The sequence below is a fragment of the Xenia sp. Carnegie-2017 genome, unplaced genomic scaffold, assembly GCF_021976095.1.
Source record: "Xenia sp. Carnegie-2017 unplaced genomic scaffold, XeniaSp_v1 HiC_scaffold_19, whole genome shotgun sequence".
Taxonomy (NCBI): Eukaryota; Metazoa; Cnidaria; class Anthozoa; order Malacalcyonacea; family Xeniidae; genus Xenia; species Xenia sp. Carnegie-2017.
The window spans coordinates 4,616,272-5,135,721 of NW_025813481.1; the positions used below are offsets into that span (position 1 = coordinate 4,616,272).

Consider the following 519,450-nt stretch of genomic DNA (forward strand, 5'->3'; position numbering starts at 1 on the left):
TTTTATGAAATGTAAAGTGCTTATGTAGAAAAATTCTTGACATTTTCAAATGATTTAGTTGTCTTGACATTTTTAAATTGTGTTTTACATTGTTTTTTTTTTATTTATAGATAAATTATCTTGGTAACATTGGGCAATTGAAGTTTTTACAAGAATTGAATACGATAGTGACACAGAAAGTCGACTTCAACTGCATGAATGACAGTGTTACAAATAACACAGACAACTTTATCAAAATTATCGGTGTTGATGGCAAGCAAGCACCACGATTATCGAAATTGCCTCGTTATGACGTGCGTGTCCGTTGTGAGGTTTGTGCTAGAGATTTAACTCAACTTCTTCAAATGTTTTGTTGAAATGCTTACTTTTATTTCAAAATAGATCATCGTGATCTTTTTGTGTCAAAGGCTTTTTTTTTACTCTTTTGATCAACCCAGTTTTGCTGAGTTTTCTTCCATAAAAATTTCCCCTCTGTTCTTCAGTGTAAGACAAACTTTCTTTCTAATGATTGCTTACATGACGTTTAGGAAACTTTGGGTTCCTTAGAAGTGGTAACTAGAGGATTCAAGCTTCTTCCTATGACAAATATTCTGCTATCGATAACAGACACTAGACATGCGCAATTGGAATTTGGTCCTGTTTGTTTTAGTTGACATCTTATGGAGGCAATGAGAGAGGGCAAGTCTGTGATTGGTTATGAGATTTTCTTTTACTGAAATTTAGTAAAATATAGATGCTCTCTTTACTTTGATTTATTTACATGACATCTCCTAGCTATATTTGTATTTTAATGAGTTTGTTTTGTTATAAACATAGATAAAGACTACTGTGACGATTGTGACAAAGAAATATCGATAAGCATCTTAAAATAGTTCACTTTACAGTCTACAATATGTTTCAAAATTTATATTTTAAACTCCAGTTTTTTGCAAACTGATTTTATTGAATGTTACAATCAGACATCTGGTCAACACGGTTGCATGGGAACATGGAAACAACGAAAAAAAGCAGTACAGGAAATTTGTTTTGATTGATTCCTGTTCTTATGTTACATGATCAGAGAGGATGTCGTCATAACCAGCTTATGCTGAAACAGGGTCAAATATCTATGGTTTGTTCATTGTTGAATGGATGTTGAAAAATGAGATAACTTCCGGGGTACATAGTTGATGTGGGAAAACTATTTCAATTTTACTGCGTTTGGGGTGTCGAGGAGAGTTTTAAAGTGACGCTCAAAATACATAAAGTAATTGATTCATTATCATTCAAATATTTAACGATATTCATCTTTTTTTCAGTATTCAGTTATATGCCTGTCATCACTGACGTAAATTTTTTCACTAACTCACGCCGTGTTCTTAAATTACGTTTCAGATCTTCCTTATTTCACACTTCCAAACGCATTTAATGCATATTTATTTGTCGAACGTCTGCATTGTTATACATACCTCGTAACAGCTGTCGATGTTTGCAAGGTTTTCATAAAAAAGAAAAAACTCGAAGTGTAGAGCAGAAGATGTTTAAAGCGGCCATAGGTGGCTTCATTGTTATTGCTCTCCAGTTATGCAGTGGGTTAGTTATAGTTTTGTCAGGAAGATGTTGTCTAACTTTGTGCGCTCATGTGTATTTGATATTTGTGTGACATATTTGTACCTGTTTTCGTATTGAATGATCATTTAGGAAAATCGCCAGATTTTTTACTTGTGCAAATGGTTGCTATTTACTGTGTGTTAAACCAAACTAATTCGTCGATGTTTAGGACTTGATCCATTAAAATTAAATTGCGTATATGTGATTTGAAAATTGTTGTTGACTATTTTTACACGTACAGGGCAAAGTACTTCATTGCTTCTCCAAATCTTCTGAGAGTGGGTGTAGAAGAGACTGTTTCTATTTCCGTATTTGATGTAAACGGAGAAGTGGACATTCAGCTCTCCCTGCAGGATTTTCCACTACGAAGAAGAACTTTTTCGGTTGTGTCACAAAAAGTTAGAAAAGGTTTTTATTTTTATTTCCAACGATTTTGATCAAAACTAGCTTTGAATTATGATCACAATTTTCTTCTATTTTTTTTGCAGAACGCCCTGCACTTATGAAAGTTAAAGTATGTTTCTCGTTGTTTTAATGATGTTAGTCTTTCATGGTCCTAGTTTTGATTTTATGTATAATGAGCGTATTTTTCGATGTCAGGTGACAGCCAAAGATCTTAATGATCAGAAATCATCTGACAAGCAATACGTTTACCTCAAAGCTAGCTCTAATACCCCAGGATTTCAATTCAACAACGAAATCAAAATACTTGTCAGTTATAGAAATGCCATGGTTTTCATTCAAACTGACAAACCGATCTATAATCCAGGACAAGTGGGTATGTTGTTATAGCTTAAAACACACAAAAACTTGATCGATAGAAACTAATAACAATAACGGATTCTAAGTAATTTCAATTAAAAAATAAAAGATGTTTACTGTGTTTGCACAGACTTATGCAAATCGAGGAGACCTTTTGAAAGAACCCGAAGGTCGAAGGTTGCGCCTGCTGAGATTAATGATTGATTTAATTGGTTGAGCTCAGATCTGTATTGCACAGGCTAATGCAAACACAGCTATAGACCAATCAGCACACGCGTTTTATTGTGCATATTTTATAAATGGCTTTTATTTTAGTTTATCTACGAGTAATTCCTTTGAGTGTCAATTTAAAATCATCCGTGGATAATGTAAGTCTTTGAATCGATAGAAAACTCGTAATACGCTATTGTTCATGTTTTTCTGTTTGTTCCTTTTTCTCTTTAGGTTACAATTGAAGTATCGGTAAGATTATATAAATGATGTGTAATGTATAATTTTTTGCTGATTTGATGAATGTATGTACTTATGGTGACATAGAATCCTCAAGGAATTCGCGTTGATCGTTGGAGAAATCTTAACACAAAAGATGGTATGCTCAATATATTTTGCTAAATGATTATTTAATCTCATCTATTGGCAATTTTCTTATTAACTCACTTCCTTGGCAGGTTTTTTCTCTCGTCGCCTGGATTTGTCAAAAAATGCATTGACTGGTTTATGGACCATTACCGCTTTATACGGTCATTCCGTACGTCGTGTAACACTCACCATTCGCTGTTTAAACTTTAGCGGAAACTTTGTAACTTTGTTTCTTTTTGTTTTTTAAAGAAAGTTCAAAATGCTTCAATAAAATTTGAAGTAAAAGAGTACGGTAAGATTTCCTCCTATCTTTGTCCATATATGTCCACATTTGTCCATATGTGTCAACATATGTCCATATATATGTCCACATATGTCCATATATGTCCACATATGTCCATATATATTCTTTGTTAATCTTGATTTATTAAAAATTTCATTAACATTTATTTGCACTGTTTATTTAGTTCTGCCGACATTCTCGATAAAAATCAAAGGACCATCTTACATCTTGGACAGTCATGCGTCTATTGCTCTGAAAATAGCTTCAAAGTAAGGAAATGAAAGCCCAAGACATCTTGTCTCAAACCGTATGATTATTGGCTATGTTTTTCTTTTTCAGGTACACTTATGGTGAAAATGTAATCGGTTCACTTCAAGTCATACTTGGTGTTCTTGATGCGGGTGGAAATGCTGAACGTTTCAGTACATCTTTTCACACTGTAAACTTTTCATTATATCACAAATTCTTGATTGCTTTTTTGCAATGATGTTGCTTGAATTGTAATTTATGGTATTTAAATCACGACATTGTCATCAACTATCTTTTTTATTCTCGTTTCATAGCTGGCGAATGGTGAAGCTGACGTGAGTGTACCTACAGACCTAGTTAAGCGTCATCCTAAGATTGCTTGGTTTCCAGAAGGCAAACGTTTGTTTATCGAGGCAAAGGTCATAGAAAAAGCGACGGGTCATGAAGAGACCGCTTACCACAACAGTATTTTCTTCACTAACTCTCCACTTACCGTCAGTTTCAAAAGATCACCAAACTTTTTTAAGCCCGGTGTCCCTTTCGAACTCAAGGTACGTCAATTGCTTTGCGTTAATTTGTCCGTTTTAGAATCATGAAGACTGGATCAAGGGACTTGGTCAAGTAACAAATTTGACATTTCTAACATCAAAAGTAGCTAACCCTTGAAAAGAAATACTTTACTCAGCAATGCATTCATGTGAGATTTGAAGACTACCAATGAAGTTGTTAGTTGAACGAAGTGACATAATTTGCAATCAATTTTGCTCTTCCGCGTAATGTTTGAATACTAACTACGGATAGATGAGACCCGACCTCAAAAGTTCCTTGACTCCCCGACCAGTTTGAATTAACCCGTTGATAGATTTTCTTTGGTTTAATACACATAAATCATGCAGTTTTTGTTTATCGTTTAAGGTTGATGTTAGGCACAGGAATGGTGAACCAGCTGACAACATTCCTATTGAGATAGAAGCTCAAACGGACCAAGGAGTTGCTGTTTCAGAGAGTGCAGCAAATAGCAATGTGAATTCGGATAGAAGCAATGAGCTTGGTCATGGAAGATTTGTTATTGATGTCCCAAGAATATTTACTATCGTTCATCTTGACATTAGGGTATAAATGTTTTGTTGTATAAAGACTGTATTTATGCAATTGCTTTTTGTGGCCATGAACACCTTTGTATGTGCGTACAAATAGTGATGTAATTGATAAGTTTTTTAACACACAATCAACGATTATTTTTATGTATATTTTAGGTTCGTGCGAAGATCAATGATATGGGAAATGAAATTGTTTCTGAAGGGCGCTTCATGCCAAAAATGTACAGATCCAATACAAATAACTATTTGTTTGTTCGGCTTGTTAAAAAAGGAAAGGTTTGTTTATTTTGATTTCATTACCAAAGTTAACTTGCAAATTTCCTCTGTAGCTTCTGTTTTTCCAAAGATTGTGATGTTTTAACAGGTTGGGCAATCTGTCGATGCCGAGGCGTTCGTTGTTGCTCCAGGCAGTGCTCCAAGTTCTTTGACATATCTAGTGAGAGACAATAATGGCATTATTTTTTAATCAAGGAGTTAGAACTTGTAAAACATTTTTCATCGCTCGGTGTTGTTATATCTTAAGTATTTCTTTTACAGGTTGTTGCAAACGGTCGTATAGTCACACAAGGCTTGATTGATCATCAGATTGGAGTACTCACAACAATCACGATAAGAATTACAGCTGACATGTCACCACAAGCAAGATTCATTGCGTTTTACCGAGTCAACAACGAACTAGTAACTGATAGCGCTGTCATAGAGGTCGAAGAGCAGCTACCAAATCAGGTTAGTGAGGGTAATCACGTTGGGTCAGAATTATAATGCCCAGGGATTGGATCAATTATTAATCTTCTGAATCAAAATGATTTTATAGGTGTCTTTCCTCGGTGATGCACGTCCACAGAAATATCCAGGCGAATCATACCAAATAGAAATTCAAAGTAGTCCTCATTCTAATGTTGGTTTACTAGCCGTTGATCAAAGTGTTTATTTACTACGTAATGACAAACATCTCACTAGCAAAGAGGTAAAAACTGACGTGTACAGATTTCATTTACACCCCGGATGTTTACATGTCTCTCATGATTTGTTAAGGTGTTCAAAAGAATAAAGTCACATGATCTTGGTTGTGGCGCTGGTGCCGGTAAAGATAATAAGGATGTACTTCATGTAAGACGACGTTTGAATATCATGAAACAAAAGTTAAGTATCATTCAATAACAAAAAAATTGATTATTTTTGTTAATTTCAAAGCGTGCTGGTTTGGCCGTAATGTCCACCATAAGTAATCTGAAGACAGACACTCGCACAGGTAAAAATTCTATTGTTGCTTTGTGTTTTACAAACTTAATCATGAGCCACATTTTTTTCTTTAGAGCAATCTTGTGCTGCTGAAGCAAGGCGCAAACGCCGTTCAGGTATAGTTTGACAAAAAAAAGTTTCCAGCAGTTTGGTTGCTGTAATGTGTTTTGTATTAATCTTTTCAACATTCCTTACATGGTTACCTGGTTGCATGGTTACATGGTTGCATGATTACCTGACCATAATATTAGTGACCATCTTAGATAACAGCCCTGTAAAGATTGTATGTTTGTTGACAGTAAACTATAGGTATTTTATCAGCTCTCTTTCTTGTGATAGATTTCTTGAATGTTTCAATTGTATTTTTTTTGTGCTAGGAGTCGCATTTCTTTAGACCATTGATTTTTCATATGAAATGTTTTTATCAAATTTAGTGGGCGTTGATCCTCGTTGTTGTCAGCTAGGTGAGGACGCTCATCCTGCTAGTTGCTACGCAAGAGCTACAAATTTTTCAACATCCCCCGCATATACTAATTTTTCAAATTCGGACAACTGCGTCATTGAATTCTACAAATGTTGCTTTATTAAATATGAACAAAGTAAGTGTTTACGCTGTTCATGACTTTCAAAGTAACCATTGTAACATGAAACTACAACAATTTTTTTTTTCATAAATGTTTTTGTAAGGTTCGAGAGCCCGATCAATAAACGTAAACATTCCTAACGATCTGTTGAATGGCATGGACTTTGAAATGGACGAGGATTTTGTAAAGTTGACCTTAGAAGAGACGCAAGTTCGAACATATTTTCCTGAAAAATGGCTGTACGAGGACCAAAAAGCTGGGTAATAGACTGATGAAACACCTCCGAGATCCTAAGATTCCCAACAATATGGCGATCATAAGTAATCCTTGAGATACCCCAACGATCTGTAGATTACTAGTGATCCACAAGACCCCATAACGATCTGAACATAACAAGTAATCTCCCAACGATCTGGAGATTACAAATTATCCTTTAGACCTCCATTATTGTTGAGACTGCTTGACGATCATCAAATCGCACTGAAATCTCCTGTGATCTCAAGATCCCTTCGATATTTGTGTTCTCGTAATCACATCTGCTCGGATTTAATTTCAATGGTTTTCATTTCCAGCAAAAATGGTCGCGTTACGTTTCGCGTCACTGTCCCAGACACCATCACTACATGGGTGTTGCAAGCTGTAGCTGTCTCTAATACGACTGGGTTTGGTCTTACTCCATCATTCAATTTGAGGGCATTCAAACCTTTCTTTATCTCCATAAAACTGCCGTATTCTGCTCAGCGTTTTGAACAAGTCTCTGTCATTGCTACAGTATTCAACTACAAGGAAACGTCCGAAACGGTAATTTTTGTGTCGTTTTAGCAAATCATCTTCAACCTACGTTCATCTTGCGTATTGAATCAGTACTGTAGCACGCTTAGCTTTCATTTTTATGCCAGATGGATTCATGTTATTAACACGTAAGATTAATGTTCACAACCTTTTTTACAGGTCACAATTTATATGTTCAGTCGAAGCAAAGATTATTGTACGTATTCAACACTTACTTCTGGAACTGCAATGTATAGGATTAGAGTTCCAGGCAAGGGTGCTTCGTCAGTATCATTCCCTATCGTTCCCACTGAACTTGGTGACATTCCAATTCAGGTGATCCAATCTATTACAGTTAAAATTGTGATTTTTCCATCTTGAATTCTTGAAAAGTGCAATTCTTTGCGTTATATCTTTAACTATTGCGATTGCCATTTGGTAATTTATGAATGAACAGAACATTTGATTTTACTGTAGTTAATAGACGCTTTTTATTTCTTTAAAATGAGAAGGCGCATATTGTAATTGTTTTATTCATTGATTTTTAAACTATTTTTAGTTGAGAATTATTTCAACAAGTGGAGATGCAGACGGTGAACAACGTGTCCTCAAAGTTGTGGTACTTTAGCTGCATTTCTTTTAAAGTCATTTATTGTCGACTGGATGAAATATATTTGAGGACATTTTATTTCTGTTAATTTTAAATTTTGTCGGAACTTCTACAAGAGCCATAATAAAATCTACTGCGATTTTAGAGACTTTATTTTGAAGTAATTTTCCTTTTATATTTTAGCCTGAAGGAAAAGAAAAGGAAGAAAGTCATTCAGTTGTTTTAGATCCATTAAGTAAATGCACTGTTCTTTGCTCAATTTACGAAATTTTTTTGTTATTATAATTCATCAAACTTTAAAGTGGCCCACTGTATAAAAAGAGAAAAGTTATATTTCTAAATATTTAAAATACGTTTTAGATGTTTTACGCGATCCATCTATCGCCAAAGCCGTTGGGGCGCCCACTGGTCCATCCAAAATAATTACATCCAATAGTAAGCTCTATTACATAAGCGAAGTATATATTATCGAAGAATAACGATCATAAAACGAAAAAGAACAAGTAAAATTAATGTCTTTTGTAGAGGGTAAAGGAGAACAAAAAAATCGTCTGAGTCTGAGAGTTCCAGATTTCAGTGTGCCAGGGTCAGAATACGCAGTTCTAACTGTACTAGGTAAGATAGTATTACACAGCTTGGAAAAGAACGTACGAAAATGTTCTTAAATTGTACGTTTTTATAATTACATCCTTGTTTATATGAAATTTTCAAGGCAATTTGATTGGTCCTGCTGTGTCTAACATGATTGATGGAAAAGGTCTGAATAACCTGATCGCATTGCCAACTGGATGTGGTGAACAGACAATGTTAAAGCTTGCACCTAATGTGTTTATTCTAAACTATCTAAGAAGCACGAAGCAAGTGACTGACCAAATTGAAAGAACAGCCTTTGGTTTTATTCGTTCCGGTGAGCCAATATATTCCTTCCTTTTTAACGTGCTTTTATTAACCTTTAAATGTAATACAGTTTGATATATGGAGTAAAAATTGCTACATTTTGCTTTAAAGCCTTGTGGTTATGTGAACAGAAAGTCTCCAGGTGCCTTAAATGCACAGGAGAGGAATATAAAAACGGCAAGGCTAGAATGAACTGTTGATATTTAGGCGCAAACGATTCTGTTGACTAAGAAATATGTATTCATACAAAATGTAATGCGTGCTTGTCATAGTAATTATACTCAATTTGACCAAAGCTTGAAAATGCAAAATTTTAAACAATGTGCACTTCACTCCCATTTTGAAACAGGAAAACGTTTACATTATTTGTAAATTCCATAAAAAGATCAGTTTAGGAACTGTTTTACAATTAACTGTCAAACCTCTTTATTTATTTTGGATCTTGCTAGGGTACCAAAATGAACTGAACTACCGTAGAAGCGACAATTCTTTTAGCGCTTTTGGTAACAGCAGACCTGGAAGTACATGGTATGTTTGAATAGGGATGAGAAACTACGCCATATTACTTTCATGTTTATAGTAACCTTATGTTTCTATCTGTTTTCCTCGCAATTAGGTTAACTGCATTTGTTGTAAAAACATTCTGTGCCATTCAGAAACTTGATGGCATTGATATCGACGTAAATGTTATTAGTACAGCCATAAATTGGCTGACAACCAAACAGCGAGGTGATGGTGCAATCATCGAGTCACATCCAGTGGTTCATCAAGAAATGGATGTATGTCGTTGCATTTTCATACAGTTTATGTTACTATATTTTGGCTTTTTTGCTGTTGCTCACATTCATTTTCTTTAGGGGGACATCAACAATGATATCACCATGACTGCCTATGTAGTTACAGCGTTTCTTGAGTGCAAGGGTTTTATACAGGTAATGTAATGCTTATCTCTCAACATTCTGGACTTGTCTCTTCAGTAATTCATCTTTCCAAGTGTTTTTCGGTGCAATTTCTTCAACTTGCCGTGACATTCCAGCAAATAACTAAATCACATATTTAGATCTCTCAACAAACCGTGAGAAATGCTGTGGCTTTCTTGGAGAGTTCACAAGCAAATATTGGCCGTATTTACGTAAGGGCTGTTGTAGCATACGCTTTGGCTCTAGCTGACAGCCCTCAAAAACTCCAAGCCAACCAGGATTTATTAAATGTAGCAATATACGACGTGGGTATGTTCATTTGGGCTTTATTCTTAACCTTTTTTGTCATCCATCAATAAACAAAACGATATCTTCGCTATTAGGGAAGAACACACGACACTGGGACGATGCACAAGGTGGAAATGCTATTGATGTTGAAACAACATCGTACGCACTTTTAACTCAACTAGCTCTAAAGCGTCGAGGGTATGCCGGACCGATTGTCGTTTGGCTAACGGAACAGAGAAGAGGTGGAGGAGGCTTTGTCTCTACTCAGGTGAGGTTTTGTCTCTACTTTGGTGAGATTTTTTACAATCTATTCACGATTTCATGAAAATGGACTTGGCATTGCCAATTTAAATTTCCTGTGTCGAGAAAGAAACCTTTAAATCGTTACCTTTAACTCCATCTAATGATTTTACGAATAATTGGTGAAAGTACATTTCATTTCTTTCCTTCTACAATTTATTAAGTGCCATAAAGTAGAGTTGTATACCACAAATCCCTCATGTACAGTGCTTTTGAATTGCCAATGAAGTTATTTGCCCAGTTTATTTCTTGAATTGTATGATTTTTTATTGTTTGTTTTATATGTTAGGACACATGTGTCGCTTTGCAAGCCTTGGCAGGTTACAGTGAAGCTTCCGGCGGAGATCAGCTAAACATGCGTATTGAAATAACAACTGATAGAAATTTCAAGAAAACATTGATGATTAACCAGAGAAATGCTTTGATTCAACAACGTCTTTATGTATGTTATCGTGTCGTGAAAAAAATAGTTTTTGCTCAAAAAAGTTCTACAAGTAACGATTTTGAGTTGCTGGATTTGGATAAATTTTTGTTCGTGAAAAAAAATTAGTTTAAAAAGCAATTATTAGGTGTTTTCTTTACTATGTTGTTGCTATAGTTACATTGAAAACCACTAAATACAGTGGCTAATTTAGCATGGTCTTACTACAGTTCTTTGGTCATTGTTGTATTTAATAAATGTTAATTTTTTTAGTTAACACACCAGATTGGAGATGAATTATTTATTACAGCCAAAGGTTCTGGTGTGGCTCAACTACAGGTAATTTCCTGTTCTCATTTCTACTGAACATATATTTATAGCAACCTTGCCTTAAAAACCTGATCTACATCAATCCCGAGCATAAGATCAACTTATGTGACGTCGCGTTGATTTAAGTTTACGATTCTCAATTAAAATTTCCATTAGGTTCAGTTAAAGTATAACACACCAGCGTCTGAAAATGAAGCTTGTCATTTTGACTTGAATGTTACAACTATCGAACATGTTCGTCGATTTTTGGACCCACCAATATTTGTGGTTCCAAAGAAGCCTAAGGGCTCATGTATAAGGAAATGTTGCAGAAAAGGGTCAAGAAAGGGAAAAAGGTGTTCTCGTCGACGAAAGTCAAAATGTAGAAAACGATGTAACAAGCGACGAAATGGTGGGCGTAGAAGAAGGCCTAGACCTACAACACCCGCACGACCATTAACAACAAGACCTCCCCAAAATGATGGTCCATCTCCGACCTCGCTATCGATCAAGATATGTTCAAAGTAAAATGTTTTAACTTTTTGGTAGCAAGCTATTATTCATTCTTTATTTTACCAGAACGCTACATTTTTACAGGTTTTTGACGGTTAATGAAAGCGCTGGAATGTCAATTATCGATGTTGGTGTTCTCACTGGATTTAGTGTGAAACAAGATAGCCTTGTCGAAGTAAATATATTTCTTTTGTGTTTAAGAATTCGGTTTTTAGGAACTACACAAATCAGTCGCACGAGAATGAAAATGGGGTCTTCATTTCATGGATAGTTCAATTTTATCTGTAGCTCGTCGACCATTAAAATATTTTTCAAGCAAACAGAAAAATAAAAAAAAAAACAGTATCCAGATTTCGTGCAATTGAAGTGTTTTTCTTTATTCGCTATTCCCTCGTAAAAAATATACTTAATTCTTTGAATCTAGTTGCTGAAAATTACGTTTTCTTTTAGCTTCAAGACAAAGCTAATCCGGGAATAGCGAAGTTTGAAATATCTGACCGACATGTGTATTTGTACCTGGACAAAATACCCAGCACGCATGCGCTTTGTTTCAATCTTGAGTTCAAACGTGACTTTGAAGTCGGAATAGTTCAACCTGTTCCTGTGTCCGTGTACGACTATTATGATCCAGGTGAGGGCTTATTTATTCACGGCTCGAGAACTTTGAGATAGGAACGAGTTGTTTCACTACATACATAATGTTAGAAAATGCAAGATTTTGTGATGACCTAGTACTTATAGTTGATTAACTTCTTTTCTTCCATATCTTTAGAGAAAATATGTACAAAGTTTTACGGTCCTAAAGTTGATAGTCGTCTTCATCTACGGACTTGCGACCATGACTCGTGTAAATGTGCTCAAGGTAGGATAAACAGTTGATATCCATGTGTAGTATCATGGATAAGAAATAACAATTGTAAATTTTCGACAGATAAATGCAGTTCCTGTAAGCCTTCTGATGACGCCAACGTTGTGATAAGACAGCTGTGTCGAAAATATCAATACAGTAAGACTTTTGTTTTATACAGAGGTTCCATATTTTCATCTAAAGTGATCATGACAAGAAAGTCCCATAGTTGCCATGAATAAAGTTCGCCTCAAGCATCATACAACATTGTGTCGATTGCTTGTGTTTTCCACCATTAAACATCAAGTGTTGGGAACGTAAGAGGCGAAGTCTTTGTCTGACTATATAATTCCAATTGTTAGGTTTTCGAGGAGTACTACGGTCCATTAATGAAAAGGGCAAGTGGCTCCATTTAAAGTTTGACGTTGTTACTGTTTATTTGGAAAGTTCGACGAGAAAAATTACGAAAAACACCAAACGTCTTGTTTACACAAAGAAGACGAATTGCGATTGTCCAAGATTTGCAGGAAAAATTGACAGCCAATTCTTAATCATGGGATTAAATGAAGGTCTTCGTGAGTCTAAAATAGTTATGGGAGAAGATGTGTTTGTCAAAGAGTGGCCAAGAAAAGGCTCCGATTTTACACGGAAGTTTTCTAGTGGAATAAAGCGTGGTTGCCCTTGAATGGATAAAATTTATGTGCTTCGAAAATATATTTTTAGAAATGCTTCGATAACCAACAATAGAAAATGAAACTACAGATAATTTGTAATAGAAAGTAGTATTAATAAATTGTTCTTGAGTTAAAGTTTTACAAATATAAACAGTTTAGTCCGCAGTGAAAATATCGCACAGGAGCCGGTTGCACGAAGCCGAGATAGCGTTATCCACTGGATAGCAAATTTTTCTGAACGTTCATAAAATCTCTTAAAAGAAAAAAATATACGATTTAAACTGTGCAATCGCTGAATTAAAATATTGTTTCGAAGATGACTAAATTTCTTTGTCGTGAGAAAAATATAAACATCTTTTTTTCAAGTTTGAAAATTTTCGCTATCCAGGCTTATATGTATATTCTCCATATATATTCTCCTGTTCTATATATTCTCCATTATTGGCTCTCGGCCAAGGCTACTTCCGTGTGCGCGCGGTCAATATCAAAAAGTTGAGATATGAGAATCTTTGTGAAAATTGACAAGATATTTTGATTTTAAACCACAAAATAATGACCACCTCAGGCCATCTGGCTGATTCTTTCATCATCGACGTTATTCATTGTACACTTTGCTGTCGAAATTGTGTATAATTTACAAGTTTTGGTGATGTATCTTAAAGGCAGAAATTGAGAAAGATTTCACATTCAAAGTGAGTGCCATATCGTACATAATATGATACTTCTCAATTGCAGATTATGATTTGGCGGAGTTTTAGATGGCCTGGCGAAAGAGTTGCCGTGTTCGTTTGTTTTATACATTTAGTCTTATTGGGATAGTGTTGAATACAGAATAGCAGAAATTACATTGTATTGCAGAAAAACGTGCGCAAATTCACAATTCACATGTTATAAAATTCCTTGAGGCTTACAATACATGTCCGTTCACATTGATAATTACAATTTTTTGTTTTTGATGGGGGGCTGCAAATTATACGGCTTTATTATTGAAACGATAAATTAGGACAATTAATCGTTTACAATTAATATATTTTCATAAAGTTCAAATTTATATGACTTCCCGTGGAGTTGTATAATTCATTTATTATATCCACGATTGTTGGACCTTGGACTTCTAGTCGTGATGAAGTTGACTATTGAGTGTGAGAGTTGTTTACACATTGGAAATCCTTTTTTTAAGATGACTATCATTATGTCGTGAAGAAATTAAGGAGGCAAAGATGTCTGGGTGTTGGTTTTGACTTCGAAGAATGGAAGATGCTGTCGAGTCTGTTGTTGTAGAAGAGCAAAGCAAGCAGTTTGTCAAGTCTAAGTCACTATTTCAGCGTTTCCGAAATCGTAGTACCTCGTCCGAGAATAACAATGCAGGAGATATAAAGGATAGAGTAAAAGAAATGCGAGAGAAAATGGTTCCCAATGATCAATCAGAAATGTGTGTGAAGACAACAACTGATGTTCAACCACACCAGAGAAATACAAATGGTGTCAAGGAAAAAATATTAAACGGAATTAAAGAAACAAGATCATCAATAGGCAAAAACAGTACTTGTCTTTTGTTACGACTGTTTGAGTCAACAATGTTCGACATGTCCATAGCCATGTCTTATCTCTTCAAGTCAAAGGAGTCTGGTGTCCAAGCATATCTTGGGAACAAGTTGTTTGTGCGTGAAGTATAATATTTTTAAAGTCATTGGAAGCCTGTTCAGTTATATGCTTTGTATTTGTATTTACTTTTCCCTTTTCAACGTCTCATTTGTTGATTTCTTTGTTTATGTAGAGTCTTGATCATTCAGATGTCGATAAATACCTTCCGCAACTTATGTAAGATGTGCACTTACTACATTACAAGGTGGTTTTTCCTTCTGTTGACTTTTTTTGCTTCACAAAAATGATCTTATTGCAGGAACATGTATGTGCACATGGAAGATGTTGGGTCGGCAATTTATCATTATATTACTGTACGCTGTAAAACTGATGTAGAATTTGCAGTTCAAGTAAGTTTCAATCGGCAATTGATCCAGGAGGGTGGAATGCATATTTTAATATTATTGTTGACAATGAAGGTATTATGGCTGCTCGAAGCGTATTGTGCTGATGGATGGCTGCCAAGTTGTGAACAGCAAAGAGGACTGAAAATTGTGAAAAAGATTTTAGATGAAAGCTCAAAGCAAAAGTGAGATTGTTATTTTGCTTATGAAACATGAAAATGAAATAGTTTGAATGTATCTTTGTAAGAACTAAGAGCTCCCTTAACTTTCGACTTATTTCAAATAATTTAGTCGTTTCAAATTTCGTTCAATGAAGATTTTACATTTCTTATCAAGAAGAACTTCAAAAGAATAAAGTTGACTTCATGCAATATTTCACAGTATTTTGTACTCATGACAAAAATATGATTTATATGAAGGTTGTTGACTCCACCAAGTAATACTGGCACAAACCAAAAAAAACTTATTTCTCATCAGAGATCAAGATCGGATGCTACTGCCAGCATTGTGACGTCATCAAGCATCTTCCAGGCAGTATGAATTGATTTTTTAATGCTTAAAGTTGCTTGGTAATTATGGCTAATTAGCCTTTGACAGTTCATTGTTAATTACTTTCAGTTTGCTATTTCTTATTAGCCATAATTAATTGTTATCTGTTGTTAATTTTGGTTAGCTAGATTTTGGTCACAGTTTTCAATGGAAATTTTTAGTAAAGTAAATACCATGTTGTTTTAGACAACACCTTTCAATGGTTCTGGTGGAGATTTGCGCTATGGTCATGCATTTGACTGTAACTGCTGTAAGCGTGTTCATTTTCTACCTTCTACAAACTCGGCTTCGACAAGTATTCCTGAACAACTTGCAAGAATGCATTCAGAATGTAAATGTCAGGTAAACAAACTGTCAGATTTAGTTGAAGTATGCAACCTATTGCACCATTATTAACGAAATACTGTTTGTTACACTGATAGTTTGCACATCCGTTTGTTCTTAGGGGCCAAAATTATTGGCACAAAGAGAGTTTGTCAATGCACTAGTTTCTATTGGCGAAAAACTTCGATCATTGGCTACAAAAGATCTTCGTGGTTCGTTTTTAACACATGATAGATATACAGTTGAATTGTCTTATGTACCTAGCATTTTAAACACCTCATTTTGCATTTTATTTTAGTGTCTGCATTGTATGCAGAACTTTCTCTACTTAACCTCAATCTGCCTGCACGTGTATTTCTACCCATTTTTCCTATGCCCTTTAAACACTACGTGGTCAGAATACCACATACAATAGCTGCTGTTCTTAATTCAAAAGATAAGGTGAGAAATAAAGCCAACCATTTGACCAATCATGTTATTTTATTCTATTATACGGCAAGCGTCACTTCCGGCAAAAGGCGCGCTTTGATTGGCTCAGAAACATTTTTGCCGGTCCATTATTTTCCCGTAATCTGCGTAATTTTACAGTCAAATGTAAACAAACTTTGTTAAGCAAACAGTAAAACGAAAAGAAAAACGAAGCAAAAAACCATTTGACCATTTGCGAATATGAGTCGAAGGAAAAACACTTGGAAAACAGTTTAACTATCCAGACGATACATTTTGAAACGATTTATTTTTTATTGACAAAAACTAATAAAGTGAAAGGCAACCCATACAAAACAGCAAAGACGAGAAAGAAAGCAAGCTTCGTTTAAGGTCAAATAATGCCATATAATAAACCTTTTAATAACCTCGCTTTCTCGGTTTTTACTGAGAAATATCGGAGCTTTGTCTTTTTGTACAAACCTCACCCTACGGACCCGGTACAAAAAGACCTCGGTCCGATACCTCTCCGTAAAGACCTCGGTTGTTAAGAGCTTAGTATTGCTATAAAAGTCTAAATATTATGTTGTATCTATGAATTGATGCAGTAAAAATGTTCATATATTGTGTTCAGGCTCCATATTTGATCTATGTTGAAGTTCTTGAGTCATCAACTGCTGACTCCTCACCAAACGCGTCAAAAAGATTGGATAGCACATCTCTTCGTCAAACGAGGTAAAATTTTTTGCAAAGCGCATGCTTGCATGTCGGTGTATTGCAGTTGTCACGATGTATATTTAACTATGTGTATAATGACGTTTTGGGTGTCTATTGATTAGACAATACTTTGAAAAATCAATTTGAATTTCATTCATATTGAATTAATATTTCAAAGCTTAGGAGTTTATTAGTGGAGCTCAATTTACACTTGGCCTATTGCTTGACCAAGGTTATTGATATTAAAACTTTAAGGTGACTCAACGGGATTCCGTTGAGTCACCTGAATTTTTCAGGTTCTTGAGACAATTGCTTAAATTGTCCAGCAAAGTGCGAAGATCATATCTTCATCCAATTTCAAAAAACACCCACTGCAAATGACAATCTTTCATATTACATTCCTTTCACGGGAAAACATGAGCCCAACAAATTGACCTGCTCTCCACTGTGTGACTTCATAGCTCAGTTGGTCAGAGCACTGCACCAAAACTTTAAGGTCTTGGACGAAAATTTAATGAGACAATAATAGCATACGTAATCATAATGAAGACCATGCATGCATTTTCTCATGATTCAAGAAACAATGAATGAAAGAGAACTCTTGGAAACAAGACAGATTTCATAAGCAAAAAATCCCGTTTTCGATCCATGCCTCCCGATACTCGTGAGCAGCACGTTCACATTTAATAGCACGAGAACGTCGCATATTAACGTTCGCGATTTCGGCCCCTCCACACTATCCTGCTTTGGGATGTCAGTAGCAAGCTTCAGGCAATCAGAACCTCGAGAGAGGCGCTAAGGCACTCGGGTTACGCAAGGAGAGTGACGAATGTTCAGATGTTTACTCTTATAATTGGTGACTGGACGTCGATCTGATTATTGCAAAATTCACGCAAACACATCCAGTTTGTCATTATCCTTGCCATGGTTTTAAAGTACCGGTTGAATGAGACTGCGCAGCCTCGGGCCTCAGCTCTTATTAAATGTGATCGAGGAAGCTAGTTAATCCGAAATCGGTATAAGTAAATGCGGCAAAACATTTGTTGAATGGATTGTGCATGTGTTTAGTTGTATATGGACGTGTTGTCTGTCTTCTTTAGTACAGTGGTGGATTTAATAGGGGTGGGGGTGTACAGGGGTGAGGGTGTACAAGGGGGGTGTACAGGGGTGCTAACCCCTATAGGCAAGGGTCAACCTTACTGGGTACCATTGCTTCAGTAATGCTGGATATTTGGGCTATCGGCTGTGATTGTTACCGCATTCAGCTAATTATTACAGTTTTATACAATATTCATTTCCCATGAGATCATTGGTGTAGATCGTCTTCCTCACTTGACACTGAAGATGACTTCCGCTAAGGTTGTCGAAACATCAGTCAACAACAACCACAACAGTCCTTCTCAGGACTATACCAACCTGAACGATGTACATCTACAAACATGTGTAGTTATGTTTGATGATCGATGTCATTTATTTTCATTGTGTATGATACAGGTCCGAAGAAACATTACCAACGTTTAGTCGCTCAAGATCTTCCTCTGTTAAATTTAATGTAAGACACAGACAAATCTTTTATTATATATTTATAAAAAGTGCGCATGACGTGCAATCGTAAATAGTTTGTGTTTCTTTGATTGACAACGATGTATTTTTGCGGATATTATTGGATAGAAAGGGTTATAAAATGTTTTCAGGTGAATGGTGGTTTGGATGACGATGTCTGGTCTGGTGTTGTGGAAGAATCAAAAGACTTCGGCGATATTGTGAGAAATTGTTTATGCCTTGTTTTGGTTCTTGTTGTATCACATTTTTCTCTAAAATTATGACTAACAATGTGATGTTTTTATGGATTTTGTATCTTTTCAAAACATAAGGAAATCAAAATTAGTTGCCTCAGATTGAAATCGAATTTTATCATAATTTACTTTCAATTTTGTACAATATTTAACGTTTTATTACTGTGTATGAACCAGTTATACCTGGAATATTTTGAGCTTTGACGAGTCAAATTTGTGTCTTTCACATTGCCTTTAATTTCATTTTTGTTAATACTTACGTAAATATACTTATAAAGCTTTATTTTTGTTTAGGATTCTGTGTACATCGCCGCAGGTGATGTTCGTAAGCGATTGAGTCAACAACTTACTGCGCCAAGAAAAACAAGATTCGATAAAGATCCTGATGATCCTTCAGGTATGTTAATGGTCTTTCAGGTATATTGATGGTCCTTCAGGTATACTGATGATCCTTCAGGTAAATTGATGGTCCTTCAGGTATACTGATGATCCTTCAGGTAAATTGGTGGATCTAAAAAGATGTTTGAGGATGCTTTTTATCTTGTGCGCATAAATGTTACAAAAGCTCGTTGTCGCAAAACTTTTTACATTGTGTTGATATGGAACTTTTATTTGCATGAAATAGCGTCAGTTTTGAAAGAACCGTTTGCAGAGAAAGAAGAAAGAATACGCGTCACTTCACCTTACGGACATCTTCCTAATTGGAATATCCTTTGAGTGTTTTACTGTAGTTTAATTCAAACTTTAATTTAATATATAAATAGAGATAAAGAAAATAACTTAACTCTTTACTACGATTGTTGTCTGTTATTGTAAAAGTCGGGGACGATCTTCGACAGGAGCTTTTGGCATATCAACTTTTAAGACAGTTTAAGGTAAAGAGTGGTTTGAGTTGTTGATCTGGGGCCGGTTGCACGAAGCTTGGATAGCTTTATCCATTGGATAGTAAAATGTTCAAACTTGCAAAAAAGGTGTTTGTATTTTCATTTCGACGAACAAATTTTGTAATCTTAGAAACAATATTTTATATCAGCGATTGCACAGTTCAAAATTTACTATCCAATGGATTACGCAATCCAGGCTTCGTGCAACTGGCCCCTGTGGTTGTATCGTATTGATGTACATCATTGCATAGGAAATGCTGATGTGCTGATAATGTCGCTTTGATCATATTTATTTGTCCATTCAGATTATTTGGGCCGTTGAAAAAGTTCCTTTGTGGCTGAAACCTGTCGCTGTTGTTGTGACGTCAAATGAAAGTGGTTTTATTGAGCCAATTGTCGATGCCGTATCATTGCATCAGATTAAGAAACATAGTCAGATGTCTTTACTTAACTATTTCATAAAGGTACAGTAAACATCTAAATTTCTCCTTCATAAAATATTAAATGTTTCGGTTTGTTCATCTTTAATTCAACTATCAATACGTCATCAATCATTAACTGTCCTCTTAGGAGTATGGAGACGTTAATTCCGAAGAATTTTTATCAGCTCAAGAGAATTTTGTTCAAAGTTGTGCTGCATATTGTCTCATATGTTATATACTTCAAGTGAAAGACAGGTAATACATACGTATACCTTCGTGTACTCTGATGTACTTAACGTGTATTTTCGTGTACTCTGATGTACATGTGTACACCTTCGTGTACTCTGATGTACATATGTATACCTTTAAGTACTCTGATGTACATATGTATACCTTCGTGTACTCTGATGTATATATGTATACCTTTAAGTGCTCTGATGTACATATTTATACCTTCGTGTACTCTGATACACTTAATGTATGAATTATCGTGGAAGTGAAGTGAAAGATAGGTAATAAATATGTATACCTTCGTGTACTCTGATGTACATATGTATACCTTTAAGTACTCTGATGTACATATGTATACCTTCGTGTACTCTGATGTACATATGTATACCTTTAAGTACTCTGATGTACATATTTTATGCCTTCGTGTACTCTGATACACTTAATGTATGAATTATCGTGGAAGTGAAGTGAAAGATAGGTAATAAATATGTGTACCTTCGTGTACTCTGATGTACTTAACGTGTACCTTCGTGTACTCTGATGTACATATATATACCTTTAAGTACTCTGATGTACATATGTATGCCTTCGTGTACTCTGATGTACTTAACGTATGAATTATTGTGGAAGTGTTTAAACAGAACAATTTGTTTATTCCATAGACACAATGGAAACATTTTATTGGATGCTGAGGGTCATATAATTCACATTGATTTTGGGTTTATTTTATCCTCGTCACCTGGAAGCAACTTTGGTTTTGAAAATTCACCATTTAAACTGACTCACGAGTTTGTTGAGGTATGTAGGCTCATACGTACATCTTTATGTGAGCACTTTGAACCGCTGTTCATACTCATCGCAGAAAATTATAGAAGAGCATTATGGTGATTGAAATGAGAATGAATTATTTTTTCGTGCTAACAACATCATTGAAATAAAATGGTATTCTCTCCAGCGATATCGTAAAACTTTGCCTATTAACTCTCCGGTCTTACGTATATAAGTTTGTTAGTCCTTTTCACGTGCTTATACATAGGGGGGAGGGGTTGTGTACAGGGGGGATTGTACAGGATTATACTGAAGTGATCTGTGGACATTACGCTATGAAATGGGCTAAGGTGCGATTGAGTTTGCGTGTAGATCTCTCTGTGGAATGAGTTTGAATGTTATGATTGTGCTGAGCTTAATCACGGTTTATATAGAAGAGAGGATCTGTAGGGAGAGGTTTACGGTTGATTTGTGTATTATGTATGAAGGTATTATCCTGTTAATTACATTTTTAGTTTCATAAAAATATAGTGTAAATATAAAGTTTGAAGAATTATCAGTTTAATGGGAATTTTTAAACTCATCGAATAGTCCATTTCATTTATCGATAATTTACCAATTTAACAATGTCAATTTTTTTTCAATTTGACCTATACAATAAAATCTGCGTCGTCTTTCAGGTTATGGGTGGCGTCGACAGTGACATGTACAACTTTTTTAAAATTCTTATGCTTCGTGGTTTTCTTGCTGCGCGCAAAAATATGGACAAATGTCTTGAACTTGTTGAAATCATGCAAAGAGGTAAGTCATCATTGTTTCATACACATTTTTATTCATGTTACGGTATAAATGAACTAGAAGCAATTCAACAGCTTCAAATTTCGAGAGTTAGGTCCGTTAAAAGCTACAGCCGGCGTTTGTCATATTTTTCGGATGTTGTTTTCATAGACAAATGTTACGATTAGTAAAATGGCGATTATTTTTTGAACGTTTTTGTGTTTTTCATTATTTTGTTATGTCTTGCACATTCAAACAGACGTCCAACGGCACATTAATTTAATTTTTTAAAATTAATATTTAGTGATAGATATACCATCTTAATCATCAATCATAAGTATTGACATGTACTTTACAAAATATTTTCAAACATTGCCTATTTATGCATTTGAAAAGCACATGTGTTTATTTCGTGGTAGGCTCGCAATTACCGTGTTTTGTACGCGGATCATCAACAGTAAGCTCAATGCGAGAGCGCTTTCATTTAAACCTAACGGAAGAACAATTGGCTAAGCTTATTGACGGAATGATAGAGACCAGTATGAACTCATTGACTACTAAAATATACGATGGTTATCAATATTTCACCAATGGTATATTATGATGCATATGATTGGCCAAGTGGTTGGTAAACGTGTGAGGTGACGTCACAATGACGTGAGCAGCTACGTATGGAAACATGATGTCGAAAGAGCTTCTGCATTGTGTGTGATGTCATCATTGTGGAGGCTTTGAGATGTGTACATCTACATAGATAAATTTCAATAAGCAACTCTGGTTTGATGTGGGGCAGTTGTTCTCAAGGATATAATGTGTTTGCATATTGGTCTTGTTATGGGTCCATTGTTTATACTTATATGTGCACAATTGGTATCTTCAAGGGTCTAGCGTGTACCCACATCTTCAATTAGGGTTGCCATTGGTCTAGTGTGTGTGTGTACACAAATGTACAATTTATTTGTCAAATTTGCTGCCATTTCTCGATCCACATAGAAACCATCTTGTACTTTGGAGTACCTCGTATTGTGGACGAGTATAATTTTTACGTTAGATGAACGACTCTAAATGAAAATACAAAACATGAACTTGTCATTTACTGCCGCGAGAAACACTAATATTATAAAGAATATATTTTGTCTTGTTCCAGCAATGTATGAGTAAGTGCGGCGTAAATTATTTGATTTATCAATCGACATTTGTTGACAAATATAGGACACTATATATATATATATATACATAATTTTCTACACGTTATCGCGCTCATTTTGAAGGATTTGTAAATATTTGACTAAATTGGAAAAAAGAGTTTAATGAAACAGGACATTTTTGTTAAAGTATTTTCCTTATGTATAATATAGCCTACTTCTGTTTACTTTACATTTGTGGAGTCAACTGTGCTATTTTTAGAATTAATTCGTCCTACATGTGGTTATCTATGCGAAAAAAGTCAAATCCAGTAAATAACGGCAAGTTTTATTTAAATCAAATCCATAATTTGAAAGGTCTCGATAGTACAAATAACTCCTATAATACTGTCTGCAGGACACATGTGTGTAGTGGTTATAATTGATCTTTTCATTTTACGCTTGACAGCAATTATAGTATGTGGCCTTTCAGGAAGTGTGGAAGACTTCTTTATTAAGACAAAGCCTAATTAATATGCAAAATGCTTGCTTCTCTCGCGCTGCTCGTGAAAGTTCTGCTGGAATATTCACCCTTGCTCCTTTTAATGTTGTGCATAAAGTAATCTTAACTGTAGTAGATGGCTGTATGGTTCATCGATCCACGGTAGCATGTATCTTAATATTCCGTGTGTATAGTATTTTTACCCCTCCCACCAGAGCCCTTCATTAACGTGATTGATGGCCAGCTTTTGCACAATGAAATGAAAGTATTGAATATTTTCCCTAGGATAAAGTTGTGAATAACGTTGAACAAAATGAAATCAAATAATTATATCGCTAGGAAATAGATACATGTGTTATATCCTGTGCGTTTACAATCCATACAAGTTCCATTTCATGTTCATCGTTGTCCTACATAGCATTCGTTTTCGCTATTTGTTGCTCCCAAAGTATGAAAAACAATAACAACACAACTTCATGTTATTATCATTTCCATGTATAATTTTGTTTTTGCCAAATCACATGAACGCAGGAAGATGACCGCAGTTTCTATTGTAATGTTTTATTTTCGGACTTATCGGTTGTAACATGTCATAAACGCTTGTTGAGTTTCGTTTGAGATCCTCGAAAAATCACAATGTGTGTCTCCTAACCGTCGTGGGTTGCTCAAGCTCTTGCCAAACAATTTGATAACTCGTGACACAGTGTATTTTCGATATAATCATCACCTTTTATATACCCTCAGTCGATAAAATACTGGAACTTGTTTTTTTTTAAACTTTAGTAGTCATTTCATGTGAAGTAAATAAATACTCTCAAGTAAAGTAAAGAAAATACTCCTTATGGTGAAAAACATAATTTTGTGTTCAGTCTGTGATCAATGTTATAGTACATTCAAAAAAAGACCCTATCGAGTGAAGATACTTGTCTTGTAGCTATGTTTTTAATCTTTTTGAACGTATAAAACAAAGACGCCGTATGCATTGTCGCCAAAGGAAAACGTACTTGAAGCACAAAAGATGTAGAATTAATGAGATGATTTTATGTAGTGTTAAAAGCTTACAGCTGAATGATTCGTTCTTTATGACATTTACGGCAAAGGGATAAAAAATGTTTATAAACCTAAAAATACATATAAATTAGTTAATGTAGACTTGCTTTTTGCCGTGTTCCCGTCCACTCCCTTCGTACTGAATTTTAGTTAGATGAATGTATGGTCTGTATGATGTAAGGACTAAATACTTTTCTTTTATGCCATTCCCTGTGTGATATACGTTGTAGTAACATATAAAGCATTGCTCCGTTAATGTGTAAAGATATATGTTTACAATTCTTGGAACAAAGCATGTCAATGTGCCTTATGAATAAGTTATCAATATCAAATCCTCTATAACTTTGTTCTCTCACTTGAATGTTATTCTCGATTAAGTGTTGCTAATTGTTGGATATTGAATACCGCAACTCTTCATTATTGATGTCCCTTTTACAGCATTTACTGTATAAATTTAGCAACCATTTTTAGTTTATGTGTAGTGATGTATTTAGTTGTGGAGTGCTACAAATATAGAATGGGCGAAGTGTAAGTGTATAAAGAGTTACGGATTATTATTATAAAATAATGCTGAAATCTATAAATATGTAATTGGTGAAGAACTTAGCTATTATGTATATTTATCTGATTAATAAGTGTACTTTTTGCTCTAGTTCAAAGCAAACTTAAAAATACAATTTAAAATTTAGTAGGACTCAGTCAAAGCTCTTGTCATTATCCCGTCCCTTCCTTTGTCGTGAGAAAACTAAGTTGCTTGATACTTCGATTTAAAGATGTTCTCAGTGTAAAGTATTTTGACTACTTTCTTCCTCTCAGCTGTTAATAGCATTTCAATACCTTTGTCGTCATTGTGTTAAGTATAGCACTCTTAACTTTCCGAATCAAAATTGTTTTATATTTAATCCAATATCGTTGAATTAAAATTTTGGATGAAGCCAGAACGTTCATTTTAGTTAGTACATTAAGTATACCTCAAGACCTATGTTAGTTCTTTGAATTACATATATGTTACAATTCTCACTTAAGCATACCAAGTATATGTACATTTGTTTCCTAGGAAACTGATGCTGAAGTTTTATCAAGAATGTCGAGTCGTTAAAACATGTACTCTTAAGTAACACGTTTTATTCGAGTGTTATTCCAACGCCTTTCCTTACGAGGGCGTGTGATTATTTTTGATGTCTAAAAGAATGAAGGATGGTTGAAATTAGGGCGTTTTTGGTTTAGAAATTAGTTGACGTTGATTAGAATTAACGCGGGTGTTGAGGGTGTTGTGTACCGTGTGGTTTTCTCATTCTGTGTGTTAATTCAATGCAAAAAGAGTTACGGAACCACACGGAACAGTAAATTATTGTGTTCACCTGCATGTCTTGAAGTCATGTAAATTTTTGACTATTTTCCTGTTGATAGAGATCATGGCTGAAGTGCATTTGAAGTACTACACCCGCCTTTTCTATAAGATAACATACTTTTAAAAAATCGTCAAATAATGTACTGGAAGCAGCGGCTAGATCTTCATTTACCCCCTCAGGTAATTTTCTTATCCATTTCTCAAGATTGCTAATTTTAACCTTTTTCTCCCTGTGGTTATTTGTCTGCACAGGAAAGCGGCGTGTTTCTGTGGAGTCTCGTAATTAAAGGCAAAATTATGTGATAAGTGTATGTGCGAAATGTCATAACAATGTCGACTATATCTTTTGATCCTTTTACACATGAACAGTCAAATAAGATCTCAGTCTGCTGTCGTTGTCTGAAAATTACTTGTGAATGTTTTGTATCCATGATTTTTTTTGAAAAAAGTTCAGATTTCTCCACGCAGAGAAATATAAGGATTTTGGTTCACTGCTTAAAACTTGACATTCTTCTGCGAGAGAAGAATTGTTTTTTCCTAGACACATTACTTTAGCTAAAGTGAGGTTGTTTTTAGTGTATCATAAAAACAAGGTTGATCATCTCAATGATCTCATGGATTTACTTTATTCGGTCGACTCTGTTTGAGCCTTATATCATAACAAGCATGTAAAGTTTGAATCAGCAATTTGATTTGGATCTTTTTGAACTGTAAGCCTTAATATGTTCGTTGTGGATGTTTCTGCCCCCTTTTAGTTCTGATGAAATGGTACGAATTTTTTTCAATACGTTTGTTTTTGACTATTGCAATATCTATCTTCGTGTCTTGTAAGTGATTTGATTGTGCATGAAGATTGTCACTAAAGTTTAATAACACTTCATGCTTCATACGCCATTATTCAAAGGTGAATTATAATTTCAGTTGAAAAGCGTATAAAATCTATGGCGTCATGTTTTAGTATTTTTATATAAAGAAACACGATTGAATCAGCTCCATTTTGTATCAACAATTTTGTGTTCATTGTTGAGTATGGATGTATGAGCGGTATTTCTTACTTATTTTGTGTTTAGACGTTGAATTTCGGTCTGTAAACGATGAATGATAAAGTTGTCGACACACAACAGTGTTTTGCTTGCTTTTTATCATGTAAGATTGTTAAGATACATGATCTTTGTGATGTACGAAAAAGTACTATTTAATCTCTGTAGGCAGAATTTATGCTTGCAAACCTTAAATAATTCTTTGTAGACATATGTTTTATTGGAGATACTCGTGCTTTCTCGATAATTTCGTTGGTTTGGTATAGTTTGAGGGACTATTTGAAGTTAGTATACTTTTAAAACGATGTACACATTTGATTTCAGCATGTAATGATGTATGATGTATTTTACTGTGTATATAGCCTTCGTAAACTGGAACGGTACATGTAAATTTTATATAAGTTCGCTTGACTATTTCTTCATCAGCATAAGGATAACAGTTGTTATGTTGAAAACAAAAGCTTTTTGCATCTACTTTCATTGCTTGCAAGAACAATCATGCTTTACGACAAATGTATTTTATGTTTATTATGTTAAATAGCTACATACACCTGGTCCTGCTATAACTATTGACGAAGTTGGTCTTTGGATAAATTTCATTTCTTAAATTTCAACAAATTACATATTTAAAACTCAACGATGCTTCGACAAACATTAACATGGCTCTTTATGTCGTCCAGTTTATTTTTTCATTCTAAAGCACCAAAGACCCAATGATAACTGATTATAAAAAACACAAAAACTCATACTTTTGAATTAAAAGACTAAATGTCTAGCTTGCATTGTTACATAGTTGATAAATACTTCGTGTAACAACGTACTCTTTGGCAAAGTGAAGACATTTTTATACCAAAACGCATTTGGTAGAGAATTAGGTCAGTAAAAATAGATCTTACGCATAGATTTATATATCTTTGAAATCAAAGATAAATAAAATTGAATCCTAACTCATACAGCCACCTATTTTTTTAAAATTTTAGACCTGATTTGCGAATATGTATATATAATGCACTTTATTTGCTATTAATCGTAGATAAATCTCTGTCATGTACTTTCTCCTTCACGCGGAAGTGAAATTAAGATAGAATTATCCTATCTTGTGACAATACTCTGTTTGAAATATAAAGACAAAGAATATTTTACATTGTGGTAGGCTTTTTATGGTGACCTGACCCAAAGTTTGTCTCGTGAGCAGGAATATCAAATTATGTTTCTACGATTAACGTATCTTCAAATTCTGATAGTGTATATTAATACATTTCGTGTCATAAAAAAGTAAATATTATATTTTGCTACGCACGAGATTGTTTCCTTTATAAATAACGGTCCTTTAGTTTCTTTATGTTGTTTTGTGAAAGGGTCTTTTTCAACAGAATATTCACATAAATCAAACTTTAATGATGAATGACAGTTTGTTGTAATAAATATTCCATGGCAAATGACGGAAAGGACTATATCATTTTGGCATTGCTTTATGTTTACTTCGACAAATCGCTTAATGATAATGAAGCTTTGCAATCTATATTTAATTAATTATGGTTGTCAGTGGGTTGAAAATTATCTATGTGTGGGGGTAATCTAGTTTGGTCACGTCTAACCATTCCAGGTGTGTCATTTCATATTTTTTATTTTATTCTAAGTAGGTTTGTTTTGTTTCATTGTGTGTGAGCTCAGTTAATCTGCCACATTTATTAAGTAGAAGATTTCTTCTCAACCATGTTTCGCGTGGGTACTTATGAAAATCAATTTGTCAATGTATTAACCATGGTTACTGGTAGTTTTTCTTACCTAATTTGGTGTACTCTATCCAGTCAAAGAAGTACGATGCTTCGGTTCACTACAATGTTTTGATCAAGTCTTTTGTTGGCGTTGATTCATCGGAAACGTTGGTTGTCCATTATTCGCCTGTATGGACTGTTTCCTTTTTATGTCCTTTGCTCCGCCCTCTCTACCTCTATGATGTTAATGATGACACTTTTATGCTGTTAAAACAAAATAACCAGTCTTGTTATGTCAGAATTTAATATGATTCAATGGGTGTTTTTGACTTAGTACTTTTTTAATTACTTTAACATTGATTAACCTTTGTTTCTGTCCGAATTGTAGATGACTTTAATATGGTATTCAGCCTTATGTTTTTTGATATAATTCTTTTAGACAGGTTAACGGTCTCTTTGCGTGATCGTCGATAAAAACTATTGTTTAGGATTTGCATATTGTGTGTAATGTATCAGCCGTATAAGACATGTTATACTTTACAATTAACACTGTTTTTGTGAGTGTCTGTATACGTTGAATTCTGTCTGTCGTATGTACTTCGCCTTTTGTTTGACCAGATTTCACAGTAATACTTGATTTTCTTTCTTTATTCGATCTCAACAGGCGTTAGGTACATTTGTAACGACATATTCGGAAAACCACAAGATATATTCACCGCTAGCGTATTGAAGAAATTCTCCTTACATGAATCTCTTTCTGCCAACATGAAAATATCAATGTTTCAACTTCATGTGACGTCACATGTTGTATTACTTTAAAATTTGTCTTAGTTGATATATATATGTTTTTTTAAAAAAAACACTTTCATTTACTTATGAGTATTTCTAGCAATTTCGAACATGTCGTTGTACATGATCACAAGCGCGACGTACTATATGATACAATTTTTAATACCAATCACGCCTCAGTATAAAATTCAACATTAAACTCTAAAATATAAATTATTCAAAAAGTTCTAGACGCTCTGTGGCGTTTATCATAGTGCAGAAAGCATATAAGTGTTAATGTGTTTGGGAATAAAGCTTGTATGCGAAGATTTTTTTATCAAATTGATGTTCCTCGCAAAAGACATGACACTGAGATTGTGCAATTCCAGAAGAAATACTCTGTATCATGTGTATTTTTCTTAAAATATTTGAATTAAACTTTGAGCTGTCTTGTTTGAATAATTTATAGTCATTTCTCGTACTCTCGTCGTCGACGCCTGTATTTGCGTTTTAATACTTATTCATACGGGCCAGTTTATCGTTATTGTAACGACGCGTTCGTCTACTTTTGAATCTTTATGTTGAAGTAGAGCAGAACGCTCTGTAACGCGTGATGACAAGCGTTAATGTTCGACTGTCGGAAAGGTTGCCATATTCAACGCTTAGAAAAACTCTTGTTCTCCAGGAAGAGCGCAATTCTTACATACGTTGGTTGAACTTTCAATTCCTGACATACCAATTTTCTACGTACGTTTATAGAAATGAGACTTCTGAATGGCATTGTTTATGGAATTTGCTAAGAGCTAGTTTAGGCCTTTTCTTTGTTTAATTTACAATTATAACCACTAAGCTTTTTTGTCAATATATAATGCAACAATAGTCAAATTACAATTCTTATTTTATGCTTCGTTGTATTTTTGTATATATGTACAATGTAGTTTGTTCTACTACGTATCAAAATCTTAGGGAGGCCCTTATAAAGAAATTTCTAAGTCTTTGTGTTGTTCACTCTTTGTGGGAAAATATGAAAATGATAGCAGACGATAGTTGTTTTTAAAGATTTCTAAAACCGAAACAGCCATGCATAAAGTTATTTACATTGTAAACAAATGCTTAGTCCGTTTTCTAAATTGTTGCTATTGCATCGTGCTTTAGATCTTTAACTTTCGGTCTGTCTGTCGAAAGCGAAATTTCTTTAAAGAATTTTCTGACGCATAATTTCCTGACCTCTTAAGGCGTATGGAACCAGCCGTTCATGTTATGTTTCAAAAGACATTTGTCCCATTAACGGCTGCACGTTTCATTAGCTATGAAATTAGGATGAATAACATGATTGCAAATATATTTTATTATAATTCGTCCATTGCTGTCAGGATTAATGAAAATCGATCAAAACTCTTTCTTGAACTGAAATAGTTTTAAAAATATAGTATATCCCATGTAGAAATAACATACATGTATACAAGGAATGTTTCAATAAGTTTCTTTGATAGAAGATTATCTGTGTTAACTAATCATGTAATATAAAGATTTTTTTACACTAAAGATTTTCTTTGTCTTATACATTAAAAGTCAGTGTATTTGACTAGTTTATACCAGCAACCGCCTTAATTTCTCTCATGATTCGCCCAATACTGTTCTTACCCATGGGAACTTTGTTGAACCAAATGTCTCCTTTTGGTTTGTGTTTTGGTGTGAGGTAAAAGACGATATTCCAGGCGGTCGGTGTTTCAAATATACCTCAAATGCTCTGACGGGATCTCGCTCGCTTCCGTCAGTTGCTATCATTCTTGCCTTGCATTTTCGTTTATTTCGCGTGTAGTCGTTATCGTTTTCAACCGAAAGCTTTCGTTTTGCCGTATTCTTCACATGTTCAATGCAAAGTTTTCCTTCCATGGAACGCGAGATTTGGAAATCCTCGATGTTTAGATCATGATGCGCCATTCTTCCTCTTATACCATGATGTATTGTATTTAGCCACCATTGGAGTCTCAGTAGAGCTCTAGGACTATGTGTACCTATTGCACCAGAAGCCCACATCTTCTCTAACTGATCTTCCGTAATGCTTTCAACAACGTTAGGATGGTTGCCTTTACCGTTTCTTTTCAGTTCGTTCCGTTTCGTGATTAGATGATAGTTAACGATATCAAATTCTTTATCAGCCAAGTCAAAATTATCAGGAGCGGGTGGAACTTTTCTCTCTAGGAAATATCGGCGTAAACCGTTTCTGTAAGTTGTTAAAGTCACAGGCTCGTATTCGTTGCCTTCTTTACCGGGTCGGGTGTCACGAATCTCTAGGAAAAAGTCTTTGAGTAACGAAATTGCCATTGTTCTATCGACACGGTTCATGTCTAAGTTCTTCGCGAATTTGTCTTTGTACCACTTACGAAACCTTCTGACCGATGTTTTCGTCCCTTCTACAGTGTTTTTACAGCGACAAGAATCGTCAACGCCTTCAACATCAACTGCTTCGCCTGATGTCAAACACTGGCGAGGTTTAGTATCGGATTGTTGATGACCAACAGCGCCAAATCGTTTAGTTGACGGTGAATTAGGAAATACGTCTCCAACGGGATAGTGATAATCATGTGGGTCGCAAATAACGTTTGGGTATTGACGATTTGTTGGGGGATAAAGCGGATTGTACGAGGTCTGATAGTTGGACTGCTTCATCCTGGGCGTCGTAGGTTGAAAATAAACGAATGGATTAGTAGCATAGGGAGGATGGTCAGGATAAGAAAATGCATCATTTTGATCTCCAGGATACCTTGGCCTCGAAAAGCTAGGAGTAGAAATCTGGTGGCTTGGGAAAGCTACATTAGGATCCAAACTAGATGGTGAAAGGTCCGTCTTTTCGCTTTCGTGTCTTGTTGAATCGCGACTTGAGTATAGCGCGCTTGATGAATCTGTTAAAGCGTGATGCATGTTATGTGATTGTGGTGAAAACAGTCGGTGGTCGATAGCCGGAGCATGTGTATAGAGATTTCCAGTTGATCCATATGAAGTGCTATGGGAAGGAAAGTCATCTATTACCTGACTGCTGCTTTGAACAAAGTTGTTTTGATCCAAGCATGAAGGTTGTAAATTTGTCATTGAAGAATCCGTTCCACCGTTGTGTGACTTGAAACTCACATCGCTGACGTACGATGCTTTATAAGGAATGCCAACGAAAGGTTCCATGAATGATGGAGACGACATAGGTAAATCTAGTGAATCCATTGCTTGCGAAGTCCAATGAAACGACTTCGCCCTCTATCGATGAGAAGATATCTTCGACTGACCTGTTAACACGGAACTCAAGATTTAAATGTATTCATCAGTACAATGCTTATTAGCATACGAAGGATGTGACATAATTAAAATAGCAACAAGTCAATATGACATGTTCTTGTCATTCTTATTGCCACAGTTTCCTGCCTTCAATGGCTCGATGGCCAGCCCCAATTACCTTCAACGAGAGGTCATTATGGCGTTTAACACCTAATTTGCTTGTGTGAAACAGTACGGCTAATTATTCGTGAGGATTTCGGACTTTTAACAATAATGTAGGTTGCATTAACGGGAGAAAATGGGTGGACGATGGTTTTTTTCATTGTGATGTTAAGCGCAATGCCCATCAGCATTCACTTAGCTCTCATTGGATTTTTTAATTTTTCTTATTTTGACAGTGATGATTTATAGAAAAGCTGTCTTTCCTAAAAGAAGATTGTCTAAAAATTATGCATAAATCGTTCTTGTAACGATCAGATAGCGCCAGGTTGTCCTTGTTCTTATATACGATAATGCTTTTGAGGCTTTCGTCGAATGAAAATTACACAGAATTATTCGAAATTACTCGTTTTTATCTATACAGGAAGGATAAACTTGATCAAAAGGTTTCATTTTGGTACAGTATAAAATTTTTTCTTTTTCAACTTAAACAAATTGATGTTTTTAGACTGCATTAAAAACACATGTCTATTTCTTTGACACATTAGAATATGAATGGATCGATTTTAAGTGGAGGAAACGCGGAGCCTCGACAAGATGGCTTATTGTAAAATTTTACTTTTTTTGAAAATTGTTTCATCAAACGTAAATTTTTGTGGTATTTATTCAGGATTTATCTTTTAGCGTTCACATAAAGTCGCTGGAGATTTTTAAAAACGTTAAAAGGACAGCTGTAAACGACAGCGTGTCATGGGAACAAGCTAATTGACTTTTTCATCTACTTTTGAAAGGTTTTTCAAAACTCTAAACAATAATGAAGAAATCATTTAATTTATCTTGGTAAATAAATGATTTTTTTTCAAAGATTTTCCTCCGTGCACTGCGCGTTATAAAGTTTAGATCGCTCGGATGCTGGAATAATTAGTCGCTGAATAATTAGAGGAGGGACAATTGAATGAAAGACAATTAGCTATTTTTGTCAAGAGGCTTGCATAACAACCGTTAAGATAGAAAATTGAACAGTGAAAAAAATTTTGCAATACTTACTATACTCTAATTTATCAGCCAATATTTGGTACTTTTTATATTTGCCGACTTGTTAAGAAACTTCTTATCTCTTCAAGTGCTTTCCTTTGCAGCATTTCTATAAGTTTGGTATTGTCATCCTTAAATGTGTATACGTACTTCTCGACGCGACCAAAACTTGTGCTTTTCATGTTGTATGATATTATTGCTGTGTGTAGATTTTTTCACATCAACTTATCTATGCACTAGTTCGCTTCCCTGCTGAGCATTATCATGTTTAATTTTATATTGATGATTTAAATGTAGACCTTCAAGAGCTAACGCTTTGTAGCGCCTGCCAAAAAGTCAATATAATGTGTAAACTTGGAGTTATAACAAAAATTATCAGAGGTTTGTCTGTGTTGTGGTTGGGATTTATGCCAATATAGCTAACTGCAATATGCATGTTTGCTATTGCTAGTTTGCAATGAAATTATGCAACATGAGATTTTGTCTTCACGTAAAATAGTACAACGAATTTTCCATTAATTCTATAGTAAACAAAAAATTAGTGCAATAGTTAATTTTAAATGTACAGTTTTAATTCCAGTTTGATTAGCAATTTGTGTAATAGTATCTTTGCAAGATTTTCGCGTCCATATGTGACGAACCAACGATATATTCAACTGTTTGTAGATCGTAAAGTTGTGAGTGCTTCTTCTGTTTTAGGAGATGTTTGCCTTTTCTGTAGTGTGGACTATGGACTAGCATTTAAATTGTTGTAATTCTTTCATTGAACTTTGATGTGCCGAATTCACGTCTGGATTCTCATCAACTTATATTGCTTCTACTTTGTTTCTGAGTTTTGCAATACATTAAGTAGCTTGGACGATGTCTGCAATGGTTTTGTAGCTTAAACTTCACCATTAAGTTTTAAGACATTATTTCAAGTGTAAATTATTGCATGAGTAAAGTATATTGACTGTAACTTCTGGTTTCATTTTAAAGTGCGAAGTTGAAATATCAATAAGCTTGCTCTTAATTCAAATGGCACATGCAATTTTATCGTCGTTTAAAGATAAACCTTGCATCATTTAATGCTTTTTCTAAAATATTTTATGTTTCGCTTAGATTATTAAGCTTTGTGCTGTGTGTTGGTGTGTTTATGTAAGGATATAGCGCTCACGTTTTGCCTTTCACAATATATAATCACAAAATTCCAATATTTTTATAGGTATAAAAGTAATCTTTACATAGCGTGTTTTATGGTATTGTGACCGTCCAGCTTTGAGTGATTATTTGTTAACGTAATTTTTGATTGTCTGTATAACAAAACATAAGAAAAAGTCACAGAAAGGATGGAAGTTGTTGGTTTATGGAGAATAAGATGCTATGTGTAGTTTTTATTCTTTTGAGATGAAACTGAAAAAGGAAACGATGATAAAAGAAGTGCATGCTGCCGAAGATCAGTCGTTTACTTCATGTTGAATCTCACAGTGAAAATACTCATTCTCTCATGTGATGATGAAATTTTTGTCCATTTTTGTCAAAATGGCTTAGTGAGGCGTAGTTATCGTCTAGACTTTTAAAATTCCGACGCTGAGAATGATCATATTGTCCTTGTAAACAGTTAATAATCTAAATATCCAACAAACGACTCTTGAGTTGGCCAAACTCCTGTATAACCTTCTCTTTCTATCATCGAAAAGAAAATATCACATTTGCATGATGTACATTGGTACTTTGAAAGAGGTGGTTAATGTTAACATTGCAACCGCTTTTCTCTAACGTATAAAATGATCCAATGGGACTCTGTATTGAGCTCATAATTCATGTTTCTGTTTGCAAAAGATTTATAATTTTTATCAAAACCCATGCAATATGGGATAAAGCCAATTGAACACCAAAAACTAACGAGTTCTTACTATACCGGACATAGATAGGTACTTTCATCCGTGAGAAAGAAGGATGGTTGCTGGGAAAATATGTTAAATATTGAAAGTTATGAATGTGTACGTATGTTGAAAACGCAAATGTTTAGAGTATTTAGATGAGACAGCAATTATCGGACAAAGAGTCAGGTGATGGTCACACAAAGACCAAGCAAAAGACCTTGAACAACCGAAAATAAAGAATAATCTTTACTTCATAAATATTTGTTAAAAAAATGAAAAGAATAAGGCAACTGAATAGTTTATCTCAGTTGGATTTTTAATGTTGTATCCTTAGAGAGTAATGGCCATTTAGATCGCCGTATTCCAATTACCCACTCTTTGTTCCTCTTCAAATATTCGCCCGTTTACTTCTCTTTCTCACAATTAGCGTAACAATTAAAAATATGTCAATTCAGTGTGTGTTAGAATTCTCTGTTATCGGTGGTAAAAAAGTATGTTGTGCCCGATGGTGAGAAACACTTTAAAATACTCGAATCCCTGCTTTGAGTACGAAGTGGTTTATGTATTTTGTTAGCTGGTAGTTACATCTGTGAGAGTGACCAGTATATTATAACCTATCTTTTACGTCTTAGTAATTTTTAACTTTTAAACGTCTGATGAAAGTGTCGTTGTAAAGTAAATAGCACCATTGAAACTCTTTATGTATTACACTTTTCATGAATAGGACTTTCCGGATTAGTTATAATTAATCACACTTCAATGTACAATCTATAGTATTACTCAACAAAATTTTTGTTCGTGCTCTGTAAGGCGATAAAGGTGATCATGATTTGTAGCTTGGATGCATCGCTTTGTCAAAGGACGCCAAAGACGCTAGTTCATCTTCGTTAATATAACAGCTTGTGATATCATAATGAATACAAACACAGAAAATAATAATTATTTCTTTCTGTGCAATATAACTTCAGGTCAACATTTTAATTGGAAAATATAAATGGTATATAGCTTTCTCAATGGAAGTTATGTAAGAGTATAAACTTTTTCATGGCGTACAACGTATGAGAGAAGCGTGTAAAGTTTCTTTTGCACGACAAAAACTAAATATGTGTAAATCTTCAATTTAGCCATAAGTATACTCGACGACCTTTTATATTCTTTTCTGCTTTTTTCTTTTATCAGTCAACATCCACTTTTATCCGGTTCCCTTTATTCTTTTTTTGTTCCCACGCAAGCCGTAAGTACTAACGGATTTCGAAACACGAGAGTACAAGTACCATCGATACCACACGCAACCGGTGTTAAAATAATAGGAAAATTTTTCATGCTTTTACTGTCCTTTTTATTATCATAAAACATACGGAAGCTATACCAATATCAAGTAGCATTGAAACACACAAAGCGAAGCTGGTTTGCAATGGAAGGATGGAAGCTTACTTTTTGAGCTGCGGAAACCGAAAATTACGTGCTTGATGCAGACAAAAATCAAAATAAATGTTTCTTGATCAATATATCTATGTTTTGCAATATACTACATTGAGTTTCAAGTATGTTAATTTATTCATAACGAAGTCTTTCCAGTGAGAACTTATGACTGTCATGCAATGTCGAAGCAACCATGCATGCATACACAGAATTTCCTAATTATGCTTATGAACAAATAAGGCAAATGTAGACGGTTACCTTATATGGTAGTGGAAAAACTCCGGACTTACGATTCTCTTGTTTAACCAATCATAAATTCCTTCTTTGCATTGTATTGAAATGCTCTCCCATCAAAATGAAAAACAATAACTTAGAAATTGAAGACAAACTTCTCGCTTCTTTATACAACGTTGTTTGATAAATCTTTCCTTTACCATTGATGGTGGAAAATTTCAAGTGAATTTATTCTTGTCGCGTAGAATATCGTCTCTAAAGAAATTGATCACACTAAGCTTAAATGTAACATTTTTAATAGATGGTTTCCTTTAAATTATTTTTCAAAACGATCAAATGAAGGGAGATTTTTTACTCTTTGTGCATCTTGTCAGGAATGAAAATCTCAAAATTTATCGTCTTAAATAAGCTTACTCAATAAGTTTAAAATATTAAGATGACGTCATCAACTTTGACGAAGGAACATGTCATGCGCATGACCGTATTTAAACCGTGGTTTTGTTGCCATGGCAACCATTTTTTAATGTAAACGTAAACTTATGGAAAATAGATACATATTTATAATATTGTTTTTTAAATCGCAACTTTACGGGTTTTCCATGATTTTATCTTTCAACTGTTTCAAAGTTTCTTGAATTTTATCTGCTCTTTCATTCATTTCATGAAAATCTCTAAAATTGCTTCGAAAGCGTCCACTAAGATATTTTAAATGCTTCGCATAATCCCCTACACTTCTCTCCTCCATCGACTCCTCATCATAATCTTCAAACTCCATCCTTTCATCATGTTTTTCACCTCCATAAATCCAAGCACCTTTTTTCGGCTTGTTATTAACCTGTAAAAAGTTTGGTGGTTTTCTTTCGATAATGTCGTTCCCATATTCCTGCCACTTCAGCAATGCATCTTCAAACCGTTTGCTTCTTCTGCGATTATTCGGGCTGGACGCTCCAAAATGAAGGCTAGAATTGTTGCCAATTCGCTTCTGCTGAGTCGACGAAATGTTTTTTATTTCACTCTTATCATGGCTGAGCTCGCTTTGTTTATTGTTTATTGGCGTCAAAATTTGGGTTGACGGAGTCAGCTGTTCTTTTTCTTTTTCCATTATAAGTTTGGCAAATCAGCAAAAAATCAAGATTGCTTTTTCTTACTATCTCACGAAAGTCGCACTTCCATTAGAAACGATTCAGACGAATTAAAACTGAGAAAATTGCTCGTAAAGCATGAGTCACCTTTGTGTTGTAAATGCAAATTTTTGTTTGATAAAATAATGAATAAATGAATAAACAATGTCATTAACTAGCAATTTTATTCCTAATACATAAACTTTGCTTTATGATTACTAACATATGTTGTATTAACTGGAAATATATTTGTTATTTAAATATGTTTTCTTGAAATAAGAGAAACTCCAATTCTAAAAAGGGTCGTCAAACTGGCTATACGAGATCACTCTCCTGCACGCGATACTTCGAGTAATTATTTGTCATCACACAGTCTTCATTAGGAAGATGTTTCATCAGCAATCGCAGATGATTCACCGTGTAAATAATGAAATATCACAGTGGAAGGAAAGACAGCCATTTAAATTTAAAGAGATTCCGATCATAGTACGGAATTTTGCGATGACTTCACGAAGCCTACTACGCATGCGTCATTTTCCAGGGAAAACTTGAAATATTTTTTCTTGTCGTCTTGTTGTCAGAGCATTGTTAAGTTATTTTAAACGTATTCACTTCCAGTTTTAAAGCTTATAAAAGTTAAAGAAATTAAAAAACGTTATCTTATCTAATAAGATTGTATCCACAAGTGTGTCTGGATTGTTTGCTAATTCTGACAGGTATTTATTTCAATTTGAGTATCGATTTTATGTACAGTTGGGGAAAATGCATTTCCTACGTTTAAAAATCGTTTGTTGTTGTTATGCATTGGTTTGGTAAAGAATGCCGAAGACAGAAAAAGAAGAGCTCAGTTACTACGAACTCCAAAGATTTGCTAAAATCAAACAAAACCTTGATTTCCTCGAGAATTTGGGCAAGTGCATTTTAGCCTTCATTCGTGAAGCCCAATGTGTTTATGTTGGTATATTTTTGCGTTTATAAAGGCATTGAAGTGGACAGGTCTGCATATCTTCCAAAGCAACGAATAAAGAAGAGAAAAATTGATGAAGACAGTAGCAGTGATGAAGAATGGTTACCTGGAAAAGATGAAAATTTTTCGCTAAAGGAAGTAAAGCCAAGTGAGTTAGCTTAAAGACAATTTGCTAATCTATATTTTGTCAGTGAAAAGCACTTTTTAAATATGAATTGGTTTTGTTTTTAGTCTTTAAATCAACATTTAGAAGCAGTTCAGTCACCAAGAAATCTTCAAATAAACAGGTAGCTATGTCGTAAAAAAAGATGAAAATAAATGATTGACTATACATGCGTATTTTACAGTGAACTCCATATATATATATATATATCTGGAATGATAACGACAATACACTTTATAGATATAAAATTGAAGCCAAAGTCCTAGTCCCTTGCGCGTTATGTGCGTCAGTTCCAGTCCTTCAAAGTCGAATATTCACGCGGATTGTACGTCAGTTTCATTCCCCTGAGTGCCTAACATCAATAAAAACTTGAATACAAATTGCAAAAGCATAAACATATAAACAACATCACGACAAACAACACACGATGTAAATTTTCAAACGGTATCAGTGTTTGTCTTTTTTGTCAGTGTTTGTCTTTTTTGTCATTTCAGTGGATTTAAAGATCTGCTTTTCCGAAGAAAAAAGAAACTTGAATATCCAGTTTCATAAAAAATATTGAGTCGATAACTCGCATTTTTTACTTTTTACAGAGCGATTGTATCTTTCATCGATTTTGATAGTGCTTGAAATACTAAATGGTTGTCATCTCGATATCAATAATTGAATATCCTTAAAGACTTTGATATGTTTTAAAGGGAAACCGCAGCGTAAGAGCAGATCGACTAAGTTCACCTCACTCTGCTTTTCGATGTATCACTTTGATTCACTTTTCGTGAACATTTTCCTTCCAAAAATTTCGTTATTTTTACGCCGAACTCTACCATTACCAAGGGACAAATGATTAAAAAAAATTAAAATGAACACGCGAGAGACTAGAGCCTGACGTGTGATGACGAATGATGACGACAAATATTTTTTTGGCTTCGGTTATCATTCCAGTTATCCAAATGTCGAGTTCACTGGTATTTTCTTGTTAAATTTTACTTACAAATTTTTGCAGGCTTCTTCAAAAAAATTTTGTGCTCATTCAACCTCGTCAAATAATGATTTTAATTCATCTGTTGATGACAATTCAATGGTTAAAAATAATGATGAAAAAGCTAAATGTAATATTAAAAGAAAATCAATCAAACATAAATGTAAATATCTAAAAAATATACCTTCAAGACGATCTTCGAGAAACTCATCAAGAAAGAACTATATTGAAGAAGAAGTACCTGACGATGATCAGTATATTTGTACGTATTTTACATATTCACGTCGACTCTCAACGTTTTTTTAAAGTTCACTTTATAAACATAAGCTCATCATTGTGATTTCATCTTTTCGTTACAGATTGTGAGCAGTGCAATGATTTTTACTATGGCGAATGTCCATCGCACAATTTTCACATCATTGAAGATAGCACAATGACATCAGGAAAGGGAACATCAAATGCTATGAAGACACTTCCTGAAGATCTTTACGTAATACCTTCCACCATACCTGAAGCAGGCATGGGTGTGTTTGCAAAGAAAAAGTTAGAGATCAACACTCGTTTTGGACCATACAGAGGAGAGAAAGTTTTGCTTGATGATTTAGAGGAAGGAAGAGATACTTCGTACATGTGGGAGGTAAACATATCGTCTGAATTGGGTTTTTTTTATTAAAATACTTTCTGCTTGTTCCATTAACACCATCCAGCTAAAGAATGTAGGGCTTTGGCACTACTATTTACCTGTTGCTGTTTATAGATTCTACAAGAAGGAAAGATTCAATATTATATTGATGGTAAAGATTCAACTCAAGGCAACTGGATGAGATTTGTGAATTGTGCACGATGTGAAGATGAACAAAATATAATTGCATATCAACATCATGGAGAAATTTACTACCGAGTTTATAAAGAGATTGAGGCCGATAAAGAGCTGCTTGTTTGGTATGGGGATGAATTTGCTGAACAACTGGGAATATCATTGTTTGACGAGGAAGACGACCAGAAACATTTTGAAGGTTAGTTATACCTGGTAATTTATGATGTCTTAGTTTTTTATATAGTGATCTTATGATATCTAACTACTTATTTTTAGTTGGAGGTCACAGCTGTAGACATTGTGGAAGGATGTTTACTTACCTTAATTTCTTAGAGAAACATTTAAAAAGATGTCCACTGCTTGTTTGTACAAAGCTATGGGAATGTCCACATTGCAGTCGAAAGTACAGTAGCGAGGACTACCTAAATATTCATATAAAAAATGAATGCAGAAAAAATCCACTGTTACAAGACAAATTGTCGTGTAAGGAAACGAATTATTCTTCAGTTGGCAATGATAAACGTCGAAGCAATAGTGGAAACTGTGTTTTGAAATTATCGCAGAGAGTTGAAGAAAATTATGCCGGAGAGAAACATGACGGATTGAGACGTTATCAATGTGAACATTGTGGTAAAACATTTACACATCTTAATGGCTTGAATCAACACGTTAGAATTCATACTGGAGAAAAACCTTATCAATGTGAACATTGTGGTAAAACATTTACACATCTTAATGGCTTGAATCAACACGTTAGAATTCATACTGGAGAAAAACCTTATCAATGTGAACATTGTGGTAAAACATTTGCTCTGCTTGATTCCTTGAATAAACACGTTAGAATTCATACTGGAGAAAAACCTTATCAATGTGAACATTGTGGTAAAACATTCACACAGCTTAATAGCTTGAAACTACATAAAAATATAAAACATTAAAACATTTTATAAATTACGAACAAAGTATGTGTGCGAGTGATAACAAATTTCGTGAAAAATTTTGTAAATTTGTAAATATTCTCAAAAAAATTTTTTGCAGTTGAGTTGAATATAAACAATATATTATTTATTCACGTGAACATCGAGAATGACGTCATTATAAATGTATAGTAAATATAACATTCTTTGTAAAACTCTGTGTTGAACAACAGGTTTTCGTTCGCAAATCGTTTTAGTGAGAATCAAATCATGAACGGCTGTGAAAATAATATGGAAAACGGCAATAGTAAGGATCATTGTGTTAACGGGAAAATCTTTCAAACAGCAAAAGAAATCTATATTCACACTGGGAATTTGACAAACTGGAGTCAGTCATTCTAAAGTCGTTAAGAATACAACTGAAGAGGTAAATAATAAAGGAGAAATATGGGCATTTTGTTGTGTATTTCATTCAAATTGCTTTAATCCTACAAAATAACGGCTATTTTTCTTATTTTACACCTAGTGCATTATATTTTACTGCACGATAGTCACATTGAAGAAGAACATATCTAATGGTTGCATAACATTAAACATGACAGAATACTTTCGTCTGATTGTCTTGTATAGATAAATTTGGGCACTTTTAAATTTGGATAATTTTTGCTGATTTTTTGCAAGTATGATAAATGGGTGTGTTAAGCATTGTCTGGTGGGATTGCAGAGTTTGTTATTGTTGACCTGTTGATGGCATGAATGCAAGTTTTTATTGATATTGAATAATGAAGTGTAATTATTTTATTGTAAAATTTTGTAGATTTGTGAACGTATTATCACGACTGTGAATTCATCTACGTCAGAAAATGATGAAAGATACAGCAAGGTTGTGCATTCATTTGCAAGTTATTCTTCACTTTAGTATTGGCTTTGCAAAATGTTTATACCACATTGAAATTAAACCTTAAAAAAATAAGTATTTGTGTAAGTAAAGGCTCGTCAAAAACATGCACAGCTTAAATTTAAGTACATCACTAGTAATTTCATGTGAGGAAAGGATTTAATGCTTCGGTTAAACATTACTTTAAGTATCCTTACATGTTTATGCTATAAATTCTATATAAAGACTTCTCAAACTGGCTATTTATTTCTCGCTAAACTTTTTATGATTCTTTGTAATAAAACTCATCTTTATTTCAGCAAGAATGTGTGCGATTTATAAATCCTACTCTTGTTGAAAAGGTGACAAGTGAAGAACATAATACTTTAAAAGTATCTGGTATGTCCATCATTTAACTATTATACATTATTCAAACAATGAATTATTGAACTGTTTTAAATATATGCTCATGTAGCTAGTCTTGCATATGATTTATGCAAGTTTTAAATTTTAACATTCAGTATTTTTTAGTGAAACTATTCATCAACGAATAGAAGCCACACAATATACAAGAGGCAATTTTTCGAGGTTGAAACAATCAGTACTCATTCATTGAACAATCTTTTCATCAGAATGCAATTCATTTTTCTAGATTTGACCGAGCTTGGAATAGACTACATTGATGTTGTTGTTCTTTCTATTCCACCTTTTCTTGATGCTGAAACACAGATTTCTGTTATTAGGCCAATGTGGAGGGCTTGCATGATATCATTCTTTGTCTTTATCAAGATACTTTTAACTTTAACCTATATTTTAAAAATTGTTTCAAAACTATTTAGGAGTTGGAAAAACTAATAGAACAGTCATATGTTGGGGACTTGGCTGTCTGTGACTTTAGTATGCTTGCCTTGAAGCAATTATGTGGATTTGCTAAGGTTTCATTATTTGTTGTTGCACGTGAACTTATTTAATTAAAACAAATGATTTTATGTTGAATACATTATACTCATAGATTAAACCTTCATATGATCAAATAAATCTGGCCTCATGTTGTGTAATGCCACAGGTATGTGTACATAACACCAAAGGTATGTATAATGCCACAGGTATGTGTAAATGCATTCGGTATGTGTAATGGTATGTGTAAATGCAATAGTTATGTGTAATGGTATGTGTAAATGCAATAGTTATGTGTAATGGTATTTGTAAATGCAATAGTTATGTGTAATGGTATGTGTAAATGCAATAGTTATGTGTAATGGTATGTGTAAATGCATTAGGTATGTGTAATGGTATGTGTAAATGCATTAGGTATGTGTAATGGTATGTGTAAATGCAATAGATATGTGTAATGGTATGTGTAAATGCAATAGTTATGTGTAATGGTATGTGTAAATGCATAGTTATGTGTAATGGTATGTGTAAATGCAATAGTTATTGTGTAAAATTTCTTTGTCTTTTTCCATTATAAGTTTGGCAAATCAGCAACAAAATCAAGATTGCTTTTTCTTACTATCTCACGAAAGTCGCACTTCCATTGGAAACGATTCAGACGAAGTAAAACTGAGAAAATTGCTCGTAAAGCATGAGTCACCTTTGTAGTGTAAATGCAAATTTTCGTTTGATAAAATAATGAATAAATGAATAAACAAATGTCATTAACTAGCAATTTTATTCCTAATACATAAACTTTGGTTTTGATTGCTAACATATGATGTATTAACTGGAAATATATTTATTATTTAAATATGTTTTCTTAAAATAAAAGAAACTCCAATTCTAAAAAGGGTCGTGAAACTACTGGCTATACGAGATCACTCTCCTGCACGCGATACTTCGAGTAATTATTTGTCATCACACAGTCTTCATTAGGAAGATGTTTCAGCAGCAATCGTAGATGATTCACCGTGTAAATAATGAAATGTCACAGTGGAAGGAAAGACAGCCATTTAAATTTAAAGAGATTCCGATCATAGTACGGAATTTTGCGATGACTTCACGAAGCTTACTACGCATGCGTCATTTTCCCGCGAAAACTTGAAATATTTTTTCTTGTCGTCTTGTTGTCAAAGCATTGTTAAGTTATTTTAAACGTATTCACTTCCAGTTTTAAAGCTTTTAAAAGTTAAAAAAATTAAAAAACGTTATCTTATCTAATAAGATTGTATTCACAAGTGTGTCTGGATTGTTTGCTAACTCTGACAGGTATTTATTTCAATTTGAATATCGATTTTATGTACAGTTGGGGAAAATGCATTTCCTACGTTTGAAAATTGTTTGTTGTTGTTATGCATTGGTTTGGTAAAGAATGCCGAAGACAGAAAAAGAAGAGCTCAGTGACTACGAACTCCAAAGACTTGCTAAAATCAAACAAAACCTTGACTTCCTCGAGAATTTGGGCAAGTGCATTTTAGTCTTCATTCGTGAAGCCCAATGTGTTTATGTTGGTATATTTTTGCGTTTATGAAGGCATTGAAGTGGACAGGTCTGCATATCTTCCAAAGCAACGAACAAAGAAGAGAAAAATTGATGAAGACAGTAGCAGTGATGAAGAATGGTTACCTGGAAAAGATGAAAATTTTTCGCTAAAGAAAGTAAAGCCAAGTGAGTTAGCTTAAAGACAATTTACTAATCTATATTTTGTCAGTGAAAAGCACTTCTTAAATATGAATTGGTTTTGTTTTTAGTCTTTAAATCAACATTTAGAAGCAGTTCAGTCACCAAGAAATCTTCAAATAAACAGGTAGCTACGTCGTAAAAAAAAAGATGAAAAGAAATGATTGACTATACATGCGTATTTTCTTATTAAATTTTACTTACAAATTTTTGCAGGCTTCTTCGAAAAAAATTTGTGCTCCTTCAACCTCGTCAAATAATGATTTTAATTCATCTGTCGATGACAATTCAATGGTTAAAAATAATGATGAAAAAGCTAAATGTAATATTAAAAGAACATCAATCAAACACAAATATAAATATCTAAAAAATATACCTTCAAGACGATCTTCGAGAAACTCATCAAGAAAGAACTATACTGAAGAAGAAGTACCTGACGATGATCATTATATTTGTACGTATTTTACATATTCACGTCGACTCTCAACCTTTTTTTTAAAGTTCACTTTATAAACATAAGTTCATCATTGTGATTTCATCTTTTCGTTGTAGATTGTGAGCAGTGTAATGATTTTTACTATGGCGAATGTCCATCGCACAATTTTCACATCATTGAAGATAGCACAATGACATCAGGAAAGGGAACATCAAATGCTATGAAGACACTTCCTGAAGATCTTTACATAATACCTTCCACCATACCTGAAGCAGGCATGGGTGTGTTTGCAAAGAAAAATTTAGAGATCAACACTCGTTTTGGACCGTACAGAGGAGAAAGTTTTGCTTGATGATTTAGAGGAAGGAAGAGATACTTCGTACATGTGGGAGGTAAACATATCGTCTGAATTGGTTTTTTTTATTAAAATACTTTCTGCCTGTTCCATTAACACCATCCAGCTAAAGAATGAACGGCTTTAACTTAAATATTTACCTGTCGGTGTTTATAGATTCTACAAGAAGGAAAGATTCAATATTATATTGATGGTAAAGATCCAACTCAAGGCAACTGGATGAGATTTGTGAATTGTGCACGATGTGAAGATGAACAAAATATAATTGCATATCAACATCACGGTGAAATTTACTACCGAGTTTATAAAGAGATTGAGGCAGATAAAGAGCTGCTTGTTTGGTATGGGGATGAATTTGCTGAACAACTGGGAATATCATTGTTTGACGAGGAAGACGACGAGAAAAATTTTGAAGGTTAGTTACCTGGTAATGTATGATAATTTATTTTTTATATAGTGATCTTATGATATCTAACTATTCTTTTTTAGTTGGAGGTCACAGCTGCAGACATTGTGGAAGGATGTTTACTTACCTTAATTTCTTAGAGAAACATTTAAAAAGATGTCCACTGCTTGTTTGTACAAAGCTATGGGAATGTCCACATTGCAGTCGAAAGTACAGTAGCGAGGACTACCTAAATGTTCACATAAAAAATGAATGCAGAAAAAATCCACTGTTGAAAGACAAATTGTCGTGTAAGGAAACGAATTTTTCTTCAGTTGGCAATGATAAACGTCGAAGCAATAGTGGAAACTGTGTTTTGAAATTATCGCAGAGAGTTGAAGAAAATTATGCCGGAGAGAAACATGACGGATTGAGACGTTATCAATGTGAACATTGTGGTAAAACATTTACACATCTTAATCACTTGAATCAACACGTTAGAATTCATACTGGAGAAAAACCTTATAAATGTGAACATTGTGGTAAAACATTTACACAGCTTGGTCACTTGAATAAACACGTTAGAATTCATACTGGAGAAAAACCTTATAAATGTGAACATTGTGGTAAAACATTTACACAGCTTGATCACTTGAATGAACACGTTAGAATTCATACTGGAGAAAAACCTTATCAATGTGAACATTGTGGTAAAACATTTACACAGCTTGGTAACTTGAATAAACACGTTAGAATTCATACTGGAGAAAAACCTTATCAATGTGAACATTGTGGTAAAACATTTGCTCGGCTTGGTGACCTGAATAGACACGTTAGAATTCATACTGGAGAAAAACCTTATCAATGTGAACATTGTGGTAAAACATTTACACAGCTTGGTAACTTGAATAAACACGTTAGAATTCATACTGGAGAAAAACCTTATCAATGTGAACATTGTGGTAAAACATTTACAGTGCTTGGTTCCTTGAATAAACACGTTAGAATTCATACTGGAGAAAAACCTTATAAATGTGAACATTGTGGTAAAACATTCACACATCTTAATAGCTTGAATAGACACGTTAGAATTCATACTGGAGAAAAACCTTATCAATGTGAACATTGTGGTAAAACATTTGCTCTGCTTGATTCCTTGAATAAACACGTTAGAATTCATACTGGAGAAAAACCTTATAAATGTGAACATTGTGGTAAAACATTTACACAGCTTAATAGCTTGAAACTACATAAAAATATAAAACATTGAAACATTTATAAATTACGAGTAAAGTATGTGTGCGAGTGATAACAAATTTCGTGAATGATTTTTATATTTTAATGAAATTTAGTAAATATTTTCAAAAAAATTTTTTGCAGTCGAGTTGAATATAAACAATATATTATTTATTCACGTGAACATCGAGAATGACGTCATTATAAATGTATAGTAAATATAACATTCTTTGTAAAACTCTTTGTTGAACAACAGGTTTTCGCTCGCAAATCATTTTAGTGAGAATCAAATCATGAACGGCTGTGAAAATAATATGGAAAACGGCAATAGTAAGGATCATTGTGTTAACGGGAAAATCTTTCAAACAGCAAAAGAAATCTATATTCACACTGGGAATTTGACAAACTGGAGTCAAAGTCATTCTAAAGTCGTTAAGAATACAACTGAAGAGGTAAGTAATAAAGGAGAAATATAGGCATTTTGTTGTGTATTTCATTCAAATTGCTTTAATCCTACAAAATAACGGCGGTTTTTCTTATTTTACCCCTAGTGCATTATATTTTACTGCACGATAGTCACATTGAAGAAGAACATATCTAATGGTTGCATAACATTAAACATGAAAGAATACTTTCGTCTGATTGTCTTGTATAAATAAATTTGGGAACTTTTAAATTTGGATATTTTTTACTGATATTTTTTGCAAGTATGATAAATGGGTGTGTTAAGCATTGTCTGGTGGGATTGCAGAGTTTGTTATTGTTGACCTGTTGATGGCATGAATGCATGTTTTTATTAATATTGAATAATGAAATGTAATTGTTTTATTGTAAAATTTTGTAGATTTGTGAACGTATTATCACGACTGTGAATTCATCTACGTCAGAAAATGATGAAAGATACAGCAAGGTTGTGCATTCATTTGCAAGTTATTCTTCACTTTAGTATTGGCTTTGCGAAATGTTTATACCACATTGAAATTAAACCCTAAAAAAATAAGTATTTGTGTAAGTAAAGGCTCTTCAAAAACATGCACAGCTTAATTTTAAGTACATCACTAGTAATTTCATGTGAGGAGAATGATTTAATTCTTCAGTTAAACATTACTTTAAGTTCTAAAGTAAATGGTTTAAACACAGAAGTATCCTTACATGTTTATGCTTTAAATTCTATATAAAGACTTCTCAAACTGGCTATTTATTTCTAACTAAACTTTTTATGATTCTTTGTAATAAAACTCATCTTTATTTCAGCAAGAATGTGTGCGATTTATGAATCCTACTCTTGTTGAAAAGGTGACAAGTGAAGAGCGTAATACTTTAAAAGTATCTGGTATGTCCATCATTTAACTATTATACATTATTAAAACAATAATTTATTGAACTGTTTTAAATATATGCTCATGTAGCTAGTCTTGCATATGATTTATGCAAGTTTTAAATTTTAACATTCAGTATTTTTTAGTGAAACTATTCATCAACGAAAAGAAGCCACACAATATACAAGAGGCAATTTTTCGAGGTTGAAACAATCAGTACTCATTCATTGAGCAATCTTTTCATCAGAATGCAATTCATTTTTCTAGATTTGACTGAGCTTGGAATAGACTACATTGATGTTGTTGTTCTTTCTATTCCACCTTTTCTTGATGCTGAAACACAGATTTCTGTTATTGGGCCAATGTGGAGGGTTTGCATAATGTCATTCTTTGTCTTTATAAAGATACTTTTAACATTAACCTATATTTTAAAAATTGTTTCAAAAATATTTAGGAGTTGGAAAAACTAGTAGAACAGTCATATGTTGGGGACTTGGCTGTCTGTGACTTTAGTATGCTTGCCTTGAAGCAATTATGTGGATTTGCTAAGGTTTCATTATTTGTAGTTGCACATGAATTTATTTAATTAAAACAAATGATTTTATTTTGAATACACTATACTCATAGATTAAACCTTCATATGATCAAATAAATCTGGCCTCATGTTGTGTAATGCCACAGGTATGTGTAAATGCATTAGTTATGTGTAATGGTATGTGTAAATGCAATAGTTATGCAATATTCTGCAGTGACAATGTGTATAAGCAGAATTTTTCTATGGAAATTTATCATAAGCATTCAATCATTGTGATCTTCTTTTATATATAGGATTTGGTTGCATATGCCAAAGAACGGGAATTTGTCTTTTAACTCATGCAGACCCTAAGGGTAACATGTATTTTTTTCTCATGCATAAGTATTTCACCTGTAGAAACAGAAGCAAAAGGAAACCCATTCTAATGTGAAATAATTTTGTGTGTTTTGTTCATAGTAGTCTGTTGTGATCTCTATAGATATTCTCCCTGAGAAAAAATTATTTCAGACCATCAACAAGGCATATGGGTTTCCAGAACAAGTTCATGGTTGGAATATTCTTGGGTGACTTGTTACTCAGTTGTAATTAAATGTAGAGCTGTGTTACAAAATAAGGGGTATGTTGTTGAAATTACCTGTATACACTTCCATATCTTTTTTTTTATGACTAAATTCTGTTATATTTAGGTACATAGTAAACCTTACTCACAGAGGTTGAGCTGCCTTCGAAATGCTTACAGTTTTTTGCTTTATTGTTTTGGAATGTTTCATATGTTTCATAAGTGGTATAATTTGTACAATAGAAGAGGAGTAAATGAATTAGACCTGATTTCTGACATTAAAACTGTACACATGTATTAAAAGTTTTTATGGGTCTCCAAACAATGGACTTGCTTAGTTAATCAAAATCAACATTAAGGGATATTTAATATTTGGTTAGTCATTCACGTAAAATGTAAATAGCAATGTTGTTAATGTAATAAATTGTCAACAAATACATTTGTAAACCAAAGTGCTTTTGAAATATTGATATACAATGTTTTACGTGTGATAAATAATTTGCATAATATGCGGAGGTTTGACCTTTGACATCAACATGTGCGTAAGTTTTCAGCGATATTTGGATCAGCGGCTTTTTTTAAAAGAAGTAAAGCATTTGAATTTTGAAATGATGGAATGAAAAGTACAGAAGAATTATTTGTCTTCTTTCGGCTATGAAAGAGGTCCACTGCAATATGAAATTCAAGCAGCGTATTTTTGTCGTTTTTGTTGTTGTACTGGTGTCATTTGTGTTCATTTGGACGAAAATGGAAGAGAACAAGACTGCCCTTTATCCTGTTATTTCACTTACAAACAAGCACAGTGTTTTGAATACATTGCAACTCAATAAGCAGTACGATATCAACAATTTCGATCGTGTTTACAGAAATACAAAGCCATTACAAACTAATACAAAGAGAATTGAAAATAAACGAAAGAGTGTAAAAAAAGCTCTAACTAAACTTAATATTGCAAATGTTACATCCAATGAAGTCAAAACAATCAATTCAAGAATTTCAGATGCAGAAAAAGACCCATGGAAGTTATGGCAAGAAATGGTACGAGAAAGGGCAATAACAAGTCGGGGATACGACGCAACTACGAACTTGCGTACAATAATTAAAGCATTACAAACTTTTCCTATTACTCGGACGAATGTTGGTTACAGAGGCACACAACTAAAAGCTTCCATGATTTTAAAAGGAAATCAACTAGTTGTTTTCAAACCAAAAAGGTGAGCTCCAAAACAAAGGTTACTGGTTGTGTTTTTGATTAAGTAGTATAGCTGTTTTTACCTGAACTTTGATTTCTCATTATTGCATCATCCTTTGTACATTGAAGGTATGAGAGAGATTATATTGTAGAAGGAGGACCGTATAGTGGCTTTGATAGACACAATGGAGAAATTGCAGCTTTTCATTTGGACAGGTAAATATATAAACATGCAGCACATAACTAGGTGAGGTGACTAGGGGAATATCTGGGGGGAATATTTTGCTCTGTTGATCTTTGAGTGGTAAAATGATAGCAGTTCTTAACAAGGAATGACTGAAATTGTTTTTATTTACCAGAATACTAGAGTTCTATCGTGCTCCTATAGTAACTGGACGAATGGTAGATCTTGAAAAAGAGGTGCTTCCAAATATCCAACAAGCTCTTAAGAAAACATTTTTCACTTTAGGTTGGTGCCTTTTGTTGGTTTTATACATTGTATAAAAATACCAATCATTGATATAAATGATGTATGACTTAGGGAATAACACTTGTTTCTATGGTGTGTGTATGTATTGTAACAAAAAAGAGCCTGCTTGTGCTGAAGGACACATCATGGAAGCTTCAATTACCATATGGCTTCCTAGTGGATGGAATCTAAAAACTTACCGTCATCCGTGGCAACGTACATATAGACTGAACAGAAAAGCAAGGTAGTTCCAATTTCTGTTGGTGAAGAAATTTAGTACACAGATCAAATAATTTTATATCATTAAAATTTTAAATTTCTTTATGAAGATGGGAAATTGACGACAATTATTGTATAAACATTGTTATGAATACACCTCCTTACGACAAAGGAAGAAGATTGATGTCCATTATTGATACAGCAATTTTTGACTACTTAATTGGTAACGTATACATTGATGCACATTATGGCATAATAGAACCATTTTATTGACATTTCTGCTTGGCATTTTTTAATAATTTAGGCAATGCTGATAGACATCATTATGAAGTGTTTTTAAAAGGTGGTGATGATGCTATGGTTCTTCATTTAGACAATGGAAAAAGGTATTTAAATTTCACAATAAAAAATTAATATGTTTATGTATGAATGGAAAATTGATGAACTTCCACATTTGTACAGTTTAGTTCTTTTCGTTTGACAGTTTTGGAAATCCAGATTGGGATGAACCATCAATACTAGCGCCACTCTACCAATGTTGTCGGTAAGAACAGTGATAATTCTCTTTTATCGGACAATTTTAGATTGAAAGCATCTCAAGATAGCTGATTGTTGTTAAACAAGATAGCCAAGACGATAGTCACCATCTTTTATGTTGACTATGTGACAAAGTAAAATCTGAACGTCATTTTTCACAAAAACCACTAAAGTAGCTAGCTCGATAAGGGGAGCTAAAATTCATATATTCATGTTTTGCTGTTATTAAGCTCCTTTGAAATCTATGTTTTCAGCAGATTATAACATGCATATTTGAATACTCTGCCCCCCAAGTATCAATGCTTGCTACACGGTGATTAAAACTAACGTTCGTTAGTCAACGATTTCGAGACTGTTTTTTTATAAGTCTCTGTTGTCAATCATCGTAAATCTTTTCACTTGATATTGTAAGTCCAAACTATATTTATATATATCTACATTTGCTTGTATTCCGTAGAATTCTTCGCTCAACTTGGCAAAGAATTCAAGCATTATATGAAACTAAAGACCAGAAACTGAGCGAAATTTTACAAAAATCCATGATATCAGAACCGTTAGCACCAATTCTCTCCCAAAAGCATTTGGATGCTATAGATCGAAGGTTGATTAAGATTGTTGAACGTATAAAAGATTGTTTCAGTCAGAAAGGGGAGAGAAACGTACTTGTCGACAATTAAAGAACAGCTACAGGAGAATCTTTCACTGGCCAAAAAACGTAAGAATTTATTTCAAATTTATGATTTGCTTAATCTTTAAATAAACGATTTAAAGATAGGACTTGTAAATAAAGCTTAATATTACTGATCATAGATATCAACCTCCATAGAGATATTTTTATATTGGAGTAAAACTATGTTGTAGTTTCACCATTTAAAATGTTTTTTTTCGTATCTACATAGTTCATATTTATTTTCAGACCTTTTCTATCTGCGGTCGTCAAAATGTGAATTTGAAACATCAAAATTTTAAGATATTTTCACTTGTCATAACCGACATTATTATCCATCTATATTTTCTTTCGACGTCTCGTGGCTATGATTCTTTGAATCTTTCGTTTTTTCTCTATTCATTTTTTGACTTATTAATTATCTACGTCAAACGTTTGTATTTTCACATAAAGATATAATTGGTTTTTTTTGACTCCACAGATGCACAACTTCGTCATTACCGTTATAAAGAACTGAAAACGAATAACGATTGCATACATTAGTTTGTGGGGCTCAAAACCTATCTATTGGTTACCATCAATTAATTTATGGCATATTTTGTGTGAAATATTCACAACCTTGAAATAATTATAAAAGTATGTTTCGCAGAGTTTTCATAAAGATCAGGAAAATAGTGATACACCATACCTTGATGAGATCCATTTATGGTAGATCTTCTCAATTTATGATTGCAGTACGAACGATAAACCAAAAATGTCGCGATGAGAAATAGAAGTGAAGACGAAATGATTGAAACGATTAAAAAAGGTAAAACAGACGATTTATTTGCTGTGCTTTGCTTTATCGTGGTTTCTGCCTGCACATTCAATAAAGTTGGTTTGGTTTCTTCGCAATTCCTACCCGTATACCGGCATGCTTTGTTTCTTGATAAACCTTGCTGTAGACACTGTGATTCCAAGTCGTATTTAATCGTATCCGGACAACAGGTTGAGCATTTCAAACACGCATGCGTTGGACTTCGATAGTACCTATACAATAAAAAGATGAAGTAAAATCCTTTAGTTTTAAAACTTACTTACGTAATTATTACTGACGTAATATGTAACAACTTATCTATCAAATACCCTGGTTTACATCCTCCACATTCAGCATCAGAGGTTGGGGTGCAATTCTTGATTGTCTCTTCATTCTGCAAGCACAGCCGACATGTCTTACATGCTGTATAGTCACGTGCCTCCGAAAACGACTCGCCATTGGTACATTTTTGGCACCTGACTCTAACATTCTCAGTGAAGAAAGAACCGCATTGTGGGACGATACCCATTCCTTTTGGACAGCTGATACAATCCAAACATACTTTTGATTGGTTCTGTTCTATTGTCATTTGATTTAGTCCACATATTTTAGCTGCCAGTATGGATTGAACAGGCGATGCAAAAACCTTTGAAATTAAAATCAATCTAGACTTAAATCGGAAATGTCGTTCATATTTTCTTGACCTACCTTAAATTCCTCTAATTTTATTTATCCTTAATAATCACTCCCTCTTTCTTTGTTGTTTTATAATGTAAAGTGGGAATATTATTTAGACAAGTCAACTGCTGCATCATCTATAGAAGCATGTTTACTCTGCCAAGCGAAACCGTTTAAATCAATTTTACAATGTGATCATCAACTGAAAGTTGAGAAATTTAATTTAATTATTTGTCTGACAGCCAGAGCACATTGCTCGCATTTCTTGAATAGCGCTATAAGCATGTTTGAAACGATTAACTTTCGAAAATAATAATGAAAAACATGATGTAATTTTAATATCTTACAAACTCCCCAAGCTTTATGACATCTACATACAGTTCCATATGTCTCATCGTCTTTGTCTCTTTTATTTTTCTTCAATATGTATGTTACGAAGCGTTATTCTCAACATGTAATGACCATATCGATATTTCCCCTTCAATCCCTTGTTTTCCCCTCGCTCTATTACAAAATAACCAAAGTTTTTCTTACCATAATAAATAATTCGAAGATCGCCATCGGACACATCCGTACCGACTCCCACGGTGTAAAATTGAACTCTATGACTATGCTGTGAATTATTCAATTTAATGGTATTTTTTCTGCATTGTCAGCACAACTCATCGTCCATAATTAATGTTATTGAAATAGTCGATAAAAAGTTTCAACTCTACTTAAACCAATGTGCCGTAACATTACAATCTTTAACAATGAAACACATATACATATACCATATTTACTGTCCCGTTTTACAATTTTTGAGGAATTTTCTCGCTCATCGTCGCTGACCTCATTTGTTATAATTGTATTTAGGGGAAACCCCTGGTCTCAAACACTTGATTTAGAGTAAGATTTATAATTTCAGTTACAATGTCTTAATGATGCAATATTTTATTAGATTGTTTCATAAGAACTAAAAGTGTCGTTTATCAAAGTATACTTGGATTACTCTATTTTGAAGATTATTTTCAAATTTATTTATTTAAATTATTCTACAAAGAATTTCTTGATAATTGCGAAAATTCTAATTACATTCAAATGCGGACTAGTACCCGAAGGTGCGAGTTCAAATCTCGTCCAAGTCACATGTTTCTCGTGTGCATATAAAACTGTGTTAGGATTCATATTATGTATAATCTCTGCTAATGTTTTGACTCGTCTCCAATCCTTCTGGGCTTGGTAGCTCAACAGGTAGAGGGGCGGACTAGTATCCGAAGGTGCGCGTTCAAATCTCGTCCAAGTCACATGTTTTTCATGTGCATTTAAAAAAACCGTGTTAGGATTAACATATTTATATATATATGTTATATGGTGTATTCCATACCCTCGTGGACAATGCTCGACATTACATGTTTCTCTCCCTCCCCCCCTTATTTCTAACTTTTGTGGCCGCCCCCCTGATAACCTGACGTCACATATTTTGTTTACATTTGTCAACATGATTTACCGACACGAAGGTTAGTACATATTTGAAGAATATTGTTCTTCTGTGGTTTTCCTTTCCGCAGGTCGTCTGAATTTTCATCCAGTCGCTTCATAGAATTGTTTACATCAGTCAGGAGAAATTTGATCTATTCGTGACCCAGACAATCCATTGTGAAACTTCTCCATTCGCTATACTATGTAAGTTATTTCAAAGATTTGCAAATATAAGATGTGACAAATGTTGTATTGACTATTGAGTGGATTAAATGGCTTTAAGTAGTGTAAATTTTATTCAGAATGTCATCAACTTGTGTAAAAATTTAAAACCTTTAATGTCTTAACATAACAGGTGTTGAAAGCTACAGCTTGTTTGAAAGAAACGCTGCGGAAAGAATGTCGCTAGTGTCGTGTTGCATTCAACTTGGTATGTTAGCTAAATAATGACGCCATTGGCGAATCCAGGGCTAGGCTAAATAAATTACAATAATTTATTCGTTGGAAATTCTTAATGACATTAAGAAAATGAGAATTTGTTTAGAATAGAACGCGGTTAAAATTTCCTCCTTATTATCCTGAACGTCACTGATTTACGCTGCACTCTGTCATCGATTCACGTATGAATTGTTGAAAGAATCTTCCTGTATTGTATTGCATGTTTCTTAATAATTTTCATTTCAATTGCAAACACGTTATCGTGTTTAAAATAAATTATGTTGTAATCATTGGTTGCAATGGAACGTATCTGAAATTACTAAACGCCGCGTGGCCTTTTGAATGACATGTAACGATATTGACCTCTGTAATCACTTACTGCAACGCAAATTTGTCTCTGGTGTGAAATTCAGTCTCGTTGTCGAATTTTTTTTCATTACATTTTCGCCCTGTGTAATTCTTCTGAAATGCAACCAAAAATGAACGATTAAGTAGATGCAAATATGCAGTAAAAGTCTCCTACTGCTTAATTACGTGAATATCGTTGTATTCATAGCTTTTTTAATCTCTTTTAGCTTCTATGTCAACTTTGTTTTTTGATTCAAAGTCTTTTGTGAACATTACATACTCCAAATCAACTGTAACCATACAGTCAATGTTGGTACAGTTTCAACCTCCTCAGTTTGACGTACAAATTATCGAAGCGATGAATGCAGATGAATATTTTTGGGTGAATATTCAAAATGGGTCTTTAAAGATACAGTATCAGCTAAAAGAAGCAAGCAATGAAAGTTTTGATTTTGGTAAGCTATAGATGGAATACTTTATCGGTCTTTTGCATCAATCAAAGTTCATATAAAACATGATATTTAGACGCAAAGGAATCTAATTCCATCATGATAACTGCTTTCAACCTATGTAGGTATGGTTGAACGGAACAAGTACTACACTCTTCATATAACATCGCGAGAAACTTCAACATCAATTATACTTGTTGAGAGCGACATTTTAACCTCTCTTCCTTGTAAACCTCGTCAGACAAACAATACAAATCTTTTAGGTGAAAATTTTTCCAAATTATTTAAGATGTCTGGCTTAAAAGTGAGAGGCTCGACTTTTGTCATCGAGTTTAGTATGCAATCATTTGTTGTCTGTACTCGTCAGTTAAGTGAAAATAACAAAACTGTTGACTTAGCTGATACGAGTCAAGAGGGTAATCTTGTTCAATCAAGCTCACGTTCTTGGAATCTCACTGAACAATGCGAAGCTGGATCTACTCGTGGAGATGAGTTTTGTCCGAAACAAACTCAGGACGATGATGACTCAAATACAGAGTTGATTATAATAATTGGGGTTGTGGTTGGTGTCGTTCTTCTGTTCATAATAATTTTATGCATCGTGCTTTATATAAGAAATACAAGTAGCTCTGTTTTTGGAGTATATAATCCGAGCAGTCAAGAACAAACACAAGAACAGCAGATGAAACCGGCATTCACTTTGCCTATACCAGAAAAACTAATTTAGTATTTACCTTGAAAACATGAAAAATTCATTTTTTTAACATCGGAAAACGATCTGGTCCTGTGTACACTCCTAGATCCAGAGCAATTCCCTAGAATGTTAATTTGGGAGTGTGTGTATTCATATCTTCAGATATGCCCGACTGATATCTTTTGAAAGCAATTCACTTAGATACTTAGCCATTCTCTTTCATAAGAAACCAGTTAGGCGCAACTTGTGGGACAACTGAGTGTATGAATACCCCTCCCCAATTAATGCTCTAGGGGCGGCTTTACCTGCACTTGAAAACAACATTAATTTGTAAACATTATTTAAACAACGTATTTAAATTTTGCTATTTAATATTTAAAGTATTGGGAACATTTACATCATATAATGTTTGTATCGCGGCTATTTAATATTTAAATAAAGTATAGAGAATATGTTCATAATATAATGTTTGTATCGCGGGCTCTATGAAATGTTGAACTTCGAAATGGCGAACTTCACAATGAATGATGTGGCGGACTCTTGGAAGAAATTTGCAAAAATGTCTGTGACGACTTTTTCTCGAGCGAAACAGGTAGGTGTATGATACAAAATGTATTCATTTGTTTTCGAATTCATTTTTAAATCGTTTTCTTTGTTCAAAGCTTACAGAAGAGAAATTAAATCGAGCGGAAAAAACAGAATTCGATGCACACTTTGAAAACTTGGTTACAAGAGCAGAGAAAACCCGTGACTGTACTGCCAATATCACCTCTAAAACTTCAGCACTTATTCAACCAAACCCTAGTAAGTGCTTATTCCTTTTTTATGATCGCATTAAAAATTATATTGCAAGAAAGACAACAGTATGATATGTGTTTCCATGTTTAATGAAGTGTTTCATTTTGAGATTTTTTCCCTTAGATGCCCGTTTGGAAGACTTCATGCATCAGAAATTTGATGGTAAAAAGAAAGAAAGACAAACGAATTATGAGGTTCTTGGTCAGTGTATGTTTGATTCTGGGAATGATTTGGGTCCGGGAACTGCATATGGTAAGTTGAGTTGTATAATCATGGATTTGATAAAGTCTTTCTTTTTATCCTCAATGTATGAGAAAGACTATCTAGGCTGACATGAGTCATGGATATTTACTGGCACATTGTTCTGTGGGTGATTTTGATTGTTCATCTTTTCATGAAGTTTCTAGATATTGGTCATCTAACTCATCTTGAACTAACAAAGGGCACTACTGGTGGCCAGAAACCAGTGCATATGTTTGGTGAAATGATATTGTGATCTTTATAGGTGGAGCCCTTGTGGAATGTGGCAAATCTCTGAGGAAGATAGGGCAGTCAGAAAGGGACTTGTTGGAAAAAACTATCTCAAGATTTGTAAATCCACTGGAAAACTTCCTTGAGAGTGACATAAAAGTCATTATGGTAACAATATTTCAAATCACGATTACTCTTAACTTTAATGGTTTTCACAGAATTCTTTATTTATTAAAAAATTTTTAGAAAGAGAAGCGTGTATTGTTAGCCAAGAGACTTGATCTGGATGCATGTCGCACGAAGTTAAAAAAAGCTGAAACCCAGTCCTCAGAAAAAGTTCAACAGGTTTGTGTTGTCATGACATTGAATACTTGTTAAACAATACAATATTTATACATACACTCCTACAATATTTGTACTGACATATTTGTTTACTTTACCTTCATTCCTTAGCTGGAAGCAGATCTACGGGTTGCCCAAGCAGAGTTTGACAGACAATATGAAATTACAAAATTGTTGTTGGACGGTGTCACTACAGCACAAGTATCTTTTTCACTAGTTAACTATCTATTTTTACTTGCTTCAAATAATTAAGGTATATATTTTTTCATTTCACTGTAGAATAGCCATTTGATAGCATTACAAAGTTTTGTTGAAGCCCAAGCGCAGTATTTTGACCAATGTCATAAAACAATGTTGGACTTGCAAAGGCAATTGCAAAGGTAATTTAATACAAAAAGATCCAAGAATGAATTAATGGCATATTGTGTGGAAAATTCTTTGCATGAACACTATGTAGTGCTGGATTATAGAAAAAATCTATTAACAATAAAACATGAAATAAAAGTTTACCATCATTCATTGTCATGCTTCTTTTAGTGGCGTGGGTGTTACTAGTCCTAGCTCCGGTATGAACAATCCCCCCGCCTACAACATTTCCCAATCTCCCCTCGTTTGATATTAACACGATTCCTAAGCCTTCTATCACACAAGGCCAAGGTTTTATATGACTATGATGCTTCTGAAGGTGATGAACTGACATTACTTGCTGATGAGGTATGTTAGCCGGTGCAAGTTCTTTCTAATGTTGTGTTTGACCACTTGCGGTCAGTTTTAATGCATGGCAATTTTTGACATGGATTTACTTTCTTTTTATTACAATGCTTTTGTCATCAGGTAATCGTGGTTTACAAAGCGCCAGGTCTTGATAGTGATTGGATGATAGGTGAAAGGGGCTCGCAACGAGGTCGTGTACCAATAACCTACATTCAACTTCTTCCATAATGATCTAGTTGTTTCTAACTTAGAACAATATCCAATATTTCCAATCGTAATTAGAACAATATCCAATAGTTCCAAACTTAATTTGAACAATTTCCAAAAGTCTCAAACCTATTTAGAACAATATCCAATAGTTCCAAACCTATTTAGAACAATATCCAATAGTTCCAAACCTATTTAGAACAATATCCAATAGTTCCAAACCTATTTAAAACAACATCCAAGAGTTCCAAACCTATTTACAACAATTTCCAATAGTTCCAAACCTATTTACAACAGTATCCAATAGTTACAAACCTATTTCGAACAATATCCAATAGTTCCAAACCAATTTGGAACAATATCCAATAGTTACAAACCTATTTAAAACAATTTCCAATAGTTACAAACCTATTTAGAACAATATCCAATAGTTCCAAACCAATTTGGAACAATATCCAATAGTTCCAAACCAATTTAGAACAATATCCAATAGTTACAAACCTATTTAAAACAATATCCAATAGTTACAAACCTATTTAAAACAATTTCCAATAGTTCCAAACCTATTTAGAACAATATCCAATAGTTCCGAACCTATTTAGAACAATTTCCAATAGTTCCAAACCAATTTAGAACAATATCCAATAGTTACAAAAGTATGTGGAACAATATGCAATAGTTCCAAACTTAATTCGAACAATTTCCAATAGTTCCAAACCTATTTAGAACAATTTCCAATAGTTCCAAACCTATTTACAACAGTATCCGATAGTTACAAACCTATTTCAAACAATTTCCAATAGTTCCAAACCTATTTAGAACAATATCCAATAGTTCCAAACCAATTTAGAACAATTTTACAAAGCGCCAGGTCTTGATAGTGATTGGATGATAGGTGAAAGGGGCTCGCAACAAGGTCGTGTACCAATAACCTACATTCAACTTCTTCCATAATGATCTAGTTGTTTCTAACTTAGAACAATATCCAATATTTCCAATCGTAATTAGAACAATATCCAATAGTTCCAAACTTAATTTGAACAATTTCCAAAAGTCTCAAACCTATTTAGAACAATATCCAATAGTTACAAACCTATTTAGAACAATTTCCAATAGTTCCAAACCAATTTAGAACAATATCCAATAGTTCCAAACCTATTTAGAACAATTTCCAATAGTTCCAAACCTATTTAGAACAATATCCAATAGTTCCAAACCTATTTACAACAATTTCCAATAGTTCCAAACTAATTTAGAACAATATCCAATAGTTTCAAAAGTATGTAGAACAATATGCAATAGTTCCAAACTTAATTCGAACAATTTCCAATAGTTCCAAACCTATTTACAACAATATCCAATAGTTCCAAACCAATTTGGAACAATATCCAATAGTTCCAAACCAATTTGGAACAATATCCAATAGTTACAAACCTATTTAAAACAATATCCAATAGTTACAAACCTATTTAAAACAATTTCCAATAGTTCCAAACCTATTTAGAACAATATCCAATAGTTAACCTATTTAGAACAATTTCCAATAGTTCCAAACCAATTTAGAACAATATCCAATAGTTACAAAGTATGTGGAACAATATGCAATAGTTCCAAACTTAATTCGAACAATTTCCAATAGTTCCAAACCTATTTAGAACAATTTCCAATAGTTCCAAACCTATTTACAACAGTATCCGATAGTTACAAACCTATTTCAAACAATTTCCAATAGTTCCAAACCTATTTAGAACAATATCCAATAGTTCCAAACCAATTTAGAACAATTTTACAAAGCGCCAGGTCTTGATAGTGATTGGATGATAGGTGAAAGGGCTCAAGGTCGTGTACCAATAACCTACATTCAACTTCTTCCATAATGATCTAGTTGTTTCTAACTTAGAACAATATCCAATATTTCCAATCGTAATTAGAACAATATCCAATAGTTCCAAACTTAATTTGAACAATTTCCAAAAGTCTCAAACCTATTTAGAACAATATCCAATAGTTACAAACCTATTTAGAACAATTTCCAATAGTTCCAAACCAATTTAGAACAATATCCAATAGTTCCAAACCTATTTAGAACAATTTCCAATAGTTCCAAACCTATTTAGAACAATATCCAATAGTTCCAAACCTATTTACAACAATTTCCAATAGTTCCAAACCAATTTAGAACAATATCCAATAGTTTCAAAAGTATGTAGAACAATATGCAATAGTTCCAAACTTAATTCGAACAATTTCCAATAGTTCCAAACCTATTTACAACAATATCCTATAGTTCCGAACAATTACAAAGGTAGAACAATCATACGTTATGCTTCGTTGGAATGGAGAAACTTTAATTGAACTCACATATTAAGTTGAAATAATGTTGATCATGCTGAAAATCAATCGGTCAATTATATTAGCGACTAGCGATAAAAGGAATTCGGGGTTTCAGGTTGCTAATGGCTGTGTTGGAAATAGTCATAGCTAGAGTGATTTCAATGCTTCTGAGTAATTCTTAACACTTAATGAACAGTTTTACTAGTTTTGATTGAATGAATAAAGTCAGCGCAGTAAGTTGCTTTAGGGGAAAACTAACTTAAAAAATAATTGCTTGTTATCAAAAGAAGTTAATTGATCATGAAAAAATTCTACTTTTGATACATCTTCGTTTTGGCGTAGTAAATAAAATGCGATGTATTTTTATTATTAAAAGTTGGACGGTCCATCGAGTGCGAGTAAATAATACGCAATATCCACGACTAATTTTATGTATTTATTCAAAAAATGCGTGTCGTGTCGACGGAAGTATCGTATTGCTTATGAAATATTTTCATTTTGTCTACTGTGAATATCTGAATGAGTTTTACAGCAAACGCAAGAAAGATTTTTGACATCCTTGAAACATGGTAAGTTTCATTAATTCGAACCACTATCATAGTTATTCCTTATGCTATCTATTTTCTTATAACTTGTCATTTTTATCCAAAATACCTGCAGCAAAGCTCGTTACTTGCTGGCTTTGTCAAATATATAGTCAGGAGTCGATGTTTACGTACTGTCAAATATCTACCTTTATTCTTTTACAACACAATTTTTGATGAATTGATTATCGATTTCCTCCATAAAATACGGTAGTTTTCGCCCAAGTAGGAGACGTTCATAAATATATCTCTAAGTTTACGTTACCTAAATTGTTACTGTTCAAATTCGAATAATATTAAGTTAATTATAATGCAAAAATTACAGTGTGTGACGGGTCTTTGTTCATTTTTCTCTAGGCAACGATAGTCAAAGGTAAGTATGGGTCAATTTTTCAATTATCCTCGCGTTATTTAAACCTATTATTGGTCAATTTTTATTGCAGAAGTGCAGGAGGCGTTTGATTTGTTTGATAAAAACAAAGATGGTACAATATCAGTGAGCGAGTTGAGGGAAGCGATGAAACTTGCTGGACACGATGTTTCAGAAGAAGTGGTTAAAAGCTTATTATCAACTCACGACAAAGATGGTATTTGTGATTTTAGTATGATATAAATTACCATAAATTGCGTGTGACGGCAGTCAGTACTGGCTGATAAAATTTTCAAAGTTTTTATGTTTTTGACAAATATTTTTATCTCAAGAAAATGAAGACTAGTGAAAAGAAAAATAGACCAGAAGTCTTCTTACGCATTTGTGTGATGATTATATACTTTACTAAATTACTAGGATAATAAGATGCGTCTTTGCAGAGAGTTTCACAAGTTATAAACATCTTTATGACCTCTTACGTTCTGTCTTTTTAGAAAATGGCGTTTTAACAATCGATGAGTTTGGAACGTTTTTAAAGAGCGATAATTCTGTAAACTATAAAGAAGTGCGAGAAGCGTTTGATTCATTTGACGAGAATGGAGATGGGTATATTTCAAGGAATGAATTGGTATTAGCCATGAAGAAGGTCGGAGAAAATCTTAGCGAAGTTGAAATCGATTCTATGATACGAAATGCAGACATAAATAAGGATGGCAAAGTTAGTTTTGAAGGTGAGTAAAACTTTGGCTTTTTCATAAATTTTTCCATAAATTACCGTTTCATTAACTTTCCATAAATTACATTATATGAAATATTGATTTATGATTTCTGTTATCAATTTGTTATGCATTGTCCAGTTTATCGCGTTGTTTCAATATTTATTATAGTTTGTTTCTGGCGATAAATATGTACACTTAAAATCGTCTGTATGATATCGTAAAGTTCTTATTTTTCTCCTCTAGAATTTAAGAGAATGATGACACCAAAATAACATGATTCACCAACTTATCAAAAACTGTTCATTCGATTTAAGAAGTAGCGATTTTGTAATTTGTTATTAAACTCATAAATGAAGTTTCGTTTTTTGCTTCTATAACTGTTTTGTTTGTTATGTATTTTATGTTGATGATACACCAAACATCATTTTTCAAAGATCTCACATTAAACACGATCCATGAGTGACGGAATGTCGCCTTAAATCAACCTTTCTATAAAATGCTCTTGAACAAATATTGCAAACAAAAGGTTTGTGGCCTGTGTGTTTACGACTGTGAGTGATGAGATTTGAGGATTGACTGAACGCTTTCCCACATTCTCGACAAACATGAGGCTTTTCCCCTGTATGAATATACGTATGTTTCTTCATGTCGCTCTTCTGATGAAACCGCTTGCCACAATACTCGCAGGGAAACGGGCGCGTGTCAGAATGGATCAACATATGAGTGGATAGTGTTGAGGATCTTTTGAATGTTTTATTGCATTGTTTACATTCAAAAACTTTCTCATTTCTGTGTATGGCTTTATGTTGTTCAAGACTTACAGAATGACCAAAAGTTTTCTCGCACATATCACATTCAAATGGTCGTTTTCCCGAATGAGAACGACGAACGTGCACCTCTAAACCATGAGGTGTTGCAAAGACTTTATGACATTTGACACATTCATAGGTATTCACCACCTCGTTTCCTTTCGCTTCGGGTTTCACTGATTTTTTTACAGATTTTTCACGCGAGATTGCACCGGTGAAGCTCTGTGTTGATGGTAAGGATCCATGACTTGATCCCCAAGGTGGTGATCTGTATACATCGGTATGAAGTGAATGATGTGTGGGAGGATAGAGGATAAGAGGGAATCGATGATAAGATAGGTGGTATGTAGGGACGGTATTGGGATAGTGAGGATTAAAGTAGGGATGTTGTGCATTATGAGACCTTTGGCATGGAACGCTCTCTGCAATATCAGTGAAAACGTATGAAATTCTTGCTTTACGGCTCACTTTCTGTAACTAATTAATTTTTTTTACCTTTATGCTCGTAATAACTAGGCGGATGGAATTTTGAGGCCACCACCCTTCCTTCTGTAAGATTTTCGTTTTCTGTTCTCGATTGACAGGCGAAAAGATCTTTCGTTTGTCTGTCGTCGGTTTGAATTAAGTTCTTTATATCGAAGGGTCTTTCTGAGGATTGTCCTTCCTCTTTTGCTTTTTCGTTTTCTGTCGAAACTTCAAAAAGCTTATTTTCTTCTTTTCTGCCTCCTCCTGTTTTCATAATGACATATGCTCAAACGATTGCGTGCATTGAGAGCTATTCTATATCCTAGACATATGTCCATTTTGCCATAATGTGACTTTTTCATAGCTACAACGTAACACTTAAGATGGGCACCTGAAGGACCTTTGTGTAGGGTGAGCATTGAGCACATGCGCACGTATTGAAATGCTGTATTATGTTTTTGATTTTAATTGTGTTATTGAGCCTAAAAGTCAGTTCTTGACATTAATAAGAGCAGTCTTCTATAGCGAAGGCGTTTACACTGCTATCGTAAAAGTGATCTATCTATCCATGAATTGTTGCCCAAGTAAAATAAAAATAATCTCTGACGATATTATAAATAATTGCTTAAATGTTGTTCGTATACGGTTCCACAGACGGACGATATAGTTCTCTTATATTATACACGAATTGCCGAAAGATTGAAAATTTTGTCTTTCAATTTTTCTAGCTAAGTTTTCGAGAAGCTTTCATCAGACTATGTATAAAATCCTCCTACTCACTGTTGGACAAAATGCGTTTACTAAAATAAATGTTTTAGCGTGATAACTGTCGGATAACATCAACAAGGATAAACCTCTGTTTGACTAAAATTACAACTATAAATCCGAGTTAAGATTTGAAGAACGCGATAAGGTATAAACATCCTATAACTTGAAAATGAGCTTCGTGTTACTTGAAATGTTGACTCTTTTTCATAATCCGCCTTTCATTTTGTCTGTAACGATGTTTTTGAACGCAAGCTAAACTTCATTGATGCGGTAAATTTGCGAAACTAAAAGAACATCAGTCGACTATTCAAGTCTTTTTTTCAAGTTTTGTCCATTTATGGCAACGTATGGAGCCAGCTTGCCACACGCTTGCGCACTTTGTGTCCTGCTAATTACGATGGCAACCCAGTCACGAAATCAAAAGCACAAATTTCGACAGATTTCTATGCGTAGTTTCTGTAGCCAGATTTAACTTCAAATCTGATGTACTTTATTTAAATTTTTTATGAATTGCTCGCACTCCTTCCCGTTGAAAAATTTATTGTATACGTGTCTTGAAAGAAACATTTTAGAGGATGTTTTAAACGGGGAAGGAATAGACGCCCAGTTTAAGCACACGCGATGTATTCATCAAGACCACTTTACTGCTACACACATTGTCATATTACTAATTAAATTTTTACCTGATACCAGCTAGTTTTTGCTTATACACTACTTATAGTTTTATATAATAGTCAAATGAAATGCTTAGTAAGAGCATTTTCTCTTCTGAGCCCGTTTCATCATGTACATATTTGTGAGAAATTAGTTAGCGAAAAAGTTGCATCATTACCGTGTAGGAACTCAATAAGACAAAGCTCTAAACATACAGGCGCACTTTCCTAGATTTTAGAGATAGTGTTCGGCTAAAAAAAGTGATGAACTTTACAGTGAAAACATACCGGGATTATAGTTTGAGGAATATGTTTCATTTAGAAAGAGAACAAACAAACGAATTTGTTTAAAATGAAAATAGGATTGAACCATGAACACTTGGCGTCTGAGACAAAATCGAAGAGAAATTTTCCTTTGTTTTTGGCTAGTGTTTTTATACGTCCTCGTCAGCCTTGGAGAACTAATTTTTTGCCTGCAAAATCTCACCTTCCTTGTCGGGAACTTCGATTTGAAAGGATTCGGCTATTTCTGTCTTTTCCATGTAGTGCGTAAGATTAGTTGGACGATTTTTCACCAAAAATGAACGAGGCATATTGACTGTATTTGACTTGCGAGACAGATCTCAAACCTTCATACAAACATGCGTCAATATGTGCAAGACTAGAATGGCAAATCGGACGCGAGTGGTTAATTTACTTATTCTCTCTGCCTCAATTTAGCTAACCTTAATTACCATATAAGAGTTATACTTGAGCACTAAGCAGCTGGAAACGGCTTGTATTTGAGACAATAGACCTCGCAAAGAACAATTTAGTCCAAGCAAATTGCCAGTACACGTTTTTTCAACCTTATCAACGATTCGACTGGGAGTAGCGACAATGCCATTAATGTATAATATAAATTATATTTTGCTGAAAATATTTGCATGGTTGACACATCCTGATGGCTGAAAACAGTCATGCACTTGAAACATCCTGTATTGATACCAAGTCGACGTGATGTCAATGTTTAGCTCTACAATGTTGCATTATGGGCTGTCTCTGAAGTTTATTTGATCAAGAGAAAACTAATAATTGCCGACGATAGTTAAAATTAGTTTTCGAATAGCTGTGTGTATTTCATAGTTCTCGACAAAATTCCTTAAAATGACCACCATTTACCACTAAAATCCACACAGATTAGCTTCAAATGGAACAAAAAAAACATTTGATAAGATTGGAAATTGGTGAAGACAGACCAGTTACAATAAGGGAAAAGTATTTGTTAAATATCCATGTTAGAAAACAAGCAAAAAGCTAACCATTCTAATTCGAAAACAATTTCTATGATTCCAACGTCCAATGAGAATTATAATCAAAATAAATATGCAAGGCAAATGAAATGAATTTTTACTGATTTTACATCACGCGCGTTATATGCTTGTAATAAAGCTATATAAGACATGCAAACAGCGAATTTTTTATTGTCGTTTAATTACTCAAATAAACTTACTCCCTTGGAGTTAAGCAACACAAAATGTTTCAACTGTTGTGCGCAGTCGTAGCTACTGTCAAAAGTACTTTGTCTAAGGCAGCCCATCTGCTGGATAAAAGTTCAAAGAATGCGCCATGCTTGCATCGTGGCGTAATGCTTTAAGACGCTGTATGGAATCCTTAAAGATAACTTTTTGTCCGGAACACTTCTTATCATTGATAGCACATAGTAAGCTTGAACTGAAGTCTGGAAAAGTTGCAACTTATATTACAAACAAAACGTCTAATAGTATATAAGGAAGAGTATTTACATATATATGCAGGATGTTTGTTTCATGGTTTATTTTCTTTAAGATACTTAAAGTTGACTTTAGCTCTTTTTCTGATTTGCTGTCCAAACTTTTTTCAACCGAGTTTTTCTTTTCATTAATGTATCACTGCACTATTAAAGACAAAATATATTTCTAAGAATAATAATTTATTCTTATTACCTTAAACGTTTTATGTGGTAAAGTTTTGAAATGACAGAACAGAAAAATATCCATAGAAATATGTCGTGTGGATGATTTATAGATAGTCATTGGAGGTGTCTCGTGTTTGTTGAATCAATCATGCTTTGATTAGTATATATCATGATAATGTCGCAGATAATAATTTGACGTTGATTGCAACATTAAATTTTGCATTTTATATCAACAATGAGAAAATGGGGAGTTGTCGATTTTTGAAACAGTTGACAGTTATGTTATTATCAAATGTTTATGTGGTGTCTCCCTGTTGAAGATGAGTAATTATTGAAACATGACTTGAATTTTTGATGCGTGAAAAGCACGTTTAAAATGCGGTTTCTCGTACACAAAATATGTCTCAAAAATCACAGCAGGAGTAGCGACGCAGAGAAGACGAGATTTTTAATATAGAAATATTAAAATGAGCGCACAGGCAGAGACGCTTGTTTCAATAAAATTCTAATTGCGGACATTATTTATAGTTTCACGTATAATAGTTAGTGAAACCATTCATATTTTGTCATGTGGCTGGAGAGTTAAAGTTGATGTCTCGATATGAATTCGTAGTATTAAACTTTGATTTTGAGATCACTTTTTTAATGTGACAAAGTTTCAATCTCAAACGACCTCTAATTAAATGGGATAAATGTTGCAATTAAAAAGCAATCACGCAATTTGAATTGTAATGTTTATTGAATATACACTGGCAATTTTCAATCTAGTTCCTCCATATTAAACCCCTCTTGTGTCTTAGCATCAATATTATCTTTATCTACATTAAACACATCCATAAAACATTCTAAACTTCTTCCATCGCCAATCGTCCTCGAGATCAAGGAATACAGAATTGCCTGCTGATCCAATAAAATATCTTGCAAGTTCTTGTCAAACTTTATCAATCTAACGAGGGAAAGTTAGAGCTATATATTGATGCAAATGTTCTCTTTAAAAGCGTTAACTTATGACTTACACAAAAAGAAGGATTAGGGCCACTAATGTCCACTCCTTTGGCTTTAATACAATGTTTTTGCTCGTGAACCTAAAATAGAAAACGATAGAGCAGTCAATCCACGTCTAACACATGTCATGACCAAGACATGATAACCTGAATGTCTTCAGTAAACCTGCCAATTGAGACGATACGTCAGCATGTGTAAGGCGCAATTCTGACAACATCGGAGATATACTATAATCAAGAAAGAAGAAAAAATATTTACAACGTAGCTACACATCTGTCCACATAATTGCTTTGAATGAATGTCCATATAATAATAATTTATAATCTCTTGCAGGCAATTTCGGGTTATTATGCACAATGTCAAATATTTTTATTCTTTACGCCTTAGTAATCTTGTCCAAGACGATCTTTCCACGAATTTCCATTTGACTTTTCCAATCAATAGATGGAATTATCACAGCAACTGCGTCGCTTCTTCTTCCTTCGTCTTTGAAAGTTTCGTCAAATTTTTCGAACTTGTGCAAGTTTTGTTTAATTTTGAGCGAATATCTCAAGTAGTCTTTGGTCTTTATGCTGCACCACTCCGATAAGATATTTTGAAGTTTTTTCAAGTGGATTTCGATCGGTACTTCGCACTTCTCCTTACTTAGAATGGTATTCTCGCTTTGAAATGGTTCATCGTTTCTGATGCAATCAATCGTAACTATTGCTTCCTTTGTTTTTTCATCATCGGTGTTATTGCGAAAATGATCAAGACGATCACTATCTGTTATATCACTAACGTCATCAGAATCAGATAAATCAAAATCCAAATCAATTTGAACTTGCATTTTCTCCATAATACATCCCAATTCACTGTTGTCAAAATGTATATTACTGTGTATTTTGTCGTAGTAATTTCTGTTTTTATTTTCATTGTCTACATGTTCTGTGTTGTCTTTATTCTTATCTTTTTCTTTTTCTTGTTTGCTGTAAGTTTCTGTTTTACGTATTTCGTCATCCTCAACAACTTCTCTATTGGTTGTGTGTGCTATATTGACGCCATCCTTTATGAAAACCTCGCTACCCGATCCTGAAATGCTACACAACAGTAGAAATTAATCTCAAATAACTACATTTACAAATATTTTCAAGTTACTTCATGTAACCACGAACTTACGTAGTTTGAGGCCGTTTACTATCACTTAACAGCAACAGGTCTGGAAATTTTCTACAAAGATGAAGAATGAATCAGATCAAAGGTTTCCTGACCGGCTGACATGGAAATTTACTGACCGCATTTCTCGCATCCAAACTGGCTCAGACGAAAGCTGTGATTCAAAATATTTTGACGCTTTAAAACAAAAGTTGCTGCAAAAATTCTAGAAGGAAAAAATAAAACCTTATAAAACAACGTGCGTTTGTAATTTCTCATTTTAACTTAAACTATAGCCAAGAAGGACCTTTCGTTCAGTAATGTCAAAGACTTTCTTTTCTCGAAGGGATATGCTGTATTTTTGCTTTAAAACCTACAGAAAACAGCGAAATGTCACAATTGACGCGTTCGAATGAAGAAGATCCTTCATTTTATCAAAGTACCTGAGCAATACGACTATTACACAGTGGATAACCGCAGTATTTTGTAATTGCCCTTTCCTCAGTAATATCTTTGTACTGTGAAATTGTTATGTATTTTCCCTGAATAAAGTAAAACAAATGAGTTATAATGCGTTTGAAAAGAAATGCTATCCAAATTTCGAGTGACTAACAGCGTTCAGTAAGAAATCTTTATCGACGTGGCTTATCAAAACCATTTTTTCTACAAGACGATAAGCACGCTCTTCTTTCGCAACTCTTTCCTTAATGGCCACACGTAGCTTTTCTTTTTCCCTTAAAAGATTTTATGTGTTCACGAGTTTGTTATCTTATAATTGAATATGTTAAATAATCTTTTACCCCCCATCAATCGGTTCCATTTTATGAAAAAGACTTAGTCTTAAAAGACCTCGTATTATGATTCTTATCCGCCATTTTGTTTCATAGAATGTGTGCTTCCATTTGTTTTATACCGATCTTCAATAATTATCATGTAGATATAGCAAGATAAAAAGATTATATGTCATTGTCAACAGAAATGGGTGATAAAGATGTAAAATTACCTTACAAGCTGCCAACATTCCACGACTGGCAACCTCATGCTTCATTTTATCATCCATTGTACGCTGGGAGCATTGATGGCACAGATGTTTATCCACATGACAAAGCTGTTATTAGGGCTATGCTTTCAACATGTTAGTATGTGTTGTGTCATTGGTTTTGGACGAATTTCATGCTGTCACTTATTACTTGTTGTGCCTTAAGATCGACCAAACAAAAATGTGACTGGGGATCAAAGCAAGACCCTATTTGTTGCTCGTCTGAGCAAGGATACTGGGGAAGGTGAAGTTTGATCATTGTATATCAATAAAATATATATGCATGTCTGTTCTACAAGACTAACAAGATTGTGTTGTAGATGAAGTTCAAAAGATATTTGAAAAGTATGGACACCTTGAAAAATGTCGGCTCATCCGTGATTTTGGTGAGATGAAATTATTCCATAAGATAATAGAGTTGATTAATGTATGACAGTAATGGAGTATTGTGTATTTGTAGTAACTGGTTTTTCTAAAGGATATGCTTTTGTTGAATACAAGAAGAAAAAAGATGCTTTATATGCTGCAAGGGTTGTTTTATACTTGACATCTTACAATGTTTAGTGTTCATTTGGTTTATGAAATTGTTTATATTCTTAGGAAACACACCAAATGAATATAAATGGACGACAGATCTTAGTTGATTTTGAATGTGAAAGAAATTTAGAAGGATGGAAACCTCGTCGTTTTGGTAATCAACCATGTGTTGCATTCATAGCTTACTGTCAATATATCCTGACTGTCTTTTAATTATATTTGATGTTTCATTAATGGCTAAGGTGGTGGCTTTGGTGGTAAAAAAGAGTCTGGTCAGCTAAGATTTGGTGGAATTGACAGACCATTTAGACGACCACTGTGGGTGAATGTTTCTCCTTATTCTAAATTGCAAAAGGTATTATTGTCTTTGAAAGAAAATAGTATAAACATTCAAATATCTTGTCTTTTCAGACCTCAAAATGTAATTCATTTTGATCGAAGCCAACCATTTAAGACATCCAATAATGCTGATGCTGAGGATCACAGGAAACGGGACAGAGAAGAGGGGTATGATAGGAGTAGAAGTGGACATGAAAAGGAAAGATGGGATAGAAGTGAGAGGGATATCAAAGGTAGTGATCAAAGGAGCTCCAAAAAGGGTAGGGATGATCATAGAGAAAGAAGGGAATATAGGGATCATAGGGATCATAGGGATCATGTTGAGAAAAGAAGGCAAAGGGAGGAAGTCAAGTCAGATGGAAGACAAGTACATTGTGAAAGAGATCAATGTAAAGATCGATATAAATTTCATAATAGATACAGGGACAGAAGTCCCAGAAAGGACAAAAGGGACAAAAAAACTCATCGACATTCGGAAAAATAGGACAATTCTAGGCAATAATATGCTGTAAAATCTTTATAGAAGCGATGTAAATTGTAAGTTATTTTGATTATTGCTGAATTAATTTGTATATGCATTCGAGCCTATTAGAATAATTGAAATAATTGACACGCACAACACACATATATATATATAGAGATTAATGAATTGATTGTCGTCGTCTCTTGAGGCCTCAATTGGCTTTAAGTATTACTTGAATTTATTCCGGAAACGAGAAGCTCTGGAGACAGAAAAATATTAACCATTTAAAAATGCACTGCTTGAAATAATTCAGCTATGGCAATCTCGTAAATAATTTCCGCAATCTTCCCCCTCTTTCGTTTGCATAAAGCAATTTGCATGTGTTTAGTTTTCCCCTTTCAACCAATGACAGCGATTTTTAAAACTTAGTGGGACAGTTTGGACCAATAAGAAGCGTTCTTTTGTCTTGACGCGTTTCTCTTCTGGCAAAGACAATTTTGACAACTTTAAAAATACTGCTTGACTGTAAATAAATGAGCGTGAACGTGTCTTTATTGGTATCTTGTTGTTATATTATTGTGGCTATCTCTTTGAGTTCATAATTATTTTTTCGTTGAAATTACCTTCGTTTGTTTTGAAGGCAACGAAAACTTTGGAACGTTTGTACATTGTACAATGTTGTCTTGAAAGTATATGGTAATATATTGTTTTAAGTTTTGCTACTGGAAATGTACACAAAAAGCCGGTAAGACTCTTTTATTGTCAATATGAGTGAATTTGAAATTCCATTATGGAAACGAGAGCTTTTGAAGCGAAGGCAAGCAAAACTTAATATTGTAAAAACAAATTCCGAAAGTTCGAATATTTTAAACACAACGAATCCAGGAAATAATGACAGGAGAAGAATTTACCATCAAAATGAGCAAGAAAAAAATTCCCAATCCCAAAACAATCAACGCTTGGATGACGATAAAAGTTACATTGGTTATGTCAATGGTTCTGTCATCGCAGAAAACGCGTCTGATAAGTCGGCGACGTGTGTAAAACCTAGTGATGACAGCAGTAGATTGGACAAACCATTTTGCGGTGTTGTTAATGAGCATATAAATCCATCGACTGCGAAGAAAATGTGGCAACGACAACAGGAAAATGTAGCAAATAATAATGTTGGCACCAACATTATTGCACAACGTTCGGATTTTTCTGGAATTCCCAAAGCCTATAAATCACCTTATGCCAAAAACCATTGGAATAGATCATCATTGAAACGAGAACAAAACTCAATAACCAATGGGAAAATATCAAAGCCTTACGGGTCAAGTATAAAGAAAGATGTTAAGAAACCTGCAACATCCCACTATGTAGTTGATGAAAATGATGATACTGTTGAACACATACAAAGTGTGAAAACATTACTTGGTTTGTTTGGTGGGAAAGCAAAACCATCTCTACACCATAAAATCAGTGATAATTCCCTTGCATCAGGAAGATTCAAGAAGTTTGAGACCGTCTTGGATAAAAGACCTGCTCTCTATAAACATCACTCGGAACCAAACCTCTTCCAGCAACATCATGCTCCATTGAATTATAAAAAGTGCCCACCCAGCCCCTTGAAGTCTCCTGTAAGTCTTACAAAGTCTCCACCAAGTACTTTGAAGTCTCCTGTAAGTCCCCTAAAGTCTCCTGTAAGTCCTACAAAGTCTCCACCCAGTCCCCTGAAGTCTCTGGGTGGCGACACTGATGTTGCTTCATCATTTCACCATGTATCACATGGAATCCATGAGAAAATGACACAATTGAGAAGAGCTTCTCAGACCAGTGTGGAAGAAGAAGAGGGATGTCTAGAATTTAACATAAAATCCGGCCATCAGTCAGATGTACAAACTTTAAGCAATGAACTACCAATTGATCACAATAAAGAAAAGGTCCAAACCTGTGTTGCTGTAAATAATTCAAGTGAACAAACAATGCCTGTTGTTGACCAGTCAAGTGATCATCAACAGAAAGATGGTGTAAAGGAAACTTTGCTTACAATAAGGAAACACCTGTGGACTTATCAAAAACTGTTGGTGACAATCATAATGATGTATGCAATTATCACAAAGATATTGTTGACACAGGACAAAGAACTGAAACAATCTATGATGGCATTAATGAACATTCATTTGATGAAAAACAACAAATGAGGGCAAGCAGGTCAACAGCAACATCAGAATTGACTTACATAAATAAAGAACAATCCATTGGTGAATATGAAGAAAAAAAAATGGCTATGCTAAGGAGAGTGAGCAATCAAAATCAGGTTTGCATAGTAATGAGCCCTTAAGCCACTGCCTTACAGAGATTAGTCGAGACAAACAAGTGAGCAAGGTCATTAAACCAGTGCAAACTGAGGAAAAAGCAATTGAAACGAAAAGTAAGAAGCCAAGAAGGAGAGGTTTAAATGTTGTTGATCCTTTAGCTGTGTTGCAACTCACTAAAGATCCAATTTTACTGAAAGAGAAGACAAACACTGCTGACCTTGGAGTTGTTAATAAGTTATCTTCAGGCAAAACACTGATCATTAAAAATGAACCGGATAGGAAAGCACAAGTTGCTAAAATCAACCGAGCTTGGGATTTACAAAATGCACAAAATGCTTCCAAAGGAGACGTTGCAGGACAGAAAAAACCTCTACCATCAGGAAATACCCAAAATAATGTCCCTGTTACGTCAATTGACGAGATTCCTGTATCCAGTGTTGACAATGTTGCAATGATGACATCATCCCATACGGGCAACTTTCTAAACGAGCACGAAACTTATGGAGAATTTATACCTGTTTCTTCTATTGATGATGTTGATGTTGGCCCTATTCCTGAAGTTGTATTTGATCATGCACCTGTGAAGTTAAAGTCATGTTTCAAACACAACAGAAAGGTGACGTAATGGCTTTAATTATGTATTTGGAAGAAACATTAGAACGTATTTCAATTTGTAATTTTCTCGTTTTTAGAATGACCGTAGAATCGTGTTCTTTGAGCAAGTCTTTATCCATGATTATCAGTCAGAAACTGCAGCTACGTCAGATTGGGATTATGAACACGGCGTGTCTTTTGAATCCTATACACCTGCTGCTGTAAGAGATTATGAAGACGGAAAAAGAACACGTGACTTTAGCGATAAGATCTTACCCCAGTCCCCCTCATCATCTGCCATTACGCATAAAGAAACCGAGAAGCCTGCAATAACTTACAATGAAAGCGATTTTGTTGATTTTACTGGATCCAACGTCCGTGTTGATGGAGCTTTGCTCTTTTGAATCGTGTTTGCAAGGACCAAATTCTTTTAGTCTTACCTAGCAATGCAGTCCTGCATATTTACTGTAGAAAAAATCAATTGTTTATTTATTAATATTATGTTGTTTAAATCATATTGTTAGATTGGCAAAATTTATTGCCTTTATAATTCAAATTACCGAAACTGATTTGATGTCAGACCGTTTAAATGTATAATTGAGTTGTTTATCTTATTTTTGTAATATTACTGATATTCTACAAATAATGAAGAATAGGTCTAGTTTCTGAGCAAATCGTTGGATTGTAGAAATGCAATTATGTTCTAACTTAGTTACTTTTTTAGTAACTATAACGTTAACAAGACATATGTTGCAGATGATAGCTTTTAGCTGCAACTAGATTGCAGTTGTTGCTTCTATTGATGGACGTTGAAACTGGGGAAGGTGATGGAGGGGGGCGAAATGAAGGCTTTTTCAAATGTAGTCTCCTGTGAAATGACAAATCTTTTAAACAAACCAATAAACGACGAATGGAAGATTCTACTTTAATCAAAGAAAACGAAGGGACCGTTAAAAATCAGTGCTTGAAGAATGATAAACTTAATATTCAAACAAAATTTTTGCTTTCATTCAAAACAGAATTTTTTTCCAGAGCTGTTCAATTAAAATGATCCCTATGCATGTCCCATATGAGATACCGACCTACCACTGGGTGGGACTTACCCCATAACCTTCATTTCCCCCTCGCACCTGTACCGTACCGGAAACTGCCGAGTTGAAGTCGTTCGTGACCGGCAGCGATTCTTATGAATATCGCGGATGTAAAGCAAAAAGATAAAGCCTGTAATAAGGCTTCCTTGGAAGAACCACTGGGAAGAACCTCTTTCCAGTTTGAATAGAAAAACGTCATTTTTTTTCTAAGTTCTGCTTTTTGAAGACTTTGTTGTCTCATTGATATGAATATTGATATGGAGGTCACGGTAAAAACCCTTGATTCGCAAACAAGAACCTTCAATGTTTCCTTAGAAGTAAGTCTTGCTAATTTGGCGTCGTTATAAAAGCGGACTATTAATTCATTGTATGTGGCTCGTTCAACTTATTATTTAACGTTTGAAAATTTTCATAGACCACGGTAAAAGAATTCAAGACGAAAATCGCAGAAGAAATGGTATGATTGTATAAAATATATTGTTTTTTGCTGCAATGCCCGTGTTCTTTCGTGCTCACACTGGCGTCGTCTTAAAAAGATCAACTTTCTTAAATGTTCATTTGAAATTGCCAGAAAATCCCTATTGAAAAACAAAGATTGATATTTCAAGGCAAAGTTTTGAGTGACGAGAAGCAACTGCAGGACTACAGTAAGTAAATATATCGTACCATCATGGCTGGCCAACTCATAGGATATATTTTTATTTTATCTTTGTCTTTACAGCAAAATCCCAAGCATTAACTACATAAGTTCTTTACTGTTTGGGAAAAAAGTTTTGGCTCCCTAAAATCACGACAATATACTAAAACAAAACATTTGCTTTGTTGAAGAAACGCTTGTGGCTATTGAAATGCACATTTTTGAAACAAATAAAAATTGAAATAAAATTGGTTTGTTTCATAGAATACACCTATTTAAGTCCATTTCAAACTAGTTTGTATAATTTTGTATCAGCATTATTACAATTTTGAAGCTACTATATCAATGTCAATTCTTAATATTAGTGTTTTATGATGATTCAACATATGCAAACACTAAAATCCAACTGGGACAACCTTGATACTTTAGAACTAAAGGAAATTTTATATCAAATATCCAGAAAGAAACGAATTATGTATGTTTGTTTGATTTCTTCTTGCTGGGTGTATAGGATATACAAAATGTTTTTGAATTATCATCTCCTTCTTCATTCATGCCATTAGATTTGAATTTATCTTTCTTACCGAGTATTATTGACTGTTTTTAATCATGTGGTTTCGTTATATATGCATTAGTGTTCAACACCTTGAAATTTTTGTAATGAAAAGCAATTTCAAAATGATAAATTAACTTTAGAGGTTAGCGGTTGTGTTGTACACTTGGTTGAAAGACAGCCTCCACGAACACGGTCCAATGGCCAAAGTATGTAGTTCTTTGTTTGAATGATTGAAGAAATTTCTACTATTCATGGTAATTTTTTGATGAAAGTTATGATGAAATTATTGCTTTTTTCAGGCACTGAAACAACAACAGGATCAACATCCACAACCAGTATGCCAGGGAATATTGCTGGTATTATGGGAGCCTTTGCCTTGCCCGTTGATGTAATGGGGGTGACACAGGTACATCAGTAGATTTAATTGGTGTTACCAGTATCCAGACATACTGAAGCGAATATCAATGTTGTTGTCTTATAGCAAATTGTACAAGGAATCGTTCAACAGATTGGAGCAGAAAGTGCTCAAGCAAACATTAGCACTACGTCCTCGGTAAATCTTAAAATAGTTGACAATGTTTTTTTTTGATTATTTGTACTTACTCCTGTTTTTTTGTGTAAATATGTTATAGGATGATGGATCGTCAGTCAATGTTCATGTTAATCTTTCAACTGTAATGGTATTTTTTTTAAAACTTTTGACTGTCTATAGTGAATTTTGTTTGATTTATATGTTGTAATTCAGTCAAGGAATGATTGTCAATCGAGGATTGCTCCTGCAAGGGCTCATCTCAACAATGTTTCTAGAATCATACAACGCCTAGAGGTGTCATGTTTGTTTAAATTCTCATTCCTTTGTGTGTGAGTTTTTAAATTGACCAAACAAGTTTGTTTTTGTAGAATGATGGATTGCCATCAAGTAATTATATAAATGAAACAAATTCTAACGCAGAAAATGGAGTGCCAAGCAATAGTGAAAAGTATGTTAATATATTTCTGCTAATGTTACATCAGAGATGTCAACAATGTTGTATTTCAATGTAGTTCTTTGGAAGATTTGGCTAATATATTGCAACAAGTTGTGCAATTAAATGATGAAATGAGGCCCCATCTGATACGTTACCAAGAACTGCTTCGTTCCCATACAGACAGACAGGTAATTCAATCAAAGGAAATTTTCGTTATGCCGAAAAGTATTAAAGAAATCTGTTATTTGGTTTTGTTTTTTAGCTTCAAGGTGCTGATGATCTGTTGCCAGATTTAACAGCAGAGGTTATGCACAGTCTTAGTCATGCTTTTCATGCATTGTCTGACATAACTACAAACTTTCGAGTACCAGATCCACAGCTGAATGTATTACCCGCAATGTCTCCCGTCCCTTTCTATGTTGGTAATGCTAGGAATACAGCATCAAGCAGTCAATCACAGTCCAATGGACCTGCTAATATTCAAACTGGTATCCCAATTGGACTGAGCCTTAGACCAGGGAATAGTGGTTTGGGTATGCGAATGTTAAGGACCCCCAGACCTGGTTTTGGCCTTCGACCTGGATCTATGTTTAGACCGGGGCCAATGTTTAGACCAGCAAATGGAATGGGGGTTGGATTTGCCAATCCTGCGCCAATGACGTCATCAACGTCTGCGCCATTGACGTCATCAACTCCCGTACCACTGACGTCATCAACATCTGTACCGGTGACGTCATCAACTCCTTTACCTTCATCAACAACATCAAGGCCTGTCAGTAATGCTGCTACCAATCCACAGGTATATCGAATTATTTATATTCATAGTGAATTTGCTTTATTCTCAACTGTATAATCTTGCGTTTATTAAAAGGTCAATTCTCTGATTGGTGCACCTGTGAACTTGCAAAACCTGCCTAATTTTGCAATTCAGATCAACCCTGCCTCTGGCAACATAACAATTGCTCATATTGTCACGTCAATTGTTGAAGAACCAAGCCTACGAGCTACGACTGTCACCACCAACAGTACGCCATCTCCTCGTACATCATCACGTGGTTCACAACCAATTCCACTTCTCAACACAATTCCACTTGGTGATTTTGGGGCAGTTTCTGCTCAAAACGTTCGCTTTTCCTCTCAAACTTCCTCCCAAAACACAGGTTCTGGCCTTGCCTTCGTTACTGACAGCCAACAAAACGTACCATTAGACGCGACAAATCAACCAACTACAGAAGGGATTACGTCAGTAAATCACACACCAAGTAACACCGCCAATTCCACGCCTAGCAACAACGTTAATCCTCCACACAACAACAGCCATGCAGCTGCTGATGCTCAAAGGAATTCTGTACTCAACTTTCTGCCAAATAATGTCGATCATCGTGATCCATTGTTACCCTGCCAGAGTTTTCATTTTGCCTCTCTTGTCCCCCGAAGTGGACAGGCCGCTCCAGTTGCTTCACAGAGATCAGAGCAGGCTTCCCAGAACACGAATCAAAATACACCACACGCAACAAGCGGTCCAGGTACAGTGTTAAAAGATAACATCCGATCTATCATAATTTGTTAAATTTGTAAATATTGTTTCCGTTTAAGAAGTGTTCAACATATTACTCCAATTCAAGCTAATTCGGAAGTGTTGAACTTTCATAATTGACTATAGATTTGGAAACCGACTCCAATGTCAAAACAATTTTCCATAGACATAACGAGAAAATGTTATTTTTCTATGCAATGTTTTCTTAATGTTGTTTTTTTTTGCATTAAGAGTATTCAATGTTATCAAAAAGTCCTTTTATCTCTAAAGTTATAGATTTTTCTGATTTAATCGTTAATGATCAACGACGCAACACAGAGCGACAAACTACAGAAAACGCGGGGAATGACGAAAATATGCGAAACCCGTTTGTTCTAATGCAAGTGAGTTAGATGTCTTCAAGTTGAGGCGTGAAATATTGAATTTCCTGCTTAGGGTTGAAATAAAAGTTTGAACAATTAATAGAGCTACTGTTGTACATGCAGTAGTGATGAAAGTATGCTCTTTACATTTTTTATTTAAGCAACCAGTTACTGCTGAACCGACTCATTCTTTTATGTTCCATGTGGCCGAAACGCTTGATGAAAGACAACAATTTAGAAGTTCATGTAAGTGAAATGATTCAAAACATTTTTAGCATTTCAGTTCTACCATTTGCCATCAAAAGTAAATATATTTGCTTCTAATTGTTGTAGCGGAAGACGAAGATGTTACTAATCGAGGTATTTGATTATCGTTCCGTGTTTCTTACATTCACTCAAACCGAGCAAATATACAAATGATTTTATTATTTTTTCTCAGCTACTTTATCTCGTTATCTTCAACGCTTATTTGCAACCATTCCAATGACACAACTCCTTATGACAGTAATGTGTAAGTAAGGTTTAGTTTACATCTGTAATTGTGTTGTTGATTCAAATATATTGCACGTGATTGGATGCTGTGCTCTACGATGTGAAAGTGTGATTTTTTTATCAGCTGGAAGTGGTGATCCAATCGCGATGTCAAGATCTATGACGAGGGAATTTTTACGAAACGACATTCTAGGCTCCGCAGAGCCAACACCTGAAAACCTTCAGAGGGCCACGGAAAAAATTTTAGACGAAACGAAGGAGATTTTGGAGTCGTTTTTTGTGAGTGTTTGAGTAGGAACATGGAGTAGTTTGGATGTTTTGACGATTTTTATTTTCATCTACGATAGGCGTCTTGTAATGTGAAGGAAAACATCGATGCACCTTCAACGTTGTTATCATATCTTCGGCCGAAAATTCGCAGGTTGCTGGAATTGGTGAATTCAACAGGTTTGAACAGATTTTGTTATTACTATCTACTGAAATTCGTGACAATCATCTTTGGATCGTGGGGAATTATGTATTTAATTGTTGGTCAGTGCTAAAGACCATTTAACTAAATTGGAAAGCCGCCTTTATTTAAACGCGCCTGTAATTTCATGAAACCAAGTTTTACCTCCGATAGAGCTACGCATTTCAGCTGACTATCATAAATGAACTTTCTTTCGACTGCGCATTTAAAGACTGGGACTGGTTAAATTGCCGAATTCAAATTTTTTTGCGCGCTGTAGCTTTCCAGTTATAATGCACTTCAATGCTAGCAGCCCACTTTCAAAACTTTTTTTAGAACCGGATTCTGTGTACACTTCGGATATGTCCGCTCTGCTGTCGAGAATGGCCGCCGAATTGTTTGTTTTGACAGAATATTGTTTAGAAGATGGACGAACGGGTTTGCAAACAGCAATGACACGTTATTTGGTAAGAGATACTGTTGTTTGTGTTGTCAAATGATCCTTGCTGTATTCCTTACATAAAGTACTGCAAAAATGAAGGAAGATGTTACTTTAGGAAATGCCATATTTATTCCTGTTTTCGTTGAAAACTTAATAGTTTTTATCATTCGATATCTTCAAAGGTCTCATCACAAACTCTGTCAAGTTTGCCAGATCCCAGCATGCAAGCAATGATAATGCAGACCATGTGGACTAGCATGCAAGATTTTCGTAATGACATTAGCGTTAGAGAAACGTCTCTCATGCCTTTCGTCATCAGAAAAGAGAAAAGAAAATCTCATGCAAAGAAAACTGATTCTCCAACAATGGAAAGGAACGCCCGTGTAAGGCGTTTAATTATTTGTTAACAGACAACTCGATTAGGTTCGTTAATCTCAAATTATCAGCTCTGCATTATTTCTTTTCAGACGTCCATGACAAGCTCATCGTCAAGTTCAACTTCTTTCCATGATGCATCTAACAAACCTCATTCTTCCGGCCGAACCAATCATTCAGCCGAAGCTGAATGTGTTTCCATGGAAACTGATGAAAATTGGAAAAGAGTGATTCCTGCAGTAAGACAGTCATCTTCTGGTCAATTTCTAGGAAAGCTTTTGTTTACGAACTTTGACCTTTGGAGTGATAAATGTTGTTGGTGTTTTTTTAGGAATGGGTACCAGTTATATCTGAAGATATCATACGTCAACAACGTGTTCCACATCAGTCTCCATTCAGCGATGCTTATCTTAATGGAATGCCACCTAAACGTAGAAAAGTACGTTTTCTTTTTTGCTTGTCCTTGTTAAATTTTTCTCTCGCCTTCAATAAACGTCCTATTTTTATATTCCAGCTGTATCAAACCAACGAACCAGCCCCTTATAATCAATGCGTCTCGGCGACTTTGAAACGATCTATAACAAAATCTGGAGTGACTCCTAGGATTGATGTCGACAGTATGTTGTTGTATCGTTTGCCAAAGTCATTAATCGCATATTTAATATGCGTACTTTGGATGTTATAAGGTGTTCCGTTCATAGGTCTTTTTTCTTTGTTGATTTTCTAGAAGTGAGCAAAGAAGCAAATAGCTCTCAAAGCTTGGAAAGAGTTTTTGAAGATGAGGTTAGGAGTGAAGTTAGAAAACGTCTAGCTTCAGACACGGACTATAACAGCGAGAAATTTCCTGCTATACATAAATACTTCGGAAAGAATGAAAAACGCTAGTATTTTAACAATATAGTATTGAAAATTGATAGTTGTATGTTTTTAGTGCGAATAATTCTTTTTCGTACTTTCATGATGAAATTAATAGAATTAACTTTGCAATTACAATATAATTCTAATATATTGTATTATCTATTAAATAATAAACCTCACTATATATGTGTAAAGCTTCCACAGTTTGTTGATTGGAATATGTAAATGAATTTAACGACTTATGCGAATTATATATTTTCTTTCGGGTTTTTCTCGATAATGAAATTGCAAATTTTCATTTTAAGGTTTGTGCTTTGATCTTATAACAGATGTTCACTAGTACTAGAACTCGTCTGTAAATTTCGATATTATTTCAACGTCGAACCACCTGTAATGATATTTAATAACCTGTTATCTTTTTCTAAAAACTATATAGCATAGCCAGCTGATGTTTTTGAACACCCTAAAAAATCAGGCTGCATCATAGAAACAGATTTATAGTACTTCAACTCTCGTCCCTGTGCAACGTTTCAATTTGACCAACTTGCATCCTGGAAGATGAGAATTAGTGTGAAATATGGCGGATAATTCATGCAACAGGGCAACAAATACTTCAAAGAAACAAGAGATTTTCGTTAAAGAAGAACTCAAAATCGCCGTGAAATTGTCGTTGGATAAATTTAGATATGACGAAGAAAGGAAAGGTAAAATTTTGTGTCAGCAGCTATGAATTTAAACAGCATTTAAAATGCAGTTTGATAGACTTATGCTAATTGAGGAACATTCAACTATAATCATGTTTATTCGTAGAAATGGAATTCCCATCATCGTTTACTGCAACAGAACGTGCCTACATCCACAGACTTTGCCAGAGTTATGGCATGATCACAAAAGCAAGGGGTAATTTAAAGTTAAAGTTACAAAAGCTAATCAGTTTGCCTTTTAATAAGTATCCATAATTTTTGTTGATTGAAGGTGTGGAAGCAACCGTCATCTTACAGTTCGCAAAGCTGATGAAGAAAGGTGTAGCACAATTGGTGGTGTTCATTTGACAACCTCGTCATGTCAACAAATAAAACAACTTTTGCAAAGGTTTCCATTGACAACGAAGGAGAAACAGGATCTCATGCCTAAACGAGAAAGGAGTGCAGACTCGGGAAATAATGATTGTGGTAACAGACAGTTTCCTTGAAAATGTCATTATGCAAGTTCTTACATCTTTCTTTTACCAATTGTTTCAGGTAAATCACCAAAGGACAATAACAAGCATAATGGAAGACTTAATACTTCTCCTCCTTTGATTCCTTCACCAACACAGAATAATGAACTCACGGAGAGTCGAAGTGCCTTACCTATCATGGAGATGAGAGAGCAAATATTAAAGAAAATTGAAAGCAATAAAGTAAGTTTGAAGCAAGGTGTATTTTTCAATTGTTAGAACTCAAAAGAACAATACTTTTATGTTTAAGGTGATTATTATCTGTGGTGAAACTGGCTGTGGAAAAACAACTCAGGTTATTCAAAAAAACAGTAATATTTTATGTAAATAAATATATTTCTATATTGATATTCACACAAATCTTTCTTCAGGTCTCCCAGTACATCATGGAACATTTTGCAGCCAAGTCAAGACCATGTCGTATCGTTTGCACTCAGCCACGAAGAATTTCTGCAATATCTGTTGCTGAGCGTGTTGCTATGGAGAGAGGTGAAAGATGTGGACAAACTGTTGGTTATCACATTAGACTTGACAGTAGGTAAGAATAGATGTATACAGGCTTGTGTGTGTTTATTATGAAATATCAAACTTCACTTTCTTTTCATCATTTTGTAGAACATCGTCAAAAACCATTTTGACATATTGTACAAATGGCATTCTTTTAAGAGCCCTAATAGCTGGTGATGGAAATCTGTCTTCAATAACACATATCATTGTGGTAGGAGTTTTCAAAGTTTTTTTTCCAATAAGCTGAGTGATGGCTATGACATTCAGCTACGAATCTTGAATCTTAGTGAATATTACATGTTACACTTTTCATCAGGATGAAATTCATGAAAGAGATCGCGTCACAGATTTTCTTCTTATTTCCTTACGAAATCTCTTGTCCATAAACCAAAGCATAAAGTTAATCTTAATGAGTGCAGCATTGGATATCAAATTATTTACGAATTATTTTGATGGTTGTCCTGTAGTAAATGGTTGGTTCCATGAATGTTACAGCGTTATTCCTTATCCACGCATCACTAGCTACATGCTTTGTGAATTCAATCTTTTTAGTACCTGGTCGATGTTTCGACGTTAAAACTTTGTTCTTGGAAGACGTTTTAAAAATGTACGTGTTTTTAATTGAAACAAGTATCACTTTATATACTTTATAGACTAAAAACAAATAGATGGATAATAATGTTCTGACTTATGCTTAACAAAATGTATCAATTTGCAGTTCGCTTCGCGCATTTCATATTAATCTGCTTTCAAGAAAAACTGGTGTAAAATTTTATCTTTGTTTATTATAGCACTGGACATCAGAACAAAAAAATGTCATACTTACGACAGAACAGCGATAATGAACAGCGAAAGATCTCTGACAAAGAGAAAAAAGTGACAATTCAAGGTATTTCATTCTTTTACGAGATTAAGGTAATATTTGTACAACGTTGTCAATTATTTACGATATTTTACAGAACCCGAAGTCAAGATCTTAATGGATGCTCAGGAGAAGGAGGTTCTTAAAGAAAATGACATTGGTAATAAGACAGATGGTGGATATGATGAGACGGAAGAAATCAATGCTGTAGAAGATCTGACATTGAACGATGATTTAAATAATGTATGATGAAATTAATATTCTGCTTAACTTTTCCTATGTCATATTGAAGTATGAGTTAGTAGTTGAGTAACCATAGTAACGAGAGCCGAACGATTTATCAAGGAGTGTGAAGAAGATGTTGATTTCGATGCAGCCAACGAAATGGATTCCGCAATCTTTGAGGCATTTTTGAACGTAAGAGAGGAACTTGGAACAGGAAAACTTTTTGACATGGAGTGTGCATTACTTATCCTTTTATTTGTTTAGGGTTGTGAAGATTCTTACGCTCAAATCTTGCATTTAGTGATGAACGAAGGAATCAATGGTTAGGAATTATAGTCTGTCGTATTTGTATACAACTATTGGTTTTTGCCACATAGGCAGTTTTGTTCATTTTAAAGTTGATTATCGTCATTCGGAAACAAAAGCAACATCTTTGATGGTCTGTGCTGGTCGGGGATCTCTTGATATGGTAGAGCAACTCTTGAATCTTGGCGCTGATCCACAGTTGACTGAACCAAACAATTCGTGGTATGCCGTGTCACGTTTCCGCCTGGCATTGTGACATTGTTCTTGTAGCTATATATTTTACAGGAATGCCGCTGACTGGGCACGAAACTGGAAACATGAAGAAGTGGCTCAGTTCATTGAATCTTACCTGTAGGGAGTAATTTATTCTTATAAGAATATATCGATAGAGTTGATCTATTTGAGCGTGTATATTTCACAGATCCCAGCGATCAAATCAAGTTAAAGAGATTCTTCTGGAACAGCAGTCAGCAAAGTTAAATAATGAAAGCAAAGAACTGTTGAGTCTTTATCACAAAACGTTTGACGACGATAGGGTATGCGCGTAGTTTTTTCCCGAAGATTTCCAATTATCAATTAGTTGTAACTTCTCTGCATTACCTTTAGTGGTGTAAACAGCCTGTATTACCCGTTCCCTTTTAGGTCGATCTATCATTGATATTCAACTTACTTAAATATATTTGTGGCTCTGAATCTACTGGTAAGAGTTTAAGAGTTATGTACAATGGGCTCTATCGTTTTATCTTTTTATTGTTAACGATGTCTTTTTAGGAGCGATACTTGTTTTCTTACCTGGTTATGATGATATTGTTACTCTTAAAGAACAGCTTTGCTCCTCGAAAGAGTTTGGAAATACCAGAATGTATGAAATTTGAAATCTCTGTTCAAAACCTTTTAAAAAGTACTATAAATTGCACAAGTAAAATGGCGAATATTGATTTAAATTCTTAGGTTCAATATCTGTTGTCTTCATTCATCTATGCAACCGTCTGAGCAGAAGAAAGTACGTTTTTTTCATTCATGATTTTGGGGTTTTTTATTGTTGACGAATTAGTGGATCTCTGTCAGCCAATAAATGAGCAAAAACCTTCAAAATACAACGAAATTCTTTTCTCTTTTAAGTTTACATCAAGTTGTCATAGAGTTAACATCGTGTTATCAATTGAATCAATTTTAACCTCTGTACGTTCATGATACCTCAAACATTTGATTTTTTCCTGTTGTAGGCTTTCCGTAAAATGACTGATGGAACACGTAAAATTGTAAGTAAAAAAAAATCTTTATTGTAATATTTTGCCTAGTATTTCATAGGTTTGATTTGCTCGCGTTTTGAACGTTCTACTTCAGATATTGTCAACAAATATTGCCGAGACAAGTGTTACAATTGACGATGTTGTATTTGTCGTTGACAGTGCTAAAGTTAAAGAAGTGAGTCGTAATTATTTCTAAATTTTACAATTCTTACATTGGAATACAATGTCGGTTTTTCTCGATTTAATAGAACAATAGAATATTAAAGTAAATGGTTTGAACCCGGGAGTATCGTTACATGTTTGTAGATGTAGATCGTCCAGGTTGGTATAGTCCTGAGAACAACTGTTTTTGTTGTTGTCGACTGACGTCAGTCAACAAAAACAAAAACAGTCCTTCTCAGGACTATACCAACCTGGACGATCTACATTTACAAACATGTAACTAGAATACTGTATAGTAAATTATACTATGGATCATTAGGAAAATGTTTTCTTGTATTGGTCTCTGAATTCTTCTGATGCTTTTTTTTGTACAACTTGGCGATAGTATTATATTTCAAGAATCTTTTCTTATAATGAAATACACTAAAGTGGTAATGTCTAGTATATTTGTTTATACGAGTAGTGGCCTGTATATTTGTTTGTTTAATATTATATGTAGTAAAGTATAAATTTTCTAATATTTTATGAATTTGTATTTCTTCAGAAATCATTTGATCCACTGTCTTCGTATCAATGCTTGAAACTGTTTGGATTTCCAAAACTAGTGCCATTCAGCGACGTGGAAGGTTAGCAACAAACACGTTACCATGCTTGACGCGTACGTGGTCACGTGCTTGCATGTGAGATAGGCAACAAACACGTTACCATGTTTGACGTACGTGGTGTTTGCATGGATAGACAACAAACACGTTACCATGTTTGACGTGGTCATTGCATGTGAGATAGACAACAAACACATTACCATGTTTGACGTACGTGGTCACGTGCTTGCATGTGAGATAGACAACAAACACATTACCATGTTTCACGACTTGCAAGGTAGCAACAAACACGTTACCATGTTTGACGCGTACGTGGTCACGTGCTTGCATGTGAGATAGACAACAAACACATTACCATGTTTGACGCGTACGTGGTCACGTGCTTGCATGTGAGATAGACAACAAACACATTACCATGTTTGACGCGTACGTGGTCACGTGCTTGCATGTGAGATAGACAGGAAACACGTTACCATGTTTGACGCGTACGTGGTCACGTGCTTGCATGTGAGATAGACAACAAACACGTCACCATGTTTGACGCGTACGTGGTCACGTGCTTGCATGTGAGATAGACAACAAACACATTACCATGTTTGACGCGTACGTGGTCACGTGCTTGCAGATAGACAGGAAACACGTTACCATGTTTGACGCGTACGTGACGTGGTCACGTGCTAGCATGAACGATCATTTTTCACCTTGTAAGTATGACTCAACATGACAATAGATTTTACTCTTCTCTGTATGATATAATTCTTCAATATGCTTAAGGGCTGGAAGATGTTCTTCTGGTGTATGTTATCATCTCTGCAGCCGAGTAAGATACGAAAGTCTTCAGGAATTTCAAATTCCAGAGTTGCTTCGATCTCCTTTACAGGTCAATCAATTTATATTATTATCTGTTTGTTTTAGTTTTGTTAAACTTTCATTTTATTGTTCATCTGTTCAGGAACTTTGTCTTCATACGAAACTTCTATCGGGTACTGGAACTTCTATAGCCGAGTTTTTATCTCGAGCACCTGAGCCTCCTCCGTACCTCGTACTACGAAATGCGGTCGAAACTCTAAAGGTAGGTTACCTAAATACTTCATGTAGTTCATTTACCATTGTACCTTTCATATTGTTATCGTGTATATATTCAAAGGGCATGGATGCATTAGATCAATGGGAAGATTTGACTGAGTTAGGTTGGTATATGGCGTTCCTTTTCATCGTGTCTTCGTAATTATATTATTGGTGATGTTTTTTTACACGTCTTTGTATGAATTGTGAAGGTCGCCTTTTGGCAGAATTACCCGTTGAACCTCGTCTGGGTAAAATGGTTTTATTTTCCGTTATTCTGAAATGTCTTGATCCTGTCGTCGTTGTTGTATCTGCTATGGCGTATAAAGATCCATGTAATCTTGAAATATACCTTTTTTTCTGTGTTTATTTGCCCGCAATTATCTATTTAAATAATATGTTTAGTTATTTTACCAATTAATGCTGCTGACAAGAGGTTGCTGGCTCAACTAAAGAAACGTCTTGTGGGGCAATCGTATAGCGATCAGTTTGTTGTGCTGAAAATATTTCGAGTAAGTTTTGTCTTCGTCTTTCCTTCAAGTTTTGTCATTTGATTAATAAAGTCTTGTCACGTGTCTCGTTATTGGTCAATTAAGATGTTGTTAATGAAGATGTTATAGAGAAGGTTTCATTAAGACAATATGAATAAAATATTTTCATCTCCAGGGCTGGCAAAAGGCTCGCGCTGAAGGATGGGACAAAAGTTACTGTAGGAAAAATTTTCTTTCTGCTGGAACAATGGAAATGATATCTGGAATGAGGTTGGCGTCTCTATAAATTATGAATCGAGTCAAATTTGAATGATTGCTCATTTGCTCCAAATATTTTAGGTCTTTAATTCTCGGTCAGCTCAAAACAATGGGCTTTATACGACAGCGCGGCTCGTGCGATGGGCGAGATCTAAATATAAATTCAGGAAACTGGACTGTTGTTAAAGTACGTGATTCGGTCAATAATTTGTCTTAATATATGATGATTATAGCAAAAACGTTAACTACATGAGCTTAATGTCTTGCTGATGTTGTGTTTTCTTTCTTCCACAGTCCGCTTTATTTGCTGGTTTGTATCCCAGTCTAGTTTATGTTGATAAGAAGTCTAATAAACTTGTGGCAAAGTAAGTTATCATGTTTTCATCACATGATCACCAAATGATCACCATATGGTCACCACATGATCACCACATGGTCACCACATGATCACCACATGATCATCACATGATCACTACCTTCATCTTTGCTTTCTCTTTGCGTTTTCCATAATTCCAGTTTCTTTTTTTTCAAAGGAAAGAGAAAAAAGTACGTTTTCATCATTCGACAAGTTTGTTCTCGACGGCTAACACAAAATCATCCCTCACGAAGCTCCATGCCGATGCTATTAACAAGCTACCTGGTGATTGGCTGTTTTATGAGGAAATGTCAAGGTACAGTGTGAAATATATAGAATAGAAATATAATAGAATTGAGGTTATACTCAATGGTAAGATTCATTTACAAATTACGAGAGATTTGTTGTACAGATAGACAAAAACAAAAATAGACAGTTAAAGATGGAATGTAGTATCAAAAATGTTTCATTTGTCAGCTGGGAGGGAGATCGTGTAATGTCTACAGGGTATTGGACGACACACTAGCTATGTCTGCAGGGGGGAGATCGTGTAATGTCTACAGGGTATTGAACAACACACTAGCTATGTCTGCAGGGGAGATCGTGTAATGTCTACAGGGTATTGAACAACACACTAGCTATGTCTGCAGGGGTGAGGTCGTGTAATGTCTACAGAGTATTGAACATAACCTTTTTTTCATCGTTTTAGAGCTGCACATTTCGTGCATGTGAAATCATGTTCTCTTATATCCTCCATTACCGTTGCTCTGTTCTCGGGTCCCTGCTTATCCTCCGATAAGATCGACTCTAAGTCTGACGTGTCTCTTAGTAAGCGTTCTGCAAATTACGAAGGAGTTTTAAGTGAAAGCAGTGATAGCGAAAGCGAGGAGCCTGGTAATGACGAACCGTTCAAAAATGTCGTGCCCATGAAGATTCATGATTTTGTCCAGTTTAATGAAAAACAAGAGGTCAGTGTGTTTGATCTGGATTACTGCCAAGTAAAGCTAAATTAATGATTTAATAAAATAAATCATTTTTAGATTGTTACTCTTGTGGAGTTTCTTAGGCACAAACTTCAAGCGTTGATAACGAGAAGATTGAAGTTTCCATCTCGACCTTTATCTCAAGTGGACGAGGTAAAGCGACATTTACATAAAGAGAGCGTTTAAAATCAATTAGAGTGTAAGCCACGCGTACAAATGAGAATATTGAATATGATTTATGACACTGCAGTAATAAATACGATTGTGATTTATATATAGATTCTATCATCAAGGTATCGACATTGACGAATGAGGTGTTTAATATATATCTATATGTTTAAGTGTGTATTACGTGCAATTGTTAATGTGCTGACGCAACAAGAAGAAGCTTTGGGAATCCATCAAGCTTATCAGAAATCTCAACGAACGTTACGACTCGGTATGAATGGCCGATTTTAGAAAATTTTTTTGCATCTCCATAATTCCATAGAGATGTGTACGTCGTGTGGCAAGAAAAACAATTCTTTTTTGACTCTGAAGATGACTACCGCTAAGGTTGTCGAAACGTCAGTCAACAACAACAAAAACAGTCCTTCTCAGGACTATACCAACCTGGACGATCTACATTTACAAACATGTAACGATACTCCCGGGTTCAAAACATCTACTTTAAAAACAATTCATGTATTTTTCTTTATAGGAAATGGGTTCGGAAAGTCTGATAATACAAGGGTAACTTATAGTGTTTTCTACTTATTTCTTACACAGTTCTCCCTTATATGTCACGTGTGTGTGTGTGTGTTCTTATGTCACGTGGTTGTGTTCTTGTGTCACGTATGTGTGCTCTTATGACACGTGGTTGTGTTTTTGTGTCACGTATATCACGTGGTTGTGCTCTTGTGTCACGTGGTTGTGTTCTTGTGTCACGTGGTTGTGTTCTTGTGTCGCGTGATTGTGCTCTTGTGTCACGTGGTTGTGTGCTTGTGTCACGTGGTTGTGTTCTTGTGTTACGTGGTGTGTTCTTGTGTCACGTGGTTGTGTTCTTATGTCACGTGTGTTTTCCGTGTTAATGTTCTAATGTGCAACAAAACTCATTTTCAGGCAGAGGAAACTGAGTTTTCTGATCGCAATGAAAGGTAGTGCATTCTTATTCATTTCATTATAAACGAAACGCTCTATAAACTTATTTTTATATCTTATATTCGTGATAGGAACAAAAACATTGGACAAAATCAAGGCCGTGACAAGGGACAAAGAGAATCATGCAGTATGTATGGATTTTGTTCTATTAAGAGTTTCATTGTATTAAACAACTCTCAAACACATTTCTACTGTCTTATTCACTTTGAATGGAAACATTTTTCTTTTAGGGAGTTTGAATTTTGATCAATACAATAAACCTGTGGTAAAAAGTTCACTTCAAAACGACTTTAATGAATTAAAATGGAAAAAATAATCCCTGTTATTTCCTGTGGTGTAGGAGGATTCAATAACGAAAGATTTAAACTGCAAATATGACGGTACATTTATACGTTCCCTAATCTCATCACTGTTATAACTAAATCTAACGAAATATTTATTTCCTTGGCAAGAATCCTTGATACTTTTCTGCTTTTCATTAACCTTTGCGTTGCTAGGGAAAGTCTGTCTGTCGTTGCTAGGGAAAGTCTGTCTGTCGTTGCTAGGGAACGTCTGTCTGTTGTTGCTAGGGAACATCTGTCTGTCGTTGCTAGGGAACGACAGTCTGTCGTTGCTAGGGAAAGTCTGTCTGATCCACTTATAACATTTTGTATTTATAGTTCGATATTTTATCATGAAATGTAACAATCAAAGAAATCTTGATATCGCCATGGCTAAGGTATGTACAACTTGAAAACAATAGTCGTTGCAAAATGACTTTGGGTACAAAATGACGGGGGAGGGAGAGGAGGGAGGTTAATGATAGTGGGTAGAGGAAAATGGTGGTTGCAATTCGACAATTATACGAAACTTGTCTAAAGCCTGTCTTAATCAACAATGTATGTTGTCTTTAAGTGAAATGATTATTGTTTCTAGAGCATTTGGGCAACCACTCCATCCAATGAAAAAAAACTTAACAAAGCCTTCAAGGTTTCCATGACATGTTTTAAAACAAACTTAATAAAGTCGAGACTTATCATTACCTATATGTCCTTGATCTTTTATATTAGGAAAGCAAAAGGGTCATTCTTATATTCTCCGTTCAAGGCAGCGGTCATTTTCAAGGTGAATGTTAAAGGATAATTTTCGCGTGACTTTGTTTAATTTAAACTATACATTTTATTTTCATAGGTTATGCCAACATGACGTCATTCATTAGCCGTGAAAAATGTCGTGAGTTTGGATCTAATCTTCTCACTGGTTCATTCACGATCACGTGGTTGAAATGGTAAACAGCAGCTTCGTGATTGTGTTATCGAGCACAAAGGCTATTCATTGTGTTTTTAATGCCTCTCCTTTTCAACTAGTAGTTTCAGACGTCTTTTTAAGACTATTAGTATCAACACACAGCAACTAATTTATGTGCATGTATTGCAATTTAAGCGAAAATATTCCATTTCAACATGTCCATCATCTCATAAATCCATGGAATGACAACAAGAAGGTTCAAATCAGTCGTGATGGGCAGGTAATGGTCTTTTTCCTGTGCATATTTAAATAAATGAAACGATTCCAACGAGCTCGCCACGTTGTAGGAACTGGAACCGAGTATTGGTGATGCTTTGTGCAAAATTTGGTGCATAGAGGAAAGCAATAAACCACAAATATCACGACACAGCCGTCACTTGAACCAAGAGAATTCGTACGAAGGATATATTCCTCGATCGTTGGAGCAATCCCAAATGCAAAATCCTTCCCAATGGCATCATGGGATACCGACGTCAGCCGTGCCAATGCATACGTATCCTCACTCAACCCAAGCCCCTATAATTTTTGCAGCTCATCCTACCTCCATGCCTATACCCGTCCCAATCCCCACTCATCAACATGGTGCCACAATGATGATACCGCAGCAAGCTTACCAACAACAAGCTCATCTACAAGCTGCTCTCACTTATCCCACTCACACCTACCAAATGCAAGCAGGTTACCATCATAATCCACAGATGTCTGTTGAAGGTCAGCCTGGCATGAGTCTAATGCATATGATTGGTCAAAAGGATTATATGGATATGCAACAACAATGATTGTAAAATTAGTGGAAGATTGTGTAGAGATGGCTTCTATGTTGGTAAATTTATATTTTCGCATGCAACACAAAAGATTTCTGTATAATCTTTGTTGAATTTTGTAAAACTGTGGTATTTGAAGGCGAGGTAATCTTGTATTTTACTGTGGAAAAATATTGGGGATCGTAAAAAATCGTAAAAATAGATTTGTAAAGTGGAAATGTTTATGTATTTCGACTTCTTGTCTTGATTTTTTTGCAGTATGAATAATTTAGTCTAATTTGTAAATTGCGACAAATTGCGACGTTTTGACCGCTGGCAAGGTAAACACACAGATGGTGGGCGTACTTTACACGAAACAAAAATACAAACTTGCGAAAAAATGGCTGGGTTTACAGGATTTAGCGAAGAAGATATACGTCGTTTTAAAATGCAAGGAGAAAGCATTGATTTGAATGAAAATACTAGGAAGGAGCCTGCAAAGAAAGCTACAATGAATTCTTCCGGCAAACGGTCTAAACCACGGGAGAAAATTCGTACTAAATCGAATAGCAACGCTGTGAAAACAAATGTGAAGGTGTCTGATTACTCTAGCTCAGGAATTGAATCAGATGTAAAAGAAACACCAGCAAAACCAGGCAAAGAAGAAGTCATTCACCAAGCTATAATCCAAGAGAAAACACGAGAGATTGAAGTTATCATGGAAAGTGAAAAGTATTAACTTTCTTAAAGTCAATTATGTTAACTTTAATTGAAATGTGACGTGGAAGACTTACATAAAATTTTCATTTTTTCATTTATGAAGAGTTAAGGAAATTGAGCTGTCAGATCTTGAAAAGATGCAGCAAAAACAAAAAGAAATGGAGATTATTAATAAAAAGAAAGAGAAAATGCTTCAGGCAGCTTTAAAACAGAGGTTAGTCAAACCTGATTTTTAAAATGTTATATTTTAGCCAAGTCAACAACGTGAAGCACAGAGTTTTCATTATTTAGATATGCAAAAACCAAGAGAGAGACAGAAACATTAAAACTTGTCCAAAAAGAGCTGAACCATTTAGATAATCTACTTTACTCTGATGTGCAAGTCTTAAGAGATAAAATTGACAATGCTTGTCGTGAATTTGATTCAGCCAGGTAACAGATGCTCTTAATCTTAATGAATTGTACAATTTCATTTCACCATATGATTCATTTTATTAGGAAGCGCTATGAAAGAGCTGAAAAAGAGTTTATCAATGCAAAAGTCAATCTCCATGATAAAACAGAGTTGAAGGATCAACTGGCTGAGCATTTGTGTTCTATAATTCAACAAAATGAAGAACGAAAGGCAAAAAAATTAGCAGAACTTATGGCAAAACTTGAATTAGCTGATCGAGAGGCGAACTTTGATGAAGCTGAATGTGATTCTAATGATATAATTGGGAAAACTAACTCGAACTCACACGAAATACAAGAAGCTTCAGATGTAAAGACATCTTCTAATAATGATAGGAATCTAAGTACTTCTGTTGAAACTGTTAGCAGCGAAAAAATCGCTCATGACATAGTGAAAGAACATTTAGCTAGCGACAATAGGACAGTGGAAACCCAGTCTATTGCTTAATCAATTCAAAAAAGATATATTTTTATAATTCACATATATTTTTCACTTTCACCCCATTATCAATACAAACAAAGTATGTTTTATATATCTGTCACTTGGTAAATATGTTTGAATTTTCTTTCTTTGTTTCATTTTTTTTGTTTGAGAATGGGCAAACAGAATTATGTACAGCAAAAAATTATCAGTATCCAATGCCTCTTGAGCGGTCAAAGATGTAGCGTCTGAAGATTGTGATGATAGGTTTGATTCTTCGTTGTGCAAGTAAAAATTGATGCATACATTATGTAGGGTTAGGATTAAGTAGGGTTAGGATTAAGTAGGATTAACATCTAGTACGGTGAATATGGTAAAAGTGAGTTAAATAGGGTGAGATAATGTAAATCTTAGTGTAGGTATTGCCCTAACTTTTGGTGAAAGTATTGATCTAGGTGTTTAAGTACACTTTAAGTGTTAGTATTGCCGTTTGTCGCTATGCTGTTCCATGTGTTAATCTAAATCAGTAGCGTAGCCATCTTAACTTTTTACTCCCACTGTCCAAATAATTTTGTCTTCACTGACCATGAGAACAATAAATTTCTAAAAAAATGAATAATGGTAATCCTTCAAAATTTACAAAGCGGGAGTTAATTTGCAGGCTGGCAACACTACTGGTCTAAATGATGTTAGTCTGATTGATGGTCTTAGTCAAAATGATGATGTTAGTCTACACGATGGTTTCAATCTTGTTCCTGGCGTTAGTAATTCCATACTGATAAAAAATACGAACATTCTTAGTGATTTATGTACCCTCCATTCTTTGCGATCTCGTTCCCTATTCGTTTTATACTTTTAAACTTGGCGATTGATTTTTTGCAGGTTTGCACAGTTGTGCTAAGTGTGGGTCATTTGCTTGACGATAAAGTAAATGTATTTAAATCCAACTCCATGAATAGCATTGAACAAGGTGATTCGCAAAGCTAATGTAAAGAAGGAAATTGAAAAGGAGCCCGTGAAGAGCATCAGCGCTAAGGCACTGGACGTAAGTTGCTTAAGAGTGAAATATTTTAGTCTGTATGAATTTACTTTTCACGTTAAGAATTGAGTTTTGAGCATGCTAAGTCCTTTCATTTCTTGGCCTCTCTCTGTCTTAGGTGGACATAAAGGTAGACATAAATGTAGAAATAAATGTAGACATAAAGGTGGACATAAAGGTGGACATAAAGGTAGACATAAAGGTAGACATAAATGTAGACATAAATGTAGACATAAATGTAGACATAAAGGTGGACATAAAGGTGGACATAAATGTAGACATAAAGTTGGACATGTAGGTAGACATAGAGGTAGACAAAGGCAGACATAAATGTAGACATAAATGTAGACATAAATGTAGACATAAAGGTGGACATAAAGGTGGACATGAATGTAGACATAAAGTTGGACATGTAGGTAGACATAGAGGTAGACAAAGGCAGACATAAAGGTAGATATAAAGGTAGACATAAATGTAGACATAAAGTTGGACATGTAGGTAGACATAGAGGTAGACAAAGGCAGACATAAAGGTAGATATAAAGGTAGACATAAATGTAGACATAAATGTAGACATAAAGGTGGACATGTAGGTAGACATAAAGTTGGACATGTAGGTAGACATAAAGGTAGACATAAAGGTAGACATAAATGTAGAAATAAATGTAGACATAAAGTAGACATAAAGGTAGACATAAGGTAGACATAAGGTAGACATAAAGGTAGACATAAAGGTAGACATAAAGTAGACATAAATGTAGACATAAAAGTTAGAATGAACATGAAGGTAGTCTATAGGTAGAGTCTTTGGTGAAAATTATTTGTTTGTAAAAAACAAATCATATTGTTGCCAAACTAAAAACTCTGCTCTCCCTTCTTTAATATACGTAAAATGCAAGTGACAATGGACCATTTTTGTGTGATATTACGCAAATCATAAATTAATTAAATTTATTCAGCTTATTAAATAACGTGAATATTATGATTTTGGGCATTAAGATGTTGGTGACGTCAATCAAAACGCCTTAAAACCCTCTCCAAACGTTAACCTAGCAAGATATGACTGCAAGATTCAATGAATATTTGGAGAAAATTAAAGTCTAGTTTCTAATTTCATCATAGTCTCGTGAACCTTACAACATCATGCATCGTTACTTGGCATAACGACATTAAAATGTAAAAAAACCTAAAGATTCTAATGAATTTTTTTTATTTAAATCCATTGAAGGATTACTTATTGTCTTTGTGAAAGGTGGCATGCTCCTAAGGAGCCAATTACAGTCAATAAAATTTAGTCATGACGTCAATTAAAGAAATGTTGACAACGGAAAGTTAGTCAATTTAAGGTGAAAGAAAGGTAAATTCTGTCATTTTACTGACGAAGTATAGAAGTATGAAAGGCCTCGTAATATGAAAGCTTTCGCTGGAAAATGCTTTGATCATTAAGCCTTTGATCGTTTGAAACTTGTTGCATCGTTCAAACTCAACTGACTAAAGCTATTCGTGCAATGTAGGTGAATGTTCTACCATTTGGATAGTCAAACAAAAAACATATAATTTCTTATTCTCAAAATATCTGATTAAGAATTTAAAAACGCGAACTAACTTCGTAGGCACAGTTATTCATCATGAAATCTCGTAACATGTGTTTTATATTTTCTTATATTGTAGATCCCACATGGATGGAGATGTGAAAGTTCCTTTACCACCTGTGTCATTCACTTTAATTACTCTTACTAGTTTGTCATTACTCATGTGTCATGGTGATTCATGGCCAAGAATGTTCATTTGTAGTTTGGATTTTCTGTTGATGTCAGTTGTTTGTTCATATAATGATGATGGGCCCCATTGTTATATGATCCCACCTAAAGGTGGTCAACTGATACTCATAGAAGATCAACTCTGCACTAAGCATTCTTTGAGTGATGATATAACTGGGGTATTGAAGTGATCCCTTCTCCTTCGCTGGGCTGTCCTTCGATGCTACGTCACGGCAGCCATACTGGTGGTCAAACACAAAAGAATATTTTATCAATGCCATTGTTGGCACCAGACGACGTGGGCGTTTCAAACTGCTTCATAATTCCCTGGTGATTGGTTGCAATCCAAGATTTGAATGGACATCGCATAACGGCATATGTACGTATGAAGATTAGCATTGGAGTGTTATGACTGTATAAACGGACTATGCTCTACGAAGATGGAAAACAAGCGAGTGGAAATACACGATCTATGTCTTGTGGTTTGTAAGTTGAGTAGATAAGTGTTGTATGAGTAACTGCATGAGATAGTTAAAAAAGATCCTGATGGTCTATTTTTATTGTTTGAACCTAAAACATAGAAAACAACCAAAAAAAATGTCAACAAAAGATGTCACTTGCTGTGAAAAAAATAGCTGGCTTTCACTCGCTACTTTTTACTTATTTTATTTAACGTTTACAAAAAAAAGTTTACAATAAATTTTAATGATACACACGTAAAAACTGCGCGATAATAAAAAATAAGGGAAGAGACTTACTAAGTCGCCTGGATCAGACGGACCAGGACAACGCTTGAAAATCAGGTATTTAAAGTTTTTTCTTTTCAATATATTTGATTTCTGTTTTTATTCATTAATTATGCTGACGTTTATAACATATGTTTTTATAGAGTAGCTATGTCTGTGGCCTACTAACTGGACAATGAATAAACGACCAAAAGAAGCACCAAGAAACAAGCGTCCTTATTGAAAGATTCGCAGTTGCAACTTATGTTATGCATAATGTTTATCCGAATAAGTAACGCATTTTCAAATTCAACCGTCAAAAATTTCCATAAAACTAAATTTTCACAATTGTTGAATTTTCTGACAAAACACACGAGTGAAAGCCAGCTATTAATGAAGGGCTTAATGAAGCAACAATGATTTTCAATCGAATGAAGTCAAGTAGACATCAAAAATGATTCTTATGGAAACCAATTTTCGTCTATTTATTTAAATTTTTGTTAACAGTCTGCGCTCTTTCATTTTTTGTTCTCTACCAAAGTTTGCGTTTCTTTTGTTCGAGCACAAAATATTTGCTGTCATTAGGGTAGTCAGCCCGCTTTTTTGTCGCTTCGTAAATTTGTATAGGTGGTGTGCAACCATTCCCCTGGGAGTAAGGGAACAATGGAATGTTCGCCATGTTAGATGCGTTTGCATTGTAAATAAGGAAAATCCTTATTAAATTCATCCAACATGGCGGCTATGACGTAGCTTGCAAAGCATGAATGTTAAAGTAGATCATCAGGATCATTTGAAAACAACAAAAATATGAAACATCTTTAAATTACAAAAATTTAAGGAAATTTTTCTAAATTTTTAATGTTTTCTTTTATTGGAGGGTTTTTTACCGGATCCACCGGTTTTCCCTCCCATTTCGTTTTGTTTTGGAAAAAAAAACAGTGTCCACATTTGGGGCCAAGCGATGTCATTTGTCATAACACTATTTATTGTAGCTATCAATAATATTCACGTTTCTTTTTCATTTCTTGGCCTTTGGGTATATCTCCCAGAACACTGCATTTATTAAAAACAAAGAGCATGCGCTCTAGAAAAATAGGTACGCAATGCGTACATGTTGGTCGCCTGCACGTACATAGCTACTGAATGAAGTAGATTTAATCAATGTAGTGAAAATAAAATTATATATTTAATATTATTTATGTCAAACTTTTTCAAGATTTGAAAATGCTCTTTAGTTATATGACCAAGTAATTTCCCAACCCTGGAATCCAATACTACCAAGTAATTGCAACTGCTGTAATCCGATACTTCAATTGTTGAAGATCAAAGGTACATAATTCCAGAATATCTCAAACATTCTCTTGTTTTGTGATAAAAAAGCATACACAGAATAAATGGTTATTGTGGCCATCACAGATTTTTTTACACAAATAATGCAAGTAAAACAGTCTTAGTTAAAAAAGATATTAATAACTCAACATGCTTTGCATAATAAGGCCATAATAGGCACTAGGCAGTACTAAGACAACCATAATAACAAGTTTAAAAGTTGTGAATACCTACAACTCATGATTAGTCCACTAAAATGATAGTATGAACTATGAAGAAAAATACGTACTTCTGTTTAAATTCAATAAAAAAGCTTAAAAGGCACACCGTAGCCCACAAAAATTATAATCCTTAATGAATGGATAAACACCTAAGATTCTCTTCCAAATTTTTGCAAAATCAATGGGCCATGACACCATCACTTCCCTGTCAACATACCAGGTGTAGCCTTTGATCTTTGATGTCAAAATTCTCTATATTTTCACCAAATATCTACAGAACTCCATTTAGATGCTTAACAGTACACAAGTGACCGTGTTCTGATGGAAGACTGGGTCGAGTTTAGTGATAACCAATCAGAGGACGTTTCTAGGAAAGCTTAAAAGCTTATCTTCAATTTATGATTTTAGGCGCCATGTTTGAAAATATCAAAATATAATTTTACTCAAAAATGTAGTTTTTTATTCGTTTTATCATTTTATTGTGCATATTTTAGGATTTGAAAAGAATGTTATTTTAGTGTTAACAAGTGAATTACTTTCAAGTGCTCATTGCAGCTTCAAATTTCAGGTCAGACATTGTTTTGTTGTTGTCGTTCAAGTATGAATTATTTAATGCATATCTAAGTAACTCTTGAAACGCTAGAGATAATATTGCAGTGCTTGCTCTCTTAAAAGATATTGCTGGAGTCTAGCTTTTTCTGCCTTATGAAAAAGGTGAAATGTAATGGAAATTACAAAACAAGATGTCTCATAAATAACACAAAAATTACCTATATTGCTGTCTGACTGTGTCTACATTATACAATGAAACGGTGTTTATATGCAGCCTATACTGGCTTAAACCATATAAAATTGAGGATAAATTGGGAATGCTGACCCAAACCCTAACCCTATAATCCTTAACAAAAACGAGCCCTCGCTCCCCATACAAGCGCTTAGGGTGTCCGCTAAACTGCAGTCTAGCCTAAAATTGATTTTAAGTGCCTTTTTTAGGTTTGAGATTTTATTGTTGAATTATGCCAAAAAATGAAAGAAAATAAGCTGTTACTTGATGGACGTGTTGGGAGCAGTACTCCATTACCTAACAATGGAAGGAGAAAGAAAGAACGAGGAATTCCAAGTGCAGTTGAGGTAAAATAAAAACCACGTTGGTTACCTTAAATAAGTCACGAACAAACTTTTTTAAATCTTTTAGGAGAGAATCCAGCACAGTCACAAACGATTAGCAGATGCTGGAAGAAGACCACTTGTATGCTTAGTCTTGGAAAATACCAATACTGAATATATTTTGAATAAATTTTTAATAGTTCTACCTAAAAAATTTAGAAAGGATCAATTGCAAAGTCTGGGACACATAAAGCTCATTTTATTCCACCACCAGCGAGAACTTCGCCTGGTAAAAATAAGAAAATCTCATGGGAGGTATGTATTAAATAAAATAATTCATTGGGAGATAAAATTTTCTGGGGGACAGTATTGTACATGTAAGTACATTATTTCAGGGCAAAACACACAGATTGGATATCACCAATGCTGGTAATCTTACAAATACAAAACGATCGTTGCATATTGAAGAATTAAACTCACCAGAGGTAAAAACCTTCCTGCCTTTCATTAATAAATTCTACGATGTTTTTGAGTTTGTTTTCATATAATCCAGGATGAAGATAAAATGAGGGTTTATGAGCGAACAATTGGGAACTTGATGGATGAGATAGGAACGTTAAGAGATGAGGTTTGTTCTTAGGTGTGCATCATTTGAATGAGTCATTGTATTAATGTTAAAATCTTAATAATATGAAGGTTCATAGTGGAAATGGTTTGAGATCTGGATTGAAGAAAGACGAACAGTTAAACGCGAGTAAACGGTTGATTGAGGAACAAGAAGACGAAATATCGGTAGCTATGGTTGTAGTGATTTTGTTTCAACATCTTAATGTCTTAAATGAAGTCAAATATATTCCCCTTGTTGAGCATATACTGATATTGAACTTAAAAATGAATAGTATTTCTGAAGATGAATTAATCATAAATTTATGTGATTGCATCATCACAGGATTACCGTAACGAACTGCAGACAACTTTGAATGAAAATAAAGAATTGAGGACCTCATTGGACAGATTGCGAGATCATGCAAATAGATCAAGGTATTTCGCTGTATAGCTAGAATGTACAATTCCCAAGGTATTTTGAAATCGAAGAACAAACAATATATCTAGTTATTTTAGAAATCTGGAAGCAATGAAGATAGTTGTACGTTTTTTGAAATCTAGCTCGAGTGTTTTAGTCGTTTTCCTACGTGAATGGATGAATGTAGATGAATTAAATAGAAGATTAACTAAGAATAAAAGTTGAAAAATTGTTGAATATTATTGCTTTAATCGAGTCGTATGTTGTTCAGATCTGAAGTTGAGATTGTTTCTCAAGAACGTGATGTCCTTGTAAAGAAACTCATTGAAACCGAGATGGACGCTAAATCAACCAGTCATATGGTACTAAAACTAAAGGAAACTGTCAATAAATTAAAAAAAGTAAGTAAAACAATGATAACTGTTAAAGATTCTACTGCCAATAAAGACCTTTATCGCAGAGGGACATATAAAAATCGTTCTCCCTTACGACAGTGGGATACATGAGGATTAGTGGCGTTTACTATGTACACTAGTAAAACATTAGGAACTTTGATGTACGTTCATAATGAAACATTTAAGGACGTTACTGTGGTGTGACATTCAAGGTTTCATCAACATTAATGTATTTAAACATGGAAATGTCATAAATCTCCAAATTGTGATGTAGGATCATCGTCTGTCGTCATCTGATGTCGTCACGTTGTTAAGACAAAAAGAAAGTCTGTTGAGAAAACTCAATGATTTTGAAACTACAAACAAAGCTCTCAGAAAGCTATTGAAAGAACAAAGTGAATACGAGGTGTGTTTTTCTTCAAAAAAACTCGAAAAATTATTTTCTTGAACTTTTACTTCTCACCCATTTACTGTAGCATAAAGGGGAAAAACATAAAGAAAAATATGATTTGCTGTTACAGCGTTTAGCTGAATCAAATGAAGAGAACAAGGTATAACTCACTATATATGAAGTGAATGATAGGTTTGAGATAGAACATGTAATAATTGATATGATTTTTAGAATCTTTTGTTGAAACTGAATGAACGAGAAAAGGAAGTTGAGGCTCTTTTAACACAAGTCAATGCTGATAAGGTGAAGTTTGTGAACATAACATGCACAAAATAGTAAATAGTACCGTTTTCCTCTTGTTTACTGTGACGTATCCTGATGTCATAAATGATGACGTGTTAACATGCACTGGTGTTGTACATGATGACGTATTCGCATGTCTTGATGTCGTATATGATGACGTGTTTCTTTTTTGTTCTTTGATGTCATCTTCATGAAGTAGTACATTGTTTAGAACCAAGCTTTTGCCTTTGATGAACTGAAGAAAACCATGGAATTGACACGAGCTCATTTACAGAAACAGTTAAGAGCTCGCGAAATGGAATGTGAACGTCTTAACGTCCACATCAAGGTGAGAGTTGTAACATTACATGATGAAATGGAATGATCCAAAGTATGCAAAATTCAACTGTATAAACTTTCATTTTATTGCAACGTTGATCTTTTCTAACTGTGCAAAGTTCAACTGTATAAACTTTCATTTTACTGTAACGTTGATCTTTCCTAAATGTGCAAAGTTCAACTGTATAAACTTTCATTTTACTGTAACGTTGATCTTTCCTAAATGTGCAAAGTTCAACTGTGTAAACTATCATTTTACTGTAACGTTGATCTTTCCTAACTGTGCACAGTTCAACTTTATAAACCATCATTTTATTGCAACGTTGATCTTTCCTAACTGTGCAAAGTTCAACTGTATAAACTATCATTTTACTGTAACGTTGATCTTTCCTAACTGTGCAAAGTTCAACTTTATAAACTATCATTTTATACCGTGAAGTTGATCTTTGACGATTTCTTTTACATGTTAAGTAGAATGTGTTCGTCAACAACACGGAGAATGATGTAACGTTCTTCTGTACATAAATAGAGCACAGAGAAAAACCATGAGCAGGACAGATTTGAAGCTGAACATCTGAGAGGTCTTGTGGAAGCTTTAAACGTGAGTTTGGTTTTTATATTAAGAAAAAGACAACTTTTGTAGTGGCATTCTTTTGATATACAACCACCTTGCACATTTTCGTTAACTTTTCGTTTCGGCTTCCAAAGTTTCTAAATCAAAGCAACGTTTGTAACAAACTTGTTAGCCTTCGTCAGTAGTCATATGTGTGCTGGCAACAAAATTACATTTTAACATTTAAAGTTCGTTTCCCGATGAACGGTTTGTACGATACTGATCAACTTGCATGCTGTAAATATACCCGACTCTTTCGACTTCTAGACCCGATAATTGTAGACCTTCTTCAGTTTCTTGCACAGGTAAAACTATCGTTTCTTGTACTGGTAAAACTATTATTTGTTGCGCTTGTAAATCTATCGTTTCTTGCACTGGTAAATGTACAGTTGTGAGATATTCTCTTGTAAAATTCATTGTGTTATCTTTTATGTTCGTCTTTTTACGGCAAAATTCATGAAGCAAGAGCTCATACTAGTGAATACAGAATGGTATTCCTAGTGAACTTTTTGGTTTTCAAACATGAAGGTCTCATGATGATTGTAGGAGTCCCTACATATCCATTTATGTCTTTTTTACACCCTTATGCCACGTTACCCATTTACAACGCGAGTCCTTTGTATGTCATCTTATTTCGTTTATAATCTCTTCTCTTTTTTATTTTCCAATCTTGAATGTGAAACATTCCATATGGTGCGATATTTAGATATGATATACTCTTGTTCATCTTCGGCTTTGTTTCCCGTTCGCTCTCTCTTTCTTTTATCATTTCTCCCGCGTGCTACATGACATTTTTCATTGTAGAAGCTGAATTAAGGATTATGATCTTTGATTTGCGAGATCATTTCTCTTTAAACGGTTTTTGATACTTTTTCTTCCGATGGTCTGAAGTAATAAATAGAGTTTTCTCATTTTCATTTTACCGTTTGCATCAGCAGCTGCTATAAATTACAAGCATCGAGAATATTAGTTTCAATTCAACGTTTTAACTTGAAGTCGTTCGTAGCTACTTTATATGTTCGTGATTTAGACTATATTCCCATGAATTTTTCTCATGACTTCTCGCGTCGCTTTATAGTTGTTGTCACATTAAGCTTTCAGTCCTTTTGTCTGAGCTTCAATTATGACTATTTTCTGGGAAAATTTTTATCAGAAAACATATTTGAAGTTTCATTTTGTGCATGGAACAAAACAGAGAAACGAACCATAACAAAAGAGGATGTTTCGAATTTCTTTACTCTGTTACGCGTTATGTTTAGTGGTCCACATCATAATAACAGTTTAAATAATAATCGCCATTTAAATGTCTTATTTAGAATGTTTTTTGTTTCCGTTTTAAATTACTGTGATGGAGCTTCTCCTATAATTCACAGCAATATTTGTTCATTCTGTTGCTCTCTTTAAAGGTGAAAGCACAAAAGGAGAAAGACGCTTTGAAGAAAGCTGCTCGGTACGTATCTCTTTTACACTTAATCTACAAGACAGTTTCTCCGCACGAATAATGAATCATATTAACCTGCTGCAATCAACAAAGCTTGATGTTTCGTGCATGTTCAATCATCATTTTTATTAATCATCTTCATCTCAACTCGAATTTTATCACCTTATGTCTACTTCGGAAGAAAAAAAATTTTGAGATCTAAATATATTTAAATAACCCGAAACACAAGAGGTCTAGCTTGAGAGTTGTCGATATGAATGTTGTTTTCAACTTTCCTTTATCATTTAGACTTCAAAAGGATCGTGCTTCGGAATTAGAGAAGAATGTTGAAACACTTCAGACGAAACTAGTAAACACGTAAAATGGTTGCTTTGTTCAACACAAAGTCGCTAAAGTGAATTATTTTAGGATGAGACATCGCTGAAACTAAGACAAAATCATGATGTTACGAAAAAGAAGGAAACAAACTACAAAATGGAAAAGACCTCTTACGAAACGAAAATTGGCAAACTGAAAAGGTTTGTTTATCATTGTGCTGTGAAAAAACATTTTCCACCAAAACAAGGCAAATATTGTATAAATTGAAACTTCTTTTATTGTATAGTCATATCCATGAGTTGGAGAACGAATTGGCAACATCACAAAGTACAGCCAAGGTAGTTTGAATGAAGTTGGGATTCATAACCACTTTCTAACGTCGTGTTTTATTACAAAATGTGTGAATTTTATTTTGATGTCTTTGATTCATTCTTTCTTTTACAACACGACAAGAGAGTCTGTGCCTAAACGCAACGAATCCTCTCATTAAACGGCTTAATCGACTGAAGATGATTACGTTAAACACTTCGTAACTACATAGATTGAACTTGTAATTTTCCCGAGCTAAAAAAAAAAGGGGGAATTGTAAGCAGTTAAGTAGCTTTGCGCTACTATCGGCTGAGAGTTCTTTCTCGATAAAATTTATCAGTTATTGAAAAATGCACGTATCATCATTTATATAACCTGTATCTTTGATTGTAGAAAACTTTGAATATTAATTAAGATCGTGGTCATATATTTAGACTTATGTTGTAATCAGTACCTCTATGAACTATAGTAAATAAAAGCATGCAGATAAAAAGTTTATTGAAATATTCTTATTTCCCATGGAGTTATTGCATGAACTACTCTTGATATAAGAGTCAGAAATAAATTGGAATTTTATAAATAAGTTAATGTATAAATGATGATCGTCCAGGTTAATAAAGTCCTCCTACTTTTGACTCTGAAGATGACCACCGCTAAGGTTGTCGAAACGTCAGTCAACAACAACAAAAACAGTCCTTCTCAGGACTATACCAACCTGGACGATCTACATTTACAAACATGTAACGATACTCCCGGGTTCAAACCATTTACTTTATTGCAGTATTTGTGGATGGCACATTAGCTGTTTTATTTACTCTTTCTTTAGGCCAACAATGAAGCTTGGAACACTAAAGTTCATACCCTTATGAAAGAAAACAGCAGTCTTCGGTCTGAGAATGAGCGGCTTAAGGTAATTCGTGGCAATTCTTTCGACTAATAGATTCTGTTCAACTTTAACCCATTAATTTTTAAGAATTGTTAAAGTAACGCAAGCATTTCTTTCTGTTGTTAAGACGTTGTGCAATAAATAATTTTAGATTGAAGCTGAAGGTTTTGAAGAAAGATTAAAAGCCGAGGAAGAAAGAAACTTTGCAAAGGTATACTGCGTGTAGTTGAGACAAATGTCGTTTTTGGTTGTCATTTTTAATGCTACCAGAGCTGTGCGGTTCCATATATTTTATCTCTGTTTCTTTCTTTTTTTTGAAAGAAAAATACCTCGATTTGGTTTTGATTCTTTTTTTATTAAAAAACGATGGAAGTGTTCTAACTTAATTACGAAAGTAGGCTTCGCCCATTACTGGTCATCCTTGTAAAAACTTTAAAGTCTTGAACTCAGTTATTTATTTCGACATTAAATAAGAAAATGAAAGCCTTGTTTCCTTATGAAACCCATGAATGCTTTGTTTGTCATACATGAAATAATGAATGAGAACGACGCACCAAGGCCCTCGGGCTACGCCACTTGCACTCTACTTGCACAGTTTACTCCGAAAGTTCTGCAAACACTCAGCTGCTCGTTGCCCAAACTATTCACTCGAACTGTTATTTAAGTGGATTGTACATGCTCGGAGGGAACTGAACTGTTTTTTCTCCAGACATTTTATTATTTTTGAAAACGCTTACGGCTGCAACGAGATGGGTGTCTAGCGGGGGTTGAACAAAACCGAAACAATCACTTCTCTGGCAAAAAAGTTTTTAGTGCATAAAAAAGGATCGAAGGAACAGATTTTTTGGTCACTGTACAGCTCTTAACTTGTACTGGCACTCTTGCTGTCACTGTCACTGTTATTTAAAGTTACAATTCGTTTATTTCTTTATGCATAAACTTATATCTATGTGTATAGTATAAAATGAGAGAAGAAAAGTTAGATAGTCTTCAAGATAGAAATACTCAATTACAAAATGAGCTGTCTCAGAGAAAAATCGAGGTGCAGTGAAACAACATCAATTTATTTTTTTGTTCATACAGTTTAAAGCAAGGTTTTTGTAAATCCTGTCATGTAGGATAGTCAGACCAAGTCAAGGATAGCAGATTTGCTTTCTAACATTAACCATAACGAAAACATGTTGTCAAATGCGAAGTTTAAGGTGTATATAGCTAAGTGATAATGCTCTCAGTTTTTGCATGACATGCTTGCTGTCTATGTTTACGAGAACATTGTATTGCTTTAACAGAATGAGATAGCATGCGAAGATATAGCTCAACTAAAGGAAACTATAAGTCAGTATGAGAATCAGTTAGATGAATACAAATCAAAGGTATTCGACGGCAGTGTGAAATTTGCTCGCTTCTCCACAAAAGCAGTTTCATAAATACTTAAATTTTCGTTTAGGAGAAAGCTAATCAATCGTTAATAGTCCAGCTTCAAGATAGCTTAGATCAACAGAAAAATGATCAGATAGAAAATCGTATTTCGGTGGGTTGATTATTGTCGGTCAGTTGTCATGCAGTATCGTCTTAGTGAATAGTTATGTTGGGTTGATTATTGTCGGTCAGTTGTCATGCAGTATCGTCTTAGTGAATAGTTATGTTCCCCTATTTCCATAACCTTAGCTGAACGACAGCCTCACAAAGATCAATGATTTGCAAACACAACTTAGCGAGTCTCAAGGCAGACTTTCAATGCAGCAAATTGAGGTAGATGAATTTATACAGTGTAGCAAAATTTATGTATGTAGAGGGTTATTGATTTTTTGTGTAGTTTTAGAAATGTTTAGGTAGATAAATTTTTGTTAAATTACGTGTACGCCTAGAGATTTTGTTTTAAATATGTTTCATGGCTTTTTTGTCATAAAATATGCCATTATTTTTACAACTTGATGTAGACTGCAGTGAAAGACTACTTCCTTTCTAGTACGTGATGTAGACTGCAGTGAAAGTCTACTTCCTTTGCAGTACGTGATGTAGACTTCAGTGAAAGTCTACTTCCTTTGTAATACGTCATGTAGACTGCAGTGAAAGTTTACTTCCTTTGTAGTACGTAATGTAGACTGTAATTGAAAGTCTACTTCCTTCATGATACGTGATGTAGACTGCAGTCAAAGTCCACTACTTATCATCTAACCGTGTTTCATACAAAGTAAACGCCATCTATTGTACATATATCGTGTCTCAATTGTGCAGATCGATAAGTATCGACGTGAGGTCGACGAAGCTCGTGTAATGGCTCAGGAAAATGAAGATTTATTGAATAAAGTAAAACAAGATGGAAATATTGAAACAGAGAAGGTTACATAGCTACGTACCTTATTATCATTTAATCATTGAGAAAAAAATTTCTCTACTCACGTTAATGTTCATGATGTTCAAATGTAGGTGAGGATTACTATGCAGAAGCGAATTACAGAGCTGGAACCGGTTGCTGAACTTTTCAAAGTAATTTCTATGTTTTGTTTTTGCTCCTGTTCAGTTTGAGGTCCATAAATTTAAAATTCTCCTACTTTTTACAGGCTTCAGAACATCGTTTGCAAGAGGCTCACAATAAAATTGTCGAGTATGAGCGAAGGACTAGTGATCACAAACAATTGATAACAGAACTAACTCAAAAGGTAGAAAAAATTCATATGTATTTCTCGTCGATCGATCGTTCTTTGATTGTTTGCACCATTCTTGTTTTGTGTAACTAAAGTATACAAGATAGCTTTGATAATTACATGTTTGTAGATGTAGATCGCCCAGGTTAGTATAGTCCTGAGAAGGACTGTTTTTGTTGTTGTTGACTGACGTTTCGACAACCTTAGCGGTAGTCATCTTCAGATTCAAATGTACATCTACAAACACGTAACGATACTCCCGGGCTCAAACCATTTTACTTTATAGCTTTGATAATGTGGCGTTTTTTAAATTAAAATGTTGTGGTTCAATGTGTATAGGTCGAGATGCAGAGTGATCAGTTGGAAGAAACTCGAGAAAAATGGCGAAGTGCCGAGGACTGTTACAGGGACTGTGAAAAAAGATTGGAATCATTTGAAGCGTACGTATATGTTTGATTGCAAAAAATGTCACTTAAACATTTTGTTAATTGTTAGTGTTAGATTTTAATTGAAGTGCTACAATTCAGCATGTTGTCGTCACTAGATCAAGCATGGCTCCACTATGGTTTGTAGGCCGGGGGGGGGAGTATACTCTGTTTTGTAAGAGAGTTTGATGGATACTTGTTTCCGTAGCATGTTCGACTTTTTTGTTAAATTCGGTTACCTTTTTATTATGATGGAGAGATTTTCGGAGGTTGGTTCCACTAAAAACTATTCACAATTGCTTTTCTTATATTGTTTGATATATTAGTGTTTGATAGGAAAGTGGTACCTTTATAGAATTACTGTAAATTAGGTTGCCAGCAACGGGTGTGTAAGTCTAATATCAAGCGTTAATATCTCAGGAAATACGAACAATTGATGAAGGAGAATCGTGATTTAATCGCTTCTCTTAGTCGAGGAGACGAAGCTTTGAAACAAACTCAGGTAAGTGTTTTTCAGCGTGAATCTGATTCAGCTTTAGAAGATTATGTTGACTGTGAAAGGATAATGTTATAAACTGTTTTTTTATGAGGAAAAACTGGAGGAAAAGAAAGAAACTGTTGCTAAATTAACGTATCAACTAGAGGCAGCTTTTGCCGATGCTAGACGTCAAGCAGAAACTCTACGTGAAAAAAATATAGCGAAGGTAAAATCTAGATATTTGTGGTTTGTATTTTTGAGAAAAGATCTTGTTGGTGTTTATTAATCGATGGCTGAACGAATTAATGTTTGAGCCTGGGATAGTGAGCAATTTCTGTAACAATTCGATCTCGTTACTAAGTTCATTGGCTGTAAACGTTTTTGCCTTTGATTGACAATGGCGTGATGTAGCTATGAAGGGTATAAGATTTTATTCCATGCAGGAACGATCATCTCATGCACGCATTGCAGAATTAGAAGCTCAATTAAGTCGCGCTACAGCAAATGTTGCTCAAATGAAACGAGAGAAAGATGAGGTTTGCTTCAATAATACTTTATAGTTAGTAATATCTACCACACGATGAAAAATTACCGTTGTGTTTTTCTCATTGAAGGTTGAACATCGTTACACTTCACGTCTTAGTGATATGCGCGATCGTCTAGACCAAGCCAACACAACCACACGAAGCATGCAGAACTACGTATCCTTTTTAAAATCATCTTACAGTACCGTTTTTGACGATATTGATGAAGCAAGATGATATTTCTACCTCGGATGAAACTGTAGTTAGTTTTGACTTTGCTAAGTCTCTTGATCATTTCTTGCATCATGAGAGTCAGACGAAAGAGAACATTTCATTTTTATCCATGTATTTACGAGTGTATATATATATTTTAACTAGACATTTTTCAAATTTTTTTATCACGATTAATATTTTTATAGTCATCATTTTTTGGTATGTAATTGATATGAGAATTTTATGGGGGGGTTTTCAGACATAACGTCTACATTCTTCGTTCTAATCTACCCTGTTCGGTGGTCAATATTTTGTTTCAGATTGGAGTCTGTCACTTGCTTTTCTTTATAGAGCTGATGAATTACTATGAAACAGATTTTCCTCTCTTGGCTGGCGTATCATGAGTGAACGAATGTCGCCTTAAATCAACCTTTCTATAAAATGCTCTTGAGCAAATATTGCAAACAAAAGGTTTGTGGCCTGTGTGTTTACGACTGTGAGTGATGAGATTTGAGGATTGACTGAACGCTTTCCCACATTCTCGACAAACATGAGGCTTTTCCCCTGTATGAATATACGTATGTTTCTTCATGTCGCTCTTCTGATGAAACCGCTTTCCACAATACTCGCAGGGAAACGGGCGCGTGTCAGAATGGATCAACATATGCGTGGATAGTGTTGAGGATCTTTTGAATGTTTTATTGCATTGTTTACACGAAAACATTTTTTCATTATTATGTATGTTAACATGTTGTTGCAGGCTCACCCTGTGTCCAAATGTTTTCTTGCAAATGTGACATTCATAGGGACGTTTACCTGAATGTGTTCTTCTAACATGAACCTCTAAACCATGTGGAGTATTGAAGCCCTTGTGGCATTTCACACATTTGTACTCTAAATTCAAGGACATGTCGGATTTCTCGCGTGGAAGGATTTGTATATTTTTCTTCACGTAGTTGAGAACTTGCAGTTCGTTTGACCAGCGGTCAGCCGCATTAGGAATAGTGCAGTAAAGGTCCTTCAAGAATGTGGGGAATCTATTGTCGATGCGGGCATTATTATCTTGAAGGTATGTCGTCACTAGAAATTTAATAAAGTCAGGTTACATGAAGTCAGATCGAAAATTCTTGTGTGCTTTTTTTATCTTGACTTAATGAATGAAACAATTATCTTTTTTGATTTTTCTTTTCATAACGCTCTATCGATAATGTAAATTTCATTATTCCTAATGTTTTATAGACACTTTGGTCAATGTTTTTGAATGGAAGATCAATGTTTTTGAAGAATGAACTGATGTTTTTTTCTTCGAATTCATTTTATTAAAAAAAAGTATGTTGTTTGCACATCCACCACATGGAGATCTTTTATTTAACCACATTATATCACAACACTTAAGTTCCTTTTACACATTTTTCATCAATTATTCATATGGCCAAAACAGTCAAGAATCTACACCCACACACACACACGCGCGCTTTTTCTTGTGGCTTAAAAACAAAGAACACTACTTTAGAACGTAAATATTTTTACTAACACTTGAAAGTGTTCAGGCAATGTTTTCATTAGGATCACGCTTATAGCAGCCGGTCTTAAGGGTATGTATGTTAGTGCCATGTAAACACGAAACTCAATGGAAACATAAAAAAAAATTAAAAAATAAATTGCTTTCGCAGTTTACATTCGAGTGATATTCAACTAAATTATCAACCTCACCCTCCCCTCCCTTAAAATGAATTGCGCATATCAGTCTTAAATTCTTACAATATTTTTTTCTTTTACCTTCATTTCAGTTAAATGGTTAGCACTTAGAAAGAAAACTTAAGATCGTCAGTGTTCTTCCTAAACAATATTGGCATCAGTAAGTTGACAGTTTTTACTTAGTTTTTTTATTTAGTTTTCTGTGTGTTTTCTTTTCCTTTTTTCCTCGTTACGATTTTCGAATTTTTGCCTATCGAAATTTTTGCCTATCGTTTATCCTTGAGCCGATGACAATTTGGATGCATGATGCCAAATAATTAAGCAGAAAAAGAAAGATTTTTTCTGCAAACAATTTAATACAATTTGCTTTCGGGCTTATATTTAGCAATACTAAATCCAATCAAGGATGTTTCGTTAGATGAAAGCCCATCTTAAGCTTTAGTATAAACTCAACTATTTCGTTGAGATCACCTCAGCTATAAGCTATAAGGTTATCTTTGTTGAAGTTTTGACAAGTGGAAAGTGAAGATCTTCGAATAATATTGTATTGTTGAAAGTTTTTTTTCATTTATACCGACAAAATTATTCGATTTTTTCTTGTAATTATTATTGCATATGAAATAATCAATGTCAATATAAAATTTTATGAGTTGAAACATTAGCTCGTCAACGCGATCTATAGTTCATTAATATCACGTAACGTTCTGAAGACATAGAAACTTTTCAGCTCTGACATGCTTTTCCATTTAACGAATACATAAATTGATTTGTTTATTACGATGATCTAGATTGGGTAATACATACTACTTTTTTTCTCATGTTTCCATTTTAACGTGCACGAGAGAAACATATGTAGCTATAACAAAGCTATACACAGCTAACAAAGTAATACAACGCTGTTTCGCGAATTCTTAAAAATATGCCCATGGATGGATTTGGGTATGAAGAATTACATAAACACGGCATTGAATATGCAAGTGAACATACATATTAAAAACCACCAGTCTCAAATCCGCGGGACACCAGCAGTAATCTGACAGCTTTATGGGCAGATTTTAGTATTTATTGATATATTAAAGTAATTTAGATTTCTGAAATCATTTTCAATTAAAAATCTGTTGAATTTGTGCGCTTGACATGAAATAATTGCCTTTTTCTGACACTCGCGTTCTTCAAAAGCTAGCTACATTGCAGAATAAGCGTATCTTAGTAATTTTTATTTAATATTTTTTCTTTGCTTGTTTTTGAGGCGTTGCCATGCTTTGCTTTGAACATAGAAATCTAGAAATTGTAGCTACATTCGCTCTACAGTCCAGAGTTAAATGCTTTATACATTTTGTCTTGGTTGTACTTAAGCCTTTTTTTGACTTGGTGAAAATAGAAAGGATTCAGTTTAAGCTAAACGTAAAATAATGATTAAAACTTCACTGCGGGAAGTGAACATGTACAGACAAAACGAAAAACTCTCGATAATCACGTAAACATTTTGTTCGATAATTTTTTCAATGCTCTTTGAAAAATCTTACCGTTGATTGATGGGAATTTCGTGAACGCAGATTTTTCATAAACTCCATTAGCGTGCTGTTCGGGGAGGATGGAGTGCGAGTGTTTTAACATGCTCTCTTGAGTGTCTTCTATATTTCCATGCTTGACATCTGCGCATTGTAAACTTGTAAACGACTCTTCGTCTAAGTTGTAAAACAAAACTTACTTTTGAACAAAAGAGCGCCACCGTTTTTTTTTGTGACGTTATAAAGGATTAAACGTTTATGTCATCAGTTTGAGTAACATGCCGAATCCTGCTTGCGTGATTGAATCTGAAACGCAACTTAATTTTCTTATCTGTGATTTGTTAATATTTCTCTTTCATCAAAATACATGATGGATCATTAAAATGACGATATTCACCGCCATTATATCAGCTTTATTGCATTATGTACGCGTGTTTGGTATAGTGAAGGAGTCGGCTTTTAATGCTACGTTCACATAGTAATCGATAAAATAAGAAATTATTTCTCTATTCAACCGTTGCGCAACCTTTGAATGAAACATGAGACATACATGGGAGTGGACATGAAAACTAAAGATTAATCGTCAGATGTTGAATTTTTTCATGAAGTATCGGATAAAAAGAATCTATTTTAATTCACTGACGGTCGTTCCTGTAACTTTTAACACGCGTTCCGTATAACTGTCATGAGGAACATAAAACTTCCGTAGACAGGTTATATTTACTTTACATGAGAAAGAATTCTATAATTAATCACGTTTTTAGACTCAGGATCGTAGCAGCTTGAAGCTCTGAGAAAATTCCATGAAAAAGAGGCAATATGCTTTATTTTCAACATTTTTATGAAACATCCCATATTACAGCGGTAATTTTTGAGAATGGAAAATCAGAAACTTACTTTTTCTATTGTTTTCGTTGCGTTGCAGATTACTTAGAGCATCAGCGTGCGTTTTTTTGACGGATTTAACTAAGAAAGATCTAGGCATCGTTGTCAGCTTCCGCAATTAGTGAATACAACTGACTTATGCCTAATGCTTCTTGCATCGCAGTGTTATATGCTCAGTTGCAGGATGTCATTTGCAAAAGTTTATGTCATCTTGAGCACTCGAGATGTCATGATTTGACATGAAGCAGGTCGTTACCATGGAAATCACGGGTGGGATATATTTGCGCACGCGCAAAACGTCATAGGAACAGGTGATGGCCATTTTGTATTATTGGCTTTCGCAGCGGCCTCATTGTTTCTTGCACAATGTCCCACCTTTCAAAAATGAAATCTTTTTTCTAACAACTGTGATTTATACAATTTTCTGTAAAAGGCGATTTCAGGTTTCGTCGTAAGTTGCATGCATCTACCTTAAGACAAGCGCAGTACGAAAAACTTACATGTGCGAATAAGAAACGAATCAAAATACTGCATGCATGTAAAGGCGAACAGTTCAAGTGCTTTAGCCAATAGAGGGGTTTACGTTAGTGACATGAAATTCAAACAGACGCGCTTAAGAGCAAAGCGTGCTGCAAAGAGGTGTTGAAGATTTTATAGTGTTTGTTTGAGGCATGTGAAGAGGTTTATTTTTATCATATGCATTTTCTACTATAAACATCTGCCTGTATATGGAGACAGTCTGCGCTAATGGAATCATTTTATTAAAAACATTTAGCTCTAGTTGAATGTAAAGTATCCGCAGCTATATGTACTTTTTTCAATGTGTTCCTCATATAATTTAACCTTGGGTAGCTATTTAATTAGGTATAGTAATGTCGTAGATAACCTACAAAACATATCAAATGCATTTCCGTTAGAACAACGCTATATAGTTTTGTTGAAATCAATCTGTTCCTTAATCATCCTTTCATAAATGTTTTATCATTGCAAAGCTGAAGAGTATAATTTTGCCATTTCATTTACATCACTTAATTTTACCAGAAATTCGATCGTTTATCATGTATATCTTGACGTTTGCCACTAATCTTTTCCATTAATAAAATTCTGGAGGTATTATTAACTGGCAATAACTGCATCGCATTTGTAATTGCGTTTCATTGTTTTTCACATCATAGAATTTCCTTTAGTTAATGAAATAAGACAGGTTTATGCTCCTTTAATTGGTATTGATAAACTTATTTTCTTCATTAACCTCTCTCGTAACATTTTTTAAAATAAACTTCTCCATGTAGGAATCATTGACCTTTTAACGAATTCAAATGAAAACTTGATATTCTAAGAGACCGCAGCGTTTGAGCTATATCTAAGTTTAAAATTATCTTTAACTACATACTGTCCTTTTTTGATGAGGGTATGTCGGAAGAATGTCCAATCATTTTTTGCACGGCGATAACACTTTCAGTAAGGACTGATGAATTTTTTTGTTCAACTACAATTGTACCAAACCAGCTTAGCACCAGGGATTTAATCAGTTAGATATGATATTGAAAATAGCAAGGAGTCCTTTTCCTCACATTGATCATTGATAAGAAACAGGTTGTTCCTCTCTTCTCATGATATAAATTACAGCCTACATTCATAACTGAGGTGTTGTAGCTACTACACCTGTATATAGATACTTTGTTGCCAACTTAGGAAAGACACATATGTAGCAGCCTGCTAGAATACCAAACGCTCATACAGGAGAACGGATTACTGAGATTCATTATCCTCGAGAATTCATTATGCCACGATCTTTTTTGATAAAAAAAATGGACCCAAGAAACGTGGGGTTTTCGAAGGAAAGCGAAATGAAAGCAGGTACGGTATACTTGTAAAGAATACATACTTTCTTAAAGTTAGCTGTTTTCTTTGTAGAATTTCCAGTGTGATCCATAAACTAAAAAGTTATCTTTATATTCAAGTTTAAAACAGAATTGAGCATTTGTTCGAATTATATCATGAATTCTCTAGATGAAACAGACTCTAAAGAAACAGAAATTACCACATCACGCTTAAAAAGCAAAAACACTGAGAACGAGATTTTTCTGATGGCAAAAAAAGCAAAAATAAATGCGTCTTCGTCACTTAGGGCAAACAAAACGAAGAAAGAGAATCTTGGTAATGCATTTTCTCAAGGAGCTTTTTTTATGGAATCTCCGCCACAGTTTATGGAAAAGCAATCAGGAATCTTCGAAAATCTTCCGAAACTGTTTGAATCGACGGAATCCAAAGGTCCATCGTCTTTTTCGAATACAGGTATAGACACACATGATTATACACAAAGTTATTACATTGAGGTCTGTGTGAAAACAATGTTATTGTGACAGCGCATCAGGCTTTTCTGCAACTTTCTATGGTTCTTTAGAAATAAATTACTAAAATTTAGCAATATTTTATGCTTAATTACCTTTCATACTTTAGTCGTATTTTTTCACAAATTATGTATGATGATTAAAAGGGTTAGCACGTCGGATACTTGAAAAGATATATTTCTGGTGGCAATCCATCATCTTCCATTATCAGTTTCAAACTTACGTGTATCTGGTTGATAATCACGTCCTTGTTTATAACGTCGGAACACTTTAAACGTTGATTAACGAACTTTCTGTTAGAACCTGTGGAAATGTCCCACTATATCTAAAGCTCTATATCTTATTGTTCGTATTCTTTTGTTTAAAACCGTAACTTAATTGTTATTTCAGATCAATTCTATTGGAATTATCCTCGAAGTTGGAATTCACTTCCACCTTTTAACGTTCCTCAACCATCTCCATTTCGTGTTCAATGGAATGGATCTCAAAGAACTGGATTGCAGTATGATTTTGCATATCGTTCTTGGCTTTTTCAGCATAGCTGGATGAACGCAGGCTTATTGGTCGTACAACAACCAATGAATGGTTGCTTTTTGCCCACACGGCAGCCAATGATCATCGCGAAGGGGCTGCATTACGCAACAAGACAGGAAAAAAGTTCCACCACAAAACCCCAAAATGGAAAAGCAAAAAAAATCAAGAAGTTACATAGCTGTTCTGTATGTTCAAAAATCTTTACGCAGGCGGTCAGTCTTAGACAGCACATGATCGTCCACTCCGCAGTGAAACCATTTGAATGCAGATATTGCTCAAAATGTTTTAAGCGATCTTCCTCGCTTTCCACACATCTTCTCATTCACACTGGTGTTCGTGCTTTTGCCTGCGAATACTGTGGCAAGCGGTTTCATCAAAAATCTGACATGAAGAAACATACGTTCGTTCATACTGGTCAAAAACCGCATCGCTGCACTCAATGTGGAATGTGCTTCAGTCAATCTTCAAATCTTCTTACTCATTGCAAGAAGCATATAGGATTTCGTCCGTTCTATTGTGAAATTTGCGGTTCTTCGTTTCTAAAGAAGATAGAATTACGTAGACATCGATATGAACACGAGTATGGAGGGAAAGAATGAAAATATTTAAAAAAAATGACAATAAATGCAGTTGTCAATCGACTATTGTAGTTATGAACGTGTTGTAAAATGAAAGTATAAGATATTATGCTCAATGGATTAAGAATGGTGATAATGAATCATAAAATGTGTCTACTTTCGTAATCCTATTTTGGTCGACAAGGATGAGTCAGCTAATACTCACTCTGAATAAGAACATCTTTCTAAAAATTGAACAAGACTTCAGTAACACAACAGTTCATATTTTATCATCACGTTTTGCACGAAATAGCGATCTTCAATTTTCAAAACAGAGCCAAAGCAAGTAACTTAAAAACAACTTATCATTTCATAAAATATATTTATTGAGCCAGCCAAAGCATTATAAACTATATACATTGGTATCCAAGCTTTATTTTGTCTTTCGTTTATTTTTTCTGGGTTTGTTTTTCTTATTCTTGGAGTCAATAATTTGTTGTGCGTGCATTTTGATGGCTTGTCTTGACAGAACATCTTCATCATCTCCACTGTCTTCGTCATCTAAAAAATGGAAAATAGAAATACTGTTAGTTGTAGACGTTAGTAAATAACCATGTAGACATGTAGACGAACGACGGTCGACCTTCATAATTTGTTCCACTGATATTAGTCTTTGGCAGTTGAATACGTGTGTTAAACTGTGGTATCTTAGACTCCAATGAAACTCGAAACTATTGAGAGAATGGAAACATTTCATAGTATCAACATATGAGTTATATTTATCTTAAATTGACGAACAACGCTCTGTTACCTCGCTGTCTTCTTTCAAAATATCATCTAAACTTTTACCACCAAGATCATCCATTATTTTCAACAGTTTTTGTTCGCATTGTCCCAGTAGATCAAGAACATATTCATCTGAAGTTGGAGCAAGCTGTGCCCGAGGAACATGTCCTTTAGGCTAGGGGAAACATCAAGTAAATCATAATAAAAATGACAACACTTTGAAAAAACACTTTGAATAATTTCGTTCCTTACAGCTTTGAGATGCTGTAGTTTATCTGCTAAATGTTCAACGCCGGCTTTTACATTGATCAATGTTTTTGATGCGCGTTCTTGACGTATCCTTGATTCTTCTAACCTTTTAGTGTAAAATTTTCATAGAAATAAGTTCGCAGAAATGTTTCAAGGAAAATCTAAACGTCTTAGGAGAGAATATATACTTCTTTTCTTCGTCCAATAAGCGTTGCTGAAATTCTTCCAACAGTCTTTGGCCGCTATAGATAATTTAAACCGTCAATCAGCTTTCGTCAAACAAAAGTTCCTGAGAACAATTTTTCCATACCTAGAAAGCTTTGCTTCGCCAGAATATTTCATATCTTCAAACTCTCGTTGAAGCTTTTCCTATAAGCAGTTGGTGGGATGTGAAGTAGTATGGTGCGAGAGATTATATAATACAATTCATTATACCTTTTCTTCCTTGAGACGAACCAACATCTTTTCGTTATCGTTTTTCAGTTGTTCCAAATGCTTTTGCGTGTCACCTTGAGAAAGAAACCTTTGTACGACTTCCTAAGATACAAGTAAGAGTTAAAGTACTTAATCAAAACAACAGGTAACAATGACCTTCTAAGACAAATGTAACTCACTCGAATGTCCGATACTCCAGTGGCGTCTTTAATTTTCATCATGGCACCTTCGTAAGTGGTGATTTTTCTCTCTTGTTCTTCACCAGATAAAACGGGTTTTTGATCTGAAGTTACAAATATTCATCATTAACAACTTTCAATGCAATAAAACAGGCTAAATGTGTAGCTACTACCTGACAAATCATCTTGTTGAATCGATCCTCTATGCAACTAAATGAAATAAAAAATTTACGACGTAAGAAACATTTGTGGGAAACTGCATCAACTGTTGGGTACAAACTCACTCGTTTCTCTACTTTCTCTGCATGTTCCTTTTTCTCCTCAGCTTGTTTCTTGTATTCTGCTAAAGCTGCCTCTCTTTCACGCTTTGATTCAAAAACGCTCTGCTCCAGTCTGGTAAGTTCAGATTTCGCCGTGTCTCGTGCAATTTGAGCGTCGTTATTCATAGCTTTTAGTTCACGAAGCTCCTCGCGTTGAGCTTCGATTGCCTCTTCAAGGTCCTTTAACATGTTCGGCCATGTCAACTGTTCCTTTTTACAGGAAAATGAATAACACTGCATTCAAATATTTGTTGAAATACATGTGATAATGGATATGAACGATTTACCTCACGTAAACATTCAATAATTTGCTGGTAGGTTGTCGTAATCCGTGTCGCTTCGTTACATTTTAAATTCATTTTATCCAACCTATTCTCAAGAACTCGCAATGTCTAAAGATACATTTAAACAGGTTTTTTTTTCCATCGTCTTTATCATCTCCAGGAAAACTTACTTCATGTACACAATGACAAAGTGTTTTATACCTGTGCTTCTGACGACTCTCCCATATCAGATTTCTGTATCTCCTCCGTCCTTCTAGACATTTCATCGATTTCAGTCTGTAGTTTGTCGAGTTTCTTTTGTTTGTTCTTCCTTTGATGACGAATTGCATTCAGCCTGTTTACTGACTCGCAGACTTGTTGATCCAACTTTTCTATTGCAGTCTACATAATAATTACAAGTCAAATGAAAAACCTCCATACTTTATCATGAATATGGCTACCAAGTTCATATGCTTAGGTGCAAATGCTGTATAAACTATCATAACTGTCAATACTTGCATACATTTTTCCATAATTGAATACAGCATACACTTCTCTAAGATAGATAACAATAATTCTTACTCTGCCTGGTAAACCTTTCATAGCACAATATCGTTGGGGATCTCTCTCTTTAAATGCTTCATCAATAACCTTTTCATCGCCCTATGACAAAAACCATCATTGTTCTAGTTTATACTTCTTTCGTAAAATTCATAATATTTACTGTGGTAATCTTACGGCATTGCTCTTCGCTAAAAGTGTCCTAAATTCTTTGCTTTGCTGCCTCATTTTCAAAATAACTTCTTTGTTTGTTTTTATTTTCCATTGCGCAGTTTCTTTATATGCTTTAGTATCGCCACCTTGGTGCAAGAAACGAGAAAAGTTTGCATAAATTTTATTGATTCAACCATATTGTGCAGCAGTATCGTTTATCTAACGAGAGGCGAGTTGACTTCTTACCGAGCAAAGCAACCTTTTTTCGAAGTTCTTCGATCTCTTCAGTTAAAACTGCTGTTTTTTGACTCATTTCAAACGCAAAAGACCCTGTTTCTTTAAATTTTATTTAACAGTTTCAAAAAAACTACTCAACACTCTTCACATTCACACAAAATAATAAAGTTGTTGTCCGCAAGGCTTGTATCTTAGCAACGGTTGCCATTAACAGCAAACGTCATCGACACTTTGTCGCATTAATTGTCGGAGTGGTCAGCAAAAATTTCTATACGTGGCGCTTCAATAGTTGAATTTCTTGTTGAAAACGGAGAAGACAAATCATTCAATGCCCAGAATTAACTTTACTCATATACCTCTGTAAATAAAATATGCTAAGCTTCCATTTGAAAGTGCATGACCGACTTCATAAGAGCTGACCCAACTGGCATAAATTGAACGTTAATTCAGGAGGGGGAGACGGACCTTATTCATAAATTCTGCTACGCCAATAGGAATTCTTTTAGAAAGTAAAATTCCTTAAAAAGAAAGCCAAGTATTGCAGAAGACATGAATATGACCCGCTGTTTAAGTCTGAGCGTGTAGAACAAACGTAACTTAATGCTCAAACGCTATTCATCCGACATAACTATTTATGTCTTAAAAACTTGAATAAACCTAACCCTAACCCTAACCAAGATTATTGTTATATTTTCATGCTGCTCGGATGAATATCCACGGCGTAAATATTTTCTCAAAACATTCCACTGTTTCATTGTAGCGAATTGCTCCAGATGATGTAATAAAACCAAAATAAAGCCGGAAAACTTGTGGGCGTGCTTGTTTACATAAAAAGAGAAGATAGCAGTTTTTAAATTGCGTTCATCGAAGATTAGGTAAAGAGCACATAGAGAGTTATATGTTAAAATATATTCATCGAATCATTATAGAACGTTTCCATTATCTCTTTAATTTCGGTATTTCGACATAAGACGACCTGATTATGTTGAGGAGACATTTCGTATTATAATATTTGATCCTTCTTTTTTTTTACATCCCAATGGAAGAAATCTTCGACGCTATTGCCTCAATTTGCAAAGGAAACTTCAAAACAAAACTTTTGATTGGATTTTTGAAACGTGAAGAAACCGTTTTATTCAAAGTCTTTTCTCCATCTAAATTATCATGAACTAACTTTCCTCTTCAATATGCGCATGTTAAATCAAACAAATGGAAAATTTTGCCCTATGTTCGAACATTGATTTGCCGGGAATAAAGTAGATTAGAAAATAAAGTAGATTTTTTCATGTTGTTAATTGAATCAAAAAAATTGTTGTACTGAATTGAGTATATCCACCGTCTTAACCGAAAAAAAATTGTTTAACTTCTAAATTAAATACTATAATAATGGACCACAAATACATTAACTAACTGTTGCGAAAATCTGTACAATTATTTTTTGCAAAAGCAACGTCAAAGTCTTGACGTTGAAATTTCATTTTATATAATGAGGACATCAGAAAAGCGGAGAAAGGAATATTCAGGAGAGAAAAGGGTTGTTTACAGATAAGTCAGTCGTTTATTCTGTACTTATTTATTCATTCTTCATCGTAGTTCACGAAGGCATAAAACGTTGTAGAGTATCGACTGGCACAGGAAATATAATTGTTGAATTCTTTTCCGCAGAGATTGTGTTCAGAGTCTGAAGGTATCGTAGTTGCAAAGCTGATGGCGATTCAGCCATTACTTCAGAAGCTTCTTTTAAAGAACACGCTGCCTCTCGTTCGCCATTCGCTGCGATGATCTTCATAACAAACAAGATGGTTTAAATGGACTATATGTTACATTTTAGGGCTCACTAATACAATATCACATACCTTGGCTCTCGCTTCTCTTGTTGCCTCGGCTTCGGCTGCCATGGCACGTTGGAGCTGAATTGGAAGACGAATATCTTTCCTAAGAACAAAGTTTGTTTTAACGGTGAGTTAATTCAATGTTGAAATTGGGACAAATACATCAGACCGCAACACATACATTTCTACACGTTCAACTTTTACACCCCAGGGATCTGTTGCTTCATCAAGAATCAACTGTTTCGATGAGAACAAATGCAATTATTTATTAATTTTGGACTTGCTTCCAGCAGAACGGGTGAGTTGAAAATTTTTACCTGCATTGTATTACTTATCGATTCTCGATCGCTAAAAATCTCCGATAGGGTCTTACTTCCTATCATGTTTCGCAATGTTGTCTGGGCCAAAAGTCGTGTGGAAGCCTGCGCATCACTGACGTTTGTCACAGACATCGTTGCATTGTATATTCGAAAGTATACTACAGCATCTACCGTGACTGTCACACTGTCCTTTGTTAGTACCTGGAGTGAAATAAAATATGATTTGAATCTGCAAGCAAAAAGGAGTCGTACTATAAAATTGGAAAAGTTGTCAATTTCGAGAATTACTTCTTGTGGTGGAACATCAAATGAAACAGTACGCAGATCAATCTTGGAATACGCATCAATGCATGGTAATAGAAAGAAAGTGCCTAATGAGAAATAAACACCATTTAAGAAACAGACTAAACATAGTAAATACAAGCATTTGTATGAACTAAACCTGGACCGTGCCCTTCTCCTTGAGTTGTTCTTCCCAAACGAAAGACCACAGCTCTTTCGTACTCCGTTACAACCTGTCAACGATTACAAATATCTCCAGTTTCCAATAACTACGCGGCGATTTTGAAGATGAATTACAACGCAATTTGTATGATTCATTTAATCTTTTTCTCTATATATCAAAGTTCAATTATTTAGAATTATTGTAGATAATTCATATTTTATTGTTATTTATTTGTAATTTATTTTTAAATTGTTTTCTGAGTTATTTTGGATTTCATAGAAGCCTTGAAAAGTCCTTAGGTAACATTTCTTAAATCCAGTTATTTTTCATACCTTTAAACAGAAAAACAACGAAAATGGAAATGTACAGGCAACAATTACAATGGACAGAACTGTTAAAATTTTTCCGCATAAACCGATGTCTCCCTCGTCGCTAGCTGCAAAATGCAAACAAGTTGTTGATATGAATGCCAGAAAATAAAGAATTTGTTCGTGGTATGCATTAAGAATATAATTTAAGCCATAAACATCATCATGTCTATTTTCTCATGACCATAAGCCATAACAACATGTTCACACTCTTAGCATACCCACTCATGTTTTCCAAATATTTTTTCTCAATGGTCGGCTAGCTATAATGTTTTACCACAAGTTATCCGCAAAGACGCTTCTTGCTGCTGCGTCTGTAAACTAAATATTCAACATTTACAATAATAAATGTTTAATGAGACTTGCTTGTTTTTTTTCTCCATTTTTTTATCCCACTCTTTGATGTATTTGATAGAGATGATACTGTTGACTGCGCCAAACTAATTTTGCCGAGCAAGTGGTTGGGTCGAAATCATAATATACACATTTATCTATGATTTTTCTATGTCTTAATGTCCCAAACATTTTATGTTTAGTTTTTTAAACAACAATCTACCGGCTGATAAAGTTGAGGGTCTAAAAAAAGCAGAGAGCACTCAACGTGGCTCGTGGCTATCATTCACTTATAATTAAGGATGATTTACTCATAAAGATAATTTGGATAGCGAATTCATGAAATGCTATCTCTTGAAATGACAAAACAAACTATATACATACGTCAAATGGTGAATGTGCTTGTCAATACCTGTCAAATAGGACTTTGCATGGAAATTTCAAGTTTATTCATTACAAAATTATTAGTTATTTTATAAAATGTTTTATTAGCTCATCCTATAAGGATATGTTTTGTATTTTAATATTTTCAATAGCCACCTGTTGCAAGTCTCTTTGTTATCGCAAAAACTTTTTTTGCCTTAGTTGAATCTCGTCTAATAGCTACATAAACAAGGTGACAAAGAGCTCCAGAATTGTATTCATACGATACAGAATCCGTTGTATCGAATATGAATACACGATGAATTCACTTTGAAAGATTTTTTGATATCATGCATATTGTTCATGATCATGCTGTTACAATTGAGTCAGAATTACTTACTTCCCATTATGTTCAAACTTTGAAACATAATGATCTCTTTATAACGAAGTGATGCTCTGAAATACGTTCAAAAGTGTGTAGTTATTGCCACTTCAGTCAATCGACAAGCGAAATTATTTTTATGACACGAAAAATAACGCGTCGTTTAGTAACCTGTTTCCAACATGTACTCTGCTATGCCCAAAGCAAAGTCGTCTGATTTTGACAAATCTGCACATGACGCCAGAAAACTGACCAATAATAATGCGATACTTTCATCCAATCAAATATGGTTTCAAGTTTCAACAGGACAGTATATATGTCGTACTACGGGCTCAATTGGAGGACAACAAATAAATCATTGTGTTGAGGATGAGTGCTGTCACTTGGCGGCGTATTTCTTTTCATGTCGAATTAATGATCATTTAGCAATGGGTTTCGGTCATTATTTGTGGTTCATCACGTTTCTTTATGTTTCATATAGTAACGGCGAAGAGAAACTCAAACTACTCACTGACAACAATGAATATCAAATGCTACCACCTCGTATATTTCTGCCTATAATCGCGCGTAACGTGGAACACTCCCTTCCAAACTGGCTCGGGTGTTTAGAGCGACTTGATTATCCTAAGGACAGAATATATTTATGGTATGTTAACTTTAAGAGTGATTTATCTTTCAGGGTTTTGCTCTATTATTTTAACTATGCCTTCAATTTGTGAATTAATTGCTGCACGTATTGCTACGTCGGTTATTAGTCGTGATTTTGTTTTAACTTGATTTATTGCGAGTGTTTTATTGTGGGATAATTTCTTCGTTAAAGGATACGTTGTCATAGCACTAAGCACACATGTCGATGAAGCATGCGTAAAACCGGTATTTTTTCAATTTATTAGGATAAGGAGTGATCATAATCTAGATCACACTGCCAGTTTGCTTCACATGTGGGTAAAAAATGTCCGTTTTTTGTACCATGGAATCGACATAAACACCACAAACATAAATGATTCATATTCCGATTCTGTGACTGTCAATCATTGGTCTCCCTTACGATTCAAACGTTTGATTCATCTACGACAGACTGCATTGGAGGAAGCCAGACGACTATGGGCTGATTATATACTTGTATGTATTGTTTCTTTTAAAGTTCTTTACCACCTCATTTGCAAATATTGTTTTTGAAATTTATGTAATTGATTTTGGTTAAGTTTTTAGACTGTGATGTTTTTCTAACAAATCCAAGTACTCTGTGGTCATTGATCGAGCAAAGAAAGTGAGCTGGAAAACGAAATTTTCATATAATGCTATAAAATTTCTTACAAGAAAGTATTTCTCATTTAGAACAATCGTATCTCCTATGATACCATCATTTGTTAAAAAGGCAGCATATTCAAACTTCTGGTGCGGTCGTGATGAAAAAGTAAGTGTTGATTTGGACACTCAAAACCTAGGCAATTATATAATTTTCAATCAAATTTTCTATTTGAGGGTTACTACATGCGGACTGATGATTATTTACCAATATTGAAAAGACAGAATGTCGGTTGTCATGAAGTAGTGATGTTGCATTCTGTTATGTTAATTGATGTGCGACGTGCTGCAACTAGGAAACTTTATTACGACCCGGAAGGCTCATCTTATGATGGACCTTATGATGATGTCATGGTGTTTGCTCATTCAGTTAAAGAAGCAGGTCTTGAATCATTTTCTTTTTAGATTAATTTATTTTCTGTGTTGTAAAACAACAATTTTTTTTGAAGGATTAAAGTTTTATGTATTGAATAAAGAGCCATATGGAAATTTAATCCAGCCAGTATCTTGGAGGTCCAGTCTACATTATACACAGATGAAATTTCAGCACACCAAATTGGAACTCATTGGTATAAAGTCATGCATGTTTTTATAAGCAGCTCGTTGCATGTTTCATGATGATCTTTAAATTTGCAAATTTTTATTTAAGTTGATGATATTGAAATGGTGGAAAGTGCTTATTTGCCTGTTGCATACCCAATTGCTGATAAAGCTGGCTTTGATGAGGTAATTTATTTTTCAAAACATTTTCGACAAATTATTATTTGAATACCCAAAGATTTGTCAATTTGAAAATAAAATATGACAATGACAACAAAACTTAGAATTTAGAAAATCGCATTTTCAATGACATAGGTAAAAATTTTTTTTTTTGCCAATCATTTATTCTAAGATTTGCCTTTCAGTTTACAATCTCCAATACTGTCCATAAAATCAATCTTAACATCTCTTAATCTTTCCTACTCAAGGTGTTTGTAATCAACCTGGCTCGTCGTCCAGATAGAAGAAAGAAAATGAAGTTATCTTTACAACTGTTAGGAATAAATGCAACTTTTGTTGATGGATATGATGGCAAGTAAGATCTTGTGCTCCATAGTTACTCTTTGTTACTCCTATTTTATCCCTTGTGTTTGTACATCCTAAACTACTGACAATGTCGATCAATGACAGACGTGTCTCAGACGAAGAAATTGATAATCTTGGTATTCAAGTTCTTGATGGTTATGCAGATCCATACCATGGAAGGTGAAACTAGAAATGTGATTCACCACTTTGTAATATTTCAATTTTTATGGTATTGATGTCATTTATGTTTAGACCGGTGACAAAAGGTGAAATTGGCTGCTTTATGAGCCACTTCTTAATATGGGAGAAGGTTTGTATGTTTAAAGTAACAAAGGAAAAACATACTTTTGATAGCATGCTTAAGTAAATAAACATATTTAAATGTTTTGATGTAAAAACATTTGTTTCAGATGGTGCGTGAAAATCTTAAGGTTGTTATGCTTCTGGAAGATGATATTAGATTTGAACTTGACTTTAGGAAAAAACTAAATAATGTAATGAAAGAGGCTCAAAAACTGGAGTGGGACTTTATGTAAGATAACAAACTTTTCATCTTGTTCCTTTTGTTGTACAATATGAACATATAAATATTTTTAGGTATCTTGGTCGCAAGTTGGTTAATGAACAAGCTCGAGATATGTACATCCCAGATGTTAAGCTTTTGGTCAGACCTGGTTACTCTTGGTGGACTTTAGGATATGTCATTACTTTAGAAGGTGCAAAAAAATTGTTGGCACCAAATCCATTGCAAAGATTCGTACCTGTTGATGAGTATATACCCATTATGTTTGACCAACATCCAGAGTAAGTAGTGTACAACGAAGATTATGTTGGTAATTCATGGTTGCAATGACCATATGCCTAGCTACATAAACCAATTTTTCTCTCTATGTTTAGAAAAGATTGGGTTGCACAGTTCGAAGTGCGTGATTTAATAGCACTCTCTGCCTCTCCTTATGTCCTTTATCCAACACATTATATTGGCGACGAAGGATACTTTAGTGACACTGAAACTTCAACATTTGCACCCAGAAGCAATAAGACAAACGAGAAGACAGATGATTCAGGTGCACCTTCTTCTAAAGCCGAATTGTGATTGTAGTATTATGGCAAACAACCATGCAGTTCTTAGTTTGGTTTGTTTCTCTGAAAAAGCAAGTGATGTAATTGATTTTCTTTAAAAAAATGAATGTTTATTTCAGTAAAGCTTACACAGAATAAGAAAATATTTAAGCTTTTTTCATGGTTTAAAATATTTTCATCATTTGCACTGTACAATGTCTGCTATACTGGATGCGATTTTTTAAATTAAATGCTTGTTTTCATCTAGCTTTTGAATTTTCCATCAATACTGTTTTGTCTTTTAAATTTTACCATAGCACTTTGCAAATATTTAAAAAGACAAAATTTATTAAAGATATTTTTAACTTGGCATCTCTAAATAGTTTATTGGTCATGATTTCAACATATCTTGCTTGAAGATTTCATATGTGTCAGTGCATACAGCTACACGAAGGTTCTTGAAAAAACTAAAATATTGGTGTAAATTGTGTCTATAATAAACAAAAGAAACATTTATCACACACACAACCTGAAACAATAAAAATTGACAAAAATCAATTCTATCACACTTACATCATAAGCAATACTTGTGCAAGCATTTCTTTTGTTTCTAACAAGTGATATATGTATGCTCGAGAATGATTAGAGCAAGAATAACAAGGACAACTAACAACAAGTGGTGAAAAATCTTCCTTATACCTGTGAGAAGAATGCTAAAATGTTAGACAAACATAGTTTTTGTCTTCAAATATGCACAAAATTACCTTTTGTTAGCAATATTGAGTTCATAGAAATTAATGTTATCATTCAAAGAATCCTGGAGCGCTTTCTTGTTCAGAGTAACTGGCTCGGACTTTGTTTGAACTATGTGGTTCGATTCTGGTTTGCATCGCTTTCGTTCATTTTGATAGTTCAAAGAACAACCTCTTTGTGAAACCAGGTATGGATAGCTGAATTATAAATCTTACATTCAATAGAAAGACAAAAAAAGTTCCTTTACAATTTTTGTATTTTAACAATCATGTCTTTACAACCTGCTATCAAACACATCAATACCAGATTCGAAAGCAGTGAAAACATCCTCTAAAAGATTAAAGCATTTGATTATTTGCTGATAGCAATCAATTCCTAGATATACATGGTTCTTAATGATACCAACTTTACCAAGACTTAATGGACCATGTAGAAAGCGAGGTTTGTTTTTTTCAAGTAGTTCCTAGAAAAAATCATCCTTCATATTTCAGCAGGAGTAAACAAGTTCTTTCCTTAATGAAAAATAAATTTAACTTACTGTAACATCCTTTAACAAAGCATCCCAGTGTGGAGTATCTGCTGGATTGATTCCTTCCACTACATAACCTGATGTAAGATTTTATCAGTAAAACACATAGTCCAATGAATACAGTCTTGTATTTATTCTTACTTTCATCCATTGCTACAAACCTGACACCAGTCTCTTGGAAGTTTCACCACATGATCTTGATCTTTCAGTTTTGCTATCACCACCTTCTATTGATCCCAGTATTTCTATGTTCTTTAAAATATCATTGTTTTTCATGCAATCCTGCATTGCATCTAAGAATTTAAGTGTTCTATCTACAGACTTCATATTCCTTTTATTTGTCTGATTACTTGGTACAGTGTCACATAAGCATTGAGCAAGATCTGGTTTAAAAGATTGTAAAATTTGTAGATACTCTTCAATGTCTATCTAAAAAAGAAAACCGTTAAGCTCTCAATTGTGAACTCTCTGTTTAGTATTTGAGCTTGCTGGATAACCTTCCTCCTTCCCCCACTGTTCCACACAGAAATATTTTTCTCCTCGTTGTACGTGTGTTTGATCTCTTGAGCTGGATCTTGTACTGATAAATATACAAAATATTGTTTCTGAAAGGGAAAATTTCCATTTAAGATATTTCACCGGAAGCCAGCCATCATGCAGGTAATTCGTAATACCTGCAAAGCAAGAAATTTGGCAATGCCTTCTTGGAAAGATTTAAGGACTTCGGGTCCTGGATATTGAAACATGGTTGGCAAGGTAATATGAACTCCAATAAAGTCATTGTGAAAAAGATCGTTAATGATCTCATTGGTAAGGTGAGGTGCTGCTCCACCTCGCATGTATAACATACATGCTGGAGTATTTATTTCGCGTTTCTCCCAATTGCTAAAGCGAATTGTTCCACAGCGTCCACCAAAATAAGCCTTCTTCTTCACATGAAACTCCATTTTACAGCTCACTTGCTTCGGTACGCGGGCTCGTAACAGTTTCCACGCGTGTGTGCGCGAGATTTCCCGCGAGCGTTGCGTCATTTGTTCAGCAACTGTCTTCAACAACAGTGGCTGCCGATCTAATCGTTGTTGTTTTCGCTTGTAAAAAAAAATACCAATTTTATCCGAAAACATCCCTACCATCCTGGACTTCTGAGGCAATATATGTGGTGGGAATAAAAGGATAAATATTTAAGGAACAGAAAAAAACTACAAACAGTTGTATGTAAATATAGTTTACCGAGAAATTTAGGTTTTCTTGAGGGCAGTAGTGACAATTGTCGAAAGCGTCCCTGTTGCATTTGGCATTTTGAGTTGACAACTGAACGATTTTGGCGTCTAAAATCATTACTTGGGGCGCTAAATTTTCATTCATGACTACCTCTTCAGTATGTCGGATCGTGTCGGATTAAAAACGAAGGAAAATGCCACGAAAAAGTTCTCTTCTCTCAATTTGAGCCAAACATACAAAGGAACAAAGGTTGAGACTAAAACAGTTACAGGTGAATATGTATTTTGTCGTATTTCTTCCACTGAACGTTATAATATTTATTTGAATATCAATTTCTCTTGTTGTGTGTAGTCAAGTCATTATATGGACGTTTAAATAAGTACAATAATTTTACTTATACAATTGTTAGGCAGTCGTTTGAATTTCGTTTCTTCTTCTTACAGGAGTGCAAAGGCATGGCCTTCAGAGTTTGGGAAAAGTGGCTCCTAGTCGGCGCATGCCACCGCCAGCAAATTTACCATCTTTAAAAAGCGAGAATTTAGGAAACGACCCTACAGTAGCCCTCGTCCCAACTGGTGGAGGAGGATGGGGAAGCGGGAAAGACAAGGAAGCAAATCAAGCAATTGCGAACAAAAATGTGAATCAAACAGCGGGCAATGCAAGTCAGCAACAAGAACAGCAATCTTCGAAGGTTTCAGATACGTTACAAAAAACAACACCAGGACAATCTACAAATATTACAGGACAGAAAATTACGACAAACCCGAGTTTCAATGCAACAAAGACTTGGGCAAGCAGCTCTCAAAACGTGGCTGGTGGTCAAGGTATATTCAAAATAAAATATTGTTGGAAATTTGCCATTTGAGCTATCAACTCAATTTCTCAATATTTCTTTTGACAAATTACAGTATATAGTTTGCACACAAAAATTCTTATCTTTTATTTTGGCAAGTGATTATTTAACCTACTAAGAAAGCTAAGACAGTTATAATAAATGGGTGACTTATTTAAGAGATTGCTTTTTTTACTCTTTACTACATTATTTGGAAACAAGCAATTGACCAAAAAAAGAACCACAAAACGAACTTGCTTTTTGTTTTTTATTTTCATTGCAAAGTAAAGTATCATTGACGGCTCAGTTTGTTTACAAATAGTGTTGTCCATCTTTGTCTGACTAACGTCTGAATGTTGAAAAATATGAACTCGGTGTTTGATTGTCATGGCCATTAAATTCTGTTCATTTTGACCTAGCAATGTTATAGGATGTACATTTTGTTATACATAACAAAGTAATTCTTAACTTGATGAATTTTGGATAGCCCTCGTTTCATTTTTTACCTTTCTGCAATGTTTTTGTACTTGTTATCATGAATTGGATGTGGATTTTTATTTTTTGAATGCATGATTTCAAAAAAAAGAAAATTTCATCCTGTTATTCAAAACATGAAATATTTGTGAAAACCTGAAAGTAGGTTTGTCAGGGCAAGCATTAGAAGGTTAGAAATATCTTATTCGACAATTTAGTTGCATTAAACATTTGAAAGATTGATAGCCCAAAATGATATTGTTGGTCTTGCGATAAATTTACTCTTAAATAGCTCAGTTCATTCAACAGTTTTCTAATGGTGTGAAATCATTACAAGCTAGTTATTGCTCCTATTCTAGGAAAGCAGACATTGACAAGTAAATCTGACTTTTAACAAATCAACTTTCACGTTTATTGTTTCATTTTCTTTTAGAGAAGACCTCTTATCCCCGTCAGTCGCAGTATTTCAATCAGGAATTCCCAACATTAGGTGGTGGCAACTCCAGAGACAAGTTGCAGCTGGAGGAAAGGGGTTCTCTCCCACCATATGGGCAACCTCCTCGAAATATGCGTAAGTTAGCACAATGAACAACATTGTAATTGTAATTTAGGTATATTGTATTATGTTCACCTAATTATTCTTCCTCTAGACGACCCTCCGTGGATGCACAAAGGTGGAACAGGACCCCCACCTCCCAAGTCATCATTTGGTATGTATAATGGAGCACCATACCCAGGTCCACCTCATAGGAGTGGCTATGGACAACAGGTTGGTCATTGCTTGTCTAAAACTATCTATTTTGATGTATTCTTTATTCATTTTCATTGAAATGTTTCTGTCTTAGATGTATCATCGAGATGGACATCATCTGAGTGGTCATTCTCAAGATTTTCCCTACATGGGACAAGCTCGACCTGCAAACTATGCTGCTCATCCAGCAGCCAATTATAGGTATGGGTTCAGAAATGTCTTGTATAATATTGTGGTTAGCCTGAATACAGCTTACCAACAAAAACATTGTATAATATATGTGTTTAGAAAAATGTTGGAAAAATTTGTGGTTAGCTTGCATACAGCTTACCAACAAAAACATTGTATAATATATGTGTTTAGAAAAATGTTGGAAAAATTTGTGGTTAGCTTGCATACAGCTTACCAACAAAAACAAGCTGTGTGCAGGTTAACCACAATCTTATTCTGATTATGTGCAATACCATGGATAGGGGTAATCCTGGTGTTATGATAGCAAGGCATGGTATCAAACTGGAAGAATCACCAAGTGGATATGTTCGTCCTTCAATTTTAAATGAAGAAGATATAAACGCTATGGACTCAGAAGACGTTGATGATGGTGGCTGGGCAGGTGCACAGGAAGAAATTGACTATTCAGTGAAATTGAATTTTGACGATGAGGAAGCATACATATCTGATGAGGGAGATAAATCCTCAGATAAAAAATCAGTCAATAGTCAACTATCGGAACAAGAGCAAAAAAAGGAGATTGAAAACAAACATTAGAAGTATGTATGCCAAATTTTCTTACTCTTTATCAAGCTCATTCCCGTTCCTCCAAAATGTTGTGTTATGGTACTCTATGTGCACATATTTTTAGGTTGATGGTAAAGGTTCACAACAACGTAAGCAAGCTTGGGTGAATGAAACAAGTTCTGAAATAAGAAATTTCCCACCACACTGGAATGATCAAAGAAAACAGTTGCCCCACGGTAATGCTCAGAGGCAATGGGCTAAACAATTTCCATCTTCACAGCAACGTATGCCACCACAAACAATGGCCATAAATCGCTCTCAATTAGGAAGACCCGCTCAGCATAATGAAAATAGAGCTGTTGGTAAGTAGTAACTAGTTTTTGTTCGTATGTACGATGATGAACTTTTATCTAGCATTGTTGGCTGCCCGGGTGGTGCGGGTTGGCATGAATGTTTTCTCACACCCGCTGGCTGCCCGGTAGTCGGGTAGTGCGGGTTGGCATGAATGTTTTTGTTGCTTTGCTGTGCTTGACGTGTTATTACTGCCCGAACACCACCACCACCAACCATCACCACCACCCACAACCACCACCCACCCTGTGTAAATAGCTATGTTATACGTATATATAGCTCCCAGCGGTGTGAGAATATAATTTTTGTGATTTCATGACCATAGTACGTATTTCTTTGCTTTTTACGAATATATAGATTCAAAGACAAATAACTCTACCATTGAACAAGCTAGACAACGTAAACAAATGGAGGAAGATGAGCGTAAAAGACAACAAGAGTCAGCTGCACGTGAAAAGTTAAGACTTTTAAACGAAAGAACACGTCCAGCTCATATACAAACACATCAAACAAATATTCATGACTTAGGTATGTATGTGACGGGTTCATGTAGTTTCCGATATTTTTCAGGACTAAATGCTTTCTTATTTCATCTTTTTTAACAGGACCGCGCTCCCCCTTGTCACCCGGAAGTGACGTAACTGTCAAGAGGATAATGCAACGTAAAGACAGCGGTAGCCATGGTGATGATGATCGAAATAGCGTGAAGTCTGTGGATAGTGTTGGTAGAGAAGAGAAGTTAGTTAGCTTAGATGTAAAGACAAATGCAATTAAGGAACGAAAATCTTCAAACTATGAAAATAAACCAAGTGAAGAAGGAAAGTCAAAGGCGGTGGCAAGCGTTTCTTATAAGAATACTGATACTGCGTCACATTTGGATAAGAATGATGTCACAGACAGATCAAAGCCTATTCCTGGTAGGGGTGTCGGGGAACCGATAGTCAAACATGAAAACAGACCTGAAAGGAAAAGTAGTGAGAGTAAACCTCGAAATGACGAAGCAATAGAAAAAAAGAACGAAGCAAATGCAGAAGCATCGCGCGGAAAGGGTGAAATGAACGAAATTGCAGTTAACAAAGGAGGAAGTCGTATACGCAGTCAAAACGAACGTGGTAGCATGGAGTCGGTGCAAAGTAAAGATAGTACGGAAAAGCAAAGAGAAAATGGAAGACGTACTGAGGATATTAAACGTAAAAGAGATGATCATGAACGAAATTATGCAGTCATCAATAAAGGTGGTCGTGATCGTGCTGGCAACAGGGATCGTTTACACAGTGGTTCTTCTAGTCGCGGTGGTAGAGGAACTTTGACCGGAAAAAATCTTCGTGGTCATCCTAAGTCCTACAGCAATAGTCGTAGCGATAGGGGAGTACATCAACGTCGGAATCCCTCGCAAAGCAGCTTTAAAGATAATCCTCAAGATGAAATCAAGACGGTTGCGGACGATGAAAAGGTAGATACAAGTTTGAAGAAACCAAAAAGATCTTCCTTTAAACAAAATCACGAGACACGTAAAGCGGACGCTGATCTTGTTTCTGATGAAAGAAAGCAAACTTCCACTTCTCGACTGAATGATACACAACTGAACATACAGAAAGAAGATGAAGATCGTGGTAAAATAGATGCCAATGTGGACAATAAAAGGAGACTAGTGAATGAACGTTACACAAAAGATAATTCTGATTCACGGTTTTACAAAAGCGGCAGGCAATCTGGAAGAGATGATAAAACCGTTAGGATCGCAAAACAAACCGAACAAATGGAGGGCCGCCACCATCTAGAGGTCGTGGTGTAAAAGAACATAGTAGTCGAGCCGAAAGATTCCGTGATACATCTAGGAATAAAGGTGGCTTTGGTAAGCCTCCTGAAAAGGGAGAGATTAAAGATGATAAAGATAGAAATGATATTGACAATAAATCGAAGTGGTTTCCTGCCAGCAAGCAAGTAAGTGAAAATGTAACGGAAGAAACGTTAGAGCAAGTAAGAGGAGAAAATTGCGAGGATAGTTTGATGAATGACAAATCCAGGAAAGAAGTCAGATCGGTCTCGTCGATTGATGAATCAGGAAAGAAAAGTGAAGAACATGAACGTTTACGTGATTTTGCCAAACAAATAGATTCCAGTGATAAGTTTACAGTTGAAACGGTTACGCGAAAAGATAAACAGATTCCTAATGACCGAAAACAAGACGTAAATCATAAAGCGTCAAAAGATATCGAATCATCTAAACGCGATGAGAAAATAAAAGATAGCAATCCCAGGACTACTGCAAACAACATAGTTGACAATGGTACATCCAAAGTTCGGAAAACTTCTAGCAGCTCACGTGATGTGAACAATCGCCAGAGTGAAACACAATACAATAAGGAAGATCGCAGGCGTCCTCGTGATGGATTAACTCATGATCAACAAAAACAACATGAAGAAAGCAAAAGCTCGGGTAAATTAGAGGACAGTAAAGTACGTCACGATAGAAAGGATGAGCATAGGACTCGTCATAATAAGCCATCAAATGTCGATGAAAAGCGGCCTCCAAGAAATAATCGTGAGGTTTCACAGCAAACTAACAGAACAAGTGATCGATCTAAAAGGCGAGACAACGAAACTACTCGTGATCAGAAAAACCAGCGTGAACAAGATAGACCGTACAATCGTGGCAAAAGTAATTCGGAGTCATCAAGGCGACGTCGATCATTTGAAACTAGTTATCGTCAAGATCCTGATGAATCCAAAGACGCTGATCGTCATGAACATAGTGAACGCAAAGGAAAACTTCACTTCGCCATCAGACTGTTAAAGAAAGCAAAGATGGTAGTATATCATCTAAGCCGCCGAATACTGAAAGTTGCGCTGACAATGAAGTTGCTCATAAAAACGAAACGGTGCAAGATGTATCAAAGGAAAGTGCTAAGCATGGTGAAACTTCCGAAAACATGTTTAGTGTGGGCTCAGTAAGCCCTGTGCAAAATCGACGGAGTAACGAAAGGCGCGGTGGATTATCAAGACGTGGTCAACGCGAAGGAAGAGGGCGTGGTAGTAGGTCTGGCATGAGGTCTGTAAGTAGCGTTGTATCAAAGGAAGGGGATGAACGGGAAGATTACCCTAGTGCTAATTCTTCTGTTGACTCCGATGTCTCCGACACCGAGGGCGAGAAAAAGAAAACAGCTAACCGAGGTCCCTCAAGATTTTACGATTCTGCTAATAGAGGTAGGGGACTGTTCACCCGCGTGCACGTGGAAGAGGTAGAGGAAGAGTGAGCTCTCAGCAATTTCCACAGAATTTGAGAAAACAGAAAGAGACACCTCCCCGCTTCCAAAGACATGGGCCTAACTTTGGCAAAGGTCAGGAAAAGAGCTCGCGTGGTGAAATCAAGGACACTCGAAGAAAAGATGGCTTGAATGACGAAGAACCACTTTCGAAAAAACGGCTGCCAGACAATGTAACCAGAGAGAAAGACATGGATAGTTTTAAAGAGATCAGTGTTACGCGTGGGGATTCCTCGTCTAACAAGAATTCTTTTTTAGCGAAAAAGCAGCAGGAAGTAGTTAAGGGTTCTTCAAAGAAACAAAGTGGACGTTTTAGCGGTAAATCGACCACTCCTGCTGCTTTGACAACTCACGGTCGTCGCTCTAAAAAAGAACCCAATCCTATGGATGGTGATGAAAATCTGGAACCACCCAAGAAGAATCCGAGACGCACAGAACCACAAAAGGTCGGAATCGATCACATTGATTTGAGTAATATTGCAGGTGTTATTGATGTTGATGATATTGCCCAGCCTGCCGAGCTGTTCGAGCCCGTGTCTCCGCAAAGTGACTTCGTTGAAGTGAAGTCGAAAAGAACGCAAAAGGAGGAGAAGGCCAAAGAAGAAGAACGAAGTCGGCGTGAAACGGAAAAATTGAAACCAGATGCAACCATTAAACAAAAAACAAGTAAGTCCCATTTTCCAAACAAGCAGCTTTCTGTAGGAAAAGCTGCACCTCGATTTGCGAAAACGTCTGGTACATTATCTGATGTACTTTCAAATATTCCCGACGGGAGTACGTCTCCGATTGCAGTGGGCCGTATTGTTAGCTCAGAGAACACATCTATATCTAAATCTTTATCGTCAGTTAATATTGAAGCAAAGCAGACTTCTCAATTTATGCTGGAGAAGCCAAGTTCCCCACCTCCTCCTCCAATGTTCAATGCGTGGATAAAACCACTCTCCATTACCCCTGCAAAACCTCCAAACGAAAATACTCTAGACTCTTCTCGTACGAGTCAGCCTGATCCTTTGGCAGTTGGAAGTGGAAAACCACAACGAGCTGGTAGTTCCCAATTAAAAACTGAAGAACCAGAACTTTTGATTACAGTAAACCTACCTGATACCTTTCAAGCACCTCCTAATGAACAAGAGATTGATTCACAAAATTCGGAATCACGATTGTTCCATAGTGTGAACAGCTCAGAAACGGCGAAGCCTGGTAATAACGACGACAGACTAAAGAAAACAAATGCAGGAGCTAAAACGGAACATCGAAGTGATTTGATGCAGTCAGAAATAGCTGGAAAACAGAACGGTGATAAGGTTAACAATGGCAAGGTCGCTTCCACCTTCCGAGAAAAAGCTTCTGAAAACGAAAAACGGCATGCCAAGAACAGCAACTGGACTACCGACCGTCCTCCAAGATTTGAGAAAGGAACTCCTGGTAATAAACGCAATTCAGATCATAGGAAAGTCAATGGCGAAGCAAAAGCAAAATCTGATGTTGATAGAACGAAAGAGGTATAAATGTGTATAGTATGTATACTAGCTTAACACCAGTCTTTTTTTTGTTATTATTTAATTTTAGTAGTCTTAAAAGGTGTTTTAATGTGTTATTCTGAACGCTTAGAAAAATGGAAACCGACCACGCAGTGGATCACGACCACGTGATCAAAACAAGCCGCCAAAAGCAAAGATATCCGTAAAAACAACTAAGTCACAGCAATATTCCGATGAAAATAAAGATCCTAATTTTGAAAGTGCTGTTCAGGTAAAGTAGATCATTTACAAAAGCAAATCTTTCTATTCTGACTGTGCAACAGTTGTAGTACAATGCCATGTTCGGGGAGGGGTGGGTACATCAGATTGCCGATGCTCAACAGAGCATGAAATTAACATCAATTCTTTTCACTAGAAGCGATTTTCCCCAACATGACGACTGATGAAAACACTCTATGTTTATTTCCATGATTAACATATTGATTTTGTAAATGTTTTGTTTGGTAACGAATTGTTTAGACGTATCAGCTCTGAATGGGATGTTTGTAATGTAAATCGAAATATTAGTTTATTAGCTTAGAATGTTGAGGTTGTTTCATAATTTAACCTCCGAGATTTTTCACATTCTTAGGGAAAGAACGACAGCAAAGATTCTGTGCAGACAAGACGAAAGCGGGACTCGGTTGAACTTGATGTTCAATCAATGGGTGAATCGCTCCTTGAGAATTCACTTAGTGTGCATATGAGACAGACGTCCAAAACGCCGTCTGAGAATACGTCTTTAGGGAAGATGAATACAGAGGATGATATTAAAATGAACTTCGAAATGCAAGAAAAAATGGAGGCAGCCAAAAAGGCCTGGGATTTGCAAGAAGCCAAATGTAATGTTTCTGCCGTTTCGAAGGAAGAAAGTACAGACACGTCTCAAGACTCCGTTGTTGATCATCGTAGTCGAAGCACCAATGTAGTTGAGGAGGGAAGCTCCTCAGATTCACTCGTAAAAACACCTAGAATGAAGAAAGCGACTTCTGGAGAACAACAACAGAATGTGTGTAAAGTAAAACCACAGCAACAGCAGCAGCCTGTGAAACCTGAAACTGTATCTAATGAATCATCTGAGGTTTACAACACTGCTATGCCAATTCTCGACAATGGTGCGCAGTCTTCGTATGCTATACCACAACATCAAGCCGCAATTTTCTCTTCCAAATCAGCCACTCCAAATTTTATGTTTCCTTTTGAACAGCAATCCCTTGTTCCGATGAGTCATCGATACGTTCAAACTGATATGTCGAGCATTCAGCAGCAAATTTCTCCATTACGTCCTCAAAATATGCATCCAGCATCTCAATCACCTCCACAGCATTCGGTGAACTATCCCACAAATCAACATGTGAGCACCTCATCACCGCTTCCTCATCAACCTTTAGTTCAAGATCGTCATATAATGCCGACACCTGCCTTGTATTCAACGAATGCCTTTACGGGTAGCCCTTTCTTCTCAATGCCAGTGATAAGAGCTACAACACCACAGTTTCATCATACAACAGTAACTGACGATATGAACAACTCCATTTATGCTGTACAAGCCCCTAAAGCTCAAAGCACCGGTTATGAAACTTCAGTTCCTGCTGGACAACAAGTGTTTTTGCCCGTGGAGCAACATTCATTTCAAGAATACATTCAGACCCGTCAACCTCATGTTGAATTTTATGGCGAAAATCAAGGGAATTCTGGTGGCGTCGACCCCGCTCATAGACACCAACAACAAGCGGATAGTCGATTGACATCGGGTCATACAGATCAACGTTACACACCGCCTGATCATTCTGAAATGTCAAAACATGTACACGCTAAGCCGTTCCAACCTCCCAGTAGTAGCCCACCTGGAAGTGTTTCTCAACAGATCGGTCCAGATGTTAATCATTTACATACTGTGGACAGTCAGGCAAATGCAACCACGACTTACCACGTAAATGGCTCCATGTTATCACTTCAAAGTGCTGGACAAACGATACAATGTACTGTATCGTCCGGGAATCAGACTGGAACATCACCAATGTTGACACAAACTCAAGGGATGACAGTCTCAAGGATAGGGTACCCTCCATATCCAGCGGCCATTGGATCTTTTCAGCGCCAACTTCCTGTTCACCATTTATCAACAGCTTCATTTCCTACTACTGCACTGGCATACAGAGCCCACGTTCCAAATTTCTCCACAACCACTAGTGTTGGTGGTAACACAGCCAGTGGAATGATGGTACCTAAACCTGCTCCCGTGATGAGGCAGATAATAACTTCTGGACGTACCCCAACTATTGCTCATCAAATGCCGGAACCCATTCAACGTCCTAACAAAGTAGGATTTCATACAGCTACCGTGAACGAGAAACAGTCAAATTCACAAGCAAGATTAAAAGTTGCTCCAAACCGGCGATTTAATACAGCTGGTGTTCCTTCCGCACAAATTCGTGCTTACCAGTTTCAAACGTCGCCCATGACGCAAGTTGCTACAGCACCGCAACAGCAACTGCAGAATTTTAGAAGTCAACAACATCAACTTATGATGAGTAACACTCAACAGTTCTTTGCCGAAGAAAAGAACACCAAAGAAAGCAAAAGCTTTCGAGCCAAAATCTCTCATTGTCAGCACTGCAAGTGGTAGTGTAAACAGTGGCGAGACGTTAACTACAAACGAAAATATTGAAGTAGAAAAGCGAAGACAACCAACGAAAACAGAAACCAAACCTCAGAAGTCAACAAAAGATGATCAACAAAAACGTCGTCGGCAGGCGGAGCGAAAACCAATCCGTACTGCTCAAATAACGCCACAAAGGCAAACAAATCGACCTCCAAGCAAGGCCAGACCGAGTGTCGTGAAACCGGAAGCTGCCAAGAATGCGCAGCTTATATCTCCGGGAACAATACCCCCTTCCAAGATAGACACAATTGATAAGCAACCAGCGGAAGTACATACAGCGTCAATTTAAATTGAAGAATTATAAGTCAGATGTTATAAAATTACTTTCATTCGTGCTTATTTAGATTTTGATGTTTAAACATCCATGTAGTTTATAGAGATTTTGCTAAAAAAATCTTCGTGACGTCACGATTTTGTGTTTTTACTTCGCAAAGTGCTGATAGCAGTCTTGGAACCACAAGAAATTTTTGATTTGTACTTTCTTTTCATTGTGGAATTAATAAAAGTATCAGAAAACAAGTCTTCTGGCTCGCTTTATTTTGCACATGTAGAGCAACAAAATCTGTCGATATCCATAAGCAAATAAAACATGTTGATGTCAGAAATAGGAGTTATATATTTCATGTATCATCTAGCAATATAAGTTTTAGGATATTCTTATCACTATGAAAGCTTGTCTTATGGACATTGCCGCAATGCCACTTGTAACGTTTTGCAGTGATTTGTCATCAACTCCTAGAATTATTTGACCGGGCTTTAGTAATGGACAGGAGCCTGCAACAGTTTCTTCGTCCTAAAAACAGTCTATTTTATATAATAGGTCTTAAATATGTCTCAAAAAACATGAAGTCTATACCTTGATAGATTTGATTCTGATTTCTTTATTTTTCGTGTCCATACCGCCTTTCACTGATAAACCAAGATTATTTGAGTGCTTCATTAGCTCCACCACGAACGGTTGTCCGCAATTGTGTTTTTTCCCAGTCTATTAATGATAGAACACTACAATAGGAATGATTGCCTTGTTTTTATATATGTCGCCGAATCTTACCTTGTCTGTCAAGGTTGATGTTGAGTTTTTTACTGGTTTCAACTTTCGAGATTGTTTAAAATTACTCGTTCCTTTATTTTGTCCTTTGGCCACCATATCATCGATAATTTTTGCGCTTTTTTCTACGTAAAATCTGTCAGATTTCGGAGGCGGAATGGTATACTGTTCTTCTGCGTCGTTATTCACTTTTTCTTCCACAAAAGTTGACTTTGGTGAATGGGAGTGAAGACTACAGTCCAAGGAAGTCGTATTTTCTTCATGATGATAAGTTGATTCAGTATCGTATCTGTGGAATGAAGTTTCGGGCAATGAACAGTGATAATCCTCCGCGGCTGTTTTATTAGAGCCTTTGTTTCCAAACAAAGTTTGACTGTCTTTTTCCCATTTACTTCGTCCATTGTATCAAATGTTTGGTGAGGAGGAGGATCAAAGCTATGTTATCTTTCATGTCGTTGTCTTCAAGGAATTCCTTTGGCGGTTGAGGGATAGTGTTGTGCTGAACAGAATATTTGAAATCTGTATTCGTGTGCAACTTTCCGTCCTGAAAAAGAGTCGAATCTTTTTAAAAGTAATCTTTTATACCAATACCTGGAGTTATAGTCATTTGTCCAATTATCGTTTCTAGGTCGATAACTGCTTCCCGTCTACTTTAAGTGTTAAATATTTAGGTAAAAGCGACGTACTTCAAATAATCCAAGCCAAGAGTCCATGGTCTGTGAAGAATCAGTACTTTTATAAGAATATAGCGATGATCTGTCATTTCTTGAATCGGTGTCGTTAATGGTCTGTAATATTAATTAAAGTATGATCTACAGGAGTTGGTAGAAAATCTTTGGGATTTTTGCTGAATGGTTTACCTTCAATATGAACATAATAGCCCAACATAAGACTTTTAAAAAAGCCATCACAATAGTAAAATAAAGAAAGATTTATTAATAATGTTTCGTCTTTAACTTAAGACATCTTCAGATTATTTGAGTAAATTATATACATGAGGCTTTAAATACAAGCATCTCGTGTATATAATTTATCTCAAATAATCTGAAGATGTCTTAAGTTAAAGACGAAACGTTATTAATAAATCTTTCTTTATTTTACTATTGTGATGGCTTTTTTAAAAGTCTTATGTTGGGCTATTATGTTCATATTGAAAATTCGCTTTCCGCCTGGCAAATCTCTGGCCACAGTTTACCTTCATTTTTAACGATTCAAATGTTTCTGTCCATTCATCAAATTTCCGTATATCACGTGGTAATATTGACGAACGAATCACCGGATACAAAGAATACTAGAAAAAGATTTAAGGTATCGTTTTCGTGCAGTAATCCTTGAGTGAATTGCAAAAAATGACTTAGGTATTACTTTTTTAGGTGAATTTACGACATCATACAACACTGCCAGAAACGATTTCAACGAGAGTCGCGTCGATCTGTATTCTTGAAGATAGAATGTGAGCGCATTTTGTTCATCATTTGATAACAACTGTCGCGCAGTCATTTTCAGCACTTCGTCACAATGATCAACGACAGAATGATGCGTCAACTGTGAGCTTCCAATTGGTTCGTGAAATGAAGGAGTCTGTCAGAGAAAGAAGTTTCATAATACGAATGCTTAAAAATAATGACCTCGCTACGTTTATTTTTCTCTTTACGACATACTTTTTTCATGCCCTGCGATTTTATTTCGCTTGAATTTGAGGAAGAGGGCCTGCAAAAGAAGAAGGATAGACAGAATTACGTTATTTCATTCTTACATGAAGTGTTGACCACGCTGTACATGAGCGTGGACTTCGGCGGGAAATTAAATGTTTTTAAATTTTATTTTAAAACCAAAAGAAAAGCAAAAGGATTTCGTTATCTCATCGTCTATTTATTACAAAAAATGGCAAAGTTTTTTCCTATAAAGTCAAAAAAACGGTAAGAAATTAAATGGAAACTTTACAAAACCTTGATATTTCTATATTTTCTGTATTTTCCCTCCTCCATTTTGTTTCATCGTAAACTCGCTTTCCATGAGGAAGAATGCCGACATCTTTCAACATGATAACAAGTTGCTGTGAACTTTTCATCACTCTTACCGCTTCTTCATGCGAAATATTCACAAAACTTTTCCCATTTACATCTAGAATTTGGTCTCCGACCTTGTTAAACAAATTAGATGACGCTGTTCAGACCCGGTTCGTATTTATTTAACATAAACACAAGATCATGCATTGTAAATTTGAAGTCTTGTCACCTGTATCCCAGCCCTATCAGCTCCAGAGTGATGTTCAACTGAAGCTACAAAAATTCCCAAACCATGCTCCATGCCTCCTCTGATTGTCAGTCCAATTTCTGCTCCATCAGCAACAAACAGGTTGACCTACGTATTCATTCATGGTGATGGGAAAGGTTCAAATCAACAAATACACATTTGAAAGTAAATGATATTTTTTCAACCTTTCTCTCGTCATCAGCACCTAATAAACGCATCTCGCTTTTGTCCCCATTGAGTATGGCTGCATGTTTTGGTGGTGGCGATACCTCATTACCCCTAATATCCACCCATCTGTAACATTCGCTTGATTGAAAAGTACTTGGAATCTTTCCTTCTGACTTGACTAACATATGAAGAATGGAAGAATTTCTTATGACCTATAACAATATAATAGTACTTTAAAATCATCTCGTAAGTTACTGGGATTTTTGATGATATTTGAGTTAAATTAACTTAATATATATATTTCAGGGTTATTGTTTTTAAAAGTGGAAAGGTCAAAGTAAAGTTATGGTCAGAGTCGACAGGCTAAGTCAAGGTACAAATATTATTATTTATGATTAAAATCTTCATTTCAACATTTTCCTTCATGGCAGGGGGAGGGGAGATGGGGCACAACCACCCTGCCCTCCCATATGGCATGCCCCGTGTATTTACTTTGGTGTGCAAATAGTTTTACATTGTGTTTAATGCCTTTAAAAACAATTAAATAAGAAAATCTCCTAATATGAATACCCAAAAGATATGTATATCGGTGCTGAAGCGATCATTGGGAGATTCTTGAATGTTTTCATTTCTACGAGAACTAAACGATTGTATCAAAACAATTATTATTAAAAACGTATTTTTCTACCTCTACTGCCTCTTGATGGGATATTTGTCGAAAATCCACGTTGTTCACCTCCAAAATTTGATCTCCAATGGAGATGCCAGCGTTATGCGCAACAGACCCTATGTCAACGGAGGAAACATATAGTCCTATGTTGTATTCAATACCACCGCGTACTGAGAAGCCGAAATTCCCATTTTCATTTTCTTGCTCCAATACAACCACTCTTGCGTGCAGGTCTTTCTTTGTATCCGCTTGTGATTTTGGCGGTTTTCGTAGATGTGAACGACGTTGCGGCATGCCATTGGTCTTTTGTAAGACATTCTGGTAATCGACTGGTAAGCTTCTTGTTGTAGAATGTCCATAATTGTGCTGCTTCATCGTACGTCTGTTTGAATAAGTTGAATAACGGTGACTTTGTACAGATTTTGGTCTTACACACTCATAGTCGAATCGTGCTCGATGTTTACTGGGAATAAAATTTCTCACCAGCGGGTAAATTTCCTCGCGTTGTTGTTGTGTAACACATAAAGAGCGCAGAGATTCGACGAGTCGTTGTATATTTTTGTTTTGATGATAAATGCGCAAAACGTCTGTTAAAGCAACGCGATCCTCCTCATTAAAAGATTCTCGTATTGAACGATGAAGTCGCGAAGCTTTTAGCGAAAGTTTCTCAGGAAATTTTTCTGCCATTGTTTTCACGATTTTACATTGTTGACATTACTTGGTCCATGGAGTGGTAAATGTTATTAATTTGCAAACACACGCAACATTATATCCGTTGCTTTGCCGTGTCAATGTGGTTTTGTTGTCTATTTTCGCTGTACGTAACCAAGTGTCAACAATGATGTTATTTGATTCTATGCTCATTTGTCAATACGGTGACGTCTTACACATACGACGGTTTTATCTGTTTATCGATTATCGTCTCCTTCAAGTAGACATAACACATACATTTGAAAATAATTTTTACTTCTTAACTCCGAATGTCCGCTCCGAAACTTCTTGACGCCGAAACTGGTTAAAATTTTACAAGAATTAAGACCCGGAATGAAGAAGTTGACATACGTCTGTTTATTGTCCAAGAGTGTACAAGCATATCGCCACAGAATGATACACGGAGTTATAAAAAAATTATTTGAAATGTAAGAAAATCTCGTAAAGTATATCGCCACAGAATGATACACGGAGTTCTAAAAAAATTATTTGAAATGTAAGAAAATCTCGTAAAGTATATCGCCACAGAATGATACACGGAGTTCTAAAAAAATTATTTGAAATGTAAGAAAATCTCGTAAAGTATATCTCCACAAAATGATGCACGGAGTTCTAAAAAATTACTTGAAACATAACATATGCAAAATCTTAAGAATTATCTTCACTCAATAAAATAAACTCGTCCTTATTTCCAGGTGATAAGTTCACAAAAATGATTTACCAGGACCTCGGGTGGATAATTTCGGTTATCCATATATTACAGAATGATAACAAAAACATGTATCTTTGCACATTTCTTCCATCCTCACGGTCCTAACTTTTTCTGTGATGTACATAGTTGTTGGACGATCTCTCCTTTTCAAGCCTTCTCGAACGAATCGTGAAGGACGATTTTTGGTGCTCGCGAATAATTCATCAAACAGAATCTTGTAGTTTTAACGGTGTACATCGTTATGTTGCCAATCATTACAGGTCCTTTCCTTTGACCAATGATAGTCACAATCAAACAACAATTTATTATAAACTTGTCACACAATTTTTTAATTTCTTCTTAAAGTTTGCTTTGTTCTCATTATCTTGTTTTCCGCTGTTTTTCTTGCCTTCATTGAACATGTTACTTTGAGAAACCCTCTTTAGTCTCCTGTGGTGATTTCGTAAAATTGACGTTAGCCAATTGATACCTGAAGCAAACACTCCTTTTTCCAAGCATCTGCAACACCTCAAATTCATCCCGAACTCTTGAATTGCTCGCAGCTTAGCCGAAAGGAATAAGCATCAAACCAGGATACTCATCTCCATCATCACAGCCATTTTGATTTCTCCCTTGAGCGTTTTCAGCGTCAAGCGTATCTGAAGCAAACTGTATGTACGATTATGTAGAATTGTTATAAGAAAATTTTCTGAGTACCACAAACAGCTGATAGGACGTTATATAGCGCCTAGTTTTTGTTTTGACAGTTTAGACTTGTGATGTTTGTGACTAGGTATACTGTACTGCTCACCTAAACATAAGATTACACAAATGCATGTACAGAAAATATGTTCGAATTTTACATTATACGCTCATGTAGTAAATTAGTTCTTTTTGTGTGGTATCTATTGGCAACATTCCATGCCTGTGCACCATATGCCTTTGCCTTCATGAAGTATTCCTTCATGCATAAACAATACGCAGGCTCATATACACAGTTGTTTGAAAATGGAGATAAAACGCTTTTAAAATATTCTTATAAAATACATGCTTTTTATTATTATTGAACTAAATTTCTCTCTTAACGTTTCCATTCAATGGATGAAGAAGATAGTCGTCAAAGAAAAAATGGACCTATATTCGAACCACCTGTGTATATACAACGCTATGATTTTGTCGAAAGTATTGTGCGTCAATTTGGAGCCAAGAAGGTTGTAAAATCGTATAAAAAAATTAAATTTTTTATCTGCACAAAAATGGAGAAAGCAATTATTTTGATTAGGTGATTGATTTTGGTTGCTCAGAAGGGAAGTTAATTAATCAGCTCAAAAAAGTGGAGTGTGTTGAAGAATTGGTTGGTATTGATATTGACCTTGATACTCTGGAGTTTAATAAGAACAGAACAAGACCATATTCGTGTGATTATCTTGATCCTCGAACAAGACCACTAACTGTCAGTCTTTATCAAGGTCTGCTATGCTGAAATACTACACAATATATCCGCATTATTGTCGAATCGATGCTATAATTCTATGAATTTAGGATCAATCGCGGAATGTGATGAAAGATTTGTTAATTTCGATGTTATTGCTTGCGTTGAGATGTAAGTTACGCGTTATTTGATGTTGTGTGATGCAGGAATGATTATTTAATGTTTTGTTGTTCTTCATATTAATTAGTATTACTAATTAATAATAAGTGAAATTATTGATGTTCTACCAATCACTTAGTATTTGTTGATTAATAATCATTATTGTTTGTACTTTCTATATATCACATTATTTTCTTTCATTCCCAGGATAGAACACCTCCATCCACCAGTACTTCAAGCAATGCCAATTACCATATTCGGACATCTTAAACCTAATGTTGTCATCATCACAACTCCAAATTCAGAATTCAATGTTCTGTTTCCTGATCTCAAAGGGTTCAGACATTATGATCATAAATTTGAATGGACCAGAGCTGAATTTCAATCCTGGTTAGTGTATGAATATGTGTGAATACTAGGTTGAAAAGTTGTCTCATTCTGAGGAATACATTTTTATCTGCACCCATAAATTATAGAAAGGGAAAGATGCTTGTTATGCTACTCTCATCTTTCCAACTTTTGTCTAAAGGTGTTTGCAAGAGTGTAAAAAATATGGTTATACAGTATCATTTTCTGGCGTTGGTGATGGACCTGTTGGTAGAGAAAACTTGGGTCATTGTTCACAAATAGCTGTGTTTATTAAGAAGGAGGATGAAAATGGTAAGACTATGTTAAGGATGGTGTTGTTATGTGTGGTGTGAAAATATAGTCATCTTTGTCATTCTTCATTGCTAAAACTAGGATACAATGATGACCAAAGAAAGGGAAAATGGCCGTATGTGAAGGTAAAATATACATTTACTATGAGAAGTACTTTTAAGCACAAAGGGATAATGTATGTTAACTAGGAACATTTCTCTCTTCAAATTGTTTTATCATTAGGTGATCTCTTGTGTGCATCCATTTAAAAAAGAACGAAGCCTTGAAGAACTTATCTCTGATGAACTAGAATATTATATTTTGTTCTTGGCGGATGAATATAAAAAAGATGAGAAGTCACTTTTATCAGAAATTCCACTGCAAAGTTTTCTCCAGTTTCCTAGAATCTCTAAACTTGCTGGTAATGTTCATGTTTTAAGGTAAAATCATGTTTAATTTTTATCTTTAAATTAGTACAAACCAAAGTGCAATAATGATTTACATATTGTATCCACTATCTTCCCTGACATCTTTTGTTGCTAAAGGGTAGTTAAAGTATTTAGGTTGAAAATTTAACTATTCAAAAAATAATTTAAGTTACATTATAACATAGATTTCTAAGAAATCCTATCCTTACATAATTTATCCAGGAAAGCTGTTCAAAACTCTCAAAAGTTAGAACTAAGCGAAAGTCAGACAGCCATAGTCTATAAACGACCACATGGTGAATGGTCCATCGATGATGAATATGAAGGTACAAATTGGGATTCAGAGGGTGTTGGAAGTAATTATAATCAATATTATAAGGTGGGTTGCCCCACGGAAGAAAATTGGGATGTTGAAATGGAGGATGATGACTGTGAAGAAGATGTATGGTCAACATGGAGAACGAATAATGCATCATTCGATGGTTTAATTTGAGTACGTCATTGTTACGTCATTGACGTCATTATTACGTCACTTTTTAAGTGCTGCCTTTAATTGTTGTGTTTTACATTGGGATTGATGTTTCATGTGCAGTGAATTTCGGTGAATCGACGTCTTTGGAGTCGGCCGCCTTTCTTGCTTTGATTAATGAAGGTTCTTTTGTTATCAAAGCGTGACAATTTTCTGCCCACCGCAACATTTCCTCAAAGTTATTTTTAATTGCCAGTGTTTTAGCTTCTTCCGTCAATTGTTCTGCCTTGAAGAGTAGTTTTTCCTCTAAAGTTTGTTGAACCTGGCCTTGACGAAAGAAAAGAACTGCTTGTGCAATTTTCAGTTGTATCATACGATAACAATTCGTTAAATTTCCTTTGTATATGGATTCATGGATAGCCATTATATTAGAGCTGGCTTTTTTCAAATTTTGCTCATCAATACGAGGTATGGTGAATTTGCCACCTATGCTATATCCAAGATAGTGAAAGGCAAGATTGATGTGCGCCTTTTGTTCAATCTCTGCTCTTGTTAAATGAGAATTGTCAACATATTGAGCATGTTCCAATGCTAGAATCGAAAGATGTTCTGGATAATCGGAAGATTGTTTAACAGAATATTCAAATTGGAAAATATTCTCCAATGTCGCTGCTAGTAAATAAATCGCTGCTGTGATAATGTTTGGTGTAATTTTTCCTGCCTTCTCCAAGATAGTTGACAACAAGGAACTAAGGTCTTCTTTCTTCCCTTCGGCACGATGAAAGGCTGTCTTCATGTAAAAACGAAATGCGTCAAACATTTCTACATCTTGTGTTCTGCCAGATAGCTGTTCGTATTCTTTCAAATAGTTTCTTGCAGGCTCAAAACAACCTGTGCGATAGCTCATTATAATTCTTTTGGCCAATATCATTAAATCAACTTCAGGAGTGTTTGGATACTTTAGCTGAATATCCCTGGCTGTTTCATCCAGTGATTTTCCGCTGTTAATACTTTCTGTTAATATTTCATCCACTCGAGAACACATCCTTTTGATACTGTCTGTGCTCCAGGAAATTCTCGTTGACAAGTTTTCTATCCTTAAAGACAATTGTTTTGCCTGATCTTGGTAAATTTTCCTTCTCCATGTACTAAAGTCCATCTTAACAATTTTGCCATTCACTACCTCATACGACTCTGGTATTTCCGTGAATACACCGCCTAGACACGGAGCAATGTATATCACAATGACAAACGTTAATGGACATGGCTTAGATTCTTCATCAAGAACTATTTCAAAGAAAATTTCCCATTCTCTCTTTCTCTGTGGTTTGACATGTCGTGGCCAAACCATCGCATTAATCGTGTCTTCAACTTTTTTCGTTATATCAATCTTATCTTTCTCTTTAATTATATACTGTCCTTCTGTTAAACCATCGTCGCTAACACCAAAGTACAAATGTCCTCCTTTATAGTTAGCAAATGCAGAAACATAGCTAGTGAACTTATTCCCTCGGCCAGTCATTCGATCTGCAAGTCTTGAACTGCTGTCTCTCTCTGACTTAAGTTTTTTTAACTGGATGCATTTGCTATCTTTCAAGTAACATTTTCTCCCTTTATAAAATTCTCTTTGATGCGTATTTATACTAACTGGGTCTTCTATGATTTTTCTATCGAGAATTTGCTCCTTAATAACCGCCAGGGAATCTTGAAAAGAGGTTAAACCAACCACTTGAGTTTCGCTTGGTAGATATAAGTTATAGTTGACTGTCACCAGCGTTGTACCATACCTTTTAACGTGTATTATAAGTCTATTTACATCTTCATGAAATTGTATGAGCTTTATAGTCTGTAGGTTGCCAATAAGATTCATAATTGACTGTTCTATAGTACGTACAACTGACCATAAATTACCGTTCTCGGACTCGTCACGGTCATTCAGTGCAACTTTACCACCTTTAGTATTAAGTAACGCACAAATTACTGACACAATTTTTTTTAATACATTATCTTTATATACTTTACTGCTTTGAAAATTTTTCATTTCTAGCGTTATAAAATACACTGTATCATCGCAGTTTGCCTCCATCATAGACTTCGCTACACAAGTCCCTTTATTCCTTGATGTTAAAAGCTGAATCATCATCACTTGTTTTATACGTGACTTTTGTTGTGTGTTGGCCGTATTGCGTCACAGGTGAAAATTTGTCTGATCAAGTTAGTCCAAATTCATCATTAGAAAGTTGGAAATGAAACTCACATTGCAAAATTCTCAATCAACAAAATGTGATCTTCCATAAGCACCGACGTTCTCGACATCCATAATACAATCTTATAGTCTTTATCAGAGGGTGAAAGGGGTTTCCCCGATACAGAGGGAATTTCCCATGCGGTGTATCCCACGTGATTTAAGAAAAAACAAAGGAACACCAGTTTACATGAGAAATGAAATCAACATTGTGATGATTTTTAAGAGATTGACTTTCTTATGAATACAAGTCAGAAATGGTCAATAGAAGAAGACGGTTTAACAATTCACTTTCATCATCTTTATATTTAATGTATTCATGTCTATTGTTCTGTTTGCCCTAGATCAAATAATTAATTTTCTAGAGAAAAGTGCTCAAATACACAACATTAGACTCCTAAGTTTATGCTACTTCTATGGAAGATGCTTTCCCATTTACGTATGCGACAATGACACATAAACTTGCAAACATTTTTGATGTAGCCTTCATGAAATGGATTTTCTCCTTCTTTGAATATCTTCAAATACGAGATCTTCGAATGAGCCATGTGCTCCCAGGTTGTACGACCAATTATAATCAAATATGAATGACAGCCAAACAACAAAGTGACAACAATTACAGCAATGACAAGGATAAACATAACAACAACAAGAATGCCATTAGAATAAATCCAATCTGACCATAGCGTTTTTCTTTGAAAGCCAAACCTAGTAAAGACAAAAAAAGCATTCAAATATGCTGGTTATTAGCAAGAAAGTATGAAGGAATTCCCAAATACATGAGATGCACTAATTTCATTAATTTTTTACTATGTTTTACAGTTTTTACTTTTTAAAAGAAAGATGTTGATTCATATCTTTACATTTCAACATGCATGAACAGTTAATTAAATACTTAGGAGTTGACTTTAGCTTAGTATAACATTGTTTTGTAAATTGTGAGAGTTAAAAAGACATTTGAAAAGGTATTAATACCTAGAAACAATAATAGTTGCAAACACATAGACAAGAACGTTCTGTTTTTCACATTACATAGATTTAGTGAAAGTTAACATACACTAATACCTAACACCATTCTTACAATGCAAAGTAACCTACCATCCTATTTCTATTGACCAAGCAATGAGAATTGTTTCAAACAATAAAAATGCCCAGAAATATCTGTGATTTCGTTCGCCAACACAATTTCCCAACCATGGGCAATGATGATCATATCGATAAACGCAACGGTTACAATCCTCACAATGTTTTGATCGCAGAGGTTGCATAAGGTTGCAGTAACCACAGCGACGTAGTTTAGGCAAGGAATGAAATGGTGGCTCGCCAAAAACCTCACAATTCTCAGAGATCAATGGTTCACCTTCTGTATTATCCTCCTTGCTTTTCTGTAACGACAAAAGTAAAATGGTCACGTGATTTGACAGTCGTCCCTCATTGGTTAGACTACACACACAGCATCATAGTCATAATCACCTCATAGGCCACCATGATGACATCTGTATCATTAGAAGCAACAAAACCAGGATCAACAGATCCAGCAACAAAATAAAAAACTGTTGAAGCGGTGACGATCGCGAAATATGGCAAAACATAAAACCACTGTTGCAGGATCAACGACTTACGCAGCTCTGTTGTTTTTTGAAAAATTGTGAAAACATATACATTAAGCTGTAGTAAATCTTATGTTTCGTGTTTGTATATCAATTGCGAAAGATACTGAAATTACATTAAAAGGAAAAGGAGTTTTATATGTTGGTTCAAGTAAGTCGTTTCAAGAAGTCTTTGTTAAAGAATGGTTTTAAAACCCTGAGGGTTCGTCGCGCAGCAAAAATTATATGAACATATCAAATACATACCTGTATCTTTAAGTATAAGTACAGTTATGACAAATGTCGTTAAAACAAGGTGCAAAACACGAATAAACAATTTTTCCCAGCTAAATGACGTTTGGCTGCACTTCGCCATTTTGTCTTTATCCACCGACGAAATTTAGGGTTGGAAAAATGAGGATTGCTAGCCTGCATGCCTGTTAATCGTGTTAACAGGTTACTTTATATTTTGTACTCGAATATACGAACAAATTTTCTACGACAAATACTCGCTAGCCCGTGTGTACCATTGAACTAAAATACATGGAACGCTACCTGTAATACAAAACCCTAATAATTTTTTGAAGCCGTGATTTTACCACGGACACGCGAGATTTTACCACAGACACGCGAGATTTTACCCCAGACACGCGAGACTTTACCCCAGACATTTACCGGTCATTGTCATTAGCTTAGGTCAACGCAACATTTAACACATGTTTTCACCTCATTAGCAACGATGATAAAAATTTTCGTTTCTCTCGAGGCAAGAAGGCCTGCAGGATCAACAGATCCAGCAAAGAAAAACCCACTTAAACACTGTTGATGTTATAGTACTGTTTTTATCGAAATCGAAAGTGTTAGTAAACATGGTTTACTGCCTGCCCACGCATATTACTCGGAATTTAATAATTAGTTACAAGAAATTTTATCATTGTCACATTATTGTGAGTAAACACTAGATGTCTGTTTGCGTGGTGCTTATCTTTGTGCATGTATTTAACATAATAACAGACAAAACGACGAATACTTTTTCTGACAAATGTGAACACTGAGTTAGCTAATTGCAGCCATTAATCTGTGGAAGGAATTTTATAATTATATTATTTGAAATTTGATCGTCGCACTTGAAAACTGTTCTTAATAGGAAATTTTCTCGGATCAAATAGTGTTGAAATTTAATACTTTTTGTTTTCTTGAGTTATCCAGTCATTTTCTTGGTAATGGCTAATATTTAAAAAATTTATTCGTGTAAGACGATGTCGGTGCTCCCGTTTTTAACAAAGATTGATGAAAAGATTTTGATTGGAAGACAAAGGTAAAGTGAAACAATGGGACAGGGAATAGCTCTAGTTCCAAGATCCAGAAAATGAAATATCTTCATGTTCATTGCAACATCAGGTTAGCTAAACATGATATGTCGTAAAATGTAACATGATGCGGGTTTTTTCCCAATTGACAATAGCATATCGTTATTATACCGGGAACTTGGTAATATAAGAATATAAACCCAGATCAAATGATGTTGAAAATCATTTCCTTTCTAAGGTTCTATGCAGACGAGATTGTCTTCGTTTTTGAAAACATCAGTTCCACAAAGTTATTGAAATTGTTTTCAGATATGAACAAGATGTTTCGCGTTTTTTGTTTGCTGTTGTTTTTACATAATGCTCGGGCTTTTCTTTGGACACGACCTCTTTCTTCATCGAAGTTGTCATTAATCAGAACGTCTTTGTTTCTTACAGGTTTGTAATTTGTTACTCATTTTCAACAATTTTTCTTTGTGCCAATTATTTTCTTGAAAAAATTTAGATTAATTGAGTTTGCTGGTTCCTTGTTTAAATGCACATTACTTTATGTTATTTCTTTGCCTGCAAATGCATTTCCGCAAAGTTGCGAATCAGCGTTTATAAATTATAGCAGAAGAAACACACTACTGGTTTTGAATTTCTAAAAAATGATGATTTTACCAATGAACTGGCCTCTAAAGTGCTTCAAAATGTAATAATATGCCCAAATGTGCTACAGTAATTCATTTTGACGTACCCTAGATCCGTCATTGTTTCCGCATTGTTAAGTTTGAGTCAATTTGCCAACAAAGTTTTATCCATATTGAAGAAGGGTTTAATGAAGCTTTTTCTCATTTGATGACGTTAAGCATTCAGATTAAAATTGAAATTAAAAATAAAATTGAAAGTTACTTAGAATTGAAAGTTTTATTCCCATAAATTTCCTGTGCAACACGCTGTGACGCAACCTTTATGATAATTAAGGGAAAGACCACTAGGTGCATAAATATTTTGTGTTGTGTTCGACTGTTTCAGATTAAAAAGATGATCGAAATCTGTTTAGAAAAACAAAATGTGTAAATATACACACCACTTTCGTTGTGCTTAGAGCAGAATGTGTAAATATGCACACCACTTTCGTAGTGCTTAGAGCAGAATGTGTAAATATGTACACCACTTTCGTAGTGCTTAGAGCAGAATGTGTAAATATGCACACCAGTTTAGAGTTGTACATTTTCGCACTGCTTGTAATACCAAAAAAATTAGTGTGTTTGCATGACGGTTGAGAACTCAAATTTTTGCTATTGTTTCCATTTTTGTGCTGTGTTCTGCGGCGTAGCCAGTGATTTCTGTCAAATCATAACATTTTAGAAGGGGGCGAAAAAGTTTACTGTGGCATGAGAGAGGGCCCTTCGCTTTCTCTTGCTACATCAGTAGCTGTGTTTCATGACTTTGCGTTCTTATAGTCTATCACATGAATTGTTTTCAACAAATTCAATTGTTTTTACACAAATATCGAATTGTGAATGTTTGGTTTTTCTTTTATAACATCAACAAAAAAGTTAAATTTCGTTCTTTTCTCCATAATTTTGTTCACATCAGCTTTAGGTACACGCCTGATGACAGTTCAAGGATGGTGTTCATGGTCGCAATTTCGATGTAACGATGGCTATAGGTGTTTTGATAACTATTATGTGTGTAATGGTTATCGTGATTGTTGGGATGGCAGTGATGAATGGTCCTGTAGTAAGTTATATGTTTTTTAAATGATAATATAGCTGTAGTTGTTTGATGTTTACAAATCAAAATTACAGACATTTACATGATTTTACAACTTTCAACCATAATAAAAACTGTGTTTTTTACGATTAAAAACATGAAGCATTACGTTCACTAAAAGCTTCTTGCTTATTTTTGTATTTGTGTAATGGTGACATTGATGGATAGTTTCTCCTAGAAATAAATGAATTTTATTTCATCATTTGTGTAAAGATTAAAAAAAAATTCAAATACTGAGTACAACTAACTGAATTTCATCAAAAAGATTTTCTTTCCACACCTCATTTCAAGATATGAAGTGTGCATAGCTACTTGAAGAACTGAAAATGATTTTGTGTTTGTTAAAAAAGTTTGAAATACTGAATATTTAAAGTTTTCATCATTTTGTCGGCAGATTCTTCCTCAAGTTTAAAAAATTTGGTGTCGTCTATTCTTCCTTTCCCAGCATCAATTGTTGAAGGTGAGAGATTTTTTACACTTTGAAATATACTTGAAATAAAATCTATTGACACATGTTTAAGGCAGATAGCTAGATCGAAATGTCTATATACGAGCATTTGTTGTAAAAAATTTGACAGGATGTGTTACAGCAGCCAAAATATTTATTGAAAAAAATTGGAAACCGACACATAACTTGTTGAACTGATTTTCAACAAACATTTTACAAGTTTTGCTTTTAATTTTTTATTTAGTGAGCGCCCCACCATCTACGTCTGTTTACAGTAAGTTTCAAAAGTAATGAGTTCACATAACATATTTGGTGATGTACGCACTCATTTTTCTTATTTTCACACGTGTTTTATACACGAGTATATAAACTTTGTGTTTGTATGGTCGTGTTCATCTCCTACATTCCATGATCATTCATGTTGAAAAATTTGAGTTGAATATTTTTATCTTGTTATTTTTAGCATGGCGTCCGTGGTGTTCATCGTGGCAATTTCGATGTAACGATGGCTATAGGTGTATTTCTCGTTACTATGTATGTGATGGTTATTCTCATTGTAGGGATGGCAGTGATGAATGGTCCTGTTGTAAGTAATATGTTGTTTAAAAATTTACTTTACAGACATTCGCATGATTTTACTACTTTTCAACTCAACCATGAACGCAGTTGTTTTTTGTTTTACGAGTAAAAACAGTTTTACGTTCATTAAAAACTGCTTTGTGTTTGGATTTGCTGGTGGTGACTTTGATGGAGAGTTTTTCCAAGACGCTTAAGGAGCTTTCTTCTGTCATTCATTACGTAAACTTATATCAAAAATGAAATACTGAATATACACAATTTCTTTATTTTTAGCTCAATCCTTAAATTCCCAGGTTTTAGCTTCAAGTGTTCATCCTTCTCCAACGTCATCTGGTGAAGGTGAAATATTTTTAGCAGCATTAAAATTCAAAAAACCGAACGCAAAAGAATATTGTTGAGAAAATATGTGCACGATGAGTTTATAAAGTCATTATTTTGCGAATCAATCCAACCCTATTCTTATAATTTTTAGTCATGTCAACAATAAGACAGTGTTACTATTGGCAATTTCGATGTAACGATGGCTATAGGTGTATAGATAACTATTATGTGTGTGATGGTTATCGTCATTGTTGGGATGGCAGTGATGAATGGTCCTGTAGTAAGTTATATGTTCTTTAAATGATAATATAGCTTTAGTTGTTTGATGTTTACAAATCAAAATTACAGACATTTACATGATTTTACAACTTTCAACCATAATCAAAACTGTGTTTTTTACAATTAAAAACATGAAGCATTACGTTCACTAAAAACTTCTTGCTTGTTTTGCATTTATGTAATGGTGACATTGAGGGAGAGTTTCTCAAAGAAATAAATGAATTTTATTTTATCATTTGTGTAAAGATGATAAAAAAATTCAAATACTGAGTACAACTAACTGAATTTCATCAAAAAGATTTTCTTTCCACGCCTCATTTCAAGATATGAAGTGTGCATAGCTAATTGAAGAACTGAAAATGATTTTGTGTTTGTTAAAAAAGTTTGAAATACTGAATATTTAAAGTTTTCATCATTTTGTCGGCAGATTCTTCCTCAAGTTTAAAAAATTTGGTGTCGTCTATTCTTCCTTTCCCAGCATCAATTGTTGAAGGTGAGAGATTTTTTACACTTTGAAATATACTTGAAATAAAATCTATTGACACATGTTTAAGGCAGATAGCTAGATCGAAATGTCTATATACGAGCATTTGTTGTAAAAAATTTTACAGGATGTGTTACAGTAGCCAAAATATTTATTGAAAAAAAATTGGAAACCGACACATAACTTGTTGAACTGATTTTCAACAAACATTTTACAAGTTTTGCTTTTAATTTTTTATTTAGTAAGCTACACTTTTAGGAATAGCGTTATGGATACTATATGAAATTGAAATATTGTATATAGCTACAGTTGAGTTCCTTTACTTTTAGTTTCTTCTGCATTTTTTTCTCTGAGTCCCGAAATAAGTACGTCTATTCGTCCTTCCCCAACATACACTGTTGGAGGTGAGTGATTTTTTTACAAAGATTGAAGTGCATTAAAAGAAATTCATCTAATCATGGCACAAAAGTTCGTTTCTACTTTAACCTCTCCCTGCAAGAAAAAAATGTGAAAAGGAAGCAAAAGGCTGCAACAAAAATTTGAATGTTTCATATCATTACATGTTTGCGTTTTATTAGTGTACATATTTTTTAAGATATTTTATGAATGAATTTTTAAACATTTGATTATATAGTGACAAGCAGTAGCAGCGTGTCTGTTAGTCGAAATGGTATGTATACGTGTGGTCTCGTTTGTACGTTGTAATCCTTAAATGATGCTTGTTTTTCTGTCTTTCTATTTTGGTAAATGCTAATGTTGCAAGCAGGGACTGTTATAATCCGTAATCACATTTGATGATTTCAAAAGAATGCAGAATTTGTATAAATGAACGTAGCCTCTCCCCTAGTTATCAATCTACCGCCATCCCTGACAATGAAAAAGATGCAAAAACACTTTTCTTAGTTTATGGGTAGCATCATTTAAAACTCTGTTGGACGATATTTCTCACTTCAGGTATTCGTCTTGTTGACGGTTCTTATGGCTTTGGACGTGTTGAAGTTTACTATAATGGAGAATGGGGAACAGTTTGTGACGACTATTGGGACATAAGAGATGCTCGAGTTGTGTGTAGGCAACTTGGTTTTGTAGATGCAATTGCTGCTTACCAAGGATCGCAGGGTATAAAGGATGGTACTGGACGTATCTGGTTGGATAATGTTCACTGTAACGGGAATGAGTTGAATCTCCAATCGTGCCGTCACAATTCATGGGGAAGACACGATTGCAGTCATTATGAAGATGCTGGTGTTCGTTGCGACACCAGGAAAGGTAGAACTAAGGAAAATATATACTTTAAAAATTCACAATCATTTACTGGTTAATTTTTGAGCTGACTTGTGCCTCCTGTATTTGGTCGTAGTGATTGCGATGGGAAAGTTTTTCTTTGATGTAACTGAATTATTTTTCATCTTGTATCCATATAGAAATACATTACAAAAGTCAAATACTGAATGTAACAACTTTTTTATTTTTAGTTCCTTTGGCACGTTTTTCTTCAAATTCCCAAGTTTTAGCTACAAGTGTTCATCATAGTCCAATGTCAACTGTTGCAGGTTAGAAATTTTTAGCAGCATTAAAATTCAAAAAAACCGAATGCAAAAGAATATTGGTGGGAAAATATGTGCATGATGAGTTTATATAATCAGATCTCTTCTCAAAAGTCATTATTTTGCGTATCAATCCAACCTTATTCTTATAATTTTTAATAATCCTATTTTCACGTCAACAATAAGACATTGTTACTATTGGCAATTTCGATGTAACGATGGCTACAATTGTATAAATATATCTTATGTATGTGATGGTTATCCTGATTGTTTTGATTGCAGTGATGAATGGTCCTGTAGTAAGTTATATGTTGTTTAAATGATAATATAGCTGTAGTTGAGTGACAAAATCAAAATAACAAACATCCATATGATAAAATGATCATTTGATTTCATACACTAATGATCAATAGCTTCGATTTATTTAACTTTCGTTTGCAGATGTTACCAGGAATCCCACAACTTGGGTACTTTTCCAGAACTTTACTTATCCTTCACAAACACCATCTGCTGAAGGTAAGCGATTATTGATAAAAATGCGAGAATATTTATTTAATAGGAAGTTTGAACAACTACTTTTACAAGAATTTGTCATATTAATTGCATACAGTTGTCCTAACTTTCCTGTTTCCTTCTTCATGTATGGAACCAAAGTAGATTGTTGAACCTAACCACTCGGTAACAACAGCTATACTGTTTTGTTTTCTAACTATACTACGTAATATCTTTTAGCGCCATCAACCGCTAACTCATCTATGGCTCAAGGTATACCCATTTACAGATTTTGCTGTTGAATTATATATAAGTTGTGCTTGAATTGCAACTTTCAATGACTTTTGATAAGTTATCTTTACATGTAAAGAAAGATTCTACTGAGCTTAGTCACGCGTCATGTATATAAGAGATATGCGAAATTATTAAAGAGAGCATGCTCGAATGTGCTGATAAAGCTACAAAAAGCAAATTATTTCAAATACTGAATTCTATGAATATGAAGTTTTGTTAAGATCTCGACATTTTGAATCATGAGCATGTTCTTTAACTTTGTTGTTTTCTAGGTAATTCAAGTCAAAACTGTCAACACAAACTGGATCTTGGTTTTATATTGGATAGCTCTGGTAGTGTTGGCCAAAGCAACTTCAGAAGAATGAAAAAATTTGTCAAAGATTTGACAAATTTTTACAACATTGGTGTTCACGAGACTAGAGTATCAGTCTTGACGTTTGCTTCGTCTTCTCGTATAAATATTCGATTCTCCGATCAATTTTCTAACAAAAGATTTTTTGACGCAGCAGTTGATAACATTTATTACACTGGTGGTTCAACTTATACCGCTTCAGCGTTATACCTGGCTTATAACAAGATGTACACATCTGCTTACGGTGCTAGGAGTGCTGGTACGTCATGTTAGAGTGAACATAACTTTAACAAAAAATCTCATGATACCATCTTCAGAATTAATTTGTTAGAAATAATGATGTGTATATTTACAGAACGAATATAGTTTTAGTTCAATTGAGAAATGATAGTCTAGTCTTTAAACCTTCAGCCCTTTTTGTAAATTCATTTGTTAACTTCTTTTTTTATGCAATCTGCATTTTTCGTGTTTTAGAATTCAAGAAGGTGTTAGTGATTTTGACCGACGGCCGAAGTGATGGAAATGTTAATAATCCGGCAAGGCAACTGAAGAACAGTGGTATTGTGATCTTTAGTGTCGGCATTGGACTTAGTGTAAACAAACAAGAACTGGAGGATATGGCTTCAGATCCACCTGAAGAGCACGTAGTCATGTTGAACAGTTTTACTCAACTGTCTAAACTTTCTTCTAAATTGTCATCAAGGACTTGTAACGGTAAGGAAGTAAAGCGACTGTTGTGATACATCATTGTAAAGTGAAAATCTTTCTTGTAAACCGAAAACCTTACTCCACTAAAGTAAAGAAGTCCGGTCTCCATCTTTACACCAAAGGCAGCTTGTTCTCATTAATTCTTCACCCTCTTTTAGCTTCTAGTTTCCTGTTGATATGTGGTTCTCAGTACATGACAGCGATTTTCAAGCGTGGTGAGATTTCTGGAAATATCAACACACTCTACCTTCGAGATGGTCATTGCAAAGCGAGCTGGAATTCAACACATGTCGTTGTAAACACTTCCTTACATGGTTGTGGCACAGAGGTCGTAGAAACATATCAATATATAATCTACACTAATGTCATGTCTCATCTTGGTGCTTCTGAGAACTACAACGGAGATGACGTGATAACACGTTCTTACCTAAATGCTAAGATGATTTGCACTTATCCTCGCAAGCGTCGTGTTGGTGTGCTAAGCTTTGAACCAGCAAAGGAAAATATATTTGTCAGCAGCAGTAAGTCTTCGAGTTAAAAACCACTTTTGGTCATTTACACCAAGTTTGCAAAAGTACACCCTATCCTTTCAAATCATACATCTATCCCACATTGACCATTGTTTCATATCTTGTCAACCCTCACCACAACCCCTACCTACCAGTTACTTAACTGCCAAAGTCGGAACACAAGTGGCCATCACGACTCTAACTGTCAGTGCTAGCATAGCTGTATTTCTGTGAAATATTGAATGTTCTAGATAATTTTACTGCTTTCGTAGTATAAAAATGAACTATATTTTTAGGAAGTGAAGGCAATTTTTCTCTAACCTTGGACGTTTTTAAGAATAGCGACTACCGCGAGCGTTACACATCACAAGATTATCCTATCTTAATGGCTCTTTCCAAAAACCTCTACATTCAATACTCCGTCAATATACGCAATTTAAGCGTACGCGCCGAGAAATGTCGTGCTACACCAAGTAATAGACCATACGAAAGCATCTATTATGACTTCATTGTGGACGGGTAAGATTCCATCTTTTTTTCTCGATATTGAGGCGTCGTGTTTTGTAAATTTATGTTTCTCATAACTTTTATTATTGATGTAAGTTTTTAGTTGTATGAAATCGCATGAAACTGCATGAAATTTTTTAGTTTCGTTGCATTCTATGAAACTATATAATAGCATTGTGAACTGAAGCAATTTGATTGGTCAGGGGCCATGATTTATCCAAGATCCAAGATTACGTCACAACAATTCACAGAACTTTCAATGCATAAACAGAAACAAAAAATACGGAAATTCTTGAACGTTTGATTGACATAGAACTAAGAAGAGAAAAACCTACTTTAAGCCAATTTTACATATTCTATATTGTAAAATATGTCATTGTTACCATCTTTCATTTTATTTGTTTTAGTTGTGACAATGATAAAACCATCAGACATTACACAGAATGGTACAGCTCGATTCAGCGTTTCAGTATCCAGGCGTTCCGTTTCCTTACCAGTCATCGATTTGTATACATACACTGTGATCTTGTTGTTTGCTCAAATGTTGGAAGTTACAACTCCACCTGCGCCCGCAATCGTACGTGTTCTTCACGTGCACGTCGTGATGTAGAGGAAAAACAAAAAGATGTGACGGGTCTTTATCAGTTGTCGTTTGGTCCACTGATGCACGAAAAAAAGTCCTTTGAACAAAAGTCTGTTGAGGGTAAGTAATGTATTACAGTCAAACCTGTTTTAAACAGAAACCCTCGGAGAAATAAGTAGTGTATGTTAAATGGAGGTGTCCGTTAGACAGAGGTTTTGTTATTACGAACTAGTTATACGGTATTAAAGTTAGACTTTTTGAAGTGTCCACTTAATACAAGTTTGACTGTGTTGCACTTTTTTTCAATCAGTTTAAATTCAGTAAAAAACCTGGATTTTTTCACGCTATAGAGCCTGGGGAAAAATAGTTATGGACTTCCAAATAGCGTAATTTGCCGAATCTTTTGCCTATCATAGTATTTTCTCACAATATATGAATATCATTTCAACTCACACCGAGGCTATTGACTTTTAGAAAAAAGTACAGTAAACATCACTTTGTTGGGCTCTTTGATCGTTTTTGGCTGTCTCACAGTTGCTCTAGCTGCTGCATTGGTTTATATGTTGAGACGATCACATGTTCGTAAATCTGACGCTTCAGTGGCTCGTGCTGACATCAAGGATGAAATGGCGATGCAAAATTTCGGTTTTAATGCTGAAAATCATAGTGAAATTGTGAAATCCTAATTTTCTTTTTTGTCACATTTATGATGCAATCTTTTTCTTTTTGCTCAGATTATATTATTTGAGGTGTTTTCGAAATGATTTTTAGAAATGATTTAATCGTTCTTTTCTTTTTCAAGATATTAGAGTAATGTGAGTTAACTTTCACCAACCTATATTATACTCAAATCATGAACTGTAATCATCAGGCAATACATTTTTTATTACTATGCATTTTGTCATATTTTTTGATTGGAAGACAAAGGTAAAGTGAAACAATGGGACAGAGGAATAGTTGTTGTTCAAAGATCTAGAAAATGAAATATCTTCATGTTCATTGCGACATCAGGTTAGCTAAACATGATATGTCGTAAAATGTCACATGATGCGGGTTTTTTCCCAATTGATAATAGCATACCGTTATTACACCGGAAACTTATTAATATAAGAATATAAACCCAGATCATATGATGTTGAAAATCATTTCCTTTCTAAGAATCCATGCAGACAAGATTGGCTTCGTTTTTCGACAAAGTTATTGAAATTGTTTTACAGATATGAACAAGATGTTTCGCGTTTTTTGTTTGCTGTTGTTTCTACATAATGCTCGGCTTTTCTTTGGACACGACCTCTTTCTTCATCGAAGTTGTCATTAATCAGAACGTCTTTGTTTCTTACAGGTTTGTAATTTGTTACTCATTTTCAGCAATTTTTTTTTGTGCCAATTATTTTCTTGATAAAATTTTGATTAATTGAGTTTGCTGGTTCCTTGTTTAAATGCACATTACTTTATGTTATTTCTTTGCCTGCAAATGCATTTCCGCAAAGTTGGGAATCAGCGTTTATAAATTATAGCTGCAGAAAAACACTACTGGTTTTGAATTTCTAAAAAATGATGATTTTACCAATGAACTAGCCTCTAAAGTGTTTCAAAATGTAATAATATGCCCAAATGTGCTGCAGTAATTTATTTTGACGTACCCTAGATCCGTTATTGTTGCCGCATTGTTAAGTTTGAGTCAATTTGCCAACAAAGTTTTATCCATATTAGGGTGTAATGAAGATTTATTTCATTTGACGACGTTAAGCATTCAGATTCTTAGAATTGAAAGATTTATTCCCTTAGATTTCCAGTGCAGCACGTGGTGACAGTGGCGGACCTAGAGCATGTCAAATCCGTCGCGCGACTGATGTTTGACATTCAAAAATTACCTATTCATATTAATTAAAAAATCATTAATTATTCTTACTTTATTATCGCATTTACTTCGTGATAAAAATCCAGCTTTATTTATTATTGAAAACTAATGAGTAATCCAATGAATATCTCGTTGGTAACCAGATCAGTTGAATTTTAATTGACGTGGAATAACCGACTGATAAGCGGGGTGGCTTGACTGGTTCGACGGATAAAGGAGTCTATGAACGCTAAAAACGCTTATTCTATTGGTTATTCTTATTCTTATTATTCTTAGTCTGGAATTGTCTCGACTGATAAGAGGGGTGGCCGGACGTATAAGGGAGTCCAATTGCTATCTTACAATTGGTTCATTTGAATTTTTGTTTTATTGTGATTGGTTTGACGGATTTCGACTGATAGCCAACTGAACTAACATAGTCAAGCTCACTGTCTGAATTGAATGTTTGATCGTTTCATAGAAATTTTTATAAGCATGATAGAAACTAAACTACAATCAGATGGAGTTTATGGAAATCTTTTACAAATTCATATATTGACATGAATGCTGCTGTCCAAACTGTGAATTTTTTGAAGAGGGTGAAAAATTTATGGATAAATTGTAAATGCTTGGCAAAGACGATCTCGCGAGTGACATTTCAGTCATTGATGTTCAAAAGACAGCCAACATTGTTTTGAGTTTTATCAGCAGAAATTTACATCCAAAATCGTAAGTAAAGGACAAGTGAAGTGTATGCATGAATGTAATATATCAAAGTCAATTTATGCAAATGTGTGATGCGATTTATGTCAATATGGCGTATGGTAAGCAGATTGATGCTTCTAAAATTGTTGTTGCCGAAGGACTTTTAGCTATGATTTCTTTAGTGCTTGGGGAATCGTGGCCGTTATATGGCAGCGAAATCCTACATTCCTGCAAATATATTTCAATGGACAAAATTCTGTAGCCATAAGGCGCCATACTATTATTTACTTTATCATAAACAAATGTTTGGGGCTTTTCAGTTTATGATCATTGATCATTCAATCATTGGACAGTTATACTACATATTGTTTAAGATTTGAGAAAACTAACATTGATTACATGACAGACTTGCCAACCCCAAGGATACAAAACCTTGATATTAATGCAGAAAAACCTGGAGATCTGGCAAAAAAACTGGAGATTTCTTTTCTTGTATACGACATATTTTTAGCTTGATTTATTAGGCAAATGGCAATGATTACCTCAAGTGTTATGCACAAAAATTTTAACTGGCAGCCATTTTGTGTTACATAATTATACGAAAAAACGAAAATCAATGTCATGCCCAGTTCCCGGCGCACCGCGGCTACAATACGTTATGTTTTGAATGCTATTCATCGAGTATTTCTTTCCATGCGATGAATAAAAATGCCAACAAACTTCTAAAATCCTAAGCTTTAAAAAAACCGGGAGATTTAGTATCTTTGTCGGGAGGTCGGGAAAAATGCAGCAAAAGCGGGAGTCTCCCGGCGAAACCGGGAGAATTGGCAGGTCTGACATGAGAAGCTGTTTACTATAACCTGTGATTTTGAGTCTTCTGATCCATGAAGCTTTTTATTTTGACAATTTTACTGGAATGGTATTAAACCTGAGTATTTGACATACATGAAATGTTGTCCCATGTCACATATTGTCCCCTTTTCTAACTGAACACCTCATGTAGAGATGTAAAGGTGTGTTAATCTACGGCTCATACCAGATTGCTTGCCATAAATTCCAAAGGGCTATTGATGTATGAAAAGCATTTTCTATAAAGTAAAAATATCTTCCTATGTATGCAGATAAACCTTGAAATTTGGCAAAACAGCAAAGTATTTTTCATGATCACTAGGTAATTTTTCTGATGATCATTATAATTTCTAAACTAAATTATTTCAGATTTACATTTAAACGAGCTTTGATCATATGAAAAGATATTTATCATAACCAGTAAGCATGACACATGAACCAATTTTAACATTCATGTAATTATATAATTAAAGATATGTTGGTTACATTCTGTTTGTATTTGCAAATACAATGCTACTAGTGATTGCTATATAGCACACCTTGCATATACTTACAGAAGATAATAGTCTAGTGAAATGCCTAATGAACATTTATGGCATTAAGCTGTCCTTAACTGCAAATTTTCACTCTGATAATTTTTGTTTAATCTTTGGCAGAAAAAAAATTTGAGTTTTTTCTCAAAAAGTGAATTTGCTGGCACTGATGTGGAGATGGGTAAAGGGTTACAAAAAACTTGCATGGTTTGAAGGGTGAGCTTTTCTATATCTATGAACTGTCACTTGTAGTACCAAATTTCTAACTTAACTCATTACATAGAGGTTTGAATGGGGGTCTCTAGGGGGATATATGCCTGACAACTTGGTAGAAATTTTTAAAGACTATATCTGTTTTCGAATAGCATTATTGTAAAATAAATTTTACGTTCCTAGACATGCTAGTGAGCCATATATTTGGCATGATAATGAGCCTAAATATTTGGCAAAACATTCAAGTATTGTTCACTTCATTTTTTTTTGAAAAAAACGTAAGCAAAATGTGTTGTTTTTACAATCCTAGATCCGCCCCTGACCACACTAATTTTTTTGGTATTACAAGCGGTGCGAAAATGTACAACTCTAAATTGGTGTGGATATTTACACATTCTGCTCTAGGCGGTACGAAAGTGGTGTGCATATTTACACATTCTGCTCTAAGCGGTACGAAAGTGGTGTGCATATTTACACATTCTGCTCTAAGCACTACGAAACTGGTGTGCATATTTACACATTCTGCTCTAAGCGGTACGAAACTGGTGTGCATATTTACACATTCCTCTCTAAGCGGTACGAAATTGGTGTGCATATTTACACATTCTGCTCTAGGCGGTACGAAACTGGTGTGCATATTTACACATTCTGCTCTAAGCGGTACGAAACTGGTGTGCATATTTACACATTCTGCTCTAAGCGGTACGAAAGTGGTGTGTATATTTACACATTCCGCTCTAAGCGGTACGAAAGTGGTGTGCATATTTACACATTCTGCTCTAAACGGTACGAAACTGGTGTGTATTTACACATTCCGCTCTAAGCGGTATGAAAGTGGTGTATATTTACACATTCTGCTCTAAGCGGTACGAAAGTGGTATGCATATTTACACATTCTGCTCTAAGCACTACGAAACTGGTGTGTATATTTACACATTCTGCTCTAAGCACTACGAAAGTGGTGTGTATATTTACACATTCTGCTCTAAGCGGTACGAAAGTGGTGTGCATATTTACACATTCTGCTCTAAGCGGTAATGAAAGTGGTGTATATTTACACATTCTGCTCTAAACGGTACGAAAGTGGTGTATATATTTACACATTCTGCTCTAAGCACTACGAAACTGGTGTGCATATTTACATTCTGCTCTAAGCGGTACGAAACTGGTGTGCATATTTACACATTCCTCCTAAGCGGTACGAAATTGGTGTGCATATTACACATTCTGCTCTAGGCGGTACGAAACTGGTGTGCATATTTATACATTCTGCTCTAAGCGGTACGAAACTGGTGTGTATATTTATACATTCTGCTCTAAGCACTACGAAACTGGTGTGCATATTTACACATTCTGCTCTAAGCACTACGAAACTGGTGTGCATATTTATACATTCTGCTCTAAGCGGTACGAGACTGGTGTGCATATTTATACATTCTGCTCTAAGCGGTACGAAAGTAGTGTGTATATTTACACATTCCGCTCTAAGCGGTACGAAAGTGGTGTGCATATTTACACATTCCGCTCTAAGCGGTAAGAAAGTGGTGTGCATATTTACACATTCTGCTCTAAGCACTACGAAAGTGGTGTGTATATTTACACATTCTGCTCTAAGCGGTACGAAAGTGGTGTGCATATTTACACATTCTGCTCTAAACGGTACGAAAGTGGTGTGCATTGTTACACATTCTGCTCTAAACGGTACGAAAGTGGTGTGCATATTTACACATTCTGCTCTAAACGGTACGAAACTGGTGTGCATATTTACACATTCCACTCTAAGCGGTACGAAAGTGGTGTATATATTTACACATTCCGCTCTAAGCGGTACGAAAGTGGTATGCATATTTACACATTCTGCTCTAAGCACTACGAAAGTGGTGTGTATATTTACACATTCTGCTCTAAGCGGTACGAAAGTGGTGTGCATATTATTTACATTCTGCTCTAAGCGGTACGAAAGTGGTGTGCATATTTACACATTGTGCTCTAAGCGGTACGAAAGTGGTGTTATTATTTACACATTCTGCTCTAAGCGGTACGAAAGTGGTGTGCATATTTACACATTCTGCTCTAAACGGTACGAAAGTGGTGTATATATTTACACATTCTGCTCTAAGCACTACGAAACTGGTGTGCTTATTTACACATTCTGCTCTAAGCAGTACGAAACTGGTGTGCATATTTACACATTCCTCTCTAAGCGGTACGAAATTGGTGTGCATATTTACACATTCTGCTCTAGGCGGTACGAAAGTGGTGTTCATATTTACACATTCTGCTCTAAGCGGTACGAAACTGGTGTGCATATTTATACATTCTGCTCTAAGCGGTACGAAAGTAGTGTGTATATTTACACATTCCGCTCTAAGCGGTACGAAAGTGGTGTGCATATTTACACATTCCGCTCTAAGCGGTAAGAAAGTGGTGTGCATATTTACACATTCTGCTCTAAGCGGTAAGAAAGTAGTGCATATTTACACATTCTGCTCTAAGCGGTACGAAACTGGTGTGCATATTTACACATTCTGCTCTAAGCGGTACGAAACTGGTGTGCATATTTGCACAGTTTGTTTTCTAAACAGATTTCGATCATCTTTTTAATCTGAAACAGTCGAACACTAGACAAAATATTTATACACCTACTGGTCTTTCCCTTAATTATCATAAAGATTGCGTCACAGCCGTGTGTTTGCATGACGGTTGAGAACTCAAACTTTTGCTATTGTTTCCATTTCTGTGCTGTGTTCAGCGGCGTAGCCAGTGATTTCTGTCGAAACATTACATTTTAGGAGGGGCCAAAATTTTACTGTGGCAGGAGGGAAGGCTCTTCGCCCTCTCTTGCTACGTCAGTAGCTGTGTTTCATAACTTTGCGTTCTTGTTGTCTATTACATGAATTGTTTTCAACAAATTCAATTGTTTTTACACAAATATTGAATTGTGAATTTTCGGTTTTTCTCTTTATAACATCAACAAAAAAATTAAATTTCGTTCTTTTCTCCATAATTTTTTCACATCAGTTTTAGGTACACGCCTGATGACAGTTCAAGGATGGTGTTCATGGTCGCAATTTCGATGTAACGATGGCTATAGGTGTATTTCTCGTTACTATGTATGTGATGGTTATCCTCATTGCTGGGATGGCAGTGATGAATGGTCCTGTTGTAAGTAATACTATATGTTTGAAAAATACCATACAAACATTCACGTGGTTTTACAATTTTCATCCGTATTCAACCAAATTGTTTTTATTTTTAATACAACTAATAATATGAAGTATATACGTTAACTAAAAGCTTCTTGTGTTTTGTTATTTGGTTAAATAGATGTATTTGGTGCGTTTTTCAAAGACATAAATTGACTTGCATTCATCGCTTATAAAATTCAAATATATACTAAATGTAAAAAGTTTCATATATTTTCGTTTTCTTCTAAAATTTATGGTAGTAATAGAAGTTTATGATTTACCTACAATCTAGAATTTTGCCCTATATTTTAGCTAACTACTGAATGTTGAATTACTGAAAACGATTTTACTTTCAAAGTTAAAATAATGAATATTTAAAGTTTTTATTATTTTGTCGGCAGATTCTTCCTCAAGTTTAAAAACTTTAGTGTCGTCTATTCGTCCTTCCCCAACATCAACTGTTGAAGGTGAGAGATTTTTTACACTTTGAAATAAAATCTATTGACACATGTTTAAGACAGATAGCCCGATCGAAATGTCTATATACGAGCATTTGTTGTAAAAAATTTGACAGGATGTGTTACAGTAGCCAAAATATTTATTGAAAAAAAATTGGAAGCCGACACATAACTTGTTGAACTGATTTTCAACAGACATTTTACAAGTTTTGCTTTTAATTTTTTATTTAGTGAGCGCCCCACCATCTACGTCTGTTTACAGTAAGTTTCAAAAGTAATGAGTTCACATAATATATTTGGTGATGTACGCACTCATGTTTCTTATTTTCACACGTGTTTTACACACGAGTATATAAACTTTGTGTTTGTATGGTCGTGTTCATCTCCTACATTCCATGATCAATCATGTTGAAAAATTTGAGTTGAATATTTTTATCTTGTTATTTTTAGCATGGCGTCCGTGGTGTTCATGGTTGCAATTTCGATGTAACCATGGCTATAGATGTATTTCTCGTTACTATGTATGTGATGGTTATCCTGATTGTTGGGATGGCAGTGATGAATGGTCCTGTTGTAAGTAATACTATATGTTTGAAAATTTACTTTACAGACGTTCGCATGATTTTACTAATTTTCAACTCAACCATGAACGCAGTTGTTTTTTGTTTTACGAGTAAAAACAGTTTTACTTTCATTAAAAACTGCTTTGTGTTTGGATTTGCTGGTGGTGACATTGATGGAGAGTTTTTCCAAGACGCTTAAGGAGCTTTCTTCTGTCATTTATTACGTAAACTTATATCAAAACTGAAATACTGAATATACACAATTTCTTTATTTTTAGCTCAATCCTCAAATTCCCAAGTTTTAGCTTCAAGTGTTCATCCTTCTCCAACGTCATCTGGTGAAGGTGAAAGATATTTAGCAGCGTTAAAATTCAAAAAACCGAACGCAAAAATATATTATTGAGAAAATATGTGCACGACGAGCTTATAGAGTCATTATTTTGCGAATCAATCCAACCCTATTCTTATAATTTTCAGTCATGTCAACAATAAGACAGTGTTACTATTGGCAATTTCGATGTAACGATGGCTATAGGTGTATAGATAACTATTATGTGTGTGATGGTTATCGTCATTGTCGGGATGGCAGCGATGAATGGTCCTGTTGTAAGTAATATGTTGTTTAATAACTTACTTTACAGAAATTTACATGATTTACATAACTTACTTTACAGAAATTTACAACTTTCAACCATAATCAAAACTGTGTTTTTTTTACAATTAAAAACATGAAGCATTGAGTTCACTAAAAACTTCTTGCTTGTTTTGTATTGGTGTAATGGCGACATTGAGGGAGAGTTTCTGATAGAAATAAATGAATTTTATTTTATCATTTGTGTAAAGATGATAAAAAAATTCAAATACTGAGTACAACTAACTGAATTTCATCAAAACGATTTTCTTTCCACGCCTCATTTCAAGATATGAAGTGTGCATAGCTAATTGAAGAACTGAAAATGATTTTGTGTTTGTTAAAAAAGTTTGAAATACTGAATATTTAAAGTTTTTATTATTTTGTCGGCAGATTCTTCCTCAAGTTCAAAAACTTTGGTGTCGTCTATTCGTCCTTCCCCAACATCAACTGTTGAAGGTGAGAGATTTTTTACACTTTGAAATAAAATCTATTGACACATGTTTAAGACAGATAGCCCGATCGAAATGTCTATATACGAGAATTTGTTGTAAAAAATTTGACAGGATGTGTTACAGTAGCCAAAATATTTATTGAAAAAAAATTGGAAGCCGACACATAACTTGTTGAACTGATTTTCAACAGACATTTTACAAGTTTTGCTTTTAATTTTTTATTTAGTGAGCGCCCCACCATCTACGTCTGTTTACAGTAAGTTTCAAAAGTAATGCGTTCACATAATATATTTGGTGATGTACGCACTCATTTTTCTTATTTTCACACGTGTTTAACACACGAGTATATAAACTTTGTATTTGTATGGTCGTCTTTATCTCCTACATTCCATGATCATTCATGTTGAAAAATTTGAGTTGAATATTTTTATCTTGTTATTTTTAGCATGGCGTCCGTGGTGCTCATGGTGGCAATTTCGATGTAACGATGGCTATAGGTGTATTTCTCGTTACTATGTATGTGATGGTTATTCTCAGTGTTGGGATGGCAGTGATGAATGGTCCTGTTGTAAGTAATACTATATGTTTGAAAATTTACTTTACAGACATTGGCATGATTTTACTAATTTTCAACTCAACCATGAACGCAGTTGTTTTTTGTTTTACGAATAAAAACAGTTTTACTTTCATTAAAAACTGCTTTGTGTTTGGATTTGCTGGTGGTGACTTTGATGGAGAGTTTTTCCAAGACGCTTAAGGAGCTTTCTTCTGTCATTTATTACGTAAACTTATATCAAAACTGAAATACTAAATATACACAATTTCTTTATTTTTAGCTCAATCCTCAAATTCCCAGGTTTTAGCTTCAAGTGTTCATCCTTCTCCAACGTCATCTGGTGAAGGTGAAAGATTTTTAGCAGCATTAAAATGCAAAAGAATATTGTTGAGAAAATATGTGCACGACGAGTTTATAAAGTCATTATTTTGCGAATCAATCCAACCCTATTCTTATAATTTTCAGTCATGTCAACAATAAGACAGTGTTACTTTTGGCAATTTCGATGTAACGATGGCTATAGGTGTATAGATAACTATTATGTGTGTGATGGTTATCGTCATTGTTGGGATGGCAGTGATGAATGGTCCTGTTGTAAGTAATATGTTGTTTAATAATTTACTTTACAGAAATTTGCATGATTTTACAACTTTCAACCATAATCAAAACTGTGTTTTTTTTTACAATTAAAAACATGAAGCATTGAGTTCACTAAAAACTTCTTGCTTGTTTTGTATTTGTGTAATGGTGACATTGAGGGAGAGTTTCTCATAGAAATAAATGGATTTTATTTTATCGTTTATGTAAAGATGATGAAGAAATTCAAATACTGAGCACAATTAACTTCCAATTTCATCAAAAAGATTTTCTTTCCACACCTCATTTCAAGATATGAAGTGTGCATAGCTACTTGAAGAACTGAAAATGATTTTGTGTTTGTTAAAAAAGTTTGAAATACTGAATACGCAAGTTTTTGTATGGTTTTGTTTACAGATAATTTCTCGAGTTCAATAATTTCGGTTTCGTCTATTCGTCCTTCCTCAACATTAACTGTTATACGTAAGTAATACGTTGTTTTAATGATAATATAGCTGTAGCTGAGTGGCAAAATCAAAATAACAGACACCCATATGATACCAAAGTAGATTGTTGAACCCTACCACTCGGTAACAACAGCTGTCTATTTTCGTACTTATACTACGTAATATCTTTTAGCGCCATCAGCCGCTGACACATCTATGGCTCAAGGTAACTTCATACCCATTTACAGATTTTGCTATTGAATTATATATAATTTGTGCATGAATTGCAACTTTCAATGACTTTTGATAAGTTATCTTTACATGTAAAGAAAGTTTCTACTGAGCTCAGTCATACGTCGTGTATATAAGAGATATGCGAAATAATTAAAGAGGGCATGCTCAAATGTGCTGATAAAGCTACAAAAAGCAAACTATTTCGATTATTGAATTCTATGAATACAACGTTTTGTTAAAATCTCGACATTTTGTATCATGAGCATGTTCTTTAACTTTGTTGTTTTCTAGGTAATTCAACTCAAAAGTGCAAACACAAACTGGATCTTGGTTTTATTTTGGATAGCTCTGGTAGTGTTGGCCAAAGCAACTTCAGAAGAATGAAAAACTTTGTCAAAGATTTGACAAATTTTTACAACATTGGTGTTCACGAGACTCGTGTATCAGTCTTGACGTTTGCTTCGTCTTCTCGTATAAATATCCGCTTCGATCAATTTTCTAACAAAAGGTTTTTTGACGCAGCAGTTGATAACATTTATTACACTGATGGTTCAACTTATACCGCTTCAGCGTTATACCTGGCTTATAACAAGATGTACACATCTGCTTACGGTGCTAGGAGTGCTGGTACGTCATGTTAGAGTGAACATAACTTTAACAAAAAATCTCATAATGCCATCTTCTGAATTAATTTGTTTTAATTAATGATATGCATATTTACAGAATGAATATAGTTTTAGTCTAATTGAGAAATGATAGTCTAGTCTTTAAACCTTCAGCCCTTTTTGTAAATTCATTTTTTAACTTCTTTTTTTATGCAATCTGCATTTTTCGTGTTTTAGAATTCAAGAAGGTGTTAGTGATTTTGACCGACGGCCAAAGTGAAGGAAATGTTAATAATCCCACAAGGCTATTGAAGAACAGTGGTATTGTGATCTTTAGTGTCGGCATTGGACTTAGTATAAACAAACAAGAACTAGAGGATATGGCTTCAGATCCACCTGAAGAGCACGTAGTCATGTTGAACAGTTTTACTCAACTGTCTAAACTTTCTTCTAAATTGTCATCAAGGACTTGTAACGGTAAGGAAGTAAAGCGACTGTTGTGATACATCATTGTAAAGCGAAAATCTTTCTTGTAAACCGAAAACCTTACTCCACTAAAGTAAAGAAGTCTGGTCTCCATCTTTACACCAAAGGCAGCTTCTTCTCATTAATTCTTCACCCTCTTTTAGCTTCTAGTTTCCTGTTGATATGTGGTTCTCAGTACATGACAGCGATTATCAAGCGTAGTGAGATTTCTGGCAATATCAACACACTCTACCTTCGAGATGGTCATTGCAAAGCGAGCTGGAATTCAACACATATCGTTGTAAAAACTCCCTTACATGGTTGTGGCACAGAGGTCGTAGAAACATATCAATATATAATCTACACGAATGTCATATCTCATCTTGGTGCTTCTGAGAACTACAACGGAGATGACGTGATAACACGTTCTTACCTAAATGCTAAAATGATTTGCACTTATCCTCGCAAGCGTCGTGTTGGTGTGCTAAGCTTTGAACCAGCAAAGGAAAATATATTTATCAGCAGCAGTAAGTCTTCGAGTTAAAAACCACTTTTGGTCATTTACACCAAGTTTGCAAAATTACACCCTATCCTTTCTAATCATACATCTATCCCACGTTGACCATTGTTTCATAACTTGTCACCCCTCACCACAACCCCTACCTACCAGTTACTTAACTGCCAAAGTCGGAACACAAGTGGCCATCACGACTCTAACTGTCAGTGATAGCATAGCTGTATTTCTGTGAAATATTGAATGTTCTAGATAATTTTACTGCTTTCGTAGTATAAAAATAAACTATATTTTTAGGAAGTGAAGGCAATTTTTCTCTAACCTTGGACGTTTTTAAGAATAGCGACTACCGTGAGCGTTACACATCACAAGATTATCCTATCTTAATGGCTCTTTCCAAAAACCTCTACATTCAATACTCCGTCAATATACGCAATTTAAGCGTACGCGCCGAGAAATGTCGTGCTACACCAAGTAATAGACCATACGAAAGCATCTATTATGACTTCATTGTGGACGGGTAAGATTCCATCTTTTTTTTCTCGATATTGAGGCGTCGTGTTTTGTAAATTTATGTTTCTCATAACTTTTATTATTGATGTAAGTTTTTAGTTGTATGAAATCGCATGAAACTGCATGAAATTTTTTAGTTTCGTTGCATTCTATGAAACTATATAATAGCATTGTGAACTGAAGCAATTTGATTGGTCAGGGGCCATGATTTATCCAAGATCCAAGATTACGTCACAACAATTCACAGAACTTTCAATGCATAAACAGAAACAAAAAATACGGAAATTCTTGAACGTTTAATTGACATAGAACTAAGAAGAGAAAAACCTACTTTAAGCCAATTTTACATATTCTATATTGTAAAATATGTCATTGTTACCATCTTTCATTTTATTTGTTTTAGTTGTGACAAAGATGAAACCATCAGACATTACACAGAATGGTACAGTTCGATTCAGCGTTTCAGTATCCAGGCGTTCCGTTTCCTTACCAGTCATCGATTTGTCTATATACACTGTGATCTTGTTGTTTGCTCAAATGTTGGAAGCTACAACTCCACCTGCGCCCGCAATCGTACGTGTTCTTCACGTACACGTCGTGATGTAGAGGAAAAACAGAAAGATGTGACGGGTCTTTATCAGTTGTCGTTTGGTCCACTGATGCACGAAAAAAAGTCCTTTGAACAAAAGTCTGTTGAGGGTAAGTAATGTATTACAGTCAAACCTGTTTTAAACAGAAATCCTCGGTGAAAGGAGGAGTGTATGTTAAATGAAGGTGTCCGTTAGACAGAGGTTTTGTTATTACTAACTAGTTATATGGTATTAAAGTTAGACTTTTTGAAGTGTCCACTTAATACAGGTTTGACTGTGTTGCACTTTTTTTCAATCAGTTTAAATTCAGTAAAAAACCTGGATTTTTTCACGCTACAGAGCCTGGGGAAAAATAGTTATGGACTGCCAAATAGCGTAGTTGTAGAATCTTTTGCCTATCATAATATTTTCTCACAATATATGAATATTATTTCAACTCACACCAAGGTTTTTGACTTTTAGAAAAAAGTACAGTAAACATCACTTTGTTGGGCTCTTTGATCGTTTTTGGCTGTCTCACAGTTGCTCTAGCTGCTGCATTGGTTTATATGTTAAGACGATCACATGTTCGTAAATCTGACGCTTTAGTGGCTCGTGCTGACATCAAGGATGAAATGGAGATGCAAAATTTCCGTTTTAATGCTGAAAGTCATAGTGAAATCGTGAAATGCTAATTTTCTTTTTTGTCACATTTATGATGCAATCTTTTTCTTTTTGCTCAGATTATATTATTTGAGGTGTTTTCGAAATGATTTTTAGAAATGATTTAATCGTTCTTTTCTTTTTCAAGGTATTAGAGAGTAATGTGAGTTAACTTTCACCAACCTATTTTATACTCAAATCATGAACTGTAATCATCAGGCAATACATTTTTATTACTATGCATTTTGTCATATTTTTTTCGGTATTCTCGAAAGAAGAAAATTTTAGAGAATCACAGAAAACGGCTCAATATACTCTTTCATTGTTCAGCGGTATCATATTTACGGAGTATGCGCGTAGCCAAAGCAAAAAATTCAAATTTGAAGAATTCGAACTTGAACGAGTTGAACATTAAAAGTCAAAATTCATCTCTATAATTACAAAAGCTTGCGATGACACTGCATTTTTCTCAACAATGAGATACTTTCAGCATTTTTCTATGTCTTGTTAATATGGTTCGTTTAAGTAAATCTGCGCAACGACAACGCACTCCAGAAAACAGTACAAAACGTAAAGATTATACACCGAAACGTACTATTACAGAAGAGGAAAACAAATCTGGTAAAGTGTACTAAACATACTTCTTCACCATACTGGTTCTTTGAATTCATATTCGTATTGTATTATTAGCGATAAATCACTAATACGATTTTTACATACAGCATAGACTCAGTGCATAGTTTATAGTTGATGTTTATTGTGTACAAAACGTTGGTTTGGTATAAATATTGTTAAACATTATTGAGCTTTGTTAAATGGTGCTCAGAAAATTTAGTACAGTACTTACTATGCACCATTGCTCAGTGCCATTAGAAATTTTTGTATCTGAATCATGCAAATCATATGCCTTACTGCAAATAACTAGCATGGTATATTTTACGATAGTTATAGTTGAGTACATTTAAAATACTAAAAATCTTGTGTTCGAACATTGTTTGTATGAAAAAGCTGGAGTAAGACGTCAAAGACGTCGAAGATATCGACCAGGTACAAGAGCTCTAATGGAGATTCGGCATTATCAGAAAACTACCGACCTTCTATTGCGCAAGATGCCTTTTGTACGAGTGGTATGTTGAAGATTGTAGAATTTGACCAGCCACACATGGACTGGTGAATAAATATTTGTTGTTTGGGAAATTTTAACTGAACATGCCCAGATTTGGCAGGTTTTAAAATGTTCAAATTTGAGTGAATTACTTTTACATGTCAATGGTTTTATGTTCAAGGTGCGAGAAATAGCTATGAAATGGTCATCAAATCATGTGGAACTTAGATGGCAGCTGCCAGCTTTAGAATGCATTCAAGAGGTATGAAGTATTTAAATATTTTTATTATAAAACAATTTTTCAAACTGATTGCAAGCTTTGCATATTGATTACTTCCTAGGAGTACATACTTATGTGAAAAAGGCTCTCAATTTTTTCCTGAATATCAAAGACCAATTAAAGGTTTCATAAGTAGACATTACATTAGATTGTGTTCCATTATTTCATCTTTTTTTAGGCTGCAGAAGCATTTCTTGTTAGGTTATTTGAAGATGCCAACCTTTGTGCGTTGCATGCAAAAAGGATTACAATCATGCCTAGAGATATTCATTTAGCAAGGAGAATTCGTGGAAGAAATGACATTGGCTGATTGTAATTTTTCACTTTAAGATATAGTTACATATGTACCTTAGTTTTTTTAAAATTTAGATGTAACGTTTTTTTATTTAGTGTTAAGTTAAGTTTAGCTTTATACAGTACATGGAACATTGACGCTACTTGCCTTTTGTAAGTAGTGTCATAGTAAAAAAATAGAGTTGTAACAATATAAACAACACGTAGCCTTGGCCATGTCATCAATTTTCATATATGCGAAAAAATAAAAACCTCTACTTGTTTTCTCGAGAAAAACTAGCTGCATGCTGGATGTTTTTCTATCAAATGTTTTGATATTATAAACTTCTGTACGAGAGAAAACTCGATAATTATATACGTGACATCGTTCATCGCAATTTACGGAATTTTGTCTTGATAATAGCATTTCTTGGAAAGGAAAGATGGCCATAAACGGAGAAATTTCTTCAATCGTGTATTCGAAAATTTCCAGCCAAAAAACACAATCCAATCAAATCCCTCAGCCGGAAATCAACTCATTCTACAGACAATGACATTAAAAAAGACAATGGTTACTCAAAAAAGGAAGTTAACTGATGTCAAGCTGTAGAATACAGGCCAAGGATTGATCACGCTGAAGAATGTTCCTAGCTGTTTTGGGGTGTTTCCATATTTCTCGTGAATGTTTTCCATATTAAGTTCTTCTGTTATCTTTTTCAAAAGTGCTTTTGAAATCGGAACTTCTTTCGTTTGAACAAACTTGAAATCTTCTGTGTATGAAAGAAAATATAAAAGTAAAATAAAATTTGATATTTATCCGCTTTCAAGTGATCTCGTGGTTAGAGCACTACCGTGAAATTGGCACCACATTGGGCACCACATTCAACACAACATTCATCACAACATTCAACACCACATTCAACTAAAATTTATCATTCAAAATGATAAATCGAAAAATCGTCTTTAAAACACGTTTCCCATCAAATATAACAGTAAAAAACAATTCTTAACTGTTTATTATTACTTTACTGTCCTTAACCATCAAAAAAAATATATAAAAGTCAAGAAATTAAAGAAAACACTAAGATTTATATTACAGTGTACTTTCCATTTCTCTAAATTAGCCTAAAATTTAAAAACTGCACGGTAGAATTTTTTTAAACTTGGCCAGAATATAGATATTTATATTGTCTAAAATATATCCAAAATCTGGAGGTGGCACTGTAGAAAATCATCGACAAAGTCGGATGACACGAATGCGCGTAATATAATCTTGCATATTTAAGTTAAGAATTCCGATTCTTTAACAAACAAAGCCTTATAAATAAAAAACTACACGGTAGAATTTTTTTAAACTTGGCCAGAATATAGATAATTACATTGTCTATAACATATCCAAAATCTGGAGGTGGCACAAAAAAATAAGTTGTAGAAAATCATCGACAAAGTCGGATGACACGAATGCGCGTAATATAATCTTGCATATTTAAGTTAAGAATTCCGGTTCTTTAACAAACAAAGCCTTATAAATAAAAAACTACACGGTAGAATTTTTTTAAACTTGGCCAGAATGTAGATAATTACATTGTCTATAACATATCCAAAATCTGGAGGTGGCACAAAAAATAAGTTGTAGAAAGTCATCGACAAAGTCGGATGACACGAATGTGCGTAATATAATCTTGTATAATTATGTTGAGAATTTCAAGTCATTGAAAACAAAGGCCTGTAAATAAAAAACTACACGGTAGAATTTTTTTAAACTTGGCCAGAATATAGATAATTATAATGTCTATCACATATCCAAAATCTGGAGGTGGCACAAAAAAAAAATAATATTCCTTGAGAATGTACTCTGGTATTAACTGTGAAGTTGGCACCACATTCGACAAACAGCTCTATAGTTAAAAAACTACACGGTAGAATTTTTTCAAATTTGGCCATATTGTAGATATTCTTACTGTCTAAAATATATCCAAAATCTGGAGGTGGCACAAAAAAATAAGTTGTAGAAAATCATCGACAAAGTCGGATGACACGAATGCGCGTAATATAATCTTGCATATTTAAGTTAAGAATTCTGGTTCTTTAAAAACAAAGCCTTATTAAATAAAAACTACACGGTAGAACTTGGCCAGAATATAAATAATTATATTGTCTATAACATATCCAAAATCTGGAGGTGGCACAAAAAAATAAGTTGTAGAAAATCATCGACAAAGTCGGATGACACGAATGCGCGTAATATAATCTTGCATATTTAAGTTAAGAATTCCTGTTCTTTAACAAACAAAGGCCTATAAATAAAAAACTACACGGTAGAATTTTTTTAAATTTGGCCAGAATATAGATAATTATATTATCTATAACATATCCAAAATCTGGAGGTGGCACAAAAAAATAAGTTGTAGAAAATCATCGACAAAGTCGGATTACACGAATGCGCGTAATATAATCTTGCATATTTAAGTTAAGAATTCCTGTTCTTTAACAAACAAAGGCCTATAAATAAAAAACTACACGGTAGAATTTTTTTTAATTTGGCCATTTTGTAGATATTCTTACTGTCTAAAATATATCCAAAATCTGGAGGTGGCACAAAAAATAAGTTGTAGAAAATCATCGACAAAGTCGGATGACACGAATGCGCGTAATATAATCTTATATAATTATGTTGAGAATTTTAAGTCATTGAAAACAAAGGCCTGTAAATAAAAAACTACATGGTAGAATTTTTTTAAACTTGGCCAGAATATAGATATTTATATTGTCTATAACATATCCAAAATCTGCAGGTGGCAAAAAATAAGTTGTAGAAAATCATCGACAAAGTCGGATGACACGAATGCGCGTAATATAATCTTGCATATTTAAGTTAAGAATTCCGGTTCTTTAACAAACAAAGCCTTATAAATAAAAAACTACACGGTAGAATTTTTTTAAACTTGGCCAGAATATAGATAATTACATTGTCTATAACATATCCAAAATCTGGAGGTGGCACAAAAAATAAGTTGTAGAAAGTCATCGACAAAGTCGGATGACACGAATGTGCGTAATATAATCTTGTATAATTATGTTGAGAATTTCAAGTCATTGAAAACAAAGGCCTGTAAATAAAAAACTACACGGTAGAATTTTTTTAAACTTGGCCAGAATATAGATAATTATAATGTCTATCACATATCCAAAATCTGGAGGTGGCACAAGAAATAAAAAAAATAATATTCCTTGAGAATGTACTCTGGTATTAACTGTGAAGTTGGCACCACATTCGACAAACAGCTCTATAGTTAAAAAACTACACGGTAGAATTTTTTCAAATTTGGCCATATTGTAGATATTCTTACTGTCTAAAATATATCCAAAATCTGGAGGTGGCACAAAAAAATAAGTTGTAGAAAATCATCGACAAAGTCGGATGACACGAATGCGCGTAATATAATCTTGCATATTTAAGTTAAGAATTCTGGTTCTTTAAAAAACAAAGCCTTATTAATAAAAAACTACACGGTAGAATTTTTTTAAACTTGGCCAGAATATAAATAATTATATTGTCTATAACATATCCAAAATCTGGAGGTGGCACAAAAAAATAAGTTGTAGAAAATCATCGACAAAGTCGGATGACACGAATGCGCGTAATATAATCTTGCATATTTAAGTTAAGAATTCCTGTTCTTTAACAAACAAAGGCCTATAAATAAAAAACTACACGGTAGAATTTTTTTAAATTTGGCCAGAATATAGATAATTATATTGTCTATAACATATCCAAAATCTGGAGGTGGCACAAAAAAATAAGTTGTAGAAAATCATCGACAAAGTCGGATGACACGAATGCGCGTAATATAATCTTGCATATTTAAGTTAAGAATTCCTGTTCTTTAACAAACAAAGGCCTATAAATAAAAAACTACATGGTAGAATTTTTTTTAATTTGGCCATTTTGTAGATATTCTTATTGTCTAAAATATATCCAAAATCTGGAGGTGGCACAAAAATAAGTTGTAGAAAATCATCGACAAAGTCGGATGACACGAATGCGCGTAATATAATCTTATATAATTATGTTGAGAATTTTAAGTCATTGAAAACAAAGGCCTGTAAATAAAAAACTACATGGTAGAATTTTTTTAAACTTGGCCAGAATATAGATATTTATATTGTCTATAACATATCCAAAATCTGCAGGTGGCACAAAAAAATACGTTGTAGAAAATCATCGACAAAGTCGGATGACACGAATGCGCGTAATATAATCTTGCATATTTAAGTTAAGAATTCCGGTTCTTTAACAAACAAAGCCTTATAAATAAAAAACTACACGGTAGAATTTTTTTAAACTTGGCCAGAATATAGATAATTATAATGTCTATCACATATCCAAAATCTGGCGGTGGCACAAAAAAAAAAATAATATTCCTTGAGAATGTACTCTGGTATTAACTGTGAAGTTGGCACCACATTCGACAAACAGCTCTATAGTTAAAAAACTACACGGTAGAATTTTTTCAAATTTGGCCATATTGTAGATATTCTTATTGTCTAAAATATATCCAAAATCTGGAGGTGGCACAAAAATAAGTTGTAGAAAATCATCGACAAAGTCGGATGACACGAATGCGCGTAATATAATCTTGCATATTTAAGTTAAGAATTTGGTTCTTTAAAAACAAAGCCTTATTAATAAAAACTACACGGTAGAATTTTTTTAAACTTGGCCAGAATATAGATAATTATATTGTCTATAACATATCCAAAATCTGGAGGTGGCACAAAAAATAAGTTGTAGAAAATCATCGACAAAGTCGGATGACACGAATGCGCGTAATATAATCTTGCATATTTAAGTTAAGAATTCCTGTTCTTTAACAAACAAAGGCCTATAAATAAAAAACTACACGGTAGAATTTTTTTAAATTTGGCCATATTGTAGATATTCTTACTGTCTAAAATATATCCAAAATCTGGAGGTGGCACAAAAAATAAGTTGTAGAAAATCATCGACAAAGTCGGATGACACGAATGCGCGTAATATAATCTTATATAATTATGTTGAGAATTTCAAGTCATTGCTAAACAAAGGCCTGTAAATAAAAAACTCTAGGGTAGAATTTTTTTAAACTTGGCCATATTGTAGACATTCTTATTGTCTATAACATATCCAAAACCTGGAGGTGGCACAAAAAAATAAAAGGAATAATATTCCTTGAGAATGTACTCTGGTATTAACCGTGAAGTTGGCACCACATTCGACAAACAGCTCTATAGCTAAAAAACTACACGGTAGAATTTTTTTAAACTTGGCCGTAATGTAGATATTGTTATTGTCTATAGCATATCCAAAATCTGGAGGTGGCACAAAAAAATAAATGATAGAAAACCATCGACATAGTTAGATGACACGAATTCGCGTAATATATCTTGCATGTGATGAACAGTTGTTTTTATTTTGTTTTGTTGTGACGTAGCGCGTGCATTTCACGTGATTGACACTTTGGGATTATCACAGAAGGGGGGAGTGTTGTTGAAAATAAAACAATTCGAGATGTTGTTGTTGTTTAATAACGTAGTGTTTTTCTTTTGACGACTTCGTTGTAAAAAAATAACGATTTTATCATGCAACGTGCATGACATTGCATATTTAAGTTAAGAATTCCTGTTCTTTAACAAATAAAGCCTTATAAATAAAAAACTACACGGTAGAATTTTTTAAACTTTGCCATATTGTAGATATTCTTATTGTCTATAACATATCCAAAATCTGGAGGTGGCACAAAAAGACAAATGATAGAAAATTATCTTATAATTAGAAAACGGCTATTATTTACCACAGTATTTTTCTTTCTATCGCATTTTTTTTACGTTGTTGACACGATCAGAATATCGATTAACGATTTCAATTTTTCTGAAAATGTTCCTCTTGCATTCTGAACCTATATGAAGTTACTTTTCTTCGACGATGAATAGAGAATTGAACGTGACTTTTGGCTGATTTTAGTTACAACGCTCTTGCCCGTTTCCGCTTTTTTAACACGTCATCATCATCATCATCATCATCAGCCGTTCACGCCACTGCTGGCAACTGGCCTCCACAACTTCTTCCACTATATTCGGTCTTTAGCTCTCCTCATCCAGGTCTTTCCAGTTTCCTCTTCGATCTCGTCTCTCCATCTTCTCTTTGGCTTTCCTCTTCCTCTGGTGCAGTTTCTTGGGTACCATTCTGTTGTCAATTTGGCCCATCTGTTGTTTTCCATTCTTGCCACATGTCCTGCCCATCTGCCTTTCATTTCTTTTGCTATTTGGATGATATCTTTCACCCTAGTTCTCTCTCTGATTACTTCATTCCTGATCTTGTCTTTTAGCTTGATATTTAGTATGCTCCTCTCCATGAGAGAAGCAAACACCAAGAGAATCAGAGAAGCAGTTGAAAGTTGCAAAGGGTTGAAAAAGAGCACAACAGGAGATGGAAAGAAGGCTCTGATTCAAGCACTGAAAGAGAAGGATGGAAAGGTAACAACATACAGAAAAAGAATCCTCGAGAGATGTGCAGAATTCTATCAGGCACTGTACGAAGATCCCTCCCAAAACATTCAGTTGAGACCAGCAGAAGAGACTCCAGTAATCATGAAATGCGAAGTGGAGAAGGCAATCCATCAGATGAAAAATGGAAAATCACCCGGTGAAGATCTTGTGGTGATAGAGATGATAAAGGCCGGAGGTGACATCCTAATGGAAAAACTTCAGCATCTTTACAACAAAGCCATTGAGACGGAAAAAGTGCCAAAAAAGTGGAAGAACGCCATCATTATTCTACTCTTCAAGAAGGGAGACAAGAAAGATCTTGCAAACTACCGCCCCATCAGTTTGCTATCCCACATCTACAAGTTGTTCATGAAAATCATCAAGAACAGAATCAGTGGCACTCTGGATGAACATCAACCCCCAGAGCAAGCAGCATACAGGAAAGGACTCTCCACTGCAGACCACCTGCATGCTACAGGACAAATACTCGAGAAAACCAACGAGTACCAACAACCACTGTTCATGGCATTTGTAGATTACGAAAAGGCATTCGATTCCATCAAGCATGCCCCAGTATTCCAATCACTTGAGAAACATACCAGGAGCACCAGGCGATAAAAACAGAGAAGCTGAGCGAAAAGATCAAGATAAAGAAAGGTGTCCGCCAAGGAGACATACTGTCACCTATCATGTTCACTGCTGCCATTGAAGAGATCTTCAAAAGAATACCATTGGAAAAAGGCATCAACATCAACGGAAGAGTAATGAACACCAAGATTCGCAGATGACATCACTTGTTTGCAAACAAAGAGGAAGATCTCCAAAGACTGAATAAGAAATGAAAATGAAAAACCAATATCATGTGCAATGACATCGCAAGGAGGAAGCAAAGAAGAATCACAGTTGACGGAGAGAAGTTGGAGGAGGTGGAGAGTACAAATACCTTGGAAAATGTTAACACCAAGAAATGAAATCAGTGTTGAGGTCAATCAAAGAATCAATGTCGGATGGAGAAGATTCAGGCAATACAGTTCTAAAGGAGAAGAACAAACAGTTTGAAGAGGAAAATAATGGACACTGTCATTTTACCATCTATGACATACGGAGCAGAAACATGGGCGCTTACAAAACACCAATCAAGGAAGCTGGCAGTCACACAAAGGAGCATTGAGAGGAGCATACTAAATATCAAGCTAAAAGACAAGATCAGGAATGAAGTAATCAGAGAGAGAACTAGGTGAAAGATATCATCAAACAGCAAAAGAAATGAAAGGCAGATGGGCAGGACATGTGGCAAGAATGGAAAACAACAGATGGGCCAAATTGACAACAGAATGGTACCAAGAAACTGCACCAGAGGAAGAGGAAAGCCAAAGAGAAGATGGAGAGACGAGATCGAAGAGGAAACTGGAAAGACCTGGATGAGGAGAGCTAAAGACCGAATATAGTGGAAGAAGTTGTGGAGGCCAGTTGCCAGCAGTGGCGTGAACGGCTGATGATGATGATGATGATGATGACGTGTTAAAAAAGCGGAAACGGGCAAGAGCGTTGTAACTAAAATCAGCCAAAGTCACGTTCAATTCTCTATTCATCGTCGAAGAAAAGTAACTTCATATAGGTTCAGAATGCAAGAGGAACATTTTCAGAAAAATTGAAATCGTTAATCGATATTCTGATCGTGTCAACAACGTAAAAAATGCGATAGAAAAAAATACTGTGGTAAATAATAGCCGTTTTCTAATTATAAGATAATTTTCTATCATTTGTTTTTGTGCCACCTCCAGATTTTGGATATGTTATAGACAATAAGAATATCTACAATATGGCAAAGTTTAAAAAATTCTACCGTGTAGTTTTTTATTTATAAAGCTTTGTTTGTTAAAGAACAGGAATTCTTAACTTAAATATGCAATGTCATGCACGTTGCATGATAAAATCGTTATTTTTTTACAACGAAGTCGTCAAAAGAAAAACACGTTATTAAACAACAACAACATCTCGAATTGTTTTATTTTCAACAACACTCCCCCCTTCTGTGATAATCCCAAAGTGTCAATCACGTGAAATGCACGCGCTACGTCACAACAAAACAAAATAAAAACAACTGTTCATCACATGCAAGATTATATTACGCGAATTCGTGTCATCTAACTATGTCGATGGTTTTCTATCATTTATTTTTTTGTGCCACCTCCAGATTTTGGATATGTTATAGACAATATAATTATCTATATTCTGGCCAAGTTTAAAAAAATTCTACCGTGTAGTTTTTTATTTACAGGCCTTTGTTTTCAATGACTTGAAATTCTCAACCTAATTATATAAGATTATATTACGCGCATTCGTGTCATCCGACTTTGTCGATGATTTTCTACAACTTATTTTTTGTGCCACCTCCAGATTTTGGATATATTTTAGACAGTAAGAATATCTACAATATGGCCAAATTTAAAAAAATTCTACCGTGTAGTTTTTTAGCTATAGAGCTGTTTGTCGAATGTGGTGCCAACTTCACAGTTAATTTCAGAGTATATTCTCAAGGAATATTATTTCCTTTATTTTTTGTGCCACCTCCAGATTTTGGATATGTGATAGACAATATAATTATCTATATTCTGGCCAAGTTTAAAAAAATTCTACCGTGTAGTTTTTTATTTACAGGCCTTTGTTTTTAATGTCTTGAAATTCTCAACATAATTATATAAGATTATATTACGCGCATTCGTGTCATCCGACTTTGTCGATGATTTTGTATAACTAATTTTTTTGTGCCACCTCCAGATTTTGGATATGTTATAGACAATATAATTATCTATATTCTGGCCAAGTTTAAAAAAATTCTACCGTGTAGTTTTTTATTTATAGGCCTTTGTTTGTTAAAGAACCGGAATTCTTAACTTAAATATGCAAGATTATATTACGCGCATTCGTGTCATCCGACTTTGTCGATGATTTTGTACAACTAATTTTTTTGTGCCACCTCCAGATTTTGGATATGTTATAGACAATATAATTATCTATATTCTGGCCAAGTTTAAAAAAATTCTACCGTGTAGTTTTTTATTTATAGGCCTTTGTTTGTTAAAGAACCGGAATTCTTAACTTAAATATGCAAGATTATATTACGCGCATTCGTGTCATCCGACTTTGTCGATGATTTTGTACAACTAATTTTTTTGTGCCACCTCCAGATTTTGGATATGTCATAGACAATATAATTATCTATATTCTGGCCAAGTTTAAAAAAATTCTACCGTGTAGTTTTTTATTTATAGGCCTTTGTTTGTTAAAGAACCGGAATTCTTAACTTAAATATTCAAGATTATATTACGCGCATTCGTGTCATCCGACTTTGTCGATGATTTTCTACAACGTATTTTTTTGTGCCACCTCCAGATTTTGGATATGTTATAGACAATATAATTATTTATATTCTGGCCAAGTTTAAAAAAATTCTACTGTGTAGTTTTTTATTAATAAGGCTTTGTTTTTTAAAGAACCAGAATTCTTAACTTAAATATGCAAGATTATATTACGCGCATTCGTGTCATCCGACTTTGTCGATGATTTTCTACAACTTATTTTTTTGTGCCACCTCCAGATTTTGGATATATTTTAGACAGTAAGAATATCTACAATATGGCCAAATTTAAAAAAATTCTACCGTGTAGTTTTTTAATTATAGAGCTGTTTGTCGAATGTGGTGCCAACTTCACAGTTAATACCAGAGTACATTCTCAAGGAATATTATTTCTTTTATTTTTTGTGCCACCTCCAGATTTTGGATATGTGATAGACAATATAATTATCTATATTCTGGCCAAGTTTAAAAAAATTCTACCGTGTAGTTTTTTATTTATAGGCCTTTGTTTGTTAAAGAACAGGAATTCTTAACTTAAATATGCAAGATTATATTACGCGCATTCGTGTCATCCGACTTTGTCGATGATTTTCTACAACTAATTTTTTTGTGCCACCTCCAGATTTTGGATATGTTATAGACAATATAATTATATATATTCTGGCCAAGTTTAAAAAAATTCTACCGTGTAGTTTTTTATTAATAAGGCTTTGTTTTTTAAAGAACCAGAATTCTTAACTTAAATATGCAAGATTATATTACGCGCATTCGTGTCATCCGACTTTGTCGATGATTTTCTACAACTTATTTTTTTGTGCCACCTCCAGATTTTGGATATGTTATAGACAATATAATTATCTATATTCTGGCCAAGTTTAAAAAAATTCTACCGTGTAGTTTTTTAACTATAGAGCTGTTTGTCGAATGTGGTGCCAACTTCACAGTTAATACCAGAGTACATTCTCAAGGAATATTATTTCTTTTATTTTTTGTGCCACCTCCAGATTTTGGATATGTGATAGACAATATAATTATCTATATTCTGGCCAAGTTTAAAAAAATTCTACCGTGTAGTTTTTTATTTATAGGCCTTTGTTTGTTAAAGAACAGGAATTCTTAACTTAAATATGCAAGATTATATTACGCGCATTCGTGTCATCCGACTTTGTCGATGATTTTCTACAACTTATTTTTTTGTGCCACCTCTAGATTTTGGATATGTTATAGACAATATAATTATTTATATTCTGGCCAAGTTTAAAAAAATTCTACCGTGTAGTTTTTTATTAATAAGGCTTTGTTTTTTAAAGAACCAGAATTCTTAACTTAAATATGCAAGATTATATTACGCGCATTTGTGTCATCCGACTTTGTCGATGATTTTGTACAACTTATTTTTTTGTGCCACCTCCAGGTTTTGGATATGTGATAGACAATATAATTATCTATATTCTGGCCAAGTTTAAAAAAATTCTACCGTGTAGTTTTTTATTTACAGGCCTTTGTTTTCAATGACTTGAAATTCTCAACATAATTATATAAGATTATATTACGCGCATTCGTGTCATCCGACTTTGTCGATGATTTTCTACAACTTATTTTTTTGTGCCACGTCCAGATTTTGGATATGTTATAGACAATATAATTGTTTATATTCTGGCCAAGTTTAAAAAAATTCTACCGTGTAGTTTTTTATTAATAAGGCTTTGTTTTTTAAAGAACCAGAATTCTTAACTTAAATATGCAAGATTATATTACGCGCATTCGTGTCATCCGACTTTGTCGATGATTTTCTACAACTTATTTTTTTGTGCCACCTCCAGATTTTGGATATGTTATAGACAATATAATTATTTATATTCTGGCCAAGTTTAAAAAAATTCTACCGTGTAGTTTTTTATTAATAAGGCTTTGTTTTTTAAAGAACCAGAATTCTTAACTTAAATATGCAAGATTATATTACGCGCATTCGTGTCATCCGACTTTGTCGATGATTTTCTACAACTTATTTTTTGCCACCTCCAGATTTTGGATATGTTATAGACAATATAATTATTTATATTCTGGCCAAGTTTAAAAAAATTCTACCGTGTAGTTTTTTATTAATAAGGCTTTGTTTTTTAAAGAACCAGAATTCTTAACTTAAATATGCAAGATTATATTACGCGCATTCGTGTCATCCGACTTTGTCGATGATTTTCTACAACTTATTTTTTTGTGCCACCTCCAGATTTTGGATATGTTATAGACAATATAATTATCTATATTCTGGCCAAGTTTAAAAAAAATTCTACCCTGTAGTTTTTTAACTATAGAGCTGTTTGTCGAATGTGGTGCCAACTTCACAGTTAATACCAGAGTATATTCTCAAGAAATATTATTTCTTTTATTTTTTGTGCCACCTCCAGATTTTGGATATGTTATAGACAATGTAATTATCTATATTCTGCCCAAGTTTAAAAAAATTCTACCGTGTAGTTTTTTATTTATAAGGCTTTGTTTGTTAAAGAACCGGAATTCTTAACTTAAATATGCAAGATTATATTACGCGCATTCGTGTCATCCGACTTTGTCGATGACTTTCTACAACTTATTTTTTTGTGCCACCTCCAGATTTTGGATATGTAATAGACAATGTAATTATCTATATTCTGCCCAAGTTTAAAAAAATTCTACCGTGTAGTTTTTTATTTACAGGCCTTTGTTTTCAATGACTTAAAATTCTCAACATAATTATATAAGATTATATTACGCGCATTCGTGTCATCCGACTTTGTCGATGATTTTCTACAACTTGATTTTTTGTGCCACCTCCAGATTTTGGATATATTTTAGACAGTAAGAATATCTACAAAATGGCCAAATTAAAAAAAATTCTACCGTGTAGTTTTTTATTTATAGGCCTTTGTTTGTTAAAGAACAGGAATTCTTAACTTAAATATGCAAGATTATATTACGCGCATTCGTGTCATCCGACTTTGTCGATGATTTTCTACAACTTATTTTTTTGTGCCACCTCCAGATTTTGGATATATTTTAGACAATATAAATATCTATATTCTGGCCAAGTTTAAAAAAATTCTACCGTGCAGTTTTTAAATTTTAGGCTAATTTAGAGAAATGGAAAGTACACTGTAATATAAATCTTAGTGTTTTCTTCAATTTCTTGACTTTTATATATTTTTTGTGATGGTTAAGGACAGTAAAGTAATAATAAACAGTTAAGAATTGTTTTTTACTGTTATATTTGATGGGAAACGTATTTTAAAGACGATTTTTCGATTTATCATTTTGAATGATAAATTTTAGTTGAATGTGGTGTTGAATGTTGTGATGAATGTTGTGTTGAATGTGGTGCCCAATGTGGTGCCAATTTCACGGTAGTGGTTAGAGCACTTACGTGGGAATTCATCAACAACGAAACAACATGGCTGCTTGGCTACCTGTAGTGCAAAATGCTTGTTTTCATACGCTGAGATCTTAGACAATTGTTTGATAAATGGGTTCGCGTCTGCGGTAAGAATACGCTTATGTAAAAGAAAAGGTGAAGGTATTATAACTGTATATTATTCTGGTGATTATCGCTTATTTAGACCCGTTCCTGACAAAATATTTGAATGTCTAATAGAGGTCGTAGCGCCTGTTACAGCAGACGAAGGTACGTCTTCTGTTGTATGTATTTGAACATTTGTACATTTGTGCATGGATGGGACTGTATTATATTCTTTCTCTTATGATTGTAATATATAACCATTAACAAATAAGAAATTATCATGTAATTATTTTAAATACGTGACGAAGGTTTTTTCCATTCTGACGCCAAATGCAGAAACATAAACGAAGAATTCCCATGTTTCTATTATCTGAACTATTATCGCGGAAATTGATACAAAATCGTGTGAGCTATTGTTGCAATACTGATTGTTTGAAATTTTTATAGAAGGAAAATTGATTCGTGTCTACCCAGATAGCTATGAAGATGTAGTAAGTATTAAAGAAAATCATGGACTTCTGAAAACGTTCATTAATGTAATTTTTAGTACATTCGTTTTTCTTACCTTTGCCAGGATCTTCTGAAGGATATTACAAAATTCTGCTTTCCATGCATACATGATTCGTAAGTTATAAACTACCATAAATTATATTATTAATTATATATATTATATATTATAAATTTCCCTTCGGATCAATCATGCATTTCAATTTTAGGGAAATGGTTGATGCTGTTCAACATTTTGCTTTTGTTTTAACTGACATTGATTCCCTATTTCGGTTTGGATTTTGTCGTTATCCACCCAAAGCTAAAACTTGTCTTTGTATTATCAGGTATATTTTATTTGTAAAAATCTTCATCTTCTAATGCAGGGGTCTACAAACTATGGCCCGCGGGCCAAAAGCGACCTGTTGGGCCTGCAGAGGCACTTGAGAAAAAAAATATTATTAAACAAAATAAACTTTGTGCAGAAAGTTCACGTTATGTCACAAGCCAACTAGCAAGCAAGAGTGGCTTATGTCAATTTTTGTCCCAACTTCCTACTTCCAAAAACCATGACCAGCCGACAATTTAAAGAAGTATAATATAGATTCTGACAGATTCAGATTCTGACAGATTTCAGACAGATTCTGTCTGAGGATGACTTTGAAATAAAGTCGAAAATTTACAGTTTACTTCTCGTCTTGTTTTGATTCATATTTTGCAATCTCAAGATGTCTTGTTTCTTCGGAATTTGTTTTATATTATACTTCCAACTTCCATTTCAAGCACATTGCGAAATTTAAAAAGCTGAAGGATAACGTGGAGAGTTATTATTCTGGCTGTAAAGTTTGGAGACCCCTGTTCTAAATCATTGAATTGAGTGACTCAGATAGACCTTTAACATTCATTACATACTTGGCAATCTTTATTGTTTGTAGTGACTTACCTGCATTTGAAATGTTTTATGGTATCTTAAATACATTCGCGGAACTCGTCAACAGTCAGTCACATAAGGTTTTCAAATTAAAACCACCATAAATTAACTTCATCATTCTCAAGCATTTCTAAAATTAATGTTATTTAATCACAGAATATCACAGGCAGACAGTTTTTAGATCTTGTGCTGGAGAGTCGGGTTCCAGAGCCTGGGACTAAATTTACTGTGAATGATCCAGGCACCGGATGGGTATGTCAACTTTATGCAGTTTTCAACTAGAAATTTAGTTTATAATAACATTATTGTATAAAATACTTTATTAATTAAGTTGATATGATGATGGAAATATATTTTGAAGAGATTATACCATACTAACTCTGTAGGTACGACATTACTCATATCCTGATCATTCAAGATTACCCATGATTCCAGAAAATGTAAGGTTTGAAGGCAATGTGTATAAAAAAACACAGCAAGTGAATATGTCCTTGTTATAGTTTCTCAAGTTTATTTATTAATGTAGGATACTCTTGTTTAAATGAAAATAACCATTTGTGCTAAATACGGCCTGGAACTGCTTATATTGATGAAATTTTACATGTTTGTGGATGTAGATTGTATATTAGACGATATTAAATCTTTATTTTCCCAGAGAAATCTAACAGACTACTTCTCTACTGTTAATTCCAACAACATGATTGCATTGTTCTCCAGGTAGTAACATTTTCTGTGACAACATAATTTACCCAATATTGTGATTGCTGTTTGCAATTCTCGTGTGTTGTTTTCATTTAGCATGATCTTTGAACGAAGAATCATTGTAACATCTAGGAAGCTTGGTTTGGTAAATGCAGCATCAATTTAAGTCATTTGAATTATTTTATCTTGGCTTATACCAAATGTTATTTTCAATTATAGTTAACGGCATGTACGTACAGTGCAAACCAGTTGCTCTATCCTATGCATTGGCAACATGTTTTTATACCTGTTTTACCGACCTGTTTGTTGGATTATTGCAGGTCTGTATGTGGACATTGAACTATGTTAAGGGGGAAGAACCATTTATAAATGACATCTTTTTATTTCATGTGATAGTGCCCCAATGCCTTTTCTTGTTGGTGTTCATTCATCTCTTATGGAGGTAAATTAATTGCTTGTTCTTACAAAATTTACAATATTGTGCTAATTTTTTGTTGTTTACTTGTGGAATTTGTAAGTAAGTTAGCACAAGAATCCAACTTTAGGTTTATATACTATGTAGTCACATGTTTCACAATTCTTCCATTATTGAACCATTTTCCAGAGAGTACGAGACATGCCATTAGATCGTGTCGTCATACTTGATGTTGATGCAGAAGAAATAGAAATCACTGGAAATGAAGACAATAAAATTGACGAACTGCCATCTCATGTGGTCAGTTCCAGTTTGCCTCTTCTTAGATGCTTAAAACTGTGTATTATATGTTATGGACACTGTTTTTTTACCTCCGCCATCTTTCAGACATCCAAATTAAACAGTGCTTTAAAAAAGACAACTATTGCAGTTGGTGAACATGTTGCTCAAGCGTTTCTCAGTGCCATTGTTGCTATGATTGGTAGTTACAGACAGGGTTTAAAACTTATTGTACGTAGGCTGAAAAACTATACATTTTATTGCACTTGCTTCATCATTTCAAGATTTAAACAACTGATTTTTTGTTTTTAACATTATTCAGAATGAAGAGATTGTTTTTGATGAAGACATGTAAGTTTATTCAATACTATATGTGCATAAAGAAATTTCGTTATGATTGCATGTTGTGTGAAAAAATACAAAGCTTGTGAAATTTTTTCAAGGTTTATAAATTCCCGCCCAAACATGAAATCTTTTTTGAAAGATCTTTTGAAATTCCAGCATTTTGAGCAGGTATTTTGTGATTCCTTTTTATCTTGCGATTATTGTGTCTGCATAAATATCTTTGGTTGATTCATTGCCACTATTTAATATGTTTTTCAGTTCATTTATCATCGACTTCAACAGTTAAAGGCAGGGGAAAGTATTGATGACATTTTTGAAGAACAAGTTGGTCTTCAACCAGAAAGTAATTTGTTTGAAATTCATACCTTCTCCTTCCATCTCTGATTAGTTCACTTGATAAGAGTTGTAGATTTGCTGTCAACACGAAATAAGAGAAATTATTGTTTATAGCTGATACTAAATTGATTACTACACAGTACAAGAATTGGATGAAAAATCGAAAGGTACTCTAATTTGCTCCAAATGTTTTTTTCCTGATGGTCTTTCAGTGAGTCAGCAATGTATTCTTTCATATTTAACAGCGTGATGGTACTCACTTGCTCAATAACCTCAGTGAAAAAACAGAACAGGTTTGCACATTTACTAGACAGATGGAGGATGTTTAAGTTCACGAGAATTGATGAATATACAAGAATTTTGTTGGATATTTATTGCGTCTGATGGATATACGAAACTTCGTATCGTTAACAATGTAAGGGTTTAAGAAAGATAGCTATGTAAAAATTGTTTGTTTCAACATTACAGGCAACAAACAAAGCAAAAAAATTCATGTTGAATGTTAAAATGAGTGGTAAAAATAACTGGATTGACGCCATGAAAGGACTCAAAGTAAGAAAGAAAAATCAAATAAAATCAGAGGTAGGAATTATATTATCTTAACTGAATGTGTGTATGTACTAATGGTAGTAATCCCAACCCCATGTTATCCATAATGATCCACACACGTGTTATCTTCACCTAGCCATATACTGATTTACTATACTTTATCAGCAAACAGACATTGATTCATCAACCAATCCAGCGTCCAGAGCAAACTCATTACCAGTGCGTCGAGCAAATTCCGTTGTAGATGATTCAAAAGTCAATTTTGCTCGTCAGTCTATTGGTAGTGTTCTTGTAAGTCGTATTGTAACTTTTCAAATCTTGAAAATTTGATTCTCCTTTTCTCCAACGGTTTAAAAATACAAATTTTTATTGTTTTAGACAAATCGCATCGATTTTCCTTCATCATCAAAAAAACATTCTTCTCAAACAGCCCAAGATGACGAGTCTCGTGAAACATTGTTAAAAAAATGTCCTCCTCCACGCCCTCCTCCACCTTGGTCTGCACAACCTTCACTTCGTCCTCCATCACCACCACCTCGACCTACCCAACCTTCACCTCGTCCTCCATCACCACCACCTCGGCCTACACAACCTTCACCTCGTCCTCCATCACCACCACCTCGACCTACACAACCTTCACCTCGTCCTCCATCACCACCACCTCGACCTACACAACCTTCACCTCGTCCTCCTTCACCACCACCTCCGTATAATGCAAAGAAAGATGGACAATATTTAAGAACGAGTATGGAGCGAAACCCTTGTGATCCAGTTGTCAAAGATCTTATTGATTTTTACAATAGTCAGGTAAACAGTATTTCACACTGTTGTACATAAAAATCTCTGGATTGTTGTTATTCGGTTAAGTGTTGCTCTCTCTTGTTATTGCGTAAGAAATTTTTTTATAAAATGTACCTGGTGTAGCGTTTCCTTGCTTTCTCCTATTGCTGAAGAAATCTTTTTGTAGTACTTCATATTATTATGATGTACTTAACAATTCCCCTGTATTTAATGTGCCCCCTCCCCCCCATGTTAATGGCAAGCTTCATGCAGTGAACTCCATATATATATAGTGCATGAGTCACCATTTTACTATGGTGATAGCTGGGAGGGCACATTGTTATACACTTTGTATATATATAGTTATTTAAATATTGAGTTCACTGGCCTCAAGTTACTGCTCTTGAAATAAATTGAGGATTGTTGTTTGATATAAACTCATCCAAACGTCATTAGAAATGTTTTAGGTATTTCGAAATGCTTGGACTTGACATTAAATCTTTATAGATCTTTTGTAGCGTTGAACATATTATATTCACTTCACGTTTTTGCACGCTTATCAATACATTAACATTGTTCAAACATCAAAACTGTATCAATGAACTATCTTCCAGGAGGATTTAACCACCGATACATCCACGAAGGATCCTTTTGCCGATTTTAAGGATTTTGACTATCATGTTGATCGCCAATCGGGAAATCGAAACTCTGCATTACCAACCGTAAAAATAGATAAAACAACGTGTAGTAATGAACATTTAAATCAAAGCAACGGCTTGGTATCCGAAACACTTCAAGGTTTGTCAAACGACACAAGACATTTTTTACTAAAATCGCCAATACAAAACGATGAAAGTAAATTTAGACTTGGTAGATCCAGTCCGTCTATTAATACGACGTCAGGACATTCACCGCGTTTACAACGAAGATTACATAATTCAGTAAAGTCCTCTCGTTCTTCACGTAGAGAAGTGAAGAAAAAGACTCTTCAAGAGATTGCTTGTGAGCAAAAGCTTGGAAATAACGATGAGAACATGACGCATGCGCTGTCAGCTCCATCGTTATTGGAGTATTCATCTGGAAATGAGAATTATGGACAATATAATACAAGCAACAGGAACCAAACGCCTTCGAACAGAGCCGACAATCAAACGAATCTTATTTCAAATGTGGATCTTCTAGGACAGATAGAATTTGTGGGCAATAATCCAGAGCTGGACGAAGATCCGTTCCTAGAAATTTCTCAGAGACATGAAAGAGCGCAAAATGCAAAATAGAATTTTTAGAATAAAATATATAAAAAGATTTTATAGATAACGTAAAAGCACAGCGAAGCACAAAACTTAGAAAAAAGTTTTGGAGGATTTTGGAACGCAGACTGTAAGTTAAAAAACGTAAATATTTACTTGATGAAATGTTTCGCACCAAAACCTCGTTTTCAATTGCTACTTGATTTTCATGGTGAGTTGTTTGAAAAAATACTTTGCAACCTGCCGTTCATAGTTCACTTACTGCAGAGAGAAAATTGATTTATCCAAGTTTGATTGAAGTTTGCCTCTTTACAGGTTAATGTTAAAGAATTTAAAGTCTGCAGGTTTAAGATCTTCCAATTTGTCGTTGAAAAGTTGGTGAATAGTATTTTTTCGTTCTATTTTAATGTTTAAGCCAGGTTCCGAGCCGTTCTTCACCTGTTTGGGCGAGTTTTACTCTCCTAGTCGACTTTCACTCTGAATACGAACAAAAAGTTAGCTAACGCCAAACATGTCTGTTCACAATTTTTAGGGAATTATGATCCGATTAGGAACGGCTTTTTTTGTCCCGTGAGGAGCAAATATAAATTTTTGTTAATGGAATTGGTGTGAAATGCTTTACTTGACATTGGATAGCAAGAGCTACCTAATCCTCACAATCTGAAGTACTTTCAGAATTGAACTGTCAATAGTTTACGTACCACCATACTATAGCGACTAGATCTTCAAACATTCGCTATAATTTATTTGAAAAATTATCCTTGAATGCGCAAATTTGAAGAATTCGAGAATGATCAAGAACGCGCTGCATTCAACCAACCAATAGGATCGTCTCGTTGTTTTCATTCACTTCCGGCTGTCCGAATGTTTATTGTTGTTGCTACAAAAAACAAACACTCTCTTCACCGCTTGGGCTGTCGAGCGCGTTGGTTTAGCGTCTGCCTTGTGCCAAATAATGACTGTTATGGGTAAAGAAAAGACTCACGATAAAGAAACTTTGGAGGATGTCTATCGAGCTTTGATAGCTGTAAAGGAAAATTCCTCAGATGGTTCTTTAAAGACGATTGGTACCGGTTGTGCAGTGCGCACTGGAAATGTGTTTGGGATCAACTGGAGAAAGAAATATCATCTTTTAATTTCTTCTTCCTTAGTTAGCAAGGACGCTTTGGAATCTCATGAAAATCGAGGGAAATATATCGGAGAATTTGAGAATGGCAAACCAAAACTTGAACTGGAAAAGGCCTCGAATACTTTCTTCAAGAAAGAACATAAAGATTTCCATTTCATAGCTATAGGTCGTGGACGTTCTGGTAAACTAGGTCACCATGTTCTAGACGTTTGTCTACTCGAACGCGACCAAGTTTTACAAGGAAAGTTGTACTGTTTTGTTGCTGTGGTATCGAACGAGAAATCTGGTAATCATTCCTTCAAGATGCATGAGATAGTAAATAATTCTGGGCGCTACGAGACGACAGACACTCTGACTTCTGACGAGTTTCCTAGAGGAGCTCCTGTATTGAACAACGCTCATGATATTGTTGGGATTGTAAGTCGTGTTTCAGATGGAAAGAAAATAGAAATATGTTTTGTAAGCGATTCACATCATGGTAAGGATAAAAAAAATCGAGATCAACTTGTCGGGTGATTATTTGGGAGGGAAAATCATGTGAATAATGAATGACTTTAGTGTCCAGTTGTTTCCATATTTAAATTATAGATAAGATAAGACATTAAGCGAAATTTGGCGCAATAGGAAGGTGTTTATTACATACAACGTATTTTCATCGATAGCATTTTGTCTTAAGCTTTTCGTTAAATTGTCAATTGCTTTCGGTTTTTGTGAAGACGGTCAACGTTGGCATATATAGTCGATGATCTTGATGTGCATATTTTATTGCAAATTCTGCCGTTGTAAACGAGCGATTGTATTGCTATTCTTTATCATTCTAACTACCAGCAAAGATTAGTGATGAATATCATAGAAAACAACGGTTGTGTGGCTTCGCAGCTTTGCGGTGTTTAAAAAAAAAGTGAAAAGCACTCGAGTCAATTCTCTCATTGCTAAATAAGCGTTAAATATTGCTACTGCAATTTCCTGTCGACGAAAGAAAGTTATTTTGATGATATCATACGCGACATCATCTCAGTGGTGATTCAGAATTGAATGTTTCAATTTAGTTAATTTTCGAAATTTCAAACATTTCTTCTTTTGGGTGACATAAAAAATGTGTTCCTGCTATATTATTATGATTATTTTTATTGAGTAACGACTGACACGATGCTTTCGCAGCACGCGTTCAAGCGTTTCCTCTCGAACTTTCGATACATCTTTTGTTCACTTTTGAAAATAATGACAAATCTCGCATTATTTGTACATTTACTTGAAGCTTTTTTTGTTTATTACTATTCTCGCAGTCGAACCCGAGCCACGTAAAACGGAAGCCAACATTCCTACGGTAGTTACAGAGGAGAAAAATACCGTGAATGAGAAATCGGAGAATGTTAATGTGAAGCGTGACCTTCAGCCTCCAGAAAAGCCACAGAGATCAAAAAAAGTTAACAGATCACAGAGTGAGAGAATTCCTTGTCATTCAGGGACAGGGAAGGATCGTGATTTGCGACATTCGTTTCGCTATGGTAACCGCAATGGATACAAGGTTTATGTTTCAAGCGAAGCCAAAGAAAATGGAGTACAAAAGTGGAAACCAAAAGGATTTGGAGCAAAGAAAAATCTTTTTGAGTCGAAGGAACCTGTGAAATTCCTTGGTGTTTCTCATACTGCAAGTAACCTTGGTAGAGGTTATTATGCAAGGAAGTTGCTTGGCAAACCCAGGCCAAAGATTTCATCTTCAGTCAGTTTGCCAAACAAGCTTAATGAAGTGGACTGCAAGAAAATGAAGACATTTTCTGGTCTCAAAGGTCGTAGAACTTTGAGCTCCTCAAATATACTTGCAGGTGAACACCATTAGCCAAATGTCAGTTTAAAAGCGTGGTTTCTAGAAAACTCTTTGATTTTCCTTATAAGTACTGAAATGTGTCTTCATTTTACAGCCCATCTTGTGAAGGATTTACCATCAGACTTGAAAAGCCAGGCTGCAAATATATTTGATGATCCTGCCAAAGGTCAGTTGTGGAGGAAAATTGCCGCTCATTATGAAATCACAGATGTGGAAGTCAATGACCTTGCCTTTGGAGCATCTCGACATATTTCTGGGAGCGAGACAAAAGCTTTGTTCCAAAAACTGTCAATAAAGAAACCAGAATTGACTGTGTCTGATTTTGTTGACTATCTTTTTTGCCAGCATGTCACGCAAGAAATTGTGAATCTATTTTGGCCTCACATTTATAAAGGATTTTAAAAGCCAGTTCATTTAAGACTCTGTTTAATTATTAATATAGATTTTATTTGTAAAATAGTAATTTTGAGCCAAGAACGAAATTGACATCAATTGAGATCACGTGACCAGAGGCAACGTGACGTCAGAACATTGAATTCAACAATGGCGGCTAATTTGAAGTATACAAACGTATCAGAGGAGAGTTTCATGACATTTAGGTCAGTAAACAAAGTTGAAGAACTAAGTATAACAGATTTTTAGAGTAAATAAATAAGCATAAGCAACGCAAATGCTAATTGTGTCGAATTAACGTCGTATTCATTTTCGTCTGCCGTAGACAGTTCAATAGCTGCAGACGATTATTTAATAGTTTATTTATTTATCTTCGCCAACAACATGCTAAGAATATAAAGAAACGGAAAAGCAAAGGTCCTTCGCTTGGCTTCTTGTTTTTCTTGATTGAGACTGGAAATGGTAAGATTTTGTGAAACTATATAATTAAAATTTTACACTTTATCACACCAAAGAAGAATGAATAATACCCTTCATTAAAGAGGATAATTTATGGTAGGCAAGTCATTAAACGTTTTATTGTTTTTTATTAAATATTGCATTGCAAACACCCTTCGTGAAGCGGTCAGTCTAATGTTAGTGTCGTCAACCTCACTCAAGCTCTAAACCTCAACATAATCAAATCTGAACCTTAAGTTCTTGCAAATTTTTAATCCTAAATCACAAGGTTATACCGATTGGTTGGGTTGGATTACTCCACGCCTTGTGTTTACTTAGCAAAATATAGCTCTATCTGATATATCTTGAAGCATTTGACTTAAAAATTCATTCACTAATGTCATTGGCCACAATTTTATGTTGCCAATGTATCGATGAATTTAAAAATTAATGAACGTCAACGAGGCGGCTTGTATTTGTTTTAAATTCTCATCACATTTAAATGATGTATGATTGTCGAAAGTCATAAATTATCTCAAACGCTCTAAAATTTCAATTCCATTCCGAGCATCCCGTTGAAACTTGTCGTTAAAACAATCATAAGTCGTATTTTAGTCAGCCAACTTTACTGCGCTACAGACAAAATCGTTGAAATGTTTTTGAAACAACAAGGAAACATATGGTTTGATTTGTTTTGATGTTATAACATCTCTCATAATATCAATATCCAAAGTCAGGCTTTCGTTCGCACAAAATCGTGTGAGCAAACATGAATTTGTGGCGAAGATCAAAATCATGGCTGCAAGACACTTTTCCTTCACAAAAGGAAAATTTTGAGCCACAGGATTATTTGGAAGACGAAAAAGAATACTGAAGTATAAATTTGAAAAAGAATGCTCGTTAATCGAAAAACGATTCTACCTTGAAATGCTTGATGCGAAATTACATTTTGAACATGACTTAAAGCGACTTGAAGAAGAACATGTGAAGTTGAAAACAAAGACTTCTGAAGATCTTGAAATGAATCAATATGTGAATAACAAAACGTCTGGGACGTCCGAGATTGTAGTCGATGTTAAAAATTCACCGGTGAAAATCATTAAAGAAAATGACTGCCTCGAATGGGATCCAATCAATGAACTTACAAGTTATGAAGAAGAAGAGTCAGCACTCGAGGAAAGCAGTTGGTTTATGCAGAAAGATTCCCCACAATATGACAAAATTGTTTCAGATGACTCAAATTTGACTATTGCATCGCGCGATACTTTCAATTCAATATTAATGCAACTGGATCCAAAAGCTTTTGTCGATGAGGATTTAAAGGCTATTCATTGTGTAATGAAGAAATTCAAGACGAGCGATGTTCAAAAGAGTGTGGATGAGTTGAAGAAAAAAATTGAAGGCGATATTGCCAGAGAATATAATGAGAAATTTGACGTCGAAAGGAAATTTTTGTGTTCAGTTATTGATGAGCTTGAAGAAAATGTGGCGTTATTGAGAAAACAAAAAGAAGATATTGTATCGATCTTTGAATCCGGCAATGGAAAAATATGAGGGCAATTTAGAAAGAAACAGATACGTAAATGTTGGGTAATGACTATAAACGAAATAATTTATTATTGAAATGGACTAATTAATAAAATCTGCGTTTCGGTTAAACTTTTTTTTTGTAATATCAATTATTTAAAAGTGTTTGACGAAATAATGAACTTCCCGTTTGTGAAATGTATTTTAATAGAGTATTTCAAATTTCACTTTAGGATTTCATAATTTAGAAGATAAATCTGCTGTAACATTTGAACTTTGTAGTAGTATTTGTGTATTTATGTTAGTTTATAAGAGGATATGATCAACTGGATTATAAATAGGGCGGCTTTCCTGTAGGTAAATTGTTTGAAATAAACCTTTGATCATGTGATCGACGTGTTTACACAAGCTGCAAACATGTGCTACACTTATTCTGTGAATCTGTAAGGAAAATATTGTTTAGAAATAAAACAATCCTCTGTTTCAACGTTTAATTTTTCATCTTTGAATAAATATGAGGCTCAACGGTCGAGATAAATTGTCAAAAAAACTATATTTGTGTAGACCGGGGGTAGCTATGAATTATATCAGGTCTCCCTGAAACCACTAAAACTTTGTCCGAATTCTTGTTTTCCTTGTAATTTTCTTACAAACCATTCCAGCCTTCCTTTTTCCTCCGCTAAATGAACTTTATACTCTGTTTCAAGTATTTGCTTCAACTCTCTCTTTTCTCTTAAAACTTTCTTCTCCACTTCCACCATTTGTCGATCGTGCTTCAACTTTAATTTCTCCATTTCCATATTGAATTCTATTTCCAGACGTTCTTTTTGATATTTAACCAAAGCAATATCGTTTTCATATCCTTGTATGGCAGCATCAAACTTTAATCGTTCTTGTTGCATTTGTTTCGCATACCGTGTTTCAAATTCGCGTTCCATTTCGCGTTTTTCACGTTTCGTTTTCCTCTCCAGATCACGTTTTTCCAACTTGAATATCTCCATTAAATCGTTTTTCTGTTGACGAAATCGTTGTTCCATTTCATACATCTCCAGACTAAATTCGCGTTCAATAGCTGAACGGCATTTTGTGAGAATATTTCCCATTTCATTACGTTCATCGTAAGTGGAGGAACCTTTTCGACTGATCTTGCTCTTCCTTCGCTCAGACTTCGTACTCGTATCCTCGCGATCCGCCTCAGGCTTTTCTGTAGTGTATTCACTAGCTATTTGCTCACCTTCGTGTTCATATAGCTGTCCCAATTGACTAAATGCATTCAATAATATTTGTTTTAATTCACCTTCAATCTCCGCAACACGTTCAATTTCCATGTTGAGCCTTTCTTCCAGATTTCGCTTTTCAAGTAGAAATTCTTCCTCGCGTCGTTTCATTTGTTGTTCAAATCCTTCTCTGATTTCTTCCTTTTCTTGCTCGAATAATCGTTTCATATTTGATATGTCATCATCATGTTGTCTTACCATTGATAGACGCTCGTCTTCAAACGCTTGCTTTAACACGTGTTTCTCGCCTTGAAACTCGCGACGTATTTTGTCTTTCTCGTTGTCAAAGTATTTTTGCAGTTCTTGTTTCTCATACTCAAAAGCTTCCTTCATTTTTTCTTTTTCTCGCTCTAGACAGCGAACCAATTCATTCATTTCTTCGCGATGCGCAACTTCAAGACGTTTGCTTTCTTCCATAAAACCCTGCATTAATTCAGCCTTTTCAAGAAGAAATGCTTCCTCAATATCGTGAATCACCGGTTCATCTTCTCTTTTGGTGCCTTCCATTCTTCAATCGCTTCAAAACGTTCGACTTTGAACTACAATATTTTGTCAGTACAAGGAAAGAAGAAAATAAAAATCTTTACATATACATCAGAAGATTCTATACATCGTCGCTATAATTCTCACACTTACTGTGTCTGTTTCATGTATATTTTATTACATTGACACACCAAGCGACCTTTCGACCTCACGTAATTAGTTTTAAAAGGCGATATACCGATTTCTGTCTGCTTATTATATTTGAAATCCGTTTTATCTTTGTCGATGCTGTACTTACTTGGCTGTAATGTTCTTGGCTGTATTCACGAAGTTTTGTGAACGGTTTTTAAAATTCAATTTGACTAATATTTTGGCGAATTTGATTTTTGACATAAACAAAATGTCAATGTCTGTCATCTGTGTGAATGTCGTGCTGTTGTCAATTGTCGATTTCAATATGTCCTTCTCAGCCTAGAGGAACAGATGTACATTCATGTAATGAACATTTCCAAGTAATGAATCACTAAAGCTTGATCAGAGAAAGTTTGGTGAATGTCAATATTTAATTAATAGTGTTATTATGAAATGAAATGTAAATGAGGCAAAGTATAATAAAATATTATAATTGTCTGAAAGTTAATAATAAAGAATCTAAACATACTTACTTGCTTTTGGCTTAAAGATTTTCAAGAATTTTATTAAGCTTTTTAGAATGACCTTTCTGTACTGATGCCAAGTGACAATCTATAAATATATATCACAGAACTATTGCCAATTGATAAAAGTCTTGACTTTTACTCAGTTATATTGTTTCATTTTATTCCCATGCTGCGGTTTGGTGTTTTCTCCTTTGTAAGGATTCAAACACATAATGTCGACGAAATAAAGAGAGATGTGCTTGTACAACGCGACAATCGACAGGTGCCTTTCTTGATGGATTCAAGCAACTGTGTTTCAAATTTTATGCCTTTGTCTGAATACCTCATGCGGAAATGTTGAAAGTCTTTGACGGCCGTTTTATAGCATTCCATTGTAATGATGTATTGCACTGCTGTTGTATAATTAATTGTCAATAAGATATTTGTTAATAAAATAATGTACTTTTATTTTACAATTTTATTTGAGGCATTTTACAGGTACCAATCATAATTTGAATATGCTCAATTATTGTTGCTGTTGATTGCATTCAAGTCAACGATGGGAAATATATAACAATACATTCATGAATTTGTGACAGAATGTGTTTTAAACTTTTGATAATTACTCAAATCACTTTGTTCGTGCATTACGGATACAGTTTCAGATAGTTTTCCCTGTGAAAAATGGAACGTCACTGCAAAAGCTTAAAAGAAGTTGAGGAAAAGCACAGAATGGACGTTTTGAACATTTTAAAGAGTTTTGAGTTTGAAAGAAAAGATCTTGAGAAGAGATTACGCGAGGAGTTTGAAAGGAAAGAAAAAACCCTGAAAAACCAAGAAGAATGTTTGAAGGAAGGGAGCGTTTGTGTTGACAAAACAAATATAAAGACTGAAGAAGGGACAACGGACGAGAAATTGCTGGAGATACTGGACTTCGAGAAAGAATTACCTCAAAGAAAAGCTCAGTTTCTCGACAGTGTTGACACAACTGATAATTTAGTTAACGTAGAAAGAAAGACGAAGTCTTTGCCTGTAATAGAGGAAGAGAACAAACAACTATCTCAAGCATTAAACAGAAGCAAAGACGAAATAATTCGGCTCAAAAATAAAGCTGAAGATTTCATGGAAGATCTGAACAATGTTCACAGACTTATTGAGGATGGATCAAAGGAGTGTCTTGAACTTGATTCTCGTTCCAAAATATTACCAGAAACACTGACTGAAACAAAGGTGTCATTATCTCGCAGTTTGGGTAATGCCGAGGAAACTGATGCAAATCTTGAACAAGCTTATTCTGTATTGAGTTTTCGACTTGAAGAATTAGACGTTGAAAACGAAGATTTAAAACAGAAAGTATCAAATTTGGAGTTAAAGGTTCGCAGGATTATCGAAGAACACGAGCTGAAATGTAATGTCTTCAACGATAGACTCGATGAACTAACACAGAACATCTTCTCGTATAAATGCTGTGAGGATTCGTGTTTGAAAGAGCAGATAGTCAACGATTTAAGAAAAATTCGTCTTCAAAGTGCGTCTTTCGAGTTATTGGAGGAATACGCAAGTATTTCTTTACGTGAAAGCTTAAGCACATCCTCTTTGGAGATTGATGACATTAATTTGTTTTTCGAGTTGCAGACGTTAGAACAAATTTTAGAAATGGAAATTTTTGACTGTGGCGTGTTTGATTTAAGAATGAAGGATAAACTGCGCTTGGTTTTGAAAGAAAAAGAAAAGAAACTTTTGATTTCGTACACTGTTGAAAAATTACGAAATGAAATAAGGCATGCTGTTGTAATTCAAGGTGCTATGGAGGAAATGCAGAAAGAATTTGCAAAGGATTTTTGTGTGCATGAAGTTGTTAATGAAGTATTGAAGCAACATTTCGAGACATCGGTTACAGGAAGACTGGATGACACTGATGCCACTCAAGATAATGGCGATGTTACTTGTGAACATTTCAATATATCCGACTACATGGAAAAATCATTTGACAAGGTACTGCAGAAGCATTCAGAAGATGACAGCGTGAAGAACAATGTCAAACGTAGTGATGATGAAAAAGAAAGAGGATATTTGGACAACATCAAGAATTCAAGTGACACAAGTCAGAATGAAGAGCTGGAAACATCTCTGCAAGACTTACAAAATCGTTTTGACCAGGAACGCCAAATGTGGCAGGAAAAGCAAGTTGCTTTACAAGGTTATAAATTATATATTATGTAATGATTTTACATTCACAAGTAAAATTTTAACGCATTCTATTCCTGTTTGTTTCTTATTAACCAGGCCCAGAAGATTCTGATGATAGAGACAAAGAATTGCGCTGTTTGAAAGCTCGCGAGATATTGATGGAAGACATATGGAAAAAAGAAATATTTAATTTGTCTCGTCTTTATTACATGGAAATGAAAGATGAAGTAAATTCACGTTTAAAACGAGAAAAACATAATTGCAAAATAAAACATGAAAAGAACAGGTACTGCGGTTGAGTGCATAAAGTTTTGAAATCATTAACTATACACAAACATCTTAGTTTATCTTTACAGGCTTATCGATGCTTGGAAACATCATGCTGAAGTGGGAGAACTTTATCAAGAAATTTTGAGCAAAGAAAACGAAACTTTGGAAAACCTACAGAGAACCCACGAAGAGGATCAAGTTGAAGAATATGACAATGATGTGTTGAAGCAAGAGAGTTTTAAAATTCAACAACAGTTGCCGTTGAGGTTTGAGCTATTGGAGTTACAAAGAAAACGATGTCGAGATCATAAAGCAGCCAATCACATCATTGAACAGGCCGTGGTTGCCTTGGAAACTGTCATGAAAGAACCTAACGAGTTTTTCAATGATGAAAAACGCAAATCGAGTTGGTCCAGCATTGAAGACAATCCAGGTAATTGCGCACAGGTTTCCGTTTTGCGTATTTTTGTAAACATTTTATGTAGAAAGGTTAACCATGTAGACATGTACGTATTTCGTATATAAGTATATGTATAGATATGGTTTAGACATCGTTTAATAATTTCTTATTTCCCATAGTACTTACATCACAAAACGATCTTTCCAATGCTGAGTTTGAAAATTTCTCAGAGGAAATGAATGCCAATACCGAGAAGATACAAACGAGAAGCGCATTGACTGATGGGTTGGTTCAAATATTGGAAAATGTCCTTGAAGATTATGGAACGAAAGATGACAGATTTCTTGACCCATGCATCAGTGATAGTGAGCCGAGTGATGCTGAAGGGGTTTTTGCTCAATACATCCGAGTGTGGATGATTCTTATACAAAAAATAAAAATGATACAACTCTTGAAGCACCGACTACACAAGAAAAAACGTTGGACGTTGCGGATGTTATCCAAGAAACGACCAGGAATAAAGTAATTCCAGAAATCATTGAGCTTCCACCTGCTACCGAAAAGATGTTTCACACTGAGAGATTTGACATTTGTCAGTTGCCTCGTGAGGAGTACATTGACAACAACCATCGAAAGACGAAGAAGTTAAGTAGAGCAACAAAGAACAATAAGAAAAAAAATATGAAAATAATTTCTTTATTCCGCGAAAAAACATTGGCTTTTCTTGAAGATATTGGAATTTGTGGCAAGGTGAAGGCAAAGAATACATCCCCACGAAAGAGAGCATGCGCAACACCTGGCGATGACAAAGAAGTTATTGATTCCGTTGAGCAACATGAGATCTTGCAGAAATATAAAAAATTGCTTGTGATAGCAAAGAAAGATTTAGATCGTGCCCATAGAGCTCTTAAATTTCGAGTCATAGGTCAAGAAAATGCAAAAAGTAAGAACTTTAAGATCAACGATCGCGAAGAAAATAATGAGAAACAAGATGGTCTTGAAAATAATAGTAACTCAGAGGATGTCTGTATTAGATCGCTTCAAAACGTTCGACTTTGAACAAAAATATTTTGTCAGTACAAGGAAAGAAGAAAATAAAAATCTTTACATATACATCAGAAGATTCTATACATCGTCGCTATAATTCTCACACTTACTGTGTCTGTTTCATGTATATTTTATTACATTAACACACCAAGCGACCTTTCGACCTCACGTAATTAGTTTTAAAAGGCGATATACCGATTTCTGTCTGCTTATTATATTTGAAATCCGTTTTATCTTCGTCGATGCTGTACTTACTTGGCTGTAATGTTCTTGGCTGTATTCACGAAGTTTTGTGAACGGTTTTTAAAATTCAATTTGACTAATATTTGGGCGAATTTGATATTTGACATAAACAAAATGTCAATGTCTGTCATCGGTGTGAATGTCGTGCTGTTGTCAATTGTCGGTTTCAATATGTCCTTCTCAGCCTAGAGGAACAGATGTACATTCATGTAATGAACATTTCCAAGTAATGAATAACTAAAGCTTGATCAGAGAAAGTTTGGTGAATGTCAATATTTAATAATTTGCCGGATTATTCCAGATCGTCCACTGATCTGGCTATTGACCAATGGAATGGCTTAAATAAGCATTCTTGAACTCCGTTATCGGTCGAACGAGTCGAGCCATCCCGCTTATCAGTCAGCCAGTTAATATAATTCTAGATAGGTTTTTATCTACTCATCTGTTTTCTAAGGTGGTATTTGTATAAGTTTTCATACATAAAAGAGAATTTTGACGATGAAATCCAAAGGATTACAGAACGAAATAATTTTTGAACTATAAACATATGTCGGTGACTGATTTGACATACCCTAAATCCGCCCCTAGCAAAGTCAGTACTCCAGTGGTGGTTGGCAGACGGCAAAGATTAGCCATTACAATGCAATATTTCCACCTATATATATGGATTCATCCATTCCAAATTAAGAAATCGTCTTGGTCCCGAGAAAGTTCGGAAACTGGTATATATTAAAACGAACACCCTTCAGATGTCAGATGTGGTGGTAAAGAAAATGTACGACGAGTACGACTCAGACGAAGAAGTTATTTTGGAAGATAAGAGGTCTAGCAAGGCACTAAGGATCTTATCTAGTTAAATAAAAAACACTTGTGTAAAGGGGACATTTAAATTTGGAAAATTTTGGGATGATTTGTTATTGGGGTCCTTCATTATCCATTCAGATAGTTTGAAATTTTGTTAAAGTTGTATTGGTTTTCTCGAAAGGTTTTCTTTAATTATCAATAATTGTCTTTAATTGAATTAACGAATAAAAAAAAAAATTCAGAAAAACCTTTTTTAATCCATCCCTGAAATACACAGCCATCTTTATGCCATATCATTTTTAAATTTTTAAAGGATTTGTCCTTAAGCGCATTTTATGTTTTGTTATAATATACAACCCGTAACTTGGAGTATTAAAATCGATATAAAATAAAACATCCGTTAATCATACATGACTACACAACGCCCACGCTTTGAAAAAAACACGCTGCTGCTCGGCATTTTCAGGGGGGAGTTGTCAATGTCTGACAGAACTTAGGTTTCATCCAATCACAGGGCATTCTTAAATAATGGAGTTATCATTCCAGTATATTTATAATTCAATGTTAATAATCTATAATTTTGATGAGGTTTCCCGTCAAAGTAATTACTATACAGGTCAGTGAATATAACTCAATGGTTTGTGCCCCAGAGAACAAGCGGGTGTACCACGTGACTTCAATCACTGTCTTCACAGTGAGCATTTTATTTTAAATTGCAGGAATTGCAGGAAACAATGAACTGGAAAAATCTCAGCGTGTGATGTGTTCACAGTGATTCTTGTCATCTCGTTCTTCACAGAAGTTAGTATGAAAGTTGATTTTTCATTTCTATTATTGCCAATGCATTATTTTACAATAACTATGGCGAAAACTTTATCAAGTGAATATTATTGATTGCTTGATTTAATTCGTCTATAATAAGGTCAAACACGTGTGAAACTTTTTACTGAAGCAGTCTTTGAAATACTCAAGTAGATAGTTCAAGTCAATAATGGCGGTGAATGAAATATATTTCATAAAAAAACCAAGATTTCAAAATCTATTTTATGCATTGAGCTAAGCGAGAAAATTCAAATACTTGACTGCGATTTTGAACATTATTACGAGTCAACCATTTGTCGATTTAATTCTACAAAAAAACTTAACAAAATAATTTCCCACATGGGCCATATCTATTGCAGGGGGGAGGGTTCTTTGTTTTTTAGCAGTTATGTTTCCATAGAAGTGACTGTGGTCATTTGACAAAAATAGTGCATGCTGTAATTGTGATAGTTATTTTACCATGAAAAGATATAAAGTGTGGGACAAATGCATGAAGTGGAATTACAAGCACAATAGCACAAAGCAGAGTGGTGAACTCAATTTCAATTATTATCTGCATTGTTAAACGGATTTATTTTTAGTTTTACATTAAATATTTTGTTTTTCTCCCATGAAATTATTTCTCATAACATGTAGAAGTTTCATTTAATTCAGAAATTAGACTATAGTCATTAAACATTTTTCTGTAGATCTGAAAAGCTGTTGAAAAAGAGTTACTTTTTTCAGAAGAAAATTTCTTAAAGATAACAAAGATAACAAAATTCAAGATGTGGAAGATAAATTTAAAAGGTAAAATGATCTGTTAATGTTATCCGCACATTTGAGCAAATATATTGTGTATTTTTTTTCATGAGTTCATTAAAAATAAAAAATATGGGCACCAGACATTTTATTTCACTATGGGAGGCTGGAAATAGGATAGAATGAGTAAATGAATTCTCTTACACAAACTTTTCAGATTTTTTTCCAAAAGAAAATCTTTTTGCATTGAAGTGAATGTTTTTTTATTTTGTCAATCAAAAGAATTCTTCAAACCACAAAAGAACTTCTTTTGAATTCTTTCCCTTCCTTTGTTGTTGATATATGCCAACCTTTATGATATTAAAATGAGGTAAATTATGTCTGTTTGAACCATAAGTCATCCGTCTCTTTTGCATATTCAAAGATTTTTATGTTTTGTAGTTTTAGCAATGACAGCTCCGATGATGATAGTTTCATTGATGTTAAGTACACCAAGGATTTTTTAAATGACCTCATAAATAGACATTTTGTCTTGGTTCTCACCATGATTCTGTATTTGACAAGATGTTTCATGATGGCTAATATGAGCTTCAAGACAATGTGCGTACAAAATATATTGATACCTGGGGACTACATGGAACTACAGTTGTGTGTTAGGATAAATCAAATGATATCCTTAATCAAAATTCAAAACCAGATCTTGTGTGGCAACAATTTCAACCTGCAGCACCTTCAAATTAAAAATACATTGAGCAAATGCATCTATTCCACCTAAAAACTGCTGAAGAAAAAGTGAGATTGAGTAAATTTAGACTGACAAAGTCACTTAACAGGTCTGTTTATCATACAAATCTCGATGTATATTATTAAGTACTAGTCTATCTAGCTTGAAAACAATTATTCATATTCATGAGAAAAATATATATCTACACATATTTAGAAATTTTTATTTGCGATTATAAAATAAGGACCCTCTTTTGATGGTAGCCTTATAAAATATGTGTTTAGATTGAAGTTTTGTGTGACATGGTTTACATTTATGTATAACTGTACTTAACGTAGCAAGTAGTACAATTAACTGACCATTGTGACGAATTTGCAAAATACATACAAACCCACATAGTTCAATTTCGATGGAAATTGGAATCAAGATCGAATTGATATTATTGACACGTGATGAATAGTTTCATTTTAAAAAGACCAGTTCAACACATCAGTATCCATACACTCTGTCAGGCACGTATTAAAAACAAGCATTCACATTTAATGATCCACTGAACACCAATAGAATTTTAGTCTTATTAATTTCTGGCTTCCACAACTTTCAGCTGACTCGTAGATTATTTAGTTGTTAATGCTGCGTTCTAATTCGATCACGTGGTTCTCTTCGGCGACAATGACCAATGGCAAACAAAGAAGTCCACTTAAGTCTTCGATGCGTGTGTTCGATGCGACACAAACACTTTGACACTCAAATGGGCGAGAGCAGACGTGCACGAAATCGAAGTAAAGTATCAAATTAAGGGTAGGTAACAAAATTTTTGAACATTCATTATGGTATGAGCAAGGCCGAAGAAAATATGTTGTAAAAGACCAGCGTGAGTTATCTCTGTCACAATATTTATCCTGATGCTGTTTTCGCTTGAACAAACTTATTGCAAACGTATCTTGAATGTATTCATAATTCTAGAACGATGTCCTTGTTTGTGTGCTTTCTGTACGTATTCACAATTAGCAAAAAACCGGCGACATACCCTACAAATGAAAAGAACAAACCATCTCTTTTACTCGTCAATATTGACATGAGATTAAAACGAAGCAATCTTCAGGCACGATATTTGGACTTTGGTGATGTGATTTTTCTGTAGTTATCGGAAGAGTATTTGAGGCCTTTCAAAAACCACTGCAGTCTTTATTTCAAAGAAAAGCAAATCATTAAATATCAGCCGATGTTGTAATTTGTAAACTTGAACTGAGTCAAATATATTTATGTATTTTATGATGCGTGTCTGCCCGGTTACGTATTAGGGACCTTAAGATTTCACGACGCACGTTACAACGACGCGAGTTTGGCGCGCATGGCCTGGTGCGAATGCGTCCGCGTGTCATTGTAAGTTAAGTCATTAAGATTGGATTTCCTTAACGACGCGAACTTGTGAGTTCACTACCTATACTTTCAAAAAATGGCCTCCTTCAAAAAAACAAAAAATGCTATAGCTGTTGCGTATGACGCCGCTTTGATAAACGAAGAAGAATTTGCACTTTTGTATGATATTTCGCGTTCAAAGAACAAATTAGAAATATATAGTGGCCAAAATTGACATATCAGTAGCCGTTGTATAGTATTTTTATGCAAACATAAAAGGGAACACAAACCGTTATTACAAAGTAAGACAAATTTCAAAGCCACTGGATGTTAATTTAGCTAAGCAATTAATTTAAATCACGATGAAAACTGTTCTGCCATTTTCTTGCCTTGCTAAAAGCAAAAATGTAAACATATTTTACTCACAGATAAATATCAACACATCAATCACATACCAGACTCCACAGACAATTGTAACAGGTGAATTAAAAGCTGAAATACTTACTTTAAAACTTTTTTTGTGAAAAATTCCACCCTCGATGTAGGACGACGTGGGATTAAGCAAAGACGCCGCGTTGTAGAAGCAAGACAAAACTCAACGACGCACGCACATGCGCATTGGTTTAAAATTCATTTCCGCTCGCGTTGTAGATGAGCGCGTCGTTAAATCTTAAGGTCACTATTATAATGCATCACAACATTCGAGATTGAACATGTTCACTGTCCGCTATAGTATGAGGACAATCATAACTGGCGCACACTAGCGCCATCGGCTGAGCTGAGAGTTACTCGTGACTGTTGGCGCACGCCATTTCCTCAAGTGTGCGGTCAAGTTTTGAGCAATATTCGCCTCGCGCGCCATCGGCGCCGAATATTCAACATGTTGAATAAAATGGTGCACGAGTGAACATTGGCTCCAAGTGTGCGCGCGTGCTGAGCTATTATCTCAATACGTGAAGAAAATGCGCATGCGTTCAGCAACTTTTTTACATTCATCCATTGCAATATGGCGGATGCCAGGGACTCGAGTTCATCAGACGAGGAAGAAATTTTGCTGCTGCTTATGTTAATGCGCCGAAGACGAAGACGTTCGAGAGCGTCTTGCAGAAAGACATGGACCAAATCATGGATTTCACGCCGTGAAACACTAGGAGCATCGGCTACAATACTGCATGAGTTGAATTGTGAGGACCCAGAGAAATTCCGACAGTATCATCGTTTAGATAGGATTTCATTCGAAGTCGATAATAGGATTTTGGTTTAATGTTGTTTCGTCAGAGTTAGTGATTGAGTCCTTTTGTGCTGAAAGTGGCAAACTTGAATCATCGCTGAAAATGTTAAATGCCGAATATGATCCTGGAATGTTCAGCGGCTCATTACGTCTCGTTCATTGTGTAAACAGGAAAATCGCGTTATTGACTAAAGAACATTTAATTTACATGAAAAATAACTTTATGGGTGAGGAGAGATTAGATATTGATTCCCACAAATCAAAAAAATTATCTAAGATTGAATAGTAATGCGCCATTGCAATTACTCTTTTTTTTGATTTTGTAGAAAAGTTCGAAGAAAAGTACATGCTGGAGATGGAAAGACGTGCGAGAGGTAAAAAAGTTCGTCACGATCTTGTGTTTTCTCGTTAGTTTGTTTAGTTTGATGTATAACGAAGATATGTAAAGTATTTTTATATAAATATGCATCCTTACATGTTTGTAGATGTAGATTGTCCAGGTTAGTATAGTCCTGAGAAGGTCTGTTTTTGTTGTTGTTGACTGACGTTTTGACAACCTTATTTCTTAACCATACTGCTACTAACAAATTATACTTCTTTCCTTTGCCAAAAATCACTAATCTTTCCCATTCGTGACTTCACAATATTGTTCTTCTACCGTGGCTACAACACTTTACAAAAACTGTTCTTAGAGTTTGGCACTAAGACATTCCCTATTCCTTAAGTATTAGATAAGCCTTAGTCTATTTCACGAAATGAGGATCTTGTAAGATATATATTGAGAGACAAAATACAGAGGTCATTCGTTTACGAATGACAAACAACAATAACAGTTGGGTCCAGGCCCCTTTCTAATCAACGACTATCCCAGTATGCTCTAAGTATCTTATAACTCTCCATGATTGTTTCGATCAGCTGAGTAAAAAAACTCAGCAGCTATTTCTTCTAGACACTTCTCATAATTTTTTTTCTTTAGGGCACTAATAACTTTACGTTTACTAGTCTTTACTCTCGTTGAATTTTGTCTACTGCGCAAGTTTCTTTGAAGTAACTTTAATGAATGTGTGTAGTCTTAGGTTTTTAAATGAAATGATTGTACACAATAACTTAACACTCGTTCAAACATCTTAAATTAGTTTATGGTTCTTGCTGTATTTTCTTTACTTTAAGTTAGGAGTATTAAGTATAAAACGAATTACTAGCCAAAAAAATGACCAAATGTGTCTCGAAGGTAAGTTTACGAAGCAAGCTGGAAGTGATTTTTTGCCATTCAAGCCAGGACATCTTAGAGTCTAATTATATGGGCCGCGGGTTGCCAGGACTTTATAGATACGCCAAGCATTTGAAATGAAAATGACTTATTTGGCCTAATTTAAGAATTACAACAGGAATGACTTGTGGCACTTAACAAACAGTTGCAATTTTTTCGCCTTTTGTTTTGACTCTTTAATGCCTCGAAATCCTTCCACGCCTCGTTGAATCTCAGTTAGCCAGGATCATGTAAACAGCCTCGTAATGAGGGTAATTGCATTGTTTGAAAACCACATTAAGCTCCTTTAAATACATTGTTTTTCGCGGATACTGACATAAATATGAGTCCCTCAACTATCAATTTTCCTACGTCCTTGAGTCACTCTCTTAGATGTTTGTCAGGTTATTCACAACAAGGCGTCAACTGAAATTATAACTGACCTAATTTTAATAAGATGAAATTGCCATAGCTTTAAAACTGAAAGAGTTTATGAATTGTGTATCATTTAGAAGTAACGGTGAAAGGGTGGTCGGAGTCACAAGGAAAACTCTTAAAAGGGCTAGACGAGAAGCTAGAAGAGATACGTGTGATGCGATTAGTATGTTTTTTCCTTATTAATATCTTTTTATATTTTGTGTCAAGACACATCGGATGAAGAACTACCATGTCTTCGTTGATGGTACTTTTCATTTTTATAAATGAATCTTAAACTTTGCGAAGCTCGCGTTTTGGGCAGTCATCGTTTCCAATGTTTCCCTTGAATTTTTTGTTGTTCTAATAATGTCCCTTATATATGACGTTGTCCCATATAGGATTTTAAAATGTTTAGCTGAGAGGAAAAAGTTAGTAAATACGTTCTTCGATACAAATAATACGAACAATACAAATAATTGATACAAATAATTGAATAGCTTTAAAAAAAATAAATTAAAACATTTGAACAAATGAAATTTGTTGTGTCAGGGAGACTTGGGGTCTGAAACTGGTCATCTTTTATTTGTTTTGAAATCAAGCACAATTTGGTAAAAAAAACCAAAAACCTTAATTTTTGGTTAAGCCCAAGGTATAAGGAAATCAATTTTCTTAAAACAAAAAACAAGTAAATTGTTCTTGCTGTATTTTTTCTAACACTTGCTTAGATTTTTTGATTTTTTACTCTTCAAACATCATAAAGTATTTCTTATTAACTTTAATGAAGAAAATCATACAACCAGCTGTTTATTGTACGGAATATTCATATATTTTATTAAGATAGCCGAAAACAAAATCTAATATTTGAGCATATTTCATTGAATCATCTAATTTTATCTAAATTAAAGATCGCACTTTCTTCGTGCACATTTTATTGTTAAGATGTTTAGCTTTGTGTGCTCCGTTATTTTACATAAAATGAGTGACGTTTTAAAATTAAAGTAACAATTTATTTTATGCAATTTAGATGGTACATCGATTATATAAACGTCAGGCTTTATTGAAACAAGGTAAATTCTAGACTATGCTTTGCTTTTTTTTTAACGGATCATTTTCATAGAAAGAGTACGATTTAGATCTTAACTCGATGGTTATTGTATAATTTCGTTCAAACAGTTACAAGCCAGTTTATTCCAAAGTATCATTCATCAGCGACACCACTCGACTTCATGTCGTCTTTCACTTTGTCCATTTACCTTATTGTAAAAACTAATTGGTTGAAAGAACGATATGATTGGTTAAAGTAACCATAAAAATATTGGCTAGAGTTGTTAAATGCATCTGAGGTAACTAATTTTTATGGTTATTTTAACCAATCATTTTTACATTGTATTCTTTGGTCTTACTTTAATAATCTTACCTGCTCAACTATATACTCATTACCTTTGACCTGACCTCTCAAGCTTTTGTCTTGTCTCTTAAGCATCTAACATCTTTTTACCTCTGATATAATTATCCTCTACTTTCTAAATCATGCCGCCATCTTTCTAGACTAGTAAACGTAAAACGAATTATTAGCCTAAAAAAATGAACAAACGCGGCTTAAAAGTAAGTTTACAAAGCAAGAAGGAAGAGAATTTTTTGCCATCTGAGGCAGCTCATTTTGTGTATTTAGGGTAATTGAACTGTTTGAAAACTGCATTAGGTTTCTTTAAAATCATTGTTTTTTTGCTAGTTTTTTCATTTTTTTGTTTGCATACATAAAATATTTCTTCTTTACTTTAATAGAGACGGCCATACCATCTTTAATAGGTAAGAAATATTGATATCTTTCTAGACTGTTAAGCGTAAAAGGAATTATTAGCCTTAAAAATGAACAAACGGGGTTTAAAGTAAGTTTACAAAGCATGAAGGAAGAGAATTTTTTGCAATCTGAGGCAGCTCATCTTAGTGTATTTAGGGTAATTGAACTAATTAAAAACCGCATTAAGTTTCTTCAAATCCATTGTTTTTTTGCATTATGACATGCTTATACGAGTAATAGTCCCCCAACTATCAATTTTCCTACGTCATCGAGTCACTCTCTTAGATGTTGGCACATTAATCACAGCATGATGTCAACTGAAATCATAATTGACCTAATTTTTATAAGGTGAAATTGCCATAGGTTTAGAACTAAAAGAGTTTATGAATTGTGTATCATTTAGAAGGAAAGGAGGAAAAGTGGTCGGAGTTACAAGGGAAATCCATAGAAATGCCAGATGAGGAGCTAGACAAGGTACGTGTGATACAATTAGTATGTTTTTGTCTTCTTAACATCATTTTATATTTTGTGTCAAGACACGTGGTATAAAGAGCTACCATAATTTCGTTGATGGTACTTTTCATTTTATTAAATGAATCTTAAACTTTGCAAAGTCACGTTTTGGCAGTCATCGTTTCCAATGTTTCCTTTCAATTTTTTGTTGTTCTAATAATGTCCCTTATATATGGCGTTATCATACGTAGGATTTAGATTTTTTAATTCAGTGGAAAAAGTTAGTAAATACTTTCTTCGAGATATGTTGATATAAATAATTGAATAGCTTAAAAATCAATGAAATCATTTGAAAAAATAAAATTTGTTCTGTCAGGGAGACTTGGGCTCTGAAGCTGGTCATGTTTTATTTGTTTTGAAATCAAGCACAATTTAATAAATAAACAAAAAACCTTAATATTTTGTTAAACCCAAGGTATAGGGAAATCAATTTTCTTAAAAAAACAACAACAAGTAAATTGTTCTTGCTGTATTTTTTCTAACCCTTCCTAAGGGTTTTTATTTTTTTCTCTTCAAACATCATACAGTATTTCTTATTAACTTTAATGAAAAAATCATACAACCAGCTGTTTATTGTAAAGAATATTGATATTTTTTCTTAAGATAACTGGAAACAAAATCTAATATTTTAGCATATTTGATTGAATTATCTAATTTTATGTAAATTAAAGATCGCACTTTCTTAGCGCACGTTTAGACATTAAGATGTTTAGCTTTGTGTGCTCCGTTATTTTACATAAAGTGAGTGACGTTTTAAAATTAAAATAACAATTTATTCTATGCAATTTAGATGGTACATCGATTATGTAAACGTCAGGCTTTATTGAAACGAGGTAAATTCTAGACTATGTTTTGCTTTTTTTTTAACGGAGCAGTTTCATAGAAAAAGTACGATTTAGATCTCAGCTTGATGGTTATTGTATAATTTCGTTCAAACAGTTACAAGCCAGTTTATTCTAAAGTATCATTCATCAGCGACACCACTCGACTTCAAGTCGTCTTTCACTTTGTCCATATACCTTATTGTAAAAACTATTTGGTTAAAAGAACCATATGATTGGTTAAAGTAACCATAAAAATATTGGCTAGAGTTGTTAAATGCATCTGAGGTAACTAATTTTTATGGTTATTTTAACCAATCATTTTTACATTTTACTCTTTGGTCTTACTTTAATAATCTTTTCTGCTCAGCTATATACTCATTACCTTTGATCTGACCTCTGAAGCTTTTGTCTTGTCTCTTAAGCATCTAACATCTTTTTACCTCTGATATAATTATCCTCTACTTCCTAAATCATGCCGCCATCTTTCTAGACTGGTATGCATAAAAGGAATTATTAGCCTAAAAAATGAACAAACGGGGTTTAAAGTAAGTTTACAAAGCAAGCAGGAAGAGAATTTTTTGCAATCTGAGGCAGCTCATCTTAGTGTATTTAGGGTAATTGAACTAATTAAAAACTGCATTAAGTTTCTTCAAATCCATCGTTTTTTCGGATTATGACATGCTTATACGAGTAATAGTCCCCCAACTATCAATTTTCCTACGTCATCGAGTCACTCTCTTAGATGTTGGCACGTTAATCACAGCATGATGTCAACTGAAATCATAATTGACCTAATTTTAATAAGATGAAATTGCCATAGATTTAGAACTAAAAGAGTTTATGAATTGTGTATCATTTAGAAGGAAAGGAGGAAAAGTGGTCGGAGTCACAATGGAAATCCATAGAAAGGCTAGATGAGGAGCTAGACGAGGTACGTGTGATACAATTAGTATGTTTTTGTCTTCTTAACATCATTTTATATTTTGTATCAAGACACGTGGTATAAAGAGCCACCATAATTTCGTTGATGGTACTTTTCATTTTATTAAATGAATCTTAAACTTTGCCAAGTCACGTTTTGGTAGTCATCGTTTCCAATGTTTCCTTTCAAATTTTTGTTGTTCTAATAATGTCCCTTATATATGGCGCTATCACATGTAGGATTTAGATTTTTTAATTGAGTAGAAAAAATTAGTAAATACTTTCTTCGAGATATGTTGATATAAATAATTGAATAGCTTAAAAAAATCAATGAAAACATTTGAACAAATAAAATTTGTTGTGTCAGGGAGACTTGGGCTCTGAAACTAGTCATCTTTTATTTCTTTTGAAATCAAGCACAATTTGGTAAATGAGCAAAAAACCTTAATTTTTTGTTAAACCCAAGGTATAAGGAAATCAATTTTCTTTAAAAAAACAACAAGTAAATTGTTCTTGCTGTATTTTTTCTAACCATTGCTTAGGTTTTTTATTTTTTTGTCTTCAAACATCATACAGTATTTCTTATTAACTTTAATGAAGAAAATCATACAACCAGCTGTTTATTGTACGGAATATTCATATATTTTATTAAGATAGCCGAAAACAAAATCTAATATTTGAGCATATTTCATTGAATCATCTAATTTTATCTAAATTAAAGATCGCACTTTCTTCGTGCACATTTTATTGTTAAGATGTTTAGCTTTGTGTGCTCCGTTATTTTACATAAAATGAGTGACGTTTTAAAATTAAAGTAACAATTTATTTTATGCAATTTAGATGGTACATCGATTATATAAACGTCAGGCTTTATTGAAACAAGGTAAATTCTAGACTATGCTTTGCTTTTTTTTTAACGGATCATTTTCATAGAAAGAGTACGATTTAGATCTTAACTTGATGGTTATTGTATAATTTCGTTCAAACAGTTACAAGCCAGTTTATTCCAAAGTATCATTCATCAGCGACACCACTCGACTTCATGTCGTCTTTCACTTTGTCCATTTACCTTATTGTAAAAACTAATTGGTTGAAAGAACGATATGATTGGTTAAAGTAACCATAAAATATTGGCTAGAGTTGTTAAATGCATCTGAGGTAACTAATTTTATGGTTATTTTAACCAATCATTTTACATTGTATTCTTTGGTCTTACTTTAATAATCTTACCTGCTCAACTATATACTCATTACCTTTGACCTGACCTCTCAAGCTTTTGTCTTGTCTCTTAAGCATCTAACATCTTTTTACCTCTGATATAATTATCCTCTACTTTCTAAATCATGCCGCCATCTTTCTAGACTAGTAAACGTAAAACGAATTATTAGCCTAAAAAAATGAACAAACGCGGCTTAAAAGTAAGTTTACAAAGCAAGAAGGAAGAGAATTTTTTGCCATCTGAGGCAGCTCATTTTGTGTATTTAGGGTAATTGAACTGTTTGAAAACTGCATTAGGTTTCTTTAAAATCATTGTTTTTTTGCTAGTTTTTCATTTTTGTTTGCATACATAAAATATTTCTTCTTTACTTTAATAGAGACGGCCATACCATCTTTAATAGGTAAGAAATATTGATATCTTTCTAGACTGTTAAGCGTAAAAGGAATTATTAGCCTTAAAAATGAACAAACGGGGTTTAAAGTAAGTTTACAAAGCATGAAGGAAGAGAATTTTTTGCAATCTGAGGCAGCTCATCTTAGTGTATTTAGGGTAATTGAACTAATTAAAAACCGCATTAAGTTTCTTCAAATCCATTGTTTTTGCATTATGACATGCTTATACGAGTAATAGTCCCCCAACTATCAATTTTCCTACGTCATCGAGTCACTCTCTTAGATGTTGGCACATTAATCACAGCATGATGTCAACTGAAATCATAATTGACCTAATTTTTATAAGGTGAAATTGCCATAGGTTTAGAACTAAAAGAGTTTATGAATTGTGTATCATTTAGAAGGAAAGGAGGAAAAGTGGTCGGAGTTACAAGGGAAATCCATAGAAATGCCAGATGAGGAGCTAGACAAGGTACGTGTGATACAATTAGTATGTTTTTGTCTTCTTAACATCATTTTATATTTTGTGTCAAGACACGTGGTATAAAGAGCTACCATAATTTCGTTGATGGTACTTTTCATTTTATTAAATGAATCTTAAACTTTGCAAAGTCACGTTTTGGCAGTCATCGTTTCCAATGTTTCCTTTCAATTTTTTGTTGTTCTAATAATGTCCCTTATATATGGCGTTATCATACGTAGGATTTAGATTTTTTAATTCAGTGGAAAAAGTTAGTAAATACTTTCTTCGAGATATGTTGATATAAATAATTGAATAGCTTAAAAAAATCAATGAAATCATTTGAAAAAATAAAATTTGTTCTGTCAGGGAGACTTGGGCTCTGAAGCTGGTCATGTTTTATTTGTTTTGAAATCAAGCACAATTTAATAAATAAACAAAAAACCTTAATATTTTGTTAAACCCAAGGTATAGGGAAATCAATTTTCTTAAAAAAACAACAACAAGTAAATTGTTCTTGCTGTATTTTTTCTAACCCTTCCTAAGGGTTTTTATTTTTTTCTCTTCAAACATCATACAGTATTTCTTATTAACTTTAATGAAAAAATCATACAACCAGCTGTTTATTGTAAAGAATATTGATATTTTTTCTTAAGATAACTGGAAACAAAATCTAATATTTTAGCATATTTGATTGAATTATCTAATTTTATGTAAATTAAAGATCGCACTTTCTTAGCGCACGTTTAGACATTAAGATGTTTAGCTTTGTGTGCTCCGTTATTTTACATAAAGTGAGTGACGTTTTAAAATTAAAATAACAATTTATTCTATGCAATTTAGATGGTACATCGATTATGTAAACGTCAGGCTTTATTGAAACGAGGTAAATTCTAGACTATGTTTTGCTTTTTTTTTAACGGAGCAGTTTCATAGAAAAAGTACGATTTAGATCTCAGCTTGATGGTTATTGTATAATTTCGTTCAAACAGTTACAAGCCAGTTTATTCTAAAGTATCATTCATCAGCGACACCACTCGACTTCAAGTCGTCTTTCACTTTGTCCATATACCTTATTGTAAAAACTATTTGGTTAAAAGAACCATATGATTGGTTAAAGTAACCATAAAAATATTGGCTAGAGTTGTTAAATGCATCTGAGGTAACTAATTTTTATGGTTATTTTAACCAATCATTTTTACATTTTACTCTTTGGTCTTACTTTAATAATCTTTTCTGCTCAGCTATATACTCATTACCTTTGATCTGACCTCTCAAGCTTTTGTCTTGTCTCTTAAGCATCTAACATCTTTTTACCTCTGATATAATTATCCTCTACTTCCTAAATCATGCCGCCATCTTTCTAGACTGGTATGCATAAAAGGAATTATTAGCCTAAAAAAATGAACAAACGGGGTTTAAAGTAAGTTTACAAAGCAAGCAGGAAGAGAATTTTTGCAATCTGAGGCAGCTCATCTTAGTGTAAGGGTAATTGAACTAATTAAAACTGCATTAAGTTTCTTCAAATCCATTGTTTTTCGGATTATGACATGCTTATACGAGTAATAGTCCCCCAACTATCAATTTTCCTACGTCATCGAGTCACTCTCTTAGATGTTGGCACGTTAATCACAGCATGATGTCAACTGAAATCATAATTGACCTAATTTTAATAAGATGAAATTGCCATAGATTTAGAACTAAAAGAGTTTATGAATTGTGTATCATTTAGAAGGAAAGGAGGAAAAGTGGTCGGAGTTACAATGGAAATCCATAGAAAGGCTAGATGAGGAGCTAGACGAGGTACGTGTGATACAATTAGTATGTTTTGTCTTCTTAACATCATTTTATATTTTGTATCAAGACACGTGGTATAAAGAGCCACCATAATTTCGTTGATGGTACTTTTCATTTTATTAAATGAATCTTAAACTTTGCCAAGTCACGTTTTGGTAGTCATCGTTTCCAATGTTTCCTTTCAAATTTTTGTTGTTCTAATAATGTCCCTTATATATGGCGCTATCACATGTAGGATTTAGATTTTTTAATTGAGTAGAAAAAATTAGTAAATACTTTCTTCGAGATATGTTGATATAAATAATTGAATAGCTTAAAAAAATCAATGAAAACATTTGAACAAATAAAATTTGTTGTGTCAGGGAGACTTGGGCTCTGAAACTAGTCATCTTTTATTTCTTTTGAAATCAAGCACAATTTGGTAAATGAGCAAAAAACCTTAATTTTTTGTTAAACCCAAGGTATAAGGAAATCAATTTTCTTTAAAAAAACAACAAGTAAATTGTTCTTGCTGTATTTTTTCTAACCATTGCTTAGGTTTTTTATTTTTTTGTCTTCAAACATCATACAGTATTTCTTATTAACTTTAATGAAAAAATCATACAACCAGCTGTTTATTGTAAAGAATATTGATATTTTTTTTTAAGATAACTGGAAACAAAATCTAATATTTTAGCATATTTGATTGAATTATCTAATTTTATGTAAATTAAAGATCGCACTTTCTTAGCGCACGTTTAAACATTAAGATATTTAGCTTTGTGTGCTCCGTTATTTTACATAAAGTGAGTGACGTTTTAAAATTAAAATAACAATTTATTTTATGCAATTTAGATGGTACATCGATTATGTAAACGTCAGGCTTTATTGAAACGAGGTAAATTCTAGACTATGTTTTGCTTTTTTTAACGGAGCAGTTTCATAGAAAGAGTACGATTTAGATCTCAGCTTGATGGTTATTGTATAATTTCGTTCAAACAGTTACAAGCCAGTTTATTCTAAAGTATCATTCATCAGCGACACCACTCGACTTCAAGTCGTCTTTCACTTTGTCCATATACCTTACTGTAAAAACTAATTGGTTAAAAGAAGCATATGATTGGTTAAAGTAACCATAAAAATATTGGTTCGAGTTGTTAAATGCATCTGAGGTAACTAAGTTTTATGGTTATTTTAACCAATCATTTTTACATCGTATTCTTTGGTCTTTCTTTAATAATCTTTCCTGCTCAGCCATATACTCATTACCTTTGACCTGACCTCTCAAGCTTTTGTCTTGTCTCTTAAGCATCTAACATCTTTTTACCTCTGATATAATTATCCTTTACTTTCTAAAGCATACCGCCATCTTTCTAGACTGGTAAGCGTAAAACGAATTATTAGCCTAAACAATGAACAAATTGTGCTTAAAAGTAAGTTTACAAAGCAAGCAGGAAGGGATTTTTTGCCATCTAAGGCAGCTTTTCTTAGTGTATTTAGGGTAATTGAACTTTTTAAAAACCGCATTAAGTTTCTTTAAAATCCATTGTTTTTTCGGATTATGACATGCTTATACGAGTAATAGTCTCCCAACTATCAATTTTCCTTCGTCCTTGAGTCACTCTCTTAGATGTTGATACGTTAATCACAGCATGATGTCAACTGAAATCATAATTGACCTAATTTTAATAAGATGAAATTGCCATAGATTTAGAACTAAAAGAGTTTATGAATTGTGTATCATTTAGAAGGAAAGGAGGAAAAGTGGTCGGAGTTACAAGGGAAATCCATAGAAATGCTAGATGAGGAGCTAGACGAGGTACGTGTGATACAATTAGTATGTTTTTGTCTTCTTAACATCATTTTATATTTTTTATCAAGACACGTGGTATAAAGAGCTACCATAATTTCGTTGATGGTACTTTTCATTTTATTAAATGAATCTTAAACTTTGCCAAGTCACGTTTTGGTATTCATCGTTTCCAATGTTTCCTTTCAAATTTTTGTTGTTCTAATAATGTCCCTTATATATGGCGCTATCACATGTAGGATTTAGATTTTTTAATTCAGTGGAAAAAATTAGTAAATACTTTCTTCGAGATATGTTGATATAAATAATTGAATAGCTTAAAAAAATCAATGAAAACATTTGAACAAATGAAATTTGTTGTGTCAGGGAGACTTGGGCTCTGAAACTGGTCATCTTTTATTTGTTTTGAAATCAAGCACAATTTGGTAAATGAGCAAAAAACCTTAATATTTTGTTAAGCCCAAGGTATAAGGAAATCAATTTTCTTTAAAAAAAAAACAACAAGTAAATTGTTCTTGCTGTATTTTTTCTAACACTTGCTTAGATTTTTTGATTTTTTACTCTTCAAACATCATAAAGTATTTCTTATTAACTTTAATGAAGAAAATCATACAACCAGCTGTTTATTGTACGGAATATTCATATATTTTATTAAGATAGCCGAAAACAAAATCTAATATTTGAGCATATTTCATTGAATTATTTAATTTTATCTAAATTAAAGATCGCACTTTCTTCGTGCACATTTTATTGTTAAGATGTTTAGCTTTGTGTGCTCCGTTATTTTACATAAAGTGAGTGACGTTTTAAAATTAAAGTAACAATTTATTTTATGCAATTTAGATGGTACATCGATTATATAAACGTCAGGCTTTATTGAAACAAGGTAAATTCTAGACTATGCTTTGCTTTTTTTTTAACGGATCATTTTCATAGAAAGAGTACGATTTAGATCTTAACTTGATGGTTATTGTATAATTTCGTTCAAACAGTTACAAGCCAGTTTATTCTAAAGTATCATTCATCAGCGACACCACTCGACTTCATGTCATCTTTCACTTTGTCCATATACCTTATTGTAAAAACTAATTGGTTAAAAGAACCATATGATTGGTTAAAGTAACCATAAAAATGTTGGTTAGAGTTGTTAAATGCATCTGAGGTAACTAATTTTTATTGTTATTTTAACCAATCATTTTTACATTGTATTCTTTGGTCTTACTTTAATAATCTTACCTGCTCAACTATATACTCATTACCTTTGATCTGACCTCTGAAGCTTTTGTCTTGTCTCTTAAGCATCTAACATCTTTTTACCTCTGATATAATTATCCTCTACTTTCTAAATCATGCCGCCATCTTTCTAGACTAGTAAACGTAAAACGAATTATTAGCCTAAAAAAATAAAAAAACGCGGCTTAAAAGTAAGTTTACAAAGCCAGCAGGAAGAGAATTTTTTGCCATCTGAGGCAGCTCATTTTGTGTATTTAGTGTAATTGAACTGTTTGAAAACTGCATTAGGTTTCTTTAAAATCATTGTTTTTTTGCTAGTTTTTTCATTTTTTTGTTTGCATACATAAAATATTTCTTCTTTACTTTAATAGAGACCGCCATACCATCTTTAATAGGTAAGAAATATTGATATCTTTCTAGACTGTTAAGCGTAAAAGGAATTATTAGCCTTAAAAATGAACAAACGGGGTTTAAAGTAAGTTTACAAAGCATGAAGGAAGAGAATTTTTTGCAATCTGAGGCAGCTCATCTTAGTGTATTTAGGGTAATTGAACTAATTAAAAACCGCATTAAGTTTCTTCAAATCCATTGTTTTTTTGCATTATGACATGCTTATACGAGTAATAGTCCCCCAACTATCAATTTTCCTACGTCATCGAGTCACTCTCTTAGATGTTGGCACGTTAATCACAGCATGATGTCAACTGAAATCATAATTGACCTAATTTTAATAAGATGAAATTGCCATAGATTTAGAACTAAAAGAGTTTATGAATTGTGTATCATTTAGAAGGAAAGGAGGAAAAGTGGTCGGAGTTACAAGGGAAATCCATAGAAATGCTAGATGAGGAGCTAGACGAGGTACGTGTGATACAATTAGTATGTTTTGTCTTCTTAACATCATTTTATATTTTTTATCAAGACACGTGGTATAAAGAGCTACCATAATTTCGTTGATGGTACTTTTCATTTTATTAAATGAATCTTAAACTTTGCCAAGTCACGTTTTGGTATTCATCGTTTCCAATGTTTCCTTTCAAATTTTTGTTGTTCTAATAATGTCCCTTATATATGGCGCTATCACATGTAGGATTTAGATTTTTTAATTCAGTGGAAAAAATTAGTAAATACTTTCTTCGAGATATGTTGATATAAATAATTGAATAGCTTAAAAAAATCAATGAAAACATTTGAAAAAATAAAATTTGTTCTGTCAGGGAGACTTGGGCTCTGAAACTAGTCATCTTTTATTTGTTTTGAAATCAAGCACAATTTGGTAAATGAGCAAAAAACCTTAATTTTTTGTTAAACCCAAGATATAAGGAAATCAATTTTCTTTAAAAAAACAACAAGTAAATTGTTCTTGCTGTATTTTTTATAACCATTGCTTAGGTTTTTTATTTTTTTGTCTTCAAACATCATACAGTATTTCTTATTAACTTTAATGAAAAAATCATACAACCAGCTGTTTATTGTAAAGAATATTGATATTTTTTCTTAAGATAACTGGAAACAAAATCTAATATTTTAGCATATTTGATTGAATTATCTAATTTTATGTAAATTAAAGATCGCACTTTCTTAGCGCACGTTTAAACATTAAGATATTTAGCTTTGTGTGCTCCGTTATTTTACATAAAGTGAGTGACGTTTTAAAATTAAAATAACAATCTATTTTATGCAATTTAGATAGTACATCGATTTTGTGAACGTCAGGCTTTATTGAAACGAGGTAAATTCTAGACTATGTTTTGCTTTTTTTTTTTGACGGAGCAGTTTCATAGAAAGAGTACGATTTAGATCTCAGCTTGATGGTTATTGTATAATTTCGTTCAAACAGTTACAATCCAGTTTATTCTAAAGTATCATTCATCAGCGACACCACTCGACTTCAAGTCGTCTTTCACTTTGTCCATATACCTTACTGTAAAAACTAATTGGTTAAAAGAAGCATATGATTGGTTAAAGTAACCATAAAAATATTGGTTAGAGTTGTTAAATGCATCTGAGGTAACTAAGTTTTATGGTTATTTTAACCAATCATTTTTACATCGTATTCTTTGGTCTTTCTTTAATAATCTTTCCTGCTCAGCCATATACTCATTACCTTTGACCTGACCTCTCAAGCTTTTGTCTTGTCTCTTAAGCATCTAACATCTTTTTACCTCTGATATAATTATCCTTTACTTTCTAAAGCATACCGCCATCTTTCTAGACTGGTAAGCGTAAAACGAATTATTAGCCTAAACAATGAACAAATTGTGCTTAAAAGTAAGTTTACAAAGCAAGCAGGAAGGTATTTTTTGCCATCTAAGGCAGCTTTTCTTAGTGTATTTAGGGTAATTGAACTTTTTAAAAACCGCATTAAGTTTCTTTACAATCCATTGTTTTTTCGGATTATGACATGCTTATACGAGTAATAGTCCCCCAACTATCAATTTTCCTTCGTCCTTGAGTCACTCTCTTAGATGTTGATACGTTAATCGCAACATGATGTCAATTTAAACTATAATTGACCTAATTTTAATAGCATGAAATCGCCATAGATTTAAATCTATAAAAGTGTATGAATTGTGTATCATTTAGAAATAACGGAGGAAGGGTGGTTGGAGTTACAAGGGAAATCAATAGAAGTTCTAGAGAAGGAGCTAGACGAGGTACGTTTGATACAATTAGTATGTTTTTGTCTTCTTAACATCATTTTATATTTTTTGTGAAGACACATCGAATAAAGTGCTACCATAATTTCGTTGATGGTACTTCATTTTATTAAATGAATCTTAAAATTTGCAAACTCGCGTTGTGGACAGTCATCAATTCCAATGTTTCCTTTTAATTTTTTGTTGTTCTATTAATGTCCCTTATACATGGCGATATCACATATAGGATTTTACATTTTTTAATTGAAATATTTTGATATACTTGAATAGCTTTAAAAAACAGTTAAAACATTTGGACAAATGAAATTTGTTGTGTCAGGGAGACTTGGGCTCTGAAACTGGTCATCTTTTATTTGTTTTGAAATCAAGCACAATTTGATAAAAAAACCAAAAACCTTAATTTTTGGTTAAGCCCAAGGTATAAGGAAATCAATTTTCTTAAAACAAAAAACAAGTAAATTGTTCTTGCTGTGTTTTTTCTAACACTTGCTTAGATTTTTTGATTTTTACTCTTCAAACATCATAAAGTATTTCTTATTAACTTTAATGAAGAAAATCATACAACCAGCTGTTTATTGTACGGAATATTCATATATTTTATTAAGATAGCCGAAAACAAAATCTAATATTTGAGCATATTTCATTGAATTATTTAATTTTATCTAAATTAAAGATCGCACTTTCTTCGTGCACATTTTATTGTTAAGATGTTTAGCTTTGTGTGCTCCGTTATTTTACATAAAATGAGTGACGTTATAAATTAAAGTAACAATTTATTTTATGCAATTTAGATGGTACATCGATTATATAAACGTCAGGCTTTATTGGAACAAGGTAAATTCTAGACTATGCTTTGCTTTTTTTTAACGGATCATTTTCATAGAAAGAGTACGATTTAGATCTTAACTTGATGTTTATTGTATAATTTCGTTCAAACAGTTACAAGCCAGTTTATTCTAAAGTATCATTCATCAGCGACACCACTCGACTTCAAGTCGTCTTTCACTTTGTCCATATACCTTATTGTAAAAACTAATTGGTTAAAAGAACCATATGATTGGTTAAAGTAACCATAAAAATGTTGGTTAGAGTTGTTAAATGCATCTGAGGTAACTAAGTTTTATGGTTATTTTAACCAATCATTTTTACATTGTATTCTTTGGTCTTACTTTAATAATCTTACCTGCTCAACTATATACTCATTACCTTTGATCTGACCTCTGAAGCTTTTGTCTTGTCTCTTAAGCATCTAACATCTTTTTACCTCTGATATAATTATCCTCTACTTTCTAAATCATGCCGCCATCTTTCTAGACTAGTAAACGTAAAACGAATTATTAGCCTAAAAAAATGAACAAACGCGGCTTAAAAGTAAGTTTACAAAGCAAGCAGGAAGAGAATTTTTTGCCATCTGAGGCAGCTCATTTTGTGTATTTAGGGTAATTGAACTGTTTGAAAACTGCATTAGGTTTCTTTAAAATCATTGTTTTTTTGCTAGTTTTTTCATTTTTTTGTTTGCATACATAAAATATTTCTTCTTTACTTTAATAGAGACCGCCATACCATCTTTAATAGGTAAGAAATATTGATATCTTTCTAGACTGGTAAGCGTAAAAGGAATTATTAGCCTTAAAAATGAACAAACGGGGTTTAAAGTAAGTTTACAAAGCAAGAAGGAAGAGAATTTTTTGCAATCTGAGGCAGCTCATCTTGTGTATTTAGGGTGATTAAACTAATTAAAAACCGCATTAAGTTTCTTTAAATGCATTGTTTTTTTGCATTATGACATGCTTATACGAGTAATAGTCCCCCAACTATCAATTTTCCTACGTCATCGAGTCACTCTCTTAGATGTTGGCACGTTAATCACAGCATGATGTCAACTGAAATCATAATTGACCTAATTTTAATAAGATGAAATTGCCATAGGTTTAGAACTAAAAGAGTTTATGAATTGTGTATCATTTAGAAGGAAAGGAGGAAAAGTGGTCGGAGTTACAAGGGAAATCTATAGAAATGCCAGACGAGGAGCTAGACAAGGTACGTGTGATACAATTAGTATGTTTTTGTCTTTATAACATCAGTTTATATTTTTTATCAAGACACGTGGTATAAAGAGCTACCATAATTTCGTTGATGGTACTTTTCATTTTATTAAATGAATCTTAAACTTTGCAAAGTCACGTTTTGGCAGTCATCGTTTCCAATGTTTCCTTTCAATTTTTTGTTGTTCTAATAATGTCCCTTATATATGGCGTTATCATACGTAGGATTTAGATTTTTTAATTCAGTGGAAAAAGTTAGTAAATACTTTCTTCGAGATATGTTGATATAAATAATTGAATAGCTTAAAAAAATCAATGAAATCATTTGAAAAAATAAAATTTGTTCTGTCAGGGAGACTTGGGCTCTGAAGCTGGTCATGTTTTATTTGTTTTGAAATCAAGCACAATTTAATAAATAAACAAAAAACCTTAATATTTTGTTAAACCCAAGGTATAGGGAAATCAATTTTCTTAAAAAAACAACAACAAGTAAATTGTTCTTGCTGTATTTTTTCTAACCCTTCCTAAGGGTTTTTATTTTTTTCTCTTCAAACATCATACAGTATTTCTTATTAACTTTAATGAAAAAATCATACAACCAGCTGTTTATTGTAAAGAATATTGATATTTTTTCTTAAGATAACTGGAAACAAAATCTAATATTTTAGCATATTTGATTGAATTATCTAATTTTATGTAAATTAAAGATCGCACTTTCTTAGCGCACGTTTAAACATTAAGATGTTTAGCTTTGTGTGCTCCGTTATTTTACATAAAGTGAGTGACGTTTTAAAATTAAAATAACAATTTGTTCTATGCAATTTAGATGGTACATCGATTATGTAAACGTCAGGCTTTATTGAAACGAGGTAAATTCTAGACTATGTTTTGCTTTTTTTTTAACGGAGCAGTTTCATAGAAAAAGTACGATTTAGATCTCAGCTTGATGGTTATTGTATAATTTCGTTCAAACAGTTACAAGCCAGTTTATTCTAAAGTATCATTCATCAGCGACACCACTCGACTTCATGTCGTCTTTCACTTTGTCCATATACCTTATTGTAAAAACTAATTGGTTAAAAGAACCATATGATTGGTTAAAGTAACCATAAAAATATTGGCTAGAGTTGTTAAATGCATCTAAGGTAACTAATTTTTATGGTTATTTTAACCAATCATTTTTACATTTTACTCTTTGGTCTTACTTTAATAATCTTTCCTGCTCAGCTATATACTCATTACCTTTGATCTGACCTCTCAAGCTTTTGTCTTGTCTCTTAAGCATCTAACATCTTTTTACCTCTGATATAATTATCCTCTACTTCCTAAATCATGCCGCCATCTTTCTAGACTGGTATGCATAAAAGGAATTATTAGCCTAAAAAAATGAACAAACGGGGTTTAAAGTAAGTTTACAAAGCAAGCAGGAAGAGAATTTTTTGCAATCTGAGGCAGCTCATCTTAGTGTATTTAGGGTAATTGAACTAATTAAAAACCGCATTAAGTTTCTTCAAATCCATTGTTTTTTCGGATTATGACATGCTTATACGAGTAATAGTCCCCCAACTATCAATTTTCCTACGTCATCGAGTCACTCTCTTAGATGTTGGCACGTTAATCACAGCATGATGTCAACTGAAATCATAATTGACCTAATTTTAATAAGATGAAATTGCCATAGATTTAGAACTAAAAGAGTTTATGAATTGTGTATCATTTAGAAGGAAAGGAGGAAAAGTGGTCGGAGTTACAAGGGAAATCCATAGAAATGCTAGATGAGGAGCTAGACGAGGTACGTGTGATACAATTAGTATGTTTTTGTCTTCTTAACATCATTTTATATTTTTTATCAAGACACGTGGTATAAAGAGCTACCATAATTTCGTTGATGGTACTTTTCATTTTATTAAATGAATCTTAAACTTTGCCAAGTCACGTTTTGGTATTCATCGTTTCCAATGTTTCCTTTCAAATTTTTGTTGTTCTAATAATGTCCCTTATATATGGCGCTATCACATGTAGGATTTAGATTTTTTAATTGAGTAGAAAAAATTAGTAAATACTTTCTTCGAGATATATTGATATGAATAATTGAATAGCTTTAAAAAATCAATGAAAACATTTGAACAAATAAAATTTGTTGTGTCAGGGAGACTTGGGCTCTGAAACTAGTCATCTTTTATTTGTTTTGAAATCAAGCACAATTTGGTAAATGAGCAAAAAACCTTAATTTTTTGTTAAACCCAAGATATAAGGAAATCAATTTTCTTTAAAAAAACAACAACAAGTAAATTGTTCTTGCTGTATTTTTTCTAACCATTGCTTAGGTTTTTTATTTTTTTGTCTTCAAACATCATACAGTATTTCTTATTAACTTTAATGAAAAAATCATACAACCAGCTGTTTATTGTAAAGAATATTGATAGTTTTTTTTTAAGATAACTGGAAACAAAATCTAATATTTTAGCATATTTGATTAAATTATCTAATTTTATGTAAATTAAAGATCGCACTTTCTTCGTGCACATTTTATTGTTAAGATGTTTAGCTTTGTGTGCTCCGTTATTTTACATAAAGTGAGTGACGTTTTAAAATTAAAATAACAATCTATTTTATGCAATTTAGATAGTACATCGATTATGTGAACGTCAGGCTTTATTGAAACGAGGTAAATTCTAGACTATGTTTTGCTTTTTTTTTTTTGACGGAGCAGTTTCATGGAAAGAGTACGATTTAGATCTCAGCTTGATGGTTATTGTATAATTTCGTTCAAACAGTTACAAGCTAGTTTATTCTAAAGTATCATTCATCAGCGACACCACTCGACTTCAAGTCGTCTTTCACTTTGTCCATATACCTTATTGTAAAAACTAATTGGTTAAAAGAACCATATGATTGGTTAAAGTAACCATAAAAATGTTGGTTAGAGTTGTTAAATGCATCTGAGGTAACTAAGTTTTATGGTTATTTTAACCAATCATTTTTACATCGTATTCTTTGGTCTTTCTTTAATAATCTTTCCTGCTCAGCCATATACTCATTACCTTTGACCTGACCTCTCAAGCTTTTGTCTTGTCTCTTAAGCATCTAACATCTTTTTACCTCTGATATAATTATCCTTTACTTTCTAAAGCATACCGCCATCTTTCTAGACTGGTAAGCGTAAAACGAATTATTAGCCTAAACAATGAACAAATTGTGCTTAAAAGTAAGTTTACAAAGCAAGCAGGAAGGGATTATTTGCCATCTAAGGCAGCTTTTCTTAGTGTATTTAGGGTAATTGAACTTTTTATAAACCGCATTAAGTTTCTTTAAAATCCATTGTTTTTTCGGATTATGACATGCTTATACGAGTAATAGTCCCCAACTATCAATTTTCCTTCGTCCTTGAGTCACTCTCTTAGATGTTGATACGTTAATCGCAACATGATGTCAATTTAAACTATAATTGACCTAATTTTAATAACATGAAATCGCCATAGATTTAAATCTATAAAAGTGTATGAATTGTGTATCATTTAGAAATAACGAAGGAAGGGTGGTTGGAGTTACAAGGGAAATCAATAGAAGTTCTAGAGAAGGAGCTAGACGAGGTACGTTTGATACAATTAGTATGTTTTTGTCTTCTTAACATCATTTTATATTTTGTGTGAAGACACATCGAATAAAGTGGTACCATAATTTCGTTGATGGTACTTCATTTTATTAAATGAATCTTAAACTTTGCAAACTCGCGTTGTGGACAGTCATCAATTCCAATGTTACCTTTTAATTTTTTGTTGTTCTATTAATGTCCCTTATACATGGCGATATCACATATAGGATTTTACATTTTTTAATTGAAATATTTTGATATACTTGAATAGCTTTAAAAAACAGTTAAAACATTTGAACAAATGAAATTTGTTGTGTCAGGGAGACTTGGGCTCTGAAACTGGTCATCTTTTATTTGTTTTGAAATCAAGCACAATTTGGTAAATGAGCAAAAAACCTTAATATTTTGTTAAGCCCAAGGTATAAGGAAATCAATTTTCTTTAAAAAAAAACAACAAGTAAATTGTTCTTGCTGTATTTTTTCTAACACTTGCTTAGATTTTTTGATTTTTTACTCTTCAAACATCATAAAGTATTTCTTATTAACTTTAATGAAGAAAATCATACAACCAGCTGTTTATTGTAAAGAATATTGATATTTTTTCTTAAGATAACTGGAAACAAAATCTAATATTTTAGCATATTTGATTGAATTATCTAATTTTATGTAAATTAAAGATCGCACTTTCTTCGCGCACGTTTAAACATTAAGATATTTAGATTTGTGTGCTCCGTTATTTTACATAAAGTGAGTGACGTTTTAAAATTAAAATAACATTTTATTTTTTGCAATATAGATAGACTTTCGACTATATAAATCTCAGGCTTTATTGAACCAAGGTAAATACTAGACTTTGTTTTGCATTTATTTTACGGAGCAGTTTCATAGAAAGAGTACGATTTAGATCTCAGCTTGATGGTTATTGTATAATATCGTTCAAAGACTTACAAGCTTGTTTATTGTAAAGTATCATTCATCAGCGACACCACTCGACTTCATGTCGTCTTTCACTTTGTCCATATACCATAATCTTTTTGTCTTACTTTAATAATTCTACCTGCTCAGCTATATTCTCATTACCCCTTGGCCTTATCTCTCAAGATTTTGATTTGTGTCTTAAGCATCAAACATGTTTTAGCCTCTGATATAGTCTTCCTCTACTTTTAGAAGAACGTCACCATCTTTCTAGACTGGCCTCTGCCTTCTTCACATTCTCACAACTTATCGCAGGCTCTCAATGAAGTTGCTTTTTAAGTCTTCTTTATTTCTCGATCGACAGGCTTAAAGAAAGTACTTTATGCCCATCAACCAATCCTGCTACCAAATTATACTGCTGCTGACTAATTATAATCATGCTCGATATTCTTTTGCAGTTACTGCAACTCTTCACAAAAATTGTTCTATAGAGATTGGCTCTAACACACTTTAGTATTTCTCAGACATCATAGTCTCCTGGATTGTATCAAAGAATTGAGCAAAAAACTTAGCAGTTTTTCTTGCACACTTCCACAAAGATGTCCATAGGACCGACTACCTGACCATTCTTCCTTTTAATCAGGGCACTGCCAATTTAATGTTAAATATTCTGTACTGTGTCTGCATTGTGTATACCGCGTCAAATAATGAATATTAATGAGCGTGTGTAGCCTGAGGTTTCAAAATCAAATTCGTGTACCCTACATGGAAGTCAATTTTAAGAATCCAACAGTCCTTCTCATGACTGTTTTCAAATAACATCAACACCAACAATCCTTCTTAGGACTCTATTAACCTTGACGATCTACATCTATAAACATGTAGCGATACTCCCCGGTTGAAACTATTTACTTTAACAAAAACACACATAAACATCTTTAATTTTTAAATGGTTTTCTGTCTTTTCTTTTCTTTAATGTAACAGTATCAAATTTCGTGTTGTTACTAGTTTTTTCATTTTTTTGTTTCCAAACATAAAATATTTCTTGTTTACTTTAATAGAGACCGCCATACCATCTATAGAAGGTAACAAATATTGATATTTTTAAACTAAAAGTAACTGAAAACAAAATCTAGAATTTCAGCAAAATTTGGTGAGCATAAAGACGAATTTTTAACAAAAACATGAAAAAGCCAAACAGTTTGAAAGCCTACTCCCATATAATAAGGTACTAAAATAGCACTGTTTCTGAATTATAAATTGAACTAGAAAAGCTGGGTCAATTGAATTAGCTGTATATTATTAACTCGTGCCTTGGTCACGCCATGTACGTAAGAAGATCGATGATTGAGGGGGGAATATTTATATACACATGACATGCTGCATTAAGTTTCTTTGAAATCCATTGTTTTGTGCAGATTAAAACTTGCATACATGAATATAGGTCCTCCTAATTATCTTTCATCCTACTTCCCATGAGTCACACTATCTTATGTGTTGACTAGTTTATCAACATCAAGCAGGTCAACTGAAACTCTGTAGTTGAATTATTCACCTAAACTTTTTGAATAACAATAAAGTGTATTGATATAAAAATTAAAGATTTTATGAATTGTGTAACATCTAGAAGCATCGGGAAAAGGGTGGAAGGTAGAGCGGACAAAGCCATGGGGCGAGCAACAAACAGATGTACGACAAGAGCTGCGGATGGAGCGACGGAAAGATGTACGGCAAGAACTGACGGAGGAGGAACGACAAGATGTACGACAAGAGCTGCAAGAGGAGAAACGAGAAGATTTACGGCATGAGGTACGGGAGGAGGAACAAGAAGATGTACGAAAACAGGAAACCATGAGTAAGTTTAATAGCAGACAGTTTTTTTAGCCTATTGGATTGTAGAAAATGCGAAAGTATCAATAGGAATTCAAGGAAAGGAAAAAAGGTATTAGAGACAATAAAGTTGATATCTCTTCCTTTGCTATGGAATATAGTGATACACATTTTTGTTGGAAACAAATTACTCTACCTTATGAGACCTAAATAAATTTTCCATAGATTTCAAATTCAGAAGTGATTTATTTCACTCACTTGTTATGTAATCTACTAGGTAAAATAATTGATGAGAGAAAGTGCGTCTACATTTGTTTATGTGACCCAGCAAACATCAACTAAGTGGAATTTAGAAACAATCTGTTCAAAATTACCTGTTATTGTCATGATCTTATCCATTAAAAATGAGTGAAATTTCTTGACCTGTTGAGTGCAAAAGGCTTTGAAGTATTTAAACTTTGATGATTGATTTTTTGCTAAGGAGACACGTGAGATATGCAAGCGAGATAACTTGCAACTAAATTGTTGAAAACAATCTACGTGACGGTTAAAGACGAGTGTCAGGCGGTTATAGTTCCGTGTTTTTCAACACGCGATATGGATCCCTCATAAAATCTCTAACCAATATGTCGGCCATGGCCTAGTAATATAAAGTTAAGGGTTAGAGTTTGTATTGGGTTTCGATTTTGCGTGTTTGTAGAACACGGAATCATTACCAGCTTTTTGTTTATTTATAACAGAATACACTAAAGGCGCTTTAGCACTTATAGTCACAGCAAACTGCTGTTGCAGGAATGAATTTTTATTGACGACCTAATACTTTACAGTTAAAAGTCTTTTTTCTGCTTGCGTTTGGCCCACACGGTGGTGGTTTTAACTATAATTTCTAGTTACTCAGATTAGCGTTACCGCAACTCACGCCAACTTTAATGACAGCCATTAGAAAGAATAGTTGTTTTCATAATGACAAAAACATGCGCAACATGTTGGTGAGATGAGATAATATCACTTGTTTGGCATTGATAAACATCGTAACTGATAGATTTGACTCTTTGACTTATAATTTTCTATTCTTTCATTATTTCATCATTTTGTTGTGATTTTCTTAAAGGCCCTCACCATCTGACAACTAGTTCTGAGAACTTATTTCTTGACGAAACCTCCAGTGATGAAAGTTCCTATGACGACAACTGTGATGATGACAGTTTTAGTGAAGAAAATTCTTGTGGAGAAACTTCAAATGATGAAAGTTCTAATGGTGGTTGTTCAAGAGATGATACTTTGTTGAATGTCCATAATCTAAATCTCGATGATGACCGTTTATTTGAAAAGACGTTTCTTGATAACAAATTTAGCATTCGAGATGATGTGCGTAAAAAGCTCAGAAGGTGAACTTTATTCCACTGTTATTTAAATCTTGGACTACAATTGATACATGAAGATAATTAAATGCTAAAAAGTTGTTCAAATTTATCGGTTCGAAATGAAAACAGAAAAAGCATTTGGTTAGCAAGAGTTATGAATTCTTTGTTTTTGATGTTCACTCGTTTTACGACTAACTACATATTTATTAATTCTGCAATATAATATAACCATCAATTTATTCAAATTTGATTTACAGTTTACCTTGGATGCGTGGGGAGTATGGAACAGCTAGTGCTAACGAGAAGATACCATACTTCCATTTGTATGTCTCAGTTGATTATGAAAAAGGAAGCTTTGATGATGATTTTCTGAAAAATCAGATTAATAAGAAATTTGGACCGGATGCTTCGAAGTATTTTGAATTTCGTCCGAAACCGCCCACAACACCGGAATTTCAGCTGTTATCAAAGGTGGTGATTTCCGTAAGAAGAAAAAATAAGGGAATTTCGAAAGGTAGATTAACGATGTTCTGTTGCCACAACGGGAAACATTACGCGTTGGCATGTTGCCATGTTTGTTACAATGGAGATGGTGATGACCAGCTTTATAAAATGCTCCGTGAGGAAGAAAAGAACCCAAAACAATTTAAATCGCATTTGGAAGAAAATCAATACTTCGTCATTGAAAATGAGGAAACTGAATTAGGCCATTTCAGTAAATATAGTTTAAAAAACGACGTGGACATCATGTCAATAGAAGTGAATCCAAATGTTTCATTGAATTTCAGAAAAAAAGGAATAGAAACACCTTCTTGGAAATATGTATGGAAGGTGCTAAAGGAACGAGTTCATGCGACGCCTCCTCGAGTAGTTAACGTGAAAAAATATGAGAGAAAAGGAAGAGAAGGCCAAATTTGTGATATCGATTACTCCTATTTTGATCCTAAAGAGGACATTGATGTGGCTAATGCTGTTTTGGTGAAATCCAAGAAGAATTTTCTTAAAAATGGCGAGTCTGGTGTGCTTGTGTATTTTCATGTTGAAGGTCGCAGAAGAATTCCTTTTGGATATGGTGTTGGTAGATATATTCACAAGAACTTGGATAAAAACTACAAATATTTTATATGCTTTAAACTAGATAGAGCTTTAACAGACTTATTTGGAGAAGAAAACTGCGAGAGCTGTGGTTGTTTTGATCAATGTGCGAATCCCATGGATAGCAGCGGAGGTTATGAAAAGTTTCTTTGCTTCTGACATAAAATGTTGACGTAATATCTTTTTTACAATTTCTGACATTTTATGTTAATCGCAAGCTTTCATACTTGCTTCGTTAGGAGGTCAAATATTTTATTCCGATAAGTTTGTCAACTAGTCATCTAGTCTGAATTCATAAAGTTTGTTTAAATTATTTACTGAATTGCTAAATGTACCTTAAATTCGTGCCCACGCACACTGCTGTTTTCTTGAGGGATGTTGTAATATTATCTTTTTTTTAGTTAAATTTAAAAAGTAAAGCAAAACTCGAAGTTAATTACCAAGAAATGCTATATCTTATACTAACTCAATTTCAGATATGCCTGTATAGGTATTCAATTTTCTGATTTTTTTAATATGTTATATTTTTCAGAAATTGCCTCTTCGAATGCTGACACGTCATCTATTGCGTCAATGAATTTGGAGCCATGCAGTAAGTCATTGCACAGCTGTACAAATGAAATAAATTTAGAGTAACATACTGTACAAGGCATGTACTAAACTATAGTACATATAATCGTACCAAACCATCAACTCATTGCCCTTTACTTTGTCAATAGAATGTTAGGTACGACATTTAACGCATCATTTGTCTCTCACACGGTTCGACTTTTTGGTAATTCCATCTTCCTGTTGTAACTTACTAATTTATGTCATATTGTTACCAGTTTATGTTATTTGTTTGTTTTTGCTTTCTATTCCTTGATGTTATAGTTTCACTATAGTTCCCACTATCACGAAGAAACAATAACATCAAGGAATCCAGCTACCATCTTTGCTTGCTGTTGTATGATAATAAGTAGGTTGGTAGTTTAGCTTGTGAATAGATCGAACTCTGTCCCAAAATTGGTTTTACTATTTGAAATTAGTATAGATTATGCTTGAATGGTATGTTTGCTGTTTGAGATTTGATGCGTCATAGTTGCATGATTGTATTAAGCTATAGCAGGAAGATGGAAATATCATAAAGTTGAATCCTGTGATTGAGTCCAATTGATGTCTTCCAATAGATTCATCCCTGGATTAACATGAAAGTTAGTAATCATTGACCTTATTCACTTGTTAGATGATCTAACAGGTGAACTAACTGTCGTAAACAATAGCTATCAAGAGCATGCCAATGTGGTTCTGACCGACCAGTCATCAAACGAGTGTAATCTAGAAACAACGTTTTCAGAATTACCTGATCATATTCGAAGAAAGTTAGAAGAACGTTTAAAAGATGGCAATGAGTTATTAGAGAATGACTGGAGAAGGTGATTTTCACATTAATTAAAGTCGTACAAATGATTGTTTTGGCTTGTTGACAAATTGTACTCCTGAATTATTTATTTTTCAGCCTCTACAAAGCCCTGAACTTGCCAAAAGATCAAGAAAACATCATAGCAGAAAAATATCATGACAATCCTACACGATATGTGATAAACACATGGCTTGAAAAAGATGGGCAACATGCTTCTCTGAAAGCACTGCTGCTGGCATTAAAAGAGTGTGGACATGAATGTCTACTTCATGAAATAGAAAAAGATTTGCGTGTTCAGCTGTCTGATCAGTCTAAACAAGGTGCTATGAATGGAATTTATGACAGGAGTGAAAAGAAGATGAGTGCTTGAGTTCAAATGAAAACACTGGAAGAAAAGCAGCGTAAGCGTAGACTTACTTTTTTCAATGGACAATCAAGCAAGATGCTGTACCAGTACATAAATTTGACCATATATATTTATTGTAGATCGTTTTATTAAGTGATTTTGGAAGTGCGAGTGTTAATCAGATGTTGAGTTACCTAACTCAATTTTTCGTCTTTTTTTAATCTGAAAAATACCTGAATTCTAACATTTGTTTTCTACATCACAACCTCTGTCGACCTTCGAGAAGCCTTGCATACATACAAACAGAATATTTTTCATTCATAGTGAACAAGAGAACAATATTTCTTCATAGTGAACAATATTAGAATATTTTTCATTCATAGTGAACAATTCATGGACCGGTCAACCCCCCTGGCGGGGATTAATACTGGCCGGTATACAAATGTTGTTTGTTTGTTGTTTATAGTGAACAAGAGAACCTGCCTTATCGTTCCAAACATATTAATTGGTTAAACGTATTCCAAAGACGACGAAGTTTATTGATTATTCTTACCAACAGCAATCAAACTCCTTAAGTTACGACTTCACTTTTTTTTTCTTTGACTACAATAGTTAAAGACAGGTAATCGAGTAACGAGCAATTCCTATGAGTAACTGTTACTAATATCGGCTTTAGGAGAAAAAAATATAAATTAAGCCCATTCATCCTAAGGGAAATTAACTATTTAGATAAATGTAGATCGTCTAGGTTGGTATAGTCCTGAGAAGAACAGCAATTGGCTCACCCGTTTCTGTTGTAGTTGCTGAAATTGTAATGCAATCTATAGAGGAACGGGCGCTCACGACTTACAAGCATGCATTACCTTTTTAGTTCCGCTACGTAGATGACACAATCACAGCACTACATGCAGACGAGATTGACGACTTTCACACTCACATCAACAAACAGAACAGCCGCATACAATTTACCAAAGATGTTGAAGAAAATGGAACTCTTCCTTTTATCGACTGTTTGGTAAAACAGGACAATCAAAAACTACGAACAACAGTTTATCGCAAGCCAACACATACTGACCGACTACTAGACCAATCATCTTACAACCCTACATCACACAAAGCCACCACAATCAGAACATTTACAAGACGTGCACAAATCATATGTTATTCACCGGACGCTCTACACAACGAAAACAATTTATCTCAAACGTGTTTTTGACAAAAACAACTATAACTCTGACTTCATCAAACGCAACACTTACGAACGAAACGAACAACTCAGTGACAACAGCAACGATACCTTACATGAAAGGTACGTCTGAGACTATCTCGCGTATCTTACGACCATACAACATACGTGTCGCACATAACCCATTCCCAACGTTACGACTAGTACTAACGAACATAAAGGACAAAGAACAACCCAACGAACGACAAGGTGCAGTTATAAAATAAACTGCTCCGACTGCCACGCCTCCTATGTCTGGGAAACTGGCAGGAACTTAAACTTACTGAACACAAACGACCTACAAAGAATCAGTCGGATTTTATCGCTCAAGCTTCAAGACCAATTGCTTTTCAAGTTTTGATGAACAAACAAAAGAAATATCGCACCTGTGAAAGCGACATGTTCCTTTTAGTGGACACTACAATATCCAACAATCGAACGATTGAAGTGTTAGTATTTTAAAAGAAATTCAAAAAAAGATATCGTGCTTGTTTTTTTAAAATGCTGTATAACTAGCTATAGACATCAGGAGGAGGTCGAGAATATAATTTTTTTGCAAAGCGATCATTTCAGCGGAGATAGGTCCATTAGCCGCCATTTTTTGGAGTCAGGTCCCAGTCCACTTAGCCATTCCAGTTATTATAGAACTCGATGATCTAGACCTACTATATGTATGTGTCGCTCTGGCTTTTTGTTTACCTCCAGCTGAAAGGGCACACTTCTGCCGTTGAAGACTCACACTTGACCATACTTTCCATGACCCCCCGTATCTATTTTGTGTAGATCCTTGCCATAATGCCATGAGAATTTTGCGCACCTCTCCTGGAATTCCCGCTGTTTCAATACCATTCCTCAAATCAACTATACCGTCAACTGGAGACTTTTCCAAAGTGGGTGCAACTCTTCCAGTGAAGATAGAAGTGATATTGTTGATGGTAGAACGGGCAAACTTGCTGGAAAGTCCACTAACATTTTTAGTATCATTGGAAACAGGGTTGGCTCTGCCAGTTTGGTGCAATCAGCAGTTCTGTTGCTTTTGTTGCGTTTCAATTTCAGTAAAATCCTTGGTATCAGAGCAAGTCGTGGATGAATGAAGACTGTCCAGTTGTTACAAACTACGGAGAAAGCGTCCGTTACCATTGCCCCAGGATTGGGATAACGTACTATGTATTTGGGTACTTGATTGCTCAGTAGGGAAGCGAATAAATTCACTTGCGGTGTGTAATATCGGGTTGTTATTTTCCGAAATGTACTGGACTATATTATCTTTTCAGTTTGGTTGCTGTAGTTGCAGGATGCGTAATCTACTTCCAGGTTCATCAATCCAGAAAGATGCTTTGCTGTGATCCAAATGTTGCGAGAAAGAAAATATATCCAAATCTCCATGGCTAGTTTTGCTAGCCGAGCTGACTTTGTGCCGTCTTTCTTGTTGATGTACGCCAAAACTGTCGTGTTGTCTATTAACAACTTCAAATGTTGTGGCGTTGGGTTCCTTTTTTGAGAAACGCCTTGATTGCCAATAGAGCCGTTTTCAGTTCCAAGTCGTTGATATGGCTCTTTGCTTCGCGAAAGGCCCATCTCCCTCCTGTCCTTATTCCTTTGCATAACGCTGCCCAACCTCTGGTGGAAGCGTCTGTAGCAATTGTCAGATCCATTGGCGGAAAGCGTATCGCTGTACCATTGTGATGTAAGATCGTCGGTGATATCCACCACTGAAGCTCTGCTAGTGCTAATGGATTGAGCAAAATTTGTACACGTGATAACCTTGTATAGCGGCCTCTCCTGTGCAGACAATTGATGTACGCTTGTTACAAGTCACGAAAATAAAGAGGTGCAGAATAGATGCCAATCCTTGCCACATGGTTCATCCGACCAATCATTGCTGACATATGCACTTTCGCGCACTCGGAGTATTTCCTTTGGTACTGCAAAGGACATCTTAGGAGAACTTATCAAGGCCCCAAGAAAGACTAGTTCCTGAGAGGGAAAGGGGGAGCATTTCTCCAGTTTGATCAAAATCGCAAATTCCTCAGCAACGTTAGTACCCGGTTGAATATCTCGACAATTTTCTGTTTACTATGGTGCATTATTAGAATGTAGTCTAGGTAAATCTCTATCTTGATTCCTGACGAACGTAATACCGCTATCACCGGTTTGATCAAACTTGTGAAGGCGCGGATAGGGGGGGATGCCAGCCCAAATAAATTTCTTGAAACTTGTAAGTCTTGCCTTGGAATTCCAGTCTTAAGTAATTCTTGTGTGCTGCATGTATGGGAATCATGAAGTACGCATCTTGTAAATCCAGCTTCATCATGTAATCTTTCGGTGCAAGATAACACCAAACCATGTCTAATTCTTCCAGTTTGAATTTCTCCACGAGGACACTATGATTCAGAGATTTCAAGTTGAAAACAGGTCGGTTTTTTGTACCTTGTTTCACAATAAAGAGTGTCGACGTGTACTGATCCTTTACTTTGTCGGCCTTCTTCAGAGCTCCTTTCAGCTGCAGTTCCTCTATGGCTGTCGGTATTGCCTTTGTTTGTTCTTCTCGACTTCTTTTTGTTAGACTGTCACCACTGATATAGTACGAACGTCAAAGGAATCTGGTACCCGGTCACCATTTGTAAAATCTGGTTGTCTGATGTAAGTTTTACCCAGTTTTTGAGGTTATGATGTAGGGGTCCAGCTGTTGTCCTGACTGTCAGGACGATGTCTAAAAGTGGATGAGGTACACTGTAGTTTTCAGCTGTTCTTGGTTGTTCCTGAGCTTCCTCGGAAGCTTTTTTTTTTGTTGGATTTTGTGAGGAGGAACTGCTTTGGGGAGCCGTTCCTGTTCTCGATGACCATTTTCGCTTTCCCCAGAATCGTCGATTAGAGCGACTCTGTGGGCGTTTGGAAAGAGTTTTCTCGTGGTACTGTTGTGACCAATGGATGGTTTTGCTGTTGTTGCAATTAGCTTGGAGTTGTTACTGGAGTGTTAACGTTCACTCTGCACATAATTGGAAAGCTTCAACCGTGGTGTACAGAAAGCTTTGACGGTGAAAATAGGCAAGTAATATGCATGAACATTGATGAAAACGGCATAGTATATCTATTGTTGGGTTACAAAAACAAACCAAATGGCGGCTATTTGTTGATTCTCTCTTCGCAAGACAGAATTATTCAAAATTCCTCATTTTTTCTTGCTGTAATATCACACAACAAAAGTATTATTGCAACTGTCGAAAATGAACAACGCCAGATTATGATGTATCTGTATAACAGTGAAATTGGCCATCGTCTTGATTTCTTTTTAACAAGAGGTACACATAAAACAATTCAAGATGAGATGAAATGTCTCTCCATCAACACCAATGAGAACATAGCCATTTTGATTTATGGATCTCCACAATACTATCGACTCATCATAATTACCATGAACGGGAAATTCGTTAAAAAAATGACATTTCGCCCTCATTTTGACGAATACAAAGCATATGATCAAAAAAATTTTTGCTTACCAACTTGTCATAGGATGCTATTTATATTAAGACAAGTCAAAACTGGCGATTGAGTCTTTTTCCGTTGAAGCTGAACTATTCGAGCGGCGAATTATGCTAAATAATGCGGCTACGAGTCAGCAATATTTTAGAGTTCACTACGTCTAGTTTGTCATGCTGATGATAATGTGGAGTTTGTGTCGGCTGAACTTAGAATTCACATAATCAAAGAGCGCAGTCAGTATGGAACCAAGGACGTCCGATTGAAATGGAGAAAGTCTACTAAATTAGTCTCAGGTGAGAAGAAAGTTGATAGCTGAGGTTTTTAGATAAATCTATAATTCGATCTTGATTTTTACTGTAGTTTCTGCTCTATTTGCCGTTAGAAATATATTCTCTTCTGGCTTGATAGCGTACAAATTTTTTAGCACTTAACAATGTTTGTAATGAAAATAATTTTTCCAAATTTCAACTTTGCATTGGCCAATGCTTGGGATGTGTATAAAATGAACGATGTCATTGTGTTTTTCATAGTTTTCACGGTTGATGTTTTCCATCTCAAAATACAAAGTCGATGTGAAGCATTATAATTGACTGAATAAATATATAACCAGATCACCTTTGATGTCACAATGCTTTTCTACGATTTATCTTTCTTTGAACTGCATAAAAAATATTTCGGTAAAAACATGCTTTACACGATCGCACTTTAAGCATTTGTTTTAACAAGTCTCGCGTAAACTCCTCTTTCCCTTGAGTTGGCAACTTCCTCGTCACTGACTTAAGCAAACCACTGATCAACAATTAACAGCTACAACGAAAATTTAACTACTTGTAAATTTGCAAAACGAATTCATCATATGCAGATTCACTGGAAGTGTTTTTTAAAAGCTAGGCCGGGTAACGAGGCTTTCTGAAGCGAAGAGAGTAATGAAGAGAGAGAAAATGTCTCAAGTATATCATAACAAAGTAATAGTATAGTTTGTCGTACAATTACGGCTAAACATGAACTCGTGATCTTTTTAAAGACTGCAAACAGAGCTCATCATTTGTACTATTTCATTATAAAATGTTTAGTACGCGATTTTTCCGGTTAAATAACAAATGTTTCAATATTTCCCTATGATAATTTCATAGCAGCACGATTTAAATCAAAATTTAACGTAGACGACAACTTTTTTTAAATTTTTTAATGCATAAATGTTTCGGCCAACGTATGCCATCTTCAGTGCAGTATAATGAATGAAATATTTACATACAGTTAATTTATGAATATGATAGATGATATATATAGACAATAGAGGTGGATACGGAAGTTTTTTAGAAATTATAATTAGGGATGTTAAGTTATTTACAAATTAAAGATAGTATTGTAATAATGAATCTGTTTGTTGAGATTAGGTTTGAGTTTTTTGATGTGCAGTGCTTCTTTGAGTTTTAAAGAGGAAGGAGTGCGAGCACTATCTAACATACCAAAGCAGGATTATGAGTATTTAGATGTTCATTGAGGTGATGAGAGTAGTACTTCGAGACCTGAACATATATTAATTGTTTTAGCAAGTACATTTAAATAAGTTTTCTACAGTTTAATAGCATGCTTAAGTTTTATTCTAGATATACTTGCTACGAAATACTTCAATACATTCTTTTTTCAAAGTCCAAACAATCTCGTCTCTATTATGTTCAACAGGCAATTTCTACGGGTCTCTAGCTAAAACGTAGTGTATGTCACTGTATGCTATGTATCATTTTATAATTTATAAATGGAGGCACATTACTAGTGAAGTGCTCTTTTAATAAGCGCCATGTATCCTCTGTGTTAGCAAGTTTAGATTGCTAACATTTAATGAGTAAAATCAATCTAACTGAAATTAAATACTTTTAAATTCTATAGAGAACCTAAAATTTCTTCTAATACAACTATAAACAATCATATTTTATTTTCAAATACGTAGCAACAATGGAACAGCGACAGAAAGACCTACTGCAAGAGTTAGTAAAAGAGGAAAGAGAAGACGCATGCCATGATATTTCAGTGGAGGTACCGGAAGACATACCGAAAACATTAAGGGAAGAGGAACTGGAAGACGTACGGAAAAGAAAAGAGAGGAGAAACGTGAAGACGCACGGTAAACGTTAAGGGAAGTGGAACAGGAAGACGTACGGAAAAGAAAAGAGAGGAGAAACGTGAAGACGTACGGAAAGAGTTGCAGGAAGATGAACAGGAAAACATTTAGAAAAAGATGCGAGAGGAGCTACGGGAAAACCTAAAAAAACAGAAGACCTTCGGTGTCGGATGATTTATCCAAGAATTCCTCTTGAGCAAGATATTATAAGAGCATCAATAACCCTCCTTTGACTTCACATATACGGCACTAGCAAAATATAATTCAATACTTGTTTTTCAGCAATTGAACCAAAAAATATTTGCATTGTCCGAGTAAAGAAAGTGTTGGTTTTGTTACTGATTGACTCTCGAGTCTAAACAGCTTAAAACTCTTCGACAAGTCTGCTTCTCTGATATATATGCATAAATTAACATCTCAGAGCTTGAGTGATTTTTTATTGCTACTTAAACGTAACCTAGATAGCTGTATTTTAAGAATTGCAATTTTTATTGTCTCTAAAATCTTTGCTTGAAAGTAAAAATGCATCAATTTATGATGGAAAATTGATAGAATAAACTATTAAAGTCTACAAAGAGAGCAAATATTTTTGCAGTTATTTACAACCCCTTAAAACAATTTAAAAGTCATTATTTTAGCAGCAATTTCCTCAACCAAAATTTCATAGCATGCAACTACTATTAATTGACAATCTTCGTAAAACACTTACCTAAATTTGTTGTTTACTGATCCGTCCTACCTACTATTAAAAGCCAGCACAATGATGTGTTTGCCCATCTTGTTGTTCTCATTTACACTGTTACAATATGTACCACACTTTTCTTGTTTCTATTTTGAAGAATCTATGTGTATTGTAGTGACTGTTAAATTGGCATTAAAGCAATTTAATGAAAATCTCCATCTTTTTTAAATGTCTGCGACTTTTAAAGAACATACCTGACGATCTAAAAACGCAGTTTATACAGTAATGCGAACGATTTAGTCCTAAAGACCTTTCAAATATGGCAACAAAAAATGGCAACAAGACCTTTCAAATATGGCACATCTCTTGTCGCGTTCTACAAGAGATGTGCTTGTAGAACGCGACAATCGACAGGTGCCTTTCGTAGTGGATTCAAGCAACTGTGTTTCAAATTTTATGCCTTTGTCTAAATACCTCGTACGGAAATGTTGAAAGATCTTTGACGGCCGTTTTATAGCATTCCATTGTAATGATGTATTGCACTGCTGTTGTATAATTAATTGTCAATAAGATATTTGTTAATAAAATAATGTACTTTTATTTTACAATTTTATTTGAGACATTTTACAGGTACCAATCATAATTTGAATATGCTCAATTATTGTTGCAATTGATTGCATTCAAGTCAACAATGGGATATATATAAGAATACATTCATCAATTTGTGACAGAATGTGTTTTAAACTTTTGATAATTACTCAAATCACTTTGTTCGCGCATTACGGATACAGTTTGAGATAGTTTTCCCTGTAAAAAATGGAACGTCACTGCAAAAGCTTAAAAGAAGTGGAGGAAAAGCACAGAATGGACATTTTGAACATTTTAAAGAGTTTTGAGTTTGAAAGAAAAGATCTTGAGAAGAGATTACGCGAGGAGTTTGAAAGGAAAGAAAAAACCCTGAAAATCCAAGAAGAATGTTTGAAGGAAGGGAGCGTATGTGTTGAAAAAACAAATATAAAGACTGAAGAAGCGACAACGGACGAGAAATTGCTGGATATACTGGACTTCGAGAAAGATATACCTCAAAGAAAAGCTCAGTTTCTCGACAGTGTTAACACAACTGATAATTTAGTTAACGTAGAAAGAAAGACGAAGTCTTTGCCTGTAATAGAGGAAGAGAACAAACAACTATCTCAAGCATTAAACAGAAGCAAAGACGAAATAATTCGGCTCAAAAATAAAGCTGAAGATTTCATGGAAGATCTGAACAATGTTCACAGACTTATTGAGGATGGATCAAAGGAGTGTCTTGAACTTGATTCTCGTTCCAAAATATTACCAGAAACACTGACTGAAACAAAGGTGTCATTATCTCGCAGTTTGGGTAATGCCGAGGAAACTGATGCAAATCTTGAACAAGCTTATTCTGTATTGAGTTTTCGACTTGAAGAATTAGACGTTGAAAACGAAGATTTAAAACAGAAAGTATCAAATTTGGAGTTAAAGGTTCGCAGGATTATCGAAGAACACGAGCTGAAATGTAATGTCTTCAACGATAGACTCGATGAACTAACACAGAACATCTTCTCGTATAAATGCTGTGAGGATTCGTGTTTGAAAGAGCAGATAGTCAACGATTTAAGAAAAATTCGTCTTCAAAGTGCGTCTTTCGAGTTATTGGAGGAATACGCAAGTATTTCTTTACGTGAAAGCTTAAGCACATCCTCTTTGGAGATTGATGACATTAATTTGTTTTTCGAGTTGCAAACGTTAGAACAAATTTTAGAAATGGAAATTTTTGACTGTGGCGTGTTTGATTTAAGAATGAAGGATAAACTGCGCTTGGTTTTGAAAGAAAAAGAAAAGAAACTTTTGATTTCGTACACTGTTGAAAAATTACGAAATGAAATAAGGCATGCTGTTGTAATTCAAGGTGCTATGGAGGAAATGCAGAAAGAATTTGCGAAGGATTTTTGTGTGCATGAAGTTGTTAATGAAGTATTGAAGCAACATTTCGAGACATCGGTTACAGGAAGACTGGATGACACTGATGCCACTCAAGATAATGGCGATGTTACTTGTGAACATTTCAATATATCCGACTACATGGAAAAATCATTTGACAAGGTACTGCAGAAGCATTCAGAAGATGACAGCGTGAAGAACAATGTCAAACGTAGTGATGATGAAAAAGAAAGAGGACATTTGGACAACATCAAGAATTCAAGTGACACAAGTCATAATGAAGAGCTGGAAACATCTCTGCAAGACTTACAAAATCGTTTTGACCAGGAACGCCAAATGTGGCAGGAAAAGCAAGTTGCTTTACAAGGTTATAAATTATGTATTATGTAATGATTTTACATTCACAAGTAAAATTTTAACGCATTCTATTCCTGTTTGTTTCTTATTAACCAGGCCCAGAAGATTCTGATGATAGAGACAAAGAATTGCGCTGTTTGAAAGCTCGCGAGATATTGATGGAAGACATATGGAAAAAAGAAATATTTAATTTGTCTCGTCTTTATTACATGGAAATGAAAGATGAAGTAAATTCACGTTTAAAACGAGAAAAACATAATTGCAAAATAAAACATGAAAAGAACAGGTACTGCGGTTGAGTGCATAAAGTTTTGAAATCATTAACTATACACAAACATCTTAGTTTATCTTTACAGGCTTATCGATGCTTGGAAACATCATGCTGAAGTGGGAGAACTTTATCAAGAAATTTTGAGCAAAGAAAACGAAACTTTGGAAAACCTACAGAGAACCCGCGAAGAGGATCAAGTTGAAGAATATGACAATGATGTGTTGAAGCAAGAGAGTTTTAAAATTCAACAACAGTTGCCGTTGAGGTTTGAGCTATTGGAGTTACAAAGAAAACGATGTCGAGATCATAAAGCAGCCAATCACATCATTGAACAGGCCGTGGTTGCCTTGGAAACTGTCATGAAAGAACCTAACGAGTTTTTCAATGATGAAAAACGCAAATCGAGTTGGTCCAGCATTGAAGACAATCCAGGTAATTGCGCACAGGTTTCCGTTTTGCGTATTTTTGTAAACATTTTATGCAGAAAGGTTAACCATGTAGACATGTACGTATTTCGTATATAAGTATATGTATAGATATGGTTTAGACATCGTTTAATAATTTCTTATTTCCCATAGTACTTACATCACAAAACGATCTTTCCAATGCTGAGTTTGAAAATTTCTCAAAGGAAATGAATGCCAATACCGAGAAGATACAAACGAGAAGCGCATTGACTGATGGGTTGGTTCAAATATTGGAAAATGTCCTTGAAGATTACGGAAAGAAAAATGACAGATTTCTTGACCCATGCATCAGTGATAGTGAGCCGAGTGATGCTGAAGGGTTTTTTTGTTCAATAAATACGAGTGTGGATGATTCTTATACAAAAAATAAAAATGATGCAACTCTTGAAGCACCGACTACACAAGAAAAAACGTTGGACGTTGTGGATGTTATCCAAGAAACGACCAGGAATAAAGTAATTCCAGAAATCATTGAACTTTCACCTGCTACCGAAAAGATGTTTTACACTGAGAGATTTGACATTTGTCAGTTGCCTCGTGAGGAGTACATTGACAACAACCATAGAAAGACGAAGAAGTTAAGTAGAGCAACAAAGAACAATAAGAAAAAAAATATGAAAATAATTTCTTTATTCCGCGAAAAAACATTGGCTTTTCTTGAAGATATTGGAATTTGTGGCAAGGTGAAGGCAAAGAATACATCCCCACGAAAGAGAGCATGCGCAACACCTGGCGATGATAAAGAAATTATTGATTCCGTTGAGCAACATGAGATCTTGCAGAAATATAAAAAAATGCTTGTGATAGCAAAGAAAGATTTAGATCGTGCCCATAGAGCTCTTAAATTTCGAGTCATAGGTCAAGAAAATGCAAAAAGTAAGAACTTTAAGATCAACGATCGCGAAGAAAATAATGAGAAACAAGATGGTCTTGAAAATAATAGTAACTCAGAGGATGTCTGCATTTTGGAGAAAGACAACAAAAAACCATCTTGTGATACTAAGTATATGGTTGAAGATTCTGACGAAAATACTTTTTCTGATGTAACTAGCTTAATATCAGAGGATGGACACAGTGAAGATGAAGCTAAAGAGTTGAATGAGCACGAACTTACTGGTAACAATGAAGATAAAAATAGAGAAATGGATGATTCTGAAGTAACTAATAACAATGAAGATGAAGCTGGAGAAGTGATGGAGCCTGAAGTAACTGTTCACAATGAAGATGAAGCTGGAGAAGTGTGAAGTAACTAATCACAATGAAGATGAAGCTGGAGAAAAGTAACTAAGTTCAATGAAGATGAAGCTGGAGAAGTGGTGGAGACGAAGTAAATCACAATGAAGATGAAGCTGGAGAAGTGGAGACTGAAGTAACTGTCACAATGAAGATGAAGCTGGAGAAGTGGGAGACTGAAGTAACTGATCACAATGAAGATGAAGCTGGAGAAGTGGAGACTGAAGTAACTATTCACAATGAAGATGAAGCTGGAGAAATGGAGACTGGATAAACAATGAAGATGAAGCTGGAGAAGTGGAGCCTGAAAACTGTTCACAATGAAGATGAAGCTGAGAAGTGGGGAGACTAAACTGTTCACAATGAAGATGAAGCTGGAGAAGTGGACTAAATGGCAATGAAATGAATGAAGTGAGCTGGAGAATGGACAGAATGAAGGAAGTGATCAAATGAAATGAACTGGATGAAGTGATGGATGGTGAAAATCACAATGAAGATGAAGCTGGAGAAGTGGGGAGACTGAAGTAACTGATCACAATGAAGATGAAGCTGGAAAAGTGGTGGAGCCTGAAGTAACTGATCACAATGAAGATGAAGCTGGGGAAGTGATGGAGCCTGAAATAACTGATCACAATGAAGATGAAGATGGAGAAGTAGGGAGACTGAAGTAACTGATCACAATGAAGATAAAGCTGGAGAAGGGTGGAGACTGAAGTAACTGTTCACAATGAAGATGAAGCTGGAAAAGTGATGGAGCCTGAAGTAACTGATCACAATGAAGATGAAGCTGGAGAAGTGGGGAGACTGAAGTAACTGATCACAATGAAGATAAAGCTGGAGAAGTGGTGGAGACTGAAGTAACTGATCACAATGAAGATGAAGCTGGAAGTGATGGACTGAATAACTGATCACAATGAAGATGAAGCTGGAGAGTGAGGAGACTGATCACAATGAAGATAAGCTGGGTGGAGACTGAAATAACTGATCACAATGAAGATGAAGATGGAAGATAGAATAAATGATGGGTGAGACAAATAAAGTGAAGCTGGAGAAGTTAGAACAATGTTATAAAAGTGGTGGAGAAGATGGGAACTGAAGAATGTGGATTGGAGTGGTGAACAATGAAGAAAATGAAGTGGAGCTGAAGTAATCACAATGAAATGAAGATGGAAATGGAGAGAACTAAATAACTGAATCAAATGAAGATGAAGCTGGAAGTGGGGAGACTGAAATAATGATCACAATGAAGGAAGCTGAGGGAGGAGAAATAATGATCAATGAAAATGGAAGACAAATGAATCAATGAAGATGAAGCTGGAGAAGTGTGGAGACTGAAGTAAGATCACAATGAAGATGAAGCTGGAAATGGTGGAGAAGAAAAATCTTGGAGAAGAAAGAGAAGTTTGGAGCTGAAATTAAGATGGAACAGAACAGTGAACTTAAGGATAAGGTGGATATGTTGGAAGAACAGAACAGTGAACTTAAGGATAAGGTGGATATGTTGGAAGAACAGAACAGTGAACTTAAGGATAAGATGAATATATTAGAGGAGCAGAATAGTGAACTTAAGGATAAGATGGATATGTTAGAGGAACAAAACAGTGAACCTAACGATAAGGTGGATATGTTAGAGGAAAAGAACAGTGAACTTAAGGATAAGGTGGATATGTTAGAGAAGCAGTACAGTGAACTTAAGGACAAGGTGGATATGTTAGAGGAACAGAGTAGTGAACCTAAGGATAAGGTGGATGTGTTAAAGGAACAGAGCAGTGAACTTAAGGACAAGGTGGATATGTTAGAGGAACAGAACAGTGAACTTAAGGACAAGGTTGATATGTTAGAGGAACAGAACAGTGAACCTAAGGATAAGGTGGATATGTTAGAGGAAAAGAACAGTGAACTTAAAGATAAGGTGGATATGTTAGAGAAGCAGTACAGTGAACTTAAGAACAAGGTGGATATGTTAGAGGAACAGAGTAGTGAACCTAAGGATAAGGTGGATGTGTTAAAGGAACAGAGCAGTGAACTTAAGGACAAGGTGGATATGTTAGAAAAGCAGAACGGTGAACCTAAGGATAAGGTGGATACGTTAGAGGGACAGACCAGTGAACCTAAGGACAAGGTGAATGTGTTAGAGGAACAGACCAGTGAACCTAAGGATAAGGTGGATACGTTAGAGGGACAGACCAGTGAACCTAAGGACAAGGTGAATGTGTTAGAGGAACAGACCAGTGAACCTAAGGATAAGGTGGTTATGTTAGAAGAACAGAACACTGAACCTAAGGATATGGTGGATATGTTAATGGAACAGACCAGTGAACCTAAGGACAAGGTGAATGTGTTAGAGGAACAGAACAGTGAACTTAAGGACAAAGTGGATATGTTAGAGGAACAGACCAGTGAACCTAAGGACAACGTGGATATGTTAGAGGAACAGACCAGTGAATCTAAGGACAAGGTGAATATGTTAGAAGAACAGACCAGTGAACCTAAGGATAAGGAGGATATGTTTGAAGAACAGAACAGTGAACCTAAGGATATGGTGGATATGTTAAAGGAACAGCACAGTGAACTTAATGATAATGTGGATATGTTAGAAGAACAGAACAGTGAACCTAAGGAAAAGGTGGATATGTTAGAGGAACAGACCAGTGAACCTAAGGACAAGGTGGATATGTTAGAAGAACAGACCAGTGAACCTAAGGACAAGGTGGATATGTTAGAAGAACAGAACAGTGAATCTAAGGACAAGGTGGATACGTTAGAGGAACAGACCGGTGAACCTAAGGACAAGGTGGATATGTTAGAGGATCAAACCAGTGAACCTATGGACAAGGTGGATATGTTAGAAGAACAGAATAGTGAACCTAAGGACAAGGTGGATATGTTAGAAGAACAGACCAGTGAACCTAAGGACAAGGTGGATATGTTAGAAGAACAGAACAGTGAACCTAAGGACAAGGTGGATTTGTTAGAGGAACAGACCAGTGAACCTAAGGATAAGGTGGATACGTTAGAAGAACAGAACAGTGAACCTAAGAACAAGGTGGATATGTTAGAGGAACAGACCAGTGAACCTAAGGACAAAGTGGATATGTTAGAAGAACAGAACAGTGAATCTAAGGACAAGGTGGATACGTTAGAGGAACAGACCGGTGAACCTAAGGACATGGTGGATACGTTAGAGGAACAGAACAGTGAATCTAAGGACAAGGTGAATATGTTAGAGGATCAGACCAGTGAACCTAAGGAAAAGGTGGATATGTTAGAGGAACAGACCAGTGAACTTAAGGACAAGGTGGATATGTTAGAAGAACAGACCAGTGAACCTAAGGACAAAGTGGATATGCTAGAGGAACAGACCAGTGAACCTAAGGACAAAGTGGATATGTTAGAGGAACAGAACAGTGAACCTAAGGACAAGGTGAATATGTTAGAAGAACAGAACAGTGAACCTAAGGACAAGGTGGATATGTTAGAAGAACAGAACAGTGAACCTAAGGACAAGGTGGATATGTTAGAAGAACAGACCAGTGAACCTAAGGACAAGGTGGATATGTTAGAAGAACAGAACAGTGAATCTAAGGACAAGGTGGATACGTTAGAGGAACAGACCGGTGAACCTAAGGACAAGGTGGATATGTTAGAGGATCAAACCAGTGAACCTATGGACAAGGTGGATATGTTAGAAGAACAGAATAGTGAACCTAAGGACAAGGTGGATATGTTAGAAGAACAGACCAATGAACCTAAGGACAAGGTGGATATGTTAGAAGAACAGAACAGTGAACCTAAGGACAAGGTGGATTTGTTAGAGGAACAGACCAGTGAACTTAAGGATAAGGTGGATACGTTAGAAGAACAGAACAGTGAACCTAAGAACAAGGTGGATATGTTAGAGGAACAGACCAGTGAACCTAAGGACAAAGTGGATATGTTAGAAGAACAGAACAGTGAATCTAAGGACAAGGTGGATACGTTAGAGGAACAGACCGGTGAACCTAAGGACATGGTGGATACGTTAGAGGAACAGAACAGTGAACCTAAGGACAAAGTGGATATGTTAGAGGAACAGACCAGTGAACCTAAGGACAAGGTGGATATGTTAGAAGAACAGACCAGTGAACCTAAGGACAAAGTGGATATGTTAGAGGAACAGACCAGTGAACCTAAGGACAAAGTGGATATGTTAGAAGAACAGAACAGTGAATCTAAGGACAAGGTGGATACGTTAGAGGAACAGACCGGTGAACCTAAGGACATGGTGGATACGTTAGAGGAACAGAACAGTGAACCTAAGGACAAAGTGGATATGTTAGAAGAACAGACCAGTGAACCTAAGGACAAAGTGGATATGTTAGAGGAACAGACCAGTGAACCTAAGGTGGATACGTTAGAAGAACAGAACAGTGAATCTAAGGACAAGGTGGATATGTTAGAGGAACAGAATAGTGAACCTAAGGACAAGGTGAATATGTTAGAAGAACAGAACAGTGAATCTAAGGACAAAGTGGATACGTTAGAAGAACAGACCAGTGAACCTAAGGACAAAGTGGATATGCTAGAGGAACAGACCAGTGAACCTAAGGACAAAGTGGATATGTTAGAGGAACAGAACAGTGAACCTAAGGACAAGGTGAATATGTTAGAAGAACAGAACAGTGAACCTAAGGACAAGGTGGATATGTTAGAAGAACAGAACAGTGAATCTAAGGACAAGGTGAATATGTTAGAGGAACAGAACAGTGAATCTAAGGACAAGGTGGATATGTTAGAGGAACAGAACAGTGAATCTAAGGATAAGGTGGATATGTTAGAAGAACAGAACAGTGAACCTAAGGATATGGTGGATATGTTAAAGGAACAGCACAGTGAACTTAATGATAATGTGGATATGTTAGAAGAACAGAACAGTGAACCTAAGGAAAAGGTGGATATGTTAGAGGAACAGACCAGTGAACCTAAGGACAAAGTGGATATGTTAGAGGAACAGACCAGTGAACCTAAGGACAAAGTGGATATGTTAGAGGAACAGAGCTGTGAACCTAAGGACAAGGTGGATATGTTAGAGGAACAGACCAGTGAACCTAAGGACAAGGTGAATATGTTAGAAGAACAGAACAGTGAATCTATGGACAAGGTGAATACGTTAGAGGAACAAAACAGTGAACCTAAAGACAAGGTGGATATGTTAAAGGAACAGAGCAGTGAACCTATGGACAAGGTGGATATGTTAGAGGAACAGACCAGTGAATCTAAGGACAAGGTGGATATGTTAGAGGATCAGACCAGTGAACCTAAGGACCAGGTGGATGCGTTAGAGGAACAGACCAGTGAACCTAAGGACAAAGTGGATATGATAGAGCAACAGACCAGTGAACCTAAGAACAAGGTGGATATGTTAGAAGAACAGAACAGTGAATCTAAGGACAAGGTGGATATGTTAGAGGAACAGAACAGTGAATCTAAGGACAAGGTGGATATGTTAGAGGAACAGAACAGTGAATCTAAGGACGAGGTGGATATGATAGAGCAACAGACCAGTGAACCTAAGAACAAGGTGGATATGTTAGAAGAACAGAACAGTGAATCTAAGGACAAGGTGAATATGTTAGAGGAACAGAACAGTGAATCTAAGGACAAGGTGGATATGTTAGAGGAACAGAACAGTGAATCTAAGGACGAGGTGGATATGTTAGAGGAACAGACCAGTGAACCTAAGAACAAAGTGGATATGTTAGAGGAACAGACCAGTGAACCTAAGGACAAAGTGGATATGTTAGAGGAACAGACCAGTGAACCTAAGGACAAAGTGGATATGTTAGAGGAACAGAGCTGTGAACCTAAGGACAAGGTGGATATGTTAGAGGAACAGACCAGTGAACCTAAGGACAAGGTGAATATGTTAGAAGAACAGAACAGTGAATCTATGGACAAGGTGAATACGTTAGAGGAACAGAACAGTGAACCTAAAGACAAGGTGGATATGTTAAAGGAACAGAGCAGTGAACCTATGGACAAGGTGGATATGTTAGAGGAACAGACCAGTGAATCTAAGGACAAGGTGGATATGTTAGAGGATCAGACCAGTGAACCTAAGGACCAGGTGGATGCGTTAGAGGAACAGACCAGTGAACCTAAGGACAAAGTGGATATGATAGAGCAACAGACCAGTGAACCTAAGAACAAGGTGGATATGTTAGAAGAACAGAACAGTGAACCTAAGGATAAGGTGGATATGTTAGAGGAACAGACCAGTGAACTTAAGGATAAGGTGGATATGTTAGAGGAACAGACCAGTGAACTTAAGGTCAAGGTAGATATGTTAGAGGAACAGAACAGTGAACCTGAGGATAAGGGGATATGTTAGAGGAACAGAACAGTGAACTTAAAGATAAGGTGGATATGTTAGAGGAGCAGAACAGTGAACTTAAGGACAAGGTGGGTATGTTAATGGATTTTCAGAAGCATATACACAAATTGTTTGGACAGCACGATGCTGATAAATCAGGTATGCAAGAAAATATCCAACATGAAAGAACTACATTGGAAAGTGTTGTGAAGAATCTTGTTGACGAAATCGTTCGACTGAATGAGGAGAAAAATGAAACAATCAGGGAATATAGTGTTGAGAAAGAAAATCTTCAAATTTCATTTGACAATGAAAGAAAAGACTTAATGACGAGTAAGGAGAAAATGAGGATTGAAGTGGAAGAGGAATTAAAAAAAAAGTTTCAGGATGATATGGAAGAGGCAGGAAAAGAAATTAGAACAAAAGAAACGTCGCTTCAAGAGGATTTAATTAAAATGAAGACAGATAATATTGAATTGGTTTGTTAAATCATAATAGCCACAAAATGATCTCTTTGTTTCACGAGTATTCAGGTCTAGTCATTGGCGTTTTTTATACTTACCGTCTTTTTGTTTAGGCATCAAAACTTTCAGAAGTAAGAGAGGAAATAAAAAATAAATGGATTGAATATGCGAATTCCACTGTTCAACAAAACCGTGCTCATGACGCGCACATTGTGAATGATTTGAACGTTGAGATAAATGAAGAGAGAAAAAGTTTTTATGAAATACTATCATCGTTAAGGATGGAAATGGAGAAATTACAAAAGAAACATTGGCATATCGTTGATGAAATGTCTGTGAAACAAAAAAATCTCGAAAAACAGGTTAGAACTGTGGATATGAAACTTCATGTTGAAGACCATATTTCGTGATTTTTGTGTAAGCGCTATACGCTATTAATTTGCCGCTCAACTTGCGCAGTAAACAGACACACGATTGACTTCCTGCATAGATATTCTTTTTATAATCTTCTGTCGGTTAGTTTGAATCTATCAAGAAGGACAACAGTCTCTCTGTTCCAGCCACTGATGATTGATGGCTTCTGCTCTAGCTTAGTGTTCAATTAATCCCGTATAACTCTAACAGAAAAATGATTGGAGATAATCTTCTGTCTTCTGTAGATAAATCCTTTGTTTTAAACGTAATAATCATATTTAGTCATGTTTCCATAATATTAAGATTGTCGTCATTTACGAGAAGTTAAGCGCAGAATTCCAAGAGAAAATGAATTCAGAGAAATTGCAAATGGAAAGTAAATTAAAAGAGCTTTATGAAGAAAATGCAATGTTAAATAATCAGAAACAAGAGTTGATAAGGAGTATGGGAAAGGAGAAACTTGAATTGAGACAAAAATATGAACGTGAAAAAGAAGATTTAGCCGAAAAATATCGTGATGTATTGAAAACATTGAAGAAGACTGTCGAGGAAGCGGTGAGCATGATTGACGTTAGTTTTATTTAATATCAGCTTTATACAGAAGTTTAATGTTCAGATTTCTTTCTTTTCTAGCAAAAAAAGCAACTTCAATCACAAACACAGATGTTTGATGAACTACGCCAAAAAGTACGCGACAGAGACTCGACAATTCAACAATACCAAGTATTTTTTCAAGAATTGAAGAAAGAAGCTGAATTGTTACAGGAGGATTCAGACGCAAGTTTTTGATGAAGAAAGGTTACACTGCTTTCCTTGAAAACATCTTTCAGGGCGCTAGGACCTCTCCATGTCAAAAAATTTTTTATTATATGCATGCCGATAATAGTTAATAACATAACATTAAATAATGTAAGAATAAACAAATGATGTAATTTATGGTTCGATTTATGGTATAATTTATGGTGTAATGTATCATGTATGGTATAATTTATGGTATAATTTATGGTGTAATTTATGGTAAAATTGATGGTAAGATTGATGTGGTAGTCATTTGCTCAAAATACTCAGCATCACAGAAAAATTGAAATAAGAGTTTAAGTTCTTTGAAAAGATGGAGGAAAAACATGGAGTATTTTGATGAAAGAGAAAAAACCCTTGGCTTTATATTCCGGTATTCATGTTTTGGGGACGAAAGCCAGCACAGAATGTCTTCAATGTATACTGTTACAAAGATTTAGATTTTAGTTTTATTTTTCAAATGATTGGTATGTATTGGCACATTTGTTTTTAAAACACTGAGAAAGGTATAATCACTATGTGGGTCGTTTCAAAATAGTTTTATTCCGTATATCTTCGCACAACAAACAACATTTATCCAGAGATAATAATTAACATTTTATTTGCTCGCCGATCACCCAACGATGATTCGCCATCCGTCTGCGCATGCGTACGATTTTTGAATCCAAAGTTGCCGCCTCGTTTTTATCCCGCACGTCAGCATCCAAACGTAATTTGGTTAACTTGAGCAAGCCAAGGTTACGACTAGTCGCGTTGAGTGAATCGAGGAGACCATCGTTACCTGATAAAAGATCTCTTGCCTCTGTCAACTGGTTACCAGGATGTCTTTGAAAGACACGGACAAGGGGGCGGTCAAGCTTTTCACGTATTGTTAGATCTGAATAGGCAACTGGACCCTGGAATTTATTGCATCATTAGAAATTATTTATGAAGAAGTTGTTTCATTTTAACGACAAAAAGAACATGAATTGACTTTACCAATGCATTGCCCATTGAAAGTTCTGTTGAATCAAACCACCTCTGTCCTTTATTGATGGCCATTTTTGCTTGACCAGAGCTGACTTGCAAGTGTTGCTAAAAAACAAGGGCATTTTCTGTAAGGTTTTGTTCAATAGTGAATTGATATCCTTTGGCACGACTAAAAATATTCCTCGTACCTTAATATTGACAGTTTCTGCAACTTTTTTAGTGAGACCATGATTAACAGAAAGATGAGTTGATTGTTGCAATTGGTTCGCCTCTTCCATTGCATCATTGACAGTTTTTCTGATTGAGGCTGATGATTCTCGGGCAAGCTGTGCGTTTGACATCGAGCTCGCTGTTTCCGGTGTATATGGACCTAAATATTCCACTGGAGGAGTTTTGGGTGTTACGAAGTTCTGATCTTTACTTCGATGTGGAGAGCCTTTCACAGAACTGACAGCTTGACATGTTAAATCGGTAGCTCGTGACCTTTCATGTATAACATCTGACAGTCGTTTACGACAGCTGTCTAGAGTTTGAAGTTGATTTTGGACTGAATGTAAATGGCTCTCAAACGTACGTTTCAGACGTAAGAGTCTTTGACGTTCATTAGTAAGCAAGTTATCTGCGCCATCTTGTAACTAGAAATATAAGGTCACCATCTAATGAAAGGTCATTTTTTGTGTAAAATTTAGCAAATTAAAAATAGTTTGTGCTAAATTGAGAAGTTCACAAAACATTAAAAAATATTGCGCACTTAGACTGTACTAGAGAATTGCAATATTTTGATCCGACTTTGCACAAATAAAAACGCGTTGGTCCGCGGTGTTTTTTTGTAGAACTATCTTTAGCGTTGTTATGACTTTCATATTTTCGACTCATTATTTAGACAGACCTAGAATTCTGACGCGTTACCTTGACTACATGTATCATGTATGCTGTGTAAAATAAGCTGACTTCAGAAAACTACAGATCATTTTAAACTGATCAAAATTTAAAGAACAAAAGAGACACTCATACAAAAATTGTTTATTCGATACTTGCCTGATTTGCGCGAAAAGAAATCGTTAAAACAATAACATATTCTACGTTATTGACACCCAAGCGAAAAGAAAGACACAATTTACCATTTGATTAGCAACATGAAAATGAAACACTTACTCTCTCTCTGGGCGGTCTTGTTGCTCTTACTTCGCAAGATCGTTTGTTGAGCAGTAAGTCTTTCCTTATGTGTTCCAATGCTCGTTCCACGTGCTCCTTGCAACGCGTCATCGTCTTAATTTCTTTGTTCGTATCCAAAAGACTTTCGCGTAATTTTACAACAATTGCTCTTGTCGCTCGGACATAAGAATGAATCCTTGCATTGCTCTGTTGGATGCAGTTGTCACGCAGACTTGGTAAAGGATCTAATTGTTTACTCAGTTCACATATCTGTTCGTTGCGGTTTGTAACAGCTTTGCCCAATTGAAGATTTTTTATGCTTGATTTCTTCCAAGAAGCAGAGCCGATTGTTGTCCTTGTGACTTCCATGGTTTTCTTTTTGATAAGATTGTTTGCCTCACGATGTACAAATGTGCTTGGAAAGAAAGAACGCTTCTGAAATCTATTTTTTTTATGACGAAATCTTGTTGATTGATTATGTTGTCATGGTAATTGAAAATCCCTCGTGCTCGCGCCAACTGATTATTGCTAATTGCTCTTATTGCCTGGATTGTATTGGCTGAGAATGTTTTAAAGGCTTTTCCCTGTTCCATAAAATTAAAAGGGGAAATTTTATGTATGTTGCGATTCTCATAATCCACGAAGAATCATATATTCAAATTGTTACATTGAAACGTGTATGGAATCTCGCAGTTGTTTGTGAAAATTTCTACGAAATTCTAATTACAATCAAATCTTTAGATTAATTTTACATGAAGTATCATATGAAAACAACAAAATGGCTTCTGATTCAGAGAAAGAAAAGTATAAACTAGCGCTCGTGGCAACTAGAGATATACGAAATTTGGTAAATAATGTATTTGAAAATGCCATCAAAGACTTCTCTGCGGATAAGACAAAGTTAAAGGAAACTTTGCTAAAGCTAGAAAAAAAATTAAGGTACAGATATACCCAACCCGTCCAACCATCTTTAGCCGAATTTTCGTCTTCTAAACTCGGTGCTTTGTCTCTGTGCTTTACAGTGATCTTGAAAAAATTGGTGTTTCATTGAAAAAAATGGATAACAAGCCGACAATTTTGGGTAAAAGTGGTTTACTTTGGTCAGATCCAATTCAAGATAAGACACCTTTGTATGACCAACTTATGCAAACTTATTCTTGGACACAACAGGTTGGAGAACAGTTGGGTGTTTGTAATCGTTTTCGGTATCATGAATTTTTCAATTTTTATGTTAAATTGCAGCTTAAGTCTCAAGCAAAGACTGCTTCATTGTGTTTGAAAAGAAAACTTTCGCTTGACGTCAACGAGATAGCTTTGAAAAAACCTGTGAAAGAGGATGTTTTGGTTTCTCAAAGGTATGTATGTTTTTTGTATTATTTTTGTATTGACAATTTTTCTTTATTATTTTCTTACTTTACAGCACACTTGCGACATTTGTTGATCAATTAAAGAAATCATTTCCAAAGTTAACGATACGCTGGAACAAAATTGCCGGAGTCTCGCTTCTTGAAGTGATTTGACATGAATACAAATGTTTTGCTGCTGCATAATGTAGAAAATTTAATTAACAAAATCTCTTTTTGTTGTGTAGGTATGTGTAAAACCAATTTTGTTTGCCATTGTAATTCTTCGTGGATGTACTGTGGATCGAGTCACAATCAAAGGCATTCATGAAACTTCTGCGGACAAAGTATGTAACATATTCTATTTTTTTCATTTCATTACATATTTTGTTATATCTGAAGATGATTTTGATATTTTAATCCACAGGATGAGTTCATGCAGTGCTCAAAGTACAAGATATTTAATAAAGTACGTTGTTTTTTTTCTTCCTTTAGCCCGTTTCTTACAGAAAAAAATCTTTTTTTCATTTTTTTTAAACAGATGACAGATATTGCTAATGCTTCATCATTTTACTACAGTCGACATGGCAACACAAGTGAATCATTATATAAATTAATTGTATGTAATTCTTGTTTTGGATTTCATATATGTTCATTATCCATGAAATTATGTTATTGCACTTTAGAATTGGTTGTCGTATTATGACAAGCTGTTCATGGTCAAGTGTAGAAAATGCAAAAAATACTTACAGAAAGAGGCTGACAATATCCTACCTCCTTGTTGGCTGGACTATGAAACATTTCAATTTTATCATATGCAATGTCGACCACCATCTAGTTAATACTTTTATGAAGTGGAGTCTCTTTGAAAATACATCATTTCAGTATATTACAGAAAACGTTATTACTAGATTCCGTCTGTTTAGCCAGTAAAGTGAATAGTACAGTCTTGAAAAGACTGTTGGTTTAGATTTTGACTGACATTTTGACAGTCTTGGCCATTTGACATCTTCAGAATCAAGTGATGAGCAAATGTCAGGTTTTGTGTATTAGCTCTATGGTTCATATGTCACCATAATTTGTGTAAAGGAATTGTGTGGGTTTGTGGGTGTCAATTGTGTATTGTCATTGTGTATTGTTCTGAAGTAATTTGCTTCTGAGAAATGTAAACTTTCGTGGCAGCACTTTGATGGCAAAGCATTGTATGATGTGGAAAAAATGTGAAGTTTGCAGTTTTGTGTATTACTTTGAGGAAATTAATTCTTACTGGACTGCATTTTATTGCTAAATCGGTAATTCTTTCGTGGATATTTTGACTGCATTTTAACGCCACCTTTTACTAGATGATAACCAGTTGAAGTTATCATCTTACAAACATACCGTACAAGACTGTACTAAGCATGAATTGTGTTGAAAATGGGAAGCGTACCTTGACTTTCGTCACTGGAAATGCTAACAAACTTAAAGAGGTAAAGAAAACGTTGTCAATTGTTCAATATCGAAGTATTGTACGTTTTACTGTTTGCGTTAAAGTTCTAGCCAAACAACTAGATATTTTCCATCAGGTGCAGTCAATGTTGGGAGAACAATTTCCATGGAATTTAATTGCAAAAAATATAGATTGTAAGTGTTATACTCATAGACAGAATATTTATATCAAAGTATTTGAACTTAGAACCGAATTGCGTATATATTTATGTAGTGCCAGAGTTCCAAGGTGAACCAGATGAAATTTCTATTGAGAAATGTAAAATTGCAGCCAAGGAGGTGATAAAGCTTTGCGTACATGCCTAATATGATCATATGTAAAGTTATTGCACTTTCTAACATTATTTAGATTAAAGGTCCGGTCATTGTTGAAGATACATGTTTATGTTTTAATGCATTGGGTGGCTTACCAGGTCCATATATGTACGTATGTGTATGTATGTGTACGTATCTGTAAACTAAACTGAAGTCTTCTTTTTATTATATATTTTACCATTTTATTATTGTCATCCCCCCAACATTTCCAGAAAATGGTTTCTTAAGAAATTAAAACCTGAAGGTAAGATGCCAGGTTGTTTTGTACCATACTTAAACATGTGCTTATTTATAATTTTTATGAAGGTTTACATCGCCTGTTGACTGGTTGGGAAGACAAGTCTGCTTATGCTATGTGCACATTTGCATTCTCAAATGGTGACATGGAAAAACCTGTTGAACTATTCACTGGAAAAACAAATGTATTTATTCGTACATAATAATGACACATAAATAAATGCTAGTAAATATAGCTATGAAAAACTCTTCTAGGGAACAATAGTGGAACCAAGAGGACCAAGAACATTTGGATGGGATCCTTGTTTTCAACCTCATGGCTTTGAAAAGACGTAAGTGCATAGATGCAGAACAAGTTTTATTTTCAAGCATGTTTCAATGTTCAGTTTGGTGCATCTAGATTTGCTGAAATGGATTTGGAGAAAAAGAACGAAATATCGCATCGAGGGAAAGCGTTGAAAGCTTTAAAAGAATTTCTCGAAGAGCTGCACATACCAACTGTAAAAAAGTTAAAAAACCGAAATAAATGATGAATTATTATAATCTTTGAGCTATAATTGTTGTCCATTTGAGTGATGGAAAAACGCGTGGGAAAATTCTGGGAAAGTTCATTGTTTGAGTGATTGTAATATACTGAAAATGACTTTTAAATTGTTCAAAATGTGAATTACTTTACCACTTTAAGGAACAATTATATAGAACGGCTACGGTTATTATATAGAAACGGTAAGTTTAACTCAAGAAAAGAAGTTGTGTTATTTTTGTATGACCTTTCATCTTACCATTTTAAAAGCGCCAATTTTATCTTAATTCAAACTTTAGATGTCTCAGATAGACAAAATTCAAGTCGAAGGAATTCGCAGCTACTGTGAACCAGCCGTAGTTGAGTTTTTTACACCTCTCACGTTAATTGTTGGAACAAACGGAGCTGGAAAAACGGTTGGTAAACTTGCATAGTACCACGAGTTATGATAACGTGAATATTATCAATTGTTATTGATCATTGAACTATTCTAATTTAACAGACGATTATTGAAGCTTTGAATTACATAACAACTGGCGATATGCCACCTAACAGCAAAGGTGCTGCATTTGTTTGTGATCCTAAAGTAAGTTAAGCATTTTGTCCTAGTTAAGGACAGGGTCACTGGTCACATGGATGGATTTAGGAGAGTGGTGTGCACCTTCTTCTAGCCTTGAGTGGATGGTGTGCTGAAGGGGTGGGAAATTCCCTACAAAATCCCCCAATCACACTAAAAAGCAACAGAATTTAACAAAAAAGTGTCAGCAACAAGTAGCAACCTAAATCTTTGTGATTCAAACTAGAGCACCTTTCCCCTCTCCTCCTACTATTAAAACCATTTTAGATGGGTTTGATGAGAAAATTTGTATCATTTTGTAATACAGGTGGTCGGTGAACAAGAGGTTAAAGGACAAGTAAAGTTGATGTTTAGGGATATAAGTGGACATAGAATGATTGTTACAAGATCCCTTGTATCTACCCAGAAGGTAATTTCTTTGCATTTTCATCCAATTTGTCTTTATGTAATTTATAAACAATGTGTTTTTTTATAGCAAAAGAAAATTGAATGCAAATCTATTGAGAATGTTATCAAAAGAAAAGTGAATGATGATGTAAAGAATACTTTGAATTAAGATAGAAATTTTATGTTTTCTGATGAAGAAATGATTTTTGTGTGGTAACTGCACTCAATCGTCTTAGAATACTGTTTATTTTTACAACTCAAGGTTAAAATTTATTTTTAAGCCATCACTTGACAACCTCTATTCAAATGATCTTTTAAAATAACAATCATGATATCTTTCTCTAGTGGCGAAGTATCAGCTCAAGATGTACAGACATTAACAGAGAGGTAAAGTTTGTATTCTTGTCTTGAGAAAGAATTAAAGTATGGTAATATGTTACATGGAAATGCAAAATGACTCATCAAAGCTTTTAACTTAAGATGATATCGCTGCTTGGTGTGTCGAAACCAGTGCTAGACTGTGTTATATTTTGCCATCAAGAAGATTCACTTTGGTATTCTATTTCTTCATAATATCCAAAGTGCTTCTGTAATAATGCAATGAACTTATTTGAAACTAGACTTCTGCATTGTATCTTTAGGCCTCTAAGTGAAGGAAAAGCTCTCAAAACAAAATTTGATGATATATTTTCTGCTACAAAGTAAATATTTAGTTAATTTCTATACTAATGTATTCATTTGCAATGTATTTATGAAGGGCTTTTTCATATTTTTTTAGATATATCAAAGCATTAGAGGCAATACGTAAGTTTCGTAAAGAGCAAAGTAATGAGCTGAAAGTATTTAACACGCAACTGGAGTATTTGAAGGAAAATAAATTTAAAGCAAACGAGGTATAGATGACCAAATTTTCATGCATGCAAGTCCTCCCAAAAAAACACAAATTTTTGTTTAATGTGGAGTATGCATACAATTTATGCAATTGTTTTGCATTTCTAAGATTTCTCAAAACTTGGAAAGGACCAAAGAACTGCTTGAAAAAAAAGAACAAGAAATTGATGACATTGTTAACTCAATGATGCCTGTTGAAGTGAGCCTCGTACATTGACAATGTTATATTTTGGTTGAACACATTTTGTTTTTTCTCACATGTTTCATGTTTCTAGTCTAGATTAATTGAACTCTCGAAAATTCAGCAATCTATTAATGAGCTCGAAAGGCGTTTAGGTAAAATGATTTATAATGAATTTTAAGACATTGGTTGTTATTATACATATGCAAGTTGTGCAATCTGTTCATGTTCTTTGTTTATTGTTAAGATTCTCATTTGTCCACGAAGAAATCAATTGTGGAAGTTAATAAAGATATAGGAGGAAAAATCTCGAAGTTCTTTCAAGGTATAGCAGTAATTAATTATTTAATTTGCAAGAAAACAACATCTAAAATTTTATCACAATTACAACAGGAACTAGAGAAGAACTTGAGAAATTGCAAGAAATTTTGAAGGACAGCTAAAACAGAAAGAAAATGAACTCACGAATGTAATGTATTTTTATAGTTCAGGTCATTAAATTGTCTAAATGGCCATTCATTTTTGAGAGATGTGAAGTTATATGATGTTTAGTAAGTTGTAACAAATTATTGAATTTTTCAGCTGGAAGAGAAAATTCAACAAAAAGATGTAAAGTGTTCTGCTCTAAATTCTAAGAAAAATAAGATTCTAGTAAATCGTGGCAAGTTGCAAGAAGAATTTGATGTATGTGTGTGTAGCAATCAACGAAAAGAAAGCTAGACATTGCTTTTTTTTGTTAGATGAATCAATGACTTTAGACTTTATATTGTTTTAGAGGCACAAGCAAAACATAGAACAGCGAGATTTCATGATTGTTGAGCAATCTAAATCTTTGCAACTTAAAGGTTAGCAAGAATGTTTGCAAATTTGTGTGATGATGATTTAACTTTTTAGTTGTGTTGATGCATCATGTTAATTTAACATTTTGGTTGTGTTGATGCACTGTGTATTTTGTAAAATTTAGGTTTCGAGTCTTCGCCATTCTCTGATGAACAAATTTCGAGTTTTAAGGAAAAAGCCAGAGAATGCTATCAGAAAATAAAAACGGAGGGCATAGAGTTAAAGGTCTGGTGTTGGTTTTAATTCTCATGCGTAATAACTGGAATTGATGAAGATTTTCCCCTTTGTTTGCAGGAAAAATATCAGCGACGTATTCAGTCAGCTCAAAGCAAAATTGATGATAAAAAGAAGTCACTTTACCAGTTTGAAGAAACAATCAGAGTTAAAAATGATATGCTTGTAAGTTTCTGTGTTTGAGATTTTTTCCTCAATGCACTGAGATGACTTCAATGCACTGAGATGTTGGGCAGCTAACTTTTATATTTAAACGTACAGCTACCTAAATGTTTATCTTCTCGCAGACTGAAAATCAGAAGAAACTACAAAAAATTCGTCAAGATCTGAGCAACGTCAGTACTTCTGAAATAAAAGTACAGAGAATTGGTAAAGATTTAATCGCCGCTGTAAGTTTCCTTAAGTGCGATATTCCCATATCAAGTATAAGGCCAGTCGTTACACCGTGTTCTTGTTCTTTATTAATATTATGCTTTAAAACTTTCCCTTTATACACGTAGGAGAGAGAATTGGAGGATACCAAAGCTGCTGGTAACACTGGAGAATGGAAGACTGAGGTTGAAAAGTCGCAAGGAGAAAAACGTCAGGTCGAAGCAGAGTTAATGCGTTTACGCGAAGAGCAGCAAATGATGCATCTCAACTCATCGATTCAAGCAGAATTGGATATAAAAAGAAAGGAAAGAGATTTGAAAGAAGATGCCATTAAAGAAGTGTTAGTAGGAAGTTTGAAGTTTGTCTTGTTACCTATGTACGTATTAATATTCCCGCGCGTATATTTCAGGAATTACAAACATGAGGAAGAGTTGAAGTCTTACTTGGTTCCATTGGTCCTACAGATAACCTGAAAAACAGGCTAAACGAGTTCCTAAAGAAGAAAAGATCGGAGATAAGCGATACAAATGGAAAAATTCAAACATTGAAACAAAAACAATCTTCTAAACTTGCCGAGAAGAGAATTATCCAGTATGAAAAAATAAATGCTTTGACATTAAGAACAAGCGACCTAGTGTCATTGCATTTGTCACTTTCCGTTTAGAAAACATGTTGAAAATTTGACTAAAGAGAAAGATGGATATGAAAGAAACCTCAAAGAGGCTTGTGGTAACGAAAAATATGAAAATAAGAAAAAGAATCTCTATGACCGTATAGAAGAAGCGAAAAGGTAAATTGAAAATTGGCTGGTCATATTTAGTGCGAAGTTTCCACGGAGTTTCCATATGAAATCACTGTTTATTGTATCGTCCAACTTCCATTTGTTAATTAATAATAAAATATTTCTAATACTGTCCTCATTTCAATTAACTGTTAGTCATTTATCTCTATTTATATATTTTAAGTATCACATTCTGTAACACATTCATTTACACTGATGATGGCATAAGTTTGCCGAAACATGTCTGTAATAAAAAGTTTTTCTCTAGATTCAATGTTTTATTTCGATTGTGCGTCTACCTAAATATGGAAATATTTATTTGTAATAGTCATTTTTACATCTGCTCAAAAAAGTGGATGATTGGATTTAGAGAGAGAGAGAACGAGGGAAAGACCTAATAAGCTTTGTTTCTCTTTTCAGCAAATGTAGTCAACTAACGGCATTTGAAACAATTTACAAAAAGTATGTCACAACAATGGAGGACAAGAAGAAAGACCCATGCTGTCCTCTGTGTCATCGACAATTCAACACCTTACAGGAAATGCAAAATCTTGTTACCGAAGTAAGTCATCCCATTTTTCTGTTTACCTACTACTCCCAAGCACAATTCTGACAGAACCTTAAGATTGTACGTATATTCGTGTTTAGTTAAAAGAAAAAATCGGTCGAGTTCCTGACAAGATGGCTACACAAATGGCAGAACTGGAAAATGATGAAAAAGTCTACGAAAACTTGCAGAAATTACAATTTGATAAAGATAACGTTGGTTTGAGTTTTTGTTCAATGTGGTTTGAGAAATTACATTTAAAAATATTGTCTTGGTTCTCATGTTCCAGCTCGAGGATATTGAAAATAAAAAGTTACCTTTGGAGAAAGAGAAATTAATTGCAATATCTGAGGATTGTGATGAAATTAAAAACAGCATTGAGGAGGTAAGGGCATTTCAAAAAATCGACATTATATTTTTACTTTTTTAACATATTGTGTGTGTTGTTTTGCGAGAAACAGTTTGCGAGTAAGGAAAAAGAGTTCTGCCTAGGAACTATGGAAAAATTCCCATAAATGAACCGTAAAAATTTCTCTAAAAGAATAATTGTTCAGCCATTATGATGAACTTAGTTTTTTCATAGACTCTATACCGACCCTAAAATAAATAATGTATTTATCATATACGTTAACTTATGTACTATTACTAAAATATAGGCATGTATGCGAGCTCTCAATGACACATATATTTCTTTCATTCAAATAGTAAGGCTTATTTATGTGCAACACAAGCGCAGAGCTTAAGGCGTTGCTGTTGAATTTTAGTTAATGAAGAGTGGAACACTTCAAGTACTTTTTTTTATTTTGATTATCTTTAGTTGGAAGATGTTCTTTTGGTTATCGATAATGAAGAATGTCGAGCAGCAAAAATTGAACCTGATCTCTTGATGTTGGAAGAAAATGAAAAATCATCGAAGTCTTTAGATCGAGAGATAAGACTATTGGAAAATAAGTTAGACGGAGTTGGTAAGGATTAATTAAATTGTGCTTGACAATACAATCCATTTTTACGCCATTGTAATTGTGTTGTATTGTTATAATTTGTCACTAGCCCCAGGTCGTAGCATGCAACTGGTAACGAACGAAATATCAGATTGTCAGGATAAAGTGTAAGTGTTTTTCACGATTACTAGTCAGGTACGTACGAACGTTTTTAAAAATTTTTATGTGTTTCAAAAAACAGAGATAATTTAAATCGCATCATCGAGCGTAAACGAAGTCAAATATCTAATCAAGAAAGTCGTCTGGCAAGGCTAACAAGCAATGTCAACGAACTTACATCTGAAAAGGTTTGAATAATGTTACAACGTGCTTAAAAGAAATTGCGAAATGCATCCCGTCTAATTTTTTGTAATTTATACAGCTACGGTTGAGCGGTGAGCTGCAACGAAGATCAAACTTAGAAAAACAGAAAGATGATCTTACTGTTGCTAACATGGAACACGATAGAGATGTTCGGGTATTTTAACACGATGTTACTTAAAGATAACTGATTTTTATTATACTAAAGCAAAATATGTGGTTGTCTTCGTTTGAAAAAAAAACTTCACGATGATTTTAGGAGGCAAAAAGAATTTGGAACCAATCAAGGTATTTAAATAAACAGTTATACTTTTTTATGTAAAGTTTAACCACAGAGATGTGTAGATGTGAGTACTTTGTTTCGATAGAAGACGATTGGAAGATGTTGATACAACAGTGTGCATGAAGTATTCTAAGTCAGATTTTTGTTTAAGGAAGAGTTATTTGAGCTTGAGAAAGAACGCGTATCACTTGTTAATGAACAAGACGACCAAATTGATCAAATAACTTCAAAGGTTTTGTAAAGATTGAGCAATGAATATAAAGACTTTAATTGTTATAATAAAGTTCTGTAATCCTGGTAATATTGTTTACAGATGAACGAAGTAAAGAACAATGCAGGAAAATTCAAAGAAAAAATGAATGAAATTCAGAGGTAAAAAACAGCAAAAATCACAATGTGTTTTTAGGAAACTATTGAATAACTTCATCTCTACCATTCATGTTGTATTTTTTATATACATACAAATACATTAGTTTATCCTATCTCTATATTTGTCTGTATATTTATGTACATCTTTCACAGATACATTAGTTCGCTTTTCTATCCATTTATGTGTGTATATTTATGTACATACAGATACATTAGTTCGCTTTTCTATCCATTTGTGTGTGTATATTTATGTACATACAGATATGTGGACGAAAATCGAGAAAGTTTTTTGATGCAAGTTGAAAAGGATTTGACTTTAGTAGAAGACGAAATAAATGATATGAATGAAGAAAGAGGAAATCTTCTCTTACAAATGGACAAATTAAAAGATGATCTATCTCAACAAAAGGTTTAACTTTGTTATAAAATTGATACGACCGTCGTCTTGCATGGATAGCAATATTTATTTTTCCGTTTTAGGTACGCGCTCGCGAACTTCAAGATAACATCCAATTTGTTGCAAATGAAGAAAAGATTTCAACTCTTGAACGAGAAATTAATGGCATCCGCTCAGAGCAAGAAAGTCTGGGAGATATCGATCGACTGAGCAGGTGCAGTGTTTTATTGTTTTACGGTAAATTATGTTCATGTTAGACTTCTGTTGAATGATTTTTTAGGGAACAAAATAATTTATCGCGAAGATTAGAGGAATATAAAACGCGAGTATGACTGTTATTTGTTTGTTTTCTTTTTTAATGGTTTTTATTGTCAGTCAAATATTTATAAATAGTGCTTTTATTCAAAATAACTTTATTCAATTTATACTTCAGCCTCGACTTTCCTAAATGATTTCTTTAATTTATTTCAAGAAAGCCACGTGCACCGGCGAGAGGACTGGACACGAACGTGAAATGCAAAGATACAAGCAGGATTTGAGTGGATCGTTGTACAAAGATGCCGCTAGGAAATATCATAATAAACTTATTGAAATCAAAGTGAGAGTCATTCCACCATTTAAAAATAACAAACAACACATATCACAGTCAAAGGATCTTTATTTTAGACGACTGAATTGGCGAATGATGATTTGGAGAAGTATTACAAGGCGCTGGACAGGTTCATTAGCATTCTTTTATAGTTATCAATGAAAATTTTATTACAACTGCTGGCTATTTCATTTCTTTAGAGCGATCATGAAATTTCACAGCATAAAAATGTCGGAAATCAACAAGATCATCAAAGAATATTGGATCAACACTTATAAAGGAAATGGTATAGTTATTTTCATTTGTATTTTTTTTTATATGTCGACGGCATTAAGCTGATGGATTTTTGTTTCTCGTTCAGACATCGACACCATTGAAATACGTTCAGATGAAGACTCAGATGGTTCTTTAGCAACTAGACGGAATTACAACTATAAGGCGAGTTAATGGTGTTTTCATTCAATTTTTTTTAAAATACGAACGTTGAAACAGAAATCATCACTATTTCCATATGAACTATCTCCGTTCAGGTTGTCATGTTGAAGGGTGACGTTGCTTTGGACATGCGTGGTCGTTGCAGCGCTGGACAAAAAGTTCTCGCGTCGTTGATCATAAGACTGGCACTGGCGGAAACATTTTGTCTCAACTGCGGTGTGCTGACGTTAGACGAACCGACGACTAATCTTGATGAAGAAAACATTGAGAGCCTTGCCAATCAGCTGGCCAGGTGAGATGCAACTTGAAAACTTACTAAGTTGTCAAAATGCTTATAAATTAATGTCGAGTGCTTGATTGTACTTTTCATAAAATATCTCATTTGTCAGTCATTACGTAATTTTTAAAGAATCAGAAATATTGCAAATGGCTTGGAAACTTACTTCATCACCTGCACAACCATGTTCCACTACAGTATACTTGTCCAAATGTCAGTTTACCATCTTACGTAGTTGCTATTCTGCCGTCCAAGTCTAGAAAAAACTACATGTCAATCGATGAAAATATTCATAAGAGGTTCTTCTGTGTGTTAGTATTGTTAGGACGAGGAATCCTCAGAAGAATTTTCAGTTGGTGGTCATAACTCACGATGAACATTTTGTTGAGTTACTGAGTCAGGCGGATTTTGTTGAATATTATTATCGTGTTGCTAAAGATGAAAAGTAAGCACAAACTATTGCGTAATGATCTCTTGTTCACTTTCATAGTTTCAATGTTATTTTGAATGTTCTGTCTCTAACTAACCGTTAGTGCTTTCATGTTAATCGTCAGTTATCTCTCGTTCATCTGCAGTTCTCCATGCTTACTGTGGTATTCGTTCGGTGAATTACAAAAAGTTTGGTAATTTTTGAAATAGTCTTCTTGTTTTTCAGTGGTCTCTCGAGGATTTATAAACAAAGCACATCTGGAGTAAATGAAAATGTTTGAAATGTTATAATCTTTCCTCGTTTGTGCGAAGAATATCAGTAAAATGGTATGATCTCTCTGATTGTTGATGGTGACGTTCGTTTTTGTTTAAAATTTTCTTCATATTAACAATTTTATTCATTATACACTTTATGAACAACGTTAGTTTATATTAAGGCATTGTTCATGATGTTCATATTCAAAGTTCAAGAAATTTCTGAATAAAAACAGTTTGACTCGTGCGGTTTTTCATGCCATTCTGATTTTTAGGAAAAGCTCGCTAATTATAGTGCGCAATTATTAAAACAATTAGCAATTAGAATTAATGATGTCACAAGATTTCAGATCTTTAAGCTGAGCAAATAAAGCCGAACTCAGGGATGGAATGGATTTTTTGACATCACAATGTGACGAGATAATTTTAATGATACTTTTTTGGTTGGATGGCAAATCAATCATACAGTTGGCTCAAACATGCTCAAGACTTTACAGAGTTTGTTCTTTTGACGAACAGCTTTGGTGTCGCTTATGTGGTAATGATCACGAAATTCACATAAGTACGCCACAGCCTTTTCCTAGTTTCAAAAAGCTATATATTTGTTTGTATCAGTCGAGAAAGGTTTTAATGTTTTATCTCGCGAGTGAACATGGAATTAACTGCAGGTAAAACTACATTTCACTGGATTTGTATGAATTTCAACATAATACAACGTAATTATTGTTGTGTTGTGTAGATACGGTGTATTTCCTAGCTGGCTCTGGCCTTGGATCGTCTTCAACACCAATCCCCCGCGCTTTCCAAAATGGATACGACAACACACCAATCGTTTTCTCCCTTATAAACTAAGCGAGCTGTCACTGGGGAAAGTTTTGAAAATTTGGAACCTCAAATCCAGCGATCTTCCTCACAATATTGTAGCAAGAGTTGAATATGGTACGACCTATTATCGTTGGAGGGATATTCAAGTTGCTGCCATGAGGGTACATGGTGGTGCCAAGGGATTAGGAAGGTTCATGCTAAAGAGATGTTGGAGATCACGTGGTTATTTGGATCGCGTGTTTAGATCAAGTATTCATACCACTTCTCAAACCACTTCTCAGTTATCCAATAAGAATGGAGAAAGTTCTCGTTCCGTGCAAACATCACGTACAGCTAATGATAATGCGACATTCTCGTTAATGTCAAACCAAAATTCCATTTTCTCACAACGTTCTTCCGAGGAAAATGAAAGACGAAGAACTCGTGATTTGTCATCTCGACAAAATGATCATCAAGTCCTCAGTGAACAGTCTCAAACTGCAGTCAATAATACAAGGCAATTAATCGACATCATCCACCAAATTCAGCCCGTTACCCGAAGATATGCACGTGATTCAAATGGTGAAACACGCGAATCTCCTACAGAAGACGCGCCCGGATATTCACGAGGACATAACGATACTTCACGAATCATTAACTTACAAGTATCCTCAAGTGAAAGCAGTATGGAAAGCAATCATTGAAGAGTTACAGTAGCACACAAAACTACAATCATTATATTTCGTAATTTAGAATACAGATACACGTATATCCAAAATGCAATGCCCATGCAAGTGACTAAAGTCTGGTCCAACCAAATCATCTTTTGCATTTAAGCAGAATACAACAAGCTTACTAATCCATCATTATCCATGAACGTTCAATGACCTTTATGATAATGTTCACCATTGTAGTTTTAATGCAACTTTTGAGGCAATTTCTTGTATGATTTTGCCTATGAAATAGAAGATTTATGCAGAAGTATTGAACACAAATAATCAACATTCTTTAATGTCATTCTGATCCCAGAAATGACATAAATTACCTGTGCACTCTCTGGACTACATAGTACAACTGGAGTGCCTTTGTCAGATGTTTCACAGATTGTTGTATGGAGAGGTATTTTACCTGTAAAGATGACGTCAATAAAATGTTCATTACTCTTTCATTTTTTTATCTTTGCAATGTAACATTTCACATGCAACACACCAAGTACATCCAAGTTCATTTGTTGAGCCAGTGGCTTAACTCCATCTTTACCAAAAATATATTCCTTATGGTTGCACTTTGGACAAACATAATAACTCATGTTTTCTATAATACCAAAAACCTTAAAAAAAAAGAAGTAAACCATAAAAACTAAGGTATGACTTCATATATATATATATATATACAAAGTGTATAACAATGTGCCCTCCCGGTATATATATATATATATAATGTAGAACATCATAGCTATTACTTACAGGAACATGAACTTTGTTGAACATTTCAACACCTTTGATGACGTCTGCCAATGCGACATTTTGTGGTGTTGTCACAATGATTGCTCCTAAATATTATAGACTCAGGTTTTCGTGGTTTTAATATAGCGATGTTTTTCAACATTGTATATATATACCTGTAATAGGTACAGTTTGTGATAATGAAAGATGAGTATCTCCAGTTCCTGGAGGCATGTCAACCACAAGAACATCCAACAGTCCCCAGTTTACTTGGCGAAGTAACTGTTGTAAAGCAGACATGACCATCAATCCACGCCAAATTATTGGTGATCTTTGATCAACCAAAAACCCCATAGACATACTGGTCGTACACAAAAAAAACATACATTCATTGATCTAGTTCTTTTCCATTCTAAGTTTAACATATTCATACCAGGAAATACCATAATTTCTCAATGGTTCCATCTTGTCATCTTTAAGAGAACTTAAAGTGAAGAATCTTGTCATCAATTACATGAACCTGTTGTGTTTTTCACGAACCTTTATTGAGTGTTGGTTCACCAGACAGGTTCATCATAATTGGTATTGAAGGACCATAAATATCACAGTCGAGCAAACCAATATTTTTCTCCTAAAAAAAAGAGAATCCACTACAATTCTGTACTGGAAAATTTTATCTATCTTCATCCTTTCTTACTTTATTGATAGTAGAAAGTGCAACAGCTAAATTAACAGCACAAGTTGACTTTCCTACTCCTCCTTGCCAGATGCAACCACAATAACATCTTTGACACCATTAATGGCCTCCTTCTTTGGCAAACCTCTGTGTTCTCTCTTGCCTTTTTGGTGTCATCTGTGTTTGCCATCTGGATTCCTGAGCACGGCCCTTTTTTACAGAAAAGTATCGTCATTGGTCTTTGCATCACCAACATGACAACATCAACCATTCATTTCATCTTTATAAAGTCATATGTACATACCATAACACTAGATTTGGTGAGCAGCCTTTGTTTCCTATTCAATTGTAAAATTCTACGATGATGATATAGTAAGCACCGTAAATTTGTATAAAAAACGGGAAATTCATTTATAAAACGTGCAAAATTATACATATTAATTCGTCCTTGCAATAATTATAACAAATTTCCAAATGGAAACATTTATATATATTGTATGATTAACCATGCTGTTGTCTTAGCCAATCAAACGCTTGGAATGAAACACGTGATGTATGTTACTTCGACTAGAGAAAAGAAGCGTGGTTGTGTTGTCCTTGCCCAACGTATAGAAAACGTTAGAGCAAATTTAGGTTTTATGATGCTTAATGTCGCAGATTTTTGGAGTAATTTTACAGGAAGTATGTTTTAAGCGCAAGAAATATCCCATAGAGTATAATTTACACTTGTGAGCGGTATTTCTTGCTTAAATTAAAGCAAAATTTGCCAATTCAAGAGCGCCATTTTGGATTTTCAATTTCGGTTCATAAATTATTTTTCAATCAATAAGTGCACATACACACGTAGGAATTGAAAGATTGGCATAACCTGGTGAGTATTCGGCATCATTGAAGTACTTTAAGTTGGGAACAGTAGTCTCGAAAATCGTTAGTCCATAATCTCCAAAATTCGTGATGTCTGTGGGGTAAGAGGGAGAATATCGGCTAACAAAAAATGTATTTTCAGGAGTGGTTGGGGTGTGTGATGCCCAGCACAATCGCAGAAGAGCGTGTTTGTCGATTTAAGCAATATATATTTTTGTAAAACAGTCTGTATGAGTGAATAAGGGCTAAAAAATTCGGAAAATAAAATACAATAAATTTAATTATAATACAGAGACTAGCGCTGGATGAGTGAGCCACCCGTTCTTTTCAAATGAAGAAACAAGGCAACTATGCAATTGTTTGCTATTTGTCAAATTTCACACAACAACAAAAATAAATAGTTTCATAAGCTAAAACGTTTCCTATTCAGTTCTATCTTGTAATTAAAACCAGTTAATACATGAACGGTCAAGGAATCTTGGGAGTCATTGCATTTTATTAATAAGAACGAGATAGTATTATGTCTGTTTTTTTTACTAACAAAAAAACTGATTTTTAGCAAGGTTCCATGTGAGAACTCTATATAGTAGATTTAAGTTTGATGCAGTAATAAAAATTAGGACTGAATAGTTAGGAAACATTTGCATAAAGAGACTTGCTTGCTGTGATGTTTTACTATACCTGTTCTTACAGTAAGCTGTTCCCAAGGCAGTTATTTTAATTGTCCTTGACTCATTGCCAGCTTTGCAAAGCTTTATTTCTTATGATTATGTATACCAACACTTTTTCAGGAATAGGGCTGACTTATAGTGTAGCACACTCCAAAAAATCCTTAAACCAAGAAATCAGAACAGAATAATAATGATATTATTATTGAGCTTGTTTTATACAATGTATTGTCAAACTTATTCATCATGAAGTGATGTTTTTACCAGTCTTTAGCATTGACTTTTACCTGAATATGTTGTACAATGACTCTTCATACAAAGAGTTAAAACACATTTTTTTATGTTTGGCATAAGGTTCTTTAGCTTGATGTTTCTTTCTGTCTTTTACTTCATTATGACTTCAAATTGTTCCCATTCCAAAATTATAAAATTGTCTTTGTTTATTCATGATAGGAGCAACACGAAGTTAGCAGACTAATACACTAAAAAGAAAAACTGTTGAAGCTCTTAGCTAGTTGAATTAGTTCCAGTTGCTTTATTAATGCAGGGATTTGTGGTATGTTAAATACACAAGACCTTTTATTCAATACTGTCTCAGGTCATGTCATCAAGGTTGATCATTTCTTCCTCAATTAAATAATTTATTTTGTCTTTTGTACAAAGATAATGTCCGGTGCTAGTGATCCAAGGGTCTTGCTAGATGCAATGAGCAGTATGTTGGGTGAAAATGGGGATATGAAGGGACCACAGGAGGTCTTGACTATAATAAGGTACACTAAGGAAAGTGTTCATTCACAAACAGTTGATATTTTTCATGCCTTATTTTTAAATTGTACTCTTCATATCTAGTCTATATTTTAAGTATGTTTTTTGTACATATTTCATATATATTTTTTTACTTTCAGTTTGATGAAAGATGCCGAGAAAATGCTCAGCAGATTCACATTCCTCAATATACTAAGAGCTACATTCGAGACAGGATCTGAAAAAAGAACTGCTTCAGAAACAATTCACAAGTAATTTATTGTTGATAAATGGCAAATGATTGTCACATCTCAACAGTTTAACATTAAGTTTTTTCCTTCGCAAAGATAAATAATTCAAATAATTATCTCTAGGTTTGTGAAAGATGGAGGTTGTGCCATATTAAACAAATGGTTACAGGAAGCCATGACTGCACAAAATATACCTTTAATAATGGACATTTTAGAGGTTTGCTTTTCAGAATATGAACGCTATTGAAAATCATGAAGTTTTTTTCAAATGTGTGGATTTTTTTTTGTGTAGCTTCTGGAAGCAATGCCCATTACAATCGAAGCCCTTAAACAGGTACGTACGTCGCTTTAAAAACGCGATGTTTTCACGTTGAGGGAGATGTATAAATGTAACTTTCCCTTCACTTGACAAAATAAGTGAGACTTTCAAATCATTAAAACATATTCAACTCTTCTCTCCAGGGAAATATTGGTAAATTAGTGAAACAACTTTCAAAACGAGAGGAAGAAAATATTAAAGAATTAGCGAGTAGTATACTTAGTAAATGGATGGTACTGGTTAAAGGTTAGTTTGTGATTTTTATCAATACACGAACAATTAAGATTTTTTATGTATATTACATTTATGCATGTGTTTGATTTTTGCGTGCGTTCGATTTAATTTTTTAGACATTAAAGCTGATTGCCATTACGTTTTATTTGAACTTTTAGGAAGACCGAAGAAAAACAAAAAGTCTTCTGATCAAAATGAAGGTTTGTCAGTTACATTTTTCATTCAACATCAGGTTCTCTTTTTCACCGCTTAGTTTTCTTTTTAGAACAAAGTAACCAAGCCGCGTCCAAGCGGTCCAGGTATAGTATATTTAAACGTATTTAAATTTTATCAAACTCCTACTCACATGTACGTAATTGAACCATCAGAGCTATGTTTATATAGCTTTGCATGGTTTGTATGTAACATCGTTTCTAAAACTATGAAATTTTTGCAGAGAGAATTTTACCAATAAAGATATGGTTGGCAAATCTAGTTATCCGCCTGAAAAGAAGATTAAAACTCTCAATGAAGCAAAAAACAGCGTCACTAGCCTAGCAAAACCACCACCTAAAGCAAAGGTCATTCCTGCACTTCCAAAATGTACGTAAATACTATTTATGAACTGCGAAATGCACTTAGAACTCTTGCTGTTGTTTTCTGCAAATTTTTGAGCGTTTTTATTCCTCAGCAGTAGTGATGGAAAGTTCTGGTTTTATGAATGCCCTAATTCAACAACAAACAGCTCTTCCTGTAAAGAAAAAGAAGAAAGTAGCGACACCACCATCACCCAAAGTATGCATCAAATTTTATTCATTCTCATAGATAATTTTTTCGCTGTAGAACGCAAATGTCTGTTGTCAACGACGAGGCGATAGAGCAGTCTAAAGTTATGTTTGATACGATATTTTTTCACACTAGCAAGCAACGACTGGTCCACTTGAAGAGATTTTGTTTAATCAAACACAAACACACAAACAGGGGGAAGAGAAAGTGAAGGACGAAAAAAGTAACGAGAATGATAAAAAACAAAATGAAACGGAAAAAAGGTCCGAGTTTACTTGACTTTGAGCTTCTCTTTTCCTTCATTACTTTTTGTTGGCAAGATTTTGAAAACTCCCTTATACGTGTGCTGTAGTTATAAGGGCTGTCTTGAATGTTATTTTTATTTTCTTTGAAGTGAAAGCTCATCAAATAACTTGAATACAGCACAAGATGAAAATGATGAAAGCAAACCGTCTCCAGAAGCTTGCAGTATGGAGTTCATTATCTTTTACTTCAATTTCATCATTATAAAGTTCTGGTTTTGTCTTCAAAATTTGTATTTTTGATTTTCTAGCTCTTGTTTCCCAGGAAGTAACCGAAGATGTTGTAGCTAATGTTGACTCTACAAATAAGGTATGGCAGCATATAAAGCCAAGTATTTGTAATAAACATTAAGACGCCTGTTCCATCACAAAAGTTACTCAAAAACTAGAGTTGAAAGTTCTAGAACCCTTTATATTCACAGCTAGGAAATTTTATGCATTCTTCCGGTTTTCTTACTTGATGAAGTTGGTGTTGTTATGAATTTTTTGTCTTATTTTTTTCGCTAAAGGCACCGTTGGAACAGGAATTAAAATCAGTTGATTCAGGCGAGTGTACTCATTCCGAGGTGATTGCTTGACCAGTTTCGTTGATCTTTTGAATTTTCTTTACAGAAGCTCCAACTCCCGATGCAGTTCCTGTTGAATCTGCAGAGAAAGAGATGAAGGACGAAGTTAAGACGAGTGAAACTACTCGTAAAGGCAAAAAGAAGAAAAACATCAAATGGGAAATTGACGAGAGACTTGTCAGGTATCATTACTACGAACCGGACGACGAAGAAAGAGGTTTGTGACAATCATTCAGTTTGTTGGTAAACATCTTCGTTGACAGCACGTTATGTATGGAAAATCTTCATTGTTTTAGTTGCCGTTCAACATATCATCAACTTTCACGACGCCCAACAACAAGAGGCCATGAGAGAAAGACAAAGAGTGGAACAAGCTAAACGTTTGAGTGATGATAAAATGTTAGAGCAACTTCAGTGGTATAGACCTCGAGCATTGGATGTTAACGAGCTAATGGAACGAGGAAAGGAAAGTCAAGAGAAGTCGAGTCAGGTTTTTTTACTTTTTACTTATTTTTACCTTCTCTTTTTTAATAATTTCATTTTCGTTATCGTTTTTACAAACAAGTAAACATACCTACAAAAATTTTGTGTCCCTTCCTCTGTAGAAAGAAAGAGAGTCGAACATACTTGCACATATATTTTTTTCCAAGTCAAGGTAAAACAGTCGTATATGCGTAGCATGTTACATGAAATAATCGGTTATCAAAATATTTCTCATTATCTCAAACGTTTCTAATAAAATCTCCTCTAGTTTACCCATAAGTCCTAGTGAACCTGATCCTGAACCAAAAACTGCAAGCTCTGCATCTTCTCAACCGCTGGTGATTCCTCACGATGAGGTCGGTTGCCTTGTACTGTCTTCTATAAAATATTTTTTCTCTTTACCACTTCAAAATATTTTACCAGAAAGGAACCGTGTATCCACTATCTAAAGGTCTCATGGAACCTGAACCTGACGCGGACAATGTTATACCTACTACGGAGTCCGGAGCAGCGGCAAACGTAACTCTTCCACCGGCTTTAGCTGCTCTACTTGCTACGGCTAGTAAAGGTTCATATCTTTTATTCTGTTGTAAAATTTATATCAACTAGTTTTGACTTACATGAAGTATTGATTTAATGAACCTATTTTTCGTCTTCATAGGTACTGCGGGCTCCAATAATGCTGGTAAGGCACATTCATTTTGTTGCATTATCATTTACCGCCAAAACTTGAAATTAATCGTTTGTATTTAAATGAACAGAAGGTGCTGCAGCCTTGAGTAATGTGGACGTTCAAACACTGCTGAAGAAACTTGTTGTAAGCGTTGTTTCTATTTCTTAAACAAAGAATACCTGTTCAAAGCTCTCTTTAGCAAACATGGTGTTTTTTTCATCAAAAGGCATCCCAAGAACCGGGAAATCAAAATCTCGGAGAAGTCACCGGACAGCGATTTCCCTCGCCTCTGATAAACCAAACTCTACGTGTTCCTGGTAGACTGGGTACGAGCAAAAATAAAAATTCATAGCTACGTTAAAACTTAATGTAAGAAATAAATAATGTATTGTAGTATACATCAACCTTTACTATTCTTCATAGGGATGCTTGGACAAGATTTTTCACGTCATGGTTTACCTGATTTCCGGTCACGTGGTTTACTACCTACCCCTAATCAGTCATTTGATCCCACGCGCTTTCTAGGAATGAGAGGAAGATTTCCTCTCGCTGGTGGACATCGTTTGAGACATCCTCTTCCTGGACAGAGAATCACGGTACCAATGGGTCGTGGGGCTGCACCTGGTCGCTTTCCAATGCCAAATAAAAATCAAGTAAGTTATAATGTTATGAAAACTTAGAGAGTTTCATCTTCCTACTCTCTGATCTACCGTGAACACAACACTTGCTAATGAATAAGCAGAAAAACTATTTCAGCTTTACATTTGCACAGAAATTGACTTAGAAGATCCTTGTTATCACATTTAGTGTCCGGAAACGGGTAGTATTTGAGGCTATCATTAATTAATATTAAATTTATTGTTATAAATTATAGGATTAACAAAAATTTTAAATTATTTAAGTTTACATTTGTAGCAACGTGTGTTTCATATTTCCACCACAGGATTCTGTTGATGAACACTTTACGAGCGAAGGTGATATACCTAAAGGACAATTTCGTAGCAGGGGAACACGACTTCGAGGGCCACGCGTTCGCCCCCCCTGTAGACACTTCAGAACACCACGCGGATGCTTGCGAGGAAATAGTTGTCCATTTTTACACGTACGTGGAACGGAGAATGGCCCTCCTTCATGACAGGAATGTAAGAAACCTGAACCTCGAGGTAGGATTCAGCTCGATGAATTCTTATCACTCCAAGTCCATTGACAATTGAAATAGAATTATCTCGTGTCGAAGATTGTGGTGCTATTATTCCAATTGTCACACAATATGTGGACCGTGGAACCTTATGCAGATAAGTGGCTAAATGCTTCGATAAGTTACCTTCAAAGCACCATTTTTACGCGTGGATAATACATAGATAAATGGCTTTCGTCAAGGATGTCGTGGAACGGCATTAACTTTCAGCGAACTTTCTAAATTCTCTGCTGGTTTACATACTTAGAGTAGAATTAGAATTTTTTATAAAACACCAAAGAGAGGATATATTATATATTTGTTTGTTTAATTTCATGAAAAATAAACATCCTATTGAAAACTTCAATATTTAAACAAAACATATAACTTTATTTCGACCCCATTTACACGATAGCTGTAGAGTTTGAAAGTGATACAAAACTCTCACGGTTTGGGGTAATGTTCACAGGACGACGATATGAAATAGCATGAAACCGTAACGCTAACCGTAGCAGTTTGAAAACGCTACAAAACTACACCGTTTCCATTACGTGTGAATACCTACTAACCGTCAAAGTGTCATAACAGTTCGGCGAAACTTTTTTCTCCGCTAAAAATGACTTGTAAAATATACGAACACAGTCTTGACTGCGATAAATATGGTCAGCAAAAACGAAGACTTCAAATAAGTACAACTAATGTATACCGACAGGCGACATTAGTCCCCGGAGTAGTGTGAACACCATTGAGTTGGTTAGCACTATTTTCCACACAGCAAACCGCCCTTTACTTTGAAATATAATATTTTACACAATATAATATTTTACACAATATAATGTTTTATATAATATTTTACACAATCGTCGAAAAACGACATATTTTCCAGCCAGGACTATAAGTTTATAACTTAAGGTGGTTGCATGAAAATTTAAACTGTAATATTTATCTGTAAATATTTTCATATGTTGATATTAAAAACTGTATTATAAAAATATAAAATTACTCGCCATCTCAAAACGACCTAGCACCAGAGCATGCATGGTTTCCTTTTAGCTTCTGGTTCTTTCCCATTAGCCGCCATCTTTAATTTATTTCCGATTGTGTAAAGTAAAGGGCGGTTTGCTGGGTGGAAAATAGTGCTAACCCATTGAGTTCTATAATAACTATTGAGTTATTATAGAACTCAATGGTGAACACCACCAACGGAACAAAACTCTGACGATATCGTGTAAACGAAGTCTTAAACGCTCGATGTGACAACAACGGTCTCAATGGACACGATTGTTGAGTTCTAAAGATTACAAGCTGTGTGTTTCATTAGCTGATTAAGGCTCTTCCTCTTTTGTCTGCAATACCTGGCATTTGTTTATTTATTTACCTTCCTCAATAACAACACCAGATCTCCGATATGTCCGGAATTTGCGAGTTGGTTGTACACCCCTGTTGATGAATGCATATTTATCTAAATGTAATTTGTATTAATGTCACATTTGTTACTTAATCTTGACCTTTTTCTTAAAGAGTTGTTCAAGTTGTTTCAGTCGTCTCTAGAACGCAAGCCGATAGGACAGAGCTATCCAGAACGCTGAAATGATTCAAACGATCTGTACCACCATATGAGAACCAATCTTCATTGTATTAACCTTACAAAGTTGTCATCTCCAAAGAAACTGTTAGCTCATGGCCATGCGAACTGGAAAGCTCTACTAGTTCGTGTTGCCCGTCTCGCTCGAAGGCGGTTTTCATTTAACTTGTAGAAGGGAGACTTCATGATTCTCATATTACGCAAAGTTTCCGCTCAGTTAATAAATTTTGTACTACTTTATTTCATCGAAATGCCACGAACGTGACAGAAGTTCATAAATTACAGCTCAGTAGTGCCTGGAGCAAACTATATTATATGTTGTTTAGACTATCAAAATTTCTTAAAAAAATTTAAAAATTATTTGAATGACGACTCTAAACAAGAGCGCTCTGTTCGTATCAAATACGTTCATTGTTCGCTTCCTACTGCGTTTTATATCTTTAGCGTAACCAAAGTCATTCGATAATATCTCTTTTTTTTATGTCTTGATGGAAAGTTTGGACACAAGTCGTCATCGCGTATTGTCCAAGATATTCACATATTCTAAAGCTTATTTTTCTGTAATCAGATAGTTGGTGAAAAGTCAGGAGTCTCAGGGCCAATGTCGGAGAAAAAACTCCGTTCGTCGTTACAATTTCCGGTAGTTAAACAAAGCGGCACAGTGTTTCATATTGCGCTGTGTAGAGCGATCGTCGATTTCTTCTGCTCTTCCTGAAGGGATAGTTGAAGTGTAGCTGTTAAACTTTCTCTCTGGCGTGATGTCTTGCTGACAAATCGATGCAAACTTGCATATTTTTGCAAAACCCATGAAATCGACTCAAGGTAAGCCTTCAATCGATTATAATTATGATAGTCTAGTATCTTCTAGTGTTTTTTAGACATCTACAGACAACTGCGCGTTTTTTAACTTGCTTAACGCACAACCGTACGTGTAGTTGTGCGCTTTCCAAATAAATAATGTGTTTACATCACTTTGGGGTCCCTTAGACAAGCTACGAGGAATTCTTCGTTTGATATCATTCAGATTGCTTTCTTACGTCGTTTGCAGCAGGTCAATCAAGGCTGGATAGTCATCAAATATCACCTCTCTTTAATAATTCACCTTCCCGCAAGCCTGTTTTGTTCACCTGACATAGAAAATGGACTTTATAAACACTGAAATTGTCATATTTTTGTTGAAAGAAAATTCAACAACCTAAGAAGATTTCATTTGTTTTTATTTGTCATTATGAGAAAGTTGCACTTCAATGATCACTTATTCATTTCATTATTTTATGATCTAAATTTGAAGCTGCTATCTTATGTTAATGCAGCATCAGATATTTATCAATTAGAACCTACTCAGTCTGTTGAAGCTGTCGAACGCTGGAAAGCAGCGTTTACTCGCGTCACCTATGATAGTCTCTTCCGAGAATACTTGAGTTTTTATATATCTAAAGTTAATTCATTGGAGTTATTAATAAATAAAACCTCAAATGGGGTTTCCTAACGATAAGTATAGGTGATCTACATAAAAATTTTTCAATATCTTATGACGACAGTTATTCAACTAGATGATGTCAAATGATTCATTACCTTCGATGATTGAAACCATTAAGCTCTTCGTTTCCTATGAGAATGCGATTGTCATATTTTTATGTTCACTCCATGAGATGCTTTTTATGTCAAGAGTTTGAATAGGTTAATGATAAACAGTAAATAGAGAAACATTATAATAATGAAAGCTATTTACATGAAATGTTACTAACCCACATAAAGCGTATTAATTGTCGTAAATAAATATTTAGCCGATAAAGAAATGTCGCCGAAACGCCCTCTACAGTCAAGAACTGGGTAAGATATCGCACAGACTAACTTTTATCTTACAATGGTCTCTTGCAGTTTTATAGCATATTTTTGATTCAATTCAATTAAAGGTTATTGCTACTCTTGTTAGTCGGTGTTTTTATGGGTAATGTCGACACTAATTTATCATCAGTTGCAACTAAAAAGTTACGTTCGAAGGTCAAGGTAAAAACATTATAATTCTAACCACGTATACGGTACTTTGTTCAAGTGCTATTTTGAGAAGACGTGTCAAGTCACTTCGCCTTTCGCCCCCCCCACGTCATGTTTTGTTAACATTGTATATCGTCTTTTTTGTCATCACTTTTTGCAAAGGTTGTTGTAGGTCACCATTTCATTTTTTTTTCACTGTTGTGGTCACGACATGTAAGCATTTATACATTTTTAGGTTTTGTAAGTTTTCTCGAGCCGGGAAAGAAGGACAATCGGCATGTTAAATACAATTATCTTTTCCCCGAAGCAGCTGCAAACAGATTTTCAATCTTGTTCGTGATAAAAAACGGTTTTACGGGCAATCTTATCAAGTTATTTGCAACCTCCGATTTATTCTCCGTCACGCATTTATTCCGTGTTAGTCTGACAAAATCATCGCTTTCTGTTCACAACGAAAACGGTGAAAATGTCAGCTATAATCTAGAAGAGACCTATGGAACATGGCGGCAACTTGCTCTCAGTGTTGAAGATGATTCTTTAATCTTATATACTTCATGTGAAGAAACATCTTCAAGGTTTTTGAAAAGAAATTTGACGTTATGGAATAAAGTACATGTAGTTGTTGGTGAAGAGGCTCACAAACATAACGAGGTAGCATCTTTATGACCCATGACCTGATAAATGGTTCTTTAATTCAATTAATTGTCACGTCATTTATTCAATGAGTATGTATATTTTTTTACGTCTTAGCCTTCACTGTTGTTTTTAATGGGTTTCATTTTAGGGAATATGTCAAATGTTTATATCGTTTGACGAATCAACAGCACAAAACTTTTGCACCTATATATATCCTGCATGTCTTGAAGTCGCGAATATTCCTGTCAAAGTAAGCGTTAGACAAATAATCGTTAGGAACCGCTGTTTATGTAGCCGAAAGTTGAACGCAATTCTTTTCCTGCATTTTGTAGAAAGACAATGATAGTGAAAGTCTTATAGTTTCAAGTCCAGCACCTTTAAAAACTCCATTTTTAAAGCCTACTCCTTACGTTGAGGAAATTCTCACTTTAGCTCCTCTTCGAATGCCAGTATTGAGTTCTCTTCAACCTTCCACTTCCTATTTCGTGGAATTGACTGAGATGGTACGTATTGGTACAGAATTTTTGTGCTTTTATTTTTTCATTTTGCTTGATTTCCTTGGCTTATTACATCGCAGGTTTATCTTTGCCTAAATGTGCAACTTTCCCCTTACGTCAATGTTGCTTTAATTTTACTTCTTTCAGCAAACAACCACAGTCTCGTTACCAAATCTCTCTCCGCCACAGTCAGCATTACTACCGAGTAGATCCCATGCCCCCAGCTCTAGTAACATCATTGTACCTTCTGCTATTATTGATGAGGTATGCATTTGTTTTTCTGTTTACGTGAACTCGCTCTCAGCTGTTTGTTATAAAACGTTGATCTCGTCATTCATCACGATGGTCGATTTATTTTTCAGCCAAACCCTGGTCCTTTGGGATTGAAGGGAAGAAAAGGTGCCATGGTAAGTAAATATGTATACACACCCGTTCAAACATTGTATGTATAAGTAAGGGTATCTATGGATAGTTGTAGATATTGTATAGATGATACAATTGGGAGTAAATAATTGCTGGTGGTTCAAGCATAACTTCAGTGTTTACATGTCGAATGTTGAAATGATTTTTTGATGTTTTTTATATTTTTGAAAATGCGAGCGATCAAGCATATTATATGTTAATTATTCCAGGGATTTGCTGGACATCCAGGGATACCTGGTCCTCCGGGACTCCGTGGAGTACCGGTGAGGAATAATGATGTATATATATGTATGTATATGTACATGTACATGTGTTTATTTATGTATTCAAATTGTAGCAATTCTTTTTAATGTTACTACATAAAGTTTCATGCCAAATGCAATCATCAGGTTCCTGAAAAGAACGGTTGATTTAGATTTTAAACTACATTACGTTTTTTGTATAGAACATTCTTTTCTCATTCACGCTTTTAACGTATTGTGAGAGAAGGAGTTGGATGTACTTGTATATATACATTAGATATCTTGAAATTTCATTTTATTTCAGGGAAAGCCTGGGCCTCCCGGTAATCCTGGATTATTGGGGATCATGGGGCCTCCTGTGAGTGCGTCATAGCATTAAAAAAATGCAACTGTAATTTTAATTATTCAATATGGCGCATTTGGATTTAGGGATACAATGGGGATCCTGCTTATTACAATGGCAAACGGGGAAAACCAGGACATAAGGTGATAGATGAGAACTAGAGAAGAAGAAAGAAAATTTGATTTACTTGAAAATTTTCTTTTGTTGTTTTTAGGGGTGGGCCGGAGAATCGGGACCAACTGGATTGAAAGGAAAACCTGGACGGAAGGTTGTTTTTGTTTCATTCGTTTTCTTTTAGTAAAACGTCGAGAAATTTGCAAGAAAATGAAGTGTTTTATTTCGTTATCCAGGGACAACTTGGTCCCCAAGGAGAAAGGGGAAATATGGGTGTCCCAGGAAAGATTGTAAGTGTTATATCAAAGTAAGAATTTTTATTAAAGAACATGTTACTAAGAAATACATACGTGCTTTTTAGGGTCCACCTGGGAAAGACGGTAGAGAAGGACGTAAAGGTTTTATGGTGGGTACAGTAAAATGTTCACTTTTAACGCTTTATTGAATTTTCGATTAAACCAATTGTCGCAATCCTTGAAATGAAAAAATTATCCGCCGAATCGTAATCTAATTGAGGTGTAATTGCTAAAAGATAAGATGTGATTTTTACGATCAGGGTCCCGAAGGTGATCGTGGTATTGAAGGAATCCCTGGTGAACGGGTAAGATAGTTTATGCTAAAGTAGCAAAAGTAACAAAATTTTTAAAAAAAATTTTTAATCAGGGTGAAGCTGGTGAATTAGGATATCGGGGAGCCCCAGGACCTGATGGAATCCCGGTGAGAAGCATGTACTTAATAAACCACATTTATCCTTGACCTTCTTTCAACTAGTTTGCATTTTACTGAACACAGGGTCCCACAGGCCTTCCTGGTAAGGATGGTCGTAAGGGAAACATTGTAAGTCTTTATAATACACCTTGAAATTGTTTTTTTGTGAAACTGTTTGTTGTAAAATTTGTCACGTCCATTTTTTGTTACAGGGATTTCACGGGGATCGTGGGCACCATGGTTTGTATGGTGCACCAGGAAATAAGGTATTTTATTTAATTATTTTGCTTGCTAGCATCGTTTGAAAAACACCGGCAGACCAATACGCATCTTTTATAGGGTAGAGTTGGTTCCCTTGGAGATGGCGGAATTCAAGGACCACTGGTTCGATTGTTGTTTTGTTGACAAAATTGTCGCTGTTTTATCGTCATTTTTAACTTAGTGCGCCATTTTTACTAAGTCTATTTTCATATTATAGGGCAGTCGTGGACTGACTGGTAAAGATGGGAACATAGGAGATAGAGGAAGAAAGGTATTTCTTTTATCAACATTACCATATGTAGACTTTTTTATCGATAAATTTTTAATTGTACATGTTACAGGGACATATTGGGGAAGAGGGCTTCAGGGGATTCAAAGGGATTAAGGTAAAACTTTAATAATACCTGATTCTCTTTCTTATTTGCTCAGACTTTCCATATTAAAACACTTCTATTTCTTTCATCAGGGTAGCAAAGGTGATGAAGGTATAAAAGGAATAAAGGCGAATCAGGAAGCAAGGTTATAATTCCCAAGCTCTTAATATACCACGTTCACTTCTTATCTTGACAAAACTTCTATTATTTTACTCTCTACAGGGTAATCCAGGAATATCGGGGAGGCTTGGGGGTTTTGGGAGTAGTGGTAAAGATGTAAGTTTTTTTTGTGCGATTGAATGCTCGACTTTCTTATAACTACAATTTATTTGTCTGTTTGCTTTTTTGTTGACGAACATATAGGGCCCAATGGGTGACGTAGGGATGATTGGGGGGATTGGAAATGATGGAGAGAAGGTACTTTGGGGAACATTTTATGTGAGAAATTCTTTCATGGCTAGTGTAAAATAGGATGAATAATATCATATTTAGGGTTTACCTGGTACGACAGGTTCACGTGGAAATCGAGGAGCTCACGGTTCTAAGGTAAGATATACGGTTTATTTCATGCTATACGATTTGTTCGACGTTCAAGGAGGAAACACCCGGTTGATACTAATTCCGATTCAAATTTTTTTTAGGGAAAGCAAGGAGAACGAGGAGAAAAAGGAGACGACGCTGCACGTGGATCTTTTGTAAGTATTGGTATCTTGAAGTTTTGAAAGATTTGGGAGTAAATGACCAATATTATGTTGCTATGATTCAATCTACCCACGAGCTAAACGTCATCACATAAAGGAATGTAGTGGAAAAAAGCTCTTTTAGATAAAATATCTTTGCTTGTTCTTAAATATCTCGCCAAATAATGAAAGTTGTAGATTTCTAATTTATAATATTCGGCTCTCAAGCGAGAGTGCGTTTGATCGTGCAAATCTCCTCTCACGATATTATTGACCTCTGTTGTCAACGTATTGCCTTCGCTTGCTTGATTAACTGGAAGCACTGTTGCTAGGAAACGCAAACTTTAACATCCGTCGTGTCATACGTAAGTTAACATTGTGTGTGAGTTAACACGTGGGAGGAATTTGCGAGATTTTTCGACAAGTGATGTAGTACACTTTTTCTCACACAAGTATTGTGTCGTTTTCCAGTTAATCTTGCCACGAAGATCAGCAACATTGGCAATGGAGGTCACATGAAATCACTGAGTAAGTAGAGTCACCTTCATTCTATAGCTCATGTTTAAATATTAACTATAGAGTAATATTTACTTCTTCCGCTCATGTAATGCTTTTGTTTTTAGGGTGATAGTGGATATGAAGGGATGTCTGGAGCAATTGGTTATGAGGTTGTGATCACCGGCTTTGATGCTCGCGTGCAATTTTTCCTACTTTTGACTTTTGATTTTTGCATTTTCAGGGAGAGAAAGGCGATAAAGGCGAAGCCGGTCATCCGGGAGAACCAGGACTGCAGGTTATAATCGTAGTAATTGTTTTATGATATTGTCTTGCCTTTCTTTTGTTATTTACTGTGAATAATATGTTGTTATAGGGAGCTGTTGGTGATGTTGGCGCGGCAGGAGAACAAGGCGAGACTGTAAGTTGACGATCGTTTTTGCATTTTTAAATTAAGATTAACCTTAAAATTGTTATTCTCAGGGTTTTAAAGGTACTGTTGGTGTTCAAGGTCATGCAGGCTTCAAAGGGGAACCTGTAAGAAATATTGTTATGATGTCGTTTCTTTTAAACATTGTTTTTTCATATGTGTGTATTCATTTTAAATTAGGGTCCCAGGGGAGATACTGGACTTTCAGGGATTACGGGAGCATCTGGCGCTAAGGTACAACGACTTGACAGCTATAGATATTTATCCTGCATAGTCGTCATTTTGTCGTGACTGTTTATAGGGATATTTAGGTAAACCAGGAATAGCAGGGGATCAAGGCAAACCTGGAGGAAAGGTAATGTTGTTCATGTAATATAGTTTTTTGGTTGTTTTTGTGCTTCCTCTTCCAATTTTTATTACTTCTACGTATCTTTTTGTGAATTTGCTTCGTGTTACTTTTACAACTAGGGACGTCCCGGCTCTCGTGGATATATGGGAGAAAATGGCGTGATGGGATCCGTTGTAAGTGCTAAGTTACGGAACGCTCATATTTTTTTAAAAAGGTTGATAGATTGTGCGTGCTTTATTGCTATCTAGGGACCTCCTGGAACCATGGGAAAAAAGGGGGTAATGGGAGCATCCGGAGAAAAGGTGAAATATTTAATTTTTCTTCAAACGTGTTTTCCCTTCTTTACTCTATCTGTGTTTTTTTAGGGTATGCAAGGAGCGGTTGGACCTCGTGGGTCGTTAGGGAGCATTGGAAGTAACGGTGATAATGGACCAGATGGAGATCCAGGGGATTTGGTGAGTTTTGATTTTTTCTTTTACAATAGAATTCCATCATTTCTGATGATATAGTATCTCCATTTCCCGTTAATTTTAGGGTATAAAAGGCTTTTCTGGAAAGACGGGTGATATGGGTCATGTAGGCGAACCGGTAACGTTTTTTTACTCATTCTGTTGTTGGCATTTGTATGGCAACTTAATGGAACTTTCATAATTAGGGGCCTGAAGGACCGACTGGACCTCATGGGATAATAGGACCTGATGGTGTATATGTAAGTAGTACTTTCTGAGGACGCGAGGCGTATCGTAGAAATCCTTTTTGATCGCTATTTCTATTGTTCAGGGTGAAAAAGGTTTTAAAGGATTGATTGGTTTGGTCGGCAAGAAAGGCGAAGCGGTTAGTTGTAGTAATTATGATACTTTTTAAAAAAAATTTCAGTATTACTAGATAATACTAAACAATAATAAAGCTTTTTAATATGGTTCTGATGTTCCTTTTTAATTTTTTCACATTATTATTTAATTTCAATCGAATTTTCATATTCAATTATATTTTTCTAAATGCTTGATATTTTCCCAACCTAAGTTCAAAATGTTCTGTGGATAATTTTTCGCTGGTTTCTCCTCTCAATTAGCAAACTCGTTTCTATGATGAAAAATATCACAAGTGCTGGCTTTGTTCTTTCAAAAATTTCAACTTTTTTGGTATATTCATCTATATTTAGGGTGATGAGGGTAATAAAGGAAGGAAAGGTGTTATTGGTGAAACTGGAGAATTGGTAGGTGTTGATAATAAAGAAAAATTTCAACTGTTTGTTTTGAAACAATCGTGGAACAATTTTATACAGGGGCCTCGTGGTCCACGCGGCTTGCTTGGTGAAATTGGAGCATTTGGATTTAAAGTAAGAGTTGGATGCCTTTTTTCTTTTTTGTCTTTATTTTTATGTATTTTATGTATAATTTTTTTAGGGACAGCTTGGACTATTTGGCACGAGAGGACCAGAGGGCGTGAAAGGGTCAAAGGTTGACCTAATTGAAAAATAAACCTTTAAACTTGTTTCATCACTGATTTTTTAATTTTTGCCTAGGGAAGAAAGGGTGATGTTGGACTTCCTGGAAATTTAGGATCACTTGGGAACATGGTATACCCCTTTAAGATTGTTTAGATACAAGCACGGCGAAATTTATTATTTGTCACATTCATTACTTACATCAATTTAATGTATAAACAGGGACCAAAAGGGAAATCCGGTGTTGTTGGGGAGGATGGTGCCATAGGACCTTCGGTTTGAATATGAATTAAATTCCTAATTACCAATTTTGTCAAACTTCTTGAAGATGTTGTATGTATTATAGGGGATAAGTGGTGATAGTGGATTGATGGGATCAAAAGGTTATGCAGGAGCACAGGTAGAGTATTAATGATATAGTTTTCTCTCGCTTCTTGCATTCTCTTCTACGTAGCATCAATGTTGTCTCTTATGACAGGGAGTAACGGGTAAGAATGGTGATCCTGGTTTAGCTGGTGAAATTGGACTACAGGTACGTGATCTTATCGTGAAATGTGTTTATCTTCAGTCATCCTCAAACATAATTTGCTCCATTGATAGGGTTTCATCGGATCACGTGGAGACAAAGGATATCCAGGATTTGCTGGACAACAGGTGATGCTTCAATTATTGTTAAGTGTTTAAAATACGTACTTTATTTGAATCTTCAATCTTGTGCTTGTTTTTCGTGTTTAACATACGTACTTTATTTGAATCTTCAATCTTGTGCTTGTTTTTCGTGTTTAACATACGTACTTTATTTGAATCTTCAATCTTGTGCTTGTTTTCGTGTTTAACATACGTACTTTATTTGAATCTTCAATCTTGTGCTTGTTTTTCGTGTTTAACATACGTACTTTATTTGAATCTTCAATCTTGTGCTTGTTTTTCGTGTTTAACATACGTACTTTATTTGAATCTTCAATCTTGTGCTTGTTTTTCGTGTTTAAAATACGTACTTTATTTGAATCTTCAATCTTGTGCTTGTTTTCGTGTTTAAAATACGTACTTTATTTGAATCTTCAATCTTGTGCTTGTTTTCGTGTTTAACTACTTTATTTGAATCTTCAATCTTGTGCTTGTTTTCGTGTTTAACATACGTACTTTATTTGAATCTTCAATCTTGTGCTTGTTTTTCGTGTTTAAAATACGTACTTTATTTGAATCTTCAATCTTGTGCTTGTTTTTCGTGTTTAACATACGTACTTTATTTGAATCTTCAATCTTGTGCTTGTTTTTCGTGTTTAACATACGTACTTTATTTGAATCTTCAATCTTGTGCTTGTTTTTCGTGTTTAACATACGTACTTTATTTGAATCTTCAATCTTGTGCTTGTTTTTCAGGGTGAGAAAGGTGACGTCGGTATAGAAGGAAGGGCTGGTAAAGCAGGTCTTAAAGTGAGTTAAATCATTAGTTATTGATTGACCTGTAAGCCTGTTTTACCATTTGATTATTATTAGTTTTTATCAACTCAGTATTTTTTATTCAGGGTGTTTTGGGCGACAGAGGTTTTGTGGGTGATTTGGGCTTGACAGGCCAACGAGGACCACTTGGAGGACTGGGAATGAAAGGAAATGTTGGAAATATGGGACCTGGGGTTGGTATGAAATAGACTGGGGCGATAAGAAAGGGGATATAACTGTGATAGTTGATAGCAAAGATTTTAACGATCAGGCAATGATATAGAATTAAAAATTTTTGTTAGGGATATCCTGGTGAAAGAGGGAAAGAGGTACAAAAGGGACGAAAGGTGTTAGGGTAAGGATAGTTGTTCATGAATATGCGTTCGTGACTTTTTTATTGATGTATGTTTCTTTTGTAGGGAGCACTTGGTTTTCCTGGTCCTACAGGGCCTCATGGCGAAACTGGAGTGAGGGTAAAGTGTGGATGCGATGATTGTTGAATTGATTATTGCGATGTTTTGATCTTTTCTAATGGAAATGTTTGTTTTTCAGGGGCTTCTAGGTGATACTGGACCGTATGGAAAAAAGGAAAAAGGTATACAGGTAGGGATTACCGAATAGCAGGCAAACCTAACTGATAAACATCGTCCATAAGTAGCACATGTCATCTTTATCTCACTTTAGGGTGATATAGGAGCAGCAGGAGTATCTGGGGATCCTGGAGCACCTGGAAAACAAGTATGTAATGAAATGTATATTTACTGTTTGTATTCTGAAAATTTGTTCAGGCTTCATGATTTTTTCTAGGGAAAACCAGGCAGGTCTGGAACAAGTGGAGATACTGGATTGGCTGGTTTAAAGGTTAAAAACTTTCTAAAACATTGGACGTACAAATAAAGCATTTTTAAATATTTTTCATTGCATATATCGTCAGGGGATGAATGGTGACATTGGGTCACGTGGAAACAGAGATGGTCCAATGGTAATTAGTCTCACTTGCAATTTGAATTTGTCTTGTGAAATTATATAAATTCTCTATTATTTTTCTTATGAGATGCACTGTCTTATAGTTCCTTATAAATTCTACAAACTTGATGATATTTTTGATTTTTCAGGGTTTGCCTGGAGTAGCTGGGGCTCGCGGTACACCTGGTTTAAGAGGAGATACGGTAAGTTTTGATGTTAGGGGTGAACCTAGGTTAAGAGGAGATACGGTAAGTTTTGATGTTAGGGGTGAACCTGGTTTAAGAGGAGATACGGTAAGTTTTGATGTTAGGGTGAACCTAGGTTAAGAGGATACGAGTCAAAATTACAGGAAATATCTTTGAATGCTCATCGTTATTTAGGGACCTGGAGGAAGAGATGGGGATCCACAAGTGAAACGGGGATCAAGAGGAACAATAGTAAATTCGATCGTTTTTCATTCATGAACTTTGCATGTTCTTGATATTCATCATGGTTACTTAGGGACGTCGTGGACTTCCTGGAGCACCTGGGGTCAATGGAGAGCATGGAATTCAAGTATGGGAAATTAAATTTTTGTTAATTTAGTGGTCGTATCAATGTTTTTTGTTTTAAAAGGGACCTCGAGGTGATCCAGGACAAACGGGACCAATAGGATCAAAAGGAGAAAGAGTAAGTTGACGATGAAAATATGTATGAACGCATTTTCTTCACGAGTTTCCTCGATTTCCCATTTGTAGGGAGCGATAGGGAGAGTCGGAAAACAAGGAATGAATGGTAACAAAGGTACATTGGGGGATCCAGGGGATTTAGGTCCAAGAGGTTTTGTCGGAAATAAAGGCAATAAGGTATAGTTTATTTTTTTATTACGTAGAATTTACAAAATAAATTATTTGATGTGTAATTCTTTCGTTTTTATTTATATTTTAGGGTTCAACGGGTCAACAGGTATGTTCATAAGAAACTTTGAAGTTCTATTAAAACTGTTTGGAGTTAAGATGACACTTTAAATTATACAGGGAATTAATGGAAGGAGAGGAGATGAAGGTTTAAAGGTACTAAACTTCTACTAAATTTGCCTTTTCTCAGTTACATTACACCATCGAAATGCCTAAATACAGTTTTAAAACAAATTTTGCAGGGCTGGAAAGGTAGACAGGTTCGTTAAATGGAATTTTTTTTTCACTATATTGGTCTTTTTTAATTTCTTTTATCGTTTGCATCTGCTCATATATGCTCACATGTGTTCCTATATGTTCACAGGGTCCTAGAGGTCCACCAGGTCCACCTGTATGTAACTATAATCTTGTACTTTTTTCCTATATTATTTTAAATGTTATTTTTATTAAATTATTTGTAACATTAAGGGCCCTTCTGGTTCTGTAAGAGGCGTAGTTGGTGGAATTCCTTCGGTAATTTATCTGGAAATTTAATTTAAAACCAACGAAAGCTTCGCTAATAATCCAGCTATTTTTAGTCCTCATCGCCAACGAAAGCCAAAGCAAGGATAAACCGCTATTATCAGTCTGTTTTTGGAGATCTAGAAAAAAAGGTCATTTATAAACTTGTAGCACTTCTTGCCATGTATAAATGCTGTATTTGAGTGTAACTCAGCTGTGATATTGTATTTTCAGAATGTTTCTCTCGAACAACAAATTGTTTATTTATCTGGACAGACTTCAAACATCAGAACACCTTTGGGGAGCAAAGAAAATCCAGGAAGGACCTGCAAGGATTTGCATGTCTGTCATCCACAACTCAAGAATGGTTGAGAGTTTTTCTTTCTATGAAATATTTATCATTAATTTAGCAAAGGGTGAAATTTTTACACATAGACTTCGACGTTTTAATCAAACACAACTTCTATCATAATTCAGGTTATTATTGGATTGACCCGAATCTTGGGTGTCCTGTAGACGCTGTCAGAGTTTTTTGTGATTTCACAGAGGGTGGAAAGTCGTGTATTTCATCGTCTCCTCGTCAGGTTTTGTTTTTGTTTTTGCTAATTTAGCCTCAAGCATATGTTATTGCATGAATTCTTTTCTATCTTAGATCCCTCAACGAACTTGGTCACGTGGGAAGCCAAAAGTCCGGATGCGATTTTCTGACCTATCTTCAAATTTTACCTTCCGTTATCCAATATCTAAAGTCCAGCTCAATTTTTTGCGTCTTCTGAGTAAGGAGGCAAGTCAACGGATTACGTACAATTGTCGTAAATCTACAGCCTGGTATAACAAAAAAGAGAAATCTTATAAATATGGCATCAGATTTCTTGGATGGAACGGAAATAAATTTAGGAATAAAGGAAAACTAAAACAGAAAGTATTAGGTGATGGATGTAAGGTTGGTTTTCTTTGTTTTTATGACGTTTATGATATCGTTACATCACAGTAGATTCGTCTGATTATCAAGCTTGGTCAAAGTTTACTATTTCAAAACGCTGTTTTTGATCATGTATTGTAATCTTTTTAAGGGTGACAGCAATAAGTGGCGAAAGACGGATTTCATATTACAAACGACGAGTGTTGACTCTTTACCTATTGTGGATTTTAGTTTTTACTATAGAGGACTGAAGAACGAGCAGTTTGGCTTGAAGATAGCACCCGTGTGTTTTTCGTGAAATGATTTTGAAGACATGACTTTCAAGTCGTTTTGCTAATTATTTTGCATGAAATATTTACAAGCCTTTGGTCTCAAGCGTTTGTAATCAATTTTCTGCTCAATTCTTCGATCATGTCCGTGGCCTTGTGTCGTTTCCTACAGAATTGTAACGAAATTAAATATATTACCGATGTTTCGTGACTGAAATGCAATGCTATTGTCGTATCATATTTTATGGTTGTAAAAAATGCAAACAAACAAACAAACATGTATATATGCAAGTTAATTATAATTTTTGAACAGTTCTACTTCATGTTATTTTTATGTAGTCCGTTCGTTGTTGGATTCAATCAATTTCTGTTTGTTTCGGTAAATTTTCACATTTCATAGAAATTGTTATTGTGCAAACAATATTGTGTTCAGGTAAACGACTTAAAATGATTTTATCCAATTAGGATATTTATAATCATCTTCTTACCTTACCTGACGTCAAACACCTTGACATTCCCTTCACACAACACCGCTGAAGACTTATTGTAGGTAACTCTTCCGTATAATTCCCACGATTTTGTTTACAGTCTTTGCTATAAACTATTCTCATCTTGTACATAGGTAATGTTTGACTGAGAGTCAATGAAAATGCTTGTTTTTTACTTGAAAGTATTTGGAAGTGCTTGAACCAGCTATTCTTAGACAAAAACAACATTTTTGTAAATTACGTGATCATATATGGCTTTAGTCAACTTGGACACATTTGTATGGAATGAAGAGCCTCGAGGGATTATAAGTGTGAAGTAGTGTAACAGAAGGTCTCTTGGGGTAGAGGTGTGAAGTGGTGTAACGATTAAGTTTTTTAAGAATATGTGTATGTAAAGGTTGGCATGAAGGTCTGACGTAAGGCAAGATTATAATCTATGAAGTTAGTATTTGTAAATATTGTTGAAATCATCTACAATTGAAATTACCAATCGCGATTCTGACACTCAAACTTTAAGGCAAATTCTATCATTTGTATTTTGCAGATTTTTGAGCGCATTTGGTAGCTTGGAAACGATTTAACGATTCAATGAAAGCAGACAAGTGAACAATTTTTTTAATAGGTATAAAGTTTTCTTTTCTCTAGCTATGTTGCTCAGTATAAATAAGAAGAGCATTTCTAAGCATGAAAAAACGTGAAAAAGTTTCAAATTCTGATTCATAGACATTCCACAAGTATTTTCTTTCAACTTTTGCCAAAATTGACATAGCATTATGGCAATGCACAAGATCACCATGTAACATCAACCTAATCTTTCGGTGATAGGAAATTGATGTGATTGGGACCTGTTTAAAGCTTGAGATACGAATGCCCCTGAAAAACATAGCGTTTAAAACAACAGTTTAGCTCGTGCTTGGCATGATAGCTAAAAGTTTTGTAGGTAAATACGAATGGTCAATTTGTCAATATTATCAATTTTTTCTACGACAGATAACTATAAAACTATAAAACCTTCGCTTAATGTTAACCTTTTTGGAAAAAAAAAACATTTTAACTTTTGTACAACTTTAGCATTCTGTTATTGGAAGTAATTTATGATTGAAGGCTTTCTTGGATGTTCTGAAATATTGCTAGAGTTGAAGATATTTGCTTAAGAACGTAATAATGTCGTATTATAGTCTGTTGAGTTTGAATAATAACGAAGAAATAATCATTATTTTCTTCTTTTACTTCATGCTTTCATATGCGTGACAACTTTTATAATCCTTTGTTGTTTAATCTCACATCCTATTAAGATGTCACTTTATGCTTGAATTTAAGCCATCGTTTAAATGCTTTCTTTAATTCCATACATCTGATATTACTCGTGGATCAAAGGGAGTAACAAGTTGAACGGAGAAGTGTAGAAGTTAAGAATTTTGGATTATGACAATGTGCGAAGACATAAAGGTACCTAAAGCCAGTCTTTTGAGTGAATGTCCACAGAAAAGATTTAAATCGTTTTATGTGTCTGATATACTTGACGAAGAAGATTTTCATGAAAATTCTCACAAATTTCATCGAAAAAAATCATCTGATCCTAAACAAAGTATTCGTCACGAGAGGGATGTTGAACAATACACATCAGGTATTTTTCCCATTTCTAACAATTCACTACCCGACTGAAGTTTCTTGGAAAGAATTGTTTGCTTTAAAGTTTATATCTGCTTTGTTTCAAACTTTCTATTGCACATCGTTTTAACTTAACTAGATGTATGGAAGATAACTGTATTCTTCAATAAATGTTTATCTTAAATATTGCTGCTCTCGATGAACTAAAATATTAAATGAACACTGCATGAAAATGGTGGAATAGACTATGGAGTTAAAACATATTATAAAGCTTATTAAATTTTGATGTCGAATGAAAAGTCTAACTTGTCTCAAAGTTGTTCAGCGGAGATACTATTTTTAATTTCAAGTTAAAATTGTACCCTATGACAAGTTTCTAGTCAAAACCTCCCCACATTAAATGATATTTATTATATTTTTTGATTGTAAATATCATTTGTTGGTCTTTTCAATGTTGAATCTCCCACTAAAGATAATGAAACACTGGAACATCAAAGCCAAGAAAGAAGAGGAAAGCCTGTTTCTAGAGGAAAGACGTTCACACCAGTTGATTGTGACAAATTCTCCAATCTTAAAAGTCGTTCGCCATTCCTAGCTGAACAACGCGAAATGCTGGAAAAGATATTTAGCAAAACAAAGTATATAAGCTCAACCAAAAGAAAACAAATTGCAAAAGATTTAAAACTGACTGAAAGACAGATAAAGGTTGGTTCTATAAATGTTCAGTGCTCTTTGTAATAGAAAACACGGGTCGACATGTTTAATAGCGATCACATGTTTGTAACTAAGTAACATGCTGCACATGCGTATCACATCATTGTCGTAACAACACACTGCTTGTTTAGAACTACTTTAGTCAAAACTAGGACGATAAGGCAAAATTTTGTTTTATATGGAATCTGACAAATCCTATATGTTATGCAGACGTGGTTCCAAAATCGTCGAACAAAGTTTCGTAAAATCCAAGGCAATGATGGCCTGCGACGGCATGAAGCGTTAAGTTCCATGCAACTGGGTGCCCCTCAAATTCTCTCGAATATTGACCAAGGAAAAGACGGAATACCAAAGGAATGGGTCTTAACTTTGTACAAACTGTTGTCAAACAGCTAAGGAGAATTTTCATTTGAATCTCGCTTTTACATATTGTATATATGTATCATGTATGTTTGAAAATATAATGAAAACATGACGGTTTGTAGTACGGTAGTCCGTACATGGTGCAATGTAAAATTTCTTGTTGTTTTTTAATAGTTTTCTTCATCGCAACTTTTCGCAATCTTTCATTATGACTTATTGTCAAGCTCACGTGAATTTCACTCCTTGCCAGAACTGTCAACCAGGACATGACCTCGCCATCAGCAAAAGATGTTTTGACACACCATCGATTTCCTGAATTTTACATACTTGAATCGTTTACCTGTGAAAACAATAATAATATTTTTTAAATACAAGCCGATTACGTCTTCAACACGCCACAATGGCGCCAGTCACACTTGCGTCCCAAAATAGGGCAATTTGCATAACACGCGTGCAGAGACATGATGCGCGTAGACTGGGGTTGAGCTCTACGAATTTCGAATTCAGACAAAAATTCCTCACTTTCAAAATGGAGAATTTTGCAGTAAACGAATTGCAAAGTTACGAACTGCAGATGATCAGTTGAACCTTGGGAACTTTAATAGTAGTACCGAGAATCACTTCATTTTTTTTTCAACATTTTAAAACAAATTTAAGTGCTGTAATAGTCTTTTAAGAGAAGAAATATATGTCAGACAAGGATAGACTCTCCTCATCGGAGAGTGAAATAGAAAATAAAGATTGGTCGGATGATGATGAAGATTTAATTTCATTTAAACTGGCACCCATAAGCTACCAATCACTTGTTGGTCATTGTGATGAAGTTAATACGTGTAGTTTTTCACCCGACTGGAGTCTTTTAGTGACAGGAGCTGACGATTGTCTTGTGAAAGTATGGAATACAAAAACGGGAGAACCTCTCTATACTTTAGTCACTCACAAAGGTAAAAATGTGTTTTTCTTCTTCTAATTGTAATGAAAACATGTTTTAACGATATTGCAAATGTTTTTAAGGTCCAGTTTACTGCAGTTGTTTCGCTGCCAATGGCGAACTATTCGCCACAGGTTCATACGATCACAGTGCAATAATTTGGGGAGTTTCAACTGGTGAACATGAACATCAATTGTACGGTATGTATATATTATATTTGATGTTTCATTATCATCAATGCTCATTTTATATTTCGTTTTAATAGGTCATACTCATAGCGTAGTTGCCTGTATGTTTTCTGCTGACAGTAATTGGCTTTGTACTGGATCTTGGGACTGTCTTGCCATTATTTGGTCTGTTAAGGTAACGTAAATACAGACATTGAATCAAACATTACTTGATATGCTTTGGAAATTTCTATTTCTTGTTAATACTTTGGAGTTATTTGAATATCACTTAAATGCTTTTAAAATACCTTCATAGTTACACTATAACCTTGAAAAGTTGTTATTTTATGAAAGTTGTCAGACAATTAAGAAAAATTTGGTCTTTGAAAATGCATTTTGAAAGACCAAGAAATCATGTCTATTTGATATAATATCAAAGTGTCCAGTTTTTTGGTTTAGTTTGAAATGAAACTATACATTATTTTTCCTTTTTTTTATGTCAGACAGGAGAAGCAATTTACAAATGTTCTGGTCACTGCAGCTCAGTTCAATGTGTCACATTCTCAAGCAACTCCAAGTATATGGTAGTTATCTTTCTTATTGACCTGTTAAAATAAATTATGTCAGTTTGTTTAGAATCATTAATTGAAAATTAAACGAAGCATTCTTTTTCTAAGGCATCTGGATCGTGGGATTGTAGTGTACGCTTATGGACAATAGACACTTTACCTTTGTGCTCTTCTATGGTTGAAGGTCTTCCTCAATGTCATGTGCTTCATGGCCATAAAAGCAATGTAAAAGCAGTCTCTATATCTTGCAATGAAATTTTGGTATGTAATTAAACCAATTGTAATTTTTCATAACTTGATTATATGTAGTTGTTGTGAGTGTATTTTATATATTGTTCTATGTAATTGTTTCAGAATTATTTAGTGTGCATTAAAGCGAGGCTAAATCATGATTGTTGCTCTACACAAGTACTCTAATGAACTGATGTTTTGAATCATTTTTAAGGCCTCTGCTTCCTGGGACTTGACTATCATTTTATGGAATTTAAGCACAAGAAATAAGCTTGCAATCCTTGTTGGTCACACTGGCTGGATACAGGTTAGGCAGGCTGGATATAGGTTAGACAGGCTGGATATAGGTTAGACAGGCTGGATATAGGTTAGACAGACTGGATACAGGTTAGACAGGCTGGATATAGGTTAGATAGGCTGGATACAGGTTAGACAGGCTGGATATAGGTTAGACAGGTTGGGTATAGGTTAGGCAGGCTGGATATAGGTTAGACAGGCTGGATATAGGTTAGACAGGCTGGATACAGGTTAGACAGGCTGAATATAGGTTAGACAGGCTGGATACAGGTTGGACAGGCTGGATACACTATGGACATGTAGGATACAGGTTAGGCAGGTTGGAAAAGATTAAACTATTTGGATAAAGGTTAGATATGTTGTAAAAAGCCTAGATATCATTCTGCTTCATCTTCCATAACTTGTTTTATTTTTTATTTTTCTGACAATATAAATATTTTTATGTAGACCTGTACATTTTCACATAATGGTGATTTACTTGTAACTGCAGCTGACGACCATACGGTAACTGCATACCCACTTGCTTTCATTCTTGGTGTTATAAAGTCTTCATTTTTTCATATTATTCATCATCTAGGTACGCATATGGAATGTTGATGATGGAAGTTGTGTCCAAGAACTTGAGGTAGCACATTAAATTTGTTTTTGCCCTGTGGTTGTTTAAGTATTAAACAAAAGTTTGTATACAATGTTCATCATTAACACAATACTTGATGATGAATTTGCTATAAATTTAAAACATCAGTGTATTATTGACTTTTCTGTTTATCTTGAATAATTAGTGGATATTGTGGTCAGAATTTGTTTCATTTCATGCTTCATCAATATTGAAATTCATGTTTATTTTATTTTACATTAAGTGTGACACTGATGAAATCCATACATGCTGTTTTAAACCTAATGGGACAATACTTGCTTCTGGTCCAGTCATGTCTGAAAAAGACAAAGAGATATATGTTTACTAAACATTGGCAATCCTGGGTTATGGTGAGTAAATTTTAGCATTTCTATTTTAAATTCACAAAATATATTCACAACATAATGTCGAGATGTTTGGAAATTAAAATTGATTTGCTTTAAGATATCTATCAAAGAGTAAAATCGTATCAACTTAAATACTTTAACGTATTTTCAACTTAAAATTAAGTCAAAGAATAACTGTTTGTTAGTTACGTATTTTCCCAAACGCTGAATCAGTCTTTGTCTCCACTGACCGAAGATGACTCTCTACTTTTATGTTTGCTATAACGAAAATTTTTGCTTGTCAAACGACTATTTCAATGTTGTTGTTTTTAGAATGTTAGTAGAAAATAACAGAGATACACGGGATAAGAATATACTTTTTTGGTTATGTTATGAACATGAACTTTTAAAGATAATAATGTAAATTGTATCGTAGAGAATTTAGTAAAAATATGAAATTGGTATGGGACAAATCGTTTTCAAATAAATTAAGAATTGATAAAATTTATGAATTGCGGTGGTTAAGAAATAGAAGATACTGAGTTTCTCCTGATGTCTTTAAAATAAATTAAATTGGAGTTAGGAAACTACACCCTAGTCCTAAAAATATTTCTTGAAAATATCATTATTTAGCAGTTCCGTGATTTTTCACTCTTTTTAAAAAGTTATTTCATTTAATAATTTGACTACTTTGTCTTATTAGGAATGTCATCGCGCGAAGCAATTCTTCTCCAAGAAGTGCTGTGTAAAATATGGTAAGTAAAGTAAGAACAACAATTCCTCGTATTTTATATCTTGGTGTCTTTAATTTCACTTTAATTTCGCCAATGAAATTAGAGATTTTCGGCTTTTGGTGAGATTGTGCGATGGATCCTGAAGTATTTGGATTAGTAATAATGTTTGTGCTTTTAGTTCCATCTATCATAAATCATTTACAAATAGTAATTATATCGCGGTTTTAATGATACTTTTTCATATAATGTTGTGTTTGGAAAATTCAAAACTGGAGCGATGCATTTCACCGCTTCTTTTTTGCCTGTACCGCATTCTGTACTCCCATTCAGGGTACATAATGATCTATGTGTCTTAAAATCGGCCTTTGGATGTGCTTTTATCTTCTCATTTTACCATATGAATGTTAGTTGTTGATTTTTAATTAGCTCTCCGGTAATTAAACTTGTGTAAACCTCACAAAAGCATTCAAATATACTTTATGAATACATAATTATCACACATTTGTGTCATTTTGCGATAATCCAGTGGCAGGACGGTCTAGTTCAAAGTGTAAACATCAGCATTCTCTTGAAATCCTGTGTATATTCAGAATACAAGCTTGTTGCGCGAGTCATTATTTTACAGCGTATTGATACTAAGATTTCTGGTCACATATTTCGTGTCTTATTTTATTTATGATTATTTTACTGGTGTTTAATTTAACCCCTGTCGTGTATAAAGAAACAGTTCTAGCCTCTCGCCAACAATTGAACTCAATTTTTCATACTGATAATTGATTGTATTCTCCGGTGGTGAAATTTTACAAAGGCGCCATTATTTTTAGCATATGCGGTTCGTAATTAATTTCACAGTAGAGAAGTTCCAGTCGCATATTTTAATGAGCTGTTCGGGTTGTTTGACATATTAATAAAATGTAATTATCCACTTACGTTGTGTCGTCTATCATGACAAGAAAGACAAGATAACGATATTACAGAGAAATTTTCCATGATTTTGAAGCGACTCACCAAAAGCTTGTTTGTCTTGTTTTTCCATTTTCTTTAACTTTATCTCTTATTGATAAGTGTATCAAATTCGTCGTTATATTTGAGAGTATATTGTCTACGATAAACGTTGAAATTTGACCGAACTAACTGTTTATAGCTAATAATTTACGGTGTTTGATCGATTGAAGAAGCAAACGATAAGACGCTGACATCTTTGTCCATTGAACTCTCGTTTAAAGGTAGGCGAAGTAATATTGCTTTCTATTACAGTATATGCTTTATGTGTTAGTGATGTCTTGCAATTATATATATGATGAAAAGACAAGAATTTCCATTTATTACAGAATAGTGTCAATTTTTAAATGTGTTTATTTAATAACGTAATTTGCAATCGAATTTTTCACAAAGCTTTAAAAACTCGATTAATAATACTAAGTCTTCAACATATTCATAAATGAGAAGCACTCGGCGATTTCATTTGTGTAACCATATATAAAATTCGTCTGACTATGTCGTGATATTATGTTCAATAATTAGCTTTAACTAAATTCAGACAAGAGTAGCCAAAATCATCAGTTAACATTTATACGTCTGATGCTTATTTTAAAAGGTAGCTTAAGACACAGGAAGCAAAGTTTCATTCAAACACAGGACTACACTATGTTGTTTTTTTAGTATTGATATTTCTATATTTTAATCATTGCAACTCATCACACCTAAATGAGAACCACTTTCATTATACTATACATTGACTGCCGAAATTTACTTCCAAAATAGATCTACTGTGATATTCGTATTTCTACTCTTTCTTGTTGAAAAAAACGAGAGAATTGTGTTATCTTAAAAGTAGTCGTTCTTAATACATGTGAAGGTAGCTAAGATATGAGTTGTATTTGTATACTTATATAGATTTATTTCATCTCATGTTCTTGTCATTTCCTTTCAAGTAAGTAGTGCGGTTTTAGTTGTCCAATTAATATTCTGTTGTATTCATCGTTTTTATGTCACGATGGAGAAAAATAATGAGGTCGAAGTATAGATTAGAAAACAAATGAGTGTAGGCTTTTAGATCATTACGATAATTTTTCAATAAAATATAACATTTTATTGTAATACAGTGAATACAGAAGTGCAATGACATGATGGTGTGTTGTTGACAATATTTAATTACATTATATAGATAAGGATCTTTATTTAGCCATATGTCAATATACATATATTCATATACATACATATATTTGTATACATATTCTTTGTAAGTGGCTGTTTCCGAAATTTTTTCGGCGTGTTTTGTATTAAAGTAGCGATTTCTTTCTCAAGAACTCTCAACCGACGTCCTTTGTTAAAATATACAACAGCGGGGTGGCTGTTCTTTCTAAAATTAATTGACGACGCGTTGATTTGTGAACAATATGGGCACCTTATTGTGAAATGTATTTAATTAAGTTTAGCTGTGACTCTCGTAATGCAACAAAAATTTCATTCACACTCCTTTACACAAACAAACACGCTAAAGCTTACCAATAATCTTAGCACCTTTTTAGGTTGATTAATTATTAGTTTCGCTTGTATATTTTTATGGACTTCAGTATTTATACACCCAGATAGTTCAAGAGAAATCTTATTTTCATATATTTCAATTTTGAAATCTATAGTTGATAATTGACTTTTGATTCACTTGTATATTCATATGAATGATGTGGGTTTCTTTATATTAGCGAAATGCTGTTATACTAGGCTTATAATCAGTTATAGAGGGTTAAATTATCGTGATTTTTATTGTGATATTTAACATGGAAGATAACAGGATAATTCTATATTTGAATATCCATGACAGTTGCGATTTTTTTAACACGATTTACTGGCAACACGGACCCTTTTTTTGATATTCTATTTTATTTCCCGTATAGTTTACACATGCATAACATCAATATAAATGCTTAAACTTGGTAGTATAATTTTCCTTCTTGGTGGCTTTGTCTCATACTGTGTCTCATATTTGTGTTGTGATGGCCTTTCATACTGTACATTTATATTGGTGGTCTTATTTCATATCGTCTTTGTGTTATGGTGGTCCCATCTCAAACTTTATATTTCTTATGGTGACGTCATATCATATTGTATATATGTTTTATTTCAAGTGTCAGCTGCGCATGCGTGCATGCTTCTGTAATGTTATGTTTAGTTAGAACAACCTTCAAAACTTTTAGCTTAACAGAATTTGTTTTGGGCGTTTGGTTCTTGGTGTTTTATTTATATTCCTAGTAAATGATAATGTATTATTACTCCCCTCTGAGATAATTTTTCAATGTAAAATGTGTATAATTACTCCCCCCTGAGATAATTTCTCAATGTAAATGTATAATTATGAGATAATTTCTCAATGTAAATGTGTATAATTACTCCCCCCTGAGATAATTTCTCAATGTAAATGCGTATAATTACTCCCCCCCGAGATAATTTTTCAATGTAAAATAGTTTGTTTTACTTCCCCTGCTTTTATTGAATTTAATTTCAATTACGACTTACGGATATGAAAATTCATGTTTTATGACATATGCTAGCTGTATAAAAAAATTGCTCTTACATACCAATATTCGTCTGCAACCTCTCACTCAATGCTATAATTAATAACTTTCTTTAAGTATACTATTTATTCTTGTCGCGAAGCCTTAATGTAGCTAATAATTTCTTGATAGTTCATGAAAGTTGTACAAAAACTATGTACAGTACGTCAATAAGGTGTCCTTATCCATCCAGTTTACCCTGAACGTAATTTATATCACTTTATAAAGCTTTACTTTTAGCCGTAAGTTTGTTGTCATTTATATCTAAACGATATTGATTTTATGTTCTCACTTTAATGTTGAAAACGCATAGATTTCAGTTTGTTTTGTTGAACATGCATTGACCTCAGGGTATTTTGTTGAGCATGCATGGATGTCAGGGTATTTTGTTGAACATGCATTGACCTTTGGGTATTTTGTTGAAAATGCATTGACCTCTGGGTATTTTGCTCAAAATGCATGGATGTCAGGGTATTTTTGTTGAACGTGCATGGACTTCAGGGTAATTTGCTGAACATACTTGGACTGCAGGGTATTTTATTGAACATGCTTGGACTTCAGGGTATTTTATTGAACATGCATGGACTTCAGGGTATTTTATTGAACATACTTGGACTTCAGGGTATTTTATTGAACATGCATGGACTTCAGGGTATTTTATTGAACATGCATGGACTTCAGGGTATTTTGTTAAATATGGACGACGTACTAACGATGTACAACTTGGGATACCGTGTTGCTCGTTTTAGCGCCGCGGTGATTTTAAGATTTCTTTAATCCTAATTATTGTACTTGTCCTGGGTCGATGTTTAAGCTGGAGTGGCGCCTAAAACGAGCATTTACGGTAAATGTACAGTTTATATTTACGAAAGAATTCTTTAACTACTAGAGTCTCTTACATATTGCTAAAATAACAGCTGAAGTTGGGGCTCGCTTTTTATAAATTAGAAGACTGGAACTGAATATCGTGGAAGTTGTATAGAAAAGTGAGTTTTGTTATATATTAACGGGATTGTTCCCATATATTTTGTTCTTAAATATAAATACCAATTTATGAATGTCGAGTCGCGTTGTTGTTGGCTAATGGCAACAACATTTTTTTTTACATAAATCCATGATTTCCGGTTTTGTTGTTTTCCTTACCATATTGCATGGCGTCAGCATGCGTTAAAGCTTGGCATTCAAATACAAATTTGCTTTTAATTACTACAAGTTAAGTGTTGGAAGAGCAATTAAAACTAAATGCATTTTGTGTTTGAATCCCATTTGCTCATGTTTCAGCTATTGACTCATGTGCTTCATTGTTCATTCTTCGACAAATTTGTTCAATTCTCGTCGTTGTGAGAGTTGTTTAAGGTAGAATTTTAAATATTATTTGTTTATTATTTACTGCTAAAACGTCAATCTAGTGGTTTGTAATTTGTAACTGTATTTAAAGATGAATGGATATTTATGATTTAAGTTAAAGTGAATTAATGTTTGAAAGCGTTTCTAAACCTAAGAATATGTTCGTTGTGTATATGTATTTTGTGTTTACAATTGTGTATTGGAATATTTCTTCGCGGCGAAAATCTTGTTTTCAATGAACAAGATGAATATTTGTAGATTTATCGTATTTTAGGAATCATATTATCTTATAAAGAATCAGAAAGTAAAAAACAATTTAAATGAGTTTTGATGTTATTTATATACTTATATTTTGATTATATTTTGAAAGTTAAGTGTTTGATGCATTCGCCATTAGTGAAATTTACATTAGTTTTTAAGTTAGAGTAATAATCGTACAAATATGAAGATTTTCTCCGTGGTTCACTTCACACATAAACAATCAATAAATATGGGAAGATCATACTTATTCTAATAATAGCCTTGTGAAAATAAGAGTTAAAACAAATCATTCTTATTGAGCAGTATTTTTCTAACTGACTTATCTGTGCACAATATACTATTTTATGTAGATGGAATTAAAGTTGTAGAATTAACATCGAATTGCCTTCTCATCTTATATAATAGACCACTTTGATTGTTTATCTTTAATGCACAATATGTCACATGTTTGTGCATGCTATCTGTAATTTACAGATGGTGTAAACGGGCTATTTCAACCCTTCTTTATACGCGCTGTTTGCTAAGATAACGTTTATCGTCATGTAAAATTCACGACACGCGGAAATAGAAGAGTTAAATGAGTCTATGGTATGTAATTTTATGTGAAGCCAGGCTGACTGTCTGTTCAAGGCATCGTGATTACCCATTGATTTCATACTTCTTAAGAAAATTCCCTTTTGATTATGTTGGATTATAGCGTTTTGCGTTGTGCGTTTTAGCTTCAGCTTAGATGACGTTTACAACCATAGTCTTAATAATAGTAAGCTCTTCACTTTAAGAAACTGAACTTTTTGCTCTTCATTTTCAGTTGTTTTGCTATCTCGAATTGTCTCCCGAACTCCAGACCCTCTCACACTGGTTTTATATACTGTCAATCCACTATAATCCCTCAATATCTTCTCATCCCTTGGCCGTAAGTGTATTGCTACCCTTTGCTATCCTGTTATTCCTAATTGATGCAAAACCCTTGACTTATCTGTTCTACTGCTTATGCACGATCTTGCAAAAGAGAGAATGCGTAGGTTTTGTATGAAAGAAGTAGGAAATTGGAGTTGGTTTATTAAGATTTATCTTTTCATTGTAAGTGAGAGTCGTTAGGTGTTTATTATGTCTGCAAAGATTTTATCCCCATCATTCAAATTATGACAAAATACTGGGAAATTGATTTCCTGCTACTTGTGAATGCTGGGAAGCAAGAACAAAGTTTTAGAAACTAACTGACTTTATAGTATTCCTCGCAACAACAAGTGACAATTAGTTAAATTTCAATAAGAAGCAGAAATTACTGAAAAATTTTTGTCTTTATTGCAATATACATTAACGGTATGTTTGAAATTTTAATTGCACTAAAAGCGTCAATTAACATTTTTAATCACCAGCTCCCATTGCAAAATAAGTTTTGCTTTTTGATTGCATTCAGAAACGACTATCGTTTACGATGCTATTAACCGATTTTCCACTTACCTAAATGTTGGCAAATGATTTCAAAAATGTCAAAAAAATCATGGAGATTTTAAAAAATTATATATATGATATGCCCAAAAATCTTAATGCTAAAATAGGCGTTTTCCGAAGGTTCTGTGAATTACGTCTTTAATAAACTTTGTAGTGTTTTTTTTCTTCGCTTTTTAACAACAGCCCAATACAATTTTGCCCTGAATACACCTGGTCATTAAATTTTGACAAGGGAATCCAGTTTCAGTCCGCAAAATTTATGTTATAAGTTTAGAATTATAGCGAGTGACTTGCTTTTTGAATCTAGTTTCAGCTTAGAAATTGTATGTTTATACTTTATATTTTGCGCTTTCCTCGACACTCGACCGATGATCCCACGAAACATGTTTGACTTGAGTTCATCACATTGACAGGCCAAAACATTTTGCTAATGTGCCATTTAATTAATTCCTACGGTTTTCATATATCTTTGTAATAATTACGCGTTTTGTTTTTGTGATAAGGTATCTAACTTTATTGCGCTTTTTGATGTGGACAGCCAATCAGCGTGCTCGTACATGTCCGATTCAATTTGATGCCAAGTTTGATTAAAGTTAATTTAAAGCAAAACACTGATGAGCACTTTAATACCGTCAGGTTGTTATCAAGATGACTATATTTAACAAGCGTAAGCGATGTTAACTGTAAAATGTTTTGGATTTTGAGTTGATCATTTCGGAGTTAAATTCGAACTCGTTGTCAGTGAGCCTCATTTCTATATCTTTACGAAACGAAAACGATAATATTATGCAGTGTTCAAGGAGTAAGTTAACTCTATATGTACATGATCTTTGTTGTACTTACATGTCTTTGTTTTATATTCGTTGATTCGTAGAATAATCCATTTGTTCATGGGTATTTCGATTCACGAATCTCTGGCTTAAACCAGCTTTATACATTAGTGCAACCTAGTAATTGTAGTCAACTATTATTTGAGCTATTTATCACTGTTTAAATTCATTGAAATTTAGAAGTACGTATATAATTATATGTTAGAAGACGTTTAGCTAGTAGAAAAATATTTAAAATGCACGAATCTTCAGCGTAACCATGCTTGTATCACGTGTTTTTTTTACATATTTTATATTGCCTGTGTAATATATACAAAAATATACCCATATAAATACCATTGATCGTGAATGTGTAGAAATGTTTAGTAAATTATTTCTTTTATGCGCTTATATTATGTGTTGCGTGCATAATGTCTCTTTACGTATTTTTTGTTTCTCGTCATGTTGACTTGGCGCTCTTGTTGTCCTACACATCATACTGTTTTCATTAAAAACAAATCATTTTTGTATGAGAAAGTCTTGTACTTTTAATCATCTGTATGTTGATGACAATATATGTAAATAATACCCGGCTATTACAGCGAAAATTCAACTCCTTTCAAACTTTAACTATTTTTACATTGTTTGATCTTGCAGACTCGTTGTAGTAGCAAATTATTTTCATTTTAACTTGCACACAAACTTTGTTATCGAGCAGGTATTAATGTGTAAGTTGAACTTTGTTCATTGGATACTTTTGCAGCGGTGATTTTGTTCACAAAGAGAAACGTCTTCTGTAACTATTTATTTTGCCGGTCGATAGCATGTAAACTGCAAATTATTAAAATCAAGCGAATTCTGATATCATGTGGCGGTGGACAGAAAATTAGTTATTATCATGCACCTACCAAAGTAAAGGATGTGGTGTTCTCTTGCTGGGACGGTGTTTAGTCATCAGACATTACCCGAAATGATAATATGAATGGGTTGAGAATTTGATGCAACTTGTTGTTGTGCGTTGTATTGTACAAGAAATATTGTAACTAGAGAATGTCTAGCTCTAATGTATATGGTGTATTTCAAGATAATGACTCTTTATTCATATAAACACTTGTCAATCAACACCTATTTTTTAATCTATTTTCTTTTAACTGTGGCCGACGTGAAATGTTTTAAAATCTAGGTACTATTTTTTCATGTGATTAAAACTGGACAATTTTTGAAAAGATTGACCGCGCAGAGTCTTTTTGTAGTATTTGCTTGATTGAAAACAACGAATGATCATATTTCCGTGCATCTCTGTAGATATGTCGCATGATAATAAAACGAAAAGTTGTGCTGCTTGTGGACGAACCATAATGGAGAGGATTATGCTGTATGCTGTTGATAAGTACTGGCATATTGACTGCCTTCAATGTTCTTCTTGTAATGTTAGATTGGGAGAGGTTGGCTCATCTTGTTTCTCAAAAGACGGAATGATCTTCTGCAGAAAGGACTATTTAAGGTGAGAGTAACAAGCTGCATTATCATAGCTTTATTCGTATTTCAAGCAACTTATAAAATTTAAGAATATTTTAGATGACAAATAACCATCTGTTCGCTTTCAATTAAAGAACTTTTTTAATTTTTTAAAAGCAACTGTCATTCAGATTGTCATGTCAATTTCCTATAATTTTCGCTTTAATTTAAAACACCGAGGTAGTTATGTATATACAAGCTTATTACATCGATTCAATATATAAAATCGTCTCGTCTCTCCACTATAATTGTCTGCTGTTCGTTTTGGGTAATTCGTACTTTCCAGTGTTGTAGTCCTCATTTTATGTACTCTTATGCACGTCTGTGTATTTTCTGACAAGTCCTCTTGAGAAATATTTGCCCTTTACTCCTCAATATACCTCCTGCAATTTTATACCATAATGAAAAATCCCACAAAATATGGCGATGTGTGAGAAGTGCATCGCGAGTACGGTTTCACAAATCGTGTCTCAGTGATAAAGTTATATTAAATAATTCTATTGCATTTGGTCTATCGGGGTTAGAAGAGCGGCTTTCTTTTTGAAAATAGTCCTTTAGATGAGTAAAAGTTCGCGTGTCAGTTTGGGGGCGTGTTTTAATTGGTCGGCTGACGATCTTAATTTGTTTTTGCTTTTTGCGTGAAAAGGTCTTAATGATTTACCTTCAAGTACGACTAAATCCATTACGGCCTTTCAACGTAATTAAATCCGAGAAACTTAATAGGCTTTTAGCTGTTTGTTTATTCATCTCCCGTGTGTTTGCGAGAGCCATGTGTTAGAGTTAAAAGTATGACTCGATCATATAAATATGTTATTGGGAGCCTAAGCATTTGAAAGTGTGGGATAATGAAAACACATCTGTTAAATGAAAGTTTTAAAATAACCGTTGTTTTTTCGAGAAAAACATACGCGAATTACTTTAAAAATAATTGCTATGAGCATTCGAAGAAAATATCGATAAAAATCGTCTTATCTCTGTGGAACACCTTGATGACTTGTCTTAGTTACAAATAGCTTTATTTTTACGGCAAATTAAATATTCTTTAAATGTTATACACGCGACAGACCTCGGATTGAGTATCTTTTCTCGATCTCATAGTGTGTGGAGTGATTAAAACGAATATATTTAAGTAAGATATCGAAACAGAGAATAGAAAACTCATTATTGTGTGCAGAGGAAATTGAATTTGCCTTATTAGAGAGGCTTTTTATCATTTCCATTTAGAGATTTCAATTAAATTTAATGAGAGTTTTGCCTTATGGCAACATCCAGTCATATGTAGGCAGTAATCTGTTAGATTATTTGTCAAAAATTCCGCGATCATTTATGACAAAATATTTCATTATATTTTCACACTAAGCTCAAATTGGTCTGCTTCATCAACGAAAATTTACGATGTTGTTCAAGATTGTGATTGGTTCGTTGCATTTTAGGAAGTTTCCTCATTTCCTGGCCTTTCCAAAACAATCTAATGAAACGAGAAGATAAAATCTTGAATTTCTGAACATATTCAGTTAAAAAAGTTAAATTTCTATTATCTGCAAATGCTTTCGAATTCAAAAAACAGTTTCGTATTACTCTGTTCGTTGTATTTAATGAATTCTTGTTGTGTATTTATTTCTTTTATGGATTGAAACGGTCCTTTTGAATCTTTTTACGGTTTTAAGGTAAATTACGAACAGGAAGTAAAAGATATTACAATCATACGACTTTGGTGTTGGAATGGAATTTTTATTTCAACTATCATCTTAATAATTTTTGCGTGAAAAGGTCTTTATTATTTACTTAACATTTACTGCAGTAGATACATCATTTTTGTGGTAGATCTCAACATTTACTGCAGCAGATACATCGGAACGAAATTTCACGTTGTTGAGTCTCGATTTCAATGTAAATTTGCTAATTTCCCTATTTTCCCCCGTCTTTCTTAGGTTATACGGTTCTGGTAGCGCATGCGCTGTTTGTTCTGAGGTAATACCTCCTGGAGAGATGGTAATGAAGTTGCGAGACAAATTCTGCCATATACAATGTTTTACATGTTGTGTATGCCGACAGAGGCCTGCCACAGGAGATCGAGTTTATCTCATGAATGACAGAATCTTTTGTGAAAATGACTATCACATTCCTTTAAGGAGTATGTCTACAACTCCAACACATCAACAACCAGTAAATATCTTCATTACATCATTACATGTTTTGATCGTTAATTAGTGAAAGAATTGCATATCTTAGATCACTGTAAGTCGGTTGAAGATATAGTTTCTAAATGTAAGAATATCTTTACTAATGTAGATGTCTTAGTTCACTGTAGCTAGGTTGTAGATTTAGTTGGTGCCTTCTTAGATATTCGTAGCATCGTGACCAGCATTATGTTTAGCTGGATTGAATTAAGAAAGTTATGTGGTGAGGCCGTTTCCGAAATTCAAAGTATGTAAAAATCAAAAAAATGAATAATTCATTTTGACGTTTTTTTATGTAGACATTTTGATGATTCAAATTCTGTTTAACAGAGAAAATATTTCTTTCTCAAAGACATTTATTTTCTTTGTTTAAACAGCTCCTTCGCACTCCAGTTTAATGTCACTCGATGTTGATGGTGACGGTTGATGAAAGTTGGTGGTGGAATTGGATAGTAAAATGACAAGAAAACGTATATATATCGTAGTATACATGTGTTATTGTACATTCAAGTTATATATGACATAGACAGTTTCAAGTCCTGTTCTGAAGTTTTTCGTTTTAAAATTTTAAATAATCTATTTGCTAAGATCCTACTGCGATATGTTTATGTTGTAGGCAAAGTATCATGTTGTGTTTACGTCGAAATTTGTTAATTTTTCTTTCGTACGATCTCCATCGAGCAATTTTCTTTAGTATTAATGATAAATATTTACGACTTAAGACCGTACGCATATCTTATGAGCCATTCTGTGAACACAGGGAAATTCACGCTGAAAAACTCGTGTAATTTCATAGAACTAGGAAAGTAAATTTGTCTTTCACGATATAACGATCCCTCCAGGATAGCCACTGAAGCGTCGACAGCACTGAAACGATACCAGCCGTTACTACCAGCTATAGGATTGTTAGGAGATGCTTTCATTGCATTCTCTGTAGCGATTGCACCTAGAACGCTTATTGTTATCGTCATATTTATTCGTTCTGGATCCATTGCAAAGTCTTGTCGAAGAGCGTTGAAAAAACCGTGCAGTGCGTGTTTGTTTGAGCAATATAATGCAAAATAAGGATAGGTTAGAACTCCCATGCCAGATGATATCACTACAACTCGTCCTGATGATGCTTGGAGACTGGGTAAGAACAATGTTGTAAGCTGTATATAACTTATAACGTTAATGTTAAATACTTTCTGTATTTCATCAAACTTTCTGTCATGTTGCCAATTTTTAATTTCATAAAAAACGTGGTTAAGTACCAGAACGTCCACTGTTTTAAAATGACGCAAAGACTCCTAAAAAGAGAAATTTATGTTAAACAGTCTATCCAAAGAGCGCAGAGCTTTATTTAATAGCATGCATTTCTATTTTTTTGGATTGATTTATTTTTTCATTTAAGATTAGAAAGAAACAGAGGAGCAGCGTACATGCAAACACAATAAGTGTTATTTTGCATAACATGAATTTTTCATTGATGACCACTGTTAATAATGTGAGGCAGATAACGAACTTTAAGTTAAAATAGATTCAAAATCTTTGACCTTAATATATATATGAGTAGTTTTTTTTACGATAAATTAATTTAATGTAAGTATTGTTTCGTAAACCGTTTTGGGGAAATTCGTTCAAGTGTTTAAATTAGCTATAATAATCGAAAAATTTTGCTTACATCATAGAGAGCCCTGGAACCATTATCATTCTGTAAATCGGCGACAATGTATGCACTTGATCCACCGCCTAATTCATAACATTTTCTGACGACGGTTTTCAGAGCCAATTCTCGTCTTGCTGTAATCAAAACATTGGCGCCTTGCTCACAAAATCTGTACGCAATTTGTTCGCCGATACCCGTCGAAGCGCCAGTTATGATCACATTCTTTTTACGAAAGCTTTCGTTGTTTTTAGGTTTTCCTGTCAGCCAGTACCATACTACAAAACCTGTAATCAGCGTTAGAATCGACCAGCTTGGCTTCAACATTATAAAGGCGTCCTGAAATGTATAACACAACTTTACTCAATATGATAATTACCCTTTGGAGAGCGTCCTCATTAATGAACAAGACAATGGGTAACAGTGGGCACTGCACGTTCATTTCCGTAGTAAACATAAGGCTGGCTCTAATAAAATAACAAGCTTTTATTACTTTGACTTGCATTTGCAAAACTTGAGATTCTCATATTACAAATACTTTATCAAGCACGCACGCTGCTTGAAATACTTTTGTAATCTCGTGTATGGGTTAGCATAGCATGTGCGATTTCGAAACACCATAGAAGGACAAATAGCTACTGTATTATTGGTATTATGGTAAATATTGGTGACAATCGTGACTATAGGTCTGTATTGGTCACGTAGTCTGGTGTGACGCCATAATAATCAACATGGCGGCTACTGCTTGCAACGGAAAGCAAGCATTTATAATTTGCACAATTTTAAAACGATGCTCGGCATCTTACATTAGCAAATACGTATGTTGATGTGAATTTTTCAGGATTTAGTAAAATTACAGTGAAGCATTGTGTGTATATGACTGTGGTTATTTTCGTTCAGGGGTTGAATTCAAATCAAAAATCCAGAATATTACAAGGTGGAAATTTTCTTTTATCAAGAACTTTCGTCAGAGCCAGCGTTAAAGAAGATACCGAATTTGTGAGAGAACAAATCAAATTCAAACCTGGAAATGAAGATCAAATTGGTAAATACTAATGAACTTCAAGGATGATGAAAAAAGTTTGAACATAAACATATTTTCATTAATTTGTTTAGTTTTCCTCTTTAGCATTTGATCACTTGCTTTGAGTTTCAGAATCAAAATATAAAAGCTAATAACAGATGGCAGGAATTGTTTGGTTTTAGTGTTTTTACTCAAAGCTGGTGGGAAGCATTAGCTGAATCACAGGGCTATGTATTGCAAGCTTTTATGGGTTGGCAAATGTAAGAAAAATGGACGTTTTCATATGAATGATAATATATTTTTGGACCGTAGAAGAGATGATGAAAAATGTCCAGAAAAAAACAGGAGTCATAGTCAAGCTACAAAAAAGAGAACATGGCATTCTTATTGGAGGTGAAAAAAATTATACCAATGGCATTGCAATAGAAGTAACCATTTGATTTCTAATCTCCTAAATTATTATTTATGGTATGTGTTTCATTAGGAACAAGACAAGAAGTTCAACAAGCTGTCTTAAATATCAAGTCTTCAATGAAACAAGATGGTCAAGATAAAAGGTTTAATAATACAAGTGATATATCTTTAGTTGAGGATAACATTGATGATAATCTACTGATTGATGATTTCATACATCCAGTAATTTAGTCACACAAGACAGTGAGTTTGAGAGGACAGGTTTTACTAAAGGTATAACTTTATCATTGCAATAGATGGAAAATTGACTGGTTTTATATTGCTTTCTTTACTTTATAGAGAAGCCAATCTGGGCATATTATAGAAGGAATTTTAAAGGACAAAAGCCTCCAATGGTATGTTTAATTTTGTCTTATTTTGAAAACCATCATCCGAGAATACATTAAATATATTAGTAGGATATGCATTTATGTGAAAAAAGTGGATTGTAAATTATTAATTGAAATTCTCAAAGATGCCAAAGATGAACATACATGTACAATTGCAATGACTTATTACAAATTCCTTCATTTCAAAATATTTCAAGAAAAGAATTTTGGTTATTTTCTGTAGCGACTTCTCAATAAGTTTCCACATTTCTTTTTAGAAAACAAGAAAAAAATGTATCGTAAGTATTTTGATTATTTTGATTTGTTCACTTGCTTGCAGAATGCATTTACAGAATGAAAAAAATTTTTCAAGCTTTGACTATGATGAATGTCAATAATTGTTGAAATATTGTTGTTTAAAACAAGGAATATACATTCCTTAATTAATCAATTTATTTCATTGATATTTTGTTAGAGAGGCAAGGGAAACTCACAGAAGGTTTCCGGAAATCCCTGTCCGATTTGTCGATTATATCTCGCTGGAGAATATGAACTTGATTACAAGGTAAAGAAAAAGTGCTTTATGTAACTTCTGTTTTCTAAGGTAAACACCATAAGCACAGTATTCCTTTCTTGTAGGATGTTGATTTGCTTGAACAATTTATATCTCCACATACAGGAGAGATATTTGATTCAGCAAAGACAGGTATATAGACATAGTTAATTGTTGAAGGCCTTGGTTTTTCTTTCTTGAAAAACTAAAAATTATTTGTAAAAATTTTAGTCAATTCAAACTCATTATAGATTTGTAAAATTCAGGTGTTTGTAGACATCAACAAAAAAATCTTATAGATGTTATTCAAACAGCTAAAAACTATGGTGAGTTTCAATTGTGCATTTTAACTGGATTTCTTTATTCCTAAGCTTAGAACTTTAAAGAGAGGCATAGATATACAATGTAATCGAATATTTTGTTTTTCTAGGTCTGCTTCATTACACAATACCAGGCCCACGTAGCATTCAAAAGCCTATACAACATGCTAAAATACCAGTTAATGTTCGACTTAAATAAGTGAAACTTATTATGTACTAGTTAAGGTGTTATGGAACATTGTGAATTGCCCCTCAACTGTCAATTCTTTAATGGAATGTAACACAATGGTTGGCTATGATGATGTATGGAATAGATGTGACCTCTATAAGACATCTTTAGTATTGTGGATAGGAGTCTAAATATAATTACATTGTAATTATTCATAGTATGTTGTTAATATATTCATTTATGAGTAGCCTACAGTCCACACAAGTTCATTTTATCACTTGTATTGCAAAGATTCAAACTTGCTATTTTTTTCTTAAATTCAGATTGGAAAAGGTCTTATAATTGTTCATTTAGTTGGCCTTACTAATACTTAGTAATAATTACTAATAATTGGTAATAATTAATATGGATATTTTTACAGTGTCTATGGTGATTTGTTAAACACGTTGTTTTAGTGGATGGAAACAAAAAACAGTAGAAGTTAAAATGGCGGACGACATTCGTAATAATGACGAATGGGAAAAACTTTTGAAACAATATCCAAGTCTCAGTGTGCAAAAATTTGATGGAGACAAGACGAAGGTAGTTATGAAAAAGTTTCTGTCATAATATTCACTTCTAACCGTAACTGTTTTGTCTCTAAAATATGTAATCAAACTTACATACAAAGCACATGGTGTATACTGTGTTGAATCTTTAAGAGCATCTTTCTTGTAGGTTGTCTGTGAAATTACATCGCATGAAATGCCGTATGACTTGAAAGCTGTTGAAATGTTTGTAACGGGCAAGAAATATAGAAATGTATGCAAAAACACGCTAACAAAAGCAGAAAAAGACCTTGTATCCGAACATCTTGTTGAAAAAAGACGGTGAGATAAGTCTGATAACTGAGATTGAGCTATTTAGATTGGGACATTGACATCGACAAGCGATGAACTTAGCTTTTTTTCTCGATTTTTAGAGGTCAATTGTACTGTAAACTTACAGAGAAATACATAAACAATCTTCCTCACCACATACGTCTCCATCTGAACGGAAAACGCTTTCAAATAGCTCTTAACAGTTTAGTAATATTTCGCTGTTTTGTGGAGAAGAATCTAGAGCACAAGATGTCCAAATGAATTATTTCTATATTTACGTAGATGCAAGTTGTATTTCAAAAATCAGTTCACCTGAAGAGGAAAATGGTGAAAGGGAAGAAAGTATGGAAGACAGAGCTGAACTGTGGGTTCCTCCTACAGTTTCTGAGTCAGAAAGTGAGGAAGCGGCAGATCTTGATGTGGAGTTTAAAGAATGCGAGAAAAATAATGGAGACAATTATAACTTTGACATTTTGAAAAATGGAGAGATGATGACAGGTATAAATAGTTTTTGAAATTATGATCAAGTTGAATTGCTTTTTTTATATCTGTGATGACTTTTTTAGTAAAAGAAAAACCAAATATTGAGAGAAAGAAAAAAATGAAGAAAAATAATGAAGATCTGCAATCAAAAAAAGGCAAGCGAAAAATAAGTAATAACATTGTAGTCAGAAACAAGAAAAAAAGGATTTGATTCATTTTGATGATGAATCTCTTTGGGAAAGAAAAATACTATTTATTATTCAAATTCATCCAAACATTTCTTATAAGTTGTGCATTTTCCAAATCCTAAAATGGTGATTCAATTCTCTTATTCCCTACATAAACAACTTTGCTTTGAGTGTAAGCATCAAATCCATGCAGACCATTTTCACGTCCAATACCAGACATTTTAAAGCCTCCTGTTGGAAAAAATGGGCGAAATATATTGTATGTGTTTATCCAGCAGGTTCCTGCATTCATCTTTGATGCCACTCTGTATGCACAATACAAGTCTCTATAATTGCAAACAGAAAGAATATTTCACATTTATTGACTTGGATATGTTGGAATAAGTTATACATATGTTATTTAAAAGACAAACAACAATAGCACCTGGTAAACACGCCACTGGCCAAGCCATATTGTGTTGCATTTGCTCTGCCAATAACTTCTTCTTCCGTACTAAAACTCAATATTGACATGACAGGACCAAATATTTCTTCACATACAACTTTCATATCATCATGACAGTTTTTTAACACACAAGGTGTAAGGTAATATCCTCCTGAGATTTTTGGATTAGACATATTAAGTCTCTCACCACCACACAAAACTTTAGCTCCCTACAGCAAAGTAATCATGCATGCCAATGGTTCATTATAAGTTACTATTCCTAGACAACTAACCTCATCTTTTGCTGACTGAATATAATTCAGGACTTTATGCAAGTGACTTTCAGAAATCATTGCTCCCATTTGAACACTTGGGTCAGCTGGGTGACCAACTTTAATTTTTTTTGTTCTTTCAACAATTTTATGGGTAAATTCATCTTTTATGCTTTCGTGGACAAACACTCTTGTTCCATTTGTGCATGACTGGAAAATGTTATGGACATGAAGATGTGGATCACTATGTGCAAGTCTTTACATGAAGTAATATACCTGTCCTCCAAGCTCAAAGTTTGCATTTAAAGTTGCACTGATGGCATTTTCCATGTCACAATCAGGAAAAATTATCAATGGTGACTTTCCACCAAGTTCGAGGGTAACATCCTTTATTCCCATAGCACATGTTTCCATAATCTAAATGATATTAATTTGTTAACAAACAATTCATTTCCCCATCAAATAATCAATATAGCAATGCAACCCACTTTTGTACCAGTTTGTATTCCTCCTGTAAATGAAACCTTTGCAATATCACTATTTTGACACAATATGGTACCAGTCTCTGCATCACCTTGTACAATATTTAGAGTACCGGGTGGAGCACCAGCATCATACAAAATCTCAGCAAGTATCGAGTGGTAATTGGTGCTAAGGGTGATGGTTTAAATATCATTGTGTTACCAGCAGCCAAGGCTGGTGCAACTTTCCATGTTGCTCCACAGAATGGAAAGTTCCATGAGCCAATTGCTATATGCAATACAATATGTGTATTTTAGACAGATGGAAAGCTCTTAGTTTGTAGGACAATGGTTATACCTGCCACAACTCCATATGGTTCTTTAGTAACAAATACAAAGTCTCCATTTTCTAATTTGATATGATGTCCAACTGATGTGGATGCGAGTGAAGCAAAGTATTCTAGTGATTCAACAGCATTATCTACATCAGCTTCCAATTCTTTTATGCATCTTCCTATGACATAATTTACTGATTAGGTAGTTTTATGGCATTGTATTTGAGAGCTGCAGCAGGTACATGCATCATTCACATGCAAACCTGTATCAACACTATCCCACTTGGCAATTTCATCTTTTCTCTTCCTTATGATTTCTGCTGCTCGCATCAGAACCTTAGCTCTTTCATTGCCAGAGTATGTAGACCATGTATCAAATGCTTCAACACAAGATGCCATTCCCAATGCAACATCGTTATTGTTTGAACATTGAATTTCACCTAGTAAGCTTCCTGTTGCTGGTTCTCTTAAGTCATAAGTCATAGAACTTGAAGCAAAAACTCTTTCGCCATTCACAAAATTTAACTTTGACAGGAATTTTTGATTTGAAAATGACCGACAATTTGGATTGATCTTAAGTAATACAGTTATATTATATGCAAAACCTTTATATGGTCTCATTAGGATTGACATTTTTGAAATTAGCATAATGTGCAATAGTTAAACCACTCAGTACTCAGTAGATAAGTCTCTGTTTTGTCTCTTACTTCAGTTGTCTTGTACTTAGATAGAGATCAGTGCTTGGGAGAAACTGATCTCTATACACCGGCATATCTGATTAGCTACATCATTTTCCTAATTATTCCTTATCTCCATTCTTTTTTTCGAATTTTTAATAATTTCTCTGTTACTTGAACGTTGCAAATTAAAAGTCTTAGCATATGCTCACTGTAATTTTGTCGTGTTATCATTATAATGATGTATATTAAACGCCCACAAATATTGTTTTTAGTGTGTGCCACTTAAATATTGAATCATTTCCATAAAAAGTTCACGAACTTTAAGATGTGCGTAAATCATATAGATAATGCCCGGAAATTGACAAACTTGTTTTGTCTTTATCTTCCAAATATATTAAAAATAACAGTGAATAGTTAACTCCCTCTAAAAGACCAAAATCCTGTTATTGTTATTTTCATGCTTTTTAAAATGGCCTTTGTTTACCTCTCCCCCTAGTATTCACACTCCCTCGCAATTGACGGTCTTTTAACTGTGAACCAGCAGGAACTGATTTATTGTATATTGGACTTCTGTCTTTATTTTTGACAAACGTCCGGTCAATATAATGATGTAAAGAATGTATTTTTAGCCTATTTTTGTTGATGCTTGACATAGGCAATGATTTGACAATTGTCCATATTGTTGCGATAAGGAACTTCGTCAAAATGGTGAAGATGTTATTAAACCGACGAATAGAAATCGTATGATCTGGAGCTTGGATTTTTGGATAACAAGCTAGGAATCAACGTTTTATAATTGTTTGAAGACTGTTTTAGGATATATCATGTCGGATTCGGGGAAATCCTATGATCAACTTGTAAAGCGATTATCAATAAATGAAAGTATAAAATTGATTGCTGTAGATTTCGACATGACGCTAGTGTCCGTCCATACTGGTGGCAATTGGATGTTCACTGCAAGACCATTGGCGACTAGAATTCGCCCTGGATTTACCGAATTTATAAGAGAAGCTCAAAGACATGGACTTTTTGTTGCCATTGTTACATTTTCTCCTCAAGTAGACTTGGTTAGAAATGTACTAAAAGAAGTTTTTACTGAAAAAGAAGTTGAGAGGATCTGTATAAGAGGAAACACCAATGATTGGAAACCCCATCCTCGTTGTAGAAAAGAAGGTAATCTGATGAAGTTCGTTATCAAGACATTGCTTGAACTGTAGTTGAATCTGTTTCAGCAGTTATTAATTTTAGAGATCTTAATCAAGTTTTATTGTTCAATGAATATCTGGCCACAAATAGATAAAGGCTTTCTTACATAGATAACAGCTTTTAGATAAGGAGTTGTAATCTTTCATATACATTAATATATATTTCTTGCAACAATTCTAGGTAAACAGTCACATATTGAATCAGCTGCAAAGCAATTCTACAAGGCTACAAAGATAAAAATAAAGTCCTATGAAATACTTCTTTTTGATGATGACGAGGAAAATATTAGAGTGGCTAAGAAGAATGGCATTAAAACTGTAAAAATCATAGATGATAATACATTACCAAACATGCTGTGATATATAAACTATTCATGAGTTAATGCTTTTGTGATGAATGCCGTAGTTTGCATTCTATAGTTTTGATCTGGGTTTAACCTTGTAAACAAGCATATGTTTTGTTTCAACTCATCATTTCCTATGATTTATGGCATCCTTTTTCTCATAAACCAAGGTTTTTGTTCTTTTCTACTTGTGTCTTTTGTATCAACTTTAATCCTCCTTGCTTTCTCTCACCCTTGGATAAGTTTACATTGGATGCATTGGTACTCATTGATAACACTAATTTTCACTCATTCAATAAATATATATATGTATGTAATTATAGATGTATTTATTATGTAGTAACGAATAATAATTATATGAATATATTTATGTTTGTTATGTGTGCCAGTTTAAATATTCTCGAATTTTAAGCTTTTTTTTCCGACTCTCTTGGCAGATATTCCCAATGCTAAGAGAAACAAATTACTTTTTTCAACAATGTAATGTCTATGTGAGCTTTGAAGTTGCCATACACAGATACACATCATATATTTATAAGAAAGCGAGAATATGGCGAGGTTGTTGCATTTTTCCGGTAAATTATCTCGTTTTGCAAAGTAAATAAAAAAAAAGCGGCTTTCAAAAGAGCGCGAAACTTAAAATCACCAACAAAATGGCGGAATTTGAAAGAAGTTGAAAGACGTTTTCTTCAAGAAAAATGGCAAGTTATAGCCGTGAAACTCCAACAAAGTATGTTGATATTGATTGTATATTTTGAGTCCATTTCGTACTCAAGATATATCAATTTAATGAGTTACTGACTCTTTAAAATTGAATTGAATTTAGTTCCTACTTCGCAGTTTCAGCTTGCAGATATGTAGTACTTTAATATCAGCATAATTTAACCTTTTTTTATTAGTCACAAAAGACAATTTTCCAAAACAAAACTGAAACGACCTTTCAAGTCTCCTGTAAGTTTGGATGATGAAGTAACGTGTTAGTTTTCGTCGAATATTTTTTTATTGATAACAAAAGCCTGTTACAACTCACCCTTCCCTCCCCCCCCCGTTCCCCTTCGGGACTATTCAAATTTAAGTTTTGCTTTTTTGCACACTGTAAAATTTTGGCATCAAATTTATATGTTACAGATGATGACAGAAGCCAAGAGTTCTGGAAAAAATGAAAAAGCACAACAATCAGACATTGACATTTTAAAAGAAAAAATCACCATTGTTGAGGATGAAATAAATGGAATAGGAATTGAATATTCAGAAGATGAACTGCAATTGCATATTGATAGACTTCATGAATACAATGACATAAAGGATCTTGGACAGCTTTTACTTGGAAAATTAGGTACTCATATGATTAAATCTTAAATAGTGAATTTTCTTTTGACCATAGTAACTCGTCTGTTTCTATACTGCAGCTGAATGCCAGGGAAAAACTACCAAAATGTTGTACGAAGAGTATGGTCTTGATGTCAATGATTGATAAAGTATCAAAGGTAATCATTCAGGGAGAGAGGCAGTGTTTTATTTTGAATGTCGACTACATGCTTAAAATAACAGTGTGAATGCAAAAAAGGACTGGTGCTAGTTGCTATATGAAAAAGGACTGGTGCTAGTTGTCATATGAAAAAGACTGGTGTTAGTTGTCATATGAAAAGGACTGGTGCAAGTTGTCATATGAAAAGGACTGTACTAATTCATTCATTCTGCTACCAATTCCCAATCCCCATCTCTGATCCATGCATAACATAGAGAGACATGATTTTGAGCAGTTTTTTGCAAAATTAATCACAAAACCTCGTAGATATGATTTAAGTGAATATATTTATCAAAAAGTTGCATGAACATATTATTTAGTAAGTATGAATCCATTCTGGATGAATTACAAAATGACGTTGATAAATCTTTGATGGTAAATCAAACAATGCACTAGAATTATTGACATTAACACAAGGATATTCACGCATATGATGCCATGTTTTTAAATTATTTCCTTTTTGTTTTTTGCTCATAAATGATTGGATTTCTTTTGTAGTTTTGCTCTCTTTTTTTTCTTGTCGTTGGTCAATTTTTCCTTCTTTTTTCTGCCTTTAATCAAATAACAAAATGTATTTCATACATTCTGTAATATTTGAACGCAATTCAACTTTTGAATGAGCGAGAAAGTCATGAAGTAACATACTTATCTAAGGAATATATCGTCAACGATACTTCATCTTTTTTCTTTTCCATTTTGTCATCATCGTTTTTGCTCATGTTGTACGCTGACAATAACTGCAATGCAGCAATTTTCTCTGATGAAAAAACAAGATGATTAAAAGCATGTTCAATTTCGAGATAGCAAACAATGTTGATTAACATCTACGAACCGTCGTCTGACGATTTCTTTATCCATTCACGTATTTTCTTCATTCTTCGAGGAGTTTGTTTTAACTAAATAAAACATCACAAAGTCTCATGTTGCAATCTTATCACACAACATACAACAAATGTCATTTATCATCTTACCTCATCACGTGGTTTTCTTTCATTCAGGATAGGCAACATCAAACTGGCGCTTTTTTCATATCTTTTCTCTTTATATTTTGTTTCCCGCTCATTAGCTGACTTTATTGAATGTTTCTTCTGTGATTTTGCGCATGTGTCATTTTCATTTTTTTCATCAAGCTTTGAGTTGTTTTTATGCAATTTATCATTGTCGTATGTATTAACATCGATATTTTTCAATTTCATTTTATTATCTCGGTTTGATTGCATCAAGCCTTTTTTCAATTCTTTCTGTTTGGCTATTTTGATTACATCATTAGCAATTGGTTTCGTAATTTTTTCTCTTGAAATACTTGACAAGGGTTGCTTGAACTTTGTTTGTACGTTTCTACTTGTGATTGAAATATTTTCTTCGATGTTATCTCTATCATTGTCACTTGACGCAAGGTCTAATAATTGATAATACGTATCAAAGTTAATGATCATAAGAAAAACCCTACATATTTCAATATTTTGTAATTCGTCAAACACCTTCATATACTTACCGTTATCTTGCTTTAGCAAACGTGAAGGAACTCTCCACTTCATAAAACTCTAAAAATACAATTAAAATTTTTACATAATGGGACATTGATTTTACTTTCAAACACTGAGCATAATAAACACCAAGATTGTTTTATTCAATTTTCAAGCAGCACATTCAGAGTACGATTTTTACAGTTATTCTTACGGGAAAAGATTGACGTCTTTGTTGTTCAGGAGAAACACTTTCATTACAAGTCTTTTTATTTTGCAGAACTTCAACCTCACGATTTCCTTTTTCCAGTGTGTTGAACTTTGTCTTCCACGCCAAGAAACACTTTAGACTTTTCATGTCTATACTTAATTTTCATAGCTTTGAGAAATCCCGGTGGGAGACTGTCTGTTTTCGTATCGCCTATGTATTCTTGTAAATTCATTGCAAAAACGTTGTATATTTAAAGCACCTTTGTCTCCATAATATTTTGATCTTCTCTATATTATTTATTCGTGTTGAGTAAGGAATCTTTTCTTTGCCCATAAAATGTCAACAATGAATGTCTCTTGGCAACCTCATAAGACAATTTACGCTTTATGATATCAAATGACCGTTGAATAACTTGGATTTATTTGTTAAACCAAAAGCCTTTGATATTAGTTAATATGTTAATCTATTTATTCTCAATTTTCGTAATGATGTAATTGATGGTTTAGATGTTTATATTATGATGTATGGCTCACAAACAACCATCAATGCTCACAACTAATAAGCAGTCTTCTCAATACAACTTGTAACACAGACAACAGGTTGCTGGTTGCACGTCTTTCCTTGAGTCACCTTTCTCCCAGCAAAACAAAATGGCTGCTTAAACTCTGTGCTCGTTTATCGTTTCTGAATTTAAATCATTTGAATGCAATGGAAATGCTATTTTCTCCAGATATTTTGTTGCTTAACGAGTCAACAAAAAGACAATCAACTTTTTCAACAGAAGATGGCGAGGTTCAACTGTCAAGCAAGGATTTTGCAGCTGGTTTGGTTTTGATAGTCTCCACAAAGTGGAGTTTGCCAAAGATGTGAAGCTCGATGCCAAGGAAAACTGCAAACCAATTAAAAAACTGTCAACTTCACATCATCAACGATTTCCATGGCAGACAAAAATTTTGAATGATTACGATGTTAAATTTGAGCATTTTCCTGAAGCGTCCCAGTATATAGAAAAGTACAGACGAGTTAAAAACAAGAGACAGGAAGAAAGGTGTACTCGGTTGCTACAGCGTCAGGAAAAGAATGGTCACGTTTTCACTAATTATCGTACAGAAAAACAGGAGATGAATATTGTGAGCTTATCTCCAAAAAATGATTATGATGAAGCTACCTTCAGTAGTTCATCAAATATGGATTACACAAATCCTTCAATTCCACAATCTGGTTGTTTTGTTGGAAGAAAATGGATTCATCCTAAAGATTGTGAGAGAGTTTGGAGTAGAAATATTGGTGTAGATTGGTAAGAAAAAGGCCAACATCTGCTGGTTTATTTTGTTGATATATAAAATTGTCTTTAGTTGTGATGCTGTACAGTTTACTTTTTTTGTTTATTTTTAGTGGGAATTTGAGAGTTTTCAAGAAGAATAAAAATCAACTGGTGAGAGGTTGATTTATCAAAATTTTTTTCATGGCTATAACTAGATTTGTTGGTCAATCAGGATTGAAATATAATCCCTCTTCTTTTCTTCTTTTTTCCCCTCTTCTTCCTCTTTCTTTCTTTCCTCTTCTTTGCCACTCTTCTTTGACTTTTCCCATTTCCTAAGCTATATACTGTAAGGTGTCTAATCACATACAATGGTATTACCTAAAAACATTTATGTATTATCTGTTATAGGTCCATTGCTTTTCTAAAACCATGGTGTTGAATGGTACAGGTAAGCCATTTAGTACTTCATGTAAGAAAATTGATTATGGAACATGGCAAAGGACTCCATGTAGATCAGCCCCACAGAGTCGACAGAAGATACATAAGGCTTGCGGATCAGGTATGTGCATTCAATCCTCCATTTCACCTCAAACAATCTCGCAAAAGTCTAATGATTTGAGTCCATTGCTGACAACACAACTATTTCAAAAACTACCAATGGAAAGTCCTCATTCAAAAGCTATTAATATGATTCCTACAAACCATCGTGTGGAATACAAAAGCAATGTTCAGAAAATTTTTGATTTTTATGACAATGTAAATCCAAAATCCAGGAGTCATAGTATTTTTATGAACTCATGAATATCAAATTTTGAATATGTTTTTATGTCGTGATAATACTTTGTACTTATATGTATGATTTGTTAAAACACTAAATATTTTATTGATATAACTAAAGTAAAGATACAAGTATTGTTTGTCTATATTTCTCTTGAATTGAGTCGTTTTTTTATTTTCCAGTACGTTCGTTCAAAAAAATTGTTTTATCAACACTAATCAACAAATGTCATTTGAAAAAAAGACGATCGATTTTGAAAAAAATTGATTTGGGAGTTTCGTCATTCGCTAATTTCCTCTTCGTCGTTTATTCGTTACGACTCTACGATGAAATCAAATGCATCTTGAGTGGTTAGTTAACTTCAAAATTCTCATGTTGTGTTTTATAAAATGTTAAAACGACTTAAAATTTTTAAACAAGTATACGTTTTTGTTTTTCAAACATAACACGTTGTCAAGAAAGGTTTGATTACCCCGCCAAATGAGCCATGTTTGTCTTCACTATTATTCATTTAAATTTGTATCATTCATCCTCAATGCATCCATTTTTTATATTTTTTACGACAATCGACGGGGTTGCTCATTTTTCTTCAAACCACTATCGTTTCACTCTTGTAGAGGTTGTTTATTTGATAAAATTGTTTTGTGACTGTAGTCACTATTCGCGTTTATCTCATTTGCATACATTGTGTGGCTAAATGTTCTAAAACCTGAAATTATGGAGATTTGTTTTTTGATCAAATAAATTTAATTTTTATTTTATATCTTACGACAAACCGGACTAAATCATCCGCTGCGATTTTTATAAAATTGTAAAGCTTTTAAAAAGGATGAAACGTATCTCCACAATGAAACGCGACAGTATATAATTCCGGTGCTTAGCTGGTCATTTTGAAGAAATTTTGTCGCGTTTAGCTAAAGTACATTAAAAACACATGACCTTAGTTGTTGATGTGAAGAAAAAACTTGAAGTTATAAAGGTATGAAATTATTTCACGTTACTTTTGAACATTGTTTTTTATTATCGTTATTACTAAATCACAATTATGTTTTTTTCTTATGTAAAATCACAAATATAAGTATAGCTTTACAAATGTGCTAATATTTGTGTATTTTTTTCTCAGTTTGAAGTTCGTACGTGTTCATATTTCGCACTCCATGGTGCATTGAGTTCAGGTCATTGAAAGAGAAAAAATTCCGCATTTTGCTACCGATAGTCGGTCCATCAAACTCTGAATAGAACGTGTGCTTACCTTTTGGCTAAACATGATGCAGCAATCTTATCACAATGGAAGCCAAACAGTGTTTAGTATTGATTCGTTGCTTGCTAGCTCCAGAAGACCAGATTATGAAGGTTATAATGGGCAGTTCATGACAAGGTTTCAGAATTCTTCTGGCTTTTCTCCGACAAATGTTTCGTCAGAGTATCAGACTTTTGGAGGTATGTTAAAGCAAAGTGAATTGCACGTATTTGTTTTATCAATTTTATTAATTTATTTGTCCATTTGTATACATTAACGTGCCACATACATATTTTTACCTTTTTTTTATATAAAATATTCGTCCGGTCAGAATTGATAGAAAATTTTCAAACTTTCTCTTTTTGTGTCATATCGCTTTTTCCTTTAACTCGAGACGTTTCCTACATCACTGAATATCTTGCCGTATTTTTAAAAGCTGTCAAAACCTAAATCTTAAAGATGTGATTATTTTATGTGTTAAACGCTCAGCTAAAGACTAGTTTATTACCAAACAAGCTTATCCTGTTTATGCATGCTGAGTCTAGATAAATTCGTCGTGAAACTACTGTTTTTATCCACGATTTATCCTGCATGGGTGTTAAATGTTATATTGAGTGTGTGTTGTATCTCACATGATTGGTGTTCCCTGTTTTTACCTCAAGGCTGACGGCGATCTTTTTTATTGCACCGCGTGTGTTAAAGTATAGTAAACATCTTTGTATTTAATGTTTTCATTTTCGTCATTCTTATGTAGTTATATTTTCAAGACACATAAAATGTTCAAACAGTATTTTTTTAAAAGAGAATTGCAACATGTCCTTCAACATAGACAGTTGCCAACATAAAACATTTCTAAATACATATACTTAGTGGCTAAAATATACATCGTCAAAAATAAACAACATCTTTCAACGTGGTAATAAGTTTTCATTTCAAGAGGCCGTGGTATTGTATTATTGATACTCTTTTCTACACATTGCCGACAATTCGTACTGATAGATCAATGAATATAAAACGAAATAGTTTATGTTTAAAAAGATGGCTTGTTGAATGGCCATTTTATGAAGCAATAAACATCGATTTCTTGAAAGATAAGATGTTATTACAAATTTTTCAATACTTCTGCCATTAATGGTTGTAAACTTCACTACATCAAAGTTTACTAGCTGGCCAGTGCAAAGCTCCTGCAGAGTTCAATGTCTTTCTCTCTATGGTAGGCTTGTCTGTAACGGAAGTCGTCGATGCATTTAGCGGTTTTAAATATCTTATTTGCGCAAGCGGTCGATGAAGTTGTGCTAATAAGCTTAAACAGTAGGTAAAGTTTAGTTTAACAAGATATTCAATGTTTAAATTTTCCTATTATACAGCGGAAATATCCTGCTTTTATGTTGCAAAATGTTGCCTTTAACCGCCGCTACGTTTCGTTTTTTTCTCAGTGAGACGTCCGTTTGAACAGTTGTGAAAGGATACTTTCAATATTAACGCTGTTGGTTTTAAATATGTGCACATGTGCGTACTCCATGTCGGGTCTTTCTTGAATAATCTTTGTTGAAAATTAAATACATCTGAAAGCAAATTGTTCACCTTTAGTTGTCTCATGCAACAGGAGAACCGTCAGACTTGGTAATATCAAGTTAGGATTATCTTTAGGAGCTTACTATTGAAGTGCTCACTACCGATGGATTGATAGTATCATGGTTAGGATCATCAGTAGCCAGTATTCAATAAACTCTATATATTAGCATAGTCACAACCATATCACAGTTAGAATCCTCAGGTATAATCTTCTTTGATCTAGATACCATCGGAAGAGAACGTCTTCATCATCGTAATGATTTTCAAGCTATGACCTCTAGACCTCGTGAAAACAAACCATTTGACATATCATGTCAGTACCCTCAGCTTTTGGATCATTCACATGGAAACTCGCGAAATGATTTGACTCAAAATACGGAAGGAGACAGTAGAGAGGTCGGAAATCGTGACAATGATAATGATAGTAAAAATAGCAAATCAAGAAGACGAAGAACAGCTTTCACAAGTGTACAATTAAAATGTCTTGAGGAAACATTCCAGACCAATAAGTATCTCACAACAATGGAACGAGACAGACTGGCACGAGCTCTTAATCTTAGCAAGAAACAAGTAAGTGATTCAGTATAAGTGATTTATGCCCGTCTTCTAAAAGCTCACTCGCATTCTCTGAGTACGACGTAAGTCGCGCTCTCTCTAATCAGTGTCATTGATATTTCTCCTGCAATGACACGATTTTTGCAAGAATATTTTCAAAGTGAGCGATCAGTGAAAATTTCGTCTTCGAATAATTATGAGATGATTTTATAAAGTACCACTTAGTTATTGTGAGTGAGCTTTTATGAAGTTATATTAACTTGGATTTAAACTTTTTCATCATAGAAAATTGTTCCTGAAGGCATATTATTTCGCTTTTAACTTTCTCAGGTAAAAACTTGGTATCAAAATAGACGAACAAAATGGAAGCGTGAAAGTCTGGGTGATCCTTTGCAAAATTTTGCTGCCAATCCTCAAACGTGTTTTCGCATACCTCGACCATCGTGTCCAAACCATTTTTCATCTTGTAATCCATATGTGTCCCTAGCTAACCCTGTATGTCCATGGTATTTGCATCGTTATAATTCTTACGACAATCTTCCGTCTTCCTATGATGTCCGACCATCTACTTTTTCACTATCAGGTTTTTCTGGGATTTCTCACACTTGAAAATCGTCGTTTCTTTCATCTACTTATGTTAGTCAAGCGATTCAAAATCGGCTAATTTTTTGCGGATTAAGCAGAGGCTAATTATCTTCATTACAAGTTATTGTAAATAGTTTGAGCAGGCAAAAATAAATGACAGTTGTGTGTAGCTGTGATCTTTCCAATATATTGTTTGTCTTGTAGTCTTTTTACGTATTTTCATCATGGCCTATAGTAAGCATTCCATTTGCCAAAATGATTTAACGTTTCGCTGAATCCCGGCTATCGTGCTCGTGTGAACTGTCTCTTAATCACTAAAATTATGTTTTGCTATATTTCTGCTCTATATTCTTCTAGATTCAGAAAAACGCGTTTTTTATGATGCTTCTCTGTAAAACACTATTTACCTAAACCTTTATATATACTACCACTTTTTAAAATTAGAATGATGTCATTGTTCCAGTTGATAAATCATTAGACTTCTTCATGCGGTTAATATTTGTAGATTTTAATTTTAAAATTCTCACCTTTCATTATTGGATTCCATTTTAAGCAACCGTGATATGCGTTGATTGTTTTGATGGTTTTCGAATCATCTATGAATAGTGTTATTTCCTGTGTTGATTTTTTCTTTTAAAAAAAAATTTATAACATATGCCGCGCACATTTCGACGATATAACCGTCCGTTTTTCAACTATGAACCATTTCGCCATATCTGAAGTTGATTTTTTTAAACGTTAGATGTTTATATTTTTTATAGCGTAAGTATTTTATTTTTTTTCGACATGTTAAAAGCTCCCAACGTTTAATAAGTAAACACTTTTCTTGTAAATTTGCTAATTTTTATATGGAAACAAATTCAAATATTTATGGATTGTTAGGTATAAGCTATCTTGATATAAACTTCATCTTGGAATGAATGTTCCCACGATCACAGCAAGACTAAATGATGATTTATTTATAACTAATGACTTTTTCTTTCGAATCGCTTGAAATTTTACGCTCAAAGCTGAACTGTTAAATTATGGAAAGAAGACAAAACATTACTAAATTATAAATTTTTCAATTTAACCGTCCTTACACGAAAAAAAAATAAATGTTATTTGAAATCCAACATTCTATACTTCACATACTTGAGCCAATTTGTAAAACATTTACGAAATTCTTTAACTTTAACCTTTGGTGGTAATTTTGTAAAGTCTTTGTGTGGCTTAAATCATTTCGTATAACTTCGTTGCTAGGAAAAAAGTTTTAGACAAGGTGGATAAGAATATTTTAATTAAAAGAGCCGAGATGGCGATTGACGACAGTTCGATATTCAATGATCTTAATTGCAAGTTTGTTTCTGTTTACATAACCTGTAAGCGTTGATTATGTGACTCACAGATATTCACTTTTATACATGCAAATTGACTTTCTCACATTCATAAGACACGCGAACATGCTTCATTTAACTGCAGTTTAAAGTGCTCCGTCGGGCTTTACGGAAATAACTTTACAGACTTCATTGATCATGTTGATGGAGTTTATTTGACGAATTCAATATATCATTGAGTGTTATAATCTTCACAAGTATCACGGATTTTATTCTATTATCGTAGACAATACCGGTGTACTTTAAAAAGATTCATTTGTCTAGCACATGAAGGAACCTCGCTCTGATTTCTCGACGGATAATGTGGTTTTTATGTATCATACGACGTTTGGAAATGCTATTGTTGTTGTTTGTTTTGTTGTTCGACGAGGTTAAGGCGATCAATAAAGAGACGAAAATAAATGGAAAAGATAGTCTTCACGATGGCCATAAGAAATCTACATACCATTATAATCTTCGTAAAGTTTATGTACGCAATGCTAGGAAACTGAATGCTAGTTGTTTGGGTAAGTTATCAATCAATTAATAATTTTTCTTATATAGATTAAACAATCTCACACAACGTACTAAATAGCTACACTTTATTTCCTTGCTTGCATTTTCCTCCGGTGTGAAAAATTGTGCTTGAACACCGCAAAGTTGAAAAAATTTCTTGCTATTTTAAACTTGTATGCTACGTCCTGATCAGGCAATTATGTCAAGGAGATAAGGATATTATAAATTTTTAACTGCTAAAGGATTTCTTTGTGTTGTTATTATATATGGAGAACATGCCAGTCTGTATTTTAATTTTTTTAGAAAAGACCTTTGTATGCCTGGTAGTCATGCTTTCGTTGACATTTTTTTATTATTACCTTTAGCTCTGTATACATGGTATAAACATCATTTTCTTGTATTTTGTAATCTTTATCGTTTTAGCTATTTGCTCCATAAAAATATATATTTCTACTAACAATGCACTTTGGGATTTTTAAACCCGTGAGCACTTTTATACAAGCTCCCTTTTATTACCGTAGATAATTTTAACGAAAGCTTCTTAATAATTTGTTTGTTTAGTTTATCTTTCCTGTGACATGACCCGACCGTCGCTTTAGGCTCTTATTGAAGACGTTCTTCGTCTTTTCGTGTCTGTTAAGATGAAGGACGAGCTAAATCTGTTATTGCATGTTCTTTTGTGTAGCGTGATTTATCGTTCAGTCATTTACATTGAGACTTTAGCTCTGTTGCTTTGTTAGGCGAATACAAAATAATATTTTGTAGCTTTTGATCTATATTTCATGAAGATAAAGTATACCAATAATTTTTGGTTCTTTTCAAAGATGATACACTATTTTTTATGGGAAAAGCGAGTGATGTTTAAAACATCGTTATGTAGCTACCTAAACCATTCTATCTTTGTAGCTATTTTAGCTATAGTGACGTATTACGTAAAAATACAGTTGTAAACTTAAATGAACATAGGTTTGTAGGATTCAATCATTTGGCAACGAATGTAGCTAATGCATGACATTTCATTAAAATACAAACGGTAATTTTTGTCGTTTATGATTTTATTAAACAAGTATTTTCTCTAATGACTCTCATTATGAGTTAAATGATAACAGCTTTTATACAGTCTGCGCCTTGTCAAAAAACCATCAATTTTTTTTTTCACTTCGACTAAGTAAAATTATACGCAGTTTTAAAAATGCCACTGCTTGTCTCAAGAAACAGTAATAGTGCGAAACTCAAAAAAAATGCGCGTCTCTTTCATTTGCCGAAGGCAATTTCTATCCAATAGGATATTATACCACATCTTAATTTTGTTTATACGGTATTATTTTATGTTGCTTCATTACCATTCGTAGCCATCGTAGCTATTTTTCATGCTTTTTTTAATGAAAAATATCTAAAGCGTTAGTATTTTTCTTTCGACCTTTCTTGACAAGATGACAAACTTTCTTATTTATTACTATATTAACTATTTTTGTGTTTTTACAGTATGGTTACAATTCAGCTTGTTAATGAATTTTTAAGATAATGAAATTTACCCTTACGATAACTTCGGAATCTTCAAAAAGACAGACATTTGCTACGTTGCCGTTTTGTTGTTTTAGTGCAATCCAAAGTTGATTGTTATCAAAGATTATATCTAAGATGTCTTGGAAGCTTCTCTTGTTGGCTTTAGATCATGAAATCTGACGTTTATCTTCACATGACGTCCTCTTTGTCTAAAGTAGCTAAATGATGTAAAATATATGTTATTACGAATAAAGCACACGACAAAAATTATCGAAGTATTTTTATAACCATGAAAAAAGCTTTACCTGAGCCCTATGTGGGGCTATTTTTGCTGGAAATAAAAATATGCAGGGAGTTGCTCAGTTATGACATTAAACTAGCAATACAACATAAAAACCCAACATAGATCCATTGCATGTTTTGAAGTTGATTTTCTAATTACATTTATGTGTCCAGGCAATGTACAATAAACATCAGTTTCCCGCGATATTTAGTGAATGCGGTGTCTCTGGTCTTTATTTTTTTTTTAATTTTTCTATAAATAACGTTGATGTTAGTTTTCATCCATATTTCGCCTTAGATGGTTCTGATGCTGCGTTCTACATCAGTCGCAATAAGAGAAATCGTAACTGGATCATTCGCCTGCAAGCTGGTGGCAGTTGCGTTCTCTTTTCTGAATGTTACGAACGGCGAAACACTGCATTTGGCTCGTCGAAATATCTTCCTCAGTTTATGACTGGAACGTTTTTGACTTCAAATGATGCCACAATCAATCCAACCTTTCATAAATGGAATAAAGTGTACATTCCTTATTGCAGGTAGTGTTCATGTTTAAAAACACACTCATTGTTTTGTACTTCTCACTCTTTGGGACAGTTTCTTGTTTGTTTGTTTGTTACTAACAAGATATAGTTTGCCTTTTATGCATTCATTCAAGGCAAGCCAATCGTTCAAAGCAGACTATTTAGGCTATTGATTCACCTAATTTGAGAATCCCAAACTGTATGAACTCATTACTTTAAAGAATTATCCAGTAGCTGATCCTGGTTATATAACCCTTGCACTAACCCTAACACTAACACTAACTACCCAACAATTTTTTTATGTAGTGGAGATCTTTTCATTGGAAGAAAACAAGCTAGTCGTCATGATTATGGTATGCCCATGCTTGGTCATTATATTGTGACTAGTATCGTTAATCAATTGATCCAAGATTATAAAATTAACAACAAACACTCCAAGGTAAATTATTGTTTGATATACATCTGTAAATAACATAAACAAGGTCTCTTTGACTGCTGTGGTTTTTTTTGCTCAGATTCTTTTTGGTGGAGCCTCAGCTGGGGGACTGGGAATGCTCAGTAACGTTGATTATGTAGCAAAAATGGTGAAACCTGCAAAGATTTTTGGCTACAATGATGGTGGATGGTTTACACTTTATCGAAATTTCCTTGAACCCAAAGGATATGGTTCTCCGGTGTTCCTCAGCTCATTGCATTATGTCAGAAGGATAATTATGTCTCATATTGTCTTTTACATATTTCTTATTTTAACGATTATCACCATTAATCCTTGTTGGTAACCCGTCATTAAAAGATGCTATCATAGTTGATCTTCATTGACATTCATCTTGTTTTTCAGTTATTTAGATATTTATGGGATGGTTTTGTGGACGAATCTTGTCGTGCTGAGATGCCTCAACCTGCTGCTTGTCTTTATGGAGAATTTGGTGAGATTTGTCTGTCGTCTACCTGATGACACTTTTTTCTAACCTATACTATGTAGTGTTTTTTTGAATATTTCTACAAATGATATTTTTTTATCAAAGAATTGAGATTTGTCAGTCGTCTACCTGATGACACTTTTTTCTAACCTATACAATGTAGTGTTTTTTTTTGAATATTTCTAAAAATGATATTTTTTTTATCAAAGAATTGAGATTTGTCTGTCGTCTACCTGATGATACTTTTTTCTAACCTATACTATGTAGTGTTTTTTTGAATATTTCTACAAATGATATTTTTTATCAAAGAATCGTTTTTTTTGTCTTTGAACAGTAATTCGATATCTTTCAACTCCGATATTTGTTATGGTATCAAGATGGGATTCTTATCAACTTAAAGAGCTTAATAACGACAAATACAGAGCTGTAAATTTACCTCCTCGTACCCATAGTGAAACAGAATATCTTGGAGAGTTTGGAAATAACACCTTTCGCTCAATAAGAAGAGTAAGTTTCTCACCATTTATGCATCTTGTATTTCTTTGTACAACTTCCTGAGGGTTATTCAATGCTTGCGGCTTAAAACGTGAATAAAATATTTTCCTTTTTACAATATCCTTCCACAATCTTTTCGTTTGTTTCAGCTGATAAAAAGCAAAAGATCGGGAGTTTTTTCTCCTGCTTGCGTTTCTCACACATTTGCTGGCTTCAACCAAACTGAAGCAGAAATAACGAAAAACTTTAAAATTGCAGGTATCCTGTATTTAACAATTCTCTCACGTGGCTGAGCATGTTATAAAGAATGATTCAGATCGAGGTCAATGATATCTGCCGAAGCGAGTTGAGCAAATCTCTAGGAAGATTATGCCGTTTTACGTTTTGTGGTTTCGTGTTTCAAGTTATAACATTAAAAATTATGTCACTTTCAGTAAAATTTCAATGTTGTTGTAGGTAGCGAGGTATTGAGAAATATATGTCGATTCTTATTCAATCACAATTTAGAATGCACCATCATTGTATAATAATAGAATTCGATCTTTTATTGGAAATTAGAATTGCATTTAGGTTGGTTTGAATTGCATTTATTGGAAATTATATCTTTTCTTTTTTCAGCGGACTCTAAGCTACTCAGTTTGCTTGTTCTCATAACATTCTCCTTCATTGTTTGTGATCAATGTTTCGAATGTTAAACTATTTTCATTTGAAGGAAATTTATCTGGAAAGAAAAAATATTCGGATTTTTATTAATGAACCATGAATATGAAATTACCAACTTTTCACTTAAGGTGTCACTTCATATGGTGCTTTGTCTGAATGGTATGTGTCGCGGGGACGGAAAGGGACATATGTGGATGCACCTTCAGAAAGACCGTATTGTAACCCTACTTGTTGTACAAAATTCTGCTTACGTTGTAGTAAGCAGACTGTGATTGTTGTCACTGGGGTAAAACGTAATGTCACTCCAGTAGAAAATAGACTTATTGAGCTCACCGCCACCACTCGTCGTAACCAAGGTAATATGGTCATTTTAAATTTAGTAGTGTGTCGAAGATCAGTCTCTGTTAAGGAGATGATGTATTACATTTTATTATTAGATAAAAATCTTGAATACGACATACATCCTTATTGGTTGAACAATAAAATTTATGTATAGTGCAGAGGAAAACTGACCTTGTGTAAACAATTTTTTATTCATTTTCGACAAACTGTATTCATAAAGAAATGCACTTGATTAAACCAAAACTTGAATTTAAACAAAGTTTTGTGTTGATAAAGAACGGAACTTAGACTGCATCTGTTTTTTTTGGTTTTATACAATTTCCTTTTGTCTATTCTGTATAAAATTTTGTAAATGATCTCACCATATAAATTTCTTTGCTCTATAAAACATTCGTTACAGCTGTCAAACATATCATCTACCGAATGCATTAGAAACGAAAGATAGATCTAAAATTATTATCTTTTGTATTTAGCAGATGAAAAGTTAGACGTTTAAAATAAGTTTTACATTTATCATTTATCTTTAAAATTTTTATAGCCTCAAAACAAAGACGAAGTATGAGCACATTATTAATGAACGTCTTTGTTATCTTTTCGCTTATTCAATGGTAAATATGGTGAGTTTTACATCACTGACAAAAAAACTTTTTAAAACATGATATTTATAGCTAGTTCATAGCATTACCTGTACATAGTTGAAGCAATATTTTTATTTCATTATTCGTAAATACCAGTTGTAAACTACAAAACATTTAATATTATATTATATGTATATTCTTTGTCCATTTGCCACCAGGAGTATTTGATCATTCAGATGAAACCATTTTTTGTAAGAAAGCTTTCGTGTGTTAATTTTCTTGCGGCATATTATGGTTGTAAAATTAATACAATTAAAGAGGCTTCATTGAGAACTATGTTGACAATACAAACAGTGACAAGGTACGTTAATCTTACGAAAGAACCACTCGAAGAACTAAGGTGATATGTCTTTATATGTGATATAAAGTGATATGTCTTTATATGTGATATAAAGTGATATGTCTTTATGTATGATATATATGATATAGAGTGAGAAATCACGAAACAGGCTTGTCGTGATGAAATTGTAGTTTTTGTGTATTTTCTTCTTCTTATCAATATATAATACTTCAACATTAACGTTTTTCCGTTTGTGAGGATTTATGTTTCAGCAATTTTATTACATGTAAATCATGAAAATAATTCCTAACTTTGTTTTGATTTGTTCATCACCTAGGTGACGTTACATTTTATATTTTTGTAAAATTCTAAACAACAAAGTTTCGCCTGTGGTGTTGGAAACTTATTCTTTTACATGGAGGTTTCATTTCATTCCATACTTCATTCCATAGCTTTACCATTTTTTACCATTTCGGCTATGACTGCTCACGGCTACTCGGCTAGTTTAGGGTTTAGTTCGTTTGACTTGGCTTATGAGTTCCGCACATTTGCGAACTCAAGAACATCGCTCAAACGACGGTCAAGTTGTTCAAAGAAAACAAATGTTTTCTTTAACTTTCCTCTTTTTGATTACCACAAAATTGGACTCACATGTATAGAAAATCGCAAATAATAATTCTACTATTAAAATGGACGGGTTTGAGAAATATTTTTGGAAGAAATGGCCAATATGTAAAAGGGTAATTTTTGCGCATTTATTAGTAATTTATATGGACTCCATGCGTGACCGCGCGCTCGGCCCAAAGTTTTTGCACCCCCTGCAATATGGCTACGATAACCTTGAAAAGGTCTATTGGTGCTCACTCTGGCTTTGAAAATTATTAACACCATTTAATTCTTCTTGGAGTTGCTTAATAGTCTCGTGTTTTTGTTTTATCTTAAACTTCAATCGATTCATGTCCGCAGAATATTCGGGATGTTTGTCTTTAAGTTCACAATAAGTAAACGCGGAACATTTTTCAAGAATACACGGTTTAGTTTTTGTGTTTCTGTGACCTCGGTGGTGGCAGTTGCTGCAGATGACTTTGTAATTACCAATCATTGGTAATTCAGGAACATTTAAATTCATTGATTCTAATTGCACGTTCATCTCTTCCAAATCTTGTTTGTTGTGATGAATTGAGTCTTCGATTGTCCTTCGCCGATTTTCCAATGAACGTTTAGCGGGTATACTTGTATCCTATTTCAGATAGTTAAACGCAACATTATAAATTTATACATTTATTTTTATTGTGACAACAAAAACAATGACGCACGAAAGTATTCAGTTTTAAGAAATATGTCACTTTACGACCTACCTCGTACGAAGCAGATGGATTTTCATCCACGTCAAGACAGCTTTTTGATTGAGATTTTGAAAGTTTTAATAACGGTGACTGCTCCCGCAGCAAATCGAGATGAAATTCTAAAACTTTCCTTGCCCCAAGCGGCAAGTTCGTATTCCTTAAAAGATGATCAAGATTTTCATTACTTAACAATTTCAGCGACAGTCGTGAAGAAAATTCATTTTCTTTCAAAGCTTTTTCTATTACTTCATGACTTTGTTTCCCAATTTTATCCTTAAAACTATTAAGAAACTCCTCCAATTCATCTGCCATTATCAGTGAACAATTTATTTAGCTTTTACTTGCCTACAACACAGACCTTTCGCGTTTGCCAGTACTTCGCAACTTTAGTTCACAACTTCAGTACTCAAGTTCCCATATTCAGTACTCAAGTACACAACTTCAGTACTCAAGTTCCCAACTTCAGTACTCAAGTACACAACTTCTGTACTCAAGTACACAACTTCAGTACTCAAGTTCACAACTTCAGTACTCAAGTACACAACTTCACTACTCAACTACACAACTTCAGTACTCAAGTACACAACTTCAGTACTCAAGTACACAACTTCAGTACTCAACTACACAACTTCAGTACTCAACTACACAACTTCAGTACTCAAGTACACAACTTCAGTACTCAACTACACAACTTCAGTACTCAAGTTCACAATTTCAGTACTCAAGTACACAACTTCAGCACTCAAGTACACAACTTCATTACTCAAGTACACAACTTGTCAACTCAAGTTGACAAGTTCATAACGAATATTCCATATTTGGAAATGTAGTTGGCATCAATAGAAAGTAACTTGGCAACCGCCATTTGACCAGCTGGTTGTCGTTGGTGTTTGGACTCATATTCACTGAAATCGAATCATACATCATCTACTGGATTGCTGAATATTAACCATCAGTATAAAGTGTACGAGGTTAGTTACTTTATATGACTATATATTGATATTTTTTGTAGTGGAGCCTTCACGGATGGCTTTCAATCCTTCTATTTGTGGCTTTAGTACATTTTTGATGCAAATGACGTTATAGAGGAAGGTGATAAATCCTCACCTCTGTTGCAAAAAAGTCGCGTTTACCAAAAGTATTTCCATTAATTCCTTTTCTCTGACTTTCATTGATATTTTGACGCGTTCTACTACATGGACGTACGCTACTGTTTTACTTTCATTTTCACAGAGACATAAGCCGGTTTTTATGCCTTACAAACTTATATGAAGATTTCAGTTGATGTTTTTTATTTTTATTACTGGATAAATTTAAAGATTTGTGTTGGATTTATTGTATTCATCAACTGGGCTCAAAACAATTACAAACATGAGGGTAGTTAGAACACCGTTTAAACGTTGAAAATTTAAACTTCCTTACACCAAGAATATTAGAACGTTGTTTAATTTCATCCAGAACTTTTTTATTTTGAGCCAAGTATATAACATTTCTTGTACACGTATCACGTTATCTTTGCCAAAAGCTATCAACTAGTCTCTAGCAAATATTTAAATATATACAATTAGCTCTCCGACTTATTTCAAATAATATCATCAATTTGAATTTTTTAATTAAGGAGTTTTAGCAAGAGTACGACTACGACTACGAGTACGAAATTTGACCGTGTAAGGGAATGGCACGAGAAAGTTTGCTGTCGTTGTCGCTTCGTCGAAATTTTGCTTGAGTTGTAAACAACAGAACGAGCCTTTTTATTGTGTAAAACACCGACGTTTGCGAAGCAGCTACGGCTCTATTTGTTAATAATGATATCAATGAATCGATAATACTGTTTTTGCGAGAATATAGGACTCTTTAGACAGAAAAATCTTCACTATTTTAAGTTTTATGTACGATGTATTTGTACTATTTTATTGTTTGTTTACCTTGCACTTTGCGTACGAAATACATGAAAGTTTTGCAGGTCATATTTTCCTTTTTAATGTACATCTGCGCTCAAAAAGGGTTCTAAATTAAAGCCTGGATGCTCGAAAATAGTACTGTAAACTAATTTCTTACAGAATGAAGAAATATACCTACTTTCTTTGCTTAAAAAGACATCGTAGTCGCGACTACGAATTTTTTACAAAACATCGTATTCAGATTGATGATGGCTACGTGTTTTTGTTGTCGCTACAATGTTTTCGCGCCAAAATGACGTAAATCGTACTCGTAGTCGTACTCGTAGGCTCTGCTAAAACTCCCTATTATCGTTTGTTGTGGTCAATGGATGGTCGTTAGATTTGATAAAAACTATATGTACCTGAAATAGTAAACTTTTCGAAAGTTACTGTTTTATGTTTTATGTTTACAGTTAAAGATTATTATCTTAAAAATATGCCAAACTTGTGGAACAATTGTTCATGAAATACAATAGAATTAGTTATTTATATCAAATATTTTCCTGTCACATTTTGTGTTTGAAACATGTCTACTTTAAACCTTGAGATTTACTATCTATCTATGTATGTCATTAATTTGTGGGTTTTAGAAGTTTATCAGATTTTCCTTTTCTAAAAAAAACATTAATTTTTGTTGATTTTGGTTTTAATAAATATCCCAAACGTACAAAAAATATGAATGGAGATTTATTTTTTGTCTTCATTTTGTATCTTATCCATCATATACTCGATTGAACAATTTATTATTTTTCTCCGTTTTCAAAGCTAAAACGTTTTTTTATTTCATTTTATTTACTTGGCTGACTACCTCATACTCTTGAAGATTATCCTACACTCTGAAGGTCAAGATCGAAGTGTGGCTCCATTAAATTGCACGTTTTTCTTTAAATTGTAGTCGGTTTTATCCTGTCATCATGAAAGAATCTCGTTTTTACGTAGAGATGATTTTCGTTTTGTTGGTCTTAGTTGTTGAATCTTCAAGTAAGTAAATATTTTTACGTTATGTCGTGTTTGTATGCGAAATTCTCTCTGCTTATTCCAATCTAATTAATTTGTACATTATATACATTTTTTATGAGTACTTTATAAATACATTTGTGTACTATAAAAACAATTGTGTTTACAATAAAACTCTTTTTACATACACTACGTAAAACTTTATGTTAACTGTGTCAACTTTTCTTTTCCTTTAGAGCCATTACCCAGCGAGCCTTATCTAGTTTATTCTAACCTCACCAACCTACATATTATTGATCTAAAAACCTGGCGGAGCATAAATATACTTGGTGGACTGGACCTAGTTGTACCTCTTGGAGTAGATACTAAAAACCAACACATCTACTTTGGTGAACATGTTTTGGGAAAAATTTATCGAGTGAATTATAACGGTAGCAGTCAGGAATTGATTATGGAGAACGTCACAAATATCGAGGGATTAGCGATAGATTGGATCGGACGAAAAATCTATTGGACAGCTTTTTTGTCGGAAACGATTGAGGTAGCGACTCTTGACGGCAAGTTCCGAAAGGTCTTAGTTAACACTGGACTTCAATATCCTCTCGGCATGGCAGTTGATCCAATTGCAGGGTAACGGTTTCAGTGATTTTTTTAAAACCATCTTAAGAATTCTGTTTTTTTGCAAAATGTTTATTTTGTAAAAGTATTTCACTTTACAACACAATTTAACTGACTTCTAATGATGTCTTATTCCAATATTTTAGCTTTCTTTTCTGGACTGACTGGGGGGTAAATGCCACAATTGAACGATGTGATTTGGACGGATCCAATCGAGTTATTTTAGTTAGCAGAAACATCGTGTTGCCACATGGCATCACCCTTGATCTAAATACGAGACGAGTTTACTGGATTGAATCTTGGTACGACACCATCAGTTCAATGGATTACGATGGTAGAAACAGAAAAGTAATATTTGAAAATACTGGATTGTCCATCTCTAATCTCTATGGTTTTGATTTGGACATAACAGGAGATTCAATCTACTTCACAGATTGGCAGTTTAACCTGATTATTGGAGTTAATATCAACACTGGTGCAATTTTTAAAAATATTTCTGTTCCGACATCTTTATCCATGCATGGTTCAATGGGACTTCGAATTATTGATAGATCTAAGCAGCCAGACGGTTAGTCTTAAATGATTTTTCTTAAAGTGAGCCAATCACTTTATAAACAAACAACAACAACAAACAACATTTGTATACCGGCCAGTATTAATCCCCGCCAGGGGGGTTGACCGGTCCATGAATTTTTCTACGCCAAACGTCTCTATCTCTCGCCATATCTCTCGTTATACCCATCGCCTTCATATCACTGTTCACAGCATCCATCCATCTCTTTCTCGGTCTACCTCGTTTGCGGACTCCATCAACATTCATATGCAACGTTCTACGAATTTCAGCACTTTCTTCCCTCCTTTCCACATGCCCAAACCACCTCAAACGCTGGCGCCTTACCCAATTCTCGATACACTCAACACCAACTCTTTCTCTAATCTCTTCACTTCGAATCCTATCCATCAACGTTACACCACACATCATCCTAAGCATTCTCCTTTCCGTCAACGCCAATCTTCTCAGGTCCTCTGCTTTCGGCGCCCAACACTCTGCTCCATATCCCAAAACACTTCTAACACATGCCTTATACAATTCTCCCTTCTGCTTCAACGAAGTCGACTTTCCGCACAACATTCCCGACAACTCTCTCTAAAACTCCACCACGCTGCTTGAACTCTGTTCCTCACCGCTTGCTCGCACCCTCCACCATCATTTAACACATCGCCCAGATATTTAAACTCCGATACACCTTCCAAACTCACGTCACCCAGTTCAAACCGTTCAATCGCGACTCGCCCACCACTTCGACACGTCCCGCACTCAAAATCAGTTACTCTTGTCAATGCACCACGGACACCTGAACATCTTCCATGAACCCACTTACTGCATTTCCCACACATTATCGAATTCACTCCAACTCTTTTCCCACACACACTACATGGCCATTTATCACTGTCCTTCACCTCCACCTGCCTCGAGCATCTCATGCCCGTCGTCTTTGCCTCATTCACTTTCAGTCCCTTGACTTCTATTGCCGTTTTCCATTCTTGGTACCATTCCATGACTTTCTGCTTCGACTCCGCCACCAAGACAATGTCATCTGCATACAACAAACACCAGCATCCTTCTTTTCTTCTCACTTCCTCTGTCAGTACATCCATCACACATGGAATTGACAACGGTTAAAAATGTTAAAATTGTAAATAAAGGTGAAAGAAATTGTTAACTTTTGTTTGTGTTTTCTCCAATAATATTTACGTTTATTAATTTATAGATGACTCAAGATCATCGACAACATCGTCCACAACATCATCGACAACATCGTCATTAAACGCTCTTATAATTGTTGGTGTCATTGTAGCAATTGTATGCATTGTTGTAATGATTTTGGGTGTTTTGCTGTGGAAGAAATGTCGCAAATCAAGAAAGTAATTCTTTCATTTCTTTAAAATTAATTTTCTTACTTCTTTTAATTTTTCATCACCCTTACGTTCTTTGTGTTCTTTTTCATTTAAATATATAACTTGATCCGTACCATCTAACCATTTTTATTTTATCTTAGTAATCCAATTCCTCCCGGTGTTTTTCCCGTCCCAGAAACACACAATACTCAATTTTCAAACGCTGCGTTCGACCCACTCGATAAGTTATCCTAAAAGGACGTAAAAAGAACATTTTAAATTAACGTTCCGTTATCTTTAGTGCATGTCGTCATGTAACCTAATACCTTCTAAATCAATGTATATACTCAGTAAATAATAAATAATCTGTCAGTTGCCTGAAGATCGCCCTACGGCGTGAAACAATGAGTAGCAACAGTAAAAACTTGTCCATTTTATTTCATTTTCTATATACTTATATAAATAAGTTTAAAGATTGGTAATCGAGGCATATTTAATCTATAAAAATAAAAGATTCCCCGGATTGTATATAATAAGTTTTCTTTTTTGTTTTTTTTTGTTTTATATATATATATATAAGTTTGAAGAAAGGTAATCCAGGCATTATTGTTGAAAAATAAAAGGTTCGTTCGGATTTTTAAAAATAATTTTATTGAGCTTTCGACTCGGTGCTTCGAGCCTTCTTCAGAATAAGAAAGTTATTTGCTATGTACATTTGTGTTTAGTTTGTGTAGTAAGTTTAGCTGTTCTAATGTCGACGACTCTTTGCGCGCGGAATAATTCTCATTTTCTCGTTCTGACAATATCAATCCCTATGTAGGTTATACATAACTGCATGTTGATATCTCTGTAATAAAGTCGTCGCGAATGGTTTTCAATACTTTTATTCATGCCTTGAGTATATTTTTGATACAAATAACGCTATATAGTTAGGTGAATACGGAGTTGGGAGATAATCTTAATCCTATTGCAAAAAAGTCGCTTTGTTCAAAAATATTATTATTAATTTCTTTTTTCTCGGAATTTCATTTTTATAGTGATATGTTCTACTTCATAGGAATATTCTGCTTTTCTACTTTTATTGCGTATTTCTGTGATATCTTAAGATTTCATTCAGGAGATGTTTGGATTTTTATCAATCAAAAAAAAACTAAGATTGTCGTGTTGGATTTATTGCGCTTAACAACAGAACATAAAACAATAACCGACATGGCGAGAAGTTGGATAACGCTAATTTGTATATATTCATTTATCTTTAAGTCGTATAGTGAATTTGGAATTTTTAACTTATCCATTTTTTAGTCTAGGTGGATGTTATACGTTGTTTTTGTTAGTGATTATCTTAAAAACATGCTAAGCACGAGAAAAAATAGCTCATGAACTATAGTCGAATTATTGAGGCATATCAAATATTCTCCTGTTGTGTTATTTTGTGTGTGTTGTGTTTGTATAGCTTGTTAATTGCATCTCTTAAAATAAATCATTAAAAATTTAACATTCTTCCAGGAGCCTCATTTCCATTTTAAGTAAAATAAAACCATTGAAGGAAAAGAATATGCGTCATTCGAGACTTAATATTCAGATTTTGTGCAAATAGCACATATTTGTTAAGTAAAATAAGTACGTCTCACGCTTTTAATGACGCGAATTGAGATAAAGAATCAAAGAAATGATTGTTGTTCTAGAATTTATCATTTTATTTTTAGTCATCTTTGTTATGTTTAAATTACTTAATGTTCTTTGTTCTTTCTGTGTTAATTAAAGTGTTGAATGAAATCTTTTTTGCCTTGTTCCATCGAAAAAACTCGAATAAACAATTTATTATCTTTATTGGTTTTCAAAAGGTAAAACAATTTATCATTTCATTTTATCCACTTTTCTGACTATCTCACATTTTTAAAGATTATCGTTCCCTCTAAAGGCCAAGAGAGAATTGTGGTATCATAAATTTTACGTTTTACGCTTTTCCACCTTTGTGCAACAATAAACATACCTAAAGGCATTTAAATAATGTCTCATGTGTCATTATTAATATTTCTTTACATTGTAGTCTGTTTTATCCTCTCATCATGGAAGAATCTCGTATTTGTGCAGTGATGAATTTCGTTTTGTTTGCCTTAGTTGTTGCATTTGCAGGTAAATATTAAATGTTTTTACGTTGTGTCATGCTTATATGAGACATTCTCTGTTCTAATGAAATCACTCGTGTTATTTTAAACATATTCAGACAATAGTGTTTATATGTAAGTCTGTGGGGTTACAGAGTTTAAGTTCAACAAACAAAGTAAATCATTCTGTTGCAATTTTGCAAAAGAAGTTATACTTAATAACCTTTAATTTACTGTTCTTTCTCTAAAAAAATCCCAAGAATTACTTTTTGAAATAGAAATCTTCAACTGATTTCACAAATCCCGAGATCTTGAGATAAAATCCTCAGGTTGACGAATCTGTTGTGCACTACGTCGTTTCCCTTTGTACATTTTACACATCTCTTATGAGTACTTTATAAATACATTTGTGTTCTATATAAACAATTGTGTTTACAATAAAACTCTTTTTACATACACTACGTAAAACTTTATGTTAACTGTGTCAACTTTTCTTTTCCTTTAGAGTCATTACCCAGCGAACCTTACCTTGTTTATTCTAACCTCACCAACCTACATATTATTGATCTAAAAACCTGGCGGAGCATAAATATACTTGGTGGACTGGACCGAGTTGTACCTCTTGGAGTAGATACAAAAAACCAACACATCTACTTTGGTGAATATGTTTTGGGAAAAATTTATCGAGTGAATTACAACGGTAGCAGTCAGAAATTGATTATGGAGAACGTCACAAATATGGATAAATTGACCATAGATTGGATTGGACGAAAATTGTATTGGACAGATTATATGTCGGAAACGATTGAGGTAGCGACTCTTGACGGCAAGTTCCGAAAGGTCTTAGTTAATACTGGACTTCAAAATCCTCTCGGCATAGCAGTTGATCCAATTGCAGGGTAAAGGAATTTTTTAAAATCATATTGAGAACATTGTTTTTGTTTTTTCAAAATGCTTATTTTTGAAAGTATTTCATTTCACAACACAATTTAACTGACTTCTAATGCTATCTTATTCTTCAATTTTAGCTTTCTTTTCTGGACTGACTGGGGGGTAAATGCAATGGTTGAACGATGTGATTTGGACGGATCCAATCGAGTTATTTTAGTTAGCAGCAACATCAGATGGCCCAACGGCATCACCCTTGATCTTAGCACAAGACAAGTTTACTGGATTGATGCTTGGCACGACACCATCAGTTCTGTGGATTACGATGGCATGAACAGAAAACTGATCTTTGAAAATACTGGATTATCCATCTCTGATCTCCATGGTTTTGATTTGGACATAACAGGAGACTCAATCTACTTCACAGATTGGCTTTTAAACTTGATTATTGGAGTTAATATCAGAACTGGTGCAATTTTTAAAAATATTTCTGTTCCGACATCTTTATCCCTCCAAGGCTCAATGGGACTTCGAGTTATTGATAGATCTAAGCAGCCAGACGGTGAGTTCTAAATCATCATATTTTGAAACAGTTTTACTACACATTCATTCCAGTTTAATTTACCGCAGGATCACATAAATTTTCAACAAGGTCTTTCTAGACGTTTGCATCCGAAAGTTGATAGATTTTAAGAACATCAATTTTTAATGAAGAAATATATAACTTTTCTTCGCTGGACATATATGACAGTGAGAAAAGTCGATTCCCTTCAAAATTACTTGCCACACATTCTAAGTTACATATAAAGATATGACATTTGCTACAGCGCAACTTTTTGCAGAGTTTAGGCACGATCTATTGAGCGATTAGAACAAAACCTTACGTGCTAACTTCTGAGTAATTAGTCTCATTTTCTGCAATAACTAAGTCTTAAAATCTAGGTAGAAAGACCACATCATGACTTTAATATATTTTTGTAGGAATCATAATTTATGATGACTGCATCGACTACCATGAAAAAGGATGCAGGTAAGTTGCAAATATCAAGATGTCGCAACATGTTTTTGCATGGCCCATCTCCTATCCATAAAAGTTTGTTCTGATTCGTCTGGTTATCTTGCTATATTGTACCCACGGTTTTTTGAGGATATGAATCGCAGAGTTCTTTTAGGGCTTTTCAGAATGGATTAGCGAGGTCTTTCGATTATCTACGCCAATTCTTCGATATTTATTTCCCGGGAGAACGATAAATTTTCAGAATTGAACAGCAGTATTGTATTGAAAGTTATTTAGCAGCACTAAAACTTGAGAGATCGCTACCCTTATGGGTATAATACAGCAAATATTGGCGAGGATTAAATGACACGATAAATTGTATTAAAAATCAAATGTATACGTCGATATAGTCTAGTGCGTTAGATTATACAGAATTTCATGTGTAAATTCCATTTTATTTTTGCCCTCCTGAGCACAGAGTCCTTCCTTTCATGAAAATGGAATATTTTACTTTAGCAGCTCTGAATATTTGTCTTCTATCAAAGCAAGAACTGCAATCGGTTATTACAATAAAAACAACAAACTCCCTTGTAAAAGACGTACTCACTCTCAAATTTGTGGCGGGTATGGCTGGACGAAATTGGGAACAGTAAACACGACGTTGATGGTAAGAACATGATATTGGAAAATGTTTACTTGAAAAGTTTGCTAATACATAAATCTATGTATCAGGGTAGTGAGCTAATGATTTCATGATTTATATGAATAGCTTGACTAGAACTTTTTAATTAGATTTCACAAATGTTCTTTTTATTTTTGCTAATAAACCACCAACGAACATACAATGCATGCATTGAAATAAGAATTTTAACAGGCACCCATTTTAACTCACTTAAAATTTTTTCCCATGGGTTCAATTGGCTTTCTTAATGTTCCACAACTGTCACACTAGTGTCTCACCTCTAACTTTCATCCCATTTTTCTTTTACGCATTCCAGGTGTGAACGATCAATTTAAAGTTATTTTTGTAATATTTTTCATTCAAGCAATCGCTCTATTATAAGTGCCAAAATCAAATGACAAAAGCTTTAATTACTTCCATTGTATGTTAAGAATGCAATATGTTTTAATCCTTTTTCGATAAAGGATACATATTTTCATTTACAAGAAAACTAGTGTGTAAGGAAACGCTTATTTTCATTGTGTTTGAAAGAAACGAGCTTATTTTAATTGTTGATGTTGGAGTAAAATGGAATTTAAAGTTTGTGACACGTTATAAATTGGATGCTTATAGAGAACAATGACTAAGTTTTCATTGGACAAAACTGGAAGTTCTGTTTAGGAAATAATTTTATTGTGAACTGACTTAAAGCGAAATTAACAAGCATGATTTGTGTTCTAGTACAATGCAACTTGAATATTTAAATTATTTATAGCATATTGACAATTAAAGTGCCAATATCAGTCAAGAAAATAACTTCTATAGATTCATGGCCTAGAAGTACTTGACTCCACAATCTTGATGTAGGCACTTTACGTAGTTTATTTGTCTATCGCCATCGATAAACGTCACGTGATTGATCTTATAAACCCCTGCATTATACGTTATAGCCGTTCTAGGCGGTGGCGTTGCATAGATCACTTTTTTTGTGAATCACTATATTAGTAAACATTCATCTTCTCTGAGCTCATGAAGTTAGAATTTCGCACTCAGAAAATTATTTCATTTAGGATGCTTCTTACAACTCGGCTATATGGACATCATCAGGCCCATATCAAACCGCATTTAATCCCATGTTTTGGAGCACAAATGTCAGCGAAGTGTGTGTCATGGCTGGTGGTATCCATTTTAATGTTTCAGTTAAGGCTCCTTCAATGCGTAGTCTGTTTTTCGAGAAAAAAAAGTTGTACTTGTCTTCCCAAGAATGGTTGAAAGGTATCAAAAATTCCAATTACACAACAAAGTTTAACTTCGTCCCAGGCTGCTACGAAGCAGGATTTAACGTTGGGGATCATTACAATTCAACATCTTTGCGTGCACGCTTTGGAATTGTCAGCCTGAAAAAAGAAGGTGGGCGTTTGGTAAAATATATGACAAATAATATCAGTAAAATGAACTTTAAAATACATCTGACGGACGAAATTGATTAAATTGACAAGTGGAAGATTTGCAAAATCAATTCTTTATAAATGTCGGCACCACAACGGAAAAAAATGAAGACGATTTTTTCATGTCACTCACAAATGCAGCATAGTCAAGCTTGCCATGCAGAAATTTTTTATTTTAAGTTTGAGGTGTACACGAATTGATATCAAGAATAATACGGCGATGAAAAAGTGTTTATTGTCATTCAACTTTATTCATCTTTTGACAGGTTGTCCCAGTGAAGATCAAGCCATTGGTATAGGATTACACATTCCAGGTAAATACCGTCCGTTAACAATATACTCATCCGCATCCTGGTATTCAACTGAAGTGGAAACTGAGTACATCAAAATTTACGTACGCTCACGTTCTGTCAACTACAAGCCGTTGTGATGACGAATGTTCCTTTACAAATAAAGAAAATCGAAAAAAAAAATGGCCGGCTAAAGTTTTAAATGCAGAGTCCCAAGTCAAAGAACGCTTTGGAAGTAGGGTTAGGATTTCTGTGGTGAACTTTACGGATTAACTCTTGGGATTTGGATTTAAAATTGAAGCAAGATGGCAACGATAAAGCTTAGTGATGTATTACATTCACGAAATAACATACACGACATTCTGCAGTAGGATTTTCCACTCTGAATTCACGTGTAATCATTTTTAAAGCAATTCACGAGAATGCATCGAGATTTCAAATCAAGATTTTTTAATAATTGCACAATTAAATTACGCATGATTGTATATTTCCTACCAGTTGTGATCATTCACTTTCAGATAATTTTCATTATTGTTGTACGTAGCAGGACATGGATATTTATCTGTAGACTCTTATCAAATCACTGAATCACCATTTAGATTGCACCAACATTGTGTAATGATCGAAATTAAAGTTTCAGGTATGTTTTATTGGAAATTAGAATTGCAAGTATGCTTTTAGCGGAAATCCGTGTCTTCTCTTTTTTTCAACGAAATCTAAACCAGTCAGTTTGTCATAAAAAGCCGATTTTGAAAAAAATCAAATGACAGCCATGTGTTTCACAGTTTCTAAAAACGACATGGGAATGCTTTTGAGCCAAAATGATGCGAAAAAACTAAAAAAGCGACAAATCTGGTTTTGAACATATTTACAGCGAAAAACTTGAAAAAACCGTTTGACATGGACAAAATAGCGAAGGTTTGAAAATATCTTACAGTGATAATTTTAAATAATTTTCTCTTCGGTAGGTAACATTAACCTCGGTCTGAATGGTTTTTGATATCATGCTAAACCTCATCAAGTAATTGTTTAGTATACTAAAGAATGAAAATTATCGTATGTAGACAATTTTTTATTTGTTTTCTATTGCGATAAACTTGATCCATTATGAAATCCACGTGATTAAACCAAAATTTGAGCTGAAACAAAGTTTTATGTTGAAAAAGAACGGAACTTAGACTGCATCTGTTTTATTTGTGGTTTTATATAATTTCCTTTTGTCTATTCTGTATAATATTTTGTAAATGATCTCATCATATAATTTTCTTTGCTCTATAAAACCTTTGTTACAGCTGTCGAACTTATCATCTAACGAATGCATTAGAAACGAAAGATAGATCTAAAATTATTATCTTTTGTATTTAGCAGATGAAAAGTTTGACGTTTGAAATGAGTTTTACATTTATCATTTATCTTTAAAACTTTTATAGCCTCAAAACAAAGGCGAAGTTTGAGCACATTATTAATGAACGTCTTTGTTATCTTTTCACTCTATGGTAAATATCGTGGGTAACATAATACAAATGTCGTTTTAACTTTGACAACATCAATAACTCCAAATCTAACACTAATCCTAACTCTATCTGCTACACTAATCCATACCGCCCTCCATGCAGGAACGCAAACAGTAAACTTAACATTTATCCTAATCTACTAATCCTAACCTAACCCTAACCCTAACCCCAACCTAGTCCTAACCCTAACCTTAATCCTAACCCTACTGGAACACCTGTTCATTTAAAGAACGGTATTTATCTTTACATCCTTTTCAAACAATAGGCAAAGTTTATTTTATCAAGATTACAGTAGATCATTCTCCATATTATTGATTATACGTGACTAAGGTTAGAAATTACTTTTTTAATTAAATTTTTAGCGCCATTGTTGTCCTTTGCGAAATATTCCCCTTATAATGCTGTGTTTAATCATGCGCATGTTTGTGTACTTTCATATCGCCAGCAACAAATCCAAGTTAACATCAAATCGTTGAGAATGGTACGTCGTTTTCTGAAAACTACTGAAAATTGAATCATATTATCTATAAATTAGGTGAGGATTTATGTTTCAACAATTTTATTGCATGTAAATCAAGAAAATAATCCCTAACTTTGTTTTGATTGTTTACCATGGTTACAATCACGTTTTACATTTAGTGTAAAATTCTATACAACAAAGTGTCTCTTTGTCTCTCGCGGTCGTAGAAACATATTCTTTTGAATGTAGGTCGCATTTCATTGCACATTTCGATGCATGTCTTTAAATTTACCTTAAATTACTTATTTAAATTGCAGTTGTTAATGACATTTGAACATTGTCCTGTTTCATTGTTTAACCAGCAGGTTTTCAATGCTTAGAGTCATATTATCAAAACTACATTGAATCGTACATAATCTTCTGGGTTGTTGAAGTTTGACCATCAATATAAAATATCCCAGGTCAGTAACTATAAATGACTGAATATTAATATCTCAGTATCTCTTGTAATAAAGCCCTCAAAGAGGGCTTTCAAATATGGCTTAATTAAAGTTTTCATGCAATCAAGTGCTTAGAACATCTACAAAGTTTCTTTGATTTAATATCTCTTTGCTGAATTCTCATATCTTTTCATTTATGTGATTTACTGCGTATAAGAACGTAGTAATTTCATTTTCGTTTTAAACAAAAGTGATCTCAACTGCGTCACAAACGTGAATAAAATGTAGGATAATTTACAGAATTCTGGAGCACTTCGTTGATGTTCTTGATTTTTACTTTTGTAAGATTTATGATGGTCACGTTTGAATTATACAGAAATTAAAATTATGACTTGTTGCGAATATGTTTAAATAAAATAGCTCAAAATACTTAGAAGATATGGAGCATGTAGAAATTTACATAAAACATTATGAAATATTCCACAACCTAGCTTACTTCCATCTTTTCGTTTATTATAAATGTTCAAGAGGTTTTCAATTCTGCTGGTTATTTAAATCAATTCCTATAACTATGAGTAGCGTTTTGTTTAAATTTATAACATTTGTAGTTTCTACACGAGATTCTCCACTAAAACCAACAACACGTCATTAAGTTATATAAGCTGTGTCGTAACATGAATTCTAGCATACTTTCGCGGGATTTTCTTACAAACTCATTTTATTAGTTTGTCAGAAGTATTTGATCATTACTTTTGTGAAAAGGTGACTTTATTCAATAGTTGGCCTCATGATAGCAATGATCTCATTATAATATGCGTAACTAGGCCATTAGTAAAGAATGCACATCTGCTAAACCTTTACTTCTTCATTTTGAATAATGATTAGCTCAAACTTATATATTTCTCTAAGTTGTTGACAATGCAAATAAATAAAAAAACATTATGACAAGCGTATAGCTTCTTTATCGAAAGTTTATTTACTAAAAATGCCGAATATTTAAATTATAAACCTAACATATTGGAGTTTGTGTAATTGTAAAACATACTTGAATTATCGAGTGTCAGAAGAATTTATTCTTATCAACTCAAGTAAAACCTTTCACACGACACTGGTTTTTAAGTTCGTTGTTTTTGCTGATTTGGCAATTGTAAATTTATTCATGTGCAATGCTTGCAAGTAGTTTAAAACACCTGTCTTATGTCTAAATTGGCAATGTTTTGAAGCAATCTTTTGGCTAGCCATGCATGTATAAAGATGCGTTTGTTGAAACAAAATTGTTTATAATCTGGATAAATTTCTTTTCGGGAGAGACTGCTTTTTTCATTCGAAGTTGTTAATATGTTTGTTTACGATTGAATCGCACAAACCAAGTCAGCCGCTTGTCTTCCATTTGCTACGTACGTATATACGTATAAACTCTTTATCCTTACAGCCTGTAACTCACACATCAACGCGCAGGAGGAAAATAATAGTAACAGAATGTTTTTGAAAGCTGACTTGATGAATATTACGTTGATTGTAATTAAAGACAAATTTTATTTACTTTACTTTTGTTGTGGACATTTTACATCAATCTGATTTTTTTCAACTTATCTATTGTTGATGCATAAAAGGATGCTGGATTTTATAAAAACTTTAAATACGTGAAATGATAAAGCTTTCCAAGATAGTTATCATTTTTATGTTTATGTTAGAGATTGTCTTTAAAATTCGCCGATCTCGAAGAAAAATTATTCATGAATTATTTTGGGCCAATTAAATGTTGCCCTGTACCACATTTCGTGTTTTAAACATGTCTACTTTATAGCTTGTCGTATACCATCTATCTATCTATGTCATTAATTTGTGAGTTTTTTGGATTCCAAGAATTGTTTTCCATACGATATTTCCTGTCCTTAAATGGCTACAATTTTATATGCTGGACATTCTGTTTCACTGATTATTATGTATTTGTATTATGTTCTTTGCAAAATTTATACATAGCGTTTTTAAAGATGTTTTATATGAAAGTGGAGACATAAGAAACATTCGTCAGTCGAGACATAATATTCGCATATTTTGTATAATTTTAGCATATTTGTTACCTATAATTAATATGTTCTAATAAATATCCCAAGCGTATAATGAATACTAATAGGATAAGACATCGAAGTAATGAATGACTGTTGTTCCATAACTTATCTTTTTACTTTTTTGTCATCTTTGTTATCTTTGCTTATTTCATATTCATAGTTCCTCCTTTCAGGTTTAAAATCAAATCCGTTGTATTTTGTCCACGCTACCTCAAATGAATTATTTAATTAATATTTTGCGCAATGCACATCTTCTATTTCATTTATCAACTTGCTGAACGTTGATAAAAAGGTCAAGAGCGAATTCTGGCCTCATTAAATTGCACATTTTTATGACGATATTTAATATTTTCTACCTGCGAACACCACAAAACATACCTTAAGGAATTTGAACAATGTCTCGTGTGTCTTCATTTATATTTCTTTACATTGTAGTCGGTTTTATCCTGTCGTCATGAAAGAATCTCGTATTTACGCAACGATATGTTTCGTTTTGTTGGCATTAGTAACTGTATCTGCAGGTAAACATTAAATATTTTTACGTTATACGTTTTATTTCTATGTGAAATTCTCTTTGCTTCTCAATGTGGCATGTCGCCAGTTAAATTTGCAAAATTTGATTCTTGTTCATTCCAAATTACTTACATATATAATCACATGGAATGATGAACGATGTCTAAAGACGTGTTTATCTCTCAGTTCATAGATTTTCAGTTAGATTGTCCCGTTTTTAGTGAAGAAATACAATCATTTCTTTCCACTCAGCTCGATGTGAAAGATACGATAGCATATTATTTCTTTTGATTTTTTTATTGCAACAACGGACTATTACAACTTTTCCTTTACTTTCCTATTTCTTGTTGTAATTTCTATTTTTACGTCATAATTTTAATGTTTGATGACTTGTGTGTATCACTTAGACTCCCTATGTACACTATGGATATCCTCATGTGTACTCTATGTATCCATTTGTGTATTAATTAAACCTTTACATACATCATGTGAAGTCTTTATGTATACACTACGTAAAACTTCATGTTAACTGTGTCAACTTTTCTTTTTCTTTAGAGTCATTACCCAGCGAGCCTTATCTTGTTTATTCTAACATCACCAACCTACATATTATTGATCTAAAAACCTGGCGGAGCATAAATATACTTGGTGGACTGGACCGAGTTGTACCTCTTGGAGAAGATACTAAAAACCAACACATCTACTATGGTGAGAGTGTTTTGGGAAAAATTTATCGAGCGAATTATAACGGCAGCAGTCAGGAATTGATTATGGAGAACGTCAAAAATATCGAAGGATTAGCGATAGATTGGATCGGACGAAAAATTTATTTGACAACTTATTTGTCGGAGACCATCGACGTAGCGACTCTTGACGGCAAGTTCCGAAAGGTCTTAGTTAATACTGGACTTCAATATCCTCGTGGCATAACAGTTGATCCAATTGCAGGGTAACGGAATTTTTTTAAATCATGTTGAGAACATTGTTTTTGTTTTTGCAAAATGCTTATTTTTTGAAAGTATTTCATTTTTCAACACAATTTAACTGACTTCTAATGCTATCTTATTCTAAAATTTTAGCTTTCTTTTCTGGACTGACTGGGGGGTAAATGCAATGGTTGAACGATGTGATTTGGACGGATCCAATCGAGTTATTTTAGTTAGCACCAACATCACATGGCCCAACGGCATCACCGTTGATCTCAACACAAGACGAGTTTACTGGATTGATGCTTGGCTCGACACAATTAGTTCTGTGGATTACGACGGCATGAACAGAAAACTGATCTTTGAAAATACTGGATTGTCCATCTCTAATCTCCATGGTTTTGATTTGGACATAACAGAAGACTCAATCTACTTCACAGATTGGCAGTTAAACTTGATCATTGGAGTAAATGTCAGCACTGGTGTTATTTTCAAAAATATTTCAGTTCCAACATCTGTATCCATCAAAGGTTCAATGGGACTTCGAATTATTGATAGATCTAAGCAGCCAGACGGTTAGCTCTTATTGTTTTTCTTTCCAAACTGTCTCTCTGAGGATATAATGATAATTTATTTCTTGTGCTTTGTATCAAGTGTTTTTACGGGGGGTGTTTCTGGTGCTTCATGTCAAGTGAATTTACGGGGGTGTTTCTGGTGCTTCATGTCAAGTGAATTTACGGGGGCGTTTCTTGTGCTTCATTTCAAGTGTTTTTTACGGGGGGTGTTTCTTGTGCTTCATTTCAAGTGTTTTTACGGGGGTGTTTCTTGTGCTTCATTTCTAGTGTTTTTTCGGGGGGTGATGTTGTGTTATTTACGTTTATAGGTCTCAGCAATTGCAGTCAAAATAATGGTGGTTGTGAACAATTGTGTTTTCATAAAATTCCATCGAATATTTCGTGCGCATGTCAACTGGGTATGAAGTTGGCTGATGATTTCAAATCATGTAAAGATGCATTTGCAGAAGGTAGGAGCCCATAAATCTTCATCAACTCAAAACTATTTACCTTCTAACGAAATTTTTTTTTAAGAGTTTGTGATGTTTGCGGATTTAAACGCTCAGAAAATTTACCAGATGCAACTGGATAGTGTTAACGTAAAGCCCATTGCGATACCTTTTGAGAAAAACACAAAAATTTCTCGACCTGTGGCGTTAGAATATGATCGAATTGATGACCGTGTTTACTGGAGCGATGTAGCATTGCTAACGATTTCAAGAGCATTCAGAAATGGGACTGGGTTCGAAGTAATTTTCGACAATGTTGGTATTGTAGATGGTCTGACTATAGACATGACTGCTAGACAGTTATACTGGACTAGTGAAAGCAAAAACACTCTGGAAACAGCTAGACTCGATGGTTCATTTAGAAAAACGTTGGTGAAGTGGTATTTGTACAAACCACGTGATGTTATTGTTGATGCCATTTCCGGGTAAGTTTGTTAAACAGTATCTTCTTGCGTCTTGAATGAAAATATTTTTAGAGTTTAGCAGTAGAATGTTTCAAGCTGTGATTATTGTTCATTCTACTAGATATATGTACTGGACAGACTGGGGAAAGTTTCCAAGAATTGAACGGGCTTACATGACTGGCGAGAAACGTATGGATCTTGTAAATACAAGGTTACGTTGGCCCAATGGTCTAACATTAGATACTGTATATAATAAACTGTACTGGGTCGACGCTTATGAGGATAACGTTGAAGTGATTAATCTTATAACGCTGAAGAGAAAGGTCATTTTGAACAAGAAAGTTATAATCTGTAAGTGGAAATTACTTTCTATTTACTTGCAATCTATTTTAAGTGAAAATTTCAATTTTTCATTAAATACAAATTTATTCATGTAGTTGGATATTTGTTTCGTGCAGCCAGCGAGGCACAGCATCCATTTGGTCTCACGCGTCTTCATGATAAGATCTATTGGAGCGACTGGACGACGCGTTCCATATATCGTGCCGATGTAAATACAGCAGCAAATATCGTCAAAATGGCTGGTAATCTTGGGAGACCTATGGATATCCACGCGTACTCCGTATTATTAAAACGTCGTAAGTGATTTGACGTTTACAAAGAGTCCGTGAAAATAATTGTAAACTTAACAGGTCTTTGTTGTTATCATAGGGCAAAAATTCTTTTACACATTCTCGTTTCCAAACTCTGGCAGCAACTTTAATTGTTTTTCAAACAAGGCCTGTCCACAGATAGACGAACCGCCATCCTGCCCTGTAGGCTACACTCATGTGCGAGAAAATGCTACTTGCGGGTTGAACTGTCGTGATATAGTTGGATACACATATCGATGTCCATGTAATGACTGGATGTCTTGTGCAGTTAGAGAAAGATATCTTTTTGGATGTAGATTTGGTTATTACAGTAGTTTTAGAGTACGGGAATGTGTACAAGGTAAATATAAATGTCTTTTATACATTGCTCACTTCACTCTGCTAACGACTGTTCATACTTATGTTTAGATATCAGACCTGGTCGCTGTCCTGTGCTTAGTAACCCGAGCCTTGGATCTCATCAGCCGTGTACAAATGATGAAGAATGCCCGGGTATTGAGAAATGTTGCGCTTCAAATTGCACAAAACCTCTTACATTTGGTGAGTGGAAGAAAAAAAGAGATATGTTGTGTAAATAATGATGTTTTACACTGTATAATATCATATTTACTCAGCGAAATTTTTATGCCTAGTGAATGCATTTTAAATTATGTAGATTCTCACGCATGCGCTATCAACAACGGAGGATGTGATGAGCTTTGTTTTGGTGTACCTGGGGGACACAAGTGTGGTTGCAAAGAAGGATATTATTATAATGAAACAATGGCAAATTGTTCAGTGAATCTACGACCAAATGTTGAACCACCACCACCTCCTTATGGAGGTATGTAACGTTGATGTTGCAATTTTATCAAAGGCGTTCTTTAATATTTTCTTTCAAAACAATTTCATTGAATCTTGTAGGTTGTATTCCTCATCCTGCACCAATAAATGGATCTATTTCATGTGACGGTGATGATGTCTTTGTGCAACAATACCGAAGATGTAGATTTACTTGCAATCCTGGCTATCTTTTAATTGGTTACAAATACGATACCTGCTTTAATGGTAGTTGGTTAAGGTCACCACGCAGCTGTGTTGGTGAGATTATACTTTAGAATTCATCGTTATTTTTAATATTCATAGTTTGAAGATGTGAAAAATATGTGCTTTGTAAAAGAATTGTTGACAGCGTGTGCCTAACGTGTGTTTTTGTGATTTTAAAGTTGATAGAAGGCCCATTTTTTCTCACTGTCCTAATTCCACCGTAATTCCAACTGACGCTGGCCAAAGCTACGCGACTTTTGTTTGGGATGTTCCAACTGCCACTGATAGGAGTGGTAAAAATATTTCAGTTGTTGTATGGCCCAGTGTTTACAATTCTCCTGTCAGACTTGCCATTGGTTTGCATGCTATCGAAGTGACGGCAACAAGTGATGGTGAACGTAGATTTTGTTCCTTTAATGTCACTGTTCAAGGTTTGTGATTGAGAGACATGCTAAACTACAGTTTACATTATTTTGAAATATTAAATACAAAACAGCTTATCGAAATCTATAATATCTATTCACGTTGTTAAAAATGATATAATTAAGTTGTTTGCACTTCTTCCAGACATTTGTATGTAATATCTATTTATGTGCCATTACTTCATGTAGGAACATTATACTTACATTGTCATACAGTACAGCGTGGTTTTCTAATTTGTTAGATGTGGAACCTCCAAGTTTTATATGTCCAGACAATATTACCTTGTACACAAGAAATGTTGCTGGCGTTCGTCTACCTTCGGATTTTAAACTTCCCAAAGCAACAGACAACGCGAAGCCTCCACGCGTGTCGAGATTTGGATTTCCCTCCGACTCGTTGTTTCGCGTTGGAACGACAATGGTAAAATATGTTGCTTATGATGACGCTGGACTCAATGCAACTTGTCAATTTAATGTTGTTGTTCGTTGTAAGTAAAAATTTCCTTGAACTTTCTATGAAATATTCATGATTTTTAGTTTTTTTTTGGGTTAATAAAACACATTCCTCTAAGAGAGGCTAACATTAGATGCTCTTAGTGATAGAAATATTGCTATTACTAAGGCAGGATTCAAATCTTTGGCAAATGATATTTTTTTCTTTTCGCGTTGATCATTTGATCTTATTTTTGATCTTTTCGATTAATTGGACGTTTTTCAGCTCTATGCAAGGACACATGTGGATATGGAGGAGTGTGCAGGATAGTCGGTACACAAGAGAAATGCGAGTGTGACAACTTCACGTGTGGTGGTGTCCAAGAACTTTGTGGATCTAATGGTGCTTCCTATTTATTTGAATGTCGTTTACTTGAGAAACAATGTGAACAACAAAAAAAGATAAACGTTATCAAAAGTGGATCTTGTGGTAAGTTGTTGTCATTCTGATCTAGTCATGTTTATCGTCATCTTCACTTTTTACTATCATTAAATTGATATTTTCTTTATCATTTGAGGTTGTGGTACGCTTGACGTGAGCACGCCTGATTTTATAACCACCAGTGACATTTCATGTACTGTGGATAAAGATAACTTGGTCACGTGTAACATCACGTGTCTTGATAATGATTACCAATCTGCAATTCCTGACTTCCTAATGCTGAAATGTTACAACAGTAAATGGTTGAGGAGTAACAAAGTTGGAAAGTTCGTTGAACTCGCTAATCGCAATTCACCTCCAAAATGTTACAGTAAGTTTTAACGTTGTTTGTTTATTTCCATTGATTTTTAATTGGGTCAATAGTCAGTAAGAAAAAATTTATGACACAAGTAAATTTATAACTTCAATAGTGTACTGTACTTCCCCCTTTCCCAATGAAAGTTAATGTCATGAAAGCTGCTTTAAATCAAACCAGAAACGACATTCCACTGGGAAAATTTAATTATAAAATGAATAATTTTTAGAAAAAACTCCGAAGTTCCCTCAGTCGCCTTTCTGTGTTGTTGGTTCAGTTTTGTTGCCGTCCCAAGTTTGTGGTAAGTGTTTATGCTGATTTTATGCAAAAAATTTCTTTATTGAAAACACGAGCTTAACCGCTACGAGCATGTCTTGATTTTGTTTTGCTTATATTTTATGATTTTCCTTCAGTCCCCTGTCCACCTGGAAGTTATCACAATGAGACCAGCGGCTCATGTAAAGCTTGTGAGCCTGGAACATACCAAGATGATCAAGGACGGACGTCATGTAAAAAATGCAAACTTCCACAGATGTCAACAACGACAGGAGCAGAAAGTTGCTATTTTTATTATGGTATGAAAACTTGTTGATGTTAGAATGAAATGTTCACAGTTATACAGATACATTACGTACTCTAAATATACTAATGTTTTGATACACTATTTACTATTTGTCCTTTGCATTTTGAACAGGGGAGGATGTTGTGGAAATGAAGATTGCTAAAGACTCAAATGACGTATGTGATGAACTCGCTGATATATATAAACACTGGATAACGCAACCTAATTCTGGTTCCTAGAAAATTTTGAAGCCAATTTTGTCAGTGGCGACCATATTGGACTGTCCACTTCTAGTATATATTTTATAATGAATTTTTCTTGGAAAATGCATCTTTGTTATTTTCTCTTTCCAAAATCATGCCAAATCTTTTATTATGATATTTTAACAACGGGAGAAGATTTCTGTGTGAAATTTAGCGAACTTGAATTTTCGCCCAAAACCGTTCTATTACAGTCTTGTCATCATAATAATTATTTATTATCCCAAGAGTGAAACAAATGATCCGAAATAAATGCGATAGTAGCAGTTTGTTATATAAAACGTACATAAAAACTAAAAAAGTGGACAGTCCAATATGGCCGCAACACGGCTTCAAGTCAAGCACTATACTGCGTGGTCCAGTTTTAAACACATCAGTGGATGAACTAACTATCTTGTTAATGTGAAACGTTTTAAATATTAAATTAAGTTAATTATTTATTTTCATTGTTTAGTGGACAAAAGAGAAAATTAAGGCTGAAATTGCCAGAGCTTTAACTGAAGTTTGCAAAACCCAAAAAAATTGCTTTGGTTCAAAAAGGTTTGTTATATGTGACATCTTTATGTTTGTCTAGCAATAGACATCAGAGTTAAAGATAAATATATCTTTTATATTTTCAACACATGTTTCATATGATGTGTTATATTTTACTTTGACTTGTTTATTTTACTGCTTAACTAAAAATATTTCACATTATAGACGTCGACGTCGAAGCAATGAAAATGTTGAATTCAGAGCAGAAAACATAATTGTTATCAATCTTGACACAAGTGATGACGACATAGATGTTGAATTTCTTGTTGTTGATCCTTCATCGTCATCACCAGTACCTGATAAAGCATTTTCCCCAAATAAAACGAAAGATCTTGTTGAAAATATACAAAACGACAAAGTATCTTTTACGGTTATAAATGTTAAAATTGTAAATAAAGGTAAAAGAAATTGTTAAGTTTAGTTTGTGTTTTCTCCAATAATATTTACGTTTATTAATTTATAGATGACTCAAGATCATCGACAACATCGTCCACAACATCATCGACTACGTCATCGACAACATCATCGACAACATCATCGACAACATCACCGACAACCTTATCCACAACATCATCGACAACATCACCGACAACCTTATCCACAACATCATCGACAACCTTATCCACAACATCATCGACAACATCACCGACAACTTTATCCACAACATCATCGACAACATCACCGACAACCTTATCCACAACATCATCGACAACATCATTGACAACATCACCGACAACCTTATCCACAACATCATCGACAACGTCATCGACAACATCATCGACAAAATCAAAAACTGCTTCGTCTTCAAAAGTTCCTATCATTGTTGGTGTTGTTGTAGGAGTTTTATGTATTATTTTGATCAGTGTTGGTGTTTTTATCTGGAAGAAACGTTGCAAAACAAAGACGTAATATTATTTTGTTTCTCATAAATTCATTTCCTTACTTTTAATCAATGTTCACGGTTTCCTTTTTCCTTTAATAATAAACTTGATTCGTACCATCTAAACATATTTAATTTATCTTCATAGTAAGATTCCTTCTGTGCGTTTTACGAACGCTGTCTATGTTAATGCACCCAATATCCAACCTTCCGCCTCGTCGTCCAACCATTTATACGAGACAAGCCAAGATATAGTGCAAGGCGTACGACTTGGCTTCGTCAATGAAAGTGAGTTCTTCACGAAAAAATTTTTCTCGTTTTAATTTTTTTATAAAATAAAAAATTTAATTTTTTATTGACGATTGCTAATTTTTTTGTAGCTTATCGTGAAGGAAATAATCAAAATCCTCCTCCTCCATATTATGAATCGCCATCGAGTTTATCTTCCAATATGTATGAAGTTCCCAATGGAGAACCAGGATCATTGCCTTTTAAACCTTCCAAAGTTGTTCCCAACGAAGAACCAGGACCGTTGCCTGTAAAAGAAAATCTTTCGTATGATGCTGTTGTTGATATTTCGTCTTCAAATGATGTCAAAAAGTCTCTAAAAGCTGACGAGTCTGTTAAATTCTTTCACAAACGTTCTTCATCCGATGTTGACGACCCTTCTGAGTCTAAAGTCGCGTTAAGGTAGGTGAAGTCATACAACCTGCTGAGTTTTACCTCTAGTTTTTTCAACTTTTACAAAATTCTACATAAAGCAAAAGAAGTAACAATTCGTCCTACACTTTTTTGATGTATAAGAGTTTTGTGAAAGTGAGTTTTATAATTTTCATAAAGATTTAAAGTAAAATTATCACATAATGACATAAATGACAAATCATTCTATGTAAAACGTGTTAAAGTGTACTGTAAGAAATAAATTGTACATCTATATTTAAGATTGGAACCTCCTCCAACATTGAGTAGAAACAAGTCGACCACTTCATATCTACCCAACGTTCCAATAAAGAATGATGACAAGCTTGACAATGAAGCAAATAAACCGGACGACCAAATTGTGAGTGACGTCACAAAAGAAGAAAGTGAAACTTAAAGTGGTCACGTGATTACGTATCCTTACAACGTGATTGGTTAATCTTGCTACTCCTATCATTATGTTGCATTCGTATTTTATGAACTTTTTTATGCGTGTGTTTAAATTAATCATAATTTTAGTAATTTGACCAGAATGAGTCATAAAATAAAACAGCAATTTTAGTAGATTTTAATTCCTTTACTATTTCATTTGATTCATTTAATTTAGACTTGTATGTTTCCTACTTATGATTGTAAAACGCTGTGTCCTTCACAATGTTTGACCATCACCGTCAAAAACGGACCAAAATTCAACTTTAACTGTTGCAATTTTTAACCGTTTCATTTTATTTCTAGTAAATGAAATTTAAAAATTTGCAAGGCAAAGTTGCATTGCTATTGTTGATAACATCGAATAAAAAATTGTAATTATCACTAAACTTGAAAGACAAGTGCAGTTAAGAATAAATCGAGTATGTAATGACGTAATTGACGTGTTGTGTATTACTTTAGTTCCCAGGCTTCCCCGTTTTAAAATGGCGGAGGAGGAAGAAGTAGACGTGCTTGGTTTAAGATCTCGTCTCCGCGATGAATTTGGTTTTGTTAATATACAAAAGCAACATTTACAGAAAGAATATAACAGCACGAATATGAAATGATCAACTAACAACTTATTAAATTAGACGGGCGAATCTGCAGTGAACGATAGCATGGTTGTATATATGATGTTAAGAAAAGGCGAACATATAATTTGCATAGCAAGTCACTACAATTAGTATACAATTGCCTCGGCAACTTATTATACATTCGAGATTTATGAATAACGCTGTACACATTTCATTACGTAGTAAAAACCTGCAGCTTGATTACGACTGTTTCAACTATAACTAAAAAACGAGTATTGATTGTGCGAGATTACCATCGTGAAACTTATAGAGTTCATACACATTTACTAAACAGAAAAATTTATGCACAGAATATTTGACTGATTTCGAAAGATTGCAGTTTTGAGCCCACCACGTTCCACCGTCATTCTCACAATACATACTTCACGGTAAAAAGTGTCTCCCATGGTGTTAGCTAATAATTTATTCTTTTAAATTAAGGTCTCGTTTCATTGCACATTACATTCCATGGCTTTGAAATTTATGCATTATTATGTGGCAGTTTTTGGTAACTTTTCATTCTTTACACAGCAGGTCTTCGGTGTCTGGATAGAAGTGGCTACATCGGATCATATATCATCTTCTGGATTGCTGAAGTTTTGACCAACCGTATAAAATATCCCAGGTCGGTAACTATAAGTGACTGAATAGTGACAACTTTGTAATAAAGCCGTCATTGATGGCTTTCAATACTTCTATGTAGCTTAAAATAATGTTTTGATGCAAATCATGCCATATACGTGTATACGTAGGCGATGGTTATAAAGTTGCCTTGATTATCCAAAAAATTCTTTTATTCGTTATCTCTTTACTGAATTTTTATTGCTTTTCTTGTTGTATTTCACTGCATAAGAATGTAATGATTCTTTCATTTTCATTTTCATTTTCATTTTACTGGGTCACGAACGCAACATCAAATATTGAATATCTTTCCGTATTTTAAAAATTTCGCTTTTTTGCCATTGGATAAGAGTTCAAGCTTTATCATTACAGTCTGTGACTCGGACATCAACTCGCATGAGAACGAGTCAACGAAATAATAGTAGCTTACAGTATATTTTATTAAAAGGATGCCATATTTCAACCTTGACTTGATGATTAAATTGTAGTTTATATAAAATAACATATATTACTTTGAAGAACATTCGTCATTCGAGACATAAAATTCCCATATTTTTCGTATAAGATTTACATGTTTCTTTCGTACATTAATTTTGGTATAAATTATTCCTTGCGCTTAAAGAAGGACTTTGTACAAAATTCCTCGAATAAATAAATCATTCAATATTTTGCGCAATCCATGTCTAGTGACTTGGCCAGTCTGAAAGTTTGGTCATGCCTTGTAAATATATCTATGTTTTCACTCATTGTAAAAACTATAGATTTTCAGGGTAATTCATTATTATAATGATCTCAAACATACATAACATGACCAAATGATTACGACCTGGCTACAGAACTGTCGACGTCTTATTTCATTTTATCAGCTTGTTGAACGGTCAAGAGAGAATTATGGCTTTATAAATTAAACGTTTTCATGACTGATTTTTTTATGTTTTCAACTTACGTGTTCAGCCTTTTAATTAAACAATGTCTCGCGTGTCTTTATTTACATTTCTTTACATTGTAGTCGGTTTTATCCTGTCGTCATGAAAGAAACTCGTATTTACGTAGCGATATATTTCGTTTTGTTTTCCTTAGTTGTTGCATTTCAAGGTAAATATTAAATATTTTTTTCGTCATTTCTTCCTGAGGGATGTCGTGTCAGCTATTCGCTAAATTCTACTGTAAATCTAATTCTTGCCTAAAATCACAGTGAAACTTAGTTGTCATCGGTTGATAGATTTTTACATCCTCCTGTTTTAGTGAAGAATGCGCTCTGTTCTTTTGCTTCAGCTCAATGAAAAGATATTGATATAACTTCTTTTTTGTTTATCATTGCATGCAACGAAGTTTGTTGTTTTATTTGTTTTTTATATGAAGTCGGTTAAGATGTGTTTTTACATTTACGTTTTTTATAACACAACTATGGCAATAACATCAATCAATGGTGAACAAATATAAAAATATTGCGTTTATTTTTCTCATAGTTAATTAATCTATTTATTTTTTAGATAACAACACAACACCAGTAACCAATGGTAAAAAAAAGCTTTAAACTTCTTGATCTTCATAAGTTGAATACATTAACGCTACTGACCATTTTATTTATTTAAACATTTTAGTTACAGCAAAGGCGACAACAACGTTGCATCTAAGTATGCTTCCAGATTATGAAACTATTGTTTCTTTTTTGTCATAGTATTTTAATCTATTTATTTACTTTTAGATAACACAACATCATCAACTAATGGTAAAAAAATTTATACTTTCGATCTTTATGAGTTGAATGATTTCACCACTGACCATCTCATTTAAATATTAATGTTTATCAGTTACAGCAACGACGCCAACAACGATGCATCAAAGTATGTTTCCAGATTGTAGAACTGTAACTTTCAGTTTTTTCTCATAGTATTTTAATCTATTTATTAAATTTTAGATAACACAACATCATCAACTAATGGTAAACAAATTTAAACTTTCGATCTTTATGAGTTGAATGATTTCACCACTGACCATCTCATTTAAATATTAATGTTTATCAGTTACAGCAACGACGCCAACAACGATGCATCAAAGTATGTTTCCAGAATGTAGAACTGTAACTTTCAGTTTTTTTCTCATAGTATTTTAATCTATTTATTAAATTTTAGATAGCACGAAGTCATCCACAACAATGACACCAACTACTGGTATATAAAGTGCTAATCTATAATCTTGAGGAAATTCTTGCTTTATTTTGCTCAAAAGTCATGCAAGAAAGGCAAATAAGTTTGAAATAGATAGAGTTTAAAATAGATAGAGAATAAACAAAGCTTTAAACTTCTTGATCTTTATAAGTTGAATAGATTAACGCTACCGACCATTTTATTTAAACATTTTAGTTACAGCAAAGGCGACAACAACGATGCATCAAAGAATGCTTCCAGATTATGAAATTATTGTTTCTTTTTTGTCATAGTATTTTAATCTATTTATTTACTTTTAGATAACACAACATCATCAACTAATGGTAAAAAAATTTATACTTTCGATCTTTATAAGTTGAATGATTTCACCACTGACCATCTCATTTAAATATTAATGTTTATCAGTTACAGCAACGACGCCAACAACGATGCATCAAAGTATGTTTCCAGATTGTAGAACTGTAACTTTCAGTTTTTTTCTCATAGTATTTTAATCTATTTATTAAATTTTAGATAGCACGAAGTCATCCACGACAATGACACCAACTACTGGTATATAAAGTGCTAATCTATAATCTTGAGGAAATTCTTGCTTTATTTTGCTCAAAAGTCATGCAAGAAAGGCAAATAAGTTTGAAATAGATAGAGCTTTGTTATACGTATAGATTTTTAGTTTTTATTGTAAATTTCTAAGGTTATTTGTACATTTCTCTTAGACAAACTAACATTAGTTGATTATGATGATAGAAACATTGTTGTTAAGACATGATTAAAATCTTTCGCAAAGGATATTTGTGGCTGTTTGTGACTTCATTAAGTTAAAATTTATTGGACATTTTTTCAGCTCAATGCAATGGTACATGTGGATATGAAGGAGTGTGCAGGATAGTCGGTACACAAGAGAAATGCGAGTGTGACAACTTCACGTGTGGTGGAGTCCAAGAAGTTTGTGGATCTAATGGTGCTTCCTACTTAAGGAAATGTAATTTACTGGAGAAACAATGTGAACAACAAAAAAAGATAAACGTTATCAAAAGTGGATCTTGTGGTAAGTTGTTTTAATTCTGAATTAAAAACTTATGTTAATAACTTGACATTCTTCACTTCTTACTATCATTAAAGTGATATTTTCTTTATCATTTGAGGTTGTGCTACACTTGACGTGAGCACGCCTGATTTTATCACCACCAGTGACATTTCATGTACTGTGGATAAAGATAACTTAGTCACGTGTTACATCACGTGTCTTGATAATAATCACCAATCTGCAATTCCTGAGTTCTTAATGCTAAAATGTTACAACAGTAAATGGTTGAGGAGTAACAAAGTTGGAAAATTTGTTGAACTTGCTAATCCCAATTCACCTCCACAATGTTACAGTAAGTTTTAACGCTGTTTGTATGTTTCTATTGTCATGGGATTTTTAATTGGGTCAATAGTCAGTAAGACAAAATAGATGAATACAATTAAATTTATAACTTCAATAGTGTACTGTACTTCCCCCTTTCCCCATAAAAGCTAATGTCGTGGAAGCTGCTTTAAATCAAACCAGAAACGACATTGCACAGGGAAAATTTAATTATAAAATGAATATAAATAATTTTTAGAAAAAACTCCGAAGCTCTCTCAGTCGCCTTTCTGTGTTGTTGGTTCAGTTTTGTTGCCGTCCCAAGTTTGTGGTAAGTGTTGATGTTGATTTTATGCAAAAAATTTCTTTATTGAAAACACGAGCTTAACAGCTAGGACGTGTCTTGATTTTGTTTTGCTTATACTTTATGATTTTCTTTCAGTCCCCTGTCCACCTGGAAGTTATCACAATGAAACCAGCAGCTCATGTAAAGCTTGTGAGCCTGGAACATACCAAGATGAACAAGGACGGGCGTCGTGTAAAAGATGCAAACTTCCACAGATGTCAACAACGACAGGAGCAGAAAGTTGCTATTTTTATTATGGTATGAAAATTTGTTGATTCTCACAGATATACTGACATTACCTATTCAAATTTACTAAAATTTTATCATACTATTTGCTCATTGCAACAGGTTATGATATTGTGGAAATGAAGATTGCTAAAGACTTAAATGACGTATGTGATGAACCAACCATTTCGTTAATCTGAAACGTTTTAAATATTGAATTGAGTGAATTCGTCAATTTCATTGTTTTAGTGGACAAAAGAGACGCTTCAGACTGAAATTGCTAAAGCTTTAACGGAAGTTTGCCAAACCCAGAAAAATTGCTTTGGTTCAAAAAGGTTTGTTATATGTGACATCTTTGTGTTTGTCTTGCAATAGATATCAGAGTTAAAGATAAATATATCTTTTTTGTATATTTTCAACGCATGTTTCATGAGATATGTTATGTTATATTTTACTTTGATTTATTTATCGACCTTGAAAAATTATCTATAGACGTCGACGTCGAAGCAATTCTGAATTCAGAGCAGAAAACATAATTGTTATCAATGTTGACACAAGTGATGACGACATAGATGTTGAATTTCTTGTTGTTGATCCTTCATCGTCATCACCAGTACCAGATAAAGCATTTTCACCAAAGAAAACTAAAGATCTTATTGAAAATATAGAAAAAGACAAAGTATCTTTTACGCTCCTTAGTGTAAAAATTGTGAATAAAGGTAAAAAGTTTTTTAGTTTAGTTTTTGTCCTTTCGTCTATTCTTCAATAATATTTCAATTTATTAATTCGTAGAAAGTACAAGATCTTCATCAAGCTCTTCGTCTTCAAAAGTTCCTATCATTGTTGGTGTTGTTCTAGCAATTTTATTTATTGTTTTGATCATTTTGGGTGTTTTGCTGTGGAAGAAACGTTGCAAAGCAAGGAAGTAATGTGTTTTTTCTCTTTGAAAAATTCATTTCCTTACTTTTAATCAACATTCTTGGTGTCCTTTTTCATTTAACAATCAAACTTGATTCGTACCATCTAACCATATTTAAAATTTATCTTTATAGTGATGTTCAACATACGCGTTTCGGGAACGACGATGTCAGTATAAGCAGTGCTCCAAAATTCAGGTTGAACATTTTTTCCAAACAGGCAAAAGAAAAAAATACAGACAACGAAAATGTTGAGTCGTCATAGAGTGACGTCACAGAAAGACAAAAATGAAGCCTAAAGTGGTCACGTGATTACGTATCCTTAGAACGTGATTAATTTTTATATTACACGTACTTTCATTACTTCATGTTGTTCTGCACTTGTATTTTATGAATTTGCTTACAACAAGTAAACTAATCATAATTTTAAACGTTTAATAATGAGCATGTCAGAAAATAAAACATTGCACCTTAGTTAGTTTTAATTCTTTTTCAACTTTAAAAATGCTAATTTTTAACCGCTTCATTTTGTTTCTGATGAATGAGATTAAAAAAATTTGCAAAGCAGGAGTAAAAATTCGAATTAATGACGTAATGACATGTCGTGTGTTAATTTAGTTCCCAGACTTCGCCGTTTTAAAATGGCGGAGGAGGAAAAAGTAGACGTGTTTAGTATAAAAACCATGACCAGCCGACAATTTAAAGAAGTATAATGTAAAACAAATTCCGAAGAAGCAAGACATCTTGAGATTGCAAAATATGAATCAAAACAAGACGAAAAATTTTCGACTTTATTTCAAAGTCATCCTCAGACAGAATGATATTTAAAACCATACATACACATATATATTTACAACGCATGAAATAAGTAAACGGAAGTAAGCAATAGAAATTAAATAGTGTGATATTTACAAAGGCTGAGTCAACTCTCTGGAGTCAACTCTTTTCTTAACTTATAACTCACTCATTCTACCAGTAGGGTCGGCAGTTTCAATTCATCCTTTTGAAATACTACACCTCTTCTGACTCTGCCTTTGTAAATATCACACTGTTTAATTTCTATTGCTTATTTCCGTTTACTTATTTCATGCGTTGTAAATATATATGTGTATGTATGGTTTTAAATATCATTCTGTCTGAGGATGACTTTGAAATAAAGTCGAAAATTTACAGTTTACTTCTCGTCTTGTTTTGATTCATATTTTGCAATCTCAAGATGTTATGCTTCTTCGGAATTTGTTTTATGTGCTTAGTTTAAGATCGCGTCTCCGTGATGACTTTGTTTTTGTTTATAAACAGAAGCAACGTTTAGAGAAAGAATATAACAGCACGAATATCAAATCAACAACTAACGATCTATAAAATTAGGTGGATGACTTATCAGTGGTTATATACACAGAAATATCTAAAAAAACATATAGAATTTGCATAGTATTCACTACAATTGGTATACAATTGCCTGTACAACCTTTTATACATTCGAGATCTTAGACTAATGCTGTGCATATTTCATTGCATACTAATAACCATCAGCTTGATTACGTGTGTCTTAACTATAACTAAAAAAAACAACGGGTATTTATCGTGCTGGATTATCATAATAAAGGTTACATAGTTTACGCTTTGACTAAACAGAAAAAGTTATCTACAGAACATTCGACAGATTTCGAGGGACTGCAGTTTTTCGATCTACTCTGTATATTAAAGAGCCTCGTTGTTAAAATTTTCGCAATACATACTTCTGTATGAAAAGTATCTCCCATGGTGTTAATTGTTTATTCTTTTGAATGTAGGTCTCGTTTCGTTGCACATTCCATTCCTTGGCTTTGAAAATTATGCATTTCATTGCAATTGTTGGCAATTTTATAGTGCTTACCCAGCAGGCTTTTGGTGCCTAGACTCGCGTTAGCAGAAGTTCATCGAATTGTACATCATCTTCTGGATTGCTGAAGATTGGCCATCAATATAAAATATCCCAGGTTAGATAATATAAATGACTACATGTAAATATCTCTGTAATAAAGCCGTCACGGATCGCTTTCAATACTTCTATGTAGCTTAAAATAATGTTTTGATGCAAATGCCATATACGTGTATACGTAGATGATGGTTATAAAAAGATGCGTTGATTATCCAGTTGTATGAAAGGTTTTTATTCATTTTCCATTTCTGAGTTCTCATTGTTTTTCTTGCTGTATTTAACTGCATTAGAATGAAATGCTTGTTTTATTTTCGTTTTCGTTTTGCTGAGTCACGAACGCGAATAAAATACTGAATATATCTTGTTGTATTCTGAAGATTTCGCTTTTTTACCATTTGGTGAGAATTTATAGTTTATCATTACAGTCTGTAACTCACACATCAACTCGCATGAGATCGAAAATGTGAACGAAATAATAGTAGCTTACAGAGTATTTTTTTAAAAGGATGCAATATTTCAACCTTAACTTGATGATTATATTGCAGATTATATAAAATGACATATAATGTTTTAAAGGACATTCGTCATTTGACCAGTGACTTGGCCAACCAGCATGTTTAGTCATGCTTTGTAAATATATCTGTATTTTCACTCATTGTAAAAACTATAGATTTTCAGGGTAATATATTATAATGATCTGAAACATACATTTGAGAACAAGTGCTACAGAAAACTAATAGGCATCCATTACTCAGAGCACAAGACCAACCACTATGTCAGGCAACAATATGATGATGCTGCAGGCAAACAACAACAGCTCCTAGCCATTGTAAAGCAACGGAAACTTGCATGGTTTGGCCATGTTTATTGCCACAATTCTCTGGCTAAGACCATACTCCAGGGAATCGCAGAAGGAGGACGTAGAAGAGGCCGTCAACGAAAAACCTGGTTCGACAATGTTAAAGAGTGGACTGGATACACACTAAGCAAATTGCTGAGAATGACTGAAGACCGAAGACAATGGAGATCCCTGACTGCAGTCTCTATTATGACACCCCTACGACATGAAAATGTCACGGGACTGACATGACATGACATGAAACATACATAGCATGACCAAATGATTACGACCTGGCTACAGCACTGTTGACGTCTTATTTCATTTTATCAATTTGCTGAACGGTCAATAGAGAATTATGGCTTTATAAATTAGACGTTTTCATGACTGATTTTTTTATGTTTTCCACTTACGTGTTTAGCCTTTTAATTAAACAATGTCTTATGTGTCATTTCTTACATTTCTTTACATTGTAGTCTGTTTTATCCTGTCGTCATGAAAGAAACTCGTATTTACGCAACAATAAATTTCGTTTTGTTTGCCTTAGTTACTCTATGTGCAGGTAAACATTAAATATTTTTACGTTATGTCATATTTGTGTGTGAAATTCTCCATGTGGGATGTCATCAGTTATTAATTCCTGCAAAATTCGACTGAAAATCGAATTCTTGCCAGCAGTCATATTCAGTTGTCATCGTTTGATAGATTTCGCTCTCGTGTTTTAGCGAAGAATGCGCACGGTCATTTCACAATTTCTTTTTTGTCTTTTATTGCAGCGAGGCGCTTGTTTTATTTGTTTTTATATGAAATTGATTAATATGTTTTATTTTTACTTCTAGGAAGCATATCATTGACAACATCTCCAACTATTGGTAAAAAATACTTAAAAATTTTCAATCTTTATAAGCTAAATACATAATGTATAATTGGTACATTAACGCTACTGACCATCTTACTTTAGTTGCAACAACGACCTCAGAAATGAATCAATGTAAGTTTCTACATTATAGAACTGTTGCGTCGTTTTTTGTCTCAGTATTTTAATCCTTTTATTTTTAGCAATCGCGAGATTATTGACAACATCACCAACTACAGGTAAAATTTTTGTTCCTTATAAGCTGACTACATTAACACGACTGACCACCTTACTCAAACATTTTTAGTTGCAACAACGACCTCAGAAATGATGCATCAAAGTATGTTTTCAAATAATAAAAGTGTTGCGTCTTTTTTCTCATAGTATTTTAACCCTTTTATTTTTAGCAAGCACAAGATTATTGACATCACGAAGTACTGGTAGAAAAAGATTTAAAAATTTTTATCTTTATAAGTTGACTGCATTAACACGACTGACCATCTCACTTAAACATTTTTAGTTGCAGTAACGACCTCAGAAATGATGCATCAAAGTATGTTTCCAAATAATAAAAGTGTTGCGTCTTTTTCCTCACAGTATTTAAATCTATTATTTTTTTAGGTAATATGAGATCACTGACAACATCACCAACAACTGGTAAAAAAAACGTAAAAATTCTTGATCTTTATAAGTTGAATAGTTTAACACTACTAACCATCTCACTTAAATTTTTCAGTTACTGCATCAACTACAGCAATGATGCCTCAAAGTATGTTTCCAGATTATAAAACCTTGCGTTTTTTTTCTCATCGTATTTTATTAACTTTTAGGTAACACGACTTCAACCACTACATCGCCAACTAATGGTAAATAGAGTAAAAATTCTTGCATTGTTTACTTAAGAATCACGCAGGGAAGGCAGATGAGTCTGAAATAGATAGAGTTATTTTATAAGTTTTGATTTGAGCGGCAAACATTACATGCCTAAAATGTTAGAAACATTTTTGTTAAAGCATAATTAAAATCTTTGGCAATGGATGTTTGTGGATGTTTGTGACTTCGTTAAATTAAAAGTAATCGGACCATTCTTTTCAGCTCAATGCAAGGACACATGTGGATATGGAGGAGTGTGCAGGATAGTCGGTACACAAGAGAAATGCGAGTGTGACAACTTCACGTGTGGTGGTGTCCAAGAAATCTGTGGATCTAATGGGGCTACCTATTTATTTGAATGTTATTTACTGCAGGCGCAATGTAGACAACAAAAACGGATAGATGTTATCAAAAGTGGATCTTGTGGTAAGTTGTTGTCATTCTGCATTAAAAACTTATGTTAATAACTTAACATTCTTCACTTCTTACTATCATTAAATTGATATTTTCTTTATCATTTGAGGTTGTGGTACGCTTGACGTGAGCACGCCTGATTTTATCACCACCAGTAACATTTCATGTACTGTGGATAAAGATAACCGTGTCACGTGTAAAATCACATGTCTTGATAAACACCATTCTGCAATTCCTGAGTTCCTAATGCTGTTGTGTTACAACAGTAAATGGTTGCGTAGCAACAAAGTTGGAAAATTCGTCGAACTCGCTAATCGCAATTCACCTCCAAAATGTTACGGTAAGTTTTAACGTTGTTTTTTTGTGTTTGTTTATTTCCATTGGCTACGATAGAAAAGATAAAGTCAATATCAATGAAATATGAACAATAAGTGCCTACCCAATAAAATGGGTTTTCTAACGATGAACGCACATTTATAATTTCAATAATGTACTGTACTTCCTCCTTTCTCACAAAAAACATTACAAGTTGTCTGAATTTTCCTATGCCTAGTTCTAACTCCTTGAAGAAAAGCTTTGGGTATGATGGGGCTTCTGTTTGGAATTCAGTTCCAGCAGAAATCAAAAATAGCAAAAGCGTGTCACTTTTTCAAAAGAAAATTGCTGCTTGCATTTTATGATTTAGTTTAACATGTAACTAATTGAATAAACTAAACTCTGTAAATGTTTAATCTTATCTTTCTCTTCTATAGTTATTTTAATTCTTAGTAAATTTTGTAATCGCTTTTGAACAAAAGCACGCCCCTCGTGGAAATCAATTCATTCATTCATTCATTCGTTCATTCATTCATTCATTCATTCATTCATTCATTCATTCATTCATTCATTCATTCATTCATTCATTCATTCATTCATTCGTTCGTTCATTCATTCATTTATTCATTCATTCATTCATTCGTTCATTCGTTCGTTCATTCATTCAAAGCTAATGTCATGGAAGTTGCTTTAACTGAAACCAGAAACAGCGATTCATTGCGAAAAGCTTATTATAAAAGCAATAATTTTTAGAAACAACTTCCAAGTTCCCTCAGTCGCCTTCCTGTTTTTCTGGTTCAGTTTTGTTGCCGTCTCAAGTTTGTGGTGAGTGTTCATGTTGCTTTTGTGCAAAAACTTCTTTTTGTTGAAAAAATGAGCTTAAAAAAAGATAGCAGTAAGGGGAGGTTTTTTGATTTAGTTTTGCTTATATTTTATGACTTTCTTTTAGTCCCCTGTCCACCTGGAAGTTATCACGATGAGACCGGCAGCTCATGTAAAGCTTGTGAGCCTGGAACATACCAAGATGATCAAGGACGGGCGTCGTGTAAAAGATGCAAACTTCCACAGATGTCAACAACGACAGGAGCAGAAAGTTGCTATTTTTATTATGGTATGAAAATTTGTTGATTCTCACAGATTTACTGACATTACCTATTCAAATTTACTAAAATTTTATCATACTATTTGTTCATTGCAACAGGTTATGATATTGTGGAAATGAAGATTGCTAAAGACTTAAATGACGTATGTGATGAACCAACCATTTCGTTAATCTGAAACGTTTTAAATATTGAATTGAGCGAATTCTTCAATTTCATTGTCTTAGTGGACAAAAGAGAAGCTTCAGACTGAAATTTCTAAAGCTTTAACGGAAGTTTGCCAAACCCAGAAAAATTGCTTTGGTTCAAAAAGGTTTGTTATATGTGACATCTTTGTGTTTGTCTTGTAATAGACATCAGAGTTAAAGATAAATATATCTTTTTTGTATATTTTCAACGCATGTTTCATGAGATATGTTATGTTATATTTTACTTTGATTTATTTATCAACCTTGAAAAATTATCTATAGACGTCGACGTCGAAGCAATTCTGAATTCCGAGCAGAAAACATAATTGTTATCAATGTTGACACAAGTGATGACGACATAGATGTTGAATTTCTTGTTGTTGATCCTTCATCGTCATCACCAGTACCAGATAAAGCATTTTCCCCACAGAAAACTAAAGATCTTATTGAAAATATAGAAAAAGACAAAGTATCTTTTACGCTCCTTGGTGTAAAAATTGTGAATAAAGGTAAAAAGTTTTTTAGTTTAGTTTTTGTTCTTTCGTCTATTCTTCAATAATATTTCAATTTATTAATTCGTAGAAAGTACAAGATCTTCATCAAGCTCTTCGTCTTCAAAAGTTCCTATCATTGTTGGTGTTGTTCTAGCAATTTTATTTATTGTTTTGATAATTTTGGGTGTTTTGCTGTGGAAGAAACGTTGCAAAGCAAGAAAGTAATGTGTTTTTTTCTCTTTGAAAAATTCATTTCCATACTTTTAATCAACGTTCATTGCTTCTTTTTTCATTTGATATTCAAACTTGATTCGTACAATTTAACCATATTTAATTTATCTTTATAGTGATGTTCCTCCTGTGCGTTTCGAGAACGAAGATGTCAGTATAAGCAGTGCTCCAAAGTTTAGGTTGAACCCTTTTTCCAAACAGGCAAAAGAAAAAAACACAGACAGCCAAAATGTTAGTGACGTCACAAAAGAGCAAAGTGAATCCTAATGTGATCACGTGATTACGTATCCTTACAACGTGATTTCTTTGCTTCATGTAGTTCTGCACTTGTATTTTATGAATTTACTTACATGTAAACTAATCATAATTTTAAACGTTGAGTTATGACTAAGTCGTAAAACAAAACATCGCACTTTAGATAGTTTAAATTCTTTTGTTATAACGTCACACTAATTTACAATGATTATAATTGTTAAACAATTTATGAATCCAACAATAACAAAGATTGACAATCACTGTCAAAAAACGAACCAAAATTCAACTTCAACTATGCCAATTTTGAACCGTTTCATTTTGTTTCTGGTGAATATGTAATGACGTAATGACGTGTCGTGTGTCGTGTGTCGTGTGTTAATAATACTGTGGCTAATAATGGTGTTAATTTGTCCCCAGATCCCGGTGAAGGCTATTTCAGATATGGTAGAGCACCTTGTGCCCAGGCCCTTCTTTTCCTGACACGCACGTGAGTAAATGATATTCTCCTTATCATGATAACATTCCTATTTCTTACGTGCTTGCAACTTGCAATGGCGTTTTATACTTTATATGGCTTTACAGAAGATAGTGGGATAGTGAAATATCTTAAATAATAGCGGGTTTTATTCAAACATCATTTCAAAGATAAAGATGACTAAGGTGACTAGGTGAGCAAGTATTGTATACTTTTAATTTATTTACCGATATTTTGTAATTTGTAGTGCTGTACTTGCACTGTGCGAATTATTGCAGCGACGGTTTTTAGCACATTTCTATCAACGATAAATGGTAGTAAATACTCAATTTTCAATTGTGTTATGTTAGTATTCAAATTCAAACATTCTTGATGATGATATTTTCGCCCAAATCATTACAAAAGAAGTAATTACAGGGCAAATGCAACACAGTTAAAATATAAGACAACAAATACTGCACTGGAAACGTGCAGTATTTGTTGTCTTATATTGGTTTAGGTGTTGAAGCAATCGCCATATTACTTGGAGTATGCTATACATATGTATATGATACACAAACTAGTATTACTAATTACCTAGGCAATGGGTGATGATTGGTTTTGGTGGATGTATTTACACATGCCCATCCTTTAGACTGTTTTATGGGAATGGTTGTTGTGTGTTAACTTTACCTAGACAATCATTACCCTATTAGTAATTTTGTGTCAAAACATCAAAATTGACATGAGGGCCGCTTGGGGCATATAATTTTTACTCTCTATTTGCATGTTTTCTCCATTTCCAATCACCTGTCATTTATTTTAGGAAGAGTCCTTTCAGTTTATGGTGGGCAATAAAAGTGAGGATTCCTTGTTGTAGGATGATTTTCAGAGTCAATACATAATATGTGGTAGGATTGATAGCACCGATACATTTTAAGTTTTCTTCAAAACAGGTGCTCCACATAGTGGGCATTTGGAAAGTTCTGGCTGTTGTGAGTGTTGTTTTAGACAAGTTCCTCTTATTTTGTTGTAAATTCTAACCCTCATCTTATATGGATCACAGCCATCACTCATTGACTTTCCTTGCACAAACTGTGATGCATACCAGCAAACAAAAACACCACAACTTGAAGTATCTTGTTGAAGAGTATGCGGTGAGGAGATCTGAAATTCTGACAGACCAAATTTGTTTTCAATAATTAAAGGGATGAATTTTGCTATAATCTGCATCTGTGCCTTGTTTTAATATCATCAGCTGCATTCAATGGATCAACATAAAAATATTTCTCTGTTGCAGATCTATGGCAATCAATGTCCAGTGACAGTGAGTTGGGTTCCAAGGTGCTATAATGAGATTTTTTTCATTGCTCTTTTCAGACCAAAGTCTTCCTCCCTGACCACAATTTTGCAAGGAAAGCATTGATGTGGATGCTGCATAAAGAACATGTTCATGATCTTCCTGTAGACACCAGAAAAATGAATTGATTACTTCATCATACAACCAGCCAGGTATGAAAGGTTTTTCACTCATGCTACTAAGTAAAATCTGTGTTTCTCTGTGCAAAAATGGCTCTAATGATTTAATTTCTAGCAGAGATACAGAATGTGGTCCATTCCTTAATAGTTTTACGGTGATTGATGAAGATTCTGTAATGAGAGGTGTGAAACCTGTGTGAGGAGTTGGCATGAAAGGAATTGTTTGTGTATCTTTACTGGATGATTGCGTTTCCATTTTCTCTAGAGATAAGTCTTTATTATAGAATTTTCTCATCATTGCAGCATGTTGGCCAACTCTTCTATTGTATGGGTGTATCTTCTTTAATTTTGCAGATGGTAGATTTGATAATCTGGCTTTCTTTTTAGGATTGCTGGTTGTTGACTTACTGATATTTGATGTTCTTTTTTTACGTTTCATTGACGTTTTCCTGGCGTCAGGAGCTGTAAGTGCTAGTCCTGAATCAGTATTGCTGTTATTCTCAAATTCCTGAAGTGCAGACTGAAGACTCTTTTCCAGGCTGGCTAGTGAAGTTGAATTAGTACACTCGTGGACCAAACTCTTTATTCTAGATAACAGATCACAACACCTAGTAGTAGCTGTCCGTTTTGGGAACACTGGTTTAGGTAGAACAGCTGTCATAGTTTGTTTTATGTCAGCTTCTTCTGTTTCTTTTTCTTGGTCATGAAAACTTCCTGCACCACAAACTTGCTGAGCATCGTCAACTCTTTTCAAAATATGATCAATTGGTTTGAACAATATATCGACATCTAAGGTCAGAAATGGAGAATCTTTATATGCTGTTGGTAGGTTTTTCCATCCCCAACTTGTAAATTTTTTATTTTGAATAATCGCTAATAAGTGCTTGCATGGTAAATAGTTTCGTTGCCAGTCAAGACACTCGCAGCAAGGTATTTCTGTGTCATGAGGTGCCCTAAAATATACATGATAGTTGTGCTTTCCCATTTCACTGGTTACTAAAAATGCACCCATAGAGTCATCCACCAAAGCGATTGAACGTACATCTTCAGCATAAACAAGACGTTTCATGCAATGGTCGATAAGGTAGTTAGGACGATTATGCAGAAATTCTGGAATCTGTTTGTTATAACGCTTATATGCTGTGGAGCATTTTGTATCTTCGTAGATGTAGCTGAAATAAAAAATATAATACACAACTTTTTGGTGCAAGCACACAAAATTTAATACAAAAATTTTGGTTTTAAAACCAGTATGCATGAGATTCATGCAACTTCACTTTACGGTTTACTCTCGGCATTAATATAAATAGTATACGTAAGCTAGCCAGGATCTGCCTCTCATTCAGAAAGAAAAACTGTGTCACTTTAGATCATCTATTAATTGAATGCCAGACTTACCTTTCGTATTTGTCAGGAAGAAACTCATTTACAAGAATTGTTAACATTGCGCTGAGAGAATACTTTCGTAAAGTCAGTAAATACTGGTGTTTGAAAGCCCCATTTTGTCTTTCCAACCCATTGTTTGTGCTAACATAAACAAGCAGACGCTCTTTTCTGAATGCCCATACCCATCTCTGTAAAAGTTAAATATCAATAAAGTATAAAAATGGTTGTAGGTTTTACTTGTATTGACCTGACGAAGAAGGAAAGTACAATGAAACGTACTTTTCCACTTTTCGTGTAAACGCTTGTGGTAGTTATTTGTGCAGTACATTTTGCGGCCGTGCAATTGCTAAGTCTGTATTCTTTTTTACCTTTTGTGTCTTATCCACGTGTTTTCCAGCCACCTTTTAAAGCTGTTATTGGTCTTCCACTCGCTAGTGTCTTTAACTTTTTGCAGGGCATTTTCGTATGCATCCTCAGTTTTTGCCCGTGCCAATTGTCTCATCAAAGCCAATATAAATTCACGGTTGTCTGCGATTCCATTATCTTTGTTAGATGTCCAACGTTCCCATGCTTGCTCTCGATGAAAATCGCAAAGCAGCACTTTGCAGTCCGAAAATATACCCACATGTTACACTCCATGATGAATTGCAGAGCTACGTAGCCATGGTATATAGAACTTTTTAAAAGGATGTTTAACTTTGTCAACACGATTACATATAAATCGTAAAATAAAAATAATCTGCATGTAGAAATTGATCAACCCTTTCTTCCCTTCCCATGTCCAAAGTTTTCTAATATTATTATTATATTTGATTAGCGATGGAAGAAATATAACTTGTGAATTGCTGTTCATTGCTTTTATTATTTAGGTGTTACATGGTTGATTTAGTGCAATAAAGAATGCCAGATGTTTTGGTCAAAACCTCTTGCAGCTCGTGCCTCATACCTGGAAAAACAAACTCAATTGATTTTATTTCTTCTTCACAAAGATCGGTCATCATATGCTGTGGGTTCCATCGTGGATTCCATTGATGTAAAATACTGAGAGCTTCTGTTATACTAGCTGTTGTTTCATCTTGTATTACAAAGGATGAAACGATAGCATAATCAACATTAGTCTTCACAGCAACAAAAAAATAATGGCAAGGAATACTTTGTGGTTTTGTATGTGGCATCTAGGAAAGCTAGTTCCTGACCATAACGACAAAGTAACCTTGATTGCCAAGCCGTTTGGTGTATAAACAAAAGTCGCCCTTTTTTGCTCCTTTGCAGTCGTCATAACCTCTTCATTTAAACTTATGTCGTCATCGCTGTCTTCTTCATTTTGTAAGTCTGTATTTTTGAATTCACCGCTTCCTTCAACGTATGGACGGAAATAAAATCTATCGTTGCTCGAAGCCTTTTCGCATTTCCATTTTTCAACCAGTCGAGTGACGTTGTCTTGGTCCATAAATGAAAGCCTGGCTCTCATTGCCGCGTTGTACATGTGATTTTTTTATTGTTTTAGCTCTGGGAAAGTATCGTCGATTGTCACGCAGAGGTTGTTCTTTTCCTCGAAAAAGCTCATCCTTTATGTATATTTTCAAATGACGTTTCATCTCATGAACAGTTCGCACTCCTTCACTGACAAGTTCTTCTATCTTTCTAATAACCTTTTCATCTAGTCGTTGTGTCATTCCGCTGTGCTGAAATAGAAAAAGGCAAAACTAGTTAGTGTCATGAATTTTATCATGCAGATGCCACAAATGATTGTGATGTTCTTGTCTACAGATTGCAAGACGAGCATGTCAAACAAGAGCATATACCATTCGTTAACAAGGTGCACTTTTAATAAATTAAAACAGGCCATGACCATGTACGATTATTATATTGATATTATACAGCAGGAAATGCACAAGATGTATCCTAACAACTTCCGTAAATACTTAGCTGCAGATAAACATTACATTTTTAAACCTACTGATTTTATTGATTTATACTTGGTTCAACAAATGTATTCGACATTCTACTAAAATAAATACTTAATAATGTGTGATGATTGCATCATCACGGTAGAGTATTTCAAATATTCGCGCTCAAAACGCATTTTACCGGTGGCTCCAAAGCTCTTTGTTTTCGTGAAGACTGTGAATTTTGTCGTGGTCGCGTTTTCAAAATCCCTCACGAGCTCAAGCGCTTTTTCCAAAGAACTTACATAACCGAAAAAAGGATTTTCTTCGTTGACAATATTGTCAATTTTTGGAATATGTAAATCAGATAAAGTATAATCTTCCATGTTGCGAAAGAGTAAGCGCGATGTAATATGTAAATATGCTGAAAATTAATTATTAATAGCTTTAAGTAGACAAGTTAAAGCTAAAGGGCCTGGGCACAAGGTGCTCTACCATATCTGAAATAGCCTTCACCCCAGATCCCAAACTTTGCCGTTTTAAAATGGCGGACGAGGAAGAAATAGACGTTCTTGGGTTAAGATCTCGTCTCCGTGATGAATTTGTTTTTGTTAATAAACAAAAGCAACATTTACAGAAAGAATATAACAGCATTGAATCTATTAGTGACTCGCTTCTCCGTGGGTTGTGGATTTCTGGCCAGCAATGGCGATATTTGGTCAGATTAAAGGGTGGATCGAATTTCGCTTATGAGTGTGTGTATACCTCCAGTTTGCTTGATTCTATACAATTTAAAGATGGCTACGCTTTAGTGGGCTTTAAGGAAGTCAAGTACAGCAACTTTTTGCGCGAATTACGTGAAAATACGGAGATTCTGAAGAGTATTTTCATTCTTGCTGATAAGTATACTTTAAATATTTCTGCGTTTGTTCAGACTATAGTACATTCTGTGTATGCGTCGTGTTTGTTTCCGGCCGACGAAATTTCAGTATTGCTAATTGTGAAGGCGATTATACGATATCATTTGGTGTACTCAGAACGACCCCTTAACATATATCATGATTGTAACTCTTTTGTGGAGTTACTTGACGTCATATTGAATACCTCATTGCCATGCCGAGCTTTCTTGGTAATGGTATGTCGTCAGTTTGTTTTGGATATTTTATTGGGTAGTTCCTACCCTTGGACAATTGAAGAAAATGAGTTACTTTCAGTTATGGATAGTCGCGAAGTCCGTGCAAAATTTGGTGAACCGGGGGCTCTGGGGACTAGGGACAGAATCAATAGTCATAAGATTGCATGTTGGATGAATCTTGCTGAAACTGTTTATTTATTTTTGAATAAGATCAGTAATAGTTTGCCATGTTTACCAGACTTGCTTAAAGACATAATTACACACTTTTATCAGTGCTCTTTAGAGCGTGGATTTAATGTAGAGAAAGCTCGTTTGATGGTAATGAGATTTTTCTTCAATCAAGTACTTGTACCAGTGCTACGACAACCACAACCTCGTATCATTATTACGGAAGTTGTGGCCTCAGGTGTAGCAAAGTTTAATTTAATGAAACTGGCGTCAATTATTCAAACATTGGTTGCCATTGAATGTGGGGATAACCTTTCAAATTTGAGTTCTGAAGCTACACAATTTTATGAAAACTTGGATAAGGTAAATATGAACTGTCACGGCTTCTCTTAATTTTATATATTTTAATAGATGATGAATTTTTGTAGACGGCTTTCCATACTATAGTTGATGGTTTGGTTAATCAGTCAGATTCTGAATTGAACATATCTAAACAAGACAGCATGCCTGGAATTTCCCGAACATCAGTTCTCATTTCTAAAACTGACTTGGATTCTTTGGTAAGAAAAAGTGAATTTTATTTAGCCTTGCATGAAGCAAATACTTATATTTGTGTGAAATTGTCATCTATCTAGGTTTCCTTACTTTACAAAATCAAATATTTTCAAAACTCTGGCTTAGAAAGAAACAGTGAGATGTCTTTTGATCACATCATCAATTACGAAAGTTTAGACCATGCACTAAGTCATGTTGAAGATGTTCCCTCAGTTGCCGAAGACCTTGCAAATATGAGCATTTCAACACAGAATTTTGATATCCGTCATGAATTACAAACTGCTTTCAGTGCGTTCTGTGCAACGTTAAATGAAGAAGAGATTGTAGTGGTCATATCACTTGGTGTGAATATTATTGACTGTCCTGGCTTGCTACCTGAGGAAAAGGTTATTGTGTTGAAATTAAATATTTTATGATTTAGATGTGATTTTTGAACGGATCAAGTATTTCTATCATTTGTTTAGGTTCTTGGTTTACCTACCCCTAAACAAAGACGTAAAAACAAACAGACAAATGTAGATGATCTAGTCAATGATCTTTCTGATAGTGATGTAAGCGGGTAAGTCAATCACAGTGAACTTTTAAACCCAACATCAGAGTTGTGAGTGGATACATTAATGATACTGAATAAAAGTGATGTGAGGGGAAAAATTTTTATTTGCTCTAATATACATCACTAAATTGTTTTACATTTCTCTTTCAGCGAGTCCTCGTCAGATGATAAACTGCTGCAAGATACGGAAGAAGTTAATATCAAGTTAGACAACTTTGATTCAACCAAAGATGCTCTTGGACTTGGCTTTAGAGATTCATTTGTTGATTCATCTTCAAAACAACAGATGATCCACAACTATCCTCCCACGAACCCCTTCGCCGCATCCTCATTTGCACCGTCTATTCCTACAAATAATCACGATGATCCATTTTCATCAGTCGTTGTTAATCGATCCTCTCAAGTTATATCTGGACATAATAATCCTGAAAATGGAAACGATCCTTTCACAAATGTTGTTGTTAGGCAAACGCAGTCATCTAACCCACTTCCTTTTAACGTGAAGGAGAAACATCCGTCGGAGATATTCTCTGTATCAAGGCCGCCTTCCCTGGTAAAAAGCCCACCTCTTTCACCGACAAATCAAAATTTGCTTATAGATCTCGGGAACACTGACGATGCAAAAGGAAATGAATCATTCAATTCCAACTTCAGTTCAGATGATTCCTTTATAAGTTCAGAAAGTCACGGTAGTAGCGGAAGTGGCACGCGTTTTTCTAGTTCTGCTAGTTCGAGTAGCGGAAGTGGCACGCGTTTTTCTAGTTCTGCTAGTTCGAGTAGCGGAAATGGCACGCGTTTTTCTAGTTCTGCTAGTTCGAGTAGCGGAAGTGGCACGCGTTTTTCTAGTTCTGCTAGTTCGAGTAGCGGAAGTGGCACGCGTTTTTCTAGTTCTGCTAGTTCGAGTAGCGAGAGTGGCATTTCAAAAGGAACTATTTATCATAAAGGTATCACAGACAACACTAATTCATTTATGATTGTATGATTTAGTTTTCTGTGCTTGTTGAAAGGATAATTGGCAATATGTCGAAGTTAGTTTTTATTTTATTGTATTGAAAGGGAGAAAAGTTAGCGACCACAATAGAAAATCGTTGAAACAGAACATTCAAAGTGTCATTTCGTCACAACAAAAACGGCGCTTGGAAAACGCAAGAAAAAAGAGTCGTACAAATATAAAACGTTCCGAACAGTTGAATGATCACAACAATTTTATGAAAACTGTTTCTTCAGCGGGCAACAGAATGATGTCCAAACGTAAGAAACAAACACACTAACGACTGAACTGTATTTATGGATATGTGCAATCTTTTTTTTGTGCTATCCACTATTTGTCTATCCATCCCTTTCTATCTCATAGCAACCACAGTCCTCACATATTCATTCTTTCATTTATCCCATTCTGTCTCATAGCATCCATAGTCCACACATTCATTCTTTCATCTATCCCATTCTATCTCATAGCATCCATAGTCCGCACATATTCATTCTTTCATCTATCCCATTCTATCTCATAGTATCCATAGTCCACACATATTCATTCTTTCATCTATCCCATTCTATCTCATAGCATCCATAGTCCACACATATTCATTCTTTCATCTATCCCATTCTATCTCATAGCATCCACAGTCCACACATATTCATTCTTTCATCTATCCCATTCTATCACATAGCATCCATAGTCCACACATATTCATTCTTTCATCTATCCCATTCTATCTTATAGCATCCACAGTCCACACATATTCATTCTTTCATTTATCCCATTTTATCTCATAGCATCCATAGTCCACACATATTCATTCTTTCATCTATCCCATTCTGTCTCATAGCATCCATAGTCCACATATATTCATTCTTTCATCTACCCCATTCTGTCTCATAGCATCCACAGTCCACACATATTCATTCTTTCATCTATCCCATTCTATCTCATAGCATCCACAGTCCACACATATTCATTCTTTCATTTATTCCATTCTGTCTCATAGCATCCACTCATTCATCCATCTAATTTTATGTGGAAATCATTGATATTTCTCTTTAGAAAGAGGCGATGAGATAATGCATAAATATGACAACATCAAGAAGGATCGACCACGTGATATTCACGCCACAGTCACGCCTGCAACGCCTGTCAAAGTGTCACGTGACGAGGAAGATGTTTTTGTAGATGCAAAGAACAAGTTACGAATAATATTAAGTAATGGCTCAGCACCAGTTTTTCCTGTTGAATCATTTGACATAAGGTATGATAAGAATGCAGTTGTTAATTGTTACTTTAGATACAAATAATCCATTGATTGCAATTGTTTTGTTTCTTATCGTAGCAAAAAAACGAACAAGACATTAATGACATTTCTTAAAGAAGAGTTAGCAGACGCAATGTTGAGCGATGATTCAATGATGATGGCGAGACTGCATGAAACGATAAGCACGTTTGAAAAACTGCCAGAAAGTCGGTACTGATTCTATGTTATCTACTACTTTATTGTATAGATCAATCCCATGTTATCCACTACATTATTGTATAGATCAATCCCATGTTATCCACTACTTTATTGTATAGATCAATCCCATGTTATCCACTACTTTATTGTATAGATCAATCCCATGTTATCCACTACTTTATTGTATAGATCAATCCCATGTTATCCACTACTTTATTGTATAGATCAATCCCATGTTATCCACTACTCTATTGTATAGATCAATCCCATGTTATCCACTACTTTATTGTATAGATCAATCCCATGTTATCCACTACTTAAATGTATCGATCAATCCCATGTAATCTACAACTTTAATTTGTGACACGTTTTACAGATATCGTGATGTTTTGAATGAATTAAAGCGAGAATATTTCAGCAGAAAAGTTTATCTTTCGTATCTCGTCCGAACTCATCAAAGTTTAATTGCTACACGACGATTTCTGGAAAAATTTCTAGAACGAAACGACAGGTAACAACAATGGTTCTCATAATGAACATCATTTGCTGACCTTAGTTTGGTGCTCACTGAGAAGATCTTCGATCCTTATGTCTTTTTCATACAAAATTTACTTGAAAGTAAAACTAAAATACTTGTCTTTTTTTTATCATAAATTATCATTTAATAAGTCAGATGGCATTGATCAACTTTAATTTGCTAGTTGGCAATGTCTAAATGAACTGACGACAAGTCTTTATAGGTCAGGTTAGCTCCTATACACAAGTCTTTATAAGTAAAGTTAGCACCTATACAAAAGTGTTTATAAGTAAAGTTAGCTCCTATACACAAGTCTTTATTAGTAAAGTTAGCTCCTATACAAAAGTCTTTATAAGTAAAGTTAGCTCCTATACAAAAGTCTTTATTAGTAAAGTTAGCTCCTATACAAAAGTCTTTATAAGTAAAGTTAGCTCCTATACACAAGTCTTTATAGGTTAGGTTAGCACCTATACACAAGTGTTTATAGGTAAAGTTAGCTCCTATACACATTTCTCCTTGTAATGTTGCTTTTTTACCTTTAATGATTAGGGATCGAGAAGTATGTCGACGACATTTAATGATGCAATGTGTTACCTTGGCCTTAGTGGATCAAAAAGACAAAATTGATGCTTTTGCATCAAAGTTTGTTCGTCTGCCTGCCGCAGATGAAAAGGTAATACCTCTCTATTTCTCTGACTTTGATTTAGAACGATCCTATTGTTTTATTTTGGCAGAGCTATGAAATGAAGATTTTCGTCCAAGGCATTAAAGACGAAATAAGAAAAACTCCCCTTGGAAAAGGTAATGCTGTTCTCATTTACTATAAACTTGATCTTCCCTTCTCTCCTTGGTGTATAGTTTATCCTTCTCTCCTTGGTGTATGGCTTATCTTCCCTTCTCTCCTTGGTGTATGGCTTATCTTCCCTTCTCTCCTTGGTGTATGGCTTATCTTCCTTCTCCCTTGGTGTATGGCTTATCTTCTTTCCTTGGTGTATGGCTTATTCTTCCTTCTCCGTTGGTGTATGGCTTATATTCTTTCTTTCCTTGGTGTATGGCTTATCTTCTTTCTCCCTTGGTGTATGGCTTATCTTCTTTCTTTCCTTGGTGTATGGCTTATCCTTCCTTCTCCCCTTGGTGTATGGCTTATCTTCTTTCTTTCCTTGGTGTATGACTTATCCTTCCTTCTCCATTGGTGTATGACTTATCCTTCCTTCTCCATTGGTGTATGGCTTATCCTTCCTTCTCCCTTGGTGTATGGCTTATCCTTTCTTCTCCCTTGGTGTATGCTGTCCAGTAAACAGTGGCATGATACTGGAAATTTATAAATGTGGAATCTACGTCATTTTTGATTATAAGATGATTTCCATTTTATTTTAATTTAGGTTCAAATGTTCTTCAACAGGAAGAGATTTTCGATGCAGTCGACAGATCAATAATTTGTCGAGTATATTCGTCAGCTCTTTATTCTTTTGGCGAACCTGATAAAAGTAGAGATGTGTAAGCTTTATTTCTTGTGTGTATTTTTTTCTATGCATGATTACTTTTTACCTCATTTTTCACTTTGTAAACATACTTTACATCCTTTCCTTTCAGCGTGTTTCATGAAAGTGTGAAGTCTTTGTGCAAGTCCATTGGCGAAGATTTTACATTACTTGAAATAAAAGAAGTGTGTTTTTATATTATCTTCTTTGGTATTGACTCTTCTTAATCACGAAAATCATCTCGTTCGTTTTAATGTTTTGCTAGGAATTTCAAAACGAGGCGCCATGGTTTTCTGCTCAAAATGAACTCAATTGTCTTCCGGCTTATAAGGTACGTTGCCCCACGAGACGCTAAAACTTTTTCTTGAAATTCGTTTGTTCAACAATTTTATTGAACATTTGCAGACACCAAAAGATAAACTCAAATGTATTCAGCGGTGTTGTACAATAATCACGAGCCTTCTGGGTATGTCCAGCGGCGATGCCGTTGGTGCTGACGCGTTTACACCGGTTCTTATTTACGTTGTGATGCACGCAAACCCCAAGGGACTGTTGACGACTGTCGACTTCATTAATAACTATTCAAACGAGACTTTAACTGGTGAGCAATATTATTGCTGGATGCAGTTCTGCTCAGCTATTCAGTTCATAAAAATTTTACTTGAAGAAAACAAATCATTATTAGCAATATAGAGTAATTTTAAAATACATTGTGATGAAAGGAAGGCAATCTCTTATGGACGAAGATACATCATTAAACTTTGCGACGTTCTGTTTGTGCATTTTGTGATAAAGTGATTGTATTTTTCTCGAAAGAAAAAAGAAATAACTTAAGATTGTGTTTATTAATGAAGAAATATTTGTTAAAACAATTACTTATGGTGATTATTAAATTGTGGGAAATTGATTACATTTACACGTTGTAATGGTGTTAGGAAGGGGTCCTTGTAGTATTTCAATGGATCGGATTAGTCATGACGATAAGTTATTACATAACAAAAAAGTGTGGCCATATCTGAAACCTGCAATGGACCATTGTATGGTTGTCGGGTTGTCTACCCGTTCCTCTCAAAGAAAGAAATGTAGTGATTCTTTCATTTTCTGTACATATTCTATTCAATCTTTAGTTGAAGTATAAAAATCCTGTAATATAACGATGATTGTTGTCTCACAACGGTGAAATATTTAGTAGTCGGTGAAATATTTGTGGTGAAATATTTAGTAGTCGGTGAAATATTTTTGGTGAAATATTTAGTAGTCGGAGAAACTTCGGAAAAACGGTTTTCGAACGTTTCTCCTTTTGGTTGATGCTTTTTTACAGACTTACAGTCGAGACAGTAACTCGTGACAGTTGACAGTTCACTAGTTTAACATTTTCACGCAAATATAGACTAATTGTATTGGAGATATTTTAAAGTTCTTGTGGAGAGTATAATGGAAGGAGCTTTGCAATCAGTTTTTGATCGCTTTTGGCAATGGAGGTTGAAGGAAGCGCCTGAATTTGGCACTATGATAGGAGAACATGGCTATGATGATGATTTAGGTGACATGAGTTTAAATTCTTACGCTAAACGATTGGTTTGTACTATTTGGGTTGCTTGTTTAACGTACTTCGTTTAAAATTAAGTCTCCGATACTTACTTAAAATTTCATGATATTATTTATGTACATTTTCACAGTACATATTGACTTATACAAATTTGCACTACTTAAAAGTCACGTACATTCCCTATTATTCCATATTGAACAATACTTTGTCATGATAATTTGTTAGGAAAATGCCAAAGAGTTCGTTGCAGAACTGGAAAATATTGATATGAATCTACTAAGCAAGGTTTGTTGCAGTTCTCTTTATAAATGTGTTGGTTATTTACTAGATTTTTGTTGTATTAGGAAGATAATATGAACTGTAAATTGTTGCATCTTGAGCTGTCTACATATGTCAGTGGCATGGGGTTCAAATGGTATGTAAATTTGGTGTAATGCTGCTGTTTTTGCGTACTAGCTTGGCTATTTCCAAAGTGTTATCTTATTTGCACACATTTGCCCACCATGCTTTTCATCTTTCCTACTTTCTGTCTTATTCTTAGTCATTTGTTTCCTGTGAATTGTTTGGAAGGGCCGCATATTGACTTTAAGAAAACTATCTCATGGATGAAAACAGAGAACTTGAAAGATATTGAAAAAATTCTATCAAGATTTAATAAATTTCCAGTTAAGGTAGCTACTGGGACATACCAAGAAGCAGTGCGCAAATTAGTTCAGAAAAAATGATGTGCAATTTTTTTGACAAAAGTGTTTCTTTAGAGACATAATCAAATCGATATTACATTAATTATTACATAGCGCTAATTGCTAAATTAATATTTTTAAACGTGAACAAATTCATGATTTACGACAGTGTTTTTCGTTGAAACTGCTGATTTTTGCACATCGTTTGAAAAAGTGATGTGCAATTGTTTTCATTTTAGCTAAAACAATGTGCAAATTGCACATTGCACACCATTAATTTGCACACTGCCCAGAAGGTTTTTCAGTGGCTTTTCCATTGTCTCATATCAATGGAGATTGATCAAACAATCGGTCCGGGGTCATGGTCCGGGGTCATGGGTCCGGGGTCATGAACCCGGGGTCATGGGCCCGGGGTCATGAATCCGGGGTCATGAATCCGGGGTCATGAGGCCGGGGTCATGAACCCGGGGTCGTGGGTCCAGGGTCATTGGTCCGCGGTCATGAATCCGGGGTCATGGGTCTGGGGTCATGAATCCGGGGTCATGGTCCGCGGTCATGAATCTGGGGTCATGGGTCCGGGTCATGGGTCCAGGGTCATTGGTCCGCGGTCATGAATCCGGGGTCATGGGTCTGGGGTCATGAATCCAGGGTCATGGTCGCGGTCATGAATCTGGGGTCATGGGTCCGGGTCATGAACCCGGGGTCATGGGTCCGGGTCATGAATCAGTGGTCATGGGTCCGGGGTCATGTATCCGGGGTCATGGGTCCGGGGTCATGAATCCGGGGTCATGGGTCCGGGTCATGAACCCGGGGTCATGGCTCCGGGGTCATGAATCCGGGGTCATTGGTCCTGGGTCATGAATCCGGGGTCATGAGTCCAGGGTCATGAGGCCGAGGTCATGAATCCGGGGTCATGAATCCGGGGTCATTGGTCCTGGGTCATGAATCCGGGGTCATGGGTCCGGGTCAGTGAGGCAAATCAACTGGTCATGTGTCCCGGGTCAGGTGGCCGGGTCATGAGGCCGGGGTCATCCCGGGTCATGGGACAGCCGGGTCATGAATCGGGTCAGGCTCGGGTCATGAACCGGGTCATGGGTCTGGGTCATGGAACTGGGTCGGGATCTGGGTCAGCTGGTCCGGGTCATGAATCCGGGTCATGGGTCTGGGGTCATGGGTCGGGTGGGTGAATCGGGTCATGGTCTGGAATGGGGAATGGGTCATGGTCGGATGGGGGGAATCGGGTCATGGGTCGGGGTCATGAATCGGGGTCATGGCTCCGGGTCATGAATCGGGGTCATGGGCCCGGGCCGTCGGGTCGCGAATTGGTCCTGGGTCATGAAGGAATGGGTCATGAATCGGGGTCATGAATCCGGGTCATGGAATGGGCCGGAATGGTCATGGGTCCGGGGAATGAATCGGGGTCAGGAATCTGGATCCGGGTCATGGGCCGGTCATGAATCCGGGGTCATGGGCCCGGGTCACCGGGGTCGTGGTCCGGGGTCATGGGTCCGGGTCATGGGCCGGGGCCATGGGGGAATCGGGGTCATGGGTCCGGGTCATGGAATGGTCGGGGTCTGGGCCGGAATGGCTGGGTCCGGGGTCATGGGAATGGGGGGAATGGTCATGGGGGGTCATCATGGAATGGGTGGGAATCCGGGTCATGGGTCTGGGGTCATGGAACGGGTCTGGGGTCCGGCCGGAATCCGGGGCCGCGGGTCCGGGGCCTGGGGTCGGGTCGGGCGAATCGGGTCAGTCCGGGTCGGAATCGGGGGCATGGGGCCGTGAATGGGGCCATGGGCCGGGCAGGAATCCGGGGCCGGGCCGGGGCGGGTCGGGCGCGGAATCGGGGTCAGGCCCGGCCGGAATCCATGGAATCCTGGCTCCGGGGCATGGGTCCGGGGTCATGGGCGGGTCATGGGGGGCCATGGGTCTGAATGGTCATGGGGGGTCGGGTGAAGGGTCGGGTCATGGGGCTGGGTCTGGCCGGCTGGTCTGGGGGTCATGGAATCCGGGGCCGGAATCCCGGGTCCTGGGGCCGTGGCCGAATCGGCCGGTCCGGGGTCATGGGGGGTCAAATCCGTGGGTCCGGGGCCGGAATCCGGGGTCCGGGTCTGGGGTCATGGAATCCGGGGCCGGAACGGGTCATGGGGTCATGAATCGGGTCAGGCCGGGTCGGGGCCGGGGCCATGGGAATCGCCGGGTCATGGAATCCGGGGTCAGCATGGAATCCGGCCAGAAGGTCAGGTCAGGAATCGGGGTCTGGTCATGTCTCCGGGGATCTGGGGTCTGGGGTCAGGAATCAGGGTCGGGGTCATGGCCATGGGGGCCGGGGTCGGGGTGAACCGGGTCATGGGTCTGGGGTCATGAATCCGGGTCAGGGGGGTGGGGGTGGGAATCCGGGTCATGGGTGAATCGGGTCATGGGTCGGTCAGCGGGGGGTCAAGGGTCATGGGCCGGAGTCTGGGTCCGGGTTCTGGGTCCGGGTCGGAACGTGGTCCCCGGGTCATGGGGGGGTCGGGCCATCGGTCCGGGGTCAACGGGAAGGCCGGGATTCATGACCCCGGCCATGGTCATGGACCATGAAGGTCATGAACCATGTGGACCGCGGGCCCGGGTGGGTCCGGGGTCTCGAACATGAATCCATGACTCCGTCATGGGTCCGGGTCATGGAACTCATGGGGTCTGGCGACCATGTCCGGGTCATGGGGGTCTGGGGCCGAATCCGGGTCATGGGTCCGGGCGGAATCGGGTCATGGCCGCGAACCGGGTCATGGGTCCGGGTCATGGAATTCGGGTCATGGGGGCGGGTCATGGACCCGGCCGAGGCCGGCCATGGGTCATGGGTCCGGTCGCGAATCCGGGTCATGGGTCCGGGCGGAATCCGGGTCATGGGGTCCGGGTCAGAATCCGGGTCCAACGCGGGTCTGGGTTCTGGTCTGGTCTTGAACTGGGTCATGGGTCCGGGGTCATGAACTGCCGGGTCATGAACCTGGGGTCATGGGTCCGAGGTCATGGGGCCGTGGTCATGGGTCCGGTGTCATGAGGCCGGGGTCATGAATCCGGGGTCATGGGTCCGTGGTCATGAATCCGTGGTCATGAACCCGGGGTCATGGTGCCGGGGTCATGAATCCGGGGTCATGGGTCCGGGGTCATGAATCCGGGGTCATGAATCCCATGACCTCGATTCATGACTCGACCCATGACTCGATTAATGACTCCCGACCCATGACCCCGACCATGACTCGGTTCGACCTCGATTCATGACCGACAAGAACCCGACCCATGACCCATGATCACTCGACCCATGACCCTCGACCCATGACCCGATTCATGACTCGACCCATGACCCCGATTCACCCCGACTCCATGACTCCAGATTCATGACCATGACCATGACCTCGATTCATGACCCAGACTCCATGACTCGATTCATGACCTGACCACGACCCTGGATTCCATGACTCGATTCATGACCTCGATGACACGCCCCATGACTCGATTCATGACTCGACCCATGACCGATTCGACCCATGACTCGATTCGACTTCATGACCCCGACCTCGACTCTACCATGACTCGACGATCGATGACCATGACTCGATTACGATCGACCCATGACTCGATTCATGACTCGACTCCATGACTCGATATGACTCGATTCATGACCCGCCCATGACTCGATCCATGACCCATGTCCAGGTCGCGGGTCCGGGTCATTGGTCTGGGGTCATGAATCCGGGGTCATGGGTCCGGGGTCATGAATCCGGGTCATGGGTCTGGGGTCATGAATCCGGGGTCATGGGTCCGGGGTCATGAATCCGGGGTCATGGGGCCGTGGTCATGGACCCGGGGTCATGGGGCCGGGGTCATGAATCCGGGTTCATGGGTCCGGGGTCATGAACCCGGGGTCATGGCTCCGGGGTCATGAATCCGGGGTCATTGGTTCGGGGTCATGAATCCCGGGTCATGGGTCCGGGGTCATGAGGCCGGGGTCATGAATCCGGGGTCATGGGTCCGGGGTCATGAATCCGGGGTCATGGGTCTGGGGTCATGAATCCGGGGTCATGGGTCCGGGGTCATTGGTCCGGGTCATGAATCTGGGGTCATGGGGCCGTGGTCATGAACCCGGGTCATGGGGCCGGGTCATGAATCCGGGGTCATGTGTCCGGGGTTATGAATCCGGGGTTTTGGGTCCGGGGTCATGGGTCCGGGGTCATGAATCCAGGGTCATGGGTCTCGGGTCATGAATCCGGGGAATTGGGTCCGGGGTCATGCATCCGGGAAAAAAAAATATAAATTAAGATTGTGTTTATTAATGAAGAAATATTTGTTAAAACAATTACTTATGGTGATTATTAAATTGTGGGAAATTGATTACATTTACACGTTGTGATGGTGTTAGGAAGGGGTCCTTGTAGTATTTCAATGGATCGGATTAGTCATGACGATAAGTTATTACGTAACAAAAAAGTGTGGCCATATCTGAAACCTGCAATGGACCATTGTATGGTTGTCGGGTTGTCTACCCGTTCCTCTCAAAGAAAGAAATGTAGTGATTCTTTCATTTTCTGTACATATTCTATTCAATCTTTAGTTGAAGTGTAAAAATCCTGTAATATAACGATGATTGTTGTCTCACAACGGTGAAATATTTAGTAGTCGGTGAAATATTTGTGGTGAAATATTTAGTAGTCATTGAAATATTTGTGGTGAAATATTTAGTAGTCGGTGAAATATTTGTGGTGAAATATTTAGTAGTCGGAGAAGCTTCGGAAAAACGGTTTTCGAACGTTTCTCCTTTTGGTTGATGCTTTTTTACAGACTTACAGTCGAGACAGTAACTCGTGACAGTTGACAGTTCACTTGTTTAACATTTTCACGCAAATATAGACTAATTGTATTGGAGATATTTTAAAGTTCTTTTGGAGAGTATAATGGAAGGAGCTTTGCAATCAGTTTTTGATCGCTTTTGGCAATGGAGGTTGAAGGAAGCGCCTGAATTTGGCACTATGATAGGAGAACATGGCTATGATGATGATTTAGATGACATGAGTTTAAATTCTTACGCTAAACGATTGGTTTGTATTATTTGGGTTGCTTGTTTAACGTACTTCGTTTAAAATTAAGTCTCCGATACTTACTTAAAATTTCATGATATTATTTATGTACATTTTCACAGTACATATTGACTTATACAAATTTGCACTACTTAAAAGTCACGTACATTCCCTATTATTCCATATTGAACAATACTTTGTCGTGATAATTTGTTAGGAAAATGCCAAAGAGTTCGTTGCAGAACTGGAAAATATTGATATGAATCTACTAAGCAAGGTTTGTTGCAGTTCTCTTTATAAATGTGTTGGTTATTTACTAGATTTTTGTTGTATTAGGAAGATAATATGAACTGTAAATTGTTGCATCTTGAGCTGTCTACATATGTCAGTGGCATGGGGTTCAAATGGTATGTAAATTTGGTGTAATGCTGCTGTTTTTGTGTACTAGCTTGGCTATTTCCAAAGTGTTATCTTATTTGCACACATTTGCCCACCATGCTTTTCATCTTTCCTACTTTCTGTCTTATTCTTAGTCATTTGTTTCCTGTGAATTGTTTGGAAGGGCCGCATATTGACTTTAAGAAAACTATCTCATGGATGAAAACAGAGAACTTGAAAGATATTGAAAAAATTCTATCAAGATTTAATAAATTTCCAGTTAAGGTAGTTACTTGGACATACCCAGAATGTTTTTCAGTTGATTTTCCATTTTCTCATCTCAATATAGATTGATCAAACAATTGAGCTGCTTCAAAAAGGAATTGAAACTGGCTATGTTAATGCTAAAGTCTCAATGGTTGAGTACATTTTTTTCATTGCTACTTCAAATTCACTAAATGCAAACAACATTTTGCTTTATGTGATTTTTTTTTAGGAGAACGTTCCCAATCAATTTGCAAAATTAGTTGAGACGCCAGCTGAAGAATCTGCATTTTATGAACCTTTTAAAAAACTGCCTTCTTCCATTGATGAAAAAGAACGGTAATTGCTGGCAATGAATAGCAAATGCCTTGAGTAGAATGTTATTATTATTATTTCATTTCAGAATTTCTTTACAAGAAAAGGCTCTTACAGCAATCACTAAGAAACTGTATCCAGCTTTTACAAAAATAATGAACTTTATCAAAGATGTATGTGAAGCCTTTGGTTCATTGTTTCTGCATTTGTTTTCTACCAATGATGCATTTGAGTAAGATCATTATAGTCATATCTTTCAGCTTGTCGTGATGATATTGCTTGTACTTCATTACCTTCTGGAAAATTATTTTATGAAGAAGTGTGTGTTAATGCTAGTGCTGCTTTTAAGTAAATGGCAATGGAGTATAATACAATATAAAATTGTTTCCTAGGTTTTGAAATTCCATCTGAGTACAGACATGTCTTCAGATGAGGTTCATCAAATTGGATTGGATGAGGTTGCTAGGATCCACACTAAAATGTCTCATGTACGAGGCCCTTATGTCGTATTTTTCTTTAGTGAACATTTGAAATTGTTAAATGAGTCATTTGTCATGTACAGGTCATGAAGGAAACTGGTTATACAGGATCGTTTCCAGAATTTCTGAAATATTTGAAAAATGAAAAGAAATTTTATATGGACAACAAGGTAAAACATGGAAAGGAACAGTTAATGGCAGTTTTTAGCATTTGTCACTTATGATTTTAAAACAATTTTAGGATGAGTTTATGATGCTTTACCAAAAAACTTGTAAAGAGATAGACAAGCTCATGCCAAAGTACTTTAACACATTACCTAAAATTAATTACGAGTGAGTAGGAATTGAATTATGCAGATGAGAGGCATAATCCACGATTATTGGGATTTCTTTCTTTGACAGGATCAAAGAGATGCCATTTGAAGTAGCAATATCCGGACCAGGAGCTTTTTTTAATGCTGGGTCGATAGAAGGAAGACCTGGCACCTTTTTCATAAATACCCATCAACTGGAGAAAAAGTAAGGGATATTCCTGTCAACAAAATTTAAAAGACAGGAAGGTACCAAAAACTCAAAACAATTGCTTGAATTTTAAGACCAACATATAGTTGCCCAGCATTGAGTCTTCATGAAGCCATTCCTGGTCACCATCATCAGGTATTTTTCTCAGCCCATTTGTGTAACCTGTTCTATGTGATGATACGTATTATACACAGTAGAGGCCAGTACTAACGTCTGACTTTAATTATTCTCTTTAGCTGAGCATAGCCATGGAGGCGACAAAGCTTCCTGCTTTCAGACGATATGTTGAAGACAAAAATTATTATTCTGCTCCTGGAAGATTTGCCTTACACGTTTCGTTTGTGGAGGTAGTGAGATATGGTGAAAATCTTCATAAAAGAAGAAAATAATTTAGCATGAACGCTTTTTTAGGGCTGGGGACTGTATTCTGAATATCTTGGTGAGGAGATGAAGATGTATAAAACTCCTTACGAACTGTAAGTTTAATTAAAATTTCTTTAGTAAACATGCGTTGTCCGTATCTTTGCGAGCTTTAAATAATCAAGTATCGTTACCAACAGATTTGGTCGGCTCTCCTTCGAAATGTTCCGAGCTTGCAGATGTGTTGTCGATACAGGCATGCATATGAAAGGGTAAGTATTAGTAAACCATCGTTAAGATTACGTTGATTTAATCCAACGACTTTTCTTTACGTTAAGGTGGTCTCGACAACAAGCTGTGGATTATATGATCCAGAATACAGGATTACCTCATCATGAAATTGAAAACGAGATTAACCGTTACATCACGTGGCCCGGGCAGGTTTGCAGGCCTTTTCCCTTGTCGATTTGTACACTCCAATTGTCAAACCTATTATATTGTGTTTGGCTGATTCTTTTAGGCTTGTGGCTACAAGATTGGGGAAATAAAGATCAGGGAACTACGTAAAAAAGCCGAAAATGAGTTAGGTAAAAATAACTTAAACACGACTTATGATCTGATCTCTGTATTGTGAAGTGATAATGTTTTAAAACGAGGCTTTCATCGTCTGTAAGGTTTTATATTGCTTTTCACGTATAATGTGTTTTTTTTATCATTTAGGTGAAAATTTTAATCTCAAAGAATTTCACGATTGTTTGTTGTTGGAAGGTGGGATACCGTTGTCTGTTTTGGAGCAACTTGTTGACGATTTTATCGAAAGAAAAAAGTAAAAAAAAGTTTGATGTATTGATGATTGATTGTGCATATCAAACGTAAAAACGATTTTGAAGAAGACAGGAGACTTCATTGCTTTGAATGAAATTGGATCCTGTTCGCTGGTTTTTAATGATTCAATTTATGAATAACAAATCTTATTCTTAATTCAATAAATTAAAGTTATTTGTATACATGTATATATTGTTGACGTTTCCAGGGTTTTTTGAACTAATTTTTGTCCAGTATACTTGATCATGCAAGATGAAAAAGGTAGGATCATGAAAGCTATCAACAAAAATATCTTTCTTTATTGCTAAGGGTACAATGTTTTGAGTGCTCTGTTATTATGGTATTATGTCTCTCCCTGTTAGTAAAAAAGCGAGTTCTATTTCATCATTATTTTTTCTATTTTATATCTCAATTATTTAAAAACGTTTAAGCCACCAAATGAAGCCAAGTGATAGTCAACGCTAGGAGAGCTGCAAGACACGTGATACTGATGACGACAACGTACGTGAGACATGAGTATGTGGACAGCCGAGAATATCATCATAACTTAATCTAGCTGAGCTCTGTCCTTTTTAAATTGATTTGTTAGTTCATGATCCTTTTGCTTGAGCGTTGGTTGCTAATTATTCATAATATAGCTGACTACCAAATCATGTACTTGATGTCATTGATGATTTTGAAGTCGTCAAGGTGATGATATTTGTGATGGTGATTGGTGGTGAGGGTAATTAATGGTGATGGTGTTTGTGAATGGTAATGACGATAGCGAGGGTGATCGATGGGGGTTGTGTTGGTGATTGTGATTTGTGATGGCCATGATAAGGGTGATTGATGGTGATGATAAAGATGGTAAGGGTGATTGATTGTGATGATGATGATGATAAAGGTGATTGGTGGTGATGACGATAAAGGTGATTGATGGTGTTGGTGTTGGTGCTGGTGTTGGTGATAGCGATCATAAGAGAGATTGATGGTGATTGCAATAATCAGATGGTGATGGGGATATGATTTCTTTATGTGTGCTTTGTTCATTATTGTATTGAAAGTGACGCTTTTTTTACTATCATTTTCGAAGTCGTGAAATAACAACAAACAAAGTTCTTTGCTCAAGATCACATAAGTAAACTTCTCCAAAGACAACTATGGCTATTACATTTATGAGTTTTTCGTTTCATTTTCAATTCTGATATTGCTGAATCCTGTATATTTCAGAAAAGAGTGATTAATTGTGCTTGTTTTATTCACAAGTGTAACGAAAGACGAGCAATTTGTCGAAGGTTGTATTTAATAACTTTATGATTTAGTTTCTTCATGTTCATAATGATATCACGAAATATTTTCTTGTTTCTCAGATGGCATGTTGTTTCTGTGATTTTGTTTTGGATAAGAAGTATAATGTGCACTTTCCCATCCTAGTTTGTTAAGCCTAAGTAAATATTTCAATAAAATATTCGTTTCTATAGAGATAGTTTTTCAATGACATATGTGCTTTACAATACATTTGAGACGTCACCTCGCAGAAAACTTTCGTTGAAAACGAAATTATTGGGAAGCAGTGCGTATTTTATGCATTTTCGTTTTATTAAAACAAAGACAAACTAACCCCGATCATTGTACATGACGTCACTTCATTTACGAATGTCAGTCATCGCCGATATCTTGACACAAACAGAGGAGAAGTTAACGTTAAACCCCATTTGAGTGGCGTGTTGGTAAATTAAGCGGCCAATCGAGCATAAAATTTTGATTTCACAGTGGGTGAAAACAAAGTACAACAACGCTGAGTGAGAGCATATTAACGGATTGTGTTTATTTATCTTCGCTGTTTTCTCTCGTCATTGAGACGCCATTGTAATTTCCTCTGTTTGGAGCCGTAAGCTTACGAAAGCCAGATATTGACAAACTGCTTCAGCATGCAAACCACCAACGTTTCAAATTCTCCTGGGTTGAATATCCAAAATATGTTACAAAATTCTGGTCAACAACCTCAACAAAACCAAACATTGGTTGAACCTCTCGCTGTTGCCGAAAGCATGGATGGACGCAAACAAGACATAGGTGATGTACTGCAACAAATAATGAACATTACAGATCAGTCTTTAGACGAGGCACAGTCCAGGTACATATATATGGAATACTCAAAAAATTCTATACGTTCTAAATCAATTGGAACGATGAATAATCGATGTATTGATTAAAGAATGTATTGATTTGAAGGCACGCGTTCTTCTTTCTTTTGTAGAAAGCACTCGTTAAATTGTCATCGAATGAAGCCTGCTTTATTCAGTGTTCTTTGTGAAATAAAGGAGAAAACAGGTTGGATATTATTGATAAGCAGGCATTTTTGTGTTCTAAATCGCATATGTTTATATAAGTTAATGTTTGATCGCTGCAGTGTTTTCGTGCAGTATTTGTTATGGCGCCAACTGACAATTTTGTAACTGAACTGTTTGTTTGTCGTACAACTCTTGTTGACAACTGTTGAAGTGTGTGTTCGATGAGTGCGAAATATATTGACTTGAAAAAACGTACATGAAGAGCCAACATGGATATTCGATTACTGTAAATAAATTATTATTGTCGTCTGTAATGTATAATTATGTCTTACGATAATTTTATTTTAAAAATAGCACGCAGCAATTTGTTCCATGAAACAATTGTGAATCTCTCGTTTCTCTATGACTACAATTTTAATTGAGTTATGATTAAGCGAAGAACTTTCACGATTCAGTGAGATCTACTGTAATTCCCATTTAACACTTCCTACGTGTTATGAATGCAGTATCATGACCCTTGAGACGAAACAAAGAGTAGTTGTGTGTATTGAATAAAAAGCGTATGAAGTATTGAGTTTTTATGGTTTCTTTATGTATGCAATTAACGCAAGAAAAATATTTTAGTTCTCAGTATAAGAGGTGCTCAAGAAGAAGAACCCCCTGACCCACAGTTAATGAGGCTGGACAATATGCTTTTGGCCGAAGGTGTTGCTGGACCCGAAAAAGGAGGTGGAAGTGCTGCAGCAGCTGCGGCAGCTGCTGGTGTCCATGACAACCAAATTGAACATTCAGAGTATCGAGCTAAGCTTGCTCAAATACGTCAAATTTATCACACTGAGCTTGAAAAATATGAACAGGTTAGTTGTGATGAATTTCTCTATTGTTATTGGTTAATTGTAATGTAAGCATTGTATACACTTATTTTGATTGTAGGCCTGTCATGAGTTTACCACTCATGTCATGAACCTTCTAAGAGAGCAATCAAGGGCCAGGCCTATAACACCAAAGGAAATAGATAGAATGGTTAACATTATCCATAGGAAGTTCAGTGCCATTCAAATGCAATTAAAACAGAGCACATGTGAAGCAGTTATGATTCTGAGGTCACGTTTTCTTGATGCAAGGTGAATGCTTTCAAAATCTTATCACATATTTAATAACTTAAGCAATGAACAAATGGTTCATAGTTTCTTGATTTATGTTGGCTTTTGATTACAGGAGGAAACGAAGGAATTTCAGCAAGCAAGCTACAGAAGTTCTCAATGAATATTTTTATTCTCACTTGAGCAATCCATATCCCAGTGAAGAAGCAAAGGAAGAACTTGCCAGGAAATGCAATATCACAGTTTCTCAAGTAAGCTAAGCGTTACTTTAAGGACAATTTCATCAGTTTTTTAAGATTTAGATTTGCACATTTTAGGTGTCAAACTGGTTTGGCAACAAGCGTATTAGATACAAGAAAAACATTGGAAAGGCTCAAGAAGAAGCCAGTTTATATACAGCAAAAGCAGCAGCACAGAATATGCCTTCACATAGTAATGATACCATTTCTCCGAATGAACAAGGTATTGTTCTTCCATGTCCTAGGTTTGAAAGAATGTCTCTATTAATCTTAAAATGCTTTATCACAGTAATGAAAGCATTTCACCAATTGAACAAGGTATCATTCTACCATGTTATTGGTCCGACAGCATGTCTTTATTAATCTTAAAATATCCAAAGCTTGACACTTTACAATACAAATTGGCTTGTTGTCCACACAAAGTTAGTAAAATATTTTTTGTCCTGTGTGTGAAATTATGCTAACTTTAAGTTGTATAAATGAAATCTCTATGTATGTATGATTAAATGAATTGTAAATGCAGCTTAAATTTTACATTTCCTACAATTTTGGTGTTAGGTTTCAATCACATGAGCCAGGCTACACCTACAATGATTCAAGTATCTCAAGGTCAGATGTTAAGTCCGTCTCATCATAGCGATGTTATGATAAGTGGGATGCAAATGAATGGGGTACACGGAGAATATCCACCCGTATCCATGGTTGGCAATAACATACAATCACAGGTAAACATGTAAAGAATTGTTTGTTCTACAAATGAATTGAAGAGATCATCATATTGCATTAAGATTCCATTTTATCACAATAAAACTAAAGCTTATGTTTGGTCTTGATTTTAATTGAATGAACTTGCAAACATTACCTATTTACTGTAGGGTGGCCCAGAGTAAGTATAAAGATATTTTATCACTGAGATGTTATCGTTGAAGAATGGTAAACAAAAATGGAGGGGGGAGGTTGAAAAAATATAAACACATTGTTAAATTTAGAAGTAATTATGAAAGATGAATATCTTATATAAACAATTGATATTTGATGATGCGGTTGAGAATTTTACTATTTTTAGTTATATAAAGGACAAATTAATAAATTGTGATTCTATGATTAAATAAATTCTTGTGTTCTTGTGCTTCAAAAGTTGTTTATTGACATTTTACGTGGTTCAAATACTTACTTTTTTCATACAGAAATTAACAAATTAAGCAAATGTTTATTATCAACCATAAATAATACATTAGAATAGGTTGGACTTAAAAACATTGAATCATTATTCGCCAATGGCATGTATCAAATCAGGCAGCAACATTAGATGATGTCTCCCTCTCCAAATATGCAATTAAATCTAAAAATTAAAAACAAGAATGAAAAGGATTCTATCTCAATTTAAGCATTAAAGATCATTTGTTCTGCAAAACCTGCACGTTCACCCTTCTTCTTTATGCCAGCAAAAACCATCTTAGTTCCTACATCAATCCACAAATGTTCATTTGTTGATATCGAGGGACACTTTAAATTCAAAGACATAAATTATTCATACCTGGGATGTATTTCTTTGGGTTCTCCAAATATAACCATAGAGTATCCCAACCCCATGTAATTCCCTTGTTCTGATTAGCTTGAGTATAGTTAAACCCTTGGGCTTGTCCAGTTTTACGACCAAAAAGACCATAAAGGTTTGGACCTACCTTATGTGGGCCACCCTATATGTAAAAATTTCACCAAGCTTTAGCCATAAGATAGTACTTATGGAATAGTTAAAATGAAACTAGTGAAATGCATAAACATTTTTGTTTCAAAACCTTATGAACAGTATGACATTGAGCACATTTCTGTTTGAAAACCTTTGCTCCCTTTTCGGCATCCCCCTGCGGTATGGTCTGTTGCGTAACCATCGTTTATCGATCTAAACTAAACACAATATCTTGTAGTAGGGGGTATGAAAATGAAAAAATACTTTCCTAAGCAAAAATATTGCTCATTTAAATATTTGTTTATTTCTTGGCCAAAAAAATCTATCCAAACTCTAACTACCTATCAAATTTCACACGGCGATATCCATGTGGTGAAATTACTCAGATACACAAACGTTCTTTTCGGTTTTTACCGGCGCTTTCTGTTTTATATACACGTCGATAAAATAATTCACAATAAGAATGTGAAAAGAAAAGGCAACTTTACTAGCCTTGAAATTACATTCATTATACTTCAACAAATGCAACTTAAAAAGGAAACAGTTTAAATGAACGGGCCTTGGATATTCAGCACGTTGTAAAATAATTGTTGAATTCACTTGATTAAAATCCTTTCCCATTTCCACACCGTACTCGTGATAAAACAATACAGTCAACCTCTCAGGTACGAATTATGAATTTATAGGCAACATTTCAAAATAATCGCAACAAAACGATAAGAAAAAAGATGAGAAAACTTACCTAACGACTTGAAGGAAACTTTGAACTATTGACATAATCATTACGTCATTTAACGTCAAAATCAATTTCCGGTGCTTCCATGTTAAATGAAAAATATTCAAATTTGTTGAAATGAATGAATAATGACACCATGACCAGGAATATATATCATTTTATTCATAGTCGTTAATAAGTAAGAAAAAATATTGAATAGTTTATAAAAAATATTGAATAAACTGCCAGAAATCTTTTATTTTTTAAATTTTTTCTATAGGCACATTCCTTTACTTTCTGTCTTTCTCATTTGAGCTGAAACATCACCATCAAGCATTATATACATATATATATATAATGGCTAAAGAATATGGAATGCTTGAAAATATAGCAAGCTTAGAAGGTAGATATCCTAAATATGTTGTAATATGCATCTCTATTCAATGTTCACAAAATTATATTTTATATACAATGTACAGTCACAGTTGTATGAAAAGATTTACCAAAGCATCCAGGGGGGAGCTACCCATTAATTTAGATATCTTGATTCTGTTAAATTCTGATTCTTTATGATGTATGATGCATTTCAATACTCCAGGTCATGATGGTTCAGTGTGGTGTGTTGCATGGAATCCCTCGGGGAGTCTCTTGTCTAGCTGTGGTTCGGATAAGAAGATTAGGCAAGTGAGCTATGGGAGTTGGCATATTTTGTAAAATAGCATTTACAAATATAGATTTCTTTCAGAATTTGGGGAAAGGAGGACAAAGAATGGATTTGTAAGACAATCCTGACAGATGCCCATGAGCGCACAATCAGATCAGGTGACAAGAAATTATTACAAATTTTATAGGAAGTTGCTACTGTTACATTTTACATTTAATGTTTACACTAGTCAGTTGGTCTCCTTGTGGTCATTTCCTTGCATCCACCAGTTTTGATGCTACAACATGTGTTTGGAGGAAAAATGAGAAGGGTCAGTGATTTGTATAATAAAAATGTTATTTGCAAATGGTAATGTATAATTGTCTCTTATCTATCTTGTAGAATTTGACTGCATAGCAACCCTTGAAGGCCATGAAAATGAAGTAAAAGCTGTATCGTGGTCCCGAAATGGACAACTTCTTGCTACCTGTGGTAGAGATAAAAGTGTGTGGATTTGGGAAGGTTGGTTTTATAAAGTATGTATTATATATGACATTTTGCATAGGAATGGATTCAGTTTAAATATTTCTGTTAGTTCAAGATGATGGTGAAGAGTATGAATGTGCCAGTGTTTTAAATTCTCATTCACAAGATGTGAAATGTGTTCGGTGGCATCCGGAGAAAGAGGTATATCGAAAGACGTTAATATAAAACAAATTCCAAAGAAGCAAGACATCTTGAGATTGCAAAATATGCATCAAAACAAGACGAGAAGTGAATTGTAAATTTTTTGACTTTATTTCAAAGTCATCCTCAGACAGAATGATGTCTTTGAAATAAAGTCAAAAAATTTGCAATTCACTTCACGTCTTGTTTTGATGCATATTTTGCAATCTCAAGATGTCTTGCTTCTTCGGAATTCGTTTTATATTATATTTTTTTAAATTGTCGGCTGGTCATGGTTTTTGAAAGACATTAAAATGTAATAATAATTACTTTGTCATTAAGTGCTTTAAAGGAAAAATTTTTTTTAGTTACTGGCGTCTTGTAGTTATGATGATACAATCAAACTCTATTGTGAAGATGACGATGATTGGTATTATTATGTATAAGATGGTGACCCTGTTTGTATGTTCTTATATTAATGGTAAAAAAAACACATTTTTTCAGGGTATGTTTTGATACATTGGAAGGTCATAAATCAACTGTGTGGTCTTTAAGTTTTGATAAAAGAGGAGATCGTTTAGTTTCATGTAGTGATGATAAAACAGTGAAAATTTGGAAATCATATCCACCTAACAATAAAGAAGGTTAGTATATATGATTCACATTCAAGTTAGTGAACTTTTTTCAAAGAAAATGATTTTATTATAGGTATTCATACTAATGGTAAAGATCCAAAATGGAAATGTGTTTGTACATTGACAGGATATCATGAAAGAACTATATATGATGTTGACTGGTACATTTTAAAACCATTTTATCTTCTTTTTCAAAAGCAAGTGTTCTTTTAATGATTTTTTGTGTTTTTTAGGTCCCATGGATCCAGAGAACTGATTGCGACTGCCTCAGGGGATGATTGTATCAATATTTTTGAACAGGTATGTATGAGCTTAATGTGGAATGTACCTTTGCATTATATTTTATTAATGTCCACATTATTCATATTGTTGTTTCACATCCTGATTGTTTAGTTGGGCAAGTCTTTATAGTTTATTTAATATTGTAGGATGATAATGATAATACTGTACATTGTAGGATAATGATAATACTGTACATTGTAGGATAATGTTACTGACGAGAATCAACCATCCTTTATGTTGATTGCAAAGCAAGATAAAGCTCACGAACAAGATGTTAATAGTATTTCATGGCATCCTTTATACAACATTCTTGCATCAGCTTCTGATGATGGCATTGTCAAATTATGGAGGTTTGTCGAAACATAGTGAGTATATTTACTGCATTCTCTGGGGATGGTGTTTACGACTTATTAGAAAGTCTTGCGAGGCTCACAGCTACTGCTGAGGTGCTTGTGTATGTGGTGCATATTGCCGGCAAACGAAGCTTAATTTCCACTTCACAAAGTCAAATACTGACTTAATTTTTATGACAATGCTGAAATGGAAGACAAGCTTAAGAGAAGGAACTTAGATATACACTGTTGAATTTAGGGATATGTAACAGGAATTGACAGATAATATTTCAATTCTCTTGGGTTTTTTCCCACTTTTTCCATGTGTTAAGTGTTTCGCACAAAGTAACAAAGATATTTTCAAATCTTTGTTTTCTGAGTAGTAATGATACCAAACAAACCGGAGTTGACTCACATTGCACTGTATCAGCAATATTTTCTTGTGAGTCAAATTATTTTATCCCTGAAGACAGATGTAACAGACTTGAAGTGATTTCAAAATAAAAATTCAATCTTAGTAAATTTAAGATCATACTACTGTTAAAAACATGAATACATTTAATAAGATTGGCCATCATAAATGAGCATTCTTGAACAATGTCTCTGGTACAGGCATGTTATATTTTAATTTTGTGTTGCACCTAAAATGATATTTTCCTTTCTCCATGTTAAACACCCATCGGTTTGTTTTCCCTGCAGGTGTGTGAAATAAATCCTTTGTGCTTTGTGTTATTTTCAATAAAGGAAAGCTCTTTCTGTTCTCTTCTTCTGATGCATTGCTTCTCACAACCTCAGCATAATGCTTATATGTATCCATTTTCATTTTCTCATACAATTCATCTCCTGGGAAAAAATTCTGCAGCAAAATATGCAACATTTAATTTTGCTATAATCTTTATGTAGAAAATTGGCACAACTCACAATTTTATCTCCAGAACTGCTTACAACAGCCACCATTTCTGTAACTTCAACACCATCCACAGTCATGACAAGTTTTTTTAGGTCATCCATTTCAGGAAATCTATAAGAATAGGTTTGTGTGGCTTTATTAATGTACAATAATTGTGGACATTTTAATGGAAATGTATCACCTGCACAAACGTGAAAGTTCATAATACTGTGGAGGAGCAATTGTTGATTGGTGAAATGAAGCAAGATCTCTTGAAATTGCAGGATTTATCCACTAAAATAAGCACTTGGTTAAGTCATGATGGATTTTTATGGAAATACATAGTGACATATGGTTGATTAGACTTACAATACAACTGGTAACTTCATTTCCATCATCGCTTATGTCTGGTTCATTGTCAAGAAATGTCACATAAAACATGGTTGTAAATCTTCTAAACTTATAGTAAGCTGGTGTCACCCAGTTTGACCATTCATGTAGTGACCAAATGTCTGGTACGCATTTAATCTTCCTGTAAGAAAAGGTTTGATGAACTAACTAGTATCATTAAACTTCTGAACGAAAAATATTCACCTGCAAAAATCCATAAATACTGAAGGGTCGTTATGAATTTTTTTTCTCCATGAAATGATTTCGTTAGGACTTAATATGCGACTAACTAGACATGTCATGTCTTTAGTATTGTTATCTTTAACTAAAGATCTAACTAAGAGAACACCACTTTCTTCAAATGTTTCTCTTATTGCACAAATTCGAAAACCAATGTGTGCTGGTAGACCATTCTGTGGTAGTTGTTCAAAATATGATGAATAGAAAGGAGAATTGGTTATTGATGATTTTAATGGCAAGTCATCACTTTTAATTAAATCCAACCAATCTGGAGAGAAGTCAGTATCTTCACACATACCTCCTGGAAACACATGTCTGTTGGGCTAAAGCAACAAGAAATGTTGCAATTTATAATTTCATCATATTATTAGGCATTGGAAAAAATCATTGTTTGTTCTGTTTACCATAAATTTCATTTGAGAGCTACGTTTTAGCATCAACAATTTGTAGCCAATTGATGAAGGCAATGAAGTCACATGTTGATTGTTTAGTTTGTTTCTAACAACAAGCATAAGTGTTGTGGAATGCCGAGGGATAACAGGAAATGTCATAATGTACTTCTGTTATTGAACAACAATTTAGATAATGACGTCGATAATTATATTAACAACAATAATTTTCAATTTACCATCTGGTCCATCTTCCTCCCGCTTTCAATCGTTTGAATAAAATTAAAATAATTAAAATTTAAAATTATGATTAAAAATTTAAAACCATATTTACTGTTTCTATGGAAACAACATGGCTACTGACTTGTGTTGAGATTTTCCGAAATCGACAACAGCACTTTCGCTATTAGATTTACGTTATTATTTTTGAATGGATCTTTATGAAAGTGATTTAATCATAAAATGGCTGTTTTGAAAACTTGTTTAAATGAGCGAGAAAGTAGGTGGAACTATAACGAGGCAAGTTTTCGGCCAAAGCCTTGAGTCACTTGCAGATGACGTTGATGTCAACCAAGAATTATCGTCGAAATTGAAAATTCAAGAAGAATACAATAATAATGTTTCAACAGTCGAGCATTTTATCCCTCATCCTCCTGATAAACTGAAAGGTTCGAGCAAACTATCAAAAAGGGCTATCACTGCGAGCAGATTTCCAAGACGATTGAATCGTGTTGTATCTTGTCCTACTGACTCGGAGGACGATACTGGTCATAAAACTTTAGAAAATCGAATTAAAAGATCACATCTGCCTCCGTTAAATGTGGATTTAAGCCATGACGATGATAAAACTGAGCCAGGATTTAAAGAAAGCAATGCAAAGATACAATCTTCATTGATATTAGAACCTTTAGCTCCTATTAAAGGTGTTGTCAAAACAAGCGATGTTCTTGAAGCTGAACAGCACAATCTAAGATGGAAGCAGGAAAAGAAGGAGAATAATAGAAAACCTTTTAAAACAACTTCCATTAAAAACCTAGACACGATTGATAACAATGTACATGATAAAGATGTAGAGAATGTATCAGAAAGTACTTTCACCAGTGTCAGTGAGAATTCCTCTAGTTCAGACGAAGAAAATTATAACAAATCATTTACCAAAGGTTCAGTACATATACCCACTTCTTCTGAGCATGTTACTGCCAAACTTCATCGAAGTGCAACGTCTCTCAAATCTCAAAAACGTTTAACTGGATATGAGGAGCATCATTCTGATACTGAAGCCATTCGGCATGGTCTTGGTCGTCGAAACTCTTTACTTCCTAAAGTTCCTGCATCTAAAGCAAGGGACAGAAATTCAAATTTTGTGCAAGAAGAGCTTGAGAGTTATTTACCACAGCGAAAGTTGACGGTCTTTGTTGGAACCTGGAATATGCATGGAGAAAAGGTTTGCTTGTAAATCATCCCTTCATGCAACTGTACTTAAATATAGTTATATGTTCTTTGGGTTTTTTTCATTAGCAGCTACCACTGTTTGTGGATGATTTTTTGCTGCCCGAATGCTGTCAATATATGCAAGATTTGTATGTTATTGGATCACAAGAGAGTACACCTCTTAGGTATTAATCTATTAAAATTTTTTCGTGATCCATTTAATTACTTCTTATTGTAGGATTGAGATTATAATTTAGATATTGTATTATTTTAGGAAAGAGTGGGAGATTAAAATACAAGAAGCTTTAGGTCCATCTCATGTCTTAATTCATTCTTCATCATTTGGAGTTCTACATCTTGCTATGTTCTTACGCAGAGAACTTGTATGGTTTTGTTCAGGTACGTATGCATATTTGTGCCAGTGTTTTCTCTCCTTGAGAGTCTTATATGATGCACTCTGCCTGTGAAAACCAAAGAAGACTATGTTAGGATTACTTATGAAAAGTTGTGTGTTTGTTATAATTTTAGCTAGACAGTACTGATGTGATACATAGGTGAGATTGTCACTGTGCATTATATTTAGCTGTTGAACAAGCAACCATTGCAACAAGACCAGGTCACATGATCAAAACAAAGGTATTATCATGCTTTGCAATGCTAGACAGTTTTTCTTGAACATATTTCAACATTGTTACATTGACAGAATTTTTCTCTGGATTGATTAAATGACTTTTTACTCAACCTGTAAATCTTTCCACGTTTCTTGTATGTTTAAGGGAGCTATTGGCTTTTCAATGTCTATTTTTGGCACATCATTTCTATTTATAAACTCCCATTTCAGTGGTAAGTAAACAATACGATAATAAGTTTATATAGACGATATTTTACCATAGCTGTTATTTTTGATCAGCTCATGAGAAAAAGTGGAAAGAACGTATTGGTGATTATCGACTTATACGAAAGAGTTTGTCATTACCTTTGAATTACTCGGAGGAAAAGAAATCTAAATGTAAGATGTAGATGGTGATTTAACAAAGTAAAATTGATCATATATTTCCATGTTGTTCATCAGTAAAACTTGTTTCTAATAACACTTTCTTGTTTACTTTAGCTACTGATGTTACATCTAGATTTCATCGAGTCTTCTGGCTTGGTGATTTCAACTTTAGACTGGAAGAGCGTCATTCTGTTGTCTTAAAATATCTAAATCAATGCAAAGAAGAAAACGAGCTATCTTACAATGTGAGTGAACTGAAGTATGACTTGACAAAGACACTTTTTTTCTTGTAAGGTCATCGCAGCATAGTAATTCCACTTCTTATAATTAGGAGTTGGTGGCTAAAGATCAAATGACAAAACTAATGAAAAAAAGTAAGGATAACCATTATCATCATTGTAGTAAATCCACATAGCTCTACATACAATTGTATAAATGAAAAAATTGACAAATATTGAGATGTTTTTAAATATATTTTTAATCTCTAGATGGTGTATTTGAACATTTCAAAGAAGCCGCAATCAATTTTCCTCCAACATATAGATTTGAGATTGATCATGATTGTCCTGGAAATTACTCAGATGTCAGAGTACCATCCTGGACAGTTAGTTGCCTTATGTTATTCACGTCAAAACAATTCTTTTTGTGTATTTTCATATTCCCTTTATTAGGATCGTGTTGTTTATCGAAGTCAGAAAGAAAATGGAGTGCGACCTCTTCATTATGATTGTTGTTCATCTCTGATTATTTCAGACCATAGGTACAATATTCAGAGAAGTTTTACCATGGCACAGTAATGCTTTAGATTATGAAATTATCAGTCAGGTTTTTATATTATTTCTTTATAGACCAGTTTATGGAATCTTTGAAGCAGATATTGAACCAGTTCGAGAAAGGTATGTGATACCTTTTGCAGTTTGTTAAAAATTAATATTTTTCCTCAAGTTTGAATTTTTTAGAATTTCTTTTACTGGTGTCCATTATATTCGTGATGTTTATATTGAAGGTAGGATGTGCTTTTCAAAAACTTTTTAGCCCTTGCATTTTTAAAAGTTTCTATCTTTTATTTCATCATTTTGACTTATATGTTCATTTTGACTGCTTTTCTTGCATAGCAAATCGTAGAAGACAGGCACCACCTCGAAATGAACGGCAAAGTGCAGTTTGTACCATATTATAGTGAATAGCTAGGGAAGGATTTATTGGACACCTGATATTGCACTTCATGAATTATTTAAGTAGTAAATTATGCAAAACACTATATTTAATATCATAAATTTTCTTTTCTTTTCTTTTAACTAAACAAAAAAATATGAAAGATAAAATAATCAATCTATATAAAAATTTCTAATGTAGAATCAACATTTGCCCTGCACAAAGGGCACTTCCGTAAATACCCATGTTCATGTGTAGCTCTTTGAAGGCAAGTCTGGCAAATACAAACATGTCGACATGGCAACAGCAACACATTTTTCACATTGTCCCGACAAATAACACACAAATGTTTATCATGTTCAGATTCCAACTCTTGAATGAGGCGTGGCTGTGGTATTTCTTGCAGTGTATTGACAATTTCATTGTCATTGTTTTCAATTGTAAAAATATGCACTCTTTGGATAACTTTTATAGATGAGGAAATCATAGATCTAATTTCTTTGTGCCAATAAAAGACAATACAGACAGCACAAAGCAGTAAAATGCCAAGGTATACAGTTTGCAAAACTTCAACAAATTGAAAAGTCATTGTAGATAATCCTCTATGGATGCCTTGAAGCATGGTAAGGCTCCTTGTAATGATAGCACTTGCCATGCTGGTGAGGATGGTAGAAGTTTGTGAAATTGTCGAACAAATAAAATTTCTTACAGCTGCATCAATATGACAAACATAATCAACAAATGCCCTCCAAGAATGAACCAACATATGTGAGATGTTTGAAGCTAATGTCACAGGAAAATAAAGTGCCCATTTCATCATATCAAAGATATAAACTAAACATACAATAATTTCATTTGTCATAAAAATGCAAGCATCAACTATTTTTGCCCCAACTTCACAGATTCCATTGCAAGTTTTGGTGATTATAGTTATGCAACCATCTCTCAACATCAAACTTAACATTTTTACAGATTGAATCAAAAACTCCAATCCTGTGGTTAGCAATGATCCAGCCATATCTACGTTCATTGTAGCCAAGCCAAATGGTGGATGAATATTTTGTGTAAGGATCAGTGAAATATTTTGAATGCCCAACCATGTGTAGTTACAACCGTTAAGAAACATGTTACCCATCCCTTCTATTACCATTGCATTTGACCCAAACACTTGTTCTGTCAAGTCAATTATGGTGATTTTGACCAATAGATAAGCATCTTTTAAACCACCTCTGATGCATCCAATTGCATTGAATATTTTGGAAAAAATCACGTAGTTCACTTCAAGCATGAATTTAACAACAAAACCAAGAGCTTCTAAAATCTTCACAATGTATAAAAGTAAACCAAAACTTTTGCTGCACATATTGGTGCAAAAGTTGATGACTTCATCAGCAATCCTTAACATGAAATTAAGAATTAAGTCTACAATCCACAAAATAGCTAAAATTGCCTCACAAATAGCTTGCAGAAGTTTAACCAGTGTTGGGGCATTTTCTTCAAATCGTTGAAGGACAGCTGTAATTTTAGGCTTCTCCACAGTTGATTGTTGCCTCGTAAATGAATTTTGTGGTTGAACTGGACTATTTTGCAGAGTTGTTGCCATATGGATAAATCCCACAACAAAAATAAGCTTGTAGCTCAATGCACTAACGCAAGTCGTTTTCATTTTTTTCAGCTACTTTCTTGTTGCCCAGCAGTTTTATCTTGGTGAAACTCTTTTTCATCTGCCATAGGGAGATGAATTAAACAATGGGCACTGTGCAATGGGTTTAATTAAAAGTCAATTCGAGTTGAAATGGCATAGATAATAGTTCTCTGTGGTAAAAGTATTATTTTCCATTCATTTAGATGTTGTTTGCAAGGATAAAGAATGAATAACAGTAAACATGGTGAAGGAGATTTTAGGTATCCCTTATCTTACAGTTATTTCTTGGAGAAAGCTGAAGGGTTAGGTAGCGTTAAGGGGGTTATTGAGAATAATTAAAATCTATTTTTTCACATTGAATTATTGAAAGCTGTGTTTCCGAGTAATTTTTTTCAACGTTCATAATGTATTTTCCCATATATTTTCAGCTGGATAGAAAGCCGGATGGCCGAAATTCGATCTTTGCCGGCCGGAAGTAAAAAGATGTCATTACGTCACAAGCTAACGTGGCGTTGTGAGAGGACAGTTCGACAATTGTCCCAATATTTTTTACTAAAATTCCACCGAATATTAGCGAAGTATTTAAAATTGGTAATGGCTAGATCTGGAAATAATTCTCCCTATCAAGATTACATAAACAAGGCGGAAGATTTTGCTGATCAAATTCTGCGGCATTCGAAACACGTGCTGCCCCATCTAGCTCGCTTTTGTCTCGTCTCGACATTCTTCGAAGATGGCATTCGTATGTGGTTCCAGTGGGGGGAACAGCGAGATTATTTCGCTCAAACTTGGAACTGTTCCACATTTTTTGGAGTCCTCTTTGTCTTATTTAATTTGATAGGGCAGCTTGGTGCTGTTGCAATGGTTTTGTCTCGTCAGAAAGTCGAGATTGCTGTTGGCGTTTTGGGTAGTGTTGTTGTTGTGCAGGCAAGCATGAAGATATTTAATCCCGTTTTATACTTTGAATATTCTTTATAATGTTAAAAAGACATTTGAGTTCACAGTAAGACTCTTTAAAAGACGAAATTGTTTGTCCCAACTTCACCTGTATTCTCTTTAGACCATTGCTTACAGTATTTTGTGGGACTTGAAGTTTCTCATGAGGTAAGAGTTGTTTGTAAAGTTTTTGAAGTATTTTAGTGCATGAATGTGTTTTATGTATCATTTTTGTAGGAACATGGCCCTTGCTGGTGCTCTGTTTCTTCTTCTTGCCGAAAGTCAGTCCGAAAAGAAAAGTTTGTTTGCTGGTGTTCCAAATGTCGGTGGTAACACACCGAAAACGTACCTGCAACTGAGTGGTCGCATCCTTCTTGTCTTCATGTATTTAACCCTACTTCGTTTTGATCTTTCATTCTTTCGTACCGTTGAGATAATAGTTGGATCCATTCTTATGGTGTTTGTCACTATTGGATTCAAAACAAAGCTTTCTGCCCTTTTGTTACTTTGTTGGCTCACTATCCTTAATGTCTATTTCAATGCATTCTGGATGGTGCCTAGTGATCGACCTCTAAGAGATTTCCTAAAGTACGACTTTTTTCAAACAGCCTCTGTAATTGGCGGATTACTATTGGTTGTTGCCCTGGGGCCTGGTGGCGTGAGCATTGATGATTATAAGAAAAAGTGGTAGATAAATGTTTGAAATTGTTGTATTGACATAACAGCTATGTAGAAAATCATGCAAATGTATTTGAAACCTGCGAGACTTGTTTTACTGTTGTACTTTTTAGTGACAACATGGTATTGTGCAAAATTATATTTTAAAGATAACAGCAAGATGTCTGGTTTTATGTTCGGTATTACTGCTTTTCTATTTCTTTAAGCAACATATTAAAATTTAACTCGATGCAGGATTTGTTTACCTTTTATAAATTATATGATTGATTGTTTACATTAATATCTGTGTTTGGTTTGTTAAACAATTACAATTTGGGTTAACTATGAGTATCTATGGATGTTACGTTGTTTGTTTTTTTAGCCCTTCTCAATAATGCCCAATGTTTTTCTTTAGTTCAGAAGTACGCGTTGTCTATAAAAATGAAGTCATTATTCACAATATTTTTCAATGTTTAGGCGCATCATAAACCTACCAAGTTTTAAATTTTCGCGTTCCTAATTTTAATTTTGCGCGTTTAGTAAGTTTACACACAACGATTTGTCTGTCCGACACTGACGCCATATTACGTGTTCTTGCCATATTTGGAAAGTCGTCCGACTCGAAAAATCGGATGAAAATCATAAGAAAATCTGTAACAAACTACAGATTTCTCCCGATTTTTACTACGTTACTATGGCTTCTGAAACAAGCAAATTATGATTATCGAAAAATCATAGAAATGTCTTCTTTCAACACGGAAAAAGAAAGTGCTGAAAGCGTCGTTGTTATTATTGAAAAAGCAAAAGCTGCAGAGATTCAGAAAAAGAAAAAAGTCAAGAATATTTTCTTAAAAAAAGAAATACGGCAAATTTACCTTGATTTGCACTTTACTCACACCGATGATCTTTATATTTGTTTTCTTCTTTTCTTTATTTTTTGAAGCAATAATAATAATATACATTGCCTCCGTAGCTAGAATGACAACTTTTAATTTCGCTTTGCTATTGTTCTTCGACACATTTGTTTTCTTTTTTGAAATCGCGTAAATACATCGGACGCATTTATACACAGCGATTGGTCTTACACGATAAATGTTCCATATATGGCAAGAACACGTAATATGGCGTAAGTGTTGGCCCGACCATTGAGTTCTATAATAACTCAATTATAGAACTCAATGGACCCGACAATGAGTCATTATAAAACTCAATGAGTTATTATAGAACTCAATGGGCCGCGCGCTGATAATTTATAGTAATTTGGTTGACGTTTCCCCTCCAGGTCTTATAGAACTCAATGGGTAAACGTGCCTTCATACTCTCAACTAACTCTACCCCAGTTCCTTGCGCGGTTTTATTATTAATACGGCTGTCATAGAAACCATGAGATGTCAATATGGTGGACAAATCACTTGGGATGTTTAAAGATTAGCGAAGATTTTCGCTGTCATTTTTGCTGAACTTGATTAACTTGTTAACAAAATTAAGGAAATGGGTATAAGAAGTCATTCCATCGAACTGCGGCTCTTGCTTCAAGTTGTTAACGAGAAATGAGCGTTGCAGTACCAGAACATTCAGATGGCTGGCGCGAAGCCTCAAACAACACAGATGGTGAACCATGTCATCACTCGTCAACAAAAATCAGTCCTAAGGATTCTCGCAACGCGAAAGACAAAGCATCTTCATCTTGTGCAATACGTTACTTAGAAAGTGGGAAATTACCTTCCAAAGAAATTTTGCCCTCTATAAGCAGCAGAAATAATAATAACTCACTATTTAAAATGTCGGGCATCACGAAGGATTTTATTCCCCTTGATATTTTATCAAGTTTAACTGAAATTCCCTCACCTCCTTCTAAAGAACAGTTGGGTCCTCCCAGCAAGTTCAAAAATAATAAAGTACTTGAGGTTAGTTATATGAATGAAGAATACTGTGGATGTTGAATATAAATTAATGAAAGAGAAAATTTGCTTTAGAAACAAACTGTAAGAAAAAGACCAGCTAACGTTTGGAATCACGTCAAAGGTCGTGAAAAGTTGAAACATCTTGTTGAAAACCCTCCTTGTTTATGTGGAGCAGGACGGTAACATACCTGTTGAAGCTCAATATTCATTCATAGTTGTAGGAAAAAATATGGTTGTAATAACTTAAATATATACATTTTAAATTTTAGGGATATTTCATTTCTTTATGATGCCTTACTTGCAAAAGATGATGCAAAAAGAAGAGAAAAATCTAATGAAACAAAGGAGTCAGCTTTATCAAACAATAAGGCAGCATTAGCAATGGTATTATGCTATTAACTTTCCTTATTAAACTGTCAGTTGCATTCTCTTTCTTTAGATTAATCTTTGTCTCTCCTCTAACACCTTCCACTTTATCTCCTCTTTGAGTCTTTCATTTTCATCTCTGAAATCTTTTTCTGTAATGAATACTTTCTGGAAACAAACCGATACTGCTCACTTCATGTAAGAAAATATCATGTCAATGAAGATTTTGGGCAGTTTTTCTTGAATTCCACCATTTTTATGATACATTATGAAATGTGTCTTTGACAAGCATTTCCTTTAACGTAAAGTCTTAAAATACAAGAGTATATCTTTAAAAACCACTTCATTAATCTGTGATTTTAACATTCCCAATTAGACAACTGCACAAATTCCAAACACCCTTGTACCAGCTGAATTTCATTTGGTAAAAGAACCTGGCGCATATAGTTTAGAATTCTCAGATGATCGTCATACAACACATTTAGATTCACATGAAGAACATGTCACCATCTTTCCTTCAATGAAACCTACGAGCAGACAGGAGGTGTTAAAATTAAAACATGCCTTTGAAGCAATGCTATCTCGGGCAGGAGTTGAAGACAACTTTAAAGAATTAAGTGGACCAACACAGATTCACAACTTATTGGAGTTGGTAAAAAAGGAACAGAATATTTATAATATTGTCTTCAATGAGTTAATCAGACAATGTACAATTGAATGTGTCGAACGAGGAGAGCTCTTGGCAAATCTCAGGCAAAAATATGTACAACTCTTGGATAGAATACCAAGACAGGTTATGAGGTAGGCATAATATGCTGTATATGGATGATGCTAGTTGCTTGAATAATGCAATGACATCTTTGTTTTTAATCTGTAATATACTGGTATAAAAAAGGATTTTTGTGTTATATGCAACACTGATTTCTGCATGATCTTATTTTCTCTGTTCATTCAGTCTACATCAGGAAGTGTTGGCTCAAAGAGCATTAGATCGACGTCTGACAGAGGAATTGATGAGATTCAAAGAAAATGTTTCGTCATTGACAAGTGAACTTAATGCAGTAAAAGATCATGATAATGCAATTACAAAACAAGCTGAACAGGTTGGTGAGATAGTCTTATCAAGAACTCCGTGTATGATATCATCTTACCCCAAAATCCTCTTGTGAGATAATCTTACTATGAAATCCGCATGTGAGATAATCTTACCCCTAAATCCGCTTGTGAGATAATCTTACCATGAGATCCGTTTCTTGAGATAATCTTACCATGACATTTGGTGACTACCATTGACGAAGTACGATTTTCGTTCTTTTTCAGATCCAGCAAGAACTTAACGAAGCTTTATTAGAGTCAGAAAAAAATGCAAACTTACTTGAAGAATATCACGAGTTGTATGATCTTCAAAGAAAACGACTGGAAACATTTGTCCACAATTTGAGCGAGGATCGTGATTTATGGAGTAGCGCAACATATATTCTTGCTTTAAAAGTTGTTGATCATCATAAGCTAAATGTAGCAAAACGTTTACATCTGCATGAGCGAGCTTGGTCAAAATTAATGACGCATTTCTCCTTGATTCTAAGTCAAAAGGATAGCGAACAGGTAAATTTAATCTCTGCTGTTGGACTGTGTAAAAGTCGAGGTTCTTCTTATCAATAAAAATTGTCATTCAATTTCTTGATTTGATTTCTTTTACTTTGCGTTCAACAAGTTTAAGTAAATTCGTCGTTCATTGTAGCTAAAGGATTTTCTTTTTCATAGTTGCAAGAGGTCGTCAACAGTTTTCAATCGTGGAAGGATCTCGCCGAGAAGTTTTTTAAACAAATGATTAAAGATGAAGAAAACCTTAAATCTAATCTTGATGTTGCTGTAAATCAACTTCTAAAATGGAAGAAAGAATTTCAAAAATTTATAAGGTACAATGATCATAAATCACTGGAATTATCTTTTTTTTTTCAAACTATTGCAATGCGTATTTAGCAATGAGGTGTTTCTACGTTATAGTTCTGATGGAGGTCATGTCCAGGTCCCAGAAAAAATATTGATTGAAGAACTGTTGTGTGACATGAAATCTTGGGAAGAAATGTGTAGTAAAGAAGGTGAAAAGTTCACTGGAGGAAGTCTTTTATCATCTCAAGAACATCTTATTCTTTTGTACCACAAAGTCGAGGAATGGACCGATGTCGCTCATAAGGTATACAGTCGGATAAAGTGTCTATTGGTGTTAACGCTTGTATAGTATACAGAGGGATAAATTGTTTCTTGTTGATGTGGTTCATAAGGTATACAGTAGGATAAATTGTCTATTGGTGATGTGGTTCATGAAGTTTGTCTCAACTGATGTGTGTTATGACTCGTAGATATTTCGTCGACATACATTCTGTGATCGCAATGTCATATACACAGAAGAAATGATGACATTAAATAAAATTGTGGAGAAATTACACCAACAGTTTCAAATAAGAGTTAGTGGAGAAAACGGTGTCGCCAAAGGACTGATTTGCATTAGCAACCGTATGGAATCATGGTAAGAAAATTATGGATACCAAAGGATAAGACAGGATACGTTAATTGTGAACTGTGTTGTTGCTATACATACTATGAAGGATACCAAAGGATAAAACAGGATGCGTTAATTGTGAACTGTGTTGTTGCTATACATACTATGAAGGATACCAAAGGATAAAACAGGATACGTTAATTGTAAACTGTGTTGTTGCTATATATACTATGAAGGATACCAAAGGATAAGAGAGGATACGTTAATTGTGAACTGTGTTGTTGCTATACATACTATGAATATCCCTAGGTGTAACAAGCTACAGTCTGTAGTCAATGGCGGCGATGAACTTTTGGATTCAGAGTGGACACGACTGGCTGAACAAGTGGGCAATGAATGGCTGGAAAACATTAATGAAGTTAAATATATCATTGGCTCACAAATTAAAGAAGACGAGCGAAAGGAAAACGACGAGTCCCAAAATTCTGTAGATTTTAATGAACTATGTAAATTGAGCAGAAAATGGCTCACTAACATGACCAATTCCATTGAAAATGACGACGGAAAACTACTGCAGACTGTGAGTATTGTAGACTTGTTGCACAACATTTCATTTTGAACTATTTTTTATTTTTGTGTTTAGGTGAACGATCTTCACACGACTATGTTAAAGTGGATGGTGACGGTTTTAATTCGTTTAGCTCCGAATTTAGATAACGGTGAATTGGAGAAAATTGATGGCAATGATAATTTTAAAGGAGCTCTGGGAGGTAGTGAAATTTTGCTCGAATCAACTTCTCTTCAGATTCAAAATCGTAGAGCTTGTTTGGTTGATGAACTGAGAACATACACCAAGGTAAGGTATAGGCAAGAAATATACCATGATTGATGGTGGAAATATACCATGATTGATGGTGGAAATATACCATGATTGATGGTAGAAATATACCATGATTGATGGTAGAAATATACCATGATTGATGGTAGAAATATACCATGATTGATGGTAGAAATATACCATTGATTGATGGTAGAAATATACCATGATTGATGGTAGAAATATACCATGATTGATGGTGGAAATATACCGTGATTGATGGTGGAAATATACCGTTGATTGATGGTGGAAATATACCTTGATTGATGGTAGAAATATACCATGATTGATGGTAGAAATATACCATGATTGATGGTAGAAATATACCATGATTGATAGAAATATACCTACCTACCAGATTGGTGAAATGATTAGTCCGATGGTGGATAGATTGATGGTTATACCCTGATTGAAGATACCATGATTCATGGAAGACAGGTGAAAATAGTCCGAGATAGATGATTATCGGAAGATAATGTGACAGGGAACAGGGTTAGGGTCTTTAATAATAAACACGATGATAAACTGAACTGACATTAAAATGTACATTTAAACTAAGGTGATCAAAGACGCCTGTACCAGTTTCGTGATGGAGAGTACGTTGGAGAAGAAAAATCGATATGAAGACGATGCTGAGGCGGAATGCAACGATCTTAAAAGGATTTCTAGGGAATGTGAGGGATGGGTATGGGCATCGGAGGTACTTCTTAAACAGGTTGGTTTATTAACATTGATGATGAAGCGATATGGTTGTTGAACTGATGACTTTTTTGCCTTGTAAAGGTCGTTGGTGAGCTTCCTGTACGTGGTGTGGATGTTGAAGAATTGCTTGCAAAACCTTCATCGGATGGCTTAAACAAAGACAAGGAAAGATCATTGCGTGATTTGGAAGAGGAAGCCATTACCAAACAAGATAATTCTGTAAAATCTATTGATTTAGAGTCAGAGAAAGAGACATCAGCTGTTGCTGCTGGTATTAATTATTAGTTCTGATTGCTTATGATGTCATTAACAAAACAAATCTTTGCAAATACCATTTTTCAGCTTGCCTATGTTATTTTATTTTCTGTTGTATATTTAAGTGACAACCGAAGATAATGATGAAGATGATAAGAAAGAAAGTGTTTCTTCTGATGTGACTAAAATTAAAGTAATAGCTGAGGACGAGACTGTAACAACGAAAGAATTAAAACATATAGACGATGTAAAGGTAAACGATAGTGCAATAAATTAAAGGAATTTAATTTATTCTTATTTTATTTTAATTTATTTGTAATTTATATAGGAGGAGTCCACTGCCGAAATAAATGGTAAAATGCTGTATTTTTATTTAATTGCGTAACCATTTTTACTTCAGGAACGATGATCTTTGTTTAGATGCATCTTTTAAAGCTTTAGAAACAGTCGAAAGACTTCAGAATGAACTAATGTAAGTGTGTACTAACACAATGGCCTCGCTGTGTCCAGCTTTTCTCCTGATAAATAATAAAAGAAATTTATTTTGCAGAGAAGCTGAAAAGAGGTCAGTTAGCAGAACAACGATGATTAGATGCTGAAGATGAACTAAAGAGCGCCTTGGAGAAAATTCGTTTGCTGGAGGCCGATCAGCTCGCGACATAGTTCGTGCCCTACTTCTTCAACAAAACCCCCTAAAGAAGCGTTATTCTGCTGTTCCAAAAAGCCTCAGCACCTTCAAAAGATGTTGTCAAAACAGAAATCACGAAAATGTTACTGGTTCCTCGAATGGTCGGAAAAAATAGTAATTTTTATTTTTGAAACGTGAATGATACTGATTCTCTTTTAAATATTTATATATTGCATTTCGTGTGAATCTTGCATGAGCAAGCGCCAAATTTCGAAACTATTAAAAGTGAAACCATATTATGAATACCAATTTACTACATTATACAAATGTATGTTTTGGTCAGTTTCATTTTATACTCGCTGTGTCGGGCGAATGAAAATGAGAGTTTGGAAATACTGCGTTTTTTGGCAGTGTTGTTTTGTTTAAGTTGACCTTCAACTTTAAAATGGTGGTAAATAATGCTTTACACTTTCATACCTACCAAAAACTATTGATGCTGGCAAATGACGTCATGTACCATCAATAATCAACATGGCCGCTTCCGCAACGATGCAATTCGTCAAAGAAAACGCAGAAAACACGAGTCTTGAAATAGTTACAGTAGAAATGCATACTGGTGGTGAACCATTACGAATTATTTTATCTGGCTATCCAGAAATAAAAGGCAAGTCAATTTTGGAGAAACGACGTTATGTTAAAGAGAACTTGGATTACATACGAAAGTTCTTGATGAGAGAACCACGTGGACACCCAGAAATGTACGGAGCGTTATTGGTGACACCAGATGACGAGAGGGCTGATCTAGCTGTTTTATTTATGCATAATGGCGGATATAGTGTTATGTGTGGTCATGCAGTTATGGCTTTAGCAAGATATGCAGTGGACTATGGTGAGGGTCTGGATCATGAATGCTTGTTTTAACTAGTTTATCTTATCAATAACCATTATTTGTTTGAATGGGCTAATTTTATACTAATTTATGTTTAGGTCTTGTAAAAATAAATTCATTATCAGAGGAAAATGTTGAAGTTTATATACAATGTCCATGTGGTTTAGTAAAAGCAAAGGTCGATCTTACTAATGGTGTATCAAGCAACGTCGAATTCACAAGTGTTCCAGCATTTGCTTATGATGTTAACTATAAATTGATGACAAAATCCTATGGAGAAGTTACACTTGATATTGGCTATGGTGGTACATTTTATGCTATCATACCTGACACAGAGCTAAATTTAGATTTAAAAAAATCCAGTCTTAGTGAACTTACAACAGCAGCAAAGGAAATCTTGCAAATTTGTCGTCAAGATATAAAAATTCAACATCCTTTGGAGGATGATCTTGCATTTATGTATGGTGTTATCATTACTGATGGTAAAGATAATTATTTGCAGTTTAAGGATGAGGCGACTCGAAATTTATGTTACTTTGGCGATGGACAGGTATTAAAAGTTATTTCCACTTACTATGTAACTTAAGAGATTCACTAACTAGTTCATGAAATGTGATTATTACTACACTAGGTTGATCGTTCACCTACTGGCTCAGGAGTTACCGCTCGTATAGCTGTCCAATATTACAAATGTCAAATCTCCCTCAATGAGATACGTCAGTTTGAGAGCATTGTTGGCTCAGTGTTTACTGGAAGCCCAATTGAAGAATGCAAGTGTGGGGAAAGTCCAGCTGTCAAAGTTGAAGTTGGAGGGTTAGCTAATTATTGTGGAAAAGCCACTTTTATCTTAGAGAAAAATGATCTATTCCAAGAAGGGTTTCTTCTTCAATAATGCATATATCATTTGTTAAACATGAAAATTTAATGTAGGTTTTATAATGAACTTAACATCATATTAATGCCTTGAGAAATCTCTTTGACTAAATCCATTATGGTGTTCAAATCATTCTCTTTGATACGATGACGGCATCTTTGGGCAAACTTGTCAGGATGCCACCTTATTCTTTGTCTTTTCAGGTATGTAATTTTCTCATCTTCAGCCCATTCACACAACTTATCTACAATGTCTGCAGCACTACCTATACATGGCCAAGGGATAGTGTCAAATGAAAGAGGCTTCATTCCTCCATTTTCAAACACATTATGACACATGTCTTCATATCTTACTCTTTCTCGTTCCATTTTCTTTAACCTTGTTCTTTTAATATAGTTTTCATGACCTTCAGCAAGTTGTTTTGTCAATTCTTCCTTCCATTTAGGGTCAACCTCTCTTTCCTTGTGTTGATGTGAAATATTCAAACCTGCAGTCCTTTTATGTTTTGAGAAGTACTCTTTTCTAATTCGTTCAGCCCAATCATTGTAAGTCTCACTTACATCTTCTTGAGGAATCTCATCCTGTTTGAAATAGTAATCTTCACAAGATTCCTCAAAAGCTAATTTTTTCTGCCATTCTTCCTCCTCTTCATTCAACTTTTGTTTAACTTCGTCTTCTTCTACGAAAGTACTTGTCATGATAGAATTCCATTTCGTGTACAAATCATTGGGTGTTTCACCAAAGATGTTAGCCAAGTTCATAACACGTCGAGATTTTCTTTTTAAGTAATAAATTAGGTCGAAAAGCAGTGTGTTTTTATAGGATTCTAGTGCATACTTCAACGCTATATGTAAAGCAGTGTTGCCATCATCATCAGTAAGGCAAGGATCGACTCCATTACGAAGTAAATAACGTGACATTTTATAGTCTCCTAAATAGCATGATAAATGCAGCATGCTTCTGCCTTCATTATCACGAATTCTGTTTAAATTCACATCGTTTTTTTTTAAATATTTTCTCAGCTTTGATATAGAACCCTTCTTCACGAATTTAACAACCTTAGAGTTTTGCATCATCACTGGCCTTCTTTACCATTATAATGAATAACAAGAAACCAATTGGTTGAAAAGATTGTCATGAAAAGTAGATACATTGAAAGGCGGCATTTCGCGAAGTTTAGGTGACGAATCAACAATCTCATTTTGCGGTATCCAATTTAATTCTTTCTTGAGGTTTGTTTACATTGTTCAAATTGTTCAAATAGATTAAAGTGTTTTTTATTTACATTTTTCTATCGAAATGTTGCAATTTATCCAATAAACGTAAGTGCAAACTTGACATTATTTGAGAATCTTTTTTTTGATGATTTAGTTTGAATACGTGTTACAAGTATGATATTTTATAGGTATGACCGTATCATATTTTAGTGAGTATCAAACACTGGTTTAAAACACCTTAATGTTGATGGCATCATGGCACAACCTCAAGAAAAAAATCAGTTACTGCTTTTAAAAGTAGTTGGACTACTAGATGACTTCACTACTCTTTGTAAGAAAATTGCATTGCTGGTTGATGTTAAAGCATTATTATTAAATCTTATTGATAAGATTGAAGGAATTATGTCATATTTGAAGTCGATAATCAGAAATGAAAAATATGCTGAGTTGATGAAAGTAAGTTATGAAATTGATTCTCTATAGTTTGCCATAGTGATTTCAGGTAGATTGACTTTTATACATTTAATAAGTAATTAACTACTCCTACCCATTTCAATCACCAGAGTCTGTGTAATCTTGCTGCTGAATGCAAAATATTAGTTGTGGATGCAGAGTGTCACATAAATAACATTAAGAAACAAGGCCAAGATGACAGTGAGACCATTAAACCTTTAAAGCAAGCATTCATCAACAGTCGTAATGTTTCTTGGGAATTAAATAAGATTAAAAGTTCTGTAATGGAGTCATTGAAAGAATCAGAAACATTGTGTCAAAGATACCATGAGGTCATTAAAAACTTAAATGAATATTATGGTCAAGCAAAAGTTGAATGTTTAAGGAATGAAAGCATAGCTGGTGTAGCAGGAAAGGTAACACTATATTGTATTTCAATATATTAAGAATGTTTTGGAGGATTACTTATGAAAGGTGATTATCAAGCTGAACAGTACCAATACATTGATTTACTTTTAAACATCTTAAGCAAGATTTAGTTTAAGTTGGTTGTTTTTTCACCTAGAGAAAAACATGTTAAGGACAGGTTCCTCAAATTTTCTTATGATTAATTTAAATAATTGCCCAAGTTACTGTACATTGTGTACATATCAATAAATCGTACTACTTTCTTTATACAGGGTATGATTGCTGGTGCCTTTGGAGGGTTGAGCATTTATGGAGGGTATGCAGGCTACCAATTTTTTACAACAGCTTTGTTTGCATTTGGACCAGCTTGTGCTGTAGTGGGGGGTGCTTTAAGTCTTCTTGGTGGAGGATTTACCATTCTAAAAAAGTTTCAAGAAAGTGCAAAACAATTTAATGTGTTAGTTGAAGAATTAAGGGAAATTGATAAAAAATTGCTTAAACATTACAAAGTGATGAAAGAACATGATGGGCAGCTTGGAAATGTTGGGAAGTTGTCAGAAACACTTTGGGCTAGGTCCAATGCTTTTGATGAGCAAGAACCTGAAGAGAGGGATAAGATGAACAATGAGTTTATCCAGGAAAAGTTTGACAGACTTAAAAAAGCATACAATGACTTAAAGGAAAATTGTGACAATGGCTTGAGTCAATTTGATACTTATACCATTTGACCATTTGCAATTTAATTGAAAATTTTTTTGCTTTATCACAATGCACAGTATGTTGATATTTAAATGATGAAAATGGAAAACATAATGCTAGATTCTGCTTGTTGTAATGTATCATAATAAATTATTGCACGGTGTAACTAATAAGTGATATTTAGCTACATCTGTCTGGAGCCCATGACATTGTAAATTGTTTGTATTATAGCAAGTGACATCCTAGTTAAATATGCTTCTTACCATGTTGTAAATAGTGTATTGCTGGTAAAAACATTTTGTGAAAATACACTACTTTTGTAATAATAAAAACTTGCAAATTTATTTTAGTAAAATTTTAGCACACAGGAACTTGTTTCACGTTGCATGTCAAATTATTTTCATTGTAGATATAGAGTCAGCTCTGTATATTTCTATTTTGTGTAACGTTTTTCTAAACTTGACTTTACACTTTCTGAACAAATAATCTTTGTAATTTCAGGTGGAACTATGGAATCATGGCTATTTTAGAGGAAGATATCAAGAGACGATCAAAAAATTGGTCATGGGAATACATCGTTCAACACAGGTACGTACGCTTTAGTTTTTACTACTTTATATGTGTAAAGATTACTGGTTCTTGAATTTCAACTTTTTTAGAATGAATTGTCATAAATACATGAACCTGTATAAACAGAAACTGTCTCATAAGAAGATTTGTGAAAACACTCAGAAGGAGATCGATCACTACGAAAAAATACTAGATGTGTTGAACATAACCATTTGGCGTAGGCAAGCTAAGATAGAGGTATGTTGCACTTTTTAATCATGTATAATTTTAAATAAGATAGTTTTGTTGGAAAATTTGGTATGTCTCGAATCTTTGAAAGAATGGTTTCAACTGACTGTTAGCAATGAGCGATAATCGTGAATTTGGATAGAACAATTTATTTTTTGTTTCATTTCTCTATGTTATAATGGTTGTTGTTGAAAAATTTTTCTAGACAAAAAAAGAAGGTAAAAATTATGAGCTCAATAAACAAAGAAAAAAAAGCGAAGGTGGTTGGTTTTCAGGCTTGTTTCGAAAAAAGTCGGACTCAAAATCAGGTACAGCATTGTGCAGCATTGTACAGCATAGTACAGCATTGTGCAGCATTGTGCAGCATTGTACAGCATTGTGCAGCATTGTACAGCATAGTACAGCATTGTACAGCATTGTGCAGCATTGTACAGCATAGTACAGCATTGTGCAGCATTGTGCAGCATTGTACAGCATTGTGCAGCATTGTACAGCATAGTACAGCATTGTGCAGCATTGTACAGCATTGTACAGCATTGCACAGCATTGTGCAGCAATTTACAGCATTGCACAGCATTGCACAGCATTGTGCAGCATTGTACAGCATTGTACAGCATTGCACAGCATTGCACAGCATTGTGCAGCATTGTACAGCATTGTACAGCATTGCACAGCATTGTGCAGCAATGTACAGCAATGTACAGCATTGTACAGCATTGTGCAGCAATGTACATCATTGTACAGCATTGCTTCATTGCTTCATTCCTTTGGTTTGAATTGGTGTATGGTACTTAAGAACATCAGCAATAGCTTTGGTAGGACTTGTTGTTGGTTTTATTAAGCATCTTTTGACTTTTGATGCTGTAATACGAGGTTGTCTAACATCATACCAAAGTTTTGGCTCATGTTGATTGACAGTAAGTTCCATTATGCGATCGCGGTCACTCACTGATGCTAGCAACCTTTTCTTAACCCTTTCACTCTTGCTTCTATCTCATTTAGTGACATTGGTAGATATTTGTTTGGAGAAACCAGCTGCATACTTGCACCATATAAATGGGCACTATATGAAGGACTGCAGTGAGCAGTTTCAGAAGTCCCAAAGTTATTTCCATCATTTGGCTTTGGAAGAATGAAGCTCAAACCAGTCTTCATTCCTGTTTCAGCTTCCAGAATCTTTATTTTCTTGTAAAAAGAATGTAGATCTTCATTTGATGGTTTTTGTTTCACTGGAATTTTTTGATTAAGATGTCCTCAGTGGATTTGAATTTTTCCTTGTTATAACTATGCTTTATAAACTTCATACCCTGCATTGGGGAAGCTTTAGCAGTTCTTTTAGGAATATTCCCAGTGCAAGGCTTTGAAGTACAAGGAGTAACAGAATTTTGCAAGCCGAAATTGTTTACTTTATTTGAGGAACAATCTAGAGATTCCAGCAAGAACAATGTAGCAGCTACATGATTGCAGCATCCATCAATTCCAGCAGGGCAATCACAGAAAGTTTTTAGCACAAGAGATCTTTCATTCATTGTTAGTTTGACTGTGTAACTATTTTTTTCATGGAAGGTAGCACTTTTCTTTTTTATAAAATATAAACTATTTCTTGTTTGTGATAGAACTTGTTGAACATTGCCAGACTTGAAGAAATTATAACCTTTCACGAGAGGTTTTTTGGTAGATATTTGCTTTTTAACTTCAACATCATCTATCAGAAACTTCCAAATGTTGGCATACCTCACCCTTGGTAAAATTGAAAGATCTGCTTGGAATCCAGACATGGGAAATGCTTCATCTGGTGTCGTCTGAGGAGTACTTAGAGTGATCCTTTTTTTAGATAGTTCTTTCCACTGTCAGGGTCAACAACTTGTCCATCCAATCCATTGTTAATGTAATTCTTTACTCTGAAAAGATACATTAATAAGCAATTATTTTAAGACGTTTGAGAGGTCGCACCGTCGCACATAATTTGATAATTGATAAAAAAAATCCACATACCTGTTCACAAGCTCAAGCTTTTTCCCATTAATTTTAGCTCCACGACACGAAAGCCATCTCTTTAATATTGCCATCGAGCACTGTTCGACTGGCTTACAGAGCTTGGCACGAGGTATGTCATCCTCAGTTAATACAATATCACAGTCAGAATGAAGGCAAACGTGATCTTTTTCCGCGCAATTATGCTGTTCATCCATTATATTTATTATTTTACAGTCAGAAATCAACTCCAACTATTCAGTATTTTGCTAACGATGATACCGAAATAAATTCACCAGGTAAATTACGATCGTGACTAAAACACCACACGAGTACATACGAGTAACATACAAGTACATAAAGTAACATTGCATTATAACATACATAAGGTAACATACGAAAATATGGTTTAGTACATTGGTAACATACGAGTAATGATGAGCATACGACTATTTGACAAATGAGAACAACACAATTTCTTTTTCAATACATGCTTATTTTTTCTTGTTTGTGGGATTTGGGGCGTCCATTTGAGGATAAATGCTGAAAGGTTTTACTTTATACTATTTCATTTGCTTTTAGTTGAATTGTTATAGATATTTTGTCGATGCGATTGCCAGTATTTGAGCGCTTTTTGACAACATCTCTCACCTAGGAAATACATATTTAAAGCGCGATGAAATAAACAACATATATATAATGCTTTCAAAACGTGCTATATGAAATAAATGTACATCACATATATTGAAATTAAATGAGAGTTGCATGTGTAAGTATATATATTATGCGTACAATTTCAGCTTACTTTTAATGTTTATAGTTCTAGCTGATATAATTCAGTCTTAACTGCAAAATCAGTATCTTAAAGACCAAAATGAATGTATAATTGCTTTCATAAATATGTATTTCCTAGGTGAAAGTGTTTCAAAAAGCCCTCAAATACTGGCAAATCGCATCGACAAAATATCTATAACAAATTCAACTAAAACATACAAATGAATGTAGTATGAAAGTAAAATACCTTTTCAGCATTTAAATCCATCAAATAGTTGCCCCCAAGTCCACACAAATACAAGGAAAAATAAACGCAAATATCAATGTATTGAAGAAATTGTGTTGCTTCTCATTTGTTGACCAGAAAATAGTCGTATGTCACTCGTATGTACTCGCATGTTACCGTAACAGCGTTACCTGCATAAATTTAATGTACCGTGCTGTACTCGCATGTACCATTGAGTTCTATCATTGAGTTCTGGAATTGATAACATTGGAGTTTACCTGGAACAAAATTAATATAATATCAGGGCGCGCGGTCAAAACATGGTGACGGAACAGTCAGCGGAAGACGCGGCTCATAAAATGAAATTTTTTTCGCCCACCCGGACGACACGATGCTGCGATATAAAAATATCACGCCAAGCACCAGAAATTTTATCTTTAAACATGCTGCAAACTTGTGTTTACGCGTGATGCCGGTAATGCCAGAAAGGAAATTTCATTACACCGGTAAGTTGAACGCAAGATTGTTTACCATTTGGGTAAATTCAAAGTTTTGTTTTAAGTCAATTTGGAAAGTGATATGAGATGTGAATGTTTGACTAAAAGCTATATTTCTGTTGCAAGTTTGTCCAGTTCCACTTTACTTTAACGACAGACGAGGCAGCACCGAGTTCTTACCCGATATATGCATTATCTGAATCCTTGCTCAAACTTGTTGAAAAATGGAGGATTATGATTTTTCCGAAAATATGAAGCAAAACATTGCAGACGGTAGCTGAGCCGGAAACAGCTTACACACCGCACAATAAAATTACCTGATAAATATTAAATGGGATACCGATGATTGGACAAGATGATGATGGTGTGTAAAGTTTGCATTATGCCAAAGTTTGATAATGCCCGGTGTTTTCAAGAGCGACAGTAAACAATAAGCAATATCAAAACAAGATAAAAATTGTTTGTTCATCAATGTGCCAGTTTCCACTTGGAAATATTGTCAGTTGAAAAGCATTCATGACATGCATGAAACATTAACAGCATCGTGATTATTCGATAAAATTTTCACAGTGATTAAATTATAGATGAATTGCCGCAATGAAGTTATGGAAGAAGCAATTGATGTAGCAAAGAACTTTATACTTTAGAATGATAAGATATTATCGTTAGAATCAGATAAATTAGTGAAGTTGACAGCCCAACATGGTATTTCCTAAATTATTTGTATTAAAAATACTATTTTTAGATAAACTTGATTTTAAGTCATTCACTGTTGCCATTAAAGACAAAAAGAAAAATTAACGCCACAAAAAATTCAAAAAAATTTGTCAAGTTGTTTGAACCTGGAAAATTAGTATAGTAACCGTAATTGTAAGGAAACAAAAGAAAGTAGTGAACAAGGTTGCATTTTCTAAATCACAGCCACATGTTATTCAAGGCCATAATATCATGTAATAGTTCGTATAATAACAATTACATAACCGCCAAATATCTTCACCTACATATAATAACAGGGAAGTTTGCCTCTTTGCTGAAGTACATGTCAGAGAAAAACATGCACTTTGATTAAGAAATGGAGCATTAAAACGGAAATAATGTGAATTGAACAGTAGCAGATATCAACAACCGTTTCTATTGACGCTGTCAAACAGAATCAAAGCAACATGATTAGAATTTCTGAATTTCGCTTCGTTTCCCACAGTTTTTATCATAAGTTCTCGTAGTGATTATCAGAAGAACATAATATTTAAAGACACTCAGAATCAATCAACAAAAAACTCAAAAATTACACTACTTTGTTATTTGAAGTCGTCGTAGTAGTACAACTTTTCGATTATTCATTCAAGCAGCATTCAACCGCCGTTTGAGCAACAACAAAACAAGTATTGGCGCATGTGACATGCACAAAGCTAACGATCAATAGCGACGTAGCGTAAAGAATGCTCGGATTATTCTAATAGCCAAAGCATCATTTCGAAATATACGTTATTTGTTGTAGATTTATTTAATGGGTAGTTCACAGGAAGTTATTATTTATGGTGAGTCAGAGCTGAATATTATGAGCAGTGGAAAGGACAATAATGCCAGGTTTTGATGTTAATTGTGTCTTTACCTCCAGGTCTTATAGAGCTCAATGGCTCTAAGACCTGGAGGGGCAAAGGGGCCTGGGCCTCGTGGTCAAAAACATGGCGGTAATGGCGGATTTTGGTTGTCAAAACTTCCACTTTGAGAAAAATTTTTAACATTCGCTCCCTCCCGAAACGGTCTCTATTACTGCTCATAGTAATGACAACCAGCGAAAACCACGATACCGTAAGCATAAAATATTGAAAATAATGCTTCAGGTTTTTGTGAAATAGACACACACATTTAAACGAGGTAAATCTACTGTAAAATAACGTATATGTTTTCAAGTAATGCTTTAGCTATATTAGAAATAAATATCAAACGGCAATCTTTACACTGTCAATGTGTTGTTAAGCTTTAATGCACAATCCCATGCGCATTACTTGTGTTTTTGACTGTTTGATAACAGCTTGGTGCAACTGTCTTTCTTGAATAGAAGGGTAAATCTTAGTTAAAATGTCCAAAAAGGAGTTAGAAAAAGTTAGCTTACCCCTACGACTTAAGTCGACTGGAAATATATTATAAGTAGGTATGTAATTTTTTGAGTTTTTTTTGGTAGGATTGATTCTGAGTGTCTTATAAAGTATAATGATATTCTGATAAATCTACTGAGAACTTATGAGGAAAATATCTTGAACTAGGAGAGCAAAAGAACGAAATTCAGAAATTCTATAATCATGTTGCTGGTTCTGTTTTGAGCCAAGATATTAGAAACTGGATTGTTATTGACAACCATGGATCTACTACTGAACAGAACTACGTTAATTTCCCATTGAAAATACTATTTCTTAAATCAAAGTGCATTGGTTTCTCTGACATAACACTTTTCTTATTGCTGCATGAAGGCAAACCTGTTTAAATAATTATAATGTAGGTGAAGATATTTAGCATGTTGTATAATTGTTATTATGCACACATTATTTATAATATTATGGCTTTGTGTAATGTATGTCAAGAACTTATTAACTCTCAAAAATGCTAACCTTCTTGCACCACTTTTCTTTTGTGTCCTTACAAATTACAGAACCTACTTTTTCTAGGTTCAAACAACTTGACAAATTTTTGAATTTTACATTATGCCTTTGAATTTTTCTTTTGTCTTTGGTAAAATATCAGTGAATGACTTAAAATCAAGTTTATCTAAAATAGTATTTTGTACAAAGTAACTATACATAATTGGAAAAGTCTCATGTTGAAGGCAGATGTGGCTTCTTTTACTAGATTGCTACTCTTATTCTTTTAAATGATATCGTAATTCTTCATAAGACATAAAAAGTTCTTTGCCATCAATTTTGCTTCTTCCACATTCAACTTCATTGCAACCAATGCATCTTATGTGAATTTTAATCACCTGGAATTGAAAACGTATGGATTTTGTCAGATGATGCAGTACTATATTTAATGTTTCATGCATGTCATGATAAGCTTTTCTTGAGCAAATATTTCAAGGTAGGAGCAAAATTTGGCACATTATTGAACAAAGTAGTTTTTATCTTGATTTTGATGTACTAACCTGTTTACTACACTGTGTAACAAACAATTCATTTACAGAAACACCAGATGGCATTTATCAAACTTTTAGCATGAAGCAAACCTTTACACACCATCATCATGATTGTCCATAATCTGTCAAATTGTCCAGGCTAGCTGTTTAATACAGGTATTTTTTTATTGTACGACATGTACCAAAGAGCTCATTAATTAATCCTGCACTGCATTTGATTTCAATACAGCTCTGTCCTTAATATTTGCTTCATATTTTCAGAAAAATATGAAAAATCCTCCAATTCAACTCAGTTGAAACATATGCATATCTCGATAAGAACTGGTTGCTTTGCCTCGTCTAGCAAGCGATTAAGTAAAGAACAAATAAGACTGGATAAACATAACTTAAATTATAACTTAGGAGTAAAAACATTCACAAAATATACACCATCACACTTCAAGTATTGACTTAAATCAAAACACTAAACACTTTAAATGGTAAACAATCTTACGTTGCTCACCGGTGTCATGAAATGTTTTCTTTTCTGGCATTACTTCAGCATCCGTACACCAAACAAGTTTGCAGCATGTTTTAAAGATAAAATTTCTAAAAGTTTTTGTGCTTGGCATTGATATTTTCCATAATCGCAATTGTGGTTGTCAAATCCGGGTGGGCGAAAAAAATTTCATTTTATGAGCCCGCGTCTTTCCGCTGACTTTGACAACCAAAATCCGCCATGTTTTTGACCACGCGGCCGCGCGCTAATAATTTATAGTAATTTTGTTGACGTTCCCCTCCAGGTCTTATAGAACTCAATGGATGCAATACGTAAAAGAAAACGCAGAAAACACGAGTCTTGAAATAGTTACAATAGAAATGCATACTGGTGGTGAACCATTACGAATTATTTTATCTGGCTATCCAGAAATAAAAGGCAAGTCAATTTTGGAGAAACGTCGTTATGTTAAAGAGAACTTGGATTACATACGAAAGTTCTTGATGAGAGAACCACGTGGACACCCAGAAATGTACGGAGCGTTATTGGTGACACCAGATGACGAGAGGGCTGATCTCGCTGTTTTATTTATGCATAATGGCGGATATAGTGTTATATGTGGTCATGCAGTTATGGCTTTAGCAAGATATGCAGTGGACTATGGTGAGGGTCTGGATCATGAATGCTTGTTTTAACTAGTTTATCTTGATCTGATGATTTGGTCTAAACTGTGAGTCTTATCAATAACCATTATTTGTTTGAATGGGTTAATTTTATACTAATTTATGTTTAGGTCTTGTAAAAATAAATTCATTATCAGAGGAAAATGCTGAAGTTTAAATACAATGTCCATGTTGTTTAGTAAAAGCAAAGGTCGATCTTACTAATGGTGTATCAAGCAACATGAAATTCACAAGTGTTCCAGCATTTGCTTATGATGTTAACTATAAATTGATAACAAAATCCTACGGGAAGTTACACTTGATATTGGCTATGGTGGTACATTTTATGCTATCATACCTGACACAGAGCTAAATTTAGATATGAAAAAATCCAGTCTTAGTGAACTTGCAACAGCTGCAGAGGAAATCTTGCAAATTTGTCGTCAAGATATAAAAATTCAACATCCTTTGGAGAATGATCTTGCATTTATGTATGGTGTTATCATTACTGATGGTAAAGATAATTATTTGCAGTTTAAGGATGAGGCGACATGAAATTTATGTTACTTTGGCGATGGACAGGTATTAAAAGTTATTTTCACTTACTATGTAACTTAAGAGATTAACTAACTAGTTAATGAAATGTGATTATTACTACACTAGGTTGATCGTTCACCTACTGGCTCAGGAGTTACCGCTCGTATAGCTGTCCAATATTACAAATGTCAAATCTCCCTCAATGAGATGCGTCAGTTTGAGAGCATTGTTGGCTCAGTGTTTACTGGAAGCCCAATAGAAAAATCCAAGTGTGGGGAAAGTCCAGCTGTCAAAGTTGAAGTTGGAGGGTTAGCTAATTATTGTGGAAAAGCCACTTTTATCTTAGAGAAAAATGATCTATTCCAAGAAGGGTTTCTTCTTCAATAATACATATATCATTTGTTAAACATGAAAATTTAATGTAGGTTTTATAATGAACTTAACATCATATTAATGCCTTGAGAAATCTCTTTGACTAAATCCATTATGGTGTTCAAATCATTCTCTTTGATACGATGACGGCATCTTTGGGCAAACTTGTCAGGATGCCATCTTATTCTTTGTCTTTTCAGGTATGTAATTTTCTCATCTTCAGCCCATTCACACAACTTATCTACAATGTCAGCAGCACTACCTATACATGGCCAAGGGATAATGTCAAATGAAAGAGGCTTCATTCCTCCATTTTCAAACACATTATGACACATGTCTTCATATCTTTCTCTTTCTCGTTCCATTTTCTTTAACCTTGTTCTTCCAATATAGTTATCATGACCTTCAGCAAGTTGTTTTGTCAATTCTTCCTTCTATTTAGCGTCAACCTCTCTTTTCTTGTGTTGATGTGAAATATTCAAACCTGCAGTCCTTTTATGTTTTGAGAAGTACTCTTGTCTAATTCGTTCAGCCCAATCATTGTAAGTCTCACTTACAATCTTCTTGAGGAATCTCATCCTGTTTGAAATAGTAATCTTCACAAGATTCCTCATAAGCTAATTTTTCCGCCATTCTTCCTCCTCTTCATTCAACTTTTTTTTAACTTCGTCTTCTTCTACGTAAGTGCTTGTCATGATAGAATTCCATTTCGTGTACAAATCATTGGGTGTTTCACCAAAGATGTTAGCCAAGTTCATAACACGTCGAGATTTTCTTTCATAACACGTCGAGATTTTCTTTAAAGTAATAAATTAGGTCGAAAAGCATTGTGTTTTTATAGGATTCTAGTGCATACTTCAACGCTATATGTAAAGCAGTGTTGCCATCATCATCAGTAAGGCAAGGATCGACTCCATTACGAAGTAAATAACGTGACATTTTATAGTCTCCTAAATAGCATGATAAATGCAGCATGCTTCTGCCTTCATTATCACGAATTCTGTTTAAATTCACATCGTTTTTTTTTAAATATTTTCTCAGCTTTGATATAGAACCCTTCTTCACGAATTTAACAACCTTAGAGTTTTGCATCATCACTGGCCTTCTTTACCATTATAATGAATAACAAGAAACCAGTTGGTTGAAAAGATTGTCATGAAAAGTAGATACATTGAAAGGCGGCATTTCGCGAAGTTTAGGTGACGAATCAACAATCTCATTTTGCGGTATCCAATTTAATTCTTTCTTGAGGTTTGTTTACATTGTTCAAATTGTTCAAATACATTAAAGTGTTTTTTATTTACATTTTTCTATCGAAATGTTGCAATTTATCCAATAAACGTAAGTGCAAACTTGACATTATTTGAGAATCTTTTTTTTGATGATTTAGTTTGAATACGTGTTACAAGTATGATATTTTATAGGTATGACCGTATCATATTTTAGTGAGTATCAAACACTGGTTTAAAACACCTTAATGTTGATGGCATCATGGCACAACCTCAAGAAAAAAATCAGTTACTGCTTTTAAAAGTAGTTGGACTACTAGATGACTTCACTACTCTTTTTAAGAAAATTGCATTGCTGGTTGATGTTAAAGCATTATTAAATCTTATTGATAAGATTGGAGAGATATCATGCTTGTCGATAATCAGAAATGAAAAATATGCTGAGTTGATGAAAGTAAGTTATGAAATTGATTCTCTATAGTGATTTCAGGTAAATTAACTACTCCAACCCATTTCAATCACCAGGGTCTGTGTAATCTTGCTGATGAATGCAAAATATTAGTTGTGGATGCAAGAAATCACATAAATAACATTAAGAAACAAGCCCAGGATGCCATTGAGACCATTGAATCTTTAAAGCAAGCGTTCATCAACAGTTCTAATGTTTCTGGGGAATTGAAAAAGATTAAGAGTTCTGTAATGGAGTCATTGAAAGAATCAGAAAAAATGTGTCAAAGATACCATGAGATCTATGAAAACTTGAATGAATATTGTGGTCAAGCAAAAGTGGAATGTATAAGGAATGAAAGCATAGCTGGTATAGCAGAAAAGGTAACACTATATTGTATTTCAATATATTAAGAATGTTTTGGAGGATTATTTATGAAAGGTGATTATCAAGCTGAACAGTCCCAATACATTGATTTACTTTTAAACATCTTAAGCAAGGTTTAGTTTAAGTTGGTTCTTTTTTCACCTAGAGAAAAACATGTTAAGGACAGGTTCCTCAAATTTTCTTATGATTAATTTAAATAATTGCCCAAGTTACTGTACATTGCGTACATATCAATAAATAGTACTACTTTCTTTATACAGGGTATGATTGCTGGTGCCTTTGGATGGTTGAGCATTTATGGAGGGTATGCAGGCTACCAATTTTGTGCAAATGCTTTGTTTGCATTTGGACCAGCTTGTGCTGTAGTGGGGGGTGCTTTAAGTCTTCTTGGTGGAGGATCACTCATTCAAAAAGAGTTTCAAGGACGTGCAAAAAAATTTAATGAGTTAGTTGAAGGATTATGGGAAATTGATAAAAAATTGCTTAAGCATTACAAAGTGATGAAAGAACATGATGGGCAGCTTGGAAAACTTGGGAAGTTGTCAGAAACCATTTGGGCTAGGTCCAATGCTTTTGATGAGCAAGAACCCAAAGAGAGGGATAAGATGAACAATGAGTTTGTCCTGAAAAACTTTGACGGACTTAAAAAAGCATACAATGACTTAAAGGAAAATTGTGACAATGTCTTGAGTCAATTTGATACTTATACCATTTGACCATTTGTAATTTAATTGAAAATTTTTTGCTTTATCACAATGCACAGTGTTAGCAATATGAAGTATTATTGATTATGTAATGTTACACTATAATATTATTGCATGAAGTATTTATGTTAACTTAGCACATGTTATGTTATACGGGAAGCCATGAACTATTTTTTTCTATCAATTACATTTCTATTCTATGTATTCCTGATTTCTGATTGTAATGAATCACTCAAATATCAACACACAGTATGTTGATATTTAAATGATGAATATGGAAAACATAATGCTAGATTCTGCTTGTTGTAATGTATCATAATAAATTAATTATTGCACGGTGTAACTAATAAGTGATATTTACCGACATCTGTCTGGAGCCCATGACATTGTAAATTGTTTGTATTATAGCAAGTGACATTCTAGTTAAATATGTATCTGTCTATCTTGTAAATAGTGTACTGCTAGTAAAAATATTTTGTGAAAGTACACTACTTTTGTAATAATAGACACTTGCAAATTTTTATTAAAAATATTTCCATTTTGTGTAATGTTTTTCCAAGCTTGGCTTTACACTTTCTGAACACATAACTTCTAACGAGTACTAGCTTACTGAAACGTCACCAACAGCCCCAACCTCTATCGGTAATTACCATAATATGCGGAATGCACGGGGAGTTTGTTACCGGGGTGATTAACCGGGTCAAGAGTCAGTATAAGTGCTTGTGAATATTATGGTTGGTTAATCGTGTGTTTTCAAAAACGAAAGGACATAACAGCTATTTATATTGCGCAAAATAATACAACATGGTATTTGAAAGCCACGTTGTTAGTATTTTGAACAATGTTCTTGGTCAATATGTCGAAAATTTGGACTCATCTCAGTTTGTAATGAGTATTTGGGGAGGTATGGCTACCACTTATTACACATCTCGTGACTGACATGGGATTGTAAAACAGACCTTTATATCTTACACTTTTGCTAAATTTATCTATTTTCAGGCGATGTAAGGCTCGAAAATCTTATTTTTAAGGAAAATGCTTTGGTATTGTGTCCTATTTCTTTTCTCTTAGAATGCTAGAGTTAAATGTTTTGGACAATGTTTTGCCACCTGGCAAATTAAAGCACTTGAAGTTTGTTACGTAGATAAAAAGATTATTTTTCAATTGAGTTTTTGTCAGCGAATGCTGCCTTTAAAACACTGTACTAATCCTGCAAAACTACATTTGTTTTTGCTGTGCTTTTCTGTGCGAGGAAAGTGCTCACATTGCTGGTGGACATAAAACCTGTCATGTGTGATGATTAACTATTGTCTGCAAGTTTTATTTATGTTAATGAGATGTTATCTAAATACTTGTTTTATTATTTAGGATGTACTTAACTTGCCATTGAAGATTGTTCGGGGACATTTGGGTACATTGAGTGATAGGTAAATGATTGATGACTAATGTTTTTCATCAGTGCTGTCAATGTTTTCTTTGCAGGCAAGCTTGTTTTGAAAATCCCGTGGAAGAACTTATATTCTGAGCCTGTTATTGCAAGAGTTGATGAAGTCTACATTCTTGCAAGACCCAACTCTTGTATGAAGAATTTGTGAAAAGATCACCAAATACTATGTGATGTATAAGCTCATCTTATTGGTTACCTATAGATATGAAATACGATGCTGAAAAGGAAGAAAAGCTTGTTGAGGAAAGAAAGCAAAATGAGCTCACTGCTATAGAAGATGCTATAAGATACGCTGAGGAGGCCAAAAAAAAAAGTAATTTATATTTTTTGTTAAAAAAATTATCCATTTTTTTCTTCACTGTGAAATCTTGACTGATTTCTAACTTTAGCTAAAGATGACCATGAAAAAAACTTAAATTTTACTGAAAAACTAGCCTTGCATATTGTGAAAAATATTCAGGTTTGCATTCCATTGTTTGTTTGCATTTTATTAATTATTATCAATTATTATTATTATATCTTTTATCTTAGAGAAAAATTATTTATTCCAAGAAGGGTTTCTTCTTCAATAATACATATATCATTTCTTAAACATGAAAATTTAATGTAGGTTTTATAATGAACTTAACATCATATTAATGCCTTGGGAAATCTCTTTGACTAAATCCATTATGGTGTTCAAATCATTCTCTTTGATACGATGACGGCATCTTTGGGCAAACTTGTCAGGATGCCATCTTACTCTTTGTCTTTTCAGGTATGTAATTTTCTCATCTCCAGCCCATTCACACAACTTATCTACAATGTCAGCAGCACTACCTATACATGGCCAAGGGATAGTGTCAAATGAAAGAGGCTTCATTCCTCCATTTTCAAACACATTATGACACATGTCTTCATATCTTTCTCTTTCTCGTTCCATTTTCTTTAACCTTGTTCTTCTAATATAGTTATCATGACCTTCAGCAAGTTGTTTTGTCAATTCTTCCTTCCATTCAGAGTCAACCTCTTTTTCCTTGTGTTGATGTGAAATATTCAAACCTGCAGTCCTTTTATGTTTTGAGAAGTACTCTTGTCTAATTCGTTCAGCCCAATCATTGTAAGTCTCACTTACATCTTCTTGAGGAATTTCATCCTGTTTGAAATAGTAATCTTCACAAGATTCCTCATAAGCTAATTTTTTCCGCCATTCTTCCTCCTCTTCATTCAACTTTTGTTTAACTTCGTCTTCTTCTACGTAAGTACTTGTCATGATAGAATTCCATTTTGTGTACAAATCATTGGGTGTTTCACCAAAGATGTTAGCCAAGTTCATAACACGTCGAGATTTTCTTTTTAAGTAATAAATTAGATCGTAAAGCATTGTGTTTTTATAGGATTCTAGTGCATACTTCAAAGCTATATGTAAAGCAGTGTTGCCATCATCATCAGTAAGGCAAGGATCGACTCCATTACGAAGTAAATAACGTGACATTTTATAGTCTCCTAAATAGCAAGATAAATGCAGCATGCTTCTGCCTTCATTATCACGAATTCTGTTTAAATTCACATCGTTTTTTTTAAATATTTTCTCAGCTTTGATATAGAACCCTTCTTCACGAATTTAACAACCTTAGAGTTTTGCATCATCACTGGCCTTCTTTACCATTATAATGAATAACAAGAAACCAGTTGGTTGAAAAGATTGTCATGAAAAGTAGATACATTGAAAGGCGGCATTTCGCGAAGTTTAGGTGACGAATCAACAATCTCATTTTGCGGAATCAACAATCTCAATCATCCAATTTAATTCTTTCTCGAGGTTTGTTTACAACTTGTTCAAATGGTTCAAATACATTAAAGTGTTTTTTATTTACAATTTTCTATCGAACTGTTGCAATATATCTGATACAGGAAAAATATGCTGAGTTGATGAAAGTAAGTTATGAAATTGATTCTCTATAGTTTGCCATAGTGATTTCAGGTAGATTGACTTTTATACATTTAATAAGTAATTAACTACTCCAACCCATTTCAATCACCAGAGTCTGTGTAATCTTGCTGCTGAATGCAGAAAATTAGTTGTGGATGCAGAAATTCACATAAATAACATTAAAGAACAAGCCCAAGATGACAGCGGAGCTATTGAAAATTTAAAGCAAGCATTCATCAACAGTTGCAATGTTTCTTGGCAATTGAATGAGATTAAGAGTTCTGTAATGGAGTCATTGCAAGGATCAGAAACATTGTGTCAAAGATACCATGAGATCTATAAAAACTTGAATGAATATTGTGGTCAAGCAAAAGCTGAATGTATAAGGCATGAAAGCATAGCTGGTATAGCAGGAAAGTTAACACTATATTGTATTATGCCCTGTATTGGGGAAGCTTTAGCAGCTCTTTTAGGAATATTCCAAGTGCAAGGCTTTGAAGTGCAAGGAGTAACAGAATTTTGCAAGCCGAAATTGTTTACTTTATTTGAGGAACAATCTTGAGATTCCAGCAAGAACAATGTAGCAGCTACATGATTGCAGTGTCCATCAATTCCAGCAGGGCAATCACAGAAAGCTTTTAGCACAAGAGATCTTTCATTCATTGTTAGTTTGACTGTGTAACTATCTTTTTTTATGGAAGGTAGCACTTGGCTTTTTATAAAATATAAACTATTTCTTGTTTGTGATAGAACTTGTTGAACATTGCCAGACTTGAAGAAATTATAACCTTTCACAAAAGGTTTTTCGGTAGATATTTGCTTTTTAACTTCAACATCATCTATCAGAAACTTCCAAATGTCGGCATACCCCACCCTTGGTAAAATTGAAAGATCTGCTTGGAATCCAGAAATGGGAAGTGCTTCATCTGGTGTCGTCTGAGGAGTACTTAGAGTGATCCTTTTTTTTAGATAGTTCTTTCCACTGTCAGGGTCAACAACTTGTCCATGCAATCCATTGTTAACTTTACTCTGAAAAGATACATTAATAAGCAATTATTTTAAGACGTTTGAGAGGTCGCACCGTCGCACATAATTTGATAATTGATAAAAAAAATCCACATACCTGTTCACAAGTTCAAGCTTTTTCCCAGTAATTTTAGCTCCACGACACGAAAGCCATCTCTTTAATATTGCCATCGAGCACTGTTCGACTGGCTTACAGAGCTTGGCACGAGGTATGTCATCCTCAGTTAATACAATATCACAGTCAGAATGAAGGCAAACTTGATCTTTTTCCGCGCAATTATGCTGTTCATCCATTATATTTATTATTTTACAGTCAGAAATCAACTCCAACTATTCAGTATTTTGCTAACAATGATCACCAGGTAAAAAATAAAGTTGTTTACGAGCTAGTAAAGCAAAGCGTCCCCTCAAATATACCACAATGCAACGTGCGCTGTCAACTAGTCACTAGTCTTCGCAGTGTAATATCATTTCCGCATGGTATTTTAGTGAGAATCAAACACTTGTATCAAACTCCTAAATGTTGATGGCATCATGGCACAACCTCAAGAAAAAAATGAGTTACAGCTTTCATCAATATCTGAAAACGCAAATGTAAAATATGCTGAGTTGATGAAAGTAAGTTATGAAATTGATTCTCTATAGTTTGCCATAGTAATTTTAGGTAGATTGACTTTTATACATTTAATAAGTAATTAACTGCTCCCACCCATTTCAATCACCAGAGTCTGTGTAATCTTGCTGCTGAATGCAGAATATTAATTGTGGATGCAGAAATTCACATAAATAACATTAAAGAACAAGCCCAAGATGACAGTAGAGCTATTGAAAATTTAAAGCAAGCGTTCATCAACAGTTGTAATGTTTCTTGGCAATTGAATGAGATTAAGAGTTCTGTAATGGAGTCATTGCAAGAATCAGAAACATTGTGTAAAAGATACCATGAGATCATTAAAAACTTCAATGAATATTGTGGTCAAGCAAAAGCTGAATGTATAAGGAAAGCTGGTATAGCAGGAAAGGTAACACTATATTGTATTTCAATATATTAAGAATGTTCTGGAGGATTACTTATGAAAGGTGATTATCAAGCTGAACAGTCCCAATACATAATACATTGATTTACTTTTAAACATCTTAAGCAAGTTTCAGTTTATGTTGGTTGTTTTTTCACCTAGAGAAAAACATGTTAAGGACAGGTTCCTCAAATTTTCTTATGATTAATTTAAATAATTGCCCAAGTTACTGTACATTGTGTACATATCAATAAATAGTACTACTTTCTTTATACAGGGTATGATTCCTGTTGCCATTCAAAAAGTGTTTCAAGAACATGCAAAAAAATTTAATGTGTTACTTGGAAAATTAAGGGAAATTGATGAAGTCTTGCTTAAACATTACAAAGTGATAAAACAAAATAATTATCTGCTTGGAAAACTTAAGAAGTTGTCAGAAACACTTTGGGCTAGGTCCAATCTTTTTGATGAGCAAGAACCTGAAGAGAGGGATAAGATGAACAATGAGTTTATCCAGGAAAAGTTTAACAGACTTAAAAAAGCATACAATGACTTAAAGAAAAATTGTGACAATGTCTTGAGTCAAATTGATCCTTATGCAGGAGACATTTGTTATTTTTTTGCTTAATCACAATGCACAGTATGTTGATATTTAAGTGATGAATATGGAAAACATAATGCTAGATTCTGCTTGTTGTAATGTAGCATAATAAATTCATTATTGCAAGGTGTAACTAATAAGTGATATTTACCTACATCTGTCTGGGGCCCATGACATTGTAAATTGTTTGTATTATAGGAAGTGACATCCTAGTTAAATATGCTTCTTACCATGTTGTTAATAGTGTACTGCTGGTAAAAACATTTTGTGAAAGTACACTACTTTTGTAATAATAGAAACTTGCAAATTTATATTAAAAATATTTCGATTTGTGTAATGTTTTTCCAAGCTTTGCTTTACACTTTCTGAACACATAACGAGTACTAGCTTACTGAAACGTCACTAACAGCCCCAACCTCTTTCGATAATTACCATAATATGCGGAATGCACGGGGAGTTTGTTACCGGGGTGATTAACCGGGTCAAGTGTCAGTATAAGTGCTTGTTAATATTATGGTTGGTTAATCGTGTGTTTTCAAAAACGAAAGGACATAACAGCTATTTATATTGCGCAAAATAATACAACATGGTGTTTGAAAGCCACGTTGTTAGTATTTTGAACAATGTTCTTGGTCAATATGTCGAAAATTTGGACTCATCTCAGTTTCAAATGAGTATTTGGGGAGGTATGGCTACCACTTATTACACATCTCGTGACTGACATGGGATTGTAAAACAGACCTTTTATTTTACACTTTTGCTAAATTTATCTATTTTCAGGCGATGTAAAGCTCGAAAATCTTGTTTTTAAGGAAAATGCTTTGGTATTGTGTCCTATTTCTTTTCTCTTAGAATTCTAGAGTTAAATCTGGACGAATATTTTGCCACCTGGCAAATTAAAGCACTTGAAGTTTGTTACGTAAATAAAAAGTTTATTTTTCAATTGAGTTTTTGTCAGCGAATGCTGCCTTTAAAACACTGTACTACTCCTGCAAAACTACATTTATTTTTGCTGTGCTTTTCTGTGCAAGGAAAGTGCTCACATTGCTGGTGGACATAAAACCTGTCATGTGTGATGATTAACTTTTGTCTGCAAGATTTATTTATGTTAATGAGATGTTATCTAAATACTTGTTTTATTATTTAGGATGTACTTAACTTGCCATTGAAGATTGTTCGGGGACATTTGGGTACATTGAGTGATAGGCAAATGATTGATGACTAATGTTTTTCATCAGTGCTGTCAATGTTTTCTTTGCAGGCAAGCTTGTTTTGAAAATCCCGTGGAAGAACTTATATTCTGAGCCTGTTGTTGCAAGAGTTGATGAAGTCTACATTCTTGCAAGACCAAACACTCGTATGAAGAATTTGTGAAAATATCACCAAATACTATGTGATATATAAGCTCATCTTATTGGTTACCTATAGATATGAAATATGATGCTGAGAAGGAAGAAAAGCTTGTTCAGGAAAGAAAGCAAAATGAGCTCACTGCTATAGAAGATGCAATAAGATATGCTGAGGAGGCCAAAAAAAAAAGTAATTTATACTTTTTGTTAAAAAAAATTATCCACTTTTTCCTTCACTGTGAAATGTTGACTGATTTCTAATTTTAGCTAAAGATGACCACGAAAAAAATTTAAGTTTTACTGAAAAACTAGCCTTGCATATTGTGAAAAATATTCAGGTTTGCATTCCATTGTTTGTTTGCATTTTATTAATTATTATCAATTTATTATTATTATTATCAATTTTATCAATTATTATCAATTATTATTTTTAGCAATATTATTATCAATTTTTTGACTCTGAAGATGACTACCGCTAAGGTTGTCGAAACGTCAGTCAACAACAACAAAACAGTCCTTCTCAGGACTATACCAACCTGGACGATCTACATTTACAAACATGTATTGATTATGTTGTTTACAAGTGGAAATTTTCTTATTGTTTTATTCAGGTGTTTGTGAGCAATATCCATGTCAGATATGAAGATATGGTATGTCATTATCTTTAATAAAAATATCAAGAAATTTTACTGATTAAACACTTTAATTCATCACATTGCAGGTTTCGAGTGAGGATAATACCTTCTCCCTTGGTGTAACTCTTGAAAATCTTACAGCTCAGGTGAAGCAAATATAGCAATTACATAAAAATTTCAACAGTTTATTAATTTGTGTTAAATATTGTGAACTGTTTTATGTACGTAGTCAGTAAATGATGAATGGAAACCTGATATGGTTGATCCTAAACAAAGTTTGGTGAACAAGGTTTGTTACATAATTTATGTTGCTAAGCTGCATATAAAATTGTCTCTAACATTTAAGGCTTTATAAGATGTTGTCAAGTCTTCAATACTGCAGATAAATGTATGATTTACTGTTGAAATGTATGCTATACTGTCATCAGTCATTGAGAAGTATAATTATACTTTTAAGAATCATAGAAAAATGTATCTTAAATTATCATCAACCGTAGAGAAGTGCATGCTACATTGTCATTATTTATAGAGAAGTGTATGTTATACTGTCATCAACTATAGAGAAGTTTATGTTATACTGTCATCAATCATAGAGAAGTGTATGTTATACTGTCATCAACCATGGAGAAGTTTATGTTTTACTGTCATCAATCATAGAGAAGTGTATGTTATACTGTCATCAACCATAGAGAAGTTTATGTTATACTGTCATCAACCATGGAGAAGTGTATCACTATGTTATACTGTTAACCATAGAGAAGTGTATGTTATACTGTCATCAACCATAGATAAGTGTATGTTATACTGTCATCAACCATAGATAAGTTAACTATCAAAATATGTATATTGTTCTTTGCTTATAGAAACTTAACTGGAATATTTTCCATTATTAATAGCTTGTAAAAATGAATAATTTATCAGTATATATTAATACTGGTGATGTTATTGGAAAAGCACCAAGTATGGATGAATGGCTGGTGAGTATATCCAAACTTTATATGACTAATTAACTGTTTATTAAGTTGATTTTATTTCTTTTCAGAACATGGCCAAGGCTGGAATTGCAACTGGTAAATTTGGCATCAATCGACCTGAGAATTATACTTATGGTAAAATTCATCCTTTAGCAATTCATATCAATATTCATTTAAAAAGAAATCAATGCTTTTGTTTTTTAGTCATTGAGCCACTTTCATCTGATACCAAGGCAAAATTAAACACAAGTTCTATTCCCGACATCAACATTCCTAAGGTAGCATATTTTAGTGCTGTCAGTTTGAAATTTTTGTTCTCTTATAGTATGTTCAAGATCCTCTTGATTATTTTAAAGGAAGCTATATGCTATAACATATTTATAGAAGTGTTATTACACATTAATACGAAAGATTCAATAACATATTCCATAGAATCTTTTTTAATGGAATTCCCCACATTTTGCCTCAGAGTGGAGCTTAAATTTGTCATAAGCATGGATGACTAATTTACAATAGTATATTTTCCAAATATTGTCTCATTACAACAAATGTATTGATGAAGGTTTGTAAACAAGTTTCTAGAACTTTAGTGTCCATCTAAGGTGTTTGTTGAAATCATTATGGAAGAGCTTCATGTACAACTAGCAAAACATCAATTCAAAAACGTCATGAGATTGGTTGAAAACATGGACAGATTGAAGACAAACTGCCAATATCGAAAATATAGACCATCAGTTAGTGTGAAAGAAAATAAAAGAGCTTGGTACTGTCTCAATGATGTGTTTATTTATCATAGTTTACGTATTGTTAATGTAGATCGTCCAGGTTGGTATAGTTCGACTGACGTTTCGACAACCTTAGCGGTAGTCATCTTCAGAGTCAAGTGAGGAGTAAACGTCAGCTTAGCCGTATTTGTTATCTGGTTCTTACGTCATTGTACTGTGTAAAATACGGCTAACAAATACGGCTAACCTGACGTTTACTCCTCAATTGACTCTGAAGATGACTACCGCTAAGGTTGTCGAAACGTCAGTCAACAACAACAAAAACAGTCCTTCTCAGGACTATACCAACCTGGACGATCTACATTTACAAACATGTAACGATACTCCTGAGTTCAAACCATTTACTTCATAGTCTACGTATATTGGTTGTGTGTAGACAGAACTTCATTTTTAACAATACTTGATGTAATTTTAGGTGGAACTATGCAATCATGGCTATTTTAGAGGAAGATATCAAGAGACGATCAAAAAATTGGTCATGGGAATACATCGTCGAACACAGGTACGTACGCTTTAGTTTTTGCAACTTTATATGTGTAAAGATTACTGGTTCTTGCATTTCAACTTTTTTAGAATGAACTGTCATAAATACATGAATCTATATAAAAAGAAACTGTCCCGTAAGACGATTTGTGAAAACACTCAGAAGGAAATCGATCACTACGAGAAAATATTAGATGTGTTGAACATAACCATTTGGCGCAGGCAAGCTGAGATAGAGGTATGTTGCACTTTTTAAGGATGTATACTTTTAAATAAGATAGTTTTGTTGGACAATTTGGTATGTCTCGAATCTTTGAAAGAATGGTTTCAACTGACTGTTTGCAATGAGCGATAAACGTGAATTTGGATAGAACAATTTATTTTTTGTTTCATTTCTCTATGTTATAATGGTTGTTGTTAAAAAAATTTTCTAGACAAAAAAAGAAGGTAAAAATTATGAGCTCAACGAACAAAGAAAAAAAAGCGAAGGTGGTTGGTTTTCAGGCTTGTTTCGAAAAAAGTCGGACTCAAAATCAGGTACAGCATTGTACAACATTGTACAGCATTTCACAGCATTGTGCAGCAATGTACAGCATTGTGCAGCATTGTACATCATTGTGCAGCATTGTGCAGCATTGTACAGCATTGTACAGCATTGTACAGCATTGTGCAGCATTGTGCAGCATTGTACAGCATTGTACAGCATTGTACAGCATTGTACAGCATTGCACAGCATTGTGCAGCATTGTATAGCATTGTACAGCATTGTGTAGCAATTTGCAGCATTGTACAGCATTGTACAGCATTGTGTAGCATTGTGTAGCAATTTGCAGCATTGTACAGCATTGTACAGCATTGTACAGCATTGTGTAGCAATTTGCAGCATTGTACAGCATTGTGCAGCATTGTGTAGCATTGTACAGCATTGTGTAGCAATTTGCAACGTTGTGCAGCATTGTACAGCATTGTACAGCATTGTGTAGCAATTTGCAGCATTGTACAGCCGATTGCTTTTTAATCGACATCTCATTAAATAAACGTCTGATTCTTTCTTTATCTCATGGTTGACGAAAATTTATTTTGTAGCTTTAGGATTGACACTCGAGGAAGAGAAAGCAGAGGAGAAAAAGTTATATTCTGCTATTGGTTACAGTGAAAATGAAGCACCAGACAAGTTGCCTCCAGAGGTTAATTTTCACTAAAATATTTTTCATATTTATTTTCTGTTTTGTCTTCTTATTTCACTATCTTTCCTTCAGTATGTTGCATACAAACTGAAATTCAGCCAACAAAGAATACATATTCAACTTTGCAATGATTCATTGAAGCCAGAAATTTGCGTATCGAACGTCACGCTTACGAATCTTTTCATGGAACTTGGCTATAGACCCGGTTCACTGGCTGTGAGGTACGTTATTTCATTGGATAAAGTTTGAAATTGGAGGAATATTAATAAATATTTAACGTGTAGTGTTGTTGGAAAACTTGAAAAGATGAATGTTCATGGTTGCTCTGTGGCAAAGCAAGCTGCTCCAGAGATAATAAGATCACTGCCAGGACACTCTGGTACGTCACTAGATGTAGTTTATATGACGCTCCAGAGATAATAAGATCACTGCCAGGACACTCTGGTACGTCACTAGATGTAGTTTATATGACGCTCCAGAGATAATAAGATCATTGCCAGGACACTCTGGTACGTCACTAGATGTAGTTTATATGACGCCCAGAGATAATAAGATCACTGCCAGGACACTCTGGTACGTCACTAGATGTAGTTTATATGACGCTCCAGAGATTATAAGATCACTGTTAGGACACTCTGGTACGTCACTAGATGTAGTTTATATGACGCTCCAGAGATAATAAAATCACTGGACACTCTGGTACGTCACTAGATGTAGTTTTTATGACGCTCCAGAGATAATAAGATCACTGCCAGGACACTCTGGTACGTCACTAGATGTATTTTTTTATGACGCTCCAGAGATAATAAAATCACTGCCAGGACACTCTGGTACGTCACTAGATGTAGTTTATATGACGCTCCAGAGATAATAAGATCACTGCCAGGACACTCTGGTACGTCACTAGATGTAGTTTATATGACGCTCCAGAGATAATAAGATCACTGCCAGGACACTCTGGTACGTCACTAGATGTAGTTTATATGACGCTCCAGAGATAATAAGATCACTGCCAGGACACTCTGGTACGTTCACTAGATGTAGTTTATATGACGCTCCAGAGATAATAAGATCACTGCCAGGACACTCTGGTACGTCACTAGATGTAGTTTATATGACGCTCCAGAGATAATAAGATCACTGCCAGGACACTCTGGTACGTCACTAGATGTAGTTTATATGACGCTCCAGAGATAATAAGATCACTGCCAGGACACTCTGGTACGTCACTAGATGTAGTTTATATGACGCTCCAGAGATAATAAGATCACTGCCAGGACACTCTGGTACGTCACTAGATTTACTTTATATGAAAAGGGGTACTGACTTCGATGTGTAGAGTGTCGTTGTTTATAAAAGATAGAAATGGGGGGGGGGACGTCCATTGGTGTCTTATATCTTATTTTTTTTGTTAGATATAAAGGATTACGTTTACGCTTCGTTTGAAACGAATCCTCTTGATGGAAAAGCAGATCAGAGACTTCGATTAAAAGTTCAGCCAATAGAAATCCTTTATGATGCGGTGAGATCAATCATATCAATTAGTCAATATTTATCTCTCCTTGTTTTCCCAGAAATATTTCCTGAAAATAAAATTTCTCGTTTTCAAATTCAGGAAACAATTGAAAGTTTGATGAATTTTTTCACACTTCCAGAAGATGTTCAACTTGCAGAGTAAACAAAAATTATTTATTCCAAATATTTTCATCATGCTATACATTTCAACAATTTTTCTTTTATACTTTTTTAAGAATCTCGGCTGCTGCGTATTCACAAATAAACGGGATACGAAATCAGTCTCGTGCAAATCTTTCATACGCCATTGAAACTCGTACGGTACAGCAACATTAATAACACATTTGTTTTTTCAGTGTATTTTTTTTAGTGTATTAAAAACGAGAGTATGAAGATTTCTTATCTTCGATATTTTTGCATTTCAGCTTCTTGATATTGACATATTCATTCATTCGCCGTATATTGTCATAGCAGAGAAAGGAATTTTAACAGAGTACGGTAGAGATTTTTCAATAAGAGAACAACCACATATTGAATAACGTGTCTGTTTTTATATTTTCTTTAGCAATTCTGCAATATTGGTTGTTGACCTTGGCAGTCTTAAAGTGAGCACAGATCCATCTCAAGAACGTTTAACTAACACTAAGGTACGTAGCAATCGTCGTCATCATCATCATGATATACAAATGGTCGATCTCCTATCTAGTAATGCATGTTTATACAAATTTTCAGTCGTTGAGTCCTGAGGAACTTGAAACTAGAGTCTACGATCGCTTTGATATTGAGCTCAATAATCTTCAAGTAATCTATGCAAAGCCAGGTTTGTCGGCTTTTGAGAATTCATCACTTTTATATGCATTTCTCTTCTTGATTTGTATATTTGTTGGCAAAGTACTGCGACGTAGCGTCTTCATTTAATATCATTGTTTTTGTAGGTGAAAATTGGAAAGAAATACGTTATGAAAACCATTCATCCATGCACGTCTTGAATCCATTTGCAATAAACATTCAGTTGTTTAAATGTCTTGCACCTGAAGATGTTCGTTTGACTCAGTACGTCATCAGTTTTAAAGAATTATTTACAATCGTTTTATTGGATTGGTCATTCGGTTCTTAAGTTTTTTTCAAAGCAAAGGCTTCTGTTAAAACCATCGATTAGCTTCAAAATTCATTTCTACAGCTTTTCCAGTAATTGAGGATTATGTTTTGCTTTTTTTTTGATCGAATGCATAAAAGTGACGGCTCTCAGCACAAGGTTTTGACTATCACATCGTATTAATAACCAAGTGTTATCTATGTTCTGTTAGAATACGTTTTAATGGTCTTCTTTCGATGGTGAAAATTGACGTCACAGACAAAAGACTCGACGAATTATTGAAGGTACAGTGATTGAAAATTGCCACACTTCTAACATTGCTTATGTAAATGTTACTTTTAGTGGTAGCAAGATATAGCTTTATTGATAAACACGGAGCGTTATTTCTTGATCGTCGTTTAGTTGGCGTTATCCATTCCTATTCCTGGAAGTACTCAAAAATCCCCTGCTGCAAGTACACCCCAGGAGACTATCGTACGCGAAGTTCAGCCAGCAGCAAAGGTGTCCACTTTAAACGCTGTCATTGAAACAGACATCAAAGCAGAAGTATCCGAAGAGACTTTTGGAACACCTCCCGAATTTCCTGATCAGTACATGGAGGATTTGGCCCGGTACATAAGTTGTCTGTAATGTTTCATTATTGTTGAATGCTTTTAGTGTCAATATTTGTCATTATTTTATTCATAAGCTTGGCTAGTGAAGAAAGAGAAGCGATGATGCTGGCAAAATCTGAGCAAATTAACGTTTCCTTGAAGTTTGAAATTGTTCAGGTAACAATCTATTAACGGTTCTGTTGTAAAAAGTTCTTTGCAAATATTTCTTATTTTTCTAATTTCTTTTCAGATTAACGTCACATTGTTAAAAAAAGACCAGTTTGGAATTGAGTCTCCTTTGCTTGAAGTAGATCTATTAAGGCTTGGATCCCAAGTGTCTATTAGACAATATGATCTCTCTGTCCTTGCTAACGTAGGTGCTGTAACGGTTAAGGAGATGGTGCATGGGATAGATGGGGAAGCTTTGGAGCTTGTGAGTACTCCGGCAGATGCTGATATTCTCAATGTGAAGTATATCGAGGTAAAGTTTGAAACTTGTTGTTGTGATAATTTGTGTGTTTTGTTGAATGGTTGCCATGCTAGTAAAATATTGGTTATGTATTGATGTGTAAGCATTGATTACGTATTGATTACCTTTTTTCTTCATCATTTTAGGCTGGCAAAAATCATCCACGTTTTAAAGATGATTTTAATTCGACTCTAAAAAATATAGATGTTCAATTGTCCCATCTTAAGGTGGTGTTGCATCAAGAGGCTCTTTTAAATATTATGGCGTTTGTCAACAGTATTTTGCCTGCAAGGTATTCTGGGTATTTATTTGCTTTTCGCGGGAACTGTTAGTAAATAATGCATGTTGTTGACATATAAAACTTTTCCAGCGAAGAGGAAATCAAGATTGAACAAGTAGAGCAGTTGGGAACAACTGAAAGCAATGTAGGTGTTGATGAAAAGACTGGAGCTCAAGAAAAAGGATTGATTGTGAAAAAAGCTAGCGAAGATGAAGTTGTTCAGTTAAAAGTTCATGCATATCTAGGATTCTTTTCCGTTTTAATAAGTTCAGTGAAAGGTGACCTTGGCCAACTCCAAATGAAACGTAAGTCAACACTGTTTATCAACGAAACCATGCTTTTGTTTAAAGCCAGGCAGGGATGGATTTAAGAAAGGAGTGCAGCGAAGTGTACCTATATCTCTACAAAATACTATTATATCAAACAATTAAGCAAAAGTTATTGTGATGAGTGTTTAATGGAGCGCACTTCCAAAAATCTCCCCATCATATTAAAAGGTAACAGATTTTAACAAAAAAAAGTGTGACATCGTACATCCAAACTATAGCACCCTCCTCCCCCAACACAAAAATGATTCTGGATCTATCCCTGATTAAAGCGATGATTTCTTTAGAACTAGAAGCTGGAATGCTCATGTTGACGGACAGAATTGAAGTTACAGCAAGGTACTGTGTAAAAATATTATGTCATGTATGCGAACATATTTTTTTTATGTTATGTTGTTGAGTTAATGGTTAGAACCCGGGAGTATCGTTGCATGTTTGTAAATGTAGATCGTCCAGGTTGGTATAGTCCTGAGGAGGACTGTTTTTGTTGTTGTTGACTATACCAAGTCAACAACAACAAAAACAGTCCTTCTCAGGACTATACCAACCTGGACGATCTACATTTACAAACATGTTATGTTGTTGACTTGTATAGAATGAAAGATTTCTCCGTAACCGATGGTGTTATGGATGTTTTGTATCCTAAGGTATTGATATTCGTTTGTGTAAAACAAATCAAGTCAATTTTGTTTAACGTAATTAACAAGAAAATAATGTGTTGTATTTCAGATTGTTTCAATTGTTAACGAAGAAGTTTTTTACGTTAAAGTAAGGAAAGGTTTATTCAACTAATCCTATATTGATTGAAATGAAACTTTTGATCATATTTACATGTAGGTTGTGGTATTTAACAATGCTACGAATGGAGATAATTATGCGAATATGGAGAAAGTTGACACACAGTTTTTAATGAATGTTGGGAGAATTCGTGTGGTCTTTTTGTATGGTTTTATTCGCAAATTATTGGTAAATTAGTCGATTTCAGTTGTTGTTGCTTAATTGTAGAAATCTATCACTCTTTTAGTGTCATCTTCTTGTGCGTAATTCTTTGATAAATTTTTTTCCAGAATTTCTTAAGTAACTTCAATCAAGCGCAGGAAGCAATTCAAAATGCTGGCAGTGCTGCAGCTCAAACTGCAACACAATCGGTAAAAATATGCTTGAAAAACATTCGGATAGTATTCTGAAATTGTATTGTCATTTAGTCTTGTTTTATTTGTATAATTTAGTTACAAGAATATAACAAGAATTCTCCACGAATTAAACTGGACATCTCTATCCAAGCTCCATTTGTAATCATCCCAGTAAGCAGTTGTTCAGATCGCGCTCTCGTTGTTAATTTTGGTAATCTGGAAGTACATAATAATTTCGAGATCGTTAAAGGAGATATGGATAAGGAAATCGTTGTCGTTGATAAAATGAATGTTTCATTTACTTCTCTTCAACTCTCTGTGTATGTTCTAAATTATTTACAAACCGTACCAACTTTCTGTGTATGTTCTAAATTATTTACAAACCGTACCAACTTTCTGTGTATGTTCTAAATTATTTACAAACCGTACCAACTTTCTGTGTATGTTCTAAATTATTTACAAACCGTACCAACTTTCTGTGTATGTTCTAAAGTATTTACAAACCGTACCAACTTTCTGTGTATGTTCTAAAGTATTTACAAACCGTACCAACTTTCTGTGTATGTTCTAAATTATTTACAAACCGTACCAACTTTCTGTGTATGTTCTAAAGTATTTACAAACCGTACCAACTTTCTGTGTCTGTTCTAAATTATTTACAAACCGTACCAACTTTCTGTGTATGTTCTAAATTATTTACAAACCGTACCAACTTTCTGTGTATGTTCTAAATTATTTACAAACCGTACCAACTTTCTGTGTATGTTCTAAATTATTTACAAACCGTACCAACTTTCTGTGTCTGTTCTAAATTATTTACAAACCGTACCAACTTTCTGTGTATGTTCTAAATTATTTACAAACCGTACCAACTTTCTGTGTATGTTCTAAATTATTTACAAACCGTACCAACTCTCTGTGTATGTTCTAAATTATTTACAAACCGTACCAACTTTCTGTGTATGTTCTAAAGTATTTACAAACCGTACCAACTTTCTGTGTATGTTCTAAATTATTTACAAACCGTACCAACTTTCTGTGTCTGTTCTAAATTATTTACAAACCGTACCAACTTTCTGTGTCTGTTCTAAATTATTTACAAACCGTACCAACTTTCTGTGTATGTTCTAAAGTATTTACAAACCGTACCAACTTTCTGTGTATGTTTCTAAAGTATTTACAAACCGTACCAACTTTCTGTGTATGTTTCTAAAGTATTTACAAACCGTACCAACTTTCTGTGTATGTTCTAAATTATTTACAAACCGTACCAACTTTCTGTGTATGTTCTAAAGTATTTACAAACCGTACCAACTTTCTGTGTATGTTCTAAATTATTTACAAACCGTACCAACTTTCTGTGTCTGTTCTAAATTATTTACAAACCGTACCAACTTTCTGTGTCTGTTCTAAATTATTTACAAACCGTACCAACTTTCTGTGTATGTTCTAAAGTATTTACAAACCGTACCAACTTTCTGTGTATGTTTCTAAAGTATTTACAAACCGTACCAACTTTCTGTGTATGTTTCTAAAGTATTTACAAACCGTACCAACTTTCTGTGTATGTTTCTAAAGTATTTACAAACCGTACCAACTTTCTGTGTATGTTCTAAATTATTTACAAACCGTACCAACTTTCTGTGTATGTTCTAAAGTATTTACAAACCGTACCAACTTTCTGTGTCTGTTCTAAATTATTTACAAACCGTACCAACTTTCTGTGTATGTTCTAAAGTATTTACAAACCGTACCAACTTTCTGTGTATGTTCTAAATTATTTACAAACCGTACCAACTTTCTGTGTCTGTTCTAAATTATTTACAAACCGTACCAACTTTCTGTGTATGTTCTAAATTATTTACAAACCGTACCAACTTTCTGTGTCTGTTCTAAATTATTTACAAACCGTACCAACTTTCTGTGTATGTTCTAAATTATTTACAAACCGTACCAACTCTCTGTGTATGTTCTAAATTATTTACAAACCGTACCAACTCTCTGTGTATGTTCTAAAGTATTTACAAACCGTACCAACTTTCTGTGTATGTTTCTAAAGTATTTACAAACCGTACCAACTCTGTGTATGTTTCTAAAGTATTTACAAACCGTACCAACTTTCTGTGTATGTTTCTAAAGTATTTACAAACCGTACCAACTTTCTGTGTATGTTTCTAAAGTATTTACAAACCGTACCAACTCTCTGTGTATGTTCTAAATTATTTACAAACCGTACCAACTTTCTGTGTATGTTCTAAATTATTTACAAACTGTACCAACTTTCTGTGTATGTTCTAAATTATTTACAAACCGTACCAACTTTCTGTGTATGTTTCTAAAGTATTTACAAACCGTACCAACTTTCTGTGTATGTTCTAAATTATTTACAAACCGTACCAACTTTCTGTGTATGTTCTAAATTATTTACAAACCGTACCAACTTTCTGTGTCTGTTCTAAATTATTTACAAACCGTACCAACTTTCTGTGTATGTTCTAAAGTATTTACAAACCGTACCAACTTTCTGTGTATGTTTCTAAAGTATTTACAAACCGTACCAACTTTCTGTGTATGTTTCTAAAGTATTTACAAACCGTACCAACTTTCTGTGTCTGTTCTAAATTATTTACAAACCGTACCAACTTTCTGTGTATGTTCTAAAGTATTTATAAACCGTACCAACTTTCTGTGTCTGTTCTAAATTATTTACAAACCGTACCAACTTTCTGTGTATGTTTCTAAAGTATTTACAAACCGTACCAACTTTCTGTGTATGTTGTATTTACAAACCGTACCAACTTTCTGTGTCTGTTCTAAATTATTTACAAACCGTACCAACTTTCTGTGTCTGTTCTAAATTATTTACAAACCGTACCAACTTTCTGTGTCTGTTCTAAATTATTTACAAACCGTACCAACTTTCTGTGTCTGTTCTAAATTATTTACAAACCGTACCAACTTTCTGTGTATGTTCTAAAGTATTTACAAACCGTACCAACTTTCTGTGTCTGTTCTAAATTATTTACAAACCGTACCAACTTTCTGTGTCTGTTCTAAATTATTTACAAACCGTACCAACTCTCTGTGTATGTTCTAAAGTATTTACAAACCGTACCAACTTTCTGTGTATGTTTCTAAAGTATTTACAAACCGTACCAACTCTCTGTGTATGTTTCTAAAGTATTTACAAACCGTACCAACTTTCTGTGTATGTTTCTAAAGTATTTACAAACCGTACCAACTTTCTGTGTATGTTTCTAAAGTATTTACAAACCGTACCAACTTTCTGTGTATGTTTCTAAAGTATTTACAAACCGTACCAACTTTCTGTGTATGTTCTAAATTATTTACAAACCGTACCAACTTTCTGTGTCTGTTCTAAATTATTTACAAACCGTACCAACTTTCTGTGTCTGTTCTAAATTATTTACAAACCGTACCAACTTTCTGTGTCTGTTCTAAATTATTTACAAACCGTACCAACTTTCTGTGTCTGTTCTAAATTATTTACAAACCGTACCAACTTTCTGTGTATGTTCTAAAGTATTTACAAACCGTACCAACTTTCTGTGTATGTTCTAAAGTATTTACAAACCGTACCAACTTTCTGTGTATGTTCTAAATTATTTACAAACCGTACCAACTTTCTGTGTCTGTTCTAAATTATTTACAAACCGTACCAACTTTCTGTGTATGTTCTAAAGTATTTACAAACCGTACCAACTTTCTGTGTATGTTCTAAAGTATTTACAAACCGTACCAACTTTCTGTGTATGTTCTAAAGTATTTACAAACCGTACCAACTTTCTGTGTATGTTCTAAATTATTTACAAACCGTACCAACTTTCTGTGTCTGTTCTAAATTATTTACAAACCGTACCAACTTTCTGTGTATGTTCTAAAGTATTTACAAACCGTACCAACTTTCTGTGTATGTTCTAAAGTATTTACAAACCGTACCAACTTTCTGTGTATGTTCTAAAGTATTTACAAACCGTACCAACTTTCTGTGTATGTTCTAAATTATTTACAAACCGTACCAACTTTCTGTGTCTGTTCTAAATTATTTACAAACCGTACCAACTTTCTGTGTATGTTCTAAAGTATTTACAAACCGTACCAACTTTCTGTGTATGTTCTAAATTATTTACAAACCGTACCAACTTTCTGTGTATGTTCTAAAGTATTTACAAACCGTACCAACTTTCTGTGTATGTTCTAAATTATTTACAAACCGTACCAACTTTCTGTGTATGTTCTAAATTATTTACAAACCGTACCAACTCTCTGTGTATGTTCTAAAGTATTTACAAACCGTACCAACTTTCTGTGTATGTTCTAAAGTATTTACAAACCGTACCAACTTTCTGTGTATGTTCTAAATTATTTACAAACCGCACCAACTCTCTGTGTATGTTCTAAAGTATTTACAAACCGTACCAACTTTCTGTGTATGTTCTAAATTATTTACAAACCGTACCAACTCTCTGTGTATGTTCTAAATTATTTACAAACCGTACCAACTTTCTGTGTATGTTCTAAATTATTTACAAACCGTACCAACTTTCTGTGTATGTTCTAAAGTATTTACAAACCGTACCAACTCTCTGAGTATGTTCTAAATTATTTACAAACCGTACCAACTCTCTGTGTATGTTCTAAATTATTTACAAACCGTACCAACTTTCTGTGTATGTTCTAAATTATTTACAAACCGTACCAACTTTCTGTGTATGTTTCTAAAGTATTTACAAACCGTACCAACTCTCTGAGTATGTTCTAAATTATTTACAAACCGTACCAACTCTCTGAGTATGTTCTAAATTATTTACAAACCGTACCAACTCTTTGAGTATGTTCTAAATTATTTACAAACCGCACCAACTCTCTGAGTATGTTCTAAATTATTTACAAACCGTACCAACTCTCTGAGTATGTTCTAAATTATTTACAAACCGCACCAACTCTCTGAGTATGTTCTAAAGTATTTACAAACCGTACCAACTCTCTGTGTATGTTCTAAATTATTTACAAACCGTACCAACTTTCTGTGTATGTTCTAAAGTATTTACAAACCGTACCAACTTTCTGTGTATGTTCTAAATTATTTACAAACCGTACCAACTCTCTGTGTATGTTCTAAATTATTTACAAACCGTACCAACTTTCTGTGTATGTTCTAAATTATTTACAAACCGTACCAACTCTCTGTGTATGTTCTAAAGTATTTACAAACCGTACCAACTTTCTGTGTATGTTCTAAAGTATTTACAAACCGTACCAACTTTCTGTGTATGTTCTAAAGTATTTACAAACCGTACCAACTCTTTGTGTATGTTCTAAAGTATTTACAAACCGTACCAACTTTCTGTGTATGTTCTAAATTATTTACAAACCGTACCAACTTTCTGTGTATGTTCTAAATTATTTACAAACCGTACCAACTTTCTGTGTATGTTCTAAATTATTTACAAACCGTACCAACTCTCTGAGTATGTTCTAAATTATTTACAAACCGTACCAACTCTCTGTGTATGTTCTAAATTATTTACAAACCGTACCAACTCTCTGTGTATGTTCTAAATTATTTACAAACCGTACCAACTTTCTGTGTATGTTCTAAATTATTTACAAACCGTACCAACTTTCTGTGTATGTTCTAAATTATTTACAAACCGTACCAACTTTCTGTGTATGTTCTAAAGTATTTACAAACCGTACCAACTTTCTGTGTATGTTCTAAATTATTTACAAACCGTACAGCGCTTGTAAGTTGTTTAAGTTAGTTTATGTTGTTTTGTAGTGCCATTATATCTGAAGATGAAACAGTTGCCGCTCAAAGAACAATCGTTCAACCAATGTCTATGGTTGTGACACTTCTCCGTAGTCTTTCTTCCTGGTATCACGATATCCCGGATGTTGACGTCACAGCCAAACTTCATGCTTTTAAAGTAAGTTGATTTTAAATGTTTGAATAAATGTTTGGCTTATTGGATTTTGACAGTTTCAAAATGATTTTAGATTGATATCGGAACAGATGACGTGAGGACTATACTGGATATTACATCACAAAACTTAACGGAAGGATCTGATCTGATTGGTATGTTGAAGAGCGAGAAAAGGGTTACATAAGTACAACTAAGTATAGCTTGGGATAGTTGTGGTTTGAGATAACTTTAGGATTAATGTAGATACGTGGTTACAATCTTTCGAAAAGTTTTATTTGTCATTTTAGATTTTGTAGACGACACGGATTCAAGTTCTGTATCATCTTTGTCAGTTTTTAATGATCCAGGTGACGTCATCAACATTAGAAAATTTTCGTAATTTATTTTTCATATCAGTCGTTGTGTATTTTTTTGTTTACATATAGATGTGGTTGTAGTTTTGAATGAAGATGACAAAACATGGGTTTCTGTGAAATTTCAGTTCAATATTGAAAAAATTACAACAAGATATTATCAAAATATTCAGCCTCTGGTTTGTTATATCTACTCTGGAACATAGTTTTACTATCGTACCAATCATAACTGTTCAACTACAACTCTATAGAAATTCCCTCTAAGTTATTACATATTATTTCTTTCTTTTATTAGGTCTTAGGCAACGTTTCAACATTGGATCATGCAAAGGACGATATTATTGGTTCTTCGTCATTAGATTATCTGAACGTGATTGGTTCGTTGCTTACTAATGGAGCAATGGAAACGTCAGTTGTTATAAGGATGATAACATTGAAGGATAAAAGATCCGCTCATGAGAAAGGAGTTACAACGTTAGATTACAAAAAATTCGTAGTGTATGTACGATTCATACTTGATTTTATGTTTATATTTCTTTCTTTGTACGTACGTAGGATGATAGAAAGACGATATGATGAAAAGGACGAGCAGTCTAACGAATTAAATATGATCGATGTGAAGTTTACACAGACGAAGGAATTAGAAAAGAAAGGTACGGCTTTGAATTTTTCAAATCATTATGCTGTGCAATATTGATTAGGATTTTTTTTCTAGTCAACATTCTTGTGAACAGCATTTCGATTATTGTGAACGTCGAATTTTTATTGGTTCTTTCGCGTGTGTTTACTGACTCGTTTGATGAAAATGCTCATAAAGACGTAGAGAGCAAAGCTATTGCTGAGGCAAAAATCCTATCGACAGAGCTTGCTAGCCCGTCAACAGGGACACCAAATGTCGTTAATAATAGCTCATCGCTTGAAGTAAAGTTACTTGTTAAAAAACCAGAGATCTATTTCTTGGCTGATGCGAAATTGGCTAATACCAACACTCTCATTATGAAGGTGCACAAAAATATTTAGTTTATTTTACTTCGTATCAATTCTTTCCGTAATGTAACGTTAAATTTGGTAATTTTGATGACTAGAACAATTTGGATGTCACTTTAACAACTGTGGATAAGAAAATTTGGTTTCAGACCAACTTGCAAGATATTCATGTTGTAACCGCTTCTTTTGAGAAAAGTCGCCGTGATATTTCTCAAGCTGATGTAAGATTTTAGTCGATATTCATATAGCATTACTTCATGTTTAAGGATTTGATTTCTCTAACGTTAAAAGTATGTTGTTTTATGTAGGTGCTTAGAATGAAACATGTTAACTTGATTTTCAACTCTTCGAGCATTGGATCTTCGAGTGTTGGTATTAACGCTTCTACAGCATATCTCAACATATCTCCAGCTTTTGTTGGCATTGCATCAGCTGTTGTATCATCAATTTCTCCTTCTAAAGTAAGATCTCCAAATTATTCTCACCTGCAGAGAAGGATTGCGTTAACCAGAATTGAAAATTCATTATTCTTAGGCGGAGGACGGCGAGGGAGCTGGTGACGATGTTCCAAATTTATTTAAAACAACCGATATAGATTACTCGAGAAAATGGTACCTAAAACCTGGTGAGTTTAATTCATATTTGAATGAAGTTTATGTACATCATGAAAACGACTTACTTTCAAATTTTTATTTAGTTGCCAGAGGGCAACTAGTGCCAGGCAGTCGTGTATTTGCTCGAGCTCCTGACGCCATAAGCTACTCCCCAGGACTTTTAACGAGTATGGACAAGAGAATGTCTGTTATCATGGATGATGCTTCCACCACGTGGTCATATGACGTAAATGACGTTAGAGGGGTAGTTCTTGACCAAACACCGCTGATCAAAGAGATTGCTGTCAATCAGTTAGTTATCGCGTTGATTAAAGAAGGGGAACCGATGAAAGTAGGTGTGGTTACAAAAGTCATTCAAGACCAAGAAGAACCAACTATTTTCATAAGATTTTCTGCCGAGCAAGAAGAAGAAAAACCTCTTGATCTTGTCCGATTGATAAAAAATGTGAACATTGGAGGTATTTACTTGAAATTTTTTACCTAATCCACCTCTCCGACGGTGGACACACGCGTCAAAATTACGAGATAAAATTACAAAATTCGGACAAACTAATGGTCGGACATAGTGTTGTTTATGTAGAACAGTGGCAGTAAAATGGTTATGAGATGCTTTTGAGTTGTGGGGTATCTGATTCTAGTTATTCAGAACGATTGTTTATAAAGGCAGAAGGCATAACAGTAAATATTAAATATTTTGCGTTAGAAAAAAGCATAACGATCGAAAGAAAGCTTGAATACAGGCATGTTGTCGCGCTAATGACTTTTTTTGTAAGGATTGTTACTGGGCTTGACTTTGATGCAGCTAAAATCGGATCTGGATATTTTTTGGTAGGTTGTTGCTCGCGATGAAATGCATACTTCATGTAGGTACGTAATAAATTAGACAGCTGTCTTTATGTGATCAAAAGAAGTCCTTTGAATCCGAAAAGTGTACTGTTTAATCGAAATATCATTCGAGAAGTGAAGTTACTTTTAGATTTAATCATGAAAATAATGCAAGGCAAGTAGAAATTTATCATCCAAAATGACTTACAATTTTATAACATAAGGGTTAAATTTACTTCATTAAATGCTATCTTCGGTTATTAAATGTTATCTTCGTTAAATGTTAACTATTATAAAAAAGTAGATAATCCTTTTTCTCCACGAAGCTCGTGGGTGCTTTCGTTCATGATGAGAGAGTTATATTGTATAAGGAGGCTCTCGTTCATCACGAGAGAGTTATGAGAAAGTTACATTGTAAAAGGTAACAAGTAAAAAACGTGTAAGCATGCTTTTAGTGTTACTTTAAATGATAAGTCAAAAAGGCAGAAGTTGTTTAAACCTTTGCAGTATCCTTAGATGTTCTTGCTTCTTTTATGAGATGAATTCTTTTTCAAATTTTGAAAAAAAGAAAAATTTTGAAAACGAAGAATCCCTTTTTCTGTACATGCCTCCCGATACCGGGAGAGAGTTGAGCACTAGAACGTCGCATGTTAATTAAGGAAACCAGATAATCCTTGTTTGCCATGAAGCCCATGGATGGTTTGCTCATGATGCATGAGAAACAGTAAATGAGAGAGTTAAATCAGAAAGATATAAACCAATAAAAATTGTATAAAACATTGCTTGGTTTATTTTATCTTTGAGAAGGGATAATATAAAACAAATAAATAAAATTCGAAAGCAAAAAACCCCGTTTTCGGTCCATGCTTCCCGATACCTTCTTAAGCGTAAGGCACTATGTGTATTTAAACCTTCTGCCTTTATAATTAGTCGTTTTGGATTTCTAAAATAGGATTTACGAATGCCCCAGGAGTATCTTCTTTCTATTTTATTGCCACTATTCTACATACACAATATTATGTCCGACCATTTGATTGTCCGAGTTGTAATTGGATGTTGTATTTTTGACACGTGTGTCTACCGTCAGAAACGTGGTTGATTCGAACATTGAAATTCTTTCAGTTTTATTTTTATTTTGTTTAATGACTGAATGAGCGAAACGTTGCCAAGTGATAAGTCAATGCTGTTTAATATTTATTTAGGCCTTCGCAACCAGCTTGTCGTCTCTAGTTCGGTTTGGGCTCGGCTATCTGATAATCAAATTTATGCTCCAGGCTTCATCTCCAAAAAAGATTGGCGTTATCAAGTAAAGTTTACCAATGGGACGTATGTTTACCATTTTATCAACGATCCCTTGGGTGTAGCTCGCGATCGCGTGCCACGTCGTGAGAACTTGAAAGTTGGTTGTGACGTAATAGCTCCGATCCCAAGCAAACCGTTAATGCAATCAGGTCGCGTGAAAAGAGTCACGATTGGTGGCTGTGAAATTCAGTTCGATAACGGTGCCTTACATGAAGTATCCTTCTACGATCTAAGGTTGATGAGAGTCCCTAAGAAAGAAGGTAAGCATTAGTGAAATCATCTTGAATTCTCAGCTTTCAGTAAGGTTACTGTTGTATAAGCGGCTAGCCTTGTTGACCTATGAATTATTTTCTTCTGTAGGGAATCGTCTTACTTTACGAACATTATTGTGGGCAAAATATTCCGATGATTTCTACTATCGTGGTTACATTGATGATATTGATAACAAAATTCATGTGCGTTTTTTACGCAAAGGATGATCAAATTTCCTTTGCTCTTAATGATCACGTGGGGAATTGTACGTGACGTCATACCCAGAGAAGTCACGGTAAGGAGAGGAAGAACAAATACTCGATTTGAAAGGAAATATGGATTTTCTACTTTCTTTCATCATTGTCTTTAGATCGGGGACTGTGTTGTTGTTATCAAAGGGACTTATGGTATACTAGGCGTGGTTACCAAGGTTGAATCGTTAGAAACAGACCCGGTTTACTTGATTGAGACTGATGGTAGTGAAATGTGGGCTCCACTCAAGGACGTTCGTCGTTTAAATAAAATGATTTCAACTCAAGGTGAGAGAAAACATGTTTCATATAAGATTAGTGAAAATGAAGCGACTTTAGAACGCCGTTATTCTAACGTATTCAGGCGTTCTTCAAGATGTTAGAAATGAAATTGAGCCGTTGTCATCTGACAAAAAGGAAGAAAAGGTGCGTGTATGGATAGGATGGTTCGATAAGGGTTCCATTCAGTATATCCCCCTATCATTGTAGTGATACTTTCAACCGTTGTCCATGTTATTGTATTTTTTTATTTTTTTGATGATGTATCAGCTGATCGCAAACATCGATGGTTTTGTTCTTAACATCGAAGCAGAAAAATCTGGCAATTTGATAAGTCTGTTGAACTTCCGAGGTTTATTACAAGCGGAAATCAACAATTGGCAAGAAAAGGTTGGTATATACGCTGTGAACGTGATTTATGGTTATCGTTTTATAAGTATTTTTATTTATTGTAGTTAAATGGTAAAGTTGACATTAGCCTTGAAGCCAACTACTTCAATGAAGGATTATCAGAGTGGGAACCTTTAATTGAGAAGCTGGAAACACCTGATGGATTTAGATTATGGGACTTATCTCTAGGGTTAGAATTTCTATATTTGGATGTATCTGCATGGATAGCAGGATACAGAAAGGGTGACGATATGAATTGTTATGTAGTTTAAGACGAACCAAGATGAGACTCTGGAAGAGACGGACTGTCAGATGATTGTTGACATCGAATCAGAAGATATTTTAGAACTTACCATTACAAAAACTGGCCTTGATGTTTTACAAGATTTGGGGAAGGTAATACATTCTTTCTACATCTCGTGTGTTTCCTTTTACCATTGTTATTAAAAATTGCTTCGTCTTGTTTGTAGTCCTTTAGTGAAGCTGTTACAGAAAACATAGGTGGTTCAAGTATTGCGCTCGAGAACGCTCCTCCATATGAATTGAAAAATGAGGTAAAAATTTTTATGGATGATGAGAGTTCGTTTGTCAAGTTAAAATGCAAATCTATTAATTCAACTTTTCGTGTGTAAGAATAAAATTATTAAATCATCATGATACGTATGTCATGAATTTTTACAACGTTTTTCCAGGTTGGTGTTGATGTCTACGTTAGACCTGGTTTCATGTTTACAGTAAGTTTTAAAACTTTCATTTATCAATGAACCACGAAATAACGGATCTGAAAATTTTGTTTCGTTTCCAGACCCCGGACAACGCCATCGATGGCGCGACATTATTGCGAACTGGAGAATCTCTCTGTTTACATTTTTCTGGACACTCTCGATTGACGAGCGTTAGCAGCGATATACGCGCCATTCAAATCTCTGTTGAGGTATGTAATATTTTTTGTTTTAACAGCGTAATTACTATACCATGACGCTGTTAAATTTATGCTAATTACTCCTATTTAAAGGTTGAAGGTTATCATGCACTTAACGATATTTCTATTAAAGAAGCCAGCTCTGCGTTTTTCAACATTGTTCCTAAGAAAGTGGGTTAAAATTTTATCATATATTCTGTTTGTTTTTTTGTGTTGGATTATTTTATCATTTATTACTTAAGTGAACAATTTTCATTACCTTCCTTCATTATTTTGTTTTTCAGCTGCATAAACAAGGTTTCCGTTCTATTGTCGTGCAAGTATCTTCACAAAATGGACGAAAGCTTGTTTTATTCCATTCGCCATTTAGGGTTTGTCCAACAAGTTCAATTTTACTGCTATTTATTTTTCAGCTATTGGTTATTGTTTCCACTGAACTTTCTCTGATTGGTTATTGTTTCCACTGAACTTTCTCTGATTGGTTATTGCTTCGACTGAACTTTCTCTGATTGGTTATTGCTTCGACTGAACTTTCTCTGATTGGTTATTGCTTCGACTGAACTTTCTCTGTTATTGCTTTTTCATCTTAGTTATGCTTAACTGTTCACAAGTTCGTCCTCACTCAAAGTCGTCAGTCAATGTTCAATTTTAGCATTTTTCTCATAATGATTGTAATCATCTACAATACATGAATTATATTACATTTCAGATGATGAATCACTGTCTGCTGCCTCTTGAAGTTTTCGTTCAAAAAAGTTCTGGTCTGGAACTTTTGCACACCTTAAAACAGGATGAGACATTTTGCATTCCTCTGACCTTAGCTAACGACGATCTTGGATATTTTCTCAAACCTGGTGGTTTTCCGTGAGTTTGAAAAACGTTTCAGTCTATATAGACAACATCTTTTCGACAACATCTCTAGATACAAAATCTCTATCGACAACATCTCTATTAACAACATCTTCATTGACAACATCTTTATAGACTACATCTCTATAGACAACATTTCTATAGACAACATTTCTATAGAAAACATCTCTATAGACAGCATCTCTATAGACAGCATCTCTATAGACAACATCTCTATAGGCAACATATCTCTAGACAACATCTCTCTAGACAACATCTCTATAGACAGCATTTCTATAGAAAACATCTCTATAGACAACATCTCTATAAACAACATCTCTATAGACAACATCTCTATAGACAACATCTCTATAGGCAACATATCTCTAGACAACATCTCTATAGACAACATCTCTATAGACAACATCTCTATAGACAACATCTCTATAGGCAACATCTCTATAGACAACATCTCTATAGACAACATCTCTATAGGCAACATCTCTATAGGCAACATCTCTATTGACAACATCTCTATAGACAACATCTCTATAGGCAACATATCTCTAGACAACATCTCTAGACAACATCTCTATAGACAACATCTCTATAGACAACATCTCTATAGACAACATCTCTATAGGCAACATCTCTATAGACAACATCTCTATAGACAACACCTCTATAGGCAACATATCTCTAGACAACATCTCTATAGACAACATTTCTATAGACAACATCTCTATAGACAACATCTCTATAGACAACATCTCTATAGACAACATCTCTATAGACAACATCACCGTAGACAACATCTCTCTAGACAACATCTCTATAGACAACATCTCTATAGACAACATCTCTATTGACAACATCTCTATAGACAACATCTCTATTGAACATTTTTATTAACTACACCGCTATGGACAAAATCTCTACTGACAACATTATCAATGTTTATTTAGATATGAAAAAACTGTGGAGGAAATACGTCTAAGTCAGATGAGCTATAGAAAATTTTTTGCGTGCGTTGCTCCATGGCCAGATGCTGACCCCTTTTATTTCCAGGTTTTATCTTATTTATAATTTAAAGGAGAAACGAATGAACGTTATTTTATGAGCCACCCTTTCGACTTTCTCTGCTTCTTTCATTTAGGTTTCCTGTGTAGAAGAAAAATACTCTTATGAAAAGGGATCGAAAAACAACCAACCTTGCTACACATTGCATTTTTATCCCCCAGTTGTTGTCATTAACTATCTTCCCTTCTCAATTCAACTAAACCTTGAGGTTAATCTTTTTTTATCTTTTCATTAAATATGCATCGATCGTGTGTAGCGATTACTTTTTTATCTTTGTAGAGCGTGAAGACCTTTGCTGTTTTGAAAGGAGGTGAAAAACTACCTTTTTACAGTGTCGATGTTAATTCTCATCCAACAATGAATGTTAAGGTGCGTCAAATTGTTTAATACTTCATAGATTATATTGTTCTGAATTTGTTTATTTACACTTTCTTCAATGAGGTTTCTTTATGTTTTTTTTTTACAGTTGGAATCTTATTTTAGCGATACTTACACCGGACATATAAAACTGAGCACTGACCTTCGCCGACTTTCGGTTCTTTACCTTGTTTCTGGTACAAAAAAATTGGTATGCAACGTTGATCGAGACCTTTAAAATTACGTCGCGTACTGTATGATTTTTTTCCGTTTTCATTTAGGTTGTTGGTGTTTACGTAAAGAAATCCTCCTCTTTGGAAATAACTTTTTATTCAAATTATTGGCTCATCAACCACACGGGACTGCCCTTGCAGTATAAAGTATGTATTGTTTACAAGCACGTTTGCTCGTAAATTTTAAAATTCTCTAAGCAGCTATTTAAACATTTGCTCTCACACATTGCTCCTTTCCACTACTCTCTGTCTCGTCCCATCAACTATTTTTTGTCTAGGCCACAAATTCTGACGTTATTATATCTCATCCTCCAAATGGTGACGAAGTGGCTATATTTTCATTTACTTCAAAAAAAGACAACACGGTTAGTTTACGATTTTTATGTACAACAGTTTTTATGAATAAACGCAATAAAACGCTTTCGGTGATTGGTCTTTAGTCGTGTTTGCATTAGCCTGTACAAAGCACGTCTTAGGTCAACCAATCAAATCAATCCAAACAGTCAATCGGTCAAAGAGAATTTATAAATCGATCATGAATACATTTAGATGAAATATTAAAACGATTGTTTTAAATTTGTCTGTTTCACATTATTGTTATTTCATAAAAGAAATAAAAGATGTTTTTCGTGTTTGCACTGGCTTGTGCAAACCTCAGAGACATTTGTGAGAACTCTCGAGCAGTTGCAACCCTCGATCATCGGTCTCGGGCTTGCACTGATCAGCTCTCCAGTTCTCCCTAAGGTCTCCTTGGTTTGCATAAGCCTGTGTAAACATAGTAAACATTTACCATATTTTGCACATTGTGTTTTGATTAGGTACGACTACGTACAAATGAATCAAGTTGGTCTGACAAATTTTCAATTGATACCGCTGGGAGTGGTGGCTCGTTGAAATTCATAAAAGACGGCAAAGAGTTTGGGGTTAGCAAATGAACAGGTTTCTAGTTTATGTAATAACATATTTTTTTTTTACTTATCTTGTTTTTTTCATCTTCATACAGATTGGTACTGAGATACGTCTTGCATATTTCAGCCTTAGTAGAATCGTCGTATTTTCTCCATTGAACTTGTTAGTCAATGAGACGAAGGTAAAGGCATTTAGTCTTTTTGTATAGTGTTTGATATTTCATCAAAGTTCACTTCTTTCGTATCGTACATCTGTAGCATCGTATTTCATTGTGTGAATCAGATGGCGCTTGGTTGACGTTAGAATCAGGGCAGGTAATAGACATTTATTTAGTTGTTTGCGTATCTAGTTTATCTGATCCAAACACGGACATCTACCAATCAAAGTTTGCGTTATACATATGTTATTTTATAATCACATTTCCTTTCAGTCCTGTTTAAAATTTGAAAAAGTTCATATTTTCTGTTCGCAATTTTTGTATTGTTTGTGTGTTCCAGACTGTTCCATTTTGGCCAAGTGAAACTCCTGCAAAGAATTTAAAAATTAAAACTGATGACTTCCCCGAAGAGTCCATTCCATTCGATTTTCAATCTCATGTCAATCTTCTTCTTCGTCTTGATAACGAGGTACACAATGATACAAACATGGATGTTTTTGACATGACTGTATCGCTGATGTTTATAAAACGTGTTGGTTTTTTTTCAAAGGTTGGCGGCTTATGCGTGACAATGCTGAGTAAAGACGCTGCGACAGTTACGACATTTACTCCATATTTTGAAGGTTCAGCTCCGTTAAGACTTGATAACGATACTTCAATGGAGATTTGCTATCGACAGCGGTGAGGAAAAACATCTATTTTCGATTATACGATTTTATCGTGAATCTTTTGGTTTACGTTGAAATATCTCTTTGAATTTATTGCATTCAAAATGATTTGATTACAGTTTCTTTTAATTTTGTTTTCAGTGATTCAAGTAAGGTTCATGTTCTTCCTCCCAAAAAAACGACAGTTTTTACTTGGGATGATCTACATGGAAAACGTCAGGTCGAATGGTTTGTCTTGGGTTATGAGAATATGTCGACTTTAAGTAATATAGAAAAGGTTGTTAGAAATGATTTTTACTTCTTTTATTTTAAATATTGATCTTATTTTGATTTGTAGTTTTCTATGTTAAAGTAAAACGGAGTTATTCTGCCATTGAATGTATGTTTTTCCACCTTATATTTTCAGAATGATATGGGGGCATTGGGAGAAGCAGAGAAACCTCTGGGATTTTGGGCTGTATTTCTTGACGGCTTACAGCGAGTATTGTATTTCACTGATAGCTACACGATGGCCTTTAGAGCTCAACAGGTTCGTTATATTTAGAATGACGTTGATTTGTCATACAAGTCTTTTCCATAGGAGGGTTGAAACTGATTTTATGTGTATATATGTATATGTTTTAATATCGAAATAGTGGAGATGAGATGTTCATAGGACGACAGGCGGATGGTAGACACGAGATGTTCATTGGATGATAAGAGGATGGTAGACACGAGATGTTCATAGGATGATAGGAAGATGGTAGACATGAGATGTTCATTGGATGATAGGAAGATGGTAGACATGAGATGTTCATTGGATGATAAGAGGATTGTAGACATGAGATGTTCATTGGATGATAGGAAGATGGTAGACATGAGATGTTCATTGGATGATAGGAAGATGGTAGACATGAGATGTTCATTGGATGATAAGAGGATTGTAGACACGAGATGTTCATAGGATGATAGGAGGATGGTAAACACGAGATGATGATAGGAGGATGGTATAGATGAGGTGTTCATAGGACGATAGGAGGATGGTAGACATAAGATGTTCATAGGTTAATGGCTGAACTTGCAATATTTGTCGTGATATCATAGGATCAACTGGAAGTTCCCAACGTTGAAGTGAGTTTATCTTTACAAGAGATTGGTCTTTCTCTTGTAAATAACGAAAAGAACATTGAGCTTACATATCTTCGTGTTACAGCGTGAGTAAATGGAGTATATTAAGGAATTTTGATGAACTTTACTTATTGTACCTTGGCTTATTACTGTTATGGAAGGATTTATGTGTCATTTGTAGGAGTTCAATTCTATGGGAAGAACAAGGGAAACGACGTCGATGGAAAGCTTTCTCCAACAAAGTATCTCGGGGCTTAGAGAACGAATATCAAACATTACAGATAGCTTTGGACCAAGACCAGAAACCTGCATACACTTGCAAGGTCGATAAAATCACGGTATGATACAAATTATATTTTATTTTGTGTTTGTTTTTTGATTAAATGAAAAACAAATAAATTATTTTATAATTTTATCAAGGTCGATTTCGATAGTATGAATGTCATTGAACCATACCGCCGTCCTATACGTAGGACCTTCCATCCGGGATTCTGGGTGCTATTCAAGCAATCAGAACACGAAGTTCAACTTCACTTAAAGATAAATGATGTGCAGGTAACCTTTTATGCCGCCGTTAAAAGATTTCTGCGTAGACTTCTGTTTTTGTACATTAACTTGTTTTTCTGTGTTTCAGATTGATAGTCAAATTGAAGAATCAACTTTTAAATTTCTCTTTCATTCCATTCCTCCTCCAAAGACTGTCGCTGCCAGTAATGGTAACAAACACTTTCTTAATTTTTGATTTCGTAGAAGACAGAGCTGATGTAAAAATTTTATGTCTTATCATTCAGCTCCAAAACCAATGATTGAAGCGAGCTTAACAACACGCAGGGAAGAACGTGCCATTTTCAGTAGAATCAAGTTAGTATCTTTGTGGTAATGGGGGATCGTATATCTTGTAAATTCCATAATGTTCCTTCTATCCCATATTCACCCTGCGAGCATGAGCGAGATTGCCAATTTTTCAATGTAGATATTTCAAAGTTCTTGTTCAAGAGTTGGACGTCAGGATGGATATAGGATGGTTACACGAAGCTCTTGTATTGTTTGGCAATGAAAATCAAGATCTAAATGTATGAAAAATTTGTTTCTGTCGTCGTAGCTTTCACAGGCAAAAAAATAATCACCTCATTACCAAACTTTTGTTTTGCATGTCGGACATCTTTACTCCTAATTCGCTATTTTAGGAATCCAACTTCGATGAAGATATGAAAATAACAGAGTCTACACTGCAATCATTACATGTTAGTTTTATTTAAAAAAACATCTTTCGCAATGTATTTTAATTCACACGACAATTAACAATATGTGTTTTATTTTACAGGAGGCCGTAAACGATGCTCGTAATTATTATGATTATTTTCATCTTTCGCCCATCAAAGTAAATTCACAAAAATTTTTTTAAAATCCAATATTATTAAGATTTTCAAGTGTTGTTTGCGTTCATTTTCACAGGTTCATGTAAGTTTCTCGGCACAAGGACCCGGAATTGCTAGTGAAGATATTATTAATGTTTTGTTGAGTGGTCTTGGTATTGGCGTTGTTGATGTTCAAGATGTTGAGATAAAGTATGTTTGAGATCTTTACTTTAGAACATCATATATGAAAAATTCTTGTAGTTATTTTTATTTTCTTAAAATAAAGAAAGTCTGGCAAGCTGTCTTTGATAAGTGGTTGTTTCTATTCTAGAATCTGTCTTTGATCAGTGCTTATTTCTATTGTAGGCTTGGTTTTTTCGAGATAAAAAATAAGGTTTACAGTCAATCTCAGTTGATGCAGATTGCCACCAATCATTACAAGAATCAGGTAACATATCATATAAGCTATTCATACTTTGTTTCTTCAACGTTCTTGAATGTGCATGAAATTTGTTTCAAATTCAGGCTCTCAAACAATTGTATCGGTTTGTTCTTGGTTTGGATGTCCTGGGAAATCCGTTTGGTTTAATTGCAGGACTTACAACTGGAGCGAAAGACTTGTTCTACGAACCCTATCAGGTCCATTACATCTAAATGTAGCTGGGTTTTTTAAGCTAGTGCTAGATTGTTATTGTCTCATTGTTTATAGGGTTTGATTCAAGGACCAGAAGAGTTTGCGGAAGGTCTGGCACTAGGTGTGAAGAGTCTTGTTGGAAGCACTATAGGTAATATGTCTTTCGTTGGTCGCGTCATCAAAATTTAATCTAAAATTGGTTTAATTTTATCGTTTTATTATATCAGGTGGTGCTGCGGGAGCAGTATCACGTATCACAGGATCAATTGGCAAGGGAGTAGCGGTACTTACTATGGATAAGGAATATCAACAAAGCAGAAAATCATCGATGAGAAGAAAACCAACCAGTGTTAAGGAAGGTCTTAGTCGTGGTGGCAAGGGTTTACTGGAGGTAATGATCTATGAAGCACTATATTATCCTAATTTATCCCAGTGTTAAGGAAGGTCTTTGTCGTGGTGGTAAGGGTTTACTGGAGGTAATGATCTATGAAGCACTATATTATCCTAATTAATCCCAGTGTTAAGGAAGGTCTTAGTCGTGGTGGTAAGGGTTTCCTGGAGGTAATGATCTATGAAGCACTATATTATCCTAATTAATCCCTTATGATTTTGCTAATTAATGTCTTGCCTGTATTTTAGGGTGTTTTTGAAGGTGTTACAGGTGTTGTTACAAAACCAATGGAAGGTAAGATATTAATACACGTGATCGCTGTTTACGTCATGTCTGTGTATTTCATGGTTTTGCTTGGTGTAGGTGCAAAGCAGTCTGGTGCTAAAGGATTCTTCAAAGGTGTTGGTAAAGGTCTTATTGGTGTTATCGCTAAACCAGTTGGTGGTGTTGTCGATTTAGCCAGCAACACATTCGAAGGAATTAAGGGTAGAAATGTGTCATCTTAAAGTGAACCTTTCATATGAAAAGAAATATTCATCGCTGTTTTTTATTTATTTATTTAGCTCAGCATCTGGTGAGAAAGAACTCAAACGTTTGAGAGCACCGCGTCGTTTTATGCAGACAAAGTAGAGCTTTGTAATGTTTTTGTTTTCGTTTCGTTGATGATGCCCAATACTTCATGTATATTTTGTCTAGATCATGCGTCCGTACAATGAGCACGAGGCAGTAGGTGCTGAATTATTAAAGGTAAAGAAATTTCCTAGCTTCTCAAAACTAAACATTCGCAAAACAACATGTTTATATGTTTGGAATCAAGGAATATGCGAAGGGTAAAGAAAGACTTAAAATGACCTGTATGTGTGTCATTATTTTTTCCTGACAAAATGGCCATTATCATCACGAACAAGTAAGTGAATTTTTTCATTTTACTCGTGAGGTTAATCTCGTGTAATGCTCTTTCATTTCAATTTTTTGTTTTTAACTTCACCACCAGACATGTTCTTCTTACAAAGAAGGAAACGATCATTAAAAACGAGTGGGAAAATGTCTGGTTTTGTCATCTTAAAGAACTTAAAAGCGAACCGAAAGTCAACGGAACAAAACTAACTTTTAGCACGCCTGTAAGTATTGCTTTTTAATCTGATAAAATTTCTTTTTTATTAGCAATTACAATATCTTTTCGTCACGACTATTTTTGTTAAATGCAGAACATATGTCCCTTTTTAACCTCCAACAACGCTGTTTTTTTGCATTTACTTTTCTCTAACTATAGTGTTTTGCATTCGTCCTTTCCAAACAAAAGAGTGTTCTACATTTATCCCTCTTTGGCAATGGTGTTTTACATTTATCCCTCTCTAACAATAGTGTTTTATATTTATCCCTCTGTGACAATAGTGTTCTACATTTATCCCTTATCAAATATATCTTTAACTATCCTATTCCATTTTAAAGCACACGGTCAGAAATAATATCTCAATTTTTAGGAACAAGGGAAGATGTTCAAAAAGACAGCGACTAAAGTTGTTGATGTTAAGTCACAAGAGATTGCTGAGGTACGTACTTATCCACACACATCCTTTCATATGCTGAGGTACGTACTTATCCACACACATCCTTTCATATGCTGAGGTACGTACTTATCCACACACATCCTTTCATATGCTGAGGTACGTGCTTATCCACACAGACATCCTTTCATATGCTGAGGTACGTACTTATCCACACACATCCTTTCATATGCTGAGGTACGTACTTATCCACACACATCCTTTCATGATACTGCACGACACTGTCTGAATTTGATACATCAGAAAATTAGTAAACAGGGCATTAAATTATACCGTCATTAGGTAATTTTGTCATCTTTTTATGATAAAACAGCATGTTCTTGGTGCTGCTGATGTTTGAGTTTAACGATAAATCATTATAAGGAAGTTTTGGATTTAGTTTCATCAGTCTTTATGTCACCCTAGTGTTGTAGCCAATCACAAATGTCACCGTGATGTAGTAGCCAATCACAAATGTCACCCTAGTGTTGTAGCAATCACAAATGTATGATTTAGAATGACAATTTTTTTTGTTTTAGTGGATTGCAAATAACACGATTGAAGCGATGCGATCATTGAGATAAACAATAACTTCCTCCATTCTCTGCTAGATGAATATACACTTGTCCTTTTTATATTTAATGAATATGGTGATGTAGTTTTACTGAGTAAGCTTAATTTGAGTTCGTAGGATTTCATATTTTAATTTGAAATTTTAATAGATGTAAAATAAGGCAAATTTCACCACGAAAAGTCAAAACAATTGATGAACACGTACTACGTTGAATGAGTTTAATAATTTTGCTTTATATGAAGTATAGAAGTGTGAAACACAGTCTTTAGCTATGTAATGTAGATAGTCATAAAATGACTCTTTTCCAATAATGGCGTTATTTCTTAAAATATATTTTTTTGACACCAGATGTATGAAGAAACTTCATATGTCATGAATTATTAGTGAATCTTACTAATTACATACTTTCTCTTTGTGATATCATGTCTGCGACAGATGTCTTTTTTATCTTTGTGCCGTCATCGAATTGTTTTATTTGTTATAGTATCTTCTAAGGTAAGAGACTAAACTTGGGATATTTTATTTAAAATTTGTGTTAAACTTCTGAGTATTTTTTTAATGTTTCATTTCAGGCTCTGTTCTCGCTTTTTAAACCTATTTGTTCCGTTGATTTTCACAATGTTTACTAAAACGAAGAAAAATCAACATCGTGAAGCTTTGAAGAATATTGTATTGATATGTATTGTTTATGTTGCTCAACTTATCCTCTTTAAAGATATCTTCAGGTGATAAGTGTATTAGAAAATACGTGTTCTTGACTAACAATGCAATAAAACACTTAATGTTCACTAATTTTTCTTTCAGATGTCCTTGTAGAAATCATCAATTTTATGGCGCTTCATTTCTCTTCGTTCCCGCCATACTCCTGTTCCTTCTCAGCTTAACGTTCTTTGAAAGATCAATCGAAGCATACGTAAAGTTGTTTAAACACAAGAACTACAAGACAAGATGTAATTATTTTCTTTCCTACCTAGTCGACATTTTTCGTCCGTTTCTCGCGTCAACATCGTGGATTACTATTTCGCTACTTCGTGGCGAGTCTTACGTTTGTATTCGTGCCGGACCTGAGGACGAATGTGGATATAATTCTAATGAGGTAAAAAATATTTTCTGTTTTTCTTATCATAACTTTTATATCGTTTGTGTTGTTTCAAAACAAAAACCAATAATCCAAAATTTCTTGTCTGTAGATCACTAAAGAAAATTTTCAAAATTACAAAATTCAGTCTTATATTTTTGGGATGGCTGGCCTTGTTTCCATGGTAATATTTATCGCCGGAATCGTTTGTATTGAACGGTTGTGTACGACTAAAGACGAGTACTTGCCGACTAAAGACGAGTTCTTGCCGACTTATACAGATTTCATTACATTAAAGAAATCAGCAGTTGCTATTGCATTCACTGACAAAACGAAAGAAATTGTTAAAAAACACGCACAAACGCTCGTGGAGAACGCATTTTCGAATGAGACAAACTCGGAAATGGAAGAGAGATTTTTAGAGGCACGAGAAAAAACATTGAACAATTTACAATCTTCTTTTCAACAATTTACTTAAGTTGATGTTAAGGGAGTGAATCAGACAAAGTTCTTACTTTTTAAAACCATATTGTTTCGAAGCCTTAACATTGCCATTCAACTCTCAATTATTCATTCTGTTTGACAAATTGGTATGTCGTTAAAACTACAGAGCTTTGTTCTTGAACAATACCGACAATTGTAAGCTAAATCTTTTTCTCATTGTAACATAAATAGATTTTTACATAAAATTTAATCCATATACTAATACTTATTCTTCATTAATGACTATCATTTATTTTTACATCCAGTTCTTTTTTTGCTTTTTTATTTTCTATATCACAAATCTTTATTTATGAATGTTCAAGGAAAGCGTTCTTTGTGGATCAGTATAAATTAAGAATTCTTCCTGTAAATGGAATATAAATACGCAGGTACGTCTGTATCCCGCTAGATAATCTTTTGAGCTGTTATTTTGCAAAGCAGAGCTTTTTTCAAAATTGCGGTTCGGTATCGTGTTTAAAATTAAAGATTTTCAACCATTGGAACATTTTTATATGTCTTTCAGCTTTTTATCAGTTCGAACATCAACGTATGTATGATACATTATTTTTCCAGTGAGAAACAAAAACCTTTCCTTTAGCAGATGTTTTCACATTATTTAAACAAGATGTTTAAACATCAATGTTGCTAGGGAAAGTATCTCTCATTTCCATAAAGGCTGACCAGAAGATCGAAGTTTGTGGTTTTTTCACTGTTTGTGTGACTGGAGATGAATAAATATGGTTGAAATGATGACAGGAGTTGGGAAAAAAGAAAATTTTCCCATTTTTGGACGTCTAGAACGAAATTTGGATTCCTACATGAACAGTGAGAGGTACATAGTTTTGTCATTTGTTTTCTATATTAACTACATCAACTTAACATCGCATACGGGTAAATTGCTTAATGCATCCGCATTGACTTTATTGTTTCTTATAATGCTGTCGTTTGATGGGTTATTTTAATTCTTTCAATGCGACTATGATTATTTACTTTAGATGGAATAAAATATTTTCATCTTTGCTCTATCTCGGCTTCAACACAGTTTATCCTTAGCTGATGATAAAAATGATACCTAACATCGTAGGATATACAACATAAACAATTGTGGCATCACAGCAAGAATATAAACACGACACGCATACTGAGTTCATTTGCGAGCTGTTTACCTTAAAAACTTTTTACTTAAATGAATGTTGATTTTATTCATAATTCCCTTTTAATATTCCTCTTCTTTTAATCATTCTGTGGTACAATCCCTCGTTTAAACGTCATTTTTCAACATGTATTTTTGGAGTTCTCTTTATCCGCAAACCTTACCTTTAAGAATGATATGATATCAAACAAATGGTTTACTGTTGTAACAAAACATTCCTTTCAAATGGCCATTTCATAGCCTATTTTCTATCGATCATTTCCAAAAATACCTGTTAACTTCTCAATTTAATTTTTGATGAGCAGAAAAGTCATAAATTTTACGACGCTCTATGACGTCTTCTCTGAACTTTCTCATTTCAAATATCTTCATGCATTTTGTAAGAAGTTGTTTATGCCATCTTAATTGGCTCCAAATACAATTAACGGCCTCAAGTGTTTAAAAAGACACGCTCTTTGCTGAGTTAATTACATATGACGATATACTTTAGAATAATACCACGAAATTCAGTAGTGAATCATAGAGAATTTTTTACCAACAATGATTCCCTTGGAGTTGATAACGTATTTTGAACCGAAATATACAACAGTTGATGCATAGACAAATTTCCTATAGAAAAAAAATTAAAATGTTTGCATATTTTTTTTAAGGTTCAAAATCTGCTTTTATAAAAGATAGGGTCGTTCTTTCACTCATATGAACGTTGTTTCACAAGGAGGAGTTTTTCTTATGATTATTCTTTAGTGTCGTGTTTAATTAAGCTCATTTGATTGGGTCGTTTCGTGACTGTTTGAAGGCGTTAACATTCAATTAGGGTACTTTATTAAAAACCATTTTGCCAAAACAACTCACTCATTTCAGCTGAAGTTATGTGTGAAGATGTGTCTGGTCAGCACGACCTAATATTTCTGTGCAAACTTTGCCGTAATGTCGAATGAAAACAGATGCAACCTGTGACCTGTAGCATAAAATTCTTTAAACAAGGATATTGCAGCTCATTGGGAAACGTGTGACTTTAATGATGAGTTAAGTTAGACCAATTTTGATTCTTGTAATTTGTTTATCTGCGTTTATTTGCGTGGCATATGGTTTTTTTCAATACATCTTTGAAGATGTATGAAGTTATTCAGTTGATGCTCAGCGTAAATTTTTAAGAAAATTTTTTGACTTGAAGGCATGTGTTCAAGCAGCTCTTTAAAAATTTTATTTTCATTTGTTTATTTTGAACGTGTGCAAAAACCATCGCTTTTTCCTTTTTCCAACTCATTTTCTAATATATATTTAAACATTATCCATCCTGTCTTTGTACTTCTGAACTATAAAGAATTTTCGAGCTACATCTTTCAACTTTTGTCTGATAGCTATGCGAGGTTTTTGTGTATAAATTGAAAAATTCAAAGATCTGTAAGAATTTAAATTGAATTTTACAATAAGTCTTTAAACATATTTCATCCTATTTTAAACGTTTGAAACCATTCATCCAATTTCTGACGCTCATCCAATTTCTGACATCCAGCTCACTTTCTTAAAGTAATTTTTGACTCTCAAAAGTCATTAAAGTTTTCAGAATGAAATGTGGCATTGTTGAGCAACCTTCTCATGTAATATTCAGTGGATTTAATCTTAATGAAAAAAAATATGTGCAAATATTCTTCAATGAAAATATTCAGCGTTTAACTGGTACCAGTCCTTGCAACTAAACTACTTTCTGCATCTTAAAAACTTTGAAGAATGATTCAGTCAAAGTGAGGAGAAAAATGACTTCAAAAGCCCGGCTCAATCAATTTCTAGCACACGACAATGAAATTTCATAATGTTGAAGATGCATTGTGTTTTAGACACCAGAATGTGGGTCCTAAAGTTGGAATAAAAGATGATACAGACAGGTGAAAAGTTTTCTGCTTTCGTGTTCTTCCTTTTGTGTATTTTCTTTTTTGTGGACAGGATAATTTTCAGTTGTAGGTAATATGAATTAGCAACTATTGCTTATAAAGAATTATATTTAATTTTACAGAGTGCTTGTAGAACATTACGCCAACGACAATTGTTTGAAGAAACGTCTCATACGTTTTATGCTCACGGACCCTAAAACAAGTGAGAATTAGCTACTTGCCTTCCATCCTTCAAACCATGTTTGTCTCAATAACAAGTTATCTACGCTATCCTCAGGTGAACGTTGGCGTTTCTTTATTGTTTTTCTTAAATTGGCATCGTGTGTTTTGTATGTTATACGTGTAGAAGGCGACGATGATCCTCAGTTAGCTGGATGGTAAGTTTACTTGAACAATTTTTACTTTCTTTCTATACTGCTCATCTTTAACATTCATCTTCGACATTCACTCTGTCTTAATTTTAGTTCTGGTTGTTCACTGAACAGAACAGCAATAGACGAATGGTGCTGTCCTGATTTGAAAGAATGGAAATAGTGAGTGTTGAATGTTTCTTTAGTTTATTTTTATCTCCTTACACTTTATCTCCTTAAACTTCTATTACAATAACTTTCTTACAGTTGGTCCCTCGTATGGATCAATCGTCCAATTACGTTGTGGATTTTACAAGTAAAATTTTAAAATATACATTACGAAATTTTAAAACGTTCTCTGTGTTTGCTATTGTTTTGTTTTTGTGAATTCTAGACCGTCATTGCAGTTTTCTGTTTTTTCGAAGCATTCTTCATCGCTGTCTTGGAATTCAAGGTAAATTTATTGTTGCAATTGCTAACAAATATAATTTTTTTATTTATAAATACCTGCACTTTTATCGTCTCATCTAGGGTGGATCAATCCTTTCAAAAGTTACAGCGCGAATGATATTGGAGACAATTTTGACGTTCCCTCTTCTTGTGTCTGTAGGTCCATCTATCTTTCTTTCCACTTTTCATGTCTTGGAAATTCGTTACCAAAGTATTGTTTTAGATTTTCTGGAAAGATCTACGAAATTTATATAATCCTTTGTACCTAAATTGTTGGATTGCGAAAAACGTTGCCGAAAATATGTTTGTAAGTAAATCTGTTTTTTTTCTAATGTTCCACTTTACGTTAAAAATTGTTATTTTACGTGATATTTTTGTATAGAATGATGTGGGTCGTCTTCAAAAACAACAGTCTGTTTTAATGCAAAAAGTTCTTGTTGTTATTGGAACACTATCAAGTATTATATTTACTTGGTAAGTATCTTTCTTGATGAACTAAAATTTTTGTTTGATAAATGATATGAAAACATTTTTATGGCTTGATAATCTTTTATTAAATCATGAAAAGTTTTTATTGAATTCTTGATTCTTGAACATCTAGTGTTTGTGGAGTCCAGCATTTCGAGCGAGTACACAAAAAGTGGAATATGTTTGAAAGTCTTTGGTTTGTCGTTGTAACATTCAGTACTGTAGGTTATGGAGATAAAGTTCCTAACGATTGGCCCGCCCAAACCTTTGTAATGCTGTCTATAATTATGGCTTTAGTTATCTTACCCATGCAGGTATGTTTTTTTAAACACGTGAAATTCTGGTTTAGGATAATTGCAATGTATTTTTATGTTTAGCTTGAACAATTGGCATTTCACATGGCGCAAACTCAGAAAGAAGGCGGAGCATTTGGAAGAATGTTGAGGGGAAATAACCACCATGTTGTCGTTTGTGCCTCATCCTTACGTCCAACACTTGTGTTGGATTTTCTCAAAGAATTTTTTTCTCAAAGTGATTTAGAGGTATGTCCATAGTTAGCGTTTAAGGTTTTTCTTTATTAGTGAACATCCTAAAGCGTTTTCTTGTATTTCACTGTCCTAGGATTATCACGTGGTGTTGCTTTGTCCACAAGATATCGATAGTCAGCTGAGAATGTTGATTCAAGTTCCTGTTTGGTCTCAGAAAGTCAGTTATATGAAAGGATCAGCTCTTAATGACAACGATTTAGAGAGAGCAAAGTATTTTTCTTTTGTCAACTCAGTTGATCTTTCCTTTTGCAGATCTTTGCTGACAGCGAATAAAATTATTGAGAGTGTTTTTTAGGATATCGATTGCAGAAGGAGTTTTTATCTTATCTGATCGCAGTAGTACTGATAAAAAAAAGGCCGTAAGTATTTGGGATAGCAAACCATTTTTGTGTCTATTCAAAAAAAAACCCGTAGAGATTAAATGATATAATGATCACTTTATGCTCACCATATTTGAAATTATTAATTTACTTGTATTTCATTTTCTAACGACATTTTTCATCTTGAGGATCGCCACACAATTCTTCGCACTTGGGCAATACAAGACTATGCTCCGCATGTTCCACTTTATGTGCAAATCTTACAGGCTGAGAACAAATTTCATGTCAGTTTTGCTGGTGAGTTTAGTCGTAGAATCGAGTTTTTGAGAGTGGGACGTGGAAGGTGGGGTGGGGAGTAGTTTCTTGCCATTGTAGTGACTTTATAAATAATTGACGAATTCTCTTTTCTTGTTATTTTTAGAGCATGTTGTGTGCGAGGATGAATTAAAAAACGCTTTAATGGCAGCAAACTGTGTTTGTCCCGGTGTCACAACACTTGTTACAACATTGTTACACACGTTACATAGTCAGTAAGTGGACAACACTCCAGCTTACATATGAAGTGTTGTACAATGATTGTATTTGATTATCGGCTCTGTTTTTTGTTTTTTGTATTTGATTATCGGCTCTGTTTTTTGTTAGAGAAGCTTCTGAAAATATCCCGTGGCACGAAGTGTTTGGGCAATGTGCTGGAAACGAAATTTATGACATTAAACTTTGTGAAAGCGTTGTTTTTAAACCATTTTATAAAAAGAGTTTTTCTTTTGCTTCATTTCACGCTCACAGGCGGTTCGTATTAAATATCTTGCTGTCCCGCTTAAATTGTTTATGTCTTGTCTACATAACTGTTTTCTTTCTAACAGATATGGCATGTGTTTGATTGGCGTTCGTCCTTTCAACACGTCCAAGGTTCTTCTCAATCCAGGAAGTTCATATTTAATGGATGAAAATGACATATGTTTCTATATCGCGATGTCTAGTGAAGAAGAAAGTGCCTTCAAAGATATAAATAAATCTAAATCAAAATATCAAGGCTCTACAGGGAATTTTAGCGTACATTCCAATAACGCTGCTACTGAATTGCAAAAATTGAGAAGCATTGGAACAGGTACTGTACATCTTTAGCCGTATTTGTACATACATGTACATTAGATTAATCTTGTGATGATTGTTCCTGTAATTCCACCAATCAGCAGAATCATTGAATTACGTAAACGAAAAGGATTGTGGTAACAGTCACATGACTTCATCACAACAATCATCCACCAACCTGGAGCAAATCACTGATAAAGATGTGCTGCCCTTTAATGACAAGCCTCAAGATGCACTCTCTGTCGGCTCCTCCATCAATTATTTTATTCCCAGTGATTCGGATGTTGAAGATGACGTTCAGGAAGATACAAATGGACCTCTTTCACCAACAAAAATACCGCAGTGAGCATTTGTTATGTTTGTCATTCATGAATTTACGAGCTGATGTATTCATTCACTGGTATGTTGTTTATATTTTATTTATCTTTTTTAGATATGTCATTGAAATTCCTCCAATTTCTCCCTACATTGGACGCGTTAACATGAAATGTCATTTGCTTCCTCAAGCACCTCATTTGTGCTGTCTAAATTTGACCGAAGTAAGTTTGAAAAATATCCACGATTTTCAAATCTTTACGTATTATATAAAAAAAACATTTGTTTTCATTTGTTTCCAGTCATGTGAACACAATCATAAGCCCAAAAAAAGAGAACAAGGCGCCATTATCTTAGCTTCACCGGTGGTAGAGGCTGGTCTTTACAACTTCATTCTCCCACTGCGATCCTCCAATTTACCCTGTTTATCCCTCAAACCCATCGTATTACTTGTGGGCGAAAAGTGAGTCTATTGAATCTGTATTTGTCCATTAATATAAGACTAAATATTTCACCAATAAAACAAAAAACTTATTCCGTCTGATATTGAGAATTTCTAAAAAAATTTTTTTTTCAATTATTTTCAGACCTCCTGACAGTTTCCTTCAAGCTATATGTTGTTTTCCTATGTTATATTACGTCATTGGATCCATCTCTAGGTGAATAAAATCGCACGTTTTATCTGTCGTCATCAAAATGAAATACGTGGAAAGGCAACATCATAATTGTTGTGCTATCTTTCTGTTTTATCAGTTTGGATGATTTGTTAGATGCAGGAATACTCAACTCTGACACCGTTGTAGTCACGCGTACTGCCCTTAGCGGAGATCATGAATATGGCAGAGATGAAGAATTCATGGCTGATGCGTTCACGATTGTCAGTGTTCAAACAATCTTTAGGTGTGCTGAATGTTTATTGATAAATGTGTGATATTGCTAGAGTGGAGCAGTTACCTAGCCCTTGTGTAATGCAGTTTTTCTTTAATCTTTAATCTTCGATGTTTAATCTTTAATCTTCAATGTTTAATCTTTAATCTTCAATCTTTAATCTTTAATCTTCAATCTTTAATTTTGATCTTCAATATTTAATCTTTAATCTTCAATGTTTAATCTTTAATCTTCAATGTTTAATCTTTAATCTTCAATGTTTAATCTTTAATCTTCAATGTTTAATCTTTAATCTTCAATGTTTAATCTTTAATCTTCAATAATTTAATCTTTGATCTTCAATCTTTAATATTTATTTTACATCAGATTGTTTCCTCATTTGAATTTGTCTGTTGAACTTACTCACACCTCCAACATGAGATTTATGAAATTCGACTCTGGTGTCGTAGAAAAACTACGAGAGGATGACGATAAAGACGAGGGAGACTGGCAACGAAAGTCTTTAAAAGTAAATCACTTTATTCATTCTCCATTTGTCGGCGTTATATCTCTTAAGATGCCTAGGAATTTAATGGAAATTTGAGGAATTTTTAGCATTTTCTAAGGAACAAGGAAATTTGATTGTGAGAGCACTGTTTAAAGATGCCAAGGAATTTAATGCCTTTCTTTCAGAAATACAGAGCAGAAACGGAGAAGAAAGTTCACTTAAATTACATGTTAAGTGAATCATTTGCTGATGGCAGTGCATTTAGTGCAAGCATGGTGGATACTTTGCTTTATCAAACCTTTTTTAAAGACTACATGATCGATCTCATTTGTCTTGCTATTGGATTAAAGCAAACTTCTGGATCTGGTTATCTTACTTCGGTAAAAAGGACTTCGTCTTTTCCATCAAAAGGAAATGTATTTCGTGTTTAATTTCTGTTACTTTTTCAAGATAAAGTTGACTGATGATCATATGTGGCTCGGTAACTATGGATGTTTATATCAAAGATTATGTTCTACCACTGGAGAGATACCCGTGGGAATGTTAAGGACCGAGAAAGTTCAGAAGGTTGGTAACTAGTTGCCGTAAATTGCCTGATTGTAATCTTCATTTTATCATTACATATTTGTTTTGTAGACAAGAACGAGAGAGTCAAAAAAAAGTGCTGAAACAATCGACATTGAGAGGATTATAAGGAACAGAATGAAATCCTTAAATATTGAAGGAGAATGTAAAATATTTTGGAATGATTGTGATCATGTTCTGTTGCCGCCATAATTTTGTTGATCCTATTTTTCTTCAGTTAACATGAAGGAACATCAATCAGTGTCGTATGTCGTCAATAATCCTCCTCCCGAATGGATACTTCATCCGGGAGATATCGTGTGAGTATTTCTGCTAAAGCTGTCTAAATGTTTTTGGGTAAAACTTCTTCACGCTACCTTACTAAACGTTGAGTTTAAGTGATCAAATGTTTTATATTAATGGAAGTGATATTTTAAAGATATGTTTTGCGTCCCGGCAATAAAGCGTCAGCCCGTTGTCAATTTGCTGAGAAAGAGAGTAGATCAAGCGTCGTATGAAAAGGTAGTAGTTGATCATTCCTTTGCCGATAGTTTAATGTTTTTAAAAAATATCCTTACGATTCCACCCAGATAAAGAAACATTAATAATGCTTGATTATTTGTTTATCATATTTAGGCAGGAACCTAAAGTACCGCAAGATCTCGCCATAGTTTATCTCTACGAATTAAAATTTCATCAATAAAATTCGAATTTTTGATGAATGTACAGTCATTTATGTTGACGACCAAAACATTCGGTGATAACGTGACGAAGTTTGAAATGAAGTTGTTATGGACGCATTGGACTTATAAATATTAATTTTTATTAAAATAAAATATTAATTCATATAATGAAAATAGTTTTTGTTGTCCTGTTTCCAACGAATTGTTTTGGAAATTAAAATGAAAACAGTCTAAGAGAAAATGAAAGAAATATACATTTTATTGCATGCACCGGGGAGCAATTAGAGGCCTCTTTTTAAATCTTTGAAAAAATTTCCAATTTGAAAGTTACATAATTTGCGATGAACATTATAGTTCAGTTGTCCTATAAGCTCAGTTAACCAGACAACAGATTTGATCATGCGCACCAATGATTGTAGTTTTAAAGGAAAACAATCGAAGGGACGTACAGAAAGGAGAAGAACTATTTTTGTCTGTTTTGGCCAGTTTCATTGTATTGTTAGTTGGTTTTCAATCGTCAAAATGGCTGGTAATAAAGGAATGCAGGATCTCATTCCTATAATGAACAAACTGATGGATGCTTTTGCGCAGACTGGTCAAACAGCTACGATTGACTTACCCCAAATTGCTGTAGTCGGAAGCCAAAGTGCTGGCAAAAGTAGTGTTTTAGAAAATTTTGTTGGAAGGTTTGTAAAACAGTCATTTGCTACATAGTTGATATAGCAGTTCATGATTTATCTTGGGATTTTAAACCTAAATTTGTAGGGAAAGTAATAACAAAATGATATTAAACTACGATAAGTTGATAACACAAGGACTTCCTATTTATTTCAAAATTTGCCAAGTCATCGTGATAAGTCCAATTATTAACGAAGGCATTTTACATTTTAAAATACCTATTTTGGTGCGTTAGAAGTGACGTGGGAATGTCGTACAAACGTACCTTTTCCCACTGAGGCGTTTATTTTTGTTTTGCTTCCTTGAATTACAAGTTAATTATCAATTTAACATGTTTCTTTGTTTTCGATGTTAAATATTTTAATATGTCTTCTTGTGCCAGCAGATTGGTTTGTTTGCGCTAATGAGTTGCTGTTGTCAGCTAAGCACTTTCTCTTTCATTTTTGAACAGTTTTTCTAACCTCTGTTTTAAGTTCATTCATTAATCAATGATAAGACTTGTGTTCAAAATATTTTCGTATCGAGTGATTTTTTAATTATTAAATTGAATCCCCATTTTTCCTAAAGAGGTATTTTCATGTATAATAGTAATGAAATAATTTATTAATTATTAGTTAAAATATTTTTATTGGTTGTGATTGGTTTAGAACAATTTATTTATTTGGCTTTTTCTATTAGAGATTTTCTTCCAAGAGGTTCAGGTATTGTAACACGAAGGCCACTTATTCTTCAGCTTATTCCTGATAAAACAGGTAAATATTTGTCTGTGTCTTGTTTGGGGTATTTCTACATCACAACTTTTATGTAATGTTTCTCTATCTTACTAGAATTTGGCTAATTTCTTCATGCCAAGGGAAAAATTTTCTCAGATTTCAATGAAATCAACCAAGAAATAGTCAAAGAGACAGACAGGGTTACAGGAAGCAATAAAGGAATATCAAATATTCCCATCAATCTTAGAGTTCATTCACCACATGGTGTGTTGTTGTCATGCAATGATAATGTCTTGTATTAATTGTTGGGCACATATGTTATGTGGAATTGTTTTGTAGTGTTAAACTTGACCTTGATTGATCTTCCTGGTATGATTTAAGATTGCCGTTGGTGACCAACCCCAGGATATTGAAGCACAAATTGATATGTTGATGCAATTTATTACAAAACCAAACTGTCTTATCCTAGCAGTAACTCCTGCTAATACTGATCTTGCAAACTCAGATGCTTTGAAAATTGCAAGAGAGGTAGATCCTCAAGGTGAGCAAGAATATTTGCTGTTACATCATGTTACGCCTTGTTACTCGTGTTACTTCTTAATACTTCATGTTACTTTATGTGACTTCTGCTTACTGAACTATGAGATGATGAAAATTTTAAATTTCATATTTTCAACTATATTTTAGGTATTCGTACCATTGGTGTCATAACTAAACTTGATCTAATGGACCAAGGAACAGATGCAAAGGATATTCTCGAAAACAAAACATTCCCATTGAGAAGAGGTTTGTTTTTGGTTAATTACCATTTGTTTTTAATATGAATCCACTTAGTTTTGCTTGAAAATTTATTGTGATTAAAGAATTTCAATGTTTTTCACATTGATCAGTCAGTCATTAATTTATTGCACTCTTTTATCTAAGTCAATGTACCACATAATATTGTATCTATTGTTAATTTACTGCCAGTTTCATGTCAATCTAATATTATTCAAACATCAGTCTAACATCAACTGACCATCTACTGACCATCAATCAAGCATCAATTTGCCATTAGTCCTGTCCTTGTTAAAATATTTTAGGTTATGTTGGTGTTGTTAATCGTAGTCAGAGAGATATTGAAGGAAGAAAAGATATTCGAGCTGCCTTGCCATGAAAGAAAATTCTTCCTTGGTCATTCAAGCTACAGGTGATAACCATTTATTGCATTTTTCAACTGCAGTTTTTTGATTTGAAAGGAAGTTGACTTTATGTTTATATCCTACAGACACATGGCTGATAAAATGGGAACACCATTTCTTCAAAAGGTTTTAAATCAGGTAATGACAATTATGGATTATGGACAATATTTAAATTGGTAATTTTATTGCATTTATTGACATTTGCACATACCTTTTTTTTTTTAATGTCAGCAACTCACCAATCACATCAAAGAAACTCTTCCAGCACTACGGAGCTCGTTACAAGATCAGTTAATCTCGTTAGAGAAAGAGGTGAAGGAGTTCAAGAACTATCGACCAGATGATCCATCAATGAAGACTAAAGCTCTTATGCAGTATGTTTTATAGAGTTAATTAAACAGAGTAGAAATGTTAAACAACAATTTGACAACAGTCAACATGATACTGCTTCTTGCAGAAGGGTATTTGCTGAAAGGATAACACAAAATTGTGTTCATTGATACAGCTATTTTTTTGTTTCCGCCAGGATGATACAACAGTTTCATAGTGACTTTGAGAAAGCAATAGAGGGAACAGGAGATCAAATCGATACCATACAACTTTCTGGTGGTGCGAAAATTAATCGAATCTTTCATGAAAGATTTCCGTATGAACTTGTTAAGGTAACTTGTATTAAAGTAAATGGTTTGAATTTGGGAGTATCGTTACATGTTTGTAAATGTAGATCATCCAGGTTGGTAGAGTCCAACAAGAAAATGTCAGTTGAAACGTCAGTCAACAACAACAAAAAACAGTCCTTCTCAGGACTGGACCAACCTGGACGATGTACATTTACAAACGTGTTACATGAAGTATAATGTTCTGTCTGCAAACAATAAAAATTATATTTTCATTTCATTCATGCTTATTGATGTAATGTTTTTACAATTTCAACCTTTACAGATGGAGTTTGATGAACGAGAATTGAGAAGAGAAATCAGCTTTGCTATAAAGAATATCCACGGTGTCAGGTATAGTGGCATTTACTTTTCTCTTCTTTATAGTTTAAAATAATTTAATAATTTTTTTTTAATATCTATGTACTTGCATTTAGAGTAGGGCTTTTCACGCCCGACATGGCGTTTGAAGCGATCGTGAAGAAACAGATTGATAAACTCAAAACACCAGCTTTAAAGTGTATTGATCTCGTAATGAATGAAGTAAATAATGTTGTTAAGAAATGTACAGACAATGTAAGGATAGCTTTATGTTTCATCTTTATATCTTATCTTTATCGATGTCAACTTATTGCGTGCAATTTTCTTTTACGTAGATGGCGAAATATCCTCGTCTAAGGGATGAAGTCGAAAGCATTACGTCATCTCATATTAAAAATGGTGAGGTCAGAGCAAAAGACCACGTGACGTTGTTGATTGACATTGAACTGGCGTATATCAATACGAATCATCAAGATTTCATTGGTTATGCTGCGTGAGTATGTTAGAGAAAAAAACGACAACTTTTTCTGTCTCTTATTACTTCATGTTATACTTTACGTACAGAGCAAGTTCAGCTGCTAGTTCTCAGGGGGGAGAGAGAAAACGAAAGGGGATTGGAAACCAGGTGATTGCGATCATTTACAATCATTTCACATTTATTTTAAGTTATTTTGACATTTGAGTTGTTGATATTTTTAGGTGATTCGTAAAGGGTGGCTTCAGATTACAAACACTGGTTTTATGAAAAGTGTCGTTGCCAAAGAGTATTGGTTTATTCTTACTGGTAAAGTGATCCAAAATTTGTTGGATTAGTGATTGAATGATTGTAATGTGTGCGTATGGTTTTGTTTATTTAGCCGAGACACTGTCTTGGTACAAAGATGAAGAGGTACGTATATTTTTGTTTTATACCTTACGAAAAGTCAACTTTCCTCATTTATGTTTTGAAATGTTTGTCAGTCGTTCACTCATTCCTTTCCTGTATTTGGAATTTATTTGAAGGAAAAAGAGCAGAAGTATCAATTGCGGTTAGAAGGTTGTAGAATTCGTGATTTGGAAGGTGGTTGGTTGGCTAGAAAAGCTGCCTTTGCAATCTTTAATCCGGATCTAAAGTAAGTGTTACGAAATTTTGTATGATAACTCGTGTTTATCTTCGTTTTGAAGTGATCTTTAATGTTCAATGTTTATCGGCATTCATGTTTTGTTTACGTGTTCTTAATCTACCTAAATATCTTGTTGATTCATAGGAATTTGTTCAAAGACCACAAACAACTGGAATTGGCTGCTGAGAGTCAGGATATTATTGATGAATGGAAGGCATCGTTCCTTCGAGCTGGTGTTTATCCACAACGAGAGCCGGATGAGAAAGATAAAGTAATCTTTAATCTTGATACAATCCATCATACTGTTGATATTGGATTTTAAAACATGCCCTCTGTATTTATCAGATCAGTGAATTAGGAAGCTTAGATCCTCAAATGGAGAGACAAGTGGAAACCATTCGTAATCTTGTTGATTCATATTTGAAGATTGTCAGTAAAACCATCAGAGATCTTGTTCCTAAAGCTGTTATGTACATGATTGTTCAAAATGTAAGTTGTTATAGCGTAAAAATGTAAGTTATTTTGCGTGAAAAAATGTAAGTTGTTTTGCGTGAAAATGTAAGTTATTTTGCGTGAAAATGTAAGTTATTTTGCGTGAAAAATGTAAGTTGTTTTGCGTGAAAAATGTAAGTTGTTTTTGAAAAATGTAAGTTGTTTATGCGTGAAAAATGTAAGTTGTTTTGCGTGAAAATTTACGTTTTTCGCGTGAAAATGTATGGTATAAGTAATTGTGTTGACGTAAAATATTTGTTACTCTCATTTGTTTCAATTAGACGAAAGATTTTATTGGTTCGGAAATCTTGGCTCACATTTATTCAAGTAGTGACACTGTAAGAGAAATATAATCTGTAACAAATTGCTATTTTCTTGTGTGAATTGTTTTAAGACTTTATGTGCTCGAGGAGTTCAATTTAAAATGATTTTCAATGTACGTATAGTGATTGTATACTTTGACAGAAATCTTTGATGGAAGAAAGCGAAGAAGAAGTACAAAGACGAGAAGAGATGTTACGTATGTATCATAGTACAAAAGAGGCTTTGGACATCATTGGTGATATAAATATGCATACTATATCAACACCTCTTCCTCCTCCAATTGAAAACAATGATAATCCACCATCAAGCTACCGACTATCTGCTCCTGCTGGGTGAGTATGCTCAATATATACCTTACATAAAGTGTTGAGAAACTTTGTATTTCAACTTTCGTTTTAATTAGTCGTCCAGCTCCCTTCAACAACATCCTCACGCCCGCAAAGCAGTCCTACATCTTCAAGAAAACCACCACCTCGCAATCGTCCTAATACTCGACCCGAAATGACATCCCAACGTCTTAATAACGAGATCAATCAAAACATACAAAACGCTCAGACAGCATACACTGCATACAACATGGCGTCTTCTATTGGCATGGCTCCCACTTATTCCTAATCGTCCTGATTCATCTTCTACGCCATCAATACCAAAGTAATTATAGAATATTTTAATTTGTTTTGTCATACGAATGAAATAAATTCCTACTTCTATCTCTTTTGCAGACGCCCCGTTTTAGGGCGACCAGCTCCACCACCCCCCGGAAAGACCACGCCTTCAATCCCCAGTCGTCCCGACATTCCTAGCAGACCTTTTAATGTTTGATTCTCACAAATCATGAAAATGGAACGAGGAAAACAATGTGTTATTTATTTGTTGTAACAAATGCTCCTGTCTATCCCTGTATGTATTTGTTGTAGCAAATGCACCTGTTTATCCCTGTATGTATATAGAGCAATCAGGGAAACGTCCATGATTGATAAGATTTTGAAGGAACGCAATGTAAGAATATTTTTCATGATTGTTTGGCGATATATGAGCATGAAATTCTAGTCGTCACCGCAAATTGAACATATTTACATAAAACTATTAATTTGGTGAATGTTTAAATTATATAATGGTTTTATCGTGAATTATTCCGTCTATTCAACTTATTGAATTGAATACAACCATTCTGTATGGACAGAGCAGTACATTTCTTTTAAAAATCAATTGATTATTTAACTTGTCCAGTCGTCTTTGCGTAGATGCAATCAATCGTGAATGTAAGTTTTGGTTTGGGAAAACTTGTGAGTTTCATAATATATGTAAAAGACACAACATGGTAGACACGTCATTACCAACATGGTTACCAGTCTTTACTAACTCGCGTTCAAACACGCAATAAATTCTTAATCCAGTCCAGTGATCCAATCCTATTCATGACTTTGGCGGAAGTATTGGAACAGAGTAATGATTGTACGTCACTCTACTCAAGAATGGCTTAGAAAAATTTCATGTTTGTTTTTATTCTACGTTTAACCAAGAAATTATTCTGAAATAGGGAAATGAACTCCGACAGCTTCGTTAAAGATGTTGTTGTTGTTTCCGGAAAAGACAAATGTCCACAAGGCTACGAAATTGTAAATTTACTGAGAAGTTTTTTGCCTGTGTGATTTAAAATTTTAATTGATAACTTCAATGTGTTTTGTACTTCAGATTAATACAACTGTCAATGGCAATGATGCAAATCTTTATGAAAGTTCATTTCTAAAGAAAGACGAGCGGTACATTTGCTTCACAAAAATCAAGTATGTTTCAAAGTTTGAACTTATTCTTTCTCATTCATATTCCGAAGTGTACAATCTGAGGATCTTACTTCATAGTGGCCATGTTGGTTTATCAATTGAATTGGTTGCATGTTTACTAGTGTTTTTAATATTTGAATATTTTACTTTTGAATCATATCTGAAAACTGGTCTTGAAAATTGTAGATTTCACCAACTGGTAATATCATAACAGATCTTATGATAGCAAAGGAAAAGATTCATTTGATTTAACTGGCTTTACTGCTGTAAGGAATTGTTCTAATGATGGTGAGACTCTATAAAAAAGTCAAGAAGAACTTCATTTTCTGCTAATGAGGCAATATTTTATACAAGTTATTTTCATTAATCGTTAGCATTTGTGTTTCTTTTTGTGAACTTTTAGCAAGTGAAAAATCTTTTCGCAAACATGTGTTATACATAAAGACAGAGAGTTTGGAGTCTGCAAAGCAAGGTGTTGTCAATCTTATAGCTGTTCAACCATCAAAAGGGGAAAAATTCAATGAAAATTTCTTTAAAATATCTTAAGTTGCCAATACAACTTTATATTCATTAAAATAGGAGCCAGCCATGACTAAAATATTTCAACCATTTTCCCAGGAATGATGTCAATGGTATTCATATATGTTTTCAAAAAATACCTGTTCCAAATATAAAACAACAGCCTCCTCATCCAGATGTTGCCATGCATGTCCAAGCTCCAAAAATTTATGGGTATGTTTTCATATTATTGTTCATTAATTATCCCTCATTATTGAAGTTGATTAACAATGTATGTTTATGTGAATTGTTATTGATTCAGGTACCCTTCCAATGATCTTCCTTATCCAACACAGAATAATATCCAAAGTGATTTTTTACCAAACACAAATAGAATAAAGTCTATGGAAAACAAACATTAGGTTTGTTAAATATTGGAAAATATTTTCATTGTTGTCATTTGAATAGTTCATCAGAATTAATCATTTTATGTGAAACATTTAGTACATAATTGATATGTTCAACAGCTAAAAACATATGTAATACTTACATAACACGCAAAGCACATAAAGTAGAAGCTTAATCTTCTACATAGATCTTGTTGTTAGGCTGAGGTGATTTTCTGTTTGCCAAGAAATAATGGCTTTCATTACAAATACCAAAAACTTTTAAAATTGGAAAGAAGAAAAAAGCCCATAAAATGGAAGAAAATGTTGTGATTTAAAATGTAATTTTTAATTGAAAATATTCATTTGTTAGGTATTCAAGGTGTTATGTTTGAGATCAATCCAAGATTTCAAAGAATATGGAAAATAGCCAAGTATGTATTAAGATGTTTGTGTAAACATGGTTGATAAGTAAAGTGAGTAATTACTGAGGTCAATTATTTGTAATCTGATTGTTTTAAAATATATCAGAAAATCAGAGTGTAGAGAATTAAGTTAAATCTTACATGTTCACAGTCAATTGCTGAATATGATGAAAAGTGAATTTTAAAGACATTCATTGCTGTCATTTGAACAAACACTCTTTTGTTTAACTCCTATAAATAGGAATGCTTTTTCATATTTTAAAGAGGAGCTGATTAACCGATTGATCAGCTCCTCCCAGTGTGTTATACTGAAGTGTATGCTGTACTGTCATCATCCACAGAAAAGTGTACATCCTGGCACTTTAAAATAACTGCTCAATTTTATTTATTTAGGTTTCTCAAAAATTCAGGCAAATTCGATCTATTAGAGACATTGATTTGAAGGTAAGACTAATTTTTTATTTTTGTTCAATTAGCCATGCATGAAATCTGCCTGTTTGGATGAAACATTGTATAAAAATACTAATGAACTTGTAAAAAGATATCAGTGTGTTATCTTTATTGGCATTGTGTACTTTATAACAGGGATGGATTAAGGGGAGGGGTGCATAGGGGGGTGCGCACCCCCTGGCATTGGCCAGAATCACATATAACACCCTCAACTATTTATTCTATTTGTTTTAGTATAACTACACATTTGAAATGGAAAGATTATACTATCCAGATAATGATTTATATGTGAAGGACAGTAACATGTTATATAGTTAAAATGTATTGACAGAGATTAGTGTTTTAAATGATAAAAATAATGTGTTAATATCAATAAAATTAAAGAAAATCTTGCTGCAGATTTCACAGTTGAATTTCCATAATTTGGCCAAGTAAATAGTTGTTGCAACTGAAAGTGTTATATTTTTGTCAATGTAAGCATGAGGCATTCAGTTCAGTTGTTTTATAAATTATTATATCAGAGAGTTTAACAAACTGTAAAACATATCTACTGTAAGAACTAGTTCTTGTGTAAAAATATATGACAATGCATTAATGATAGTCTTTGTGTCAAAATGTGTGAAAACACGTGAATTATAGTCTTTGTGTCAAAATGCGTGAAATTTTAACACGGACTAGAAGTCACTCATTTTCACACATCTGCCTTAGACTATAATTCACTCACTTTGGCACTCTTTGGCATGAAAATGTGCAAAAATGCAAAGACTATAGTTTTGGCAAAAAATGTGTAAAATGCAAACACTATAGTCATTGGCATGAATATGTGTGAAAATAAATGAACTATAGTCTTTGACATAAAAATGTGTAAAAATGCAAAGACTATAGTCTTTGTCATAAAAATGTGTGAAAATGCAAAGACTATAGTCTTTGACATAAAAATGTGTCAAAATTCAAAGTGTGTCTTTGCATCAGATATTAGTTTTTCCATTTTCACACACTTTCACACCAAAGACTATAGTCTTTGCATTTTCACACACTTTTATGCAAAAGACTATAGTCTTTGCATTTTTACACACTTTTACGCCAAAGACAATAGTCTTTGCATTTTCACATGCTTTCACACCAAAGACTATAAGCTTTGCATTTTCACATCCTTTCACGCCAAAGACTATAGTCTTTGCATTTTTACAGACTTTTACGCAAAAGACTATAGTATTTGCATTTTACATTATTTCTATTTAAAGCCTATAGTCTCTTTGACATTTTATAATTTTTTTATGCAAAAAGACTAGTCTTGCATTTTTATACATTTATGCAAAAGATTATAGTCTTTGCATTTT

The 519,450-nt window shown here is 34.4% G+C and overlaps 87 protein-coding genes and 13 long non-coding RNA genes across 182 annotated transcripts in view; 74 read left to right on the plus strand and 26 right to left on the minus strand.

Moving 5' to 3' along the window:
- Positions 1-921, plus strand: part of LOC124439324 (collagen alpha-1(I) chain-like) — a 15,036-nt gene extending 14,115 nt beyond the window's left edge. Inside the window, exons 72-73 of the mRNA XM_046989549.1 lie at positions 111-311; positions 528-921. Of these exons, the coding sequence (XP_046845505.1) occupies positions 111-311; positions 528-653 (327 nt within the window). The 3' untranslated portion in view covers positions 654-921. The remainder of the gene's footprint in view (positions 1-110; positions 312-527) is intronic.
- Positions 922-1,004: 83 nt separating this feature from the next.
- Positions 1,005-13,074, plus strand: LOC124439269 (complement C3-like). Of its 2 annotated transcripts, XM_046989492.1 has the most exons (43): positions 1,005-1,246; positions 1,375-1,572; positions 1,832-1,998; positions 2,079-2,104; positions 2,191-2,368; positions 2,668-2,720; positions 2,797-2,814; positions 2,890-2,941; positions 3,021-3,100; positions 3,181-3,223; positions 3,399-3,483; positions 3,554-3,653; positions 3,778-4,014; positions 4,379-4,576; positions 4,720-4,839; positions 4,928-4,999; positions 5,101-5,289; positions 5,378-5,530; positions 5,599-5,673; positions 5,758-5,815; positions 5,880-5,921; positions 6,240-6,404; positions 6,493-6,649; positions 6,962-7,190; positions 7,341-7,496; positions 7,720-7,779; positions 7,954-8,005; positions 8,131-8,205; positions 8,296-8,385; positions 8,483-8,677; positions 9,117-9,195; positions 9,284-9,446; positions 9,525-9,599; positions 9,728-9,896; positions 9,971-10,143; positions 10,465-10,617; positions 10,870-10,935; positions 11,083-11,429; positions 11,503-11,593; positions 11,869-12,049; positions 12,191-12,280; positions 12,350-12,424; positions 12,628-13,074. In XM_046989492.1, exons 2-43 carry the CDS (start codon positions 1,517-1,519, stop codon positions 12,948-12,950), a joined length of 5,166 nt encoding a protein of 1,721 aa, XP_046845448.1. In that variant the 5' UTR covers positions 1,005-1,246; positions 1,375-1,516; the 3' UTR covers positions 12,951-13,074. The 2 variants fall into 2 exon arrangements, with proteins under 2 accessions (XP_046845448.1, XP_046845447.1); XM_046989491.1 differs by having other exon boundaries at positions 1,005-1,572.
- A 357-nt stretch (positions 13,075-13,431) lies between these two features.
- On the plus strand, positions 13,432-23,142 carry LOC124438318 (phosphatidylinositol 4-kinase beta-like). Its single transcript, XM_046988379.1, has 20 exons — positions 13,432-13,631; positions 14,120-14,600; positions 14,717-14,760; positions 14,843-14,933; positions 15,003-15,112; positions 15,347-15,461; positions 15,663-15,818; positions 15,922-16,012; positions 16,099-16,241; positions 16,861-16,961; positions 18,438-18,495; positions 18,638-18,706; positions 19,034-19,136; positions 19,365-19,445; positions 19,535-19,614; positions 19,929-20,087; positions 20,194-20,300; positions 20,939-21,074; positions 21,725-21,845; positions 22,241-23,142. The coding sequence occupies exons 2-20, from the start codon at positions 14,190-14,192 to the stop codon at positions 22,423-22,425; spliced, it is 2,361 nt and encodes a 786-aa protein (XP_046844335.1). The 5' UTR covers positions 13,432-13,631; positions 14,120-14,189; the 3' UTR covers positions 22,426-23,142.
- A 5,304-nt stretch (positions 23,143-28,446) lies between these two features.
- On the plus strand, positions 28,447-29,153 carry LOC124438320. The gene is made up of 2 exons (XR_006946052.1): positions 28,447-28,494; positions 28,700-29,153. It is a non-coding gene; the product is annotated as an uncharacterized LOC124438320 (long non-coding RNA).
- Positions 29,154-30,704: 1,551 nt separating this feature from the next.
- On the minus strand, positions 30,705-32,666 carry LOC124438319. The gene is given in 2 exon segments (XM_046988380.1): positions 30,705-31,081; positions 31,084-32,666. Coding segments are annotated over 2 exon segments (1,632 nt in total). The 5' UTR covers positions 32,594-32,666; the 3' UTR covers positions 30,705-30,959.
- Positions 32,667-40,950: 8,284 nt separating this feature from the next.
- On the plus strand, positions 40,951-48,502 carry LOC124438501 (zinc finger protein 501-like). Its single transcript, XM_046988658.1, has 5 exons — positions 40,951-41,226; positions 41,347-41,605; positions 41,683-42,114; positions 47,445-48,045; positions 48,214-48,502. Exons 1-5 carry the CDS (start codon positions 41,023-41,025, stop codon positions 48,260-48,262), a joined length of 1,545 nt encoding a protein of 514 aa, XP_046844614.1. The 5' UTR covers positions 40,951-41,022; the 3' UTR covers positions 48,263-48,502.
- On the plus strand, positions 43,795-44,986 carry LOC124438513 (glutamate--cysteine ligase regulatory subunit-like). Its single transcript, XM_046988673.1, has 4 exons — positions 43,795-43,956; positions 44,040-44,135; positions 44,213-44,266; positions 44,673-44,986. Exons 1-4 carry the CDS (start codon positions 43,834-43,836, stop codon positions 44,787-44,789), a joined length of 390 nt encoding a protein of 129 aa, XP_046844629.1. The 5' UTR covers positions 43,795-43,833; the 3' UTR covers positions 44,790-44,986.
- LOC124438503 (glycosaminoglycan xylosylkinase-like) lies at positions 46,632-55,197 on the plus strand. Its single transcript, XM_046988660.1, has 10 exons — positions 46,632-46,644; positions 51,235-51,855; positions 51,963-52,049; positions 52,193-52,302; positions 52,375-52,546; positions 52,632-52,744; positions 52,826-52,907; positions 53,006-53,065; positions 53,516-53,773; positions 54,461-55,197. The coding sequence occupies exons 2-9, from the start codon at positions 51,296-51,298 to the stop codon at positions 53,733-53,735; spliced, it is 1,404 nt and encodes a 467-aa protein (XP_046844616.1). The 5' UTR covers positions 46,632-46,644; positions 51,235-51,295; the 3' UTR covers positions 53,736-53,773; positions 54,461-55,197.
- On the plus strand, positions 48,437-51,093 carry LOC124438511 (glutamate--cysteine ligase regulatory subunit-like). 2 transcript variants are annotated; one of them, XM_046988670.1, is made up of 10 exons: positions 48,437-48,680; positions 49,073-49,138; positions 49,483-49,561; positions 49,694-49,750; positions 49,815-49,918; positions 50,002-50,097; positions 50,175-50,228; positions 50,376-50,435; positions 50,561-50,698; positions 50,769-51,093. In XM_046988670.1, the coding sequence occupies exons 1-8, from the start codon at positions 48,522-48,524 to the stop codon at positions 50,415-50,417; spliced, it is 657 nt and encodes a 218-aa protein (XP_046844626.1). In that variant the 5' UTR covers positions 48,437-48,521; the 3' UTR covers positions 50,418-50,435; positions 50,561-50,698; positions 50,769-51,093. The 2 variants fall into 2 exon arrangements, with proteins under 2 accessions (XP_046844626.1, XP_046844627.1); XM_046988671.1 differs by lacking the exon at positions 49,694-49,750.
- On the minus strand, positions 53,756-55,854 carry LOC124438509 (tumor necrosis factor receptor superfamily member 19-like). The gene is made up of 4 exons (XM_046988668.1): positions 55,734-55,854; positions 54,851-55,167; positions 54,414-54,754; positions 53,756-54,238 (listed from the first exon to the last, which is right to left on the minus strand). Exons 1-4 carry the CDS (start codon positions 55,767-55,769, stop codon positions 54,153-54,155), a joined length of 780 nt encoding a protein of 259 aa, XP_046844624.1. The 5' UTR covers positions 55,770-55,854; the 3' UTR covers positions 53,756-54,152.
- A 795-nt stretch (positions 55,855-56,649) lies between these two features.
- Positions 56,650-61,408, plus strand: LOC124438514 (endophilin-B1-like). The gene is given in 13 exon segments (XM_046988675.1): positions 56,650-56,864; positions 57,016-57,090; positions 57,674-57,901; positions 58,021-59,181; positions 59,252-59,393; positions 59,511-59,639; positions 59,893-60,026; positions 60,105-60,203; positions 60,312-60,401; positions 60,480-60,580; positions 60,778-60,846; positions 60,848-60,914; positions 61,035-61,408. Coding segments are annotated over 10 exon segments (1,041 nt in total). The 5' UTR covers positions 56,650-56,864; positions 57,016-57,090; positions 57,674-57,901; positions 58,021-59,079; the 3' UTR covers positions 61,143-61,408.
- Positions 61,409-63,926: 2,518 nt separating this feature from the next.
- LOC124438512 (calmodulin-4-like) lies at positions 63,927-65,505 on the plus strand. The gene is made up of 5 exons (XM_046988672.1): positions 63,927-64,024; positions 64,397-64,412; positions 64,483-64,626; positions 64,904-65,140; positions 65,372-65,505. The coding sequence occupies exons 1-5, from the start codon at positions 64,022-64,024 to the stop codon at positions 65,398-65,400; spliced, it is 429 nt and encodes a 142-aa protein (XP_046844628.1). The 5' UTR covers positions 63,927-64,021; the 3' UTR covers positions 65,401-65,505.
- On the minus strand, positions 65,165-68,547 carry LOC124438504 (zinc finger protein 32-like). Its single transcript, XM_046988662.1, has 3 exons — positions 68,311-68,547; positions 66,433-66,666; positions 65,165-66,359 (listed from the first exon to the last, which is right to left on the minus strand). The coding sequence occupies exons 1-3, from the start codon at positions 68,414-68,416 to the stop codon at positions 65,566-65,568; spliced, it is 1,134 nt and encodes a 377-aa protein (XP_046844618.1). The 5' UTR covers positions 68,417-68,547; the 3' UTR covers positions 65,165-65,565.
- A 1,932-nt stretch (positions 68,548-70,479) lies between these two features.
- Positions 70,480-72,771, minus strand: LOC124438502 (putative RNA polymerase II subunit B1 CTD phosphatase rpap2). Its single transcript, XM_046988659.1, has 10 exons — positions 72,699-72,771; positions 72,512-72,632; positions 72,342-72,440; positions 72,206-72,271; positions 72,039-72,124; positions 71,923-71,973; positions 71,145-71,843; positions 70,911-70,991; positions 70,776-70,844; positions 70,480-70,705 (listed from the first exon to the last, which is right to left on the minus strand). The coding sequence occupies exons 1-10, from the start codon at positions 72,716-72,718 to the stop codon at positions 70,519-70,521; spliced, it is 1,479 nt and encodes a 492-aa protein (XP_046844615.1). The 5' UTR covers positions 72,719-72,771; the 3' UTR covers positions 70,480-70,518.
- A 44-nt stretch (positions 72,772-72,815) lies between these two features.
- Positions 72,816-74,429, plus strand: LOC124438507 (U11/U12 small nuclear ribonucleoprotein 35 kDa protein-like). 2 transcript variants are annotated; one of them, XM_046988665.1, is made up of 7 exons: positions 72,816-73,033; positions 73,104-73,181; positions 73,258-73,323; positions 73,398-73,468; positions 73,538-73,628; positions 73,717-73,792; positions 73,886-74,429. In XM_046988665.1, exons 1-7 carry the CDS (start codon positions 72,859-72,861, stop codon positions 74,295-74,297), a joined length of 969 nt encoding a protein of 322 aa, XP_046844621.1. In that variant the 5' UTR covers positions 72,816-72,858; the 3' UTR covers positions 74,298-74,429. The 2 variants fall into 2 exon arrangements, with proteins under 2 accessions (XP_046844621.1, XP_046844622.1); XM_046988666.1 differs by having other exon boundaries at positions 73,717-73,796; positions 73,886-74,038.
- Positions 74,430-78,339: 3,910 nt separating this feature from the next.
- LOC124438497 (large proline-rich protein BAG6-like) lies at positions 78,340-85,224 on the plus strand. 2 transcript variants are annotated; one of them, XM_046988654.1, is made up of 24 exons: positions 78,340-78,581; positions 78,680-78,721; positions 78,836-78,911; positions 79,598-79,663; positions 79,757-79,863; positions 79,939-80,010; positions 80,090-80,137; positions 80,203-80,283; positions 80,358-80,437; positions 80,502-80,613; positions 80,688-81,224; positions 81,297-81,951; positions 82,233-82,345; positions 82,486-82,570; positions 82,658-82,684; positions 82,764-82,835; positions 82,941-83,095; positions 83,164-83,263; positions 83,601-83,731; positions 83,889-84,089; positions 84,174-84,320; positions 84,413-84,520; positions 84,596-84,698; positions 84,809-85,224. In XM_046988654.1, the coding sequence occupies exons 1-24, from the start codon at positions 78,510-78,512 to the stop codon at positions 84,964-84,966; spliced, it is 3,348 nt and encodes a 1,115-aa protein (XP_046844610.1). In that variant the 5' UTR covers positions 78,340-78,509; the 3' UTR covers positions 84,967-85,224. The 2 variants fall into 2 exon arrangements, with proteins under 2 accessions (XP_046844610.1, XP_046844611.1); XM_046988655.1 differs by having other exon boundaries at positions 80,090-80,131.
- A 181-nt stretch (positions 85,225-85,405) lies between these two features.
- On the plus strand, positions 85,406-96,636 carry LOC124438496 (3'-5' RNA helicase YTHDC2-like). The gene is given in 46 exon segments (XM_046988653.1): positions 85,406-85,643; positions 85,750-85,839; positions 85,915-86,111; positions 86,181-86,341; positions 86,409-86,453; positions 86,530-86,696; positions 86,774-86,876; positions 86,982-87,138; positions 87,218-87,272; positions 87,457-87,554; positions 87,625-87,770; positions 87,873-87,944; positions 88,017-88,074; positions 88,151-88,280; positions 88,344-88,409; positions 88,480-88,594; positions 88,701-88,758; positions 88,830-88,920; positions 89,010-89,061; positions 89,285-89,320; positions 89,406-89,486; positions 90,018-90,036; positions 90,039-90,099; positions 90,850-90,955; positions 91,028-91,147; positions 91,223-91,265; positions 91,353-91,475; positions 91,546-91,652; positions 91,807-91,901; positions 91,971-92,076; positions 92,184-92,254; positions 92,423-92,560; positions 92,954-93,212; positions 93,285-93,380; positions 93,570-93,666; positions 93,928-93,959; positions 94,329-94,363; positions 94,439-94,494; positions 94,598-94,632; positions 94,708-94,747; positions 95,027-95,085; positions 95,283-95,336; positions 95,417-95,471; positions 95,538-95,634; positions 95,790-95,874; positions 95,942-96,636. Coding segments are annotated over 44 exon segments (4,218 nt in total). The 5' UTR covers positions 85,406-85,643; positions 85,750-85,839; positions 85,915-86,065; the 3' UTR covers positions 96,434-96,636.
- Positions 96,637-96,731: 95 nt separating this feature from the next.
- LOC124438506 (RAB6-interacting golgin-like) lies at positions 96,732-98,136 on the plus strand. The gene is made up of 4 exons (XM_046988664.1): positions 96,732-97,129; positions 97,221-97,331; positions 97,409-97,549; positions 97,616-98,136. The coding sequence occupies exons 1-4, from the start codon at positions 96,798-96,800 to the stop codon at positions 98,016-98,018; spliced, it is 987 nt and encodes a 328-aa protein (XP_046844620.1). The 5' UTR covers positions 96,732-96,797; the 3' UTR covers positions 98,019-98,136.
- Positions 98,137-103,310: 5,174 nt separating this feature from the next.
- LOC124438498 (outer dense fiber protein 2-like) lies at positions 103,311-114,643 on the plus strand. The gene is made up of 28 exons (XM_046988656.1): positions 103,311-103,632; positions 104,058-104,195; positions 104,260-104,313; positions 104,391-104,486; positions 104,567-104,656; positions 104,725-104,799; positions 104,868-104,963; positions 105,121-105,212; positions 105,467-105,596; positions 105,865-105,996; positions 106,067-106,141; positions 106,213-106,284; positions 106,496-106,612; positions 107,132-107,203; positions 108,622-108,665; positions 108,945-109,005; positions 109,065-109,174; positions 109,261-109,312; positions 110,110-110,193; positions 110,321-110,380; positions 112,408-112,512; positions 112,600-112,659; positions 112,734-112,832; positions 113,157-113,257; positions 113,663-113,744; positions 113,833-113,946; positions 114,164-114,256; positions 114,335-114,643. The coding sequence occupies exons 2-28, from the start codon at positions 104,091-104,093 to the stop codon at positions 114,479-114,481; spliced, it is 2,418 nt and encodes an 805-aa protein (XP_046844612.1). The 5' UTR covers positions 103,311-103,632; positions 104,058-104,090; the 3' UTR covers positions 114,482-114,643.
- On the minus strand, positions 114,609-118,739 carry LOC124438508 (zinc finger protein Gfi-1b-like). The gene is made up of 3 exons (XM_046988667.1): positions 118,564-118,739; positions 117,682-117,843; positions 114,609-115,537 (listed from the first exon to the last, which is right to left on the minus strand). The coding sequence occupies exons 1-3, from the start codon at positions 118,649-118,651 to the stop codon at positions 114,822-114,824; spliced, it is 966 nt and encodes a 321-aa protein (XP_046844623.1). The 5' UTR covers positions 118,652-118,739; the 3' UTR covers positions 114,609-114,821.
- Positions 115,439-122,165, plus strand: LOC124438505 (zinc finger protein Gfi-1b-like). Its single transcript, XM_046988663.1, has 5 exons — positions 115,439-115,526; positions 116,248-116,315; positions 120,247-120,411; positions 120,565-120,849; positions 121,296-122,165. The coding sequence occupies exons 3-5, from the start codon at positions 120,336-120,338 to the stop codon at positions 122,036-122,038; spliced, it is 1,104 nt and encodes a 367-aa protein (XP_046844619.1). The 5' UTR covers positions 115,439-115,526; positions 116,248-116,315; positions 120,247-120,335; the 3' UTR covers positions 122,039-122,165.
- Positions 122,166-122,361: 196 nt separating this feature from the next.
- LOC124438499 (outer dynein arm-docking complex subunit 3-like) lies at positions 122,362-125,483 on the minus strand. Its single transcript, XM_046988657.1, has 15 exons — positions 125,189-125,483; positions 124,967-125,088; positions 124,811-124,891; positions 124,451-124,630; positions 124,253-124,357; positions 123,930-124,175; positions 123,819-123,855; positions 123,646-123,749; positions 123,467-123,568; positions 123,342-123,400; positions 123,220-123,273; positions 123,035-123,137; positions 122,808-122,957; positions 122,640-122,727; positions 122,362-122,557 (listed from the first exon to the last, which is right to left on the minus strand). The coding sequence occupies exons 1-15, from the start codon at positions 125,253-125,255 to the stop codon at positions 122,430-122,432; spliced, it is 1,626 nt and encodes a 541-aa protein (XP_046844613.1). The 5' UTR covers positions 125,256-125,483; the 3' UTR covers positions 122,362-122,429.
- A 970-nt stretch (positions 125,484-126,453) lies between these two features.
- On the minus strand, positions 126,454-129,414 carry LOC124438838 (band 7 protein AGAP004871-like). The gene is made up of 8 exons (XM_046989050.1): positions 129,241-129,414; positions 128,109-128,212; positions 127,774-127,846; positions 127,620-127,702; positions 127,329-127,532; positions 127,193-127,248; positions 127,036-127,114; positions 126,454-126,962 (listed from the first exon to the last, which is right to left on the minus strand). The coding sequence occupies exons 1-8, from the start codon at positions 129,266-129,268 to the stop codon at positions 126,774-126,776; spliced, it is 816 nt and encodes a 271-aa protein (XP_046845006.1). The 5' UTR covers positions 129,269-129,414; the 3' UTR covers positions 126,454-126,773.
- LOC124438839 lies at positions 127,063-127,678 on the plus strand. The gene is made up of 3 exons (XR_006946177.1): positions 127,063-127,138; positions 127,223-127,309; positions 127,530-127,678. It is a non-coding gene; the product is annotated as an uncharacterized LOC124438839 (long non-coding RNA).
- A 162-nt stretch (positions 129,415-129,576) lies between the features above and the next one.
- LOC124439511 (procollagen galactosyltransferase 1-like) lies at positions 129,577-132,924 on the plus strand. The gene is made up of 13 exons (XM_046989750.1): positions 129,577-129,868; positions 130,116-130,344; positions 130,428-130,492; positions 130,561-130,639; positions 130,708-130,912; positions 130,980-131,099; positions 131,180-131,256; positions 131,499-131,605; positions 131,701-131,775; positions 131,848-131,905; positions 132,006-132,127; positions 132,193-132,399; positions 132,493-132,924. Exons 1-13 carry the CDS (start codon positions 129,651-129,653, stop codon positions 132,689-132,691), a joined length of 1,761 nt encoding a protein of 586 aa, XP_046845706.1. The 5' UTR covers positions 129,577-129,650; the 3' UTR covers positions 132,692-132,924.
- LOC124439512 (queuine tRNA-ribosyltransferase accessory subunit 2-like) lies at positions 132,767-134,902 on the minus strand. 2 transcript variants are annotated; one of them, XM_046989753.1, is made up of 9 exons: positions 134,614-134,902; positions 134,437-134,544; positions 134,101-134,368; positions 133,949-134,016; positions 133,822-133,873; positions 133,692-133,740; positions 133,422-133,607; positions 133,231-133,356; positions 132,767-133,148 (listed from the first exon to the last, which is right to left on the minus strand). In XM_046989753.1, the coding sequence occupies exons 1-9, from the start codon at positions 134,884-134,886 to the stop codon at positions 133,049-133,051; spliced, it is 1,230 nt and encodes a 409-aa protein (XP_046845709.1). In that variant the 5' UTR covers positions 134,887-134,902; the 3' UTR covers positions 132,767-133,048. The 2 variants fall into 2 exon arrangements, with proteins under 2 accessions (XP_046845709.1, XP_046845708.1); XM_046989752.1 differs by having other exon boundaries at positions 133,692-133,873.
- LOC124439325 (protein PRRC2C-like) lies at positions 134,798-146,276 on the plus strand. Its single transcript, XM_046989550.1, has 13 exons — positions 134,798-135,431; positions 135,604-135,984; positions 136,900-137,037; positions 137,117-137,235; positions 137,312-137,418; positions 137,691-137,982; positions 138,080-138,317; positions 138,664-138,834; positions 138,912-140,099; positions 140,153-141,117; positions 141,518-143,074; positions 143,184-143,324; positions 143,685-146,276. Exons 1-13 carry the CDS (start codon positions 135,320-135,322, stop codon positions 145,719-145,721), a joined length of 7,446 nt encoding a protein of 2,481 aa, XP_046845506.1. The 5' UTR covers positions 134,798-135,319; the 3' UTR covers positions 145,722-146,276.
- A 79-nt stretch (positions 146,277-146,355) lies between these two features.
- Positions 146,356-150,774, minus strand: LOC124439510 (whirlin-like). Its single transcript, XM_046989749.1, has 11 exons — positions 149,918-150,774; positions 149,247-149,441; positions 149,044-149,169; positions 148,755-148,948; positions 148,467-148,515; positions 148,171-148,386; positions 148,001-148,096; positions 147,492-147,593; positions 146,809-147,349; positions 146,614-146,742; positions 146,356-146,550 (listed from the first exon to the last, which is right to left on the minus strand). Exons 1-9 carry the CDS (start codon positions 150,584-150,586, stop codon positions 147,194-147,196), a joined length of 1,803 nt encoding a protein of 600 aa, XP_046845705.1. The 5' UTR covers positions 150,587-150,774; the 3' UTR covers positions 146,356-146,550; positions 146,614-146,742; positions 146,809-147,193.
- A 1,433-nt stretch (positions 150,775-152,207) lies between these two features.
- Positions 152,208-154,452, plus strand: LOC124439326 (small RNA 2'-O-methyltransferase-like). Its single transcript, XM_046989551.1, has 8 exons — positions 152,208-152,512; positions 152,584-152,770; positions 152,844-152,904; positions 153,100-153,282; positions 153,422-153,552; positions 153,634-153,677; positions 153,775-153,971; positions 154,182-154,452. The coding sequence occupies exons 1-8, from the start codon at positions 152,399-152,401 to the stop codon at positions 154,450-154,452; spliced, it is 1,188 nt and encodes a 395-aa protein (XP_046845507.1). The 5' UTR covers positions 152,208-152,398.
- A 2,406-nt stretch (positions 154,453-156,858) lies between these two features.
- On the minus strand, positions 156,859-158,806 carry LOC124438369 (palmitoyltransferase ZDHHC12-B-like). Of its 2 annotated transcripts, none has more exons than XM_046988493.1 (4): positions 158,530-158,806; positions 158,147-158,169; positions 157,772-158,058; positions 156,859-157,381 (listed from the first exon to the last, which is right to left on the minus strand). In XM_046988493.1, the coding sequence occupies exons 1-4, from the start codon at positions 158,636-158,638 to the stop codon at positions 157,063-157,065; spliced, it is 738 nt and encodes a 245-aa protein (XP_046844449.1). In that variant the 5' UTR covers positions 158,639-158,806; the 3' UTR covers positions 156,859-157,062. The 2 variants fall into 2 exon arrangements, with proteins under 2 accessions (XP_046844449.1, XP_046844448.1); XM_046988492.1 differs by having other exon boundaries at positions 158,147-158,301.
- Positions 158,807-159,766: 960 nt separating this feature from the next.
- LOC124438362 lies at positions 159,767-169,329 on the plus strand. Its single transcript, XM_046988479.1, has 20 exons — positions 159,767-160,007; positions 161,154-161,297; positions 161,725-161,790; positions 162,023-162,052; positions 162,242-162,364; positions 162,631-162,696; positions 162,830-162,958; positions 163,385-163,450; positions 163,771-163,845; positions 164,076-164,111; positions 164,396-164,710; positions 164,917-164,994; positions 165,430-165,504; positions 165,721-165,753; positions 166,047-166,385; positions 166,601-166,840; positions 166,993-167,355; positions 167,640-167,862; positions 168,258-168,553; positions 168,908-169,329. The coding sequence occupies exons 1-20, from the start codon at positions 159,782-159,784 to the stop codon at positions 169,117-169,119; spliced, it is 3,135 nt and encodes a 1,044-aa protein (XP_046844435.1). The 5' UTR covers positions 159,767-159,781; the 3' UTR covers positions 169,120-169,329.
- LOC124438363 lies at positions 165,274-183,252 on the plus strand. 4 transcript variants are annotated; one of them, XM_046988481.1, is made up of 21 exons: positions 169,426-169,444; positions 169,651-169,775; positions 175,595-175,738; positions 176,163-176,228; positions 176,451-176,480; positions 176,670-176,792; positions 177,061-177,126; positions 177,260-177,388; positions 177,807-177,872; positions 178,095-178,124; positions 178,314-178,436; positions 178,705-178,770; positions 178,890-179,018; positions 179,418-179,483; positions 179,640-179,672; positions 179,972-180,307; positions 180,523-180,762; positions 180,915-181,277; positions 181,562-181,784; positions 182,181-182,476; positions 182,830-183,252. In XM_046988481.1, the coding sequence occupies exons 3-21, from the start codon at positions 175,612-175,614 to the stop codon at positions 183,039-183,041; spliced, it is 2,724 nt and encodes a 907-aa protein (XP_046844437.1). In that variant the 5' UTR covers positions 169,426-169,444; positions 169,651-169,775; positions 175,595-175,611; the 3' UTR covers positions 183,042-183,252. The 4 variants fall into 4 exon arrangements, with proteins under 4 accessions (XP_046844438.1, XP_046844437.1, XP_046844436.1 ...); XM_046988480.1 differs by lacking the exon at positions 169,426-169,444 and having other exon boundaries at positions 169,523-169,775; XM_046988482.1 differs by lacking the exons at positions 169,426-169,444; positions 169,651-169,775; positions 175,595-175,738 and adding an exon at positions 165,274-165,287.
- Positions 183,253-183,340: 88 nt separating this feature from the next.
- On the plus strand, positions 183,341-184,964 carry LOC124438370 (histone H3.3-like). The gene is made up of 4 exons (XM_046988494.1): positions 183,341-183,630; positions 184,018-184,136; positions 184,296-184,376; positions 184,573-184,964. The coding sequence occupies exons 1-4, from the start codon at positions 183,522-183,524 to the stop codon at positions 184,702-184,704; spliced, it is 441 nt and encodes a 146-aa protein (XP_046844450.1). The 5' UTR covers positions 183,341-183,521; the 3' UTR covers positions 184,705-184,964.
- A 12,985-nt stretch (positions 184,965-197,949) lies between these two features.
- LOC124438365 (DENN domain-containing protein 1B-like) lies at positions 197,950-204,302 on the plus strand. Its single transcript, XM_046988484.1, has 23 exons — positions 197,950-198,072; positions 198,150-198,214; positions 198,497-198,540; positions 198,624-198,673; positions 198,766-198,882; positions 199,471-199,546; positions 199,623-199,718; positions 199,853-199,906; positions 200,122-200,183; positions 200,265-200,313; positions 200,388-200,488; positions 200,565-200,610; positions 200,773-200,883; positions 200,971-201,093; positions 201,185-201,213; positions 201,306-201,375; positions 201,466-201,550; positions 201,658-201,710; positions 201,789-201,836; positions 202,012-202,125; positions 202,258-202,383; positions 202,471-202,899; positions 203,487-204,302. Exons 1-23 carry the CDS (start codon positions 198,056-198,058, stop codon positions 204,147-204,149), a joined length of 2,628 nt encoding a protein of 875 aa, XP_046844440.1. The 5' UTR covers positions 197,950-198,055; the 3' UTR covers positions 204,150-204,302.
- Positions 204,303-205,012: 710 nt separating this feature from the next.
- Positions 205,013-207,750, plus strand: LOC124438367. Its single transcript, XM_046988488.1, has 3 exons — positions 205,013-205,729; positions 206,538-207,077; positions 207,174-207,750. The coding sequence occupies exons 1-3, from the start codon at positions 205,078-205,080 to the stop codon at positions 207,479-207,481; spliced, it is 1,500 nt and encodes a 499-aa protein (XP_046844444.1). The 5' UTR covers positions 205,013-205,077; the 3' UTR covers positions 207,482-207,750.
- A 1,876-nt stretch (positions 207,751-209,626) lies between these two features.
- LOC124438368 (trichohyalin-like) lies at positions 209,627-212,170 on the minus strand. Of its 3 annotated transcripts, none has more exons than XM_046988490.1 (3): positions 211,863-212,170; positions 211,496-211,668; positions 209,627-211,246 (listed from the first exon to the last, which is right to left on the minus strand). In XM_046988490.1, exon 3 carries the CDS (start codon positions 211,219-211,221, stop codon positions 210,025-210,027), a length of 1,197 nt encoding a protein of 398 aa, XP_046844446.1. In that variant the 5' UTR covers positions 211,222-211,246; positions 211,496-211,668; positions 211,863-212,170; the 3' UTR covers positions 209,627-210,024. The 3 variants fall into 3 exon arrangements, with proteins under 3 accessions (XP_046844446.1, XP_046844445.1, XP_046844447.1); XM_046988489.1 differs by having other exon boundaries at positions 209,627-211,253; positions 211,863-212,169; XM_046988491.1 differs by lacking the exons at positions 211,496-211,668; positions 211,863-212,170 and adding an exon at positions 211,351-211,489 and having other exon boundaries at positions 209,627-211,253.
- A 23-nt stretch (positions 212,171-212,193) lies between these two features.
- LOC124438366 (filamin-A-interacting protein 1-like) lies at positions 212,194-215,808 on the plus strand. Of its 2 annotated transcripts, none has more exons than XM_046988485.1 (4): positions 212,194-214,035; positions 214,122-214,311; positions 214,382-214,728; positions 214,875-215,808. In XM_046988485.1, the coding sequence occupies exons 1-4, from the start codon at positions 212,520-212,522 to the stop codon at positions 215,219-215,221; spliced, it is 2,400 nt and encodes a 799-aa protein (XP_046844441.1). In that variant the 5' UTR covers positions 212,194-212,519; the 3' UTR covers positions 215,222-215,808. The 2 variants fall into 2 exon arrangements, with proteins under 2 accessions (XP_046844441.1, XP_046844443.1); XM_046988487.1 differs by having other exon boundaries at positions 214,928-215,016.
- A 2,166-nt stretch (positions 215,809-217,974) lies between these two features.
- LOC124438373 lies at positions 217,975-219,366 on the plus strand. The gene is made up of 2 exons (XR_006946064.1): positions 217,975-218,400; positions 218,794-219,366. It is a non-coding gene; the product is annotated as an uncharacterized LOC124438373 (long non-coding RNA).
- LOC124438372 lies at positions 219,191-221,116 on the minus strand. Its single transcript, XR_006946063.1, has 3 exons — positions 220,944-221,116; positions 220,729-220,831; positions 219,191-220,107 (listed from the first exon to the last, which is right to left on the minus strand). It is a non-coding gene; the product is annotated as an uncharacterized LOC124438372 (long non-coding RNA).
- LOC124438358 (trichohyalin-like) lies at positions 219,774-250,067 on the plus strand. Of its 50 annotated transcripts, none has more exons than XM_046988448.1 (35): positions 219,774-219,877; positions 221,996-222,043; positions 223,431-223,519; positions 224,360-224,402; positions 225,121-225,144; positions 225,540-225,610; positions 226,440-226,482; positions 227,334-227,404; positions 228,235-228,277; positions 228,990-229,013; positions 229,407-229,477; positions 230,309-230,351; positions 231,198-231,268; positions 232,097-232,139; positions 232,990-233,060; positions 233,895-233,937; positions 234,656-234,679; positions 235,075-235,145; positions 235,974-236,016; positions 236,871-236,941; positions 237,736-237,778; positions 238,496-238,519; positions 238,914-238,984; positions 239,816-239,858; positions 240,711-240,781; positions 241,615-241,657; positions 242,512-242,582; positions 243,381-243,423; positions 244,562-244,585; positions 245,128-245,355; positions 246,442-246,718; positions 246,952-247,922; positions 248,322-248,381; positions 249,015-249,204; positions 249,288-250,067. In XM_046988448.1, exons 2-35 carry the CDS (start codon positions 222,016-222,018, stop codon positions 249,559-249,561), a joined length of 3,420 nt encoding a protein of 1,139 aa, XP_046844404.1. In that variant the 5' UTR covers positions 219,774-219,877; positions 221,996-222,015; the 3' UTR covers positions 249,562-250,067. The 50 variants fall into 50 exon arrangements, 49 of the variants coding, with proteins under 49 accessions (XP_046844404.1, XP_046844415.1, XP_046844403.1 ...); XM_046988427.1 differs by lacking the exon at positions 219,774-219,877 and adding an exon at positions 221,220-221,896; XM_046988430.1 differs by lacking the exon at positions 219,774-219,877 and adding an exon at positions 221,417-221,896 and having other exon boundaries at positions 249,126-249,204.
- A 940-nt stretch (positions 250,068-251,007) lies between these two features.
- On the plus strand, positions 251,008-251,987 carry LOC124439142. Its single transcript, XR_006946288.1, has 2 exons — positions 251,008-251,211; positions 251,546-251,987. It is a non-coding gene; the product is annotated as an uncharacterized LOC124439142 (long non-coding RNA).
- A 4,394-nt stretch (positions 251,988-256,381) lies between these two features.
- LOC124439328 (protein MLP1-like) lies at positions 256,382-269,659 on the plus strand. Its single transcript, XM_046989552.1, is given in 10 exon segments — positions 256,382-259,381; positions 259,468-259,657; positions 259,728-260,074; positions 260,221-261,349; positions 261,854-262,012; positions 262,702-267,708; positions 267,711-268,173; positions 268,272-268,520; positions 268,876-269,127; positions 269,206-269,659. Coding segments are annotated over 10 exon segments (9,468 nt in total). The 5' UTR covers positions 256,382-257,865; the 3' UTR covers positions 269,362-269,659.
- An 8-nt stretch (positions 269,660-269,667) lies between these two features.
- On the minus strand, positions 269,668-271,933 carry LOC124439138 (coiled-coil domain-containing protein 105-like). Its single transcript, XM_046989363.1, has 4 exons — positions 271,495-271,933; positions 270,528-270,974; positions 270,349-270,444; positions 269,668-270,266 (listed from the first exon to the last, which is right to left on the minus strand). Exons 1-4 carry the CDS (start codon positions 271,861-271,863, stop codon positions 269,961-269,963), a joined length of 1,218 nt encoding a protein of 405 aa, XP_046845319.1. The 5' UTR covers positions 271,864-271,933; the 3' UTR covers positions 269,668-269,960.
- Positions 271,934-272,249: 316 nt separating this feature from the next.
- On the plus strand, positions 272,250-273,726 carry LOC124439139 (mediator of RNA polymerase II transcription subunit 27-like). Its single transcript, XM_046989364.1, has 8 exons — positions 272,250-272,433; positions 272,517-272,664; positions 272,737-272,849; positions 272,915-273,005; positions 273,086-273,184; positions 273,265-273,306; positions 273,379-273,456; positions 273,524-273,726. The coding sequence occupies exons 1-8, from the start codon at positions 272,273-272,275 to the stop codon at positions 273,677-273,679; spliced, it is 888 nt and encodes a 295-aa protein (XP_046845320.1). The 5' UTR covers positions 272,250-272,272; the 3' UTR covers positions 273,680-273,726.
- A 470-nt stretch (positions 273,727-274,196) lies between these two features.
- On the plus strand, positions 274,197-275,420 carry LOC124439141 (inosine triphosphate pyrophosphatase-like). The gene is made up of 8 exons (XM_046989366.1): positions 274,197-274,306; positions 274,403-274,460; positions 274,540-274,604; positions 274,675-274,748; positions 274,853-274,884; positions 274,947-275,062; positions 275,133-275,209; positions 275,278-275,420. The coding sequence occupies exons 1-8, from the start codon at positions 274,238-274,240 to the stop codon at positions 275,405-275,407; spliced, it is 621 nt and encodes a 206-aa protein (XP_046845322.1). The 5' UTR covers positions 274,197-274,237; the 3' UTR covers positions 275,408-275,420.
- Positions 275,421-275,461: 41 nt separating this feature from the next.
- LOC124439329 (DNA repair protein RAD50-like) lies at positions 275,462-284,797 on the plus strand. The gene is given in 43 exon segments (XM_046989553.1): positions 275,462-275,586; positions 275,700-275,816; positions 275,903-275,986; positions 276,285-276,386; positions 276,453-276,512; positions 276,710-276,751; positions 276,845-276,918; positions 277,006-277,065; positions 277,143-277,257; positions 277,365-277,454; positions 277,531-277,591; positions 277,684-277,761; positions 277,830-277,874; positions 277,923-277,927; positions 278,019-278,120; positions 278,212-278,281; positions 278,401-278,501; positions 278,571-278,675; positions 278,798-278,899; positions 279,011-279,222; positions 279,292-279,320; positions 279,323-279,473; positions 279,547-279,672; positions 280,084-280,225; positions 280,312-280,425; positions 280,500-280,595; positions 281,028-281,175; positions 281,261-281,318; positions 281,393-281,498; positions 281,573-281,668; positions 281,771-281,799; positions 281,946-282,015; positions 282,108-282,166; positions 282,425-282,572; positions 282,644-282,774; positions 282,841-282,886; positions 283,033-283,158; positions 283,227-283,279; positions 283,350-283,435; positions 283,511-283,587; positions 283,680-283,876; positions 284,178-284,306; positions 284,517-284,797. Coding segments are annotated over 42 exon segments (3,897 nt in total). The 5' UTR covers positions 275,462-275,586; the 3' UTR covers positions 284,572-284,797.
- Positions 284,798-285,046: 249 nt separating this feature from the next.
- On the plus strand, positions 285,047-286,517 carry LOC124439140. The gene is made up of 2 exons (XM_046989365.1): positions 285,047-285,213; positions 285,285-286,517. The coding sequence occupies exons 1-2, from the start codon at positions 285,176-285,178 to the stop codon at positions 286,051-286,053; spliced, it is 807 nt and encodes a 268-aa protein (XP_046845321.1). The 5' UTR covers positions 285,047-285,175; the 3' UTR covers positions 286,054-286,517.
- On the minus strand, positions 286,050-287,640 carry LOC124439330 (iron-sulfur protein NUBPL-like; the record flags this gene model as incomplete). The annotated part of the gene is given in 8 exon segments (XM_046989555.1): positions 286,050-286,477; positions 286,559-286,679; positions 286,816-286,901; positions 286,971-287,155; positions 287,228-287,267; positions 287,335-287,425; positions 287,492-287,556; positions 287,559-287,640. Coding segments are annotated over 8 exon segments (843 nt in total), but the record flags the coding sequence as incomplete, so codon positions are not given.
- A 405-nt stretch (positions 287,641-288,045) lies between these two features.
- LOC124438284 (serine/threonine-protein phosphatase 1 regulatory subunit 10-like) lies at positions 288,046-294,816 on the plus strand. Of its 3 annotated transcripts, none has more exons than XM_046988340.1 (25): positions 288,046-288,341; positions 289,456-289,558; positions 289,666-289,772; positions 289,908-290,018; positions 290,121-290,214; positions 290,290-290,331; positions 290,460-290,562; positions 290,709-290,750; positions 290,816-290,849; positions 290,987-291,132; positions 291,221-291,324; positions 291,451-291,578; positions 291,710-291,783; positions 291,869-291,927; positions 292,127-292,163; positions 292,230-292,400; positions 292,480-292,673; positions 292,789-292,838; positions 292,935-293,022; positions 293,090-293,234; positions 293,328-293,351; positions 293,428-293,483; positions 293,566-293,665; positions 293,763-293,992; positions 294,283-294,816. In XM_046988340.1, exons 2-25 carry the CDS (start codon positions 289,544-289,546, stop codon positions 294,472-294,474), a joined length of 2,346 nt encoding a protein of 781 aa, XP_046844296.1. In that variant the 5' UTR covers positions 288,046-288,341; positions 289,456-289,543; the 3' UTR covers positions 294,475-294,816. The 3 variants fall into 3 exon arrangements, with proteins under 3 accessions (XP_046844296.1, XP_046844298.1, XP_046844297.1); XM_046988342.1 differs by having other exon boundaries at positions 291,224-291,324; XM_046988341.1 differs by having other exon boundaries at positions 288,046-288,151.
- Positions 294,817-296,555: 1,739 nt separating this feature from the next.
- Positions 296,556-297,359, plus strand: LOC124438287. The gene is made up of 2 exons (XR_006946032.1): positions 296,556-296,923; positions 297,153-297,359. It is a non-coding gene; the product is annotated as an uncharacterized LOC124438287 (long non-coding RNA).
- Positions 297,360-301,664: 4,305 nt separating this feature from the next.
- LOC124438285 (collagen alpha-2(I) chain-like) lies at positions 301,665-307,121 on the plus strand. Of its 2 annotated transcripts, XM_046988344.1 has the most exons (31): positions 301,665-301,709; positions 301,790-301,842; positions 301,920-301,973; positions 302,061-302,114; positions 302,190-302,243; positions 302,339-302,392; positions 303,001-303,045; positions 303,117-303,170; positions 303,249-303,293; positions 303,356-303,409; positions 303,483-303,536; positions 303,604-303,657; positions 303,771-303,824; positions 303,900-303,953; positions 304,017-304,106; positions 304,186-304,239; positions 304,307-304,360; positions 304,432-304,485; positions 304,814-304,867; positions 304,937-304,990; positions 305,058-305,111; positions 305,177-305,230; positions 305,321-305,374; positions 305,445-305,498; positions 305,577-305,630; positions 305,699-305,752; positions 306,482-306,535; positions 306,628-306,735; positions 306,844-306,896; positions 306,961-307,014; positions 307,094-307,121. In XM_046988344.1, the coding sequence occupies exons 4-30, from the start codon at positions 302,067-302,069 to the stop codon at positions 307,010-307,012; spliced, it is 1,521 nt and encodes a 506-aa protein (XP_046844300.1). In that variant the 5' UTR covers positions 301,665-301,709; positions 301,790-301,842; positions 301,920-301,973; positions 302,061-302,066; the 3' UTR covers positions 307,013-307,014; positions 307,094-307,121. The 2 variants fall into 2 exon arrangements, with proteins under 2 accessions (XP_046844300.1, XP_046844301.1); XM_046988345.1 differs by lacking the exons at positions 301,665-301,709; positions 301,790-301,842; positions 301,920-301,973 and adding an exon at positions 302,849-302,905.
- On the plus strand, positions 307,079-308,185 carry LOC124439331 (inner ear-specific collagen-like). The gene is made up of 8 exons (XM_046989556.1): positions 307,079-307,144; positions 307,226-307,279; positions 307,349-307,402; positions 307,476-307,523; positions 307,657-307,800; positions 307,888-307,944; positions 308,009-308,062; positions 308,123-308,185. The coding sequence occupies exons 1-8, from the start codon at positions 307,079-307,081 to the stop codon at positions 308,183-308,185; spliced, it is 540 nt and encodes a 179-aa protein (XP_046845512.1).
- Positions 307,722-310,413, plus strand: LOC124438286 (collagen alpha-1(II) chain-like). Its single transcript, XM_046988346.1, has 15 exons — positions 307,722-307,800; positions 307,888-307,944; positions 308,009-308,062; positions 308,123-308,176; positions 308,245-308,352; positions 308,435-308,452; positions 308,524-308,559; positions 308,646-308,663; positions 308,768-308,794; positions 308,872-308,916; positions 308,982-309,056; positions 309,139-309,271; positions 309,382-309,488; positions 309,557-309,847; positions 309,978-310,413. The coding sequence occupies exons 5-15, from the start codon at positions 308,275-308,277 to the stop codon at positions 310,122-310,124; spliced, it is 975 nt and encodes a 324-aa protein (XP_046844302.1). The 5' UTR covers positions 307,722-307,800; positions 307,888-307,944; positions 308,009-308,062; positions 308,123-308,176; positions 308,245-308,274; the 3' UTR covers positions 310,125-310,413.
- Positions 310,414-312,008: 1,595 nt separating this feature from the next.
- Positions 312,009-313,424, plus strand: LOC124439332 (homeobox protein vex1-like). The gene is made up of 3 exons (XM_046989557.1): positions 312,009-312,210; positions 312,667-312,899; positions 313,119-313,424. The coding sequence occupies exons 1-3, from the start codon at positions 312,009-312,011 to the stop codon at positions 313,302-313,304; spliced, it is 621 nt and encodes a 206-aa protein (XP_046845513.1). The 3' UTR covers positions 313,305-313,424.
- Positions 313,425-313,795: 371 nt separating this feature from the next.
- On the plus strand, positions 313,796-328,751 carry LOC124439655 (WD repeat-containing protein 38-like). Of its 2 annotated transcripts, none has more exons than XM_046989949.1 (13): positions 313,796-314,215; positions 314,286-314,402; positions 314,468-314,565; positions 314,873-314,953; positions 315,047-315,199; positions 315,384-315,476; positions 315,914-315,970; positions 316,044-316,091; positions 316,327-316,453; positions 317,133-317,184; positions 318,308-318,389; positions 326,025-326,093; positions 328,665-328,751. In XM_046989949.1, the coding sequence occupies exons 1-9, from the start codon at positions 313,960-313,962 to the stop codon at positions 316,429-316,431; spliced, it is 1,008 nt and encodes a 335-aa protein (XP_046845905.1). In that variant the 5' UTR covers positions 313,796-313,959; the 3' UTR covers positions 316,432-316,453; positions 317,133-317,184; positions 318,308-318,389; positions 326,025-326,093; positions 328,665-328,751. The 2 variants fall into 2 exon arrangements, with proteins under 2 accessions (XP_046845905.1, XP_046845904.1); XM_046989948.1 differs by lacking the exon at positions 328,665-328,751 and adding an exon at positions 319,060-319,096 and having other exon boundaries at positions 326,025-326,076.
- Positions 315,731-318,216, minus strand: LOC124439663. The gene is made up of 3 exons (XR_006946405.1): positions 318,172-318,216; positions 316,321-316,399; positions 315,731-316,039 (listed from the first exon to the last, which is right to left on the minus strand). It is a non-coding gene; the product is annotated as an uncharacterized LOC124439663 (long non-coding RNA).
- LOC124439657 (hydroxysteroid 11-beta-dehydrogenase 1-like protein A) lies at positions 327,818-330,259 on the minus strand. Its single transcript, XM_046989950.1, has 2 exons — positions 329,951-330,259; positions 327,818-329,576 (listed from the first exon to the last, which is right to left on the minus strand). Exons 1-2 carry the CDS (start codon positions 330,257-330,259, stop codon positions 328,998-329,000), a joined length of 888 nt encoding a protein of 295 aa, XP_046845906.1. The 3' UTR covers positions 327,818-328,997.
- On the plus strand, positions 330,205-333,039 carry LOC124439658 (28S ribosomal protein S18b, mitochondrial-like). 4 transcript variants are annotated; one of them, XR_006946404.1, is made up of 12 exons: positions 330,448-330,750; positions 330,833-330,977; positions 331,269-331,349; positions 331,441-331,513; positions 331,594-331,643; positions 331,710-331,765; positions 332,017-332,037; positions 332,214-332,303; positions 332,378-332,444; positions 332,558-332,617; positions 332,722-332,908; positions 332,959-333,039. XR_006946404.1 is itself a non-coding variant. In XM_046989953.1 (11 exons), the coding sequence occupies exons 3-11, from the start codon at positions 331,274-331,276 to the stop codon at positions 332,808-332,810; spliced, it is 582 nt and encodes a 193-aa protein (XP_046845909.1). In that variant the 5' UTR covers positions 330,205-330,278; positions 330,833-330,977; positions 331,269-331,273; the 3' UTR covers positions 332,811-333,039. The 4 variants fall into 4 exon arrangements, 3 of the variants coding, with proteins under 3 accessions (XP_046845909.1, XP_046845910.1, XP_046845907.1); XM_046989953.1 differs by lacking the exon at positions 330,448-330,750 and adding an exon at positions 330,205-330,278 and having other exon boundaries at positions 332,722-333,039; XM_046989954.1 differs by lacking the exon at positions 330,448-330,750 and adding an exon at positions 330,333-330,349 and having other exon boundaries at positions 332,722-333,039.
- Positions 333,040-333,209: 170 nt separating this feature from the next.
- LOC124439659 (surfeit locus protein 2-like) lies at positions 333,210-334,758 on the plus strand. The gene is made up of 5 exons (XM_046989955.1): positions 333,210-333,362; positions 333,498-333,649; positions 333,742-333,842; positions 333,923-334,138; positions 334,207-334,758. Exons 1-5 carry the CDS (start codon positions 333,267-333,269, stop codon positions 334,332-334,334), a joined length of 693 nt encoding a protein of 230 aa, XP_046845911.1. The 5' UTR covers positions 333,210-333,266; the 3' UTR covers positions 334,335-334,758.
- LOC124439653 (4-trimethylaminobutyraldehyde dehydrogenase-like) lies at positions 334,339-336,539 on the minus strand. The gene is given in 8 exon segments (XM_046989946.1): positions 334,339-334,637; positions 334,736-334,965; positions 335,029-335,217; positions 335,284-335,424; positions 335,496-335,638; positions 335,641-335,757; positions 335,827-335,982; positions 336,067-336,539. Coding segments are annotated over 8 exon segments (1,569 nt in total). The 5' UTR covers positions 336,452-336,539; the 3' UTR covers positions 334,339-334,429.
- A 565-nt stretch (positions 336,540-337,104) lies between these two features.
- Positions 337,105-338,427, plus strand: LOC124439661. The gene is made up of 2 exons (XM_046989957.1): positions 337,105-337,656; positions 337,870-338,427. The coding sequence occupies exons 1-2, from the start codon at positions 337,308-337,310 to the stop codon at positions 338,046-338,048; spliced, it is 528 nt and encodes a 175-aa protein (XP_046845913.1). The 5' UTR covers positions 337,105-337,307; the 3' UTR covers positions 338,049-338,427.
- A 93-nt stretch (positions 338,428-338,520) lies between these two features.
- LOC124439662 (DNA repair protein SWI5 homolog) lies at positions 338,521-340,057 on the plus strand. The gene is made up of 4 exons (XM_046989958.1): positions 338,521-338,762; positions 338,932-338,983; positions 339,161-339,368; positions 339,442-340,057. The coding sequence occupies exons 1-4, from the start codon at positions 338,731-338,733 to the stop codon at positions 339,504-339,506; spliced, it is 357 nt and encodes a 118-aa protein (XP_046845914.1). The 5' UTR covers positions 338,521-338,730; the 3' UTR covers positions 339,507-340,057.
- On the minus strand, positions 339,829-341,613 carry LOC124439654 (calponin homology domain-containing protein DDB_G0272472-like). The gene is made up of 6 exons (XM_046989947.1): positions 341,241-341,613; positions 341,056-341,104; positions 340,532-340,959; positions 340,393-340,456; positions 340,206-340,317; positions 339,829-340,111 (listed from the first exon to the last, which is right to left on the minus strand). The coding sequence occupies exons 1-6, from the start codon at positions 341,382-341,384 to the stop codon at positions 339,877-339,879; spliced, it is 1,032 nt and encodes a 343-aa protein (XP_046845903.1). The 5' UTR covers positions 341,385-341,613; the 3' UTR covers positions 339,829-339,876.
- Positions 341,614-341,893: 280 nt separating this feature from the next.
- On the plus strand, positions 341,894-343,437 carry LOC124439660. Its single transcript, XM_046989956.1, has 3 exons — positions 341,894-342,534; positions 342,633-342,672; positions 342,910-343,437. The coding sequence occupies exons 1-3, from the start codon at positions 342,359-342,361 to the stop codon at positions 343,300-343,302; spliced, it is 609 nt and encodes a 202-aa protein (XP_046845912.1). The 5' UTR covers positions 341,894-342,358; the 3' UTR covers positions 343,303-343,437.
- Positions 343,438-344,337: 900 nt separating this feature from the next.
- Positions 344,338-347,421, plus strand: LOC124438967 (barH-like 1 homeobox protein). The gene is made up of 3 exons (XM_046989161.1): positions 344,338-344,719; positions 346,318-346,664; positions 346,980-347,421. The coding sequence occupies exons 1-3, from the start codon at positions 344,545-344,547 to the stop codon at positions 347,256-347,258; spliced, it is 801 nt and encodes a 266-aa protein (XP_046845117.1). The 5' UTR covers positions 344,338-344,544; the 3' UTR covers positions 347,259-347,421.
- A 1,225-nt stretch (positions 347,422-348,646) lies between these two features.
- LOC124438966 (pectin acetylesterase 8-like) lies at positions 348,647-354,626 on the plus strand. The gene is made up of 9 exons (XM_046989160.1): positions 348,647-349,116; positions 351,192-351,429; positions 351,721-351,853; positions 351,930-352,112; positions 352,253-352,340; positions 352,669-352,841; positions 352,979-353,087; positions 353,621-353,848; positions 354,373-354,626. The coding sequence occupies exons 1-9, from the start codon at positions 348,912-348,914 to the stop codon at positions 354,444-354,446; spliced, it is 1,431 nt and encodes a 476-aa protein (XP_046845116.1). The 5' UTR covers positions 348,647-348,911; the 3' UTR covers positions 354,447-354,626.
- A 976-nt stretch (positions 354,627-355,602) lies between these two features.
- Positions 355,603-356,525, minus strand: LOC124439333. The gene is made up of 2 exons (XM_046989558.1): positions 356,111-356,525; positions 355,603-355,992 (listed from the first exon to the last, which is right to left on the minus strand). Exons 1-2 carry the CDS (start codon positions 356,408-356,410, stop codon positions 355,603-355,605), a joined length of 690 nt encoding a protein of 229 aa, XP_046845514.1. The 5' UTR covers positions 356,411-356,525.
- Positions 356,526-356,962: 437 nt separating this feature from the next.
- On the plus strand, positions 356,963-368,207 carry LOC124439108 (low-density lipoprotein receptor-related protein 5-like). The gene is made up of 8 exons (XM_046989330.1): positions 356,963-357,069; positions 358,934-359,019; positions 359,232-359,625; positions 359,760-360,181; positions 365,490-365,538; positions 366,022-366,172; positions 367,237-367,576; positions 367,881-368,207. Exons 2-8 carry the CDS (start codon positions 358,953-358,955, stop codon positions 368,042-368,044), a joined length of 1,587 nt encoding a protein of 528 aa, XP_046845286.1. The 5' UTR covers positions 356,963-357,069; positions 358,934-358,952; the 3' UTR covers positions 368,045-368,207.
- A 1,656-nt stretch (positions 368,208-369,863) lies between these two features.
- Positions 369,864-382,428, plus strand: LOC124439101. 4 transcript variants are annotated; one of them, XM_046989317.1, is made up of 26 exons: positions 369,864-369,953; positions 370,244-370,339; positions 372,826-372,911; positions 373,459-373,852; positions 373,983-374,404; positions 374,713-374,853; positions 374,918-375,317; positions 375,418-375,647; positions 375,734-375,934; positions 376,008-376,289; positions 376,358-376,489; positions 376,605-376,772; positions 376,853-377,029; positions 377,155-377,406; positions 377,640-377,885; positions 378,116-378,319; positions 378,408-378,641; positions 378,856-378,927; positions 379,040-379,201; positions 379,321-379,364; positions 379,903-379,988; positions 380,148-380,380; positions 380,446-380,887; positions 381,011-381,150; positions 381,243-381,552; positions 381,805-382,428. In XM_046989317.1, exons 3-26 carry the CDS (start codon positions 372,845-372,847, stop codon positions 381,956-381,958), a joined length of 5,193 nt encoding a protein of 1,730 aa, XP_046845273.1. In that variant the 5' UTR covers positions 369,864-369,953; positions 370,244-370,339; positions 372,826-372,844; the 3' UTR covers positions 381,959-382,428. The 4 variants fall into 4 exon arrangements, with proteins under 4 accessions (XP_046845273.1, XP_046845272.1, XP_046845274.1 ...); XM_046989316.1 differs by having other exon boundaries at positions 369,882-369,953; positions 370,241-370,339; XM_046989318.1 differs by lacking the exon at positions 369,864-369,953 and having other exon boundaries at positions 370,150-370,339; positions 381,243-381,346; positions 381,395-381,552.
- Positions 382,429-383,067: 639 nt separating this feature from the next.
- LOC124439107 lies at positions 383,068-388,799 on the plus strand. Its single transcript, XM_046989329.1, has 21 exons — positions 383,068-383,229; positions 384,235-384,320; positions 384,719-384,745; positions 384,830-384,862; positions 384,934-384,957; positions 385,040-385,072; positions 385,147-385,170; positions 385,253-385,285; positions 385,361-385,399; positions 385,696-385,719; positions 385,802-385,834; positions 385,910-385,948; positions 386,241-386,444; positions 386,542-386,775; positions 387,004-387,075; positions 387,187-387,348; positions 387,439-387,482; positions 387,565-387,650; positions 387,808-388,034; positions 388,108-388,240; positions 388,368-388,799. Exons 2-21 carry the CDS (start codon positions 384,254-384,256, stop codon positions 388,495-388,497), a joined length of 1,668 nt encoding a protein of 555 aa, XP_046845285.1. The 5' UTR covers positions 383,068-383,229; positions 384,235-384,253; the 3' UTR covers positions 388,498-388,799.
- Positions 388,800-389,480: 681 nt separating this feature from the next.
- LOC124439106 lies at positions 389,481-395,992 on the plus strand. Of its 5 annotated transcripts, none has more exons than XM_046989324.1 (20): positions 389,481-390,211; positions 391,468-391,553; positions 391,831-391,863; positions 391,953-391,982; positions 392,051-392,086; positions 392,155-392,187; positions 392,255-392,287; positions 392,368-392,400; positions 392,469-392,504; positions 392,584-392,616; positions 392,678-392,713; positions 392,943-393,146; positions 393,244-393,474; positions 394,203-394,274; positions 394,399-394,560; positions 394,651-394,694; positions 394,777-394,862; positions 395,020-395,246; positions 395,320-395,452; positions 395,579-395,992. In XM_046989324.1, the coding sequence occupies exons 2-20, from the start codon at positions 391,487-391,489 to the stop codon at positions 395,727-395,729; spliced, it is 1,680 nt and encodes a 559-aa protein (XP_046845280.1). In that variant the 5' UTR covers positions 389,481-390,211; positions 391,468-391,486; the 3' UTR covers positions 395,730-395,992. The 5 variants fall into 5 exon arrangements, with proteins under 5 accessions (XP_046845280.1, XP_046845281.1, XP_046845282.1 ...); XM_046989325.1 differs by having other exon boundaries at positions 392,255-392,281; XM_046989326.1 differs by lacking the exon at positions 392,155-392,187.
- A 170-nt stretch (positions 395,993-396,162) lies between these two features.
- LOC124439111 lies at positions 396,163-400,433 on the plus strand. The gene is made up of 6 exons (XR_006946275.1): positions 396,163-396,385; positions 396,998-397,082; positions 397,552-397,683; positions 397,769-398,475; positions 399,589-399,702; positions 399,906-400,433. It is a non-coding gene; the product is annotated as an uncharacterized LOC124439111 (long non-coding RNA).
- A 972-nt stretch (positions 400,434-401,405) lies between these two features.
- Positions 401,406-408,688, plus strand: LOC124439104 (GTPase-activating protein and VPS9 domain-containing protein 1-like). Its single transcript, XM_046989319.1, has 15 exons — positions 401,406-402,591; positions 402,657-402,788; positions 402,864-403,169; positions 403,248-403,342; positions 403,487-404,280; positions 404,393-404,587; positions 405,381-405,582; positions 405,664-405,795; positions 406,160-406,294; positions 406,850-406,973; positions 407,035-407,101; positions 407,683-407,797; positions 407,894-407,966; positions 408,047-408,112; positions 408,187-408,688. Exons 1-15 carry the CDS (start codon positions 401,470-401,472, stop codon positions 408,472-408,474), a joined length of 3,846 nt encoding a protein of 1,281 aa, XP_046845275.1. The 5' UTR covers positions 401,406-401,469; the 3' UTR covers positions 408,475-408,688.
- Positions 408,689-409,331: 643 nt separating this feature from the next.
- On the plus strand, positions 409,332-418,401 carry LOC124439105. 3 transcript variants are annotated; one of them, XM_046989322.1, is made up of 20 exons: positions 409,332-409,359; positions 409,556-409,615; positions 415,288-415,347; positions 415,407-415,477; positions 415,604-415,733; positions 415,798-415,866; positions 415,945-416,051; positions 416,116-416,200; positions 416,275-416,346; positions 416,420-416,515; positions 416,590-416,676; positions 416,748-416,839; positions 416,909-417,025; positions 417,103-417,163; positions 417,265-417,375; positions 417,440-417,504; positions 417,589-417,660; positions 417,727-417,829; positions 417,909-417,975; positions 418,109-418,401. In XM_046989322.1, the coding sequence occupies exons 2-20, from the start codon at positions 409,598-409,600 to the stop codon at positions 418,216-418,218; spliced, it is 1,593 nt and encodes a 530-aa protein (XP_046845278.1). In that variant the 5' UTR covers positions 409,332-409,359; positions 409,556-409,597; the 3' UTR covers positions 418,219-418,401. The 3 variants fall into 3 exon arrangements, with proteins under 3 accessions (XP_046845278.1, XP_046845277.1, XP_046845279.1); XM_046989321.1 differs by lacking the exons at positions 409,332-409,359; positions 409,556-409,615 and adding an exon at positions 414,208-415,091; XM_046989323.1 differs by lacking the exons at positions 409,332-409,359; positions 409,556-409,615 and adding an exon at positions 414,994-415,056.
- A 1,438-nt stretch (positions 418,402-419,839) lies between these two features.
- On the plus strand, positions 419,840-422,968 carry LOC124439109 (pre-B-cell leukemia transcription factor 1-like). The gene is made up of 8 exons (XM_046989331.1): positions 419,840-420,332; positions 420,456-420,529; positions 421,114-421,346; positions 421,423-421,613; positions 421,708-421,843; positions 421,910-422,054; positions 422,390-422,556; positions 422,707-422,968. Exons 1-8 carry the CDS (start codon positions 420,127-420,129, stop codon positions 422,719-422,721), a joined length of 1,167 nt encoding a protein of 388 aa, XP_046845287.1. The 5' UTR covers positions 419,840-420,126; the 3' UTR covers positions 422,722-422,968.
- Positions 422,953-424,311, minus strand: LOC124439110 (cytochrome c, somatic-like). Of its 2 annotated transcripts, none has more exons than XM_046989333.1 (5): positions 424,264-424,311; positions 423,631-423,739; positions 423,369-423,531; positions 423,247-423,294; positions 422,953-423,173 (listed from the first exon to the last, which is right to left on the minus strand). In XM_046989333.1, exons 2-5 carry the CDS (start codon positions 423,721-423,723, stop codon positions 423,124-423,126), a joined length of 354 nt encoding a protein of 117 aa, XP_046845289.1. In that variant the 5' UTR covers positions 423,724-423,739; positions 424,264-424,311; the 3' UTR covers positions 422,953-423,123. The 2 variants fall into 2 exon arrangements, with proteins under 2 accessions (XP_046845289.1, XP_046845288.1); XM_046989332.1 differs by having other exon boundaries at positions 423,631-423,734; positions 424,264-424,294.
- A 57-nt stretch (positions 424,312-424,368) lies between these two features.
- On the plus strand, positions 424,369-427,316 carry LOC124438104 (probable cytosolic iron-sulfur protein assembly protein CIAO1 homolog). 2 transcript variants are annotated; one of them, XM_046988094.1, is made up of 12 exons: positions 424,369-424,435; positions 424,517-424,639; positions 424,835-424,920; positions 424,982-425,058; positions 425,130-425,210; positions 425,282-425,401; positions 425,475-425,566; positions 425,914-425,975; positions 426,050-426,189; positions 426,254-426,341; positions 426,414-426,480; positions 426,664-427,316. In XM_046988094.1, the coding sequence occupies exons 3-12, from the start codon at positions 424,838-424,840 to the stop codon at positions 426,826-426,828; spliced, it is 975 nt and encodes a 324-aa protein (XP_046844050.1). In that variant the 5' UTR covers positions 424,369-424,435; positions 424,517-424,639; positions 424,835-424,837; the 3' UTR covers positions 426,829-427,316. The 2 variants fall into 2 exon arrangements, with proteins under 2 accessions (XP_046844050.1, XP_046844048.1); XM_046988092.1 differs by having other exon boundaries at positions 424,835-424,916.
- An 18-nt stretch (positions 427,317-427,334) lies between these two features.
- On the minus strand, positions 427,335-428,957 carry LOC124438106 (acyl-coenzyme A diphosphatase NUDT19-like). Its single transcript, XM_046988096.1, has 7 exons — positions 428,942-428,957; positions 428,612-428,636; positions 428,278-428,486; positions 428,053-428,215; positions 427,886-427,977; positions 427,716-427,815; positions 427,335-427,650 (listed from the first exon to the last, which is right to left on the minus strand). Exons 2-7 carry the CDS (start codon positions 428,624-428,626, stop codon positions 427,369-427,371), a joined length of 861 nt encoding a protein of 286 aa, XP_046844052.1. The 5' UTR covers positions 428,627-428,636; positions 428,942-428,957; the 3' UTR covers positions 427,335-427,368.
- A 232-nt stretch (positions 428,958-429,189) lies between these two features.
- Positions 429,190-432,524, plus strand: LOC124439334 (phosphatidylinositol polyphosphate 5-phosphatase type IV-like). The gene is made up of 13 exons (XM_046989559.1): positions 429,190-430,146; positions 430,221-430,318; positions 430,408-430,532; positions 430,717-430,769; positions 430,910-430,976; positions 431,044-431,142; positions 431,245-431,375; positions 431,462-431,504; positions 431,619-431,734; positions 431,802-431,890; positions 431,979-432,026; positions 432,090-432,136; positions 432,246-432,524. The coding sequence occupies exons 1-13, from the start codon at positions 429,190-429,192 to the stop codon at positions 432,308-432,310; spliced, it is 1,938 nt and encodes a 645-aa protein (XP_046845515.1). The 3' UTR covers positions 432,311-432,524.
- Positions 432,525-433,288: 764 nt separating this feature from the next.
- On the plus strand, positions 433,289-435,703 carry LOC124438103 (surfeit locus protein 4-like). Its single transcript, XM_046988091.1, has 5 exons — positions 433,289-433,349; positions 434,134-434,190; positions 434,359-434,857; positions 434,991-435,034; positions 435,104-435,703. The coding sequence occupies exons 2-5, from the start codon at positions 434,156-434,158 to the stop codon at positions 435,555-435,557; spliced, it is 1,032 nt and encodes a 343-aa protein (XP_046844047.1). The 5' UTR covers positions 433,289-433,349; positions 434,134-434,155; the 3' UTR covers positions 435,558-435,703.
- Positions 435,669-436,796, minus strand: LOC124438107. The gene is made up of 2 exons (XR_006945976.1): positions 436,399-436,796; positions 435,669-435,956 (listed from the first exon to the last, which is right to left on the minus strand). It is a non-coding gene; the product is annotated as an uncharacterized LOC124438107 (long non-coding RNA).
- An 88-nt stretch (positions 436,797-436,884) lies between these two features.
- On the plus strand, positions 436,885-443,054 carry LOC124438100 (axonemal dynein light chain domain-containing protein 1-like). Of its 2 annotated transcripts, XM_046988088.1 has the most exons (17): positions 436,885-437,430; positions 437,500-437,606; positions 437,697-437,811; positions 438,170-438,594; positions 438,749-438,896; positions 439,114-439,398; positions 439,558-439,712; positions 439,801-439,990; positions 440,157-440,323; positions 440,606-440,876; positions 440,940-441,152; positions 441,733-441,888; positions 441,957-442,146; positions 442,256-442,383; positions 442,459-442,483; positions 442,551-442,602; positions 442,681-443,054. In XM_046988088.1, exons 1-17 carry the CDS (start codon positions 437,074-437,076, stop codon positions 442,727-442,729), a joined length of 3,033 nt encoding a protein of 1,010 aa, XP_046844044.1. In that variant the 5' UTR covers positions 436,885-437,073; the 3' UTR covers positions 442,730-443,054. The 2 variants fall into 2 exon arrangements, with proteins under 2 accessions (XP_046844044.1, XP_046844045.1); XM_046988089.1 differs by lacking the exons at positions 436,885-437,430; positions 437,500-437,606 and having other exon boundaries at positions 437,728-437,811; positions 438,279-438,594.
- Positions 443,055-443,260: 206 nt separating this feature from the next.
- LOC124438102 (trans-L-3-hydroxyproline dehydratase-like) lies at positions 443,261-444,618 on the plus strand. Its single transcript, XM_046988090.1, has 3 exons — positions 443,261-443,647; positions 443,746-444,197; positions 444,279-444,618. The coding sequence occupies exons 1-3, from the start codon at positions 443,290-443,292 to the stop codon at positions 444,537-444,539; spliced, it is 1,071 nt and encodes a 356-aa protein (XP_046844046.1). The 5' UTR covers positions 443,261-443,289; the 3' UTR covers positions 444,540-444,618.
- On the minus strand, positions 444,551-445,630 carry LOC124438105 (NF-kappa-B inhibitor-like protein 1). Its single transcript, XM_046988095.1, has one exon. The coding sequence runs from the start codon at positions 445,595-445,597 to the stop codon at positions 444,581-444,583; it is 1,017 nt and encodes a 338-aa protein (XP_046844051.1). The 5' UTR covers positions 445,598-445,630; the 3' UTR covers positions 444,551-444,580.
- A 153-nt stretch (positions 445,631-445,783) lies between these two features.
- LOC124438866 lies at positions 445,784-449,624 on the plus strand. The gene is made up of 8 exons (XM_046989078.1): positions 445,784-445,843; positions 445,927-446,194; positions 446,302-446,607; positions 446,872-446,915; positions 447,800-447,886; positions 447,958-448,105; positions 448,302-448,404; positions 449,099-449,624. The coding sequence occupies exons 2-8, from the start codon at positions 445,994-445,996 to the stop codon at positions 449,230-449,232; spliced, it is 1,023 nt and encodes a 340-aa protein (XP_046845034.1). The 5' UTR covers positions 445,784-445,843; positions 445,927-445,993; the 3' UTR covers positions 449,233-449,624.
- A 5,887-nt stretch (positions 449,625-455,511) lies between these two features.
- On the plus strand, positions 455,512-456,858 carry LOC124438872 (trans-L-3-hydroxyproline dehydratase-like). The gene is given in 3 exon segments (XM_046989084.1): positions 455,512-455,838; positions 456,038-456,419; positions 456,501-456,858. Coding segments are annotated over 2 exon segments (462 nt in total). The 5' UTR covers positions 455,512-455,838; positions 456,038-456,218; the 3' UTR covers positions 456,762-456,858.
- LOC124439335 (trans-L-3-hydroxyproline dehydratase-like) lies at positions 455,556-456,015 on the plus strand. The gene is made up of 2 exons (XM_046989560.1): positions 455,556-455,838; positions 455,969-456,015. Exons 1-2 carry the CDS (start codon positions 455,556-455,558, stop codon positions 456,013-456,015), a joined length of 330 nt encoding a protein of 109 aa, XP_046845516.1.
- A 1,148-nt stretch (positions 456,859-458,006) lies between the features above and the next one.
- LOC124438867 lies at positions 458,007-460,062 on the plus strand. The gene is made up of 4 exons (XM_046989079.1): positions 458,007-458,087; positions 458,171-458,429; positions 458,501-458,806; positions 459,071-460,062. The coding sequence occupies exons 2-4, from the start codon at positions 458,238-458,240 to the stop codon at positions 459,524-459,526; spliced, it is 954 nt and encodes a 317-aa protein (XP_046845035.1). The 5' UTR covers positions 458,007-458,087; positions 458,171-458,237; the 3' UTR covers positions 459,527-460,062.
- Positions 460,063-460,133: 71 nt separating this feature from the next.
- LOC124438871 (vacuolar protein sorting-associated protein 13-like) lies at positions 460,134-463,625 on the plus strand. The gene is made up of 8 exons (XM_046989083.1): positions 460,134-460,418; positions 460,514-460,557; positions 460,883-460,925; positions 460,997-461,092; positions 461,164-461,274; positions 461,351-462,419; positions 462,537-462,878; positions 462,986-463,625. Exons 1-6 carry the CDS (start codon positions 460,319-460,321, stop codon positions 461,569-461,571), a joined length of 615 nt encoding a protein of 204 aa, XP_046845039.1. The 5' UTR covers positions 460,134-460,318; the 3' UTR covers positions 461,572-462,419; positions 462,537-462,878; positions 462,986-463,625.
- On the minus strand, positions 461,549-462,623 carry LOC124438868 (NF-kappa-B inhibitor-like protein 1). The gene has a single exon (XM_046989080.1). The coding sequence runs from the start codon at positions 462,469-462,471 to the stop codon at positions 461,575-461,577; it is 897 nt and encodes a 298-aa protein (XP_046845036.1). The 5' UTR covers positions 462,472-462,623; the 3' UTR covers positions 461,549-461,574.
- Positions 462,763-464,453, minus strand: LOC124438874. Its single transcript, XM_046989085.1, is given in 3 exon segments — positions 462,763-463,845; positions 463,848-463,902; positions 463,997-464,453. Coding segments are annotated over 3 exon segments (861 nt in total). The 5' UTR covers positions 464,194-464,453; the 3' UTR covers positions 462,763-463,236.
- On the plus strand, positions 464,400-465,853 carry LOC124438870. Its single transcript, XM_046989082.1, has 3 exons — positions 464,400-464,517; positions 464,625-464,921; positions 465,193-465,853. The coding sequence occupies exons 1-3, from the start codon at positions 464,434-464,436 to the stop codon at positions 465,541-465,543; spliced, it is 732 nt and encodes a 243-aa protein (XP_046845038.1). The 5' UTR covers positions 464,400-464,433; the 3' UTR covers positions 465,544-465,853.
- Positions 465,854-465,895: 42 nt separating this feature from the next.
- LOC124438864 (vacuolar protein sorting-associated protein 13A-like) lies at positions 465,896-487,140 on the plus strand. Its single transcript, XM_046989073.1, has 52 exons — positions 465,896-466,202; positions 466,297-466,340; positions 466,664-466,706; positions 466,778-466,873; positions 466,945-467,055; positions 467,133-467,203; positions 467,477-467,515; positions 467,587-467,646; positions 467,730-467,789; positions 468,397-468,477; positions 468,543-468,609; positions 468,679-468,752; positions 469,077-469,237; positions 469,675-469,761; positions 469,833-469,980; positions 470,177-470,279; positions 470,829-470,929; positions 471,002-471,150; positions 471,214-471,308; positions 472,345-472,451; positions 472,545-472,603; positions 472,681-472,765; positions 472,870-472,937; positions 473,010-473,091; positions 473,177-473,264; positions 473,380-473,497; positions 473,752-473,824; positions 473,943-474,151; positions 474,229-474,310; positions 474,384-474,614; positions 474,749-474,894; positions 474,973-475,187; positions 475,496-475,547; positions 475,804-475,855; positions 475,938-475,976; positions 476,046-476,174; positions 476,276-476,356; positions 476,438-476,661; positions 482,145-482,292; positions 482,363-482,441; positions 482,577-482,636; positions 482,715-482,821; positions 482,938-483,116; positions 483,198-483,295; positions 483,358-483,644; positions 483,728-483,850; positions 483,938-484,090; positions 484,164-484,254; positions 484,327-484,701; positions 486,271-486,630; positions 486,731-486,917; positions 486,993-487,140. Exons 1-51 carry the CDS (start codon positions 466,103-466,105, stop codon positions 486,847-486,849), a joined length of 6,009 nt encoding a protein of 2,002 aa, XP_046845029.1. The 5' UTR covers positions 465,896-466,102; the 3' UTR covers positions 486,850-486,917; positions 486,993-487,140.
- A 9,073-nt stretch (positions 487,141-496,213) lies between these two features.
- Positions 496,214-496,584, plus strand: LOC124438875. Its single transcript, XR_006946184.1, has 3 exons — positions 496,214-496,292; positions 496,456-496,501; positions 496,571-496,584. It is a non-coding gene; the product is annotated as an uncharacterized LOC124438875 (long non-coding RNA).
- Positions 496,585-498,532: 1,948 nt separating this feature from the next.
- LOC124438876 lies at positions 498,533-499,361 on the minus strand. The gene is made up of 2 exons (XR_006946185.1): positions 499,299-499,361; positions 498,533-499,216 (listed from the first exon to the last, which is right to left on the minus strand). It is a non-coding gene; the product is annotated as an uncharacterized LOC124438876 (long non-coding RNA).
- On the plus strand, positions 498,877-500,148 carry LOC124438869 (calcium homeostasis modulator protein 2-like). Its single transcript, XM_046989081.1, has 3 exons — positions 498,877-499,053; positions 499,133-499,424; positions 499,519-500,148. Exons 1-3 carry the CDS (start codon positions 498,887-498,889, stop codon positions 499,882-499,884), a joined length of 825 nt encoding a protein of 274 aa, XP_046845037.1. The 5' UTR covers positions 498,877-498,886; the 3' UTR covers positions 499,885-500,148.
- A 385-nt stretch (positions 500,149-500,533) lies between these two features.
- Positions 500,534-509,340, plus strand: LOC124438865 (potassium channel subfamily T member 2-like). Of its 3 annotated transcripts, none has more exons than XM_046989074.1 (30): positions 500,534-500,721; positions 502,881-502,928; positions 503,057-503,136; positions 503,212-503,311; positions 503,399-503,467; positions 503,552-503,600; positions 503,679-503,738; positions 503,816-503,890; positions 503,958-504,041; positions 504,117-504,208; positions 504,336-504,516; positions 504,580-504,744; positions 504,824-504,960; positions 505,046-505,109; positions 505,259-505,367; positions 505,492-505,600; positions 505,713-505,859; positions 505,934-506,178; positions 506,264-506,504; positions 506,596-506,701; positions 506,780-506,940; positions 507,065-507,136; positions 507,231-507,377; positions 507,732-507,873; positions 508,038-508,232; positions 508,303-508,419; positions 508,489-508,582; positions 508,655-508,736; positions 508,856-508,938; positions 509,053-509,340. In XM_046989074.1, the coding sequence occupies exons 1-29, from the start codon at positions 500,627-500,629 to the stop codon at positions 508,932-508,934; spliced, it is 3,345 nt and encodes a 1,114-aa protein (XP_046845030.1). In that variant the 5' UTR covers positions 500,534-500,626; the 3' UTR covers positions 508,935-508,938; positions 509,053-509,340. The 3 variants fall into 3 exon arrangements, with proteins under 3 accessions (XP_046845030.1, XP_046845031.1, XP_046845032.1); XM_046989075.1 differs by having other exon boundaries at positions 506,267-506,504; XM_046989076.1 differs by lacking the exon at positions 500,534-500,721 and adding an exon at positions 501,903-502,067.
- Positions 509,341-509,523: 183 nt separating this feature from the next.
- LOC124438877 (dynamin-1-like) lies at positions 509,524-515,788 on the plus strand. The gene is given in 24 exon segments (XM_046989087.1): positions 509,524-509,785; positions 510,456-510,529; positions 510,605-510,754; positions 510,830-510,867; positions 510,869-511,031; positions 511,178-511,276; positions 511,573-511,639; positions 511,641-511,679; positions 511,758-511,809; positions 511,903-512,045; positions 512,198-512,333; positions 512,614-512,681; positions 512,765-512,903; positions 512,984-513,141; positions 513,213-513,273; positions 513,348-513,432; positions 513,506-513,537; positions 513,651-513,760; positions 513,896-514,022; positions 514,097-514,240; positions 514,525-514,581; positions 514,709-514,899; positions 514,971-515,218; positions 515,290-515,788. Coding segments are annotated over 23 exon segments (2,382 nt in total). The 5' UTR covers positions 509,524-509,621; the 3' UTR covers positions 515,056-515,218; positions 515,290-515,788.
- A 240-nt stretch (positions 515,789-516,028) lies between these two features.
- LOC124438879 lies at positions 516,029-516,858 on the plus strand. The gene is made up of 4 exons (XR_006946187.1): positions 516,029-516,186; positions 516,263-516,354; positions 516,538-516,639; positions 516,755-516,858. It is a non-coding gene; the product is annotated as an uncharacterized LOC124438879 (long non-coding RNA).
- A 115-nt stretch (positions 516,859-516,973) lies between these two features.
- Positions 516,974-518,523, plus strand: LOC124438878. The gene is made up of 5 exons (XR_006946186.1): positions 516,974-517,083; positions 517,172-517,271; positions 517,609-517,669; positions 518,054-518,104; positions 518,345-518,523. It is a non-coding gene; the product is annotated as an uncharacterized LOC124438878 (long non-coding RNA).
- The last annotated feature ends 927 nt before the right edge of the window (positions 518,524-519,450 follow it).

What these genes read in the sequence shown, in the direction of transcription:
- LOC124439269 (XM_046989491.1), top strand. Translation starts at nt 1,517, where the DNA reads ATGTTTAAAGCGGCCATAGGTGGCTTCATTGTTATTGCTCTCCAGTTA. An exon ending in GTGTCCCTTTCGAACTCAAG is followed by an intron (nt 4,015 to 4,378) that starts GTACGTCAATTG and finishes TTATCGTTTAAG; the next exon opens with GTTGATGTTAGGCACAGGAA. An exon ending in CTCGTGTAAATGTGCTCAAG is followed by an intron (nt 12,281 to 12,349) that starts GTAGGATAAACA and finishes AATTTTCGACAG; the next exon opens with ATAAATGCAGTTCCTGTAAG.
- LOC124438318 (XM_046988379.1), top strand. Translation starts at nt 14,190, where the DNA reads ATGGAAGATGCTGTCGAGTCTGTTGTTGTAGAAGAGCAAAGCAAGCAG. An exon ending in CTTCCTCTGTTAAATTTAAT is followed by an intron (nt 18,496 to 18,637) that starts GTAAGACACAGA and finishes AAATGTTTTCAG; the next exon opens with GTGAATGGTGGTTTGGATGA. An exon ending in AGATCCTGATGATCCTTCAG is followed by an intron (nt 19,137 to 19,364) that starts GTATGTTAATGG and finishes TGCATGAAATAG; the next exon opens with CGTCAGTTTTGAAAGAACCG.
- LOC124438501 (XM_046988658.1), top strand. Translation starts at nt 41,023, where the DNA reads ATGACATCAGGAAAGGGAACATCAAATGCTATGAAGACACTTCCTGAA. An exon ending in ATACTTCGTACATGTGGGAG is followed by an intron (nt 41,227 to 41,346) that starts GTAAACATATCG and finishes TGCTGTTTATAG; the next exon opens with ATTCTACAAGAAGGAAAGAT. An exon ending in CGACCAGAAACATTTTGAAG is followed by an intron (nt 41,606 to 41,682) that starts GTTAGTTATACC and finishes ACTTATTTTTAG; the next exon opens with TTGGAGGTCACAGCTGTAGA.
- LOC124438513 (XM_046988673.1), top strand. Translation starts at nt 43,834, where the DNA reads ATGCAATTCATTTTTCTAGATTTGACCGAGCTTGGAATAGACTACATT. An exon ending in TTATTAGGCCAATGTGGAGG is followed by an intron (nt 43,957 to 44,039) that starts GCTTGCATGATA and finishes AAAACTATTTAG; the next exon opens with GAGTTGGAAAAACTAATAGA. An exon ending in AATTATGTGGATTTGCTAAG is followed by an intron (nt 44,136 to 44,212) that starts GTTTCATTATTT and finishes TTATACTCATAG; the next exon opens with ATTAAACCTTCATATGATCA.
- LOC124438511 (XM_046988670.1), top strand. Translation starts at nt 48,522, where the DNA reads ATGAACGGCTGTGAAAATAATATGGAAAACGGCAATAGTAAGGATCAT. An exon ending in ATGATGAAAGATACAGCAAG is followed by an intron (nt 49,139 to 49,482) that starts GTTGTGCATTCA and finishes TCTTTATTTCAG; the next exon opens with CAAGAATGTGTGCGATTTAT. An exon ending in TAATACTTTAAAAGTATCTG is followed by an intron (nt 49,562 to 49,693) that starts GTATGTCCATCA and finishes AGTATTTTTTAG; the next exon opens with TGAAACTATTCATCAACGAA.
- LOC124438503 (XM_046988660.1), top strand. Translation starts at nt 51,296, where the DNA reads ATGAAAGAGGTCCACTGCAATATGAAATTCAAGCAGCGTATTTTTGTC. An exon ending in GTTGTTTTCAAACCAAAAAG is followed by an intron (nt 51,856 to 51,962) that starts GTGAGCTCCAAA and finishes TGTACATTGAAG; the next exon opens with GTATGAGAGAGATTATATTG. An exon ending in GAAAACATTTTTCACTTTAG is followed by an intron (nt 52,303 to 52,374) that starts GTTGGTGCCTTT and finishes TGTATGACTTAG; the next exon opens with GGAATAACACTTGTTTCTAT.
- LOC124438509 (XM_046988668.1), bottom strand. Translation starts at nt 55,769, where the DNA reads ATGTGTCCGATGGCGATCTTCGAATTATTTATTATG. An exon ending in TCTTCGAATTATTTATTATG is followed by an intron (nt 55,168 to 55,733) that starts GTAAGAAAAACT and finishes TTAATTTCAAAG; the next exon opens with GTTTTTGCATCGCCTGTTCA. An exon ending in CATAAATGGATCTCATCAAG is followed by an intron (nt 54,239 to 54,413) that starts GTATGGTGTATC and finishes ATTCGTTTTCAG; the next exon opens with TTCTTTATAACGGTAATGAC.
- LOC124438512 (XM_046988672.1), top strand. An exon ending in ATCAACTCACGACAAAGATG is followed by an intron (nt 64,627 to 64,903) that starts GTATTTGTGATT and finishes CTGTCTTTTTAG; the next exon opens with AAAATGGCGTTTTAACAATC. An exon ending in TGGCAAAGTTAGTTTTGAAG is followed by an intron (nt 65,141 to 65,371) that starts GTGAGTAAAACT and finishes TTTCTCCTCTAG; the next exon opens with AATTTAAGAGAATGATGACA.
- LOC124438504 (XM_046988662.1), bottom strand. Translation starts at nt 68,416, where the DNA reads ATGCCTCGTTCATTTTTGGTGAAAAATCGTCCAACTAATCTTACGCAC. An exon ending in CGAAGTTCCCGACAAGGAAG is followed by an intron (nt 66,667 to 68,310) that starts GTGAGATTTTGC and finishes TTATGAAAACAG; the next exon opens with GAGGAGGCAGAAAAGAAGAA. An exon ending in TAGTTATTACGAGCATAAAG is followed by an intron (nt 66,360 to 66,432) that starts GTAAAAAAAATT and finishes CTGATATTGCAG; the next exon opens with AGAGCGTTCCATGCCAAAGG.
- LOC124438502 (XM_046988659.1), bottom strand. Translation starts at nt 72,718, where the DNA reads ATGGAACCGATTGATGGGGG. An exon ending in ATGGAACCGATTGATGGGGG is followed by an intron (nt 72,633 to 72,698) that starts GTAAAAGATTAT and finishes AAATCTTTTAAG; the next exon opens with GGAAAAAGAAAAGCTACGTG. An exon ending in GGTTTACTGAAGACATTCAG is followed by an intron (nt 70,845 to 70,910) that starts GTTATCATGTCT and finishes TTTCTATTTTAG; the next exon opens with GTTCACGAGCAAAAACATTG.
- LOC124438507 (XM_046988665.1), top strand. Translation starts at nt 72,859, where the DNA reads ATGTCATTGTCAACAGAAATGGGTGATAAAGATGTAAAATTACCTTAC. An exon ending in GAGCAAGGATACTGGGGAAG is followed by an intron (nt 73,182 to 73,257) that starts GTGAAGTTTGAT and finishes ATTGTGTTGTAG; the next exon opens with ATGAAGTTCAAAAGATATTT. An exon ending in AGACCATTTAGACGACCACT is followed by an intron (nt 73,793 to 73,885) that starts GTGGGTGAATGT and finishes TTGTCTTTTCAG; the next exon opens with ACCTCAAAATGTAATTCATT.
- LOC124438497 (XM_046988654.1), top strand. Translation starts at nt 78,510, where the DNA reads ATGAATATTGATATGGAGGTCACGGTAAAAACCCTTGATTCGCAAACA. An exon ending in ACAACAATTTAGAAGTTCAT is followed by an intron (nt 82,571 to 82,657) that starts GTAAGTGAAATG and finishes TAATTGTTGTAG; the next exon opens with CGGAAGACGAAGATGTTACT. An exon ending in GGAATTGGTGAATTCAACAG is followed by an intron (nt 83,264 to 83,600) that starts GTTTGAACAGAT and finishes AACTTTTTTTAG; the next exon opens with AACCGGATTCTGTGTACACT.
- LOC124438506 (XM_046988664.1), top strand. Translation starts at nt 96,798, where the DNA reads ATGGCTGGGTTTACAGGATTTAGCGAAGAAGATATACGTCGTTTTAAA. An exon ending in CAGGCAGCTTTAAAACAGAG is followed by an intron (nt 97,332 to 97,408) that starts GTTAGTCAAACC and finishes TTCATTATTTAG; the next exon opens with ATATGCAAAAACCAAGAGAG. An exon ending in CGTGAATTTGATTCAGCCAG is followed by an intron (nt 97,550 to 97,615) that starts GTAACAGATGCT and finishes TCATTTTATTAG; the next exon opens with GAAGCGCTATGAAAGAGCTG.
- LOC124438498 (XM_046988656.1), top strand. Translation starts at nt 104,091, where the DNA reads ATGAAAGAAAATAAGCTGTTACTTGATGGACGTGTTGGGAGCAGTACT. An exon ending in TAGGAACGTTAAGAGATGAG is followed by an intron (nt 104,800 to 104,867) that starts GTTTGTTCTTAG and finishes AATAATATGAAG; the next exon opens with GTTCATAGTGGAAATGGTTT. An exon ending in GTCTTAACGTCCACATCAAG is followed by an intron (nt 106,613 to 107,131) that starts GTGAGAGTTGTA and finishes GTACATAAATAG; the next exon opens with AGCACAGAGAAAAACCATGA.
- LOC124438508 (XM_046988667.1), bottom strand. Translation starts at nt 118,651, where the DNA reads ATGCCTAGATCTTTCTTAGTTAAATCCGTCAAAAAAACGCACGCTGAT. An exon ending in CAACGAAAACAATAGAAAAA is followed by an intron (nt 117,844 to 118,563) that starts GTAAGTTTCTGA and finishes TTTACAACTTAG; the next exon opens with ACGAAGAGTCGTTTACAAGT. An exon ending in GAAATTCCCATCAATCAACG is followed by an intron (nt 115,538 to 117,681) that starts GTAAGATTTTTC and finishes TTAAATTTCTAG; the next exon opens with TGACGACATACCTTCAAGAT.
- LOC124438505 (XM_046988663.1), top strand. Translation starts at nt 120,336, where the DNA reads ATGCCACGATCTTTTTTGATAAAAAAAATGGACCCAAGAAACGTGGGG. An exon ending in GGAAAGCGAAATGAAAGCAG is followed by an intron (nt 120,412 to 120,564) that starts GTACGGTATACT and finishes TGAATTCTCTAG; the next exon opens with ATGAAACAGACTCTAAAGAA. An exon ending in ATCGTCTTTTTCGAATACAG is followed by an intron (nt 120,850 to 121,295) that starts GTATAGACACAC and finishes TTGTTATTTCAG; the next exon opens with ATCAATTCTATTGGAATTAT.
- LOC124438499 (XM_046988657.1), bottom strand. Translation starts at nt 125,255, where the DNA reads ATGAGTCAAAAAACAGCAGTTTTAACTGAAGAGATCGAAGAACTTCGA. An exon ending in TCAACAAGATGATTTGTCAG is followed by an intron (nt 123,750 to 123,818) that starts GTAGTAGCTACA and finishes TTGTAACTTCAG; the next exon opens with ATCAAAAACCCGTTTTATCT. An exon ending in AACTACAGCATCTCAAAGCT is followed by an intron (nt 122,958 to 123,034) that starts GTAAGGAACGAA and finishes TGTTTCCCCTAG; the next exon opens with CCTAAAGGACATGTTCCTCG.
- LOC124438838 (XM_046989050.1), bottom strand. Translation starts at nt 129,268, where the DNA reads ATGTTTCAAAGTTTGAACATAATGGGAA. An exon ending in AGGAGAAGGGCACGGTCCAG is followed by an intron (nt 127,703 to 127,773) that starts GTTTAGTTCATA and finishes ATTTCTCATTAG; the next exon opens with GCACTTTCTTTCTATTACCA. An exon ending in AAAGTTGAACGTGTAGAAAT is followed by an intron (nt 127,115 to 127,192) that starts GTATGTGTTGCG and finishes CTTTGTTCTTAG; the next exon opens with GAAAGATATTCGTCTTCCAA.
- LOC124439511 (XM_046989750.1), top strand. Translation starts at nt 129,651, where the DNA reads ATGGGTTTCGGTCATTATTTGTGGTTCATCACGTTTCTTTATGTTTCA. An exon ending in TCATTGATCGAGCAAAGAAA is followed by an intron (nt 130,493 to 130,560) that starts GTGAGCTGGAAA and finishes TTTCTCATTTAG; the next exon opens with AACAATCGTATCTCCTATGA. An exon ending in GCAGATCCATACCATGGAAG is followed by an intron (nt 131,776 to 131,847) that starts GTGAAACTAGAA and finishes ATTTATGTTTAG; the next exon opens with ACCGGTGACAAAAGGTGAAA.
- LOC124439512 (XM_046989752.1), bottom strand. Translation starts at nt 134,886, where the DNA reads ATGGAGTTTCATGTGAAGAAGAAGGCTTATTTTGGTGGACGCTGTGGA. An exon ending in ACAGTGGGGGAAGGAGGAAG is followed by an intron (nt 134,369 to 134,436) that starts GTTATCCAGCAA and finishes TTTCTTTTTTAG; the next exon opens with ATAGACATTGAAGAGTATCT. An exon ending in CTTTGTTAAAGGATGTTACA is followed by an intron (nt 133,874 to 133,948) that starts GTAAGTTAAATT and finishes GATTTTTTCTAG; the next exon opens with GAACTACTTGAAAAAAACAA.
- LOC124439325 (XM_046989550.1), top strand. Translation starts at nt 135,320, where the DNA reads ATGTCGGATCGTGTCGGATTAAAAACGAAGGAAAATGCCACGAAAAAG. An exon ending in TGAGACTAAAACAGTTACAG is followed by an intron (nt 135,432 to 135,603) that starts GTGAATATGTAT and finishes TTCTTCTTACAG; the next exon opens with GAGTGCAAAGGCATGGCCTT. An exon ending in TGTTAAAGAAAGCAAAGATG is followed by an intron (nt 141,118 to 141,517) that starts GTAGTATATCAT and finishes TAATAGAGGTAG; the next exon opens with GGGACTGTTCACCCGCGTGC.
- LOC124439510 (XM_046989749.1), bottom strand. Translation starts at nt 150,586, where the DNA reads ATGGCAGAAAAATTTCCTGAGAAACTTTCGCTAAAAGCTTCGCGACTT. An exon ending in AATCGCAGGGCATGAAAAAA is followed by an intron (nt 148,387 to 148,466) that starts GTATGTCGTAAA and finishes TTTCTCTGACAG; the next exon opens with ACTCCTTCATTTCACGAACC. An exon ending in TTGAATCGTTAAAAATGAAG is followed by an intron (nt 147,594 to 148,000) that starts GTAAACTGTGGC and finishes TTAATATTACAG; the next exon opens with ACCATTAACGACACCGATTC.
- LOC124439326 (XM_046989551.1), top strand. Translation starts at nt 152,399, where the DNA reads ATGGATGAAGAAGATAGTCGTCAAAGAAAAAATGGACCTATATTCGAA. An exon ending in GTCAATTTGGAGCCAAGAAG is followed by an intron (nt 152,513 to 152,583) that starts GTTGTAAAATCG and finishes TATTTTGATTAG; the next exon opens with GTGATTGATTTTGGTTGCTC. An exon ending in AGAGCTGAATTTCAATCCTG is followed by an intron (nt 153,283 to 153,421) that starts GTTAGTGTATGA and finishes TTTTGTCTAAAG; the next exon opens with GTGTTTGCAAGAGTGTAAAA.
- LOC124438369 (XM_046988492.1), bottom strand. Translation starts at nt 158,638, where the DNA reads ATGGCGAAGTGCAGCCAAACGTCATTTAGCTGGGAAAAATTGTTTATT. An exon ending in ACTTATACTTAAAGATACAG is followed by an intron (nt 158,302 to 158,529) that starts GTATGTATTTGA and finishes AAAAAACAACAG; the next exon opens with AGCTGCGTAAGTCGTTGATC. An exon ending in TGGTCAATAGAAATAGGATG is followed by an intron (nt 157,382 to 157,771) that starts GTAGGTTACTTT and finishes TGTCTTTACTAG; the next exon opens with GTTTGGCTTTCAAAGAAAAA.
- LOC124438362 (XM_046988479.1), top strand. Translation starts at nt 159,782, where the DNA reads ATGATGTTGAAAATCATTTCCTTTCTAAGGTTCTATGCAGACGAGATT. An exon ending in CGTGTCTGTTAGTCGAAATG is followed by an intron (nt 164,112 to 164,395) that starts GTATGTATACGT and finishes TTCTCACTTCAG; the next exon opens with GTATTCGTCTTGTTGACGGT. An exon ending in TCGTTGCGACACCAGGAAAG is followed by an intron (nt 164,711 to 164,916) that starts GTAGAACTAAGG and finishes TTTTATTTTTAG; the next exon opens with TTCCTTTGGCACGTTTTTCT.
- LOC124438363 (XM_046988481.1), top strand. Translation starts at nt 175,612, where the DNA reads ATGACAGTTCAAGGATGGTGTTCATGGTCGCAATTTCGATGTAACGAT. An exon ending in CCCAACATCAACTGTTGAAG is followed by an intron (nt 177,873 to 178,094) that starts GTGAGAGATTTT and finishes TTTTTTATTTAG; the next exon opens with TGAGCGCCCCACCATCTACG. An exon ending in TCCAACGTCATCTGGTGAAG is followed by an intron (nt 178,771 to 178,889) that starts GTGAAAGATTTT and finishes TATAATTTTCAG; the next exon opens with TCATGTCAACAATAAGACAG.
- LOC124438370 (XM_046988494.1), top strand. Translation starts at nt 183,522, where the DNA reads ATGGTTCGTTTAAGTAAATCTGCGCAACGACAACGCACTCCAGAAAAC. An exon ending in AGATGCCTTTTGTACGAGTG is followed by an intron (nt 184,137 to 184,295) that starts GTATGTTGAAGA and finishes TTTATGTTCAAG; the next exon opens with GTGCGAGAAATAGCTATGAA. An exon ending in CTTTAGAATGCATTCAAGAG is followed by an intron (nt 184,377 to 184,572) that starts GTATGAAGTATT and finishes ATCTTTTTTTAG; the next exon opens with GCTGCAGAAGCATTTCTTGT.
- LOC124438365 (XM_046988484.1), top strand. An exon ending in TTCATTCATCTCTTATGGAG is followed by an intron (nt 200,611 to 200,772) that starts GTAAATTAATTG and finishes ACCATTTTCCAG; the next exon opens with AGAGTACGAGACATGCCATT. An exon ending in GACAGGGTTTAAAACTTATT is followed by an intron (nt 201,094 to 201,184) that starts GTACGTAGGCTG and finishes AACATTATTCAG; the next exon opens with AATGAAGAGATTGTTTTTGA.
- LOC124438367 (XM_046988488.1), top strand. Translation starts at nt 205,078, where the DNA reads ATGACTGTTATGGGTAAAGAAAAGACTCACGATAAAGAAACTTTGGAG. An exon ending in TGTAAGCGATTCACATCATG is followed by an intron (nt 205,730 to 206,537) that starts GTAAGGATAAAA and finishes CTATTCTCGCAG; the next exon opens with TCGAACCCGAGCCACGTAAA. An exon ending in CTCCTCAAATATACTTGCAG is followed by an intron (nt 207,078 to 207,173) that starts GTGAACACCATT and finishes TTCATTTTACAG; the next exon opens with CCCATCTTGTGAAGGATTTA.
- LOC124438368 (XM_046988490.1), bottom strand. Translation starts at nt 211,221, where the DNA reads ATGGAAGGCACCAAAAGAGAAGATGAACCGGTGATTCACGATATTGAG.
- LOC124438366 (XM_046988485.1), top strand. Translation starts at nt 212,520, where the DNA reads ATGGAACGTCACTGCAAAAGCTTAAAAGAAGTTGAGGAAAAGCACAGA. An exon ending in AAAGCAAGTTGCTTTACAAG is followed by an intron (nt 214,036 to 214,121) that starts GTTATAAATTAT and finishes CTTATTAACCAG; the next exon opens with GCCCAGAAGATTCTGATGAT. An exon ending in ATAAAACATGAAAAGAACAG is followed by an intron (nt 214,312 to 214,381) that starts GTACTGCGGTTG and finishes TTATCTTTACAG; the next exon opens with GCTTATCGATGCTTGGAAAC.
- LOC124438358 (XM_046988427.1), top strand. Translation starts at nt 221,773, where the DNA reads ATGTTAAATGCCGAATATGATCCTGGAATGTTCAGCGGCTCATTACGT. An exon ending in TAGATGAGGAGCTAGACGAG is followed by an intron (nt 233,061 to 233,894) that starts GTACGTGTGATA and finishes TATGCAATTTAG; the next exon opens with ATGGTACATCGATTATATAA. An exon ending in TAGAGAAGGAGCTAGACGAG is followed by an intron (nt 242,583 to 243,380) that starts GTACGTTTGATA and finishes TTTGCAATATAG; the next exon opens with ATAGACTTTCGACTATATAA.
- LOC124439138 (XM_046989363.1), bottom strand. Translation starts at nt 271,863, where the DNA reads ATGGAAGTCACAAGGACAACAATCGGCTCTGCTTCTTGGAAGAAATCA. An exon ending in CAAGACCGCCCAGAGAGAGA is followed by an intron (nt 270,975 to 271,494) that starts GTAAGTGTTTCA and finishes TTATATTTCTAG; the next exon opens with TTACAAGATGGCGCAGATAA. An exon ending in CAGAAACTGTCAATATTAAG is followed by an intron (nt 270,445 to 270,527) that starts GTACGAGGAATA and finishes CTTGTTTTTTAG; the next exon opens with CAACACTTGCAAGTCAGCTC.
- LOC124439139 (XM_046989364.1), top strand. Translation starts at nt 272,273, where the DNA reads ATGGCTTCTGATTCAGAGAAAGAAAAGTATAAACTAGCGCTCGTGGCA. An exon ending in AAGCTAGAAAAAAAATTAAG is followed by an intron (nt 272,434 to 272,516) that starts GTACAGATATAC and finishes TGTGCTTTACAG; the next exon opens with TGATCTTGAAAAAATTGGTG. An exon ending in CCGGAGTCTCGCTTCTTGAA is followed by an intron (nt 273,006 to 273,085) that starts GTGATTTGACAT and finishes TTTGTTGTGTAG; the next exon opens with GTATGTGTAAAACCAATTTT.
- LOC124439141 (XM_046989366.1), top strand. Translation starts at nt 274,238, where the DNA reads ATGAATTGTGTTGAAAATGGGAAGCGTACCTTGACTTTCGTCACTGGA. An exon ending in GGCTTACCAGGTCCATATAT is followed by an intron (nt 274,749 to 274,852) that starts GTACGTATGTGT and finishes CAACATTTCCAG; the next exon opens with AAAATGGTTTCTTAAGAAAT. An exon ending in TAAGAAATTAAAACCTGAAG is followed by an intron (nt 274,885 to 274,946) that starts GTAAGATGCCAG and finishes ATTTTTATGAAG; the next exon opens with GTTTACATCGCCTGTTGACT.
- LOC124439140 (XM_046989365.1), top strand. Translation starts at nt 285,176, where the DNA reads ATGTTTTATCTCGCGAGTGAACATGGAATTAACTGCAG. An exon ending in GAACATGGAATTAACTGCAG is followed by an intron (nt 285,214 to 285,284) that starts GTAAAACTACAT and finishes TGTGTTGTGTAG; the next exon opens with ATACGGTGTATTTCCTAGCT.
- LOC124438284 (XM_046988340.1), top strand. An exon ending in ACCGTCTCCAGAAGCTTGCA is followed by an intron (nt 291,784 to 291,868) that starts GTATGGAGTTCA and finishes TTGATTTTCTAG; the next exon opens with CTCTTGTTTCCCAGGAAGTA. An exon ending in CACTGCTGAAGAAACTTGTT is followed by an intron (nt 293,484 to 293,565) that starts GTAAGCGTTGTT and finishes TTTCATCAAAAG; the next exon opens with GCATCCCAAGAACCGGGAAA.
- LOC124438285 (XM_046988344.1), top strand. Translation starts at nt 302,067, where the DNA reads ATGGGTGACGTAGGGATGATTGGGGGGATTGGAAATGATGGAGAGAAG. An exon ending in AAGGCAAACCTGGAGGAAAG is followed by an intron (nt 303,658 to 303,770) that starts GTAATGTTGTTC and finishes TTTTACAACTAG; the next exon opens with GGACGTCCCGGCTCTCGTGG. An exon ending in AAGGGACGAAAGGTGTTAGG is followed by an intron (nt 306,897 to 306,960) that starts GTAAGGATAGTT and finishes TTTCTTTTGTAG; the next exon opens with GGAGCACTTGGTTTTCCTGG.
- LOC124439331 (XM_046989556.1), top strand. Translation starts at nt 307,079, where the DNA reads ATGTTTGTTTTTCAGGGGCTTCTAGGTGATACTGGACCGTATGGAAAA. An exon ending in CTGGAGCACCTGGAAAACAA is followed by an intron (nt 307,280 to 307,348) that starts GTATGTAATGAA and finishes GATTTTTTCTAG; the next exon opens with GGAAAACCAGGCAGGTCTGG. An exon ending in ATGGAGAGCATGGAATTCAA is followed by an intron (nt 308,063 to 308,122) that starts GTATGGGAAATT and finishes TTGTTTTAAAAG; the next exon opens with GGACCTCGAGGTGATCCAGG.
- LOC124438286 (XM_046988346.1), top strand. Translation starts at nt 308,275, where the DNA reads ATGAATGGTAACAAAGGTACATTGGGGGATCCAGGGGATTTAGGTCCA. An exon ending in TAGTTGGTGGAATTCCTTCG is followed by an intron (nt 308,917 to 308,981) that starts GTAATTTATCTG and finishes AGCTATTTTTAG; the next exon opens with TCCTCATCGCCAACGAAAGC. An exon ending in TCATCCACAACTCAAGAATG is followed by an intron (nt 309,272 to 309,381) that starts GTTGAGAGTTTT and finishes ATCATAATTCAG; the next exon opens with GTTATTATTGGATTGACCCG.
- LOC124439332 (XM_046989557.1), top strand. Translation starts at nt 312,009, where the DNA reads ATGACAATGTGCGAAGACATAAAGGTACCTAAAGCCAGTCTTTTGAGT. An exon ending in TGTTGAACAATACACATCAG is followed by an intron (nt 312,211 to 312,666) that starts GTATTTTTCCCA and finishes CTCCCACTAAAG; the next exon opens with ATAATGAAACACTGGAACAT. An exon ending in TGACTGAAAGACAGATAAAG is followed by an intron (nt 312,900 to 313,118) that starts GTTGGTTCTATA and finishes TATGTTATGCAG; the next exon opens with ACGTGGTTCCAAAATCGTCG.
- LOC124439655 (XM_046989949.1), top strand. Translation starts at nt 313,960, where the DNA reads ATGTCAGACAAGGATAGACTCTCCTCATCGGAGAGTGAAATAGAAAAT. An exon ending in CCATTATTTGGTCTGTTAAG is followed by an intron (nt 314,566 to 314,872) that starts GTAACGTAAATA and finishes TTTTTATGTCAG; the next exon opens with ACAGGAGAAGCAATTTACAA. An exon ending in CAAGCAACTCCAAGTATATG is followed by an intron (nt 314,954 to 315,046) that starts GTAGTTATCTTT and finishes TCTTTTTCTAAG; the next exon opens with GCATCTGGATCGTGGGATTG.
- LOC124439657 (XM_046989950.1), bottom strand. Translation starts at nt 330,259, where the DNA reads ATGTTGAAGCCAAGCTGGTCGATTCTAACGCTGATTACAGGTTTTGTA. An exon ending in GTTCCAGGGCTCTCTATGAT is followed by an intron (nt 329,577 to 329,950) that starts GTAAGCAAAATT and finishes TTCTCTTTTTAG; the next exon opens with GAGTCTTTGCGTCATTTTAA.
- LOC124439658 (XM_046989951.1), top strand. Translation starts at nt 330,664, where the DNA reads ATGGCGGCTACTGCTTGCAACGGAAAGCAAGCATTTATAATTTGCACA. An exon ending in CAAGATGGTCAAGATAAAAG is followed by an intron (nt 331,514 to 331,593) that starts GTTTAATAATAC and finishes TCATACATCCAG; the next exon opens with TAATTTAGTCACACAAGACA. An exon ending in AAGGACAAAAGCCTCCAATG is followed by an intron (nt 331,766 to 332,016) that starts GTATGTTTAATT and finishes ATTTCTTTTTAG; the next exon opens with AAAACAAGAAAAAAATGTAT.
- LOC124439659 (XM_046989955.1), top strand. Translation starts at nt 333,267, where the DNA reads ATGGCGGACGACATTCGTAATAATGACGAATGGGAAAAACTTTTGAAA. An exon ending in CTTTCAAATAGCTCTTAACA is followed by an intron (nt 333,843 to 333,922) that starts GTTTAGTAATAT and finishes ATATTTACGTAG; the next exon opens with ATGCAAGTTGTATTTCAAAA. An exon ending in AAATGGAGAGATGATGACAG is followed by an intron (nt 334,139 to 334,206) that starts GTATAAATAGTT and finishes TGACTTTTTTAG; the next exon opens with TAAAAGAAAAACCAAATATT.
- LOC124439661 (XM_046989957.1), top strand. Translation starts at nt 337,308, where the DNA reads ATGTCGGATTCGGGGAAATCCTATGATCAACTTGTAAAGCGATTATCA. An exon ending in TCCTCGTTGTAGAAAAGAAG is followed by an intron (nt 337,657 to 337,869) that starts GTAATCTGATGA and finishes CAACAATTCTAG; the next exon opens with GTAAACAGTCACATATTGAA.
- LOC124439662 (XM_046989958.1), top strand. Translation starts at nt 338,731, where the DNA reads ATGGCAAGTTATAGCCGTGAAACTCCAACAAA. An exon ending in AACGACCTTTCAAGTCTCCT is followed by an intron (nt 338,984 to 339,160) that starts GTAAGTTTGGAT and finishes TATATGTTACAG; the next exon opens with ATGATGACAGAAGCCAAGAG. An exon ending in GCTTTTACTTGGAAAATTAG is followed by an intron (nt 339,369 to 339,441) that starts GTACTCATATGA and finishes TCTATACTGCAG; the next exon opens with CTGAATGCCAGGGAAAAACT.
- LOC124439654 (XM_046989947.1), bottom strand. Translation starts at nt 341,384, where the DNA reads ATGAAAAGTCTAAAGTGTTTCTTGGCGTGGAAGACAAAGTTCAACACA. An exon ending in AAAGAAAACCACGTGATGAG is followed by an intron (nt 340,457 to 340,531) that starts GTAAGATGATAA and finishes TGTTTTATTTAG; the next exon opens with TTAAAACAAACTCCTCGAAG. An exon ending in ACGATATATTCCTTAGATAA is followed by an intron (nt 340,112 to 340,205) that starts GTATGTTACTTC and finishes ATTTGATTAAAG; the next exon opens with GCAGAAAAAAGAAGGAAAAA.
- LOC124439660 (XM_046989956.1), top strand. Translation starts at nt 342,359, where the DNA reads ATGAATATTGTGAGCTTATCTCCAAAAAATGATTATGATGAAGCTACC. An exon ending in AGAAATATTGGTGTAGATTG is followed by an intron (nt 342,535 to 342,632) that starts GTAAGAAAAAGG and finishes GTTTATTTTTAG; the next exon opens with TGGGAATTTGAGAGTTTTCA. An exon ending in AGAAGAATAAAAATCAACTG is followed by an intron (nt 342,673 to 342,909) that starts GTGAGAGGTTGA and finishes TATCTGTTATAG; the next exon opens with GTCCATTGCTTTTCTAAAAC.
- LOC124438967 (XM_046989161.1), top strand. Translation starts at nt 344,545, where the DNA reads ATGATGCAGCAATCTTATCACAATGGAAGCCAAACAGTGTTTAGTATT. An exon ending in AGAGTATCAGACTTTTGGAG is followed by an intron (nt 344,720 to 346,317) that starts GTATGTTAAAGC and finishes TCTTTGATCTAG; the next exon opens with ATACCATCGGAAGAGAACGT. An exon ending in TTAATCTTAGCAAGAAACAA is followed by an intron (nt 346,665 to 346,979) that starts GTAAGTGATTCA and finishes TAACTTTCTCAG; the next exon opens with GTAAAAACTTGGTATCAAAA.
- LOC124438966 (XM_046989160.1), top strand. Translation starts at nt 348,912, where the DNA reads ATGTGGTTTTTATGTATCATACGACGTTTGGAAATGCTATTGTTGTTG. An exon ending in GAAAAACTTTAAAATTGCAG is followed by an intron (nt 353,088 to 353,620) that starts GTATCCTGTATT and finishes TTTTCACTTAAG; the next exon opens with GTGTCACTTCATATGGTGCT. An exon ending in CACCACTCGTCGTAACCAAG is followed by an intron (nt 353,849 to 354,372) that starts GTAATATGGTCA and finishes AAATTTTTATAG; the next exon opens with CCTCAAAACAAAGACGAAGT.
- LOC124439333 (XM_046989558.1), bottom strand. Translation starts at nt 356,410, where the DNA reads ATGGCAGATGAATTGGAGGAGTTTCTTAATAGTTTTAAGGATAAAATT. An exon ending in ATCCATCTGCTTCGTACGAG is followed by an intron (nt 355,993 to 356,110) that starts GTAGGTCGTAAA and finishes TATCTGAAATAG; the next exon opens with GATACAAGTATACCCGCTAA.
- LOC124439108 (XM_046989330.1), top strand. Translation starts at nt 358,953, where the DNA reads ATGAAAGAATCTCGTTTTTACGTAGAGATGATTTTCGTTTTGTTGGTC. An exon ending in CTTAGTTGTTGAATCTTCAA is followed by an intron (nt 359,020 to 359,231) that starts GTAAGTAAATAT and finishes CTTTTCCTTTAG; the next exon opens with AGCCATTACCCAGCGAGCCT. An exon ending in TACCATGAAAAAGGATGCAG is followed by an intron (nt 365,539 to 366,021) that starts GTAAGTTGCAAA and finishes ATTTTACTTTAG; the next exon opens with CAGCTCTGAATATTTGTCTT.
- LOC124439101 (XM_046989317.1), top strand. Translation starts at nt 372,845, where the DNA reads ATGAAAGAATCTCGTATTTACGCAACGATATGTTTCGTTTTGTTGGCA. An exon ending in ATTGTTGATGCCATTTCCGG is followed by an intron (nt 375,318 to 375,417) that starts GTAAGTTTGTTA and finishes TCATTCTACTAG; the next exon opens with ATATATGTACTGGACAGACT. An exon ending in ACTTGGCTTCGTCAATGAAA is followed by an intron (nt 381,151 to 381,242) that starts GTGAGTTCTTCA and finishes ATTTTTTTGTAG; the next exon opens with CTTATCGTGAAGGAAATAAT.
- LOC124439107 (XM_046989329.1), top strand. Translation starts at nt 384,254, where the DNA reads ATGAAAGAAACTCGTATTTACGTAGCGATATATTTCGTTTTGTTTTCC. An exon ending in TTCACCTCCACAATGTTACA is followed by an intron (nt 386,776 to 387,003) that starts GTAAGTTTTAAC and finishes AATAATTTTTAG; the next exon opens with AAAAAACTCCGAAGCTCTCT. An exon ending in AAGTTGCTATTTTTATTATG is followed by an intron (nt 387,349 to 387,438) that starts GTATGAAAATTT and finishes TCATTGCAACAG; the next exon opens with GTTATGATATTGTGGAAATG.
- LOC124439106 (XM_046989324.1), top strand. Translation starts at nt 391,487, where the DNA reads ATGAAAGAAACTCGTATTTACGCAACAATAAATTTCGTTTTGTTTGCC. An exon ending in GACAACATCTCCAACTATTG is followed by an intron (nt 391,864 to 391,952) that starts GTAAAAAATACT and finishes ATCTTACTTTAG; the next exon opens with TTGCAACAACGACCTCAGAA. An exon ending in AATTGCTTTGGTTCAAAAAG is followed by an intron (nt 394,863 to 395,019) that starts GTTTGTTATATG and finishes AATTATCTATAG; the next exon opens with ACGTCGACGTCGAAGCAATT.
- LOC124439104 (XM_046989319.1), top strand. Translation starts at nt 401,470, where the DNA reads ATGGCGGACGAGGAAGAAATAGACGTTCTTGGGTTAAGATCTCGTCTC. An exon ending in GCTTGCTACCTGAGGAAAAG is followed by an intron (nt 403,170 to 403,247) that starts GTTATTGTGTTG and finishes TCATTTGTTTAG; the next exon opens with GTTCTTGGTTTACCTACCCC. An exon ending in TGCCTGCCGCAGATGAAAAG is followed by an intron (nt 406,974 to 407,034) that starts GTAATACCTCTC and finishes TTATTTTGGCAG; the next exon opens with AGCTATGAAATGAAGATTTT.
- LOC124439105 (XM_046989321.1), top strand. Translation starts at nt 414,948, where the DNA reads ATGGAAGGAGCTTTGCAATCAGTTTTTGATCGCTTTTGGCAATGGAGG. An exon ending in TTAATAAATTTCCAGTTAAG is followed by an intron (nt 415,734 to 415,797) that starts GTAGTTACTTGG and finishes ATCTCAATATAG; the next exon opens with ATTGATCAAACAATTGAGCT. An exon ending in ACCCATCAACTGGAGAAAAA is followed by an intron (nt 417,026 to 417,102) that starts GTAAGGGATATT and finishes TTGAATTTTAAG; the next exon opens with ACCAACATATAGTTGCCCAG.
- LOC124439109 (XM_046989331.1), top strand. Translation starts at nt 420,127, where the DNA reads ATGCAAACCACCAACGTTTCAAATTCTCCTGGGTTGAATATCCAAAAT. An exon ending in TCACGTTTTCTTGATGCAAG is followed by an intron (nt 421,614 to 421,707) that starts GTGAATGCTTTC and finishes TTTTGATTACAG; the next exon opens with GAGGAAACGAAGGAATTTCA. An exon ending in GCAATATCACAGTTTCTCAA is followed by an intron (nt 421,844 to 421,909) that starts GTAAGCTAAGCG and finishes TGCACATTTTAG; the next exon opens with GTGTCAAACTGGTTTGGCAA.
- LOC124439110 (XM_046989333.1), bottom strand. Translation starts at nt 423,723, where the DNA reads ATGGTTACGCAACAGACCATACCGCAGGGGGATGCCGAAAAGGGAGCA. An exon ending in CCCAAAGAAATACATCCCAG is followed by an intron (nt 423,295 to 423,368) that starts GTATGAATAATT and finishes GGATTGATGTAG; the next exon opens with GAACTAAGATGGTTTTTGCT. An exon ending in GAAGAAGGGTGAACGTGCAG is followed by an intron (nt 423,174 to 423,246) that starts GTTTTGCAGAAC and finishes TTTAATTTTTAG; the next exon opens with ATTTAATTGCATATTTGGAG.
- LOC124438104 (XM_046988092.1), top strand. Translation starts at nt 424,594, where the DNA reads ATGGCTAAAGAATATGGAATGCTTGAAAATATAGCAAGCTTAGAAG. An exon ending in GGTGGCATCCGGAGAAAGAG is followed by an intron (nt 425,567 to 425,913) that starts GTATATCGAAAG and finishes AATTTTTTTTAG; the next exon opens with TTACTGGCGTCTTGTAGTTA. An exon ending in GTATCAATATTTTTGAACAG is followed by an intron (nt 426,481 to 426,663) that starts GTATGTATGAGC and finishes TGTACATTGTAG; the next exon opens with GATAATGTTACTGACGAGAA.
- LOC124438106 (XM_046988096.1), bottom strand. An exon ending in GTATTTATGGATTTTTGCAG is followed by an intron (nt 428,216 to 428,277) that starts GTGAATATTTTT and finishes CTTTTCTTACAG; the next exon opens with GAAGATTAAATGCGTACCAG. An exon ending in GCAGTTCTGGAGATAAAATT is followed by an intron (nt 427,651 to 427,715) that starts GTGAGTTGTGCC and finishes ATTTTGCTGCAG; the next exon opens with AATTTTTTCCCAGGAGATGA.
- LOC124439334 (XM_046989559.1), top strand. Translation starts at nt 429,190, where the DNA reads ATGAGCGAGAAAGTAGGTGGAACTATAACGAGGCAAGTTTTCGGCCAA. An exon ending in GACAAAACTAATGAAAAAAA is followed by an intron (nt 431,505 to 431,618) that starts GTAAGGATAACC and finishes TTTAATCTCTAG; the next exon opens with ATGGTGTATTTGAACATTTC. An exon ending in TCAGAGTACCATCCTGGACA is followed by an intron (nt 431,735 to 431,801) that starts GTTAGTTGCCTT and finishes TCCCTTTATTAG; the next exon opens with GATCGTGTTGTTTATCGAAG.
- LOC124438103 (XM_046988091.1), top strand. Translation starts at nt 434,156, where the DNA reads ATGAATAACAGTAAACATGGTGAAGGAGATTTTAG. An exon ending in CATGGTGAAGGAGATTTTAG is followed by an intron (nt 434,191 to 434,358) that starts GTATCCCTTATC and finishes ATATATTTTCAG; the next exon opens with CTGGATAGAAAGCCGGATGG. An exon ending in GACTTGAAGTTTCTCATGAG is followed by an intron (nt 435,035 to 435,103) that starts GTAAGAGTTGTT and finishes TCATTTTTGTAG; the next exon opens with GAACATGGCCCTTGCTGGTG.
- LOC124438100 (XM_046988088.1), top strand. Translation starts at nt 437,074, where the DNA reads ATGAGCGTTGCAGTACCAGAACATTCAGATGGCTGGCGCGAAGCCTCA. An exon ending in ATACCAAGACAGGTTATGAG is followed by an intron (nt 438,595 to 438,748) that starts GTAGGCATAATA and finishes CTGTTCATTCAG; the next exon opens with TCTACATCAGGAAGTGTTGG. An exon ending in GAATTTCAAAAATTTATAAG is followed by an intron (nt 439,713 to 439,800) that starts GTACAATGATCA and finishes TCTACGTTATAG; the next exon opens with TTCTGATGGAGGTCATGTCC.
- LOC124438102 (XM_046988090.1), top strand. Translation starts at nt 443,290, where the DNA reads ATGGCCGCTTCCGCAACGATGCAATTCGTCAAAGAAAACGCAGAAAAC. An exon ending in AAGATATGCAGTGGACTATG is followed by an intron (nt 443,648 to 443,745) that starts GTGAGGGTCTGG and finishes ATTTATGTTTAG; the next exon opens with GTCTTGTAAAAATAAATTCA. An exon ending in GTTACTTTGGCGATGGACAG is followed by an intron (nt 444,198 to 444,278) that starts GTATTAAAAGTT and finishes TTACTACACTAG; the next exon opens with GTTGATCGTTCACCTACTGG.
- LOC124438105 (XM_046988095.1), bottom strand. Translation starts at nt 445,597, where the DNA reads ATGATGCAAAACTCTAAGGTTGTTAAATTCGTGAAGAAGGGTTCTATA.
- LOC124438866 (XM_046989078.1), top strand. Translation starts at nt 445,994, where the DNA reads ATGGCACAACCTCAAGAAAAAAATCAGTTACTGCTTTTAAAAGTAGTT. An exon ending in GAATACATCGTTCAACACAG is followed by an intron (nt 447,887 to 447,957) that starts GTACGTACGCTT and finishes CAACTTTTTTAG; the next exon opens with AATGAATTGTCATAAATACA. An exon ending in AAAGTCGGACTCAAAATCAG is followed by an intron (nt 448,405 to 449,098) that starts GTACAGCATTGT and finishes TATCTCATTTAG; the next exon opens with TGACATTGGTAGATATTTGT.
- LOC124439335 (XM_046989560.1), top strand. Translation starts at nt 455,556, where the DNA reads ATGCATACTGGTGGTGAACCATTACGAATTATTTTATCTGGCTATCCA. An exon ending in AAGATATGCAGTGGACTATG is followed by an intron (nt 455,839 to 455,968) that starts GTGAGGGTCTGG and finishes ATTTATGTTTAG; the next exon opens with GTCTTGTAAAAATAAATTCA.
- LOC124438867 (XM_046989079.1), top strand. Translation starts at nt 458,238, where the DNA reads ATGGCACAACCTCAAGAAAAAAATCAGTTACTGCTTTTAAAAGTAGTT. An exon ending in AATATGCTGAGTTGATGAAA is followed by an intron (nt 458,430 to 458,500) that starts GTAAGTTATGAA and finishes TTCAATCACCAG; the next exon opens with GGTCTGTGTAATCTTGCTGA. An exon ending in TAGCTGGTATAGCAGAAAAG is followed by an intron (nt 458,807 to 459,070) that starts GTAACACTATAT and finishes TTCTTTATACAG; the next exon opens with GGTATGATTGCTGGTGCCTT.
- LOC124438871 (XM_046989083.1), top strand. Translation starts at nt 460,319, where the DNA reads ATGGTATTTGAAAGCCACGTTGTTAGTATTTTGAACAATGTTCTTGGT. An exon ending in TTTTTAAGGAAAATGCTTTG is followed by an intron (nt 460,558 to 460,882) that starts GTATTGTGTCCT and finishes TTTATTATTTAG; the next exon opens with GATGTACTTAACTTGCCATT. An exon ending in GATTGTTCGGGGACATTTGG is followed by an intron (nt 460,926 to 460,996) that starts GTACATTGAGTG and finishes TTTTCTTTGCAG; the next exon opens with GCAAGCTTGTTTTGAAAATC.
- LOC124438868 (XM_046989080.1), bottom strand. Translation starts at nt 462,471, where the DNA reads ATGCTGCATTTATCTTGCTATTTAGGAGACTATAAAATGTCACGTTAT.
- LOC124438870 (XM_046989082.1), top strand. Translation starts at nt 464,434, where the DNA reads ATGGCACAACCTCAAGAAAAAAATGAGTTACAGCTTTCATCAATATCT. An exon ending in AATATGCTGAGTTGATGAAA is followed by an intron (nt 464,518 to 464,624) that starts GTAAGTTATGAA and finishes TTCAATCACCAG; the next exon opens with AGTCTGTGTAATCTTGCTGC. An exon ending in AAGCTGGTATAGCAGGAAAG is followed by an intron (nt 464,922 to 465,192) that starts GTAACACTATAT and finishes TTCTTTATACAG; the next exon opens with GGTATGATTCCTGTTGCCAT.
- LOC124438864 (XM_046989073.1), top strand. Translation starts at nt 466,103, where the DNA reads ATGGTGTTTGAAAGCCACGTTGTTAGTATTTTGAACAATGTTCTTGGT. An exon ending in TTTTTAAGGAAAATGCTTTG is followed by an intron (nt 466,341 to 466,663) that starts GTATTGTGTCCT and finishes TTTATTATTTAG; the next exon opens with GATGTACTTAACTTGCCATT. An exon ending in GAGAAAGGAATTTTAACAGA is followed by an intron (nt 472,938 to 473,009) that starts GTACGGTAGAGA and finishes TATTTTCTTTAG; the next exon opens with CAATTCTGCAATATTGGTTG.
- LOC124438869 (XM_046989081.1), top strand. Translation starts at nt 498,887, where the DNA reads ATGTTTCATTTCAGGCTCTGTTCTCGCTTTTTAAACCTATTTGTTCCG. An exon ending in CTCTTTAAAGATATCTTCAG is followed by an intron (nt 499,054 to 499,132) that starts GTGATAAGTGTA and finishes TTTTTCTTTCAG; the next exon opens with ATGTCCTTGTAGAAATCATC. An exon ending in GTGGATATAATTCTAATGAG is followed by an intron (nt 499,425 to 499,518) that starts GTAAAAAATATT and finishes TCTTGTCTGTAG; the next exon opens with ATCACTAAAGAAAATTTTCA.
- LOC124438865 (XM_046989074.1), top strand. Translation starts at nt 500,627, where the DNA reads ATGGTTGAAATGATGACAGGAGTTGGGAAAAAAGAAAATTTTCCCATT. An exon ending in TCGCTGTCTTGGAATTCAAG is followed by an intron (nt 503,739 to 503,815) that starts GTAAATTTATTG and finishes CGTCTCATCTAG; the next exon opens with GGTGGATCAATCCTTTCAAA. An exon ending in AACGATTTAGAGAGAGCAAA is followed by an intron (nt 504,961 to 505,045) that starts GTATTTTTCTTT and finishes AGTGTTTTTTAG; the next exon opens with GATATCGATTGCAGAAGGAG.